Source organism: Homo sapiens, chromosome 4, assembly GCF_000001405.40.
Source record: "Homo sapiens chromosome 4, GRCh38.p14 Primary Assembly".
Taxonomy (NCBI): Eukaryota; Metazoa; Chordata; class Mammalia; order Primates; family Hominidae; genus Homo; species Homo sapiens.
The window spans coordinates 82,813,183-83,373,144 of record NC_000004.12 but is presented as its reverse complement, the minus strand read 5'-3'; the positions used below and the strand labels follow the sequence as shown (position 1 = coordinate 83,373,144).

General features: G+C 40.8%; 7 protein-coding genes, 3 long non-coding RNA genes, 2 other non-coding genes and 2 pseudogenes across 93 annotated transcripts, besides 47 other annotated features; 9 read left to right on the top strand and 5 right to left on the bottom strand.

Annotated features, from left to right (window-relative positions):
- Positions 37,992–80,684, top strand: HPSE (heparanase). Of its 4 annotated transcripts, NM_006665.6 has the most exons (13): positions 37,992–38,097; positions 38,332–38,589; positions 50,781–50,926; positions 53,676–53,801; positions 59,858–60,031; positions 62,255–62,423; positions 63,067–63,114; positions 63,650–63,743; positions 64,194–64,300; positions 66,828–66,942; positions 70,877–70,995; positions 72,039–72,185; positions 77,642–80,684. In NM_006665.6, exons 2-13 carry the CDS (start codon positions 38,363–38,365, stop codon positions 77,799–77,801), a joined length of 1,632 nt encoding a protein of 543 aa, NP_006656.2. In that variant the 5' UTR covers positions 37,992–38,097; positions 38,332–38,362; the 3' UTR covers positions 77,802–80,684. The 4 variants fall into 4 exon arrangements, with proteins under 4 accessions (NP_006656.2, NP_001159970.1, NP_001092010.1 ...); NM_001098540.3 differs by lacking the exon at positions 37,992–38,097 and having other exon boundaries at positions 38,297–38,589; NM_001166498.3 differs by lacking the exons at positions 64,194–64,300; positions 66,828–66,942.
- Positions 49,715–50,009: an enhancer, noted in NCBI's record as "tiled region #10996; HepG2 Activating DNase matched - State 8:EnhW". NCBI's record gives its function as "activates a minimal TATA promoter and a strong SV40 promoter by Sharpr-MPRA in HepG2 cells {active_cell/tissue: HepG2}" and the evidence as "EXISTENCE:reporter gene assay evidence [ECO:0000049][PMID:27701403]".
- Positions 51,553–51,746: a silencer, noted in NCBI's record as "fragment chr4:84242552-84242745 (GRCh37/hg19 assembly coordinates)". NCBI's record gives its function as "represses an EF-1alpha promoter that drives an FKBP-Casp9 reporter gene in an ReSE screen in K562 erythroleukemia cells {active_cell/tissue: K562}" and the evidence as "EXISTENCE:reporter gene assay evidence [ECO:0000049][PMID:32094911]".
- Positions 55,869–57,068: an enhancer, noted in NCBI's record as "CDK7 strongly-dependent group 2 enhancer chr4:84237230-84238429 (GRCh37/hg19 assembly coordinates)". NCBI's record gives its function as "activates an origin of replication core promoter dependent on BRD2, BRD4, P300/CBP, MED14 and CDK7 cofactors, with strong dependence on CDK7, by STARR-seq in HCT116 cells {active_cell/tissue: HCT116}" and the evidence as "EXISTENCE:reporter gene assay evidence [ECO:0000049][PMID:35650434]".
- Positions 56,306–59,051, bottom strand: LOC105377313 (uncharacterized). Its single transcript, XR_938944.2, has 3 exons — positions 59,026–59,051; positions 56,594–56,697; positions 56,306–56,397 (listed from the first exon to the last, which is right to left on the bottom strand). It is a non-coding gene; the product is annotated as an uncharacterized LOC105377313 (long non-coding RNA).
- Positions 83,630–84,130: an enhancer, noted in NCBI's record as "H3K4me1 hESC enhancer chr4:84210168-84210668 (GRCh37/hg19 assembly coordinates)". NCBI's record gives its function as "activates a minimal SCP1, AML or CMV promoter by ChIP-STARR-seq in naive H9 embryonic stem cells {active_cell/tissue: H9 hESC(naive)}" and the evidence as "EXISTENCE:reporter gene assay evidence [ECO:0000049][PMID:30033119]".
- Positions 88,011–109,321, top strand: COQ2 (coenzyme Q2, polyprenyltransferase). 2 transcript variants are annotated; one of them, NM_015697.9, is made up of 7 exons: positions 88,011–88,633; positions 94,031–94,197; positions 99,528–99,649; positions 100,973–101,058; positions 103,152–103,285; positions 105,371–105,559; positions 108,782–109,321. In NM_015697.9, exons 1-7 carry the CDS (start codon positions 88,231–88,233, stop codon positions 108,944–108,946), a joined length of 1,266 nt encoding a protein of 421 aa, NP_056512.5. In that variant the 5' UTR covers positions 88,011–88,230; the 3' UTR covers positions 108,947–109,321. The 2 variants fall into 2 exon arrangements, with proteins under 2 accessions (NP_056512.5, NP_001345850.1); NM_001358921.2 differs by having other exon boundaries at positions 88,347–88,633.
- Positions 88,215–88,509: an enhancer, noted in NCBI's record as "tiled region #13773; HepG2 Activating non-DNase unmatched - State 1:Tss, and K562 Activating DNase unmatched - State 1:Tss". NCBI's record gives its function as "activates a minimal TATA promoter and a strong SV40 promoter by Sharpr-MPRA in HepG2 and K562 cells {active_cell/tissue: HepG2 | K562}" and the evidence as "EXISTENCE:reporter gene assay evidence [ECO:0000049][PMID:27701403]".
- Positions 88,215–88,644: a biological region, named in NCBI's record as "Sharpr-MPRA regulatory region 13773".
- Positions 88,315–88,644: a silencer, noted in NCBI's record as "silent region_15541". NCBI's record gives its function as "represses an Ori minimal core promoter by ATAC-STARR-seq in GM12878 lymphoblastoid cells {active_cell/tissue: GM12878}" and the evidence as "EXISTENCE:reporter gene assay evidence [ECO:0000049][PMID:35858748]".
- Positions 88,705–88,944: an enhancer, noted in NCBI's record as "active region_21686". NCBI's record gives its function as "activates an Ori minimal core promoter by ATAC-STARR-seq in GM12878 lymphoblastoid cells {active_cell/tissue: GM12878}" and the evidence as "EXISTENCE:reporter gene assay evidence [ECO:0000049][PMID:35858748]".
- Positions 125,014–125,988, bottom strand: LOC391674 (aminomethyltransferase pseudogene; annotated as a pseudogene).
- Positions 137,556–137,605: an enhancer, noted in NCBI's record as "active region_21685". NCBI's record gives its function as "activates an Ori minimal core promoter by ATAC-STARR-seq in GM12878 lymphoblastoid cells {active_cell/tissue: GM12878}" and the evidence as "EXISTENCE:reporter gene assay evidence [ECO:0000049][PMID:35858748]".
- Positions 151,542–151,641: an enhancer, noted in NCBI's record as "active region_21684". NCBI's record gives its function as "activates an Ori minimal core promoter by ATAC-STARR-seq in GM12878 lymphoblastoid cells {active_cell/tissue: GM12878}" and the evidence as "EXISTENCE:reporter gene assay evidence [ECO:0000049][PMID:35858748]".
- Positions 153,351–153,610: an enhancer, noted in NCBI's record as "active region_21683". NCBI's record gives its function as "activates an Ori minimal core promoter by ATAC-STARR-seq in GM12878 lymphoblastoid cells {active_cell/tissue: GM12878}" and the evidence as "EXISTENCE:reporter gene assay evidence [ECO:0000049][PMID:35858748]".
- Positions 156,068–156,137: an enhancer, noted in NCBI's record as "active region_21682". NCBI's record gives its function as "activates an Ori minimal core promoter by ATAC-STARR-seq in GM12878 lymphoblastoid cells {active_cell/tissue: GM12878}" and the evidence as "EXISTENCE:reporter gene assay evidence [ECO:0000049][PMID:35858748]".
- Positions 160,498–160,547: a silencer, noted in NCBI's record as "silent region_15540". NCBI's record gives its function as "represses an Ori minimal core promoter by ATAC-STARR-seq in GM12878 lymphoblastoid cells {active_cell/tissue: GM12878}" and the evidence as "EXISTENCE:reporter gene assay evidence [ECO:0000049][PMID:35858748]".
- Positions 172,573–233,686, top strand: LOC124900167 (uncharacterized). Its single transcript, XR_007058167.1, has 5 exons — positions 172,573–172,614; positions 176,192–176,273; positions 181,768–183,029; positions 184,109–184,168; positions 233,639–233,686. It is a non-coding gene; the product is annotated as an uncharacterized LOC124900167 (long non-coding RNA).
- Positions 175,306–175,425: an enhancer, noted in NCBI's record as "active region_21681". NCBI's record gives its function as "activates an Ori minimal core promoter by ATAC-STARR-seq in GM12878 lymphoblastoid cells {active_cell/tissue: GM12878}" and the evidence as "EXISTENCE:reporter gene assay evidence [ECO:0000049][PMID:35858748]".
- Positions 178,210–178,440: a silencer, noted in NCBI's record as "fragment chr4:84115858-84116088 (GRCh37/hg19 assembly coordinates)". NCBI's record gives its function as "represses an EF-1alpha promoter that drives an FKBP-Casp9 reporter gene in an ReSE screen in phorbol 12-myristate 13-acetate-treated (for megakaryocytic differentiation) K562 erythroleukemia cells {active_cell/tissue: K562(+PMA)}" and the evidence as "EXISTENCE:reporter gene assay evidence [ECO:0000049][PMID:32094911]".
- Positions 191,465–192,040: an enhancer, noted in NCBI's record as "H3K27ac-H3K4me1 hESC enhancer chr4:84102258-84102833 (GRCh37/hg19 assembly coordinates)". NCBI's record gives its function as "activates a minimal SCP1, AML or CMV promoter by ChIP-STARR-seq in naive H9 embryonic stem cells {active_cell/tissue: H9 hESC(naive)}" and the evidence as "EXISTENCE:reporter gene assay evidence [ECO:0000049][PMID:30033119]".
- Positions 198,208–198,257: an enhancer, noted in NCBI's record as "active region_21680". NCBI's record gives its function as "activates an Ori minimal core promoter by ATAC-STARR-seq in GM12878 lymphoblastoid cells {active_cell/tissue: GM12878}" and the evidence as "EXISTENCE:reporter gene assay evidence [ECO:0000049][PMID:35858748]".
- Positions 201,394–202,593: an enhancer, noted in NCBI's record as "BRD4-independent group 4 enhancer chr4:84091705-84092904 (GRCh37/hg19 assembly coordinates)". NCBI's record gives its function as "activates an origin of replication core promoter dependent on BRD2, P300/CBP, MED14 and CDK7 cofactors, and independent of BRD4, by STARR-seq in HCT116 cells {active_cell/tissue: HCT116}" and the evidence as "EXISTENCE:reporter gene assay evidence [ECO:0000049][PMID:35650434]".
- Positions 201,881–202,120: an enhancer, noted in NCBI's record as "active region_21679". NCBI's record gives its function as "activates an Ori minimal core promoter by ATAC-STARR-seq in GM12878 lymphoblastoid cells {active_cell/tissue: GM12878}" and the evidence as "EXISTENCE:reporter gene assay evidence [ECO:0000049][PMID:35858748]".
- Positions 233,175–233,469: an enhancer, noted in NCBI's record as "tiled region #10366; HepG2 Activating DNase matched - State 5:Enh, and K562 Activating DNase unmatched - State 9:DNaseU". NCBI's record gives its function as "activates a minimal TATA promoter and a strong SV40 promoter by Sharpr-MPRA in HepG2 and K562 cells {active_cell/tissue: HepG2 | K562}" and the evidence as "EXISTENCE:reporter gene assay evidence [ECO:0000049][PMID:27701403]".
- Positions 251,485–251,679: a silencer, noted in NCBI's record as "fragment chr4:84042619-84042813 (GRCh37/hg19 assembly coordinates)". NCBI's record gives its function as "represses an EF-1alpha promoter that drives an FKBP-Casp9 reporter gene in an ReSE screen in HepG2 liver carcinoma cells {active_cell/tissue: HepG2}" and the evidence as "EXISTENCE:reporter gene assay evidence [ECO:0000049][PMID:32094911]".
- On the top strand, positions 258,416–283,097 carry PLAC8 (placenta associated 8). Of its 3 annotated transcripts, none has more exons than NM_016619.3 (5): positions 258,416–258,479; positions 265,195–265,341; positions 268,125–268,249; positions 278,354–278,467; positions 282,174–283,097. In NM_016619.3, exons 2-4 carry the CDS (start codon positions 265,224–265,226, stop codon positions 278,456–278,458), a joined length of 348 nt encoding a protein of 115 aa, NP_057703.1. In that variant the 5' UTR covers positions 258,416–258,479; positions 265,195–265,223; the 3' UTR covers positions 278,459–278,467; positions 282,174–283,097. The 3 variants fall into 3 exon arrangements, with proteins under 3 accessions (NP_057703.1, NP_001124187.1, NP_001124188.1); NM_001130716.2 differs by lacking the exon at positions 258,416–258,479 and adding an exon at positions 263,256–263,417; NM_001130715.2 differs by lacking the exon at positions 282,174–283,097 and having other exon boundaries at positions 278,354–280,284.
- Positions 262,279–262,328: an enhancer, noted in NCBI's record as "active region_21678". NCBI's record gives its function as "activates an Ori minimal core promoter by ATAC-STARR-seq in GM12878 lymphoblastoid cells {active_cell/tissue: GM12878}" and the evidence as "EXISTENCE:reporter gene assay evidence [ECO:0000049][PMID:35858748]".
- Positions 262,429–262,478: an enhancer, noted in NCBI's record as "active region_21677". NCBI's record gives its function as "activates an Ori minimal core promoter by ATAC-STARR-seq in GM12878 lymphoblastoid cells {active_cell/tissue: GM12878}" and the evidence as "EXISTENCE:reporter gene assay evidence [ECO:0000049][PMID:35858748]".
- Positions 262,889–263,168: a silencer, noted in NCBI's record as "silent region_15539". NCBI's record gives its function as "represses an Ori minimal core promoter by ATAC-STARR-seq in GM12878 lymphoblastoid cells {active_cell/tissue: GM12878}" and the evidence as "EXISTENCE:reporter gene assay evidence [ECO:0000049][PMID:35858748]".
- Positions 288,743–288,792: an enhancer, noted in NCBI's record as "active region_21676". NCBI's record gives its function as "activates an Ori minimal core promoter by ATAC-STARR-seq in GM12878 lymphoblastoid cells {active_cell/tissue: GM12878}" and the evidence as "EXISTENCE:reporter gene assay evidence [ECO:0000049][PMID:35858748]".
- On the bottom strand, positions 297,327–337,962 carry COPS4 (COP9 signalosome subunit 4). 3 transcript variants are annotated; one of them, NM_001330727.2, is made up of 11 exons: positions 337,847–337,962; positions 327,440–327,519; positions 323,828–323,979; positions 323,161–323,264; positions 316,066–316,219; positions 315,737–315,887; positions 309,899–310,069; positions 306,592–306,707; positions 304,623–304,707; positions 299,792–299,939; positions 297,327–297,848 (listed from the first exon to the last, which is right to left on the bottom strand). In NM_001330727.2, the coding sequence occupies exons 1-11, from the start codon at positions 337,918–337,920 to the stop codon at positions 297,821–297,823; spliced, it is 1,263 nt and encodes a 420-aa protein (NP_001317656.1). In that variant the 5' UTR covers positions 337,921–337,962; the 3' UTR covers positions 297,327–297,820. The 3 variants fall into 3 exon arrangements, with proteins under 3 accessions (NP_001317656.1, NP_057213.2, NP_001244935.1); NM_016129.3 differs by lacking the exon at positions 299,792–299,939; NM_001258006.2 differs by lacking the exons at positions 299,792–299,939; positions 304,623–304,707.
- Positions 337,074–337,579: an enhancer, noted in NCBI's record as "H3K27ac hESC enhancer chr4:83956719-83957224 (GRCh37/hg19 assembly coordinates)". NCBI's record gives its function as "activates a minimal SCP1, AML or CMV promoter by ChIP-STARR-seq in naive H9 embryonic stem cells {active_cell/tissue: H9 hESC(naive)}" and the evidence as "EXISTENCE:reporter gene assay evidence [ECO:0000049][PMID:30033119]".
- Positions 337,473–337,532: an enhancer, noted in NCBI's record as "active region_21675". NCBI's record gives its function as "activates an Ori minimal core promoter by ATAC-STARR-seq in GM12878 lymphoblastoid cells {active_cell/tissue: GM12878}" and the evidence as "EXISTENCE:reporter gene assay evidence [ECO:0000049][PMID:35858748]".
- Positions 337,593–337,652: an enhancer, noted in NCBI's record as "active region_21674". NCBI's record gives its function as "activates an Ori minimal core promoter by ATAC-STARR-seq in GM12878 lymphoblastoid cells {active_cell/tissue: GM12878}" and the evidence as "EXISTENCE:reporter gene assay evidence [ECO:0000049][PMID:35858748]".
- Positions 337,693–337,742: an enhancer, noted in NCBI's record as "active region_21673". NCBI's record gives its function as "activates an Ori minimal core promoter by ATAC-STARR-seq in GM12878 lymphoblastoid cells {active_cell/tissue: GM12878}" and the evidence as "EXISTENCE:reporter gene assay evidence [ECO:0000049][PMID:35858748]".
- Positions 337,843–338,192: an enhancer, noted in NCBI's record as "active region_21672". NCBI's record gives its function as "activates an Ori minimal core promoter by ATAC-STARR-seq in GM12878 lymphoblastoid cells {active_cell/tissue: GM12878}" and the evidence as "EXISTENCE:reporter gene assay evidence [ECO:0000049][PMID:35858748]".
- Positions 337,843–338,249: a biological region, named in NCBI's record as "Sharpr-MPRA regulatory region 7954".
- Positions 337,955–338,249: an enhancer, noted in NCBI's record as "tiled region #7954; HepG2 Activating DNase unmatched - State 1:Tss, and K562 Activating DNase unmatched - State 1:Tss". NCBI's record gives its function as "activates a minimal TATA promoter and a strong SV40 promoter by Sharpr-MPRA in HepG2 and K562 cells {active_cell/tissue: HepG2 | K562}" and the evidence as "EXISTENCE:reporter gene assay evidence [ECO:0000049][PMID:27701403]".
- Positions 338,323–338,442: an enhancer, noted in NCBI's record as "active region_21671". NCBI's record gives its function as "activates an Ori minimal core promoter by ATAC-STARR-seq in GM12878 lymphoblastoid cells {active_cell/tissue: GM12878}" and the evidence as "EXISTENCE:reporter gene assay evidence [ECO:0000049][PMID:35858748]".
- Positions 347,256–347,365: an enhancer, noted in NCBI's record as "active region_21670". NCBI's record gives its function as "activates an Ori minimal core promoter by ATAC-STARR-seq in GM12878 lymphoblastoid cells {active_cell/tissue: GM12878}" and the evidence as "EXISTENCE:reporter gene assay evidence [ECO:0000049][PMID:35858748]".
- Positions 359,616–360,501: an enhancer, noted in NCBI's record as "NANOG-H3K27ac-H3K4me1 hESC enhancer chr4:83933797-83934682 (GRCh37/hg19 assembly coordinates)". NCBI's record gives its function as "activates a minimal SCP1, AML or CMV promoter by ChIP-STARR-seq in naive H9 embryonic stem cells {active_cell/tissue: H9 hESC(naive)}" and the evidence as "EXISTENCE:reporter gene assay evidence [ECO:0000049][PMID:30033119]".
- Positions 359,616–360,508: a biological region, named in NCBI's record as "NANOG-H3K27ac-H3K4me1 hESC enhancer GRCh37_chr4:83933797-83934682".
- Positions 359,879–360,008: an enhancer, noted in NCBI's record as "active region_21669". NCBI's record gives its function as "activates an Ori minimal core promoter by ATAC-STARR-seq in GM12878 lymphoblastoid cells {active_cell/tissue: GM12878}" and the evidence as "EXISTENCE:reporter gene assay evidence [ECO:0000049][PMID:35858748]".
- Positions 360,179–360,508: a silencer, noted in NCBI's record as "silent region_15538". NCBI's record gives its function as "represses an Ori minimal core promoter by ATAC-STARR-seq in GM12878 lymphoblastoid cells {active_cell/tissue: GM12878}" and the evidence as "EXISTENCE:reporter gene assay evidence [ECO:0000049][PMID:35858748]".
- LIN54 (lin-54 DREAM MuvB core complex component) lies at positions 360,204–448,542 on the top strand. 10 transcript variants are annotated; one of them, NM_001115007.3, is made up of 13 exons: positions 360,204–360,353; positions 388,269–388,321; positions 394,139–394,262; positions 402,676–402,818; positions 426,671–426,887; positions 433,183–433,256; positions 433,409–433,606; positions 434,641–434,732; positions 435,847–435,918; positions 436,764–436,866; positions 437,027–437,164; positions 442,000–442,202; positions 444,842–448,542. In NM_001115007.3, the coding sequence occupies exons 2-13, from the start codon at positions 388,301–388,303 to the stop codon at positions 445,041–445,043; spliced, it is 1,587 nt and encodes a 528-aa protein (NP_001108479.1). In that variant the 5' UTR covers positions 360,204–360,353; positions 388,269–388,300; the 3' UTR covers positions 445,044–448,542.
- Positions 362,233–362,312: a silencer, noted in NCBI's record as "silent region_15537". NCBI's record gives its function as "represses an Ori minimal core promoter by ATAC-STARR-seq in GM12878 lymphoblastoid cells {active_cell/tissue: GM12878}" and the evidence as "EXISTENCE:reporter gene assay evidence [ECO:0000049][PMID:35858748]".
- Positions 362,383–362,482: an enhancer, noted in NCBI's record as "active region_21668". NCBI's record gives its function as "activates an Ori minimal core promoter by ATAC-STARR-seq in GM12878 lymphoblastoid cells {active_cell/tissue: GM12878}" and the evidence as "EXISTENCE:reporter gene assay evidence [ECO:0000049][PMID:35858748]".
- Positions 369,628–369,733, bottom strand: RNU6-615P (RNA, U6 small nuclear 615, pseudogene; annotated as a pseudogene).
- Positions 383,130–383,239: an enhancer, noted in NCBI's record as "active region_21667". NCBI's record gives its function as "activates an Ori minimal core promoter by ATAC-STARR-seq in GM12878 lymphoblastoid cells {active_cell/tissue: GM12878}" and the evidence as "EXISTENCE:reporter gene assay evidence [ECO:0000049][PMID:35858748]".
- Positions 383,290–383,339: an enhancer, noted in NCBI's record as "active region_21666". NCBI's record gives its function as "activates an Ori minimal core promoter by ATAC-STARR-seq in GM12878 lymphoblastoid cells {active_cell/tissue: GM12878}" and the evidence as "EXISTENCE:reporter gene assay evidence [ECO:0000049][PMID:35858748]".
- Positions 406,358–406,561: a silencer, noted in NCBI's record as "fragment chr4:83887737-83887940 (GRCh37/hg19 assembly coordinates)". NCBI's record gives its function as "represses an EF-1alpha promoter that drives an FKBP-Casp9 reporter gene in an ReSE screen in K562 erythroleukemia cells {active_cell/tissue: K562}" and the evidence as "EXISTENCE:reporter gene assay evidence [ECO:0000049][PMID:32094911]".
- A 4,633-nt stretch (positions 448,543–453,175) lies between the features above and the next one.
- On the bottom strand, positions 453,176–472,410 carry THAP9 (THAP domain containing 9). Of its 7 annotated transcripts, NM_001317776.2 has the most exons (6): positions 472,263–472,410; positions 468,214–468,409; positions 467,219–467,284; positions 466,518–466,821; positions 465,210–465,360; positions 453,176–456,201 (listed from the first exon to the last, which is right to left on the bottom strand). In NM_001317776.2, exons 4-6 carry the CDS (start codon positions 466,663–466,665, stop codon positions 454,221–454,223), a joined length of 2,280 nt encoding a protein of 759 aa, NP_001304705.1. In that variant the 5' UTR covers positions 466,666–466,821; positions 467,219–467,284; positions 468,214–468,409; positions 472,263–472,410; the 3' UTR covers positions 453,176–454,220. The 7 variants fall into 7 exon arrangements, with proteins under 7 accessions (NP_001304705.1, XP_047272121.1, XP_047272122.1 ...); XM_047416165.1 differs by lacking the exon at positions 467,219–467,284 and having other exon boundaries at positions 469,781–472,410; XM_047416166.1 differs by lacking the exon at positions 467,219–467,284 and having other exon boundaries at positions 471,352–472,410.
- Positions 471,926–472,445: an enhancer, noted in NCBI's record as "H3K27ac hESC enhancer chr4:83821853-83822372 (GRCh37/hg19 assembly coordinates)". NCBI's record gives its function as "activates a minimal SCP1, AML or CMV promoter by ChIP-STARR-seq in naive H9 embryonic stem cells {active_cell/tissue: H9 hESC(naive)}" and the evidence as "EXISTENCE:reporter gene assay evidence [ECO:0000049][PMID:30033119]".
- Positions 472,051–472,400: a silencer, noted in NCBI's record as "silent region_15536". NCBI's record gives its function as "represses an Ori minimal core promoter by ATAC-STARR-seq in GM12878 lymphoblastoid cells {active_cell/tissue: GM12878}" and the evidence as "EXISTENCE:reporter gene assay evidence [ECO:0000049][PMID:35858748]".
- Positions 472,229–479,693, top strand: THAP9-AS1 (THAP9 antisense RNA 1). Of its 3 annotated transcripts, NR_034075.1 has the most exons (6): positions 472,229–472,811; positions 472,922–473,068; positions 473,408–473,432; positions 475,083–475,156; positions 477,371–477,453; positions 478,298–479,693. It is a non-coding gene; the product is annotated as a THAP9 antisense RNA 1 (long non-coding RNA). The 3 variants fall into 3 exon arrangements; NR_034076.1 differs by lacking the exon at positions 473,408–473,432; NR_034077.1 differs by lacking the exons at positions 473,408–473,432; positions 475,083–475,156.
- Positions 472,446–472,965: an enhancer, noted in NCBI's record as "H3K27ac hESC enhancer chr4:83821333-83821852 (GRCh37/hg19 assembly coordinates)". NCBI's record gives its function as "activates a minimal SCP1, AML or CMV promoter by ChIP-STARR-seq in naive H9 embryonic stem cells {active_cell/tissue: H9 hESC(naive)}" and the evidence as "EXISTENCE:reporter gene assay evidence [ECO:0000049][PMID:30033119]".
- Positions 472,576–554,636, top strand: SEC31A (SEC31 homolog A, COPII component). 57 transcript variants are annotated; one of them, NM_001318120.2, is made up of 29 exons: positions 472,576–472,811; positions 472,922–473,068; positions 473,408–473,432; positions 491,208–491,287; positions 492,223–492,346; positions 494,217–494,415; positions 497,323–497,418; positions 498,394–498,534; positions 501,059–501,201; positions 502,721–502,820; positions 505,829–505,990; positions 506,185–506,337; positions 508,547–508,783; positions 509,753–509,827; positions 510,573–510,611; positions 511,437–511,514; positions 515,381–515,456; positions 516,015–516,193; positions 518,116–518,242; positions 519,430–519,575; positions 521,541–521,714; positions 524,168–524,341; positions 528,636–528,759; positions 530,664–531,005; positions 544,087–544,145; positions 545,513–545,776; positions 548,471–548,590; positions 552,037–552,108; positions 553,892–554,636. In NM_001318120.2, the coding sequence occupies exons 4-29, from the start codon at positions 491,209–491,211 to the stop codon at positions 554,069–554,071; spliced, it is 3,663 nt and encodes a 1,220-aa protein (NP_001305049.1). In that variant the 5' UTR covers positions 472,576–472,811; positions 472,922–473,068; positions 473,408–473,432; position 491,208; the 3' UTR covers positions 554,072–554,636.
- Positions 472,711–472,830: an enhancer, noted in NCBI's record as "active region_21665". NCBI's record gives its function as "activates an Ori minimal core promoter by ATAC-STARR-seq in GM12878 lymphoblastoid cells {active_cell/tissue: GM12878}" and the evidence as "EXISTENCE:reporter gene assay evidence [ECO:0000049][PMID:35858748]".
- On the top strand, positions 474,920–475,005 carry SNORD144 (small nucleolar RNA, C/D box 144). Its single transcript, NR_132760.2, has one exon. It is a non-coding gene; the product is annotated as a small nucleolar RNA, C/D box 144 (small nucleolar RNA).
- On the top strand, positions 477,217–477,292 carry SNORD143 (small nucleolar RNA, C/D box 143). Its single transcript, NR_132759.2, has one exon. It is a non-coding gene; the product is annotated as a small nucleolar RNA, C/D box 143 (small nucleolar RNA).

Sequence of the window (559,962 nt, the reverse complement as noted above, 5' to 3'; positions counted from 1 at the left end):
CTGTCCAGGAGTGCCCTGTAGGTAAATCTTAATAAACACATCTACTTGCCAAAGCTGGACTTCTCTGAATAATTCTTTGGTTTCTTGGCTCCCTCCCACTTTGTGGGAACATTTTTCTATACAATTCCAGGTTTTTCTTGTAATATTAATGCACTTAAATGTGCTGTTGTTAGTCCTGTGTAAAGGAGACAGGGTCACTGTGGACACCTGTGGTTCAGACATAGTACAGAAGTTGCTGGAAGCTGATGAGAGTAATAATGATCATACCATTCTTGGTAGAATCATCCATCCTTGTTAAGAAAATACTCCAAGACGTTTGTATTTGTACATAGTCAAGTCACAGCCACGAATGAAAAAAATAGGCTCTTTTCCAAAGACTTTGTAGGGGAGGAAAAAGCTTTTTCCTCTTCCCTCTTATGTTCTGTAGTTGAGGCCTGTGAATTAAACCAACAAAAGACAGATTAGCAGAAGAAAAAGTGGCCAGGTACAGTGGCTCACACCTGTAATCCCAGCACTTTGGGAGGCCGAGGCAGAAGGATGACTTGAGGTCAGGGGTTCGAGACCAGCCAGGCCAACGTGGTGAAACCCTGTCTCTACTAAAAATACAAAAAAATTAGCTGGGCATAGTGGTGCATGCCTGTAATCTCAGCTACTCAGGAGACTGAGGCAGGAGAATCGCTTGACCTGGGAGGCAGTGGTTGCAGTGAGCCGAGATCGCGTCATGGCACTCCAGCCTGGGTGACAGAGTGAGACTCTAGCTCAAAAAAAAAAAGAAAAGAAAAGAAAAGAAACAGAAAAAACTGTAAAAGAAAATAAAATTTCAGGATCCTCTAAATTTATTATGCCCAGGGGAAAGTTAAGCCCTGGAGACTGAGACACAGAACATGTTTACAACTTCTGTTTCTTAGATTATAGATTAACTCTTTTCCATAAATGTTCCATTAATGACTAGAAAAGACCAGAAACCAGGCCCCTCCCCTTCCAATCAGTGGTTTTTGTTATAGATTAACTTCTTCCTTCATTGTCCCATATCTAAAACAGACCAAATGATGCAGAAGACCCCGTGACTGTTACCTCTTCAGTGTGGAATGTTAAATATACCTTTCCTGAGAAAAAAGACTACCTCAACTAATCCAATCATTGTAACTATGCACTAAGCCTCATGTAGAAAGATACTGAAATTCTGTTATGCTTCTCTATGTTTTGTCTAAATAAATGATCCTAAACTTCTACACTTCAGAACACTGACTTTCATTCTTTGGAATCTGTGTTTTCTCAGTAGCTGTCCTCAAACTTTGCATTTGAACAAACTCTTTTTTGTTTGTTTGTTTTCTGATTTTTGAGACAGGGTCTTCTCCTGTCACCCAGGCTGGAGTACAGTGGCATGATCATGGCTCACTGCAGCCTGGAATTCCCTGGGCTCAGATGATCTTCCCACCTCAGCCTCCCAAGTAGCTGGGACTACAGGTGTGTACCACCATGCTTAGCTAATTTTTGTATTTTTGGTGGAGACAGGGTTTCACCATGTTGCTCAGGCTGGTCTCAAACTCCTGAGCTCAGGTGATCCTCCCGCTACAGCCTCCCAAAGTGCTGGGATTACAGGTATGAACCACTGTGCCCGGCCTGCGCAAACTCTTTAAACTAGACTCTGACCCTTTGGATGATTTTTAGGTTGACAAGATGATGTGAAGACACAGCGGGAGAATATCACGTGATCACAGAGGCAGAGACTGGAGTGATGTGTCTGAGAGTCAAGGATGTCTCCACTGACACTTTGATTTTGGAATTCTAGCCTCCAGAACTGTGAGAGAATATATTTCTATTGTTTTAAGCCATCCAGTTGGTGACACTTCATTACAGCAGCCCTAGGAAATGAATACAACAGTGTCACATTGTTAGACACTGTGATGCCTTGTCCCCCTTCCTGGTGTTCTCTTTCGTGCAGCTGAGGTGAGCTCCACAATCATAATACCCCTGCCTCTCTCTCGCCCTGCACCCACTCTTCCCCAGCAGGGGAGAAGTAAACTGTGATTGCTGAGTTTGGGATACAGGAATAAGGCTCATGTCCTAGTTCTGTCTTATCCCATGTCCTCTTTGCTCTAGTTCTGTCTTATCCCATTGTCCTCTTTGCTGCTGCCCTGAAGGTCTCCCTTCTTTCTGCTCAGTTCTGCCATGCTCTGAGTTAGAGCTCTAAATGTAATTGGGTTCCCAAGAACCAGAGCCTGAGATGTAAGTTCTTGTTTCAGTGCTTCACTAGTGGATGCTCTCAGGAGAAGCAGAGTGAGGAATGCAGGATGGCATGGAGGATAAAGCTAAGTGAGGAAGTGGTCTCAGCTGCAGCCTGTCTTCAGTCTAACCCCATGAAGGTGCTCTGGAGCACAAATGGCCACACTGAGTCAGTTTCTTTGAGGAGAGCGGGCTGGGTTTTTTTCCTTCCCTGTGAGTCAGTCATCAGACCAGGGGCAGATGGATGAGAATGTGGCAGAGCCTCCTGGGGAGGTCAGGTCCAAGGCAGCTCCTGTGTGGCTGAGGGCAGTTCTCCAGCAACAGGGCAGCTGTGGAGTCCATCAGCCCAGAGTCACAGCAGCTGGGAGGCAAGGGTGACGGGAGCACCTGATGGCAAAGGGGATCTGGGCCTGCAGGCACCTCATACCTCCACCACAGAGAGGCTGTTATATTGTCCAGTGCTTCTCCTGCCTGGGGGTCACATGAATGGAAGAATCAGAGCCAGAAGTCCCTTCTTCTTGCAGTGTCCTTCTTGCACCCTCTATTGACAAAACCTAACAAAGTGCTTGCTGCAAAGGAGAACCGCTTACAGGGTCCAGCTGGTTAACACAGAGCAAATAGTAGAGTAGCTTTTGAGCTGAGCAGTAATACACTGATAAGTGGCACACTCACTAAGATCGCGTTTATGAAACCCATCTAATTGTTCCATAGAACTGATGTTTAATAGTTTCTTTTGAATAAACCTAGAAATTGACCCTCCCAGTCTTGAAACTTAAGAAAGTTACATTTCTCTTATGTGAGCTCCTTTCTCAGGAAACCAACCATCAGGATCTCCCACATGCTATCCAGGAAGTGAAACTTACCAGATCACCACATCTGGACAATGAGACACCAGACCCCTCATCTATCATGATTGCATAAGTGACCACTTACTTCCTATGGATGAACTCTTCCTTACCCCTCCCTAATTCTTGTTTTTGTGGGTGAAGTTTCATTTCTTCTGTGCTATATAAACCCTTGATTTTAGTTGGCCAGGGAGATGGATTTGAGACTGATCTCTCATTTCTTCAGCTGAAGCACCTGATTAAAGCCTTGCTCCTTGGCAATACTCATTGTCTCAGTGATTGGCTTTCTGTGCAGCAAGCAGCAAAACCTAGACTGAACCCCTGGTATTTCCGTGACATTTAGACACTAAACCTTCTTTTGTGTTTCTTCTCTTTCTTCCTTTTGAAAATCTTTTTGTGTTTTTATAATAGCGATACAAAAATTAGCAAAAGAGCCTCTCCTGTCTTGTTCCTTTGCTCAGGCCTGCAGGATGGGCAAGCATCAGGGTCTTTGAACCGCCAGTATTGAGTGCTATAGCTACTAATGGGATGAGAAATATCATGATAAACATACAAGGAGACCCATCTGGGCACAGCCCTTAAGGCCAGCCCCTTTGGAGGCACTTCCCATGCAAAGGGAATTGTGCTGGTAAAGTAGGGATTAAAGCCAAGCAGCCCAATTTGGCCATGCATCTGTTCAAGCAGTGATGGCTGCTCAAACTTTAATGAGGAAAATGATGAAGGCCGTTGGATGTGGCTACAGAGAAGTCCCCAGTATTCAAAGATACCACAATGTTACCCAATTTACTTACCTACACCTTACCTCTGGTGGCTGGATTTGATCACAAGGATCATGCTGTTTGTGACTTTCCTGGAGTCAGCCTTTGCCAAAGGAGCCAGTGCTTCTCTTTTGAGAGACAAAAAAAGGCCAAGATCATAAGTTTTGATGATGTTAACATGGCAGTAATACATTTTCATAAAATGTAGTTATCATATTTATATTTTACATATTTTTATATTAAAATATATTTTAAGATAAGCCTGGGCAATATAGTGAGACCTCATCTCTATCAAAAATTTTTAAAAATTAGCCTGGTGTGGTGGCACACACCTGCAGTCCCAGCTACTTGAGAGGTTAAGGTGGGAGGATCATTTGAGCCCGGGAGGTTGAGGCTGCAGTGAGCCATGATTGTGCACTGCACTCCAGCCTCGGCAACAGACTTTGTCTCCAAAATATATATATTCTTTTTTCAAAAAAAATTGCCAAAGAAAATAGAATCACATTGTATTTTTCATATTTTTTCCATTGTATAACACATTGTCATTATTATACTGAGAGGAGATAGAGAGGAGACCATGCAAAGCACCATAAAAAGTTTTTTCATGTTCTGTTGTCTGTGTTGATTGACCTCCAAAGTTAATTTCAAATAATGTGCTCAGCATTTACATGTGACTTCAGAGCTGAGCAAACCCATCAGGCACAGAGCTTATTTAACTCCTGAAACTTGCAAAAATTTTTTAAAAAGTCTGAACCACTCACTATATTATACGCTTCCTGTTCCCATATATTAGGAAATAGCTTTACATTACTTGTATTGCAGGATTATTTTTTTTTTTTTGGTGTTTTAATTGTGCACTTACATGTATTAGAAAAGCTATTCATTTTTCTAGTGATCAATAGAAAAATGTTCTAAAAATCATCAATTGCCTTCAGCTTTATGGGGTGATTTTAGAAATTATTATTATGTTCTTCCATTTCTGGGAACATTACCATTTAGAGGATTAATGGTAATTAGTGAGAAGCATAATACAGTATATTTAATGAAAGATACCATTAATGTTATTCTATTTATGTCAACTTTTGTGAATGAAAGAAATGCTTTAAAATATTTGTTAATTTGATGATCGGATAAGTATAGGTAAATAGATTGGGGAACACTGTGGTGTCTTTGAATACTGGGGACATCTCTGTAGCTGCATCCAATGGCCTATTCTGAGTCCTCATTCTCTCTGACCTCTTTGAAATGGTGAATTCTGTCCATCAGTCCCACACCGTTCTTTATTCTATGGGGCCTAAAAGGCACTGAGTCTCCTCTTCTCTGTCCACTACTCCATACCTCTGTTTGCTCTTCTTTCCCTCTAACCTGGGGGTACATCAGACAGTCCTTATTCTCCTCCTCTTCACTACAATTATAGGATTAAAAGACATCTTGCTGGTCATACATTCCAAATTCTTTCCCCCAAATTACCTGTCTTTAAAGGTTTCCACAAACAAACCATGAAACTCACATATCCATCTACATGCTCACAGCTAGGGCTCTAGAAGAACAGAACCATGAATCAGAAAATCTGGATTTAAACCCCATATTTATTCACTCCTTATGTGAACCTGAGGGTGCCACTTTGCCTCTGTGAACCTCAGATTCCATATCTGTAAAATGGAGATCTCTGCACTACCTTGCTGTGAAGGTCACATGGGAAGATAGACACGAAAGCGCTTTGCAAGGAATAATTCCTTCAGCAAGACCTTACAAAAATGCAGGCATGACTGAGGCAATTTTACACTTACTATTTCATTTGATTCTAACAACAATCCTGTACGGTATATATTATTATTATTATTTTACAAAATGAGAGAAATTGGAGCTTAGAATGCTTGAGTATCTTGTCAAGGCCACAAAGCTAGTATGAGAGCTGAGATTAGAACCTTCTGTGTTTTAATTCCAAAGCTCCCCGCAAAGCATCAGTCAAGGTTCTTGGTTGCAGGTGACAGAAACTGACTCTGACAAGTCTAATAGGAGAAAAGTGGAGGTTTACAATATTGGCCAGAGGCCTGAGGACCAGACTTGGAAAACTAGCTGGAACAAAGGCAACTCCAGAGAACAAGGGAGGAAGAAGCGTATAGTCTTCTTTTCACCATGACAGTCAAGAGGGACACTGTGACACCAGACACTGCTGTCATCTCAACAGTGTCACTGCAGTGGTCACGAACAAATCCTCGGTGTCACATGGTCCAGATTCAAAGTGCCAAGTGAGCATCAGATTGGTAGAACTTGGAACATACAACCTGACCCTGGCCACAAAGGGAAGCAAGAGAGGTGTCCTTCCAATTCCTCTTCGACAATAAGAAGGAGGGCACTGTGACATGCCAGGCAGGGCCCCTTCCAGTTTCTGAACACGCCCCCCTGATCCCCACATACACCCCCACACACTCACACACACCTTTTCTTTCCTACCTCCTCAGAAGATGAAGTGTTTTCTCTCTTGTTGAAAGCTAATCTTTTTTATCTCTTTTTGAAGCAGATATCTTCCCTCTTTCTTCATCTCTCCCTGATTTTAACTTCTCTACTCTACTTGTCTTCAATCCATGAACAAAGGAGTTTAAGTCTCTCCAATAGCTACCAATGAGATTCACACAATGAAGCTGCTGGGTTCCACCATAAATTCATAATCCCCAACCTCAAATGGGCCTCAGCCCTGCCCAGAAATCACATGCGTTTCTCACATCACCTCCCTCTTCTACCCACCAGAACAACAGCTTCACATCTCCATACCCGTCAGATCCCTGAAGGATGTGAGTTTTGTTGCCCTCCAGGATGGAGGGGAAAACCTATCTTCCCTCTCTCAGAAGTGAACGGTAAATGACTTCACAGCCTCAACTAGGAGTGGAAGCAAAGTGTGGACTCTGGGGGCACAGTAGAGGAGACAAGAGCAAGGAAGGAAGTAGATTTGCCTAAGACCCTCCTAAGCTGCTTCCAGATGGGCTGAGACATGACCCAGCTGAGAATGTAAAGAAATGTTTTGCAGTTCTTTCTGGTAATGGTCTGAATCTATATCTAGGTCTTGGGGACAAAGCCCCAGAGTTACATAAGAATACGGTTTCTATAAAGGATGTATCATCACATGTCAGATGAAGAAAGGAGGGCACGTTCAGAAGGTGGTGTTGGAATAATTAGTTTAAAATTCAGATAAATAAAAACTGTTTAGGTTCTTACCTCAATAATACCAAAATAAGCTCAAGACACTTTAAAGATACATACATTACAAGAACAAAAATTAATAAGCTAAACTATAATTCAAAAAATGAGAAACTATAAGTTGAAGGAAAGCTGACAAACTTTAGGGCATACTTAACTACATTAAAAAAATTTAACTCTTATGTGTAAAAATATAACTAGAACTCGGCACAGTGGTGTGTGCCTGTAATCCCAGCTACTTGGAAGGCTGAGTGGGGAGGATTGCTTGAGCCCAGAGTTCAAGGCCAGCCTGGGAAACATAGCAAGGCTCACTGCAACCTCCGCCTCCTGAGTAGATTGTAGTGGCACATGCCTGTAATCCCAGCTACTCGGGAGGCTAAGGCGATTCTCCAGATCAGCCCGTCTCGGCCTCCCAACGTGCTGGGATTACAGGCATGAGCCACCACGCCTGGCCAGTTAGTGTATTTTTACCAAAATTGCCACATAAGTATGGTATGAAAAATGCTGAGAGCAAAATCGTTTCGTTGGCAAAGGACATTGTTGCAGGCTGAATTAGGTCTCCCCACAAATTCATTTGTCGAAATCCTAACCCCCAGTACCTCAGAAGGTGACTGTATTTTGAGATACGGTCTTTAAAGAGGTAACTGAGGTTAAAAGAAGTCATGAGAGTTGACTTCAACACCAGTCATGTTGATTAATCCAACATGACTGATGTCCCTCTAAGAAGAGATTAGGACACAGACACACACACAAAGGGAAGACTGTGTGAAAGTGCAGGGAGAAGATGGCCATTTACAAGCCAAGGGGAAGAAATCACACCTGCCCGACACCTAGATCTTGGATTTCTAACCTCCAGAATTGTGAAAATTTTCTGTTGGTTAAGCTCCTCAGTCTGTGGCACTTTGTTATGGCAGCCCTAGCAAAGTAATACAGACATAAATGATAGTTCACAGACGAGAATACAATTAATAAATAAAAGTATGTATTCAACAAGCCAGAAGGGAAACCTTCACAAACGTGGTGACATTTGAGCTTGATCCTGAAAAATAAAGAACTGTTGACATGCAATCCTCCTGTAATTATTACTCTGTGTTGGTTTGCTTGTTTTTAAAGAAAACATGGCCGGGCGCGGTGGTTCACACCTGTAATCCCAGCACTTTAGGAGGTCAAGGCGGGCGGGTCACCTGAGGTCAGGAGTCTGAGACCAGCCTGGCCAACATGGTGAAGCCCCGTCTCTACTAAAAATACAAAAATTAGCTGGGCATGGTGGCGGGTGCCTGTAATCCCAGCTACTCGGGAGGCTGAGGCAGCAGAATCATTTGAACCCGGGAGGCGGAGGTTGCATTGAGCCGAGATCATGCCATTGCACTCCAGGGTGAGACTCCGTGTCAAAAAAAAAAAAAAAGCACTTCACATTTTGCCAAAGATGAGTACATTTGAAACACCAAACTTAATTTTGTAATTTTATATGTACAAAATAAGCACAGGCAAGAAACTCATTTCAGGCTTGTTCAAACAGGAATGTGTGCCAGATACAATCTAAAAGTCATCTGCATTGCTTTGATAGGGTTTTGTGGTGAGCTAATCTTAGGGCAACAGATGACAGATAGATTGGATACTTTGAATGACCATTCACCATTGCTGTGGCATTTTTGCCGTAGTCAGCGCTGGGTCTGCAGCTGCCCCATGGGGGTGGATGTGGTGGACAGCCACACGGCTGCCATCCTAACTCCCTTCTAGTGTGCCCTCATGAGCTGCAGAGTTGGGAAAATCAAAACCCACACTTTGCTTCCCAGACTTCCTTGCAGCCAGGTTCTAGATATGAAGCAGATTAAGCAATGAGCCACATGCACCACTCTACTGCTCTGACCACCCAGATCACCTGGGGATGCTTGATTTTGCCTTACCTCAGCTTCCATGTCTGTAAAACGGGGATAATAACAGTATCTACCTCATCTTTTTTTTTTTTTTTTTTTTTTTTTTAGACAGAGTCTCATTCTGTTATCCAGGCTGGAGTGCAGTGGCATGATCTTGGCTCACTGCAACCTCCGCCTCCCAGGTTCAAGCAATTCTCCTGCCTCAGCCACCCGAGTAGCTGGGACTACAGGCACGTGCCACCACTCCCAGCTAATTTTTTAATATTTTTAGTAGAGATGGGGTTCCACCATGTTGGTCAGGCTGGTCTCGAACTTCTGACCTCAAATGGCCAGCCCACCTTGGCCTCCTAAAGTGCTGAGATTACGGGCGTGAGCCACCGCACCCAGTCTTCATCGGGTTTTTATGAGAACTGAGTGAGTTAAGCATACAAATTGATTACCATGGTACATAGTTAAAATCAATAAATGTTAGTGCTATTATAATTATTATTGTCGTTGTTTTGAGGGTGGGAGTGAGGCAGAGGCCATCTTTCCTGTTGTGCTGTCTTCCTCTGGCAAGCACTGCTCTCAATCCCCAGGGGCTTTCTATAGCAGGGTTCCAGTGGCCACCATTAGCTTCATGGGTGTCCAGCAGCAGCTGCCCTGGATCAAGGTTGTGGAGGTGGGTCCTTGAAGTCAACACACCCTCTTCTGCCTCTAATTCCCTGTTGGGCCAATTCTGCAGTGTGTTCCTGAGAATCATCTCAGAGGCCCAGCCTAGAGCCCTTTCTCCTAGCCCCTTCAATAATTTTATAAGTGCTTAATTACCTTTCAAAAAAATTCTTTTCTGCTTAAAACACACAGAGTGGCGTCTATTTCCTATAACTGAATCTTGAATGATGTACCCATGTGAACCTCTTTCTCAGTTTCTCTTTGCCCCGTTTCTAGTTGTGAAGATACACAGGAAGATTAGTTTAGGAAAAGGATTCTGCGTGCTAGATACAGGAACCGCAGAGCTGTGTCAGTGTGGACAAAGCCCAGCCTGGAACACAGGTCTCCATTCTTCTTTTTTGTTAGCTCAGACTCCAAAGAAGGCGGCCTGTCCAGATCTGCTAGCTGATCCTGTGATCACTCCCATCTTCCCATGGAGCCCAACCGCAGAGAATGGGAGGAAAGTAATTTACATTTAATTTATTGACTTAGTTCAGGCTGCTGTAACAAGTACAAAGTACCATTGACTGGGAGGCTTATAAACAGTAGCTGCTGCTCACAGCTCTGGAGGTTGGAAGTCTAAGATCTAGGTGCCGGCAGAGTCAATGTCTGGTGAATGGATGGATAGATGACACTTTCTCACTATGTCCTCACATGGTGGAAGGAGTACGAGAGCTCTCTGGATCCCTTTTCTAAGGGCACTCATCCCATTCATGAGGGCTCTGCCCCCATGACCTAATCATTTTCCAATTTCCCCACCTCCTCATATCATCCCCTTGGGCATTGGGTTTCAGCATATGATTTTTAGGGGGACACAAACATTCAGTCTATGGCACTGACATTCTCTATTTATGTGTTGGACACTCCCTCTAGAGGCCAGAGACCATTCTTAGTCATTTCATATCCCCACTATTGGCACAATCTATTACATGCTCATTAAATGCCGAACTGAGCTGTTAAGCAGAGTCTGTTATAGAATTCATGGATCTCCACGGGAAAGTAAAAGTTTCTGAGTATATGAAGGGAAAATTGCAATGTGGTTATCTCTATACAGGTTCAGTTTGGTTTTTTTGGTTGAACACTTTATTTGCTTTGAGCTGGGAAAGGAAACCCTAATCTGGTAAAACTTAATGAAACTGTTTGGTCCATAATCCTTATTGCACTATTTTTCTTCTAAATAAGTTAATTTTTTTAAAGATTCAGATTCTGTGACTAATATTTAGTAAATTGCCTTTACTTCCTAGTCAGAGTTCTTTGGATTACAAGTAAGAGAAATCCAAGTGAAGTAACCTAGGATGAAATGGAGGCTTTATTGTAAAATGCAGGGGTATTTCATAGATCCCAAGGCAGAATATACTCTCAGGTTCACAAGGGACTGGCACCAGGAACCAGAAATCTACCAGAAACCAGCTGCTTTGTCTCCCCCAGGCTACTAGGCCATTATCTACCTTTGATTTTCTAGGCCTAGCTGCTTCCCTTTCTCTCTCTGCAAATGGGCTCCTTGGCCTCTACAGATATGTCATGTGAGGGATGATGACAGCACCAAAATAGTAGCCTCAGAAACCCATTTACAAGGCCTGGCATTTGCATATCAATAGGTACTCTCCTGGGTCTGTCTCAATTTCCCAGAAAACAGCGACCGAGCTTAAATTAGATTCCCATTCTTGGTCCATCAGCTGTGACCAGGAAACAGTGGCTATCACATAGAACAAATGCACAGAATCAACCGCACAGAAATGAACTCTGTGGACTGGTGGGAGGAGCAGTTCTTGGAGGCAGGAAGCAGAGGCAAACATACCAGAGCATTTGGGTGACAATACCCCAGAGAACAAAGACTTTGTAAGTTTAATGTGAAATTAATGTAACTGTTAAACCACATATAGGAAGACCATGACCTTCACATTTACAAAGTGGTGCTCTTTGCATATGAATATGTACACTTGCCCCTCCACATCAACAAAGCAGCTGACCTAATTCAACCAACTGCAGATCAAAAATATTAAGAAAAAGGCCAGGCGCGGTGGCTCATGCCTGTAACTCCAGCACTTTGGGAGGCCGAGGCAAGTGGATCACTTGAGGTCAGGAGTTCAAGACCAGCCTGGCCAACATGGTGAAAACCCGTCTCCACTAAAAATACAAAAATTAGCTGGGAGTGGTGGCATGCACCTGTAATCCTAGCTACTGGAAAAGCTGAGGCACAAGAATCACTTGAACCCAGGAGGCAGAGGTTACAGTGGGCCGAGATCATGCCACTCCAGCCTGGGCAACAGAGCAAGACTGTTTAAAAAAAAAAAAATCAAAATAACAATATATCAGTAAAAAAAATGCAAATGCAAATATAGTATAACAACTATTTACATAGCATTCAGATTGTATTAGGTATTATCTTTTTCCTTTCTTTCTTTTTTTAAATTTTTTTATTTTTGAGACAGGGTCTCTCTCAATTACCCAGTCTGGAGTACAGTGATACAATCATGGCTCATGGCAGCCTCGAACTCCTGGGCTCAAGGGATCCTCTAACCTCAGCCTCCTGAGAAGCTAGGACTACAGGTGCAAGCCAACACACACAGCTAATTTTTAAATGTTTTTGTAGACACAGGATCTGGTTTTGTTGCCCAGGTTGGTCTTGAACTCCTTGTCTGAAGTGATCCTCCTGCCTCAGCCTCCCAAAGTGCTGGGATTACAGGCATGAGCCATGGTGCCTGGCCTGTATTAGGAATTATAAGTAATTTACAGACAATTTAAAGCATGCAGGAGGATGTAGATAGGTTATATGCAAATACTACACCATTTTATATTAGGGATTTAAGCATCAGGGATTTTGGTATCCATGGGGGTCCTGGAACCAGTCCCCCCATGGATACTGTATTAGTCAGGGTCCTCTAGAGGGACAGAACTAATAGGATATATATATACGGGAATTTATTAAGTATTAACTCACATGATCACAATATCCCACAATAGGCCATCTGCACGCTGAGGAGAAAGGAGAGCCAGTCCGAGTCCCCAAACTGAAGAACATGGAGTCCGATGTTCGAGGGCAGGAAGCATCCAGCACGGGAGAAAGATGTAGACTGGGAGGCTAGGCCAGTCTCGTTTTTTCACATTTTTCGCCTGCTTTATATTCTAGCCACGCTGGCAACTGATTAGATGGTGCCCACCCAGATTAAAGGTGGGTCTGCCTTTCCCAGCTCGCTAACACAAATCTTTGGCAACACCCTCACAGACACACCCAGGATCAATACTTTGCATCCTTCATTCCAATCAAGTTGACACTCAGTATTAACCACCACGGATACTGAGGGAACCACTGTGTTCTCATATAGCAACTTAAAATAGCCCACATTAGCTCAGTGGCTTTAGTGTTTCCCTTATGCAAGCAAGATGATGTGGCTACTCTGAAAATAGTTATCAAAGTAACTAGAAAGTTAATTAATGAGATAAATAAAAACAGAACTCTAGATGTTGCTTGGTGGCTAAATCGTGCTCAGCATGCAAATTAGGCCATTTGAAAGGGGCATCCATTTATTCAGGCCACTAGGGCACCATTTAAGAAATTATTATTCCGGTAAATGAGGGTCAATGGGACCCTAGTGACCGAAAAATTTGAGGTTATTTCCAAAAGCACTAATTTGTACCCAGGGAGTACAAAGAAGAATCTGGGAGGAATAAATAGCTGGATAAATAATGCAAAAGCAGAGAGTCTGGGCCAAGGTGGAACCCTATTTGAAAGATCAGGTACTGATGGTAAGTTTTAAAGTGTCTTTTACAGAAAGATGATAATAGCAAATTGATTGACACAGTGCTTTGACATTTGGGTGTCAGTATTTAGGGCAGGTACCGTATGAATTCACAGATAAATTCACAGCTCAAGCTAAGTTTGAGTTTGGGACTGAAACCAAAAAATGGCAATGTGAGCTTTGGGCAAGAGGAGCAGGCTCCTATTCTCACACAGTTCCTGGTATCGATGCTTTCTGCAACCTGCCCTCCTCACTGCTTATCTAAAGCAGATCCACTGTGGCACATATATTGTTAGTGCAAGGGTTTTTTTTTTCCCTATGTCCACATGGGTGATTTTTGTGCACAGAAAGTTATTTTTATTTAAAAATTAACATTCAAATTGTTCAAAATCTAATTATTTCTTTAGCTTTCAAGAAGTCACAGTTGTTTTTTTGTTTTCTGTTTTTAGATGGGGGTCTCACTCTGCTGCCCAGGCTGGAGTGCAGTGGCATGATCATAGATTACTGCAGTCTTGACTTCAGGGACCCAAGTGATTCTCCCACCTCAGCCTCCCAAGTAGCTGGGACCACAGGCGTGCACCACCACGCCCAACTAATTACTTATTTTTTTTCATTTTTTTTGTAAATATGGAGTTTTCCTATGTTGCCTAGGCTGGTCTTGGACCCCTGGGCTCAAGCAGTCCTCCCACCTTGGCTCCCAAAGTGCTAGGATTATAGGCATGAGCCACTGCATTCAGTCAGAAGTCACGGTTTTAAAAACATGTAATACTCCTTATAAATCTAGACAATTTCAACACTTACTTTAAAGAACAAAGGTTAATTTAATTGAGTAAATTTCCTTAAATATTTCCAACTATATTTATACATTTAACATATTTGATTTTCCTTTCAAGTACTGCTTAAACAAAACTTTCCCATTTTCTTAGGTAAGTTAATATCTAATAAATTAAACCAATAATATTTCAACTTAAAATCATGAGCTAAATCAATTGCTCAATTACACACTTAAGAATTACAAAGCTAAAGTATTACTCTAATCGGCCAAATTCTCTTAAATGTTTCCATATCAAACATGTACAGTTTCTTTAACCCCAAAATATTCAAGTATAGGTGAAATTTCTGGTAAACATTCCTATACTTAATCCTCTCTGAGGTTGAAAGATGCTTACTCACCAAGGAAAAGATTATGTCATTCCACATTCTTGCAGAACAACCAGAGGTTTTAGCTAGGACATTAGGCCTGGACTGCAGACCTCCAGGATGGCTTTCCTCACAAGCCTGACCTAGGTTGAAGTCCCTTTTGTAATTTCTATAGTTTTTCATGCCATACCTTAAAAGGGGCATGGTCACTTACAGGGCTGACTTACTCAGAATTAGGCAGAAGGGCATAGTGTCTAGAGCCTACAATACTTACAGATGCCCACAAATGTGTTCTAATTTTTATTTCTTTTTAAATCAGGACAAAAATTAATAAAATAATAATGCACATATAACATTGAATCCATTTGGATTATGTTTATCTGTATACCAATGCAGTGCTAAAATATAATTTCTAATTCATTTTCCCACAAAGGCAAAAGTGCCCAGAGCCCATGAGAGTCATAATGTGGCCCTGGTCACTTAGCCCACATCCCTGAGTGTGAATCCTATCATGACCTAATTATTATTATTTTTTTTTTTTTTTTTTTTTTGAGACAGAGTCTAGCTCTGTCACCCAGCCTGGAGTGTAGTGGTGCAATCTCGGCTCACTGCAAGCTCCACCTCCCAGGTTCACGCCATTCTTCTGCCTCAGCCTCCCAAGTAGCTGGGATTACAGGCACCCGCCACCATGCCCAGCTATTTTTTTGTATTTTTAGTAGAGATGGGGTTTCACCATGTTAGCTAGGATGGTCTCGACCTCCTGACCTCGCGATCCACCCGCCTCAGCCTCCCAAAGTGCTGGGATTTCGTAAAGCAACTTACAGAACTCTGACACCCCACTTAGACTGGCCCATTGTGCCAATGCACTTTGCATTTCTTTGGCTCTGTAGATATTTATGTATCTGAATTCACAGAATTCTGAATTCTTTTTAAATTTTTGCTATCTTGAAGGGTATACAACCCTTATATATGTTAAAATGTTATCCAATTAGCAAAAAATTCAACAGTCATTTCATAAAGGAACCTATTCAAATGGCAAATAAGCACATAAAGAACATTATTAGTCATCATAGAAATGAAAAAGAAAACCACGATGAGGTGGATTATACACCCACCAGAATGGCTAAAATTTTAAAAACTGGCAACATGAAGTGTTGGTCTAATGGAACCACGAGAGCTCTCATACATTGTTCATGGGAGTGTAAAATGATACAACCACTTTGGAAAAACTTTTGGCAGTTTCATACCAATCCTATGACTCAGAAGTTCCACTCCTAGTTATTTACCCTTGAGAAATGAAAACATAGCTCTACAAAAAGAGTGAGATAAGAATGTTCTTAGCAGCTTTATTCATAATACCAAAACTTGTCAACAACCTCACATGCCCATCAATAGGAAAATAGATAAACAAGCTATGATATATTCACGCAATGGAAACTACTTAGAAAAAAATGAATAAACTCAGATACATTCAATAGCCTGAACTAATTTCAAAAAACACTGTGCTGAGTAAAAAGAACTTAACACAAAGAGTGTGTAACCTGTAATTCTTCTTCCTCTTCAAGTTCTAGAGCAAGCTAAACTAATTTATGATGGACAAAGTCAGAACAGTGCTTGCCTCTGGGTATGGGGGCGGGGATTTACTGGGAAAGGGCTTAAAGGGACTTTCTGGAGTGATAGACATTTGGATTTATGAATTTGTCAAAACTCATCCAATGTTACACTCAAGATTTGTATATTTTATTGTAGGTAAATTTTACCTAAAAGCAAAAAGAACCATAAACAAATGTCGAACTCTAGTTCATAATACGAATGTTGAAGTCTTTATTTTTTTTCTTTGCTTAGAGATAGGGTCTCACTCTATCACCCAGGCTGGAGTGCAGTGGTGCAATCATAGCTCACTCTAACCTTGAACTCCTAGGCTCAAGCAATCCTCCCACCTCAACCTCCCAAAGCGCTGAGATTATGATTACGGTCAGATGGAGCAAGAACCCTCTCTTAGTAGCCTGTGAGCCTCCAAACATGGAAATAAAGGAAAATTCTGAGTTCCTTCAAATGAAATTCCAGGCACTTAGCTAGCCCTGAGAAGTAAATAAGCAACCTGACAAGCAGAAGGTAACAGTAGCCTAAAACAATAGACGAGGAAGTTAGAGTCAGATGCTTGGTTCCTCTAGAGAAACTAAAGATAACAACTTTCTTTTTTGTTTCTTCTTTTTTTTTTTTTTTTTTTTTTTTTTTTTTTGAGACAGGGTCTCACGCTGTTGCCCAGGCTGGAGTGCAGTGGCACGATCTCAGCTCACTGCAATCTCCGCTTCCCAGGTTCAAGCGATTCTCCTGCCTCAGCCTCCCAAGTAGCTGGGATTACACGTGTGCACCACCAGGCCTGACTAGTTTTTGCATTTTTAGTAGAGATGGGGTTTTGCCATGTTGCCCAGGCTGGTCTTGAACTCCTGAGCTCAGGCAATCCACCTGCCTCCGCCTCCCAAAGTGCTGGGCCTGGCCCTAAATATAACATCTTAATATATATCCCTGAGTTGTTTTTCAGAAACCTGGATCTCCACCAAATGGATCCACTGACACATCGACCTCAGATAAGCAGGAACTGAAGACTGAACTCTGAGCACCGTTCTTTGTTCTAAATTTCTTCCTGAGGGGTCTGGAGGGAGTTGCACCCATAAGCCAGAGCTAACATTCTTTTCTGCTGATCCCAAATTTTTAAATAAAGCTTCCCTTCTGGCCAGGCACGGTGGCTCACTCCTGTAATTCCAGCACTTTGGGAGGCCGAGGAGGGCGGATTGCCTGAGCTCAGGAGTTAGAGACCAGCCTGGTCAACATGGCAAAACCCCATCTCTACCAAAAAATACAAAAATTAGCCGGGTGTGGTGGCGCACACCTGTAATCTCAGCTACTCAGGAGGCTGAGGCAGGATAATTGCTTCAACCCAGGAGGTGGAGGCTGCAGTGAGCCCAGATCGTGCCACTGCACTCCAGCCTGGGCGATACAGTGAGACTCCGTCCACCACTCCCACCCCGCCCCCCGAAAAACTTCCCTTCCTTAACCAATTGCAAATCAGAAAATCTTTGAATCTACCTCTGACCTCTAAGCCCCATCCACCCTTCAAGATATCCCACCCTTTTAAGGCAAAACCAGTGTGTTACCTTCACGTATTGAGTTACAATTTTGCCTATAACTTCTGCTTTCCTGAAATTTACCCCTGCCTTGAAAAACCCTTACTTTCAAGCCATCCAGGAGGTCAGGATTTAAGCATTAGCTGCCTGATCCTCCCTGAAAATAAATGTCTTCCTTACTTTTTTAAAATTTATTTTTTTAATATAGAGATAGAGGTCTTGCTATGTTGTCCAGGGTGGTCTCAAATGCCTGGCCTCAAGCGATCCTCCCACCTCAGCCTCCCAAAGTGCTAGGATTACAGGCATGAGCTACCACACCTGGCCCACATCTTCCTTTCTACTGCTGTAAAACCTCAGTGTGGATATCTGGTTTCACTGCTCCAGGCAAGTGAACCCCACTTTGGTTCCTTTTTTTCACCCTTTTTTGAGATAGGGTCCCATTCTGTCACCCAATCTGGAGTGCAGTGGCTCACTGCAGCCTCAACCCCCTGGGCTCAAGTGATCCTCCCACCTCAGCCTCACAAGTAGCTGGGACTACAATCACATGCCATCACGACCAGCTATTTTTTTTTTTTTCGGTAGAGACAGGGTCTTGCTATGTTGCCCAAGCTTGTCTCAAACTCCTGGGCTCAAATGATCCTGCTGCCTCGGCCTCCCAAAGGGTTGTGGTTACAGGTGTGAGCCACCACACCTGCCCCAAGTTCAGTTCTGTAACAACAGGCGTGAGCCACTGCACCTGGCCTGAATGTTGCGGTCTTTGAGGGTAAAGTATACTAAGGTCTACAGCTTATAGATATTCAAATATTTCAAAAAATAAGATAGTCAACAAATAATTTAAATAGATATTTCCCCCAAAGAAGAATGACCAATAAGCATATGAAAAGATCAGCATCATTTTTCACTAGGGAAATGTACATCAAAACCACAATAAGATATCAACTTGGTAAAAGAGTTCAGAACATAATGCACCAAAATATACCACTTTTGCATATTGATTATTTTGAACTAAAAGCACTTGAGTAACAGCAGATGTAGGAATTCTCTGATCTCCCCCCGCTTTTTTTTTTCACCAAATAGCAGATGATAAAGCTTCCTGTGAGAAAGTTGTCCTCCTTGTAGCAGGAAGAAAAGAACATTCTTATCAACAGAAACTAAGAGTTACCCTGAAAAGGATCTGTACAATTCTGAACATACTAAAATAGCTTTTATCTTCCACTAATTTACTCATATTTCCTAATCTCTATACCACAATTTACTGCTCTAGCCCGAGCCCCTTTGTCTTGTTACATCTCCACTAATTTAGTATTCTTTGTGGACAAAGGCATATAAGCTTTAGGGCCCAGTGGCTTCTTTGGGTCTTCATTACCCTTGTGAAGACTCCTATGTACATGTAAACATATTGAATGAACTTATATGCTTTTCTCCTATCGATCCATCTTATGTCAGTTTAAGTATTAGGCCCAGTCACAGAACCTAAGTAGGTAGAAGAAAATTTTTCCTTCCCTACGATGGATATAATTTAAAAAGACACACGATAATAAGTGTTGGTGAGGACGTGGAGAAAATAGAACCCTCATATATTGCTGATGGGATTATAACATGGTATAGTCACTGTAGAAAACAGGTTGATATTTCTTCAAAATGTTAAACGTAGAGTTATATGACTTGGCAATTCCACTCCTAGGTATATATCCAAAAGAATTGAAAATCTTGTACATGAATGTTCATAGGAGTATTACACATAATAGCCAAAGAGCAGAAGCAGCACAAATGTCCATCAACTGATAAATTGACAAATACAAGTGGTATATCCATATAAATGGAATATTATTCAGCCACAAAAAGGAATAAAGTACTGGTTTATGCTATAACATAGCATAACCTTGAAAACATTGTGCAAAGTGAAAGAAGCCAGACACAAAATGATACATATTGTATGAAATGTCCAGAATAGGCAAATCCATAAAGACAGAAGGTAGATAGCAAGTAAGAATTACTGCTAATGGATATGGAGTTTCTCTTTGGAGTGATGAGAATGTTACGGAATTAGATAGTATTGATGGTTGCACAACCTTGTGAATATACTAAAACCCCTGAATTGTACACTTTAAAATGGTGAATTTATGCTATGAGAATTGTATCTCAATTTAAAAAAATAAGATAGATTGATGAATAGAGAGAGGGATGATTGAATGGATAGACACATAGTTAATTGTAGAATCTAGGTGGTGGTTACAAACTTTTATGTATGTTTACAATTTTTATTATAATAAGAGGATAGAAATGATAGAAAACTTAAAATGTTTCCCTGTTCTGCAGGGTTGTGTCTGAGTTCTGGGGCACTTGCACAGTGCTGAGGAGTGATGCATGTCAGGAGTGAGGCCAGGAGCAGGCAGATGACAGGAGGAAGTGATCTTCCACTCATCTGTCCACCCAGGTATCACCTGGAACATCTATTGGTCCACCTGCCCCTCGGCCATCGGCAAGCCCTTTCTGTCAATTGCAGCTTCATCACTATTTTACAATATGTAATGTGAAAATGTTCAATTGTATCTAAAATTCATTTACTTTATCACAAAAAATTTCAACATTGTCTTTTTTAAGATTTGACTCTGGGTCAACATTATCTTTCTCATGAAAGAAAGGAATTGCTGTGAGATTCTTTTAATAAATACAACTGTTAAAATTTTTTAAATTGTTTATTACCTACTTGCATGAGCAAAGTTTTTATTAGGAATTTGAAGAGATTATTGAAAATCATTAATTAAGATGGTGGACAGACATTTCAAATACACTGAATATTAAATAGTTATGTTCTAGCCAGACATGGTGGCTCACACTTGTAATCCCAATACTTTGAGAGGCCGAGACAGGAGGATTGCTTCAGCCCAGGAGTTGGAGACCAGCTTGGGCAACATAACAAGACCCTGTCTCTACAAAAAAATTTTAAACTTAGCAGGGCATGATGATGTGCACCTGTAGTCCCAGTTACTTGGGAGGCTGAGGCAGAAGGATTGATTGAGCCTGGGAGATTGAGGCTGCAGTGAGCCATGATTGCACCACTGCACTCCAGCTTGGGTGACACTGTGAGACCTTGTCTCAAAAAAAAAAATGTTATCTTCATGAATTCAAGCTTTGATTAAGAAAATGTAAGAAACAGCATTTGGAGGTTGTTTACAAATAAAATATTTAGCAAACGTGTGGCCTGTATTTTATGCTTCTTATCATAATTATATAACATACAAAATGTATTTTACACCAAGGGTGTGCGGATTCCCTCGAAAGCATCAGCTTTCCCAGAGTGCTCTACAAATGCTGTCATTTTCTATGTGTGTCAAGGTGTGCAGTAGGTTAGGAAACTGCACCGTGGTGAGGTGTTAACTCTGAGGCACCTCACAGAATCTTAATGGATTTAGGTTTAGGCTTTTGAAAATAAAAGCTTGTTCTCTGCTTTTTTTTTGCCCCGCTGTGTCACATCCTACATTTGAAACAATGAGCCAAGCTTGCTACTTGTTCAAAAAAGAAGACTAGAAAGAAAAAAGGGACATAGAGTAACATCTCTAAAACAATTCCTAAGATGTGGTCCACAGACCTCCTAAGAGTCTGGAGACCCCTGCAAGGGGTCTGTGAAGTCAAAACTCTTTTCATAATAATATTAAAATGTCATTTGTTCCTTTCACCCTCATTCTCTCCTGAGAGGACAGTGCGATTTTCCAGACACTACATGATGTATTATGATGTAACAAATTTAATGTTGATATTCATGTAAGAATCCAGCCACCTTTTGTTAAGTGAGAATCCAGCCGCCTTTTGTTAAGTGAGACACTAAAGTGATTTGCAGATAAAACAATGCTACTTTTCTCGCTGATTTTCTTGTTTTAAACATAGTTTTTTTAATAAAAATATGCTATTTATATTAATATGAAATGTGTTTATGGCCAGGTGCAGTGGCTCATGCTTGTAATCCCACCACTTTGGAAGGACAAAGCAGGAGAATCACTTGAGGCCAGGAGTTCGAGACCAGCCTTGGCAACATAGCAAGACCCCCATTTCTACAAAAGATGTTTTTTAAAAATTAGCCAGGAGGAACAGAAAACCAAACATGGCATGTTCTCACTCATAAGTGGGAGCTGAACAATGAGGATACATGGACACAGGGAGATATCACACTCCGGTACCTGTCGGGGGGTGTGGGAGCTAGGGGAGGGAGAGCATTAGGACAAATACCTAATGCATGCGGAGCTTAAAACCTAGATGACAGGTTGATAGATGCAGCAAACCACCATGGCACATGTATATCTATGCAACAAACCTGCATGTTCTACACATGTGTCCCAGAACTTTAAAGTAAAATAATAAATACATAAATAAGCCAGGTGTGATGGTACTTGACAGCAGTCCTAGCTACTTGGAAGGCTGAGGTGAGAGGATTGCTTGAGCCCAAGAGTTTGAGGTTACAGTGAGTTATGATCATGCCACTGACCTTCAGCCTGGGTAACAGAACAAGATCCTGTCTCTAAAAGAAAAAAAGTATTTGTTATAGTTACTCTTAATTATTTAACAAATATTTTTTAAATGTCTCAGTTTTAATTTTTAGTGCATCAAATATTGCAGATGTAACCCATGTGAAAAAAACTCTTTGGAATCCCCAGTAATTTGTAATAGTGTAAATGGTTCCTGGGATCAGAAATTTTGAGAACTGCTGCCAAAGTTTTACGCTGCCACACATCTAATATGTAAAAAACTCTGCAGCTATTAAAATGGAGCATGAAAACATGTTTATTACAGTGAAAAGATATCCTTTTCAATTATTAAGTGGGTATAGTGTGATCTCATATTTAATTGAAATAAATATGTGTGTTTGTGTATGTATGTGTCTATTCATAGGGAAAAAAGTATGGAAGAACACATACCAATAATGCTAATTATTTCTAGCCTGTAAGATTATGACAATATTTACTTTATTCTCTATTCCTTTGCTATGTATACTAAATTTTAAAGCTTTTAAAAATCGTGGTAAAAAACACATAAAATTCACCATCTTAACCGTTTCCAAGTGAACAATCTAGTAGTGCTAAGTATATTCACGTGACTGTGAAACAGATCTACAAAACTTTTTATCTCGTAAAACTGAAACTCTATAACCATTGAAAAACAACTCCCCTTTTTGCCCTCCCCCTCATGCCTGGAAATCACTGTTTTACTTTCTGTTTCTATGTATTTGACTACTTTAGATACCTCATATAAATGGACTTAACAATACTTGTCTTTTTGTGACTGGTTTATTTCATTTAGCATAATATCCTCAGGGTAGTAGCATGTGTCAGAATTTCCTTCCTTTTTAAGACTGAATAATATTTTGTTGTGTGTACAAGAGGACTTCAAAAAGTTCTTGGGACCATGCGTGGTGGCTCACGCCTGTAATCCCAGCACTTTGGGAGGCCAAGGCAGGCACTTGAGGTCAGGAGTTCAAGACCAGCCTGGCCAACATGGTGAAACCCCGTCTCTACTAAAAATACAAAAATTAGCTGGGTGTGGTGGCATGCACCTGTACTTCCAGCTACTTGGGAGGCTGAGGCAGGAGAGTGGCTTGAATCCGGGAGGAGGAGGTTGCAGTGAGCCGAGATTATTTGATTAAAATACAAAAATAAAAAATGTAAACTTTGACTGGGCATGGTGGCTCACGCCTGTAACCCCAGCACTCTGGGAGGCCGAGGTGGGCAGATTGCTTGAGGTCAGGAGTTCAAGACCAGCCTGGCCAACATGGTGAAACCCTGTCTCTACGAAAAATACAAAAATTAGCCAAGCATGGTGGCATGCACCTATAATCCCAGCTACTCAGGAGGCTGAGGCAGGAGAATTGCTTGAACCCAGGAGGCGGAGGTTGTCATGAGCCGAGATCATGCCACTGTACTCCAGCCTAGGCGACAAAGTGAGACCGTGTCTCAAAAAACAAACAAACAAACAAACAAACAAAATATATATATATAAACTTTATTTCTGAACATAAGCTCCAGCAAAGATACCCTTCATTTAGTTTCTCCCTAAAGAACGGAGGGTCCTGGGAATGTAACCATGTCAATGCAGTCTTTTTAAAATTATTGACTGAAGAAAAATGGGTGCCCTTGAAAGATTTTTTAAGATTAGGAAACAAAAAGAAGTTAAAAGGTGCCAAACGGGACTTTAAGATGGATACCTAATGATTTCCCATAGAAGCTCTCACAAAATTACCCTTGTTTGATGAGAAAAATGAGTAGGAGGATGGTCATGGTGGAGAAGGACTCTGTGCTGAAGCTATCCCAGGCATTTTTCTGCTAAAGCTTTGGCTAATGTTCTCGAAACACTCTTATAATATGTAGATGTTATTGTTCTTTGGGCCTCCAGAAAGTCAATAAGCAAAATGCCTTGAGCATCCGCAGAAAAATGTCGCCATGACCTTTTGCTCTGGCCCAGTTCACTGTGCGTTGACTGGACCACTTCATCTCTTGGTAGCCATTGCTTTGATTGTGCTTTGTCTTCAGCCGTGTTCCATGTCCTGTTACAATTTTTCGAAGAAATGCCTCAGGATCTTGATCCCACTTGTTTAAAATTTCCATTGAAAGCTCTGCTCTTGCCTGCAGCTGGTTTATGTACACACCGAGTGGAAAGTTTGCTCAACTTTAATTTTTCAGTCAGAATTGTGTAAGCTGAACCAATTGAGATGTCTAATGGTGTTGGTTATTTCTCCTGCTATTGATCATCAGTCCTCTTCAGTTAAGACATGAACAAGGTTAATTTTCTTTTTTTGCAAATTGATGTGGATGGTCTGCCACTGTGGACTTAATATTCAACACTGTCTCAACCCTTCTTACAACAAGTAGTCCACTTGTAAACTGTTGATTTCTTTGGGTCATTGTCCTCATAAATATTTTGTAAAGCATCAATGATTTCACCATTCTTTTATCCAAGCTTCATCATAATTTTTTTTTTTTTTTTTGAGACAGAGTCTTGCTCTGTCACCCAGGCTGGAATGCAGTGGTACAATCTCAGGTCACTGCAACCTCCACCTCCTGGGTTCAAGCAATTCTCCTGCTTCAGCCTCCCAAGTAGCTGGGACTATAGGCGTGTGCTACTGTGCTTGGCTACTCTTTCTATTTTTAGTAGAGATGGGTTTTTGCCATGTTGGCCAGGCTGGTCTCACATGCCTGACCTGAAGTGATCCACCCACCTCAGCTTTCCAAAGTGCTGGGATTACAGGTGTGAGCCACTGCACCTGAGTCATACATTTTGTGTTTGTTCTTGTTTCAATTTTTGCAGAATTCATGTTGCTCTGATAGGGCTTGATATGGTCTGACTCTGTGTCCCCACCCAAATCTTATCTTGAATTGTAATCTGAATTGTAATCCTCTTGTGTTACAGGAGAGACCTCATTGGAGGTGATTTGATCATGGGGTGGTCCCCTCATGCTGCTGTTGTGATAGTGAGTGATTTCTCATGAGATCCCAATGGTTTTACATGGGGCTTTTCCCCTCTTTGCTCTGCACTTCTTTCTCTTGTCACCATGTGAAGAAGGATGTTTGCTTCCCCTTCTGCCATGATTGTAAGTTTCTTGAGGCCTCCCTGGTCATGCAGAACTGTGAGTCAATTAAACTACTTTTCTTTATGAATTACCCAGTCTTGGGTATGTCCTTATAGCAGCATGAGAATGGACTAATACAGTAAATTGATACCAAGGTAGTGTGGTCCTGCTGTAAAGATACTCAAAAAAGTGGCAGCTACTTTGGAACTGGGTAACAGACAGAGGTTGGAACAGTTTGGAGGACTCAGAAGAAGACAGGAAAATGTGGGAAAGTTTGGAACTTCCCAGAGACTTGGAGGGCCCAGAAGACAGGAAGATGTGGGAAAGTTTGGAACTTCCTAGAGACTAGTTGAATGGCTTTGACCAAAATGCTGACAGTAATATGGACAATGAAGTCCAGGCTGAGGTGGTCTCAGATAGAGATAAGGAACTTGTTGGGAACTGGAATAAAGGTCTTCTTGCTATGCTTTAGCAAAGAGACTGGCAGCATTTTGCCCCTGCCCTAGAGATCTGTGAAACTTTGAACTTGAAAGAGATGATTTAGGGTATCTGGAGGAAGAAATTTCTAAGTAAGTGGCAAAGCATTCAAGAGGAAGCAGAGCATAAAAGTTTGGAAAATTTGCAGCTTGACAATGCAATAGAAAAGAAAAACCCATTTTCTGGGGAGAAATTTAAGCCTGCTGCAGGAATCTGCATAAGTAACAAGGAGTTGAATGTTAATCACCAGGACAATGGGGAAAATGTCTCTAGGGCATGTCAGAGACCTTCAAGGCAACTCCTCCCATCACAGGCCTGGAGGACTAGGATGGAAAAATGGTTTCATGGGCTGGGCCCAGGGCCCCCTTGCTGTGTGCAGCCTAGGGACTTGGTGTCCTGCATCCCAGCAGCTCCAGCTGTGGCTAAAAGTGCTCAAGGTACAGCTAGAGCTATGGCTTCAGAGGGTGCAAGTCCCAAGCCTTGGCAGCTTCCACATGGTGTTGAGCCTGCAGGTGCACAGAAGTCAAGAATTGAGGTTTGGGAACCTCTGCTTAGATTTTAGAGGCTGTGTGGAAATGCCTAGATGTCCAGGCAGAAGTTTGCAGCAGTGGCAGAGCCCTCATGGAGAGCCTCTTCTAGGGCAGTGCAGAAGGGAAATACGGGGTTGGAGCCCCTACACAGAGTCACCACTGGGACACTGCCTAGTGGAGCTGTAAGAAGAGTGTCACTGTCCTCCAGACCCCAGAATGGTAGATCCACCAACAGCTTGCACTATGCACCTGGAAAAGCTGCAGGCACTCAACACCGACCCATGAAAACAGCCAGGAGCAGGGCTGCACACTGCAAAGCCACAGGGGAGGAGCTGCTCAAGGCTATGGGAGCCCACTTCTTGCATCAGCATGATCTGGATTTGAGACATGGAGTCAAAAGAGATCATTTTGGAACTTTAAGATTCAATGACGTCCTTATTAAATTTCAGACTTGCATAGGGCCCGTAGCCCCTCCGTTTTGGCCAATTTCTCCCATTTGGGATGGATGTATTTATCCAGTGCCCGTACCCCTATTGTATCTAGGAAGTAACTTACTTGCTTTTGATTTTACAAGCTCAGACGTGGAAGGGACTTGCCTTGTCTCAGATCAGACTCTGGATTTTGACTTTTGGGTTAATGTTGAAATGAGTTAAGGATTTGGAGAACTGTTGGGAAGGCACAGTTGTGTTTTGAAATGTGAAAAAGATGAGATTTGGGAGATCAGAGGTGGAATGATATAGTCTGGCTCTGTGTCTCCACCTAAATCTCATCTTGAATTGTAATCCCCACATGTTGGGGGAGGTACCTCGTGGGAGGTGATTAGATCATGGGGATGGTCCCCCATGCCATTCTTATGACAGGGAGTGAGTTCCCACAAGATCTGATGGCTTTATAATGCACTTTTCCCAACTTCATTCTGCACTTCTCCCTCCTGCCACCATGTGAAGAAGGAAATGTTTGCTTCCCCTTCCACTATGATTGTAAGTTTCCTGAGGCCTCCCCAGTCATGCAGAACTCTGAATCAATTAAATCACTTTTTTTAAAATAAATTACCCAGTCTCAGGTATGTCCTTATAGCAGCATGAGAATGGACTAATACAGGGGTCTTTTCAAAGTGATGTGTTATCCTTCTTAGTGCATCATATTAGATTCTGTCCAGACTTGTTATAACAAGTTAGTAGGACTTTATTTTGGTACAAAAAATTCAAAATCTATGCATAGTTTTTTCATAATATATATTTTCCATGAATGTTTTGAAGACCTTTTATATATACCACATGTTCTTTATTCATTCATCCATCTATTGACAATTGGGTGGTTTCTAAATATACTAACTTTTTTTTTTTTTTTTGAGATGGAATCTTGCTTTGTCACCCAGGTTGGAGTACAATGGTGCAATCTCGGCTCACTGCAACCTCCACCTTCTGGGTTCAAGTGATTCTCCTGCCTCAGCCTCCCAAGTAGCTGGGATTACAGGCATCCACCACCACGCCTGGCTAATTTTTTGTATTTTTAGTAGAGACGGGGTTTCACCATGTTAGCCAAGAAAGTCTTGATCTCCTGACCTCATGATCCGCCCACCTCAGCCTCCCAAAGTGCTGGGATTACAGGTGTGAGCCACCACACCTGGCATAAATAAACTAACTTTTTAAAAAGAACATGTATTCACTTTATAAACAGAAATAAAATAAAGCTATTTCCGTTTTGGAAAAATATAAAACATACTCCCTCACAAAGCACAGGTAACAAAGGGAAAAAAAAGAGAAGTACATAGGTCTTCAACTTAGTTGATCAGCCCTTTCTGCAGGACTCCTAGGAAGTTAATCAACCATGGTGGGGTGGGGAAGAAAGACTGTCCTGAATCCCAAAATCCATGAAGAAATAAGGGTTTGGGCTAGTTTTCTGCATATAAAATCTAGCAAAGCACCTGGAAGCTGAAATTTATTCTAATTTGACCCTTTCACTTTGAATATTGTATTCTCCCTGCTGGCTACTCACCATAGTCTCTTCTCTCCCATTTAATACAAATAAACCCATCCAGACAGTCACTGACTTTCACACATGCTGCAATGTGTATGACTGAGGAGTCTGTGAAAGTTTTCCATACTGTAAGGAGGACTCTGTCTCCAAAGAGCTAAAATCATTGTAAAATTCCCAATCGTATCTCACCTTTTAGAAAAGTCTGATGGTGTATTTCTAGCATTCTTTTTTAATGGCCATACAAGTTTTTAAAAAATGTTTTATTACAGACAATTTCAAATATATACAAAAGTAATAAACAGAATGGCATAACACATCCCAATTTCATTTATATTTTGCTATGTAACAAGTTACTCCAAATCCATGATATAAATCAAGAGCCATTATGCTCATAGATTCTGAAGATCAGGATTTGAACAGTGCATGGTAGAGATGGCTTCTTTCTGCTCCATGATGTCTGGGCTTCCACTGGAAAGACTAGAAAGGCTAGTGTAACTTGAATCACTAGGACCAGAATCATCTGCAAGTTTCTTCAGTCTTATGTCTGGTTCCGGGGTGGGATAACTTGAAGGCTGGGCTTGGTTGGGGCTATGGGCTGGAACATCTACACATGGTTTGTCCATTTGACTTGAGCTTCTCTCTTCCTTAAATAATGTTTTTCTTTAAAATAACTTTTTTCTTTTTTCCCTTTTTTTCTTTTCTTTTCTTTCTTTTTTTTTTTTTTTCCAAGAGATGTGGTCTTGCTATGTTGCCCAGGCTGCTCCTGAACTCCTGGGCTCAAGAGATCCTCCTGCCTTGGCCTCTCAAAGTGTTGGGATTATAGGCATGAGCCACCACGCTCAGCATGATTTGAGCTTCTCATAATATGGCAGCTGGGTTCCCAGACAGAGCATCCTCAGAAGAAGTGTCCGGGGAATAAGCATGCCAAGAGAATCAAGGTGGGAGCTGCGTGGCCTTTCATAGACTGGCCTCAGATGTCACATTGTTTTATTTGTTTTACTTTATTGATTAAAGCCTGCCTAATAGTCATGGGGAAAGGGCATAGATCCTTGCCTTTCTATGGGATGATGGAAAAGTCAAATTACAGACGAACATGGATGGAAAACATTACTGCTACATTTAAAAAATAAAATCTGCCACAACCATCATGTACTCATCACCCAGCTTCAATAATTTTTCACTCAGAGTCAATCTTGTTTTATCCATATCTGTACCTACTCCCTTTCTCCCTAAGAAATTATGTTGAAGCCAATCCTAAACATCATATCAGTTTACCTATAAATACTTCAGCAGATATCTCTGAAAGACAAGCATACTTGAATAGCCACAATGCCAATTTTCTATCCTTAAAAAGTTAACAATAACTTGTTTAATATCATTCAATATCCAGTCCATGTTTCTTTGATTGCCTCATAAATGGTTTTTAATAAGGTTTATTTGTTTGGGTTGGTACTGAAATAGGGTTATTTCTAACATTCTTGAATAGGTTCTTTAGTATGAGTTTTTCTTCAGAAGTGAAAACACATTTCATTTCTGTTTTAAATCTTGAGTATCAGACCGAGGATAAAGATTTGTCTCTACTAGCATACCTAATGCTTTTCCACCTGGTTGCAAATGAAATAAGTTAATGAGACTCATGTTTCTTATCAATAGCACTTTCCATTTTCTATTCATTTAATAAAATAATGACAAAGTCTAATACAATATTCAAACAATTGGACAATCATGCCTATCTTAGTCTGTTTTATGCTGCTGTAACAGCATACCCGAGATTGGGTAATTTATAATGAATAGAAATTGATTTCTCACAATTCTGGAGGTTGAGTAATCCAAGATTGAGAAGCCCACATCTGGCGAGCGCATTTTTTTGCTGCATCGTCCTATGGAGGGAGGTAGAAGGAGAAGGCGAGAGAATGATTAAAGGGAGCTATATTTGTTCTTTTCTAACAAGTCCACTCCTACAATAACAGCATTAATCGATTAATAGTCTAATCATCTCTTAAAGGTCCCACCTCCTAATAGTTACAATGGCTATTAAATTTCAACATGTGCTTTTTGGAGGACACATTCAAACCATAACAATGCCTGAATCAACAATTCAATTAAAGTTGTAAAAGCAATTGTCTATCCAGTTCTTTGGTCACTCCAACATGCACCTTGGCTGAATCTGGATGCAAAGGGTAGCCATTACAAGGCCTTAGTCACCAGTGATAAAGGAGATCTTTCACAAGGAGTGTTTCCTACACAGTCCACTTCGCTTATTGACTCCTTATTTGGAGTCCACAAAACAGAAAGTATTTTTGCCCTACTTCGAAGCACATGTTTCTTGAGAGAGCCAAAATACTGACATCTGGCCAAAAGCCAAGCACATAGCAGAAGTGTAGTCTACATATAATATCAGGATGAGACACTTTCTCCCAATCTACCCACCCCAACCACTTCTTTATGTTCAACGCACTTGGTAGAGTTCTTCCTTCTGTGCTGTGATATTATGATATATATTGGTTTTCAATCATGGTTCCTGGCTCATAACTCTGATAGCCCCTCTTAGAGTCTTTTGTCATAATGTTGGGTGCGTTAGGCCTCAGGGGCAGGCCTCTGACCTTCTCCTGCCCTCCTTTCACCTGACCCAAGGAAGGACCCTAATGTTTCATAATATGGTTTGGGTCTATGTCCCCACCCAAATCTCAGGTCAGATTGTAATCCCCAGTGTTGGAGGTAGTGGCTGGTGGGAGGTGATTGGATCACCGGGGCACTTTCTTATGAGTGGGTTATCATGATCCCCTCAGTGCTGTTCTCATGAAAGTGAGTGAGTTCTCCTGAGATCTTGTTATTTAAAAGTCTATATCCCTTCACCAGTCTCTCTCTTCCTCCTACTCTGGCCATGTGAAGTGCCTCGCTCCCTCTTTGCCTTCTGCCATGATGGTAAGTTCCCTGAGTCCTCCCCAGAAGCTGATGTTGCTATGCTTCCTGTACAGCCTACAGAACCATGAGACAATTAAACCTCATTTCTTTATAAATTACTGAGTCTCAGGTATTTCTTTTTCCTTTTATTTTCTTTTTCATTCTTAGGTATTTCTTTATAGCAGAGTGAGAATGGACTAATACATTCTGCCTTTCTGATTGTGGGTGTTAAGACCCTCTCCAGAGAGACTCCTGTGGTATACCTTGGGGGAGGGAATGCTGACATCATAAAGTTTCCATAAAAACCCAAGAGGACTGCGTTCAGGGAGCTTTCAGATAGCTAAATGTGTGAGGGTTCCTGGAGGTGGCACTCAGGGAGGGCATGGAAGCTCTGACCCCTTCACGTCTCTTCACCTGTATCCTTTGTAATATCCTTTATAATAAACCAATAACACTTTAAGATTGCTAAATATTGTCTTCATGAGAAGTTGATAAAGAATTTTGGTGGTTGATCTCTTTCTAGCTGCAGTTTAGCGTATGCTGAGGCCAGATATTTTCAAGCAAAAGTAAAATACCTGAGAAAATGCCTGGCCAGAGGACAATCAGATTTTGGCTGGCTCAAGTGACAAGCAAGTGTTTATAAGCTAGATGGGAGAGGAAGGGTTGAATAAACCAATAAATATAAGTAAGTGTTTTCCTGAGTCCTGTGAGCCACTTCAGCAAATTAGTCAAATCCAAAAAGGGGGCCATGGAAGCCCCAACTTGAAGCATGTTGGTAAGAAGTTTCAGAGGCCCAGACCTGTGACTAGTGTGGAAGGGGGAGGCAGTCTTGGGGACTGAGCTCTCAACTTGTGGAATCTGACACTATCTCCGGGTAGATAGTGTCAGAACTGAATTAAAGAACACCCAGCTGGTGTCTGCTGCTTGGTGTGTGGGGGAAAAACCACACACACCTGTGGTCACAGAAGTGGTCTTATGTTGATGATTGTTGTGGTTTGAGAGTAGAGGAAAAAGCATGGTTAGAGAGAGAGTTTTCCATACACACATATGCCCTGTGTTTATACTGTATATACCATTTACAGAGCCTGAGAGCAACATAAACAATGTCCCCCTCAATTCACTTGATTATGCTTTTTTTGGAATGAGTATAATTAACATCTTGCAGGGCCTTCATATGCCAGAGACAGGTGACCAAACTCGGGCAGTCAGCTCTTTAGGGACTTTTGAATAACCCCTCAGCCTACAGGATAATAATCTATCTGGTTAGAGTGTGTGGTCACTGAGTTTATTAGTTCTTGCTCTAGGGATGCTTCCTGCTTTCTCTGTCATCCTCTAGTTCACTTGCTGATTCCCAGTACCCAGTTGCCCACAGGCACAGAGAGAAATAAATATTAATTGTGTGTGTATAAGCTTATGTGTATACATGTGTATGTAGGTATATATATATATATATATATACATAAAAGCATAATTTAAAAAATAGAGACTCTATATCTATAGAGAAATGCACATCCATGTTCTATGAACAGGCATCTGTATAGCAGAGGAAACAGAACATTTATAGTTTACCCTTTTAAAATATGAATCTGAGGCAGAGTATGATGGCTCACACCTGTAATCCTAGTACTTTGGGAAGCCAAGGTGGGTGGATTGCTTGAGTCCAGGAGTTCAAGACCAGCCTGGGCAACATGGCAAGACCATGTCTCTACAAAAAACACAAAAATTAGCCAGGTATGGTGGCATATGCCTGTGGTTGCAGCTACTCTGGAGGCTGTGGCAGGAGGATCATTTCCTCTCGAGAGGTGGAGGTTGCAGTGAGCTGAGATCATGACACTGTATTCCAGCCTGGGTGACAAAGTAAGAGCCTGTCTCAAATAAATAAATAATTTAATTTAATTTAATTAAACATTAATCTGATCCTATCACAGCACCCACCCCAGGCTTGAAGCCCTTTCAATGGCTTCTCATTGCTCTAAAAATATTGCAAGGCTCAGCAATGTTTGTTCCTACATCCTCAGCTGTCCCCTTGCTCTCTCTAATCCAGACACCCCAGCCTTCTCTCAGTCCCCTCACTATCCATGCTCTCACACACCACAGGACCTTTCCACAGGCCATTCCCCTAGCCTTGAATGATTTCCCTCTACCTAGTTGTCTACTCATCTTTCAGATCTTAAGTGTCACATCCTCAATGGCCCCTCCCCCCAAATCGAAATTCTACCTCATACACACGTAAAGCACCATGATCACCTTTGGAGCACCTACCACACTTGCAATTTCACTTTTGCGTGATATTTTTAAATTCATTATTATTATTATTATTATTATTATTATTATTATTATTATTATTTTGAAACAGAGTCTGTCTCTGTTGCCTAGGCTGGAGTGCAATGGCGCAATCTTGGGTCACTGCAAACTCTGCCTCTCGGGCTCAAGCAATACTCCTGACTTAGCCTCCTGAGTAGCTGGGACCACAGGCACATGCCACCATGCCAGCTAATTTTTTGTATTTTGGGAAGATACGGGGTTTCACTATGTTGCTAACGCTGGTCTTGAACTCTTGGAGTCAAGTGATCCACTTGCCTCAGCAGTGAGATTACAGGCGTGAGCCACCACCATCCTGTGATTTTTAAAATACCTTCTACTTCCCCAGTAAGACTTCAGAGCACAGGAACAATCCCTGCTTGCTGCTTACAGTTGCCTAGCTCAGTGCTTGGTACATAGTAGGTGCCCAATAACTACTTGAATGAATAGATGAATAAACGAATATGTGAAAGCACATTGTAGAACACCATGCATGCAATAGATGTTAACTTCCTTCCTTTCACCATTCAGCAAAAATTTTCTCTTAATTTCTCCTTGCTTTGAAATACAGTTTGATTGGCAAATAATTAAAAGCAAAACTTAACTTTAGAAAGTCATAACCCAATAACTCAAAACAACACATTTGTAACTATTTATTTGCCCGGAGATAACTACAAATGCCTAAAAGTTTGCCCACATTCAGAGATTTCTACATTAGAAAAGTCTTAATTTTCTAAACAGACAAGTGATAAGATTATCATTTTCTGAAAATATCCTGAAATCAGTCTGTTGTTTTACAAGTGTTTGTAATTGTTGACCAGGTAAACCTTGTGTGAATCCCTAAAAACCCAATGCCAGTACTGAAAATCAATCCACAGACCACATGGAAATGAGATCACATGATAATTATTTTTTGTATTTTTATGCATTTATTTTTTATTTATTAATATTTTTTGAGACAGAGTCTCACATTGTTGTCCAGGCTGGAGTGCAGTGGCATGATCATGGCTCACTGCAGTCTCTATCTCCTGGGCTCAAGCAAGCTTCCCACCTTAGCCTGTGAAGTAGCTGGTACTACAAGTGCATGCCACCACATCCAGCTAATTAAAAAACATTTTTTTTTTTTTTAGAGATGGGATCTTGCTATGTTGCCCTGGCTGGTTTCAAACTCCTGGGCCCAAGCGATTCTCCCTCCTCAGCCTCCCAAAGCACTGGGATTACAGGTGTGAGCCACTGCACCCAGCCCCATAATTAATAAAGCGTTCACATAAACTTTCTAGTTCATTTAAAGTTTTTTATTTCTAAATCATTTTCATCACATAATTTGTGAGTCCCTAAATCTGCGTGAGGTAGTGGAAAAACTCTGGGCTTGGAATCAGAAAGCTGTAAATCTACTTTACAAGGTTATTGCAAAGATTAAGTGGGGGTAATAATTTTTTAAAAAATAATCTCTCATCTGTTAAACACATACCTCACATTGTAGATGGAGCTAGCTGTGTTACATTATTGTCAATTAATTCTTTAAAAAAAGACTATGGGCCAGGCATGGTGGCTCATGCCTATAATCCCAGCACTTTGGGAAGCATAAGTGGGTGGATCTCTGAGCTCAGCAATTTGAGACCAGCCTGGGCAACATGGAGGAACCCCATCTCTACCAAAAATGCAAAAAATTAACAGGGCATGGTGGGGCACACCTGTGGTCCCAGCTACTTGGGAGGCTGAGGTGGGAGGATTGCTTGAGTGTGGAGGTGGAGGTTTCAGTGAGCCAAGATCACATCACTGTATTCCAACCTGGGTGACAGAGTGAGACCCTGTTTCAAAAAAAAAAAATCTTATGAAATATGTATTATTACCCCTACTATATAGATGAAGAAATTGAGGCTCTTGGAAATTGACGATCTGGCCCAAGATTGTACATCCCATCAAGCTGCAGGGCTAAGATGTATGAAAAAGGGCTCTAGCTAGGATGTATGTAGCTGTAACTTGCTATAAAAATTAAGGTGTCTTATTATAAAATATCTCTGAAATGATAGTTCCTATTAATATTCCTATATGTTCCTCCTTCCTATGTATCCATATCATACATCCTTATCAGACATTGTAAATCAAACCAAATTAGAAGCAGGAGCAAGATCTCAGCCAACAGATCATCATGTGTGCAAATTGCTTCTCTGCCCCCTCGTTTTTGTTTTCCCAGTTTCTTTTCTTTTTCTTTTTTTTCTTTTTTTTTTGACAGGGTCTTGCTCTGTCTCCCATTGTGCAGCGGCATGATCTTGGCTCACTGCAATCTCTGCCTCCCATGCAATTCTTATGCATCAGCCTCCTGAGTAGCTTGGATTATAGGTCTGCGCCACCACTCCTGGCTACACCATGTTGCCCAGGCTGGTCTTGAACTCTTGGGCTCTAGTGATCCACCCGCCTTGGCCTCCCAAAGTGCTGGGATTACAGGTGTGAGCCATCACACCCGGCCCCCCGTTTCCATATTAGTAACTCACATGTAGACCACAAGGATGCACTATTTAGAAAACTTGCAATGGTCCACTTTTCAAATCACCCAAACATGTTAAAGAAATTGGTATGACTGGGCATGGCACAGTGGCTCATGCCTGCAATCCTAGCATTTTGTGAGGCTGAGACGGGCAGATCACGAGGTCAGGAGATTGAGACCATCCTGACAGACATGGTGAAATCCCATCTCTACTAAAAATACAAAACAATTAGCCGGGGGTGATGGCAGGCCCCTGTAGTCCCAGCTACTCGGGAGGCTGAGGCAGGAGAATGGCGTGAATCCAGGAGGCAGAGCTTGCAGTGAGCCGAGATGGTGCCACTGCACTCCAGCCTGGGCGACAGAGCGAGACTCCGTCTCAAAAAAAAAAAAAAAGAAAGAAATTGGTATGACTGTTGACTCACAACAGGAGTCAGGGGCATGGGGTGGGGTGTAAGATTAATGTCATGACAAATGTGGAAAAGAAACTTCTGTTTTTCCAACTCCACGTCTGCTACCATATTATTACACTCTTCTGGTAGTGTGGTGTTTATGTGTGAATTTTTTTTCATATGTATACAGTAATTGTAGGATATGAACCTGATTCTAGTTGCAAAACTCACTATGAGCTTAGCTTTTAAGTTGCTTAAGAATAGGTAGATCTATGCAAATAATGATAATTATTATTATTATTTTAAGAGAGGGTCTCACTTTGTCACCCAGGCTGGAGTGCAGTGGTGTGATTAAGGGTCACTGCAACCTCCACCTCCCAGGCTCAAATAAACCTCCCACCTCAGCCTCCCCAGTAGCTGGAACCACAGGCACGGGCCACCACGCCTGGCTAATTTTTTGTATTTTTTGTAGAGATGGGGTTTCATCATGTTGCCCAGGCTGTTCTTGAATTCCTCGGCTCAAGCAATCCTCCCACCTTGGCCTCCCAAAATGCTGGCATCACAGGCATGATGGCATCACTGGCATCACATACCATGCCTGGCCTGATTTATGCAAATTAGATATGCATTTCAAAATAATCTATTTTTATTTGTTGCCTTATTGGTGGTACAATCTCAAGTGGAAAAATCTAAGGGTTTTGGTGTTATTTGCTTACTCAACCAATATTTATTAGACTCTTACTAAGCACCAACATGATCACATGCCTGAGCTATGGCTAGCATAGCGTGTGAGACAAACTTAATCTCTGTTTTGGTGGAGCATATAATCTAGTAGATGAAGCCAATGTTGAGCAACATCACAATACTAACAAATTGAGGATGCTACGAGAGTGTCTAACAAATTGAGGATGCTACGAGAGTGTCTAACAAATTGAGGATGCTATGAGAGTGTGTCATGGAGAGCTGCCTGGAGATTGAGAGAAAGCTTCCTTGAGGGAAGTTACATTTCAGCTGAAACACACTGCCATCTGCTCGAGGTTTTGTAACTGCATTCACATCCCGATTCTGACACTTCACATCCCGATTCTGACACTTCACCCAGTTACTGTCTCAGAGCTTGGGTCCGCATGTGTAAAACAAGGACAGTATGCACTTGGCAGGGTTGTGAGAAGGGAAGAGAACACAAGTAAAGCACCTGTATCAGGCATACAGTAGGCACTAAGCGTGCGATGCTTGCTATGATTATACATCAGTGTAAGCATCAAGGAAAAGCTGAAGAAAAGTCTGACCAACAGCGAAAGATAAATGCGCAGAGGAGAAATTTGGCAAAGGCTCCAAATTCAGGGGCAGTCCGTACTCTACACTTTGTATGGGGGCTTCAGGTCCTGAGTTCCAGACATTGGAGCAACTAACCCTTTAAGATTGCTAAATATTGTCTTAATGAGAAGTTGATAAAGAATTTTGGGTGGTTGATCTCTTTCCAGCTGCAGTTTAGCGTATGCTGAGGCCAGATTTTTTCAAGCAAAAGTAAAATACCTGAGAAACTGCCTGGCCAGAGGACAATCAGATTTTGGCTGGCTCAAGTGACAAGCAAGTGTTTATAAGCTAGATGGGAGAGGAAGGGATGAATACTCCATTGGAGGTTTTACTCGAGGGTCAGAGGGATACCCGGCGCCATCAGAATGGGATCTGGGAGTCGGAAACGCTGGGTTCCCACGAGAGCGCGCAGAACACGTGCGTCAGGAAGCCTGGTCCGGGATGCCCAGCGCTGCTCCCCGGGCGCTCCTCCCCGGGCGCTCCTCCCCAGGCCTCCCGGGCGCTTGGATCCCGGCCATCTCCGCACCCTTCAAGTGGGTGTGGGTGATTTCGTAAGTGAACGTGACCGCCACCGAGGGGAAAGCGAGCAAGGAAGTAGGAGAGAGCCGGGCAGGCGGGGCGGGGTTGGATTGGGAGCAGTGGGAGGGATGCAGAAGAGGAGTGGGAGGGATGGAGGGCGCAGTGGGAGGGGTGAGGAGGCGTAACGGGGCGGAGGAAAGGAGAAAAGGGCGCTGGGGCTCGGCGGGAGGAAGTGCTAGAGCTCTCGACTCTCCGCTGCGCGGCAGCTGGCGGGGGGAGCAGCCAGGTGAGCCCAAGATGCTGCTGCGCTCGAAGCCTGCGCTGCCGCCGCCGCTGATGCTGCTGCTCCTGGGGCCGCTGGGTCCCCTCTCCCCTGGCGCCCTGCCCCGACCTGCGCAAGCACAGGACGTCGTGGACCTGGACTTCTTCACCCAGGAGCCGCTGCACCTGGTGAGCCCCTCGTTCCTGTCCGTCACCATTGACGCCAACCTGGCCACGGACCCGCGGTTCCTCATCCTCCTGGGGTAAGCGCCAGCCTCCTGGTCCTGTCCCCTTTCCTGTCCTCCTGACACCTATGTCTGCCCCGCCAGCCGCTCTCCTTCTTTTGCGCGGAAACAACTTCACACCGGAACCTCCCCGCCTGTCTCTCCCCACCCCACTTCCCGCCTCTCATTCTCCCTCTCCCTCCCTTACTCTCAGACCCCAAACTGCTTTTTGGGGGGTATCATTTAAAAAATAGATTTAGGGGTTACAAGTGCAGTTCTGTTCCATGGGTATATTGCATTGTGGTGGCATCTGGGCTCTTAGTGTAACTGTCACCCGAATGTTGTACATTGTATCTAATAGGTAATTTCTCATCCCTCATCCCTCTCCCACCCTCCCACCTTTTGGAGTCTCCAGTGTCTACTATTCCACTAAGTCCATGTGTACACATTGTTTAGCGCCCACTCTAAATGAGCCTTTTTGTTTCATTCATTCTGTAAGTGTTGAATAGGCACCACCTAAGGTCAGGTATAAGTGGAAATTTGAAAAAGAAACTGCCCACTTGCCCCAGTACTTCCCTAGCCAAGAGGAGGGAAACCAGGCAGGTGCACCTGAAGGCCTGTGAGTGCTTGATTTGCTGTGCAGTGTAGGACAAGTAAGATTGTGCATAGCCTTCTGTATTTAAGACTGTGTTAGGAAGATTTCTCTTTCTTTTCTTTTCTTTTTCTTTTTTCTTTTCTTTTTTTTTTTTTAGGCAGATGAAAAGGGCGTCACAGAACAGGAATAAAAATCTAAATATTCAATAAATGAGACCTAGGAGACTACTGCAGTGACTTACAAAGTCCTAATAAAAAGATGTCTCTCCAAAATGGGGCTGCAAAATGTGGTGCTGCCTTATCAGCTCTAAGTTTTTTCCTTACCTGAGAAAGAAGGAACCTGATGCAGGTTCAGGGCTCCTGCCCCATGAATGCAGGCTGACTCCAAGATGGGGAGCTACAGGGACAATCCCAGGTCTTCTAGGCCTCTTATTTAGGCCCTGGGAGCCTCCAGAGATGGCCACATCTTGACCAGCCCAGATAGAGGGAAAGATCACCATTATCTCACCTCTGTGTCAAATACCTAGATGCTGTCCTCCCTGAGCCCACACTATAGTTGCCAGCGCTAATTTAATGGGTAGTGTACTGGTTAAGAGATGGACAGACCATCCTGGCTTGACTCTCAGCTCTGGCAAAGATGAGTGACTTGGTTTTTCCATATCTCTTGGCCACACCAACCTTGATTTCTTCAGCTGTAGAATGGAATTTCTCAAGCTTGCCTCAAGGATTATTGCCCGAGGATTTGATGATATGGTAAGAGCTTCTCAGTGTTTGACCCATAGTAAGTGTTTGACGTTTCAAACGAATTGTTTCTTTCTAGGACATGGTGAGCATTTGGTAGCCATTCACCGGTTTTCTGTTTCTTTGGATCATAGTTAACCTCTCCTTTTCCTTCTGGCACTACAATTTTCTGGTGGGGAAGAATCCTTACTTTCTGCCCTTCCCCTTAAGGATAGGAAGCTGATACTAGGCAGCAACTAGTTGGGGGATAGGAAGATTGTTCCAGAGAAATGCTGAACCATAGGGCTCCAGATCACAGGACCCCAGTCTTAGCTTGCTGGGGTGTGGGGTGGGGGGGGGCGGTTACTGAACATGGGTATGAAGTAGATGTCCATTTACTGAAATGTGAGGACCTGAGGCCTCTTCTATTGCTGTAGCCAGCATATTCCCCAACCTCTCCCCAAGAAAGGACAGATGGGGGTTCCCCCCTGGAGTAACAGGTCCAAAAGAAAAAACATACAGTGGGACTTCCAGGATCTGGGCCTGATCACCCAGCAGTCAAGCTCCCCGCAATTGACTAACACCCCCCTAACACGTAGAAATTCCAATCTGCAATTTAGTGAGGATGATACCTTTATTCTTCTTAAATACATCTCTTCATTTCCCAGAGCACCCTTTTTTCCCCTCCTCTGCACCTTTTTGTTAAAGACTGGAGTATAATGAAATACCAAGAGAGCATAACATGTGATACATAAAACTTTTTTTCTGGTTTACAAAACAGTTCATTCTTGTCCATACGTGCTTCTCTCCAAGGCTGGCTGCTGTCTGTTCCAGCCCGCTTCGCTTGGAGAGGCCATCTGCCATACCTGCTCCCCAGACGCATCGACAAGCACACCCAGAGTGTTATCTGCTAAGACCTAAAAGAGGGAGGAACCCCCTCTCCTCATCTAAGACCTAGCTTCTAAATTAGAGTGTGAGGGTCCATCTCCCCAGGAGGGGCACAGGGCCCAAACAGCCCAGCCATCTCAGAAGACAACACTAAGCTTTGTAGGGGTCCACAGTAGAGGAGAGTAAGACGCCTGTTGTTTAATTTATTACAGTTCCTCAAAAGTGAAGATGTGTGGGCGGGATGGCAAGAGCTGAGCAGACGAAAGCTGAAGGAATAAGGAAAGAGAGGAGGACACAAACAGCTGACACTTCCTCAGTTCTTGTCATTTGCCTGGCCCTGTTCTAAGCACCTTCTAGGTATTAATCCATTTAGTCTTGGCTACAACACTGTGAGTGACTAGTTTTGTCACCCCCATTTTAAAAATGAAGAAAGTGAGGCTCAGGGAGGTTAAGTAACTTGGCCACAGTTTGAAACTAGACTCTGATCACATGAGATAATAGTGCCCATAAAAAGGGAAAGCAGATTATATTTTTTAAAGGAAAGAGAGTAGGATATGGTAGAAAAAGATTGTTTGGAAAGGAATTGAGAGATTGATATAATGAAAAGAAGCATTCACATGAGAGTAACAGTATCAGGGCCCAAACCTTCATCTAAGGTACTTCAAAGAGGCCTAAGCAAACTTAGTCACTGGCGTGGTTCTAGTCTCCATGATGGCAAATACATTGTGTACAGCCCAACTCCACACAAAACTTAAATACCAATGATAGAGCAATCTAAAATTTGAAAGAAAAAATCTTTCAATTTGTCGTCTTCCCAGAGGGACTTAATCAAGAAACCAATCAAAATACTTCCTAAGCCTAACTGTGTGCAGAACTCCAAAGAGAGCCCAGCCCTAAATCAACACTGTCCAATGGAAATATAATATAATGTGGGCCTCATATGCAAGGTCATATGTAATTTTAAATTTTCTAGTAGCCATATTAAAAAGGTAAAAAGAAACAAGTGAAATTAATTTTAATAATTTTATTTAGTTCAATAGATCCAAAATGTTTTCTCAGCATGTAATCAATATAAAAATATTAATGAGGTATTTATTATTCCTTTTCTCAAACCAAGTCTATTCTATAATCTGGCGTGTATTATTTACAGCACTTCTCAGACTATATTTCTTTCTTTCTTTTTTTTTTCCGAGACAATTTTGCTCTTGTCACCCAAGCTAGAGTACAATGGCGTTACCTCGGCTCACTGCAACCTCCGCCTCCCGGGTTCAAGTTATTCTCCTGCCTCAGTCTCCCAAGTAGCTGGGACTAGAGGCATGCACCACCACGCCTGGCTAATTGTGTATTTTTAGTAGAGACAGGGTTTCACCATGTTGGCCAGGCTAATCTCAAACTCCTGAGCTCAGGTGATATGCCCACCTCGGCCTCCCAAAGTGTTGGGATTACAGGCGTGAGCCACTGCACCCGGCCTCAGATTAACTATATTTCAAGCGTTCAGTAGCCACATGTAGCTAGTGCTATGGTAGTGGACAGTACAGATCTGCATTTCAATTAAGACACGTATACAAGCATAGTTCACTAATGCACGGTAAAAAAAAGTATAGTGCTGAGTCGGTGGTAGAAATCCTAAATACTGCAGAGCAAAAGTGGTACGAACAGCAATCTCAGTGATAATGCAACCATGCTTGCTTTTCATTGCAATTTGCTTATTTTCCTTCAGCAAAGTTCATCCATTTTTGCCAATTCAATAAATATTTACTGATAAAAACTTTCAATATTAGATTCTTGCATCTTCATAGACAGAGTTGCTTTTCACATTTAGAAAATTACTTATCAATGTTAAACACACGTTTTGATAACCAGTGTTGGAAAGAGGTGCAGACTCCCCATGTGCCTATTGATGGCAGAAATATTCACAGCCAAAGGGAAACAAAGGGCTGGGGACAATCACACACCTCATGTCTCCTAACTCCTGGGAAGTGCTGTCCCTCTGATTGAGCTCTTATTATTGCCTTCCCCACTAACCCTGTCCACTGTGCCCTGGAGCCCTTTGCAGGGTTACCTGCTCTGTCCTCCTCACAGAATATCTCCTCTACCTCCTTGTCCAAGCTACAACTTGGCTATTCTCTGATGACACTGTCTTCCCTGTAGCCCTTTTGAGTAATGGCTGCATATTCTCCCATAGTCCAGTTCTTTTCCTGTTCTCCAGTCTGGCTTCTGGATGACAGCCCACTAGTTTGAACTCCATACTGCTATAGTTCAAGTCCCTTTTGACTTGTTACCTTGGGCAAATTACCTCCTTTTGTTCAGGTTCCTTGTTTGTAAAATGACGATAATAATGCCATTTGCTTCAGTGGGTTATTTTGAAATTGAGTGAAAGAAGGCGGGTAGCTTCCCTACACGCTCAGTGTAGACTAGCCTGATGTGCATTACGGGTGATGCCATGACTCAGTGTGTTTTCCTCATCTCCACATCTGGCTCTCATCCAGTGCTCCTGCTTACGGCACTCTGTCCCCCTCTTACTTACTCCCCCTTATTAACTGAAGACTGGCACTGATCTCACAGTTTCCTCTCCACTTCCTAGTCTCACCATCATCCTAGATGACTTCAAGTCACCTAGATAAACTGTCTCAGTTTCTTCACTCACATTTTTTTATAACAGATAATGTTACACTCAAGTTGTAACAGAACCAGCTTATCCAGCTCATGAAATGTATGCATTTCATCTCAACTCTGTATTCAGTGACATCCTGTGGGTATCTGGAAATCAGCCATGGTGAGAATATTTACCATGGAAATTGGCAAATACTAAAAAGCAGAGCACCTTTTTTTCTGAGAGCCAGACCATAGCTCTTCTACTCCATAGCACCCATCATAACAATTTTTAAATACCTCCACTGAACAGCTTCTTCCTCTCTCTACTTCTTCCATATCTGATTTGAGCTTCTTAATTTATCATGTGAACCACTCTTGTAATAATAACCCCAAATCCCTGTTCCATTGTTCTTCCTGCTAAAATACTAAACCTGGTTTAGTCCAACCATATTTTCTCTCTTTGGAATCTACAGGGTGGCCCAAAAACCTGGAAATGGAAAAATATTACTTATTAATTTTAATGTATATTAATAAGCCATTTTAATGCTTCATTTCCAGTCTCAGTGGCCACCCTGTATAGCTGGGCTATTGAGCTCTTGCGGGAGGAGGGAGTGGACAGTCTCCCAGCCACACAGACTGATGTTGCACCAAACATTTTTTAGCTTCCAGACTTCCCTGGCCCTTAGTGTTACCCTTAACTCTCCATTTCTCTGCCTTTCACATTCTCTACTTTTTAAAAATCTCTGACTCCACCTTCACCTTATCATTCTTAGCACATGACCATACTTCTGCTTCCCAAAGAAAATGAGCAATTACTTCCTTTTCCTTTTCCTCCTGTCATCAAATCTGCAGACATGTCATGCCTAAGTCCAGCTTTCCTCCTTTCTCTGATCTCAGTCTGCTTCTTCCATTTCTGCCCTGAATCCCGTCCCCTCCCCAACCCCCAAGGACTTCGCTCTATCAGTCACCTCTTCCCTCTCCTGTATCTTCAACTCCTCCCATTTTACTGGCTTCTTCCTCAAGCCTTTCCCCAAGCCTTTCCCCAAGCCTTTCCCATCTCAATTACCTCCTCGCACATGCCTCTGCAGAAACCACCCCGTTTCTTCCCTCCCCTCGGCAGCCTGTTCTTCCTGTTCTGCCCTCATGATGGCACCATCATTGTGTCACTAAAATCAATCTCTCCGACATCATCAATGGCCTTCCTTTGTTGGGAAACCTAATAAACACTTTATCTTATTTGGTCTTTGTTATGGGTTGAATGAGGTTACCCCGAAATCCATATTAGAAGTCCTAACCCCCAGTACCTCAGAATGTGACTTTATTTGGGAATAGGGTCATTGCAGACGTTATTAGTTAGGATGAGGTCATACTGGAATGTGATGGGCTGCTTATCTAATATGACTGATGTCCTTATAACAAGGAGAAATTTGGAGACAGACACGCACATAGGGAGAATACCATGTGATGACAGGAGTTATGGAGTTGGAGTCAAAAAGCTATGGGAACTTAGGAGAAAGACCTGGAACAAATCCTTTCCTGCGCCTAGAGAGGGAGTATGGCCCTGCCACTACCTTGAATTCAACGTTTCGGCTTTTCAAAACTGTAAGACAATACATTTCTGTTGTTCAAACCAATTAGTTTGCAGTACTCTGCGACTGCAGCCCTAACAAACTAATACAGTCTCTTGGAGGCATTTGGCAAGGTTGACAATGGAAGCACTTTCTTACCCCTTTAGGTCTGTCGCCTTTCTTGTTGGGGGGTGTTTTCTAACAATTCCTCTCCATCTCTCTCTCTCTAGTTTGTCTTAAACATTGGTGTTCTTCAGACTTCTGACCTAGGCCTTCTTTTCACTTCACATATTCCCCTGGGTGGTCTCACCCACTTCCAGAAATTACTTAAATTACTGCTCATGCAGTACTGTGCTGGAAACTGTTTAACAACTGGCTCTCTGGGAAGAGGGGAGACTGGTTGATGGTTTTTGCTGATTTCTGTGGTGTAAATACTCCCTCCATGGCCAATTCCAAACTGCCAACAGTTTAACAACTGGCTCACAAATTTTCTCCAAATTTAACATTTGGCTTTCACAGGCCAACAACGTGGTACAGCCAACTCCAGCACACCTCTGCTTTTGTGTCAGAGAGAAGTAACTTATTTTTGTACAAAAGGTAAAATAAAAACACCTGCAGGCCCCCTTTTTTTCCTTAACAAACTGCTCTAGAAATAGAATAGCTGAAGCTTCTTTTATGCATTCATCTGTTATTTCCATGTCACTGTGGTGGTGGGATTATTTTTCCTTTATTTTTCTTGTATATGGTTGAAATACTGTACCTTTGATCAGTTTTAGTTTTATGGCATGTTTTGCACCCATATTAAATCTAGTTTTTGTCAGAGGGCGTCAATATTATTTTCTCAAAACAAGAAAATATTTCATTGCAAAGGAGACAAACAAAAAGGTCCTTAATACCAAAACTTTGAAATGTGATTTCTTGTACTTGGCAGTGTCCAAGTGGTAAACCCAAACAGTATTGGGTTTTCATTTTGTTCAGGAAAGTCTTTGTCTGGCAGCGACTTACCCTTACATCAGGCGGGCCTTGCTCATTCATTCACTTAAGTATTTATTAAACACCAGCGGTGTGCCAAGTACTTATCTAGGTATCGGGTAGATTCTGATAAGTCAGTCAGGTCCCTGCTCTCAGGGAGCTTGCAGCAGAGATGGGGGCTGCAATAGAGAGTAAGCCAAGGAAATGAAAAAGGAAGTTGATTTCAGAGAGTGATGAATGCTATGAAGAAAATGAAGGCAGCGCAGTGTGATGGAGAGTGACCCAAGGTGGTACAGTTTGTACCTCTAAGGACCAGGCTGTGACCCAGGTCACTCACAGATGCCCGTCATGTGATGCCACAGCAACTTTTCCAGGTGCTCGTTTCCTCCCACTTCCCAGTCTCTTGCCCAGCCGCGACTGCTTACAAATACAGCTAGAGGAATCTAAATGAGGTTCCTCTATCATCAAACCCAATCAAAATGCCAAGGAACAGAATCAGTGCCTGGCTGAAGGCAGTGGAACAGGGCCAGCCTGGAGTGGTTCTCTCTGAGGAAGTTCCTCATCTTGGTTTTAGGGCCATACCTTGTGACCTGTGAGCTAGGGGTTGCCAGTCCCTGACATTTCTACTGAGGACTCGCCTGTCTATATTCCCGGCCTGTATGTGTCTCCTGAGTTCCAGACACACAGGGCGAAGCGCCTGATGGATGGAAGTATGTTTTTTGGTGTTCCATTGGTATCTCAAATTCTACAAAACTTAGTGCCCCTTCTCCTCCCTGTTCCTCCCCATCTTCAGTCTATCACCTGTTCCTCATCCAGCAAATGATATTACCATCTTCCAAGGAGCTTCCCAGGAGTAATCCTTGACTCCTCCTCAACATCCAATTAATAATCAAATCTAGGCCAGGTACAATAGCTCATGCCTATAATCCCAGCACTTTGGGAGGCTGAGGCAGGTGGATCATTTGAGGCCAGGAGTTCAAGACCAGCCTGGCCAACAAGGTGAAACCTGTCTCATTTAAAAAAAGTTATTTTAAAAACTCAAATCTATTATTTCTACCTCTAAGTGTGTCTTGAATTTATCCATCTCTCTCCATCTCTGAGCTGTTACCTTACCTCAGTCCATCACGTTTTGTCTACGTTAACATGACCAGAGTCTTGTTCTTAGTCTGGTGAGGTCACTCCAGCTGCTTCAGATCCTTCCATGGCTCACCGTTGCCCTCATATAAAGTTGGCACTCCTGGACATGTGGCTTACGGGGCCCTCCGTGATGTGGCCCTATTTGCTTCTCCATTCTGTTCTCTCCCAGCCTCTCTGCCCCCATCTCTAGGCACCAACCACACCCTTCTGCTCGTCAATGGTGCCAGCTTCTCTTCTATCTCTGGTCTTTGGACAGACTTTTCCCTTCACCTGGAATGCTTTCTTCAATCCTACCCCACTCTCTTTAATCTAGATAAGGTTTATTCTTTTTGAATGTCTAGCAGTGAAACCATTTCCCCTGAAAAACCTTCTCTATCCAACCCCCTACCCTCAGCCCAAGGTCTAGATTAGGAGTCCCTCTGAATGTTTCCATAGCATTTTTAAAGAATTGCCTATTTACTTGTTCGTATCTATCACTAAACTACAAATTGTATGAGAACAGCCACTATCTCTGCCTGGTTCACCATTCATCTCCAGCAACTAGCATAATGCCTGGCAGAGTCAGCCTGCAACAAATATTTGTTGAATAAATTAACAGATGGCTTTATCTCCTTAAGTAAATCTTGCTTTTTTCACCTATTAAAACAGACGCACAGGCCAGGTGTGGTGGCCCATGCCTGTAATCCCAGCACTTTGGCAGGCTGAGGTGGGCGGATCACCTGAGGTCAGGAGTTCAAGACCAGCCTGGCCAACATGGTGAAACCCCATCTCTAATAAAAATACAAAAATTAGCTGGGCATGGTGGTGGGTGCGTATAGTCCCAGCTACTAGGGAGGCTGAGGCAAGAGAATCGCTTGAACCCAGGAGGCAGAGGTGGCAGTGAGCCGAGATCATGCCACTGTACTCCAGCCTGGATGACAGAGACCCTGTCTCAAAACACACACACACACACACACACACACACACACACACACACACACACACACACACCAAGTTGTATAATTTAAAATATAACGTGCTTGTTATGGAACACTTGTAAAATACAGGAAAGTAATGAAAAAGTCTACCATCTAGCTCACCACATAATGACCATTGCTATCATCCTGGCATAATTCTCTCCTGTATATAAATATATATTCTTTTATTGTTAAAATTACACTATGAGTACTATTTATTTATTTTATTGTGGCAAAATGCGCAAAACATAAAATCTTGCCATTTTAAGGTATGCAGTTTGGTGCATTCACCACACTCACATTGTTGTGCAAATATCACCACTATCTATCTCAGAACTTCTTCGTCTTCCCAAACTGAAACTCTGTACCCATTAAACAATAGTGCATCCTCTGTTTTCCCCTCCCTACAATTTATTTTTATTTGGGTTTGTACCAAACTGAAAATAGCTGCTTCTTCCTTACTTAGTTCAGATTAGCATTTCCATTTATTTAGCCGTGGTTTTGAGGATGCCATGACAGATGCCATCCTTCCTAGAGCTCTTTGGGGCTGTCAGGTATTTCAGTCAGGGTGAATTCGGGTTGATAACATTTTAAAATCTCACTTTATTCTGAGGTTCCTAGTGTCAGAGCCCACCGTATTTTTAGGGACTCCCAAGTTACAAACAAAAATATGGTGAGGAGGAATCACTGAAGTTTTAACACAAGAGACTTACATTTTGTTCAATTTCTATCTTTTAGTTTATTTCCTAAGCATAAAGAAATACTTTGAAAATTTTACATAGCATTATACATATTTAATTAAGCATGAGCACATCTTAAAACTTTAAATTTTAGATCAGATCTTTAATTCCTAGGATATTAAGAGGTACTGGCAATTTGGCCAGGTGTGGTGGTTCACGCCTATAATCCCAACACTTTGGGAGGGTGAAGTGGGCGAATTGCTAGAGCCCAGGAGGTGGAGGCTGCAATGGCCTGAGATCACGCCATCGTACTCCAGCCTGGATGATGAGAATGAAATCCTGTCTCAAAAAAAAAAAAAAAAAAAAAAAAAGAAGAAGAAGAAGTATTGGCAATCAGTGCTCCAGGAATAATTTCCTGACTTGAAATAAACCTACATGTAGACAAACTAATTAGGCCATTCCAAGAGTTGCTAGCATTGGTTTAATATGTTTTCAGAGCATTCCAGGAAGCAGTGTGGCCAGCATTGCATGTTTGATACTTCAGAAATGTATGACAGGTGTTTCTCTTACCCAGGTCTTCTGTTTTCTTAGTTTTGCTCATGTAAATATTTATGAACATCCTCATCTTTTTGAGGGAAGGGATTATAGATCATTCTAATTCCATTTTCTAGCATTTGGTACCATTCTAAGCACATGATAGGCACCCATTTGGAGCATTTTTGGCTTGACAGAATATGCATTTAGAATTGTTCAAATTAGAGGTGTCAGTGATGGGAATTAGAATACTATATAATTCTAAGTCATTTGACTTAAATACAAAAGAATGATTTTCCTTGGTGGGGAATGGTGAAGGGAGGCAGGAGTTAAGAAGAGGAGAAGAGATCCTAAGTCATTTATAAACTTCTCTGGAAAGACAGGTGTGTGAAGACTTTTTAAAAAGTCATTCACCAAATTGTGTGTGTGTGTGTGTGTGTGTGTGTTTTAAATAGACTTTATTTTTTAGAGCAGTTTTAGGTTCACAGCAAAATTGAATGCAAGGACAGAGATTTCCCATAAACCCCCTGCCCACACACATGCATAGCCTCCCTCATTATCAACATCCCCACCAGAGAGGTGTTTGTTCTAGTTGATGAACCTACACTGACACATCATTATCACCCAAAGTCCATAGTTCACGGCAGGGTTCACTGTCGGTGTACATTCTATGGGTTTGAGCAAATGTATAATGACATGTATCCACCATTATAGTAACATACAGAGTATTTTCAGTGCCCTGCAAATCCCCTGTTCTCCACCTATTCATCCCTCCCTCTCTGCATTTCCACCCCCAGCCCCTGGTAACCGCTGATCTTTTTACTGTCCCATAGTTTCGGACGATCTATTTTTCAGACAGACACAGAGCTGTCTTTCCCTTAGTTTCTATTCTATCATTTCTTTCTCCCCATCCATCATAAAAGGCTATGAGTTTTTTTTAAGTGTTGAACACCATCCTACTTGTCAAGTTAAAACATAAGCTCCTGGCTGGGTACAGTGGCTCATGCCTGTAATCTCAGCATTTTGGGAGGCTGTGGCAGAAGCATCACTTGAAGCCAGAAGTTTGAGACCAGCCTGGGCAACATAGCAAGACCCCATCCCTCCACACACAAACACACACACACACACACACACACACACACACACACACACACACACACAAACAAGCTCTTGCCAGAATTAGAGCTACAAATTGCCCTCAGGTTCCTAGAAGATCAGTCCTTCAATTAGATTCAGATTGAGATGCTTCCTCTTTTAAACAATGATTCCCTTTCTATCATGCCCAATAAGAAAACAAATAAAAATTAAACAATACTGCCTGTAATCTCAGCTACCCAGGAGGCAGAAGCAGAACTGCTTCAACCCGGCAAGCAGAAGTTGCAGTGAAGTGAGATCGCGCCACTGCACTCCAGCCTGGAAAACAGAGCAAGATTCTGTCTCAAAAACAAAACAATGTGATTTCCTCCTCTAAGTCCTGCACAGGGAAATGTTAAGAAATAGGTCCACCAGGAAAGAAGGAAGTAAGAATGTTTGACTAGATTGTCTTGGAAAAAATAGTTATACTTTCTTGCTTGTCTTCCTAACAGTTCTCCAAAGCTTCGTACCTTGGCCAGAGGCTTGTCTCCTGCGTACCTGAGGTTTGGTGGCACCAAGACAGACTTCCTAATTTTCGATCCCAAGAAGGAATCAACCTTTGAAGAGAGAAGTTACTGGCAATCTCAAGTCAACCAGGGTGAAAATTTTTAAAGATTCACTCTATATTTTAATTAACGTCAGTCCGTCATGAGAATGCTTTGAGAAAACTGTTATTTCTCACACCTAACAATTAATGAGATTAACTTCCTCTCCCCTCATCTGACCTGTGGAGGAATCTGAACAAGAGGAGGAGGCAGTGGGCAGGTTTCCTTATCATGATGTTTGTCATGTTCAGTGTGAGGCCTCACAAAAAAAAAAAAAAAAAAAAGGCGTCCTGGATATAACTGAGAGCTCATTGTACAGTAAATATTAATAAAACAGTGATTGTAGCTGAAGGATAGAACTGCTTGGAGGGAGCAAGTGGGTAGAATCGCGTCAAACTAAAGAGCATTTCTAGCCAAAGACACAATGATAGATTGAAGGATATTTATTCTAAATATAGAATATGGGTGAACGAGATCTGTGGACTTCTGGGCTCCAACGTTAGATTCTGATTTTAGCAAGCTTGTCAGGGGATTCTGATATTGAAAGGCTGTGGCCTTCACCTGAGAAACCTGCCCTAGGGGGCCATGAAAATTTGTCCTGTCTTTCAGAAGTGCTATCAGACATCAAATGGAAGTTAAATCGTATCTTAACAATTACTAGGATGGGCGCAGTGACTCACACCTGTAATCCCAACACTTTGGGAGGCTGAGGCAGGAGGATCACTTGAGCCCAGGAGTTCGGGACCAGCCTGGGCAACATAGAGAGACGTTGTCTCTATTTTTTAATAATTTAAAGAGAAAAAAATACTGAAAATATTGTATACACCACTGAATTATAATAATGTGTATATAACGTATATATTCATTATGAGGAATATTTGATTATTTCATATATTATATCTTTTCCTTCTGTTTATTTTATCCAGTTATGAAGTATTTAGAACAATTCATCAGTAATTGGGGCTAAATTGACAGAATAGTAATCAGAGAAAATAGAAAAAGACAGATGGGTTATCTTTGAATACCAGGTTGGAGTTGTTTATGGGTTTGTTTTTTGTTTTGGGGGCGTTTTTTTAGACAGAGTCCCACTCTGTTGCCCAGGCTGGAGTGCAGTGGCACAAGCATGGCCCACTGCAGCCTTGACCTCTTGGGCTCAAGCAATCTTCCCACCTTAGCCTCCTGAGTAGCTGGGACCACAGGTGCATGTCACCACACCCAGCTAATTTTTTTATTTTTTGTAGAGACAGTCTTTCTATGTTATCCAGGCTGATCTCAAACTCCTGCACTCAAGTGATCCCCCTGCCTTGGCGTCCCAAAGTATTGGGATTATAGGCATAGCCACCACACCCAACCTAGTTTCTATTTAGACTTGGCCCTTTCCCACCAGTCATTTGTGTCCAAAAGATCTCATAAATGTAGACAGGAAACTGTCCTTTGCTCATCAGTTTTCTTCATCCTGTGTCTAGGGGGATGGTCGGTGGGGGAAACTGGGGTTATGCAAGTTCCTCTGAAACATCCTCTGTGAGCCCAGGGATGGATGAGGCACCAGCCGCCAGCGAGTCAGTGTGCAGCTTTCCAGAAAGGAAGTCATCAGCCAGTCAGCCGGCCCTGGCAGCCAGCACCCGGCAACCCTGCTGTCTTGTGATAAAGAAATGGTCTGCCTGACAGGATGGTGTGGATTTTTCTTTTTTCTTTTTTTTTTTTTTGAGACAGGGTCTGGCTCTGTCGCCCAGGCTGGAGTGCAATGGCGGGATCTTGGCTCACTGCAGCCTCTGCCTCCCAGGCTCAAGGCATCCTCCCACCTCGGTCTCCCGAGTAGCTGGGACCACAGGCACACACCACCACGCCCAGCTAAGTTTTCGTATTTTTAGTAGAGGCAGGGTTTTACTATGTTGTCCAGGCTAGTCTCAAACTCCTGAGCTCAAGCTATCCATCTGCCTTGGCCTCCCAAAGAGCTGGAATTACAAGCGTGAGCCACTGTGCCTGACCAGGGTGGATTTTTTCAAGTGCACATGTTGTGGTCCCAGAAGCTCTGATGGTACCAAATTCAAAGCGAAAAAAAGTCAACGGTTCCCACCCATCCTACCTCCCATGATGGCAAGAGGAAAACACCACACTGCAGATACAGTCCATGTAAAACAAATTGCTATGGATTTTGAAAGTGAACCTTAAGAGAACTGCACTATGTTTTCTTCATTAGAGTTCTCTGGTAATTTCCAGCTTTTTTTTTTTTTTTTTTTTTTAGACAGTGTCTCGCTTTGTCGCCCAGTGTCACCCAGGCTGGAGTGCAGTGACGTGATCTCGGCTCACTGCAACCTCCGCCTCGTGGGTTGAAGTGATTCTCCTGCCTCAGCCTCCTGAGTAGCTGTATTTTAGTAGAGACGAGGTTTCACCATTTGGCCAGGCTGGTCTCGAACTCCTGACCTCAAGTGATTCGCCCATCTCAGCCTCCCAAAGTGCTGGGATTACAGGTGTGAGCCACTGCACCCGGCCAGTAATTTCAAGCTTCTGAGGAGCCCTTTGAATTGTTAAATAACTTGTAGCTATGTCCAACATATCCATGTTCAGTGTATGTTCAATATTTCTTAGGAAACCTGCCCTTGGTTGTTTTCTTTGTGGTAATTCATGAGCCGGCAAATTTGACATGTGTTACAGAATATACCTTTTCTCTGCTCTCCTACCTCATAACCAGAACTTAATTATCCTGCTTTAGTCACATAAATAGCTAACTAAATAAATATATGCGATTTCAGTCTGCTCACTGTGAAAACAGACCTTCTAAATGATCTCTTCCACTTGCAGATATTTGCAAATATGGATCCATCCCTCCTGATGTGGAGGAGAAGTTACGGTTGGAATGGCCCTACCAGGAGCAATTGCTACTCCGAGAACACTACCAGAAAAAGTTCAAGAACAGCACCTACTCAAGTAAGAAATGAAAGGCACCCTAGAGATGTTCCAGCCCCAAAGATATTTGAATAGGTTGGACTCGGGCACCAATCTAGCAAGTCCTACGGAAGTTGTATAAAGCTGAAAATACTGAAGCATTTCCCAAATGGGAAATCCTAAACTCAAAACTTGCTTTTTGGTTTTTTTTTTGTTTGTTTTTTCTTCATCTGACATTGCTTAGTAGTCACAGAATGAAAGATAAATCAATCATTCATGATCTAACAATGACCTTCAGTGCTCTAAAAAACTACGGAGTCAAGGAAAACATGAATATATTCCTCATGTAAAATTAAAATACAGACATATAAAGGGCAAAACATGAACATCATTCATACCTTGAGGTCCGTCCCCCTCCCAGAAATAACCCCCAGTATGCCTTGGTTTAGAGCATTAGGCAGGAGGGCCCTGAGTCACTCCAGACAGTCTTGGCCACCAAGCAGCATTCTCTTTTTGTTTCCTCTGTGGCTTTTGCAAACACAGGGCTAGCTCAGCTACCCATTAGTATGTTTTCAGTCACTAAAACAGTCTTCCAGTCTTCAAATTAGGATGACATTGTCACATGGGGCTTTAAAGCAAGTGAAACAAGGAACCCCCTTTTTTTTTTTTTTTTTTGAGATGGAATCTCACTCTTGTCGCCCAGCCTGGAGTGCAATGGCGCAATCTTGGCTCACTGCAACCTCCGCCTCCCAGGTTCAAGAGATTCTCCTGCCTTAGCCTCCTATTCATTATGAGGAATATTTGATTATTCAGTTCCTGTAGGGTAAAGGTATTACCCCCGATCATATTATTGATTATTGAGTAGCTGAGATTACAGGTGCCTACCATCACGACCGGCTAATTTTTTGTATTTTTTAGTAGAGACAGGGTTTCACCATGTTGGCCAGGCTCCAGGCTCGTCTCGAACTCCTGACCTCAGGTGATCCACCCACCTCAGCCTCCCAAAGTTCTGGGATTACAGGCGTGAGCCACCACTCCTGGCCACAATCCTTTTTTAACTATGAAATATATTTTTATCTGAAGTTTGATGTTTATACCCCACTGAGGGATGATGTTCCCATATCTCAGTTAAAGAAATAACCTGCTCAGATACTTCAAGCTCTTCTTTTGACTTTTGAAAATAAATGATCTTGAAGTTACTATACTTTGTTTGGGTTAGTTAACATTATTTAAAGTATATTATTTTAATTAATTATCTTTGTAAGATTTTACTGTATACTACCTGGAGTTCAATGTATCAGATGGATTTCAAATTTATGTACATTTTTTATGTATATGGTACAGAAAAAAATGTGTTCCATAAGAAATCAAAAAATAGCGCATATGCTAATAGCTAATGTTGTCCTCTAAAAAACTTTTTTTTGCATTTTTAAGAGGGCGATCTACTCTGACACTTTAATAAGTGTAATTAATTATTGACTGGAATTTGGCATGAGGCAGGGCCATTTCAGATCCCATTAAAGGAATGACACATACCAGAGAACCACAGAAGTAAGGCCACATTTGTAATAAATCATTATAGCTCTGCTAGGAGAAGACCCAGTTGTATTAGGTAATTAATGGATTTGCTCTTAAAACACATGTCCCGGAAGATATAGGTGAGTCTTGGGGGGTCGCATTAAACATTATACCAATGTATCTTACATTTCTAAGAAAGTTTTACTACTTTACAGGATCTTTCTGTTACCAAAATGGTAGGTTTCCAACTCCAGGACTTGGCTTTCATAGTTCCTACACCAGGGGAAATGCCTTCCTTTGCTAACTATGCAACCAGGTTAGTTAGTGTAAGTCCAGCCACCCTGTTGGCAATGCTAAAAGGTACAACAAACACAGAATTTTATTTGCATTTGTAAACATTTGATTTCTGGCTCGAAATTTTCAGTTTTCATGGGCACGTCATGGAAACAGAAATCTTCTGTGTTTAGTTTGGGCACCTACTCATTGTAGTGACAAATATTTCAGAAGCTAATAGGGGATTCCACAAATTGTTCTGAACCTGTGGCTGAGACTGGTAATGGCTGAGTGACATGGGGACATACCACAAAAGAAGAGGTAGCAAAAGGCTGCTGAGATAAGGACATGTTCATTGCTTAGCTAGTGGCCTGCACCCTTAAAACACATGTCCCAGGCTGGGTGCTGTGGCTCACACCTGTAATCCCAGCACTTTGGGAGGCTGAGGCGGGTGGATTACCTGAGGTCAGGAGTTCGAGACCAACCTGGCCAACATAGTGAAACCTCATTTCTACTAAAAATACAAAAATTAGCCAGGCATGGTGGCGGGCGCCTGTAGTCCCAGCTACTCAGGAGGCAGGCAGGAGAATTACTTGAATCTGGGAGGCAGAGGTTGTGGTGAGCCGAGATTGCGCCACCGCACGCTAGCCTGGGCGACAAAGTGAGACTCTGTCTCAAAAAAACAAAAACAAAAAACAAACAAACAAAAAACAACAACAACAAAAAAACGGGTGTCCCAGAAGATACAGGTAAGTTTTCTAACACAGGTCCTCTTGTATGGTGCGTTCCACTTAAGTAGAAGATGACAAAAACATTTGTCATGAGAATATAGACTCACATTTTAAACCTGTTTGAGCAGGAAAAGGAAGCAGTGTTACAGATGTAATTCCGGGTGTGACTGCAGAAAGGATGACTCCCTTATTAAAGTAGTCATCCTGAGTGAGCTAACTCTTTGTACTTCCTCTTCTCCTCCTGTTCCCCTCATCACCCCATTCTTCCGTTGCCTACACCCAGGCCCACATTGGATGCTGACATAGACTTACATGGTACAGTCCAAGGGAAAGATCTGCCATTTTTTTCAATGTGTCATCTTGGTTATCTTCATTCCAAGGATCTCTCCACTCTTTATACAGTAAGAGATGAGAGTCTGGAAAGGATTGGGAATAAGATAATGAATTGTAAGTTTTAAATTGTTCTTCGTATTTTGAGTAAGGAGTAGGCTAGGTGGTCCTTCTGTTTTTTTTGTTTTTTTTTTTTAAAGTAGATGTGGCCAGACGTGGTGGCTCACGCCTGTAATCCCAGCACTTTGAGAGGCTGAGGCAGGTGGATCACTTGATGTCAGGAGTTCAAGACTAGCCTGGCCAACACAGTGAAACCCCATCTTTACTAAAAATACAAAAACTAGCCGGGCTTGGTGGCGTCCACCTGTAGTCCCAGCTACTGCAGAGGTGGAGGCAGGAGAATCACTTGAACCCGGGAGGTGGAGGTTGCAGTGAGCCAAGATCATGCCATTGTACTCCAGCCTGGGCGACAGAACAATACTCTGTCTCAAAAAAAAAGAGAAAAGAAAAGAAAAAAAGAATGGATTTGAACTCAGTCGTCAATAGCCTCTATTCCAGGAGATGTTACAGTTGATTATGTTATAGGGGGTGTATAATAGAATTTCGAGCTATGTAAATTCCAAGTGCATTTGGAAGAATGAAGAAATGGAGGAAGGGTAAAGTATGAGTGCAAGCATTCCAGGTTTTTTGAAAATGCTATAATCTTTGTTCAGGGCTAGTACAAAGTGCTATTTAGCTGTAAGGGTTTTTTGTGATTTACAGACAGTTTTCACATGTGTCATTTCAACCTTGGTTTTATGGCGAAGGCATGTGATGGTGCTTGTCCCAGGACTTTAGATCCATATCTGAGGTTCCTGTCGGGCAAAGATATTACCCCTGTTCATATTATAGTCTATAAGTGGGAGAGTTGTGCCTGGAGCTCAAGTCTTATGATTTCTGATCCAGGGCACTTCCTACAACATGATTTTGCAATATAAAAGCCTATAATGTGTGACTAAAGCAGGTCACTCACCCCTTGTAACAGACTCTAGTAATGGTACTGCCACCAAACGGCTGCGTGATATTGGGCAAAGACTTACCTTATTTGAATCTCAGTTTCCTCCTAGAAAAATGAGGGTGGAGGTTAAGCATAGGCTGATGATCCTAAAGCCTCCATACTGCCTTAAACTGTGGCTCTAAGATCCAGTAGAATGCTGGGTCACAGGACTCTAGAGAGCTTTTCAAACCCAAATGTCTGTCATTCCTTGATGGTAGGCAGCAGTTTATGGAAGTGGGTGACACAGCAAATATCAAAATACCTAAAGCAGCTTGCAAGAGTTGTTTCTGCCTAGTGGTCTTTATAGTTAATATTAAATAGTTAATTTTTTTTTTTTTTTTTTTTGAGACAGAGTCTTGCTCTGTTACCCAGGCTGCAGTGCAGTGGCACAATCTCGGCTCACTGCAACCTCCACCTCCCGGGTTTGAGCAATTCTGTCTCAGCCTCCCAAGTAGCTGGGACTACAGGTGCATGCCACTGCACCCAGCTAATTTTTGTATTTTTAGTAGAGACGGGGTTTCACCATATTGGGCAGGCTGGTCTCGAACTCTTGACCTCAGGTGATCCACCTGCCTCAGCCTCCCAAAGTGCTGGGATTACAGGCATGAGCCACTGCACTCAGCTTAAATAGCTAATATTTAATATTATTCTATAGTTATTCAAGTAATTCAGGCCAAAGACTTAGAAACAAAACAAAAAGCCACTTTTAAGGAGAAAGGGTGTAAGTTTGCCAGATAGATAGAGATCTTTCTTTTTTAACTACAAGAGTTCAGGAATGAATTACTCTTTAACAAACGACTATAGATATACATGAAAATTGGAAGGACTTATTATGCATATGATAATCAATTTAAAGACAACACTTAAAATTATATTGTTGCCACTCTCAAAAAGTGGTAATAGAACAGCTAATGGTTTAAAAAGCAGAGTACAGAAGTTCCCAAACTTATGGCACCTTAATATCGCAGAAAACTTTTTAAAGCATGCCTAGGCCACAAAAAATACCTGTATTTTGATTATTAAATTGTAAGGTCTACACAACCTAATAGTAATAGGTCCAATAGTAATGCTGTCCAATAGATGTTGATGTTTTTTTCCTTGCAAACTTAAAAGATCCTACAGTGCCTCTGTAAATAGCACTGCCTGGTTAGAGTTGAATTTCAGATAAATAATTTTTTTCATGTTAATTATTTTTCTTTTCTTTACTTTTTTTTTTGTTTGTTTTTTTGTTTTTTTTTTTGAGACAGGATCTCATTCTGTTGCCCAGGCTGCTGTGCAATGGCATGATCATGGCTCACTGCAGCCTTGACCTCCCTGGGCTCAGGTGATCCTCCCACCTCAGCCTCCCAAGTAGCTAGCTGGGACTACAGGTGCTTACCATCATGCCCGGCTAATTTTTGTGTTTTTTGTAGAGATGTGGTTTTGCCATGTTGCCCAGGCTGGTCTTGAACTCCTGGGCTCAAGTGATCCGCCCGCCTCGGCCTCCCAAAGTGCTAGGATGACAGGCATGAGCCACTGCACCTGGCCCCTGTGCGAAGTATTTCTTAATGGTTACATAGGACATACACTAAACATTATTTATTGTCTATATGAAGTTCAAGTTTAACTAGGTGCCCTGCACTTTTAGTTGCTAAATCCTGTAGCTGTACCCATGCATTCACTGGTGCTCCCCAGCTTGCCTTGCACAGAGTTTGGAAACCATAGTCCTATAACTCTAGGCCAATTTTTTAATGTAAAATTTGATTCATTTTAAATTAATAAATCATAACAGGAATTTTTTTAAAAATTGTTTTAAATATAATTAAAATTATCAAAATATTTTTTAACTGAACTTGTGACTAGAGATATTTAGATTATGAAGAGTGGGGTTTATGCTAACTAATGACAGTCTGGCTATGCATGTGGAGCACTGAGCTATAAATTGTGGCTTCCCCAATTCTCCTGATGTCACTTGAACAAAACCTAAGTGTCAGACCAGAGCTTCTGGTATCTTCCATGGGATTTCATTCAACAGCTGGAGCAAATGAAGTCAGATTGATTTTTTTTAATTTGTCCAATTTTGTTGTCTCAAAAACATAATTATAATCATTTATTAGAACTAGAATTTCTTCAGTTTAACAACAGAAATAGTTATTCATTATGAAAAGCGAATCTGGAGGCCTTCATTGTGGTGCCAATCTAACCATTAAATTGTGACGTTTTTCTTTTAGGAAGCTCTGTAGATGTGCTATACACTTTTGCAAACTGCTCAGGACTGGACTTGATCTTTGGCCTAAATGCGTTATTAAGAACAGCAGATTTGCAGTGGAACAGTTCTAATGCTCAGTTGCTCCTGGACTACTGCTCTTCCAAGGGGTATAACATTTCTTGGGAACTAGGCAATGGTGAGTACCCCAGGGAACAATTCATTAATAAGGAGATCCCCCACTAGCATTATTTCTTTTCTTTTCTTTTTCTTTTTTTTTTTTTTTTTTTTGAGACAGAGTCTCGCACTGCTGCCCAGGCTGGAGTGCAGTGGCGCCACCTCGGCTCACTTGAAGCTCTGCCTCCCAAATTCACGCCATTCTCCTGCCTCAGCCTCCCGAGTAGCTGGGACTACAGGCACCCGCCACCGCGCCCAGCTAATTTTTTTTTTTTTTTTTTTTTTTTTTTTTTTGCATTTTTAGTAGAGACGGGGTTTCACCGTGTTAGCCAGGATGGTCTTGATCTCCTGACCTCGTGATCTGCCCTCCTCGGCCTCCCAAAGTGCTGGGATTACAGGCGTGAGCCACCAGGCCCGGCTAGCATTATTTCTTATGACACTTTTTTTTTTTTTTTTTTGAGACGGAGTCTCGCTCTGTCGCCCAGGCTGGAGTGCAGTGGCGCCATCTCGGCTCACTGCAAGCTCCACCTCCCAGGTTCACGCCATTCTCCTGCCTCAGCCTCCCGAGTAGCTGGGACTACACGCACCCGCCACCACGCCCGGCTAATTTTTTTGTATTTTTAGTAGAGACGGGGTTTCACCGTGTTAGCCAGGATGGTCTCTATCTCCTGACCCCATGATCTGCCCGCCTCGGCGTCCCAAAGTGGTGGGATTACAGGCGTGAGCCACTGCGCCCGGCCAACACTCTTTTTATTATTAGCAAATATACTTCTGCCTGGGCACATTCTTGCAAGTGCTCAACAATGCAACTTTTGGAAGTGCATGTGGCAGAAACTCCTACTGTATTTATTCCAGAACCTATTATTGCTAATCCCAGTTTATGTTACATTTGAAGTGAGAACCAGTTGGAGCCAGCAACGTTCCCAGCTCCAAAGTTCCCTTGAGATTTTCAGAATCACTTAACCCTATTATGCTTGGCAAGCTGGACTCAGCAAAACTGGGAAGTCAGCAGTTTGTTTTATTCATCCCTTCCTTTCTCATTTTCTCAAATGTGTCAGTTAATCTCAGTAACCCCATTGCAACCTTCATTACCTGCCCAAACGGTCTAGAACTTGCCAGTATAGAATCCTACGTGGGTCAAGCTCCTGACTGTCTCCTTCTTCACTCTTTTTTTGCAAAGAACTTGTAAATTTTAACTATAAGTATTCATGATTCGCCACATTTATTCAAAACATAGAGTGCTTTTTCCACATATCAGCCAATGGAAATAAGGATTAAATGGGAAATGAAATGTAGTAATAGGATAAGCACAAGTCTTCTTCCTGCTCAAACTTTTTTTTTTTTTTTTTTTTTTCAGACAAGATCTTGCTCTGTTACCCAGGCTGGAGTGCAGTGGCGTGTTCATAGCTCAATGTAACCTCCAACTCCTGGGCTCATGCAATCTCTCACACCTCAGCCCCCTGATTAGCTAGGACTACACTATGCCTAGCCAATTTTTTTTCTTTTGTCTGGTTGTGTTGCCCAGGCTTGTCTCGATCTCCTGGCCTCAAGTAATCCTCCTGCCTCGGCCTTCTAAAGTGCTGGGATTATAGGCATGAGCCACTGTGCCCGGTCTCAAACCTTTTTTTCCAAAGTAAATGAAGTTATTAGATATGGAATATAGTCTAGTTCCCAGATATCCATATCCATTGGTTTATTACCCTCATTATTAACTTCAAATTGTTTAATAGACCCTCATATCTCAGTTATACAGTTAAAATTTTTGTTTTGTTTTTCTGGAGTATCTTATTTATAACTTTGAGTTTTACTTTACTTATTTATTTTATTTTTTGAGACAGACGCTTGCTCTGTCACTCAGGCTGGAGTGCGGTTGCGTGATCATGGCTCACTATGGCCTCGACCTTCTGGGCTCAAGTGATCCTCTCCCTCAGCCTCCCAAGCTGAGACTACAGGCATGCACCACCACATCTAGCTAATTTTTTTTTTTCCCCATGGAACAGGGCTTTACTATGTTACCCAGAGTGGTCTCAAACTCCTGGCCTCAGGGGATCCTCCTGTCTCAGCCTACCAAAATGCTGGGATTACAGGCATGAGCCATAGCGCCAGACCTGGTTTTACTTTTCTTGACTTTGAATTACAAGTTTTTGTAATTTGGAAAATGTTTTGTTGCTTTTAAATACTGCTATATGTTTGCTTTTAAATACAACATTTCTCGATATATATTTTGAGAATTGCTGTCTTTCAGAACCTAACAGTTTCCTTAAGAAGGCTGATATTTTCATCAATGGGTCGCAGTTAGGAGAAGATTTTATTCAATTGCATAAACTTCTAAGAAAGTCCACCTTCAAAAATGCAAAACTCTATGGTCCTGATGTTGGTCAGCCTCGAAGAAAGACGGCTAAGATGCTGAAGAGGTAGGAACTAGAGGATGCAGAATCACTTTACTTTTCTTCTTTTTCCTTTTGAGACAGAGTCTCACTCTGTCAGCCAGACTGGAGTGCAGTGGTACAATCATGGCTCACTGCAACTTCGACCTCCCAGGCTCAAGCAATCCTCCCATCTCAGTCCCACAAATAGCTGGGACTACAGGTGCACATCACCACACCTGGCTACTTTAAAAAAATTTTTTTGTAGAGATGGGGTCTCCCTGTGTTGCCCAGGCTGGTCTCTTGAATTCCTGTGCTCAAGCCATCCTTCCACCTCAGCCTCCCAGAGTGCCAGGATTACAGGCATGAGCCACCACACCCAGCCACCACTTTTCTTAAAAAAAAAAAAGATTCTCTCTGGTAGACAATCCTCAATAGTCCACATGTTATTAAACAATCTGCTGCCTGAATACATGATTTACCAAAAAAAGGAAATTTTGACGGGTTCAGAATATCAAGGGATCTGAGGCAAATGTCACCTATGATAAAATTTGCTATCAAAATTAGGAAGTTTGTGTTTACCTGATCCTAAAGCAGTAACCAGCCCATTTCTAGGGAATAAAACTCTCATGCGTATATTGTGCATATATATGTATTATATGACTGAGTGATAATAAAATTTTTTTTCTAGCTTCCTGAAGGCTGGTGGAGAAGTGATTGATTCAGTTACATGGCATCAGTAAGTATGTCTCCTATTCTTAATACTAGGAAAGTAAGGCTAGCTTTATTTATTACCTAGTATTCAAAAAGTTAGTTCATTTAACTGCCAATTGACTGCAGTTCAAATAAGAAACAAATAGTGTCTCAAGTAGCACTGTACTCCAATTTTAATATTAATAAAAAAAATTTAAAGTTATTTTAAATAATGTAGTGGTTTCTATAAAGATCACTTTATACAGAAGAACAGTGCCAATTAACCCATGGAACATATAAGTAGCTAAAACCAATTGCTTGCCAAAGAACCAGTAACCCAGGAGTACATGTACTTGCCACTGTGTTTTTTCAAGACAGAGTAACTGATTTCTAGTTACTTGCATAGAATGGACTCCTCCTCATAACTCCCTTCCATCTTGGTCTTTCCCTAGTAGAACTTCTACCTTTTTTTAGTAACAGGTGAGTGGGAGAGGTAAGAAGGAGAATAAGGTCAGCAATTAACCTAAAAGCAGAAAGTAAAATTTGTTATTTTTTTTCTGAATATTTTCTGTGTAATTTAGCTACTATTTGAATGGACGGACTGCTACCAAGGAAGATTTTCTAAACCCTGATGTATTGGACATTTTTATTTCATCTGTGCAAAAAGTTTTCCAGGTAATAGTCTTTTTAAACTTTTTAATGTAAAACCAGAATCCTTATTTTATAGTCTAGCTAGTTCTAAATTCTATAGGTATGTATATTTACATGTTTTTCTAATTTTAGAGAACAAGCACTATGACTTATCCACTGTTAGTTTTCCCCTTAGCATTGGGTCTTACCCCATGTACGTGATTAGAAATTTGAAATATTTCCAATAGCCTTTAGTAGAATTAACTCACATAGATGATAAGAATGGGTTGGTTCACTTCATGTTCCTTCCACAGCCTACTATTTCAATAAAAGAAAGTTTCCCAAGACCTAAATGACTATGAACATATTTTATAACTATATAGGAGGGGTGGGTCTAGGAATACAAAGTTTTGAATGCTGTTAATCTTCAACACCACAGTTGAAACCACAGGTCAGCTTTTTTGCAATTACCATGGATACTTTTCTGTTCTATAGGTGGTTGAGAGCACCAGGCCTGGCAAGAAGGTCTGGTTAGGAGAAACAAGCTCTGCATATGGAGGCGGAGCGCCCTTGCTATCCGACACCTTTGCAGCTGGCTTTATGTGAGTGAAGCAGCGCTGGCCTTAGGGGTCAGAGTGCAGCTCTTCTCCATCCTTCTATTCTGCTGAAATAGCTCCCCAGCCAAAAAGCAGATCAAAGACCATTTCAGTGGCTGAGCCCCAAAATTCATGCCAGATTTTGCAAGAAAATGATTTACTAAAGCTTGAGGGACATCTTTAACAAGTGTTCCAAATTAATCACTATAAGGATGAATTGTTTCAGAAATTTTGGCCTTTAATTATGGCCCATAAATATGTCAAGTAGTCCTTACTCTAAAGAAGTACACTGTAAAAGAATGCATATAGCCGGATATGGTAGTTCCCTGTAATCCCAATACTTTGGGAGGCCAAGGTGGGAGGATTGCTTGAGCCCAGGAGTTTGAGGCTGCAGTGAGTTATGATGGTGCCACTGCACTCTAGACTGGGCAACAGAGTGAGACTGTCTTTTTTTTTCCCCTCTGTCACCCAGACTGGAGGGCAGTGGCACGATCTCACCTCACTGCAACCTCTGCCTCCCGGATTGAAGCGATTCTCCTGCCTCAGCGTCCTGAGTAGCTGGGACTACAGGAGTATCACCGCACTGGGCTAATTTTTGTATTTTTAGTAGAGACGGGGTTTTGACATGTTGCCCAGGCTGGTCTGAAACCCGTGAGCTCAAGTGATCTGCCTACCTCAGCCTTCCAAAATGCTGGGATTACGGACATGAGCCACCACGCCCGGCCACACCCTGTCTCTTAAAAAAAAAAAAAAATGCAAGTTAGAGCATATTACAGCTTTGTCTCTCAGGAGGATACTTAGTGTATGTAGCTATAATTCATAGATTCCCAAGAAGTTTAGAGCCTAAAGTATGAGGTCCCACCAGAGGGGCTATCATTAAATTTAAAGATTTGTTAAATCATCTCATTGTCCAACACCACAAACTTGATTGCTTTAAAATACTGGTTTAGTTACATTTAGTAACTCTATTAGTGCTTTTAATCTATACTGCTATATCCTCACATTGAGATTTTTTTTCTTTTCTCTTCCATCTTCATTCTTTTTTCTCTCATCCTCATTCTTATAAGCCTAGAATACATCACAAATCCTTTATGCCCATGGAAGCAAGAGGAATAAAGAATGGAGATGTTTGTTTTGCCATTAACTAAAGATCTGGGGTGTCGGGGAGAAGGGGGATAGAGAAGGAGAAGTGGGAAGAGGTGTCCATAATAGCTTAGGTGCAATTCTGCTTATTTTACATTTTACCCCCGCTGACTGCCACTTTTTCTTCAGCCCTCACACATTGTTTGTGCAGGGACCTCATAGGACCAGGAATTGTCTATAGAGGTGGGAATTTGTCTCACCCTGAAAGGGATACCTCTAGCATGGTAATAGTCTTCTAGGATTTGTTATCATATGGAAAGATGTAAAGGGAGGGATTCTGCTGCTGCTGCTGCTGCTGCATGCAGTTGCCATTTCATTTAAATGACTTATTTATAATTGATGACACTTTTCTGGCTTCCTGTTAATTCCTCCCTCAAAGATCAATAAACCAGAACCAGGCATGGTGGCATGCACTTGTGGTCCTGTAACCACCCAACAGGTTCACCTTGCCTGCTGTCTAGATAGAGCCAATTATCAAGACAGGGGAATTGCAAAGGAGAAAGAGTAATTTATGCAGAGCCAGCTGTGCAGGAGACCAGAGTTTTATTATTACTCAAATCAGTCTCCCCGAACATTCGAGGATCAGAGCTTTTAAGGATAATTTGGCCGGTAGGGGCTTAGGAAGTGGAGAGTGCTGGTTGGTCAGGTTGGAGATGGAATCACAGGGAGTGGAAGTGAGGTTTTCTTGCTGTCTTCTGTTCCTGGATGGGATGGCAGAACTGGTTGGGCCAGATTACCGGTCTGGGTGGTCTCAAATGATCCACCCAGTTCAGGGTCTGCAAGATATCTCAAGCACTGATCTTAGGTTTTACAACAGTGATGTTATCCCCAGGAACAATTTGGGGAGGTTCAGACTCTTGGAGCCAGAGGCTGCATTATCCCTAAACCGTAATCTCTAATGTTGTAGCTAATTTGTTAGTCCTGCAAAGGTAGACTTGTCCCCAGGCAAGAAGGGGGTCTTTTCAGAAAAGGGCTATTATCATTTTTGTTTCAGAGTCAAACCATGAACTGAATTTCTTCCCAAAGTTAGTTCAGCCTACACCCAGGAATGAAGAAGGACAGCTTAAAGGTTAGAAGCAAGATGGAGTCAATGAGGTCTGATCTCTTTCACTGTCATAATTTCCTCAGTTATAATTTTTGCAAAGGCGGTTTCAGTCCCAGCTACTTGGGAGGCTGAGACAGGAGGATTAATGGAGCCCAGGAGTTTGAGGTTGCAGAGAGCTATGATCACGCCACTGCACTCCAGCCTGGGTGACAGAGTGAGACCCTGTCTCTAAATAAATAAATAAGTAAATAAATAAATACATAAATAAAATCAAGATGGTGTGCAATTAGAATTGAGCGATTTTGTTTCCAAACCTCAAGAAAGCTTGGTCTTGCTCTGTCCCAGGTGGCTGGATAAATTGGGCCTGTCAGCCCGAATGGGAATAGAAGTGGTGATGAGGCAAGTATTCTTTGGAGCAGGAAACTACCATTTAGTGGATGAAAACTTCGATCCTTTACCTGTAAGTGACCATTATTTTCCTAATTCTAGTGGAGTAGATTAAAGTCAACTCAGGACCTCTGGTGTTAACCTCCTATGAACAGTCAGTCCTCTCAGTAACTAGCCAAATCATGAGATGATGAATTAGAAGGAGCCTTAGATAGCATCCAATCTAACATTTTTTTGTGTGTTTGAAGAGAAGAAATCAAGAGCTAGGAATAACTTTTTAAAGGTAAGCCATTTGCAGTATAGTGTGGATTTTGTTTAAAAGGGGATAATTTGAAATTTTATGACTCATTATACAAGACAAAATAAGTTGGATTTTCAAATGTTTTACAAAGTAAATCAAAGTTATAATTGCCTACAGTACGCAAAGCTTCAAAACATTTTTTATGTTATGAAATTGTAATTTATTTAACCTTAAAATGAGCCAGTACCATGTGTTTGCTTAAAAATCTCATGCTAAGAATTTACTATGTTGTTAATAATCTTCAAGATATTTATGAATAAAGTCTTATTTCTAATCCTTCCTCCAACTGTATCTGGTGCTAAATCAGGAAATGTTTCTTCCCAAAAAGCCTCGTGGAAGATCTGTATGTCTAAATATATGTCAGGGATAATACAGATGTAGCCCTGAGAAGCATGACCTTGATTTTTATAGTCTAAAATGTCATTTGCAGATATATATTTTCTAAGAATAATTCCTAAAAGAATTATTTGAATGTTGTAGGAAAGCTAAGAAATTTTGCAAAGAGCGTACGTGAAAATATAAGCTAGGCTTTTGTGGTTTGTGGATAGACTTCCCAACAAAATTGCTTTTTATCTATAGTGATCCAAGCTTGTGGAACATATTAGTCATCTTTTTTTAGAAAATTCTTAGAAAAGTGATCTTGCAAAAATGGAATTTATCTTTCCCCAAGTATATTCTGTCATGTATAGAGTTAAACTAAGCATAGTAATTTCACCAGACAAACATTCAAAATCTACTCCTGACCTTTTTATCTCATCCAAATTTTCCCAGGGCCCAGACATAAACCTTTGCCTTACGAACTCTTTGTATATGCACTAAATATGCTTCTCCTTCAAGGTTCTCAGTCAGCTAGAAAAATGTGCAAGAGTAAATGGTACCCTTCTCACTTGTAGATCCAAGAGAATTAGACTTAAACTCACTCTACATGTCTGTGACTTTATTTTATTTGCATGACAGTCCTGTGAGGTGGCAAGGCAGGTATCTTGGATCCATTTTTTAGATAAGGAAGTTCAAATTGAGAAGAGGTTGCATGATTTACAGGAAGCCATACTGTAGTCCTATGTTACTCTTAAAAATCCCATTCAAATCCTGCTTCTGAGGCCTGCATACTTTCTACCCTACCAGTCATTGACCCATGCTTATGTCTCCTTTGAAAACATTGATTCCACTCTTGTCTCCAGTGAAAAAGTGGAATTTAAGCAGAGAAACAAAAGCCATTTGTCTTGTTAAGTCTACTTTCCCTCTACTTTCAAGAAGGAAAGTTGGGGTATGTGTTGAATGGTGATTTATTTATTTATTTATTATTTTAAAAATTGATACAAGGTCTTACTGTATTGTGCAGGCTGGTCTCAAACTCCTGGGCTCAAGTGATCATCCCACCTCAGCCTCCCAGTGTTGGGATTACAGCATGAACCATTGTGCCCACCACCGATCCGCAGTTTTTTAAGAAAAACTTTTACTATAGAAAATTTTAATCATATACAAAATACAGAGGAAAGTATATGAACCCACTTTAGGAGACTAGAATATGCCACCCCAAAATATGCCACTTTGGCATAAGGATTATTTCGAGCTAAAGGCAACTGGGAAGAAACACATAGAAGAAAAGTTCTCTGTCCTTCTCCATTTGCCTAAAAGCAGGACATGAATCTTAAAAGTCCCCCTCCTTCCCTTTCTACCAGGAAAAACAAGAGTTAATCACTGAAGATAACTTCAGACCCTTATCAGTGTAGAGATGGCACTAGAAGAATCTATATTACATACTCATTTATTTTCCTTCCCACAACTTGCCACCCCAGAGACTAAAAATCCTTTTCCTTTGTCATGTCTCTTGTCCAAAAATTTGCTCTATAAGCTGGAGTTCTAAGCCACCTCTTTGAGAATTACTTGTTCCCTGGTATTTTCTGTTAACATACATGTATTAATATACATGTTAACAAGCTTCTGTTTGTTTTCTCCTGTTTTCTGTCTTGTTACAGAGGTCCATCCCAACTAAGAACTAAAGAGTAGGAGGAAAATATAATTTCCTCCTGCATACTTTGATCTTGTTTAATCCGTAATCCTTCCCACTTTTCACCTCCTACCTATTAGATTACTTTGAAGCAAATTTCAGATATATTACTTTATCTATAAATATTTCAGTATGTGCTAGGTGTGGTGGCTCACACCTGTAATCCCAACACTTTGGGAAGCTGAGGCAGGAGGATCACTTGAGCCCAGGAGTTCAAGACCAGCTACGGCAACAAAAAATCAAAAACTTATCTGGGCATGGTGGCACATGCCTGTGGTCCCAGCTACATGAGAGGCTGAGGCAGGAGGATCGCTTTAGCCCAGGAGGTTGAGGCTGCAGTAAGCTGCATTCACACCACTGCACTCCAGCCTGGGTGACAGAGTAAGACCATGTCTCAAAAAAATACATATTTTAGTATGTATCCTTTTTGTAAAAACACAATACTTTTATCATACTTTAAATAATAACAATAATTCCTTAGTATCACCAAATATTTTGTCAGTGTCTCACATTTTCCTTGTCTAAAATATTGTTGATAGTTATTCAAATCAGAATCCAAACAAGGTCCATATATTACATTTGGTTGATAAGTCTCTTAAGTTTGTTCATCTTTAAGTTATTCCTCCCTCTCTTTCATCTCTTGTAATTTATTAATGTGAAAAAACAGGTAATTTGTTCTATAGTATTTCCTACATTATAGAGTTTGCTAAATTTATTCCCTATGATATCATTTAGCATGTTCCTCTGTCCCCTGTGTTTCCTGTAAACTGGTAGTTATACCTAGAAGCTTGAGTTTATTCAGGTTTTTAATTGTATTTTTTTGCAAGAATTCTTTATTATCTGCTTCTGGAAGCACAGAATGTCTGGTTGTGTCTGGTTTTGATCTTGACAGCTACTGATGACCATTGCCTAATCCATTACTTTATTGGGGTGGGGGGAATAAGGTTTTAAAATAAATTTTTTTTTAAGATTTTTTTAACTGTTATTTTGAGACAGTGTCTCATTTCGTTTCCCAGGCTGGAGTGCAGTGGCACAATCACGGCTCACTGCAGCCTTGACCTCCTGGGATCAGGTGATCTTCTCACCTCAGCCTCCTGGGTACCTGGAACTACAGGTGCACACCACCACACCTGGCTAATTTTTTGTATTTTGTGTACAGAAGGGGTTTCATCATGTTTCCCAGACTGGTCTTGAACTCCTGGGTTCAAGTGATCTACCCACTTCAGCTTCCCAAAATCCTGGGATTACACTTTGGCCACCGTGCCTGGCCTAAATGAAATTATTTGTCTCTAAACAGACAGAAGTTTTACTTTAAAAATTTGTCTTTGTGTGTACATGTGTTTGTGTATGTGTGTGTGTCTAAAAGTTTGGCTTTGAGCTTTGCTTTGAATTCTTGGATGAACGATAACCAAGAATACTTAAACTCTGATCATTCTTGACAGATATCCCCTACAGGCTATGGCCTTTTGAATTGTGTCCTCCAGTGATAAAAAGCAGCAAGCACGATACTGCTCTCAGATTCATGGTGGTCACATGTGAGGGGAAAAAAAAAAAAAAGATGAATCCTATTTAAATGCCCCCAGGATAACAGTGATACTCTTTGTAGGATAACTATTTGCTTGCCACTGGTTTCATTAAATAAGGACATAAGTAAACATCTATTTTTGTCTCTTTCTCCCCAACCACCACAACTAGGATTATTGGCTATCTCTTCTGTTCAAGAAATTGGTGGGCACCAAGGTGTTAATGGCAAGCGTGCAAGGTTCAAAGAGAAGGAAGCTTCGAGTATACCTTCATTGCACAAACACTGACAAGTAAGTATGAAACACACCCTTTACCAATCATCAAGTTTTAGTGGGTAAGCCTGTAACTTTACTCAAACACCCTGTTGCATGTGTCTATACATTGCATAAGTATAGGCAGTTGCAATTTAGTAAAGTTTTATACAACGATTTTATTTTATTTTATTTTTAGAAGAAAAATGCTACTTTTGTTGTTGTTGTTTTTTGAGACGGGGCCTCGCTCGTCACCCAGGCTGGAGTGCAGTGGTGCAATCTCAGCTCACTGCAACCTCCGCCTCCCGGGTTCAAGTGATTCTTGAAGAGGAGAACAATAATAACAACAATATTATTTTCAAAAGTTGTGACCGCAGTTTCTGGAGTTGAGAAGACATCGAGATTTTTGTAGCCTCATACTCTTGCTTTAGGTAGCAAAAAATGTTCCTAAATCTCAGGAATATTCTCTAGATAGGTTTCAATCTATCATTCCTGATAAGATGATGCTGAAATACTAATTCTAGCCAAAAAAGACCAGCTACCATTTCCGATTGTTGGTGACTGGGAACTCTGGATAGTGAGGACCCCAGTAGGAAGTAGCGAGGGGAATGGTTTGAATGGATAAATTCATAAAAAATGTCAGTAGATTTAATTTTCTTATACATTTCAGTCTTTTTATAAGGCTAGGAAAAGCCCCTGTTTTTATGGTTTATAATTTGAATTCACATGAACCCACAAAATTTGCCTTTTACCTTCCTATGTCTGAAAATGGATAGTCTGGCTGGCCTCTTAACAACCCAGCTGGCAGAGCTGTGAGGATCTCAGTGTGCTCTAGCCCAGACATTGGTAGCATGAACGGCAACATTTTTAATTGTGTTTTCAAAATAGGAGCACACTAGCGGTCTAAAACGATCATAAAAGAAGGATACTAAGAGGGCCCACTGTCATTATGGATCCTAATACTTAGGATGCATTATGGATTGTCATTATGGATACTAATACTTAGGATCACATTTGTAATTGAGTTTTTAATTGCTTAAATTAGATACATATTTCTATTAAGTTAACCTCTTTGCTTTTAGTCCAAGGTATAAAGAAGGAGATTTAACTCTGTATGCCATAAACCTCCATAATGTCACCAAGTACTTGCGGTTACCCTATCCTTTTTCTAACAAGCAAGTGGATAAATACCTTCTAAGACCTTTGGGACCTCATGGATTACTTTCCAAGTAAGTAATTTTCCTTGTTCATTCCAAACTTTCAATAAATTTATTGGTGTTTATCAGAATAGAGAGTTTGGACAGGGAGCAAAAGACAAAGTCAACTATATCAAGTTCTAATAATTCTTTTTTTTTTTTTTTTTTTTTTTTTTTTGAGACGGAGTCTCGCTCTGTCGCCCAGGCTGGAGTGCAGTGGCGGGATCTCGGCTCACTGCAAGCTCCGCCTCCCGGGTTCACGCCATTCTCCTGCCTCAGCCTCCCAAGTAGCTGGGACTACAGGCGCCCGCCACTACGCCCGGCTAATTTTTTGTATTTTTAGTAGAGACGGGGTTTCACCGTTTTAGCCCGGATGGGTCTCGATCTCCTGACCTCGTGATCTGCCCGCCTCGTCCTCCCAAAGTGTAATAATTCTTAATATTCAGGAAATTTATGTATGAATACTTACTAATATGAGTATAACTCACCCTAAGAGTCTAAAGCAAAAGGATGTGAACACAAACTAGCAGTTATCTTAGAGAATAAGTTTGCATTTCAAAATAACTTGACATATCAAGATCCACTCAACGCATTTAAATTATTTACTCTAAAAAGACATAATTCTTGGTAACACATTCACTAAAGCAAAATATACCTTTATATAATTGCTATCAAAGGTATGTGGGTTGGTATAAAATATCATACCATGTGAGATCAGTGTGATTCTTTTACAGCATTAATTTTTATTGGTTAGAGTAAGAAAAAGAATAGCTAGAGTATACTTCTTAAGTAGATTCTCATACACTTTGGTTTCAAAAACCAATTATTGACTACATCTTATAAAAGCCTGTATTCAATGGAGTGCCAAAAAATGACTATGAGTCTTGAAGAGTTAGGCATATAAATATTTTAAGGTTTCTGTTCAATGTATGTTGGAAGGAGTTCCTTTCTCATGACTATTCTCATATTGGAGCATAAAAAGAGTTTACAGGCTTGGCGCAGTGGCTCATGCCTGTAATCCCAACACTTTGGGAAGCTGAAGCAGGCAGATCACTTCAGCCCAGGAGTTTGAGACCAGCCTGGGCAATATGGCAAAACTCTCTCTACAAAATATACCAAAATTAGCCAGGCGTGGTGGTGCATGCCTGTAGTCCCAGCTACTTGGGAAGCTGAGGTGGGAGGATTGCTTGAGCCCAGGGGGGTCATGGCTGCAGTGAGCTGTGATGGTGCCTCTGTCACCCAGCCTGGGTGACAGAGTGAGACCCTGTCTCAAAAAAATAAATAAATAAAAATTAAGAGTTTACAAAATTCTCACCATCTCCTCCCATCTTTGCAAATGCCACATAAGTGATGTGTTCCAGGACTATTAGCCTCGGAACCTGAGGCAGTACAGTAAGCACGCTTTCTCCAAAGTCCTGTCCCCCACAGACAAACATTATTTACACTGGGTACTGCTCTTTTATTTTTTCCCCTCTATGCTTTATTTTACTATAACTATAATCATATAACATGTAATAGGAAAAAGGCAGGGTCAGGGGAGAGATCCAGAAGTCTTCCCAAGAGCCTTTCCAACATAGCCTCTGTAGACATTTTCTCTTTCTTCTTTTTTTTTTTTTTTTTTTTTTTTTTGAGACAGAGTCTCACTCTGTTGTCCAGGCTAGAGTGCAGTGGCATGATCTAGGCTCACTGCAACCTCCGCCTCCTGGGTTCAAGCAATTCTCCCACCTCAGCCTCCCTAGTAGCTGGGATTAGAGGCATGCATCACCACGCCTGGCTAATTTTTGTATTTTTAGTAGAGATGAGGTTTCACCATGTGGGCCAGGCTGGTCTTGAACTCCTGACCTCAAGTGATCCACCTGCCTTAGCCTCCCAAAGTGCTAGGATTACACGAGTGAGCCACCGTGCCCTGCCCCTATTACATTCTGATCACACATTTCATGTTTTATAATTGGAAAACTGGTGAAATTATAGACAATGTTTTGTTCCCCTAAATTCTCTTTGATGAGTATATATTACTTACACTCTTCTGTCTTTAAAATTTTGCAAAATAGTATCCTAGATAAGTTTTTGAGTGCACAGTCTGTACGCTTACTCATATTAATGACCTCGGAGAGTTAAACAACAGTCACCTTTAAAAATTATTACTATCATTATCATTATTTTTGAGGCGGGGGTCTCATTCTGTCTCCCAGGCTGGAGAGTAGTGGTGCGGTCACAGCTCACTGCAGCCACCGCTACCTGGGCTCAAGTGATCCTTCCTCCTCAGCCTTCTGAGTAGCTGAGACCACAGGCTTATGCTACCACACCTGGCTAATTTTTTAACTTTTTGTAGAGACGATGTCTCATTATGTTGCCCAGGCTGGTCTCAAACTCCTAAGCTCAAGTGATCTTCCTCAGCCTCCCAAAGTGCTGGGATTACAGGCATGAAAAACTGCACCCAGCCCTAAAAATTATTAGGGTCCTGCATAGTAAGACTTTAATAAATATTTAAATGAACATCTGTTTTTTTTTAAAAAAAAATAGAGACAAGGTCTCACTATATTGCCCAAGCTGGTCTTGAACTCCTGGACTCACGCAATCCTGCTGCCTTAGCCGCCCAAAGTGCTGGGATTACAGGCATGACCCACCTCATCTGGGCTGAGTGAACATATTTTTAACATAAAGGCCGTATTTTATATTTATCTCATACATTTTGCCCAGCATCCCCATTTCCGCCGAATCTGTTGCTTGCTAATTCCTTCCAGCTTCATTTCATCTGAAATTTGACAAACATCTTCTATTTCTTTGTCGTCATGTTATTGACTTCAGAATATAAAATAAAACACTATACCCAAATTAAACCCCACCCTCATTGCCCAGCCTGATGTGAAAATAATCAGCATACATTAAGCTTACCCTTGATATATGTGTAGCATCTTTTAGATAAATATACAGCTGATTAAGCAATATAGCCTGATGGTATAATATCTTGCCCATGTACCTCATCTTATCTCCAGCAGGATTAATTCACAGTGATCAGATTTACCTTTAAACTTTGTAGCAAAATATCCTCTCCAAAAGCATATCTAAAACTTTTGTGTGTACTCTTGCAAGTTTCTTAATTTCATGCAGAACAGGCTCTTACCACTGTTAGCTGGAGATATTTTCAAGACCTATTTTTGTTTGTGGTTTCCTGATGATGGTCATGGCATTTCCCCCTTCACTCCATCTAAAAATTGAGGTGATACAGGCTTTTAAACAAAACCAACTCATATAGACTGAGTACAACTGCAATGCAGGCATGCTAACCTCTGCTACAATCATGGGCGTGCTATTGATATGTCTTAAGTTACAGAACACAGGGCTGAGCGTCTCATTAGGTCAAAATGTAAACCAGTTTTTCTGCTCACTGATGCTTAATGAGGACAGGGTGTGAGAGATTTCTTTAAGGAAAACAAATATATAATAATGCTACATGGAAAAATATCTAACATTAGAGAATTAAGTAAATAAACTAATATACTCACACCATGGAATCTTGTGCAGACATTAAAATTATGTAGTGGATGGATGTTTAATGGTGTGAGAAAAAGTTAGGATGTGCTGGGGTGGGGGGAAGAATCAAGTTTTAAGAAAATACAGTATACCCATACTTAAGTAAAAAAAAAAAAAAAGGTATGTACAGTCATGTGTTGCTTAATGATGGGGATACATTCCGAGAAATGTGTCGATAGGTGATTTCATCCTTGTGTGAACATCATAGAGTGAACTTACACAAACCTAGATGGTCTAGCCTACTATGTATCTAGGCTATATGACTAGCCTGTTGCTCCTAGGCTACAAACCTGTAAAGCATGTTACTGTAGCGAATATACAAATACTTAACACAATGGCAAGCTATCATTGTGTTAAGTAGTTGTGTATCTAAACATATCTAAAACATAGAAAACTAATGTGTTGTGCTACAATGTTACAATGACTATGACATTGCTAGGCAATAGGAATTATAATTTTATCATTTTATGGAACCACACTTATATATGCGGTCCATGGTGGACCAAAACATCCTTATGTGGCATATGACTGTATACATGTACACAAAAAATAGATGAAAGAATGAATATACATCAAAATATTTAAAATGGTTATAATGACTTAGGTTACTTTTATTTATCTTAGTAATAATAATGATGATAGATAATACTTTTATAGTGTTTACTATATAAAAGACACTGTTATAAGTGTTCTACATACTTTACATGTATTACCTAAATGATATAAATATAACTCTGACAGTAACTAATCTTATACGTTCTCTTTTCTTTTTTTTTTTTTTCTTTTTTTAGACAGAATCTTGCTCTACCAGGCTGGAGTGCAGTGGTGCAATCTCGGCTCACTGCAACCTCCGCCTCCCAGGTTCAAACGATTCTCATGTCTCAGCCTCCTGAGTAGCTGGGACTACAGGCACACACCACCATGCCCGGCTAATTTTTGTATTTTTGGGTAGAGATGGAGTTTTGCCATGTTGGCCAGGCTGATCTTGAACTCCTGGCCTCAAGTGATCTGCCTGCCTCAGCCTCCCAAAGTGCTGGGATTACAGGTGTGAACCACTGTGCTCGGCCTAATCTTACAAGTTTTCAATATTTAAAGAGTGCTAACTTTGTTGACAATATAAAACATATTTGAGAAAAAGAGATATAAGCATCTTATTTAGAATTATGAAAATATCAATAGACCTACAGCCGACTAAAGCTTTTCTTCATAAGCTCTTGCCTATATTGATTCGCTCCTGTGAATATGCATTAATTTGATTTAAATAATAAGTATGTATAAGAAATAACACTTTTCCTTAATTTTTAAGAACGTTCAACAGTTTTTAATTTGAATTCCAATAGTGAAATACATAGAAAATATAAAATTTTCTGTAGTTTAGCCAAATTGTTTTTGTTTCACCACAGCATTCTACCAAAATTTCTTAATAACAGTAAGAAAATGAATGCATACCTCCTGCAGGGAGAGGGGAGTTAGGCAGTTTATGGGCATAGTTACAAGTGAGAAATTTCATTGGCTACCATTTATGCTAAATTCATAAAAACTGCATTCAATTCTATATATCTATTTTCTTTACATAAAAAAGGTTTCAATTATTGGCCATTAAATAAAATAGCCACCATTCCAGAAGTTGTGTCATGTTTATCCTTTTTATACCACCATCATATTGCCTAGTATATAGATTGTGTGTGTTCCATTTTCTGTAATGGGCCAGACAGTAAGTATTTCTGGCTTTGGAGTCCATATGGTCTCTATCATAACTACTCATCCCTGCCATTGTAGCTTAAAGATTATCTAGGTCAAATGCCTAAGTGATATAGTGTTGAAATACAAGTTATATAATATAGGCTGCCACAAAAAAAAATTTATTTGGTCTAAAAAAGATTTCATGACTTTTGTAGCAGCATGGGTGGGGCATGCACCACTTGGTTAACTCGGTGTATCTTTCTCCTTTGCAGATCTGTCCAACTCAATGGTCTAACTCTAAAGATGGTGGATGATCAAACCTTGCCACCTTTAATGGAAAAACCTCTCCGGCCAGGAAGTTCACTGGGCTTGCCAGCTTTCTCATATAGTTTTTTTGTGATAAGAAATGCCAAAGTTGCTGCTTGCATCTGAAAATAAAATATACTAGTCCTGACACTGAATTTTTCAAGTATACTAAGAGTAAAGCAACTCAAGTTATAGGAAAGGAAGCAGATACCTTGCAAAGCAACTAGTGGGTGCTTGAGAGACACTGGGACACTGTCAGTGCTAGATTTAGCACAGTATTTTGATCTCGCTAGGTAGAACACTGCTAATAATAATAGCTAATAATACCTTGTTCCAAATACTGCTTAGCATTTTGCATGTTTTACTTTTATCTAAAGTTTTGTTTTGTTTTATTATTTATTTATTTATTTATTTTGAGACAGAATCTCTCTCTGTCACCCAGGCTGGAGTGCCATGGTGCGATCTTGGCTCACTGCAACTTTAAGCAATTCTCCTGCCTCAGCTTCCTGAGTAGCTGGGATTATAGGCGTGTGCCACCACGCCCAGCTACTTTCTATATTTTTTGTAGAGATGGAGTTTCGCCATATTGGCCAAGCTGGTCTCGAACTCCTGTCCTCGAACTCCTGTCCTCAAGTGATCCACCCGCCTCAGCCTCTCAAAGTGCTGGGATTACAGGTGTGAGCCACCACACCCAGCAGTGTTTTATTTTTGAGACAGGGTATCATTCTGTTGCCCAGGCTTGAGTGCAGTGGTGCAATCATAGATCACTGCAGCCTTTTAACTCCTGGGCTCAAGTCATCCTCCTGCTTAGCCTCCCAAGTAGCTAGGACCACAGACACATGCCATCACACTTGGCTATTTTTAAAAAATTTTTTGTAGAGATGGGGTCTCGCTATGTTACCCAAACTGGTCCTGAACTCCTGGACTCAATTGATCCTCCCACCTTGGCCTTCCAGGTGCTGGGATTTCTTTGGGAGTACAGCATGGTACAGCAGGAGATCATTTGATGTTACCTCTGTGCAGTGTTGCTAGTCAGCGAAAGACTATAATACCTGTGGGGACAGCGATTAGCCACCACAACCAGTCTTTATTTAAAGTTATTAAAAATGGCTGGGCGCAGTGGCTCACACCTGTAATCCTAGCACTTTGGGAGGCCGAGGCAGATGGATCACCTGACGTGAGGAATTTGATACCAGCCTGGCCAACATGGTGAAACCCCATCTCTACTAAAAAATACAAAAATTAGCTGGGTGTGGTCCTGTAGTCCCAGCTACTTGGGAGGCTGGGGCAGGAGAATTACTTGAACCCAGGAGGCAGAGGTTGCAGTGAGCCGAGATTGTGCCACTGCACTCCAGCCTGGGTGACAGAGAGAGATTCCATCTCAAAAAAACAAGTTATTAAAAATGTATATGAATGCTCCTAATATGGTCAGGAAGCAAGGAAGCGAAGGATATATTATGAGTTTTAAGAAGGTGCTTAGCTGTATATTTATCTTTCAAAATGTATTAGAAGATTTTAGAATTCTTTCCTTCATGTGCCATCTCTACAGGCACCCATCAGAAAAAGCATACTGCCGTTACCGTGAAACTGGTTGTAAAAGAGAAACTATCTATTTGCACCTTAAAAGACAGCTAGATTTTGCTGATTTTCTTCTTTCGGTTTTCTTTGTCAGCAATAATATGTGAGAGGACAGATTGTTAGATATGATAGTATAAAAAATGGTTAATGACAATTCAGAGGCGAGGAGATTCTGTAAACTTAAAATTACTATAAATGAAATTGATTTGTCAAGAGGATAAATTTTAGAAAACACCCAATACCTTATAACTGTCTGTTAATGCTTGCTTTTTCTCTACCTTTCTTCCTTGTTTCAGTTGGGAAGCTTTTGGCTGCAAGTAACAGAAACTCCTAATTCAAATGGCTTAAGCAATAAGGAAATGTATATTCCCACATAACTAGACGTTCAAACAGGCCAGGCTCCAGCACTTCAGTACGTCACCAGGGATCTGGGTTCTTCCCAGCTCTCTGCTCTGCCATCTTTAGCGCTGGCTTCATTCTCAGACTCTGGTAGCATGATGGCTGTAGCTGTTTCATGGGCCCCTTCAAACCTCATAGCAACCAGAGGAAGAAAATGAGCCATTTTTTGAGTCTCCTTCATAGACTTGAATAACTCTTTTTCAGAGCTTCTCACAGCAAACCTCTCCTCATGTCTCCTCATGTCTTATTGTTCAGAAATGGGTAATGTGGCCATTTCACCAGTCACTGCCAACAACAACGAGGTTCCTATAATTGTCTCTGAGTAACCCTTTGGAATGGAGAGGGTGTTGGTCAGTCTACAAACTGAACACTGCAGTTCTGCGCTTTTTACCAGTGAAAAAATGTAATTATTTTCCCCTCTTAAGGATTAATATTCTTCAAATGTATGCCTGTTATGGATATAGTATCTTTAAAATTTTTTATTTTAATAGCTTTAGGGGTACACACTTTTTGCTTACAGGGGTGAATTGTGTAGTGGTGAAGACTCGGCTTTTAATGTACTTGTCACCTGAGTGATGTACATTGTACCCAATAGGTAATTTTTCATCCATTACCCTCCTTCCGCCCTCTTCCCTTCTGAGTCTCCAACATCCCTTATACCACTGTGTATGTTCTTGTGTACCTACAGCTAAGCTTCCACTTATAAGTGAGAACATGCAGTATTTGGTTTTCCATTCCTGAGTTACTTCCCTTAGGATAACAGCCCCCAGTTCCGTCCAAGTTGCTGCAAAATACATTATTCTTCTTTATGGCTGAGTAATAGTCCATGGTACATATATACCACATTTTCTTTATCCACTTATCAGTTGATGGACACTTAGGTTAATTCCATTCAATTTCATTCAATTTAAGTATATTTGTAAGGAGCTAAAGCTGAAAATTAAATTTTAGATCTTTCAATACTCTTAAATTTTATATGTAAGTGGTTTTTATATTTTCACATTTGAAATAAAGTAATTTTTATAATCTTGATATTGTATGACTATTCTTTTAGTAATGTAAAGCCTACAGACTCCTACATTTGGAAGCCTTGTTTTCCTTCACTGCTTTGTTTATACCTGGAAACAGGATATAGAACCACTAGTGTGTTGTTTCACCCCTTGTTATACTATCAGGATCAGAAGTGGGGGTTTTCCAATGCACAGTCTGAGACAAGGACTTGGGTCAGGTGGGTTATTTGGGAATAAGGAATGAAAGAACAGGGAGTGTGAGAGGGAAGTGAAGAAAAAACCAATATTAATTTTTGCTGTTGAGTTTGCTGCTGTGGGCAATGAGCGTTCAGTTCCACCAGCACTACCAAGAATTGTAGGGGATGCCTCCCAAAATTTGTCTCTTATTATTCTCTTATTTCTCATCAGCTATCATTTTATAGTCACATTATTGTCAATTACAATTTCTACAAAGAACACCAGTTTCACATAAAATTATTTTAAGGCCGGAAGCAATTATAGTTAATGATTGTATTTGTTAAGCTTGAAAGTCACTTTAACGTCTCATTTGGGAGTCAAACGATAAATATTTTCTTTTCTATTCTCTCTTTTTTTGAGAAAGGGTCTCACTCTGTCACCCAGTCTGGAGTGCAGTGGTATGGCATGCTCATGGCTCACTGCAGCCTAGGCCTCCTGGGCTCAACCCACCTCAGCCTCCCTAGTAGCTGGGACTACAAGTGCATGCCACCATGCATTTTTGTATTTTTTGTAAAGACAGTGTTTTGATATGTTGCTCAGGCTGGTCTTGAACTCCATGGCTCAAGTGATCTGCCTGCCTCAGCCTCCCATAGTATTGGGATTACAGGCATAAGCCACCACACCTGACCAATAAATATTGTTTAAACCTAAAACACCTTCTCTAGGGCCAACCACAAAAATCAGATGAAACATAGTAGAGACGAAAAATATGAATGTAGAAGTGCTTCAAACATGTAAATCTGCTAAAATGAAGGGTACATGTAAAGTGGAATGAATGTTCTGGTTGACGCACCATTTAAACAAATATTTGTGGGATGAATGAATTTATTCTCCATCCACTAGGTGCAACATTTCTGCATTAGCGTTCTCTAGAGAAGAGAAACAGTACCAATAGGATATATATAAAGATATAAAGAGTTTTTTTTTTTTTTTTTTTGGAGACAGAGTCTTGCTCTGTCACCCAGGCTGGAGTGCAGTGGCGTAATCTCGGCTCACTGCAAGCTCTGCCTCCCGGGTTCACACCATTCTCCTGCCTCAGCCTCCCCAGTAGCTGGGACTACAGGCGTCCGCCACCAAGCCCGGCTAATTTTTTTGTATTTTTAGTAGAGATGGGGTTTCACCATGTTAGCCAGGATGGTCTCAATCTCCTGACCTGGTGATCCGCCCACCTCAGCCTCCCAAAGTGCTGGGATTACAGGTGTGAGTCACTGCGCCCAGCTGATTTATTTTAAGGAATTAGTTCAAGCAATTATGGAGGCTGCTGAATCCAAAATCTGCAGGGTAGGCTAGCTGGCAGGCTGGAGACCCAGGAAAGGACCGATGTTGCAGTTGAAGTCCAAGTCCAAAGGCCATTTGCTGGGAGAATTCCTTCTTGCCTGAGGTAGGTCAGTCTTTTGTTCTATTCAGGCCTTCAGCAGATTGGATGAAGCCCACCCACATTATGGAGGGCAATCTGCTTTACTCAAAATCCGCCAATTTAAATGTTAATTTCATCCTAAAACACCCTGTATTAGTCTGCCCTCATGCAGCTAATAAAGACATACTTCAGACTGGGTAATTTATAAAGGAAAGAGCTTTAATTAACTTACAATTCCACATGGCTTGAGAGGCCTCACAATCATGGCAGAAGTTGAAGGAGGAGCAAAGGCACATCTTACATGGTGGCAGGCAAGAGAGCTTGTGCTGGGGAACTCCCCTTTATAAAACCATCAGTTCTCATGAGACGTATTCACTATCATGAGAACAACACAGGAAAGACCCACCCCCATTATTCAATTACCTCCCACTGGGTCCCTCCCACAACACATGGGAATTATGGGAGCTACAGTTCAAGATGAGATTTGGGTGGGGACACAGAAAAACAGTATCATTCCGCCCTTGGCCCCTCCCAAATCTCATGTCCTCACATTTCAAAATCAATCATACCTTCCCACAGTCCTCCAAAGTGTTAACTCATTTCAGCATTAACTCAAAAGTCCACAGTCCAAAGTCTCATCTGAGACAAGGTAAGTCCCTTCCCCCTATGAGCCTATAAAATCAAAAGCAAATTAGTTACTTCCTAGATACAATGGAGGTACAGGCATTGGATAAACACACCTGTTCCAAATGAAAGAAATTGGCCAAAACGAAGGGGCTACAGGTCCCATACAAATCTGAAATCCAGCAGGGCAGCCAAATCTTAAAGCTCCAAAATGATCTCCTTTGACTCCATGTCTTACATCCAGGTCACACTGATGCAAAAGGTGGGTTCCCATGGTCTTGGGCAGCCCCAGCCTGTGGCTTTGCAGGGTGCAGCCCCTCTCCTGACTGCTTTCATGAGCTGGCATTAACTGACTAAAGCTTTTCCAGGTGTGCAATGCAAGCTGTCAGTGTATCTACCATTCTGGGGTCTGAAGGATGGTGGCTCTCTTCTCACAGCTCCACTATGCAGTGCCCCAGTGGGGACTCTGTGTGGGGGTCCACACCACACATTTCCCTTCTGCATTGCCCTAGCAGAAGTTCTCTTATGAGGGCTCTGCCCCTGTAGCAGACCTTTGCCTGGACATCCAGGCATTTCCATACAACCTCTGAAATCTAGGCAGAGGTCCCCAAACATCACTTCTTGACTTCTGTGCGCCCTCAGGCACAACAACACATGTAAGCCACCAAGGTTTGGGGCTCGCACCCTCTGATGCAATGGGTTGAGCTGTACGTTGGCCTCTTTTTGCCACAGCTGGGATGCAGGACACCAAGTCCCAAGACTGCACAAAGCAGCAAGGCCCTGGGCCTGGCCCACAAAACCATTTTTCCTTCCTAGGCCTCCTGGCTTGTGATGGGAGGGGCTGCCATGAAGACCTCTGACATGCCCTGAGACATTTTCCCCATTGTCTTGGTGATTCACATTTGGCTCCTCATTACTTATGCAAATTTCTGCAGCCCCCTTGAATTTCTCCTCAGAAAATGGGTTTTTCCTTTCTATCGTATCATCAGGCTGCAAATTTTCTGAACTTTTATGTTGTGCTTCCCTTTTGAACACAAGTTCCAATTCCAAACCATATCTTTGTGAATACATAAAACTAAATGCTTTTAACAGTACCCAAGTTACCTCTGGAATGCTTTGTTGCTTACAAATTTCTTCTGCCAGATTCCCTAAATCATCTCTTTCAAGTTCAAAGTTTCACAAATCTCTAGGGCAGAGGCAAAATGCCACCAGTCTTTTTGCTAAAATATAGCAAGAGTCACCTTTGCTCTAGTTCCCAAGTTCCTCATCTCCATCTGAGACTACCTCAGCCTGGACTTTACTGTCCATATCACTGTCAGCATTTTGGTCAAAGCCATTCAACAAATCTCTAGGAAGTTCCAAACTTTCCCACATCTTCCTGCCTTCTGAGCCCTCCAAACTGTCTGTTATCCAGTTCCAAAGTTGCTTTCACATTTTCGGGTATCTTTACATCAGCACCCCACTATACCAGTACCAATTTACTGTATTAGTCTGTTCTGATGCTGCTAATAAAGACATACCTGAGACTGAGTAACTTATAAAGGAAAGAGATTTAAGTGACTTACAGTTCCACATGGCTGGGGAGGCATCACAATCATGAAGTTGAAGGAGGAGCAAAGGCACATCTTAACGTGGCAGCAGGCAAGAGAACTTGTGTAGGGGAACTCCCCTTTATAAAACCATCAGATCTTGTGAGACTTGTTCACTATCTTAAGAACAGCATGGGAAAGACCTGTCCCCATGATTCAATTACCTCCCACTGGGTCCCTCCCATGACAGATGGGAATTTATGGAGGCTACAATTCAAAATGAGATTTGGATGGGGACACAGCCAAACCATATCACACCTTCATAGAAACAACCAGAATAATGGTTTACTTGTCTAGTTTTTTTGAGACAGGGTCTTGCTCTGTCACCTAGGCCAGAATGCAGTGGTGTGCACTGCAACCTTGACCGCTCGGGCTCAAGTGATCCTCCTACCTCAGCCTCCTGAGCAGCTGGGACTAAAGGAGTGCACCACCAAGCCCAGCTAATTTTTTTAAAGATTTTTGTAGCGATGAGGTCTCACTTTGTTGCACAGACTGGTCTTGAACTCCTGGGCTCAAGCAATCCTGCCTCAGCTTCCCAAAATGTTGAGATGACAAGTGTAAGCTACCAACCTGAGCTTCATAAGCCTCTTAACTAATATCCCTACTTATCTCACTGCTTGCCTACAGTTTACTCTCAACCCAGTATTGAGAGTAATTATTTAAAATATAAGTCAGTATGAGACAAGAACTATGAGAGGAAAATAAAATAAAATAGAAGTCAGGTCATGTCTCTGTTCTGTTCACAATCCTCCAATGGCTCCCTCTTATTTCACTTAGAGAAAAGCCAAAGTCCTTACCACGGTATGTAAGACCCCACACAACCTGGTCCCTAGTCCTCTCTGCTCTCATCCCTGATCTCTCTCCCTTTTGCTCACTCTACTCTATCCACACTGGCCTCCTTGCTCTTATTAAGAAAACACTTCAAGCTTGCTCCCATCTTAGGGCCCTTGCACTAGACATCCCTCTAAGAGTATCTAGTGATATTCTTCCCTCAGATCTCTCATAGCTACTCCCTTATCTCCTTCAAGTCTTTGAGAAAGTGAGATCAGGGCTGTCCTACCACCCCAATTACCATATTTAAGTATACATACAGCCTGTCCCTACTTTTCCCTGTTACTCTTCTTTTCTCCATACCACTTACCACCTTCGAACATACTGCAAAATCTATTTGATTACCTTTTTCAGTCCTTGTGATGTGGGGAGGGGTTGTCTTGTTTCCAAAGCCTTGTCAGTCATTGTAATTCATTCTTCTGGCCACCATAAAAAAGATGAGAGGTTTATTATTTGTTTTTTTGAGACAGGGTCTCACTCTGTCACCCAGGCTGGAGTGCAGTGGCATGACCATGGCTCACAAAGCCTCAACCTCGGGGGCTCAAGCAATCCTCCCACTTCAGCCTCCCAAGTAGCTGAGACCACAGGCATATGCCATTATTCTCAGCTAATTTTTGAATTTTTAGTAGAGATGAGGTCTCACTATGTTGCCTAGACTGGTCCTGAGTTCCTGGGCTCAAGCAATTCTCTCACCTGGGTCTCTCAAGTGTTGGGATCACAGGTGTGAGCCACAGTGCCTGGCCAGAATAATTTTTGACCAAATGTTTTGGCACTATGGCCTAGCCAAATTGACATGTAAAATTAACCATTTCAGTTCCTGTGGGTAATAGGTTTAAAACAAAATGAGTTCCTGCCCAATCCAAAATGAGGAATTGGCGTTGTGTACATGTACCCTAAAACTTAAAGTATAATAATAATAAAATTTTAAAAAAAAAGAAAGTCACTTCAAAAAAAACAAAAAACAAAATGAGGAATCGGAGCCTTACAGGCCCTTTTAGAGAAAGCCTAGTCCCTTCCTTTTCTGAAGAGTTTGCAGCAGTTAAATGGCTTTCCCAAGGGCATACTGTGCCTTGGCATTAGTCTAGAGGAGACTCCTGAAAGTTAGGGCTCTACTCTATGTGACTGTTCTCTTGTCCTACAAATTAGCAGAGTGACATGTGGGTACCCATCTCAGTTTCCTGTGCACTTTAATTGGACCAAATATCTTAGGATTGAATCACCTCTGGGCAGGGTCAGCATCATGGGTACATGTGCAGTCACCCAGGGCCTACGCTAAGAAGGACCTTGTACTTGGTTTAATGTCCTGCTGTTGCCATCTTGAAATTCTTAATATATTTTTTTAAACAAAGAGTTTGGACCTATATTGGAAAGTCATGGATGCAATACATGACTGATATTACACCCTTTTCAGGTTTGAGTCAGATCTAAATCATCTCCAATCTAACAACTAGGAGTGTTACTAAATTGCCTGCTGGCCTTTATTCTTTGCAGGCAGGAGAAAGGCTAGGTACCCCCTGCCTCATTGCACCAAAGTGGCCAGGCATCCAACTTGCTGTACTTGAGCCATGCAAGAAGTCACAGAATCATTGTACATGTTTTACAGAAAGGAGCCTAAAGACTAAGTCAACTTCCTAGAATATTAAAATCCAGATGAGTGACTTGCCTAGGGTTACTCAGTGAGAGGTTAAATGAGTTGATACATGTAAAGTGCCTGGCACACAGCGATATACAGAGTTGCTTATGAATAAGAGTACTGACCATCTGAGGCAGGAGGATCTCTTTAGCCCAGCTGTTCAAGACCAACCTGGGCAATATAGTGAGACCTCCTCTCTATGAAAAATTAAAAATTAGCCAGCCACGGTGGCTCGTGTCTGTGGTCCCAGATATTTAGAATGCTGAGATGGGAGGATCGATTGAGCCCAAGAGGTGGAGGCTGCAGTGAGCCATGATCCCTCCACTGGTCTCCAGCCTGGATGACAGAGCAAGACTCTGCTGACCAGACTTTTCAGCTTCAGGTTCTTAGCATCACACATGCTGGTTGTCTACTGATTACAAAAACTCCTTTGAAGGGCTGTCAAATTTAAAATTTTCACTTGTGTAATGAACATCCCTTAACCCTGAATGCGATTTTAATTTACAGTCTTGTATGTGGCCACTTGGTGCCCTTTTTTTTTTTTATGGCTAAACGTGTACGCAAATTCTTCTTTTGGATTCAGTAGGTTTTTCAAAGCTTTTTTTTTTTTTTCCTGGTACAACTGTTCCATATGAATAAACACTATCCTTTTCATTTTATGGAGAAAGCTGATAATAGGGTTAAATTATAGGGGGCCATTGTTTTGAACTAAGTTCCTGCACTAGGTCCCAACAGATCAGACTAAGAATCAAGAGTCACCCATGCTAAAGTTCCAAGTCACCAAACTAAAACTAAGTTGTATCTGACATTCTGAGAAGTCAGGAAAGAGAGACAACAGCCAATTTTCCAACCAGGCCATTTCAAAATGCAATCGTCATGACAATTAAGTTTCCTGTTTTAGTCCTTAACCTGGTGTAACCTAATGTTAACCAATCCGTTATTTCTCTGTTGTTGTTTCCCTGTCCCCGCCTCGCAATGAAAGTAATTTGAAGTGACCAATCCGCTTTTTGTTCTCTGCTTCTGCTTTCTTCAGCCCTTTTTCTGTCTATAAAGCCAACTTCCTCCGCTCGACTCTTTGGAACACTTATTCTATTTTACAGAATAAGGTGTTGCCCGATTCTATTTTTTGTTTGTTTCCTCAGAGACCCCGTTCTGAGTGTTGCCCGATAATGGAACCACAAAGTCAATCAAGATCGAGTTGTAAAAAATTACAACTAAATTTATTGTAATTTTTTTGCCTTTTGCCAATAGAAATCCCTTTTTCATTAAGTATTCCTCCCTAGAGTAAGCGACCACGATGACCCCAATTTCACAAGTAAGGATGAGGAAAGGTTCTGCCCACACCGCCGCCCAGCCTGGCAGACTAGGATTGCATCCTGCGGGTGCCACTGCGCATGCCTGCCGGGGAATGACGTCAATCCGAGCTCGTCCCGGCCTCACCAGCGCCATGCTGGGCTCGCGAGCCGCGGGGTTCGCGCGGGGCCTGCGGGCTGTGGCACTGGCGTGGCTGCCGGGCTGGCGGGGCCGCTCCTTCGCCCTGGCGCGTGCGGCAGGCGCGCCCCACGGTGGTGACTTGCAGCCCCCCGCCTGTCCCGAGCCGCGCGGGCGCCAGCTCAGTTTGTCCGCGGCGGCGGTGGTGGACTCTGCGCCCCGCCCCCTGCAGCCGTACTTGCGCCTCATGCGGTTGGACAAGCCCATTGGTGAGTGCGGGCGGGCGGGCAGCCCGGGAATTTGCAAGTAGCAGCCTCCGAGTCGGCTCCGCGGAGCTGTCCGCGGCGGCCGGCCGGGGCGTGATGGAAATGAGAACCTGAAAGCTTGGGCTTGGCTGCCGGGTGCCGTGCGCCCTGGGGCGAATCACCTCGGGACACTTTGAAATGAGAGCCTGAAAGCTTGAGCTTGGCTGCCGGCTGCCGTGCGCCCTGGGGCGAGTCACCTCAGGACACGCAGTCGGGACAGTCTCCTAAAGGACCCGCCAGTTTCACGTCTGTCTGCATCCTGAGCACCTGAAGCGGGCAAGATAATTCTCATTCCACAAACACTTGTTTAAATGGTGACTCAAGCGGAAGGTTCCGTTCTCGTGGCCCTCCTTCATTTATTAGAATGTTTGATCCTCCCCGCAATCTTGTAAGGCCCACAAAGACAATCCTTAAGACAGTTAAGACGCTGAGGAAACTAAGGCTCCTCGTCAGAGCCAGACCAGAAGAACTCTGTGTTTTGATGCTGAGTCGGAGCTCTTTTACCTGCATCACCCATAAGGCAAAGATTTAATTCATTTGAACGCAGCAGGGACAGCGCTTACGGACTGCCTGTCAGCTTACAATCGCCCCCGACAGAAAGATTTTCCTGACCTTCCTATCTTAATTAACACCTACCAACCTCACTTTCTATCGCTTTATCCGCAATTTTTCTTAATAGCACTCACCACTAACTAACCTTATGCGCTTGTTGATTGATTGGCTTCTCCAGTAGTGTTAAGTGAATTAATAAGTTCCTACTACGTTGTCCGGCCATAGAGATAGAAAAAGCTATGGAAACCCTTTGCTTTCAAGGAACTCTGGTCTAGTTGAAAAAGACTATTTGGTGAGCTAGGAAAATATGGATCAAATATGAGTGATACAAAAGCAAGTGCTACAGGAAAAAGAGAAATTACTGTGGATCCCTTGCTGGAAAGTTTCGAGAAGAAATTATACTCCAAAGGACAAGTTGATTTTGCAGAGGAGGGAAGAGATCTTAGTGCGGGAAGTACTTTTGCAAAGACCCAAGGGTGGAGTGTTAGAACACTAAGAATACGAGCCTGACCTGGAACACCAAGTGGGTGTGGAAAATGGGAAACGAGACTAGACAAGAACATATCTGAAGAAGCTGGATAGCGTGGAGGAAGAAGTGAAGGATGAACTCCAGCCAATCTAGATGATGACATTTGCCATTGCAGTGTATGGAGATGTAGTCAAAGGCCTAGGTACATTTACTCCACTTTTGCCCGTACAAGACCCGAATTAGGCCTTGCTTTTGGTATTCTAGATTTATGCACGACCTATTTGGGATTAGAGCACTAAGTTATAACAATCAGCTATCAAAGCATAAAAGCCTACTGAATGATAGGTACAGCCCTGCCATCATTGGGAAGCTGTGTATGACCCCCATGAGTTTTGGGGCCACATTCACGTTGAGAGGCATGCATTTCCAAGCCCAGTTCCAATCTGAAGCCTGGCTGTAATTCTGTTCTTGGAGTCTGTGGCATGGAGTGGCAGTGTAGCCTTATAGATGAACATCTGCCATTATTCCCATTTCCCCAGTTAAACCTCTGGCTTCTATCTTAGTGGCTGGACCTTCCGCCATGTAACAGAAGGCAACAAAGGGGTTATGAGCAAAACTTTGGAGCCAAACCTCTTGGATGTGAACCTCCACCCTGCTCATCTGAGGGACCTTGGATAAATTACTTCACCTCTCTGGGCATCCGTTTTTCATCTGTAAAATGAAGATACTATTAATGATAATATGGACGTTATGAGGTCACGAAAATTCATTAATATATGTTAAGTGCTTAGAACAGTGCCTGTCATAATATGTGCTGAAGAAATAGCCATTATTATCTTAGAAGTGGGGAATGGAGAAAATTGTACTTACAGATTGTGTATGTTTGGAAGATACCAGCCTGCATGGTTTGGTTCTAAATAAGGTGATCATTACAGGATTTTTCAGAAAACTAAATAGTACTATGTTAGAATTCGCTCAACAAATGTATTTTGAACCCCTACCATATGCCAGAAACAATAATTGACAGGAGTAGAATTCCAGGTTTGATAATTCTTTATTTAAATTCTTATTTTGTGGGATAATTATGTGTTCGTTGTTTTACTTTGTTGAAGTTATATCTTGTTACCTTCATTGATCAATAGTAGGTTTTCGTTGTTTTTGAGAAGGCAATACAGCTTCTTTCAAATGGGCTAAACTACCTTATTCCAGAAAGTGTCAGCAGGTGGCACTCTTTCCACCAAATTGGAAGTGTAATTTTTTGTTTTACCACGTTTATGGGTGATTATGTTGTCTTGAAGATCATCTGTTTTTGATCTGTCCATCACCCCTCAGAACTTGCTCATTTTATTTCATCTCCCATAGAGTTTTTCCCTTTTCTACAAAAACATTTCTTTTTGCAATCTACTTGTCTCTTGTCTTTGCTACCTCTGCGTCTTTCTTCACAGAAAAGTATGGGGAATGAAAGTGTCATATGGAAGACAAAAAAAAAAAAACATTGCTAGGAATCAGTAGGGACAAAAGAACAGGTGAAACTGAAGTGTATGGAGAGATTTAGGGAGTACAGAGTGACAGCATTGGACTTAGGACACAGACTGCAGCCAGACTGTCTGGGTTGGAATACCACCTTAGCCTTTTTTTACCTGTGTGGTCTTGGGCACAATTACTCCCTCTCTGCGTCAGTTTCTGTATTTGTAAAATGGTTGTAATAAAAATAGTGCCTATCGAATAGGCTTGTTGTGAGAGTCAAAAGTGTTCTGTGAAACCACCTGGTACAGTAAGTGCCATGTATCTGTTATTACGGTTGTCATAACATCATTAATATTGTCATCTCTTAACGACTCTGTGAGGTAGCTGTTCTCTTCCCTCATTTACAGATGAAACAAAGACTTAAGCCTTAAGATACTTTACTGTCTAGTGTCACTCAACTTACAAGTGGCAGACATAGAACTGAGAAGTCTTCTTACTTTCCCCTTCACTGTAGGAACCCTTGTCATCTGTAGGGGAGCTCTACAGATTCCTATCAGTAAGTGAATACGGTACTTTTAATACAGATTTTTGGCCAAGGAAGTTTTGTTCCTGACAGAAAACACTATAAGTGGTTACACGTCTTTCTGTCTAGAATTTTTTTCTTTTTAGTGGAACCTTCTGTTCTAATTGTACCAGGAAATAATAGCTGTGAAGTGGTATTCTCTCTTCTCTAGCCTAGGAGGATAGGATCAGCTACTCCTCTGTCCCTTGTGAACTATACTCATAGCTCCAGGGTAAAGAAAGTAGTTAAACCTACTGTGTTTTACTTAAACCACTCTGTTTATCTGTTTCCTCATCTGTAAGATAGGGTTATTAACAGTACCTACTATGTAAAGATGTTACTTGGGAGGCTGAGGTGGAAGTATTGCTTGAGCCTGGAAGTCAGAAGCTGTAGTGAACTATGACCTTGTTACTGCACTCCAGCCTCGGCAAGAGAGCGAGACCCTGTCTCTAATGTAAATATATAAATAAATAAGTTTAATATAAAGATGTCATTGAAGATTAAATAAGTTTAGACATATAAAGCATTTAGAACACTGCCTGATGCTTTGTGAGCACTCCGTAAATATTAGCCATTGTTACTGTGGAGTGCACCAAGTATGAGTCTGTCCAGGACAACCTGAATTCAGGTCTGGACTGACCATTTCTCAAGGTTTTAGCTTGAGGCTTCTCCTTGACTTCTCTGTTGTGTAAATTTAGATCCCCTTTGGAAAAGACCCTCTGATTCCTCTCTCCCTCCTCCTAAAACTAGCTAACTAACTTAGATAGTTTTGTTTTATGCCTTTGCAGGACCCTGTGCTTGTCCTGTTGTTGGATTGATCTTTTATTGTTATTGCTTATTTAACTGTATTTCTTTCTTTTGATTTATGAGCTGCATGAAGGCAGAAGCCCCCTTTCTCTTAGCCACCATTGTATTCCCAGTTCTTAGCATAGTTCTGGCACAGAGTATATGCTTCATAAATATGTCTAAATGAATAAAGCTTAAACTTAGTGAAGCTTAAACATGATTACAGGGACTTTAGTCATTTGACCATTTTTCTTCAGGATCTGAACTTTCTTTAGCCCCAAATCCCTTTTCTCTTGTATCCCTCTATAGGGAAAGAAAGCTCAGAATTTATCTAATAGGCAGCATATCCAAACATCAGTTGAAAGACTTTCTTTTAGAAGTAGAATATTAAAGTTCATATTTGAAGTCTTTTATATAATCTATTTGCTTTTATCTTAATTTCCTCTAGTTTATTGGTTAAGTACTAAGAACTAACCCCATTTGTACATGTAGCTGCAAAGTACTCAGTTCAAAATAACAAAAAAACTAACACTTAAAATCCCAGCACTTTGGGAGGCCAAGGTGGGACGATTACTTGAGGCCAAGAGTTTGCAACTAGCCTGGGCAACATAATTCCCTGGGCATGGTGGCTTGCACCTGTAGTTCCAGCTACTGGGGAGGCGGAGGCAGGAGGATCACTTGAGCTCAGGAGTTTGAAGCCACAGTGAGCTACGATTATGCCATTGTACGCCAGCTTGGGTGACAGAGTGAGATGCTGTCTCAAAAAAAAAAAAAAAAAAGACTAGACCGTCTAAGTGTATTGTACTAACAATGGTAAAGGAAATTTTGCTAACTTTTTTGAGTAGGTAATGTGTGTATATGATACAATATTCAGAAGGTGCCAGGGTATAGAGTGAAAGGCAAGTCTCTTACTCCTGTCTCCTGTCCATGCAGTTCCCCTACTCAGAAGCAACCATTATTATATGTTTCTAGTGTGTTCTTCCTGACAGTCTTTGAGCATATTAACATTGACGCATGAATGTTTTATATGTAGGTACGTATATATATATATATTTATATACACATATAAACACACAATAAACAATTTTTAAGTTGTCCTTCACAAAGGTAGGGCCATTTTGTAACCTCATTAGAAATACATAAGAGTATTCAACTCCCTAGAGTGTGTTGTCAGATGTAGGGTTTTGCCAGTGATAGGTGAAAATTTTTATCTCAATTTAGTTTTCATATGTGTTTCTCAAAGTTGAGTATCTTTTCATATGTATAAGAGCCATTTGTATTTCTTTTTATGTGAATTTTTATTATGTTTTGTCTTTTTTAATTGGACTGTTGATCTCTTTCTTCTAGGCACTCTGCGTAGTAAGGGGTCCTTTGTGATTTGAGTTGCAAATTTATTTTCTCAGTTTTGTCATTTGTTTTTTTGACTTATAGTGTTCTTTATTTCTTTGGTATGTGATGTTTAAACAAATGAAAACAGTTAACTGACTTAAATTTGTACCTTTTTTGTCTTTTTATTTTTGCTTAGGAACCTGGCTTCTGTATTTACCATGTACCTGGAGCATTGGTTTGGCAGCTGAACCAGGTTGTTTTCCAGATTGGTACATGCTCTCCCTCTTTGGCACTGGAGCTATTCTGATGCGTGGAGCAGGCTGTACTATTAATGACATGTGGGACCAGGACTATGATAAAAAGGTAATTTCATCCTGAAAAGGAATAGAGAGGCTCTTCTCAATTCTGCAGAATAACATAGTGGTATCACTTTTGAATGCCATATAAAGCAACAAGATCATTCAGTGACCACAGAAATCCAGCATGGAAAATGCCAGGATCAGTTGAATAGCTGGTATTGCAAAGTGCAGAGTACAATATTTCCTTTCTCAACACAAGAGTGGCCCCAGGGGCAAGGTGTGTACTTTATTATTATAAAGTGAATTGAGAATTTGGAAGACTGAGGGTGAGGGAGTTAAAGGTTAGGAGTGAAAGTGAAAAATCCATCCTGAACCTTCAAGTGTCCAAAGATCTGTCATCCCTTCCTTTAAGATGTATTTTAGAGCCCTAACTATTCTTACGTAAATCAAGTGAATCAAGGCAGCACTTGTTAGTGTTTCCTATAATTGTTTCTTTTAAAAACATAACTTTACCCATTTTTTCTCCTTAGAAAAATAATACATGCTTGTTCTGAAAAATGTAGATAATATAGAATTGCAACCAATGAAAAGTGCAAGTTGTCCTTATCTCCTCCTCTTATCTCCTAGAGAAAACTTCGGTTAAGAACTTGATGCATTATTTTTCACTGGATTTTTTTTTTGTACCTGTTCTAATGCATGTGTATAATTATTTCCTTGTTCTTCAACAGACAGTTATTTTCTCAAGGAAAGGGGCCATCTTATTTGCCTTTTTATCTTAGCAACTATGCCATAATTAGTACAAGATCATTAAATGCTTGAGTAAATAATCAATTGAAATTTGATTTTAAAAGAAACCCACATTGAATTATAAAAAGTGAATAATCTTATATAAAGTTAATAATCGATCCTAGTTTACCTTTTATGTAGTCTGAATTTTCCTTAAGCAAGGCAGACCTATAATAATTTTTAGTTAATAGAATAGTGTTACGTGTGTGTGTGTGTGTGTGTGTGTGTGTGTGTGTGTGTGTGTGTGTGTGTTTTGAGATGGAGTTTCACTCTTGTTGCCCAGGCCTGGAGTGCAGTGGTGCGAGCTCAGCTCACCGCAACCTCCGCCTCCCAGGTTCAAGCGATTCTCCTGCCTCAGCCTCCTGAGTAGCTGGGGTTTCAGGCATGCACCACCATGCCCGGTTAATTTTGTATTTTTAGTAGAGACAGGGTTTCTCCACGTTGGTCAGGCTGGTCTCGAACTCCCGACTTCAGGTGATCCACCTGCCTCGGCCTCCCAAAGTGCTGGGATTACAGGCATGAGCCACCGCGCCTGGCCATTAATCTATTTTTTAATTCAAAAACATTTATTCAGTACTTGCTATGTGGAAGAACCAGTGGCAGGTTCTAGGATTGCATCGATGAAATACAACATTCCTGACATTCAGGGTTTAGTTATTATAAAACAGTAGAAGTCTTTTGAGAATAGTGTTCACCAGAGAACTTGCTGAAGACCACTTACCTCAACCTAAGGGAGAGGGTTAGAGATAACTTTCCAGGCCGGGGTGACCTTTGAACTCTGAAAGAATAGGATGGCAAAAAAAGAGTGGGCTAGAGGGTGAAGGTGTCTCTAGACAGAGGGAACAGCAGGTCCAGAGGCACGGCTGTGAGATGAGTATGCGTTTGATAGCAGCAACTACATGGTCTGTGTGTGGCTGGAGGATATGGGGTGTAGTAGAAGAGTGGCAGGAGCTGTATGGTAAAGCATTTCTCTGACACAACTGGGATGCCTTAATTTGCCAAGACATGCACACTGTCCTTTTTTTTTCTTTAAAAATGTTTTTGTTTTTATGGATTTAGGGGTACAGTTACAGTCAGGTTACATGGATATAGTGTGTAGTGGTGAAGTCTGGGCTTTTAGTGTACCCATATGTAGTATGACCTAATGGGCAGTATTTCATCCTGCACTCCCCTCCCACCCTCCCACCTTTTGGAGTCTCCAGTGTCTATTATTCCACTCTGTATGTCTCTGTGTACCCATTGTTTAACTCCCACTTATAAGTGAGAACATGTGGTTTTGACTTTCTGTTTCTGAGTAATTTCACTAAGAATAATAGCCTCCAGTTCCATCCATGTTGCTGCAAATGATGTGATTTTATTCTTTTTTATGGCCTTGTATTCCATGGTGTATATATACCACATTTTTTAATCTAGTCATCCATTGATGGACACTTTGGTTGATTCCACGACTTTGCTATTGTGAATAATGCTGTGATAAATGTATGAGTGCAGGTGTCTTTTTGGCAAAATGATTTCTTTTCCTGTGGGTAGATACCCACTAGTGGGATTGTTGAATTAGTAGTTCTGTTTTTAGTTCTTGAGAAATCTCCATGCTGTTTTCCATAGAGATTGTACTAATTTACAGCCCCACCAACTGTGTATAAGTGTTCCCCTTTCTCCACATCCTCACCAACATCTGTTTTTTGACTTTCTAATAGCCATTCTGACTGGCGTAGAAGATGGTATCTCATTGTGGTTTTAATTTGCATTTCTCTGATGATTAGTGATATCTGACTAAGTCCCCAAAAGGAAACACAACAGAAACAAAAATAGACAAATCAGACTTAATTGAACTAAAAAGCTTCTGCATAGCAAAAGAAATAATCAACAGAGCAAACAGACCACCTGCAGAATGGGAGAAAATATTTACAAACAATGCGTCCAACAAAGGGCTAATGTCTAGAATCTACAAGGAGCTCAAACAACAAGAAAAAAATAACCCCATTAAAAAGTAGGCAACGCACATGAACAGACATTTTTCAAAAGAAGACATACAAGCAACCAACAAACATATGAGATACACACTTTCTTGATTTGGAGGTTCACACATCCTGGTCAGTTTTATTCTGTACACTCTATATGTATATATATGAATATGTATATATATATTATATATAAAATATATATTATATATAATATATATTTTATATATTATATAAAAATATATATTATATATAATATATATTCTATATAAAAATATATATGAATGAGGCTTCTGGCATGTATCACTTCAAGATAATTCTTGAACATGTTAATAGTAGTTCTTCACTTTAAAAAATTTGTAGCTTAGTATAAGCCTTCCAGAAAATGAAAAATAGTCCCATAAATTAGTAACAGTTTATGAAGCATGGGTCTGTTTAGATAACTGAACATTTGAGATTAAATATTTGAAGGCAAACTGCAAAATTCTGAATTGCTTTATCTTATTTGGTAGACAGACTCTCCTCTAAACGTTTACATCCCACACTCTTGACTAGAGTTAAAACTAATTACATAGATTTTGACTTCTGCTTCCAGGAAGATGGAATAGATGTATTTTCCCTATTCTTTCCACTAAGTATGTCTAAAACACCTGGAGATTATACATAAAACAAACATAAGAGGACTGTGGAGAAAAGGTGGCAGACTGGCTAGGGACCTCAGGACCCAAAGAATTTCCTAGATTTTGTTTTTCTTCATATATCCCAGACTTGGAACTGAAGAAGCCAGAAATCTGGAAATGTCATTGGGCACAGATAGGAAAAAAATAAAAAATAATTAAAAAAAAAAAAGCCTACTTGGCAGGGGCCAGTGGAAACCAGGTTGGGAACGTGAGCTTGTAACCCCAGCTGGTAGCAATTAGGCAGCATCTCCCACCCCCTTCTTTTGCCAGAGCAGTGTCAAAAAAAGTCAACTGAAATAAAAGGTTTAAATAAGATTCATAGTCTCATGACATAATACTTAAATGTCCAGATTTCAGTTAAGAATCATTTGTCATACCAAAAACTAGGAAAATCTCAACTTGAGTGAAAAAAAGACAATCAGCAGATGAACAACACTGAGATAGCAGAGATGTTAGGATTTCTTAGAAAGATTTTTAAAGCAGCAATCATAAATATGCTTCAGTGAGCAATTACAAACATTCTTGAAACAAATGAAAAATACCACCTCTCAGCCAAGAAATAGAAAATATAAAGGAGAACCAAATGGAAATTTTAGAAGTGAAAGATATAATAATTGTAATAATAATTCAGTGGATGGGCCCAACAGCAGAATGGAGGGGACAGAGGAAGGAATCAGTGAACTGGAGATAGAATAATAGAAATGACACCATCTGGAAAACAGAAAATAGACTGAAAAATTGAAGACCTTTGAACTATAACAAATGATCTAATATTTGTTTCATGAGTCTTGGAAAAACAGGAGAAAGGGGTTGGGGCTGAAAAATGATTGAAGAAATATTGGCTGTAAAAGCCCCAAATTTAGCAAAAGACATAAACCTACATATTTAAGAAGGTGAGCAACCTCCAGACACGATAAACACACAGAATCCTCACCTTAATACATTATAGTCAAACTTCTGAAAACTAAAGAAAATTTTAAAATCTTGAAAGCTGTGAGAAATACGAAAAGCACAACCCATAATAGGAAAAATTGAATTTGCACATCAACAAATTTTTATCTGTTAAGGACCCCGTTAAGAAGATTAAAAGGGCTGGGCACCGTGGCTCACGCTTATAATCCTGCCACTTTGGGAAGCCAAGGCAGGTGGATCACTTGAGGTCAGGAGTTCGAAACCAGCTTGGCCAATATGGTAAAACCTTGTCTTTACTAAAAATACAAAAAATTAGCCAGGGGTGGTGGTGGATGCCTGTAATCCCAGCTACTTGGGAGGCTGAGACAGGAGAATCACTTGAACCCGGGAGGCAGAGGTTGCAGTGAGCTGAGATTGTGCCACTTCGTAAATATTTTAGGCTTTCTCTGTGGAAATTGAACATGTTATAGCTAAATAGCTGATAAGGAAGTTGCTTTGTTTTTTATTTATTTATTTATTTGACACAGGGTTGCTGTGTCACCCATGCTGGAGAGCTTGGTGCAATCATGACTCACTGCAGCTTCAACCTCCTAGGCTCAAGCAATCCTCCTACCTCAGCCTCCCCAATAGCTGGGGCTACAGGCACACATCACCATACCTGGCTAATTTTTTTTTTTTTTTTTTTTTTTTTTGTAGAGACAGCGCCTCCTTATGTTGCCTAGTCTGGTCTTGAACTCATGGCCTCAAACAGTCCTCCCACCTCAGCCTCCCAAAGTGCTGGGATTACAGGCTTGAGCCACTGCACCCAGCCAGGAAGTTCCTTTGTTTTGTTTGTTTAGAGATGGGGATGGGAGAAAAGAGAATGAGTGATGGGAATTTTTAGTTCTTTTCAAAGCTATTTTAAATGTGAAGTTTTGATTTCTGACAGTACTTAAAATGTTGATTTCTCTCTTCATTCATATTTGTGCCTACCATGGGCCAGTCTCTTCATTAAATGTTTAAATAAATGATTGAGTCATTACATGAAGCTAAGGTATCTGTTTTTATGTTTTAAGGTTACAAGAACAGCCAATCGTCCAATAGCCGCTGGAGACATTTCAACTTTTCAGTCCTTTGTTTTTCTTGGGGGACAGCTAACCCTGGCACTGGGTGTTCTTCTGTGTCTAAATTACTACAGGTATATTAAACGTTTTCCACATCATGTATAAAATCTCTCCTTTGAAATGGAGAAAATAGGAATAAAATGAAATATCTTTATCACAAAGTTGTTCATTTGCTACTTATTAAGCATCTGTAAGTTAGCAAGTGTAAGTAACTCACCACACATTTTTAAATCTGCTTCAAGAATGCTTTCAGCCAAAGGAGTTAAGAAATGAACATTTAATTTGTTTTGAACCACCTTCAGTATTTGTACTACATTCCCTAAGGGACACAAGGCAATTTCATAGGTTTTCTAAGTGCGTGCATGGATGTGTGTGTATACACCCACACATATATAATTTTATTTATGTTGACAGTATCTCTAAAGTAGACTTAAAGCAGAAGTGATTATATTCATTTTGCAAAAAGAGGAACTATGTCTTTCCCAGGGTGGTGTTACTAATCAATGACTGAAGAAAGAAGTGGGAGGACTCATTCCTGTATCTCTTAAACAAGACAAAACGAAACTTTTGTGTATCAGATTGCGGTTTACAAAGTGCTTCAATGCGAGAGAAGAAAGACAAAAAGTTACTTTATGGAGACTAGACTTAATTGCGTGCCTTGCCCTGATAGCATCAATTACATGACAATACCTTTGGAAGGTTATTTCTGGAAGGGGTAGTGTTAGATAAACTTTGAGGTCCTAAGAACGTCTTATTTTATCACATTTTCATAGGTGTTTCCTTTTTTCTAGAAAAGTAACACTGCATCATATATATAAGGAGGGATATCTTGACTCTAATTATTAGTTAGGACATCTTAGTTTATTAGATGCCTTAATGTTTGCAAACAGTTCAGAGAGGCAGTAACATTTGGTAGTTAACATTTGGTGGTTGATAGGTTGGACTCTGGAGCCAGACTGCCTTAGGTTTGAATCTAGGCTCTTCTATGACTAGCTATATGACAATTAGCAAACTACTTAATTTCTTTGTGCTTCAGTTTTCCCATCTGCAAAAAAGGAAGAGAATAAAACTTTATATTATAATACCTGCCTTTTGGAGTCATTGTGAAGATTATAATGAATTAACAAGTGTGATTCACTTAGAATAGTGCTTAATACATGATAGTACTGTATGTGTTAGCTATTATTTTGTTTGATTGTTTTATAACATTTAAAGTAGTTTTCTACTCATCCTTTATAATAGGGAAAGTCGAAGGCTAGGAAGATAACTTACATAAAATATAATTTAAGATAAAATATATTTTCCAATTAGTATTACTTATGTCATTGTCTTAAAGTATTTCGTGGTTTCTAAGAGGTAGTGGTAATAATCACTTTAATGGTTTTTCCTCTTTTCAGTATAGCTCTGGGAGCAGGATCCTTACTTCTTGTCATCACCTACCCACTAATGAAAAGAATTTCATACTGGCCTCAACTAGCCTTGGGTGAGCTTACAATAACTAAAAGTATTTCCTTTGATATTTGCAAACTACACTTTTATGGAGAGATAGGTAAATAGGTAAAGATGAAATGACAAATCAGTCATGTAATTTTCCTAACCAATAGTAGATTTTCGTACTTTAAAGGAGAGCAGTTAGCTATTTTTATTAGTTCAGAAATATTGCATATTTATTAGGGTTATCATCATCATCATTATTTTTTCCTCTCCTCTCTCCCCCACTGCTCCCCTCCCCTACACTCTCCTCTCCCCTCTTCTCTGAGACAGGGTCTTGATCTGTTGCTCAGGCTGGAGTGCAGTGGCACCATCTCAGCTTACTGCAGCCTTGACCTCCCAGGCTCAAGTGATCCTCCCACCTCAGCCTCTTGAGTAGCTAGGATTACAGGCATTGACAACCCTGCCTGGCTAATTTTTGTATTTCTTGTAGAGACAGGGTTTCGCCATGTTGCCCAGGCTGGTCTCAAACCCCTGAGCTCAAGCGATCTGCCTGCCTTGGCTTCCCAAAGTGCTGGGATTATAGATGTGTGCCATCACGCCTGGCCATTGCTTTCTGAAATGCTTTTTTAAAAATCTAGGTATGTCATGAAAAAATGTTTGATCTAGATGCCCTGAAGAATTTGGGGGATGGGGTAGGAAGCACTCTGTGGCAGGAAAACAAGGGTTAAAGTGTATGTGATAGCTTAGACAGCTCGTATTCTGTGAAGCCTCTCAGGAAGAAGTTAGACAGTCTCTTCTGGGCTACCATAGGATTCTAATCCGGCACTTACTTATTTCAGCAGCATTAATTCAACCAAGAATACGTTGAGAGCCTCCTATGGTCTCCAGTTAATAAATTGTGGCCCAGCATTTAGCATAGCACTTGGTGCGGTGTAGGTATTGAATACATACTTGTTGGTGAAAAGAAAGAAACATAGTTAGGTAAGCAGGTATCAGAATCTGCTGCAAAAATATCTATTCCCAGACTTTTCTATTCTATTCCTAGAATGATTCTAGTTCTTTGAATCATTTTTTTCAGTAAATGAAAGAACTAAAAGCAACTCAAGAAATTGATGTGAGCCTGATTTGTGGGAAAGTTGTGGTAGAATATTTATCTTTTTCTAAGATCCTCTCATTGAATGTTCTCTTTATTAAATTTGAAATTATATTCTCAATATAAGCATTTCCTATCTATAAGATAATATTAAGAAGCTGGTATATTTACTCCAAACATTTACTGAACCCCTACATTTACTTCGTGCTAGGAATTGCAGCAGGTACTGGGAAAATAAAAATGACTAAAACACCCTGACCATCTTTAAGGAGTTGGAGATGGAGATGACAGATAAACAGGTCATTGCAGTACAACGTGTCAGGCAGGAGTGCTATGGGACCACAAAGGAGAGGCACTTCATCAGTTAAGGAGGGGACATGAGTGGAAATAGGTAATACAGGAGGAGAAAAGGGGTTTCTGAGAAAAGATATCTGGGACACATTGAGTTTAAGGTACATGAGCAACTTGCAGGCAGAGAAGTCCAGCAGACTGTTCAGTATGCAGTCTGGAGCTTAGGAGAGTTATCAGGCTTGCAAGTGGAGATTTGAGAGCTGTCAACATGTAGGTGTTTGTTTACAGTCCTCAGAGATGATGCCATTGTGGAATAGATCAGTGTTCGTATGTATATTCATGTTTCAGTAGCTGATAGGGGAGGCAGAGTGGTAACAGAAAGAACATGGGTTTTTGAGTCAGAGAGATGTAAGTTCAGATCCCAGCATCTTCTGTTATTGGTAGTGCCGTGCACCATATTAGGTGGGATAAATCTTCTCTTTAAACCTCCTATTTACTTAATTAGGGGATATTATTCTTTTTATTAGCTCTGTTACTTTAGTTGTTAATTAACCTCTCTGAGCTTGTTTTGTTTTTTGTAAAATGGAGCTAATAAGTACCACCGAGAGTTGAAAGGGTTTAAGGAAGGAACCCACAGAAAGCAGCACACACAGAGTCTGATACCCAGGAGCACTGAACACACTCCGATGCCACTCCTTCCCTTTAGGATTCTAAAGTACATACAGACTTTCCCCCTTTTTGTGTTTTGCTAATTGTAGGCTTGACATTTAATTGGGGAGCGTTACTTGGATGGTCTGCTATCAAGGGTTCCTGTGATCCATCTGTTTGCCTGCCTCTTTATTTTTCTGGAGTTATGTGGACACTAATATATGATACTATTTATGCCCATCAGGTAAAGAAATTATCTTTTCTTAACTTTGGTTTAGTTGTTGCTGTTTTTAAAGAACCAAATTAAGGAGAAAGCATTTTTTTCTAAAATTTGTTGTTGTTTTTTAAGAACTTTAAGAACCAAATTAAGGAGGAAGAATTTTTTTTTTCTAAAAAGAAAGTCATTCACAGTTCCATGGCTCCAACAAAATTTTTTTTATGTTTATGTGTGTTTACCAAAATTCAACTCATTTATTTTATTTACAAGCAATAAAGTAGTATTTACTATGTGCCAGGCACTGTTTTAAGTACTTTACAGACTTAATCCCCCAACAGTCTTTGAGGAAAGTACTTACATTATCCTCATTTAACAGAAGAGGAAATATGTGAAGAAGTATTTGTCCATGTCACACAGTTAGTGGGTGGCAGAACTGCGATTCAAACCCAGTGTTCAGAGACTGCTTTTAACCACTACATTCTTCTGTCCCTCTAATCATTGAATTATGCAACTTTTTTACTTGGTGTAGTTAGTGAACATTTTCCCATATTTTTACCAATTCTTTGTCATTGTCACTTTAAGACTATGGACTATGAGATAGTCCATGCCCCAATTTAACATGCCATAAATTCGATGTACCATAATTAAAAAAAAATTCACAGTTTCTCTATTTTGGCTACTTGTTTCTGAGTTTTCACAATTATAAGTAATATTGTTCTAATCATTAATACTTCTTGAATAGGAGTTTTTCAGTTAAATTTTTAGAAGTGGTATTATTGACTTAAAGGATTATATGCATTTTTATAGCTTTTGATATTGCCTTTTTGATAAATTCCATTTTAAAAACTCATTTTTTTCTTTTACATTTATAAACTCTCCCCCAGCTTTAATGAGAAGTAACTGACAAATAAAATTATGCATATTCAAGGTATACAGTGTGATGATTTGATAGTACATGTTCTGAGAATACATTTATAAACTTTTCAAAAAAGTTTTTCTCAGTATTTTTCTGAAATATGATTATATATTCTCAGTCATTTACTTGAAGAATATGTCTGGATTTCATTCTGTTTTCTTCCACTAAACCCCCTATGCCCTGCTACATTTGTAGTATCATGAAAAGGCGGATCTGTAATCAGTCTTACTTCCAAAGTGAAACTTGACTTACAGGTTAGAAGAGATGCCTGTACTTTTTGCGGTAAGGTCTGGAATGAGTGCTTAGGATACCAGTACTCCAATTAGATTAACAACTTCAGGAAAACACCACATACTCATTGGCACTTTTGTGGTTCACATAATAACTATAGACACAGTTTGCACCCTGAAGGTGATTCTAGTATGAAAGGAAAAACAGAAACACCCACAGTCATTGTTATTTGGATTTGGGCCCCAAAAGAGAGCCTGTCAGGTTGCTGTCTGCCGGTAGGTCAGTGCAGAGAGTTCAGCATACAGCCACTGATACTACGTGACCATCATTATTTACAACAGTATATGGAGATGCTTACAAGTAAACTTGCTGGGAGAAACCAGGCAGCTACATGTGGTTATATCATCAAGACCTAGCTCTACCTAAACAGGATTTGATAGGAAAGGCAAGGGATAGGTTGGGCTAGAAGTGGGAAATGAGTGGATGTGGTTAGGTGGTAAGTGAGCATTTTTCTACATCTGTGACTTTTGCAAGATTGAAACTAAAATGTATAGGAGATTATTGAGATTTGAGAACTCTGAGGTAGAGAGGAGCTATGGGAAGAATTAGAGCTGAATTTTAATCCTAACACTAAAAATATGGTTAAGAGTCATTATAGGATTATAACAAATATAATGGTGTATAGAAATGAAGCTGGATGGTGATTTTAGCAGTGGTGTTTAGCTTTGATTGGCCTGCACATTCATTACTGATCAGCCTGTTTCTGAGTTACTGTCATCTTTCACCGCTTATGGTATATCTGCATGTTCTTTAAAAGACAATTTCTTCTGAAAGTAGTTAGTGGTAATTGGTTGCACAACCTTGTGAATATACAAAAAAACACTAAATCTGATACTTCAAAATGTGAATTTTATGGTGTGTGAACTAAATCTCAAAAAACAGTTTATTTTTCTTTCTGATATTAGGACAAAAGAGATGATGTTTTGATTGGTCTTAAGTCAACGGCTCTGCGGTTCGGAGAAAATACCAAGCCGTGGCTCAGCGGCTTCAGTGTTGCAATGCTGGGGGCACTGAGCCTAGTGGGTGTGAACAGTGGACAGACTGCTCCCTACTACGCTGCCCTGGGTGCTGTAGGAGCCCATCTGACTCACCAGGTTTGACCTTTTTCTTATTTGTCCCTCATATTTCCTTGGTATAAATTATAAAAATTATTTAAACAGTATGCCCTCTGTGTTTACCTGGCAAGGAACTTCTTAAACAACTACTTGGCTTCTACTACCTTTAACAGACCCCCCTGCCCTCCGGCCTCAACTTATAAGAAAGCTAGCTCTAGTATTTTATTTTATTTTTAAATTTTTTTTGAAACAGTGCTGTCCAGCCTGTCATCCAGGCTGGAGTGCAGTGGTGCAATCACAGCTCACTGCAACCTCTAACTCCTGGACTGAAGCAATCCTCCCACCTCAGCATCCTGGGTAGCTGGGACTACAGTCATGCACCACCATGCCTGGCTAATTTTTTTTATTTTTTGTAGAAATGGGGTCTTGAGATTTTGCCCAGGCTGGTCTGAAATTCCTGGCTTCAAGCAATCTTCCTGCCCTGGTCTCCCAAAAGTGCTGGGATTACCAGTGTGAGCTACCAACCCCAGCCAAGGTATATTATTTTTTAAAAATAATATAGGCCTAAATCCAAATTTTCCCATCTGATTTTCCTGGAATTACTTCTGATTCATGTCTGGAAAAATTTCAGTGATATCTGAAGCTTGTGGTTTGAGTTGAATTACTCTAAAAGCAAACTGACAGATAAAGCTTTTAAAAAAAAATCTGGGTTTCTAGTGATGGTTAGTAGACTAATTATTCATAAATTTGGTTTCTGCTGGCATAAAGACCAAGGACAGATAAGACATGAAATGCGGAACATGTCAAAGTTCTGCCAGTAGAGAGCAGGAAGCTGTCATTTCAGGATATTCACCCACACCACATCCCCTACCTGTCAGAAACTTATGTTGAGAATCTACATTGTTGACTTGTAAATGAATGAACTAAATCTAATTTTGATTAAATCACTTGCTAATAAATTGACTATATTTTTATATCAGTGTTATTGTTATTTTCATTAAACAGAATCAAAAAGGTATTCATGGTGGATCACCTGAGGTCAGGAGTTTGACCAGCCTGGCCAACATGGCAAAACCCCGTCTGTACCAAAAATATAAAAGTTAGCTGGGCATGGTGGTGGGCACCTGTAATCCCAGCTACTCAGGAGGCTGAGGCGGGAGAATCGCTTGAACCCAGGAGGTAGAGGTTCCAGTGAGCCAAGATCACACCACTGCACTCCAGCCTGGGCGACAGAGCAAGACTCCATCTCAAAAAAAAAACAAAAAAAAAAGAAGATATTCATGAAGCTGTATTTAGATGACTGATTTTATACAGATTATTGCCAATTACTATCAGTATAGGCAAGACTCACATAACATGGTATGAAGGAAATCAGAATCTGATGTCTGTAAAGTAAACCATATGCTGTGTCCCCTCCACTGTTTTCCTCACTGTGAAAACTAAAATGTGAATTGGTGACTTTCCAGGATGTCACCATTTTTCCCTTCAGAATTTCTCAGCATCCCTTTTTGGTCATAGCTCAGCTCCATGAGGGCTGACATTGTCATTTGATTGTCTGGTCTGGATAATGGGTATATGTTAATATTTAAACACCTGAATATTAAATAGTACAGGAAGGCAAAAATTATTAAGACAATCACAAATACTATAAGGAATATTCGGCCAGGCGCAGTGGCTCACGCCTGTAATCCCAACACTTTGGGAGGCCGAGGTGGGCAGATCACTTGAGGTCAGGAGTTCAAGATCAGCCTGGCCAACATGGATAAACCCTGTCTCTACTAATAATACAAAAATTAGCTGGGCATGGTGGTGTGCACCTGTAATTCCAGCCACTCGAGAGGCTGAGGCAGGAGAATCACTTGAAACCTGGGAGGCAGAGGTTACAGTGAGCCAAGATGGTGCCACTGCACTCCAGCCTGGGTGACAGAAGGAAACTGTGTCTCAAAAACAAAGGAAGAAAAAAGAAATACTTGGAGCCCACTTTATATTTTAAATCACATTTATGGTCCTCTGTCCAGTTTTGTTGTTGTTGTTGTTGTTGTTTGTTTTGAAACAGAGTCTTCCCTCTGTCACCCAGGCTGGAGTGAAGTGGCACGATCTTGGCTCAGTACAACCTCCACCACCTCCTGGTTTCAAGCGATTCTCGTGCCTCAGCCTCCGTAGTAGCTGGGATCACAGGCACACGCCATCATGCCCAGCTCATTTTTGTATTTTTTTAGTAGAGACGGGGCTTCGCCATGTTGGCCAGACTGATCGCAAACTCTTGGCCTTAAGTGATCCGCCCACCTCAGCCTCCCAAAGTGCTGGGATTACAGGCATGAGCCACCACGCCTGGCCTCTCTGTCCAGTTTTCGATACAGTGTTTAAAGATGGACGTAGCCTTTTAGTATTTAAAGAGAAAGGAAATCATGATAATTGTAAGTCTGCAGACCACATAATAAAGAATAGTCCCCCATGCCTAAGGAAGATAGGAACATACGTGAGACTTCCTTAGTGTATTTGCAGGGCTACCATGGGGAAAAAGGAGTACGCTTGTTCTAGATTACTAGCAACAGATTTAGGTCTCTAGCTCCCCTTCCCTAAATGTAGGTCCCTGAACAGGAGAGATTTAGAAATGTGGGAGGGCATTTTTGGTTATAATAAACTAGGAGGGGTGACTATATGGATGATGGCCAGATACAGTCAATATCTTGTGCTGCACCAGATTGCCCTGCATTAGAGTTGTCCTGCCCAAATGGGACTTGTTCTCCATTGAGAAACTTTGCTGCAGACGCTAAAACCAGAACTGGAGGGTAGGAGTTGCAGGGAGACAGACTTTAGATCAGTCAGTATAAGGAAGAACGTTCTAAATCGTTAGAACTAAAAACAGTATGGGTTGCCTCACAAGCATTCATGCAACCCTCAACCGAAAATTCTTAAGAAACAGCTTGGATGATTCCAAGTGAAAAATATGGTAAATTTTTCTTTTTCTTTTTCTTTTTTTTTGAGATAGAGTCTCACTCTCTCACCCAGGCTAGGAGGGTGCAGTAGGGTGATCATGGCTTATTGCAGCCTTGACCTCTTGGCCTCAAGCAATCCTCCCACCTCAGCCTCTTGAGTAGCTGGGACTACAGGCATGTGCCTTCGTGCCTAGCTAATTTTTCATTTTTTATATTTGTATTTTTTGTATTTGCTGTTTTCTCCTCCGTGTTAACATGTTTATTTGTTATGACCCAAAGTCCAGACTAGGTATTAATACAACTTTGTATTCCTCTCTTGCAGATTTACACTCTAGACATCCACAGACCTGAGGATTGTTGGAATAAATTTATCTCCAACCGAACACTGGGACTAATAGTTTTTTTAGGGATTGTCCTTGGGAATTTGTGGAAAGAAAAGAAGACAGACAAAACAAAGAAGGGTATAGAGAATAAAATAGAAAATTAATGAATGAAATTTATCTAGGAATTTTTAAAACATTTTTTACAAAATATAATTAGATTTGAATACAAAATCTGATACAATATGTTAAAGAATTAAGAACCTGAAGATGAAGATTTAGAGCATATTTACCTGGATTTTACTTATTTGCTAGCAAAATTCCCCCTTGTCACAGAAACCAGGGACTCTTCAGGATTTGAGATGGCCTTGAGTATTTTAGTTGATACATTCTTCTGCCCATTATAATTCTCACCTGAAGTTATGGGGATTGCACGGGTTTTGGCACTTTAGAAAAAGCCTGATGTGGGTCTTACATAAATGAATGTCTGTATAAGAAAATGGACTCTTTTTTTTAGGGAAAAATAAAAGCAACTATGGGAAGTTGGGCCTTACTGTTCTTTATTGTGACCTTTAGTCACTGCCAAAAACTGTAATTTAGGAAACCAATTCTGTTTTTTTATGTTTTAGGAGAATTTAAATAACCAAATAGAAGTATTTAGCTATTATAGCCACATGTACCACTGTTTACCAACCCTGACTTTTATTTGGGAGATTTGGTCTCTGTGTGCAGTCACAGTGACCAGAACAGACAAGTGGGCAGTCACCAGAGACTACCTTGATTTTCTGTCTATATCTTTTTTATCTTATCCCATTATAGTTTATAGGATAGTGATATTTAAATGTTTACTGTTTTTTCCTTTACCTGCCCTCACCTTCACAATGTTCTCAACACAGTAACCAGAGTAATTCTCTTAAAACCTGAGTAAGGTCATGTCATTCCTCTCCCCAGAACCCTCCAGGATCTCCCTAGGTCACTCAGTACAAAACGAAAGTCCTACCACCTGCCAGGCCCTCCATGACTTGGCTTCATGTCTGACTTCTCACACTCACACCTGTAGCCCCACTGGCCTCACTCTTCCTTAAACAGGCTGGGCAGACTCCTACCCCAGGGCCTTTGCATTTACTGTTCACTTTGTCTGGAAAGTTCTCCCCAGATCATGTCTTACTCCTTCACTGCAGAACCTTTCTTAAATGTCACCTTCTCTAAGAGGCTTTTCTTAGCCATCTTCAAAAATCTCACCTGCAAATACCACCCATACTTCTGTCCCCTTGCTTTTTTTTTTCTCTTCAGCTCTTAATATTAGCAACCTGAACTATATCTTACTTGATTTAAATTGCTCTCATAGACAGTAGGCTATAGGGCAGACAGTCATTTGTATATGTGGGTGTGGGCAGCAGTAAATATAAAATTGCATGATGAGGGCGACGATGATGGTGATGATGAAGATGATGATGCAGCTAACAGCACTTACATATGCCAGGCACTGATAAGCATAGGAAAAATTATTTAACTGTTTACTCAGCAAATACTGAGCCACTGAAAATGACTTGGGTCAGTTGTTGCAGCTGTAACTTTGCTATAGCAGCAGTGAGTTGAAGGGGAGAAGAATTAGGAACATAGTACCCTACTTTTGAGGAAATATGATTGGCTTTGATTTTAACAGAATAGACAGAGTTTAAATCTATGTTGATTTCTGTTTTCTTACAGATACGACCCTATATTTTAAAATGCTTAAAACATCTTAACCCATTGCACTGGTTCCAATTAAAGAAGGGTGAGTACAATGTACTTCAATTTTACAACATTCTCCTTAGTTTATGAAAGTTAAAAATGGAACAGATTTTAAAATCACTAAAAATCCTGCAGCTTTTTTGTGATACAGGGGACAAGAGAACATAACATTAATTCATACATACTCAAAAAGCTTATTCTCAAAAAGCTGCTTAAACATAATTGAATTATTTTAGTTCTTTTTCATTTTTCCTCCCTTCTCCCAGTAGAAAACGCTGAAAAAATAATATAAATGGGTAAGGAACAGATTTTTGGAAAAGAAAAAACGATGAAGTAGATTATTAGTCTCTAGAATCACAGACTTAAGACAACTCGAGTTGGAAAGACACACAGCAGTCATCCATCTAGATCAGGAGTGTCAGTCCCTAGGAGAGTTGAAATGAGCATTGCCAGGAGTTTGTGATAGTTGAAATGACCAGCATTGCCGTGGGAATTTATTCAGTGAGGAGGGCCCTTGCCCTACTCTTCTGCTTCAAAGTCACTGTGAGTTTTTCAATAGAAATCATGTGAAAGAACTTTTTAAACTGTGGACAATTATCTACCACAATTTCATGATGGGGGTGGAGATAGGATGGGAGCTACAGGGTCTAAAAAGTAAATGAATACAACTATTCCAGCTCTAACTGACCTGTCCTCTGAATTCCCAGAGCACTTGGTGGGTGCCAGTGGAGCAGGAGCTGTGAATGCCAGTCACAGCCACAGCTTGCCAGGGTTGGAATCTGCTTTAACACCTATCAGTTGGGTGATCTTGGGCAAGTTCCCTGACCTCTCTGTGGCTCACTCGGGGATAATCATAATACCTTTCTCATGCATTTCAAAATTTTCTGTCTTCCCCTGCGAATGGAGATTTCATGGTAAGTGGGACCTTGTTTGTCTTATTCATTGAAATATCCCCAATATACCATATCACAAGGGCTGCCTCTCCCTCTTCCCGGATTTCTTTGCTAAATTGTTTAATGCCTCTACCTGATTTTTATAATCTGGCCTCACCCTAATGTTTCCTCCAACTGAAAGTACACCCTCCACCCTCTGGGTGCCAGTGGAGCAGGAACTAAGAACGCTATCATGACGACAGCTTGCCAGGGTTGGAATCTGCTGTAACACCTGCCTACCAGTTGGTTGCTCTTGGGAAAGTTCCCTGACCTCTCGGTGGCTCAAATACTCAAATAGGTATAATCCTAATACCTTTCTCATGGATTTAAAAATTCTCTGTCTTCCCTTGCGAGAATGGAGATTTCATGATCAGTGGGACCTTGTTTGTCTTATTCATTGAAATGTCCCCAGTATACCACACTGTAAGCACTCAGTAAACATTTGTAATTTTTGTACATCGGGTGAACTAACATTAGAGTTACTTGTCAGACCTGGTGTTAGGTGCAACCATTAGAAATTATTAATGCTGGCCAGTCACGGTGGCTCACACCTGTAATCCTAGCACTTTGGGAGGCCGAGGCGGGCGGATCACGAGGTCAGGAGATCGAGACCATCCTGGCTAACACTGCGAAACCCCGTCTCTACTAAAAATACAAAAAAATAGCCAGGCATGGTGGCGGGCGCCTGTAGTCCCAGCTACTTGGGAGTCTGAGGCAGGAGAATGGCGTGAACCTGGGAGGTGGAGCTTGCAGTGAGCTGAGATCGCGCCACTGAACTCCAGCCTGGGTGACAGACCAAGACGCTGTCTCAAAAAAAAAAAAAGAAAAAGAAATTATTAATGCTGTTCAACAACATAAAAAGTTGACTATGTGAGGTAACGTTACAAAAACATTTTCATGTACATATCATCAAAACTATATAAGAATATAAGTAATGCTGCTGTCTGCCCACCAGGTGGCCTTGCTCTGTAGGAGCAGTCACAACTCTTAACAACACTGGAGCGTAACACTGCCTTTTCGATAAAGCTGTTTTATTCTATCTCTGGCTTGCCCTTTGCCCTTCTTTCCTGGGCAAAGCCAAGAACCCTCGTGGACTAAGCTCCACTTTGGGGCTCATTTGCCCTGTATCAATGGTAACACCTATTTCTTAGGGTTAATGTATAATTTAGAGACTATGCAACACATTTAATATAGGTGCTGGCATACAGTAACTAATTTTTAACTTTAGAAATTAATCAGGCCAGGAATGGTGGCTCATGCCTGTAATCCCAGCACTTTGGGAGGCCAAGGCAGGTGGATCACTTGAGGTCAGGAGTTCGAGACCAGCCTGGCCAACATGGTGAAACCCCATCTCTACTAAAAATACAAAAAAAATTAGCCAGGCTTGGTAGCACACACCTATAATCAATCCCAGCTACTCAGGAGGGTGAGGGAGGCATGAGAATTGCTTGAACCTGGGAGGCAGAGGTTATACTATACTTCTTTTGTAAAATCTACTTTTTTCACTTAATATTTTCCCATGTCATTAATGCTTCTTTCAATATATTGATGTTTTTTGGCTGCATGGGTTTTTATCATATGTATGTACTGCAATTTAATTAATCCTATCATGGATTTTAATATTTACATTTTTTCCTTCTCACAAGCAGTACGGCCATGAATAGATTTGTATCATTGGGCATATCTGTGAATATTTCTGTAGGAAAAATCCTAGAAGCAGAATGTCTTTGTATGTGCATGTACATTTCCAGGGATTGGAGGGTAGGTATGGAGGGTGGAGTATGGTGGTAGGCACATTTTAAAGGATTTGGATTCATTTTCTCAAATTACCCTACAGAAAGCTACACATTGCTAATAGCAGTGCATGAGAGCCTCTTTCTCAGACCTTGGCCAATATGAAAGGATACTATTTTTAAAACTTTGACACATAGGCAAGAACAATATGTGGTTTCACTCACAACTCTGTGATTACTAAAGTAGTTGATCTTTTTCAAAGTGTTTATAGAGCATTTTTATTTCTTCTGTGTGAGTTGCCTTCATGTCTTTGCCCATTTGGTTATTGTTGTTGTTGATGTACGCTGCCTCATTCATTGATTATATCCCCAAGATCTGATATCTGACAGACTTGTGCTCTCATTTTACAAGATTATCGTGTTATTAATTGTGATGGGATTTTGGATTTCATGCTTTATACTGAACTATCTCTTCCATGGAGAAGGTAACATTTAACATTTTTATAGTTGTTCCAATTAATATGTATTATTCAGACAGTCCAAACATTTGTTGAACATCTGTGTGCAGGCACAGGCTAGTTGCTGCAAACACAGAGATTAATTAGAGTTTCTATCTTCAAAAAGCTCAGAATCAGTAGCTGGGATTACAGGCACGTGCCACCATGCCTGGCTAATTTTTGTATTTTTAGTAGAGACGGGGTTTCACCATGTTGGCCAGTCTGGTCTCCACCTCCTGACCTCAAGTGATCTGCCCACCTTGGCCTCCCAAAGTGCTGGGATTACAGGCATGAGCCACTGCACCTGGCCTCTCTCTCTTTCTTTCTTTCTTTTTGTAGAGACAGGGTCTTGCTTTGTTGCCCAGGCTGGTCTTGAACTCCTAGGCTCAAGCAGTCCTCCTGTCTCAGCCTCCCAAGTTGCTGGGATTAGAGACGTGAGTCAACCTCACTCAGCATAAATACTTTTTTTTTTTTTTTTTTTTTCAAATAAAATCGTACATAAAACCCCAACAAATACGTACAGATGGAAATCAGAGACAGTCCCCTTAAACTGAACCTTCCTTTCTTTTAGGATTGTCACAGAGCCCAAGTTGAAAACTATCTCTTAGAGATAAGAATGAACATTGGAGTCCCTACAGTTACTAACTGAATGACTTAGAGTGAACTATTTAAACCTCTCCAGCCTATCTCTTTATATCTAAAATGGGAATTAAAATAATATCTACCTCATGCTGGTGTTTTAAGAATTGCATGAGAAAATGATCTCATCTAAACTCCTGACTTTAAATGTCATCTGTATACTGATTATTCCCAAATGTGTACCTCCAGCCTAAACTTCCCTTTTGAACTTGCACTTGGCAGAATTGAATATTGAACTGCCTACTTGATATTTCAACATGAATGCCAAATAGGCACCTCCAGTTCAATATGTTCAAAACTGAACTCCTGATCTCAGCCTCAAACCTCCTCCTCCCACCCTTCTTGCCATCTCATTAATGGCATCTCCTTTTCCTTTTGCTCTGACCAAAACCTTGGAATCAACCATGACTCCTTTTTCCCACATTCCATATTCAAGACATTAGAAAAGCATATTGGTTCTACCTTCAAAATACATGCAGAATCTAATCTTTTCCTACCACCTCCACAGCTGCCACCCTGGCCCAAGTCCCTATCTTCTCCCCGCTGGATTAACACATTAGCCTCCTCACTGGTCTCCCTCCTTCTCCCTTGCCCCCTTTCATGTGTCCTCACCATAGCAGCCAGGCCGATCCTGCTACAACCAAAGCCAGCGTATGTCATTCCTCTAACTCAGAACCTCCCCATACCTCCCCATTTCTCCCAGTGTAAAGCCAAAGTCCTTAGCATGGCTGAAGGACCCTCAGTGAGCGGGCTCCTGCTGCCTTCTGGCTCTTCTTCCACTCCCTCCCTCGCCAGTGCTGCTGCAGGCCTTCTGCCGCTGCAGCCTTCTGGCCTCGTTGGGGTTCCTGGAATGCTTTCCTAGATGTTGCCATGGATACTTCCTCACCTCCTTCAGTATTTGCCCAAAAGTCACCGATTCAGTGAAACCATTGTCTTCATTTTCTAAGACTTAACACACACCATTACACAAACTTCTTTTTCTCTCTCACTGCTTTTTCTCCATATTAAAACATATGATATACAGTCATATGTCACTTACAGATGGAGATACTTTCTGAGAAATGCATCATTAGCCAATTTCATCCCTGTGCAGACATTATAGAGTTCATGTACACAAACCTAGATTGTCTAGCCTACTACACACCTAGGCTATGTGGTATATAGTCTATTGCCCCTAGGCTACAAACCTGCGTAGCATACTGTACTTCATGCTGTAGGTAATTGTAACACAATGGTAAGTATTTGTGAATCTAAACATATTTAAACACAGAAAAGGGCTAGGTGTGGTGGCTCACACCTGTAATCCCACCACTTTGGGAGGCCAGGGCAGGAGGATCACTTGAACCCAGAAGTTCAAGACCAGCCCAGGCAACATGACTAAACCCCATCTCTACAAAAAATACAAAAATTAGCCGGGTGTGGTGGCACATAGCTGTAGTCCCAGCTACTTGGGAGGCTGAAGTGGGAGGATTACTTGAACACAAGAGGTAGAGGCTGCAGTGATCGCGCCACTGCACTCCAGTTTGGGCAACAGAGTGAGAACTTGTCTAAAAAAAAAAAAAAAGAAAGAAACACAGAAAAGGTACAGTGAAAATACAATATAATCTTATGGAACCATTGTCCTATATGTGGTCCATCATTGACTATAACATTGCTGTGTAGCACATGACTGTAATTTGTTTTACTTATTTTCTTTGTTGTGTGTCCTCACTAACAAGAACCTAACTTCATGAGGGCACAGATATTTTCTGTTTGAATCATCATACTTTATTTCCAGTGTCTGGAATACTGCCTAGCACATAGTAAATTCTTAAAAAATATTTGTAGAATGAATCACGTATATAAAGCTTTTAACAGCACAGTATGTGATTCATTGCCTTCAGGCATTTTTAGCACTCTTTTTCTTCTCCAAAGGATTTATCTTTCCAGAAACCATCTATGAGGAACTGTTCACTTAAGAGGAAGCTGAGGCCGGGCACGGTGGCTCACGCCTGTAATCTCAGCACTTTGGGAGGCTGAGGCGGGCGGATCACGAGGTCAGGAGATCGAGACCATCCTGGCTAACATGATGAAACCCCGTCTCTAGTAAAAATACAAAAATTAGCCGGGCGTGGTGGCAGTCTCCTGTAGTCCCAGCTACTCGGGAGGCTGAGGCAGGAGAATGGCATGAACCCGGGAGGCAGAGCTTGCAGTGAGCCGAGATGGCGCCACTGAACTCCAGCCGGGGTGACAGAGTGAGACTCCATCTCAAAAAAAAAAAAAAAAAGAGGAAGCTGATTTTTCAGATTCTATTTCAGGAGAACAATTTTAACATTCAGTTTCTAAGCCTGAGTTTTTTAAATGGTGTTAGTTTAGAGGGGTGGGGGAAAGGTGGGGACAAAAAGTGGAGAATTTGTAAAAATTATAGATGAATTTTAAAAGGGATATCCCACTGGCTACAGTGGCTCAGACCTGTGTCAAAAAAATAAAAAATAAGGCCAGGCACAGTGGCTCAGGCCTGTAATCCCAGCACTTTGGGAGGCCGAGGCTGGTGGATCACCTGAGGTCAGGAGGTCAAGACCAGCCTGGCCAACATGGTGAAACCCCGTGTCCTAAAAATACAAAACAGCCTGGCATTATGGCAGGTGCCTATAATCCCAGCTACTTGGGAGGCTGAGGCAGGAGAATCGCTTGAACCCAGGAGACAGAGGTTGCAGTGAGCCAAGATCACGCCACTGCATTTCAGCCTAGGGGACAGAGCAAGACTCTGTCTCAAAAAAAAAAATATTTAAAATATATATATATATATCTAGGGATATCCTACCCATTAACGAAGTATAAATTCATGTAAAGAAATGGAAAGTAATGCATGCAAATGTTAACTAGATTTATATTTGTTTATCTCGTTTAAAACTCTTCAACAATCTTGAAAATTCAAGTTAGTAATTTTTTTCTTAGGCAGCATTGGCATAGTAACAAACTGAAATAATCATGGCTTTTACTTGCTTTATACTTAAGCAGTAGAAATGTCAACACAGCATCTGGGAAAGAATTATTGGGATCAGAGGTCATGTCCCATTGCAGGAATGCCTCATAAACATAAATTGCTTTCAGTTTACATCATTTCCTTGAAGAGAGGAAAGTGTTAAAGACATTTTAACACTTTAGAATCTGCAGGAAGTTTATGGCTCTGATCAATATTTTTTAAATACTGCTAAAAATACACACTAAATATTTTATTTTATTTTATTTTATTTTTGAGACAGAGTCTCACTGTCACCCAGGCTGGAGTGCAGTGGCATGATCTCAGCTCACTGCAACCTCTGCCTCCAGGGTTCAAGCGATTCTCGTGTCTCAGCCTCCCAAGTATCTGGGATTACAGGCGCATGCAACCATGCCTGGCTAATTTTTTATTTTTAGTAGAGGCAGGGTTTCACCATGTTGGCCAGGCTGGTCTCGAACTTCTGACCTCAGGAAACCTGCCTTCCTCGGCCTCCCAAAGTGCTGGGATTACAGGCATGAACCACCGTGCCTGGCCAAAATACACACTGAGTATTTTAAACAAATCCACTTAAAAACATGTTACAAATCAAAAAGTTTTTAGCACAGATCAATTAATTACTAATTGAAAATTGTTAAGATCTCTGAAACATGGAAGAATGTAAGGAAAGGGATACAATTTTATAATTTTTTCTCATTCATGTATTCATGTTTCTGATTTTCTTCATTCTGTTTTTAGCTGGTCTTTATGTGTGCATAGATAGGCTCTGCTTTAAAATAAAATGTGAATGGAAGTTACACACATGAACGTTTTTCAAGAAGTTGGAACAGCAAGTGCATAAGCCTTGACATGGGGATGAATGAAGCAGATTCGGGTAACAAGAAGGCCAGATTTCTAGTCTTGTTTCCATAGTCCACAGCCATCCCATATTATAGCAAGTGGTAGTGAAGATGTAGAGTAACTGGAACTCTTATACATTGCTGGTAGAAATGCAAAATGGTTTTGTCACTTTGGAAAACAGTTTGGCAATTTCTTTTTTTTTTTTTTTTTTTTTAAGTCAGAGTCTTGCTCTGTCACCCAGGCTTGAATGCAGTGGCGTGATCTCAGCTCACTGCAACCTCCACCTCCCAACCTCCCAGGTTCAAGCGATTCTTCTGCCTCAGCCTCCCAAGTAGCTGGGACCACCCACCCCAAACTCCTCAAGTGATTTGCCCACCTCGGCCTCCCAAAGTGCTGAGATTACAGCCATGAGCCACCGCACCCGGCCTGGTTTGGCAATTTCTTATCATTGACTATGCACTGAGTATAAGACCCAGCAAAATCACTCCTAGGTATTTACCCATGAGGAAAGAAAACTTACGTTCACATAAAAACCTGTCCATGAATGTTAATAATAGCTTGATTCATTATAATCCCAAATTGGAAAAAAAAAAAGCTTTAATGTCCTTCAGCTGGTGAAAGAATAAACAAACTACGGTACATATATAATGAAATACTATACGACAATAAAGAGGAACAGACAACTGATATATGTAGCAAAATGCATGAATCTCAAATGCATTATGCTAGGTGAAGGAAGGCAAACCCAAAAAACTATATACTACATGATTCCATTTGTGTGATAATCTGAAAAAAGCAAAACTGTAAGTACAGAAAACAGACCAGTGGCTGCCAGGGACTGGAGGTCAGAGGAGTATCTGACTACAAAAGGGAAGGAGGAGATTTCGGAGGATGATGGAACTGTTCTATATCTTGATTGCAATGGTTTGACATAGTTATAGGCATTTGCCAAAACTCTTAGGATTGTACCCACACACAAAAGGTGAATTTTACTGTATGCTAACTATACCACAATTTTTAAAAAGTGAACAAAAGTCATTTTTACCAAGTTAGGGTGAGAATAATCAGAATTATATTGTTGCCATCCTAATTAAGTTAGGGGCTAAATTTTCATTGCTGTAGATATGCCTGCATATGGAGTTGTGTTCTGGAAAAACCAACTCTTTTCTGAAACCTACAGCCCTTCACTTAATCAATATTTATCAAGTACCTATTATATGCCATACACTATTCTAGGTTCTGAGGATACCTCAGTGAACAAGACATATCCCTACCCTCCTAGAACTTGCATTTTAATAAGTGAGTAACTCTGTAGGTAAATAAGTGCATAGGCTACTTTAAATAATATAATGTAGTGGTAAGTTGTTATAAAGAAAACTAAAGCCTGGTGAAAGAGAGTTATGGGGAAAGGAGGCTATTTTTGATAGAGTACTAAGGAAGGATTTCCAAGTGACAGTTGAACAGAGGTTTAATTGATGTGATGGAGCTATGTGAATACCTGACGGAAGAGAGTTCCAGGAAGAAGGAAAAGCAAGTGTATCAGCCTTGAAACAGGGATGAACCAGGCAGATACAAGGAACAACAGGAAAGCTAGATTTCTGCTCTTGCTTCCATAGCCCATTACCATGCCACGTTAAATGGAGATAATTTTAATTTATACTTATCATAATAGTAAAATTCCAGGGAAAATTCGTTTATCCCTCCCAAAATGAGAACTTGAAGGTACCATAATGCATAACTACTGTCAAAAAAAAAAAAAAAAGTGGGAAACTGCAAATTTGCCAGTGTTCTCAGTTGTAAACCGGTCAGTTTAGGCACACATTTTCTCTGGAGGACATTAGAAAACTCACAGAAATGCTGGGAAAGCTGAAGAACCAGTGTGCTTGTTATTAATTTATTGCCTCTCAGCTCTAAATCCGTCCTTCATTATCTACTCTGCAATAGTGGAGTTGAATCCTGTAGACTTTTCTCCTTTGCAGTGAGTGGGATGTCAGACTTTTTCAGTAGAGGGCGCTGGAGGGACCCTGCAGGAGGAAAGGGCTTCTTCCTGGTCGGGCGTGTTTCCATTTGCTTCTTGCTTCTGCTCCTGGCTGTAAGCAACATATGGCAGGGACATCCAGTAATGCTCCTCCCCAACTATTGCAGGCTAAATTGTGTCCCCCCAAATTCATGTTGACATCCTAACCTGCAATACCTCAGAATGTGACTGTATTTGGAGATAGGGTCTTTAAAGAGGTTATTAAGGTTAAATGAGATTACTAGTGTGGGCCCTAATTTGATATGCCTGGTGTCCTTACAAGAAGAGGAGTTGAGGACACAGACTCCCACAAAAGGAAACATGTGAAGGCACTGGTGGAAGACAAGCCAAGGAAAGATGCCCCTAGAAGTAACCAGCCCTGCCAACACCTTGATCTTGGACTTCTAGCTGCAGATTGTGAGGAAATACATTTCTGTTGTTGAAGCCCCCCAGTCTGTGGTATTTTGTTGTGGGAGACCTAGCAAACTAACATACCAGTGTGCACAGAGAGGGCACAGTCCCTTGGCAAGCCACCAGCTCCAGTTCTGTGACCACCTGGCTGCATGCAGCCCTCCTAACACCAGGCTTCATGACAAGCAGTCAGTAAAGGGGTTCTTGATGCCCTCAATCCCTGCACAGGTCCATCCACTAGCCTCAGCCCTCTCCTACACCTCGGAGTGGTTTGCCAACCTTCTCACGTGCATCCCAGAGACATGTTTCCCACTTGGTAGTCCTAACTGTGGTTTTCTGGCCAGCCTCCGTCCCCCTGCTCCCTAGAAGAATATTACCTGCCTGTCCAGTGACTTAGACTGGCTCTGGCCTGGATCAACCCAGCAAACTTGTCCACCCTCCAGTGGACTGCAGCCACACCTTCTCCAGCAGAGCTTGAATTCCAGCTTGACCAGAGGAATCCCTTCCAAGTTTGCTTCTTCCTCAAGTATTTTTCTCAGCTCTAGAGTACTCTTTAGCATTCTGCTTACCCCTTTTAGTTATTCCCCTCCTCTAGTTAATACTATTTATTAAACTTTCCCTGTTCAAATTACACTCCGATTCTGGACTAGTACAGAATCCAACTGCCACAAAATGGTGCTGGGAGTAGTCCTAGGAGATAGACCTGCGGAGGTGGGATTTGAGGGCTGACCCTGTCCTTGGAGTTCAGCACAGTGCTGAACTCCTTAGCAATGGGAAATGGGAAGCTAGTGACCTGTGGCATGCAGGGACATCACACATCAAGCTAGCACTTGTGGCTAATTGTAATGAAGTTGTAACCAAAGCAAGTGTCTTAGGAGCCCAAATGGCAGTTGCAACTAACTGTTACGGCAGTACATGATGCCTGTAAGGAATGTACTGTGGGACAGATTTTTCTGAGCATACTTGAGTAGTAACAGAAAAATGACAAACCCAAATCCTTTAACTCTGAGCTCAAGTCATTGTTAGAGGACGACAGAGCTTTGAGGATAGCCCTAAAAGAATCTTTTATTGCTCACAGCCAGAGGGCTGATATTGCTAAAAAATTAAACATAAAATTTAAGGGTGTGGGTTGCTGACTTACAACAATAGTTGAATGTATAGTTTTGAGCTTCCCTCTCCTGTGGAAGTAGCTTGCTCTTGGTAGAAGACTAGCCTTCCTCTGCTTAAATATCTGTGTTAAGCTCATCTGGGGACAGATGCCTTAAAAGGAGTTACTCATTCTCTAAATCTACCACAACCACCCCTTGTTGCCACTAGACTCATGATTATTGCCAAAGCTCAGCAAGTTCCAGTAGGACAGGGATCCACCATGACCCAGCAAGAAATAGTTTATACGCCAAAAGAATTGCCACACTTTTCTAATGTGTATCTTCAGAGACCTGGGGAACATGTGTGGAAGTACATCCTAAAGATGTTCGAATGAGAATAGTGGGATAGAACACTAGAGCAGGCTAACTTCATTCCTATGAGCGCACTTTAACTAGACAGCTTTCCTGTCACAATATGGAAGAGAGACTCCAAAGGCTTAGGGCGATAGGCAAATGGGACTGGATTTACCATGTGCAAACTGCATGCCCAGCCCCCAGCATGTTCCAGGAAAAGAGTCAGGAGACAACTCCCTGCACTAAGGCACCAGCAGACTGGAAAAGCTCTGTGGGTGTCTCCTTTGCAGGCTACGTGTGGCTGTAAAGAATGCGACCATTGAGAGAGGCTTCCAGATTTCAATGGGGATGATGGAATCCCAGAGAGGCAGAGTCAAAGTGACTGCATTTAACCACCAAAGACAAGAAGCGTGGACATATTTACAATACAGGGCAGCAGGAACATAGTGCTAACCAGTTGCCTTAGCTCACAAAGATCTGTGGTGGTAATTGATCATAGTGTTCCTAGGAACAAAATGGATGGGTAGTCAAAAATGTAGCTTGCATCATCATAGTAAAAAGTCACAGCCTTTTACCCAGTTTTCAGACTTAATAAATTTACAGATGCAGAGGGTCTTGATTGAAGAATGTCTCTGGTGGCCCACCCTAACCAGAGCCATGCAGGCAGAAGAACTGTGGGACATGTAGTTCAGTCTAGCCAAGTTGACAATTATAAAGCCACCACTCCTAAGGAAGGCGCAGAGCAGCGATTTGACCGTAGGTGGTCAGGAGTCGCAGCCTCCACTCTTGACTGTTACTCTATTTTGCCTCCTTGGGGTACAAGGTGAAAAAACCCTCAACCCTGGTCTGGAGGGCCTGGAACTCCAGCTGACACCCACCACAGTGTGAGTGATGAGGAAAACACAAGGCAACTGGATCCAGTGGCAAATCTGCCATTTTAAGGGGGATGATTATCTTGTCTTTTCTTCTCTGAGGAAAGAGGCTTCTAGGAAGCTGTACCTGGTGGCTGTTTGTTCATGATGCTACTGTACTGATAAACTCAGACCTTCCTAGGTGGGCACGTAAGGCCTGCTTATCCCCCAGCTAGGGTGAGCAAACCTCCTGGTTTGCCAGGGCATGGGAGTATCTGCACTCAACTATGAAAATACTGGGCAAACCAGCACCCCCAGAATCTGGCAATCCAGCCACCACTCAGCTGCTGCATTGTTTGGGAGGGAGGACAACAAAACAGTACGATGATTTGCTCAGATTTTCTCCCTACTATTTTGAATCTATTAAACAGATTACAGAGACTTTTGGCTCTACTTCAGGATAGAATCAGGTGTGTTAATGTAAGTGTAATATTTTGTAAAGCATACATACTTTTGCTGGGTGCGGTGGCTCACGCCTGTAATCCCAGCACTTTGGGAGGCCGAGGCAGGCGGATCACCTGAGGTCGGGAGTTCGAGACCAGCCTGACCAACATGGAGAAACCCTGTCTCTACTAAAAATACAAAATTAGCCGGGCGTGGTGGTGCATGCCTATAATCTCAGCTATTTGAGAGGCGGAAGCACGAGAATCGCTTGAACCCGGGAGGCGGAGGTTGCGGTGAGCCGAGATCGTGCCATTGCACTCCAGCCTGGGTAACAAGAGTGAAACTCTGTCTCAAAAAAAAAAAAAAAAAAGCATACATACTTTCGAGTCTACATATTCTTTGGCCGTTAGTGTGGATTCCAGTAAGATGGTGGAACATTTACCATAAGCTCAATAGATGGAGAGTTCATTGAGGCAGCTTCGCGGCCCAGAACTACATAAGGTCTGTCATACATTTTCTTTGTAAATAAACCTGAGTTAAAAATAACTTTCTGGCTGGGTGTGGTGGCTCATGCCTATAGTCCCAGCACTTTGGGAAGCAGAGGCAGGAGGATCACTTGAGCCCAGGAATTCAAGACCAACCTGGACAACATGATGAGCCCCCATCTCTATAAAAAATACAAAAATTAGCCAGGTGTGGTGGTGCATGCCTGTAGTCCCAGCTACTTTCAGGGCTGAGGCGGGAGGATCATTTGAGCCTGGGAGGTGGAGGCTGCAGTGAGCCATGATCGTGCTGCTGCACTCCAGCCTGGGTGACAGTGAGACCCTGTCTCAAAATAATAATAATAATAATTTCCTCAGAACTTTTAGAATATTTATTTTTAAGAAGGAAGTGTGTTTAATTTTTTTTTCAGGATTTAGTGGAGGCCATTATTGGATACCAGGGGCAAAGGTCAGCCCAGGGTAAGGTGAGTCCAGGAGAAAGCCCAGCCTGTCCTACAACAGCCCTGCGGCATAGAACCGGTGGTGAGCCTGCCATGGTTTGCTTCTGGGCAGCAGGCTGGACCACCTGGGGAGCATGGAAGACTGTGTCTGTGTTCCCTCAACCATCCCCAAGTTTACAGCAGCCCCACTGTGAGTCAGGAGTCATTCCTGACTCACGGTAGGGACAGTTTGCATTTATGGAAAGCAAACTGGAAGGAGTGGCCTGAGCCCATATTGCCCATGGTAATGACTCCTTGCAATGCGAATAACCAAGGTGAGGCAGGTTGGGCAGGTTTTATCCTCCCCACAAAGGCGAGCCTTTGTGCCACAGCCAGCACCTGGCAGAGTGGGAGAGATAGCAGAACCAGAGCTGCTCATTTCCCTCCATCAGGCTAGAGTGGGTCAGTGGGATCATGGACCGAAAGAAGACATTGAATGGCTGGTCTGTCGCTCAGAAACAGGGTCCTGGAGCTGGAGTGGCCATGGGTTGGGTGGAGAGAGTAGGTGGTATGGCCCCCTTAACCAGACAACTAAAACCAACCTGCCCCTTAGCTGCCCACCCCCAGTGAGTTCTGCCTCAGCTTCCTGCCTAAGCCCTTGTAGAATGCCCTCTAGGGCAAGACTTCTGGAGGGGATGGTCCTGCCCTGAGCCATCCTCACATGAGGGTAGAGCAGTTCATGGGCGCAAAGGGCATCTTGCTGACTGCGCCCATCTGCTGCTTCTGCCGCACCTCTACCAGCAGCATTATCCCTGGCTGACTACTGGCAGGGCATGTAACTCATTGCCACAGTCTTCTTCAGGTAGGGCAAGGGACAGCCACTGGTCACAGTACCAATCATGGGCCCTCCATGCTCAGGTGGGACTGTGTGCCTGCATCAGGGCCCCCTCACACATCAACCCCACACGCCTCCACTGCACTTTCCCTTCAGCTGGGGAACAATGACCTTGGCTCCAGGGAAGTCGAGAGCAGCTCAGTGGCACTTCCCCAATGTCCAACTGAGGCTGCCCTCCACAGGGGTAGTGTGTTCATCAGTGTCACTCCTGTACAGCCGGAGGCCTGCCTCCAGGCGCAAGCTGCCAGCACTGCCAGCTTTGCCTCTGGGTTTTCCAGAAGAGCTGATGCGGGGTGAACTGCCCCCGCTGCTGGCACCAAGATGTCCACACCATTCTCTCCTGTGCAGCCACAGTGTGTAAGGTGGCGGCCAGACACGTCAAACACCTCCATCACAGCACTAGTCATGAAGGCAGTTTCCTCAGGTCAGCTGCCGTGCTGGCCTGTAGCACCTGGGCCACAGGGGGCCCTTTCAGGGCTAGCAGGGCAGTATCCACTACCTCCAGGCCCACATCTCTGCCCTGCCTCTAAAGTTCTCTGACCTTGTCCTGCATGAAGGCCAAGTCTTTTTCCCAGCAGCCAGTGTTGGACATCACATGTAGGTGCCCCTCAGAAGTGCTGGTCACAATCAAGTCATCTAAGGTGCCTCCAGCCTCATTGGTAAACAGCAACAGTGTCCTCTGGTTTGGCCTCAGCTCTGCAGTGTCTCCAACCACTAGACTCTGCATCAGCTTCACCGGGTCACCACCACGTATCTCGGTCTGTGCACAACTAAGCAGATGACACAAGGCAGGAGGGAATGCCTGCAGGAGAAAACCCCGATTGGCCACCGTGCTCACAGCCCACTGCATTGTCGCCTCTGACGGGTGCAGATGGTGCACAGAGGCCACCACTCTGCCACACATGCTGGGAGATGTAGTTCTTAGAATATTTAAACACCAGCAAAAACTACAGTTATTAAAGAGAACAGGTAAGTATGTAGATAAACTTAATGCACAGGAGGTGGGGAACTCTCTTTTAGACTTTCTTTCAAAAGCTGCCCACTGAGCACTTTTTTCTTTTAAAAAATTATTGCTCTTTTTTTTTTTAAATTATACTTTAAGTTCTAGGGTACATGTGTACAATGTGCAGGTTTGTTACATAGGTACACATGTGCCATGTTGGTTTGCTGCACCCATTAACTCATCATTTACATTAGGTATTTCTCCTAATGCTATCCCTCCCCCAACCCGCCACCCCACAACAGGCCCTGGTGTGTGATGTTCCCCTTCTTGTGTCCATGTGTTCTCATTGTTCAATTCCCACCTATGAGTGAGAACGTGTGGTGTTTGGTTTTCTGTCCTTGTGATAGTTTGCTCAGAATGATGGTTTCCAGCTTTATCCATGTCCCTGCAAAGGACATGAACTCATCCTTTTTTATGGCTGCTTAGTATTCCATGGTGTATATGTGTCACATTTTCTTAATCCAGTCTATCATTGTTGGACATTTGGGTTGGTTCCAAGTCTTTGCTATTGTGAATAGTGCCTCAGTAAACATACATGTGCATGTGTCTTTATAGTAGCATGATTTATAATCCTTTGGGTATATACCCAGTAATGGGATCACTGGGTCAAATGGTATTTCTAGTTCTAGATCCTTGAGGAATCGCCACACTGTCTTCCACAATGGTTGAACTAGTTTACACTCCCACCAACAGTGTAAAAGTGTTCCTATTTCTCCACATCCTCTACAGCATCTGTTGCTTCCTGACTTTTTAATGATTGCCATTCTAACTGGTGTGAGATGGTATCTCATTGTGGTTTTGATTTGCATTTCTCTGATGACCAGTGATGATGAGCATTTTTTCATGTGTCTGTTGGCTGCATAAATGTCTTCTTTTGAGAAGTGTCTGTTCATATCCTTTGCCCACTTTTTGATGGGATTTTTTTTTTTGTAAGTTTGTGTAAGTTCTTTGTAGATTCTGGATATTAGCCCTCTGTCAGATGGGTAAATTGCAAAAATTTTCTCCCATTCTGTAGGTTGCCTGTTCACTCGGATGGTAGTTTCTTTTGCTGTGCAGAAGGTCTTTAGTTTAATTAGATCCCATTTGTCTATTTTGGCTTTTGTTGCCATTGCTTTTGGTGTTTTAGTCATGAAGTCCTTGCCCATGACTATGTCCTGAATGGTATTGCCTAGGTTTTCTTCTAGGGTTTTTATGGTTTTAGGTCTAACATTTAAGTTTTTAATCCATCTTGAATAAATTTTTGTATAAAGTGTGAGGAAGGGATCCAGTTTCAGCTTTCTACATATGGCTAGTCAGTTTTCCCAGCACCATTTATTAAATAGGGAACCCTTTCCCCATTTCTTGTTTTTGTCAGGTTTGTCAAAGTTCAGATGGTTGTAGATGTGTGGTGTTATTTCTGAGGCCTCTGTTGTGTTCCATTGGTCTATATCTCTGTTTTGCTACTAGTACCATGCTGTTTTGGCTACCATAGCCTTGTAGTGTAGTTTGAAGTCAGGTAGTGTGATGCCTCCAGCTTTGTTCTTTTTGCTTAGGATTGTCTTGGCAATGCAGGCTCTTTTTTGGTTCCATATCAACTTTAAAGTAGTTTTTTCCAATTCTGTGAAGAAAGTCATTGGTAGCTTGATGAAGATAGCCTTGAATCCATAAATTACCTTGGGCAGTGTGGCCATTTTCACGATATTGATTCTTCCTATCCATGAGCATGGAATGTTTTTCCATTTGTTTGTGTCCTCCTTTATTTCGTTGAGCTGTGGCTTGTAGTTCTCCTTGAAGAGGTCCTTCACATCCCTTGTAAGTTGGATTCCTGGGAATTTTATTCTCTTTGTAGCAATTGTGAATGGGAATTCACTCATGATTTTGCCATTTGTCTGTTATTGGTGTATAGGAATGCTTGTGATATTTGCACATTGATTTTATATCCTGAGACTTTGCTGAAGTTGCTTATCAGCTTAAGGAGATTTTGGGCTGAGAGGATGGGGTTTTCTAATTATACAGTCATGTCGTCTGCAAACAGAGACAATTTGACTTCCTCTTTTCCTATTTGAATACCCTTTATTTCTTTCTCTTGCCTGATTGCCCTGGACAGAACTTCCAACACTATGTTGAATAGGAGTGGTGAGAGAGGGCATCCTTGTCTTGTGCCAGTTTTCAAAGGGAATGCTCCCAGTTTTTGCCCGTTCAGTATGATATTGGCTGTGGGTTTGTCATAAATAGCTCTTATTATTTTGAGATATGTCCCATCAATACCTAGTTTATTGAGAGTTTTTAGTATGAAGGGATGTTGAATTTTGTGGAAGGCTTTTCTGCATCTGTTGGGAAAATCGTGTGGTTTTTGTTGTTTGTTTTGTTTATGTGATGGATTACATTTATTGATTTGCATATGTTGAACCAGCCTTGCATCCCAGGGATGAAGCCAACTTGATCGTGGTGGATAAGCTTTATGATGTGCTGCTGGATTTGGTTTGCCAGTATTTTATTGAGGATTTTCGCATCGATGTTCATCAGGGATATGGGTCTAAAATTCTCTTTTTTTGTTGTGTCTCTGCCAGGCTTTGGTATCAGGATGATGCTGGCCTCATAAAATGAGTTAGGGAGGATTCCCTCTTTTTCTATTGATTGGAATAGTTTCAGAAGGAATGGTACCACCTCCTCTTTGTACCTCTGGTAGAATTCAGCTGTGAATCCATCTGGTCCTGGACTTTTTTTGGTTGATAGGCTATTAATTATTGCCTCACTTTCAGAGCCTGTTATTTGTCTATTCAGAGACTGAACTTCTTCCTAGTTTAGTCTTGGGAGGGTGTATGTGTCCAGGAATTTATCCATTTCTTCTAGATTTTCTAGTTTATTTGCGTAGAGGTGTTTATAGTATTCTCCAATGGTAGTTTGTATTTCTGTGGGATTGGTGGTGATATCCCCTTTATCATTTTTATTGCATCTATTTGATTCTTCTCTCTTTTCTTCTTTATTAGTCTTACTAGCGGTCTATCAATTTTGTTGATCTTTTCTAAAAACCAGCTTCTGGATTCATTGATTTTTTGAAGGGTTTTTGTGTCTCTGTCTCCTTCAGTTCTGCTCTGATCTTAGTTATTTCTTGCCTTCTGCTAGCTTTTGAATTTGTTTGCTCTTGCTTCTCTAGTTCTTTTAATTGTGATGTTAGGGTGTTGATTTTAGATCTTTCCTGCTCTCTCTTGTGGGCATTTAGTGCTATAAATTTCCCTCTACACACTGCTTTAAATGTGTCCCAGAGATTCTGGTACATTGTGCCTTTGTTCTCGTTGGTTTCAAAGAATATCTTTATTTCTGCCTTCATTTTGTTATTTACCCAGTAGTCATTCAGGAGCAAGTTGTTCTGTTTCCATGTAGTTGTGTGGTTTCGAGTGAGTTTCTTAATCCAGAGTTCAAATTTGATTGCACTGTGGTCTGACAGTTTGTTGTGATTTCTGTTCTTTTATATTTGCTGAGGAGTGCTTTACTTCCAACTATGTGGTCAATTTTTGAATAAGTGCAATGTGGTGCTGAGAAGAATGTATATTCTGTTGATTTGGGGTGGAGAGTTCTGTGGATGTCTATTAGGTCAGCTTGGTGCAGAGCTGAGTTCAAGTCCTGGATATCGTTGTTAACCTTCTGTCTCGTTGATCTGTCTAATATTGACAGTGGGGTGTTAAAGTCTCCCATTATTATTGTGTGGGAGTCTAAGTCTCTTTGTAGGTCTTTAAGGACTTGCTTTATGAATGTGGGTGCTCCTGTATTGCATGCATAGATATTTAGGATAGTTAGCTCTTCTTGTTGAATTGATCCCTTTACCATTATGTAATGGCCTTCTTCGTCTCATTTGATCTTTGTTGGTTTAAAGTCTGTTTTATCAGAGACTAGGATTGCAAACCCTGCTTTTTTTTGCTTTCCATTTGCTTGGTAGATCTTCCTCCATCCCTTTATTTTGAGCCTGTGTGTGTCTCTGCACGTCAGATGGGTCTCCTGAATACAGCACACTGATGGGTCTTGACTATCCAATTTGCCAGTCTGTGTCTTTTAACTGGGGCATTTAGCCCATTTACATTTAAGGTTAATAATGTTATGTGTGAATTTGATCCTGTCATTATGATGTTAGCTGGTTATGATGTTAGCTGCGCATTAGTTGATGGAATTTCTTCCTAGCATCAATGGTCTTTACAATTTGGCATGTTTTTGCAGTGGCTGGTACCGGTTGTTCCTTTCCATGTTTAGTGCTTCCTTCAGGAGCTCTTGTAAGGCAGGCCTGGTGGTTACAAAATATCTCAGCATTTGCTTCTCTGTAAAGGATTTTATTTCTCCTTCACTTATGAAGCTTAGTTTGGCTGGATATGAAATCCTGGGTTGAAAATTCTTTTCTTTAAGAATGTTGAATATTGGCCCCCACTCTCTTCTGGCTTGTAGAGTTTCTGCCGAGAGATCCGCTGTTAATGTGATGGGCTTCCCTTTGTGGGTAACCCGACCTTTCTCTCTGACTGCCCTTAACAGTTTTTCCTTCATTTCAACTTTGGTGAATCTGACAATTTTGTGTCTTGGGGTTGCTCTTCTCAAGGAGTATGTTTGTGGTGTTGTCTGTATTTCCTGAATTTGAATGTTGGCCTGCCTTGCTAGGTTGGGGAAGTTCTCCTGGATAATATCCTGAAGAGTGTTTTCCAACTTGGTTCCATTCTCCCTGTCACTTTCAGGTACACCAATCAAACGTAGATTTGGTCTTTTCACATAGTCCCATATTTCTTGGAGGCTTTGTTCATTTCTTTTTACTCTTTTTTCTCTAAACTTCTCCTCTCACTTTATTTCATTAATTTGAACTTCAATCACTGATACTCTTTCTTCCACTTGATTGAATTGACTACTGAAGATTGTTCATGTGTCACGTAGTTCTCATGCCATGGTTTTCAGCTCCATCAGGTCATTTAAGTTCTTCTCTACACTGTTTATTCTAGTTAGCCATTTGTCTAATCTTTTTTCAAGGTTTTTAGCTTCCTTGCAATGAGTTCAAACATCCTCCCTTAGCTCGGAGAAGTTTGTTATTACTGACCTTCTGAAGCCTACTTCTGTCAACTCGTCAAAGTGATTCACTGTCCCGCTTTGTTCCGTTGTTGGCGAGGAGCTGCAATCCTTTGGAGGAGAAGAGATGCTCTGGTTTTTAGAATTTTCAGCTTTTCTGCTCTGGTTTCTCCCCATCTTTGTGGTTTTATCTACCTTTGGTCTTTGGAGTTGGTGACCTACAGATAGGGTTTTGGTGTGGATGTCCTTTTTGTTGATGTTGATGCCATTCCTTTCTGTTTGTTAGTTTTCCTTCTAACAGTCAGGTCCCTCAGCTGCAGGTCTGTTGGAGTTTGCTGGAGGTCCACTCCAGACCCTGTTCCCCTGGGTATCACCAGCAGAGGCTCAGTTGGAAATGCAGAAATCACCCGTCTTCTGCATCAATCACACTGTGAGCTGCAGGCCAGAGCTGTTCCTATTTGGCCAGCTTGGAATGGGAAAAACTCTTTTTTTTTTTTTTTTTTTACCCCATTTATTCCTTTATGTAGGAAGACTGATAGTTAAATGTCTAAAAGACAGACAACAGATAAAAGGCAAGAGAAAAGTAATTTTTTTTTATCCTGGCATCACAGGCTTAATCATGTCAAGTTTCAAAACAACCCCAGCAGTCATCTGACCCTGTTCCTGCAGTTACCTAGTGGAAGGGTAGTGTCAAGAGTGATAAAAGTGTAAGAATATTTACCTGTGGTTTCCTTCTTAAAATAAAGTGGAAGCCAGGCACAGTGGCTCACACCTGTAATGCCAGAGCTTTGGGAGGCCAAGGCAGGATGATCCGTTGCAGTCAGGGTTTCAAGACCAACCTGGACAACATAGCAAGACCTCATTTCTACAAAAATTTAAAAATTCGCTGGGTGAGGTGATGCATGCCTGTAGTCCTAGCTACTTGGGAGGCTGAAGCAGGAAGATTGCTTGAGCTCAGTTGTTTGAGGTTACAGTGAGCTATGATTGCTTAACTATACTCCAACCAGGACAACAGAGTAAGACTCTGTCTTTAAAAAAAAATTAATTAATTAATTAATTAATTAAAACAATAAAATAAAGTGAAGAAGATTCAAAGTTCCACTATCTACAGGTCTGTCAGGAGAAACAGATAATAGAGAAATGATAACAGCCGGTACCCACAGAGTGCTACTTACTACATGCCAGGTGCTGTCCTAAGCACTTTACATCTGCGAACTCATTATTCAGTTGAGGGAACTGAAAGAATCTTCGCTTTCAACCGTCAGTTATATTGCCTTTTCACAGGCAAGGCAATTGCAGTTATGTTGCAATTTTCAATTGCATCTGCAATCAGATGCAAAGGAATTGCTAAAGACTCAGTAGTTGAGGGCTATATTTTGAGCCAGGACCAAAGCAAAGAACTACTTTCATTTATAATAAGGGCCCAGATGCAGGAAGTAGACATCTCAGACAGTGTGGTGTGAGAGCAGTGTGGGATGGCAAAAAGAGGATCCAGGCCATCCTGGAAATAGTCCTTTGGCCACAGAAGTTAATTGTTACCATCAGTGCCTTAGAAAGTAAGAAGTAGTGACTGACATCAGGACTCCAAAACTGGGTAAAGTTCAGAATAGATGCAGTCATTCTTCTTTTGTCATCTTCACGAAATCCTGAATTATGAAATTCCTCTGGGAATATTTATATGTTGATACCTGCACAAAATAGACCCTACGTGATAATAATCATCTCTATTTTGGTGCATAGTTTTCTGTATTTCCTGTGTGCATGTGTGTGTATGTGCACACACGTGTTTGCGTGTGTGCATGTGTATGTGAGTGTATGTGTGTGGTGTGAATGTTTTCAATATGCATCAAGGGCCTGGACAATGTGATATATGCGTGTTTGTTACTTTTAATCTAGAAATAGGAATTTAGCATTTGAAGTGCCCTAATCAGGAATATACTCTCCAGGATAGGTTTGAAATGTTTTTCTCAGGTCTCCACATTCCAGAGGACCTGTTACAAGTGGTTTGACTATTGCTATCTCAATGTACTAGTTGTTAATATACTTTTAAAATGATAGAAATAGTTTTCAGTTGGCAAAATGTGCGATGTTTAAAATATGTGGATTAGCCAGGCACAGTGGCATGTGTGTGTGATCCTTCTCAGGTGTCTGAGGTGGGAGGATTCCTTAAGCACAGGAGGTTTTTGTCTGTTTTTGATTTGTTTTTGTTTTGTAGAGAAGGTGTCTTGCTATGTTGTACAGGCTGGTCTCAAACTCCTGGCCTCAAGAGATCCTCGTGCCTTGGCCTCCCAAAACACTGGGATTATAGGAATGAACCACCATGGCCAGCCAAGCCCAGAAGTTTGAATCCTGCCTGGGCAACATAGCAAGACCCCATCTCTAAGAAAATAAAATAAACTTAAATTTAAAAAATAAAATGTGTGAGGCCGGGTGCGGTGGCTCACGCTTGTAATCCCAGCACTTTGGGAGGCTGAGGCAGGCAGATCACGGGGTCAGGAGATCGAGACCATCCTGGCTAACACGATGAAACCCCATCTCTACTAAAAATACAAAAAATTAGCCAGCATGGTGGCAGGCGCCTGTAGTCCCAGCTACTCGGGAGGCTGAGACAGGAGAATGGCGTGAACCCAGGAGGCAGAGGTTGCAACGAGCTGAGACCACGCCACTGCACTCCAGCCTGGGCGATAGAGCGAGACTCCGTTTCAAAATAAATAAATAAATAAAAATAAAATAAAATATTTGGATTAATTAGCAATACTGTAGAAGAATCTGTGTCCTTATATGTATAGAAGTGCATAAAATTTATGAGCCCAGCAGCCTATCTATATCTTTCAGAGTGGTCTTTGTGGCTCAGGCTCTGATTTGGACCTGAAGATTCTGCTACCTATTCTGAATAGTAAGTGAGCTTAACTTGGCTCTAGAATATTATTGCATCTGCCTTGATTAATTCTTTCCTGCAAGATACTTGGCAGTGTGCCAATGGTGGAGACAACCAGTTTTCTACCAAATAGTCCATTCTCCTCTTCTTCTTAGGTGCTTGGCTACACCACCCAATCCAGCTCACCTAACAGATAGCTGTATTCATGTGGCTAAGTTTCACCTGATGGCATGTGAGTAGAAGAATGTATACCTAGATTTCTGGGCCTACACCTTAAGAACATGAATATGCCTATTCTGAGTTCTTGTTCCCTTCTTGCCATTTGGTTGGCTAGAACTTTGCTATGCAGACAACAAAAGGCCCAGAGAGTAGTGCAGAATCACGTTGGAAGGAACCTGAGCCCCTGAGTGGCTCATGAAGCAGACCACCTGCCACCTTGGAACATTCACCTTGGACTGTTGCTTTAAACCACTGTATTATTATTACAGCAGCTTTTCCTTATCTCATCCGATACAGTGCCTAAGGGACTGAGCTGAGCTTGTAAGAAGAGCACGCCTGCTTGCTAATGATTACAGCGGTAGCAGAATTCCATCTAGGGCTGGATACCAAGGTAACATGCAAACATTTAGTGAGTCTGGGGGGAACAGCAACACAAAGCCCTACCCTACCTCTTACTTTTAGAGGCCTTCAACATCTCCCAGTAAGAATCTAACAGGTGTTTAAAAATGCAGATTTTGTTCACAGCTAATATTATACACTACAGTGAAAATGGAAAGCCTTTCTTCTAAGATCAGAACAACGCAGAGATGTCCATTCTTGCCACCTCTATTCAACATAGTATTGGAAATCCTAGCTACAGCAATTAGGCAAGAGAAAGAAATAAAAGACATTCCCCAAATAGGAAAGGGAGAAGTTAAATTACACCTGTTTGCCAATAACGTGTCCTTATATATAGAAAACCCCAGAGACTCCACCAAAAAACTGTTAAGATAAACAAATACAGTAAAGTTGTAGGATCCAAAATCAACACACAAAAATCAGTACACTGAAAACTATTTAAAAAATAATTAGAAAAATAGAAGACACAAATAAATGGAAAGATAGCTCATGCTCATGGACTGGAAGGATTAAAGTTGTTAAAACGTCCATATTACCCAAAGTGATCTATACAATGGAATACTATTCATCTACGTCTGGGTGCCTTAGACTGCAGAATTATCTGCCCAAACCACTTGGAGCCTATTTACAGGGCTAGTACATTCTCTTTCCTGATTAAGTCCTCCTAAGGGCAGACTGCACAGCTGGAGTACACAACCCTAATGGCTAAGGATGCCCAGGGGACACACATTTTATGAAGTGGGTGTGGTTAGAGCTTAGCTATGCAGCATCAGGTGTCCACACATGTGTCCACAAAGCCCTTTGTAGTGTAGGATGGGGCATAGGTAGAAATAAAAGAGGAAATGCCCTCAGACCAGGGATGGGCAGCCAGGGAGCCAGCTGTCTCCATAATCTGGAGACCCCAAGAAGTCTGAGAATTCTAAATAGGAACCTGCCCTTCCAGGTTATTATAAAAGTGTATTTGTCAAGATGTGAGGGTAGAACATATTTTATTTAACAGTTCGTTACAAATATTTAGACCTGGCCGGGCACGGTAGCTCACACCTGTAATCCCAGCACTTTGGGAGGCACCTTTGCCCTAAGGGCCTTCAGCAGAGGCATTTCCACCAATGAACAAGTCATCAGTGTTACCCTGCGTCCTACTTACCATCTTTCCCTCCAACTCCAGGCAAGCCTGTCTGCAATCTCCCAAATCTTATACATGTTGAACTATTGTGGCTGATGATGCCAGGGTAGGTAATCATGAGAGCAGCTAAAGGGAGACCATGGTGTTGCTAACTTAGCAGAAGCCTGGAGCTCAGAGCGAGTGCAGGGTAGCCAGAGTGGCACTGGGTGGGGAAGTGGGTGGAAATGCGGGATTGCTTTCTTGATTTCTTTTTAATTAGTTCATCCTGGTTATATAGAAACTACCAATTTTTGTATATTGGTTTTTGTATCCTTCAACTTTACTGGATTTACTTATCATTTGTAAGACTTTTTTGGTAGTCTTTAGGTTTTTCTAAGTATAAGATCATGTCATCTGTAAAGAGAGACACTTTCACTTCTTTTCCAACTTGGATTATGTCCTTATTTCTTCCTCTTTCCTAATCGATCAGGCTAGGACTTCCAGCACTATGTTGAATAAGAATAGTAAAGGTGAGCATCATTGTCTTATTCCAGTTCTTAGAGGAAAGGCTTTTAGCTTTTCCCCAGGTGGTATGATGTTAGCTGTGGGTTTGTCATATATGGCTTTTGTTATTTTGAGGTATGTTTCTTTTACGCCTAACTTGTTGAGACGTTTTATCATGAAGGATGTTAAATTTTATCAAATGCTTTTTCTGTGTTTATTGAGATGATCATATGGTTTTTGTCCTTCCTTTGGTTAATGTATCACATTTATTGATTTGCATATGTGGAACCATTTTTTGCATTCCTGGGATAAATCCCACTTGATCATGGTGTATTATATTTTTGATGGTTGTTAGATTTAGTTTGCTAGTATTTTGATGAGGATTTTTACATCTATGTTCCTGAGAGATATTTTTCTCTCATAGTTTTCTTTTTTTGTGTGTCCTTGTCTGGTTTTAGCATCAGGTAATGCTGGCCTTACAGAATGAGTTAGAAAGATTTCCCTCCTCTTTAATTTTTTGGAATGATTTGAGAAGAATTAGTGTTAGTTCTTTATAAGCTTGATAGAATTCAGCAATAAAGTGATCCAGTTCTGGGCCTTTCTTTGTGGGGAGAGTTTTTATTATGATGTAATCTCATTATTGGTCTGTTGAGGTTTTCTGTTTCTTCCTGGTTTAATCTTAGAAGGTAGTATGTTTCCTGGTATTTAATCAATTCCCTCTAGGTTTCCTAGTTTTTGAGCATATAGTTGTTCATAATTCTCGCTGATGACCTTTTGCATTTCTGGTGTCTGTTGTCATGTCTCCTTTTTCATTTCTGATTATGTTTATTTGGATCTTATCTCTTCTTGGTTATTCTAGCTAGCAGTTTATCAATTTTGTTTTTCTTTGCAAAGAACCAACTTTTTGTTTCATTGATCTTTTGTCTCTTTCATTATTTATCATTGCGGTTTGGTGGTTTTCTGTAGTGGTAACATTTGATTCCTTTCTCTTTCTCATTTGTGTATCTGCTATGCCAGTGAGTTTTACAGTCTTATGTGTTTTCTTGATGGTAGACATCATCCTTTCTGTCATGTGTGTCCATGTGAAGAGACCACCAAACAGGCTTTGTGTGAACAACAAGGCTGTTTATTTCACCTGGGTACAGGCGGGCTGAGTCCGAAAAGAGAGTCAGCAAAGGGAGATGGGGTGGGGCTGTTTTACAGGATTTGGGTGGGTAGTGGAAAATTACAGTCAAAGGGGGTTTTTCTCTTATGGGCAGGGGCGGGGGTCACAAGGTGCTCAGTGGGGGAGGTTCTGAGCCAGGAGGAGGAATTTCACAAGGTTAATAGTTCAGTTAAGGTGGGGCAGGAACAAATCGCAATGGTGGAATGTCATCAGTTAAGGCAGGAACAGGCCATTTTCACTTTTGTGGATCTTCAGTTGCTTCCGGCCATCTGGATGTATATGTGCAGGTCACAGGGCATATGATGGCTTAGCTTGGGCTCAGAGGCCTGACACTTTCACTTCTAGATGAAGGACTCTCAAACATTTCTTGTAGGACTGGTCTAGTGGTGATGAATTCCCTCAGTTTAAAGTATTTCTTTTAAACAAATGAACACTTTTCTCTAGATAGTGAATCTAAATCTCCTCCAGCTTGTTCCATTGCAGATTGACTTATATAATTTGGTCTGAAGATAATTCATCTTAGAGAAGATGATGCACTCAAAACAGAGAAGATGTTAAGAGGCTTTTGAAACTATAAAGCAGTCCCACTGCTGTTGTCCGAGTTTATCAACTCTTTTGCAAATTATGTATGAGTCAACACTACTGCTTACCTGGCTTCTACTTTATGAGTAACAGCTAAATAAATGAGTCTAACTTGGAGAAAATCAATGTTCATTTTCTTTTGCAGTTGTCATCTGCAGCAGGACCTCACTTGAGTACTGCCTCTGAGCCTAGGTTCTGAAAGCTAGTTTAAAATTCCCTCTTTAAGTTTGTCTGCTGAATGTTCTGTGACAAATTCCCTTTCACGCACGTCCATGTGAAGAGACCACCAAACAGGCTTTGTGTGAGCAACAAGGCTGTTTATTTCACCTGGGTGCAGGTGGGCTGAGTCCGAAAAGAGAGTCAGGGAAGGGAGATAGGGGTGGGGCCGTTTTATAAGATTTGGGTAGGTAAAGGAAAAAGGGGGGTTTTTCTCTGGTGGGCAGGGGTGGGGGGTCACAAGGTGCTCAGAGGGGGAGCTTTTGAGCCAGGATGAGCCAGGAGAAGGAATTTCACAAGGTAATGTCATCAGTTAAGGCAGGAACAGGCCATTTTCACTTCTTTTGTGGCGGAATATCACCAGTTAAGGCAGGAACCGGCCATCTGGATGTATACATGCAGGTCACTAGGGATATGATGGCTTAGCTTAGGCTCAGAGTCCTGACATTCCCTACTTCATCTCTCATGCTGAATATAGTCCCTGCAGGATACTTTAATTTTTTGGAATGATTTTTAAAGATTGGTGTTACTTTGGTAATAATAATTGTTTTTATTTTGGTAAATATTTAACTTTAATCAGGTCTTCATTAGACTTAAACTAGTTGACTTCAATAGTCATGGAATGCCTTTAATATTCAAGAAAATAAAAAATAGGCTGGGCATGGTGGCTTATGCCTGGAATCCCAGCATTTTGGGAGGCCAAGGCAGGAGGACTGTTTGAGCTCAGAAATTTGAGACCAGCCTGGGCAACATGGCAAAATCCTATCTTTACTAAAAATACGAAAATTAGCCAGGAATGGGGGCATGTGCCTGTAGTCCCAGCTACTCAAGAGGCTGAGTGAGTATTGCTTGTGCCCAGGAGGTCGAGGGTACAGTGAGCCGAGATCATGCCACTGCACTCCAGCCTGGGTGACAGAGTGAGTGAGACCCTGTCTCAAAAAAAACAAAAAAACAAACAAACCAAAAACCAAAAACTAAAACAAAACAAAACAAAAACAAAAACAAAAAAACTCAAGAAAATAAAAACGAATATAAAATTCTAGAAGAATACTACAGCTCATATGTTAAATGTAAGTCAATAATAAAGTTTTTATGAAATGTTATCCCTTTTAAAAGAGTTCTTCTTATGAATATAGGTTTCTTAGTGTATATTTCAAGAATAAACAGTAAGACAGTTTGTTTCTGCCATCCCAAGCTACCTGAGATTAAAAACTATATTTTCTAAAATTGAGTTGCTGGCAAGGAATTTGTCTTATCATACTTATTCAGAATTTGTTTTTCTAGGCCAGTAATGCCTGTAATCTCAGCACTTTGAGAGACCAAAGTGGGAGGATCACTTGAGCCCAGGAATTCAAGCCCACCCTGGGCAACACAGCAAGACCCTGCCACTCCATTATTTTTTAAAATAAAAAATAAATAAATAAAAATTTGTTTTTCTATAGCCTAAAGAAAAATAATTGCCTCTGTTAACATTACATTTCCAAGAAAAATTGTCTGCAAATAGTTTAATTTTAGATGATTACCCCTCTCCAAGGTAGGGCTGGAAGGAGGATAAATTTGGCAGAGACATAGGTTGCACATACTGATCTCAGTTTCTGTTAGGTGCATATAAATAAAAAAAAGTTTCTTCATTTTATTAAAGCCCTATTTTTGTATCATTTTTAGTAATGTATATACCAACATAAATGCTTGATCTCAGTCTCTCCTGATAATTACAAATCAACATATCCAATGCTTAAAGTTACTGTTAAATTAATGTAGAATTGTCAGGTCTTCATTAGAAGTAGTAAGTAGAACACAGAGATTGGTCAAATTTTTCAGTACTTATACTTTTGAAAAAAAGAAAAGAGTATTCTATTCCTGCCAATTAGTATAGTCTTTACCCTGATAAACAATGTCAATATACATTATGATTTTAATTATAAACCCCCTGGAGACAGCAAGTATGTTTATATTTTATTAGTCATTGTACTTAAGAAGCCCCAAAGCTCTCTATTCCTAGTTCAGATTTTCTTTTGTTTGTGTGTGTTTTTGTTTTTTTTTGGATGAAGGTTAAGAGGAAGCTTTCTTTCTTACTTAAAGGTTTGTATGCTGGGCAGATAGTTAATGGTACAGAAATCCAAGCTTTATTTGGGGGAACAAGAGAGCAGACAGGACATAGAGGTCTTATTGGCAGAAGTGGCAAAGTAGGGGACAATCTTTCATAGGATCATAAAATTATAGCCCCCAAACACAATCTAGTGAAATCACCTTGTTTCTAAGAAGGTTTTCACAAAGAGCTAATACTAAAGAATTGGGGTTACAGAATACATGGTATTATCCATGCCAAATACAAACACATGGACATCTTTATTGGAGGAGAAATTTGTTCTGCTCAAGAGCATCTTAAAGATTTCTATTTCCCAGTCATTATTCTTTCCCACAATCCCCTCCCAATAATTAGTCCAGAGGTAGGTCTGGGTTCCCATGGTGGCAGGATATTCAAATATCTCAAGATGGCTCACCATGTCATGAATGACATCTTAATTAATCAGTCTTCAAACAGGGGACACAGTGAGAATAAGGACTCCATGTTTCCTGATCTCAAAACACACTTGAGAGTTAAGAGCATGGGAATGACACTTCTGTGAATTACCACTTGGTGCCTGTTCATTTTTCTCTTCTGAGCAAAGTCCTCTCTTGTGAAATTCTAATACTTTGCATAGAATATTCAGAATTTCCAGACCTCATCGTTGAAGATTTCTTTTGCCTTCACAGTCATAAATATGTTGTAAGATTTGTGTTCCCAAGATCAAAGACAGGTCTCACAAGGGGTCCCCTGCTCTACTACCAGGACACCAACATTTGTTCTTGGTGCATCTTACATCAGCAATCTTTGAAATTCATTAGGTGAGGTCCTATATCCTTTGTTGTATCAGTCATCATCCCCAGCACAGGTTAAACCTCAGATTTCTCCACTCTAAGTGTCCTTGCCCTCAGGGAGGGTGACAGGATGTGGGGTTTCTTTCCAATGTTTTAGGACACACTCATAGCAAAACATGTCCACATCCTGTTGCAATCAGTGTGGTCAAATAGTGTGGAACAAATCAGCCCTTCCTGATATCTTCTGCATCTGAGGCAACCGTGTCCCTTATATGATGTCTGTAGTCAAAGGTTAGACTAGACTAGACAAAGGTTGGTTAGAAAACCAACTCTCAACCACAGACCTTGGTAGTTTCACAACTGTTTTTAAATAATCTCTTACTTCCTCCTTCCTCTCCCTTATCAATGGGGAAATGGTGGGAGTCTCTGGAGCAGAAGCCATAAGCTAATGAAATGTCATGGGACTGGACACACTAATGTTAAGGTCTATGGGCTTTACATCCACAGTTCCAAAAATCTGTCATCTCAGAGCATTAGCATCCAGCTATTTTTTTTTTAGTTTTTGTAGAGATGGGGTTTCACCATATTGGCCAGACTGGTCTTGAACTCCTGGCCTCAAGTGATCCACCTGTGTCGGCCTCCCAAAGTGCCCTGAACCAATACGCCTGGCCAAGTGTGTCTCTCTTTAAATAACTCTCCCCCTTTTTTTCTGTTCCACATCATCCTGTTTGGAAGATAGAGATTTCATTTTGCAGCACTTCTCCCAAACACTTGTCATCTTCCCTTTGGGAGTCTCTGTCCAGGGAATCTTATTATTTAGGAAAAATTTTTAGATGTGTCTTACCAAAGTCTCGGATATATATCTAATGATGTCCAACTCTCCCTATCATGAACTCTAGAATAACCTGACCACTTTTGCCCATGGGTTTCTGTCACTTCTACTTTTCAGACTGGTTCCTTCCGGTGGCCAGCATTTGGTACTTCCTCTACTTTCTGTGAAGACTCTCATTTAGTTAAAAAAAAGAAAAAAAAAATTACTGATGCCGTGGAGCATAGTATTTGTAGATACAAAGGACCTCAGAGGTCAGCCCCTCTCACTTGTTATATGAGGCATCTAAAGTTCTAAGGACTGAGATGTTTGCCCAAGGTCATGTAGTTAATAAATATCATCTATATCAGGCCACTTCGTATGATTGGGCAGGATGTTTATTACCAAAAAGCAACCACCTGACGGGTGAGTAGGGACCAAAATCCAGTCTGTGCTCCTCTTGCCTTGCCAAGCTGTGAGTCCTGCTTAGGACTCTATGCCACACCCCACCACCAGAGAAAAAGGCCTCTCTGTGATTTTTATAAAGGCACTATTTGGCTAATAGTGACGCTAATCTATATGTAAACTTTTCTTCTAATTATCTCAAACCTAAGTGTTAGAAAAAAGTTAATTAGGAAGAAACTTTGCATTTTTATTTTAAAGGAATTAGTATCCTATAACTTTTATGTTCCTAACAATTCTTACATCTTTTTCAAATGCTATTTGTTAATTCTTAAGCAATCTTGGCATTCACAGATTGGGTTGTTTGTTTGTTTGTGGAAACAAGGTCTCACTATGTTGCCTAGGCTGGTCTCAGACTCCTGGGCTCAAGCAGTTCTCCCGCCTCAGCCCCCCAAAGTGCTGGAACAACAGGGATGAGCCACCATGCCTGGCCAGATTTGATCATTTTTGCTTCACCTACTCAAATTATGGGGATGGGGTACAGATTCATTTTTGCTTCACCTACTCAAATTATGGGGATGGGATACAGGTTCAGACTAGGGTCTCAGGATCCAGGACTCTGCTTGAGAATAAGAAGGGCTGGCCCAGGGTTATAGGGTGGAACCAAAGAGAGACTTATGCCCCCACCCACATAAGGGCAGCTTTCTGTCTGATACAAAGGACCTAGTCCAAGGAGACAAGAACTTAATCACAAGGGAAAAGTCTGGAGTAGAGGACAGGACAGAGAGTAGTTCAGAGGCAGACGCTGGAAAGATTTCCTGAGACAAAGGTTCCTGGGGAGTGTTCTTTTGTAGGGGCCTCCTGTGTGCTTTGGATAAAACTGGAAAGTCCAAAAGGCCTAGTCAGCCTGCAGAGCTCCGAGGCAATGCAACAATGCCACTGGAGGTCAAGAGGAGGCGATGACATCAGAGACCAATGACCTGGTTTCAGTGGGACAAAACACTGCAACAAGAGCCCAGCAAGTGCCCACTGGGCCAAACAAAAGCCCACTGTGAACCAGCCACAACACCACCAATGCCACGTGAGTGCATAAACTTTCCCTCTCCCCAAGGCCATCTTGGCTAAGGGAAGAGGAGAGAAGAAAATGCCTAAAACGCTGAGCATTTCCCCAAAAGAGATTAGGTTAACCCCAAAGTAGACTCTGGCTACCTTTACTTGGAAAGTTTATGTTTGGTGATCTACCTTCACTTCATCACTCTATCTCGCCATCAGAGGAAACGGGGCCTTCTGGACAAGAAGAGAATAGTTACAGAAAACAAGAAGGCTACGTGTTCAAGCTTTGAATTCAACTTAACCCCATTACACCTGGTCCCTCGGATCCCAGAGGACATGCTTTGCACATTATTCAGAAGTTACAGAGTTCAAATATAAACGTAGATGACTCTTTTGATGCCCTTGAGGTTGGCTTTTATGCATCAAAAAAGGTTATTCAGAGGTTACTTAGCTTTAAAAATTAATATTTAATTTACTAAAGTTACAACTTAAAAACTTCGCTTACCGCCAGGCATGGTGGCTCATGCCTGTAATTCCAGTACTTTGGGAGGCCAAGGCGGGCGGATCACAAGGTCAGGAGTTCGAGACCAGCTTGGCCAACATGGTGAAACCCCATCTCTACTAAAAATACAAAAATTAGCTGGGCATGGTGGTGCACGCCTGTAATCCCAGCTACTCAGGAAGCTGAGGCAGGAGAATTGGTTGAACCTCGGAGGCGGAGGTTGCAGTGAGCCAAGATTACCCCACTGCACCCCAGCCTGGGTGACAGAGCGAGCGAGACTCCATCTCAAAAAAAAAAAACTTCATTGACCTTAAGATTTAAGTTCAACTTAGAATTCTTGTTGTTCTTTCAGAAATATAGCAAATTTTAAAAGCACTTGAAGGGCCTAAATATGGTTTGGTTCCATTAACAAATGCTATTAGATAAACTCCTTAAAACCTCTTAAAGTGCATTTATAAATTTAACATTATTTATTTTCTTAATATCAATAATTATTCAATTTAATGTCAAAACTTTCCTGGGAACCTAAATAATGCATACAAATCTAGTAGATCAAACACATAAATATGGTGATTTTTAAGTTCTTAAAAGATCTTAGTAACAATCTGACTTAGAATGTAAGTCACTCCCTTTGGTGTTTAGGAAACACAAGACTGATCTCTAGTTTCAACAGACCAAATTCTCTTAAACATTGCAACTACTTACAGTAAGTAATGTACACATTAATACAAAAATATGAATACTGTAGATAATATCCTCTTAAACATTTCTACTCCTAAATCTAAATCTTCGCAAGGTTGGAATATGATTACCCACCATATTAGTTTGCAAGAACTGCTATGACTAAATACCACAAACTGGGTGGCTTAAGCAACAGAAATTTATTTTCTCATAGTTCTGGAGGCTGGAAAGTCCAAGGAGTCAGTAGGTTTGGTTTCTTCTGAGGCCTCTCTTCTTGGCCTGCAGAGACCAGCCTTCTCACTGTGTCCCCAGGTGGTCTTTCTTCTGTGTATATACATCCTTAGTGTCTATTTTTCTGTCCAAATTTCCTCTTTTTAAAAATTTTTCATTTTTTTTAATTTTTATTTTTTTGAGTTGGGGCCTTGCTCTGCTGCCCAGGCTGGAATGCAGTGGTGCAATCATGGCTCACTGCAGCCTCAACCTCCGGGCCTCAAGCAATTCTTCCCGCTCAGGTTCCTCAGGTGTACACTACCATGCCCGGCTAATTTGTGTATTTTTTATAGAGATGGGGGTCTCGATATGTTGCCCAGGCAGGTCTCAAACTCCTGCCCTCAAGCAATCCTCCTACCTCAGCCTCCCAAAGTGTTGGGATTACAGACATGAGTCACCAGCCCCACCCCAAATTTCTTCTTATTATAAGGACACCAGTCAGATTGGATTAGGACCCACATTAATGGCCTAATTTTAATTCAGTCACCTCTTTAAAGGCCCTATCTCCAGGCCAGGCATGATGGCTCACACCTGAAATTTCAGCACTTTGGGAGGCTGAGGTGGGCAGATCACCTGAGGTTAGAAGTTCAAGACCAGCCTGGCCAACATAGTAAAACCCCATATCTACTACTAAAAATACAAAAATAGCCAGGCATGGTGGCATGCACCTGTAGTCCCAGCTACTTGGGAGGCTGAGGTGGGAGGACCACTTGAACCCAGGAGGCGGAGGTTGCAGTGAGCCAAGATTGTGCTACTGCACTCCAGCCTGGTCAACAGAGCAAGACTCTGTCTCAAAATAAATAAAAAATAAATAAAGGACCTATCTCCTAATAAGTCCCATTCTGAGATACTCGGAGTTTGAGCTCCAACATATAAATTTGGAGGGGGAGACACAATTCAGCCCATAACATTCACCAGGGAGACCATTGTGTCAACCCAACAATTTGAGAGATGCCTTTCCAGGACAATTCCTTGCCAGGAGGATGACTGAATGTTGCTGGTGACCTTGATGGAACATACAGAGCCCTCCTTAGAGTGATTCTCAAGGGGTGGTCCTGTAGCCCTTAGAGTCCACATAGTCTACATCTCTATTTCTTACTTTTGCCTCATTACAGAGGACCACATCCCCATCCAGTCTGCTTGGTCAGCGTCCATATTTCTGCAAGTCTTTAATATAGTGTCTGTTATCTAGCTCTGAAGACCATGAGTTAGATGGAATTTTGCAGTTTTTCTATATCCTTCTTTCCTGGTAGAATCACAAAACTCTTTTAGATATTGAATTTATTTCTTTCAAACCTTTTATTCTAATAAAGGCTGAAAGAAAATACAATAGACCCATATATCCTTTGCTCAGGTTCAATGGTTGTTTGTTAACATTTTACCATATTTGCTTTCTCTTTCTCTCTCTCTGTCTCTCTCTTTCTCTCTTTCTGTCTCTCTCTCTCTCTCTCTCTCTCTCTGTGTGTGTGTGTGTGTGTGTGTGTGTGTGTGTGTGTGTGTGTGTGTGTATGTCTATGTGTCTGTCTGTCTATATTTGGCTGAGCCTTTTGAAAGTACATTGTAGAAGTCATGACACTTGCCAAGCGTGGTGGCTCACACCTTTAATCCCAGCACTTTGGGAGGCCGAGGCAGGCAGATCACGAGGTCAAGAAATCGAGACCATCCTGGCCAACCCACACGGTGAAACCCCGTCTCTCCTAAAAATACAAAAATTAGCTGGGCGTAGTGGCACATGCCTGTAGTCCCAGCCACTTGGGAGGCTGAGGCAGGAGAATCGCTTGAACCTGAGAGGTGGAGGTTGCAGTGAGCCAAGATCACGCCACTGCACTCCAGCCCGGGCGACGGAGCGAGACTCATCTCAAAAAAAAAAAAAAGACACTTCACCTATAAATATTAATACATTAATCTTCTCCTAGAAATATAGACAGTCTCATACATAAACAATACCCTTTTTATATCTAAAAATTAATAGTAATTTGATAATATCCTCTAATTTACAGTTTATATTCAAATTTCACAAATCCCATAAATGTCTTTTATAGGTGTGTTTTTCCAGAGCAGTATCCCATCATATATTTGCATTTGGTTATTATATCTCTTTAGTTCCCCTGCTTTTTTCCCCATAAGATTGGAATGCTCCATTAGGTGTTAAGGACACTGTTTGAGCACTTGGTTAAGATGGTGAGTGCCAGGTCTCTCTATGGTAACAGTTCTTTTCTTTTTGCAATTAGTGAACAATCTGTGGAGTGATTCTTTGTCACCATCGGGAAACAGAAAGACAGACGATATATAGATAGATCCTGGAAAAGTTCTTTAGTTTTCTTTACAAAAATAGCCAAAGAATTTATTGAGACTTCGTAAGTGTTAACATCTTCATTTTATTATACATAATTCAAGGTGCTGTTTCTCAAATGTGGGTAAATATATCCCCAGAGATATGCTGTAGAAGGCTGAGTTAGGCAAAGTGCACAGGACAGATCAGAACTTACAGGAATTATTTTATGTGGTGATATTAACACAATGTAAAAACGCTTTCATGCTGAGACAATTGCAGATATATTAATGGAGTAAAATGTAAATCCACACATATTTTTTAAATGAAGCATGCAAATTCAAAGAAAATTTGAGCTTAGGGAGTTTAAAATAGGCTGCTTTGGACTATTTCCCTAACCTCCCAGAAGTCCTTTTCTACTTTTCTGTCCTGAAGAGGATGGTCATAGGAAAGTGTGAGAAGTGCTGGCTTTAGAGAACATATCTGTATTTTGTCCCTGAGGAACTGGTGGGAACCTCTCTTCTAGAGTATCTAAAGGAATCACCCCTGCTCCCATGTAAGCGACTCCAATTCTGCTGAAACTCCTGTTTGCCACTTTTCAGGGGCACATTTGTCAAGCTATTCTGGGCTCGTGTCAAATGCACTCAGATGGCTTTCTTGGTTCCTAGTCCTTATTATTATTTGCAGATCGTTCTTGGTCTTTTTTAATGCAGTATGTTCAATGTTTGACTTAAGTATCATTTATTAGTTGATTTTTTTTACAACGTTTTCTCCCTTCAACACTCAACTAGGCAATGCAGGCAGTCTGTTGTCTCTGTTACCCAGGAATCACACCTTGCTGTAATGTATGCTTTTCCTTTATCAACCTTTCCTGTCCTTGCAACCCAACAGATCGCCGATCCAGGAACACACATTACAGCAAGCTGCCATCGTTGGGGTCATCTGCCCCTTTGGGAAGGGAGCTTAATTGGGCTCCAAGATGAAAATGTATTTCCCTTACTTACAATACTTTAACCAGTGCTGAATTACCCAACACTCAGACAAAGTACGCATTTGACCAGTGTTAAACTAAGGCACAATAAAATTTTAAAGAGTTTATTTGAGTAGTGATTTGTGAATCAGGAAACACCAAATCAAAGCTGGTTTGGGCTCTGCCAAGGGGATGCAAGAGGAAGTCTTTTACAGGGTGCACATGAAGGTAAAGTGTCTTAGTTTTGTGTTGCTTCACAGAATACCACAGACTGAGTAATTAATGTATAGAGTAAAGAAATTTATTTCTCACAGTTCTGGAGACTAGGAAATCCAATATCAAGGTGCCAGCATCTGGCGAGGGCCTTCTTGCTGCATCACCCCATGGCAGAGGGTGGAAGGGCAAGCAAGCCAACTTGCAACCTCAAGCATTAATCCATTCGTGAAGCCCTCCTAGTCTAATCACCTCCCAAAGGTCCCACCTCTTGACATTGTTGCTTTGGGGGTTAAGTTTCCTACAAATGTTCTTGGGGAAACACATTCAAACCACAGCATAAAGCGAAGGAAAGAAATATTTGATTGGTTACAGTTATACAGTTGTCTTATTTGGTCTTTCCTACTGGAAATTTCCTAGTTAGTTACCTATAAATTAGATGGCGGCTTCTGATTGGCTGAACTTAAGTTTCATTTTACTTTAATGTAGACATTTACAAAAGAAATAACCCCAAGCTAAGTTTCTCTTACGTTTTCAAATCAAACATGGTCAGCGTTGCCTCCGTGGCTTAACTGACTTTGTTTGCTCAGGAATTCTTCAAGCCTGGTCTCCATTTTAATTTTCAACACCAGTAATAAAGCAGAAGGATCCAAAAATTATTTTTTGTGAGATAATTAAACATTCTCTCAAAGCATAAAATTTGTCAGCCTAGGCAAAGTAAGAGCTCTGTCTGACCACCTCATACTTATTTTATGATTTGCTGTAGTTTTAATTTTTAATTACATACCTGGGGAAGAAGGGAGAAATCATCTCTTCAGTGCTCAAGGTTTCTGCTGGTCTTAGTGGGTCTGTGGGCCATGCGTGTCCTGACACCACTGCCAGGCATCCTCCCCTAGCTGGCAACAGCTCAGGTCCATCCTGGCATGATCACTCTCTGGCATGCACTAAAACCATTAGAAAAGCCACAAGTTTGGGAACATACCTACATTTCCCTTAATTGTAATCCTTTGCTGGGAATAGACTTGTGGTCTATTACCTTGGGGATTACCATGCTTAGGTACTTCTAACAATGAGAACTAAACTCAGAGTTCACGGCCGCCTTTGTTCCTGACCATGGAAAAGGGAGTATGGCAGTGGCTGAGAATTAAGCTCTAGAACAGTGTTCCAAACTGGATCCAGAACCTTGGTTGGGGGAGTAATATATCTTTGTTTTCACTAACCTTAAAATAAAATTTAGCATTTTGCTTAATTATGAGTGTAGGCAAGAAACTCCAGTAGTTTTAACAAAACTCATGACTTTCCACTAGTAGAAATCACAGATATTTTTAGAGCCAATTCAATTGTTAGACATGCCTTGAAATATCATTTCACTCACTACTACTTCAAAATTATTGAAGTTTTTAGACCCCTGATAGGTACACAGTCTTCTTATAATCAGTGCTATTGAGCAATTATCAGCCTATTTCTCCCGTGTTCTGTATTGCTCATTCAGAGATATACATTGTTTCTCCGTAATTCCATGTCTACAAAGTTCTCTGTCCATTTATTTAAGAAGAGAAAGCTAAGTACATCTAGAGACACTTAAAACTCTTTCAACAACTATTTCTGTCATAATGGCATCAAAGCTGAACCATAAATTCACAGTCATATCCTTTTTAATATAAGTTGTATTGGTTCGAGACTAGCCTGGCCAACATGGTGAAACCCCATGTCTACTAAAAATACAAAAATTAGCCAGGCATGGTGGCACGTGCCTATAATCCCAGGTATTCAGGAGGCTGAGATAGGAGAATTTCTTGAACCCGGGAGGCGGAGGTTGCAGTGAGCCGAGATCGTACCACGGCACACCAGTCTGGGTGACAGAGCAAGACTTTTGTTACAAAAAAGAGAAAATTGGAGTCGAACTTTAAAAGTCTTAGATAATTCTGGTGTTCCTTGAGAGAAGCCTTGAAAAATCAGATATGAAAGCTGTCATTTCATTTGCAACAAAATATCTTTGTGAAACAAGATCTTTAACACTTGTAATTATCAAAACAAAAAATAAAATAGACAATGTCTACGAAGACATGCATATTGCATTGTTGTTTTAAAATGTAGGTTTTCATATTATTTAGGTATTGCAAGGCCAACAGATCAGGAGATGACTGCCATTGACAAGACAGTTGGTTATATTCACAGATCCCAAGAGAAGGGGATGCACCATGCCATGGGGCTGAGGGATGTGACATGTAGAACACTGGGGTCAGTCAGGAGGCAGAGACGGGAATATATGGGCAAGAGCCTTTTTTGGTCTCCTCGAGAAGGAACAGAGTGGGCAGCAGGGTAAGTAGGCCTCACATTGGCTGGCTTGAATAATTTCAGCGGGCTCTGGGGTGGAGGGAGTGTCTCTAGTTGTCAGGGGCCAGGTAGCAGGCCCTGGGGTGATTAGGCCAGGCAGACAGTGGCCTAGAGTGTAAGAAAACAATAAAGGACATGATTGAAGCCGGGCACAGTGGTGCACACCTGTAATGCCAGCACTTTGGGAGGCCGGGGCAGGCAGATCAGTTGAGCTCCAGGAGTTCAAGACCAGCCTGGGCACCATGGCAATACCCCGTCTCTACTAAAAATACAGAAATTAGCCAGGCGTGCAGTGAACTTAAATCACTCCACTGCACTCCAGCCTGGGCAACAGAGTGAGACCCTGTCTCAAAAAAAGAAGGTGATTTGGGTATGAGCTCTGGACTAGCTGGTTTGCATATGAAATGCACGCTCCCAGGTGGGTGAAGCATTTATTATCTCTAGGTATTGACTAGCCCTGGGAATGGCAGTCTCTCTAGGGTCACAAGGCCCCAGATGTCAAATATCAAATACAGAAACTAGAAAATGTGGTTATTACACTTGACAAAGTTTGTCGCACTTTCTAATCTTCTTATTCAAGCCAAGGAACAATAGCCTTCATGCCAATATGTCTTAAAATATAAAAATCTAACTTTAATTTGCCTATATTTCAGACATGCCTTCTCACTGAGACCACATATATATCCCAAATTTATTTTATTTTAATAGGTTGACATATTATTTATTGCTGCATAGCAAATTACTTCACAAGTGATTAAAAACAGCAAACATTTGTTATCTGTGGGTTTGGAAGGCAGGTGCAGCTTAGCCAGGTGGTTTTGGGTCCAGTTGTGTCACGTGGCCGTAACAAGGTGTCAGCCAGGGCCTCTGTTCTCTAAGACCGCACAAAGTGGGGGCTGCTTCCAAGCTCCCTCACGTGGTTGTTGGAAGGCCTCAGGTCTTAGACACATGGACCTCTCCACCTTACAGCTACCTTAGGACGTGGCAGCTGGCTTCTTCAAGTGGGAACAACTCAAGAGAGAGCAAGAGAAAGCATTCAAGAAGCCACAATCTCTCTGGAACCTAATCTCAGAAGTGGCATACCATCATTTCTCCCATACTCTGTTCATCAGAAGTGAGTCACTAGGTCCAGCCCCAACTCAAAGGGAGGAGATTACATGAAGGAATAAATACCATGAGTAGGGACCACCTTTGAGGCTGCCTACCGCAGTTGAAAACTATACTTCGGTATTTCAAGGCCAGGTGTCATGGCTCATGCCTGTAATCCCAGCACTTTGGGAGGCCGAGGCGGGTGGGTCACTTGAGGCCAGGAGTTTGAGACCTGCCTACCCAACATGGAGAAACCCCTTCTCTACCAAAAATACAAAAATGAGCCAGGCGTGGTGGCACATGCACGTAGTCCCAGCTACTCAGGAGGCTGAAGCAGAAAAACTGCTTGAACCTGGGAGGTGGAGGTTGCAGTGAGCCGAGATCGTACTGCTGCATGCCAGCCTGGGTGACAGAGAATTGCTTTTCTTTGTACTGTGTATTTTATTTTTTGCATTTGAAAATAGTATTCTGAGAAGAGGTCCAAAGGCTTCACTAGCTGTATATATAACACAGACAAAGAGTCCCTGCTTCAGTGCCAGACAGATTTGGGTCCAAACCCTGCCTCACCCACCAGCCATGTGGACCTTGAGCAATAACTTCACCTTTGCAGGCATCGGTTGCTCCAACAATAAAATGGACATAATAACAGCATATATCATAGACTTGTTGTAAGGGTTAAATGAAGTCATGCAAAACATTAACATTCTGCCCAGAATATATTAACAAATGGTAGTTATCATCAGTTTAGAAAAGAGCGTGCCTAAATTTCATATGTGTGCATAGTGTTCTACTTCACATGATTATAGAAGCCTGGGATCATGTTTATTAGTGGTCGGGTTCTACTCTTTCTTCCGTTGTATATTTTAAATACCTTAACAAATGTGATGAAGCCTAACGTGTTGGTACCAGATCCCTTACCAAAAGCACCACATAGGCCAGGTGTAGTGGCTCACACCTGTAATCCCAGCACTTTGGGAGGCCAAGGCGGGCAGGTAACTTGAGGTCAGGAGTTGGAGACCAGCCTGGCCAACATGATGAAACCCCGTCTCTACTAAAAATACAAAAATTAGCTGGGCGTGGTGGTGTGTGCCTGTAATCCCAGCTACTCAGGAGACTGAGGCAGGAAAATTGCTTGGACCCAGGAGGCGGAGGTTGCAGTGACCCAAGATCACGCCACTGCACTCCAGCCTGGGTGGCAGAGCAACACTCTGTCTCAAACAAAAACAAACAAACAAAAAACAAAACAAAACAAAAAACACACGACAAAAAAATACCAAGTATTATTATATCCAGATGTATTATATTAACACAAATGACATAAGCATAAGAACGAAATACTGGGCCAAAACGTCCATAGCGGGGAAATGCATAATCCAGCAACCTTCTTACCCATAAAATCTCAGGCCTGATGGTTTGCATTTTCAATGCATTGGCCACTTGTTACACAGTATGCAGGTGACTGCTGTGGAAGATGAGTTGGACTGGAAAAAGATTAAAACCTCTTTCTTCCAGCCACCTGCTTCTGACCAGGTGTTCCTTCCTGCCAATGCAGTACAAAAAGGAAGAGGCAGAGAAGGACCGCAGTTACTCTGTCATCATGTGATCTGTGTTTGTGAATCACGTTTGACAGAGGGCTTGTGCTATCCAGGAATCCAGTAACCATTCAGAGTCAGCGTGGACACCTGAGAGTCAGGAATGGCTTGCTGCCTCCATCTGTTAGTTTCCCTGAGTCTGGAGACCAGGAAGGCAGGATCTGGAATGGGCAAGTGCAGTGTTTTCTCATATTCTGACTTGGAGTCAGGACCCAGGTAGAAACTGCTGGTTCCACTTTGGTAGAGAGCCTCTCCCCGAGCTGGCCTCCTTTGCCCTGGCATGTCCAGCACACAAAGGAGGACATTATTAATATAAACGAGCGGACAGCATCTGTTGCCAGAGAGTCTTAATTAGTCCCCAGCTGGGACTGTGCCACGGGCACATTGCATGTTAGTTGTGATTTCCCAGAAACAATGAGGGAAGACCGAAAACACGAAAACACGTTGTTCCTCCACAGCCCCGCCCTCTCCTGCAACCTCACTCTCAATTCTGGGTTGTAGTTTTTCAAAACAGTACTAGAGAGTTTGATCTGAAATATCTTGATTAGTACTGGAATGAAAATGAATTAAAATTAAGCAAAATGTACATGGGATCTCTTGGTACTATTTCTTACCAACTGCATGTGAATCTACAATTACCTCAGAATAAAAAGTTAAATTTTAAAAATTCAAGCTGCTCAGAATTTACTGTGACAGGAAGAAAGAAAGAAACTGAAAAGGAGGAGGAGGAGGAGGGAAAGAAGAAAGCCCTATTCTGAAAATCAACTTTCTATTTTTTTCTTAAATGGATTTCCTCAATCAAGTTATACCTATCCAAATGATATTCTGTGCCTAGTGGAAGGTTGTGGAACAGAAAATGACACCTGCTCTTTTCCTCTCCTTTCCCCTGACCAATCTGACAAGATCCTTAATAGCAACTGTAAAGAGTATCTCCAGTATTATAAACGAGAGCTGGTCAAGGCCGCCCGCAGTGGCTCAGGCCTGTCATCCCAGAACTTTGGGAGGCTGAGACTGGAGGATCAATTGTGCCCAGGAGTTTGAGACCAACCTTGGTAACATAGGAAGACCCTATCTCTACAAAAAAAAAATGTTTTTTTAATTATCCGGGCGTGGTGGTGTGCACCCATAGTCCCATCTACTTGGGAGACTGAGGCAGGAGGATCACTTGAGCCTGGGAGGTCGAGGCTACAGTGAGCTATGATCACACTACTGCACTCTAGCCTGGGTCCTGGGTGACAGAGTGAGGCCCTGTCTCAAAAAAATAAAAATAAAGAGAGCTGGTCAGAGTTGCTGACTCCCCTCCAGAGAGAAGGACAGAGAAGATACACTTTTCATGATAAATCCTTTTAGACTTCTAAATTTTATAGTGTGTATATATACTACCTAGTCCCAAAATATTATTCCTCAAATCTTACATAAGGTCTAGCTCAAACAAGTCCTTCTTGATTAAGCCTTTCCCGTTTTACCACTTAGAATTCACCACTAATAGAGGGGTAGTGCTCAAGCCTGGCTGCCAGTAGAAAAACCTGAGAGATTTTTAAAAAATGCCCAAACTCGGTGCCCTCCCCAGACCAGTGGACTGAGAATCGTGGAGGGGAGGAGGTCAATCTGGGTATTTTTCAAAGCTCCTCAAGTAATGTTAATATGTACTCGGGGTTGAGAACTTTTGCCCTGACCCTTTATGGAGCCCATATTTAAGCACTCACCCTATGAGTAAACTGAGTAATTGATTAAAAAGTAAAAAACACTTTCACACCTTTTATCTCATTTGGTCTCTATAATAACAACACGTAAACTGGGCTTCATTTTCCCACTGCACAGAGGAGGAAGTGGAGAGCTGAGCTGCTAGAAGTTACCAAGGTCCCTTTGAGAGCTTCAGTTCTGCACTTCTTGTATTTGATCATCTCCCCTGAGATTAACAGATTTTGCTCTCCCCACCCAGAGCCCAGTATCGCACCTTTCATTCAAGCAGTTCAACCTCAATAACCAAAACAGTGAAAAATGAGTAGCTCAGCAGAACACCAGGAAGTCACTCCCAGTGACAGAACCCCACAGGGTGGTTCAGCTTCCTCATAGGTTTCTCACATTACGGGTAACAGTTCATCTTCCTGTTTCTTTCACTTCTTGTTTACCCCTATCAAAACCACCTCAGTCGCATATTTGAAATGCATTTTCCCAAGCCCCAGATTAATCAGAATCCCCGCGGGTGTTGTTCAAGTATATCTTGTGTGTATGTGTGTATCTGTGGGAAAATATACATAAAATTCACCATCTTAGCCCATTTTGTGTGTGGTTTAAGCAACAAATATTTATTTTCTCACAGTTCTGGAGGTTGGAAGTCTGCAATCAGAGCATCAGCATGGTCAGGTGAGGGTCCTCTTCCCAGCTGGCGGGGGTCCACCATCTCAAGGTGTCCTCACTTGGCCTGTTTGGCCTTTGCAGAAGACAGGCAGATCTGGAGAATGAGAGATTACTACAGACTTAATCAGGTGGCGGCCTCAATTGTAACTGCTATTCCTGATGTGGATTCATTCTGGAGCAAATCAGCCCATCCCCTGGTGCCTAGCAGGCAGCTACTGGTAGGCGAAGGCTTTCTTCTCCATCCCTGCATCTTGTGGCTCACTAACATGCACGTGAGCCTGGTATGCCAGGAACACGTGCTGCGCCAGCGGCTGGGCTTCCAGCGAGGTACAGAGAGGGGACACACGCCTTTCAGGGGGAGAAAGGGGCAGGGAGGGCCTCTAGGGACACCACGTCAGGACCCTCCCACTGCACCCAGGCCTTGGAGTGGGCCACCCTGCCCAGGACCCATCTTAACCATTTTTAAGTGCACCATTCAGTGGCAGTAAGTACATTCACATGTTGTGCTATCATCACCATGGTCTATCTCCAGAACTTTTTAATCTTCCCATACAGAAACACCTATTAAAGAACTTCCTATTCCCCTCTCCCCCAGCCCCTGTTAACCACCATTCACTTTCTGTTTCTAGGAGTTTGACTACTTTATTAGATTGCTGCAAAAGTAATTGTGGTTTCCATATTTAAAAAAAAATGGCAAAAGCTGCAATTAATTTGTTTTTTTGGTTTTTTTTTTTTTTTTTGAGACGGAGTTTCACTCTTGTTGCCCAGGCTGGAGTGCAATGGCACAATCTCAGCTCACTGTAACCTCTGCCTCCTGAGTTCAAGCGATTCTCCCGCCTCAGCCTCCTGAGTAGCTAGGATTACAGGCATGCGCCACCACACCCAGCTAATTTTGTATTGTTAGTAGAGACGGGGTTTCTCCATGTTGGTCAGGCTGGTCTCGAACTCCTGACCTCAGGTGATCCGCCTGCCTCCACCTCCCAAAGTGCTGGGATTACAGGCATGAGCCACTGTACCCAGCCTGCCTATTTTTTAATCGAATTATTTATTTTTATGTGGTTGAGTTGTAGGAGTTCTTTATATATTCTGGATATTAACTCCTTATCAGATCTATGGTTTACAGATATTTGCTCCCATTCTGCAGGTTGCCTTTCCACTCTGTTGATTGTTTCCTTTCCTGCACAGAAGTTTTTGCAGTCCCACTTGCTATTTTTGCTTTTGTCACCTGTGCTTTTGTGTCATACACTAGACATCATTGCCAAATCCAATGTCATGAAGATTTCCTCCTATATTTTCTCCTAAGAGTTTTATAGCTTCAGGTCTTACATTTAGGTCTTTAATACATTTTCAGTTAATTTTTGTACAGTCAAGAGTCCAATTTCATTCTTTTGCAGGTGGATATCCGGTTTTCCCAATTCCATTTGTTGAGAAACTATCCTTTCCCCATTGTGTTGTCTTGACACTCTTGTCAAAGATCATTTGATGATATACATGAGAGTTTATTTCTGGGCTCCTTATTCTGTACCATTGGTCTATATGTCTGTCTTTATGTCAGTGACATTCTGTTTTAATTACCCTACCTCTGTAATGCTTTAAAATCAGGAAGTGTGAGGCTTCCAGCCTTGTTTTCCTTTCTCAAGATGTTTTGGCTATTTTTGAGATTCTATATGGATTTTAGTATTTTTTTTCTATTTCTATAAACAATGACATTGGAATCTTTGATAAGCATTGCATTGGATCTGTATATTGCTTTGTGTAGTATGGATATTTTAATGCTTCCAATCCCTGAACATGAGATGTCTTTCTGTTTGTGTCTTATTTAATTTCATTTAGCAATGTTTTACAGTTTACTATATGCCTTTCACTTTCTTGGATAAGTATTTTATTTATTTGATGCTGTTGTAAATGGGATTGTTTTATTAACTTTTTTCAGATTACTCATTGTCAGTCTTTAAAAATGCAACTGATTTTTGTGCGCTGAATTTGTATCCTCCAACTTTGCTAAATGTATTAGTTCTAACAGTTTTTTATTTTTCTGGAATATTTCAGATTTTCTACAAATAAGATTATATTATTTGCAAACATATATAATTTTTTTCTTCCTTTCTAATTTGAGTGCCTTTTATTTCTTTTTCTTACCTAATTGTTTGGGCTAGTACTACCCATAGTATGTTGAGTAGAAATGTAGAAAATGGACATTCTTGTCTTGTTTCTGATCTTGAAAGAAAGCCTTCAGTTTTTCACCGCTGGGTATGATTATTAGCTATAGCCTTTATTATGTCAAGATAATTTCCTTCCATTTCTGAGCTGAGTCTGTACCTGCTCCTGTACCTGTTCTCAGAAAAAGCCAGCTATGGGTGAAGAGACGGTGTGGAGAGAGGCCCACCAAAAACCTGGCAGGCTTCAGAGTTTTCTAGTGCTGAGTGGTCAAGTGTCCCTCTGGTCTGCTTAACACTTCCTCTACCTAACCCTTCCTCAGAAATCACTGTCTTCCCTCATTCAAGAGGAGGAGAAAGAGAGTGAACAGTGTACCAAGTGCTGACATGCATTATCTCATTGAAGCCTCACTAGGTATTACTATCTGCATTTTGTAGATGAGAGAAGTGAGGCTCGTGAAGTTTAAGCAACTTGCACAACCAGCGTCAAATAAGTGGACAATTAGAAGTGGTGGAGATTGGACCCTAAAATGAGTCTTTCCAGACATAATACCCAGGTTCTTCCCACTGTAGCTCCTTCTCTCATTCATTCAACGAATGCCTACTACGTGCCTTTCCCTGTGCTAGGAGCTCAGAGAACTACAAGGAAAAGCAAGATGTGGCACCTGCATTCAAGGAAACCACTGCTAAGAGAGGATATAAATGCCAAATCTGTAATTATAACAGATAGAAAAAAGTGCTACAGGGTGTAAACACTATGGGAGCACAGACAAGCAGGGATTCTGGGGTATGAGTTGAGATCCGCTCACCCAAAGCAATGTCCAGTCCTGCAAGCGCCTTTTACAGTAAGTGCCCTATATAGGTGTACCATTTTTAATATTTTATACTGTATTTTTATTATACTTTTCCTACATTTAAATACACAAATACCATTGTGTTACAGTTGCCTAGAGTATTCAGTATAGTAACATGCTGTACAGGTTTGTACCTAGGAGAACTAGGCTATACCATATAGCCTAGGTGTGTAGTAGGCTATACCATCTAGGTTTGTGTAAGTGCACTCTATGATGTTCACACAAGGACAAAATTGCTTACCAATGCATTTTCAAGAGTGTATCCCTGTTGTTAAATGATGCATGACTATATTATCATCATTATTATCCTCTGATCAAACTCTCCAGTGCCTTCCACTCTGACTCAGATAAAAGCTGAAGTCTTTACAGTGGCCTATGAAACCCAACATCAGGGGTGTCCAATCTTTTGGCTTCCCTGGGCCACATTGGAAGAATAATTGTCTTGGGCTACACATAAAATATACTAACTCTAATGATAGCTGATGAGCTAAAAGAAAAAAAAATCTCATGATGGTTTAAGAAAGTTTACGTATTTGTGTTGGCTGCATTTAAAGCCATCCTGGACTGCATGAGGCCTGTGGGTACCTGCGGGTTGGACAAGCTTGCCCTACGTGTTCTGACCCCGGTTATCTCCTGTTTCTCTCACTCATGTTTTCTCTACTCAAGCCATCCTGACCTCTTTGCTCTTCCTTGAAAGTGCCAGGCATGCTCCCACCTCAGGACCTTTGCACATGCAGTACCTTTGCCTGGAGGGCTCTTCCCCAGGTCTCTGCCTGGCTCGCTGCATAATTCCTCCACATTTCTGCTCACATGTCACTTTCCCTGACTACCCTATCAAAAATTGCAAACAACCCCACTGCAATACTTCCCTATTGTATTTTTCTCCATATTTTCTATTACCATCTAATATGCCACATAATCGATTTAGTTTTCCTATTTATCTGTTTCCCTCACTTAAGCTCTACCAGGGCAGAATTTTTGCCTGTTTCATTTGCTTCTGTAACCCCAGTATCTACAACAGTGCCTGACACAGAGTAGGTGCTCAATAACTGTTTATTCATTATATCAGTTAATTACTTAATGGCAAGTCTGCACTGACACTCCAACATCTCTGGTTTTATTAAATGTCTCTCATAACTGTGGTGATTATTTCTGTATTGGCAGACATGCAATTAATCCATTATGTACAATATGCAAACACTCTGTTGGAGACAGATACACAGTGACATATGAGACATGGCAGTCCCTTGTCTCCAAGAAGCTGTGGTTTGACCAGAAACGGAATATCTGAAATTGAGACAGTTCTCAAAAGTCTGGAAACCATGGTTCCCGGTGTCCCAGACTGGAATCTGCAGAAAGAGCAGCAGAGAGAAAGTCTTTGCCATGTCTTAAAAACTAAGTGTCTGGTCCAGTGGTCCACTGAGCATGTTGTTCATTCTGGGCCTGAGAACATCTAGTGAGGATAGCTAATGTTCATATAGTTCAGTGAAATTAATACTAATTAACAACCAGGTACACCATGAAACTATCTGAAGAAACCTGCTCCCTGGTTTTAATAGAGAAGTGGATTCTTGCCTGTGTTACTGTTAACTTTTACAATTGTGTCTTGTTAATGCTTTCCTGTCCATTTTTCCCATGATTGTGTCAATTTAGGGGAAGAGAGCAGAGTAGACATCATTTTCTCAAGATTTGCATCAAGTCAAACGGCACTTTTTTTCCCCTCCCAAACAGGACCATATTTGTCCTTTCCTTTGCTGAAAGTAGCACTAACATAGTAAGTGATAGGTCAGGTGTTACTTCCTTGCCCAGGTGTTGATTCTAATTTTGGCACCAAATCGTGTATATTTAAGCAGAAACCTCACAGAGGGTGTGTTTCACACTGTGCGCATATCAAAACAGGTTTCAGCTGGTGTGGGTGCCCACAATTCAACTAACTCCACCTGTGCAGTAACCAAACCCTCCTACAGAACAAAACCAACTTGAATGTTTGGCTGCAGTCAACAGTGATTAAGAACACAGTCCTGAAGCTTTGTATTCAGAAGGAAAATTCTTGTCTGTCACGCCCTCCACCACCCCCACCCACACCCACACCTCAGCCTAGGTGGGGTTGTTGAGTTTCATTCTTCCAAAGCACCCCTTTGCAATACTTAGCATGTCTGTAGTTGTGTGTTCGTTTGTGATTATCTGCCTTCCCTCACTATAGTGTCAGCTCAGTAAGGGACTGACTGTATTTTCACACTTGCTGCAGCATTCAAATGCCTTGCTCGGTAAGTGTGCAATACACATGCGCATTGATGAGTGGCTGACAACTTTCCAGCTGTGCCAAATGTATGGGGACGTAAAGAGGACCTCCAAATGTAACCAGAACACCCACATTTAATCCGAACTCTGCCCCCTTCTAGCTTTGTGACTCTGGAAGTCCTTCAGCCTCTCTGAGCTTCTATGTCTTCATCTGCAAAATAAAAATGATAATGATATTCTCCTCCGAGGCATTTCTAAGGAGTAAATGAGACTGACTTCTAAGTGCTCGGTAGACATCCAGTGGTCATAAGACAGATTCATTTAAATGGTAAACACGTTAAGCACTAATGTTATAAAATAACTGCTTAGTGGAAAATAAGATGAGATTTTAAAATTGAGGATATGGTCATCTATATCTTTGCCATTTAAAATAAGTTTGAGGGAAAAAAGGATACCCGTAAGCGCGTAGGAAATTGTGGAAGTGGCTGCAAATAAACGCGTATTTATTGTCTGCTTTATAGTTTCTAGACTGCAAGTGCCTTGTGCTACTTTATTTTCGAGTGCTGAATCCAGCCTAGGCACAGTCAATACATATTAACTAAATGGATGACCACCTGACCTATATCAGCTCTACATTTCCTCCAGCTGTTAATCTGCCCACTCCTTCAAGCACAAGGCATTTGACTAATACCTGGGAATGAAATTGCTTTACCTGGATTCAGTCTTATGATGTTTATGAATCCAGCACTGAATACTGCTTTCTCTTTGTTTAAGGTTGTATGAAGCTACTGATTCTGTGAATTAGCCAAAACATTGCCCTAATTTCTATGGGTACCTAGTGACTCTGGTCACATCCTCACTTCCCAGGGATGTGTTAAGGTCACCCACCCAGGCAGAGCTTTTAGGGACCAGTCCAAAAAAAAGAAAAGTAGGACTGGGCACGGTGGCTCACACCTGTAATCCCAGCACTTTGGGAGGCCGAGGCCAGCGGGTCACCTGAGGTTTGGCGTTCAAGACCACCCTGACCAACATGGAGAAACCCCGTCTCTATTGAAAATACAAAATTATCCGGGCGTGGTGGTGCATGCCTGTAATCCCAGCTACTCGGGAGGCTGAGGCAGGAGAATCACTTGAACCTGGGAGGCGGAGGTTGCGGTGAGCCAAGATCATGCCACTGCATTCCAGCCTGGGCAACAAGAGCAAAACTCCATCTCTAAATAAATAAATAAATAAATAAATGTAACCATCAGGATGGTTGTCGGCCTGGGGGAGGAGGAAAGGGGGAATTGTGGTTTTGTGGGTAGAGCATTTCAGTTTTGCAAGATGAAAAGTTTCTGGAGATTGGTGGCACAACAGTGTAAATATACTTAACATTACTGAGCTATGCACTAAAAATCATTAAGGTAAATTTTTTGTGTTTTCTACCATAATTTTAAAAATGTAGCTATCAGAGTCTTTACAATACACTGAGGAAGCCACCATGAAATAAAGATGCTGTATTTTATTTTATGGCTGTGTATGGAAAGCTTGGGGTGTCCTTCCCTCCAGAATTCTTGCAAACATAAGAACAGGTCTGCAGGACCAAATAGGAATAAAATATCTTCCAAATATTTCACATCGCAAAGATGAAAACTGACCTTAGAAAATGACTGTCTACGCTATGAAATAGTGTATGGAAGTTATTAAATATTTGTACGAAGTACATGAACCCCAATTAACTCTGCTTTTTCACCAGAGACAAATCAAAGTAATTGAACTGAAATTTATTGCAATGCTTGGGTTTTGAACAAAGGCCTAGCAATGATAAAGCTTCTCTAGCAATGACTACAGACCTGTCGGGGTGAATACACACCTGGTTTCGGCTCACAGAGTTCTCCAGCTCCATTCAAGTTACTCTGCCAAAGTAATAAGCCTTTTGTCTTCTTGCTTCACAAGGCAAGGTTACCTAGGGTTCAATGCCTAATGGTAGTAGAATGGGTTTTCAATAGTTACATATACCTTCTTTAGAAATCAGACTAGCCTCATCCAACAGCTTTGTCTCTTGTCATATTTCAGCCATTGTTTTAGGCAGCAACGTTCTAAATACAGTTAATCCAGAGCTTTTCAAATTCCTCATTTGCTTTTGTTTCTTAAAGCATTCAATATTGCTGATCATGCCTCCTTTTTGAAAAGCTCTCTACAGCTTTGTCTCTAGCTGTGGTTTTCTGTTTTTCTTTCTCCTCTGACTCCATACTTCTTGCTGCCTTTGCTCCCTTGCTTCTTTCTCTTCTATTCATTCAGTGAATATTGATGGAGTGAGGCACTCTCAGCAGGGAGCAAAATAGATGTGAAGCCTGCTCCCGGGGGTGCAACTGAGAAATAAGAGATAGGTGTGGATCAAATCATCACAGTAACAAGAGTCAACTTGCAATGACTGCCCATGCTGGGGACACTGGGCCATGAGTGGTCAAGGAAGACTGGGACTGAGATCTGAAGCACGAGTGGGTGTGTATTGATGAGGTGAAAAAGCAAGGTCATAACCCCAGTGTTCACTCCCTAGGCAGGCTCCATCCTTTACCAAAAGCCTTAATTTGCATTGTGCTTACTGATTTGCAAATCACTTCCACCCATATCTTGTCATGCTAATATTCTGAATGAGGAAAGACGGGCATTATTAGCCCTTCACAGAATTGAAGACACAAGGTTAGAGCCCTTAAATGGCATACCCAGAGCCACGTGGTCAGTAAGTAACACCACTGGACTGACCATAAGTCCTGGGAGTATCACCTCTCTTTCTTGGTGACTCATTCACTCACCATCACGACCTCAACTCTCACCTCAACAGAAAACTCTTAGATTCCCCCTCTCTGTTCAGATGTACATTTCGTATTAGCTGCTAAATATTTCCACCTGGATATTCCAATAATGTCACCTAAACAAAATATCTAAAACTATTAGTCCTCTACAAAAGCCAGTTTTGCTTTTGAAATTTCCTACATTTGTTCTAATGGTATTGTTCTGCCAGCCAGTTGGGGCCAAAGCCTGGAATCCATTCTCTTCTCCTTCTCATTTCACCATGGCTCCTGGGTGAGTCACCAAATCCTCTGAGGATCCCTTCACAAAGATGTGTCCATCTGTCCAATTTCATCTCCATTTCTATTTCTACTCCCTGGATCAGTGTGTCATTCACAACTGTTGGGCAGCAACCATCTGCTCCTACTCTGTCTACGATACCATAGGCAGCTCCTACTCGGTCTATGATACCATCTTCCCCTCAAGGAGTATACAGCCAAAAGGGAAGATCAGACACATCCACAAACACCCAGAGATCATAATCCAAAGCTGAAAATGCTGTGTCATTACATAAATACTTACTATGTGCCTGACATGTGTCACAAATTCTTCTGGAATTCCTGCTGAAATTCTTGCTGCAAGCTAATTCTTCCTTTGCTCTGGAGCACTAGATGTATAAGAATAAGAAGAAGACTGGAATAGTAAGAAGACATGCTTTCTGTGCTTCAAGGGGAAAGAAAGGACTAGAACATAAGCTCCACAAAGGCAGAGAGTTTTGTCTGTTTTGGTTCACCACTGTATCCTCAGCTTTTAGAACAGTGCTGGACACTTAGTAGGCTCTTAGTAAATACTTGCTGAATGAAAGACAGAATGAGCAAATTTGTAACTGCACTTCTGGCTTCACTTGGCCGTGTCTTGGAGGTCCCCTCCCTAGAATGCAAACATGGATTAAGGCTGACTGGTTATTCATTTGCAAGATAGATACCATGTACTCATAATTTTCCCTCCCCTCTCATACTGAGCCACTGTTCTTGACCCCAACGCAGGACCCCTAATTCTTTTTCTCTTGGAAGGAGTTATACCCTAGGGGGCTTTTTGAGTCCTCATGAGAATAGATTCTTGTAGGCCCACCCCATCAGTTCTCCTGAGTAAATGTGGACTGAAAACAGCTGCCTACAATCCTAAAATAGGATTCCCCAACCACACCCCAAAACTTCCGATCACCTGGACTCTCATCACCTGAGATAAACCTTATTAACATTTTGATGGCATTTCCTTGATGCATCTCACTATATATTCATATATCTATCTATAATTTTACATAAAAGGAATCATACTATATGTAAGAGTTAAAGAAAGAGGAAAGAAACAAGAAAAGTGGCTCAACAGTCAAAGACAGGTTTACTTTGGAGAATAAACCTGAGAGAGGCTTCTAGCCAATTTCAGTCAGGAGCATTCTCTTTTAAAGACTAAGGGTATTTAAGGGTTTAGGAAGAGGGTAGCTTATCGCAGGCGCAGGCTTGGAATGTTTCTTTGTGAGGGAAAGTTTATTGCAGGGTTGGAATGTCTCTGGAATGTCTCAGGTTAGAATGTTTATTGCAGGGTGGGGAGGCTATCTTGGGTTGGCATGTTTGTGGTCAGAGGGCGGTTTATCTTAGGGTTGGAATGTTTTTGGTTATGGTGACATTAGCCATTAGGCTGATGTTTTGGGGCTGGATTTAGGTGGTTTTTTTTAAATCAAGGGGAACTTAAAATGGTGGCATTTGTCCAAGATAGCAATGCTACTGCTCTGTCAATCCAGTCCCTATAGTTATAAAAAGAACTAGGGGCGGCATTTTCTTTTTGGCTACTTCCTGCTGAGGGGCGGCAGGCGGAGAGTTCTTTGGTCTTGGATTGATTATAGGAGTAAGACTGTCTGTAGATGTTTTTGGGTAATTGTCTGTGAGTTGGCCATGATCCTGTCAGTTAAAAATCTTTGAAAAGGTTTAATTAAGCACAGTAAGAACATTAGTCCTAGACGATCATTAGGAGAGGCCCCAGGAATGGGATGACCCATGTTAGGATTTTGTTCCTAAACCAAAAATCTATTTGGTTGTTTTGGTATTCCCTTAGCTTTTTAGCCCTTTCCTTAAGTTTTTCAGCAGCGTCTCTTACTAGGCCTGATTGGTTGAGATAGAAGCAATGTTCCTCACTCAATGAGAGACAGAGGCCCCTTTTTCAGCCGTTATAAGATCTAATCCCCATCTATTTTGGAGGACTACTCCAGCCAAGGAGTGTAGTTGGTCTTGGACTCTTATAAGGCTTCAGGCTATATCTTCTAATGAACCCTGTAGTTCTGTCAAAAGAGCTTTAAAGTATGTTAAGAAGGTGACCAATCTGCCTGCTCCCAATCCAAGCCCAGAGGTTATACCTAAGGCAGCCATCGAAGAAATGACTTGGATGGCCCTCCTTTTTCTAACATATTGGACAGATGGAATGGGTAAAGATTGATTAGGAGTAACTAGTCCAATGGAGGGAGAAAGATAAGCTAGGGTACAGGTTCCAATCCAGTTGGTGGGGAGACAAAGATATGTGTGGGTGCCACACAAAAAGAACAAGCCTTTGTCGTAAATACAAGAGGAAATGTGGAAAGAAAATAAGTGAATTAAAGATAGGGTGTTTCTTTCCCGTGGTTCATTACTCCAGGTGGACAAGGAGGAGGTCAGGGAGACACCCGCTGTAGTAGGGATATAGGAAGAGTTATTTCTTACACATTTAGTGTGATCGGATGTTGCACCATTGATATTGAGCCACAGAAAAAGGTGAGCATCAGGGACAGCACAAGTTAGGCCAGAGGCATTGGTTGAGGGAGAGGCTGTAAAACGAGCCGGTTGCAGAAATGCTCCGTTTGCTTCAGATGATACTTGGTAGTCAACCCTGTTAGTCTGAATGGTCAGAGGGGTGTTTAACAAGGAAAGTGCAGTTGCATTGATTAGAAGTTAAGGAACCTACAGGGAAATTTCACTCAGAGGCTGAAAAACAAAGTGAGCCTTCTTGTAAAAGAGCGGTGGGGCCAGGGGTGGTGGCTCATGCCTGTAATCCCAGCACTTTGGGAGGACGAGGCAAGTGGATCACGAGGTCAGTAGTTCAAGACCAGCCTGGCCAGCATGGTGAAACCTCATCTCTCTCTACTAAAAATACAAAAAATTAGCCGGGCATGGTGGCACGCACCTGTAGTCCCAGCTACTTGAGAGGCTGAGGCAGGAGAATTGCTTGAACCCAGCAGGTGGAGGTTGCAGTGAGCCAAGATCGTGCCACTACACTCCAGCCTGAGTGACAGAGTGAGACTCCGTCTCAAAAAAAAAAAAAAAAAGAGGGTATGTTTAGTTTTGGGCCCTTCAATGGGGGCCTTGGGCTTAAGGCATTGTAGGGAGTTATAATAGGTTTGAAATAATTTGTTGGCCTGATTGGCCTTGGAAGTGAGATAATCACTGACCAGGGAGACAGCTCTATCGAAAAAGGAAGCTCCTTTTTGGAGTTTATAAATTAGAGTTATGTTTCCTGTTAAAAGGTCATGAAGGGGTGTAGGAAGGGCTGTGTAAGCTGAGGAAGACAGCGATAAGCACATCCAGCACTCTGGAGCAAAGGAAGAGTTAGGTTGCTGCAGGAGGAATTGTGTAAGGTTTATAGAGCATTCTAGTTTGAGAGCAGTGAGGAGTGGTTGTATTGGTGAGGTTGATGTGATTAGGGAATTTATATTGAAAGAAAGAAGCAAAAAGAGAGAAAAGTTATTTGGGTAGGAGTAAAGTCCTGGAAAGTTCTTTGAAGCCATAGGTCCCATAGAACAGTAAGGAGCTGATCAGGATGTATAATGGGAGCTTTGTAAGGGTACCAATGAAGGTCTGTAACAAGGTTGATTAGGAAGAGATGAAAGTTTGGGAAAGAGACATAAGCGGCTTATGTGGATTTCTCCTCCTTTTCCTCTGGGATTTGGGTGAGGCAAAGAGAAGTGGGTCCTGTGGAGACACAAGAGAAGGCTGAAGGGGTTTTAGATTTGGTTGTTTGGGTATGTGGATGAAGGCAAGTCTGTTTTCTTGAGAGAAGTATAATGAAACCACTGGGGAGTCTCTGGAGTTTTGCTGCCATGGGTGTAGTAAGGATGATCTGGTAAGGTCCCTTCCATTTAGGTGTGAGGGGGCAGTTGGGGGTAGGACTGGGATCTTTTACCAGAACCCAGTCTCCTGGCTGTAGGAAGGGATTAGAGGAGTCAGCGACAGGTTGTGGCAGGTATTTGTCAGCATATTCCAAAATGAAATGGCGATAGTATGTAGAAGAGGGGAAACGAGAGGGATTGGTAGAGGTGGGGCTTGACCCTGAGGTGGAGCAAAAGGGGTTAGTTGTCTCCCATATACGAGTTTAAAAGGGCTGAGCATTAAAGGTTTATGTGGTAGTGCCCAAATTTTTAGAAGGGCTAAAGGCAAAAGTGTAACCCAGTCTTTATGTGTTTGGAGTGAGTACCTGGTGAGGGTGCTTTTTAGAATGCCATCCATTTTTTCAACCTTTCCTGAAGATTGAGGTCGATAGGGGATGTGTAGCTTCCGGGTGATTTTTAGGGCTTGTGCAAGTGTTTGAGTAATCTGAGAAATGAATTCAGGACCATTATCAGATTGAAAAGAAAGAGGCACCCTGAGCCTGGGGATGATTCCTGTTATTAATTTGGAGGTGACAGTAGAAGCTCATTTGTGGGTTGGGGGAAAAGCCTCAACCCATCCTGAAAAGGTATCAACCAGAACTAAAAGAAATTGAACCCTTTTTACTGGGGGCATATGGGTAAAATCAATTTGCCAATCCTGTCCTGGAAGATTTCCCCTGGTTTGATGTGTTGGGAAAGAAGGTGATCTAGTGTTGGAGTGAGGTGAATCTTTTTGGCAAATAGAGCATTGATGGGAAATGGCTTTTAACTGTTCCTTTATATCTGGGGTTATGTGTATATGGGAACTTAAGAAATGTTGTAGAGAGGGAATGGCTAGTGTGGAAGAGGTTGTGAATGTTCCATAGAAGAGTTGTTTTTTCAGGGTCAGGTAGGACTAATTTGTTTTGTATGAACCAATATGGGGTTTGAATTGTGCCCCCGCCATGATTAGTTGTTGTGTTTGGTGTTCTGGACAAAAGGAGGGGATATGTTGTATGAGGGGAAATAGGTACTGGGGAATTGGGTCATTGGTTGAGGTGTGTTTTGCCCAGTAGTCAGCCTCATGGTTCCCTAAAGAAATGTGGCTTTTGTCTGATTCATGTCCTTTGCAAAGGATAACCGCAACGTTTTCTAGAAGTAGAGTTGCCTTTAATAGATGATGAATGAGTTTTCCATTAATGATAGGGGTTCCCTTACCTGTGAGATAGCCCTGCTCACTCCAAATTTGGACATTGGAGTGGATGATATTGTAGGCATATTTAGAATCAGTGTATATTTTAACTTGTGTGTTTTTTGCTAGGGTTAGTGCTCTTATTAGCACTAATTCTGCTTGTTGGGGGATGTGTCCAAAGGCAAGGGGGCAGCCTCTGTGACTCTTCTAGGTGGGAGAAAGTGGGTACCATCATGATATCCTTCAATGATGGCGTATCCCTGTTGGAGGGGATAGATTTTTGATGCACTGCCATTCAAAAACCACTCTGGGGCTCCTTTCTTGTGAGTGGAAGTAAGGTGGTGAAACATGGTGAGGGAACTTTCAATTAAATCAGAGCATGAGTGTTACTCAGGGTCCAAAATTGGTGTTGAAGGTAAAAGAGGGGCGGGATTATGAGGAGAGCATCTATGAAGAGAGATAGAGGGTTGAAGGAGGGTTGAATGTAGGACTTGCGTGTGAGAGGATGAGATGGAGGTGAGTGCCTTATGGCTGAGTGTATCTTGTAGATTGTGAGAAGAAAATATCTGAAAGGGTTCGTAGAATGTGAGTTTTTGTGCCTCAGAGATAATTAAAGAGGCTGTGGACAAAATTTTCAAGCAAAGGGGCCAGTTTTTATAAATGGGGTCTAGTTGTTTTGAAAAATATGCCACTTGGCTTGGGAGTCTCCCATGGATTGGGCTGATAGTCCAAGGGCCTGATAATGTGAACTGTGTAAATATAGATGAAAAGGTCTTAGGGGATTTGGAAGGCCTACAGCAGGGGCCTGTAATAAGGCATGTTTTAGGCAAGAGAAAGCATGATAAAGGTCTGGGGTGGGAGTGAGTGGTTGGTCAAGATTTCCTTTTTACATATAATAAATGTACATAGCATTTATTATATGACAGACACTGTGGAAAAAACCACAGTGAGTAATGCATATAGGTATTGGCCCCATGTGGGGTATCATGACAAACCTGCCATTGGCATATCTGGTCTTCATACCTACCATTCTAAGATGTTTTGTGGGTTTGCTTGCGTGAGGGAATCTGGCCATGCCCAGAAAAGACACACCATAGCTGATGGGGGCCGGAAGGGTCTTGATTACCTTGCAGATGCTAAATAAACCCACTAATCCAAGGAAGGAAAGTAAGTCCCTTTTTGTTTTAGGAAATGGGATTTGTTGAACACCTTGCTTTCATGCCGGCAGCATTTCTTGGGTATTTGGAGTTATGATCAGTCCTAAGTATGAAACTTTTGGAGATGTTAATTGGGCCTTCCTTTTGTATACCCAGTACCTGCATTCAGCCAAAAAATTTAAAAGCTTGATGATATGTTGAATACAACTAGAGAGGGGCTGCAAGAGACAGACCTTGTCTCAAAAACAAAACAAAACAAAAAACCTAAATCATTCTTCCTAAAGGTCACATTATATTCCATACAATGTGGATGTATCACAGTTTGTTCATTCATTTCCTTTGATGGACATTCACTGTTTCTAGCTCTTTGCCGCTATGGACAATGCTATAACAAATATGTTTGCATGTATGTTTGTGCCAGTGAGATAGATTTCTGAGAGTGGAGTTGTTGAGTCGACAGGTGTATGCATTTTATTTTTCAGAGAACTTTTGTTTACTTAACAAGAATGTACATAGCATTTATTATATGACAGACAGTGTTTTCAGCATTTCTCAAATATTAACTCATTTATTAATCCACATTGCCTTCCAAAACAAGCCATAACACTTTATGTTTCCACCAATAGGTATGATGACATTTTTCTCATATCCCACTAGCAGGTAACAGTATGATTCCTTTTAACTTTTGCCAATCAGATGGATACCAAGTACAGGTTGAGGTCCCTTACCCAAAATGCTTGGAGCCAAAAGTGTTTCAGATTTTGTTTTGGAATATTTGCATTACCCTCTGGGCATCATGTGGGCCTTCTAGACATTTTCAACAATATCTTTATGCCACAAGAGAGAGAATAAGCAGAAAAAACTACAGTGAGTAATGCATATAGGTATTGGCCCCATGTGGGGTATCATGACAAACCTGCCATTGGCATATCTGGTCTTCATACCTACCATTCTAAGACCTTTTGTGGGTTTGCTTGCGTGAGGGAATCTGGCCATGCACAGAAAAGATACATCATAGCTGATGGGGGCCGGGAGGGTCTTGATTACCTTGCAGATGCTAAATAAACCGTGCAGTTGACATCTGCGTTTTGACTGAGATCTGTCACATGAGGTCAGTGTGGAATTTCCCATTTAGAGTGTCATGTCCACACTCAAAGTTTCTGATTTTGGAGCATTTCAGATTTTCAGATTAGAAATGCTTAACCTGTAATATCTTACTGTTACTGTAGCCTGTATTTCCCTAACTCTAGTGAATTTAAGTGTCTTTTCATATGTTTGTGGGTCTTTGGATTTATTTTTCTCTATCCCCTTGCAATTCATATTGGTTGCACATTTTCTGTTGGGTTTTTGGTCATTTTTCTTGTCAATTTGTAAGAGCTCTTCATCTGTTTTTTAAAAATCAACCCCTTTTCTATCATATGCTTTATTATTATTTTCAAATCTACTGTTATTGACTTTGTTTATGATTGGTTTTGTCTTAAATTTAAAAAATTTTTTATATAATCAAACATGGCTACCTTTACTTTATCGCTTGTAGGTTTCTATTGATCATGTAGTTACCTAGATTTCTTGCCTAGAGTTTTAAAATTTATATCTAAGCCTTTTATTCATCTGCAGTGTATTTTCATATGTAGTATAAGACAGAGTCTTTTTAAATTTTCTTCCAGAAAGTAGTCAGTTGTTAATTAAATGGCCCATTTCTTTCCTCCTGAATTAAATTACCACATTTGTCTACGTGAACATCTCCTCAGAATCTAACTCTATATCCATACTTGTAGAGGTTTGATTATTGTGGCTTTAGTTTCCGATTATCTGGTAGGGCAAATCTCCCTTATTGTTTTTCTTTCTCATAGTTTTCTTAACTAAGAGTTTTTCCCCTATATTTTCTGTTACTTACTTGTTAGAACTATTCCTAAAGAATGTATAGTTTATGTCAACATTATATATGCATAAATATGTTCCCATTCTTATTTTTAGTTGGTTCCTATTAAGGTAGAAAAAAAGCTATTGTGGGCTGGGAGCAGTGGCTCACACCTATAATCCTAGCACTTTGGGGGGCCAAGGCGGGAGGGTCACTTGCAATCAGGAGTTAGAGACCAGCCTGGCCAACATGGTGAAACCCTGTCTCTACTAAAAATACAAAAATTAGCTGGGCATGGTGGCACGCACGTGTAATCCCAGCTACTCGAGTAGCCACTGGTACCCATGCCACTGTACTCCAGCCTGGGGACAGAGCGAGACTCTGTCTCAAAAAAATAAAAAAGAAGGCAAAACAATTACAAGACATATTAAGAGAGTGTGATAAGATATAGGATGCTACATAGATACACAAAAAACAATAGCTTTTTTCTTTTTCTTTTTTTTTTTTTTGTCACCTAGGCTGGAGTACAGTGGCGCAATCTCGGCTCACTGCAACCTCTGCCTCCCGGGTTCAAGTGATTCTCATGCTTCAGCCTCCTGAGTAGCTGGGACTACAGGTGTGTGCCATCACGCTCAGCTAATTTTTTATATTTTTGGTAGAGACGAGTTTCACTATATTGACCAGGTTTGTCTCAAACTTCTGGCCTCAAGAGATCCTCCTGCCTTGGCCTCCCAAAGTTCTGGGATTACAGGCATGAGCCATCACGCCCAGCCTGTTTTGCCTTCTTAATTATCTTGAGTTTTCTAAATATGCAACCATATCAAAAGACATGTTTTTATTTTTTCTTTTCTGATATTTATACTTACTAGTTAACTTTTTTTCTTCTTGCATTTGCTAAAATATCTAAAATAATATTAAATAATAATGATGGTGCAGGTATCTATCTGTTTCTTGACTAAAATGCTTTCAGTAGTGTCTCTATATAAGATAATATTTGCTATTGGTTTCTGGTAGTTTTTGTCAGTTTAAATTTTTTCATGCCTACTTAGAATTTTTATTAGGAATGGCTGCTGAATTTTATCAATTATCATTTGAACAGCTGCTGATGTTTTTCTTCTGTAGTTTATCAGTGTAATGGATTAGGTTACTGGGATTTGGATATTGAACCACTCTTGCAGTTGTGGAATAAACCTTGCTGTTCATTGTATTTTACTCTTGATATAATGAAGACCTATATAAGCTAATATTTTATTTATAATTTGTATTTCTAAATCATAAGTGAAATTAGTCTATAATTATAATTGTAATTAACAAATATTACTCTATCCTTTTTTCTTTCTTATGTTTTGATATTAAAATTGTATTGGCTTCAAAATGTGAATTTAAAAGATTTTTATATGGCTTGGAGTAGCTAAACCTGCATTCCTAATCAGCATCTAGGTGGTATTAATACTACAGTCCTCGGACACACTTTGAGTAGCAAGGGTTTAAATAATTTAACATTGGGCCGGGTGCAGTGGCTCATGCCTTTAGTCCCAGCTACTTGGAAGGCTGAGACAGGAAGAACAGTTGAGGTCAGAGTTTGAGACTGTAGCGTGCAGTGATCATGCCTGTGAATAGCCACCGCACTCCAGCCTAGGCAACATAGCCAGACCCTGTCTCTTAAAAAAAAATCACTTAACATTGGAATTATCAGACCTTTAGAGGTAAATTATCAGAACTTTAGAGCTTAGCTGAAACTCAGCTACATATGTACAACTATTATATATCAATTTTAAAACCAAAAAATGTACAACTATTATATATCAGTTAAAAAAGGAAAAACAAACTCAACTCTAAGGCCATCTGGCCCTAAGGTCTTTTCAATAGTAAACGTCCAAGCACTTTACCATTACTTCTGTAATAATTGGTCCATTCATGTAATAATTTGTCCATTCACATTTTTCCTCTCTTCTTGGATGAATTTAAATAGTCTGTATTTTGCAAAAAAAAATCATACGTTTCCTATAGCTTTTCATATTCACTGTCATAGCATTGGCTGTGGTGACTCTCTTGAATCTTTTAATCGACTTCAGCTTCCTAATCTCTTTTTTTCTTTTTTCCCTCTTCAAACTTGTAAGCTGTTTATTTTATTAGTCTATCCAATAAACATTTGGAGTTATTTTCAGTAGATTTCACATATTTTCCCTCCTACTGTTCTTTATTCTTTCTTTTTTCTAAATCATTAATTCTAAATTTGACTTTTGTCAATGTCAATTTCCTGATTTCTGTTTCTAAATTTTTTTTTTTTTTTTTTTTGAGACAGAGTCTCACTCTGTCACCCAGGTTGGAGTGCAGTGGCACGATCTTGGCTCACTACAAGCTCCACCTACTGGGTTCACGCCATTCTCCTGCCTTAGCCTCCTGAGTAGCTGGGACTACAGGCACCCGCCACCATGCCCAGCTAATTTTTTTTTTTTTTGTATTTTTTTTAGTAGATACGGGGTTTCACCGTGTTAGCCAGGATGGTCTCGATCTCCTGACCTTATGATCTGTCCGACTCGGACTCCCAAAGTGCTGGGATTACAGGCATGAGCCACTGCGCCCAGCCTCTTTCTAAATTTTTGAGAGGAATAGTTAGTTCCTTTATTTTTTGGCTTTATTTTTCAGTTGCAAGGCATTTGAGAACTCCAAATATTCTCTGAGTACCATTCTCAGGGTCCTGTCTGGTGCAATAGAAAGTAATTTCCTTTTCATTGGTTTCTAGATACTTTGCGAGTCCTCTTTTACTTCCTTTTTGATCCAAGACTTATCTAAGAGTTTGCTCTTTAATTTCTAAATACATAAAGTTTTTTAGGTCATTTTTATCATGTATGTGAAATTTTTCAGTTTTTGATTTGAGAATATGACCTATAAATTATGTTGTTGTTGTTGTTAAAGCTTTCGTTGTGACCAAGCATATCAAAATTGGCTGCACTTAGGATTTTTCAGCTACATAAGCCAAGAAACTTCCTTATTGCTTAATACTCTGTGACTTGCATTAGAAAGAGTCCTGATTGATACAACTGTTGGCTGGTGTGTCAGGCCAGAAGTGCGGGAACCGTCTTCTTCCCTCTTCCTTACTGTGCACAGCAGGTGTGGCAAGTCGGCACATTCTACTTCCTCAATTTCTTTTCACCCTGGTTCCTTTTTTCACTCCTCTAATTCGAAGGGAGGGGCAGGAGAGAGGGTAGGAGAATGAATATTTGTTGAGTACCTGTTAAATTCTTATAGACTGTGCTATGACTTGTGAACTTTTTAACCCTGACAACAACCCCATGAGAAATCTAAAGCCCAGAAACAGTGAATAGCTAGTTCAAGGTCACACAGTGAGTGGTGATACCAACTCCAGAGGCCGCATTTAACGCCACAGTGCCATACTGTCTAGACAAATGTTTGCTGAATGGCTGATACCTATAAAGGCAATGCCTACTGAACTTGCTCCAGTCAACGCCCTACATGGCATTGGCCTACTCAGTCTTTTCCGAAGACAGCAATGACCCTAAAGCAGTCTAATCATTGTCAGGAGTCACACACACACATCTGTCCTCTCCCGTTTTTCTCAGGGAGTCTGTCGTCAACCACTAAATCTACCTATTCTCTGCCCAAAGCTTGCTGAGCCTGTTTGCAGAGAAAGGAGTCACACTAGCCAGGTTAGGGCCATGCCAATGGCCTGGAGATTTTCCCAGCATTAATTCACAGACACACACACACACACACACACACACACACACACACACACACACACACACACAATCTAGTCTACCAATCTGACTCCTTAAAAATCTAGCTGTCTACTGAGTCTTTCCTGAATGGCCCTGTAAAAATATTTCTACCCCCATTCCTGGGCTCCTTACAATGTCCACTAGAATGTTTATTGTTTGTTCCTCAAATCTGCTGAGCTCACGCTGGGATGGTGGCCCTAGACCCAGAGGCTTCTCCCCACACAGCCAGCACCTGTTCTTCCTTTGGGTCTCGCTCAGCTTCAGGGGCCTTTTCTGCCCATCCCACCTGACATAGGCCCCACTTCCTTCCACCAACTTATTCAGAATCTCAGCCTGTTGATGGCTTCCTTTGAAGCCTTTAGAACAACATGCAACTATTTGTTTCACTTGTGTGCTTACTGCAGGTTTGTTTGTATTCAAATATATCTGTCTTGTGTCTTTCTCCTTTAGTGGAATGGAATCAAATGGGCATCTTGAGAGCAGGAAACCTCCTTGTTGCCATTGTATCCCTAGAGCCTCACATAGGCTTCAGGTGTGTATATAGTAGGTGTTCAATATATATTTGTTGAATTAATGAAAAAAAGAATCTGAGACTTTGAACCTGAAGAGCTGATTTTATCCCTGTCACTGATGATCTGGTGGGTCCCTTTTAAGCTGCGTGATTGGAACAAATGGGTGAAATCCCCAAACTCTGGATCCGTCTCCATTTAATAGACTTTGGTTTGTCTCTGAATGATTTTTATATTCTTTTCCTATTTTGTGTGGCTGGCTTAGACCACAGTTCTAAAGGCATTTTATTTTATTTTATTTTATTTTATTTGTTTATTTATTTATTTATTTTTGAGACAGAGTCACTCTGTTGCCCACACTGGAGTGCGATAGCACAATCTCACCTCACTGCAGCATTGACCTCCTAAGCTCAAGTAATCCTCCTGCCTCAGCCTCCTGAGTAGCTGGGACCACAGGCACGCACCACTACACCTGGCTAATTTAAACAATTTTTTTTGTAGATACAGGGTCTCACCACGTTGGTCTTGAACTGTTGGCCTCAAGCAATGCTCTCGCCTTAGCTTTCCAAAGTGCTAGGATTACAGGCTTGAGCTACCAAGCTCAGCCTTTGAAGGCTTTTTTTTTTTTTTTTTTTTTTTTTTTTTGAGACGGAGTCTCGCTCAGTCGGCCAGGCTGGAGTGCAGTGGCACGATCTTGGCTTACTGCAAGCTCCGCCTACCGGGTTCACGCCATTCTCCTGCCTCAGCCTCCGGAATAACTGAGACTACAGGCGCTGGCCACCGCGCAGGGCTAATTTTTTGTATTTTTAGTAGAGGCAGCGTTTCATTGTGTTAGCCAGGATGGTCTCAATCTCCTGACCTCGTGATCTGCTTGCCTCAGCCTCCCGAAGTGCTGGGATTACAGGCGTGAGCCACCGCATCCAGCCTCTGAAGGCATTTTAAATGTCATCCCATGGAATCCTAAGTTTCTCTTATGCCTTTGGTTTGGCCTAAATGATATGACTCCGATGAGTGGGGGAACACCAGAGCTCTTGTCTCACGTTGAATTAGATAAAACAACCAGACACCCGTGGAGTGGTTTTAAGGAGCAGAGAGTTTAACAGGCAAGAAAGGAAGAAAAGAAAGGAAGAAGGTGGAAGGAAGAAGCTCCCACGTACAGAGACAGAGGGGGGGGGGGGCTCCAAAGCCGAAAGAGGAGACCCCAAGTGGGGTGGAAACCAGCCAGGTGTATGTAGAGGCTGGAGGAGGTGGTGTCTGATTTGCATAGGGCTCAGGGGATTGGTTTCACCAGGCATGTCATTCATGTAGCCCAGAAGAAACTGGCCCTTCCACCCTAGCCTTTTAACATGCAAATGCAGGGAACCCTGATGTTCTACACACATGGGGATATATGGGGGCCGCCATGTTGCCAGGCACATGTTCGGGCAAGAGCAAGGAGAAGAGGGCGGGAATGGCCATGTTTGGGTGGACCCAGATTCTAATGGCCTCCATTTGCATATCAAAGGTTGCTGGCCTGGCTTTCCAGCTAGACAAGAAATGTTTCTGACTTTAAAAACAAAAACTTCCCAAGGACCCCTTTTCATCTCTATCTGCCTAAAATAATTTCTTAATAACTCCTACCACATTAACTCTAAAGTTGTGACAATGGCAAAGCCCCATCCCTCTCCTTCAAAGGGCTGGTGTTCAGCTGGGGAAGGAGACAGATGAGCTATCCCACCCTGGAGGAGAGGGGTAACCAGGAGATGGTGATGTAGCAGAACCGGCCACAGACAAGAACCCCTCAGACACCAAGTTGTGGAACGAAAGGGCTTTATTCAGCTGGGAGCATCCGAGGACTCACGTCTCCAAAAACCGAGCTCCCCGAGTGAGCAATTCCTGTCCTTTCTAAGGGCTTACAACTCTAAGGGGGTCTGCCTGAGAGGGTCGTGATCGATTGAGCAAGCAGGGGATACGTGACGGGGCTGCATGCACCAGTAATCAGAACGGAACAGAACAGGACAGGGATTTTCACAATGCTTTTCCATACAATGTCTGGAATCTATAGATAACACAACAGGTTAGGTCAGGGGTCAATCTTTAACTACCAGGCCCAGGGCACGGCGCCAGGCTGTCTGCCTGTGGATTTCATTTCTGCCTTTTAGTTTTTACTTCTTCCTTCTTTGGAGGCAGAAATTGGGCATAAGACAATATTAGGGGTGGTGTCCTCCCTTAGTGGAAGTGCCTGAAAAGCAGAGTCATGTCCTGAGGAAGGGCAGGGATGGCAGCAGAGGAGGAAAACAACTCCATGGCATATCTTCCATGCATCCAGGCTCTCTTCCATAGCACTTCATTTCATCCTAACCACAGTCTTAGGCAGTTGATGTTCTTACCATCATTTTGTAGTTGACAGTAGTGGAAAAGCATGGGCTTTTGTGTCAGATAGGCCTAGGTTCAAATTTCATCCTCCCAAGTTATACACTATAGGCCTCTTGGGCAATGAGAGAAGAATATGGCGGGGAGGGGGAAATGTGCTTTTTTTTTTTTTTGAGACAGAGTCTCACTCTGTCACCCAGGCTGAAGTGCAATGATGCGATCACAGCTCATTGCAGCCTTGACTTTCTGGGCTCAAGCAATCCTCCTGCTTCAGCCTCCCGAAATGGAACCACAGGTGCGTTCCACTGTACGTGGCTAATTTTTTATAGAAATGAGGTCTTATTCTGTTGCCCAGGATGGTCTCGAACTTCTGGGCTAAAGTGATCCTCCTGCTTCTGCCTCCCAAAATGCTGGGATTACAGACGTGAGCCACCACACCTGGTGACAAGTGCTTTTTCTTATCCTCTCTCATCACTCAATACAATCAACACAGCACTTTTGACACCTGATGTGTGGGAGGTCTTTTCCTGGACACCAAGCAGTCAGTCAATCCTGACACCAGATTCAGGAGCTGACACCAGCTGGGTGTCCTCTTATTCAATTCAATTCTAACACTACATACCTGAAGATAGTGTCAGATCCCATGGGTTAAGGGCTCAGTCCCACAAGACTATCTCCAATTCAGATGCCAATCAAAAGCCCCACATTGTAGCCTGTGCTTCTGGCTAACTGGCTGTAAGTCAGGGTTCCCATAACTCCCTCTTGGGTTCAATTACTTTGCTAGAGTGGCTCACAAAACTCAGGATAACACTTACTTACATGTACTGGTTTATTATAAAGGATGTTCATGGCCAGGCATGGTGGCTTACGCCTGTAATCCCAGCACTTTGGGAGGCCCAGGCGGGTGGACGAGGTCAGGAGTTCAAGATCAGCCTGGCAAAGATGGTGAAACCTCATCTCTACTAAAAATACAAAATTTAGCCAAGCATGGTGGTGGGCACCTGTAATCTCGGCTACTCGGGGGGCCGAGCCAGCAAATTGCTTGAACCCAGGAAGCAGAAGTTGCAGTGAGCCGGGATCATGCCCCTGCACTCCAGGCTGGGTGACAGAGTGAGACCCCATCTCAAAAAAATAAAAATAAAATAAAGGATGTTCACAAAGCATATCAATGGAGAGATAGGCAGGGCAAGGTATGTGGGAAGAGGTAGGAGCCTCTCTACCCTCTGGGGCACGCCACCCTCCAGGAATCTCCACGTGTTCAGCTAACTGGAAGCTCTCTGAACCCAGTCCTTTGGGGTTTCATGGAAGCTTCATTACATAGGCAGGATTAGGGCGGATCACCTGAAGTCGGGAGTTCGAGACCAGCCTGACCAACATGGAGAAACCCCATCTCTACTAAAAGTACAAAATTAGCCAGGCGTGGTGGCACATGCCTGTAATCTCAGCTACCCGGGAGGCTGAGTCAGGAGAATTGCTTGAACCCGGGAGGCAGAGTTTGCAGTGAGCCGAGATCGCGCCACTGCACTCCGGCCTAGGCAACAAGAGTGAAACTCCGTCTCATTAAAAAAAAAAAAAGAGGGCCAAAAACTCCACCCTCAGATAACCTCCACACATCCATTTTTTAAAAGGGGAGAAGCATGAAACTCAATTACACATGCGAACATTTCTCCCCTCATAAATATTCATGACTTTCTGACAGCTTATAAATATGTATATTTAGCCACTCTGCTCAGTATAAATTCTTGTTCGCTTAGCCTCTTCCTTGAAGTGTCTGTTTCTGGCTTCTGAGTGGAGGCCACACTTCCCAGACTCAGAATGGCCACCCTGCAGGCTGCAACCCTTTATGAGAAATAAAGTTCTCCCTTCCAAACTTAGGAACCCCATTATTCTCCAGTTGACATTGGTTAAATCATGGCCATTGGTGATTAGCTTAACCTTCAGCCCCTGTTCTCTCCCTGGAGGCTGGGGGATGGGGCTGAAAGGTCCCAACCCTCTATTTGTACCTTGGTCTTTCCTGTGACCAGCTCCCATCGTGAAGCTACTTAAGGGCTTCCAGCTACAACTCAACTCATTAACACACAAAAAAGACACTTATCGCTTTGAAGATTCCTAAGACTTCAGGAGTTGTAGGTCAGGAAACAGGGATGAAGACCAAATATATATTTACAGTATTACAGGCAAGTTACTTAACATCTCTGGGCTCAATTGACTGATATTTATAATGAGACTAATACCAACTATAGTTGCTATGAGTACCAAAAAATATATAGATAGATATAAATTCATCGAAATGAAATAATACCAGCCTGGGCAACATAGAGAGACCCCGTCTCTACCAAAAATTTAAAAATTAGTAATCCCTGGTGGCTTGTGCCTGTGGTCCCAACTACTTGGGAGGCTGAAGAAGGAGGATCACCTGAGCCTGGGAGGTCAAGGCTGGAGTGAGCTGAGAGTATGCCACTGGACTCCAGCCTAGATGACGAGTGAGACCCTATCTCAAAAAAAAAAAAAAAAAAAAAAGTGATTTTGTGCTTGGCACAATAAATCACAGCACCTTTTTTTTTTCCGCAAGACAGAGTCTTGCTCTGTCGCCCAGGCTGGAGTGCAGTGGCGCAATCTCAGTTCACTGCAACCTCCCTGCCTCCCAGGTTCAAGCTCTTCTGCTTCAGCCTCCCAAGTAGCTGGGATTACAGGCACGTACCACCATGCCCAGCCAATTTTTGTATTTTTTAGTAGAGACGGGGTTTCACCATGTTGGCCAGGCTGGTCTCGAACTCTTGACCTCGTGAACCAACCGCCTCGGCCTACCAATCACAGCACTTTTTAATTAAGAGATTTACCCAATTTCTACCTTGTTCAGTGGCCTAGAACTTGATGGCGTCTTGCTTTGTAAGATCCTAAGGGTATTTCCCATATCAGCTGTGTGGTTTATCTCATCTCCCAGGATGTGAGTTCTTCCAGGACAGGGATAATGTCTCCTACCTTTTGGATTTAGTGGCCTATATACAGAGTGACTTTACTTACCTGCTAGTCCTCAGAAATAAGATAGCATTTGTTATGTGATATTGAATTTTCTACTCACTGGTATGTGTAAATGTTCATAGATTAGGCACATGTCTCTCTGACATAAGTAAGCATCATTTTCCACTTATCTTCCATCTCCAGGACCAACTCTCTCCATACGTGTCTGACCATAAAACAGGGTTTTTGTGATGTGAGACATTCAAGTTTTACGTTCAAATGTCATGAAAGAAAATGCAACTTGTTACAGTCACATGGATAGGAATGAAGGACAATTTAACCTCAGCTAAACTGAAGAATCTTGAAAACATTTGAGGTTTTTATATACAGTATTGTGTATATGTGGGCCTGTTTAATGATCCATTAAGCAACTCATTTCCTCTCTTATTCCTCCACCCAGCTCCTGAGAACTGCCAAGTTTCCCTATTATCACTTTCTGTTAAATCCATCCTCTTGCCTCCCATCCCTTTTCAGGCCCTCAGTATCCTTCACTTGCTCTGAAATGCTCCTGCAGTGGCTCTTGGATGTCAGTCTTACCTTCTGGAATCCAGGCTCCACACTGGTACCAGATGAGTAACTCCGAAATGCCATTGACCTTGTCCCTGCTCTGCCACCCAGTCCTTCAATACCACCTCTTGTCTACACCATGCAGTTCTCTACTTGGAACATAAGGCCCAATAACCTGGTGTTGGGCTCTGAACACTTTGACATGCTGAGTAATTTAAACTGAAGGAGACTGGAAGGTCTCAGAAGGCGGGGCTCTCTGACCTCTCCCATCCTTCGGTTTTCCACCAGTCTTTCTCCTCTGAGGTGATTCACAGAAACCAGAATTCCTCTTCCCCAAGGTGGGTCATAGAAACTAGAATCCCTTTCCCCCAAAGCAAGCCATAAAACCTAGAAAGGCCACTCCCTTTTCCTTCTCCCTTCTTCCTTGGAGACCCTCATTTCAGAGGGGTCCTGCCCCATCCCCAGGAGGAAAAAATGCTACACAGGCCAAGAAAAATCTGAACAGACAGGCCTTTCTGGATTTCCCTCCCCTGCCCCAACCTCTGTTATTACCATTAGATCACACTCTTTTTGTCTAATCATATTCCTACATGGCTAGCCATTCTTCAGTGAACCTATGCATTAAACTAGTTTTCCCTGGGTCATTGGGTCTTTATTTCTGAAGACCCCTATATCATGTAAAACTTTGATTAAATAAACGTGTTATGGTTTTCTCTTGTTAACCTGTCTTCTGTTATAGGAGTGTTGACCATGATCCTTATAACAGGTGAGGAAAGATGTCACCTTTCTGCCCCCTATAGTTTCTGGCACCCAAAGTAGGGGTGGCTGAGACACCTAATTTGCTCTGGAACCTGCAGAATAGATCCTGGGACAACTGACAAACAGCCGGCAAAGAAAAGGTAAGAATTTTTTTACCAAGGTCAGCTCTCCCGAAGCTCTGCCTCTAGTGTTCAGTTAAGAACTGAAGGTAAAAATTTCTCTATACCTTCCATTCCAAATTAGGTAAGCAGGAGAAAATCATTTGTTTGGATTGTGACTCTTGTGTAAAATTTGGTTTTGGGGTACCATTTGTTATTGATCCTTTCCCTCCCAGGGACAGCTATTTCCTTCCTGTTTGTCTCATTTTGTGTCCTGAGTGTTTGGCTTTGTGACCAGTGAGAGTACTCTGTCGGGTCTCTGCCATCAGGGGGGCAAAGTATCAGCTTGCATCAGGAAGCCAGTCGAATAGGCTGGGAGCCTCTTCTGTTTGTCAGAGTGCGTCAGCTCTCAGATGAATCGTCTTACTAAGAGGTCCCAGTTCATAAGAGGCTTTTGTTGTCTCAACCTTTGTTGTTTGGTCCTGTGGCAACAAAGGTCTTTCTTTTGACCGTCCTTGAGAGTGGCTCTGCATCTTGGGAGGGCTGCCTCTCTTGAGTAAGTCTCTTTCATCCTTGGTTAAGTTATAAAACACTTACTGGTTTTGATTCTATAATAAGTCACTTGGTAGATACCTCTGGTTTAAATGGGGAAAAAAAAAAAGCCAGGAATAGTTGTTATTTGCTCCAGCTAAAATCTAATGATAAGGGACTTGAAAGGTTTTTTTGTTTGTTTTTTGTTTGTTTGTTTGTTTGTTTGTTTTGGAGCTCTGTGGTCAGAAGTCAGGTTAATTGGAAACTGATATTCAGGATACAATCTTTTAAAGTTATTTCTGTTCTCTCTATTGGATCTTGCTTACCCTAGGAGAACATCTCAGTTGACTGATACCCTCTTCTTGAACCCCTGCAAACCATATGCTCGGTCTTTCTGCCCACTTCCTTTCTTGTTGGCATAATTTTTGCTAAGGATAATGTGGAACTTCATTGGGAAAATTAAGATCTCTCCATACTGACTTCTGAAGACTACTTCTTCTATTTACTTCTGTCCCTCCTTCCTTTTGCCACCCTCAATCTTCTGAACTTTCAATTCAGTTCTTTTAATCCCTGATATGTTCCCCTTCAAGCTCCTGTCTCCTCCATTTGTTGATCGGTGGATGGAAAATTACTAAAAGGAAACATCAGAGGTAAGAAGAATTCAGGTTTCTATGGCCAAACTTTAGTCAGGCTTCTGAACCTTCTCCAAGGCCCATCTCTGTACTTCCTTGTAAAATCCTATAGTAAATTCCTGTAAGTCTATGTTGCCTTGACATCCATTTTGAATCCTCCTCTGGTCTCACCTAACCGACACACCCAAACCTCACTCTCCTCCTGGTCTGGGCTCTCATAAAGAGTGGCTTTTTTGATAGGCCTGTCAGGGCAGGGGTAGAGTTTATAGCCACTCTCAAGAAAAAAATCTCAAGACCAAACTAGTGAAAAATGCAAAAATTCAGTTTTAGCAGAAATAGATGTCTTGTCCATTCACATGGGTCTTTGGAGACGGTTACCTGCTAGATGTCCCTTCAGTCACCAGCCTAAAATTTAGTCCACAGCTTCCATAAGATTGATCTCTGATAATAGACTTTCTCTATTCACTCTATTTGAGAAAGCCTATTATCAGAGGAACTTTGAGATATAAATTTCCTACCCTGTCTTCTCTAGAACTTGATGGTTATCTTGTGGAAATTCAAACTTCAAAGAAATAATGATCATCAGAAACCGGGTTTTACCAGAAACTGGTAAAATAAAAAGTCTTAAAATCTTTCTCCACAATACTTCAGAAAAAGCTTTAACCATCTGAGCAGGTAGCCTCAACTTGTCCCATTCGCCAGATCTAGTTAGTGAGTCTTAAATTATCAGACCTGGCACATGGCTAAATGTTTTAGAATGAAAGCTGTAAAATCTGCTTCTGTCTGATTATTAAATAATTAGATTATTTAATAATCTAAACATACATTTTTGCCTGGGTTTACTGATTATACATGTTTGTGTTGTCTCTGTTAGATGCTTAAGACCATAAAAGTATAAATCCAACCTAAGAGCAGAATGCACACTAAAAATAAATTGCCTGACGCATGTCAGTCATGGAGAAAAAAAAAGAGAGGAAAGAACCACATTGAAATTTTTAGTTTCTTGGCTTCTATAGTATTTTTGGTACTTGCCTGATTTACCAATAACAACAAAAAATACTTAAGATATTGGCCAGCTTTGTTTAATGTCTCATAAAATTTTCATGAACAGTTCAAGCATAATTGTTTAGAATAAGTAAATTAAATGAATATAAGTTGTATAAAAGTTTAAGTGAGGTTTTATTAATAATTGTTTATAAAATATCTACTTTAAAATGGCCTCAAAAATCTTTTTGATAACTTGTAACCTTAAAATAAAATTAAGTAATAAATGCCCATTAGATGTTTGAGTCATTTCCAAGTAAGTTAAAATATTGAAACAATGATTACTAAGCATGAATTTAAGTTTATATACTTTGTCATCTTGTTTTTTTGTTTGATTGTTTGTTTTTTCTTGAGACAGAGTCTCGCTCTGTCGCCCAGGCTGGAGTACAGTGGCGCGATCTCAGCTCACTGCAACCTCCACCTCCCGGGTTCAAGCGATTCTCCTGCCTCAGCCTCCTGAGTAGCTGGGATTACAGGTACGTGCCACCACACCTGGCGAATTTTTGTATTTTTGGTAGAGATGGGGTTTCACCATGTTGGCCAGGCTGGTCTCGAACTCGTGACCTCAAGTGATCCACCCGCCTTGGCCTCCCAAAGTGCAGGGATTACAGGCATGAGTCACCGCACCCAGCTGTCATCTTGTTTTTATATGGCCTAGAGAAATGAAATATATTTAGTTTGTTAATAAATATGAAAAATTGAGGAAACATGTTTCCTAAAAGTATAAAATGGTGAATGCTAATATAAGACAGTTCACAATGTTTGCTAATTTTCACTAGAAATTAAATTTAATAAGAATTTAAAATTATAATTAATGTATATAATTAACCTATTCAAAATTATAAGGGAAACAATACTGTATGCAACAAAAGTAAGTTGTGTCTGATAAAAAAAGGTATGAAGGGCTCTCCCTCTTCCCCCTCCCCGTCCCCCTCCCCCTCCCCCTCCCTCTCCTTCTCCCCTCTCCACGGTCTCCCTCTGATGCCGAGCCGAAGCTGGACTGTACTGCTGCGATCTCGGCTCACTGCAGCCTCCCTGCCTGATTCTCCTGCCTCAGCCTGCGAGTGCCTGCGCGCGCCGCCACGCCTGACTGGTTTTCGTATTTTTTTGGTGGAGACGGGGTTTTGCTGTGTTGGCCGGGCTGGTCTCCAGCTCCTAACCGCGAGTGATCCGCCAGCCTCGGCCTCCCGAGGTGCCGGGATTGCAGACGGAGTCTCGTTCACTCAGTGCTCAATGGTGCCAAGGCTGGAGTGCAGTGGCGTGATCTCGGCTCGCTACAACCTCCACCTCCCAGCCGCCTGCCTTGGCCCCGCAAAGAGCCGAGATTGCAGCCTCTGCCCGGCCGCCACCCCGTCTGGGAAGTGAGGAGCGTCTCTGCCTGGCCGCCCATCGTCTGGGATATGAGGAGCCCCTCTGCCTGGCTGCCCAGTCTGGAAAGTGAGGAGCGTCTCTGCCCGGCCGCCATCCCATCTAGGAAGCGAGGAGCGCCTCTTCCCCGCCGCCATCCCATCTAGGAAGTGAGGAGCGTCTCTGCCCGGCCGCCCATCGTCTGAGAGGTGGGGAGCACCTCTGCCCCGCCGCCCTGTCTGGGATGTGAGGAGCGCCTCTGCCCGGCCGCCCCGTCTGAGAAGTGAGGAAACCCTCTGCCTGGCAACCGCCCTGTCTGAGAAGTGAGGAGCCCCTCCGTCCAGCAGCCACCCCGTCTGGGAAGTGAGGAGCGTCTCCGCCCGGCAGCCACCCCGTCCGGGAGCGGGGTGGGGGGGGGTCAGCCCCCCGCCCGGCCAGCCGCCCCGTCCGGGAGGTGAGGGGCTCCTCTGCCCGGCCGCCCCTACTGGGAAGTGAGGAGCCCCTCTGCCCGGCCAGCCGCCCAGTCCCGGAGGGGGGAGTGGGGGTCAGCCCCCTGCCCGGCCAGCCGCCCCGTCCGGGAGGTGAGGGGCGCCTCTGCCCGGCCGCCCCTACTGGGAAGTGAGGAGCCCCTCTGCCCGGCCAGCCGCCCCGTCCGGGAGGGAGGTGGGGGGGTCAGCCCCCCGCCCGGCCGGCCGCCCCGTCCGGGAGGTGAGGGGCGCCTCTGCCCGGCCGCCCCTACTGGGAAGTGAGGACCCCTCTGCCCGGCCAGCCGCCCCGTCCGGGAGGGAGGTGGGGGGATCAGCCCCCCGCCTGGCCAGCCGCCCCGTCCGGGAGGTGAGGGGCGCCTCTGCCCGGCCGCCCCTACTGGGAAGTGAGGAGCCCCTCTGCCCGGCCAGCCGCCCCGTCCAGGAGGGAGGTGGGGGGGTCAGCCCGGCCTGGCCAGCCGCCCCATCTGGGAGGGAGGTGGGGGGGTCAGCCCCCCGCCCGGCCAGCCGCCCCGTCCGGGAGGGGGGAGGGGGAGTCAGCCCCCTGCCCGGCCAGCCGCCCCGTCCGGGAGGGAGGTGGGGGGATCAGCCCCCCGCCTGACCAGCCGCCCCGTCCGGGAGGTGAGGGGCGCCTCTGCCCGGCCGCCCCTACTGGGAAGTGAGGAGCCCCTCTGCCCGGCCAGCCGCCCCGTCCGGGAGGGAGGCGGGGGGGGGGGTCGGCCAGCCGCCCCGTCCAGGAGGGAGGTGGAGGGGTCAGCCCCCCGCCCGGCCAGCCGCCCTATCCAGGAGGTGAGGGGCGCCTCTGCCCGGCCGCCCCTACTGGGAAGTGAGGAGCCCCTCTGCCTGGCCAGCCGCCCCGTCCGGGAGGGTGGTGGGGGGGTCAGCCCCCCGCCCGGCCAGCCGCCCCATCCGGGAGGTGAGGGGCGCTTCTGCCCGGCCGCCCCTACTGGGAAGTGAGGAGCCCCTCTGCCCAGCCACGACCCCGTCTGGGAGGTGTGCCCAGCGGCTCATTGGGGATGGGCCATGATGACAATGGTGGTTTTGTGGAATAGAAAGGCGGGAAGGGTGGGGAAAAAATTGAGAAATCGGATGGTTGCCGGGTCTGTGTGGATAGAAGTAGACATGGGAGACTTTTCATTTTGTTCTGTACTAAGAAAAATTCTCCTGCCTTGGGATCCTGTTGATCTGTGACCTTATCCCCAACCCTGTGCTCTCTGAAACATGTGCTGTGTCCACTCAGGGTTAAATGGATTAAGGGCGGTGCAAGATGTGCTTTGTTAAACAGATGCTTGAAGGCAGCATGCTCGTTAAGAGTCATCACCACTCCCTAATCTTAAGTACCCAGGGACACAAACACTGCGGAAGGCCGCAGGGTCCTCTGCCTAGGAAAACCAGAGACCTTTGTTCACTTGTTTATCTGCTGACCTTCCCTCCACTATTGTCCTATGACCCTGCCAAATCCCCTTCTGCGAGAAACACCCAAGAATGATCAATAAAAAAAAAAAAAAAAAAAAAAAAAAGGTATGAAGGATGAATTTTTGTTTGAAAAGAGAAGTTGATGAATATTTTTTAAAAGTTACAAAAAGTTTGTGGAAACTATCTTGTATGATCAAAGCTGACTTAGATTGGATGAATTTATTTAAAAGGTTTTATTGAAAATTAGCTTTAGTAGTAATAGCACATAGATACAAAAGTAGAAGTTGGCCTTTTCTGTCAAAATGATGAAGTTTTATTGGGGTATTGGTCTGAGAAGATAAATTGGTCTGAGGTTTTTTCCTTTTAAGTAATTGACCTAGAAAATAGACTTTGTGTTTTATCAAGATAATTTTTTATGCCTCATGTTATTTTCTGTTGGATCTTTGATTACTTAAGAAAAGTGAGACTTCTCAATATTAAAAGAGCTAAGTTTGTTCAGAACCATGTAACTTTCTGTATTTGCCTTTAAATTTTTCTGCTGTCACTTTGATGAAATAGATAGCCAAGATCATTTTTAATTGTTAAGTCTTTTGACATTTTTTACAAACTTCCCAAAATCAAATCTTAAATTAAGTTGTTTCAATCTCAAATTAATTTTGAGATTTTTCTGTTGGACCCCTGGAAAGTTGCAAGAGATGTTTCTATTGCCTTGTAAAAGACTGATATAAAACTAATTAAGCGTATTTGATATGTTAAATTACATGAGAAGCATTGATTGTCAATGAGTAAGTGATGTTAAACCTTCAAGTTATATTTATGGGTATGTTATTGATATGAGTGCTCCAAAAATTAATATGAGATTGCTAGAAATCTAACATGTCATCAGTCATAATTTGGGTTATTATGTTAAAGTATTGTATACCACAGAAAGAATCAAATTTCCTTGTCACATGCTGGTTATAATGAACTCTCATCAAATTTTTAACCATGGCCATTCTGCCCTTGTTATCCACAGTATTGTTTTGATTCTTGTCCAAAAGCACCTGGATCACTGCAGTCCCCCACCACAAGTTGCTTTTTCTTCAAGCAGATTCATGGGAAAAACTCTGACAAGTACTCTTGAATACAGATTTATGTTAATTATTTAAACAAAGTAATATACTATGGCACAAGTAAAATTTTACTATGTAACTAACACAGCCAAGGAAGAATTGAGTGCTAGGTGTTAATTATTTCCCTAGATGAATCTTTTAAAAACCCACAGGTCTGCAACATGAATTGTCTTTTAAATTAAATTTGGCAGTAGTGATTCTTTTTTTTTTTTTTTTAAATTTTTATTTTTTTTATTGATCATTCTTGGGTGTTTCTCGCAGAGGGGGATTTGGCAGGGTCATAGGACAATAGTGGAGGGAAGGTCAGCAGATAAACAAGTGAACAAAGGTCTCTGGTTTTCCTAGGCAGAGGACCCTGCGGCCTTCCGCAGTGTTTGTGTCCCTGGGTACTTGAGATTAGGGAGTGGTGATGATTCTTAATGAGCATGCTGCCTTCAAGCATCTGTTTAACAAAGCACATCTTGCACCGCCCTTAATCCATTTAACCCTGAGTGGACACAGCACATGTTTCAGAGAGCACAGGGTTGGGGGTAAGGTCACCGATCAACAGGATCCCAAGGCAGAAGAATTTATCTTAGTACAGAACAAAATGAAAAGTCTCCCATGTCTACTTCTTTCTACACAGACACGGCAACCATCCGATTTCTCAATCTTTTCCCCACCTTTTCCCCCTTTCTATTCCACAAAACCGCCATTGTCATCCCGGCCCGTTCTCAATGAGCTGTTGGGTACACCTCGCAGATGAGGTGGTGGCTGGGCAGAGGGGCTCCTCACTTCCTAGTAGGGGTGGCCGGGCAGAGGCGCCCCTCACCTCCCGGACGGGGCAGCTGGCCGGGCGGGGGGCTGACCCCCCCACCTCCCTCCTGGACAGGGCGGCTGGCCGGGCGGGGGGCTGACCCCCCCACCTCCCTCCCGGACGTGGGGCTGACCCCCCCACCTCCCTCCCGGACGGGGCGGCTGGCCGGGCGGGGGGCTGACCCCCCCACTTCCCTCCCGGACGGGGCGGCTGGCCAGGCAGAGGGGCTCCTCACTTCCCAGTAGGGGCGGCTGGGCAGAGGCGCCCCTCACCTCCCGGACGGGGCGGCTGGCCGGGCGGGGGGCTGACCCCCCCACCTCCCTCCCGGATGGGGCGGCTGGCCGGGCGGGGGGCTGACCCCCCCACCTCCCTCCCGGATGGGGCGGCTGGCAGGGCGCCTGAGCCCCCCACCTCCCTCCCGGACGGGGCGGCTGCCGGGCGGAGACGCTCCTCACTTCCCAGACGGGGTGGCTGCCGGGCAGAGGAGCTCCTCATTTCTCAGACGGGGCGGCTGCCGGGCGGAGGGGCTCCTCACTTCTCAGATGGGGCGGATGCTGGGCGGAGGGACTCCTCACTTCTCAGACGGGGCAGCTGGGCAGAGACGCTCCTCACCTCCCAGACAGGGTCGCGGCCGGGCAGAGGCGCTCCTCACATCCCAGACGGGGCGGCGGGGCAGAGGCGCTCCCCACATCTCAGACGATGGGCGGCCGGGCAGAGACGCTCCTCACTTCCCAGATGGGATGGCTGCCGGGAAGAGGCGCTCCTCACTTCCTAGATGGGATGGCGGCCGGGCAGAGACGCTCCTCACTTTCTAGACTGGGCAGCCAGGCAGAGGGGCTCCTCACGTCCCAGACGATGGGCGGCCAGGCAGAGACGCTCCTCACTTCCCAGACGGGGTGGTGGCCGGGCAGAGGCTGCAATCTCGGCACTTTGGGAGGCCAAGGCAGGCGGCTGGGAGATGGAGGTTGTAGCGAGCTGAGATCACACCACTGCACTCCAGCCTGGGCACCATTGAGCACTGAGTGAACCAGACTCCGTCTGCAATCCCGGCACCTCGGGAGGCCAAGGCTGGCGGATCACTCGCGGTTAGGAGCTGGAGACCAGCCCGGCCAACACAGCGAAACCCCGTCTCCACCAAAAAAGTACGAAAACCAGTCAGGCGTGGTGGCGCGCGCCTGCAATCGCAGGCACTCGGCCGGCTGAGGCAGGAGAATCAGGCAGGGAGGTTGCAGTGAGCCGAGATGGCAGCAGTACAGTCCAGCTTCGGCTCGGCATCAGAGGGAGACCATGGAAAGAGAGGGAGAGGGAGACCGAGAGGGAGAGGGGAGAGGGGAGAGGGGAGAGGCAGAGGCAGAGCAGGAATTCAGATTTTTTTTTTTTTGGCAGTAGTGATTCTTAAGAGCCTGTGAGTATCGTGACTTTTTAAAAAGTGCTGTTACAAGATCCATTTTTTTCCCTAAGAGACAATTTTTTTAATCATTAAAGAAGAAATCATTGTATCACCAGTAAGAGTGGTGTATTTAAACAGAATATTACAAATTCCCTCTAGAAAGTTTATTTTGTAAACTTATTTTGTAATTCGTTTCAAGATTTGCTACTGGCATCAGTTTTGCTGGGAGGAGGCATAATTTCTGTTTCAGTCATTTTGAAGTTTATTACCATTTTGTTGTCAGAAGTTAATTCTATATATGTTTTTATATAACAAACACAATTTTGAAATCATTACCATCTGACCACTTGTTTTCTTAGCTGATTTGTAGCCTTCTTATTACTGGCAATATTACTGTAAGGCTAGCCGAGAGAAAGGATGAGTAGACCTAAGTCAAGCAAGTTTATTAACCTGCTGGGCTGCTCCTTAACAGTCAAAGGAGGCAGCCCTGAACTCACAGAATGAGGAGTTTATATGGGGTCGGAGGGGCTTAAGGGAGTTTCTGGGTATAACCGCATCCTGGGGTTGTTTGTCGGTTATCTTTACCGCTAAGAGTATCTATTAGCTTGTAACAGGCACAAAGGTAGTTCATCAGCTTGTAATAGACTTATAACACGTCATTCCCTGACTTTTAAGGTGGCAGTTAGATGAAAAACAGGAATTTACAAGAATGTGTAACTAAGGTTTGTTCACATTTCCCACGACTTCCCCGGTGCTGCCCAAATGGCTGTAATTAGGGTTTGCTCCACTTAGCATGTCTGGTAACTTTGCTGTGGCACCCAGATAAGTGTTTAGGAAGGCAGCTGCAGAGTATTCAGGGTAAGGGGAAGTTGGGGGGATTCCTGGGGTAGCTTGTCCCTAACAATTACCAAAGTAGCTTTCAGTATTTTCACTCTAGAGGGAAGGATTAGCCTTTCTCATTTGCATGATTTAAGAAAAGGGGAAAAGGGAAGCTTCTTTTTTTCCTCCCTCTTCCTAGTCTTTAAGGCAAACACATCACTTAAAGATAGTTGATTAGGGGAAGTGGACAGGGTTCGGAGGTAATATTTCTGATGTCTAGATGTCTAAAATAGAGACCCCTAAATTGTGTACATGAGACACACAGTTCTGTCTTCAAACATTTGTTCATTCACTTATTTAAAAAAAAATTGCTCATTGAGCATCTACTGTGCTCCAGGTGCTGTGGTAGGATTAAAAGATGACTGGCCAGTACCTGTGTAGCTCAGACTCGGGTAGTGGGAAGAGACCTGAAAACAACTGACCTTAAAATATAACCAGGACCAGCCAGGCGCGGTGGCTCACGCCTGTAATCCCAGCGCTTTGGGAGGCCGAGGCAGGCAGATCATGAGATCAGGAGATTGAGAACATCCTGGCTAACACGATGAAACCCCATTCCTATTAAAAATACAAAAAATTAGCCAGGTGTGGTGGCGGGTGCCTGTAGTCCTAGCTACTCGGGAGGCTGAGGCAGGAGAATGGCGTGAACCTGGGAGGCAGAGCTTGCAGTGAGCCGAGATCGTGCCACTGCACTCCAGCCTGGGCGACAGAGCGAGACTCCATCTCAAAAAAAAAAATATCTATATCTATATCTATATCTATATATCTATATATAGATATAGATAGATAGATAGATAGATAAAACTAGGACCAGGCAAATGTCTTTAGAAGCCTTAAACACACTGAACACTGTGTGATGTGCTACCCATCTATAACTTTCCATATGTAAATAAGTAAATAAGTGTAAAGAAGTCCAATATAATTGTGATTACTTTCCTTAAAGATGACATTTACTTGAGGAGGGAGGAGCTACATATTTTTCCACATTTTTATTTTATTTTATTGCCCTAGCTTTTTGAGTGTCCTAAGGCTGTGCTTCCGTTACCTGGGAAATCCAACCCTAAGAACAACCTAACCCCTAAGAACAACGCTAAGAGCACTTGAAGGTATTCATAAAACTCAGAGGAATCCCTGAGGACTGGGCAGACACTTGAGAAGTGGCCATCAGTTGTATTGAGCAGTTAGCATGTAACACTGTGTGGAAACACACAGGTTTTCCTTGGGGGAGTGAAGACAGAGACAAATGTGGGGCAATGAAGTCAGAGACAAAGACACTTAATGGCTGTCTCTTCCCAAATATACACCATGTTTGGGAAGAATGCATCTGGAGGCTTTTGGGAAAAAGAAATATTTCATAATCAAGTGTTTGCCTAGGATGCTGCCCTTTTCCTAAAGGAAATTTATCAACATCTGTTTCACAGCCACAAGATAATTGCATGTTTATTGAAGTTTTGAGATCCATTTATACTGGCTAGAGCACTCACTGAACAGTTTTGTAGTCTTCTTATAAAATATTAGATTGGGACTTGTTAGAGTTATAGATTATAAACACCACCCAAATTCAACATTCTGTAAATTTTTACCACCAGTTTTATGGCTGAGGCTATCTTAGCTCTCTTGACTTCCATCCCTAGTACAAGTTGTTGGCATTTTGAAAGGAACCCTTTCCCCTATCTACAGCAAAACAAAATTTAAAATAATTTAACAAAGTTGACTTTTCACTGAAAAAGTTAAAAAAAGAAACAAAAGGCAGGGCGCGGTGGCTCACGCCTGTAATCCCAGCACTTTGGGAGGCCAAGGCGGGCAGATCACGAGGTCAGGAGATCGAGACCATCCTGGCTAACACGGTGAAACCCCGTTTCTACTGAAAATACAAAAAATTAGCCGGGCGTGGTGGCGGGCGCCTGTAGTCCCAGCCACTCGGGAGGCTGAGGCAGGAGAATGGCATGAACCTGGAAGGCAGAGTTTGCAGTAAGCCAAGATTGTGCCACTGCACTCCAGCCTGGGGGACAGAGTGAGACTCCATCTCAAAAAAAAAAAAAAAAAAAAAGAAAAGAAAAAAAATTGACCAAGTCCCTTTTTAAAAAATTATTTATTTATTTATTTATTTAGAGATGAGATCTTGCCATCTTGCCCAGGCTGGTCTTGAACATCCTTGGCTCAAGCAATCCTCCCACCCCGGCCTCCCAAATTGCTGGGATTACAGGTGTGAGCCACTGTGCCTGGCCAACCAAGTCCCTTTGAGTCATTTTGTACCAAAGTGAATGCAGCTGTTAGCTGGATTCTCACCAGCTAAGTGATCTTCAGCCCACATTATTTGAAGAACAGGCAATTCCAATTCACATTTGAGTCACAGCGAGATTTAAAATACAGTGCTGCACTTTACAGGTGTTCTGGCTCTTTTAGCCAAGATGTTAAATGTGAGACATCTAAAGGACTATTCTCTGAACATGGCCAGATACCAGACATGCTAAGCATGGTTAGAGCTGAGCCCTCTGCAATTCTGGGGGCTGGTGGGTACCCTCTTCTCCTTTTGGGATTCCTCTCTGTTTAGCTCCTATTGGAGACAAATAGTTCCAAGAAAGATGTGAAGAAACAGAATAAAGGCAAAACGTGAGTCTGGGGAAGTAAGTCATTGCCTAGGTAAGAAACCTACTTTTAGTCGAGGGCTTTTAGGATATCTGCATATAAATTGGGACTTTTAAGGTAACTCAAAGATTCATTCATTAAACCAATAGTATTTCAGCCCTTGGGATGAACTCAAACTCTTGACTTTCTTAGACAGACTCTACCCTGTCACACAAACTCAAGAGTCATGGTGGGGGCATCTCAACTAATTAGGTAATTCTGAGCTACAGCATAATTGGATACCAGTTTTAAAAGAGATGAATGCTTGCTCTCCATGTAAAACAAACAGAAAGGAAAGCAGCCTTCTCCACATTGCAGGAGAAATGGTTTTATTGCCTCAATTGGGAATATCCTCATTAAAAACTGGTCCTACACACTAATTACTGTTTTAATGGATTAAATGGAAAGACATACATTGAAAATGTCACAAGTAGTTAAGCTTTGTATGGTGGAATTGCTAGAGGTTTTTTGTTTTGATATTTTGGTAATTCTCAGATTTTCTTCATTGAGCATATTATTCATTCATTCATTCATTCATTCATTCATTTTTAGAACCAAGCAACACCTCATTCTATGCCATAGAATGAGTGTTCCCCTTGGCTTAATTTTTTTAAATTATACGTGTTTGGGGAGAAAATTTAAGTGGTACATGAAGTTTGAAGTTGAGAGGAAATGTATTTTATTATTGTATAAAAGACTCAAGTTGGACTAATTCAATACTCAAAAATCATCATTTCCTTTAATGTGGTGATTCTCAACCCTGGCTGCACTTTGTAATTACCTGGGAAGCCTTAAAAATACCAATTCCAGATCACTCACTCAATCTCTACAACCAGATCAAATGGTTCAGAAGCAGAATAGGGCCAATTAGTATTTTTAGAAGATCAACTTATTATAATATCTAAGGTTCCATATTGCAATTCTTTTATCTTTACAGCATTGACTAGGAAGTTACATTACAGACAGTCCCTAACTTACAATAATTCCACTTACAATTTTCCAACTTCATGATGAATTTATCTGAACTAAATGCATTTTCAACTTAATAATTTTGTTTACTTATAATAAGTTTATCTGGACATCACCCCATATAAGTTGAGGGACTTTCTGTACTTAAAATTTGACTCTGTAGGTGTATTGTTACATTCTTTTATTACCATGGGAGAAGGTGGTAATACCTACTACAAAAGTTTTCCAGGCTCTATGGTACAGAACTTGGGGACTTTTATCAGCCATGTGGTCACTTGCTGAAGCAGCCCCAGAGGTGGTTTCTGAGGGAAACAAACTTTCCTGTAGGTAGATGACTTAAGCTCACTTCCATGCTACACTAGGGTGGTCTTCTATTCAGCTGTGTGTCCCCACTCCATTCCTTAATTTTTATAACAATGCAATACGTTATATACCTTTCCATCTGCATACCTCTTCTCATGGATAAGCAGCTTGAGCTGGGAATCTGAACTCAAGGTCTTGCCAGACTTTTAACTCAGTCTCACCACTGCCCAGTTCTTACTAAACCTCATAAATAGCTGGCAAAAATGCTATTTATGAAGAATTATCAAGGAACATGCCCCCTTGTACTCCTCTAAACAATCTTTAGGCCAAGTTCTGTGGCTCACACCTGTAATCCCAGCACTTTGGGAGGCCGAGGCAGGCGGATCATTTGAGGCCAGCTGTTGGAGAGCAGCCTGGCCAACATAGTGAAATCCATTCTCTACTAAAAATACAAAAATTAGCCAGGCATGGTGGCACACGCCTGTAATTCCAGCCACTCGGGAGGCTGAGGCACGAGAATTGCTTGAACCCAGGAGGTGGAGTTTGCAGTGAGCTGAGATGGCACCACTGCACTCCAGCCTGGATCACAGAGCAAGACTCTGTATCAAAAAAGTCTTTAAAAATCTGATTTTTAATCTTGAATTATCTCAGATTATCAGACAGATAAGTACTTGGATGGGATCATTTTAGCTTCTCATACGTTACTTTCAGTGCTCATACTGTAATCCCTCCATACTCTTTAAGCCTACATTAGGAAATGTCTGTTCTAGTTATTATAGAACTACTGTTAAAGGCTTAGATCACTCTTTTTCATGCATCACCTCCATTTTGACGAGAAATTTCTCTAGGTTTTAATTTGTTTGTCTTTTATGGACATGGCCAATCTCCTAAATATTTGTGTTCCCTCTTTGCTTTGCCTGATCAGAAGCTCAGGGTCTAATGTGCAGTGATGTCTAGCATTGTATAGGAACCTTAAAGCACGCACTAAAGCTGCTCTAGGCTTTATTTTTCCTGTGCCTGATTTCTTCATTTTGCATTTGGTATCTTATTGCATATGTGAGTTTGTAAATGGCTCAAATCTCCTTAAGATCAAGGGTATAAATCAGAGTTTCTCAGCCTTGCCACCATTGGGCCGAATAACTTCTTGTTGAAAGTTAGGGAAGGCAGGGCCTGTCCTGTGCATTGTAGGATGCTTAGCGGCTTCCCTGGCCTCTACCCACTAGATGCCAGTAGCAATTCTCTGCCATCTCCCTGAATTGTAGAAACTAAAACTGTTACTAGACATTGCCATATGTCTCAGGCAGGTGGTGGTTGGGTGGGGCAGGGCGGATGGGAGGTGCAAATCACCCATGGTTGAAAACCACTGGTATAAATAAATACAATTGTATTGAGCACCTACTATTTTCTAGGCTATGTGTAGGCCATTATCTTTGGGGGACACAAAGATGACTGAGGTCCAGTTACCTGTCCTCAAAAAAAACCTACAAATAAGTCAAAAGAAAAGGTGTACATGCTCAGAATACACGTATATAAATCTCATGTCTGCTATTAGTATAGATTCCTGTATATTTTTAATAACCGTGGGAAGGAGGAAGTGAAAATAGTATCATTGTCATTTAGAGAAAAAGCACAGAGGGAGCCAAGTATCAGTGCTGTAATGATATCCTAGTGTCCTGAGCGCCAGACCAGAGGGTTCTCCACCACATCTGGAAAGGGGTTTGCAAGTTCAGAGGAGGGAAAGGCAAATCCAACATGGAAGGTTAGAAATGGCTTCCTGGTGGATGGGCACTAGGGATGGGATGTTAACAGGTAAAGAGGAAGACAGGAGACGGTAACTGACAGCAGGAATAGATATAGAGGGGCTGCTTGCTGAGTAGTGATGGGATAACTTATGGAAGTAGAAATCAAAAGGACTGAAGAAATAGGGTAGGTCACATTGTGAAGAGCTTCAGAGGGCACGCATAGAGGGTCTGGGTGTGAAAGGGCAGTCTTCCTCTAGAACCATGTATGCCTGACACCAGTTTAATAAATTATAGGACAAAAGTAGAGAAGAAGCTTAATAAATTAGGTTACTGGAGAGGTTAATGATGGAAGACAATGGAGGCATCGATAGACCCAGTTTACCCTCTGCTTTTTATCTCTTCCCCTCACAAATGTTTTAGTGAGCCAAGTCCCTTTGACTTGCTTGATGAAAGGAGGATAACTAAACTTTGCCAGTGTCAGAAACTTTCCAAGTCTTGTGCTATGAAAAACACAAATACTCCTGAGAGGACTCCTAATTTAAGCATTATCAAGCATGAGCACCATTTTTAACATGAAGAAAAATGTTTTGGAGTACACTTTGTTTATATAAATTGTGTAGCTTAAATTAGGAAATGCCATATCTTCAACTACACATAATCATTTTTTAATTTCCTTATAACTGAGAGTTTTCATTCTTTTGGCTAAAATTTCAGAAATGACACCATTGGTAGATGAGGCAGAATCTTATCCTGATGCAGAGACTTATGAATTCTGGGAGACCCAGAGGTTCTGTGGGAGTAGGGGAGGGAATTGGCCCTAAATACACACTCAGTTGCAGGACTAAAGGGCTTACTGTGGGGTTTCTGGCTTCTGGAGAAGCTCAAGAACAAGGGAGGTCCTTGAAAGGAACAGATCTGAAGGGATCTGGGAGGCTGCAGGAGATGTAGGAGTCCAGAAGCCAACTACTGGTATGAAACTAACCTTTCTCCACTTTCAATGTATAAAGAGGAAGGGATCCTTTCCCTGGCTATGGCCTAACACAGGTGACAAAAAGTAGGGCCTTTTCCACTGACTTTATTTTACTTTCTTGTTCCAGAAATTAGGTTAATCTCTAATGAGGGGCTGGTGGGTTGATGCGACCCATGGAATTATTTGGTAGGTGGCTGAATGCCAGAAGGAGGCATACAGAGGGCAAAGGAGGGGCTGGAAATAGGGGGAATTAAGAGCCCTGGAACGCCAAGGAGAGACTTACTCAGCTGTTTTACCTGATCCCATCTGGATAGCTCAGATTGGCTCAGAAAAACAGAGCCCAGCGCAAGACCCCAGGGAGTCAATAAATAGTAACTGCTGAGAATAAAACTTCCAGTTAGGAGCAAGCCCCCCAAAATCTGGCCATAAGCTGGCCCCAAAACTAGCCATATACAAAATCTCTGCAGCACTGTAACATGTTCATAATGGCCCTAACACCCAAGCTGGAAGGTTGTATGTTTACGGGATGAGGGCAAGGAACACCCGGCCCGCCCAGGGTGGAAAACTGCTTAAAGACATTCTTAAGCCACAAACAATAGCGTGAGCAATCTGTGTCTTAAGGACATGCTCCTGCTGCAGTTAACTAGCCCAACCTATTCCTTTGATTTGGCCCATCCCTTCGTTTCCCATAGGGGATACTTTTAGTTAATTTAACATCTATAGAAACAATGCTAATGACTGGCTTGCTGTTAATAAATATGTGGGTAAATCTCTGTTCAGGGCTCTCAGCTCTGAAGGCTGTGAGACCCCTGATTTCCCACTTCACACCTCTATATTTCTGTGTGTGTGTCTTTAATTCCTCTAGCACCATTGGGTTAGGGTCTCCCCAACTGAGCTGGTCTCGGCACCTTCCAAAAGACAGGGGACTTGGTAGAATGGAAGAGCACAGACGTTGACTATAGCTCACCTGACCTTGAGCCTGACATAGCTGCTTAAGTTTTCCAAGTATTGAACTTCAAAATAGAAGAGCCAAGCATGGTGGCTCACTCCTGTAATCCCAGCACTTTGAGAGGCCAAGGCAGGCGGATCACCTGAGTTTGGGAGTTCAAGACCAGTCTGGCCAACATGGTGAAACCCTGTCTCTACTAAAAATACAAAAAATTAGCTGGGCGCTGTGGTGGGTTCCTGTAATCCCAGCTACTTGGGAAGCTGAGGCAGGAGAATTGCTTGAACCTGGGAGATAGAGGTTGCAGTGAGCTGAAATCGCCCCAGTGCACTCCAGCCTGGGCAACAGAGCGAGACTTCATCTCAAAAAAGAAGAAGAAAAAGTGGTCACAAGGCTAGAATGTCATAACACACATAAGGCTGCTTAACATGAAATCTGGCAGGAGAAACCTCTCAAGAAATTTCAGTTTTTCTTCCTTTATCCATGAATAAACAATTGTGTGTTCCCAGGGGAAATGCTTTTTTAAGACTTTAGGTACAGGCGCAGTGGCTGACGCCTGTAATCACAGCACTTTGAGTGGCCAAGGCAGGTGGATCACCTGAGGTCAGGAGTTCAAGACCAGCCTGGCCCTGGCCAATATGGTGAAACCCCGTCTCTATTAAAAATACAAAAAAAAAAAAAAAATTAGCTGGGCATGGTGGCAGACACCTGTAATCCCAGCTACTCAGGAGGCAGAAGCAGAAGAATCGCTTGAACCCGGGAGACCAAGGTTGCAGTGAGCTGAGATTGTGCCACTGCACTCCAGCCTGGGCGACAGAGTAAGACTTAGTCTCAAAAAAATATAAAATAAAATAAAATAAAAAAGAAGAAGAAAAAATGGTCTCAAGGCAATCTGATCAATCTGATAGCATACATAAGGCTGCTTAACATGGAATCTGGCAGGAAAAACATCTCAAGAGATTTCAATTTTTCTTCCTTTATCCATGAATAAACAATTGTGTGTTCCCAGAGAAAATGCTCTTTTAAGACTTTAGGTAGAGACTGAATAGATCACTGCTACTGTTAGTGTCCTTTGGCCTCCATCTGGGGGTTGGGAGGAGGGCTTCTTGCACAACCTACAGAAGTTCCATTGTTTTTGCTTCCTCTCTACCATATCCCGTTCCCATAGACATGTGGCGAACAGTTATTCACTGTTATAGCATCAGTCACAAAGACATTCCCCATACCCACCCAATGGAGTTTCCAGATAAAAATACAGAATGCCAGTTAAATTTGAATTTCAGATAAATGATGAATAATTTTTTAGTGTGCCTTAAATATTGCATGTGACATATTTATTCAAATTTAACTGAATAGTCTGTGGTTTGTTTTTTTTTTTCCTACATGTGGCAACTCTATTTAATCATCCAAGTACAATTTCTGTTTTTTCTTGACTTAAAACCAAGGTTCCTGCTTCCCAGTTTCTTTAGCAACCACTGAGTAAAAAGAAAGATGGTGGCAATACCAAGACAGTGGCAAGGATGTGGCACAACTGGAACTCTCATACATTACTGATGGGAGTGTAAATTGCTACTGTTAGGGTACGTAGACAGGCAGATACGAGCAGTACAGGATAGGGCCTTAAAGAATGTCAGGCAACTGTCCAGTGATTGTCAGGTGGCTGGCAACAGGAAGCGGAAATTTTCCTAACAAACAGGAGACTTCTTGACTTGTGGGCAACAACTTCCTGATAAGAACTCAAAATGGTGGAGCACCTTTCTCTGGAGACATGTCCAGGCATGCCCAGTAAGGGGCAAAATGGTGGAGTTTGCCCTTTCTCTGGGGGCATGTCCAGGCATGTGTAGTAAGGGGCAAAATGACAGAGTTTGACACATATATGACCTTCCTCTGGGGCTCTAGACTGGTAAGGGAAATTGCCCTAAGAGAGCATGTGCATAACTTCAACCACCAAAGGGCGCATGCAGCCCCTCCCAGATACTGGCAAGACACTGCACATGCAGTGAGTAGCCAACAGCTCACCCAGAGCCAGGGACAAGAAGAAGAGATGTGGGGGCGGAAAGACAGGAAATAGTAAATCTATAAGACTCCTGAGCCAGTGATCAGGTGAGGAACTCAATCTTTTGAGTTGCCTACTTGGTTTCTTCCAAGTGTACTCTTGTTTCAGTAAACTCTCATTTCTGACTTAAATCTACTTCTGTCTCTTGGCCAAGTTCTTTCTCCCAAGAAGATAAAAATTGAGGACTGCATAGCACACCTGGACTTCTTGCAGGTAACAGTACCACTGCTCCGGAATATTAACCCCAAAATATCACTCCTGGGTTGAAACATAACAGAAATACATATATATATATATACCCACCTAAAGATAGTGCAGGAAAACTCATAGCAGCACTATGCTATTCATAACAGTCCAAACTGGAAATGATGCAAAAATAGCATGGATAAATAAGTAGTGGTATATTTATATAATAAAATATTATACAGCAATAAGAATGAATGAGTTATTGTGCACTCAATGTGGCTGACTCTCACAACCATAATTTTGAGCAAAAGAAGTCAGACACAAAAGAAAACATAATCTATAATTAATCTAGTACTTAATATATCTGTACATAAGGTTCAAACACAGGCAAAACCAGCCTCCTGTGTTAGAAGACACAGTAGAAGTAAAGTCTGGGTGGAGAGTTTTGAAGACGGTGAAGGGGTTATGATGGAGGTAGGGGAGAGACAACTTCTAGGGTGCTGGCAATGTTCTAGTTCTTTTTTCTCTTTTTTTTTATACTTTAAGTTCTAGTGTACATGTGCACAACATGCAGGTTTGTTACATACGTATACATGTGCCATGTTGGTGTGTTGCACCCATTAACTCGTCATTTAACATTAGGTATATCTCCTAACGCTATCATTCCCCCCTCCCCCCACCCCACAACAGGCCCCAGTGTGTGGTGTTCCCCATCCTGTGTCCAAGTGTTCTCATTGTTCAATTCCCACCTATAAGTGAGAACATGCAGTGTTTGGTTTTCCGCCCTTGCAATAGTTTGCTGAGAATGATGGTTTCCAGCTTCATCCATGTCCCTACAAAGGACATGAACTCATCCTTTTTTATGGATGCATAGAATTCCATGGTGTATATGTGCCACATTTTCTTAATCCAGTCTATCATTGATGGACATTTGGGTTGGTTCCAAGTCTTTGCTATTGTGAATAGTGCCGCAATAAACATACATGTGCATGTGTCTTTATAGCAGCATGATTTATAATCCTTTTGGTATATATCCAGTAATGGAATGGCTGGGTCAAATGGTATTTCTAGTTCTAGATCCTTGAGGAATAGCCACACTGTCTTCCACAATGGTTGAACTAGTTTACAGTCCCACCGACAGTGTAAAAGTGTTCCTATTTCTCCACATCCTCTCCAGCACCTGTTGTTTCCTGACTTTTTAATGATCGCCATTCTAACTGGTGTGAGATGGTATCTCATCGTGGTTTTGATTTGCATTTCTCTGATGGCCAGTGATGGTGAGCATTTTTTCATGTGTCTGTTGGCTGCATAAATGTCTTCTTTTGAGAAGTGTCTGTTTATATCCTTCACTCACTTTTTGATGGGGTTGTTTGATTTTTTCTTGTAAATTTGTTTAAGTTCTTTGTAGATTCTGGATATTAGCCCTTTGTCAGATGGGTAGATTGTAAAAATTTTCTCCAATTCTGTAGGTTGCCTGTTCACCCTGATGGTAGTTTCTTTTGCTGTGCAGAAGGTCTTTAGTTTAATTAGATCCCATTTGTCAATTTTGACTCTTGTTGCCATTGCTTTTGGTGTCTTAGACATGAAGTCCTTGCCCATGACTATGTCCTGAATGGTATTGCCTAGGTTTTCTTCTAGAGTTTTTATGCCTTTAGGTCTGACTTTAAGTCTTTAATCCATCTTGAATTAATTTTTGTATAAGGTGCAAAGAAGGGATCCAGTTTCAGCTTTCTACATATGGCTAGCCAGTTTTCCCAGCACCATTTATTAAATAGGGAATCCTTTCCCCTTTTCCTCTTTTTGTCAGGTTTGTCAAAGATCAGATGGTTGTAAATGTGTGGTATTATTTCTGAGGGCTCTGTTCTGTTCCATTGGTCTATATCTCTGTTTTGGTACCAGTACCGTGCTGTTTTGGTTACTGTAGCCTTGTAGTATAGTTTGAAGTCAGGTACTGTGATGCCTCCAGCTTTGTTCTTTTTGCTTAGGATCATCTTGGCAATGAGGGCTCTTTTTTGGTTCCATATCAACTTTAAAGTAGTTTTTTCCAATTCTGTGAAGAAAGTCATTGGTAGCTTGATGGGGATGGCATTGAATCTATAAATTACCTTGGGCAGTGTGGCCATTTTCACAATATTGATTCTTCCTATCCATGAGCATGGAACGTTCTTCCATTAGTTTGTGTCCTCTTTTATTTCGTTGAGCAGTAGTTTGTAATTCTCCTTAAAGAGGTCCTTCACATCCCTTGTAAGTTGGATTCCTAGGTATTTTATTCTCTTTGAAGCAATTGTGAATGGGAGTTCACTCATGATTTGGCTCTCTGTCCGTTATTGGTGTATAGGAATGCTTGTGATTTTTGCACATAGATTTTGTATCCTGAGACTTTGCTGAAGTTGCTTATCAGCTTAAGGAGATTTTTGGCTGAGATGATGGGGTTTTCTAGATATACAATCATGTCATCTGCAAACAGGGACAATTTGACTTCCTCTTTTCCTAATTGAATACCCTTTATTTCTTTCTCCTGCCTGATTGCCCTGGCCAGAACTTCCAACATTATGTTGAATAGGAGTGGTGAGAGAGGGCATCCCTGTCTTGTGCCAGTTTTCAAAGGGAATGCTTCCAGTTTTGCCCATTCAGTATGATATTGGCTGTGGGTTTGTCATAGATAGCTCTTATTATTTTGAGATATGTCCCATCAATACCTAATTTATTGAGAGTATTTATCATGAAGGGCTGTTGAATTTTGTCAAAGGCCTTTTCTGCATCTATTGAGATAATCAAGTGGTTTTTGTCTTTGGTTCCATTTATATGATGGATTACATTTATTGATTTGCGTATGTTGAACCAGCCTTGCATCCCAGGGATGAAGCCCACTTGAACATGGTGGATAAGTTTTTTGATGTGCTGCTGGATTCGGTTTGCCAGTATTTTATTGAGGATTTTCGCATCAATGTTCATCAGGGATATTGGTCTAAAATCCTCTTTTTTTGTTGTGTCCCTGCCAGGCTTTGGTATCAGGATGATGCTGGCCTCATAAAATGAGTTAGGGAGGATTCCCTCTTTTTCTATTGATTGGAATGGTTTCAGAAGGAATGGTACCACCTCCTCTTTGTACCTCTGGTAGAATTCGGCTGTGAATCCATCTGGTCCTGGACTTCTTTTGGTTGGTAGACTATTAATTATTGCCTCAATTTCAGAGCCTGTTTTTGGTCTACTCAGGGATTCAACTTCTTCCTGGTTTAGTCTTGGGAGGGTGTATGTGTCCAGGAATTTATCCATTTCTTCTAGATCTTCTAGTTTATTTGTGTAGAGGTGTTTATATAAGTATTCTCCAATGGTAGTTTGTATTTCTGTGGGATTGGTGGTGATATCCCCTTTATCATTTTTTATTGCATCTATTTGATTCTTCTCTCTTTTATTCTTCATTAGTCTTGCTAGGGGTCTATCAATTTTGTTGATCTTTTCAAAAAACCAGCTCCTGGATTCATTGCTTTTTTTGAAGGGTTTTTTATGTCTCTATCTCCTTCAGTTCTGCTCTGATCTTAGTTATTTCCTGCCCTCTGGTAGCTTTTGAATGTGTTTGCTCTTGCTTCTCTAGTTCTTTTAATTGTGATGTTAGGGTGTCAATTTTAGATCTTTCCTGCTTTCTCTTATGGGCATTCAGTACTATAAATTTCCCTCCACACACTGCTTTAAATGTGTCCCAGAGATTCTGGTACGTTGTGTCTTTTTTCTCATTGGTTTCAAAGAACATCTTTTTTTCTGCCTTAATTTTGTTATGTAGTCATTCAGGAGCAGGTTGTTCAGTTTCCATGTAGTTGAGCAGTTTTGAGTGAGTTTCTTAATCCTGAGTTCTAATTTGATTACACTGTGGTCTGAGAGACAGTTTGTTATAATTTCTGTTCTTTTACATTTGCTGAAGAGTGCTTTACTTCCAACTATGTGGTCAATTTTGGAATAAGTGTGATGTGGTGCTGAGAAGAATGTATATTCTGTTGATTTGGGGTGAGGAGTTCTGTAGATGTCTATTAGGTCTGCTTGGTGCAGAGCTGAGTTCAATTCCTGGATATCCTTGTTAACTTTCTGTCTCGTTGATCTGTCTAATGTTGACAGTGGGGTGTTAAAGTCTCCCATTATTATTGTGTGGAAGTCTAAGTCTCTTCATAGGTCTCTAAGGGCTCACTTTATGAATCTGGGTGCTCCTGTATTGGGTGCATAGATTTTTAGGATAGTTAGCTCTTCTTGTTGAATTGATCCCTTTACCATTATGTAATGGCCTTCTTTATCTCTTCGGATCTTTGTTGGTTTAAAGTCTGTTTCATCAGAGACTAGGATTGCAACCACTGCTTTTTGTTTGTTTTCCATTTGCTTGGTAGATCTTCCTCCATCCCTTTATTTTGAGACTATGTGTGTCTCTGCACGTCAGATGGGTCTCCTGAATACAGCACACTGATGCGTCTTGACTCTTTATCCAATTTGCCAGTCTGTGTCTTTTAATTGGGGCATTTAGCCCATTTACATTTAAGGTTAATATTGTCATGTGTGAATTTGATCATGTCATTATGATGTTAGCTGGTTATTTTGCCCATTAGCTGATGCTGTTTCTTCCTAGCATCAATGGTCTTTACAATTTGGCGTGTTTTTGCAATGGCTAGTACCGGTTGTTCCTTTCCATGTTTAGTGCTTCCTTCAGGAGCTCTTGTAAGGCAGGCCTGGTGGTGACAAAATCTCTCAGCGTTTGCTTTTCTGTAAAGGATTTTATTTCTCCTTCACTTACGAAGCCTAGTTTGGCTGGATATGAAATTCTGGGTTGATAATTCTTTTCTTTAAGAATGTTGAATATTGGCCTCCACTGTCTTCTGGCTTGTAGAGTTTTTGCCAAGAGATCCACTGTTAGTCTGATGGGTTTCCCTTTGTGGGTAACCCAACCTTTCTCTCTGGCTGCCCTTAACATTTTTTCCTTCATTTCAACTTCAGTGAAGCTGACAATTATGTGTCTTGGAGTTGCTCTTCTCGAGGAGTATCTTTGTGGCATTCTCTGTATTTCCTGAATTTGAATGTTGGCCTGCCTTGCTAGGTTGGGGAAGTTCTCCTGGATAATATCCTGAAGAGTGTTTTCCAACTTGGTCCCATTCTCCCTGTCACTTTCAAGTACACCAATCAGATGTAGATTTGGTCTTTTCACATAGTCCCATATTTCTTGGAGGCTTTGTTCATTTCTTTTTACTCTTTTCTCTCTAAACTTCTCTTCTTGCTTCATTTCATTCATTTGATCTTCAATCACTGATACCCTTTCTTCAAGTTGATCAAAACGGCTACTTAACCTTGTGCATGCGTCACGTAGTTCTCGTGCCATGGTTTTCACCTCCATCTGGTCATTTAAGGTTTTCTCTATGCTATTTTTTCTAGTTAGCCATTCATCCAATGTTTTCTCAAGGTTTTTAGCTTCTTTGCAATGGATTCGAACATCTTCCTTTAGCTCAGAGAAGTTTGTTATTACCGATCTTCTGAAGCCTTCTTCTCTCAAATTTTCAAAGTCATTCTCCATCCAGCTTTGTTCCATTGCTGGCAAGGAGCTGCGTTCTTTAGGAGGAGAAGAGGTGCTCTGATTTGTAGAATTTTCAGCTTTTCTGCTCTGTTTTCTCCCCATCTTTGTGGTTTTATCTACCTTTGGTCTTTGATGATGGTGATGTACAGATGGGGTTTTGATGTGGATGTCCTTTCTGTTTGTTAGTTTTCCTTCTAACAGTCAGGACCCTCAGCTGCAGGTCTTTTGGAGTTTGCTGGAGGTCCACTCCAGACCCTGTTTGCCTGGGTATCACCAGCAGATGCTGCAGAACCGCAAATATTGCAGAATGGCAAATGTTGCTGCCTGATTGTTCGTCTGGAAGCTTCATCTCAGAGGGGCACCTGGCCATATGAGGTGTCAGTTGGCCCCTACTGGGAGGTGCCTCCCAGTTAGGTTACTTGGGGGTCAGGGACCCACTTGAGGAGGCAATCTTTCCGTTCTCAGATCTCAAACTCCGTTCTGGGAGAACCACTACTCTCTTCAAAGCTGTCAGACAGGGACCCTTAAGTCTGCAGAAGTTTCTGCTGACTTTTGTTTGGCTATGCCCTGCCCCCAGCGGTGGAGTCTACAGAGGCAGGCAGGCCTCCTTGAGCTGCGGTGGGCTCCACCCAGTTTGAGCTTCCCAGCCGCTTTGTTTACCTACTCAAGTCTCAGCAGTGGTGGGTGCCCCTCCCCCAGCCTCGCTGCCGACTTGCAGTTCAATCTCAGACTGCTGTGCTAGTAGTGAGCAAGGCTCCATGGGCATGGGACCCTCTGAGCCAGGCATAGGATATAATCTCCTGGTGTGCTGTTTGCTAAGACCGTTGGAAAAGCACAGTATTAGGGAGGGAGTGACCCAATTTTCCAGCTGCCGTCTGTCACAGCTTCCCTTGGCTAGAAAAGGGAATTCCTCAACCCCTTGCACTTCCCGGGTGAGGTGATGCCTCACCCTGCTTTGGCTCATGGTCTGTGGGCTGCACCCAATGTCCTGCACCCACTGTCTGACAAGCCCCAGTGAGATGAACCAGGTACCTCAGTTGGAAATGCAGAACTCACCTGTCTTCTCCGTCGCTCACGCTGAGAGCTGTAGACTGGAGCTGTTCCGATTCGGCCATCTTGGACTTCACCAGTGTTCTAGTTCTTGAATCATGTTGTGGTTACAAGAATTGTTCACTTTGTGAAAATTAATCGGTCATTTGATTTCTGCACTTTACTGTATGTATATTACACTTCAATTAAAGGTTTATTTAAATAGAAAAAAAAAGGCCAGGCGTGGTGGCTCACACCTATAATCCCAGCACTTTGGAAGGCCAAGGCAGGTGGATCACGGGGTCAGGAGATCAAGACCATCCTGGCTAACATGGTGAAACCCCGTCTCTACTAAAAATACAAAAAAAATTAGCTGGGCATGGTGGCAGGTGCCTGTGGTCTCAGCTACTCAGGAGGCTGAGGCAGCAGAAAGGCGTGAACCCAGGAGGCCAAGCTTGCAGTGAGCCGAGATCGTGCCACTGCACTCCAGCCTGGGTGACAGAGCAAGACTCCATCTCAAATAAATAAATAAATTAATTAATAGAAAAAAGTAGTAGAATTGGATAGGTCAAACTGTCCACATAGGAACAATAAGCAGAGGGAAGAGAAAAAAGATAGGTTGTGGGGGTGCAGAACCCAACAGGAATTGCACACACAAGAGGAAGTTCCAAACAAGATGTGAGTAAATCTGTAGGGACACCAGGTTCACATAATGAGTTCTAAGTTCTAGGACTTGCATTTTTAATACTTTGAACTAAGAAGCAAGGTATTGTGTTTATCCTTCACAGTGATTGCTTTTCAGACTTACTGTAGAGAGAATTTACGTATGGTGGGAAACTGGATTAGACAACTTTTAGAATCTTCCTCCCTTCGTGCTCATGATCCATGATGCTGTTGATGTTCTCTAAACCTGGTTGATATTTTGAGCTGGATGATTTTTTGTTGTGGGGGCTGTTGTGTGTCTGTGGGATGTTTAACAACACCCCAGCCTCTACCCACTAGATACTAGTAGCAACCTTCCCCCAGTTGTGAAAACCAAAAATATGTTCAATCTCAATGTCCCTGGAGGTTAAAATGGTCTCTGGTTGAGAACCAGTGATCTAAACCTAAATTATATAATTCTAGGTCAAGTTTTTGAGGATTCATTTCAAGATATCAAAAACAAATAAGTAACTCAATAAATACATAAAGAGAAAGCAAAGTTAGTCACATACTGTCTAGCTTCCCTTCCCAAAATTTTGGCAAGGACACTCTAAGAAAATGTTTACCTTTTATTCCTGAGCAAGGCTTGCCCATTTTAGCTGGCCAAGATTTAGAATTCATGTCTGGGAGTTCAGTGGAAAGAAGAATGAAGGCTTCGGGTTCCACTGAGTTGAATTCAAATTCCAGCCTTGCCACTCTGTCACTTGAGATATGTAGCTTACTTTCTGCTTCTTTTCCTTCTTTCCACAGCCTTGTAGAACAGGTACACATATCCTACAATATCTAGGAGAACATAAAGGGAGTGGGATACTAGGGATACTATTGGTTTTCCCTCCAGGGCCAAGTACTACATTTATGTAACTAATATTCATGAGATACCATATGCCAAGCACCATTTTAAGGGCTTTTAAAATATTAATTCATTTAATCCCCCTGACAGCCTAAAAATCTGGATACTGTTAGCATCTCATTTTCATAGACAAGGAAACTGAGGCACAGAGAGTTGAAGTCACTTTTCCAGGGTGATGCAGCTAGTCAATGGGAAAGCTGGAGTCTAAGGCCAGAATCCATGCTCTTACCCACTAGACTGTGCAGTTAGGTCCACTTTCTGATCTTTTGGTTTTGTAACATTTTCTGTGACGCATTATTCATGTATTTTCCCTGCAGAGACTGGGAAGAGAATGAAGGGCCAACACTTTGAGACAAGCCTCATTTACTCATCTATAAAATAAAGAGGTTGGAGTAGCAATCATGATTTTTACTTGGCCTTGTCACTTAACCTCTTTGCCTTAGTTTTCTTGTCTGCAGTAAAAAGAGTTTAATCAGTTTTAACTTCCTAGATATTCTGGTCTGCTGTGACTATTAAATAGAGATTAATGTTAAATAGAGATGAAGCATACAAAAATGCTTTGTAAAGCAAACCGGTCTACACAAGTGTAAGCCATTGTCATTATACTGGCAACATATCATGCTGACATTTTTTTCCCACTGACTTTCACTAGTACTTGGATTCTCTTGTACTTGCAGTGATTTGCAGTTTTCAAAATATCTTCATGGACATAATCTTATTTGAGCCTCCCAAATATGAGCAATGACTAAAATCCAAGCCTAGCCCATTGGCCAGCCTACACCACCACACTATCATTATCCTTCTGGGTTCGGTGCTCTCAACACTTTTCCCTATCATGAAATCAGGCCCTGCTATTAGCCACATTTCATTTGAAAGAGAGACAATGGTGTATGTGTCAAGAGGAAGGACAATGCTTAACTGACATAGTCTTATCACATTAATATGACAACCCAATGAGACAAGTTGTATTACACTCACTTTAAATATGTCAAAACTGAGCCTCAGGCCGGGTACAGTGGCTCAGGCCTATAATCCCAGCACTTCGGGAGACTGAGGTGGGCAGAACCTGAGGTCAACCGTTCAAGACCAGCCTGACCAACATGGAGAAAACCCGTCTCTATTAAAAATACAAAATGAGCCAGGCGTGGTGGCGCATGCCTGTAATCCCAGCTACTCAGGAGACTGAGACAGGAGAATCGCTTGAACCTGGGAGGCGGAGGTTGCAGTGAGCCGAGATCATGCCACTGCACTCCAGCCTGGGCAACAAGAGCGAAACTCTGTCTCAAAACAAACAAACAAACAAACAAACAAAACAAAACTGAGCCTCAGAGAAGTTAATTTACTTGTCCAAGGACACACAGAGAGTGGAAAGTAGATTTGAACCCAGGTTTGCTTGTCTCCATACATCCAAACCGTGACCTAGACCCTAGCTACTCAAAGCAAGGGTCAGGGACCATCAGCATTGGCACCAACTGTGAACTTATTAGAAAGGTAAATCTCAGGACCCACTCGAGACCTACTGAGATGGGATCTACATTTTAGAAGGATACTTAGATGAGTCCTGTGCACATTATAACTTAACACCACTGATCTATATTGATGTTCAGCATAGATCTATGTATGACATACAGAAGTGCAAAATCTGTTGAGAAACACATATCTATATCTATATATCTACACACACATATATCCTAGTGTGTTTTCAAAACATACCTCTAAACATTTTATTTTAAGTAATGGAATGTAGAGATTTAAAAGCAGATGACATGAGTCCCTGTGTTAAATTAGGAATTGAATTAACTGATACATAGTATACACTTGGCTAGAAGGGATTTTTGTATATAGCAATTGCAACATATGCCCATTCCAGGATTTATATCAGAACTTCTCAAAACTTACTCACTGGTATTTTTTTTCTACATCAAACACAACATATTTTATCCTTGTTCCAAATTATTCTACACAACAAGCATATGTGTCCAGAGCTATGCAAACAGTTATAAACCACTGAAAGAATATTTAAAACACAGTATTTGCCCCCAGAGGAATTTTTAGCTTTGGAAGTTGGCTATGGTTTGAATGTCCCCTCCAAAACTCCTGTTGAAACTTAATCCTTAATTGAGAGGTAGGACCTTTAAGAGGTGATTGGATCACGAGGGCTCTCCCTCATGAATGGATTAGTGGGTTATCTTGGGAGTAGGACTGGTGGCTTTATACAAAGAGGAAGAGAGACCTGAGAGAGCGTGCTCATTCCCCCACCATATGATGCCTTGGGCCATTTTGCCCTGGGACTCTGCAGAGAGTCCCCACCAGCAAGAAGGCTCTCGCCAGATGCAGCTCTTCCACCTTGGGCTTCTCAGCCTCCATAACTGTAAGAAATAAATTTCTTTTCTTTTTTTTTTTTGAGACACAGTCTCTATGTCCCCCAGGCTGGAATGCAGTGCCACAATCTCGGCTCACTGCAAGCCCCACCTCCTGGGTTCATGCCATGCTCCTGCCTCAGCCTCCCGAGTAGCTAGGACTACAGGCACCAGCCACCATGCCCGGATAATTTTTTTTTTTTGTATTTTTAGTAGAGACAGGGTTTCACCGTGTTAGCCAGGATGGTCTCAATCTCCTGACCTCACGATCCACCCACCTCAGCCTCCAAAGTGCTGGGATTACAGGCGTGAGCCACCATGCCCGGCCTCTCTTCTTTATAAATTACCCAGTTTCAGATATTCTGTTATAAGCAACAGAAAATTGACTGAGACAGATCTCTTGAACTTTAGCATAGTTTTCCATTTTGATATGTTGGATAAACTAATTTTGATTGGCTATGCTGATGTTTCTCCCCAAAGCATTATTTTTATTAAAGAAGCAATTTTCTGTTAAAAATATATCCTTACTGCGACATTTTTCTTTCTTTAATGATACACACCCATCCACACAGCAGCAGCAGCGGCAGCTCTGTGTAGATTTTGATACATATATAGGTATTGGTTTACAAATTGATATGATTTGGATGTTTGTCTCCTCCAAATCTCATATTGAAATATAATCCCTAATGTTGGAGGTGTGCCCAGTGGAAGGTATTGGATCATAGGAGCAGATCCCTCATGAATGGCTTAACACCATCTCCTTGGTGATGAGTGAGTTCTGTCTCAGTTCACATGAGATCTTGTCATTTAATAGAGTCTGGGACCTCCCTCTGCTCTCTTCTTTCCTCCCTTGCCAGGTGATATGCTCCTGCCTTGCCATCTGTCATGATTGAAAGCTTCCTGAAGCCCTCACTAGGAGCAGATGCCAGCACCATGCTTCTCATACAGCCTGCAGAACCACGAGCCAAAATAAATCTCTTTTCTTTATAAATTACCCAGCCTCAGGTATTTCTTTATTTTTTCTTTTTTTCTTTTCTTTCTTTTTTTTTTTTTTTTTTTTTTTTTTTTTTTGAGACGGAGTCTCACTCTGTTGCCCAGGCTCTGTAGTGCAGTGGCGCAAATCTCGGCTCACTACAACCTCCACCTCCCAAACTTAAGCAATTCTCCTGCCTTGGCCTCCCGAGTAGCTGGGATTACAGGCATGTGCCACCACGCCCAGCTAATTTTTATATTTTTATTTTTAGTAGAGACGGGGTTGGGCACCATATTGCCCAGGCTGGTCTTGAACTCCTGACCTCAGGTGATCCTCCCTCCTCGGCCTCCCAAAGTACTGGGATTACAGGCATGAGCCACCACACCCAGCCTCCTCCCAAATACTTTAAATCATCTCTAGATTACTTATAATACCTAATACTATGTAAATAGTTGTTATACAATATTGGGTTTTTTAATTTGTATTATTTTTTACTGTTGTACTGGGTTTTTTTTCCCCAAATATTTTCTATTTGCAGCTGAATGAATTCACAGATGTGCCCATGGATATGGAGGTTCAACTGTATATATGTAACATTCAGAATTGGATAACACATTACCTCTACAATTTATTTTTATTTATAAATATTTCTCAGACAATAGATGGAGTTCATATCATGTGCCAACCCTGATCAAATGGTAGTAGCATTCCATATACTGTCTTGTGAAGGATTCTAAGATATATACAGCAGGAATGTTCTGGAATCAATTAGCAACATCTACTGTGTGTAGGGGAAGGAGATTTTGAGGTGTGCCTGCCACACATTGCCTTTCCTGCACTGCAATCCTGCCTCCTGCTCCAAAAAGTTGTTTTTACTGTTCCTCATGCATCGCACACATTCTTTCCCTAGGCATTTCTTCAAAATATTTCCACTGCCTGGAATTCTCTACTTCCTACCTCTAGACAAGAATTCCATGCCCTCCAATCATCCTTCCCCCAATTTCTCCTGAACCCTGTGATAATTCTATTTCTACTAGCTTTTTGCGGGGAGAGGAGGGGCAGGGAGGGTGAAATCCGAAAAAATAAAACTTGCTCTGACCACGTGCTTGGACTTCTCCAGCTCCTAGCCCTAAATAAGATGTTTTTCTTACACCTCCGAAGAGGTCAGGGAGATTCTTGGCACATATTTGTTTTTACTGAAATTGAATAGGCTGGGCGCGGTGGCTCACGTTTGTAATCCCAACATTTTGGGAGGCCGAGGTGGGTGGATCACTTGAGATCTGGAGTTCAAGACTAGCCTGGCCAACATGGTGAAATCCCATGTCTACTAAAAATACAAAAATTAGCCAGGCAGGGTGGCAGGTGCCTGTAATCCCAGCTACTCAGGAGGCTGAGGCAGGAGAATTGCTTGAACCTGGGAGACAGAGGTTGCAGTGAGCTGAGATAACACCACTGCACTGGCGTGCACTGAGATTGCACTCCAGCCTGGGCAACAGAGTGAGACTCCATCTCAAAAAAAAAGAAGGAAAGAAAGTACCACTCACTTCCTCTGCAAGCTACAAATGCCCTTCCAGGGCTGTGCAAGTATCTCTATGGTTTTAGGTCTTTTGTTTTACCATTGGAGATTCTCACCTAATCGGTTCCCTTCTTAATTACTTTCGCCTCATATAAATTTATATTAAACTCCCTCTGGCTTTGTAATTATGCACAATACCAAAATGAAGCCAAGTTACTACAAGAAAAGATTTTGAGTGAATGACCCTTTTCTTTTCTTGCTCTGTTCCGATTTGGTCCTCAGAGGACTCAGTGTCTGGGAGGAAAGTTTGGAAAATAACATTTAGATTTAAAAGCAGTCAAAATAAGCAATAAGGCTGTTATGGAACTCTTCACCACTCTCACCTTTGTACAATCCTTCTAACACTTAAGAAGCACTTGGGGGTGCTCATTAAACATACAGATTCCTCAGTCTCCTTCCAGGCATATTAAATCCAAATTTCTAGAGATGTGACATTTTTAACAAGCCGCTCAGGTAATTCTTCCACTAAAGTTTGAAAAATAAAAGAAAAATTTGTTCATGCAAGTTTTTAATTTCATTAAATAAGTTACACCATAAATGTTAGCTAACAATATGACAGTGGTTCTCAAAAACAGAAAGTCTCCGTAGACAGAAACCAGTGGAAAATATCTATTATGTAGAAGATTTGAATTAATAATACTCCATTGTAACCAGCACTACAAAACACTCTTACTATACAAAAATTAAAAAATGATCTTGCCTCATCACAAATTTAAATTCAATTGCTGGACAATATTATCCATTCTCATGACTTACAACCATCACCTCTCTGATGGTTCATTCTTTAACCCGTATTCTATTGCATGTCTGCTTTGTGCTAGGCACTGTGGTAGGATTCCCCAGCCAGCTCTTCACTACACCTGTCAGTTAGTAGTCTTTGCACTACCATATAGTCACAGGTTTTCCTCTGTTATTAGCAAAGACATCATTACCCTGCCAATTAATCAGAGAAAAGAAAGACCTTCAGATTCCATTTAAATATTTATCTACACCTTGTAGTTTTAAACATGATTCCTGGTGTGATTTGACCATAATTATATAGACTTCTCAATCTGTAGTCACCCGACAGGTTCTTCTTGCCCACCAGACAGATAAAACCAATTCACGGAGACAGAAGTATTGCAGTAGAGAAAGAGTTTAATAATCACAGGGCTAGCCAAACAGAAGGAAAGGAGTAGTTACTCAAATAAGCCTTCCCAAAGGCTCAGAGGCTGGGGTTTTTCAAGGATAGTTTGTTGGGTGGGAGGCTAGAAAATGGGGACTGCTGATTGGTTGGGCTCAGGATGAAATAACAGGGGGTCAGAGCTGTCTTCAGGTGCTGAGTCCATTCTTGGGTGGAGGTCACAAGACCAGATGAAACAATGTATTGGTATGGGTCCATGTGGCACTGGCTGATCAATCAGAATGCAGGATCTGAAAAATATCTCAAATACCAATCTTAGGTTTTACAATAATCATATTACTTATAGGAGCAATTGGGGAGGTTACAAATCTTGTGACCTCTGGCTGTATGACGACCCCTGAGCCCCAAACAAGAGGGGGTTAGTTTTGGTAAGGGGCTGTAATCGTCTTTGTTTAAATGATAAACTAAATTCCTCCCATAGTCAGCTTGGCCTATGCCCAGGAGTGAGCAAGGACAGCTTGGAGGTTAGAAGCAAGATGGAGCCTGCTGTGTTAGATTTCTCTCTCCGTCGTAATTTTTGCAAAGGTGGTTTCAAATTTGGGTTATTTTCCCTTTGTGTCATAAAGCAAGATCTTGATAATAAATATCAGAGGTACTGGTCTCCGGCAGTTCAAAGTTCCTTGGCTTTTATTGTCCTATAGAGCTTCCACTCTTCTTTGTGGGGCAGGGAGAGGGATTAGGCTGTTGGTGGGAATCAACTGATGGCAGCCACAGATCTCAGAGCAGACAAAAGTAATCAGGAAGAGGAGTAGGGTAAGGCAAAGACATAAGACACCCGTTTAGGAAGGATGAAGAAAAAGCAAAATGATATGTAAAATACTGGTCTTCAGAGCTGGCTATGTCAGCATCACTTAAAAATTTCACATAAACCTTGTGCAGTGGTGAGCACCTATAGTCCCATGTACTGGGGAGGCTGAGATGGGAGGATCTCTTGAGCCCAGGAGTTCAAATCCAGCCTGAACAACATAGCAAGAGCCCCATCTCTTAAATAAGAAAAAAAAGCCTTTACACACCCAGGATCCACCTCGGACTACTGAATCAGAAACATGTATCTGTATTTTTAACCAAGCACTCTGGTTGAACCTAGTGCATAGCCTGGTTTGGGAAGCACCATGATAGTATCTTTGATTGGGGCCTTCCATGGCAACATGGTGGAGAAATATTGAAGGCAGCAAAGCAGAGGGAAAATGGGGCATTATTGCCACTGGTCAGGGAGGATAAGAAGTGATCAGGAGCAGGACTACTAGCCAAACAACGGCACAGGGCTATGGTTATATTTGAAATAACAAAGTAGAAAATGTTAACATTAGTCATGGTGAAACCAAGTGCATTTTTTCTTGAGGTTACTGACTGGGTAGGAGCTCTGAGGCTTGGTGCCTGGATGAAAAGTATAAGCACCAATCTAAGGAACTTCCTGTTGATTTTGCAAAGCTGAGTTTCTCTGTGAGGCCTTGAAGTCTCTTCAAGGTGTGGTGGCTCACACCTGTAATCCCAGCACTTTGGGAGGCAGAGGTGGGTGGATCCCCTGAGGTCAGTAGTTGAAGACCAGCCTGGCCAACATGGTGAAACCCTGTCTCTACTAAAAATACAAAAAAATCAGCTGGGCGTGGTGGTGGGCACCTGTAATCCCAGCTACTTGGGAGGCTGAGGCAGGAGAATTGTTCAACCCGGGAGGCAGAGGTTGCAGTGAGCCAAGACTGTGCCATTGCACTCCAGCCTGGGCAACAAGAATGAAACTCTGTCTCAAACAAAAACAAAAACAAACACACACACACACACACAGAGACAGAGCACGGCCATTGGTAAATGGCAAACTGGCCCCTGGATGTGCTTCAGTGACATGAAGATATGTAAGTGCATGTAGTTAGCATTTTCTCCTTGACTACAGTGAGGCAGGTTACTGACATAATAAAAATTGTTTTTTTCTTCTCATTGAGTTCCATGCTATATTCTTTAACTCAAAAGCCAAAAGCTGGTAACCCATGAGTGGGTGAATTCAGCCCTTAGATGCATTTTGTTGGTCCTATACATAATGAGCCCTCTTGTATTTATTGCTTTAGTTAAATTAGTTGATTTTATTTTTTTTTTGAGACAGGGTCTCACTCTGTCACCCAGGCTGGAGTGCAGTGGTCCAATCATATCTCACTGCATCCTCAACTTCCAGGGCTCAAGATCACCCTGCCTCAGTCCCCCAAGTAGCTGGGACCACAGGTGTGTGCCACCACACCTGGCTAATTTTTTTGTTATGTGTAGAGACAGGGTCTCACTATGTTGCCCAGGCTGCTCTCAAACTCGGGCTTAAACAATCCTCCTGCCTTAGTCTCCCAAAGTGCTGGGATTACAGTCATGAGCCACTGCACCCCGCCTCTTGCTTTAATTTTAAAATAGTAGAAAACATGTAAAACTCAGATTTCCCATAAAAATTTAGTTTTCCAATCTAGATTTTAAGCTTCTGTTGAAAATTTGGAAAATATGGAAAGAGAGGTCCTCATTCTCACATGGCAGAGGTCAGCTGCCGTTGAGTGTTAGCAAACCCACAGAAAGGAATATTCACTCTGCAGTTGACATATTCATGTCCACCATTCGCTATTGTCTATTTTGTGTTTTTTCCAACTATTTCACTCACTTATTTTTCCTGCCTCGCTTTGAGTTTGCAGTCCTTGTCTGGCTCAATCACCTCTTTTTAAACGTTTCACCTCTTCAGTATTGCCATGCTTTTGAAATGTTTCTCCCATTTGTCTTCCAGGTATCTCTTTCGTTGTCTATAGTGCTGATTCAGTTTTCCTGCTTTCGATGACATTCTTGTGACTTTTGTGATTGCTCAATTTCAGGAAGTATTGCATTTTTTTTAACTTTACTGACTTTTACTTCTTTTATACTTCCAAACATACTTTTGTGGAGAAAATCTTTTTTATTTCAGAGTCTAATACCATGAGCTGAAAACTCAGTGCAGCTTAACCTTTAAGTAATAGGCCCCTGTTTTTGTGATTGAGGGAAGTTCCAAGTTCATTGGAAAGCACCTGCTGCTTAAAACAATTTAAAAAAAAATAGCTTTCTTGAGTACAGCAAATCAAAACTCCATCCCAGGGCTTTTCAAAATAGACTGGTACGCAGAGCATATTTAAGAACAATTTCTTGTTTGTTGCTATTTCCTTAGGCCTTTTTTCTTACAGAAGATCCTTTCAAGTAAAATTGCAGCAAGCTTTTTAAGCTTTTGATGCCAATATCTCTTAACTTCTCTTGCTCCCATCTCATAAAAATAATAGGACTCTAGCCCGGGTGCAGTGGTGCCTGCCTGTAATCTCAGCGCTTTGGGAAGCTGAAGCGGGAGGATCGCTTAAGCCCAGGAGTTCGAGGCTTCACTGAGCTATGATCACACCACTGCACTCCAACCTGAGTGACAGAGCGAGATCCCGTCTCTAAACATAGTAATAATAATAATAATGGGATGCTAATCTTTTCCTGAATTACCATCTAGAGTTTGCTTCCTATTGTTGTTCTCACTTTCAGCCCTAACGATTTCTCCACTTGGCATTTTCTGACCCTAAACACCCTTTCATAGTTTTCAGGGAGTTTCCCAGACATCTTGACGCCACAAACGTCATATGCAAGCATGACCTAAATGTAATTAAGGGCAGAAAAGAAAAATAACTTGGGCATGTTCAAATTGGCAAGGCAGGAGCTTCTGCAATTAAGTTGGATCTAGTATCATGACTTGTAAATTGTCCTCAACCTGCACGCTAGAACCTTGTTAGGTCAAAAGCCAGTATTCATTCATCCAACAGGAATTTTTTTTTTTTTTTTTTTTTTTTTTTTTTTTTTTTTGCTCTTGTTGCCCAGGCTGGAGTGCAATGGCGTGATCTTGGCTCACTGCAACCTCCGCCTCCTTGGTTCAAGCGATTCTCCTGCCTCAGCCTCCTGAGTTGCTGGGATTACAGGTGCCTTCAACCACTCTCGGCTAATTTTTTGTATTTTTAGTAAAGATGGAGTTTCACCATGTTGGCCGGGCTGGTCTTGAACTCCCAACCTCAGGTGATCCACTCGCCTCAGCCTCCCAAAGTGCTGGGATTACAGGCATGAGCCACTGCGCCCAGCTGGGATTTTCTTTTAGTAAGCTTTTACTTTAAATAAGTACTTTAAATAATTTCAGACTTAAAGAAAATTTGCAGAAATAGCACAAAGCATTCCTGAACACCCTTCATTTAGATTCCCCAAAAAATAACATTTTGCCACATCTGCTTAATTTTCTCTCTCTCCTCTATATATGTCTATCTATTTTGTTTTTTCTGAGTCATTTTAGAATAAATTACAAACTGGATGCCCTTTTCTCTTAAATACTTCAGTGCATACTGCCTATGAACAAGGACATCCTCCTATATAACTACAACACAAATATCAAAATCAGGAATTTAACATTTTACAATACTATTAGCTATTCAATGGACCTTATTTAAACTGTATCAATTATCTCAGTAACATTATTTGTAAGAACAGAAACTCAGTTTGGGGTCACACATTGCATTCAGTTGTCAAGCCTCTTTAGTCTCCTACAAAGTGGAAGTTTCTCAGTCTTTTCCCTGTCTTTCATGACCTTGACATTTTTTTAAGATTGCAGGTCAGTTATTTTGTAGAATATTACTCAATTTGGTTTGCCAAACATTTTTGGGTAATTAGATTATGCAATTGTGGCAGAAACCCCACAAAAGTGACACCATGTTTGCAGTGCATGATATTAGGAGGGACAGGACATCAATTTACCCATGATGGGTGAATTAATATGGATTAACTTTGATGACTTGGTTAAGATAGTGTCTTCCAGGATTCTCCACTGTAAAGTTGCTATTTTCTCTATCATAACAAATAAGGATCTTGTAGTGAGTTGTAAATATTCTCACACCTTCACCCACTACTTGTAACGTCCATTAAAGATTCCTGCATAAACCAATTATTACCGTAACAGTTGTCAATGGTAGGGATTAGCCTCTCATAGGAGAAGACAACCACAGTATTACTAAATAAAAGTACATCAAGTAGGATGATGATAAGTGCTAGAGAGAAATAAAGCAGGGAATAGGAATAAAGTGTTGAAGGGTTCTAATTTTAAATAGGGTTATTAGAGAAGACCTCAGTGAGAAAATAACGATCTAAAAGGATAAGCAAAAGCTGGATGTGGTGGTGCACGCCTATGGTTCCAGATACTCTGGGGGCTGAGGTGGAAGCCCAGGAGTTAAAGGCCTTATTTTATGTGTTCTATTTTATTGAAAAATTTTAAAAATAAAATAAAAGGACATGTGGCTGACCCATCTGACGAAAGTCCAGGCAGAGCAAAGAGCTAGAGCCAAGGTCTCGAAGTAGAGCTCATCTGGAGTGTTCTAGAAATGGCAAGCGGCCAGAGGTGGGGCAGGAGTGGGGAGGTTGGGGGGGGCGGTAATAGAAGAACATGATATCAGAGAATTTATTATAAGAACTTTTTAGCTTTTATTCCAAGTAAGCTGGAAAGCCATTGAAATGTTTTAAACAAAGAAGTAACACGATGGACCTTTTTCCTACCCCACAGAGCAAGTTAAGCCTTGGCTCCCTCACTGATAAAGTGGGAGTAATGACAGCTACTCCTTCGTGTTGCAGTAGAGACTTACGGGAGATAACATATGGAAAGTGTTTAGCACAGGGCCTGGCAAGTAATAAGTGCTCAATAAATAACTTCTATTATTTTTGTTCTTATCTCAGGAAGTGACTCACCTGTTTTCCCAGGTTGGGGATGTGTGCAGGGCCCTGGTTTCATTTCTCCTGTGTGCTTGCTTAGCTGCCAGACTTCCTACTTTTCTCATTAACAAAATTCCTTGCTCAAGGCAACATAACACACAGCGGTTGTTAACTTTGTGGCCGGACCACGAACCTCCTGAAACTGAATGCAGTCTCATGTATATGTAGTTACATACATGGGGTGTGAGGCTGAGATTCTCAAAGTGCTCCATGACCCCAAAATGCTATAGAAGAAGCGGGGCTTAACTAGATTCTGGAGAAGAGGTTCTGGGAACAGCCCAGCAAATAGCTAACTTTCTGACCCTTCCGAAGTCATTTGACATTTGGTAACATCAGTTTCCATATCCGTCATGAGGAAGTTCTGTGAGATTACATTTAAGGTTACTTCTAGGTTAAGGATTCCGTGACTGGATGTTCTTGGCATTGATTAAATAAATGCATTGATAGAGAGTGTGTTTCTCTTCTTCCTCCTTCAAACAGCCCTCTACAATGGCTAGTAATTTCCAGGACTAAGGTGTGTAATTCAGGCTCTCTGCTTTGTTTCCCTTTTACATCTATGCAAACTTTTATGGGGCTGTTATCATGCAGCCCCTTTGATCTGCCTCTCCCTGCATAGACAGCCAAGAGAGCATCTCTTTGGCCCAGCACACGGCCACTGCAGGGGAGAAGAGGAAAGAAAGGAAATAGCTATTGATTGCACTCCTACTACATCCTAGAATATCGTGCTGACGTGTTTGCTCATTTACTACTCACGAACTCTTTGTGCTATAGGTATTATCTCTACTTTATAGATATGGAAACCAGGAATCAGAAACATTTAAGGTCACCAAACATATAAATGCTGGAATTTGGACTCAAGTTTATTCTGTCTGTCTCCAAAGGTCTGTTTTTTCCCATTTCTTTATCTTGCCTTCCAGAGTAGTTGTGTCTTCGGCCATGTACCACAATTCATTCACTCATTCATTCCATGAGTGATCTTGCAAATAGAGCTCATTACAAGACTTCTTTTTTAACAGCCTCCAAATGAAAAGGAGCACCAGTCTCCTTTACCCAGCCAGAATGGTGAATGCGGTGTTCTTATTTCAGGCACCCATTTCCTGAGAAGCTAATGCAGTCATGATGTTTATGTCCCTTCTTAACTTCAGCTTGGTATTAGCCTGTAGTTCATGTCCTCCTCTTTGAAAGAAGAATGGTTTTTCTCTATATTCTCTCTACATATGTATATATTATGAAACAGACTTAGAATTAGAGCATGTTTTCTGCAGATTTCCCTAGGTTTCACGCAAATAATAGTGAGATTTTTTTCCCCCTAAAAACTACCTTAGGTAAAAAACAGACAGACATACTAGAACAGAAAAGTGATTAGATCCATATTGAATGAGACTATTTAGTTCTTCCTTGAGGCATATCATGTGTATTTGACAAATGCTGCTTAAGTGAAGGTTTAAAAAATAAAAATTAAATAATGAGTTAAAGACTGAAAAAAATGAGTATGAGTTATAGGATTTTGGATTATTGTTGAGGGAATTATTAAGGCTACATGGTCTTCTATCTGAATATCCATTCCTCCATCTCATGAGGGTCACAACATTAGAAGATTTTTAACATTACTATTTATGTGTCCACCCTTTGTTCCACATTCTTGCTCTGTCAGATGAGAAATAGAAACACTTCAGCAATTAAAAAAAAACTTTTATGAAAAATAATCACTTACCATTTCACCACTTAGGCGTGCCGAACCCCTTACAAACTTGATCTGCTGTAGATCCCTCTCTTTCCCTCTTCCCTCTCTACCCACATTGCAAATTAGGAGTATCATTAAATTAACTTTTAAAAAAAATAACTGCTACCAAATGCTGGAGTTCAAAGTTTTTTCAGTAAGTCAAGAATACGCAGTCATAGCACCTGGTTGGCAGACTAGACCTCCCAGGATTACCCAGCACCTCTTGTGCAGAGCAGAAGTCCTTCCTGGGGCATCTGCCAGAGGGTCTTCAGGGACCCAACTGGACCCTTCCGGGGAGAGGGTCTTCAAAACTTTGCAAAATAGCCCATTCCATGGCTTTTTCTAGCACTATTCAGTCTCTTATTTTCACATCTCCTCATAATTTGTATATCCCTCCTTCACTCTGTACTTCCTTCCCTGTAGAACAAACGTGAGACATGTCAGTGAAAATGGCTAGAGGGATACAAGGTGGGGCCTGGTCTGGCACTACTCACAAACAGAAAAATTGGTGCATTAAACTTTAAAGGGAACCATTCCAGAAATGATAAGAGAGGATGGGGCTGCAGCTATAATCTGCACATCATTTGAAATGCTCTAATATTATGAATAGAGCACTGACTTGAGAAGGGAAAGACCAGGGTCTACCACCAATTTGTTGGGTGATTTTAGCAAGTCATTTAATTTCTCTGGCTTACCAGAAAAATGAGGGTAATGTCACAAACTTCTCATGATCAACAAGTGACATAAAATGTATATTTTAAAGTGGTTCAGAAAGCTACGCATTAGCAAAGAATGTATGACTATATATATAGGTTACATGTTGAGTTTTTAACAGGGATCTATATGCACTGATTGCCTGTGGTGTACATGTTTCCCTTATTGCATCCTTTGTCAACTAAAGTGAGATACCAAAAAAAAAAAAGCAATACATGCTTTATAAAAGGTGCTTAGTAAATTGGTGGGAATTCTTTGCTGACCTCTGAGTATAACAACAAATTCTCAAAGACATTTTTTTTTTTTTGGTGAGACAGAGTTTCACTCTGTTGCCCAGGCTGGAGTGCAGTGGCGCGATCTCGGCGCACTGGAACCTCTGCCTCCAGAGTTCAAGTGATTCTCCTGCCTCAGCCTCCCGAGTAACTGGGATTACAGGGGCCCACCATCATGCCCAGATAATTTTCACTTGAGCCCAGGATTCAGAGGTTGCAATGAGCCAAGATCATGCTACTGTACTCCAGCCTGGGCAACAGAGCAAGACCCTGTCTCAAAAAAAGATGAGGTTTCACCATGTTGGCCAGGCTGGTCTCAAATTACTGATCTCAAGTGATCCGCCTGCCTCGGACTCCCCAAGTGCTGGGATTACAGGCATAAGACACCGCACACGGCCCTCAAGGCATCTTTTATCCTTGGTACCCTTTCACAGACACAGGAGATATCCGTTAGTAAATGGAAGGCTAATGGTTTTCAATTGCCCTTCTAAACCAATCAATTGGTAATCAGCTTCCTGGAGCCTGGATTGAGAGAATGACCTCCTGATTGGGTAGGAAAGAATTCTGTGATTTGTTAGGATGTCTGCCACAGGTGGCTGTGTGAAGTGACAGTAAATGTGCCACATATCAACCATGACCATCTTAAATACACCATGACTTAAGGGCAACTAGATGTATATGTACAACAGGACACTTATTTCCCTAAGCCTGGATATCAGGTCCACTGTTACCAATAGTAACCAACTGAGATTTATACAAAATGTGACTGTGTATCATATCTAGTTATATGTTCCTATGTTCCTGTCAACACCACGGTATCTAGAATAATAATTCATTCTCCAAAGTGATGGGAAGCTATTTTAGTCTCTACAAATTAAGTGTGCAGTTCACCCAGTTATCCATCTTTGGCCATAGATGCCATAAGGCTCTCTGCATCTGTCAGCCATCTTTGGCACATCTATCTGCCACAGATGCCATAAGGCTCTATGCATCTCTTGGGATCAGAGTGGCAAACCACCTGTTCCTAATAAAGCATCTCTAAGACAGTTGCTGAAGTGATGGCCAGAGGCGCAACTCAGATTACCAATTATGATAGCATAAATTCTGTCATACCAGCTAAGTCTTTCTGGTGACTTTAACAAGGTTTTCAGAGCCTTAAGTGTGGTTGGAATTTGTAATAATAGTGATTCCTCCAGCTTTTCTGACTCAAATCTGTGGTAGGATCCAGGCTTCTGAATTTTAATAAGGACTACAAGTATTTCTGAAGCAGGTGGTCCTCCTACTATGAGACAAGTACGTTTCCCTGTAGGTGGTAATTGAATGAGCTCTAGTCCAATAATATAGATATGGACCATACTTAGCGGCTGCAGGTAGAGCTCCTGAATTAATGAGACAAGGAATCGACATTCTGAACTAAAGTACTATGTGTTTCCTGCCCTCTTCTTTCCACTTTATTTTTTCTTTTCTATTTCTGCCCTAGTTCCTGCATTCTGGCAACTGGTACTCTCTACAGGGACACAGCCTCTATTCAGTCTTGGGAGCAGAGCATTTCTCATTATTACAAGTAACTTAGAATTTCCAGCAATTCTAGTTCCCTGTTCATCTCTCTAATTTTCTCCATCCTCTCCAGAATGTTAAGGTTTTCATAGGTCATTTCCACTACAGCAGCTGGTTTTTGCTCTGGAATTTTTAGGTCTTCTCTTAGGGAAGATGTTTCAACATCTTCCAGTGAAGAACACCCTTCAAATGACTTCCAAGTAATGTCACTGTAATCCTAAATTCTGATGCAATTCCCCCTCAAATCTTGTCTTTGGTTGGGTACAGTGGCTCACACCTATAATCCCAGCACAAGTCAGGAGGATTGCTTGAATCCAAGAGTTTGAAACCAGCCTGGGCAACATAGTGAGACTCTGTGTATGAGTCCGCTCTCATGCTATTATGAAGAAATACTCAAGACTGGGTAATTTATAAAGAAAAGAGATTTAATTGACTCACAGTTCCACATGGCTGGGGAGGCCTCAGGAAACTTACAGCCCTGGTGGAAGGCACGTCTTCACTGGGTGGCAGTAGAGAGAATGAGAGCCAAGCAAAGGGGGAAGCCCCTTATAAAACCATCAGATCTTGTGAGAATTCACTCACTATCATGAAAACAGTATGGGGAAAACCGCCCCCATAATTCAATTATCTCCACCTGGTCCCACCCTTGACGCGTGGGGCTTATTACAATTCAAGGTGAGATTTGGGTGGGGACACAGAGCCAAACCATATTACCCTGTTTCAACAACAAAAAAATTTTTTTTAATTAGCAAGTGTAGTAGCGCACGCCTGTGGTCCTAGCTACTCAGGAGGCTGAGGTGGGAAGGTCACTGGAGCCCAGGATGTCAAGGCTGCGGTGAGCTCTGATAGAACCACTGCATTCCAGCCTGGGTGACAAAGTGAGACCCTGTCTCAAACAAACAAAAATCTTATATTTTTTTTATGTCTTTCTTCTCTGGCTCTTGTGTAACATCTGCTTCAGTGGTGGCAGAAATAGTCCATGCTGCACAGATTCCCATGCAGCGCAGGTGCTGCCTGACTCACTCCTGGTATTCAACTCCTCTACTCTTTGATTTTCCACACAGGATCAGGACTAAGTGTGTATGTGTGTGTTTGTTTTTTTAAATTCAACCTGTTTACTAAACTAGTTTAGTTCCTCCTGTATCATATGCAAAGCTAAGCCACTGGCTAAATCACATTTTTCTTCATTTTCTTTCCTTTTTCCATAGTTCATGTATTGACCGCCACATCAAAACCTATTATTATAAAGCTGAAAAACTGAACTGAAACTATTTCTCCATTATTTTCTGTGATTTTTTTGTGTGTTAAAGCCTAAGCAATAATTTTGGAATTTAAAGAGATAAATAGCATTTGAATTAGGTAATTTATGACTATAGTTGGTTTTAAAAGCCTAATGAGACCAGAATGGATGAAAGAAAGAAAAATTTCCTACACATCTATAGGGAAATATCCAAGTATCAACAGGGGACATAAAATTATGTGTTGTATTTTGTTCCCCTAAATATTCAAAAAATTAAGAAATTATTTTTATTATTATTATTATTTTTTCTGAGACGGAGTCTCCCAGGCTGGAATGCAGTAGTGTGATCTCAGCTCACTTATAGCCTCCGCCTCCCAGGTTCAAGCAATTCTCCGCCTCAGCCTCCTGAGTAGCTGGGATTACAGGTGCCCACCACCACGCCCAGCTAATTTTTGTATTTTTAGTAGAGATGGGGTTTCACCATGTTGGTCAGTCTGGTCTCAAACTCCTGACCTCAAGTGATCCGCCTGCCTCAGCCTCCCAAAGTGCTGGGATTACAGATGTGAGCCACCCCACCCAGCAGCGCAGCAGATTTTATAGGCAGGCTTGAGGAGGCAGTGTCTGATTTACTAGGGCCCACAGATTTGTTTGACCAGCTGTGATGTTTACATGGTGTATGGGAAGGCTGGTCACCCCACCCTAATCTTATTATGCAAATGGGCCTTCCACTTGGCCAGTACCATCTTGCCTGCTCCTTACTGTACCCATGGCTGGCAAAAATAAAAGATGGAGCCACCATTTTGAACGTGACTAGTCCCAGGTAGTATATTACTTTTGGCACAACTGCTGGCATTTGCCTGTGCAAGCTTCCAGCTTGCTTGTCTATGTCTGTAGCTTGATTTTATAGGCTGCCTCGATAAGGAAAACCTTATCGAGGACTCCCATACCCTCACTATCTGCCTAAGTAATTTCTTCTTAACTCCTGTATCACTGGCAATATTAAATTTCTTTAGCAGGCTGGGTGCGGTGCCTCACACCAGTAATCCCAGCGCTTTGGGAGTCCAAGGTGAGCAGATCACTTGAGGTCAGGAGTTCAAGACCATCCTGGCCAATATGGTGAAACCCCATCTCTACTAAAAATAGAAAAATTAGCCAGGTGTGGTGGTGGGCACCCGTAATCCCAGCTACTCGGGAGGCTGAGGCAGGAGAATTGCTTGAACCCAGGAGGCAGAGGCTACAGTGAGCTGAAATCACGCCACTACATTCCAGCCTGGGAGACAGAGCAAGGCTCTGTCTCAAAACAAAAAAACAAAAAAACAAAAAAAAAAAACAAAAAACAAAAAAAATTCTTTAACGGAGTTGTGGTGTTAGAGAAAACTCTCAAACCATTTTTACTATTCTCTCATTCAACCCGACAATCATCAACCCAGAAGACTTCTGTGACCAAATGTCAGAGGGTGGGTTTCTTCCCACCACCAAGCAAACAATCAGTTATGCAGTGGACACAAGCTGGGTGTCCTCTGTGAAATTAGTGAAAGGCTACGAAATTAGGATTGAGGGAGGGGCCTGAATTCTGTTAAAATGTAGGCATAGGAGGCCGGGCGCAGTGGCTCACACCTGTAATCCCAGCACTTTGGCAGGCCAAGGTGGGCGGATCACAAAGTCAGGAGATTGAGACCATCCTGGCGAACATGGTGAAACCAAGTCTCTACTAAAAATATAAAAAAAGTAGCCAGGCGTGGTGGCAGGTGCCTGTAGTCCCAGCATATATATATGTTGCTTGAGGTAACACTTTTTCCTTATTTTAAAACAGAAACCAATTTCACCTCCAACGTAGTGTGTTGGCTAGTTCACTGCTGGTTCCCCAAGGCATATAGTAGACACTTAATAAACATTTGTCAATGAACAAATGAATAAATGAGTTCTTCTAGTCCTTAGTGGGGCTCAGAATTTGAAGCTGGTAGAACACAAGGAATACATTTGCCCACAGGATTTAGAAAAGGCCAAGAATGGCAATTCTTATAATAGTGATCTTGATGGGAGTACTAACTAAGCTTGGTTTACATGAACGTGTAGCCTCATTCATGATATGCTAAGGTGTTATTTGTGAACAGTCATGGGATAAAATTGTTCTTGAATGTTGAACTAGTGTTCCTGTCATTTCTATATGTAACAGGAAGAAAATACTTCCATGTCCCAACTCCTGGGGGATTGCCTTGACAAGGAGTTGGTGACTTTACAGCTTTGCCTCTTAATTTAGAGAATAGTATGAGGGTGAGGTCACACTATATCACTACGGGTTGATTTTTTCTAAAACTCTTTTCTTGTCTTCCTCTACACTTCCTTGTTGATCTCATTCATTACCATGAATTCAAGCACCATTTTTGTGCCAATGAACCCTAAATCTGTATTTTCACTCCCAATCTCTCCTTTGACTGAAAAACTCTTTTTTCTTTTTTTGAGACAGGGTCTTGCTCTGTTGCCCAGGCTGGAGTACAGTAGCATGACCTTGGCTCATTGCAACCTCTGAATCCTGGGCTCAAGTGATCCTCCCACCTCAGCCTCCCAAGTATCTGGGACCAGAGACATGCAACACCATGCCTGGCTAACTTTTGTATTTTTTGTAAAGATGGAGTGTTACCATGTTGCTCAGGCTAGTCTTCAACTCCTGGGCTCAAGTGAATCTCCCGCCTCAACCTCCCAAAGTGTGATTATAGGCATGAGCCACTGCACCCGGCCAACTGATGAACTCTTGGCATCTGTTTTCTCTACATTTTCTCCTGGAGGTTTTAGGCACCTCACACTTAACAAGTTGAAAAACAGCTTTAGATTTTCTCAACACCTATTCTTCCACCCAGATCTGATCTTCCCCATTTTGTTTTCTGGCTCCACCCTCCACCTGGCTGCTGAAGCTAGAAAACAAGAAGTAATCCTGAATTTCTTCCTATCCCCTAATCTAACTCATTTGCATAAAGCTTTTCTTGATTGCGCGTCTCAGAGTTTGGACTCATGTACTCTTGAAGGCTGGAGACATTTTAAGAAAATGGCTACCTGTTGGCTGGGCACAGCGGCTCACACCTGTAATCCCAGCACTTTTGGAAGGCCGAGGCGGGCAGATCACGAGGTCAGGAGATCGAGACCATCCTGGCTAACACGGTGAAACCCCGTCTCTAATAAAAATACAAAAAATTAGCGGGGTGTGGTGGCGGGCGCCTGTAGTCCCAGCTACTCAGGAGGCTGAGGCAGGAGAATAGCGTGAACCCGGGAGGCGGAGCTTGCAGTGAGCTGAGATGGTGCCACTGTACTCCAGCCTGGTGACAGAGTGAGACTCATCTCAAAAAAAAGAAAAGAAAATGCCTATCTGTTTACTGCTAGAAATTTATATCTTTTTCTCTGAGTGAAAATTGGGAATTCCTGTAGAAGATTCTTCTTTTCTGGGAAAAAAGAATTTTGTTTTCAGTTTTTCAAAAAAGCTGTCTTGTTTTGAACTAATCACCTGATGTTTTAAAAGCATATCTTCAATCTGAATGAAAGTTTAGAGTTCACGGGAGCAGATAACTAACTTGGTTTTATTTTATTTTATTTTATTTTATTTATTTATTTTTTGAGATGGAGTCTCGCTCTGTCCCCCAGGCTGGAGTGCAGCGGCACGGTCTCAACTCACTGCAAGCTCCACATCCCGGGTTCATGCCATTCTCCTGCCTCAGCCTCCTGAGTAGCTGGGACTACAGGCGCCCGCCACCACGCCCGGCTAATTTTTTGTGTTTTTTAGTACAGATAGGGTTTCACCGTGTTAGCCAGGATGGTCTCGATCTCCTGACCTCGTGATCCGCCTGCCTCGGCCTCCCAAAGTGCTGGGATTACAGGCGTGAGCCACAGCGCCCGGCCTTATTTTATTTTTTGAGATGGAGTCTCACGCTGTTGCCCAGGCTGGAGGGCAGTGGTGCAATCTCGGCTCACTGCAACATCCTCTCCCAGGTTCAAGTGATTCTTCTGTCTCAGTCTTCCGAGTAGCTGGGATTACAGGCACGCGTCACCATACCCGGTTCATTTTTGTATCTTTTTTTTTTTTTTTTTTAATTGAGCCTTGCTCTGTCGCCAGGCTGGAGTGCGGTGGTGCAATCTCGGCTCACTGCAACCTCCGCCTGCCAGGTTCAAGTGATTCTCCTGCCTCATCCTCCCCAGTAGCTGGGACTATAAGTGCCCGCCCCCACACCCAGCTAATTTTTTGTATTTTTAGTAGACAGGGTTTCACCATGTTGGCCCAGATGGTCTCCATCTCTTGACCTCGTGATCCACCTGCCTAGGCCCCCCAACAGGCGTGAGCCACTGTGCCCAGTCTCATTTTTGTATTTTTAGTAGAGATGGGGTTTTGCCATGCTGTCCAGGCTGGTTTCCAATTCCTGACCTCAAGTGATCTGCTCCCGTTGGCCTCCCAAAGTGCTGGGATTACAGGCGTGAGCCACCGTGCCTGGCCTCTAACTTGGTTTTAGATGACAATTATTAACAGTTGTGTCTCAGCCTGAACAAACAAAACCATAAGCTCTCTCCTCCAGCAGCCATTCCTGAGTCTACAGGCCAGACTGAAAAGACCTGATAAACACTGTCTCCTGAAAGACAGCAGATTGGGGGTAAAACAGAGGATAAAGGAGCATAAAAGAATAATCATTTAGGGGAAAGGGTATTGGTTTCTGTTCTTCAAATTTAAAACTGGAGATCCATCAGCCTCAGCATCTCAGATTAACACATCTGCTCTGTTCCGTTTCAATCAATAAAAACAAAAAGATGAACAATGAGACATTTTTGGTCATACAAATGTAAGATCAGTCTCTGTCCCCCACTTCCTATCTTTGGGAACTTTCTGGACTTTATGAAGTTGTCCAAAGGCAATTACATCAGATTAGAATATTAAATATACTGTTTAATAATCTAGAAGTCTGTCCCCTGCTGGTGGTGTGGGAGCTTGGTGAGCAGGGGAAGGAGTACAGCAGGGAGATGTTTTTCATGAGATGCCATGAGGAGGAGGAAAAGACTAAAACTGCCTTTGCAAAGATTATGACAGCGAGAGAAGTCTAGCATGGCTGACTGCATCTTGCTTCTAGTCTCACTAGGTGACTGTCCTCACTCATTCCCTGGCATACACCAAGCTAACCACAGGAGGAATTTAGTTTATAGTTTAACTTTGAAGCAAGGATAACAGTCTCTCCCTAAAACTAGCCCCCTCCTTTCTCAGGGACTAAGACCACCTTTGTAAGACTAATGAAAAGCCACAAGATTAGAATTATGGGAGGGACTTGAATTTTGCTAAAACGTAGGCATGGTTAAAGAATAACCAGCCCTTGTTTTTCTATAATCCCTTACTGCTCGGAAGTCATGAAGCCAGAGTTCACAAGACTTGTGGCTGCCCAAATTGCTCCTACGGATAACATCACTGGCTGACCCCACCTGGACCCATGACTCATGACTCAGCTAGTACTGTGGCCTCCACCCAAAGGCAGACTTAACACATGAGGACTGTTTTCCACATCCCTATGATTCCATCCTCAACCAGTCAGCAGCACCCATTCCCTAGCTCCCTACCTGACAAATTATACATTAAAACCCTTGCCTCTAAGCTCTTGGGGAGGCTGATTTGAGTAATAAACTCTCATTGGTTGCTTGGCTAGCCATGTGTTAATTAGACTCTTTCTCTACTGCAATAGTGGTGTCTCAGTGCATTGGTTTTATCTGTGCAGTAGGCAAGAAGAACCTGATGGGTGATTACAAAAGGAGGAGGAATTCTGGAGGTCCTGAACCTGGGAGAGGACAGAAGAGGGAAGAAATGCTTTAAGGGAAGTATGGGGTTCCTGGGTGCTGGCTTTTATTTTTCTCCACTAAACAGTGCTGTAGGGAGGCTTATTTCTGAAAACAAGGACATGCCATTGAACGACTTATTTGTAAATGTCCTTGCTCATTCTTAAGCTCATACTATGTGCCGTGTGGCTTTGAAGGCAGGCACCTCACTGCTTGGTGTTTCTGCTGAAATCACATGGTCACCCACTGTCTATGAACACGGCCCCTAAACCCTGTCATTCTGCTGCCAGGCCCTCTCTGTGGGCTGTGGCTTTGTAAGGGAAGAGGCAGTCACGATTCTCCTCCAGATGCAAATATTCAGCCCTCACTCTGACATGTTTCACAGTTTAATTTCTTTCTCTACTATCACTGGGTCAAAATTCTTGAAACAAACAAAAGGATATAACCTGACAAATTATTTTGCAGACAAAGTCCACCATGCTGCCAGGCTTTGCTGCTTCCTGAAAATACTGTTTTTTGCTTGCTTTTCTTCCAAATGATAAGCAGATCTCAGATTACATATGTGGCTTTGCTATTATTGTCTTCTTTTCCCTCTTGACAAATGAGAAGTTCAATGCTCATTGAAGCTCTTTGTAAAGCTGTGCTATAAGAACTGGCATTATGGAGTACAGGTCTTTTCCCTGTTCACAGTGTTTGTGACCAAACTCAGGTGAGCTTTTAGGCCCAAGAGATTACTGATGCTTAGTGGATTACACTTTGCATTTAACAAACCCTGTTCCTACACCAGTATATCATCTCTTTTAACAAAATCTAGGAAATAGTAGGAAGGCCGTATTTCCACTTTTTTTTTTTAAGAGACAAGGTCTTGCTCTGTCACCCAGGCTGGGGTGCATAGTTTACTGCAGCCTCAAACTCCTGGGCTCAAGCAATTCTTCTGCCTCAGCCTCCCAAGTAGCTGGGACTACAGGTGCATGTCACCATGCCTGGCTAATTAAATAAAAAGTATTTTTTTGTGCAGAGGGAATCTTGCCACGTTGCCCAGGCTGGTCTGAAACTCCTGGCCTCAAGTGATCCTCCTACCTTGGCCTCCAAAAGTGTTAAGATTACAGGTGTGAGCCATTGCACCAGCCCTTATCTCCACTTTAGTGGTGAGGAATCTGCAGCTGAGAAAGGCCAAGCAATATGCTTGACTTCACACACTGGCAAGGGGATTGGTGAGGCGTGAATTCCTCTCCAGGCTCTTCTGCCTTTGCCAGCCCCTGCCTATGGGGCCACCCTCGGCTCTGACCATGGCCCCTGCTCTCCACACTCTCACACTGCTCCTGAGCAATCTCATCCTCTTACAGTTTTAACTGTCAGCTGGATGCTGATGATTTCGAAATGTATATCTCCATCCCAGACCATTCTGAGCTCCTGTGTTCAAATTTCAGCTAAATGTCTCTACTTGGGTGTCTCATGGGCGTCTCAAACTCAACATGTCCCCAAGCAAACTCTGAGTTATGTGTTGCACTCAAGCTTTCTCCTCCTCCTATATCATTTCCTCTCCTCCTTCCCTTCCTCTCTCTCACTCTCTCACTTCATTTTTATTTCTGAGAATTTGGGGTTTTTCTGCCTGATTACTCTTCTTAGTTTCAATTTCAGGACTTTAATAGATGAGAACATATGGAATTTTTGTTTAAGAATGGTAGAAAGTGGATGGGTGCGGTGGCTCACACCTGTAATCCCAGCACTTCGGGAGGCCAAAGTGGGCGGATCACAAGGTCAGGAGATCGAGACCATCCTGGCTAACACAGTGAAACCCCATCTCTAATAAAAACAGAAAAAATTAGCCGGGCGTGGTTGTGGGTGCCTGTAGTCCCAACTACTCGGGAGGCTGAGGCAACAGAATGGCGTGAACCTGGGAGGCGGAGCTTGCAGTGAGCCGAGATCATGCCACTGCACTCCAGCCTGGGCAACAGAGCAAGACTCCATCTCAAAAAAATAAATAAATAAAAGAATGGCAGGAAGTAAAAACATCCATTTGAGGAAAAACGAAGCAATCAGAACTTTAAAGACTAGATATTACAACTCTGAAACACTTAACAAAAAGTAAATTCACCATGAAAGTACTAATTTGTCATTTGAATACAAAATGTTTATCACTATAAACTAAGGGGAAATGACTAAATTTATATGTATGTGTGTCCTCTGTAGATATGTCCTGTTCTCTGACACCTGTGGGAAGTAATTGTCCACTGTTTAGCAGAAATTCTGATTTGCCTCATTTTTTCATTTCTCTCTTACCAAAAATAACTCTTTTTGTTCCTGTTGTTTTCTCCTGACATTTACTTTTTAGGGTCTAGCTTTATCCAGATCTGAAAATCCAGACAATCCATTTACTTCTGTCTGTATCAGGAAACAGAGGCCTGGGTCTAGAGACAGGGTCTTGGTGAGGGAAGGACTCAAAACCATGGGATACAGCATGACCGGGCAGCACCACAGCTGTGGAAGGTGAGAAAGTTTGGCAGCATATGAGTCAAGGCATATGGATCTACATAGAGAGGAAAAGTATCCTGTCCTTGGGTAGGAGAGCTGGGTTGGGCATTAGTTGGTAGTTTTGTGTTTACTGATCTCATCTTGTTAAAACCATTTCATGATGGTTGTAGATTCTGGGGACCCAGAGTGTGAAGGGCCTGGAGAAGTGGTGATATGGTTTGGCTGTGTCCCCACCCAAATCTCATCTTGAGTTTAACTCTCACAGTTCCCACGTGTCATGCGAGGAACCCAGTGGGAGGTGATTGAATTTTGGGGACAGGTCTTTCCTGCACTGTTCTTGTGATAGTGAATGAGTCCCCCAAGATCTGATGGTTTTAAAAATGGGAGTTTCTCTGCACAAGTCCTCCCTTTGCCTGCTGCCATCCACATAAGATATGACTTGCCTTCCACCATAATTGTGAAGCTTCCTGAGCAACGTGGAACTGTGAGTTCTCCATTAAACTTCTTTCTTTGTAAATTGCCCAGTCTCGGGTATGTCTTTATCAGCAGCTTGAAAATGAACTAATACAGTAAATTGGTACCAGTAGAGTCAGGTGTTGCTGAAAAGATACCTGAAAATGTGGAAGCAACTTTGGAATGGGGTAACAGGCAGAGGTTGGAACAGTTTGGAGGGCTCAGAAGAAGACAAGAAAATGTGGGAAATTTTGGAACTTCCTAGAGATTTGTTGAATGGCTTTGACAAAAATGCCAATAGTGATATGAACAATAAAGTCCAGGCTGAGATGGTCTCAGATGGAGATGAGGAACTTGTTGGGAACTGGAGCAAAGGTGACTCTTCTTATGTTTTAGCAAAGAGACTGGTGGCATTTTGCCCCTGCCCTAGAGATTTGTGGAATTTTGAACTTGAGAGAGATGATTTAGGGTATCTAGCGGAAGAAATTTCTAAGCAGCAAAGCATTCAAGAGGTGACTTGGGTGCTGTTAAAGGCATTTAGTTTTATAAGGGAAACAGAGCATAAAAGTTTGGAAAATTTGCAGCCTGACAATGCAATAGAAAAGAAAAACCCTTTTTCTGAGGAGAAATTCAAGCCAGCTGCAGAAATTTGCATAAGTAATGAGGCGTCGGATGTTAATACCCAAGACAACAGGGAAAATGTCTCCAGGTCATGTCAGAGGTTTTCACGGCAGCCCCTCCCATCACAGGCCCAGAGGCCTAGGAGGAAAAAGCAGTTTCATGGGCTGGGCCCAGGGTCCCCATGCTGTGTGCAGCCTAGGGACTTGGTGCCCTGAGGCCCAGCTGCTCCAGCCATGGCTAAAAGGGGCCAACACAGAGCTCAGGCCGTGGCTTCAGAGGGTGCAAGCCTCAAGCTTTGGCAGCTTCCACGTGGTGTTGAGTCTGTGAGTACACAGATGTCAAGAATTGAGGTTTGGGAACCTCCACCTAGATTTCAGAAGATGTATGGAAATGCCTGGATGTCCAAGCAGAGGTCTGCTGCAAGGGCAGGGCTCTTGTGGAGAACCCTTCTGCTAGTGTGGAAGGGAAATGTGGGATTGGAGCTCCCACACAGAGTCCCTACTTGGACACTGCCTAGTGAAGCTGTGAGAAGAGGGCCACCATCCTCCGGAGCCCAGAATGGTAGATCCACTGACAGCTTACACTGTCCACTTGGAAAAGCTGCAAACACTCAACACCAGCCCGTGAAAGCATCTGGGAGGGAGGCGAAAGCATCTAGGAGGGAGGCTGTAACAGGGGCTGAACTGCCCAAGACCATGGGAACCCCCGTCTTGCATCAGTGTGACCTGGATATGAGACATGAAGTCAAAGGAGATCATTTTGGAGCTTTAAGGTTTGCCTGCCCTGCTGGATTTCGGACTTGTATGGCCCCGGTAGCCCCTTTGTTTTGGCCAATTTCTCCCATTTGCAATGGCTGTATTTACCCAATGCCTGTACTCCCATCGTATCTAGGAAGTAACTAATTTGCTTTTTATTTTACAATCTTTCCAGCTCATAGGCAGAAGGGATTTGCTTTGTTTCAGATGAGATGTTGGACTGTGGGCTTTTGAGTTAATGGTGAAATGAGTTAAGACTTTGGGGGGACTGTTAGGAAGGCACGATTGGTTTTGAAATGTGAGGACATGAGATTTTGGAGGGCCAGGAGCAACATGATATGGTTTGGCTCCGTCCCCAGCCAAATCTCACGTTGAATTATAACTCCCACAATCCCCACATGTCATGGGAGGAACCCAGTGGGAGGTGATTGAATTATGGGGATGGGTCTTTCCTGCACAGTCCTCATGATAGTGAATGAGTCTCACAAGATCTGATGGTTTTAAAAACAGGAGTTTCCCTGCACAAGTTCTCTTCTGTTGTCTGCCTCCATGTGAGACATGCCTTTCACCTTCTGCCATGATTGTGAGGCTTCCCCAGCCACATGGAACTGTAAGTCCAATAAACCTCTTTCTTTTGTAAATTGCCCAGTCTTAGGTATGTCTTTATCAGCAGCATGAAAACAGACTAATACAAGTGGGCAGAACTGAATAACAAACAGAGAAAGAGGAGTGGGGGGTCCTCCACCATACAGGGATTGTATCAACTTCTGAATCAAGGTGAAGGTAAACTGCAACAGGTCATAGTCCTTAGACCCCAGGACTAAGAAGAAAATAAAAAAACTATGCTTACAACACTCTAGTTCTAGGTACCAGGGTTTTTAGTGCTGGGAAATGCCAGTGAAAACATATGAAAACTTTCAAAACTAAGCCCAATCAGTGGCTCAGGGGCAAGAGGGTTGATATAAGAACATTTTGTCATCTGTTTTCCAAGAGTTAGAACAAGCGACTAGGGGGAAAAACCTTGGCTGTGTCATATTAAGAATATCATGGCCAGGCACAGTAGCTCACACTTGTAATTTTGGGAGGCTGAGGCAGGTGGATCACCTGAGGTCAGGAGTTCAAGACCAGCCTGGCCAACATGGTGAAACCTCATCTGTACTAAAAATACAAAAAATTAGCCAGGCCTGGAGGCGGGTGCCTATAATCCTAGCTACTCAGGAGGCTGAGGCAGGAGAATTGCTTGAACCTGGGAGGAGGAGGTTGCAGTGAGCTGAGATCATGCCATTTCACTCCAACCTGGGTGACAGAGAGAGACTCTGTCTCAAAAAAAAAAAAAATCTGCTGCAGTGCGCCACTTTTCCCTTTTCGGACACCTCTCTCACGAGAGAGAGGGGGCTGCTCTCCTCTATCCTTTCTTCTGCCTATTAAACTTTCCACTCCTTAGCACATTCCGTGTGTGTGTCTGTGTTGTTAATCTTCTACGGGCGAGATGACGAATCCCAGGTATTTACCCCAGACAACGGTGCTGCTTCACTATGACAGGAAATGTCCTCTCCATAGGGCATAGACCAAGTAAACGACTTTGTAACTTTCCTTCAATCTCTTCATTTACATAGAGCGTACACCAAGCAACCAATGGAATCCTCTAGATGGTATTTAAACTCCCAAAAATTCTGTAATGGGGCCCTTGAGCCTCTATGCTCAGGACCGCTCCCACACTATGGAGTGTACTTTCATTTTCAATAAATTTCTTCATTCTTTCCTTGCCTTGTGTGTGCATTTTGTCCAATTCTTTGTTTAGGATCCAAGAACCTGGACACCCTCCACTGGTAACACCAGTACCGATGACACCCTGGAGCGCCCTGCCCTGATCCCATCCTCTCTTTCAGAGGCAATCTGAATTTTGCACTACAATTTCCTTGATTTTCCTTACAGTTTCACCACATATGCAGGTATTGCTGACCAACATACTTTTGATTTAAAAGTATATGTTATCATATAACATGTATTCATTATATGGAATTTCTATAAACATCATCAAATACCATATGTTTTCCTCTGACTTGCTTTTTTCCACTCATTGTTACATTTTTGAGCTCACCCATATTGATCCGGAAAGCTAAAGTTCATTCACTTTCACTACAATATAATATTATTTGTCTGATATTAATATAGCCACAGCAACTTACTTTCAGTTCATTCCCTGGTAGACCATTATCCATCTTTTGACCTACTAAGGTTCTATGTAGTATGCTGGGGCAAATCTTGATAAGAACATACAGCTAGATGTATTTGTTCACTTTTAAAATCTGATATGGCAATTTTTGTGTTTTAACTGAGGTATTTAATGTGCTTGCTGTTACGTTTGGGGAGAAAAATCTGCCATCTTATTTTGTGCTTTCTATTTATTTCTTTTTCTATTTCTCTGTCTTTCCCCTCTTCTTTCTTGACTTCTTTAGACTTGATTGAGTCCCCACTTCTAGTTCACCCCACAGATAGGAAATTTTCAAAACACAGAATTTTAAATGTAATCAAACCATAAAATGAAATGGAAAAATAGAAATATGTTCAGACACAGAAGGACTCAGAAAATGTACTTCTCACTCCCACCCCATCTTAGGAGGTCACATTCATATGTCACCCAGCCAAATGAGAGAATAAGCCAATGAAAGAGGATGTCTAGAAATCTATATAACCCCAGGAAACAATAAAGAAAAGTTTCAGATGGACAGAAGCACAGCAAGTCTAGAGAAGAATCCATCCAAATTGGAGCAAGAGGGTAGAGGTTTCAGGGAGAAGCTACGCAGGGAAAACAATTCCAAAGATTTGCAACTAGCATTGAGGAAATGATTAAGATAGGTAAGGTAAGGAAACAAAGAAAAAGGATCTGAAACTTCAGAAGAAAAAAAATGTCCTGACCTCATCAGTTAACTTTATTGTTATTTATTATTAATCTTATTTTATGAGCTGTGAAGCAACTTGCCCAAGGTTAATGCTTCCTCACAGGGCTATTGTTGAAGATTGAGTTAGTTAACAGAGTAATTAGAAGAGTGTCCCACAATTAATAAAGGCTACATAAGTATTTATCAAATAGATGATGGGAAATGAAGCTTGGGTCTGCCCTTAGCAATAGTCACATAGTCACAATAATGTTACTATTGCTTTTTAAACTAAATTCAGCCATGAGGCAAAGTACAAATGACTTAATTATGGTTACAGAATGAGATGTAAAGTTTTATCAACTTTGAAAATATATAAAAGCTTTGAATATATAATATAAAATATCAAAAACACAGATGACAGAAGTTGGGCAGTAGAAATGAGGGTAAGAGAAGGAAGGGAAGGTAAGGACACTGCTCACCTCCTAAAATGGGAAGCCAAGGGATACTGTCTAAAGTAGAAGAAGCCAAGGATAAAGGTCCAGTCAGGTATTTAAAGTTATAAGGGAATTGGGTGGAGTGCAGTGACTCACGTCTGCAATCCCAGCACTTTGGGAGGCCGAGGTGGGCAGATCACTTGAGGTCAGGAGTCTGAGACCAGCCTGGCTAACATGGTGAAACCCCGTCTCTACTAAAAATACAAAAACTAGCCAGGTGTGGTGGCGCACGCCTGTAGTCCCAGCTACTCAGGAGGCTGAGGCAGGAGAATTGCTTGAACTCAGGAGGTAGAGGTTGCAGTGAGCCGAGATTGCGCCACTGCACTCCAGCCTGGGTGACAAAGCGAGATTCCATCTCAAAAATAAATAAATAATAAAATAAAATGAAGCTATAAGGGAATTAAAGTAGGAATTAAAAATAGTGCTGTAGTTTTATTGGGGGGGAGAAGGGTGACTCTGTAAATGAGCTTAATCTTCCTCTATCATGCAGAAAGTCATAGTTAACATCTAAAATTATTAACCAAGACATAAGAGTATAATATGTTATTCAGAGACATGAAGATAAATCCCAGAAAAACTAAAAAAAGAAACAGAAACAATTAAAAGAATTAAAAGTAGTTCCCTCTATGTAGCAGGATTGAGACCATGGAAAAGTAGGGGAGGAGACTGCTGCTTTTCATTATAAATCCTTCTTTATTATTTGAAAATATTTAATCATTTATATGTACTACTTTAAAGAAAAATGAAAACTTTTTTTTTCTGAGATATGGTCTTGCTCTGTCTTCCAGACTGGAGTGCAGTAGCATGATTTTAGCTCACTGCAACCTCTGCCTCCTGGGCTCAGGTGATCCTCCTACCTTAGCCTCCTGAGTAGCTAGGATCACAGGCGTGCACCACTATGCCTGGCTAATTTATTATTATTATTATTTGTAGATATGAGGTGTCCCTATGTTGCCCAGGCTGGTCTTAAACTCCTGAACTCAAGCAATCCTCCCACCTAGGCCTCCCAAAATGTTGGGATTACAGGCGTTAGCCACAACACCTGGCCTAAATCTTGCAATTTTTAAGTTTTTAAGTAGTTACTATAATTTACCATCATTCGTATCCTAAATTGTTTTCAACTTTTTTTTTTTTTTTTTTTTTTTTTTTTTGAGATGGAGTCTCACTCTGTCGCCCAGACTAGAGTACAGTGGCGCAATCTCGGCTCACTGCAAGCTCCGCCTCCCGGGTTCACGCGGTTCTCCTGCCTCAGCCTTCTGAGTAGCTGGGACTACAGACGCCTGCCACCACACCCGGCTAATTTTTTTGTATTTTTAGTAGAGACGGGGTTTCACCGTGTTAGCCAGGATGGTCTCGATCTCCTGACCTTGTGATCCGCCCGCCCGCAGCCACCCAAAGTGCTGGGATTACAGGTGTGAGCCACCGCGCCCGGCCTTGTTTTCAACTTTAAATAAAGATTAAATTTCTCCATGATATTGTAGAGAAAAGGCTAGAATGTTGAACAAATATTTTTAAGTTTTAAGGTGTATCAAATTACTAGCTTCCGTAGGGAGCCTTTAAGCCTTGGTCTCTCGTTGTTTTAATTATACTGTTCTTTTTTTTTTTTTTTTTTTTTTTTTTTTTTTTTTTTTTTGAGACGGAGTCTCGCTCTGTCACCCAGGCTGGAGTGCAGTGGCGGGATCTCGGCTCACTGCAAGCTCCGCCTCCCGGGTTCACGCCATTCTCCTGCCTCAGCCTCCCAAGTAGCTGGGACTACAGGCGCCCGCCACCACGCCCGACCAATTTTTTGTATTTTTAGTAGAGACGGGGTTTCACCGTTTTAGCCGGGATGGTCTCGATCTCCTGACCTCGTGATCCGCCCGCCTCGGCCTCCCAAAGTGCTGGGATTACAGGCGTGAGTATACTGTTCTTTTTTTTCCCTTGGTCAAGAATTGGCAGGTTTGCACAATAATTAAAGTTTTCAAAAGCCTCTGGAAACTTCCATCATAGTTACATTTTCTCATATACACCTTGGTTTCCTTTCCTGGTTGGGGTGGGAAGGAAGGTAAGAAGAATCAGGAGGCTTCCTTGATATTGAAGAGGAGGTTCAAGATCTCTGGAGGGTCCAGGGTCCAATAACAGAACCGAGTCCAACAGTATCAGTGGTATGATGTCAGTCAAGTTATTAACACATAGCTAAGATCCCAGGTTCCTACTAAGCCAATGGACAAGGACCAAGGGACACTCTGGGGCAACTGCACCTGCATCACACTTTTCCCAAGTGCCAGACAAGCCCGTGCTGTCACAGGCTGAATCTTTGCAGTTTCTGCTCCAGCCTATAGATAGGAATCCTGTCATTTTAAGTGACTGATTACCCAGGGCCTTAACACTACTCCCTATTTCAGAAAAGCCAGTCAGCAATTAAAAAGAACAAACACAGGTAGTCCCAACCCTGTTCCAGTTCCTGGTTCCAGTCATTTATAAGGGCTATTTATATCTCTGCCCTTAGACTTTTGTTTCTTTCTATCTTGTTTTGCTTAGGTGGGAGCGGGGAGGGAGTACCTAAGTGGGTTTCTATTTCATAGCCTCTCCCTAACAAGAGTTCCCAGATTTCATGAAGAAAGCACAGCCTATCTACAACTCCACAGCTATTGAGTACGGAGACAGTGTCCCCCATCACCAAAATGAAGTCTTCCATCTGGCTGCAGAAGGTGGTCAGGAATTTAATCTGTAGTTAGGGGCTCCACAATAAAGATATATCTACAATTTTAATTTAAATTGTAGATAAATTGTTTATCTACAATTTAATCTACAATTGTAGATATATCTACAATTTAATCTACAATTGTAGATATATCTACAATTTTATAACAAATGTCATAACTTCTTCCATAACACATACTCCTAATCATAAAACCATATTCTCAGTTGTAACCTTCTGGGAAGATACTTCCATCAGACATAAAGTGACTCAGGTTGCTGGCATGAGCTTGAATTGCACCAGAATCTAACCACAGAAATAGGTTTCCACAGACGTTACTATTGCAATACATATCTTCTCCTTTACCAAGTGAGTTGTAAATGATATGGTCTTAGACTGGGCATAACGGCTCATGCCTGTAATCCCGGCACTTTGTGAGGCCAAGATGGAAGGACTGCTTGAGCCTGGGAGGTCAAGGTTGCAGTGAGCCATGATGGCGCCACTGCACTCCAGCCTGGGCAACAGAGTGAGACCTTGTCTCAAAAAATGAAAGGAAAAGGGAAAGGGAAAGAGAAAGGGAACGGGAAAGGGGAAGGGAAGGGGAAGGGGCAGGGAAGGGGAAGGGGAAGGGGAAGGGAAGAGAAAGGGAAAGGGGAAGGAAGGAGGAAGCAAGGAGAGAGAAAGTACAAAAGAGCATATAAATATAGCAGCCACTTGCCATATTGGCATCAACCCTAGAGTAAGAAAAGGCAGATTTTGTGACAGTGTAAAAGTGCTTTATGTAAATATAGACCACAGATTAGTGATGACAGAAAAAGAATATATCATAATTTCTTTACATTTAGATTTCTTTGGATTTAGATTTGGAATTTAGATTTAGAATGGATAATAGTATGGAGTGAATTTTTTCCCTTTTCAATTTTCTTTTTTTCTTTTTTCTTTTTTTTTTTGAGACAGAGTCTCGCTCTGTCACTCAGGCTGGAGTGCAGTGGTGCGATCTTGGCTCACTGCAAGCTCCGCCTCCCAGCTTCATGCCATTCTCCTGCCTCAGCCTCCCGAGTAGCTGGGACTACAGGCGCCCGCCACCACGCCTAGCTAACTTGTTGTATTTTTAGTAGAGACGGGTTTCACCATGTTAGCCAGGATGGTCTTGATCTCCTGACCTCATGATCCACCCGCCTCAGCCTCCCAGAGTGCTAGGATTAGGCGTGAGCCACCGCGCCCGGCCTTCCCTTTTCAATTTTCATGTCATTTTTTTGTTTGGTTTGAGACGGAGTCTCGCAGTGTCGCCCAGGATGGAGCGCAATGGCATGATATCATCTCACTGCAGCCTCCACCTCCCGGGTTCAAGAAATTCTCCTGCCTCAGCCTCCTGAGTAGTTGGGATTACAGGCACACACCATCATGACTGGCTAATTTTTGTATTTTTAGTAGAGACAGGATTTCACCATGTTGGCCAGGCTGGTCTCGATCTCCTGACCTCGTGATCTGCCTACCTCGGCCTCCCAAAGTGCTGGGATTACAGTCGTGAGCCACCATGCCCAGCCTGGAAAACAGTATTTTGACTGGATATTGTGAGGCTAAAGATGAAAGGAACTGTACACAAACTCTGTAATCTAATTAGTAAATTTGCTTCTCATAGAGGTATGCATTAGCAATTCTGAAATCATTTTAAGATTGGACAGAAAATGATGATGATGATGAAGATAGATGGATAGATAGGATAGAGATGTATGTATGCAGCATGTATGTATACATATTCACGTATATATGTAAATATACATACTTATCCTAGCTGTACTGAAGTGGCCTAAAAGCACTGATAACCCAACAGCAATGAGCCCAGCTAGCAACTAAATCTTGGTTTCTAAATACCATTCTCCAGCACAAAGAACCAAGGCTCCTTGAGGAAGAGGTTAATTCCAGGGCTGGGGAAGGGAAAATACAAGATGAACCTGGAGTATCTTGTGATGCCAGAGAGCAAGAAAGTGCTCATAATGGATGAGAGCATGTGAAAAGGACACAGGAGCCAAGCCAAAGGACCTCTCAATAGCCAAAGTGGGAACACTTTGAGCAATAAAATAAATAATGATAGTATTAGATTATAATCCAGAGAATAAAATAAGTAAATAAATAATCTAATGGGTAAATAAATGGGAAAAAAGGAAGAACTTTTCCTTGCAGAATAATTTTAATTAATGAATGAACAAAAAATGAGGAAATAGAAAATTACTTTTGCAAGCAAAATCTACCAAGGAAACTAAAATTAGTAAGTGAAAGTGACAGGAGAAACAGGATATTTGCATAGTTTCAAGTAGCTCATCCAAGATGTTTATTGATTACAAAGGGGAAAATAGTAACTTTATAGTGGAGACAGACAAACCCCACCTTAGCCAAGTGATCAAGGTTAACATCACCAGTAATAAAACACATTGACATCATATATGATCTGATATGATTACTGAGAAAATGGCAGAGAAACCCAAATTGAGATATATTCTACAAAATAGCAGACCAGTATTCTTCAAATATGTCAGTCATGAAAGATAAGGAAAAACTGAGGAACTTCTCCAGATGGAGGAGACTAAGGAGAGATGACAACAAATGTAATGTGGAATCCTGGATTAGATACTCAAACCAATAGAGAACATTCATGGAAAAACTCTTGAGATTCAAATAATGTCATTAGTCATTAGTATATTACTGTACCAATGTTAATTTCCCATTTTTAATCATTGTATTATGGTTATAGGAGATGTTAATTTTAGGGGAAGCTAGGTGAAGGACATATGGGAGCTTTAGCCTATTCTTGCAACTTTTCTGTCCAAAATTGTTTCAAACTTAAAAAATTATCTCATGTTTCTAACATATATCTAACATATATATCCTTCAATCAATAGCCAGTTACCACAAAGATCTTGTGGGTAGAATGCTAAAAAACGATCTTCCCTCAATGAGGTGTTTTTTGTTTTTTTTCTTTTGAAACAGGATCTTGCTCTGTTACCCAGGCTGGAGTGCAGTGCGGCAATCTCACTGCAACCTCAGCTTCCGGGTTCAAGCCATTCTCCTGCCTCAGCCTTCCAAGTAGCTAGGATTACATGAGTGTGCCACCACTCCAGGCTAATTTTTGTATTTTTAGTAGAAACGGGGTTTCCATGCTGGCCAGGCTGGTGTCAAACTCCTGACCTCAAGAGATCCGCCCACCTCGGCCTCCCAAAGTGCCGGAATTACAGGTGTGAGCCACCGCGCCCAGCTCCTCAATGACGTTTTTATTGCTTACTCACAAGTTCAAATCAGATAAGAAACAATGTTTGCTGATCTCTTAAAGAGCAACTTTCCATTGCTAGGACAGTATAATTTTTTTTTTTTTTTTTTTTTTTTTGAGACGGAGTCTCACTCTGTCGCCCAGGCTGGAGTGCAGTGGTGTGATCTCGGCACACTGCAAGCTTCGCCTTCCAGGTCCACATCATTCTCCTGCCTCAGCCTCCCAAGTAGCGCTGGGAACTACAGGCTCCCGCCACCACACCTGGCTAATTTTTTTTTTTTTTTTTTTGTATTTTTAGTAGAGACAGGGTTTCACCGTGTTAGCCAGGATGGTCTTGATCTCCTGACCTCGTGATCCGCCCGCCTTGGCCTCCCAAAGTGCTGGGATTACAGGCGTGAGCCAGCGCGCCCAACCAGGACGGTGTAATTTTAAGTATATTATTGCTCAAGAGTTTTTCAGCTGTAAAGTGATGGGAATGAAATTCAACTTGAACTTTTTTTTTTTTTTTTTGAGATGGAGTCTTGCTCTGTCACCCAGGCTGGAGTGCAGTGGCGCGATCTCGGCTCACTGCAACCTCCGTCTCCCGGGTTCAAGCGATTCTCCTGCCTCAGCCTCCCGAGTAGCTGGGACTACAGGCAAGCGCCACCAAGCCCAGCTAATTTTTGTATTTTCAGTAGAGACGGGGTTTCACCACGTTGGCCAGGATGATGCCGATCTCTTGACCTCGTGATCCGCCTGCCTCCGCCTTCCAAAGTGCTGGGAATACAGATGTGAGCCACTGCGCCCGGCCTTATTTAACCAAAGTAAAAAAGGGCCACCGCAGGGGAGGTAGAAGTTGGTAATTTTTGGCTCGTGTAGCTGTGAGGATTTGCGGGGCAGGTCATAGAATCTAAGGGAGAGCTACCAGAAGCCAGGGCCTTGAACTCCCTTCCCCTCCCCTCCTCCCCCCACACCCCTCCCCTCCCCTCTGCCCCCTCCCCTCCCCTGCCCTCCTCTCCTCTCCTCTGCCTGCACATTGGAATCATTCTCCCCTGCTATAGTAAGACTTCCTCCACGTAGCCGGGGAAGATGGCCACCAGCAAGGCAATGCACTCAATCCAAGTAAACAATTCCAACAGAAAAGAGAGAGCAGTTTCCTTCCAGCCACTTCTTTTTTTCGTTTGTTTGTTTTTTTTGTTGTTGTTGAGTCAGAGTTTTGCTCTGTGGCCCAGGCTGAAGTGCAGTGGCGTGATCTCGGCTCACTGTAAGCTCTGCCTCCTGGGCTCATGCCATTCTCCTGCATCAGCCTCCCGAGTAGCTGGGATTACAGGCATCCGCCTCCACACCCGGCTAAGTTTTGTATTTTATAGCATTTTTCAGAAAGAATTTTAATTGGCCCTGCTAAGGTCACACGCTCAATCTTTTGGTCCAATCAGTTTCCAAGGATATAGAGCTCTATGATGGGCTAAGCCTGGGTAATACTGCTGCTGGCATTGAAATGCACCTCCCAGATTTTCCTCAAGAAAAGACTGGCTGCCCAGCTGCAAGCAGTGTGGTTAGCTGGTGCCCAATTCTTCTTCCTCTTTTCACAAATGTTACTCAATAATCTTTCACAAGCGTAACCAACCTGGGACCCATACCCTGCCTGGGGCTGCACCACACCACCAGAACCATATATAATGTGGGTGAACAGGCTTTTCAAAGAAATGAATGATTTGTGTTTAATAATTATTTATAAACAATTGTAAGACAGGTTGTTTTGACCAATGGGATATTAACAATCATTGTAATGATAACTGAAACCAGAATAAATTTTTGGTATTTAGATTTTTATTTTATTTTTATTTTTTAGCGATGGGGTCTTGCTGTGTCACCCAGACTCAAGTGCAGCGGCATGATCATAAAAAGAGCTTAATTTACATACCTACTTTTGTTGCAGAGAACTATGACAGAGTGATCAAATAAAAGGCTTTCAGAAATAAAAATACCTATATTAGGATAATATTCTGTGGGAAAATCAGAAGTGAAATGGAAGTTGGCAAGGAACAGGAATAATGTAAAATTTCTGACTATTAAAGAGCTTGTTTGAGCATTTTTTAAACAGGTGTGTATAGGTTGTAAATTGCCATGGAGCAATCTGGAGCTGAAGAGCTGGCACAGGGGACCAGCCACCACCAAAACAGGTGTGTGGACTCTTCTAGGATTCTCAGAAATACTTTCAGAATGAATGAGAGCTTAATCAATGGCTGGACATCTTGCATTTGGGATCTCAAATTATCATTATTGGTATTGAGGAGAACAGAGACCCCTATGAACACTTAAGAATAAGCAGACATGGAGGTTCCATTATGTACATAATATATGTATTACTACTTTTCAGTTGAAAATAAGTGCCATATTAATTAATTAAAAATACATTTCCTTAATCCATTCAAGAATCCCTTGAAGCCACCTCCTGCCTAAAGGTCTGATAAATACATGTGCTATGGTTTGAATGTTTGTGTCCTTGTAAAATTCACATTGAAAATTAATCCCTATTGTGATGGTATTAAGTGGTAGGGCTTTGGGGGAAGTGATTGAGTCATAAGGGCTGCCTGGCTCTCCCACCTTTTCTGCCATGTGAGGACACAGCTTTCATCCCTTTTGCCCCCTTCACCATGTGAGGACACAGCAAGAATATGCAAGCCCTCACCAGATACTTTTAATAAGTATCCCAAGTGATTTTGTTATATAGTCAAGATTAAAAACCACTGAAGATCCCTTCTAACCCAGAGGTTACTTAATTCTAACTGTAGCTGGTGCCTTCCTTATGGCAATCAAAGGTATTTGAAAAAATCATTCCAGTTTAGTATATAACAAAAGTGACAAGTCAGGAAAATATGAACTTTGTGGTAAGCAGCATTGTTATAACTGTATACTCTTAAGATAAAGATAAAATTGGATCTGTTTCTCATATTGTACATGAGAATAAATTCAAATTAGATGAGAGATTTAAATGTAAATAAACAATATAAGATCTAGAAGAAAATAGGAGTAAATACCTTTATAACCTAAAAGTGAGGTAAATTTTCCTAAAACTCACATTTCAAAAGAAATAAGAGAAAAGATTAACCATTTTTACTATCTAAAACCTTAATTTTAAAAATGTATAGCAAAAAAAAATGAGCAAAGTATCAATTTGAAATCACTTTGTATTTTATTCTTAAAATGTGTATTTGTTTCTTTGCTCTAACCCCCGAAAAAGCCCAGTGACAATGAGCACCTCTAGTATCTAAATTATGGTCTCTAACTAACATTTCCCACTAAAAGAAGCCAAGACTCCTTGGGAAAATTGTCAATGTCAGGTCTGAGTCAGAAAATATATAAATTGATCTGGGAACATCTTGTTGTACAAGAAAGCAAGCAATATGGTTTAAAAGAACAATTTTAGCATCAATAAGAATAACTGCAATGGGCTGGTTGCAGTGGCTCACCATTATCCCAGCACTTTGGGAGGCCGAGGCGGGCAGATCACTTAAGGTCAGGAGTTCAAGACCAGCCCAGCCAACATGGTAAAACCCCATCTTGACAAAAATACCAAAATTAGCCAGGCATGGTGGCACATGCCTGTAATCCCAGCTACTCCAGAGGCTGAGGCATGAGAATTGCTTGAACCCAGGAGGCAGAGGTTGCAGTGAGCCAGGATCGCACCATTGCACTCCAGCCTGGGCGACAAGGAGAGACTTCATCTTAAAAAATAAAACAATATAACTGCAACGGATCAAAATGCACCAAATATGTTTAAATTCATGAGTTCATAATGAAGCTAAAAAAAACTTTCCGTCATTGGATACTTTTGAAAAATGCTAGGAAACAACTCATTATTTTGAAAACTGGTGAATAAAGGGAATAAATAAAATATATATTTGCCTTTTTATAGGAATTATACCTCAAGGTAACCAAATGGTTGATGAGGAGAATTTTGTTTTTTTTTAGAATCATTTCAGCTAATAAATGAAAAAGGAATATGTGTTAGTTCTTGTCCGTTGAGAAGCAGATGTCCAGACTGGATGAAATGCAAAAGGATTTTACTTGAGGAAATGATTGTGTAAAAGGAAATAGAGAAGGAGCAAGAGAAGGCTGGGAAGGCTGTCAGACTGTGGTGCAAAAGGGTGAAGATGAAGAGAAGGCTGGTTAAAGCATCCTAAACTGCTCTGCAGTATAAGGAGGTTTGCCAAAGCCATCGAGCCAAAGTTAACTTACAAAGGCATCCCATGTCTCCCAGAAACAGGTCTACCGTAATATCCCCATTGCACTCAGTTATTGCTGGAAGGAATGGCCTCAGTACAAATGCAGCGCTGTATTTCAAAGCATAGCAGCTGGGGCCTGACTTCACTTACACTCCATGCAGTAGGAGGTCTCCTAGGCATATTCTCACGGCCATCTCAGCACGATATAATTAGAATATGACTATTTTGCAACCTCTACTGAAGGAATGGATCCAGCAATGATCATCAACCAACATTAGAAAAAGAAAATCAACTAAACATATGTGTCTTCTTAGGACAGTATATGGTAATACCTATGAAGTATTCTTGCCAAAAAAATTTTACCTGAATCTGATCAAGCTTCTAGGGCTAATTACCACTATACAGGAAATACAAGGGAACAGAGGAAGGGGTTAAATGACATAACGGGGGTAAAATCTGCCAATCTAGACCATAGGAAACACTGGAGACAAACAACCAGGTTTATTCCATATATAAATTGTGTGCGTTGAGGCCGATGGTTGTAAGAAGTAGGGAAAGGGAGAGGACACCTATAGATTTTAAAAGACTTAAGACATATGTCAGCAAATGGCAATGTATACACCTTATTTAGATCTTGATTCAAACAAAAACAAATGTTTAATATTATGAGACAATCAGGAAAATCTGAACACTGAATAGTTGATAATATAAAAAACTCGGGGGGCTAGGTCTGATATATTTGGTTTGTAGTTTTATAAATGGAGGTTTTGTTAGATATACATACTAAAATACTTAGTGATATTTATCTTCTAAAGATGTATACTAAAATATTAACTGATGAAATAATATGATGTCCAGAAACTGCATCAAAATAATCCAGGGAGAAAGAACTAATAATCTGGTGTGGCAATAGACCGAATAATATTAACCATAGTTGAAAATTGTTGAAGTTGGATGATGGGTCCATACAGTTCTCTCAACTTAATTCTAGGTTAAATACAATGATTGTAACAATATGCGAGAGCCAAGAAGAGGTGTATGAAACCTTCTCTACATCATGGTCTATGAACCACAGGAGTTCAGTAGGGCAGCCATCCTGTTGTCCACCTTTTTCCCAAGCAGGAGCACCCAGTTCCAAGGGAGCTCTCCTGGCTGAAGCAAAGAATGCACACCAGCCTGGGCAACATGGAGAAAGCTGTCTCTGTAAAAAAAAAAATACAAAAATTAGTTGGGCATGGTGGTGCATTCCTGTAGTCCCAGCTACTTGAGAGGTTAAGGTAGGAGAATCACTTGAGCCCAGGAGGTTGTGGCTGCAGTGAGTCGTGGTGCACCGCTGCAGTCCAGCCTAAGTGATAGAGCGAGACCCTGTCTCCAAAAGAAAAAAAAAGAAAGAATGCACAAAATGATCTATACCTACATGCAAGGATATAAGTGAATCTTCGCAATATGTGTTAGATCTTCCTTGCAAATTATATGAAGTGTCTACTAAGTGGAAGAGAAATAAAATGAATAAGAAAATAAGGTCAGGCGCAGTGGCACACACCAGTAATCCCAGCACTTTGGGAAGCTGAGGCGTGTGGACCACTTGAGGTCTGGAGTTCAAGACCAGCCTGGCCAACATGTTGAAACCCCATCTCTACCAAAAAATACCAGAAAAAAATTAGCCAGGCATGGTGGCACATGCCTGTAGTCCAGCTACTCAGAAGGCTGAGGAAGGAGAATCACTTGAACCCAGGAGGCAGAGGTTGCAGTGAGCCAAGATCACACCACTGCACTCCAGTCCAGGCAACAGAGTGAGAATCTGTCTCAGAAAAAAAAAAAAAAAAAAGAAGAAGAAGAAGGAAAGGGAAGGAAAGGGAAAGGGAAGGGAAGGAAAATGATCCCCCTGCTTGAGCCTCCCAAAGTGCTGGGATTACATCCTCTTAAAGTGCTGGCTTAACCCCAGCACTTTGGCAGGCCAAAGCAGGGAACTGCTTGAGCCCAGGAGTTCAAGACTAGCCCAGGCAACATAGGGAGACTCCAATCTCTAAAATAAATTTAAAAATTAGCCAGGCGTGGTGGTGTGGTCCCAGCTACTCGGGAGGCTGAAGTGGGAGGATCACTTGAGCCTGGGAGGTTGAAGCTGCAGAGAGCTATGATGGCACCACTGCACTCCAGCCTAGGTGACAGAGTGAAGTTAAGTAGTGCCCCTGCCTAAAAAAAAAAAGCCAGAATTATGTGATGAAGGGTAACGAGGACCTACTTCAAGTAGGACTGAAGGAAAGGTGTGGAGACCTGAACAAGAGTTCAGATAAGATAGATAAGAGTTCTAGATAAGAACATTCTAGACAGAGGAAACCAGAAGTGCAAGGTCCTAAGGAAGAGTGAGCTTTGTTTCGGGAACAGAAGGAAGGCCAGTGCAAATGGAGAATGGCCATGATGGAATTTGGATTTTATTCCAAGTGCAAGGGGAAGCAATTGGAGTGGTTTTGTTGGAGTTACAAATTTGATTTACACATTTGAAAGATGATCCTGGCTGCTATATTGGAGGGCAGGAATGCAGGCAGGGAAACAAACAAGGAAGCTTTTGCAACACTCCAGATGAGAGTTATAGAGGATGACGGTGGAGATGGAGAAAAGCAGATGGATTAGTTACACATGTCAGAGGTAAAACCAACAGCTCTTGCCAGTTGAATGGATGGGAAGTGAGGGATGACTTTTAGACTTTTGGCTTAATCATTGAGTAGATTGTGGTGCCAATTACTGAGGTGGAGAAGGTTAGAAGGTGTGTGTGACAGAGGATGAGAACTGAAGGTTTCAATGGGGACATGCTAACCTTGAGGTCCTAATTTGAATATTTACATATTCAAAGATATGTAAAGTTGGCAGTTTTTCTAGAATGGTCCCTATTTCAAGTCTATCCCATTATCTGCATAAGTCAAGATTTTGGGTCAGCAAAGTAGTTACCTGTCTCTTCTGCTGAGTCCTGCCTCTTCATCTTGGCTCATTCTATTCCACCTCTGCATCATCACCAGTTCAAAATCTATCCTTCAAAGTTAGCTTCATATAGAAAAAAATAATTTACTTTCCCAACCCACAGGGAATCTTACCAGTAGTTAATTCCTATTATATTGTATTCTGTCCTCATTTTCTTTCTGCTGGTATGGCTTCACAAATTTTCTTTGATCTTTTTTTTTTTTTTTTGAGACAGCGTCTTGCTGTGTCACCCAGGCTTGAACACAGTGGCACAAACACAGCTCACTGCAGCCTTGAGCTCCTGAGCTCAAGTGATCCTCCTGCCTCAGCCTCCCACGTAGCTGGGACCACAAGTGTGCACCACCATGCTCAGCTACTATATTTTTTGTAGAAACAGGTCTCACCATCTTGCCCAGGCTGGTCTCAGACTCCTGGGCTCAAGTGATCCACCCACCTCGGCCTCCCAAAATGCTGGGATTACAGGCATGAGCCACTGCATGTGGCTCTGTTCACGTTTTCTAGTTGTCTGCAATATATCACCTTGTGTTGCCCTCCAATTGCTCCCAGCATACCTTAAAAAGATGGACTGAACATATAAGATCCATTATTCCCCATTCTGGGTAACATAATGGTAAAGATGGACATGGCCTTGATGTAATTTGACCTCTTTCCTTCATGCATTCATTCAGGACCAGGACCAGGGTGAGGCAAACAAGGTCCCTACGGGCACAGAATTTAAGAAGGCACTCACTCTTGATGAAACTGGAGGACCAAAATGTAAGTATTTTTTTTGTTCTTCTATATACTATGTGGCCAATATTGCCTTTCTAAAAGATAGTACCAATTTATAATGCCACCAAAAATCAACCAGTCTACTATCAGTTTGTAAAACTTTGTCAAGGCTGGGTGGTGTTTTTTTTTTTTTTTTTTTTTGAGACAGAGTCTTGCTCTATCACCCAGGCTGGAGTGCAGTGGTGCAATCTCGACTCACTGCAACCTCCACCTTCCGGGTTCAAGCAAGTCTCCTGCCTCAGCTCCCCGAGTAGCTGGGACTACAGGTGCCCACGACCATGCCTGGCTAATTTTTTTGTATTTTTAGTAGAGACGGGGTTTCACTATATTGGCCAGGCTGGTCTCGAACTCCTGACTTTGTGATCTGCCCACCTCGGCTTCCCAAAGTGCTGGGATTACAGGCGTGAGCCACTGCGCCCGGCCTGGATGTTATTTTTTTATTTTTTATTTTATTTATTTATGTATTTATTTTGAGACAGAGTCTCGCTCTGTTGCCCATGCTGGAGTGCAATGGCGCAATCTCGGTTCACTGCAACCTCTGTCTAACAGGTTCAAGCAATTCTCCTGCCTCAGCCTCCCAAGTAGCCGGGATTACGGGCATGTGCCACCAAGCCCGGCTAATTTTGTATTTTTAGTAGAGACGAGGTTTCTCCATGTTGGTCAGGCTGGTCTCGAACTCCCGACCTCAGGTCATCCGCCCGCCTCGGCCTCCCAAAGTGCTCGGATTACAGGCATGAGCCACCCCGCCCAGACATATTTTTTATTTTTTTGAGACGGAGGTTTGCTCTTGTTGCCCAGGCTGGAGTGCAATGGCGTGATCTCGGCTCACCACAACCTCTGCCTCCCGGGTTCAAGCAATTCTCCTGCCTCAGCCTACTGAGTAGCTGGGATTATAGGCATGCGCCACCACGCCCAGCTAATTTTGTATTTTTAGTAGAGACGAGGTTTCTCCATGTTGGTCAGGCTGGTCTCAAACTCCCGACCTCAGGTGATCTGCCTGCCTCGGCCTCCTAAAGTGCTGGAATTACAGGCATGAGTGACCGTGCCCGGCCAAGCTTACCGATTTTTAAGATGTACTTTCCCCCTTTAATACAATAAATAACTAGTACATATTTGTTGACATCTTTTTGATTTTTCAATTTTTTAATTTTTTATTTTATTTATTTATTTGAAAAAAGGAGATGAGATCTCACTATGTTGCACAGGCTGGTCTCAAACTCCTGGGCTCAAGTGATCCTCCCGCCTTGGCCTCCCAAAGTGCTGGGATTACAGGTGTGAGTTACCACACCTGGCCATGTTGCCATCTTTTTATTGTGGAGTTTATACATAGTATTTGGAAGAAAATAGGCTATCTGGAATTCCACATGTCTCTTTTTCTTTCTCCTTCTTCAGATTTCTTTGTTTCTTTGTTTCCCCTAATATTGATTATGTGTTAGGCACTGTTTTAAATGTTTTGCATGTATTAATTTTTTGAATTTTCCCTACAATCCTGTGGGGTAGGTGCAATTATTACGCTCATTTGACAAGGAACCTGAGGCATAGAAATGTTAAGTGGCTAGCAGATGGCAGCTAGGAATTGGGACTGAAAAGGGACTCTAAGCACTTAGAGTCTGCCATAATGCCACACATTCTCACTGTACAACCTCACACAATAGCCTTGTTCTAGTGGGAAAGATTTCCCATCCGCAAAAACTTCAGAGTGAATGACAGGAAAGCTGGCCACTCTCATTTCTTAATTTTTTTTTTTTTTTAGAGACACGGTCTTGCTGTCACTCCGGCTGGAGTGTGGTGACACAACACAGCTCACTGTAACCTCAAATTCTTGGGCTCAGGCAATCCTCCTGCCTCAGCCTTCCAAGTAGCGGGGACTACAAGCCTACGGGCACTTACCACCATGTCTGGCTAATTTTTTAATTTTTTGTTTTTGTTTTTGTTTTTTTTTAGAGACAAGGTCTCACTGTGTTGGCCAGGCTTGTCTTGAACTCTGACCTTAAGCAGTCCTCCGCCTGGGCCTCCCACTGTGCCGGCCCACCCTCATTTCTGAAAGGTTTTGTTAAACAAAGTTTATGAGAGGCCATTGTTATGGACTAGCCTCCTGCTCTAGGCCCCAGAAAATCAGACCAAACCAGAATGAAGTCGCTTGTGCTAAGTGACATATAATCAAACTGAACTTTGAAATGGACCAGTTTTCCAAAAAACAGGAGATTTCAGTCAACCTCAGTCAGTGTAGTAAGGAAGTCCTCTCTGTTTTAGTCCTATAAGGAAAGTAACTTTGAAACAACCAATCTATCTTTTTTTCTCTGTTTCCGCTTTCTTCATACTCACCAGGACACTCATTCTATTTTATAGAATGATGTGTTGCTTGATTCTAGAATTGCAAATAAAAGGCAATTACATCTTCTAAACTAAATTTGTTGTAATTTTGTCTTTTGATAGTTTAAACTATGGGATCAGAAATTCAAAGACTATGAATAAAAATTTCAAAAGAAAGAAATAGTAATACCACCAATAAGAAGAATAATTAAAAAGGTACAAAGAAATTGGATGCAACATTGTAAAAAGAGCCATAGTTTGGAGCTGAGCTGACATGAGCTAAAATCCTAGGTGAGTAACTTGTTAGCTATGTGGCCTCTGAAAGTCAGCTCAAGAATCTGAGCTTGTTTCCTCACCTCTAAAATTGAAAAAATAAGGCCTAACTATCAAAGTCATTAACAAGTCATTGATAATGCTTGGCCTATTTTAATGTTCAGTATCTGTAAGTTGATACCATTAAAGGATGCTTGAGATGCCAACTACTATATAATCTGAAACAATAATGATCTTTTTTTTCCCCACAAAGATAACAAAAAACAAACACAAAAAAACAACAGTAAGCTCTGCCAGACATGTAAAACCAATCAAACTATATAATGAATTAAATCCTTTCCCCATTAAAAAGACGTATCAGTGTACCTAACACAATATAGGAAAAGAAACACACCTTATTTGGCAAGAGATATATTCATTCTCCAGATAAGAGAAACACACATTGAAACCACTTCTGCTGGATTACTCTGGCCAATAAGAGCGTCTGAAACTGTTCTATGTACTATGCCCTGCGATAGAAACACAGTTACCTCTCCCCTTTCACGTAGTTTTCATTTGTGGTGAGATTCTCTCCCAGGCCACAAGACATTTCCTGCTCGGAACCTTGTTTACTAATTGTAAGTACTTTACAAGTAAGAACTTGTTTTAAAAACTTAGCATTCAAAAAAAAAAAGCTTTCTTTAAAAGTTATTTGATTTTCTTGTTTTTTTCTTAGCATGTTATATTTTGAGTTTCAGCTAAAAGACTAAGGTTTTCTTATCTAATTGCTTTAAATTTATACATTTAGTCAAATTCAACAATTTCTTGCTAAGCATTTTGCCAAATGCCAGGCTTTTCAAAGTAGTGTAAGATCCCAGCCTTGAATCCTCATCAATTGCTGCTTTCTGCAGCAAACACATATTATACATTGTATTTAGTAACATGATCATTAATTTCACTCTTTATTTCAATATGTATGCATGTTGACTTATGCCGGTCTAATTTCTTTCTGCTTTACAAATATTCTATTTTATCCATTCAAAGTATTTAGAAACAAGATATGGAATTTTGTAGATTTAGCTAATGAATTATAAGAATTCTTGAATTCTCACTATGAAAGTAAGAAAAACAGACTAGAATTCTTCAAAATTAAATTCTGGTGCTTCATTTATATGTATAAAGAGAGATGGAGAGATTATGAAATGGAAATGTTTCAATCAAAGCAAAAAAATGAAATTTAACATCAATAAACAGTAGAAGAGAAAAATCTCAATAATATGTCTAGTATCTGGATTAATCAATATTAATAATATGTATTAATATTACTATAATTAATATCATGTATTATATTAATATTAATGTATTTTATTAAGATAGTGGGCTGTCCTCAGGAGTGAAGTGCTCATAGAAAGGAGAGACAAATACAAGATTGATTCTTAACTAATAGATAAAATTAAGGTGTTTAAAATATGAGCCAAATACTGCAAGATTTCCTGACATTGAGACCATTCCACAGAACTTCCTAAAGAAAGGTATTCTAGTCTCATTCTCCAAAGCTTGCCCACCAAGATTCCCATTTCACTACCTCCTGCCCCCATTTTTCCTGCATTTTCCAAGGTGGCCCCTGCCAACTTTTTTTTAATCACTCTCTCTGCTCCTGTGGGGTTAAAGATGGCATGGAACAAAACAGCTGTGTGGTCACACCACAACGGGCAGAACTGCTGGCCACAGATAGGAAACCTCAGGCATCTCCTTAGCCCTTACCAAATCCAGCCCAACACGTTTACACACCCTGGCACTCAATAAAATATTTGCTGAATTAAATTGGATCTGTAGTTATTAGTAACAGAAGAAAAATAAGGCCACTGGTCGTGGGTTACAAAATGTGCTCTGCAAGGCCACTGGCATTAGAATCTTGTGAAGTGCCCAGGATACTGCACAGGCCCGCACCTGAAGGGAGAGGAGCTAGTTTGGAATGTGCTCCCGGGAATGCGAGAGGGTCTAGCATGGGCTTCATCGCATGGAGGAAGGTGTACCGTTTTTCGAATTCTCACCGAAGCAGCTACGTGCTCACCAAGCCGTGTCTGTGAGAAGGGCCACGTTTTTCTAGTTCATAGGACAAAAGCCTATGGCATAAGGGCAGCAGCCCTGCGGGTGCACGTTACAGACTTTTAGACCCTAGCTCATTCTATCTAAACCACAATCTCTGAACAGTGTGTAGAATTCTACATTGTACAGATTCCTCAACCCTAGCTCATTCTATCTAAGTCACAATCTCTGAGCAGTGTCTAGAAATCTACACGTTAAAGAGCAGTCCAAGTGGTTTTACTAATAGTAAGCTTTGAGGACCACTGAACTAAGGAGACAAGCTGGTACCTAAGGTCCTAGGAACTCTAGATTTTCAAGGACGTTTTCTCTCCACTTATTGCTGACCTTTTACCTTGAATGGCTAAGGCTAAAGACTTCATGGCTGAAGCAAAGAGAATTGTGGTTGTTTGAACAAGCAACAATTTTACATTTGTTTCTGTTTTACATTTGTTGCAACTTAAAAGATACCTTGAATTTTTAAATGATCACAGAGGCGCGTACAAATGAGTGTGTTTGCTTTCTCATCTGTTTTATAACTTTCAAGAAGGTATTTCTTTGAATAAGATATCTCACGGGAGAAGTTATTAGACCCTTTTTAGAATCAGCTAGAAGTGACAGATGGAAGTCCTGGATAGCAGTTCCCTTTAGGACTACTCTTCTACGCAGGGATAAGCCGAGTAGACTTCTCCACCAATATAGGTAATCTGTGCTAGAAAGGAACTTACAATAGCATCAGAAACCTCCTGGGGCCCCCCATTCTGCTCCAGTTCCTAGTGCTAATATTCACAGAAGCACCTGGGTCCCTGCAATCTCCCACATTCAAAAGAGGAAGTCAAAAGTACAAAAGTAGTGAAGGAAACAGAAACATACAATGTTGACTGTTGGGCTAAAGACTGTTGAGGCTACTACATGGAGGAAGTAATGTTCACACAAACTAACTGGCAGTTAGCATATGGATATTTGAGATACAGCTGATACATATATATATATATATATACATATATATATATACATATATATATATATAAATTTTTTTTTTTTTGAGACGGAGTCTCGCTCTGTCATCCAGGCTGGAATGCAATGGCACGATCTTGGCTCACCACAACCTCCACCTCCTGGGTTCAAGCGATTCTCCTGCCTCAGCCTCCCGAATAGCTGGGATTACAGGCATACACTACCACACCCAGCTAATTTTGTATTTTTAGTAGAGACAGGGTTTCTCCATGTTGTTCAGGTTGGTCTCGAACTCCCGACCTCAGCCTCCCAAAGTGCTGGGATTACAGGCGTAAGCCACCACACCCAGCCGATACAGCTGCTTACTATAGAATATAGAGATGGCCACTGAGTGGATTTCAAAGGCACTCAGAAAATGTTCAGGACTCAAACTGCTATGAAGTCTAACATTAGCCAATTTGAATACAAAAACACATATGCCATACACTAAGTAAATACAGTCAGGTAAAGGAAAAACAATTACATAATTGCAGGGTGGTTTTTATTCTGAAATCTTCAGATTGCTGTTATTATATTAAAAAACAGAATATAGGCTTCTTGAAAAAATAAGGGTGTTAAATGAACATGTTTTTCCTCTGAAAGAGTTGTAGGATCATCTTTATTTATTGAATACCAGTTTCATGCCAAGCATTGGCTAAGGGCCAAGAGGGAAAAAAATACAAACAGCTATAGTATCATTTGTATGACTTGCCCCCTCCTTTTTTTTTATTTTTTTATTTTTTTTTTGGAGATAAGAGTCTCGCTCTGTCACCGAGGATCCACCTGCCTTGGCCTCCCAAAGTGCTAGGATTACAGGCGTTAGCCACCGTGCCTGGCCTGGTATGACCCCTTAAAATTTTTTTTCTAGTCACTGGATTTGCTTTTTGTTTCTGAAAAGGATATTTCTTGTTTTGCTTATAAAAGAAATAAATGCTAATTATAAAAAAAATTATCGGCCATGGGTGGTGGCTTACACCTGTAATTCCAGTGTTTTGGGAGGCCAAGGCAGGAAGATCACTTGAGGCCAGGAGCTCAAGGTCAGCCTGGGCAACATAGTGAGACCCCCATCTCTACAGAAAACGAAAACAAATTAGCCAGGCATGGTGGTGTGCACCTGTAATCTCGGCTACTCAGGAGGCTGAGGTGGGGGGATCACTTGAGCTCAGGAGTTCCAGGCTGCAGTGAATTATGATCGTGCCATTCATTGCACTCCTGCCTGGACAACAAAGAGACCTTATCACAAAACAACAACAACAAAAAGTCTATCAGCCAATCACCTAGGGATAGCCACTTGACATTACGGATAATTAGCCTTTCATATTTTTTCTGGTATTTGATAACCAAGATGAAATGCAGAAGAAATTTGAATACATATTCTCTAGCATTTCCTGTAATGCTTCTTCCTCCAGGATTTCAAATGTGGGAAGCCATCACCCAAAAATATGGTTTCGACCATGTTAGTACTGGAGTTGGGATTTAGGGAAGATCTGGTCCCCACCTGTGGAGGTCTGCAGAGTCAGGTGAAACATTAGCCTTGTTTGCGTTTCCAGGGCTGGGCTCTCGCCACTGTTTGCTATGCACCATCTGGAGCCTGCATCACGCATGGCCTCAGCCAGCCCGGAAGCGGAGAGCGTGGTGGCGGGGGCGCTAGTGAGCTCCTCCTGTGTACCAGGTCCCGAGCTAAGGTTTTGAGACACCTCAGTGAACTTGGCCCACAAAATCCCCTGCCTTTGTGGAGCTTACCCTCAGTGTTGGGGATTTGGGACTTACTTTTCCCAAAGCCAAGCTAATTATTGTAAAAGGGGTGAGTGACGAAAACGGAATCATTGCAAGGTCCTTACCTCTTATTTCATGAGATTGGCGGCATGAGTGTGTCTAGAGAGCTGTGGTTGCTTACTCTTACACGTGGGCGTGTACCCCAAGACTAGAATCCAGGGTCCATCTAATAAGCATTCAAATCAGCGGGCGGGGGAGGGGGTGGGTGATAGTTTCTTGTCTTACTTTCCAATCCCAGCGTTGCTCAGCCCATACCATCTGATAAAAACTTTTTACAATTTAGAAATGCCCGGTGAGCCTGGGCGCCCGGAGCGACAGAGCGGCGGGTGCCCGGGAGGAAGCGGCGCCAGCCCTGCCCAGCTTTGCGGCTCCTGGCGCCTGCCGCTGGGGCTGGGCTCCGAGACCGCGCGCCCGCTGCCCGGTTCACGCCGAGTCCCCAGCGGCGCGCCGCCCCGGCGAATGGTCCCCCGAGGGCAGCCATCCGCAGACGCAGTTCCCTGATTGCCCCAGCAAAAATGGGCGGTCTCCTTGGGATAGATTCTGCGCGGGCTGCTCTTAAGAATTTACCGGCAGGCAGGTCTGGTCCCAGCAGAGGAGACCCAGGGGTCCCAGAGCTGGGCTGGCGGGAGGCGTAATCCGGCGGGGTGAGGGTTGATCGAAGAGCCCCGCGCGCAGCTGCCGCTCACAGCCCCTTCCCGAGTGCAGAGCGGGCAGAGAAGGTAAGAAGCCCACCCACCCACTCCCCGCCTCCTGAAGCCCGTGCTTCAGACCTGTCCCTGCAACTGGGGAAGAGCCAGGCGGGCTCTCCGCCTCCTCGATCCTCCTCCCTGGAAGAGGCCCGAAGGCAGCGGCCGCCAGACACACGTTCGCCTAGTCCGTCACCCGACGGCTCTGCCCCTCAACAGGGGCTCCTCCACCGCCACGTACACATCCGCGGCTCATGCACGCCCTGAATGATCGGCTCAGCCGGACCCCCTGGTTTTTTGTTCACTTACTGGAACCTTCTTTTGCAGAAAATCTTGTTTGCTGTGGGATCCACAGATGGGTCCGCCTCCTTCTTTTAGTGTAAAAAAGCAGTGAACGGCTATTATGGTACATTTTTAAAAAAATCAAACAGAAGCCAAAACCACTTTAATGTCTATAGAAGGACACGTCTAATACATTTAAAATAAGCTTCAGCTGTTCTGAATACAGTTCATGGTATTTTTATTTAAAGACAAATTCTTTAGAATGAGCCTGTAAGGTGGGTAGGTCAGAAACCCCATTTTACAGTTTAACAAGTGGACATTTAAACGGCTAGTTAAATGATGAGTCTAAGATCACGGTTTCAGAAACTAAGACTTGGGCAAAGCTGCTCTCACTCCGAATCTAATTCATGTTCCATGACCCTACACTGCCTCTCATGATGTAGAGAAATGAGGAGTAACCTTACCAAATGTACTTCTTAATAAACTGCCCCTACCACACAGCAGGGTCCGTCAGGCCAGCGCTGACACAGGTTTGCAGGCTCCCAGTAAATATGAAGTGAAGGACAAGTCAGGAAGTGGGAAGACTGGAAAGGATTGCTCATCGGAAATCAGTCCAAAACAAAAAAGAATAAATTAGGAACAAGAAGGGGGGATATACACAAAAGTTTAGGATGATGCCATTTTAGAGAATGCTATTTTCTATAATTCACTACTGTCGGCCATGATCACAGGTTGCTCGTTTGTTTCGCAGCCTGTGTGAATACCAGGTACCTGTCTAAAAACAGTACACGAGCAACACTCTTCAGCTCCCTTACCCCACGAGAAGCAACTGTTCACCTTCCCAGTTCCGTGAATTCTGTGGTTTTTGTTTTGGGGGGTTTTGTTGAGGTGGAGTCTCACTCTGTCGCCCAGGCTGGGGTGCAGAAGTATGACCTCGGCTTAATGCAACCTCCACCTTCCCGGTTCAAGCGATTCTCCTGCCTCGGCCTCCCGAGTAGCTGGAGTTACAGGCACGCGCCACCAAGCCTGGCTAATTTTTTGCATTTTTAGTAGAGGCGGGGTTTCGCCATACTGGCCAGGCTGGTCTCGAATTCCTGACCTCAAATGATCCGTCGGCCTCGGCCTCCCAAAGTGCCGGGATTACAGACCTGAGTCACCGCGCCCGGCCCAGTTCGGTGAATTCCTTCCCCTCACCCCCAGGGTCTCTATCTTGTGAAGGGTGGAGATAGAAATTCTGTTCTTCAAACAGAGCAACTTCCTCTACACTGCCTCAGCATCCTGCCCCTAAAGTGGGCCTTTAAAGAGCAACCTCGAGATTTCTTTTATATATATATATATATTTTATTATACTTTAAGTTCTAGGGTACATGTGCACAACGTGCAGGTTTGTTACATATGTATACATGTGCCATGTTGGTGTGCTGCACCCATTAACTCGTCATTTACATTAGGTATATCTCCTAATGCTATCCCTCTCCCCTCCCCCCACCCCACAACAGAGATTTCTAACACCACTCTGCCTTTTCAGTCCACTGCTTTTAAGGCCCTGCACTGAAAATGCAAGCTCAGGCGCCGGTGGTCGTTGTGACCCAACCTGGAGTCGGTCCCGGTCCGGCCCCCCAGAACTCCAACTGGCAGACAGGCATGTGTGACTGTTTCAGCGACTGCGGAGTCTGTAAGTGTGTGGGGAAAGAACCCCCTTATTTGATACCGAGGTGAATTACCAATGACTCAATCCTTCCCCCATTCCTCCCTTATTGTGTAGAAAAAGTTTCTAACTTATTACAAGCACTCTGCATGTCAGGCAATGGTATGTTTAGCAAAAAAAAAAAAAAAAAAAAAAAAAAAAAAAAAAAAAGCCTCCGTATGGATAACTTAATTTTCTCCAGCCCTTCAAAGAACAGTCTTACTCCTAAAATAAGTTCTGGGTTAAGATAATAGCAAAAGAGCTGATTGATTCTAACAACGAGCAGGTCTGGCCTGACTAAATAGAACTTACATTAATTTAAAAATTCCAAGTTGAACTTGATTTTTTTAGAAAGACTGTTCTTGCAACATATAAATTAACCTCATTAATTTATAGTTACATTGTGTCCAGTACCCAAGGGTTAGATTCATGGTTTCCATATGCGTTCAGAGAAAACTATTTTAATGTATATATTTAGGTTTTTTACACACCTGAGAATAAAGAATTCTGGAGGCAATTAGCTTGTCACTGGGGAAAAAAAATCTCTGACTGCTTTGTTTTTTTTTTTGTTTTTTTTTTTTGTTTGTTTTTGAGACGAAGTCTCACTCTTGTCCCCCTGGCTGGAGTGCAATGGCACGATCTCCACTCACTGCAACCTCCGCCTCCCAGGTTCAAGAGATTCTCCTGCCTCAGCCTCCTGAGTAGCTGGGATTACAGGCACCCGTCACCACACCTGGCTAATTTTTGTATTTTTAGTAGAGACAAGGTTTCACCATGTTGGCCAGGCTGGTCTCAAACTCCTGACCTCAGGTGATCCGCCTGCCTGAGCCTCCCAAAGTACTGGGATTACAAGCGTGAGCCACCGCACCCAGGCTGTTTTCTTTTTATAAGATCTCCTTAAAAGATCTCTTACTTAGAGATGTCTCTAAATGAACTTGGAGGAAAGAAGTTTGGGGTGTGATGGGCGTTGCAGCGAGGAGCAAGGTGCTTAGTTCTCAATAATGACCAAGAAATAAACAAACCCACCTGCAGAAAACTTGCTCTGAAGTCTATTTGCTTGTCTTGGTCCACATAGTACTCTAAGGCAAGAAAATAAAATACATTATCCTTTAAAGTTGAAAATGACTTTGAATGAGAGTTGAATTGAACCTTGTTTTTGTTTTTTGTTTTTTTTGAGACACAGTCTCACTTTGTCACCCAGGCTAGAATGTAGTGGTGCAATCTCAGCTCACTGCAATTGTCTGTCTCCCTGGTTCAAGTGATTCTCCTACCTTGGCCTCCGAGTAGCTGGGGTTACAGGCACGCACAACCACACCCAGCCAATTTTTGTATTTTTAGTAGAGATGGGGTTTCATCGTGTTGGGCAGGCCGGTCTCAAACTCCTGACATCAAGTGATCTGCCCACCTCGGCCTTCCAAAGTGCTAGGATTACAGGCATAAGCCACCATACCTGGCCTGAAATTGAACTTTGAATGTGATAAGAATTACAATCAGGCTGGGCGTGGTGGCTCACACCTGTAATCCCAGCACTTTGGGAGGCCAAGGCGGGCAGATCACAAGGTCAGGAGTTCAAGACCAGCCTGGCCAAGATGGTGAAACCCCATCTCTACTAAAAAATACAAAAATTAACCGGGCATGGTGGTGGGTGCCTGTAGTCCCAGCTACTTGGGAGGCTGAGGCAGAAGAATTGCTTGAACCTGAGAGGTAGAGGTTGCAGTGAGCTAAGATCGCACCATTGCACTCGAGGCTGCATCTCAAAAATAAATAAATAAATAAGTAAATAAAATAAAATAAAAATAAAAAAAGAATTACACACTCAGTAGCATAGCAAGGGAAAATTACCTAGGGAATGAAACAATTGTGTTGGTTTTTTCACTCTCATTGTCTGGGGTGACGACTTAAGCTTCTCAGGGCACCAGTTCAACATCTGCAAATCAAAGTGAGAATTAGACTGCATTGGTGAAACTCTCTAAAGATGAACATTTTAACCCTCTCACCCCTAGTATTATTATTACCCAATTAAATGAATACACAAGTTCCAATCAAAGCTTAATTGCTTAATAGCAAATTTTCTTAAATGTAGATCTGATCAAATTATTCTCCCCTCTTAAAATGTTTCAGTGGTTCCTCATAACTCTCATGGCACACTCTTAACACTTACAGTTTTTCATCATCTGGTCCCCAACCTGCCTCAACCCCCAGTTAAATCCTCATCCCATCCCAGGGCTCCAGCCATATTGAATGAACACTAGCCTTTGCCAGGATATGCCAGATTACCTCGAAGAGGCTCTTTTCCTTTTTGTCCACCTTTAAAACATCTAATCATCCTTCAATATTTCCTGAGCATTTCCTACTCAGGGCCTTGTAGGCCCCATTTTTCTGGGTGACCTGTTGGTATTTCAAACACGTTTCTGTTGGAGAACTTTCCCTATGATCTGCCTTCACTACTAGACTTGAGCCAGGGGCACTGTCAGTACTGAGGATAATGTCTGGAAAATGAATAAGTTTTACTGCATCAATGAACAAATGAATGAAGGCAGAACTATGACAAGAATGATATACTTTGCAAAGGCGTGGTCATTCCTGAAATGATTTGCGGGTGGAGCGAGAAATTGATGCAAAGCTGAATAGAAACATTGAAGATGGACTTAGCAGCAGGCTTTGCGGCCAAGGCCCCATGACTCGGACTGCCATTTGTGAAAGCAAGCTAAACTTTCAGCTGTGGCAGGGGCAGAGTGGAGTAATATGTACCCCTGGTTTCATGTGTCTAGGTCTCTGTGGCACATTTTGTTTCCCGTGCCTTGGGTGTCAAGTTGCAGCTGATATGAATGAATGCTGTCTGTGTGGAACAAGCGTCGCAATGAGGACTCTCTACAGGACCCGATATGGCATCCCTGTGAGTCTCTTACCATACCATCTCACTCAAATATGCACCCCATTCAAAATAATTATTATAAACATGGAGATCATTTGATGTATACATCTTCTGAAATTGATTGATAAGAGTTCCCTAGCATGTGCAATCTTGCATTCAGTTGTAGCAACAGATCTTCTGGTTATGTGGCCTCCTTCTAGGTTTCTGCTGAAAACCTGAGAAAATTGATAACTCATATTTGCAATGGATGTCATACCATGGAAGAGGCTTATTTAGGATCTACTGTGGCGTGGATGCATTACATGTATTATCTCACTTAATCCTCACATCATCTCTGTAAAGTGGGTAGGTCCACAACATTTTGCCAAAGAGAACTTTAAAGTTTTAAGAGGTGGAGTAATTCCCTCAAAGATAATAGTAGAGAAAGAGTCGATACTCAATTCTAACTGTCCATTCATACACTTTCCATTACACCAACTCCACTTTGTGTAGGTGAGAGATTATATTACTTAGAGTCCTCCTAAGTGCATTAGAAACAGAACCAATAAGATTGGGAGTGGATGTGTGTATACACACATATATATATATACAGGCAAACCTCAGATATACAGGTTTAGTTCTAGACCACCACAATAAAGCAAATATTGCAATAAAGCAAGTCACATGAATTTTTTGGTTTCCCAGTGCACATAAAAGGTATGCTTATACTACACTATAGTCTGTTAAGTATGCAATAACATTATGTCTCAAAAAACAACATATGTACCTTAATTTTAAAATACTTTATGGCTAAAAAATACTAATAATAATCTATCTGAATCTTCAGCAATTCATAATGTTTTTGCCTGTGGAGGGTCTTGCCTCAGTGTTGGTGGCTGCTGATTGATCAGGGTGCTGGATACTGAAGGTTGGGGTGACTGTGGCAATTTCTTCAAGTAAGGCAACAATGGTCTGGGCGTGGTGGCTCACACCTATAATCCCAGCACTTCGGGAGGCCCAGGAGGGCTGATCACTTGAGGTCAGGAGTTAAAGACCAGCCTGGCCAACATGGTGAAACCCCTGTCTACTAAAAATATAGAAATTAGCCAGGCGTGGTGGCAGGTGCCTGTAATCCCAGCTACTTGGGAGGCTGAGGCAGGAGAATTGCTTGAACCCAGGAGGGAGGCTGCAGTGAGCCCAGATTGCGCCTCAGCACTCCAGCCTGGACAACAGAGCAAGACTCCATCTCAAACAAAACAAAACAAAAACAAAAAACAAATAAGGCAACAATGAAGTCTGCCTCATTGATTGACCATTCCTTTCATGAAAGGAAAGATTTCTATGCTATTTGGTAGCATTTTACCTACAATAGAACTTCTTTCAAAATTGGATTCAGTCCTCTCAAACCCTGTTACGGCTTTATCAACTAAGCTTATGGAATATTCTCAATCCTTTGTTGTTATTTCAACCATGGTCACAGCATCTTCACCAGGAGTTGATTCCATCTCAAGAAACCACTTTCTTTCTTTCTTTCTTTCTTTGTTGAGATGGAGTCTCACTCTGTTGCCAGGCTGGAGTGCAGTGGTGAGATCTCGGCTCACTGCAACCTCCGCCTCCCAGGTTCAAGCGATTCTCCTGCCTCATCCTCCCGAGTAGCTGAGATTACAGGTACCCGCCACCGTGCCCAGCTAATTTTTGTATTTTTAGTAGAGACAGGGTTTCACCATGTTGGCCAGGATGGTCTTGATCTCTTGACCTTGTGATCCGCCCGCCTCGGCCTCCCACAGTGCTGGGATTACAGGCAGAAGCCACCGCGCCCAGCCTCAAGAAATAGCTTTCTTTTTTTTTTTTTTAAAGGGAGTCTTGCTCTGTCACCCAGGCTGGAGTGCAGTGGCGCCATCTCGGCTCACTGCAAGCTCCGCCTCCCAGATTCACGCCATTCTCCTGCCTCGGCCTCCTGAGTAGCTGGGATTACAGGTGCCCGCCACTACGCCCGGCTAATTTTTTGTATTTTTAGTAGAGACGGGGTTTCACCGTGTTAGCCAGTATTGTCTCAATCTCCTGACCTCATGATCCGCCCGCCTCGGCCTCCCAAGGTGTTGGGATTACAGGCGTGAGCCACCGCGCCCGGCCAAGAAACAGCTTTCTTTGCTCATCCATAAGAAGTAGCTCCTCAAGTTTTATCATGAGATTGCAGCAATTCAGTGACATCTTTAGGATCCATTTCTAATTCTAGTTCTCTTGCTATTTCTACCACATCTGTAGTTACTTTCTCTACTGAAGTCTTGAACACCTCAAAGTCATCCATGAGGGATAGAATCAACTTCTTCCAATCTCCTTTACTGTTGATATTTTGATCTCCCCCCAGGAATCATGAATGTTTTTCTGTTTTGTTTTTTGAGACAGGGTCTCACTCTGTCACCCAGGCTGGAGTGCAGTGGCGCCGTCTCGGCTCACTGCAGCCTTCCCCTCCCAGGTTCAAGCAATTCTCCCACCTCAGCCTCCTGAGTACCTGGGGCTATAGATGTGCAGCATCACACCCAGTTAATTTTTTATTTTTATTTTTTGGTAGAGATGGGTTTTTACCATGTTGGCCAGGCTGGTCTCGAAACTCCTGACCTCAAGTGATCCGCCTGCCTTGGCCTCCCTAAGTGCTGAGATTACAGCTGTGAGCCACCACACCTGGCCAGGAATCATGAATGTTCTTAATGAAACCTAAAATTATTAATCATTTCCACAAGATTTTCAATTTATTTTCCCTAGATCCATCAGAGGTATCACTGTCTATGGCAGCTACAGCCTTCAAAAGTGTTTTTTTTTTTAAATAATAAGACTTGAAAATCAAAATTACTCCTTGATTGGCTGCAGAATAGGTGTTCTTTTAGAAGGCATGAAAATAACATTAATCTCTTTGTATGTCTTCATCAGAGTTCTTGGATGTCTAGGTACATTGTTAGTGAACAGTAATATTTTGAAAATAATCTTTCTTTGTGAGTATAGGTTTCAGTTGTGGGCTTAATATTTGGTAAACAATGCTGTCAACACGTGCTGTCATCAGGTTTTGTGGTTCCATTTATAGAGCACAGGCAGATTTAGCATAATTATTTTTTTTTCTCATGGGGTAGGGGAAAGAAAAGTGATTAGAATAATTCTTAAGGGCTCTAGGATTTTGCAAATAGTAAATGAGCATTGGCTTCAACTTAAAGTCACCAGTTGCATTATCTCCTAACAAGAGAGTCAGCCTGTCTTTGGCACCTTTGAATACAGGCACGGACTTCTCCTTTCTAACTTTGAATTTCCTTGATGGCATCTTCTTCCAATAAGGCTGTTTCATTTTCATTGAAAATCTGTTTTTTAGCGTAGCCACCTTAATCAATTATCTTAGCTAGGCCTTCTGGATAACTTGCCACACCTTCTCCATCAGCACTTGCTGCTTCGCCTTGTGCTTTTATGTTACGGAGAAGACATCTTTCCTTAAACCTCATGAAGCAACCTCTTTTAGCTTCAGACTTTTCTTTTGCAGCTTTCTTTTTTGTTGTTGTTTTTGTTTTTGTTTTGAGATGCAGTCTCGCTCTGTCGTCAGGCTGGAGTGCAGTGGGGCACGATCTTGGCTCACTGCAAACTCTGCCTCCCGGGTTCAAGCGATTCTCCTGCCTCAGCCTCGCCAGTAGCTGGGATTACAGGCCCGTGCCGCCACACCCAGCTAATTTTTTTGTATTTTTAGTAGAGACGGGATTTCACCATGTTGGTCAGGATGGTCTCAATCTCCTGACCTCGTGATCTGCCCAACTCGGCCTCCCAAAGTGCTGGGATTATAGGCATGAGCCACCACGCCCAGCTTCTTCTGCAGCTTTGTCTCTCTTATCCTTCATAGAACCCGAAGAGCACTGGGGCCTTGCTGTGGATTAGGCTTTGACTTATGGGAATGTTGTGGCTGGTTTGGTCTCCTATCCAGACCACTCAAACTTTCTCCAGATTAGCAATAAGGTTGTTTTGCTTTCCTATCATTTTTATGTTCACCGGAGTAGCATGTTTAATTTCCTTCAAGAACTTTTCCACTGCATTCACAACTTGGCTAACCATTTGGCACAAGAGGACTAGCTTTCAGCCTCTCTCTGGTTTCAATATGTTTTTCTCACTAAGCTTAATTATTTCTAGCTTTTGATTTAAGTAGGAGATATGTGACTCTTCCTTTCATTTGAACATTTAGAGGCCATTGTAGGGTTATTGGTTGACCTAATTTCAGTATTGTTGTGTCTCAGGGAATAGAGAGGCCCAAGGAGAGGAAGAGAGATAGGAGAACAGAACAGCTGGTCAGTGGAGCAGTCAGAATACACACATTTATCAATTAAATTTGCTGTCGGTATTAGTCCGTTCTCGCATTGCTATAAAGAAGTACCTGAGGCTGGGTAACTTATAAAGAAAAGGTTCTCGCATTGCTATAAAGAAGTACCTGAGACTGGGTAATTTATAAAGAAAAGAGGTTTAATTGGCTCATGGTTCCACAGGCTGTACAGGAAGCATAGTGGCATCTGCTTCTAGGGAGACCTGTGGAAGCTTACAATTATGGCAGAAAGCAAAGGGGGAGCCAGCACTTCACATGACTGGAGCAGGAGGAAGGGAGACAGAGGTGCTACACATTTTTTTTTTTTTTTTTGAGATGGAGTCTCGCTCTGTCACCCAGGCTGGAGTGCAGTGGCACGATCTTGGCTCACTGCAAGCTCCACCTCCTGGGTTCACGCCATTCTCCTGCCTCAGCCTCCCAAGTAGCTGGGACTACAGGAGCCCGCCACCACGCCTGGCTATTTTTTTGTATTTTTAGTAGAGACGGGGTTCCACCGTCTAGGCAGGATGTTAGGCAAGATGGTCTCGATCTCCTGACCTTGTGATCTGCCCGCCTCGCGCGCCCGGCAGTTTTTTGTTTTTTTTTTTTGAGACAGAGTCTCGCTCTGTCACCAGGCTGGAGTGCAGTGGTATGATCTCGTCTCACTGCAACCTCTGCCTCCCAGGTTCAAGCAATTTTCCTGCCTCAGCCTCCTGAGTAGCTGGGAGTACGGGTGTGCGTCACCACACCCATCTAATTTTTTTTTTTTTTTGTATTTTTAGTAGAGATGGGGTTTCACCATGTTGGCCAGGATGGTCTAGATTTCTTGACCCTGTGATCCGCCTGCCTTGGCCTTCCAAAGTGCTGGGATTACAGGTGTGAGCCACCATGCCCAGCCTCTGCTACACACTTTTAAACAACCAGATCTCACGAGAACTCACGCACTATTGGAACACAGTACTAAAGGGAAAATCTGCTGCTATGATCCAGTCACCTCCCACCAGGCCCCACCTCCAACATTGGGGATTACATTTGATGTGAGATTTGGGTGGGGACAACATCCAAACTATATCACCATCTTATATGGATGGGTGCAGTTCATGGTGCCCCAAAATAAATAGTAACATCAAACTCTTAATGATCACAGGTGGCCATAACAGATATAATAAGAATGAAAAAAATTGAAATATTGCAAGAATTTCCAAACTGTGACACAGAGACATGAAGTGAGCACACGCTATTGGAAAAAATGGCACCCTTAGACTTGCTTGATGCAGGGTTGCCACAAACCTTCAATTTGTAAATGCAGTGAGCCAAGATTGCATCATTGTACTCCAGCCTGGACAAGAATGAAACTCCATCTCAAAAAAAAAAAAAGTTATAGCTGATTATAAAATCATCTTTTAAAGAGGACCAAAGTGAGAAAACAATTGTCTGTGGATGACAAAAACATTTTAGGGCAGCCACAGTTAAAGGCACAATTGACAAGGAAATTTACTTCTGTGGCACACAGTCATTTAACATAATAATTATAATTATTATTGTTAACATATACTAAGTCATATTAGAATTATAGCAGTTTTATATAATTTTGGAACATACACCAATAACACATTTACACAAATATAGACCAAAGAAAGTCATTTGATATTTGACAATGCTTCCTGTATGATTTTTGTACCAAATAAGCCATTTTGAGACTTTAGAGGACCTAATATCTAAATATTAGGTTAGAAAGAGACATAATTTATAATTTGATTTTGGAAAGCTTGTCAAATATCAAAGGTTTAAAACACCAGATATCACAAAATAGAATCCCAAGTCACCATAAGTCATTCATTTGGCAAAAATAACTCAAAAAAATTAAAAAAAAAAAAACCTTTATTCTGATAGAGGAGACTTAGCTTTCCAAACAAGACTCAATGAAGATAGCATGAAGCCAGCTGAATCTGTCTCTTCTTTCTGTCCTCCTTTTTTTCCCTGCCATTTACCCAAAGGAGAAAACAAAACTCTTTCATTATCTTTTAACATTACATAAAAATCATCTTTGAAAGAGAAAACCAAATTTCATGTTTGCATTAGTGCATCTTTGGTGCTAAAGCTAGTTTTTACATAAAATTGTATATATCTATCCAGTTTTAATTAGTTTGACCATAAGGTAAGATTTTCATAAACTTTTTAGAACGCTTTATAATTTTCCATCAAACAGAAGATCCATTTTCTAAGAAAACCCTGTTATTTGGACACATGGGCCCAGATTCTGGCCCCACAGCAGTGTGATTTTAATGTTTTAACCTATGGAAAAATGCTAAATAATTTTTTTTAGCTCTTGGCCAACTTGTTTATACCCACAGAATTTTTTACAAGATCAACCCTTTACAAACCCTTTTCACTTTGCTTAAACCTTCAGTTTCGTCCCGTTAGTCTTTTAGGTTAAGACAATCTTTAAAACCCTCAGGCCCGGCGCGGTGGCTCACGCCTGTAATCCCAGCACTTTGGGAGGCCGAGGTGAGCAGATCACAAGGTCAGGAGATTGGGACAATCCTGGCCAACATGGTGAAACCCCATCTCTACTAAAAATACAAAAATTAGCTGAGCATGATGGCGCGCACCTGCAGTCCTGGCTACTCGGGAGGCTATGATAGGAGAATCACTTGAACCCGGGAGGCGGAGGTTGCGGTGAGCCGAGATCACGCCACTGCACTCTAGCCTGGTGGCAGAGCGAGACTCCATCTCAAAAAAAAAAAAAAAAACCCTCAAAACTAGACAAAATTACATTCCGTTTAACAAAAGCCATATTCCTATGCCTTCTTATAATCTTTTACCAAAAACACATTCCCTACACACCTTTATGTAAAACTGTTTCTCCAGTGGTCTCAATTACATGTTACCATATTAACTCTTAGCAACTTTTATTTTTAGTGAAAACTCTGATAAGTAAGATATTTTAATTATGTATTAGGGGTGGAGCCTAGGACATTAGACAGAAATGAAGATAAGGTCAGACTCTTTTTAGCATAGCTAGCGGGCATGGCTCTCCATATGTCCCCAGGCCTTATATATTATCTAAGCCTCCAAAGTAGGTAAATCAAACAATTTTCAAAAGTCAAAGAAACAGCTTGACCTTAAAGCATTTAGCAAATCTGACCTTAATTTAGGGCAAATGTCTACATTTTCAAGACAACTTATTTTACCAATAATCTTTAAAACTGTCCTTATTTCCAAAAGATTACTAAAGCCATGTGAACAAAAAGGCGTTAAAGTTTCTATTTTTCTGACAAAATATTTTATTTAAGTGCTTTTTTCCTAAGCCAATTAATCAGAGCTCTTTTATATATAAACATCACACACACACACACATACACACCCACACACACACACACCCCACATGTAAATAGAGACAGACAGAAGATTGGGCACTTGTAAGATTTTTCATTTGCCAATTTCTTAATTGGATGACCGGCTTCAGGGTGGAGCTCTTGGAGGAATAGAGCTGGGACAGCATGCGTTTCTAGGACCAAATAAGTAGCAAATAAACAGCTGAAGGCAAGACAGATCTCCAAAGTTAAAGGTACCGTTTTATACTGGTTTCTCCATCCCCAAAAGGAGGGAAATACTACGGGAGAAGACGGTGCAGTGCTTTTACTGACTGTGCATTTCATTGCAAAGCAACCCAAAGCCAATCAGCCCATTTTGTAATCAGCCCATCTTCATGAGAGTCTCATCTCCTAGTGAGGGGTGAGGATGTTGGATGGTGGAAACCAAAAGAAAGTATCCCCATATGGTCACAAGATTTAGCTCTGAAGGACACAAAACAAGACATAGAAATTTCTTACAGTATTGGCTATCATATATCAAGTAGGAAAAATAAGTTATAGGATAGTATGACCTCATTTTTAAAAAACAAACGAACTCCTGAAATGCCAAACTCTATATGTCTATGTCCATAGCTGTATCTTCGTCTAATCTATATTTATATGAGTCATAGGCATAGAACAAAATCTAAGGAAAGAGCCTACACAGCAAATTATTAATAGGTTATCTCTGGTAGTGACATTGGGTAGAAAGGGATTAGATTGTTATTTTTCACTTAATATTGTTCTGTGTTTCAATTTGTCATTAAAATTATCTATAGCATGCATTTAAAATTGTTTTAATTTTTATTTAAATTTTGTTCACAAGTGTTGTCAATAAGCATTTTTTTTTTGTAATTCACAAAATGATAAATATTTTTAAGTGAAAATAGAAAATAGTTTCAGCTAGGTGCAGCTGAGCATGCCTGCAGTCCTAGCCTGAAACTCTTTTTCAGGAGGCTGAGGTGGTGAAACTGCCTTTGCAAAATTATGACTGAGACAGTGAAAGAGATCTAACTTAACTGACTCCATCTTACTTCTAACCGCCAAGCTGTCCTTGTTCATTCCTGGGTGTAGGCTGAACCAACTTTGGGAGAAACGTAGTTTATAGTTTAAACAAACATGGTAATAGCCCTTTCCCAAAGCAGACCTCCCTTTTGCCTGGGGAATAGATTGCCTTTGGAGGACTAACATTAGCCACAAGATTAAAATTATAGTTTAGAAGTCATGGAGCTGGAGGCTACAAGATTCTGACCCTCCCTGAACTGTTACTAAGATCAGTGCTTAACATCGTTTGCAGACCCTGCGCTTGATGGAGATGAGGGTTCATCTAGTGCCCTGCCCGTGACTGTGTTCAGTTTCAAGTCCATTAAATGCCAGGAATGTAAATGCCACTGTTTTCTAATGCAGCTTTAATTTTTTTATTTATCAAAACCCTGAAACGAAGTGTTTTTAAAATCATCTAATTTTACAAAGTAGTCCCCAAAAGTTTCTTCCTTACTTCTTCCCTAGAGCTGATGTCTTGGGAATTTTCCTCCATATCTCCAAATCACACACTTGTATTGCTACTTCTTGACTTTTAGTTAGAGGCATTATCTGTTAACCTCCCACTAGGGAAGATGTGAATTTAGTTCTATTTTCTCCTCCTCCCGCACTACACACATGTGCCCTCTCCCCCTACCCCTTTCTTTCCCATATAGTTATATGGTTAATTCCATATTCAGTGTTTACATTTTGATACTTATATTTGTTTTATTCAACTTCAGAGCTGAGTCATATAGTAAATATGATTGCTTTTTCTGCTTAATTTTGTTTTTCCTGGTATTGGTAATTATTGAGTTTTTGTTAGTATTTTTCCTCTATTTACTTATGAGTCCTTTAACCCCAAATTGTTTGCCAGTTTTCTGAATTTCTTCCCAACAACTTCAACACATAGATGTTTTATCATTTTCATCTTCATGATGAAATCACTTCCAGTCCTACTACCTTTTAAACTAGTTGCCCATTATTCCTAGTGCTTAGCTCTCATCCTGGGATCTGCCTTCACCATGACCCTGGAGATTCCATTAGCTTCTCTCCTGTATTAGACTCCTTCTTCTTATCTTCCTCTTTCTTGGTTTACACCCGCATTTTGGTGGAACACATCCCCTACTAGCTTCCTATGACAGAGAGGAGGTCCAGGAGAAAAGAGTTTTGAAATTCTACTTCCCAAGGATATTTAACTCTCATACTTGATAGTTTGGTTGGACATCTCCTTACATTTTCAGAAACGTAAAGTATAGAAAAATATTTTCCGTCATAAAATGAGACAACATTTATGTGAAAAAGTGAGGTAATATTTTCCTAAATGTATCCATCCAAACTCTGAATCTGAAAGATCAGTGCCTTCTGCTTCTCTTCAAGATGTGGCAAGTCTTAATTCCAAATAGGTGAATTTTATATTTTTATTTCTTTTTGGTTTTCAAACAGGGATCTATTTGTGATGACTATATGGCAACTCTTTGCTGTCCTCATTGTACTCTTTGCCAAATCAAGAGAGATATCAACAGAAGGAGAGCCATGCGTACTTTCTAAAAACTGATGGTGAGTCAATGCAAACATGCCTCTCAGAACATGTGGGTTTTTAGAAATATCACTAAAGACTTTGTCAATTATTTGTTGTTTTGAATAATTCAGCAATAACTATTTCTTAAGTCTCCTGAAGTGCTATCATAATATCAAGATTGGCTTTAATTTTCTTCTTATGAAGAAGATAGCTCTATACTTTGAAACCATATTTTAGTAAATAAAGGAATGGTGAATTTTCTAAACTTCTCAGAATTCTGGTGATCTATTAAGGAAGCACTTACCACTTGTAAAATACCAGAGTATGGTGAGATACAAAAGAATTAGAAAACATGTTCCCTGCTAAGACAAACAAGTTGACAAAAGGAATTCGTAAATAATTATAAAATAGAAGAGTAAAGAAAATAACATTCTGTATGATATTTGGATTGATTGTGGCATAAAGCATCTATCATAGCAAGGTGAGGTTAAATAGAAAACTCCTGTTGGAGAAGCTGAACTTTGAAAGAGGTGAACATAGAATTTAGAATGTTTGGAAATGTTATATAGAATTAACCATCTGAAATTCAATCAAGTCATTTTCAACTAATTTTTCTCAGGACTATCTATTGAGGATGTAGTTAAGTAGAAATCAACATGACTTACTCCATCCCCTGTAGAATATATATTAAGTATGGGAAGAACACAATTTTTCTACTCTTTGTAATATCCAGTTTCCTTCCTGAAGTGATAAGGACTCTGTATGGGTTAATAAAAATAACTCTTGGGAGATACGTAAAAAAATGTTCATTTACTTAGCAAGTAATGTATTAAGGATCTAGGATCAAGTATATATTATCTTAGCAACTAATGTATCAATGTATCAATATCTAAGACTAGGTAAGATACTGTTAGGTATTGTAGTAGGGTTGGGGAGCAAGATAAATAAGCTAGTCCCTCTGTCATTATAGAATTTATACGAAAAAGGGGGATTAGACAAACCCCTAACTAAAATGCAGAATTCAATTAATGCCTATAGACAAAGCGGTATTTTATGTTCAGAGGAGGAAAAGATCACATCTTGTAAGATGTATAGGTGAAAGTTTCTTGAAAGCAGTGATTTTTAATTCTAAAGGGGAAGTGCGTATTAGTTCTCAACAAGAAACAGATGGCACTCAAACTGTGATAGTTCAAAGATTTAATGAAGACTAATTATAAAGGTGTGGGTGGGGCATTGTAGGGAGATGACAAGGGATGGCATAATAACCTGCCTGGCAACAGCCCCAGGGAGGAGAAGAGGGAGCAGTGACCTGAATCCTTAAGGAGAGAGCTGTGTGAAGAGGCCTGCCCTGAAAGAAACAGTATCCTCTCAAGAGAGGGTTGTGAGCAGCCCGAGGCAACCCATAGAACTGAAAAAGTACCCTGACCTCACTTTCGGATGTCCTTCTGGTTTTCCCATTGGCTGAACCCACCAGAAAGGCAGAGGGCAGCAAAGTGTCACGGTAGTCCGCAGGTCGCTTCCCAGGGCACACAGCAGGATGGTCAAGGGAGTAAGTAAATCAGATAGGGGCAAACAGAGGATCACTGACTCAAGATGTGGTTTTAATTAATAGAAATGGAGGCTGAGTGCAGTGGCTCACACCTGTGATCCCAGCACTTTGGGAGGCCAAGGCAAGAGGACTGCTTGAACCCAGGAGTTCAAGACCAGCCTGGGGAACATGTTGAAACCCTGTCTCTTGAAAAAATACAAAAATTAGCTAGGTGTGGTGGTGCACGCCTGTAGTCCCAGATACTTGGGAGGCTGAGGTGGGAGGATCACTTGAGCCTGGGAGGTAGAAGCTGCAGTGAGCTATGATCACACCACTGCACTCCAGCCCTGTCTCAAAAAAAAAAAAAAAAAAAAAAAGGAAAAGAAAAAGAAAAGAAATGAAATGTTGCTTCTAATCAGCAATATTAATGAAACTAGAGAGGCAAAAACAGAGAAAATATCTTTATGAGCTTAGGTCCAACTTGGCTAGAACATATGGCATAAGTAGAAAAATAACGAAAAATAAAAGATTTTAAAGGCCTTAGCATGCGATGTCTGAATACTAAGCTAATGACTTGGTAGGAATTGGGAAATTATTGCAGGCTTGAAGTAAATGAATAGAACTACTCTTTAGAAATATGAATCTAAGGCTGGGCATGGTGGCTCATGCCTATAATCCCAACACTTTGGGAGACCGAGGTGGGAGGATCACTTGAGCTCAGGAGTTCAGCACCAGCGACCAGCCTGGGCAACATAGCAAGACCTCATCTCTACTAAAAAGTAAAAATAAAAATAAATAAAATTTTAAAATAATAAATATTAATCTAATAATAGTATATAGTACAGATTGTACAGGATGAGGCCAGAAGCAAAGATGGGGAGTTAGATCATTCCAACACTGTTTACTTAAATAAATACATGAAACAATTTGGATCAAATATCTACCCACACATTCATAGTAATGAGTCCTGATAGCTCAAGTGTTTTCTTTAACCTCAGGGAAAATATCTCACTGAATCTTTAGGTGGGTTTGAAGTAAAATACCTTGGCGGTCCTGACTCCTCCTCATCAACTTGGACCCTACATCACTCACTGGCAATAAAACTTTAGACAAACAGATATCGAAATGGGGAGCTAAACAAGAGAGAAAGAGCAAGGAATAACAACATGATTTACGTTAAAATAGATTGAGATGAAGGACATAGGAATCCACTGGAAAAGCTCCCCATAGTCCAAACTGGGGCACTTTGAGGAACAAAATAAGGTCGTGTTAGATTATAACCCAAAGTATAAAATATCTATGAGTTTGTGCTGACATAAATGACTGAATAAAATTTGAAAATTGAAAAAAAGTATGTATGTTGAAAGCAGGGAAAACTGGGAATTTTGAGAGCAAAGAAGTGGCAGGAGAATTTCTGTATGGGAGAAGAGACACATCTCCCATATGGAACTCCAAATATTTAGGTAGATACTCCTTCCTCAAGGAGAGCGGCATGATTCCCCACCCTGAAGTGGGGGTTTGCATAGTGACTTCCTTCCAAAAAGTACAGCATGAAAAGTACAGCATGCAAGTGCACTCTCTATACTGTATGGAGTAACTCCACAATGGAGAAACCTGACACAATGACCTGAGCCAGGTAATCAACGTCACCATCATTGGTAATAAGTCATATTGATAGTTTGCACCCCTGATTTGATGTGATGAGAATGGCACTTTACCTTTGTGGTCTTCTCCCCAAAACCTCTTAACTCCAGTCTAACCATGAGAAAAACATCAGACAAACCTAAACTGAGGCACATTCCACAAAATACCTGACTACTCCTCCTGAAAACTGTCAGGGTCATCAAAAACAAGGAAAGGCTGAGAAACAGTCACAGTTTAGAGGAGCCTAAGAGAAGATGACAATTAAATGTAATGTGGTATGCTGGATGAGATGCTGGAACAGAAAATTAAAGTAGGTAAAAACTGAGTAATCTGAAGGTAGTATGGGCTTTGATTAGTAGTAATGCATCAGTATGGGTTCATTAGTTTTGACAAACCTCCCATGGTAATGTAAGATGTTAACCAACAGGAAAATTGGGTGCCAGATACATGAGAGCTCGCTGTACTATCTTTGCAACTTTTCCGTCAATCAAAAATGATTCTGCAATTAAAAGTTTATTAAAAATTATAAAAGTACCTTAAGAAAATTCAAAACTCTTGTGTGTCCTTTATAGGTGAAAAGCTCTTACCGAAGCAACAAAATTCAGCAGACACCTCTTCAGCTTGAGTTCTTCACCATCTTTTGCAACTGAAATATGATGGATATGCTTAAGTACAACTGATGGCATGAAAAAAATCAAATTTTTGATTTATTATAAATGAATGTTGTCCCTGAACTTAGCTAAATGGTGCAACTTAGTTTCTCCTTGCTTTCATATTATCGAATTCGAATTTCCTGGCTTATAAACTTTTTAAATTACATTTGAAATATAAACCAAATGAAATATTTTACTGATAAGATTCTTCATGCTTCTTTGCTCTCCTTAAAATGTCTTTTTCACTAGTTAGTTCCAAGGGTCAGTCTCATAATTTTGTTCTTATACTTTGATTTCCTTTTTCTTTTTTTTTTTTTTTAATAGAGTTGGGGGATCTTTCTTTCTTTTTTTTTTTTTTTTTTTGAGATAGAGTCTCGCTCTGTTGCCCAGGCTGGAGTGCAGTGGCGTGATCTCAGCTCACTGCAACCTCCACCTCCTGGATACAAGCGATTCTGCTGCCTCAGTCTCCCGAGTAGCTGGGATTACAGGTTCCCGCCACCATGCCCAGCTAATTTTTGTATTTTTAGTAGAGACGGGGTTTCACCATCTTGGTCAGGCTGGTCTCGAACTCCTGACCTCGTGATCCACCTGCCTCGGCATCACAAAATGCTGGGATTACAGGCATGAGCCACCGCGTCCAGCCTAGAGTTGGGGGTCTTTCTATGTTGCCCAGGCTGGTCTTGAACTCCGGGCCTCTAGCAAGCCTCTCATCTCAGCCTCCCAAGGTGCTGGAATTACAGGTGTGAGCCACTGCACCATACTTTGGTTTCTTAGCAGGAGATTTTGGTTCACAGTAACCCAGCTCTCTTTCATCTAAGAACTTTAGATGAGAAAAAAAAAAAATAGACTACAGATAACTATTCCCAGGCAGTTATGGTACATTTAGCCAACACTTTTGCCTCTTCTCATGTTATCTGTTAGTATTAATGCTGACAAAGCAAGATTTTTTGCGAAACAACACACCAAGCCTTGCTTTTACACTGCATTCCTCAGGAGGTTGTTTATTGTGTTGTTGATTTTCTTTCCCTTTTGAATATGAGATATCAGAGTAAGAAAACTCTGATCAGAGTTTTCTGAAAACTCTTATCAGAGTAAGAAAAATTTGATCAATGATCAAATTCAGTGACTCAATTTTGGTTAAATTTTATCCATCAATAGATGGATAAAAGTGTAAAATGATTTTTTTCACATTTCTTGTCCCATTTGATCCGTCAGCATCATTTTGCCCTGATGAAAATCTCACTTCCTAATTTCCCCTAGTTCTCCTCCTACACTTCTGATTCCATTTCATTTGTTGGGGTGGGGGAAGTAAGAGGCAAAACTATTTATCTTATACACTTATTGTGAAATCTCAGTGAGACAAAATGTCAAAGCACCTGGAACTTAGTAGGCACTCAACAAATTCAAGCACTCTGCCCTTTCCTCCACTTACCCTATAGCTGTGGGTGCTTTGCAGGGTTCTAGCTTGAGTCCACTCCTTTCACATCTCACGTTCCTAGATAGCATCATCTACTCCCATGGTTCTAACTGCCTCTTAGGACCCCAAAGTCTGTACTTCCAGTTTCTCCCTTACTATTGATCTTCAGAATGTCTCTCTTGCTAGCTGTGAAAATGAGTCCATCTGGATGTCCCCTAGACCTTGTCTACCCAACAAGTCCAATGATATCACTTAGTTGTTCAAGGTGAAAAATCCAGGTACCAATGACCCCTGAATTGCCTCATCGCACCTTTCTCCTTTTCCCCGATATCCAATCAGACACCCACTCTGTCACCGATACTCCACTTGAAAGCCCCAAGGGGTGATCTATTTTGTTTGCTGCTGTATTCCCAGTGCCTAGAACAATGCCTGACACCAGTAGGTATCTACTCAATCATTTTGTTTGCTGCTGTATTCCCAGTGCCTAGAACAATGCCTGACACCAGTAGGTATCTACTCAATCACTTATTGAATGAATTAATCTGTCCTCTCCTCTTTGCTGACATAAATGTAGTCCAAACCTTATTACCTCTTTGGCAAATCATGTTCATACCCTCTAAACTAACCTTCCTGCCTCTAGAAACTCCAGCTTCCCTTGCCTTCTCTCCAGTCCATCCTATACACTGTGTACCATGAGTTAAATTGTGAATTTTTTGTTCTTTTCTTTTTCTTTTTCTTTCTTTCTGTTTTTTTTTTTTTTTTTTTTTTTTTTTTTTTTTTTTTTGAGACATAGTTTCGCTCTTGTTGCCCAGGCTGGAGTGCAATGGCGTGATCTCTGCTCACTGCAACCTCCACCTCCCGGGTTCAAGCAATTCTCCTGCCTCAGCCTCCTGAGTAGCTGGGAATACAGGCATGTGCCACCACCCCAGTTAATTTTGTATTTTTGGTACAGACACGGTTTCTCCATGTTGGTCAGGCTGGTCTTGAACTCCTGACCTCAGGTGATCCACCTGCCTCGGCCTCCCAAAGTGCTGGGATTACAGGCATGAGCCACTGCGCCCAGCCAAATTGTGAATTTTCTAAAACAAACAGACCCCAGTATTTTCCTTGGTTCTTCACAGTGTAGCCTCATTTTACCTCTTTAGCCCACTCTCCTGCCAATTCTTCACTCATAAAATTCCCAATCTTCCCTGCCTTCAACATACATACTTTTTTAAAATTTCAAATTCCAATTGTTCATTGCTGGTATATAGGAAAGCAATTGACTTTTGTACATTAACCTTATATCCTGTGACCTTGCCATAACTGCTTATTAGTTTCAGGAGACTTTTTGTATGTGTTTCTATATAGACAATCATGTTGACTGTGAACAAAGACAGTTTTATTCCTCCTTCCCAATCTGTATAAAGCTACATTTCCTTATCTGGTCTTATTAGCTAGGATTCTGGTATGATATTAAATAGGAACATGAGAGTAAACATCTTTGCCTTGTTCCTGACCTAGGGGAAAATCATATAGTCTCTCATCATTAAGTATGATGTAGGTTTTTTGTAGATATTCTGTATATGATTGATGAAGATCCCCTCTATTTCAAGTATACTGAGCATTTTTTTTTTTTTTGAAATGGAGTCTTGCTCTGTCGCCCGGGCTGGAGGGCAGTGGCGCGGTCTCAGCTCACTGCAAGCTCTGCCTCCCAGGTTCACGTCATTCTCCTGCCTCAGCCTCCTGAGTAGCTGGGACTACAGGCGCCTGCCACCACGCCCGGCTAATTTTTTTGTATTTTTAGTAGAGACGGGGTTTCACTGTGTTAGCCAGGATGGTCTTGATCTCCTGACCTCGTGATCCACTCACCTTGGCCTCCCAAAGGGCTGGGATTACAGGCGTGAGCCACCGCACCCAGCCTTTTTTTTTTTTTTTTTTAATTAGAGACGGGGTCTTGTTTTGTTGCCCAGGCTGGTCTCAAACTCCCGAGCTCAAGTGATCCTCCTGCCTTGGCCTCCAAAAGTGCTGGGATTACATGCATACCTGGCCTACTGAGCATTTTTATCTTGAATGAGTGTTGGATTTTGTCAAATGCTTTTTCTGTACCTATTAATACAATCATGATTTTTTCCTCTTTAGTATGTTGATATGATGGGTTACATTAATTGATTTTCAAATGTTGAATCAGTCTTGCATACCTGGAATAAATCCCACTTGGTCATAATATATCATTCTTTTTACACATTATTGCATTTGATTTGCTAATATTTTGTTAAGGATTTTTGCATCTATGTTTATGAGAGACTGTAGTTTTCCCTTTCTTGTCATGTCTTTATCTGATTTTAGTATTAGAGTAATGCTGGTCTCCTAGAGTCAGTTAGGGTGTGTTCCCTTAGCTTCTATTTTTTTGGAAGCTATTGTAGAGAATTGGTATGATTTCTTTCTTAGAAAAAAAATTTTAAGGAAATATTTCTGGGTCAAAGATTTATTTCTTAAATGTTTGATCAATCATCAGTGAACCCATCTAAGCCTGGTGCTTTCTATTATAGAAGGTTATTAGTTATTGATTTAGTTTAACAGGTATAGGCCTATTCAAATTTTCTATTTCTCCTTGTGTGAGTTATGGAACACTATTCCTTTCAAAGAACTGGCCCATTGCATGGGTTTGGGCCATAATCCCAAAAGACACAATCTTGAATGTTATAATCCCAAATGATGAAATCCTGAAAGATCAAAATCCCTGAAGTCCAAAATCCCCAAAATTCCAATCCCAAATGATTAAAATCCTGAAAATATAATTCTTGACAAAATAATTTTAAAAATTCTTTAAAATTCTTTATTTATATTTTTTAAAGGAGATTTGAGAAACATAAAAACACAACAGAGCACTTCATAGACCATTTTAGACAATAAAACAGGAAATAATAACATACTTTTTTTATTTTTATTTTTTATTGAGACAGGGTCTCACTTTGTCACCCAGGCTGGAGTGCAGTGGTACAATCTCAGCTCACTCCAACCTCCGCCTCCTGGGCTCAAGTGTTAATTTTTGTATTTTTACTACAGACAGGGTTTCACTATGTTGGCCAGGCAGGTCTCCAACTCCTAACCTCAAGTGATCCGCCCACTTCAGCCTCTCAAAGTCAGGGATTACAGGTGTGAGCCACTGTGCCCGGCCTCCTCAGTCCATTTTTAATACTGAAGGTATAAATTGTATAAAGATGTTTAGAAAGTTCTAATTCATTTTATGCATTTTTGCAAATTTGACTCCATGAAAGTGCATTATCACGAAGCTGAATTTGTGTAAGCATTGTGCATGTATGTAAAAACATTGCAACTTCCTCAATAAAATATCTTCTTTTTGTACATCCATATTTGTGAAAGATAAAATATTTTGAGATCTTGGCTTTTTGGGCAACTGCATGTGTGGTGGTAACTCACTGCGGATTTTTATTGATTTTGTCAAAAGACTTATATTGTCCATCTTGGTATTTCAGATGACCACAGTTATAAAGTTGAGTGCACACAATTACCAATCATATATGTTAATACATTTTACTTTTTGGCCTATTTCTTTATGAATACAGTTCATCTACTCATAACTCTTATACTTATGAGACTGTTGTTAGGATACCTGAATGTTTATGCTTGCAAAGATACGTGTATTATTGGCCGGGTGTGGTGTGGCTCATACCTGTAATTATAGCACTTTGGGAGGTCGAGGTGGGAGGATCACTTGAACCCAGGAGTTAGGGACTAACCTGGGCAATATAAAATAAATATATTGTAGAGTTGAGGCCTACGGGGCTTAGCAGGTGTTCTCGCCATGTACGGAGATGAGAGATTGTAATAAATAAAGACACAGGACAAAGAGATAAAGAGAAAACAGCTGGGCCCAGGGGACCACTACCATTAAGACACGGAGACAGGTAGTGGTCCCGAATGGCTGGGCACGCTGATATTTATTGCATACAAGACCAGGGGGCAGGGTAAGGAGGGTGAATCTTCTAAGTGATTGACAAGTTGAAGCAAGTCATGTGATCATAGGACAGGGGGCCCTTCCCTTTTAGGTAGCTGAAGCAGAGAGAAGGTGGCATACATCAGCGTTTTCTTCTATGCACTTATAAGAAAGGTCAAAGACTTTAAGCCTTTCACTATTTCTTCTACCGTTATCTACTACGAACTTCAAAGAGGAACCAGGAGTGCTGGAGGAGCATGAAAGTGGACAAGGAGCGTGACCACTGAAGCACAGCACCACAGGGAGGGGTTTAGGCCTCCGGATAACTGTGGGCAGGCCTGGATAACATCCAGCCTCCCACAAGAAGCTGGTGGAGCAGAGTGTTCCCTGACTCCACCAAGGAAAGGAGACTCCCTTTTGCGGTCTGCTACGTCGTGGGTGTCTTCCCAGACACTGGCATTACCGCTTGACCAAGGAGCCCTCAAGCGGCCCTTATGCGGGCGTGACAGAAGGCTCAGCTCTTGCCTTCTAGGTAACTTGTCACAATGTGCTTTCAGCACCTGACCCTATACCCGCTGGTTATTCCTAGGTTATATTAGTAATGCAACAAAGAGTAATATTAAAAGCTAATGATTAATAATGTTTATAATAATGATTGATAATTGTCCACGATCATCTCTATATCTAATTTGTATTATGACTATTCTTATTCTATTTTCTTTATTATACTGAAACAGTTTGTGCCTTTAGTCTCTTGCCTCGGCACCTAGGTAATCCTTCGCCCACAATATATAATAATTAAAAAAATTAAATTTAGCTGTTCATGGTAGCACCTGTAGTCCCAGCTACTCAGGAGTCTGAGGCAGGAGAATCGCTTGAACCTGGAGGCGGAGGCTGCAGTGAGCCGAGATCGTGCCATTGCACTCCAGCCTGGGTGACAGAGCAAGACTCCGTCTCCAAAAAAAAAAAAAAAAAAATGAGGAGACAGAGAAAAATGGAGGAATAGAAGACTGCAGCTATCATCCCCCTCCACAAGGACACCAATTTAACAACTTCATGAGGTGTTAAAAATCAGGTGAGCACTCATAGTACCTGCTCTTAACTTTATAATGCTGAAAGAGACACCGAAGAAATAGCAAAAACAGTCCTGAATCACTGACGCCCCTCTGCCCCTGCAGCTGTGTTGTGGTACTGAGGATATCTCTGCGTGCACGGGAGGGAGAACACAGCAACTGTGATGCACTGAACTCAGTGCTGTCCTGTTACGGCAGGAAGGAAAACCACACCCAACTCAGCTGACGCCTGCCCATGGAGGGAGCATTTAATAACAGCCCTACCCAGAGGGGAATCACTGATCCCAGTGGTCTAAACTTGAGTTCCTGCAAACCTCACCACCGAGGGCTACAGTCTGGGTCTCCAAGTAAACTTGAAAGGCAGCCCAGGCCATGAAGACTGCAGATCTCAGGCGAGTTCTAGTGCTGAACTAGGCCCAGAGGCAGTTAACTGGGAGGGCAGGTGACATACTGAGACACCAGCTAAGGCAGCCAAGGGCGTGCTGGCGTCACCCCTTCCCTAACTCCAGGCTGCACAGCCCGTGGCTCCAAAGGAGACCCTTTCCTTCTGCTTGTGGAGAGGAGAAAGAAGAGTGGGGAGGACTTCATCTTGCATCTTGGATACCAGTTCAGCTGCGGCAGAATAGGGGACTGGGAAGAGTCGTGAGGCCCCCATTCCAGGCCCTAGTTCCCAGATGACATTTCTAGACACACCATGGGTCAGAAGGAAACCCACTACCTTGAAGAAAAGGACTCAGTCCTGGCAGCATTCATCACCTGCTAACTGAAGGTTGGCAGGACCCTGAATAACCAGCAGTTACATTTAGGTACTATGTCAAGGCCCTTGGTTGAGCCTCTGAGACTTGCTGGCTTCAGGTGAGACTCAGCACATTACTAGCTGTGGTGGCAACAAGGCAAAACTCCTTCTGTTTGAGAAAAGCAGAAGGAAAAGTAAAGAGGGCTTTGTCTTGCACCTTAGGTACCAGCACAGCCACAGTGGGGTAAAGCACCAAGTGGGCTCTTGAGGTCTCCGATTCCAGGACTTGACTGTTGGACACCATTTCTGCACCTGCCCCAGGCCAGAGGGGAACCCATTGCCCTGAAGGGCGAGTCCCAAGGCAGGAAGCATTCAACACAAGCTTGACTTAAGATACCTCGATGCTTAAGGGAATATTGGAGGTAGCCTGGCAGTACTCCTCGTGGCCTGGGTTGACAGTGGCTATGGGGTGAGGCTCCTCTGCATTTGGGAAGGGAAAGGAAGAGTGGGAAGGACTGCATCTGGTGGTCTGAATACCAGCTCAGCCACAGTACAATAGAACACCAGCTAGACTTCCAAGTTTTTTTACTCTAGTCCCTGATTCCCAAAAGGCACCTCTGGACTCACCTGGGGCCTGGGGGACCTCACGGCTCTGAAGGGAAGGACACAGGCCTGGCCGGCTTTGCCACCAGCTAATTGTAGAGCCCCAGGGCCTTCAGCAAACATAGGCAGTAGCCAGGAAGTGGTTACAGCCAGCCTTGGCAAGCCCCACTGCTGTGCTGGCTTCAGGTCTGACCCAATGCAGTCATAGTGGTGGTGGCCACAGGGATGCTTGTGTCACTCCACCGCCGGCTTTATGTGGCTCAGAACAAGGAGAGTGAGACTCTTTTTGCTTGGAAGAAAGTAACAGAATGGAACAGGAGTCTCTCTGCCTGATAATGCAGAGAATTCTTCTGGATCTTTTCCAAGACCATCAAGGTAGTACCTCCATGAGTCTGCAAGAAAACAGTGTTACTGGGATTGGGGTGCTCTCTAAATCAGATACAGCTTACATCACAATATCCAAGTACTTTCAAATATCTGGAAAGCCTTTCTAAGAGGGATGGGTACAAATAAGCCTAGACAGTGAAGACTACAATAAATACTTCACTCTTCAATGCCCAGACACTGAAGAACATTTACTAACATCAACACCATCCAGGAAAACATGACCTCCCAAATGAACTAAATGAGCCACCAGGGACCAATCCTGGAGAAACAGAGATGTGTGACCTTTCAGGCAGAGAATTCAAAATAGCTGTGTTGAGGAAACTCAAGAAATTCAAGATAACACAGAGAAGGAATTCAAAATTATATCAGATACATTTAACAAAAAGATTAAAATAAAAAGAATCAAACTGAGATTCCAGAGCTAAAAATGCAATTGGCATACTGAACAATGCATTAGAGGCTTTCAGTAGCAGAATTGATCAAGCAGAAGAAAGAATTAGTGAGCCTGAAGACAGGCTATTTGAAAATACACAGTCAGGGCCAGTCATGGTGGCTCATGCCTGTAATCACAGCATTTCAGGAGGTCGAGGCAGAAGGATCACTTGAGCCCAGGAGTTTGAGTCTAGCCTAGACAATGTAGTGAGACCCCCCCCCTCCTTAAAAAAATAAAAAAGGCCAGGCGCAGTGGCTCATGCCTATAATCCCAGCACTTTGGGGAGGCCAAGGCAGGTGGATCACCTGAGGTTGGGAGTTCGAGACCAGCTTGACCAAGATGGAGAAACCCTATCTCTACTAAAAATACAAAATTAGCCGGGTATGGTGGCACATGTCTGTAATCCCAGCTACTTGGGAGGCTGAGGCAGGAGAATAGCTTGAACCTGGGAGGCGGAGGTTGCAGTGAGCCAAGATCATACCACTGCACTCCACCCTGGGCAACAGAGCCAGGCTCCATCTCAAAACAAAACAAAACAAAAAAAAGAGCTAAAGAGAGAGTTAGGCCCCAATACAATAATAGCTGGAGACTTCGACACCCCACTTTCAGCACTGGATGGATCTTCCAGGCAGAAAAATCAATAAAGAAACATCAGACTTAATCTGCACAATAGACCAAATGGATCCAGTAGATAATTACGGAACATTTCATCCAATGGCTGTGGAATACACATGCTTTTCCTCAGCATATGGATCATTCTCAAGGATGGATCATTTTAATAAGAAATTTAAAAATTTCTTGGAACAAATGCTAATGGGAGCACAACATACCAAAATCTATGGGATACAGCAAAAGCAGTACTAAGAGGGAAGCTTATCGTTATAGTGCCTACATCAAAAAAGAGGGAAACTTATAGTGCCTACATTAAATAAACAATCTAATGATGCATCTTAAAGAATTAGGAAAACAAGAGCAAACCAAATCCAAAATTAGTAGAAGAAATAATAAAGATCAGAACAGAAATAAATGAAATTAAAATGAAGTAAACAATACAAAAATCAATGAAACAAAAAGTTGGTTTTTTGAAAAGTTAAGCAAAATTGACAAGCTTTTAGCCAGACTAAGAAAAAAAGAGAGATCTAAATTTACCTTCAGTATTGAAAATAATGCGAAGATGAAATACATAGCATATCGAGTTGGCATTATGTGTAAAGGGGCAGAAGCCATACATGATTAAATAATTTGGCATAAGAGATTTCTTGTATTTTTGGCCTGTGTTTTCACTTCTATGATCTTCAAAACACTCACAGTACTTGTATTTGGGGAGTGGTTGTGGTCTACAAATTTCGTAAGTACCTGCTGTCCATCTGAAAGTCTGGTTATTTCTCAGCCATTGCAATTAGGTGATTTTCTACGTTTGCAGCACGAATAACAATTAACTTTTAAACTGTTTCACTGTTAAGTAGCCTCATACACTTAACACAGCCTTTTTGCAAGGGAACAATTTCACAGATCTCTTCCATTGTGTGGTAAGCAATACAGTAAGAAGAAATGATGTTCAGCTTCCCCAATACCAAATCTGTATTAGTCAGGGTTCTCTAGAGAGACAGAACCAATAGGATATGAGAGGAAATTTATTAGGGAACTTGGCTCATGCAATTATGGTGGCTGAAAAGACCCACGGTGAGGCCATCCGAAAGCTGGAGACCTTGGGATACCGGTAGCATGGTTCAGTCCAACTCCAAAGGCCTCAGAACCAGGAAAGCTGATGGTGCAACTATCCATCTGAGGCCAAAAGCCTCAGGATCCAGGGGGCCACTGGTGTAAGTTCCGGAGTCCGAAGGCTGGCAAACCTGGAGTTCTGGGTCCAAGACAGGAGAAGAAAAGTCTGTCCCAGATCTCAGAGAGAGACCAATTTGCCTTCTATATTTGTTCTGTTTGGGACCCTGGTCAAGTAGTTGGTGCCTCCCAACAATGAGGGCAGATCATCCCCCACTTAGTCCACTCAGACTCACATTCTAATCTCTGAAAACACTCTCACAGCCACATCCAAAATAATGCTTTACCAGGTTTCTAGGTATTCCTTAATCCATTCAAGTTGACACCTAAAATTATGTCCACTGTCCACCCCTTGTCAATTTGGCACTCATTTGCATCCCCTTAAATCACACTTAATTTCCAAATAAAGACAAAAAGGCTATGGTTCTGCTTGACATGACACAACTAACATGATGCAACCATCCTGTGTACAACCAAAAAATACACTAATCCCCTTCCCCAGAATTTGGCTTTCAGGGTTTCAACATTGAGGATTTTAATCTTTTGGGATTGTAATTTTCAGGATTTTAGACATGAGGGATTTAGACTTTAGAAATTTTGAACTTTAAGGATTTTGATCTTTTGGGACATCAACATTTGGGGTTTGGCATTCAGGATTGTGTCTTTCAGGATTATGATTATGAGGCAGAATTGCTTGAACCCGGGAGGCAGAGGTTGCAGTGAGCCAAGATCACACCACTGCACTCCAGCCTGGGTGACAAGAGCAAAACTCTGTCTCAAAAAGAAAAAAATTCCATTGTTGTCTGAGAACATACAGTGTATAATTTCTATTCTTTTACATTTTGAGGTGTGTTTTATGGCCCAGGTTGGTCTACCTCAGTGAACGCTCCAAGTGAGCTGACAAGAGTGAGTACTCTGTTGTTGCAGGACGAAGCAGTCTATGGATGTCAATTATATTCAGTTGATTGGTGGTGCTGTTGAGTACAACAATGTCCTTACTGATTTTCTACTTACTGGATCTGTCCTTTGCTGATAGGCATTGAAGTTGAGATCTCCAACTATAATAGTGGATTCATCTATTTCTCCTTGCAGTTTTATCAGTTTCTGCCTCATGTATTTTTTGATACTCTTGCTGACACTCTGATTTTATTTTATTTTATTTTATTTATTTATTTTGAGACGGAGTTTCACTCTGCTGCCCAGGCTGGAGTGAAGTGGTGTGATCTCAGCTCACTGCAACCTCCACCCCCAGGATTCAAGTAATTCTCCTGCCTCAGCCTCCCAAGTAGCTGGGATTACAGGCATCCGCCACCATGCCTGGCTAATTTTTGTATTTTTAGTAGAGATAGGGTTTCGCCATATTGGCTAGGCTGGTCTCAAATTCCTGACCTCAGGTGATCCACCTGCCTCAGCCTCCCAAAGTGCTAGGATTACAGGCGTGAGCCACCACGCCTGGCTGACACTCTGGTTTTAAATAAGCATTTTATCATTCTATTTCTCTCCTCTCTTAGCATAACAATTATATTTCTTTAAAAAGTTTTTTAATAGTGATTTAGAGTTTGCAATATACATTTACAACTAATCTAAGTCAAGTTTCAAATAACACTATACTGTGTCATGGTTGTGCGGATACTTCATAACAGGGTATTCCCAATTCCTTCCTCCCATCACTTACACTCCAGTCATTCACTTCAGTTATCCCTAGGCTATAGCTATCCACACATTGTTGCTATAATTCCTTTAAATAAAGTTATCTATTAAATCAATTAAATTTTTTAAAAAGATTTTACCTTCCTGTTTTTTTGCTCTGATACTCTTCCTTTCTTTATGTAGATCTGAGTTTCTAATCCATATCATTTTCCTTCTCTCTGGAAACCTTACTTTAACATTTCTTGCAAAGTATGTCTCCTGGCAAAAAAAGAATCCTTTTTTTTTTTTTTGAGACAGGGTCTCACACTATCACCCAGACTGGAGTGCAATGGTGCAATCTCAGCTCACTGCAACCTCCACCTCCCTGGCTCAAACAATCCTCCCATTTCAGCCTCCCAAGTAGCTGAGACCACAGGCACACACCACCATGCCTGGCTACTTTTATATTTTTTGTAGAGACGGGGTTTCGCCATGTTGCCCAAACTGGTCTTGAACTCCTGGGCTCAAGCAATACACCTGCCTTGGCCTCCCCAAATGTTGGGATTATAGGTCTGAGCCACTATGCCCAGCCTTAAATTTCCTTAGTTTTAGTCTTCATTTCTCCTTCACTATTTCTTTTTTTCAATTTGATTTTCTCTTTGCTTTTCTCCTTCACATTTGAAGGATAATTTTGCTGGATAAAATCCTATGTTTGTGAAGTTTTTCTTTTAACATCATAAATATTTCCATTCTGGCTCTTGCTTGCATGATTTCTGACAAGAAATCCAATGTTATTCATGTTTCTCTATATGTGTTTTTTTCTTCTGGCTTCTTTCAAGATTTTATGTTTTTGGTTTTCTACAGTTTAGATATACATCTAGGTGTCAATTTTTTGGTAGTTATTCTGCTTGGCCTTTTCTTAGCTTCCTGGATCTGTGGTTTAGTGTCTATTATTCATTTCAGAAAATTCTTAAACATTATTTCAAATTTTTTTTTTTTTTTTTTTTTTTTTGAGAAGGAGTCTCCCTCTGTTGCCCAGGCTGGAGTTCAGTGGCGTGCTCTCGGCTCACTGCAAGCTCTGCCTCCCGGGTTCATGCCATTCTCTTGCCTCAGCCTCCCGAGTAGCTGGGACTACAGGCGCCTGCCACCACTCCTGGCTAATTTTTTGTATTTTTAGTAGAGACGGGGTTTCACCATGTTAGCCAGATCTCCTGACCTCGTGATCCGCCCACCTCGGCCTCCCAAAGTGCTGGGATTACAGGTGTGAGCCACCGTGCCCGGCCTATTTCAAATATTTCTTCTCTTCCTCTTTCTTTTCCTTCTGGTATCCCCATTACACATGTGACACGACAGAGTCTCGCTCTGTCGCCCAGGCTGGAGTGCAGTGGCGTGATACCAGCTCACTGCAAGCTCTGCCTCCCGGGTTCACGCCATTCTCCTGCCTCAGCCTACCAAGTAGCTGGGACTATAGGCACCCACCACCACTGGCTAATTTTTTGTATTTTTTAGTTGAGACGGTGTTTCACCGTGTTAACCAGGCTGGTCTCAATCTCCTGACCTTGTGATGTGCCCGCCTCGGCCTCCCAAAGTGCTGGGATTACAGGCGTGAGCCACCGCGCCTGACCACATGTGACACCTTTTATATTGTTCTCCAGTTCTTGGATATTCTGTCCCAATTTTTTTTTTTTCATTCCTTTTTCTCTTTGCATTTCAGTTTAGGAAGTTTCTATTGACATATTATCAGGCTGTTTCTTTCCTTGGCCAAGTAGACTAATGATAAGCCCATCAAAGGCATTCATTTCTGTGAGAGTGTTTTTTTCTTTATTTCTAGCATTTCAAATCTTTAGAGTTCCCATCTCTCTGCTTATATTACCGATCTGTTCTTGAACTTGTCTATTTTTTTCCATTAGAGTCCTCAGCATGTTAATCATAGTTGTTTTAATTTCCTGGTCTGATCATTCCAGCACTCCTGCCATATCTTAGTCTGGTTCAGTTGCTGGTATAGCTCTTCAGATTGTGTTTTTTCTAACCTTTTAGCATGCTTTATAATTTTTTGGTTGAAAGCCACACATGATGCATCAAGTAATAGGTAATGAGGCTTTTTTTTTTTTTTTTTTGAGACAGTCTTGCTCTGTGTCCATGACTGGAATGCAGTGGCACAATCTCGGCTCACTGCAACCTCTGCCTCCCAGGTTCAAGTGATTCTCCTGCCTCAGCCTCCCAAATAGCTGGATTACAGGCGTGCACCACCACACCTGGCTAATTTTTCTGTTTTTAGTAGAGACGGGGTTTTGCCATGTTGCCCAGGCTGGTTTTGAACTCCTGGTGTCAGTGATCCGCCCACCTCAGCCTCTCAAAGTGCTGGGATTACAGGCATGAGCCACCGCACCCAGCCAGTAACTAGGCTTTTAATATGAGGCTTTATATTAATTTGGATAGGAGCTGGGCTGTATTTGAGGTTTACTGTAGCTGTCATTGTTACCATTTTACTTTTTTATATATATTTATTTTTACCATTTAAGAAAATATCTAAATAATTACCATTTTAGTGTTCCTAGCAGTCACTGACCAGCAGCCTCTTCTCCCAGTAAGCTGATCCCAATTGTGATTCTCTGTATTTGCCTGTCTCTCCAGGGTTTTGAGTGGTGGTTTGTCCTATGACTTTAATTCTTCCATGGATCTAAGAAAAGCCATTGATATTCCAATCTGTACAGTTTTTTGTTTGTTTTTGCTGTGAGGAGGGATGTGATGACTTCCAAGCTCTTTACATGTTGGAGCTGATACTAAAAGTCACCTACATACTTTTTCAAGTCCTTTCCCCATGTTTTTCTATAAAGCTCAGCTAAAATAACCCTCTGTGGAGGCCTTCCCTGACTTCTCTCTCCTAACTGAAGAGCTACTCTCTGTGTGCTCTAGTAGCTGGAGCAAATACAAGTATTAAACTTACTGTCTCTTGGCTCTTTGACTCTTTGGATGCCTGGAGAACAGGCATTATGACTCATCTTTGTATTTCTAGCATAGGGCATAAATCAATGTCTGCTGAACCGAAGGAAAAGGGAACAAAATACTCTTCGCTAACTAAAAACAAAGTACTACTTTTATTTGGCTCATTTCTCCATTTATTAGAATAACCACATTTGGAGAGGCATGAAGCACTTAAGTTTTACATGACTACAAAGTTATCACAAATCTCAAACTTTTTAGCCACAGATATTTCACCTCTGTTTAAAGAAAAAGCTTTCAAAACATCTGAGTTAGCTTAATACACAGAGACCCTGAAATATATGGGAACTACATATTTTAAATGCTTGTACTTCCTGCTCTAATAATGTCTTCTTTAAACGGAATCCAGCATAAAAGGGATTGAAATGTATAAGGTCATGATGCAAATGCTTTGGAGATAGTGAAACTGATCTGCACAACATGGAAAAAGATGTCATGTGCACAGAAGTTCTGCAAGGATTCACTGAGCCATCTGGGCTTCCATGGCTTGTGCTGTCCATTCTGGTGCTGTTTGACTAATTTTCTCCAAAAGGTTATTCACTTGGAAACAAAGTGATTGGATCTGCTTATCCCACGTTGGCAGGGCTTCTCGTGCTAAGGGGAAAAAAAATGTACAAAATTAAAATTATTCCTTTGTATTCACAGCAACTGTGAGTTAAAAGATATATACTTTTTACATGCCTATTCTTGGAAGAGGCATGTTCCTTTTAAATACCTAAAAAACAGAAAAAAGCTATTCAAAAAAAATAAAAACAATAAATACTTTTCTTTTTTGAGATGGAGTCTTGCTCTGTCACTCAGGCTAGACTGCAGTGGCAGGATCTCGGCTCACTGCAACCTCCACCTCCTGAGTTCAAGCGATTCTCCTGACTCAGCCTCCCAAGCAGCTGAGATTACAGGCACCTGCCACCGTGACTAATTTCTGTATTTCTAGTAGAGATGGGGTTTCACCACCTTGGCCAGGCTGGTCTTGAACTCCTGACCTCATGATCCACCCGCCTTGGCCTGCCAAAGTGCTGGGATTACAGGCATGAGCCACCGCGTCCAGCCAATACTTCTATTAGCTTTTAAAAGTCTAAAACTCAGGCCAGGCATGGTGGCTCACGCCTGTAACCCCAGCATTTTGGGAGGCCGAGGCAGGCAGATCACCTGAGGTCAGGAGTTTGAGACCAGCCCGGCCAACATGGCAAAACCGTGTCTCTACTAAAAATACAAAGATTAAAGAATTAAAAAAAAAAAAAGAAAAGTAAAAATACAAAAATTAGCCGGGCGTGGTGGCGGGCGCCTGTAATACCAGCTACTCGGGAGGCTGAGACAGGAGAATCACTTGAACCCAGGAGGTAGAGGTTGCAGTGAGCCAAGATCGTACCACTGCACTCCAGCCTGGGCGACAAGAGTGAAACTCCATCTCCAAAAAAAAAAAAAAAAACCTCTAAAAAATCTTGGCTAATAAAACTAAGCTATTTAAACAGCAGTTAAGAAAAGTGTTTTTTCTTTTTTTAAATTTCTAGCATTTCAAAAGTACCCAAATTACTGGCACAAGGTATAAAACAAATACATACAGATGCATGTTATTACTACTACTAGTGAAAACGAAATAAAACCGACTAACCCAACAACCTCAACCACAACAAAAAAAGACTGAGGCTGTCTTTTCATCACCAAGGCTTGCAGATTCCTAAGACACTGCCACCTACTGGGGAAAGCAAGTCTGTTTACACATTCAAATCTGTACTTGACTGAAGGATAAATATCATACCATTTAAATCCCTCAAAAAAAGTCATCTTGAATCCACCAGGGTTTTCTCTTACCAACACTATATAGTTAGAAATAAAAAATTGAGAGGAATGTCCCATTCAAAACAGTACCAAAATTTACAAAAAAGGGCACATATTTAGTGAAAAAGCAACCTATAAAATCTTTTTTTTTTTTTGAGACGGAGTCTCACTCTGTCATCTGGGCTGGAGTGCAGTGGCGCGATATCAGCTCACTGCAACCTCCACCTCCCAGGTTCAAGGGATTCTCCTGCTTCAGCCTCCCAAGTAGCTGGGACTACAGGCATGCACCACTACGCCCAGCTAATTTTTGTATTTTTAGTAGAGACGGGGTTTCACCATGTTGGTTGGCCAGGATGGTCTCAATCTCTTGACCTCGTGATCCGCCCGCCTCAGCCTCCCAAAGTGCTGGGATTACAGGCGTGAGCCACTACGCCCAGCCGCAACCTATAAAATCTTAATAAAGGGCAAAAGATAACTTGAGTAGACACAAATCACATTCCCAGGTGGAAATATACAATAACATAAAAATATCAATCCTTCTCCTTTAATAAATAAATTTAAAGAAATCCCAAAGACAATCCCCCTTTTTTTTTCTATTTTGCTTTCTAACCAGGCCAAAATTATTAAAGTTAACATAAAAAAATTGGTGTTTGAGAATGGCCAAGATAATTCTGAAAATGAAAACCAGTGGTGGAATTGAGGTATATACATCCAATGAAATGCTATTCGGCTATAAAAATGAATGAAGCACTGATTACCTGCCATGACATGGATGAACCCTAAAGATACTATGCTGAGTGGAATCAGCCAAAAGGTCACATGTCACATATTGTATGATTCCATTTATATGAACTATCCAGACTAGGTAAATCCAGAGACAGAAGATGGATTGGTGGTTGCCAGAAGCTGGGGGAAGGAAGGAATGGAGAGTAACTGCTTAAAGGGCAAGGGCTTCCTTTGGAAAGATGAAAATGTCGTGAAACTAGACAGAGATAGAGGTTGTACAACATTGTAAATATACTACAGGCCATTGAATTGTTTACTTTAAAATGGCTACTGTTCTGTTAGGTGAATTTCCTTCTTTTTTTCTTTTATCCTGTAGAAATGGGGTCTCGTTATGTTGCCTAGGCTAGACTTGAACTCTTGAGCTCAAGCAATTCTTCCACCTCAACCTCCCAAAGCATTGGGGTCACAATCATAAGCCACTGTGCCCAGCCCATGTGAATTTCAATTTAACAAAAAAAAAGGAGTGGGAAGCAGGAGTTGCTTTACCAATACTAAAATTTATTATAAATTTGTTTATTACCATATTATTGCAGATCAGTGGAACCAGAGTACAGAAATAGATGCAAACATATATGTGGAACCTAATCAGATATGTCAAAGATCACAATTTAATCAGAAAGGATGTTTTATTTAATAAATGATACTTGGATAATTGGCTATTCACCTAGAAAAAAACAACTAGACCATAACCTAAAATTATCCACAAAAATGAACTGTAGATGGATTAAATTCCTAAATGTAAAATAATATTAGAAAAATTTAGGAAAACACTAGTTTTATTCCAAGGTAGAAGAGTCTTTCCTAATCAATACAGGAAATTCAAAAGCCATAAAATAAAACATTGACCTATTTGAGTGCAAAAAAATTTAAAAATGTGTTTATGTTATGTATTGTCTTCCAGAAGAAAACCTGACAGAATTCGGCCGGGTGCAGTGCAGTGGCTCATGCCTGTAATCCCAGCACTTTGGGAGGCTGAGGCAGGCTGATCACCTGAGGTTGGGAGTTCAAGACCAGGCTGACCAATATAGAGAAACCCTGTCTCTACTAAAAATACAAAATTAGCCGGGCATGGTGGTGCATGAGCGTGGTGGTGCGTGCCTGTAGTCCCAGCTACTTGGGAGGCTGAGGCAGGAGAATCGCTTGGACCCAGGAGGTGGAGGTTGTGGTCAACCGAGATTGAGCCATCGCACTCCAGCCTGGGCAACAAGAGCGAAAGAAACTCCATCTCAAAAAGAAAAAGAAAAAGAAAACCTGACAGAATGGAAAAAAATATTTGTGACACATATTACAGATAAAGTTAAAATTATCAGCCAGGCAGCCAGGAGCGGTAGCTCACGTCTGTAATCCCAGCACTTTGGGAGGCCGAGGCGGGCGGATCACGAGGTCATGAGATCAAGACCATCCTGGCCAACATGGTGAAACCCCGTCTCTATTAAAATACAAAAAATTAGCTGGGTATGGTGGCGTGTGCCTGTAGTCCCAGCTATTCAGGAGGCTGAGGCAGGGGAATCCCTTGAACCCAAGAGGTGGAGGTTGCAGTGAGCCGAGATTGCGCCACTGCACTCCAGTCTGGCAACAGAGCAAGACTCCCATCTCAAAAAAAAAAAAGCCAGGCACAATAGCTCATACCTATAATCCTAGCAGTTTGGAAGGCTGAGGCAGGAGGATCACTTGAGGCCAGGAGCTCAAGACCAGCCTAGGCAACACCACAAGACCCCATCTCAAGAAGAAAAACAACTAGCCAGGTGCGGTGTGTACACCTGTAGTCCTTCCTAGCTACTAGGGAGGCTGAAGCAGGAGGACAGCTTGAGCTCAGGAGTTTGAGGCAACAGTGAGCTATGATCATACCACTGCACCTCAGCCTGGGCAACACAGCGAGTTGTCTCTTAAGAAAAAAAAATCATTATAACAAAAGCTACAGCAAATTGATACTGGAAGGCCAGAAGGAGAGTTGTGAGGGAAGGGAGGAAATAGACAAGCAACATTAATGCACAGAAGGGGAAATGCTATATTACTCATCATATGCTGTGTTTGTTTATTCAACACTTATTTCTCATTTACAATGTGCCAGACACTGGAACAGATGTTGGATGTACCATGGAAAATAAGACAGACTTAATACCTATCACCAGGAAGCTTAACTTGGAAACAGAAACAGACATTTAGACAAATAGTTACACAACTGAAAATAACTAAAATAAATTCTAGGAAGAAATTCAGGCTGACATGAGAATATATAATTTAAAGCCATATCTAATCTGGAAAGTCAGGAAAATCATTACTGATTAAGGATATTCAAATTGAGACATGGGACAAAGAGAAGATGGCTGGAAAGGGGTAAATATTTCAGAATGTTTGATAGGGGGAAGAATTTGCAATGCTGAAAAAAATAAAAAGAAGACTTATGCAAGAGAAAGCTAGAAAGGACCAGGACCAGCTTTTGGGAGACTTTGTAGAACTTTGTTCTACAAGCAATGGGGAAGACATTCATTACAGTGTAAACAAAAGAATAACATGATTTAACTATTTGTTTATTTCTTTTTTATGCTTGCATTTTTTAAAAGAAAATAATCACTCCAGCTGTACTAGGGAACTGAACTAGAAAGGAGCAATTGTAGATATGAGAAGGAAAGAAAGAGGTTATTTCTCAACACCTGAAGAGGTTATAATAGTAGGGTTCAGAATAGGTTGGTGATAGTAAGAAATGAAGAAAAGGACCCAATACAGTGGCTCACACCTATAGTCCCAGCACTTCAGGGATTTTGGAGGTTGAGGTGGGAGGATGGTTTGAGCCCAAGGATAAGGAGTATTGGAGAAAGCTAACAATACAGTTTTGGGATGGCTGGCTGGTTAGTCGTGGGGGACACACAAGAAGGGAAGATAATAAATTCAGTTTTTGATATGTTCATGCTAAGATGCCCATGAAGCAATCAGGTAGAAACACCTTAGTAGTAAACTAGAACCATGGGGCTGGGACTTAGAATCACTCTAGAAAGGTAAATGTAGGCATTGTCTATGCAGAGACAGTAACTGAATCAAAGGAAATAGATGAGATTACCCATGGAAACTCAGTAGCATAAGTGGGGAAAGGTCTAGGATTAAGCCCTAAGTAACTAGTATTTAAACTTAAAGGTACTACAGATTCTACAAAGATGACTATGAAGGATAGCTGGAGATATAAGAGGAAAAGTAGAATCGGATGGAAGAGATGACAAAAGTCAAGCTGTGGTGGTGGGGTGAAGGTTCAAAAAGTAGTGAGAGATCAACACTATTTGATATGTTGAAAAGTCAAGATGAGATTTGGAAGATAAAAGGATTTTCATTAAAATGGAGGAGTCCTGAGGATGTGTAAATATTGATGGAAAGAAGCCAGTAGGAAAAAAAGGATAAAATCAGACAAAAATAACTGCTAACCTCAGGTTCCTAAACCAGTGTTTTTTGGTGGGAGGGGAAAGGGAAAGGATCAGAGAAAAGGTCCAAAGCCCAAGTGGAACAACCAGACAGGGTGACGAAAACCATCTGCAGTAAAACACGAAGGAAGAAAAAGATTCACATCTATATCTAAAATTAAAGTGTTTCTACATCTGATAAAGAAGTTAAAATTTCAAATTGAATGAGAGAAAAAAATAACTAAAAAAGGAAATTAAAATATTTCATACTGATGGCTTTTTTCCCCTTTGAAATAGGAAACAAGGTTTTCTACTGAGAATAAATGGGGAGAAAAGTCAGAGATTTAAGAAAAACCAAACCTGAAATAGTCATTGCAAAGGAGGAAAAAGAGTGGACTACAGAAATGTACCATGAATCCTATGTAGTGCTGAGGACCTGTGACCTCGAATTTAGAGAGGTATCAGCCTGTCTGATGCCCGACTCTTCTCCAGCACAAAAAAGATTATGCTAACTGGAAGAAAACAGAAGAGTCAATGGACCAGAAACTCCAATAAGGTCAAGGAAGAATTGAACTGAGAGTAACGGAGACAGACCACAGACCACTAGAGAAACAAGAAAAAGGTTATGGCCAGAGTGAGATATTTCAAATAAAAATTTTGCAAGTGGAAAAGTTCTGGGTACAGCAAGGTCCAGGGTGTAAATGAGGTGGGAATAAGGAGCTGGGAAGGTATTAGACAATGAAAAAGTCAAGGGATCCACTTACCTGTCTGCCTCCATTAGTTTAATGAGTTGCTGAATAGGAAATGCAACTGTCATTTCCATATGCCTGATACATGGTATGTGGTCAATAAATATTTGATGCATAAATGAATGAACTGATACAACAATTTGAGTTTCAAATTTTTCCTTAACATAGAAAATCCTGCAGTAAGTAGATTCATGAATATAATTTTTTTTTTTTTTTTTGAGACAGAGTCTCGCTTTGTCACCCAGGTTGGAGTGCAGTGCTGCAATTTCGGCTCACTGCAACTTCTGCCTCCTAGGTTTAAGTGATTCTCCTGCCTCAGCCTCCTGAGTAGCTGGGACTACAGGTGCCTGTCACCACACCTGGCTAATTTTTATATTTTTAGTAGAGGCAGGGTTTCACCGTGTTGGCCAGGCTGATCTCAAACTCCTGACCTCAAGTGATCCACCTTTCTTGGCCTCCCAAAGTGCTGGGATTACAGGCATGAGCCGCCATGCCCAGCCTCATGAATATAACTTCTTAAAAATTATTTTAAATTATTTCTTTGGGAAATAAGCTCATTCCAGTAGTAAGATTCTGAGTCAAAGGAAACTGTCCAACATGTTTTAATCACAAATATAACAGTTCACTGCTATTTCATTATGACAGAAATACACAAAACCTCTTACTTTCAAAATGAACTATTCCATCAATCTGGTCAATAAATCCATTCATACGTCCTTCGGTTATCATTTGAGATGCTATCTTTTCCGCCTATTGGGGGAAAAAAAAACTCTCAGAAACTTTATCATATCTTTTAGTTATTCACATATGAAAAGAGAACAGAAAGCTTCTGGTTTAACTACCATCACTAAACTTTACATATACATTAATCTGCCACTAGAAGAGTAAATCTTGTAAATCTGGCTATTTCCCAATTCTTGCTGTACATAAGCCATTATTTTAAGTTAACTGGGATCTGTTTTTCTTGTGAGATTTTGGACAAGAATATAACTATCATTTTCTCCTCTGCTCAAAAGCAAACTATCAATTTTTCTTCTTACTAGGATCCATACCTCAAAAAAACCCAAACAAACTAGTTTTTCTTATTTTATTTCAATTTCCACAGTATTTGCTACCCCAGAAACTCTTTAAAAATTGAAAGGTAGATGGTGAAATTCAAAAAGAAATTGAAAGGGTTTAAAAGACAATTAAAAGAAAGCAAAAGGTCTACTACCTAACTCCTGAAGACATACTTAATGTTTACTGTGCATAAGCAAACTGGATTGTGACCTGGTCATTTATTAATTTTGACCATCTTCACAATCAATCCTATCAGTCCTGAACAGATTGTGACTAGCATTTATTGTTAAAAATATATTCACCTCCAATAGTCTCAGCAAGAGATCATACCTTAAAGCCTCAAGAAGAAAGTCTCTTTTAATGGTAACTTAAACCTTGACTCCCAAATTGTTCTTCCTTTACTGTGTATTGAATGTGTACAAGTAAAGGAATTGTTAGAAAATTCTAATTAAAATTTCATTGCCATGCCAGGCACAATGACTCATGCCTGTAGTCCCAGCACTTTGGGAGGCCGAAGCAGGAGGATCACTTGGGACCAGGAGTTCAAGACTAGCCTGGGCAACATAGCAAGACCCTGTTTCTTTAAAAAAAAAAAAAAAAAAAAGGGCTGGGCGTGGTGACTCACACTTGTAATCCCAGCACTTTGGGAGTCTGAGGCAGGTGGATCATAAGGTCAGGAATTTGAGACCAGCCTGGCCAACACAGTTCCTCTACTAAAAATACAAAAATTAGCTGGGCGTGGTGCTGTAATCTCAGCTACTCAGTAGGCTGAGGTAGGAGAATCGCCTGAACCTGGGAGGTAGAGGTTGCAGTGAACCGAGATTGCAGCACTGCACTCCAGCCTGGGCAACAGAGCTACAGTCCGTCTCGGGGGAAAACAAACAAACAAAAAAATTAGCCAGGCGTGGTGATGTGTACTTGTAGTACCAGCTACTTGGGAGTCTGAGACAGGAAGATTGCTTGAACCCACGAGTCTGAAGCAGCAGTAAGCTATGATCACGCTACTGCACTCCAGCCTGGGTGACAGAACAAGACCCTGTCTCTAAAAACAAAAAAAAATAAAATAAATAAACAGACAAAAAATTTCACTGCCAGAGAAAAAGGGATGCGACCCATAACTGCACGACTTTTAAGGTTTATAAATTAGCTAAAAGTAAGGTTGCTTAATTTTATTTAAAGTTAAGAGAATATTTTGTAAATGATACCTGCAATACTCTCTGAATGTCATTGGTACTTTGTTGGATTTAAACAGACACCAAACAAAGACATTCTCAGAAAATGGGTGTCATAACCTGAAACTCCTGAAAGACTTCTATTCTAGGTCACTTTATCACAAAACACAATTTAAAACACCAAAAAACACTAAGACAATTCCACTAATAAACACTAGGCCTATTTTAACTTCTAAAGAATGTATTTACTTGTGGCTTTTTAGGTGTAATTCTGTTGTTGTTTCCAACATTTATTTTGTTGGAAGATAATAAATGTTGTTTCCAACATTTATTTTATTTTCTCATTATTTTAATAGTTTCATCTCTTAACTTTTTTTTAAATGTATTGGAATCAAGAAGATACCTTAGCTGCAGGGATCTCTAAAAGAGCTCCAAGTTCTTCGAAGGTAATATTATTATATAATTTGCTTGCAGACAACAAATTGTGTTCAATAACAGCTCTGTCCAAGATGCTGGAACCTTAAACATAAATAAGACAGTTACAAGTTTGAAACTAGTTTTATACTCTAAAAAGATGCATCATTTTTTCTGAAAATGTCTAGGCACGTAATAACTCATCCTCTTTAACTCCTCTGATCAAAATTTTAAAAGTAGCCAATATATGATGTAGTTTCATTAATGTACAATTAAATAAAAATAACATTTAGCAAATGAGTGATTGGCAAGTAATTATTAAGCATATAGATCTAACCCCTTTGGGTTTAGAATCTTGCTTCTTCAGGCTATCAAATTAACTTTTTTTTTTGAGACAGAGTTTCATTCTGTTGCCCAGACTGGAATGCAGTGGCACAATCTCTGCTCACTGCAACCTCCGCCTCCCAGGTTCAAGTGATTCTCATGCCTAAGTATCCTGAGCAGCTGGGACTACAGGTGTGCACCACTACACCGAGCTAATTTTTTGTATTTTTAGTAGGGACAGGGTTTCGTCATGTTGGCCAGGCAGTTCTCACCTACCCTCAAGTGATGCGCCCACCTGGGCCTCCCAATGTGCTGCGATTACAGGCATGAGCCGCGGCACCAGCCCATTAACTTTTCTTTCTACAAGCATAAACTTTTACTAGCAAGCAGCAGCACAACAATCATGCAACCTGTTCTGCAAGCTTGATAAAGTGATCTCTATTCTTTTGGGAACTCCAGGAGCATCAAACCAAGGCAAATGTGAGAAATATCCAGATCCAGATCCAGGATCCGGCTAACCCTCCTGAAAGATCAGGCATAGAATCCTCTTTTAAGTGAGGTCATACAGTATCTCATAATGTTCTGGACCCAGGGTCCTACTTTGAATGTATTAGACCACTGGGCTCACCCAATGCTTACATATTTCTGCTGAACATTTAACTACTATAATGAGTGCAGGGGACAAAATATACTTGGAGACTTCAAGGGAAGTATTCTGAGAACCTCTTTTTCTTACAATGCCTCACTTCTCCTTTTCCAGAATTCCACCCACGATCTGCTAGTTTTTCACTTAACTCCTATCTCCCAGTCTACCTTGCTGCTTCCTCCTTCTTTTCCTTCTCTGAAATATTAGAGGGTTTAATTTTGCACCTTCATCTCTTTTTATCCTACATTGTCTCAATACCATCAAAATGCTGATAATGATCACATATCTCTAATCTAAATCTCCCTTTTGAATTCAGACTTACACAGCCAACTACCTAAATTAAATATCCAATCCAGTAATTTTATAAATATCTCAAATTTAATATGTTCAAAAAAGCAGGCAGGTGCAGTGGCTTACCCCTATCATCCCAGCACTTTGGGAAGCCAAGATGGGAGGAACTGCTTGAGCCCAGGAGTTCAAGACCAGCCTGGGCAAAATGGAGAGATCCTGTCTCTACAAAAAAATTTAAAAATTAGCAGGGTGTGGTGGCACATGCCTAAGCTTCTGGGGAGGTGGAGGTAGAAGGATCCCCAAGAGGTGGAGGCTGCAGTGAGCTATGGCATCATGCCAGCGCCAGCCTGGGCAAAAGAGTGAGACCTTGTCTCAAAAAGTAAAAAAAAAAAAAAAAAAAAAAAAAAAAAAAGGGACTGCTTAACCAGGCACAGTGGCTCATGTCTGTAATCCCAGTGCTCTGGAAGGCTGAGGTGGGAAGATTCTTTGAGGCCAGGAGTTCAAGACTAGCCTGGGCAACACAGTGAGACCCCAACTCTACAAAAAATTAAAATATTAACCAGGCATGGTGGTGTGCACCTGCAGTCCCAGTTACTTTGTTCCAGGCTGCAGTGGGCCATGATTGCACCAGTGCACTCTAACCTGGACAACAGAGCACGACTGTAACTAACAAAAAAAAAAGAAAAAAGAAAAACTTCTCTCCTCAGTCTGTTCCTCTCCCAATCTATCCCATGTCAAAAAGTAGTACAGCAGGCAGAGGGGAGGCAAGAATAAGGAGTTATTGTTTAATAGGTACAGAGTTTCAGTTTGGGAAAATGTAAAAGTTCTGGAGATGGATGTTGGTGATGGCTGCACAACAATGTGAAAGTAATGCCACAGAACTGCACACCCAAAAATGGTTAAAATGGTAATTTTTATGTTTTATATATTTATCACAATTTTTTTTTAACAAGGTCTTACACTGTCACTGAAACCGCAGTGCAGTGGGGCAATCACGGCTCACTGTAGCCTTGACCCCCTGGGCTCAAGCAATCCTCCTACCTCAGCCTCCCGAGTAGCTAGAACCACAGGTATGTACCACCATGCTTAGCTGTTTTTCTTTATATTTTGTAGAGATGAGGCCTCACTATGTTGCACAGGTTGGTCTGAAACTCCCAGGCTGAAGAGATCCTCCCGCCTTAGCCTCCCAAAGTGCTGGGATTACAGGCATGAGCCACCATGCCCAGCCATAATATATATTTTTTAAGTAGTACAGCAGTATACCCAGTTAAAAGGATTGTATTGCCAGGCACTGTGGCTCACGCCTGTAATCTCATCACTTTGAGAGGCTGAGGGGGGCGAATCACCTGAGGTCAGGAGTCCGAGATCAGCCTGAGCAACATCCGTCTCTACTAAAATTACAAAATTAGCCGGGCGTGGTGGCGCATGCATGTAATCCCAGCTACTTGGGAGGCTGAAGTAGGAGAATCACTTGAACCCGGGAGGCAGAGGTTGTGGTGAACCGAGATCGCACCATTGCACTCCAGCCTGGGCGACAAGAGTAAAACTCTGTCTCAAAAAATAAAATAAAAAATAGGCCAGGTGTGGTGGCTCATGCCTGTAATCCTAGCACTTTGGGAGGCCGAGGCAGGCGGATCACGAGGTCAGGAGATCGAAACCATCCTGGCTAACACGGTGAAACCCCATCTCTACTAAAAGTACAAAAAATTAGCCAGGCGTGGTGGCGGGCGCCTGTAGTCCCAGCTACTCGGGAGGCTGAGGCAGGAGAATGGTATGAAGCCAGGAGGTAGAGTTTGCAGTGAGCCGAGATCACGCCATTGTGCCACTGCACTCCAGCCTGGGTGACAGAGCAAGACTCTGTCTCAAAAAAAATTTTATAAATTAAAAAAAAAATTTTAAATAAAAACAATTCCTCTTTTTTTATGAGGAAGTGTTATGTAGAATTATTATTAAAAGATACTTCTAATTTAACATGATTTTCACTAGTCTGTACCTAAACATTGACTACCATATACACATAAGACAGGATCATTACCATCAGCTGTAGTTGCTTTTTGGTGAGGCATCAGCATGGCAGCAAATTCTTGAAGTTGATTTCCTCTGATGATCCTATCTAGATACATTTTCTCTAGGATCCCATAGGCAGCAAGTTGCTGGCACCTTTCATCCTTAAAAAGAGTAGCTAGCATCCGAGAACGCTGCTGCCCTAAGAGAAATAAATGAGCATCAAATTTCACAATGTTATTTTCACAATGTTTCTTCAGGAAAAAAAAACCTATCTTATGACCTCATTTTTGTCTACTAAATATACAGCCAGTATTCATTATTCATGGTAATTATGGTCTGCAGTCACTGCCGACGCTGAATTATCAAACACTAAACTGCTGCTCCTATGGGAATACAAAGCTAGGTTCCTGTGAGCATCTGGTCACAACATTTTTGTCAATGAATTAATCTGTAACCTTGTTTTATGTGTGTTTCTGTTTAGAGACATCCTATTTAATACATATTGTTGATTCATTAACATTGAACTCACAGCCAACACTATAAATCATACTTAAATGAAGCTATCTAACACACATATTTTCTCCATAGGGCACTTAAGAACACCCCCCAGACAGCGCTTCAGCACTATGGCTGGGTGCCATTTTAAACAGCAAAATCACTGGTAACAGAACGGAAGTGTGAAAAACATGATCTTAAACAGACCATGAAAAGGACATTTGTGTACAGTATAAAAGTAAAAAAACAAGCAGGGAATCTACATGTTCAACCTCGGGTGGAAACATGTGTCAGGACATTCAAATGTTTTTCCACCCTGCACATATCTGCAAATGACAGTGGAAGTGCTGCAAGTATTGACTTTGAGGATATGAATACATTTTACCAAGGAGGATAATTCAGAAACATGGAATCCACAGATAAAGAAGAGCAACCATACAGTCATACATGAAGAATTTCGGGCCAAAATGTTACAAGCGGTTGGAAGAACAGGTGATTTCTATTTTCCTTTTCTTATTTGTACTTCTACAATAAACATTAATTATTTCGTTAATAAAAATTTATAAAAGATGAAAAAATATTTATCTGATAGGAGACTTAATATTCACAGTTTCAATTTATATTTTTAAGGAACTTTAGTGACAACCGATAACATTAAAAAAATCAAACTCATGAAAATGATCCTATCAACAACGGTTTTCTTTCTAAATGTATTTCTAGCTCTTTATACCAAAAGGGCCTAAACACAATGACACCCAGAAGCAATGAGCATATCTACTGTCCATATCTTGGTAGTCCATTAAAAAGAACTAGGGATCCTTGAAAAATAGCTGATTTCAAGTCTGAGGCAGGCAAAACACAAGATAAATCCAAGTTCCTTTTTCTGCTAATTCGCAGGGAAGTATTCAAAGATTAATGGGGCCATGTCAAAAAGACGTAACTGGCCAGGCACAGTGGCTCACGCCTATAATCCTAGCTCTTTGAGAGACCAAGATGGAGGGACTGCTTGAAGCCAGACTACTCTGGCCAACATAGCAAGACCTCATCTCCATCTAAAAAAAAAAAAAAGACATAATCTAGTCATGATTGGAACAATTTAAACATCAAAAAGAGTAACAATTGTAACTGATTGTCATACCCTGAATAAATAAAAAGCTGTGTCAAATATACAAGAATGTTCATAGCAGTTCTATTCCTAGCAGCCAATAAGAAATTAAGATAAATGAATTGTGGTATATTCATACAATGGAATACTAAATAACAAGGAAAATGAAGAAAGTACAAATACACATAGCCATAATGATAAATTTCATAAATTTGAGCAAAAGAAGACAAGAATGAATACACTATATGATTTCATTTATAAAAAAATAAGAAGGCTAATATATACTAGTCATTATTCTTGTAGGGTTAGGAGTTGGGGCTAGTGACTGGAAGAAAGCACAAAGAAGGAGGGGTGTTGGCAATATTTTGTTTCTTGTTCTGGATGCTGGTTACATGGAGGTGTTCAGTTTGTGAAAATTCATCAAGCTGTATACTTTTCATGTGTACTTTTCCTGTGTACATATCATACCAACAGAAAATATGCAGAAAAAAAAGTAAAGTAAAAAGTTCAAAATAAAAGTACAAAAAAGGAAAAAAAAAGTTCATGCAGAAGAATAGAATGAGCAAATCACCATTTTGTAACATAGAATGTAATGAATGACCCAAGCAAGGATTATTATTATTATTATTATTTTTTTTTTGAGACAGAGTTTCACTCCTGTTACCCAGGCTGGAGTGCAATGGCGCGATCTCAGCTCGCTGCAATCTCTGCCTCCCGGGTTCAAATGATTCTCCTGCCTCAGCCTCCCAAGTAGCTAGGATTACAGGCACATGCCACGACGCCCGGCTAATTTTGTATTTTCAGTAGAAACGAGGTTTCTCCATGTTAGTCAGGCTGGTCTCAAACTCCCGACCTCAGTGCTCCGCCCACCTCGGCCTCCCAAAAGTGCTGGGATTACAGGCGTGAGCCACCGTGCCTGGCCTCAAGCAAGGATTCTTAATGGCTGCTAACTTATTATGTTAAAGAAAGTAGAAAACAGAATTTTTCGTGTCATGGAATGCAAAAAACTTATTGATATGGTTTCAGATTCCACATTGCAACTAATCTGTAAGAAACTATACCATCTGTCGGCCGGGCACGGTGGCTCATGCCTTTAATCCCAGCACTTTGGGAGGCCGAGGTGGGTAGATCACGAGGTCAGGAGATCGACACCATCCTGGCTAACGCGGTGAAACCCCGTCTCTACTAAAAAATACAAAAAATTAGCCTGGCGTCAGGAGAATGGCTGAACCTGGGAGGCGGAGCTTGCAGTGAGCCGAGATCGTGCCACTGCACTCCAGCCTGGGCGACAGAGGAAGATTCCGTCTCAAAAAAAAAAAAAAAATTAGCTGCGCGTGGTGGCGGGCACCTGTAGTCCCAGCTACTCCGGAGGCTGAGGCAGGAGAATGGCGTGAACCCAGGAGGCGGAGCTTGCAGTGAGCCGAGATAGTGCCACTGCACTCCAGCCTGGGCGAAAGAGCGAGACTCCATCTCAAAAAAAAAAAAAAAGAACTATACCATCTGTCAAGTATACTATCAAAGAATATCCACAATTACCTGAAAATGCGATTAAAATGTGCTTGTCTTTTCCAGCTACACATCTGTGTGAGGCTGAATTTTCTTCATATACTTTAACTAAAACAACCTATTAAAACGGAGGGAATGCGGAAGTACCTATAAGAATGGAGCTGTTTCGGCCGGGTGCGGTGGCTCACACCTGTAATCCCAGCACTTTGGAAGGCGGAGGAGGGCGGATCACAAGGTCAGGAGATCGAGACCATCCTGGCTAACATGGTGAAACCCCGTCTCTACTAAAAAATACAAAAAATTAGCCAGGTGTGGTGGCAGGCGCCTGCAGTCCCAGCTACTCACTCGGGAGGCTGAGGCGGGAGAATGGCATGAACCTGGGAGGCTGAGCTTGCAGTGAGCCGAGATCGCGCCACTGCACTCCAGCCTGGGCAACAGAGTGAGACTCCGTTTCAAAAACAAACAAACAAAAAAAAAAACAAAAAGAAGAATTGAGCTGTTTCCTATTAAGCTAGATATTGAAAAAAAATTTTAAACATAAAACAATTCCATTCCCAGTAACATTTTTTGCTTTGGAAAAATATAATTGTTTTTCATAAAAGTATGTCATTTATGTTTATATGTAATGGGTCTATTATTGCTACTTTAAAATAAATTAATAAATTGTCTTAAATTACTCATTTAATTTCTAATAATCAGTAGATAGAATCTACATAAACAGGAGCTTTCCGGTTCTCAATACTTTTTCAGAGTGTAAAGGGGTCCTGACACCAAGAAATTTGAGAACCTAAAGTACTGAAAGAAAACATGGGGGGATTTACAACTACATATAATTTCAGAGTAGGGAAGACTTGTCTAAGCAAGTCAACAAAACCTTGAAGCCATTAAAGAAAGATTAATAAATGTAATTAAGTAAACACTAAAAGGTTCTGCATGGCAAAAATGTCATAAACAAAACCAAAAAGATGACAAGTTAGGAAAAATTTTAATTTTCCTTCATATCTAAAGAGCTTCCACAAGCCACCAAGAAAGGACAAACAACTCAAAAAATGGCCAGTCAACATAAATGTATAATTCACTCAATAAAGAAATACAGATTTTCAACAATTTTTTTAAACATACGAAAAATGCTCAAGAGCATTCATCAATACAAATTAAAACTAAAGTGAGATACTGTTTTTCATCTACCAGATCAGAAAAGATAAAAGAATGTGATAATACCTGTGTAAGAAATCAGGTGCTCATGAATGTTTTTGTTTGGAGTGTAATAGTATAGGGCAATGTGGAACGTCTATCAAAAATTCAAAAGTATGTACCTTTGGATCCAGAAAGTTAACCTATACATATACTCATACATGTGCATAATCACTATAGTGTTGTGACTGACTAAATGAATTATGATAAAGCCAGACAATAGAAAACCAAAAAGAATGAGTTATATGTACTGACATGTAAAGATCACTATGATGTATACAGTTACAATAAAAAGGTAAGTTGCAAAAGTGTGTATATGCTACCATTTGTATTGAAAGATAGGTAAGAAACCAGTAAAAGTTCTTTAGAAAAAGAAGCAGTACCATGTTCATGTACTGCGTTTTCAGTAACAAAAAATAAAATAAATAAGATAACTAGTCTATAAAGAATAAAATGGAATGGACGTGGTGGCTCACACCTGTAATCTCAGCACTTTGGGAGGCCAAGGCAGATGGATCACTTGAGCCCAGGAGCTCAAGACCAGACTGGGCAATATGGAGAAACCCCATCTCTAGAAAAATACAAAAAAATTAGCCAGGCATGGTGGTGTGCACCTGTAGTCCCAGCTACTTGGGAGGTTGAAGTGGGAGGATCACTTGAGCCCAGGAGATTGAGGCTGTAGTAAGCAGTGACTGCGCCACTGCACTCCAGCCTGGGTGATAGAGCAATTTAAGAAAAGCTATGGTTTAGAATTAGCATTTCCTCTTAATACCCATTCTACTTCATAAGTGATTTACATGCTAAAATTCAGTAAAAAGAACAAACAATATTTGTTACACGTATTGAAGAAAAGGATAAATGCCAGGTCTAAAACTAAGGCTTGAAGGTTAAAAAAAAAAACCCAAAAGCAGTGCATTAATTATCATTTCATCAATCTATAGATTTTAATTTTTGTTTCACTCTGCGTAATTCTCAAGTTGATATCCACTTCTTTAGTGAAATTTTAGAACTTTATATTATCTCTTTTAACTATTCTTTTTTTTTTTTTTTTTTTTGAGACAGAGTCTCTCTGTCGCCCTGGCTGGAGTGCAGTGGCCTGATCTCGGCTCACTACAAGCTCCACCTCCTGGATTCACGCCATTCTCCTGCCTCAGCCTCCCCCACAGCTGGGACTACAGGCGCCTGCCACCACGCCCGGCTAATTTTTTGTATTTTTAGTAGAGATGGGGTTTCACCTTGTTAGCCAGGATGGTCTCGATCTCCTGACCTCGTGATCCACCCGCCTCGGCCTCCCAAAGTGCTGGGATTACAAGTGTGAGCCACCGCGCCCAGCCCTCTTTTAACTATTCTTACCACATATGCATAATAGGCTGATATGAGCATATTAAATTATTTAACAAATCATTTTATTTCTGTTTTTAAACACTTAAACTACATTTACCATAACTGTATTATGAAGACATCCTTTTGAAGAATAGTTCCTTGCTAAATTTTCCAACAGTAACCAACCTAAAGTTATTAAGCAAAGATAACTGTTCATTTAAGTATAAATTATTACGTGTTTACCTGCTGATGCTAAGATCGTACAGTGCAAAGCATGTTTTAAGGCCTCTAGTCTTTCACTTTCGTGGACTATTGTCTTGTAAGAGAGCTCATTGTACCTTTGTGCAGCTTCAATGAATTTTCTTCTATAATCAAGAACACGTGCATAGCATACCTAACAGAGGGAAAATATTTCAATTAGGGGACAAATTAAAAAGCAAGAGTTAAACAAAACAAAACAAAACAGAGAAACAATTTCTAATATTTAAGAGCATCTATCAGATGTCCTGGAACATCTTAGTATGTTACAATTCTCCAATACAAAAGTAATTCCAAATCAACTCATCTGTTACCTTATAATGTATCTGTAATTGTTCATTGGTTGATTCATTCTGAAGCAACGATGCTCGATTTATGTAAGCCTCTGCCTGGACTGGATCATCATCCTCCAGATATAGCCTAGCAATCTTCAAGTAAGTCTCCAGTTTATAATCTACATTGTACTGTCTAGGATGTAACAGAAAAACACATAATGACTCAACATTTTGTCAAGAAAATTTTAGGAATAATAGAAGATATGTTGTTTTTTCCTGATATATATTCTGGTACCGTAAGGGAATCAAACTTTTTTTTTGAGATGGAGTCTTGCTCTGTCGCCCAGGCTGGAGTGCAGTGGTGCAATATTGGCTCACTGCAAACTCCCCCTCCCGGGTTCACGCCATTCTCCTGCCTCAGCCTCCCAAGTAGCTGGGACTACAGGCGGCAGCCACCACGCCCAGCTAATTTTTTGTATTTTTTAGTAGAGACGGGGTTTCATCGTGTTAGCCAGGATGGTTTCGATCTCCTGACCTCATGATCCACCCGCCTCGGCCTCCCAAAGTGCTGGGATTACAGGCGTGAGCCACTGCCCCCGGCCGGGAATCAAACTTTTTACTGCATTACACAAAAACTAAAAAGTTTTATTGAATTTTTATTATCATTAATCACATTATATCTTAGCTGCTTTTAATCCTCAGATAATCTCACAAGCTAAAGATCTTAAAAGAACAACTGCCCAGTTTAGGGGTATATCATATATGACTAGTGGGACAACCTTCCTAGAAAATAACTGGGAAATATGCTCTCCAACCATCCTTTGAATCCTTTAAAATGCATATACCCTTAACCCACTATACATTTACCTTTAGAAAATAAATCCTAAGGCCGGGCGTGGTGGCTCATGCCTGTATTTCCAGCAATTTGGGATGCCTAGGCAGGTGGATCACCTGAGGTCAGGAGTTCAAGACCACCCTGACCAACATGGTAAAACCCTGTCTCTACTAAAAATACAAAAAATTAGCCGGGCATGGTTGGCACCACACTTGTAATCCCAGCTACTCGGGAGGCTGAGACAGGAGAATTGCTTGAACCCAGGAGGCACAGGTTGCAGTGAGCCAAGATCGTGACATTGCACTCCGGCCTGGGTGACAGAGTGAGACTTCGTCTCAAAAAAAAAAAAAAGAAAAAGAAAAAAAAGAAAAGAAAAGAAATCCTAAAAAGAGAGCCAGGTATGTGCACACATATTCATCTAAAAGGATATTCATTTGTAAAATTATTTATTTATAAATATCTATGCTAGGAAAAAAATTGGAAATCACCCATTATGATATTATTGGTGATCAAGTTGTGGTGCATAAAAATGGTAGAATACAAGACTGGGCGCGGTGGCTCACACCTGTAATCCCAGCACTTTGGGAGCCCGAGGCGGGCAGATCACGAGGTCAGGAGTTCAAGGCCAGCCTGACCAATATGGTGAAACCCTGTCTCTACTAAAATAAAAAAATTAGCCAGGCATAGAGGCACATGCCTGCAGTCCCAGCTACTAGGGAGGCTGAGGCAGGAGAATAGCTTGAACCCGGGAGGTGGAGGTTGCAGTAAGCCGAGATCATGCCACTGCACTCCAGCCTGGGCAACAGAGTGAGACTCCATCTCAAAAAAAAAAAAAAGGTAGAATACTGTATAGTTATAATCTAGTCACCACGTATTTTTCCTAAATGAAAAAACTGGATAAAACAGTATGTAAAACACTATTAAAATATATTTCTATACACATATATCAAAATACTAATAGCAATTATCTGTGGGTAGTCAGATTATAGGTGGCTTTCATTTTCTTCTTCATCTCAGTGGTCACATTTTATGCCAGGAGTGCATAACTAAAGACCTCACATAACTCAAAACTCACATGAAACAAGATTAATCCTAACAGAAAAATTAATCCTATTTACCTGCAAAAGTGGTGCCACCATGTGGCAAGAACACAGAGTTTATAATTCACTTGGCCCCAGCTTTGAAAATAATTCTATACTTTATTGATTTGGGGGCAAAGGAGAATGGGAGGAGAAATTTATGCAAATTTATTCCTTGCATATATTAATATTCTGTACTTTTTTCCATTCACAATTCAAATTTACATTGCTTGCTATGCATAGCACTATACTGTTGAATTTTCCAATTTTTTGCCAAGTGTAACTATTATATCGATTACTTTCATAATCAGAATGAATCATTTTTTGAAAGAAAAAGTTCCCATTTATCCAAAGTCTACATTTAGTCACTTTAACTCGTTTAGAAAACCAATGACATTTTTATCTCTTTGGTTTCCTCACAGATGAGGATAACACTATAGTACTATAAAATGATAATTATGACCACTGCAAAAAACAGTATCTAATTTTATATTTGTTTCAGCTACCACTGAAAATAAATCAATTGCCCTGTGCTAGGGAAAAAATGCTAGGTAAAGAATAAGACCAAAGCAATCAAGAAAGCCCAGCTTTTTCAAACTACCAAATTATCAAGGGACCTTGAAATGCAAAATTCAACATCTACATATGAAGGCTTTTTTACAAACTGGCCGCTTTTTCAAGGAGCATCATTGCCAAGTAATTTCATAAATAATGCACAAAAAAGGCAAGATGTCTGAAGCAGTGTCTGCCTCACTATTGCAAATATTAATGAAGAACAAAAAAAGAATCCCCCGTTCACCTGGCAAACGAGTAGAAAAGCAGATGAAGTTATTTTTTGTTTTGTTTTGTTTTGTTTTGTTTTTGAGATGGAGTCTCGCTCTGTCACCCTGGCTGGAGTGCAGTGGTGTGATCTTGGCTCACTGCAAGCTCCGCCTCCCAGGTTCACACCATTCTCCTGCCTCAGCCTCCCAAGTAGCTGGGACTACAGGCGCCTGCCACCACACCTGGCTAATTTTTTATATTTTTAGTAGAGACGTGGTTTCACCATGTTAGCCAGGATGGTCTTGATCTCCTGACCTTGTGATCCGCCTGCCTCAGCCTCCCAAAGTGCTGGGATTACAGGTGTGAGCCACCGCGCCTGGCCAAAGATATTTTTAAGTCCTTCACAGTTGGTACCGTTTTATACTTGCCAACTGGAAGAGGAAGTGTTTTCAATACAATAAGCAATAGTCTCATACCTTTCATCCTTCTCGTGCAATATACTTAGGAGAAATGTTTCATAAAGAACTATAAATTTTAAAAAACATATACATCAAGAGGTAAGATTGGTTGAGTAAGAGTTATAAACCATCTTTTTTTTTTTTTGAGACAGAGTCTTACTCTGTCACCCAGGCTGGAGTGCAGTGGTGCAATCTCGGCTCACTGCAACCTCCACATCCCGGGTTCAAATGATTCTTGTGCTTCAGCCTCCCCAGTAGCTGGGATTACAGGCACATGAGACCACACCGGCTAATTTTTGTATTTTTAGTAGAAACAAGGTTTCACCATGTTGGCCAGGCTGATCTCAAGCTCCCGACCTCAGGTGATCTGCCCACCTCAGCCTCCCAATGTGCTGGGATTACAGGCGTGAGCTACCACGCCCTGCCATCTTAATTTTTTAAAATTGTTTTTCTACCTCATTTTCTCTAGTATCTCAAACCCAACAATCCTTGAACCCACTGTGCCCTCCAAACCACTTATCCCTTACATGTCACTGCCTTTCTCCATAAAGGCCTCACTTCCCTCTTTACCTAGCCTAACTCCTATGGTCACTCATTGTAATAACTTATCATCATTGAACCGCATAGGTACTCATCTCCCTTGTCCCTCTCTTGCTGTCATACTTGTTAGGCAAAAATTGCAACTGTGGTTAAACCTAATTGTTTGCTCACTCCTTTCCCGTACTCATGTAGCTGAAATGTGATGGGAAAAAGCACCAAATCAAATTTTTTTTAGAGATGGGGTCTTAGTGTGTTGCCCAGTCTGGGCTCAAATTTCTGGGCTCACAAGATCCTCCCACCTCCGCTGGGACTGAGGCTTGTAGCCAGGACTACAAGCATGAAGCCACTGTGCCCAGTATGACTGATCTAATTTTAATCATTATGATCTTCAACAAGTCCTTAATGCTGCCAAGTTTACATGCTGAGTCCATTCATTGTCCCACTCTCCTAAGGGGATTACTTCTCACATTATTGTCTCTCCTCAACCTCACACTGCAACCCCATCCACCGTTCCAGCTGATGTCTCTGATTTCAACTTCCTTAAGAATATTGAAGCAAGGCTGGGCATGGTGGCTCACACCTGTAATCCCAGCACTTTGGGAGGCCAAGGCAGGTGGATTGCTTGAGCCCTGGAGTTTGAGACCAGCCTGGGCAACATGGTGAAACCCCGTTTCTACTAAAAATACAAAAATTAGCCAGGCGTAGTGGTGTGCACCTGTAGTCCCAACTACTTGGGATGCTAGGAGACGGACACTGAAGTGAGCTGAGATCACACCACTGCACTACAGCTTGGTTGACAGAGCCAGACCCTCTCTCAAAACCAAAAAGCCAACAAAAAAAGAATACTGGAGCAATGCAATGAAAGAGTACTTACACAAATTCCACCACTATATCACTAATATGTCTACAGACATTTTTCTTGTCACAACTAGGAACAGCAGTACTATTGGCATCCAGCAATCAGAGGAGTGGTGCTGCTAAAACCTCCTGCAATACACAGGACAGCCCCCACAACAAAGTATCTAGCCGAAAACGCCAGTAGTGCTGAGGCTGAGAATCTCTGACACAGATGAACTACCCATATTCCTATCTAAAGCCTATCCCTCTGCTAGATTCCTTCCTCTCTTGTCTACTCCTGCAAGAATCCTCTCCCCAATTCCCCTATATCAAATTTTTGCTTTCTACTGGATCATAAAAGAAAAACTAATCCCTTAGCCTAACGTCTGCTGTCATCGTCTACCCTGTTTTTCTTCCTACCTTTTTTGAAAACTCCCCCACAGGGTAGCCCATACTCACTATCTCCACATCTTCTCTTCCCATTCTCTCTTAAACCATGCAATCAGGCTTTCACTATCATTTCACAAAACTCAGCTGGTTAAGGTTATCAGTGGCCTCTACACTACTAATGCCAACAGTTAACCTGTACTCCTTATCTTACTTGACCTATCAATGCCATAGCTCACCACCTGGCCCTTGATACATTTTCCTCATTTGGCTTCTAGGACACCACCCTCCACATTATTCTGATTTCCTTCTTACCTCAATGGATAATCCTTCTCATTTGCTACATCTTCCCCTGGTCCCAACCTCTTAACGTTGAAGTGCTCCAGGCCTCACTATACTCAGTCCTTTTGCCTATCTACATTCTCTCCTTTGGGCATCTCATCCAATCTAATGGCTTTAAATTTCATCTATATGTCAATAACTCCCAAATATGTATATCTAGTCCAGATATCTCTTCTAATCTCCAGACTAATACATTCAACTCCTCACTACATATTTCTACTTGGATATCATATGTCCAAAATGAAACTCTTGATATTCCCTACAAACCTATTCTTCCCCACTCCAACTTTCCAATTGCTCAGGCCAAAAATCAGGGCTTATCTTGACTCTTTTTTGCACACTCTACATACAAGCCATCAGGAAATCCTTACTCTACCTTAAAAAACATATCTAGAATTCAATACTTCTCACAACATCCACCTTATCTGTGGTACTGTATAAGCCTTTTTTAAAAAAGACAGGGTCTTGCTTTGTGCCCTAGGTGGGAGTACAGCAGTGCAATCATGGCCCACTGCAGCCTCAAATTACTGGGTTCACACAATCCTCTCGCCTCAGCTTCCCAACTACCTGGGAGTATAGATGCATATCCATACTATATCACCAGGCCCAGCTAATTTAAAACAAAAAAAAATTTTTTTGTAGGGATGGGGGGTGTTCTCAATATGTTGTCCAAGTTGGTCTCAAACTCCTGGGCTCAAGCGATCCTCCCGCCTCAGCCTCCCAAGTAGCTAGGACTACAGGCATGTGCCATCATGCCCAGCATTTTTTTTTTTTTTTTTTGGTGGAGATGGGGTCTAGCTATGCTGCCCAAGTGGTTCTCGAACTCCTGGGCTCAAGCAATCTTCTCCCACCTCAGCCTCCCAAAGTGCTTGGACCATAGGTGTGAGCCACTGTACCTGGTCTCATAAGCCTCTTAACCAATATCCCTACTTCTATCACTGCTTGCCTACAGTTTATTCTCAACCCAGTAGTGAGAGTAATTATTTAAAACAGAAGTCAGATCATTTCACTGTTTGTTCACAATTCTCCAATGGCTCCCCCTCATTTCACTTAGTGAAAAGCCAAATTCCTTACAATGGCTTATAAAACTCCACATAACCTGGTCCCCAGTACTCTCTACTCTCATCCCTGATCTCTTGCCCCTTTGCTCACTCTACTCTATCCACACTGGCCTCCTTGCTCTTATTAAGAAAACACTTCAAGCTTGCTCCCATCTTAGGGCCTTTGCACTAGCCATCTCCTCTAAGAGTATCTAGTGATGATATTCGGCCAGGTGCAGTGGCTCACAGACCTGTAATCCCAGCACTTAGAGAGGCTGAAGTAGGTGGATCACTTGAGGTCAGGAGTTTGAGACCAACCTGGCTAACATGGTGAAACCTAGTAAACATGGTGAAAATCTAGTAAAAATACAAAAATAGCCAGGTGTGGTGGTGCATGCCTGTAGTCCCAGCTACTTGGGAGGCTGAGGCAGGAGAATTGCTTGAACCCAGGAGGCAGAGGTTGCAGTGAGCCGAGATCATGCCACTGCACTCCAGCCTGGGCAACAGAGCAAAACTCCGTCACAAAAAACAACAACAACAACAACAACAACAAGAGTATCTGGTGATATTCTTTCCTCAGATCACTCTTAGCTACTCCCTTATCTCCTTCAAGTCTTTGATAAAGTGACATCAGGGCCACCCTACTACCCCAATCACCCTATTTAAATATACATACAACCTGTCCCCGCTTTGCCCCATTACTTTTCTCCACAGCACTTATCACCTTCTAACATACTACACAATTTTGTATTTATTTGTTTATCTGTTTCCTGTACTAGAATGTAAGAAAAAATATAAGTGAGCAATTATATACATCCTATATATAGTCATCCAATATCCACTATTTACTATACTTTTGTCCTGTTTCCAAAGGAATTCCCACCAACACTTGGGCTGCATTTCTCCAATCTTCTTCTTTCTCATATATAGATGCAAGATGCTGTCTTATGGAAGCAACCTGGAATAATAGGTATACATGTCAAATTATTTCAACTGACATTAGTAACTAATTAAAATAAATAGGAAAGTTATTCTAAAGTGGCAATTCAACATACTAAGCTGCCACGTAAACAGTAAACGTTTATCAAGACCACCCAAGTTTTCCTACGAATTTTGCATTTACAGAATATCAAACTAGTGAACGGAAGCAACACATTTCTGCAATGTGGATTATGGTACAATACTGTAGTTTAAACATTAAATTTAGCTTGTATGTTCCTGCATACACGATGCTGGAGTTTTCCTGTGTTTTCAGCTGAAATACCAATTTTACTGATTTTAAAAAATTGTCTAGAGAGCAATATTTGATTCACAAAATCAAATTTTACTTTATAAGCAAATGTCAGTTGGAGTTGTAACAACCTAATATTTACTTGATTTTGCATCATAAAATGTCGTTTGGCACACTGTTTTGTCAAAAATGAAATTGGATGATTATCTCCTTTAAGAATTTACTAATATCAGATTCTCAAAATAACTGCTGCTATCTCAAGTTAAAAAACCACTTCTCTAGATTTTTACCTGCTCCTCAAATGAAATGACTCTAGGCTGGATCTTTTCCAAGGTGAAGTGATAGATTTCTTTGGCTGTGCTATCAGGCAAGTTAGGAAGATGTGTGCAAAAATCAGTCAGCAACTGCCGCGAGATCACGAGACTGACATTCTCATTTACCACTTGTTTAAAAAAAAAAAAAAGATAAGAAAACATGAGCTGATAAATTGTCATTAAACAATCAACCTTTACTTAAAATTAATACTAACAACAATCTATATTAGTACAGCCTTCAATGCATTATTCAAGGATTTCCATACCCCTATCATTTTATATTACATCATCAGTTTTCCTTATGCTGAAATACTTGATTACACAATGACCACACAAAAACAGTAAAAATAGGCCAGTGCGATGGCTCACGCCTGTAATCTCAGCACTTTGGGAGGCCGAGGCAGGCAGATCACGACGTCAGGAGTTCGAGACCAGCCTGACCAACGTGGTGAAACGCTGTCTCTACTAAAAATACAAAAAAAAAATTAGTCAGGCATGGTGGTGGGCACCTGTAGTCCCAGCTACTCAGGAGGCTAAGGCAAGAGAATCGCTTGAACCTGGGAGGCTGGGGTTGCAGTGAGCCGAGATCACAGCACCGTACTCCAGCCTGGGCAACAGAGCTAGACTCTGTCTCAAAATTAATTAATTCATTAATTAATTAAAAAATCTTAAAAAACAGTAAAAATAACACAACTTTTCTAAGAAACAGAAATAATTGAAAAAAGTTTTAAAAGTTGATAATTTTATCTCATTTTTCTACAAAGTGAAGGCACAAAAACACCTATATTTTTATTTATGTGCTTATATCCTACCTTGTTCCAAAAAGGAGTTAAAAAAGAAAACAGTAAAATAATTTTCATGAAATTTAAATAAAGCAAGTGCTGCCAGTACAGTTATTGCCACTTATACTTTCCCAATAAAAACAATAAATAAGAACTTCAGTGAGCACTAGATGTATTGACATTATTTATAAACATTTACGAGGTATTATTTTATGTGATTAAGCTCTGGAGCCACACTGCTTCTACCACTACTGATTATATGACTTCAGACAAGAAACTTAACTTCTCTATGCTTCTCTGTGCTTCTGTTTCCTCATGTGTAACATCTATTTCATAAGGTTGTTATGAAGCTTAAATGCAATAATATACACAAAGCACTTTAAACAATACCTGGTACATAGCACTCAACAAATGTTACTATTATAACTATCATTTTAAATGCATCATTCTTGTAAACTATTGCTTAGATAAATTATTCAAGTCTTTTTTATTATTATTATTTTTTTTTTTTGAGACTGAGTCTCGCTCTGTCGCCCAGGCTGGAGTGCAGTGGCACCATCTTGGCTCACTGCAAGCTCCACCTCCCGGGTTCATGCCATTCTCCTGCCTCAGCCTCCTGAGTAGCTGGGACTACAGGCACCCGCCACCACGCCCAGCTGATTTTTTTGTATTTTTAGTAGAGATAGGGTTTCACCGTGTTAGCCAAAATGGTCTTGATCTCCTGACCTCGTGATCCGCCCATCTCGGTCTCCCAAAGTGCTGGGACTACAGGCGTAAGCCATGGCCCCGGCCAATTATTCAAGTCTTAAAGCAGCAGTTAATATGAAAATAAGTGATTCAAAAACTGTTCAGTTGATGTAAATGATTTTAACAGTAGACTGCTTTTCCTGGTGGTTTACTGGATTCAAAGCTTATACAAAGATCAAAAAATATATATATATATGTTTTTTAATTGTTTTTTTGAGACAATCTTACTGCTGCCCAGGCTGGAGCGCAGTGATGCAACCTCAGCTCACTTCAGTCTCGACCACCGGGGCTCAAGCAGTCTTCCCACCTCAGCGTCCCAATAGCTGGGACTACAGGCATGCATCACCACGCCAGGCTAATTTTCGTATTTTTTTGTAGAGACGAGATTTCTCCACATTGCCCAGGCTGGTTTTGAACTCCTGAGCTCAAGTGATCCCTTGGCTGGGTGCCATGACTCATACCTGTAATCGCAAAGTGTTGGGATTACAGGCATGAGCCACCGTGCCCAGCCAAGATCAAAGTTATAAAAAGCATTATTCTTCTGCTACTACAGTGCAAAGTTCTTAATAAACCACTCCTAACAGTTTTTTGGAAACCATTGCTAGTTTATCTCACACCGGAGGCCATGATTTTTTAAGGCAGTAACCTTTTAAGTTTTAAGGCAGTAACTTTTTAAGGCAGTATTTTTTTAAGGCAGTTGTAATTAATTAATCACATATTAATTGGAATTCATTATTGGGTAATACAGGATGTGACTGAGAAAACAGTTTCATTACAAGTGTCATTAGGCATTTAAGTTACCATACAAGCTGGTATTACTCAGGGAAATATAAGCAAGTAAGAGCAGTGTATCAGAAAACCTAGTTTCTGATCTGGGCTCTGCCAGCTAAATGTCCTTGAAAAAAAGTTACTCAATCCTGAGACTTGTCTTACAATATATTATACAGGGATACCTGTACCTATACGTTCTAGTCACAGGTTATTAAAAGGAGCCTATGTGACAGGTAATGTGTGTGAGAACACACTGTAAAGCACTATCAGATATCATTAATGATGTGAACTCACTATAAAATTCCATGTGAACTCACTATAAAATTCCTTAGGATAATGGCCTACAGACATATGCATGTTGCTGCACAGGACATGATTGTATTCTTTTTAATGTGTGCGTAGTATTTTATGGTGTATATGTGGCACATATTTCTATCCAATTTATTGATTCACACATAAGTTAAGTCCATGCCTTCCTTATTGTGAATAGCAATATGGCGAATATACAAGTGCATGTGGGGTTTCTTTTTGTGGAATTTTTAATTTTCTTTTGGATATATACTCAGTAATGGAATTGCTGGTTGAATGGTACTTCTGCTTTAAATTCTTTGAATAATCTCCAAACTGCTTTTCACAGTGGCTGAACTAATTTACATTCTCACCAACAGTGTATAAGCATTTCATTTTCTCTGAAGTCTAACCAGAATTTGTTATTTTTTTACTTTTTAATAGTAGCCATTCTGACTAATATTAGATGGCATCCCACATTGATTTGCATTTCTCTGATGATTAGTGATGTTGAACATTAAGAAAACAACCCCATTAAAACATTGACAAGGGACATAAGCAGACACTTCTCAAAGTACAGTACTGTACTACCCTGTAGTACAGTAATGTACTATAGAGTACATTTTAGGTACATTAGATGTACTACAGAGTACATTTTAAAGAGGAAAAGGAGGCACAGAGAGGTTAAATAATTGACCCAAGATCACACAGCTCATAAAATAGCATACCAGGATTTGAATCCAAACTATTCTCTTTACTATTATGCTATATTGTCCCTTATCAGCTATTATAACAATAAACATACAAAACTTTAATTAGGATTGTAATTCTGAAGATAATTCACTGAAAATTAATCAAGTTGTAAACAGTTTAAATTCTAAAATCAATCAATCTCAATGCATATTTAATATTGATAATTTGATACAAAACAAGGCTTGAGAGAACTTTAAAGTCCTAGCTCAGTAATACAAGGCAAGCATGAAATTTCCATTTCACTTACTTGCTTCCACAAAAGCTTTCAAAGCTTCTAGTTGTTCTGCTCCAGATAACTGAATGGCTTTTTCCAGGATCTGACGATACCTACAACAATACCAAATGAAAATAATGTTCTGAGGGTACTATATTTTCTAATGCAAACTTTGATGTGTATTTATTCATTTCTACATACCTTGGTTTCTTTCATAGTACTATAGTTTGTGGTTTTCTTTATAGTATACCACAGATTTTTTTTTAAGTTTCTAGTCTATCACAAGAGATATTAAATCTATAATTATATAAGGTACCACTTCATCTAGTTTTCAGTATAGTATACCAGAATTTTTTAAGTTTTCAAGCTCATCACAAGAAAGAATGAATCTATAATTCTGTTACTGAATCTAAGGTGTCACTTTTTCTTGAAGGTTTTATTTTTGAATTTAAACTACAAAGTCAATTTCCTTTCAAATGCCTTAAAAGATAAGCTATATTTCCTTCAACTGTGCAATACATAGACACACAAAAACATTATTTGAGGTGACCTGAATCTTTTCCTCTTACAGACGTAATGTATGTAGGGTCACCAGCAATAGGATAATGTTGACCAGGCAACGAAACCAAACATTAAAGACTGAATGTCTTAGTCTGTACAAAATAAACTTCGCCAAGCCAAATGCACTGATAGAATACCATTTATGCTGTCAGACAGTACCTATTTATTCTTTATTTGCATTCAGATCTAATAACTATTCTACCTAATATCTGTGACCACACAAGCTCCACGAGGACAGGAATTCTTGTGTTTTGTTCTCTGCTATGTAGACAATTATCTCAATTCTTGGCACATCATAAGCACTCAAATATTCAACGGTATTAGTAATGTTTTATTTCTTAACGAGTGGTTAGTATATGAGTGTTATACTATTCTTTTGTTGTTGTTGTTGTTGTTGTTTTTGAAGACGGAGTCTCGCTCTGTCACCCAGGCTGGAGTGCAGTGGCGCAATCTTGGCTCACTGCAACCTCCACCTCCCAGGTTCAAGCGATTCTCCTGCCTCAGCCTCCTGAGTAGCTGGGATTACAGGCATGCGCCACCACGCCTGGCTAATTTTTGTATTTTTAGTAAAGATGGGGTTTCACCATGTGGTCAGGCTGGTCTCAAACTCCCGACCTCATGATCCGCCCACCTCAGCCTCCCAAAGTGCTGGGATTACAGGCGTTAGCCACCGTGCCCGGCCTATACTAATCTTTATCTCTTTTGTCTTAATCATTTTTTTTTTTTTTTTTTTGAGATGGAGTCTTGCTCTGTCACCCAGGCTGGAGTGCACTGGCGCAATCTCGGCTCACTGCAACCTCCGCCTCCCAGGTTCAAGCAATTCTCCTGCCTCAGCCTCCAGAGTAGCGAGGACTACAGGCATGCACCACCAAGTGCGGCTAATTTTTGTATTTTTGGTAGAGATGGGGTTTCCGCATGTTGGCCAGGCTGGTCTTGAACTCCTGACCTCAGGTGATCCGCCCACCTCGGGCTCCCACAGTGCTGGGATTACAGGCGTGAGCCACCGCGCCCAGCCAATTGTAATATTTTTTAAAAGCACTAAATACATTTTACAAACCTCATAGCATTGCAATTATTCGGAAAGTCATCCAGAATAGAGTTACGAAATAAATATACAAAAATAGAACCTGAACTCATTCAGATTTATGACTTTTATTTTGTAGGGCACACCCTCAAGCTACCACTCAGCATTACTGACTCTCAACTCATACAAAATTCTCACAACCTTGGTTATCTGATTTCTCAAAACCACAATGAATCAAAGTGACTTTAAGAAAGCAGATATACGGATAGAAAAGATAGCAAATTCCAAAAGAAGAAATAAATTATTCTAAGAAAGCAAGGAAATATTAAGTTTTTAGAAAATTATATTTTCAATATTGCTAAGTTTGAGGGTCCTTAAAAGATAAATTACTTTATGGCCCTGGGCATGCTTTCAGATAAGTTATACATTCAATGGTTTGTTATTTTTTATTTTTTTCATATTTAATTAAATCAAGGGTTATTGCTAAGATCTCTTACTTTTATATCCTCTTAGATTATTTTATACTAACAACATTATATTCAAAGGTAATAGTGTCTCACTTATATAAATTTGCTAATTAACCTAAGTTGTTTTGTGGTTGTTATGGTTTTTTTTTTTTTTTTTTTTTTTTTTTTGAGACAGGGTCTCACTCTGTCGCCCAGGCTAGAGTGCAGTGACATGATCATAGCTCACTGTAACCTCCAATTCCTGGGCTCAAACAATCCTCCTGCTTCTGCCTCCTGAGTAGCTAGGACTACAGGCATGTGCCACGACCCCTGGTTAACTGTTCTTTTCTTTTTGTAGAGATGGGGTCTCACTACATTGCCCAAACTGGTCTCCAACTTCTGGACTCAAGCAATCCTCCCAACTCAGCCTCCCCAAGTGCTGGGATTACAGGCTTGAGCCACTGTGCCTGGCCTAACCTAAGTTTTAACACATAGTTTCATAATCAATCAACTAATCTGTATTGGGAATAGGAAGAAAAAATGAAAATAAACCAACCTAAAAAGTGATCAAAGTTTTATACTCATCAAATTATATAACTTATAGAGGCCTTAGAAATTGTGTACATAAACTCCCAATTTTATAAATGAATAAATTGAGGGCCAGTCGCAGTGGCTCATGCCTGTAATCCTACCACTTTGGGAGGCCAAAGAAAGTAGATCACTTGAGTCCAGGAGTTCAAGACCAGCCTGGGCAATGTGGTGAAACCTCATCTCTACAAAAAAAAAAAAAAAATACAAAAATTGGTTGGGCGTGGTGGCTCATGCCTGTAATCCCAGCACTTTGGGAGGCCAAGGCAGTCAGATGGCTTGATCTCAGGAGTTCGAGACCAGTCTGAGCAACATAGTAAAACCTCATCTCTACCAAAAATATAAAAAAATTAGCCAGGCATTGTGGCACACACCTGTGGTGCCAGCTACTTGGGAGGCTGAGGGGGGAGGATTGCCTGAGCCCAGGAGGTGGAGGTTGCAGTGAGCTGAGATCTTGCCACTGCAACTCCAACCTGGGCAACAGAGTGATATCTCATCTCAAAAATAAAAATTTTAAAAATAAAAAAAAATTACAAAAATTAGCCAGCTGTGGTGGCGTGTGCCTGGACAGAGCAAGACCTTGTCTCAAAAAAAAAAAAAAATTAATTAATTAAAAAAAGTGAGGTACAGCACTGTGGCTACATTACATGCTCCCTTGCTTCTCTAATATGTAAATTCTAGTATCTAACAACAGAGATTACTTTTTCAGAATAACATAAAATGACTAACAAACCTGTTTTAAACCAGGAACTTAAACAGAAATTTAATACTGCCATATAAAATCACCCCAAGGTGTTAATTGAGTCCTTAGGCATTTTAAGATGCTATATGAGATTCTGTGTATGATACTAAAAAGTTTTTAAATGACCTTTGTATTTGAAGATCATATGGCTGAGAAGACAAAGGGGAAGATTAAAAATAAAAAGTTAATATGTCAAGTGTTAAATTACAATATGGTCAGGTGCGGTGGCTCACGCCTGTAATCCCAGCACTTTGGGAGGCTGAGGTGGGCCAATCACTTGAGGTCAAGAGTTCGAGACCAGCCTGGCCAACATGGTGAAACCTCATCTCTACTAAAAATACAAAAATTAGCCAGGTGTGGTGGCACGTGCCTGTAATCTCAGCTACTCGGGAGGCTGAGGCACGAGAATCACTTGAACCTGGGAGGCAGAGGTTGCAGTGAGCTGAGATCCCGCTGCTGCACTTCAGCCTGGGTGACAGAGCGAAATTCTATCTCAAAAAAAAAAAAAAGTATTAAATTACAATAATACAAAAACAAAAGTTATGATAAAACTGAACAATATAAGCAATATGATAAATGAAGAGGTAATATATTAACTCAAAAGAGAGTAAGGCCAGGTGAAGTGGCTCACACCTGCAATCCCAGCACTTTGGGAGGCCAAGGAAGACGATCGCTTGAGGCCAGGAGTTCAAGACCAGCCTGGCCAACACGGAGAAACCCCATCTCTACTAAAAATACAAAAATTAGCCGAGTGTGATGGTGCACAACTGTAAGTCCCAGCTACACGGGAGGCTGAGGCAGGAAAATCACTTGAACCCAGGAGGTGGAGGCTGCAGTGAGCCACTGTACTCCAGCCTGTGACAGAGTGAGAGTAAAACAAAAATGGACTAGATTTGTCAAATAAGGCTTCGTAGATAATAATAGCTTTTTATATGAGTACTCAGTATACAAAGAGAAATGTGACTGATATGGAGAATGTGACAAGTGCCAAATATTTTCTTCCTTAAAAAAATTTGGCCGGGCGCAGTGGCTCACGCCTGTAATCTCAGCACTTTGGGAGGCTGAGGTGGGCGGATCACCTGAGGTCAGGAGTTCAAGACCAGCCTGCCCAACATGGTGAAACTCTGTCTCTACTAAAAACACAAAAATTAGCCGGGCGTGGTGGCGTGTGCCTGTAGTCCCAGCTACTCAGGAGGCTGAGCCAGAAGAATCGCTTGAACCCGGGAGGTGGAGATTGCAGTAAGCCAAGATCATGCCACTGCACTCCAGCCTGGGCGACAGAGTGAGATTCCATCTCAAAAAAAAAAAACAAAAAACAAAAAAAAAAAACTTATGGAGGAAAATAAGTTTTATTACTAAGGCATCATACATCTCTCCTATCCATTTATCATCAGTGAATTGAGCATCTTTAATGTATATGAACCAAATTCAGTATGTTGATTCTTAATTTCTTGGCACTTGAAAGGAATCTGGAGATAAATAAAGCATGAAAATGTACCACAGTCATCATTTAAGATCACAATGGGTGGTAAAGGTAGGTATTAACAGATCTTCCACTTACAGTAATGGTGAACTAAACGACTGGACCAACCCTCCCTCAAAAAAAAAAAAAAAAAAGCCAACATAAAAAGCTGAAAGAAATGAAAAAAAAAATGTAATTGCATAAAATCCTAACAAGAAAGGTAAAATGAGGAAAATAAGATAAACCATATATTCTGTCTAAAGGCATTTGCTGACTGTGGAAAGATGGCTGAGAGGTAGAGTGGCACTTCTTGTAGGGAGGAGAAGGTGGGCTCACTGCGAATCTGCTGGAAGCACTGAGAAGCAAGCTGCCATTTCTGGCAGACTAATAGAGCTGCACAAATGGGAATGGAAGTTCCATATTCTGCCAAAGGAGGAGACACACACTTTGGAAGTAAGGTTACAAATTCTATCCCAAGACCACCCAGGTAAACCAAAAAAATTCTGAAGCCTTGATTATACACTGTTAGCACCCTCAGGTAATGAAATTTCTCTCTAGAATCAACAAAAGCAACAGACAATCGCAACAACCAAAACGTCAAATACTGACTGGAGTTATCAGAAAGAGCATGATACAATTATGCTTACAATGTTCATGGGGATAAAGACAAGCTTTAAAGTTTCAGCAACAGACCAGGAGCCATAAAAAGTATCATTGGAAAAAAGAACCACCAGAAATTACAGAGCTAAAAAATACAACCCAACTTAGAAACTCAATGGAGTACTTAACGGCAGATTAAACACAGTTGAAGAAGTGATAAACTAGAAGGTAGGCCTGAAGAACTAATCCAGAATAAAGCATTGAAATGGAAAAGACAGAGTAAGAGGCCTAGAGGTTATAGTCAGTGGGCCTGACAGGGATTTCACCGGAGCCTAGAGGAGAAACAGAATGGGGCAGAGGCAACATTTAAAGAGATACAGGCCAAGCACAGTAGCCCACACCTGTAATCCCAACACTTTTGTAGGCCGAGGCAGGAGAATCCCTTGAGCCCAGGAGTTCGAGACCTGCCTGGGCAACATAGGGAGACCCCATCTGTACCAAAAAAAATGTTTTTAAATTAGCCAGGCATGGTGTCACGTGCCTATAGTCCCAGCTACTCAGGAGGCTAAGGCGAGAAGATTGCTTGAGCCAAGCATGTTAAGGCTGTAGTAAGCCATGATCTCTCTACTGCACTCAAGCCAGGGCAACAGAGCAAGACCCTGTCTCTAAAATAAAATAAAGAGATATAACTGAAGACATCTCAAGACTGATGAAATGATTTAATCCATTGATTCAGGAAACCCAGTGAAGCTTAACCAGGATAATGTGACAGAGTGCTTACAAAAAACGGCCACAATATAATTTCACTCCCAGTACCCATGTCCCTTTACAATACAACTTTGTAGCTCTTCATATCAAAAGGTAGAGTTTATTTCCCTACCCCTTGAATCTGGGGTTAACCAATAAAACGTGGTAGAAATGAAGTGCTAGTTCTGAGCCCAGACCTCGAGAGGCCTTGTATGTGTTTGTCTTTTGGAACCCTGCTGCTGTCACATGAACAGGCTCAGACTAACATACTGGCTAATGAGATATGTAGCCCAGTCAACTATATTGCCCCAGCCAACAAGCCAGCCAATCCACAGAAGCAGAGCTGCCTACCTGGCCTGGCTGGCAGCTAACTATAGACCCACATGGGAGCCCATGTGGAACCAAGACCACGTGGAGCAGAAAAGAACCATACAGCTGGGCCCAATCCAAACTACCAACCTACAGAATTATAAGCTAAATAAGTGACTGTTGTTTTAAGCCCTAAGTTTTGGGGTTTATTTCACAGCAAAGGGTAACTGACATAGAAAAGTAAAAACAAATCCACAGACATATCATAATGAAGCTACACAAAATTAAAGACAAAATCTTAAAAACAGGTAAGTGCTGGCCAGGCGCGGTGGCTCACGCCTGTAATCCCAGCACTTTGGGAGGCCAAGGCAGGTGGATCACAAGGTCAAAAGATCGAGACCATCCTGGCCAACATGGTGAAACCCTGTCTCTACTAAAAATACAAAAAAAAGTAGTCGGGTGTGGTGGCATGCACCTGTAGTCCCAGCTACTTGGGAGGCTGAGGCAGAAGAATCGGTTGAACCCGGGAGGCAGAGGTTGCAGTGAGCCGAGATCGCGCCACTGCACTCCAGCCTAGGCAACAAGAGTGAAACTCCATCTCAAAACAAAACAAAACAAACAAACAAACAAAAAAAACAGGTAAGTGCTAATATAATTTTTAGGAGAGAGAAATCATTGGATGGGGTTGATCTTTAAACATTCTAAGTATTTCAATTTAATAACAGTAGGAAGACAGGCATTCTAGGCAAAAATAATCACTATCTGAAGTGTAGTCAATTTTTTTTTGTGAAAATAAGGCCAAAAAGGTAGATGTGTTTGTTTAGAGTTAAGGGCTCATAGGCAAGCAGATATGGACTGTCTTCTAGCTTCACCACTAGCTGTGTGACCTCAGAGCAAGGTATTTCAACTCTGTACTTTGGTTTTCTCTTATTATAATGTAAATAATATCACTACTATCACCTACTCCTACTTGTTAAGGATTTTTAAATGTAAGTAATGTTGTGCTTCGCACAGTAAACTCTAGATGTTATTGACTTTCACTCTAGAGATGAAAACCACTAAAACTGTTGTGTTTGGGACAACAAAGAGAGAATCAGAATCTGAGTTAGAAGGGGCCTTTGAGGCTATCCTCAATAAAGTCTATCCTCCGTTGTGGCTCTCCTATTCTAAAGCTTTATGTGAGATAATAAATACAATGCATAATATGCACAAAAGCAGCCTATAAAATGGAGGAAATGCTTTTCCTCTGGCTAATTTCTTATATAAACTTTAGACAGCTGTGTTAATTCACAGTTATGGGAAAGCATTTCTAACTGAGTTTTTAACAAGAAAACGAGCATAGTCTGGTAGGTTTAAAATGAGCTTTTTAGAGTAGATGAACCTGGATTCAAATACAAGCACTGCCCCTTTCTAGCTATTCATTAATTCAACCACGTTTATTGAACAACTACTGTTACAGATATCCCAATTGCTAGGAACACACAGTATTGATGTTTTAGAAACAATGTATTCCATTATTCTTTAATATGGAATCCTTTGTTACTCAGCTCCTAAAAAAAACACCCAAAAACCTTCATTAAAAGTACATACAAGAAAAAATACATTAAAAAAAAACACACTGATATATTTCAAGGGTATTTCTCTTAAAGCATATAGCTGGTAGAACTGATGTTGTTGTAAGGATAAATATCCTGCTACATTCTTGCCCACATAGGAAATGCAGGCAAGGCCAAGACTTTTCTCAGAAAGCAGCTCTGAAGGAGTTATGGCTAAGACTGCACTGGCTATCAGTTATCAAGCACATTATTTCATTTAATCTTCACAATAACACCATGTGGTAGACTGCTACAGTAACGGCTTCCAATGAATCGTGTCTCCCTCTGTCCAGGCTCCTTTGCAATGTAACTTTGCCACTAAAGAGGTAGTAGTAAGCTCCATTTCCCCTCCCCTTGAATCTGGGCTGGTCTTCTGATTTACTTTGACCAGTACTAGAGAACTGACGTGAGACTTCCTAGGCTATCCTTAAGAGGTCTTGCGACTTCCCCTCTCATAGGCACCTAAGAAAGCCCAAGCTAAACTACTGAATGAGAGACTGTGCAGAGAGAGAGAGAGATCCAGGCAAGAGCAAGATATGCATGTGAGTCCCGCCCCAGGTGTGTTGCCAGCTGACTATATCTGCATGAGTGAGCCCAGACAAGACCAGCAAAGCAGTCCAGTCAACCCATAGAATCCTGAGAAATCATAGTTGTTTTACACTGGTTAAGTTTTTGGTTTGTTACAAAGCAACAGATAACTGAAGCACGCTTTAAGTACTATTGTTTATCTCCAATTCAGACCTGAAGAAGTAAATACTTAAGTTTCAGAATTCTGCAAATACTTGCAAAGCTCTATTTCTTTTGATAACTAATGCACTTATTCTTCTTTAACAAAATAAAAAGTAAAGGAAGCATGGGGAAAAATATAAGCTGATTTTACTTTCATCCATATAAAAATTACAAGCAGAAAGGATTGAGCCATGAAGACATATTTAACTTATTTCCAACCCATACAATAAGTGAATATATATTTACTGACAGCTTAATAGTAACAACAACAATCTTACCGCACTTTCTATATGTCAGGTACTGTTCTACGTGATATAAGTGTGGTAAGTATATATGCACACACATACTCATCTTGTCCTCAGATAATGTCAGACAAGAATAAGTCCTATTATTATCTTCATTTTCCTGAGTGGGAAAATGCAGCACAAAGTAGTTAAGCCCAAAATATACGGCTGAATTTCCCACTGATAAAAGTAGATTACGTTTGCCACCAGAGAAAAGGCAGCCTAGCCTACTTAAAACAGTCAGAATTTCAATGACCAGGTTAGAACAGGTGTATCCCATTAATATACATCAAAGTGATTTCAGCTGTCAGGATGTAAACATTAAGATCAACTTGAGAGGCATACTTTATTTACTTATTTATTTACGGAGACGGGTGGCGGCGGGGGGGGGGGTCTCACTATGTTGCCCAGGCTGGTCTAGAACTCCTGCCCTCAAGTGATCCTCCCTCTCAGATCTCTCAGGCCTCAAGTGATCTCAGCCTCTCAAAGTGCTGGGATTACAGGCGTGAGCCACTGCACCCGGCCTAGAGAGGCATACTTTAAACAGAAAGCATGTTCATTACAAAAGAGAAATGCTGTGACATCTACAAAGAGAAAATGAACAATATACGTCTACCTACCTATGCTTAATACTGTTGACAACTGCTTGCAGAACAGGCACGTCACACATTTTAACTTGGAGTGAACCTAAGCATTCTATATAAATTTCGACAAAATTCAGATTCCTGCAAACATCACTACTGTAGACATCCTGACCCACGATATGAGCACATTCCGCCTATGTGCCATCAGAGTTGGTGGCAGAGAAAATACCCGAAACACAAGGACCCACAGAAGACAGTCTGAATGGTCTGGACGACATGACAGCGGCCATACCGCCTCAACCTCAGCCAGCCCCAAGAAGCCATCTCCCCGAAAAACGCAGCATCAAGGCCCCAGAATATACATTTCTCTGAATCAAAAAAAAAGAGGAGGAAGGTCCAAAGAGAGGCCAGATTCGGTGTGAGGCCGGCCAGCGATGGGAAGAGGTACCAGGGAAGGCTACTAAGGCCAGGGTAGCAGTCGTCTCTCAGACCGCTGTTCCAAAATCCTAAGGGACCAGAAAGATTCTATCAAGAACTGAACAAGCTGACAATCATTTCAAGTCTATAGCCTCGAAGGCCCCTGCACAAGGTCCCCTCCAGCTTTCTGCTTCTCCCAACATTTGCCTCCCCAGCCGACCTCAGGCCCGCCCCCTTGGACGTCAGGCCGGCTCCTAGCTTCACGCCCAAGAGCCGTGGCCAACCTAAGGAGATTAAGGCTGTGGCTTTCTTTCCCCACCTCTGTACTCCCGCGTTCCTGGGAAATACTCACTTGCCAGCCAGATCTTTATGAGAGCCGCTCGAATTCATGAGCTGGGCCAAATCCTGTCGCACGGCTGCCGCCATCTTTCTCCCAGCTCAGCGGTGGATGCGGGGGCCTCTGGCAGCCAAAAAGAAAACGAGTGTGGTCCTCCAGAGTGCAGCCAGAGGGAACCTGAGATGCTACAGAGTAGCGTCTGTGTGGGCCAGAGCGTCGGGTGTGGGAGCCTGGGCTAGCTCCGCCCCCAGGGTTGAGTGATGCGGAGCTCCACTCCTCAGGTCTGAGGCCTGCCCAGGTCTCTCCTACAGGCTCTGGCTCTCACGCTTGGACTTTGGATTGGCTGATGAACTCCAGTAGTGAGTCTCTGGTGTAACTCCAATGAGTAGCCGGTACATAAAACGACTGCGTTTTCGCAAAGTTCCGTTTCTCACGTCTGTGGTTTACCGTCCTTCGATCTTTCAGGCAGCGCTTAAACTGCCTGTGGTAAAGAATGAGTTTTGTTTCCGATTCACCACAGAAGATACTTTTTAGAAATACAATTAAAATGTCCCTATTCCTCCTCCCACTCCGTGCACTTTATAATGGTTGGTCAGACATTCCAGTTTGTCCAGTACAAAGCGATTTTCCCTCTGTCGTCCTGGAGTAATGATTAATATCCCCCCTTTCGGCCGGGCGCGGTGGCTCACGCCTGTAATCCCAGCACTTTGGGCAGCCGAGGCGGGCGGATCACGAGGTCAAGAGATCGAGGCCATCCTGGCTAACACGGTGAAACCCCGTTCTCTACTAAAAATACAAAAAAATTAGCCGGGCGTAGGTGGTGCACCCCTGTAGTCCCAGCAACTCGGGAGGCTGAGGCAGGAGAATGGCGTGAACCCGGGAGGCGGAGTTTGCAGTGAGCCGAGATCGCGCCACTGCACTCCAGCCTGGGAGACACAGCGAGACTCGGTCTCAAAAAATAATAATAATAATAATAACATCCTCCCTTTCATTCTAGAAACCGTTCCATTTCAATGGAAGATTATATGGTCGCCTGCGTTTGTATAACATTCAATACTCATGTATTCTTATAGAATTTCTGCAAATACAAGCAAATATTAATAAAATAAAATTTTACCTCTCACAAGCAACACCACATAATTGTTCTGCCTTGGTTTTTTTTTTTTGCACTTTTCCTGGTACTGTGGTTTGAAATAATTGTCTTCTCCAAAACTCATGTTGAGGGCTGGCGCCGTGGCTCACGTCTGTAATCCCAGCACTTTGGGAGGCCGAGGTGGACGGATCACCTGAGGTCGGGAGTTCGAGACCAGCCTGACCAACATGGAGAAACCCCGTCTCAACTAAAAATACAAAAATTAGCTGGGTGTGGTGGCACGTGCCTGTAATCTCAGCTACTCGGGAGGCTGAGGCACGAGAATCACTTGAAGCTGGAAGGCGAAGGTTACGGTGAGCCAAGATTGCACCACTGCACTCCAGCCTGGGCAACAAGAGGGAAATTCCGTCTCAAAAAAAAAAAAAAAAACAAACAACTCATGTTGAAACTTCATCTTTAATGTGGCAGTATTTAGAGGTGGGCCTTAAATAGGTGATTGGATCATGAGGGCAAAACCCTTGATCTATTCATGGATTAATGGGTTGTCATGGGAGAGAACATGTGGCTTTATTAGAAGAGGAAGAGACCTGAGCTAGCATGTTAGGAAGGTCACTCCCTTGCCATGTGATACCCTGTGCTGCTTCTGAACTCTAGCAAGTCCCCACCAGCAAGAAGGGTCTCATTAGATGTGGCCCCTTGACCTTAGACTTCTTGGCCTTCATAACTCTAAGATATAAATTCCTTTTCTTTATAAATTACCCAGTTTCAGGTATTCTGGTATAAGCAACAGAAAACAGACTAAGACAGCTGGACATCTTACCAGCTGTCCAGTCTTTCAAAATCACTCTTTTTGGAGCTAGAGGATATTACACAGTGAGAGTATGCCTTAGTTTATTTAATCCTTATAGGACATGTTATTTTTAATCAATGCGATGAATAACCTTTGCATACATTATATATGTACAGGTAGAACACATTACCAGAAATGAGGCAAAGGATAGACATACAATTTTGGTAGATATTGCCAAATTGCATTTTATAGGAATGGTATCATTTTGCCTTCCTACCAGAAATATATAGGGGTGCAGCTTCCTACAGCCTTGACTACAAAGGATGTCAAACTTTTGGATTTTTGCCATCTTGATGTGTGATAAATGGCATATTCCCTCTATTGGGAAAGAGAAAGAGAAGAATACCTGAAGAAGGAATCCCTTTTAAGAATGTGTATTAGTCTGTTCTCAGCCAGGCGTGGTGGCTCATGCCTGTAATACCACCACTTTAGGAGGCCAAGGCAGGTGGATCACCTGAGGTCAGGAGTTCGAGACCAGCCTGCTCAACATGGTGAAACTCTTTCTCTACTAAAAACACAAAAAATTAACCAGGCGTGGTGGCGGGTGCCTGTAGTCCCAGCTACTTAGGAGGCTGAGGCAGGAAAATCGATTGAACACAGGAGGCGGAGGCTGCAGTGAGCTGAGATCGTGCCACTGCACTCCAGCCTGGGTGGCAGAGTGAAATCTCAAAAATAAAATAAATAAAAAAAGAATGTATATTAGTCTGTTCTCACACTGCTATAAAGAACTACCTGAAACTGGGCAATTTGTAAAGAAAAGAGATTTAGGCCGGGCATGGTGGCTCACGCCTGTAATCCCAGCACTCTGGGAGGCCGAGGCGGGTGGATCACGAGGTCAGGAGATCGAGACCGTCCTGGCTAACACGATGAAACCCCGTCTCTACTAAAAATACAAAAAAATTAGCCAGGCGTGGTGGCGGGCGCCTGTAGTCCCAGCTACTCGGGAGGCTGAGGCAGGAGAATGGCGTGAACCCGGGAGGCGGAGCTTGCAGTGAGCCGACATCGTGCCACCGCACTCCAGCCTGGGCGACAGAGCGAGACTCCGTCTCAAAAAAAAAAAGAAAAGAGATTTAAATGACTCATAGTTCCACAGCCTTACAGGAGGCATGACTGGGGAAGCCTGAGAAAACTTACAATCATGGTGGAAGGGCAAAGGGGAAGAAAGTATGTCATCACATGAAGGCAGGAGAGAGAGAGAACACAAAGCGGGAGGTGCTACAGACTTTCAAACAACCACATCTCATGAGATCTCATTCACTATCACCAGAACACAAGAGGGAAATCTGCCGCCATGATCCAATCACCTCCTACCAGGTCCCTTCCCCAACACTGGGGATTACAATTCAACATGAGATTTGAGTTGGGGTACAGAGCCAAACCATATCAGAAAGTTAGGAGATTGCCCACATCAATTCGGATCATGTTCCATTGGCAAGAACTTAATCATATGACCACCAATGAGACTAGAAATTTAATTTCCAGTTGGGCAGCCTTGTGCCCAGAAATAGGAAAGAATGAGTTTAGAGGGACAATCAGCAGTCTCTACTACAATATGTCCCTCTGACCACCTGAATATCCACATGTCCTTTGATGGTAATTTTAGGTATCAACTTGATTGGATTAAGGAATACCAAGAAAACTAACTGTTACAGCATTATATTAGTGTGTGTCTGTGAGGGTGTTTCCAGAGGAGATTGGCATGTGAGTCTGAGTGGACTAAGTGAAGAAGATCTGCCCTTAGTGTGGGCAGGCACCATCCAGTTAGCTGGGCCCAGACAAAACAAAAACAGAGAAAAGGTGAATTGGTCTCTCTCTCCTGAAGCTGAGAAACACACTTCTTCTCCTGGCCTTGGACATCAGGCTCTCCGACCTTTGGACTCCAGGACTCACACCAGCAGCGCCCTGGGTTCTCAAGCTTTCGGACTTGGATTAAGCCATGCTGCCAGAATCCCAGGGTCTCTGACTTGCAGACTGCTTGATGTGGGACTTCTCAGCCCCCACAATCACATATCACAAGATCCAATTCCCCTAATAATTCCCCTCTCATATCATTATTTATATATATATATATATCTCCTATTGGTTCTGTCTCTCTGGAGAACCCTGAATAATATAGCTTCTTCTCACAGTAGAGCCTCCTTCCTCCCTCCCTAGGGAAGAAAGCTCAATTTCCCATTCATTTTCTACATCAGCTAAAAATTCAGGATATCTGGTGATGCAGAAACCTATCACATTGGGATGTGGTGTTTCATGTTCCAGAGATGTATACACTGTAAAACAACTGATGTGTCCTATGCCCATACATCCAATAAAAACCAACAGTGGAGCAGAAACAGGCCAATCACAGTTAAAACTCAGACAAAGGAAGAATGGGAAACACAGCAGTTACTGGCCCGTAACAATGGCAGAATCCTGGGAAGGAAGTATGGATACTCACTGCCCTGATAATGGAATAAGTTCCTTGGTCAGTCCTTGGTTCTGCTGAGAGGATTTCTATTGTTTGTTGTATTGTGTGGGTGCAAGCTTTACCTTCTGAATACAAGTTAACTGGATGTTGAGTATATTTCCTTTTTGAGAATGCCTTAGTGCTTGAACACTTGAGGGCTTTTGTAGGCCAGGCTTTTTGGGTGTTTGCTTTTTTTTTTTTTAAATAATTCCATTGAATATTCAATAAGTTCTACGTGCTTCCAGACAGTTTCAGATGCCAGTAAACACACCCAAAGTTATTTCTCGAAGCAGTTATCAAACTTGCCTTAAATCCTAGCTTCTTTGCTCAACCTATTTTTAATGCCCTCTTTGTAATGGTGGCAGCTGTGAAATAATCTGAAACAGTAGGCTTAAATGAGAAGAGAACTCTATCCATTTGATTTGGCTTTAGCTTATTTTTATTTTCTGTTGTTTTTGTTTGTTTGGTTGGTTGGTTGTGTTTGCCAAGAAGTCTTAAAGGGCTATGAAAAATCTGTAAGCCAAGTCTTTTCTTCTGCTATTTCAAGATACATAAACAGTTGGCTTTTTCAACTTAGTGAAGGCTCAGAATTTCTGGACATTTCATTCCCTTCTTAACTTGACTTCACACTTGACTTGCAACACCTTACCCAAGGCAACAAAAAGCCACATACACAAGCTGGCCCTTTTCAGATACTTCCATTAGCCACAAGCTGGGGAAGATTTCCTGCTTTCCTAATTGTTGGAGGCAGCAATTTTACTAAATATTTTGACCTACAAAGGACTTCTCTTTCCAGACTGCTCATTCCCCTTGCCCTGACTCTAACAGAATATTACATATTTTTAGATTTTACTTACAACAGTGAAGAAAAGCAAACCTGGATGGCCCTGGAGGCTTATTCTCTCCTTTTCAGTTATTTAGCAAGAGGTTAGCAAGACACATCTTAATGAACTCAAGGGAACTGCACAAATCCTAGCTCTTCTTTTACCATGCAAAATCTTCAATTCTAGCCCAAACTAAATAGAAACCGTCATGTTAGCAAAATCCTAGTAATCCTTGCATGTTAAAGTTTGAGAAGATCTAGCAGATGTCAACACCATTGGTATTTGTCTTAGTCTGTTTTCTGCTGCTTATAACAGAATACCTGAAACTGGGTAACTTATAAAGAAAAGGAATTTATGTCTTACAGTTATGGAGGCTGAGAAGTCCAAGGTAAAGGAGCCATATCTGATCAGGGCCTCCTTGCTGATGTACAGGGCATCACAGGGTGAGGGGGCTAAGCATACTTGCTCTGGTCTCTCTTTCTCTTCTTATAAAGCCACCATTTCAACTCTCATGGGAACCCTTTAATCCATAAATCCATTAATTCATTAATGGATTAATCCATTCATGAAGGCAGACCCTTTACGATCCAGTCACCTCTTAAAGGTCCACCTCTCAATAATGTCACATTAGGGAATCACTTTCAACATGAGTTTTGAAGGGGATAAACATTCAAACAATAGCATTGTATAAATTACCCCCGCTAACAAGGCCGTTTCCTTGGCCAGGAATCTCCTGTTGTTGCAGTCTACTAGATGGTCTCTACCTTCTCACAGCTTCCCTACAAAGATAAAAAAGTTATCCAGAAGCCTCTTTCCTGACACATATTCTACTATACATCCACTGTGCCCAGCCCAAATATGCCTCACTACAGAAGGGAAAAGAGCATAAGTGATTGTCCATACAGTACTGTGCTGTTTTCTGCACGTGAATCCTTCCTCTATGCTTACTCCATGTGTTGCTAGTGCTGTGTGACAGTTGGTTTTACAGTCATCTGGTGTGTTTCCTGCCTAGATCTAGAATCGGTCATTTCTCCAAGAAGCCTTTTTCCTTTTAGTGGGGATGATAATTATAAATAACAGTCCAAGTGCTAAGAATGCTCGTTGCTACTATATCAGTCATTTGGAGACCTTTTTTGTAGGACAGAACTAGGAAATATGTATGTATTTTAAGGGTGAAGTGATTAATGAGGGCATACTGATAATTCCAATTTAGGTTGTTTTACTTAAACCTCTTCTATATTACATCTGTATCTCCTTATTTCCACACCCAGAATCCTGATTCACAGCACATAAGGAATATTACATAATTACTCATTTTATTCATCCACATTACACACACAACAGCCTCAGAATAATAATACTTATACTACCACCCCCAATACGATTACTGATAACAGTTAAATATTTTCCCACATTTCGTATTATAATAGCCATATTGTAAGCACATATAGCCATTACAAACTGTATTGTCTTCCTTTTTCTTATTTTTTGAGATAGGATCTCACTCTGTTGTCCCAACTGGAGTGCAGTGCCATGATCTCAGGTCACTGTAGCCTTGACCACCTGGGCTCAAGTGATCCTTCCACCTCAGCCTCCTGAGTAGCTGGGACTACAGGCATGCCTCACCCATCACCATGCCTGGCTAATTTTTCAACTTTTTGTAGAGACAGGGTTTCACCATGTTGCCCAGGCTGGTCTCGAACTCCTGAGCTCAAGCAATCCACCTGCCTTTCCTCCCAAAATGCTGGGATTACAGGTGTGAGCCATGGCACCTGGCCTTATTTTCTTCCTTTTAATCTTCATGTATTCTTTTTTTTTTTTTTTTTTTTTTGAGACGGAGTCTCACTCTGTCACCAGGCTGGAGTGCAGCGGCATGATCTCGGCTCACTGCAACCTCCACCTCCCAGGTTCAAGCAATTCTCCTGCCTCAGCCTCCTGAGTAGCCGGGACTACAGGCACGTGCCACCACACCCAGCTAGTTTTTGTATTTTTAGTAGAGACAGGGTTTCACCATGTTGGCTAGGATGGTCTCGATCTTGACCTCGTGATCTGCCCGCCTCGGCCTCCCAAAATGCTAGGATTACAGGCGTGAGCCACCGCGCCCAGCTAATCTTCATGTATTCTTAGGTCAGTAAGCACTACATATTGAATGTGCACCATCAGCTCTTTTATTGATATATCTCTAGTCTTTGGTTTTCTGTTAAAGAAGCTAGTTCTTTAATAGATTGTTCAGGCAGGACTCAGAATCCATATTCTTGCATGTTCTTGAGTATTGGTAACATCTTGTGCCTTTTATGTTTGTTATCAGTTTTGTTGGATATAATAAACTTTGATTCACTTTTCTTAAGAATCTTAAGTGTGGTTCTTCATTTTTTTTTTGGCATAAAGCATCAAAATATCTGATGAGAGTCTAATTTTCTATCTCTCAGTATTTTAAGAGACAGGGTCTTACTCTGTCACCCAGGCATTACCCCATTAATGTATTAATCCATTCATGAGGACAGACCCCTCATGATCTCAGTTACCTTTTAAAGGCCCACCTCTCAATAATGCCACATTGGGGGTTAGGTTTCAATATGAGTTTTGGAAAGGATAAACATTCAAATAATAGCATTATATGAGTGCAGTGGCATGATCATAGTCACTGCAGCCTTGAACTTCTGGGCTCAAGCAGTCCTCCCACCTCAGCCTTCCAAGTAGCTGGGACTACAGGCACACTGGCCACTATATCCAGCTAATTCTTTAAATTTTTTGTAAGAATAGGGTCTTGTTTTGTGCCCAGTCTGGGCTTGAACTCTTGGGCTCAAGCAATTCTCCCACCTTAGCCCCGCAAAGCGCTGGGATTATAGTCATGAGCTACTGCACTCTATTTTCTTTCTCTTATAAGTCACTTACTCTTTTTGCTTAGATGCCCCAAGCTTTTTTTCTCATGCCTGTAATCCCAGCATTTTGGGAGGCGGAGGCAGGCAGATTGTTTGATTTCAGGAGGTCGACACCAGCCTGGGCAATATGGCAAGACTCTGTCTCTACAAAAAAACACAAAAATTAGCCAGGCATGGTGGCATGCACCTGTAGTCCCAGCTACTCGGGAGACTGAGGTGGGAGGATAGCTTGAGCCCAGGAGGTTGAGGCTGCAGTGAGCTGTGATCATACCACTGCAGTCCAGCCTGGGCAACAGAGTGAGATTCTGTCTCTAAAAATGAAAAACAAAGATGTTGGAACTATCCAACAGGGAATTTAAGATAATTATGATACTGTGTTAAAGTTTCAATTAAAAATATAGGCCAGGGGCTGTGGCTCACACCAGTAATCCCAGCACTTTGGGAGGCCAAGGCAGGTGAATTGCTTGGGCTCAGGAGTTTGAGACCAACCTGGGAAACATGGCAAAACCCCATCTCTACAAAAAATACACACAAAAAATTTAGTCAGTGTAGTGGCATGTGCCTGTAGTCCCAGCTAGCAGCTGGGACTGGAAAGCTGAGGTGAGAGGACCCTCTTAGCCCAGAAAGTTTGAGGATGCAGTGAGCCATGATTGTGCCACTGTACTCCAGCCTGGGCAACAGAGTGAGACCATGTCTCAAAAAAAAAAAAAAGAAAGAAAATGTATACAGCATGAATGAACAGATGAGGAATTAAAACAGAGGGAAGAGGTCGGGCGCAGTGGCTCACGCTTGTAATCCCAGCACTTTGGGAGGCCGAGGTGGGCGGATCACAAGGTCAGGAGATCGAGACCACGGTGAAACCCCGTTTCTACTAAAAATAGAAAAAATTAACCAAGCGTGGTGGTGGGTGTCTGTAGTCCCAGCTGCTGGGAGGCTGAGGCAGGAGAATGGCATGAACCCGGGAGGCAGAGCTTGCAGTGAGCCGAGATCGCACCACTGCACTGGAGCCTGGGCAACAGAGCGAGACGCTGTCTCAAAAAAAAAAAAAAAAAAAAAAAAAAAAAAAAAAAAAAAGAGGGCAGAAATGAAAAGAAAATGTAAAAAGGAAATGCTAAAAATAAAAAGACTTGTTAACAGGGACAAAGAATGTCTTCAATGTGCTCATGAGTAGACTCAGCACAGCCAAAGAAAGAATCAGGGAACTTAAAAATAGGTCAATAGAAAGAGCCCAAACTAAAAGAACTAAAGTAAAAAAAAAAAAGAAAAGTGAGAGCAGATAGAGAAGGGATAGTGCTGTGGTTTAGATATCTGACCCCTTCAAACTTCATGTTGAAATTTGATCTCCATTGTTGAAGGCAGGGCCTAATGGGAACAGATCCTTCATGACTGGTGTGGTGGTGTCCTCATGGTAATGAGTGAGTTCTTGCTCTAGTAGTTCCCATTAGAGCTGGTTGTTAAAAAGAACCTGGCACCTCCCCCCTTCAGTCTCTTGTGTCTCCTCTTGCCATGTGATCTCTGCACATGCTAGCTTCCCTCCCCTTTCTTCCATCAGCAGAAGCAGCCTGAAGCCCTCACCAGGAGCAGATGCTGGTGCCATGCTTCTTATACAATCTGCAGAACTGTGAGCCAAATAAGCATTTTTTCTTTATAAATTACCCAGCCTTGGGTATTTCTTTTATTTTTTGAGATGGAGTCTTGCTCTGTCACCCAGGCTGGAGTGCAGTGGCACAATCTCAGCTCACTGCAAGCTCCGCCTCCCGGGTTCACACCATTCTCCTGCCTCAGCCTCCCAAGTAGCTGGGACTACAGGCACCTACCACCATGCCCAGCTAATTTTTTGTATTTTTAGTAGAGACAGGGTTTCACTGTGTTAGTCAGGATGGTCTTGATCTCCTGACCTCGTGATCCACCCACCTTGGCCTCCCAAAGTGCTGGGATTACAGGTGTGAGCCACCGTGCCTGGCTGGGTATTTCTTTATAGCGATACTAAGACAGACTAAGAAAGAATCTCCAAGAGCTGTGGAACAAAATGATTCAACATACGTATAATTGGAATCCAAGAAGGAAAAGAGAGAAAAAATGATGCAGAAAAAAAGATTTGAAGAGATAGTAGCAAATAATTATCCAAAAATTATGAAAGATATCAAACCACACATCCAGGAATCTCATAGAACCTCCAGAAGGATGAAACATATACACCCACATAGGCACATAATATTTAAATTGCTGAAAACCGAAGATAAAGAGAAAATCTTTTTTTTTTCTAAGAGATGGAGTCTCACTCTTCCTCCCAGATGAGGATACAGTGGCACCTTCTTAGCTCACTGCAGCCTCGAACACCTGGGTCCAAGCAATCTTCCTGCCTCAGCCTCCTGAGTAGCCAGGACTAACTACAGATGTGCACCACCACACCCAGTTAATTTTTTTTTTTTTTTTTGAGATGGAGTCTTGCCCTTTTCACCCAGGCTGCAGTGCAATGGCATGATCTCGTCTCACAGCAGCCTCTGCCTCCCAGGTCCAAGGGATTCTCCTGCCTCAGCCTCCTGAGTAGCTGAGATTACAGGTGCCCACCACCATGCCCATCTAATTTTTGTATTTTTAGTAGAGATGGGGTTTCACCATGTTGGCTAGGCTGGTCTCGGACTCCTGACCTCAAGTGATCCGCCCACCTCAGCCTCCCAAATTGCTGGGATTACAGGCATGAGTCACTGTGTCCAGCCAAAAAGAAAATCCTAAAGGCAGCCAGAAAAAAGAAAAAAAAAGGCACATTACTTACAGAGGAATTACAACAGACTTCTGGTCACAAATTATACACCTCAGAAGGTAATGGAGTGACATGCTAGCAGTGGAAGGGAAGGCTTCTGGACCTTACATTCTGATGGTTCTCCCTTGAGATGTCCCCTCCATTTGGGGATTATTCACTTAAACATTATTGCCCTCATAAACAGAAACTAATGGCCACACCTCTCTCATAACATTCTGACACACATGTAGACATTAACTTTTCCTTTAATTTACCTAAGCAGCAGTAAATAACAGTGTATTAGTCCATTTTCATACTGCTATAAAGAACTGCCTGAAACTGGGTTATTTATTTATTTTTAAATTTTACTTTAAGTTCTGGGATACATGTGCTGAACGTGCAGGTTGGTTACATAGGTATACATGTGCCATGGTGGTTTGCTGCACCTATCAACCCATCGTCTATGTTTTAAGCTCTACATGCATTAGGTATTTCTCCTAATGCTATCCTTCCCCTTGCCCCCCACATCACACAGTGATGTCCCCCTCCCTGTGTCCATGTGTTTTCATTGTTCAGCTCCCACTATGAGTGAGAACATGCAGTGTTTGCTTTTCTGTTTGTGAGTTAGTCTGCTGAGGATGATGGTTTCCAGCTTCATCCATTTCCTGCAAAGGACATGAACTCATTCTTTTTTATGGCTGCATAGTATTCCATGGTGTAAATGTGCCACATTTTATTTGTCCACTCTAACACTGATGGGCATTTGGGTTGGTTCCAACTCTTTGCTATTGTAAATAGTGCGGTAATAAACATATGTGTGCATGTGTCTTTATAGTAGAATGATTTATAATCCTATGGGTATATGCCCAGTAATGAGATTGCTGGGTCAAATGGTATTTCTGGTTCTAGATCCTTGAGGAATCACCACACTGTCTTCCACAATGTTTGAACTAATTTACACTCCCACCAACAGTGTAAAAGCATTCCTCTTGCTCTGCATCCTCACCACCATCTGTCGTTTCCAGACTTTTTAATGATCACCATTCTAACTGGCATGAGATGGTATCTCATTGTGGCTTTCATTTGTATTTCTCTAATGACTGAGACTGGGTTATTTATAAAGGAAAGAGGTTTCATTTATTCAGTTCAGCATGACTAGGGAGGCCTCAGGAAAATTACAATCATGGCAAAAGGCAAAGGGGAAGCAAAGCACCTACTTCACAAGGCGGCAGCAAGGAGAAATGCTGAGCAAAGGGGGAAGAGCCTCTTATGAAACCATCAGATCTCATAAGAACTCACTCACTGTCATGAGAACAGCATGGGGGAACTGCCCCCATGATTCAATTACCTCCACCTGGTCTCTCCCTTGACACGTGGGGATTATGGGGGTTACAATTCAAGATGAGATTTGGGTGGGGACACAAAGCCTAACCATATCAAACAGGATCATTCAGCAATGGTTAAGATTTTCCTCAGGGTTGGGGAAAGCAAAAGGAAATTACACATATATGATGTGGCTGACCCAGTGCTTCTAATGGTCTTTCCTCACCTCCCAGATGAATCATGACAGTCTATGCCAGAGACTGCAAACATTTTCTATAAAGGGCCAAATAAAAAATGTAGACTTTAGGCCACATGTGGTCTCTGTGACTGCTGCTTCTTTTTCTTCTACAATCCTTATAAAGTATAAAAATCAAAACCAAAAATGTTCTTAGCTTATGGGCTGGACAAAAATCTAAAATTTTTATTTAGACCACATATGGTCTCTTTAGTGCTGCAACAGCTGCAGCAGTTGCTGCGATTGCTTTTTCCTCTATAATCCTTTAAAAATGTAAAACACATACATTCTTAGCTTGCAGTCTGGACAAAAATAGGCAATGAGCTGGATTTGGCCTGTGGGCCTTCCTTTGCTGACCCCTGCTCTAGGCCACTTTTTCTGGCTAGTGAATGGTTTGAGAACAAGTATATGGTCCAGGTTTGACCAGCACATCATGATGGAAAGCCTTCTGGGGAACAGGTTTAACTTGCTTATGGGAAGAAGCACATGGGATGAATACTCTTCCTCTGAGGCTGATATCTGTGTATTGTGTGTAGTATTTTTTCTTTCTTTTTTTGAGACAGAGTTTGCTTTGTTGCCCAGGCTGGAGTGCAATGGTACAACCTCGGCTCACTGCAACCTCTGCCTCTCAGGTTCAAGCAATTCTCCTGCCTCAGTCTCCTGAGTAGCTGGGATTACAGGTGACCGCCACCATGCCCTGTTGATTTTTTGCATTTTAGTAGAGATGGGGTTTCACCATGTTGCCCAGGCTGGTCTCAGACTCTTGAGCTTAGGCAATCTGCCCATCTCGGCCTCCCAAAGTGCTAGGCATTAGCCACCTCACCCGGCTGTGTGTAGTATTTCTATGTATGATCCTAGATGATAACCATGAGAAAGCAAGCCTAAGAATAAAGGGAAAGTCTTGAGGATGGTAGCATGCAAAGGAAGTCAATGTCTTTAATGACATCTTTTCTCTGTGGAATTATCTTAGAAAAGCCATTTCTATGCTATTCATTTTATGAGATATAAAGTATAAGCTACTGAAAGCAGCCTAGTTACTACAGATAGTAAGCTACCATTATGTAGCAGAGAGTTTTGTGGGTAGCTTTGTGAGTTCCAGGCCCCAGAATTTTTACACTGGAGGAGCAAAGAGCAGCAGTTTGATTGGATAAGAAAGTTAATGCTATACAGGCATAGCAATTTACATAAGACCACAGTTACTTTTCTATGTCAAAGAAAAGGGTGTTTTCATGGAGAGTTTAAGATGTTGGGCCGGGCGCAGTGGCTCACGCCTGTAATCCCAGCACTTTGGGAGGCCGAGGCGGGCAGATCACGAGGTCAAGAGATCGAGACCATCCTGGCTAACACGGTGAAACCCCGTCTCTACTAAAAATACTAAAATTAGCCAGCTGTGGTGGCACATGCCTGTAGTTCCAGCTACTCGGGAGGCTGGGGCAGGAGAATTGCTTGAACCCAGCAGGTGGAGGTTGCTGAGATCACGCCCATTGCCCTCCAGCCTGGGTGACAGAGTGAGACTCCGTCTCAAAAAAAAAAAAAAAAGATGCTAACGTACTCTAATCCTCTCCTATTGTGCAACACATCCAAGGGGTCTTTATAGTTATCTCTTGTAGTTTGGATCATTGCTCCCAAATCTTTATTTCCTCTCTGTGCTAGAATGATATATCTACACATTTCACATGTACCTTTGCCGTACCTTTCACTAGAGTAGAAAGAATATATTTTTCCTCCTCATTGATGTTGGGCTTTGGACATAGGACTTGTTTTGGCCAATGTAATGTGGACCGAAGTTACAGTGCACCAGTTGGTTGGGGATACGGTAGCCTTAAAAAGGACATCATGGGCCAGGCTCGGTGGCTCACGCCTGTAATCCCAGCACTTTGGGTGGCTGAGGCAGCAAGTGGATTGCTTGAGGACAGGAGTTCAAGACCAGCCTGGCCAATAGGGTGAAACCCTGTCTCCACAAAAAGTAAAAAATTAGCCAGGCATGGTGGTGAACACCTGTAGTCTCAGGTACTTGGCAGGCTGAGGCAAGATAATTGCTTGAATCCAGGAGGCAGAGATTGCAGTGAGCTGAGATTGTACCACTGCACTCCAGCCTGAGCAACAGAGCGAGACTCTGTCTCAAAAAAAAAAAAAAAAAAAAAGGACATCATATTTCTATTCAGTGCTATGTTCTTGGGAGCCACTAGAAGAAAGCATACCCCAGGTTGCTAATGCCCTATCAGCTTGGGCCCCAGAATTAAGATATGTGGAACCCAACCATAAGTCTGGGTTCTAACCTGGCCTAGCTGAGCCCAGCCTAGATCTGTGAACCTAGCCAATTCATGAGAAAAATAAATGCTTGTGTTTATAAGCCATGAAGAATTTTAAGGTGTTTTGTAATAAAACCTCTACCTAGTTTCCAGTTTCCTTAGGGGTAGATATCTTCTTCTCCTGCTGGGTAAAAAGATGGACACATTATCAACTCAGCTGATTAGCAAACTAAAAAAAAAAAAAAAATAGGTACATTCCTTCAAACACATTAAATGCTTTGTGTCCAGATCCAGATGACCAAGGCCTAGAGAGAGTAACCATTTTCCTCTCTAAGTCTGAGCTCCCGTATCATATCTCAAAATGTGTTTCTCTCTTCTCAGGATGACTGACATTAACCATATCTACTTCCTTCAAGGGGACCCACTCCTAATCACAGAAGTGGTTATACCCCTAGCAGCCCAAGTACATCAGAACATTACAGAGAATCCTCTACTTCTATCCTTCTAATTAGAAAAACAAGCAAACAGAAACCTCTATTATATAGACAAAGAAATCTTATTGTGAGAGGAAAAGCAAATGAATCCTGCCTGCCATCAACAGATTATTTTAGTGGTTGATTTTATTTTTTGGGTGGCTTGACATTACTAATAACACTATATTATACAAAGTGAAAAACTCGGGGTATGTTCAAAGTGATACCAGTCTGCATTCCCTTATTCAAAACCCCTGGGGGCAAATGTGCTTTGGAATTGAAAATATTTTGGATTTTAGAGAAGAATATGCAGAAACCATTTTAAAGTTCTCATTTTTTTTTAAATCTTAAAACCAGTTTTAATGGGGTATAATTTACATACGCTAAAATGCATCCATTTTAAGTATACCCAATGAATTTAGGCCATTGTATACCCTTGTACAACCACAATCAGGGTCAAGAACATTCCCAACACCCCAGAAAGTTCCTTCCAATACTTTTGGTCACAATCAAATCCCACAATTAAACACACTGAGATTTTTTTTTTTTTTTTTTGAGACGGAGTCTCGCTCTGTGGCCCAGGCTGGAGTGCAGTGGCGGGATCTCGGCTCACTGCAGGCTCCGCCCCCTGGGATTCACGACATTCTCCTGCTTCAGCCTCCTGAGTAGCTGGGACTACAGGCGCCCGCCACCTTGCCCGGCTAATTTTTTGTATTTTTAGTATAGATGGGGTTTCACCGTGTTAGCCAGGATGGTCTCAATCTCCTGACCTCGTGATCCACCCGCCTCAGCCTCCCAAAGTGCTGGGATTACAGGCGTGAGCCACCACACCCGGCAACACACTGAGATTTCTACACTGACATATGTGAGTATTGACACTAAATGGAATTAAGAATATTAATGCCTTATATCATATTGGGCCAGGTTTTCCCAATAAATAAGCTTGCCATAAGCTTTCAGAAACCTTTTAGTTTTCAAAACATCTTGGATTTTGAAATCATTGGTAAGAAATTATGGGCCTGTTGTAAAAAGAGTTATATCATAATGAAAAAGAAAGGTGATAATTACTCTTACTTATACATGTTAAGTGCTTGTATTAGAGACATCTGGGATTTATGAAAAATGAACTCATGAACAAAGGACCTTCTGAATAATCTTTTGAAAACTAACCTATTTTAAGAAAATTTTATTAGTGTATACTGTGTACCTAACAGTATACCTGGCACATAATAGATACCCAGTAATACATTTTTATTTTTTTCTGTTGATTCTACCCAACTCATATCTCCATACTCCTGTCTTTTTTTTTTTTTTTTTTTTGAGACCGAGTTTTGCCCTTGTCGCCCAGGCTGGAGTGCAATGGCACCATTTCTGCTCACTGCAACCTCCACCTCCCGAGTTCAAGTGATTCTCCTGCCTCAGCCTCCCGAGTAGCTGGGATTACAGGCACGCGCCACCACACCTGGCTAATGTTTGTATTTTTAGTAGAGACGGGGTTTTACCATGTTGGCTAGGCTCGTCTCGAACTCCTGACCTCAGGTGATCCACCCGCCTTGGCCTCCTGAAGTGCTGGGATTACAGGTGTGAGCCACTGTGCTCGGCCTCCTGTCTTTTTTAATATTAATATTTTCCTCAGAAACTTCCTGTGTTTATTTTAAAAAGCTCTAATTTTTTTTCTTGTTTATTGTCTGGCACATCTTCTAGAATTGTCCAGTACTGTAGTAATTAGCACATGTGGCTATTTATTTTTTATAAAGACAGGGTCTCATTCTGTCATCCAGGCTGGAGTGCAATGGTGTGATCATGCCTCGCTGTAACCTTGAACTCCTGGGCTCAAGTGATCCTCTCACCTCAGCCTCCCAAGTAGCTAGGACTTTAGGCATGTGCCACCATGCCTGGCTAATTTTTTTATATCACTTTTTTTGTAGAGAGTGCTTCTCACTATGTTGCCCAGGCTGGTCTTGAACTCCTGGGCTCAAGTGATCCTCCAGCCTCAGCCTCCTAAAGTGCTGGGATTATGGACGTAAACCACCGCTTCAGCCACATGTGGCTATTTAAATTTAAATTAATGGCAATTAAAACGAAAAAGTCAGTTCCTTTAGCCATGCTAGCCACATTTCAGTTGCTTGATAGCCACATGTAGCTAGTGGCTACAGTATCAGATAGTGCAGAATAGTTCCACCATTGCAGAATGTTCCGTTGGACAGAATTGTGCTGTCTTGTTCACCACTTAATTTTTAGTTCCTTGCACAGACGTTGGGATCCAGTAGATAATCAACAAATATTTGCTGAATAAATGTTTTTAGTTCTTCTGGAAACACCATCATGCACATGCAAAGCACAGAGTTTCTTCTGAAATAGATGTTTGAATAGCAGAGATTTTTGGTGGTTTTTTGTTTTTGTTTTTGACAGGGTCTCGCTGTTGCCCAGGCTGGAGTTCTGTGGTGCAATTATAGTTCACTGCAAACTTAAACTGCTGGGCTCAAGCAATCTTCTATCTTAGCCCCCAGGTAGCTGGGACTACAGGTATGTTTCACGATGGCCAACTAATTTTTAAATTTTTATTTTGTAAAGACGAGGTCTTGCTATGTTGACCAGGCTTTTTTTTTATTATTATTATTTTATTATTTTTATTTTTTTGAGACAGGGTCTTACTCTGTTGCCGAGGCTGGAGTGCAGTGGTGGGATCTCGGCTCATTGCAACCTCTGCCTCTTGGGTTCAAGCGATTCTCCTGCCTCAGCCTCCCTAGTAGCTAGGATTACAGGCATGCACCACCACGCCCGGCTAATTTTTTGTATTTTTAGTAGAGACGGGGTTTCACCATGTTGGGCAGGCTGGTCTCGAATTCCTGACCTCACATGATCCGCTTGCCTCGGCCTCCCAAAGTGCTGGGATTACAGGCATGAGCCACTGCATCTGACCTAAAATGATTTATTTGAAAAAGTAAGGCCGGTCGCAGTGGCTCACGCCTGTAATCCCAGCACTTTGGGAGGCTGAGGCGGACGGATCATGAGGTCAGAATATTAGAGACCATCCTGGCTAACACGGTGAAACCCCGTCTCTACTAAAAATACAAAAAATTAGCCGGATGTGGTGGCATGTGCTTGTAGTCCCAGCTACTTGGGAGGCTGAGGCAGGAGAATCGCTTGAACCCGGGAGGCGGAGGTTGCAGTAAGCCAAGATTGAGCCACTGCACTCCCAGCTTGGGCGACAGAGCGAGACTCTGTTTCAAAAAAAAAAAAAAAAAAAAAGTAAAAGATTAGATTAGATTCAGACTCTATTTAGTTTTGATTATTAATAGCTTTCAGACATTGGGTGCTTACTATATGCCAGGCACTGTTCTCAGTGTTTTACACATATTACCTCATTAATTTTCACAACAACCTTATGATGTATGCACTAGTCTCAATTTACAGATAAGGACGCTGAGACATAAAGAGGAAAGTAACTTGTCCAAGTTCACAGAGCTATTATGTGGAGGGCCAGGATTTAAGCCCAGGCTGTCTGGCTCCAGGTGCCAAGCAATTTACTGTAACACTTTGAACTCTTTATGATTATCTTTAATAAGGGCATTTATTTATTTATTTATTTATTTATTTATTTATTTATTTATTTTTGAGACAGAGTCTTGCTCTGTCGCCCAGGCTGGAGTGCAGTAGCGTGATCTCGGCTCACTGCAAGCTCCGCCTCCCGGGTTCATGCCATTCTCCTGCCTCAGCCTCCCGAGTAGCTGGGACTACAGGCGCCCGCCACCACACCCGGCTAATTTTGTATTTTTAGTAGACACGGGGTTTCACCGTGTTAGCCAGGATGTTCTCGATCTCCTGATCTCGTGATCCACCCGCCTCGGCCTCCCAAAGTGCTGGGATTACAGGCGTGAGCCACCGCGCCCGGCCAATAAGGACTTTTAAAATGAACTCTTTATGAGGCCGGACGCGGTGGCTCACACCTGAAATCCCAGCACTTTGGGAGGCTGAGGAGGGTGGCTCATGTGAGGTCAGGAGTTCGTGACCAACCTGGCCGACATGGTGAAACTCCATCTCTACTAAAAATATGAAAAAAAAAATTAGCTGGGTGTGATGGCCCCCGAGCCTGTAATCCCAGCTACCTGGCACTCTGCCTGAGGCAGGAGAATCACTTGAACCCGGGAGGCGAAAGTTGCAGTGGGCCGAGATCGAGGAACTGCCTTCCAGCCTGGCCAGAGCAAGACTCAAAAAACAAAACCAAACAAAAATAGGAAAAATAACTCTTTATGATTGTTTTTATTTTCATTTATTTTTATTTTTATTTTTAGACAGAATCTTGCTCTGTCCCAGGCTGGAGTGCAATGGTGTGATCTTAGCTCACTGCAACCTCTGCCTCCCGGATTCAAGCTATTCTCCTGCTTCAGCCTCCCGAGTAGCTGGGATTATAGGCGCCGGCCACCACACCTGGCTAATTTTTATATTTTTAGTGGAGATGGGGTTTCACCATGTTGGCCAGGCTGGTCTTGAACTCCTGACCTCGTGACCCACCTGCCTCGGCCTCTGAAAGTGTTGGGATTACAGGTGTGAGCCACCGCGCCTGGCCCCTATGATTATTATTTTTTTTTATTGTTTATTGTTTTGAGACGGGAGTCTCGCTCTGTCGCCCAGGCTAGAGTGCAGTGGCGCGATCTCGGCTCACTGCAACCTCCGCCTCCTGGGTTCAAGCAATTCTCCTGCCTCAGCCTCCTGAGTAGCTGGGATTACAGGTGCCCGCCACCACGCCCAGCTAATTTTTGTATTTTTAGTAGAGACGGGGTTTCACTATGTTGGTCAGGCTGGTCTCGAACCCCTGACCTTGTGATCCACCTGCTTCGGCCTCCCAAAGGGCTGGGATTACAGGCATGAGCCACTGTGCCTGGCCTGATTATTTTTAATAAGGACCATTTAGTCTCCTTCTTCCTTTATATTATACCTCTTCTTTCATTTTTTCTTATTTAACTTAGCTAGGACACACTCAAAAACGGTAAACAGCTACTATATCCCTGCCTCCTTATTGAGTTTCTGATTTTAAGGTGAAAGCCTCTGCCATTTCACTGAAATGTATGGTGTTGTTCTCTGATGATTATCTTGATCCAATTAAGGAAACATTCTTTTATTTCTAGTTTACTAAGAATTTAAAAAATTCAGGGTGGTTATTGAATGTTATACAATGTATCTCTAGAGACTATCATTTGGTTTTTCTCCTTCAATCTAATAAATTACACTAGTAGATTTCTTAATGTTAAATCACTGTTTCGGTTAAACCATATACTTTGTCATGATGTAAATTCTTTTTACTACCACATTGCTGGAATTTGATAACATCTTTTTTTTTTTTTTTTAAAGAGTCTCACTCTGTTGCCCAGGCTGGAGTGCGGTAGTATGACCTCGGCTCATTGCAAACTCTGCCTCCCGGGTTCAAGTGATTCTCCTGCCTCAGCCTCCTGGGTAGCTGGGACTACAGGCGCATGCCACCACGCCCGGCTAATTTTTGTATTTTTAGTAGAGACAGTGTTTCACCATGTTGGCCAGGCTAGTCTCAAACTCCTGACCTCAGGTGATCCACCTCCCTCAGCCCCGCAAAGTGCCAGGATTACAGGTGTGAGCCACTGCGCCCGGTCTGATAACTTCTTAATTCTTTTTATTTAAAAAAATTTTTTTTGTAGAGATGAAATCTCACTATGTTGCCCAGGCTGGTCTCAAACTCCTGGTCTCAACCCATCCTCCTGCCTCAGTCTTCCAAAGTCCTGCGATTACAGGTGTGAGCCACAGCACCAATAACAACTAAATACTCAATTTTGCCTTCATAACAAAATCATAGCAAGAAAGGAAGTTTCCCTTCTCTTTTTTGGGTACTGTTTGTCTTGGGTTTTAGTATAAGAGTTATGCTGCCTTGTGGAATAAACTGGGAAAGGGTCTCCTTTTTTTGAGATATTTTGGTCTCTCTAAAATCTAGCCAGTTTTGGGTACCCCATCTCATTCTTTTCTTCCTTCCAGTGGTGCCCCAACAGCACCATCAATCATTTTACCATGAGGATTTCTCACACTAGCTCTCAAGGTTCCTCATAAAGTGGGCTCACAATGCTGATCTCCAACAAAGCCTTTGTGTCATTCAACTTTATCACATTACTTACACATGTCACAGACCTTCCCATTTTCAAGGCTTTGCTAATTTCATGACATTTGCCTTGTTAAATCCTGACTATTAGTGTTTGGGCTGGTACTGGGTGTTGATTATGGCACAAGGGAACTAACATTTCAGGCAGAGACTGTGTACCTGCTTAACACCCTTCATTTTATTTAACCATCAGAATCCTGGGAAGTTTTGTTATTTTTATTTGCTGGATAGGAAAATAAACGTTATACAATATACACTAATAAACGGAGGTGCCATTAAATACCAGTACTGCTTGATTCCAAAGTGACTGCTGCCTCCCCTACACTGTTTCACCTCCTCCATTATGTTCCCGAGGTAGTCTCTCATGCTGACCTGTATGTCCTCCGTACTCCATTAGCAAATTATACACTGTATCGCACCATCTTACATTTACACTCTTGTATTTTCTATTTTCGTATATGTAGTGCTTGTCGCACTCACAGCAGTTGATAATAATCTCTCAGAATAATTTTTTTTTCCCCTCAGAATGATCTGTCAGCGTCTGTTCATCCGACTCCGTATTTGGATATCATATAAATCGCGGGAAAAAATAAAAGGTGATTAAATACAAATAATTTTGACTGTGTTAGTCTTAGCTGCGTGTTGCAAGAAATGCAAAACGTCTTTCAAAATAAGTTTAACTCTCAATGAATCTCCCTGTGGCTTTTTAGCGACACTGCAAAACTAGTGCCTAAAAACACAGTGACTTGGCATTTGTGACTACTGATCACCTCCTCACTCAAGCACATCAAACAGCGGGATATCCTGGAAGTCGCACCTACAACCCGGACTTCCTAACAAGGAAAGCTAGACGAAGGGACGGTCTCTCCCAACCGCAGCGCGATGCGGGTCCTCCCCCCATCAGCTTCAGTCCGATGGAACATTCCGTGCGATCGCTTTGACCGGGCGCCACTCGGCGTCACGTGGAACTGGAGCGCCCTGGCGGAGCCCGGCGGAATGACGCGGGCTTGGGTTGCCAAGGGGAGGGACGAGGCGCCGCGGAAGAGGCGGAGCGAAGGAAGCCGGCCGTGGGGCGGGGTGCGGAGCGCAGGGGCGGGCAGAGAGGGGCGCGCGGGCGGGGAGGGCCCAGCGTATTATGGGATGCGGCGGTGGAATGGGGCTGGGCGCGTGATTTTGAACAAACCCTGGTCTGTGTCTCGGAGGCGCCGCCGCCGCCGCTGCTGCTGGGAGCCCAGGGAGCGCCGCGCGACCAGGAGGCGGCGGCGCCGCCGGCTTTGGTGAGTGTCAGCCCCCGGGATGGGGGCTCCTGGGCGGGCTGGCGGGAAGGGGGAACCGGCCCCCGCTGCGAGTGCCTGCGCGGGCGGAGAGCGCTGGACCGCTCCCTCCGGGAGCCCGGGCCGGTGGGCCTTGGCGGGGAGCGGGAACCCGCCAGCGGGGTCCGCCGCGCCCCTTCCCTGAAGCTGGGTTGCGGGGGGCGAAGGATCCTTGGGGCTCGGTCTCTTCCCGTCGGCTCCCGAGAGGGTGGCTGTCACCCGGCAGGGCCAGCGCTCGGCCAGCCGCCTGCCCGGCGGTCTGGAGTAAGGGCTCCTGCGGCTGTTGACACGCACACTGCGCGACCCAACAAGCCACCCGTGGCGGCCCCAGGTTTCTGGGAACCGGTTTTGCTGCTGTGTCATTTTGTGCCAGTCCCTCCTCTCCCTACTGCCCGCCGCCGCGTTCTTCCTATGCCCCTTTGTACAGGCTCTTGTTCGTGCGTGTCCGTTTTCCTCGCGAAGCCCACCAGCCAAATGTCATAATGTTCCCGAGGTGCACGGGGGAAGGGAGCGGGCCGGGACTTAGCTTGGCCAGCAACGGTAAACAACCAAGCAGAGTGCGGATGGACGGGGCCGTCAGTGGGGAAATGAAGTTTAAAGATGAAGTAATTGAGAACACTTTATACTCTCAGCATCTGGTAGTCTGCATATAAAAACAGCAATTGGGGTGGGTGGTGGACAGCCCTTGTTGAAGGCTGAATCTACCGACTTTTATATGGAGTTGCCATTGAAACAAGGTAGGGAAATGAAATGACTTTTTCAACTTCAACTTCAACCTTACTCTTCCTACACTAACTTAGACAGTAGAGTGGCCCTGTTCGCAGCCTTGAAATTCAGTTTGCCCAGAGCTTATGTTGTGGTTGAATGATACAGAATTCAGCTTTTGGATGGTTAACTCTTTCTAAAATTGACAAAGGCAGCCAGTTTCCTTTTTTTTTTTTTTTAATGCTGATCTCTTCAGAAGCCTTGCAGCTTATGTTTTGTTATTTTTTAAATGATTAAGAATTACCTCTGTTCTCTTTTGGTTACTTATTCAACTGACTGATGACAAGAGCTGGTAACTCTTACCTACCTAGTAGGTAGCTCTAGGATCTTGTTCTGAAGCAAGCTGTTTATTTTTACTGTACAGAACAAATATATCAGCAGCAGATGGTTTTTTTTTAATTTGATGACTTAGATCCTAAAAAAACATTTGGCAAATAATTTTAGCTAAGAGTTATATTTTCAATATTTTAGAAATCGATCATTCATGAATGTTTCTACAATTAGTTCAATCATTTCAAATCTAGTTGCGCTTTGACGTCTTAAACCGATGACAGATTGGAAGTCGCAGTGTTCATGGACAGAAATGACCAGATAAATTAAGTTGGAGAGGAAGATAGCTCAGAACTTTATTTTTTTAAATTAGATATTTTGACCACTTCATCTGCATGAGGATTGCTGCCTGTAATTGACAAAGGTGTCAAAGGTCGAACATGCATATGGAAATAGCTCATCCTGTCAAAGTAGTTCTGCGGGTGGGGTAAAATGTCAAAGTTGGTGAATGACATTAAAGGTCTTTCACAGTGTTTTTAGTGCCTGAGATAGCCACAGTGAATGAAACGCATTCCACCATCTCTCTCAAGTTGCTGCTCTGAAAATGAAAGAGTTTGGGTTCTTTATTGTCCTTATGCCACCCTCCGCATGGCTTTTGGTCTTGCAAACAAAAATATGCCGGACTTGGGACCCCGCAGGTGGCGCGACTTCCTTTGGCGTCCCTGCGGGGGCCCGTGCTCCGCCCGGGGGTGAAAGGTCTCGGCGTAGCCCGTGTGCACTTGCACGGCCCTTGTGCGTTTGAAGGTTGGCGGGGCGGCGGGAGGCTTCCCCGGATATGTGGGTGTGCGCCTCCCGGGTGGGGCGGGCGGGGAGGGGAGGAGGAGGAAGGGGGAGGTTACTGGTGGTGGCGGCGGCGGCGGCGGCCCGGGCTCCGGCTGTCGGGGAAGCTGCTGAGCTGTGATGGTGATGACGAGGTGAAAATGGCGGATCTTTCGAAATACAATCCCGGCCCCTGACATACCAGAGGCGGCGGCGACGGCGACGTCGCCACCCCGGCTCCCTTCTCGGTCCCCGGGTACCCTGGAGCGCTCCAGTTTGGACAAACTGGGAAAGGAAGCTGCTGGCCAGAGCTATCGTGCACGGGCAAAACAAGCCCCGCCGGGGCTCGGGATTGCCCAGGACCTTCTGGAGCCCCTACCTCGGAGCCCGAGGGAGGAGAAAGCGGCAGCCGCTGGAGGTAGAGGAGGATGGGGTACCCGAGGGCTTCTCTGTCCGGAGATCTCTTTATTTGGGGGGATGGGGGTGGGTGGGGAAAGAATTGCGCGGTGGATCAAGGAATGACTTGTCCGGAGTGCGAAGAATCAGTAGCCTCGTCATGACATCAACATTATTCTTTGAGTGTTAAGAGGGCTCCAGTTTGCTCTTATACCTAAGGCTGCTGCTGAGGCCTAGAGGAACCGCTAGCACTTATCATGATTTCCTGATATAATGTTTAAAACAGCCACTCTGGCGGGTGTTGCTTTGATGGTGTTCAGCAGTTCTTGGGGTTGTACGTTTCTTTAGGGAGGCAGAGCATTGGCATTTTATCTGCATTTAAGATCTGTGTCTTAGATCCTAGTCTGTAACTTGTTGGGTTGTGGATGTTCACATTTTATAGAATAGGGACCAGTTTTGTAAGAATTAGAAAAAAAATTTTTAATGCTCTGTTATCCTTAGAGTAACTAACCTCTTTGCCCCTGCCATTTGGCATATAACAATTGAGATACTCTCAGTTATATTTTATACTCATGCTTTTCAGGGAAGTTCTTCTCTATACTCACCCTCCTGCCCCCGCCAACCTAGTTCATGAATTCAGAGAGTAAAGTTATGAAAAATTTTGCTGTAGATTTTATAATGCAAATGAAATACAGCTCTAGGAGCTCTCTTTTGGTCCTGAGTTTTACCTTCATTGTTAAGAAGGAGAGTTGCGATGGGGTGATGCAAGCATTTGTTGTGAGTACATTAAGTTGGGAAAAATAAATTGAGACCTCTGTTATTTCTAAATCACTAAATGCTGGAGTGATTAGCCTAGCCCTTTGTTTAGAGAGCTGGATTGATTGACTATAACAGCCACTGTTTTATTAGGTTATCTGAAGACCCATGTTAAGTTTTAGGTTATGCTGAAAGATCCGTAAGGAGTCTGTCTCCTTGCACACAACACTAGTGTTACAGAAAAGTTACATGTGAATCAAATTTTTAGGCTGGGCAAAAAAATTTTTATACATTAATTTGGACCCTATGCTTTTCCCCCAGCTTTTTTGGGTCAATGACATTGAGTGTATAATGAACAGAAGGATTAGTATTGAGGAATGCCCATGGGTAATGTTTATGATTAGCCCTAAATTTCCGTATTCAAATTGTCTACAGAGAGTATATGTGATATTATTTCCTTATTCAAATTGTCTACAAAGAGTATATGTAACACACTGTGCCATAGTGTGTCATATATCACAAATTTTGTAGTTTACTTAGAGGGGAAATATTTTGTGTGAATAGGTGTGTATAGTTTGTAGGTCTGGCTTTCACTTACTAGAAGAATAAGAGACCCAAAAAAATTTTTAGGAGAAATACCTTAGAGGTACTCAGAAGGTTTAATGATGACGATAATGATTATTTTTTAAAAATAATTTGTCTGATGCTGTATTATTCAGTAGGTATTTGGTTTTGTCTTTTTAAAATTACAGTTTTTATGTTGCAGTTATTTGACCCATGCCTTATAGCTGCTGACTCAGTAGTAAGACTAAGAATTTTAAAAATAATTAAAATAGGGAGATTAAAAAGCTTTTTCATTGGCTTTCTTTTAATCACAGAGGGCTATTGTCTCTTTGTGATTCTTTGTGATTGTCTTTAAAGACCAGTTTTCAGATTGTCCTGGTTAGAACAATTGTGTATTAATAATTAAAAGTGTGTTAGAAATGAAGCAAGAATTATACCACCAGAGATAGTCCAGTGTTCATTTTTTGGGGGAAGAGTATTATAGATTTTCACTACTTTTTCTTTATTTTTTTCCAAGGCAGAGTTTCACTCTGTCGCCCAGGCTAGAGTGCAGTGGCGCAGGCTAGAGTGCAGTGGCGCGATCTTGGCTCCCTGCAAGCTCCGCGTCCTGGGTTCACGCCATTCTCCTGCCTCAGCCCCCTGAGTAGCTGGGACTACAGGCGCCCGCCACCACGCCGGGCTAATTTTATTTGTATTTTTAGTAGAGACGGGGTTTCACCATGTTAGCCAGGAAGGTCTCCATCTCCTGACCTCGTGATCCACCCACCTCGGCCTCCCAAAGTGCTGGGATTACAGGCGTGAGCCACTGCGCCCGGCCGATTTTCACTACTTTTTCAAACATTATTATTGGGTGTCTATTAGGTGTCATATAGTATGCTAGGGATAGTGGATAAAATAACCTCAATATCATTACTTCAGGGAACTTTCAATTTAAGAATCACTGGAGGTGAAGTTGGAAGGATCAATTCAGTGGGGTCTTGCTGCAGAAGGCCTTAAGAGTTACAGAAAATGTAACTTAGTGTAGGATAATGACAATCTCAGAGATATACTTCAGAAGATAAATCTTGTACATGTAGCTTTTATGTAGAATGCATTGTAGGTAAGGGGAGATGGAGGTAAAAACACCATAGTAGGCTTCAGGAGTTGGAGATTTAGACACAATTGGTTACAGGAGGATAGAGTCATGGTGAAGGTGTAATCTGCATGATATATGACAGATTAATATTTCTATGGAAAGAGAGATGTCAAAGATAATACAATTGTAAGCCCTGGTGTTTGATAGAATTTTTTTTTTTTTAAATGAGATGGGTTCTCACTCTGTCACCCAGGTTAGGGTGCAGTGGATCTCAGCTCACTGCAACCTCCGCCTCCCAGGCTCAAGTGATAATCCCACCTTAGCCTGGTGAGTAGCTGGGACCACAGGCTTGGGCCCCCACGCTCGGTTAATTTTTTGTATTTTTGGTAGAGACAGGGTTTCACCATGTTGGCCAGGCTGGTCTCAAACTCCTGAGCTCAGGCGATCTACCTGCCTCACCCTCCCAAAGTGTTGAGGTTACAGGCGTTAGCCACCACGCCTGGCCATTTAGTAGACTATCGGATGCCGTAAAACCACAGAGAAATCAGGAGGAGAAGCTAATTTAGATAAACAGGAAAATAACTTTGAGTTACAGCATACCTCATAACTATCTTCACAGTAACCCTATAAGTAAATGAAGCTCAGAGATGTTATTATTGACTTGGATTACATGATAAGCAACTAGGAGAGCCATGATTTGGAAACAGGTCTTTTCTGATTTGAATCTCCATGTTTTTTCCATCATGTTAATCATAAGCATGAATAATATAAAGTTCCCTTTTTTATTTTTGTATATTTGTTCAGTTTTATAGGCTGGTTTATTCTCATTCTCGGGTACAATGCCTATCCCTTGGTACATAACCCTATTCATTGAGTATGTGAATAAATGAATAGCATTTATTTGTTATTTCACTCAGTTATATAATTTCTTTTTATTTATTTATTTATTTTTATGTATTTATTTGTTTTTTGAGACGGAGTTTCACTCTGTTGCCCAGGCTGGAGTGTAGTGGTGTGATCTCCGCTCACTGCAGCCTCCACCTCCCGGGTTCAAGCGATTCTCTTGCCTCGGCCTCTCGAGTAGCTGGGACTACAGGTGCCCGCCACCATGCCTGGCTACTTTTTGTATTTTTAGTAGAGACGGGGTTTGACCATGTTGGCCAGGCTGGTCTCAAACTCCTGACCTCAGGTTATCCACCAACCTCAGCCTCCCAAAGTACTAGGATTACCGATGTGAGCCATCACGCCTGGCCCATTTCTTTTTATTATGTTGTTAATTCACACCCTTTGAAATACATTGTGAAATTCATGTAATTATCATGTAGCAAAGACTTTATGGAAAGTAAGTTACAAAGTTAAGGAAGCTCACCTAAATAGAATGGGAGTAGTGCAGCAGATCTTCATAATACATTTAAATATAAGTGGTAGAAGCTCAAATTTAAATACTATATACTTGAACATAGACTTTAAAGGTATGTGACTAATTTGGAATTCACCTTTTTTTTTCAGCTTTTATTTTAGATTCAAGGCATACATGTGCAGGTTTGTTACCTGGGTATTATTGCATGATGCTGAGGTTTGGAGTATGAATGGTCCTGTCACCCAGGCACCGAGCATAGTATCCAATAGTTTTTCTTTTTTTTTTTCTTTTTTTTTTTTTTTGAGACGGAGTCTCGCTCTGTCACTCAGGCTGAAGTGCAGTGGTGCAATCTTGGCTCACTGCAACTTCTGCCTGCCAGGTCCAAGCGATTCTCCTGCCTCAGCCTCCCGAGTAGCTGGGACTACAGGCGCATGCCAGCATGTCTGGCTAATTTTTTGTATTTTTAGTTCAGATGGGGTTTCACCGTGTTAGCCAGGATGATACTGCTCTCCTGACCTCATGGTCCGCCCACCTCAGCCTCCCAAAGTCCTGGGATTACAGGCGTGAGCCACTGCACCCAGCCAATAGTTTTTCAACCATTGATCCCCTCCCTACGTCCCCAGTAGTCCCCAGTTTCCATTGTTGCCATCTTTATGTTCATAAGTACCTAGTGTTTAGCTCCCACTTATAAGTGAGAATATGCGGTATTTAGTTTTCTGTTTCTGTGTTAATTTGCTTAGGATAATGGCCTCCAGCTGCATCCATGTTGCTTCAAAGGACACGGTTTCTTTCTTTTTTTATGGCTACGTAGTATTTCATAGTGTATATGTACCACATTTTCCTTATCCAATCACCACTGATGGGCACCCAGCTTGTTTCCATGTCTTTGCTCTTGTGAGTAGTGCTGCGATGACCATGTGGGTGCATGTGTCTTTCTGGCATAAACATTTGTTTTCTTTTAGATATGTACCCAGTAATGTGATTGCTGGGTCAAATGGTCAAATTCTTTTAGAAATCACTAAGATGCTTTCTACAGCTGAACTAATTTACATTTTCACCAACAGTGTATACGTGTTCCCACGGCCTCGCCAGCATCTATTTTTTGACTTTTTTTTTTTTTTTTTCTGAGATGGAGTCTTGCTCTGTCGCTGAGGCTGGAGTGCAGTGGCATGATCTTGGCTCACTGCAACCTCTGCCTCCCGTGTTCAAGTGATTCTCGTAGCTCAGCCTCCTAACTGGGACTACAGGTGCACTCCACCATGCCCAGATAATTTTTGTAGAGATGGGCTTTCCCCATGTTGGCCAGGCTGTTCCGGAACTCCTGGCCTCAAGTGATCCGCCTGCCTTAGTTCTCCAAAGTGTTGGGATTACAGGCGTGAGCCACCGTGCCCGGCCCCTGTTTTTTGATTTTTTAATAATAGCAATTTACAGTTCCCTTTTAAAGGAAAAAAAAATTGTGAATCTCCAGTATTGTCCTAACTTATTTTATTAAGATATTTACTTTTTAAGATAGATATAAATATAAAACCAAGTATAAATCAAAAGTAAATTTATAGGCCAGGTGCGGTGGCTCATGCCTGTAATCCTAGCACTTCAGGAGGCCGAGGTGGGTGGATCACCTGAGGTCAGGAGTTGGAGACCAGCCTGCCCAACATGGCAAAACCTCGTCTCTACTAAAAAATACAAACATGAACCGGGCATGGTGGTGGGTGCCTGTAATGCCAGCTACTTGGGAGGCTGAGGCAGGAGAATTGTTTGAACCTGGGAGGCAGAGGTTGCAGAGAGCTGAGATCGCGCCACTGCACTCCAGCCTGGGCGACAGAGCCAGACTCTGTCTCAAAAACAAACAAAAAGTAAATTTATAAATCTAATGTAAACAAAACTGTAAAACCAATGTAAAAAAAATTAAACTTAGGGTGATGGATGATGTTGTTTTGCTTAAACAATCTTTGGGTCAGGCACAGTGGCTCACACCTGTAATCCCAGCACCTTGGGAGGCCAAGGTGGCAGGATAGCTTGAGTCCACGAGTGCAAGACCAGCCTGGGCAACGTAGCAAGACCTTGTCTCTACAACAAATACAAAGAAAATTGGCCAGAGTGTGATGGCTTGTGCTCGTTCTGTAGTCCCCGCTACTCGGGAGGCTGAGGTGGGAGGATCACTTGAGCCCAGGTGTCCGAGGCTGCAGTGAGCCATGATCTTGGCATTGCACTCTAGCCTGACGACAGAGCAAGACACTATCTCAAAACAAAACAAAAATGTATTTCTTTCCATAGTGAATATACTAGGGTCTGTCCTAGCGCAGATGTGCAGTTTTCTTTTTCTTTCTTTCTTTCTTTTTTTTTTTTTTTTTTGCAACGGAGTCTCACTCTGTCACCCAGGCTGGAGTACAGTGGCGCGATCTTGGCTCACTGCAACCTCCGCCTCCCAGGTTCAAGCGATTTTCCTGCCTCAGCCTCCCAGGTAGCTGGGACTACAGGTGCCCACCACCACTCCCAGCTAATTTTTTTGGTATTTTTAGTAGAGACGGGGTGTCACTGTATTGGCCAGGCTGGTCTCAAACTCCTGACCTCGCAATCTGTCCACCTCAGCCTCTGAAAATGCTGGGATTACAGGCATAAGCCACCGCACCCGGCCTGTTTTCTACATACTCTATATCCTATGATGACTCAATTTCTACACCACTCTTCTGTGTTTGAATGCTGCAAGTCTTTCTTTCTTAAATCTCAGGTTAAGTGGTTTGGCTTTTATTTGGCATAAATATGTCATTTATTTTATAAGTCCATTTTGTGCCTTTTTCTTTAGCTCATCTGAATTCTTGTACATTGATTTTGGATGTGATGTGGTTATTCAGATGATCCAGAATGTACTTTATAAAAATACTATTGAAATGAAAATACAAACCTTTCTTTTTTAAAAAAAAATTAGGTCAGGTGCAGTAGCTCATGCCTGTAATTCCAGCACTCTGTGAGGCCGAGGTGGGTGGATGGCTTGAGCTCAGGTGTTTGAGACTAGCCTGGGCAACATGGCGAGACCCCGTCTCTAGAAAAACTAGACAAATTAGCTAGTCATGGTGGTGCACACCTGTAGTCCCAGCTACTTCAGAGGCTGAGGTGGGAGGATCACTTGAGCCCCCAGGTGGAGGTTGCTGTGAGCCAAGATTGCGCCACTGCATTCCAGCCTGGGCAACAGAGTGAGACTCTGTCTCAGAAAAAATTTATTGTTTTAATTTGTTTTTTTCATGGAACACTTCACAAATTTGCATGTCGTCCTTGTGCAGGGGCCATACCAGTCTTCTCTGGGAAATACAAACCTTTCAAAACTTCATCAGAACTCATGGCTTATAGTCTACTGCTCCCAGTTTAGTTTGAGAAATATAGTTCTATAACTGGTTTTTTAGTTGTTGATGTTTTATTTTAGAAATAAAAGCTAAAATCTGGCCGGGCGAGGTGGCTTACACCTGTAATCCCAGCACTTTGGGAGACCGAGCTGGGCGGATCAATTGAGGTCAGGAGTTCAAGGCCAGCCTGGCCAACATGGTGAAACCCTGTGTCTACTAAAAATACAAAAAATAAGCCAAGCGTGGTGGCACACGTCTGTAATCCCAGCTACTCAGGAGGCTGAGGCGGGAGAATCACTTGAACTTGGGAGGCGGAGGTTGCAGTGAGTGGAGATCACGCCACTGCACTCCAACCTGGGTGACAGAGCAAGACTCCATCTCACACTCACAAAAAAAAGCTTAAATCTAAGTGGTATAGTTAACCAGTTAATGCTGGTAGTAAGCTCTAGGTACAAAAAATACAGTTGACCCTTGAACAATGTGGGGATTAGGGACACCAACCCCAAGCAGTCATATCCACATATGCATATAATGTTTGAATCCCCAAAAACTTAACTACTAATAGCCTATTGTTGACCAGAAGCCTTACGGATAACATACATAGTTGATTAACACATATTTTGTATATTTATTACATATCATATTCTTACAATAAAGTATGCTAGAGAAAAAATGTTATTACAAAAACCGTAAGGAGGAGAAAATATAGTTACTGTTCATGAACTGAAGTGGATCATCATAAAGGTCCTCATCCTTGTCTTCATGTTGAGGAGGCTGAGGAAGAGCAGCGGTAGGTCTTGCTGTCTGGAGTGGCAGAGGCAGAAGAGGTGGAGGAGGTAGATGAGGAGACAGGAGAGGTGGGCACACTTGATGTAACTTTATGGAAATACATTGTAATTTCTGTCTAACTTTTTTTCCCCTGCCTCCCTCCCTCCTTCCCTCCTCCCTCCTTCCTCCTTCCCTCCCCTCCTCCCTCCCTCCCTCCTTTCTATCCCTCCTTCCTTCCCTCCTTCCTTCCTTCCTCCCTCACCCTTGCTTTTTTTTTAGAGGTGAGGTCTCGCTATGTTGCTGGTCTTGAACTCCACCTGGGCTTAGGCGATCCTCATGCCTCAGTCTCCCAAGTAGCTGGGATTAAAGGCATGCACCACTATGCTTGATTTCTCTAAAAATATTTCTCTGTGGTAGCAAGCTTTTTTTCACTGTTTGCTTTAGCTTCATTGTGTGTATCGTAGAAGGGTCCATGTCATAAAAAATTTCAAAAGCAGTCTTGAATAATGCCGATTGTCTACTGTCAGTTCGTTTTCTGTGCTTCTTCTACATCTTCTTTCTCATTGTCTGGCACTAGTTCGGAAGCACTCATCTCCATCAAGTTGTCCCCTGTTAATTCCTCTGCTATGGTATCTGTTAGCTCTTGAATTTCTCCAAGATCCCTCCCTTCCTTCCTTCCTTCCTTCCTTCCTTCCTTCCTTCCTTCCTTCCTTCCCTCCCTCCCTCCCTCCCTCCCTCCCTCCCTCCCTCCTTCCTTCCTTCCTTCCTTCCTTCCTTCCTATCCTTTTTTTTTTTTTGAGACAGAGTCTTGCTCTGTCGCCCAGGCTGGAGTGCAGTGGTGCGATCTTCGCTCACTGCAAGCTCTGCCTCCCGGGTTCATGCCATTCTCCTGCCTCAGCCTCCCTGGTAGCTGGGACAACAGGCGCCCGCCACCACGCCCAGCTAATTTTTTTTTGTATTTTTAGTAGAGACGGGGTTTCACCATGTTTGCCAGGATGCTCTTGATCTCCTGACCTCGTGATCTGCCTGCCTCGGCCTCCCAAGGTGCTGGGATTACAGGCGTGAGCCACTGCGCCCGGCTTCTTTTTCTTTTCTTTTTGACAGGATTTCACTCCTGCTCAGGCTGGAGTGCGGTGGTGTGATCATAGCTCACCGCATCCTTGACCTCCTGGGCTCAAGTGATCCTTCCACCTGAGCCTCCTGAGTAGCTGGGACTACAGGTGCACACCACCACACCTGGCTAACTTTTAAATTTTTTGTAGAGATGGGATCTCACTAGGTTGCCCAGGTTACTCAAACTGCGGGGCTCAAGTGATCCCCTCACCTTGGCCTCCCAAAGTGTTGGGATTACAGTCATGAGCCAGTGTGCCTTACCCAAGATGCATATCTTGAAACCCTTCACCTCCCACCATTTTTGTCATATCCACAATTTATTTCATGATTTTCTTCATTGGTTATGTCATAAATCCTATGAAATCATGCACAATGTCTAGACACAGTTTTCTCTGTAAGAATTTATTGCTTTTGGGCTGGGCTTGGTGGCTCATGCCTATAATCCCAGCACTTTGGGAGGCCAAGGTGGGCAGATCACCTGAGGTTAGGAGTTTGAGACCAGCCTGGCCAACATGGCAGAACCCCATCTCTCCTAAAAATACAAAAATTAGCTGGGCGTGGTGGCGCGTGCCTTTGATCCCAGCTATTTGGGAGGCTGAGGCAGGAGAATTGCTTGAACCTGGGAGGCAGAGGTTGCAGTGAGCTGAGATCAAGATTGCGCCACTGCACTTCACCCTGGGACTCTATCTCCAAAAAAAAAAAAAGAATTTATTGCTTTGGGCTTGATGGCTTTCATGGCTTTGTCTATAACAATGATGGCATCTTCAGTGGTGTAATCCTTTCTGATTTTCATGATGTTCTCTCAGCGGGGTTCTCTTCTATAGACTTGATGTTCATTCCATAGAGTACCATGTATAATGAGCCTTAAAGGGCTTTTAAAGGCCAAATTAAAGATGCTGTATTTGGGGGCAAGCAGACCATGTTGATGCCTTCAGTGTTGAAAACATGGGGTTCTGAGTGGCTGGGAGCATTGTCCAATATCAAAGGAATTTTAAAAGGCAGTTCCTTACTGTCAAGGTACTTCATGTCTTCAAGGACAAAACACTGATGGACCCAATCCAGAAAAAGAGTTCTCATTGTCCAGGCCTTCTTGTTATACATTTGGAAGAGTGGCAGCTGGTGTTTATCCTTTCCCTTCAAGGCTCAGGGTTTAGCAGCTTTATAGATAAGGGCAGTTCTGATCATAAACCCAACTACATTTGCACAAAACAATAGAGTTGGCCTATCCCTTCATGCCTTAAAAATTCTGGTGCTCCCTTTTGTGCCTCACTAATAAATGTCTTTTATGGCATTCTTTTCCAGAATAAGGCACTTTCATCTGCATTGAAAGCCTGTTTGGGCTGGGCATGGTGGCTCATACCTGTAATCCCAGCACTTTGGAGAGCTGAGGCAGGAGGATCACTTGAGCCCAGGAGTTCGAGACCAGCCTGGGCAACGTAATGAGACCCTATCTCTATAAAAATTTAAAAAATTTAGCCAGGTGTGATGGCATGCGCCTGTGGTCCCAGCTATTCAGGAGGCTAAGGTGTGAGGATCACTTGAGCCCAGGAGGTCGAGGCTGCAGTGAGCTCTGATTATGCTACTGCACTCCAGTCTGGGTGACAGAGTGAGACCCTGTCTCAAGAAACAACAAAACAAAAAACCTGTTTGGGCAGATATCCATTCTCCTCAATGATTTTCTTAATGGCACCTGGGAATTCTTGGTCACTGGAAGCTGCTTCTCCTGTTTTCTTGCCTTTTTTTTTTTTTTTTTTGAGACAGAGTCTCGCCCTGTCACCTAGGCTGGAGTGCAGTGGTGCGATCTCAGCTCACTGTAGCCTCTGCCTCCCGGTTTCAAGCTATTGTCCCACCTCTGCCTCCCAAGTAGCTGGGACCACAGGCGTGTACCACCGTGCACAGCTAATTTTTGTATTTTTTGGTAGAGACAGGGTTTCACCATATTGGCCAGGCTGGTCTTAAACTCCTGACCTCAAGTGATCTGCCTGCCTCAGCCTCCCAAAGTGCTGGGATTATAGGCATGAGCCACATCCCAGCACTTTGGCCACACCTGGCCAAAGGCTGCATTTTCAATATTAGACAAAAAAATAATTTGCTAAAAGTGCAAGGTTTTCGTATCTGCTGGTGTAACTGCAGTGATGGCTTAACAAATTTCTTTTTTTATAATGGTCTTTACGCTGGATTCATTTATCTTGAAATGTTGGGCAACTGCAGCTGTAGACCTCAATGTACAGTACTTATCAAGCTGTTAAACTTTTACTTGTAATGTCATACTTTTCTCTGCTTCTTGGGAGCACTTCTAGCATCACTAGTGGCACTTCATATGGGTCTCCTAGTGTTATTCAAGTTTTACAGTATTGCATTAAACATAATGAAAAATATGGGAGATCACCTTTTACTGCAATACACAATTTACTGGAAGGAGGAACTGCTCATGTGGAAACAGACAATTAGTGGCAACACTTGAGCTCACAGCAGTAGCAACAGGAGGTGGCTACAATATTATTACAATAGTATAGTATGTACTACAGTTACTTTTTTGTGGTTTTGATTTAATAGTGCATCTTTGTTTACATTTCTCTCCACTGCAAATGATATAATTTGTTTGTGTGGATAAGTTTTTATACATTGTAACTTTTTATAATTTATATATTTTATGGTAGTAAATTATAAAACACAATGTTTACATATGTTTCATACATTCATGACATATCAAACTTTTTCTTAAATTTTTTTGATATTTCTAGGTGGTGACATGGTTCATCAGTGAGTTTTTTCAAATTGCCACAAATTTCCAAAAAATATTTAATATATTTATGGAAAAAAAATGCGTGTAAGTGGACCCTGTTCAAAGATCAACTAAACACTCAGATTCTTTCTTTCTTTCTCTTTCTTTTTCTTTCTCTGTTTCTTTCTCTTCTTTCTCTCTTCTCTTTCTCTCTTTTCTTTCTCTCTTTTCTTTCCCTCCCTCTCTTCCTTCCTTTCTTTCTTTTCTTTCTCTGACGGAGTCTCGCACCGTCGCCCGAGTTGGAGCTGCTATCTCGGCTTACTGCAACCTCCACCTCCTGGGTTCAAGCAATTCTTCTGCCTCAGCCTCCTGAGTAGCCAGGACTACAGGCATGTAGCACCATGCCCGGCTAATTTTTGTAGTTTTAGTAGAGACGGGGTTTCACTATGTTGACCAGGCCGTTCTTGAACTCCTGACCTCGTGATCTGTCCGCCTCAGCCTCCCAAAGTGCTGGGATTACAGGCATGAGCCACTGCACCTGTCCCAGATTATTTATTTTTAAATATCTCAAAAATTACTTGCTCATCTGTAATGTGGTGGTATGTCAGTACTTTATGTACAAGAATGAAAACAGCTGTTCACCTAGATTTTTCTCCTTCTGTAACTAGAAAAGAACAGTGTTTCTGCAATAGTAGTGTATAAAATGTAAAAGCAGATATGTCATTTAGTATATATATATATACGTGTATATATATATATACGTGTGTGTATATATATATATTATTATATATATATTATTATTTTTTTTTTTTGAGATGGAGTTTCACTCTTCTTGCCCAGGCTGGAGTGCAGTGGTGCAATCTTGGTTCACTGCAACCTCTGCCTCCTGAGTTCAAGTGATTCTCCTGCCTCAGCCTCTCAAGTAGCTGGGATTATAGGAGCGCACCACCATGCCCGGCTAATTTTTTTGTATTTTTGCAGAGACAGGGTTTCACCATGTTGGCCAGGCTGGTCTCAAACTCCTGACCTCAGGTGATCCGCCCTCCTTGGCCTCCCAAAGTGCTGGGATTACATTATTTTTTATTTTGTATTGAATTCACTTCTTTTTTATTGTCACCATCCTAAATCATATCTAGCATTTATCTGTATCTTGAACTAATTACTACAATAGCCTTCCAACTGGTCTCCCTGCCTCCAAAATCCTCAGATGAGGTTAATCCTCCCAAAATATAACTGTGATCATGTTAGTCATCTATTTATTTCTAGGCTCTTTGAGGGCAAGGTCTTTGATTAATTTCCCATAATCCCCTCCTCAAAGTTAGGAAGCAAGAAGTATTTTATTAATTAAATGACTGATAAAAAGTATAAGCTAGTTAGAAACTAATAGAACCTTGTAGATTTAAAGATGGAATGTAATTGCAGAGGATATTGGTTAAAAGCTAAATTTGAGTATTAAAAACTTATTTGAAAGGAGTTTCTCAGTTTGTTAGTGTACCTTATGACAATATGGGTTTATTTTATTTAAAGTGTTGTGAAGTCCCAGAGCATTATATAAACCTATCCTACTCAAATTGACAAAAGTTATTTTCAAAGTCCAATGTAAATAATTCTACAGTTTAGGTGACACTCCTTCTCTATGATTACTTTATTCATTGTTCAGATTTATACACAGTAAATATTATTTGCCAGCTCTGTTATAGGCACAGGGGATGGGGGTTCAGTAGTGATGAAGACAAATATGTTCCTGTCTTTGTGTGGCTTTGCATTCTAAAGAAGTTGAGGAGGGACAATAAAAGTATAAACAAATAAACAAGATACTTCTGATTGTGATAGATGCTGTGATGGAAATGCCAGGGTAATGGGATAGAGTACCTGGGCCAGTGGAGATGAGGATGGCGGTCCTATTTTAGATACTTTTTTTTTTCCCTAATACATTAAGACAAATGTACAAATCAGACTTTTCTAAATGGGTGACTGTTTAACTCTCACCGGACTTAAACCATTTAACCATTCAACTGTGTTGGGAGAAAGCTCATTTTATTGGCTTCTAGAACATACTTTGCCTTTAGAACTTTTATTTTATGAACTAAAAATATTGGAAGAGGCTGGGTGTGGTGGCTCAAGCCTGTAATTCCAGCACTTTGGGAGGCTGAGATGGGTGGATCATGAGGTCAAGAGTTCGAGACCAGCCTGGCCAACATGGTGAAACCCCATCTCTACTAAAAATACAAAAATTAGCCAGGCATGGTAGCACATGCTCGTAGTCCCAGATACTTGGGAGGCTGAGACAGGAGAATCTCTTGAACCCGGGAGGCAGAGGTTGCAGTGAGCTGAGATCATGCCACTGCATTCCAGCCTGGGCGACAGAGTGAGACTCTGTCTCAAAAAATAAATAAATAAATATTGGAAGCATAGGGGAATGCATTGTATGTTCTGGATTCTTTCTCTACCATACCTTCACAGGTAACGCCTTCTACAGATGAGGTGAACTAAAGCTTCTCAGCTCTTTTAGCCTATGAAGAGCCTCTCTTTTCTTGGAGTGGCCTTCAACATAGTGACGATGAGGTTGCATGTGCTAGTACATGGCTTCCATTCCTAAGAGATAAAATAGCATGATGGATCATGTAACTGTGTGGACAAACCCTTTCCTGCCATGCCCAGTCCTTCTGAAACTTTCTCTTTTTTTTTGAGATGGAGTTTTGCTCATGATTTCGGCTCACCGCAACCTCCGCCTCCCGGGTTCAAGCAATTCTCCTGCCTCAGCCTCCCGAGTAGCTGGGATTACAGGCATGAGCCACCACGCCCAGCTAATTTTGTATTTTTAGTAGAGACGGGGTTTCTCCATGTTGCTCAGGCTGGTCTTGAACTCCTGACCTCAGGTGATCCACCCACCTTGGCCTCCCAAAGTGCTGGGATTACAGGTGTGAGCCACCGTGCCTGGTCCTGAAACTTTCTTTTAGCATAGGCCACCATGCCCTGCATGTGACCCTGATTGAAACAAACAGGGAGGCCAGGAGTAGAGGCTGACGCCTGTAATCCCAGCACTTTGGGAGACCGAGGCGGGTGGGTGGATCACGAGGTCAGGACATGTAGACCAGCCTGGCTAACATGGTAAAACCCTGCCTTTACTAAAAATACAAAAAATTAGCCGGGTGTGGTGGCACGCACCTGTAGTCCCAGCTACTTGGGAGGCAGAGGCAGGAGAATTGCTTGAACCCTGGAGGCAGAGGTTGCAGTGAACTGAGATTGTGCCACTACACTCCAGCCTGGGTGACAGAGCGAGACTCCATCCCAAAAAAAAAAAAAAAAAAAAAAAAGAGATAAGGATGTGTAATCATAAGACAGTCATCTATATTCTGTTCTGTAGTTTATGAGCTATCCTGGCTCTGGAATAGTCTCTGTCTATTACATAGACTCTGGCCAAACCAATCAGACCTTTTTTAAAAAAAAATTAAATTTAAATTAAAAATAAATTAAAATTAAATTAAATTAATTTTTTTCCCCCCAGAGACAGGATCTTACCCAGTCACCCAGGCCAGAGTGCAGTGGCACTATCATACCTCACTGCAGCTTCAAACTTCTGAGATTACACTTTCCTCCTGTCTCAGCCTCCCGAGTAGCTGGGACTTTAGACATGCCCCACCACGCCTGGCTAATTTTTAAAAATTATTTTTTTGTAGAGAAGAAGGTCTTACCATGTTGTGCCCAGGCTGGTCTCCAACTCCTGGACTTAAGCAGTCCTCTTGCCTTGGCCTCCCAGAGTGTTGGGATTACAGGTGTGAGCCACTGAACCTGGCCCAGACCTTTTCTTGTTAGAAGTTTGGACTTTGCTCCTAGTTCAAAGGGAGAGTCCCACTCCTATAATTCTCAGTCTCTTTTAACAGGACAGGTAAAAACGTATGTTCTTCTGACAACAGAACTTCAAAATATATGAAGCAAAAATGTGCAGAAGGGGAGACGTAAACAAATCCACCACCATATTTGGGGATTTTAACACCCTAAAAATTTATTAAGGATATCAAAGATCTGAATAACTCTATCAACCAGCTTTTGCTAACTGACATAAATAGAATACTACCCTCAGCAACTATTAAAAAAAATGTTCTTGGCTGGGCAAGGTGGCTCATGCCTGTAATCCCAGCACTTCGGGAGGCCAAGGAGGGCGGATTGCCTAAGGTCAGGAGTTCGAGACCAGTCTGGCCAACATGGTGAAACCCTGTCTCTACTAAAAATACAAAAAAATTAACTGGGCGTGGTGCCATGCACCTGTAATCCCAGCTACTTGGGAGGCTGAGGCAGGGGAATTGCTTGAACCGGGGAGGTGGAGGTTGCAGTGAGCCCAGATTGCGCCACTGCACTCCAGCATGGGTGACAGGGCAAGACTCTGTCTCAAAAAAAAAAAAATTCTTTTAAAATGCACAAGGAGGATTCACCAAGAGAGACCGTATACTGAGTCAAAAAATAAGTCTCTAATTTCAAATGATGAGAATGTTAAAGAGTATTATGTTCTCTGACAATACTATAATTAAATTAGTAATCAATAATAATAGCATAGCTAGAAAATCTCCAAGTGCTTGGGAATTAAATGGCACACTTCTTTATTATCCATGTGTCAGGTAAAATCACAAGCAATATTAGAAAACATTTGAAGTGAATGATAATAAAAACGTATTGAAATTAATGGAATACATCTAAAGAGCTTTGGGGAAAAGTTTTCATATTAAAGGCTTACTGTAAAAAAGAAGAAAGTTTTAAAATCAATCAATCATTTAAACCAGGAGTTGACAGACTTTTTGTGTAAAGCTCCAGGTAGCAAATATTGGAGGCTTTGTAAGTCATGTAAGTCTGTCATATTCCCCCTTGCCCCAACCATTTAAAAATGTAAATATCAGGCCAGGCGTAGTGGCTCATGCCTGTAATCCCAGCACTTTGGGATGCTGAGGCAGGTGGATCAGTTGAGATCAGAAGTTCAAGACCAGCCTGACCAACATGGTGCAACCCCATCTCTGCTAAAAATACAAAAGTAGCCGGCATGGTGGCATGCGCCTCTAATCCCAGCTACTTGGGAGGCTGAGGCAGGAGAGTTGCTTGAACCTGGGAAGCAGAGGTTGAAGTGAGCCAAGATCACACCACTGCACTCCAGCCTGGGTGACAGAGTGAGGCACTGTCTCAAAAACAAACAAAGAAACAAACAAAAAACCATTTTTAGGTAGGAAGCAATATATAAAGACCATGGGCATCATTTAGTATTTTGGTGAACCCTGATCTGTGTTTCCATCTTAAGATTCTAGCCGGGCGCGGTGGCTCACCGCTGTGATCCCAGCACTTTGGGAGGCCGAGGCAGGCGGATCACCTGAGGTCTGGAGTTTGAGACCAGCTTGACCAACATGGAGAAACCCTGTCTCTACTAAAAATACAAAAAATTAGCCAGGGGTGGTGGCGCATGCCTATAATCCCAGCTACTTGGGAGGCTGAGGCAGGAGAACCGCTTGAACCCAGGTGGCGGAGGTTGCAGTGAGCCAAGATTGCACCATTGCACTTCAGCCTGGGCAACAAGAGTGAAACTCCATCTCAAAAAAAAAAAAAAAGATTCTAGAAAAAGAAGAACAAATCAAACAGAAGCAAAGAGGTAAAGATAATAGTTAATTTAAATAAAAAATGGGCCAGGCACAGTGGTGCATGCTGAGAGGCCAAGCTGGGCAGATCACTTGAGCTCAGGAGTTTGAGACCAGCCTAGGCAACGTGGTAAAACCTCATTTCTTTTTTTTTTTTTTTTTCTGAGACAGAGTCTCGCTTTGTCACCCAGGCTGGAGTGCAGTGGCGTGATCTCAGCTCACTGCAAGCTCCGCCTCCTGGGTTCACGCCATTCTCCTGCCTCAGCCTCCCGAGTAGCTGGGACTACAGGCACCTGCTACCATGCCCGGCTAATTTTTTGTATTTTTAGTAGAGACGGGGTTTCACCGTGTTAACCAGGATGGTCTCAATCTCCTGACCTCGTGATCCACCCACCTTGGCCTCCCAAAGTGCTGGGATTACAGGCGTGAGCCACCACGCCTGGCCGGGGACACCTCATTTTTACAAAACAAAAGCCAGGCATCGTGGTGCATGCCTCTAGTCCCAGCTACTTGCGGGGCTGAGGCAGGAGGATTGCTTGAGCCTGGGAATTCGACGCTTCAGTGAGTCGTGTTCACGCCACTGTGTCGTGGTTTGCTTGCTACAGCCTCCAAGTCAAGGGAGTGTGAGCTAGGACTACAAGCAGGCCCTACCACACCCAGCTAATTTTTATCTTTATTTTGTTGAGATGGGGTCTTGATATGTTGTCCCGACTGGTCTCAAACCCATGGCCACAAGTGAGCCATCTTGACCTCTCAAAAGTTCTGAGATTACAGGTGTGAGCCACCATGCCCGGTCCAAAAATGGTTCTTTGTAAAGGTCAATAAAATGGATAATCTCTAGCTAATCAAGAATAAAAGGAGAGAAGACAGTTTACCACTACGAGGAATGAAGAGAGGACATTTCTACAGATCCTGCAGATATTAAAAGAATATTACATGTAACTTTGTGCTACTACATTTGGCAGCTTAGAGGAAATAGGCAAATTCCTTCAAAGACACAAACTATCAAATATCCCAGGTTACTCGGGAAGAAAGATAATCTGAATCGCCCTACATCTGCTAAAGGAAATGAATTTATAGTTAAAAACCTTCCCACAAGGAAGCTTTATATCTAGATGGCTTTACTGGTGAATTTTAGCAAATATTTAAGGAGGAAATAGAGACGATTCTGTGCAAACTTTTCCTGAAAAATAAGAACACACTCCAATTCATTTTATTAGGCTAGCATTATCTCCAGGCAGACACTATAAAATGAAAAGAAAACTACAGATCAATATCCCTCATTAACATAACAAAAATGTTTAACAAAATATTAGCAAAATATAATTTAGCAATATATACAAATTATAAGACATGATCAAGTGGGGTTCATATCAGGAATGCAAAATTAATTTAATCAAAAATTAATATAATTCACAGATTAAAAAAAGAAAAGCCATACGATTTTCTCACTAGTTGCAGAAAAAGCATATGATAGAATTAAACATCCTTTTATGATTTTTTAAAAAACCTCATCAAATTGGGAAAGACGTAAACTTTCTCAACCTGGTAAAGAAAATCTATGGAAACCTATAACTAACAGATAAGATTAGGAACAGGGCAAATATGTCTGCTGTCACCACTTTTAGTCAACATTTTCCTGGAGGTCCTAGCAAGTGTAGTAAGGGAAAAGAAATATAAAACATGTAGATTGGAAAGGAGGAAATACAGATGTTACAGACAACATGGACTGTATTTATAGAAAATCTTAAGTCATCTATACTGAAAAGCTATCAGAATTAATAAGTGAGTTTAGCTAGGTTGTAGGATACATGGACAATATACAAAAATCAGTTTTATTTGTACATACTCATAAACAATTGGAAAATGGAAAATGCCATTTATAACAGCATCAAAAAACATGAAATACTTAAGGATAAATTTAACAAAATATGTATAAGACCTATATACTTAAAGTGCACAACATTGCTAACATAAATAAGATATAGTTATTTGGGAGACAATTTTCCATGGGTCTTTTTTTTTTTTTTTTTTTTTCTTAAGAGACAGGCTGTCACTGTGTTGCCCAGGCTGGAGTACAGTGGTGCACTGCAGCCTTGAACTTCTGGCCTCAAGCGATCCTCCCATCTCATCCTCCTGAATAGCTGGGACTACAGGTGCACGCCATTGCACCTGACTTCTTCATGGGTCCTTGCATTTCTGTACCTCTTACCAGTGAGGCAGTGACAGCCCTTTTGTTTTAAATGATCTTTTCAAGGATATGTGTATAGCAAACAGCCTGGGATGATATAGCATCTCCCTCTGTAGCAAAGGGCAGATTTGCTTATTGTCCAGTATAATAAAGATAATATCTCCCTCTGGGCAAAGAGCAGGTTTGCTTTGGCCCGTTATAAAAGATTTGGGTTCCCTGGCTGGGCGCGGTGGCTCACGCCTGTAATCCTAGCACTTTGGGAGGCGGAGGCGGGCGGATCACGAGGTCAGGAGATCGAGACCATCCTGGCTAACATGGTGAAACCCTGTCTCTACTAAAAATACAAAAAATTAGCCGGGCGTGGTGGCGGGCGCCCGTAGTCCCAGCTACTCAGGAGGCTGAGGCAGGAGAATGGCATGAACCTGGGAGGCGGAGCTTGCAATGAGCCGAGATCGCGCCACTGCACTCCAACCTGGGCGACCGAGTGAGACTCTGTCTCAGAAAAAAAAAAAAAGATTTGTGTTACCTAAGCTCAGGGTTCCTAAGTTATGATACAAACCTACTGCATATGTGGCATCTACCTGGACCCCCCTGTGTCTTCCCTGCGGGACTTGGGGGATATGGGGGAACTGATACACACATAATGCTCATGTTCCTTGCTGTACTGTGAGTCAAAAGTCCTTTTGTCTCTGACACATGACTACTGTGTCTTCTGCCGGTATCCATGGAAGATTACTAGGCTACTTTGTTAGCTTTCAAAGAGAGTTGAAAGTCTCAGACCCTCACAGTTCTTGATAGTTTTGGCCATGAGGATGGGGTGCTGACAGGCATGGCATTCTGAAGGAGGAAGGATGAGGGCCTCTTGGGCTAGGTTAGGAGATATGAAAATTCTCTCTGGCATCTGTTAGTGAATGGTCTCACCCAGGTGGTGGGCAAGGGCAGTGGGGATGGGGAGAATGAAAGTCCTCCACTGTTCTACCTGTTAATGAATAATTTAGAGGCTTAGTTGAGAGGTAGGATTGAAACATACCACCTGAATGGTGCTTTGGTTGTTGTACACTCAACTTCATGGCCCCTGCTCTGCTGAAAGGCAATGTGGCTATAGCTGCTGAGTTAAGGAGCCCTCAAAGCAGAACATATGGTGTCCACAATAAGGATATAGAGCTTTAGGTGGATTCAAAACCTTAGAAGTTTGGTTGAGCTGCAGGGGTTAATGCTTGAAAATGAAAGTAAATGCAAGCTTTGCTTACTGCTCTAAAGCCACAGTCTCCCTCTGTGGCCTGACCTCTCCCTCCTCCTACTCTTTAATTTCAGGTGCTTTAAAGAGAAAGATTAATAGGGGTTGGGCTGATGTCTGTGTGTCCTTATGGGGACCAAAGGCCATACCCCTATGTCTAAATATGCTGGAAGAACTTCAGGGAGAGGAAGGAGTCAAACTTTTATGGTTCTGTTGGATATAGGAACTAAATCATCATTCGTTGGGGGTAGTATCCAGATTCAACTCTTGGGGTTTGGGGAAGAAAGCTAGTGTGACATTGTGAGTGGAGCCCTTTGTTGTATATTGTTGTTGTGATTGTCATTGCTGATGTATATTTGATGTTGATACTTTTACATTCTTGTGCTGTGAATTCCCATAAGTGCCAGAGGGGATTCTTTGATCAGGAAGAGCGACATAAAGAAGTGCTAGTACTTTGGTGTCCCAAAACCCTAGTGAGTCCTTTAAGATGTTATAAGTGACTGATAACTTCACAGTATACATAATGAATTCATCCAATTCAATAAGACTGTAAACCTGGTATTTTTTTTTTTTCTTGAGAGAGAGTCTGGCTCTGTTGCCCAGGCTGGAGTGCAGTGACGTGATCTTGGCTCACTGCAAGCTCCGCCTCCCGGGTTCACGCCATTTTCCTGCCTCAGCCTCCTGAGTAGCTGGGACTACAGGCACCCACCACCGCGCCTGGCTAATTTTTTGTATTTTTAATAGAGATGGGGTTTCACCATGTTAGACAGGATGGTCTCGATCTCCTGACCTTGTGGTCTGCCTGCTTCGGCCTCCCAAAGTGCTGGGATTACAGGCATAAGACACCGCGCCCGGCCAAACCCAGTATTTTTAAAAGAAAAAAAAATTTAACAGGAACTTGTCAAAGGAAGATATACAGACAGACAATATGCACATGAAAAGAGGCTAGAGTCATTAATCATCTGGGAATTGCAAATTAAAAACACAATGAGATATCACTTCACATAGGCTAGAATGGCTGGAGTTGAAAAGACCAACAGAAGACTGACAATACCAATTGTTGGTGAGGCTGTGCAGCAGCTGGAACTCTCATACATTGCTGGAGGGTGTATAAAATGGTACAGCTAAGTTGGGAAATAGTTTAGCAGTTTCATGCAAAATTAAAAATAAACTTACCATGTGATTCACCTAGAAGGAATTGCCAGATCTTCTAGATATTTACTCAAAAGAAATGAAAAACGTATTTTCTGAAAAAACTTGAACCTAAGTATTTATAGCAGTTTATAGCAGAATTATTCATCATAGTTCCAAACTGGAAACAGTCCAAATGTCCATTAACAGATGAATGCATATACAAATTGTGGTCAATTTGTACAATGGAATATTACTCAGCAGTAAAAAGGAATAGAACTACTAATAAGTAAAACGATAAAGATAAATCTCAAAAGCATGCTGAGAGAAAAAACTCATACCATATGATTGCTTTATGTCATAAGTACATAATATATTATTCAATTTAAATGAAGTTCTGGAATGAGCAAAAAGACAAATAATCTTTAGTGATAGAACAGACCCACTTCTCAAAAGAAACATTTATGTGGCCAAAAAAACATGAAAAAAAGCTCAACATCATTGATCATCAGAGAAATGTAAATGAAAATCACAATGAGATACCATCTCATGCCAGTCAGAGTGGCGATTATTAAAAAGTCAGGAAACAATAGATGCTGGCAAGGCTGTGGAGAAATAGGAATGCTTTTACATTGTTCATGACAATGTGAATTAGTTCAACCACGGTGGAAGACAGTATGGTGATTCCTCAAGGATATAGAACCAGAAATACCATTTGGCCCATCAGTCCCATTACTGGGTATGTACCCAAAGGAATATAAATCATTCTACTATAAAGACACATGCACACATATGTTTATTGCAGCACTATTTACAATAGCAAAGACATGGAACCAACCCAAATGCCCATCAGTGATAGACTGGATAAATAAAATTTGGCACTTATACACCATGGAATACTATGCAGCCATAAAAAGGAATGAGATCATGTCCTCTGCAGAGACATGGATGAAACTGGAAGCCATCATTCTCAGCAAACTAACACAGGAACAGAAAACCAAACACTGCATGTTCTCACTTATAAGTGGGAGTTGAAGAATTGAGAACACATGGACACAGAGAGGGGAACAACACACATTATGTTCTGGTGGGGGGTTGGGGTCAAGGGGAGGGAACTTAGAGGTGGGGTCAACAGGTGTAGCAAACCACCATGGCACACGTATACCTGTGTAACAAACCTGCATGTTCTGCACATGTATCCCGTTTGTTTTTTGTTTTTTGTTTTTTTCTTAGAAAAGTAGACTTATTTTTTCCCTGTTTTAAAACACCAATGGCAACATTTAAGGGAGTATAATTTTGGGATTAAGGTTATTAACTGTGGCATCTTTTTAAAAAAATTTTTGAGACAAAGTCTCACTCTGTTGCCCAGGCTGGAGTGCAGTGGCACGATCTTGGCTCACTGCAACCTCCGCCTCCCGGCTTCAAGCGATTATTGTGCTTCAGCCTTCTGAGTAGCTGGAATTACAAGCACCCACCACCACGCCTAGCTAATTTTTGTATTTTTAGTAGAGATGGGGTTTTGCCATGTTGGCCAGGCTGGTCTCGAACACCTGACCTCAGGTGATCTGCCCACCTCGGCCTCCCAAAGTGCTGGGATTACAGGTAAGAGCCAGTGTGCCCAGCCAAGATAATTAACTGTGGCATATTAAAAACCTGAGCTGGAGTCCTGGCTCTACCATTTACTAGCTATGTGACCTTAGGCAAATTAACCTTTCTAAATGGCCTCATCTATAAAACAGGGATAATGATGATTCCCATTTCTGAGTTGTTGTGAGGATAAATTAAATTACGTCATCAGTGTTGTAAGCACTCAATAATGATGGTTTATTTTGGTGGTAGTAGTATTTGCCAATGCTAATAGTTGTAATTTGCTACTTGTGTGTTAATTTTGGATGGGTGTTGTATCTTTTTTTTTTTTTTTTTTTTTTTTGAGATGGGGTCTCGCTCTGTCGCCCGGCTCAAGTGCAGTGGCACGATCTCGGCTCATTGCAACCTCTGCCTCCCAGGTTCAAGTGATTCTTCTGCCTCAGCCTCCTGAGTAGCTGGGACTATAGGTGCATGCCACCATGCCCAGCTAATTTTTGTATTTTTAGTTGAGACGGGGTTTCACCATGTTGGCCAGGATCGTCTCCATCTCTTGACCTTGTGATCTGCCTACCTCGTGATCTGCCAGAATGCCCAGCCGGGGTGGTGTATTTTTATATTTAAAAAAAGGGGGCCGGGCATGGTGGCTCACACCTATAATCCCAGCACTTTGGGAGGCCAGCGTGGGCAGATCACCTGAGGTTGGGAGTTTGAGACCAGCCTGACCAACATGGAGAAACCTTGTCTCTACTAAAAATACAAAAAATTAGCTGGGCGTGGTGGCACATGCCTGTAATCCCAGCTACTTGGGAGGCTGAGGCAGGAGAATCGCTTGAACCTGGGAGGTGGAGGTTGCGGTGAGCCGAGATTGCGCCACTGCACTCCAGCCTGGGTAACAAGAGCGAGACTCTGTCTCAAAAACGAAAAGGAAGAGAAGAAAGTTGCTGATTTGGTTCCTATGGATCTTTGATGTTCTCTGGGCAAATAACTCACTGCTATTTAGTCTGTCATAAACATGATGTGCTGTCTTTTATACATGAAGATAATAAAATTGATTCCTTTATTGGAAGTTCTACAGACCTTTGGCTAAAAGTACCACAGCTCAAAGTTTTTCGTAATCTGCTTTATGATTATTACTTTTTTTCTTCATGGGGATTGGCTGTACATCTCTTAAATGGTTCTTTTTGACACTTTAAATGGCGGAGGATGGCCAGGCACGGTGGCTCACGCCTGTAATCCCAGTACTTTGGGAGGCCGAGGCAGGTGGATCACCCGAGGTTAGGAGTTCGAGACCAGCCTGGCCAACATGGCAAAACCCTGTCTCTACTAAAAGTACAAAAATTAGCCCGGCTTGGTGGCAGGCGCCTGTAATTCCAGCTACTCAGGAGGCTGAGGCAGGAGAATTGCTTGAACCCAGGAAGCGGAGGTTGCAGTGAGCTGAGATTGTGCCACTGCACTTCAGCCTTGGCAACAGAGTGAGACTCCGTCTCAATAATTAATTAATTAAGTAAGTAAGTAAATGGCCAAGGAGGGTTTGAGAATCTTCTTTCCAAATAAAAATTTCCCTGGTATGAAGCTAGTTGGTCAAAGTTGTACCACAAATGCTATTTGATCTGCAATTGCTGAGATGTATTACTCTAGAAACTCCTTTAACTTTAATTTGGGTATTTAATGGATTTTTAAAATGGGATAGTACACTCATATTAGGACGTAGCTCATTGGAGATTTGAATGTATTTTACAATATGTTAATATTTAAATCTTTATTTCCTTGTGTGAATCAGCAGTTTTCAAGTCTGTCAATGAGAGGAAAAAAATCTGGGTAGAAATAAGATCAGATACATCAAAGATTACAAATTTTATTAGAGGGCGTTGGAAAGGAGTTTCATGTGATTATGTGACTTAGTGTTGCCTGAGTGCAAGATACTTGTGGATTGAGACGAGAGTAAGAATGTTTGCTTCTAGTTTTGTGTTCCCATATGACTTATATTATAGATTCTTGCAGGTTGAGGATGTGTTAACATGATTTAACCCAGATAAGCTTCAGGAATATTCTTCATTCAATTATATATCAATTTAAAAATTGTCATTTTGCCATTTGCATTTTTTTTGAATTTTTTTCTTACATCTTTTGAAACCTAGTAACTTGTTCATTTTTCAACTTTTATTACAGTGCCTGATCAACTTTCTAGCGGGAGAACGATCATGGAGGTGGTGCCAGCTGAGGTGAATAGTTTGCTTCCAGAGGAAATAATGGACACTGGTATAACTTTAGTGGATGATGATAGTATTGAGGCTGTTATTGTTTCATCCCCAATTCCCATGGAGACAGAACTGGAAGAAATTGTCAACATAAATTCTACTGGTGACTCTACAGCCACGCCCATTTCCACGGAACCAATCACAGTGTACAGTAACCACACTAACCAAGTTGCAGTGAATACCACAATTACTAAAGCAGATTCTAATACCACAGTGAAACCAGCTTTTCCAAGTGGCCTTCAAAAACTTGGTGCTCAGACTCCTGTGACTATATCAGCCAATCAGATTATTTTAAACAAAGTATCACAGACATCTGATCTTAAACTTGGCAATCAGACCCTTAAACCAGATGGACAGAAGTTAATTTTAACAACTTTGGGCAAGTCTGGTTCACCAATTGTTTTAGCACTACCCCATAGCCAACTACCCCAGGCTCAGAAAGTTACAACTCAGGCCCAGTCAGGAGATGCTAAGTTACCACCGCAGCAAATTAAAGTAGTTACCATTGGAGGGAGGCCAGAGGTGAAACCTGTCATTGGTGTCTCAGCATTGACCCCAGGAAGTCAACTGATTAATACTACAACTCAGCCCTCTGTGTTACAGACCCAACAGTTAAAAACAGTACAGGTAAAAGAAAAAAGGGGGCTTACTAATTAAAATGCATGTTTAAAAAAATTTAACTGATTCATAGTTGTGTTTATAGGGTTACTAAATACATAGTTGTTACTGAATTCTTTTGAATGTTGTTTTATGTAATTGTGTGTGTGTGTTTTTAAGTTTGATATGTCTAATGCTTATGAAAATTTTTACCAGATAACTTAGAAAGCAAACTTAATTTTGGTTAAATTCCAAATTAGTATATTTATAGCCTTTTACTAATTTTAAAATGCATTTTATTCTTAGTGGTAGTTTGATTACAAGGATGTTTTGCTGGTATAAATATGCCAGACTTGCTGCTGGGCTATCAAAAAAATCATGTAGACAACATTTTTTTTTTTCAGTTCACAGATGGCCAAAGGCTAGGAGAACTTTGTTGCTCTGAGAAACCCTCAGAGCCAGTAATAGTGCGTGTCAGCCAGCGTGTGCCTTTTATTTGGAGTTTACTGTTCATTGCCATTATTCATGTTTGTACTATGGAAAAGACAGTGACATGTGATGGAAGATAACATACAGGCTTTAGAGTTGTACCAACTGGGCTTGAGTTGCCTCTATCTTATCCTACCAGTTATGGAAAACTTTCGTAGGTTACTTATCTTCTCTGAGTTTTTGACTTTATCTTAAGAATACTTTTTGATCAAGATGAAATGTGTAGTATAATTCTCAAAATATTGAGGATGTTTCATAATGGTACCTATTATTAGTATGAATAGGACCCTAAGAAAGAAGGTTACTGGAATATATATTAAGTGATTTCCAGTTTATCATGCCCAAATAGGCTTTCTTAGGCCACCACTACTCTTGGAAATGCAGTGATCGGCGGGGCGTGGTGGCTTAAGCCTGTAATCCCACCCAGCACTTTGGCAGGCTGAGGTGGGCGGATCACCTGAGGTCAGGAGTTTGAGACTAGCCTGCCCAACATGGTGAAACCTCATCTCTACTAAAAATACAAAAAATTAGCCAGGCATGGTGGCGAGTGCCTATAATCCCAGCTACTCAGGAGGCTGAGACAGGAGAATCGGTTGAACCCGGGAGGCAGAGGTTGCAGTGAGCCGAGATCGCGCCATTGCACTCCAGCCTGGGTGACAAGAGCGAAACTCCATCTCAAAAAAAAAAAAAAAAACAAGAAATGCAGTGATATACTTATGACCAGGAAACAAAAATGTATCCTCTGTTTGAAAGAGTTGTCTTTGAATGCATAGAAATAATAGGAAATGCATAAGAAGGAAGTAGGAAGGTTTTGGGAGACTACACTCAGCTGATATTAGAGTAATGTTTTGGTTACTGTTTTGACAGTAGAATTAGAAACCACTTTTCATGGGCTTTGCATTTAAGAACTTTGTAGAATTTCTTAAATCTTATAATTTGCCTCTGTCCCCTTTGCCATTATTAAACATTTAGTGCTCTTTCTTGTTCATTATTACTTCTCACTTATCTATGACTTCCTTTTACTTCTTATTTTTGCCAAGAATCTCTTGGATGAGATATCTTATCACCATCAAGCATCTTGTCCTCAGTTTTGAAGCTTGTTTTTATTGGTTTACCAAAGTTTATTTGGCTTTGGCAATATGGATCATAATTATGTTCAAAAGAAACTGATGCCAGGTGTGGTGGCTCACGAACCTGTAAGCCCAACACTTTGGGAGGCCAAGGTGGGCAGATTCTGTGAGGCCAGGAGTTCGAGACCAGCCTGGGCAACATAGTGAAACCCTGTTTCTACCAAAAATACAAAAAATTAGCCCAGCATGGTGGCGCACACTTGCGGTCCCAGGTACTCAGGAGGCTGAGGTGAGAGGGTCGCTTGAGCCGGGGAGGTCTAGGCTGCTGTGAGCTGTGGTCGCATCACTGCACCTCAGCCTGGGCTACAGGAAAACCCTGTCTCAAAAAAATAAAAATAAACTAAAAAAGGAAAAGATATCATAAATTAGAATGTCATTTTTTTCATTTATGAGAGCAAGGTATATGTGACATTTCAATGACCAGTGTTGCTTGTATCTATTATTTCTCTACTTTAACTCCCTAAGTAATGACAATAAAAAAAAGACTGGGGTCTAATTCTTATAACTTGTTTTATTGTTACTTTTCTGTTTTGTTTTGTTTTGTTTTTGAGACAGGTCTCTCTGTCACCCAGTCTGGAGTGCAGTGGGTGCTCCACTGCAGCCTTGACCCCCCAAGCTCAAATGCTCCTCCCACGTCAGCCTCCCAAGTAGCTGGGACTACAGATGCAAACCACCACACCTGGCCAATTTTTGTATTTTTTTTGTAGAGATGGGGCTTTGCCATGTAGCCCAGGCTGGTCTCAAACTCCTGGACACAAGCAATCCACCTGCCTTGGCCTCTCAAAAGTGCTGGGATTACAAGCATAAGCCACTGCACCTGGGCTATTGTTAGTTTTCTAAAGCCTGTTTCTATCTAATAAAAAAGAATTCTATTAAAAAAAACAATAAAAAGGAATTAGATTTAGAATTTTTTTTACTTGTACAATCCATTATTTTTAGGCGACTTAAGTCTTTCCATCTCAGAAGTAACCTCAAAGCTCTGAAGCACAAAAGACAAATTAAAAACTATGCATCTATATTTTTTCCTTTTTTGACACCAGAATATTTGGTTTAGTATTACAAAGAGTATATGATTTTCTGGTTTTTTTCCCCCTAGGTAGTTGTCAGTGTTAAGTTTAGTCAGAGTATTGAGACTGTTAGGGTATAGATAGCAGGCAACGGTGGAAGATGGAGGCCATCTTGAAAAATGAAGAAAAGAGGTGACCTTTGAAGCCAGAGGCAGTAACAGAGGTATAATTATATGTAATAACAGATATATAAACACTTTCCCATGTTTCCTGTGCATAGTATATAAGAGTAGTACATAACTAGCAGTCTGGAACAATATAACTCCTTACTAGCTCCTGAATCTATCCAACACAGTGCCAAAAATTACTTGTATATATTATTTGATGACATATTTTACTACCTTATTTGTAAGTTTTTTTTCATGTTTATCTTAAGCTGCTGATTCTATAAACTTGTTAAAGTAATCTTTGATGCTTTGTTTTACTTAATAATTTTGTTCCAGGATACTTTAGAATTCATAGTGCAAAAAAATCATAGTTCCTTAATGGAACCAAAAGTTATTATTTTCAGCACCACTAAAGAAACATAACCACAAGGGCAAGATGAGATTGTTTATTTGAATAATTAATGTGCTTCTGGTTGTACTGTTTATATTTTTTTCTTACTGATAAGTATTCATATACTCATGATTGTGAAAAATCAGTTTAAAATGGGGAAATACTTTAAGCCCATAATTGTTATAGCTAAGGTTATTTATTGCTAATATGGCTTTCTAAGAATATTAATACTTCTACCTCTAGAGATTGTTAATATTATAGATACAATAGATACAATTTTGACTGACTTTAGGGTTTTAAGTCTGTAAACATACTTGAGAAATTTGTATTTCTCTAAATTTCATTAGCTTTCTAGAGTATAATTATAGATTTATTTGAGTATGTTATAGTTTTGCAAGTCGGCCGTTTTTAAATACAATAATGGGTATGTTTTTTTTTAAGTGATTTGTATTTTATATACAGTTGGTTTTTGTCAGTAATGTGCTCTGAGTATAAAAAAGTAATATATTGTAGGTGTAAGATGTGTTATTTAGTTTAATTTATAATTTGAGCACAAAGAGCTAATATTTGTCTAGTTCTGTGATCTATCATAACTTCCGGTGTATTTCTGTTATTCATGTTGGTCATATTTTTTCATTTGAGTCACTATTTCCTATAATAAATAGTTCTTTTACAGTCTCAATTTTCATTGCCAAAAGATATAATTAATATTTAATGTTCTTCACACTCTAAAATTCTTTGATTTTTATCCCAGGTAAATTTCTTCTTTTAACTTTTAGAAGAAGCTGTGTCTTTGTATATGGTGATAATCGCAATATAAAAAATTGGTAACTCTACACTCCTTGACTTGTGGAGAATTATAATTCAGGTCAACAGTGTGCCAATATGTAACTTCAAATTGGAGATGAATTAAATATAGTTTCTCTCTTCAAGGAATTTAAAATATAATAAACAGTTGCTGTAGCCCAGGAGTTTGAGGCTGCAGTGAACTATGAGTGCACCACTGCACTCCAGTCTGGGTGACGAGATGAGACCCAGTATTTTTTTTTTTTTTTTTTTTTTTTTTTGAGACAGAGTCTCACTCACTCTGTCACCCAGGCTGGAGTGCAGTGGTGCAATCTCGACTCCCTGCAACCTCTGCTCCCGGGTTCAAGCAATTCTCCTGCCTCAGCCTCCCGAGTAGCTAAGATTATAGGTGTGCGCCACCACACCCTGCTTATTTTTGTATTTTTGTAGAGACAGGGTTTCACCATGTTGGCCAGGCTGGTCTTGAACTCCTGACCTCAAGTGTCTGCCTGCTTCAGCCTCCCAGAGTGCTGGGATTACAGGCGTGAGCCACTGCGCCTGGCCAGGACCCCATCTTTAAAAGAAGAAAAGTGTAGTACATAATAGTTTAGTAAATAATATTTCAGAGCTGTTGCCCTTATAATAGTTTCTGTTCTACCAAATTTTTCTCTTTTGTACCCTAGGGCTTTAACTTATTTAGTTCTCCCTTAATCTACTCCTGATATTTAGATCTAAAGTTGAAAATCTAGTCATAAGCCTACCTTTAATGTGTATTTATTTATATTTTGCATCCAAGGGCCAATGTAATTGTGTATATAGGTGGCTTTGTCATTCGCACTATACTTTCTTTACTTACTCTTTTTATTATTGAGTAATTTGTTATTTTGAACAAGAATATTACTGTGCCACAGTTTTATTTTTTCATTAAGCATTATTATTAATTTTGTTTTCATCATATGCATATATCCAAGACATGAAAATAAGGAATTGTAATAAAATGCAAAGGTATTATTATATATGGGATTAAGGATATAATAATATTAATATTTTGATGAATGTCTGCATTTTAAATGTTCTTAACATTAACACACAGATATATTCTGTTAAGTGAGCTGGTTTTACATGTGCTACTTTGTGTGAATCTTTGGTATAATTTTGATTTAATAGGCATTTTATAGAAACAGATGGTCTTCATAGTTATTTATATGTTTCAGATTGCTAAGAAGCCTCGAACGCCAACCTCTGGTCCAGTAATCACGAAGCTGATCTTTGCAAAACCAATTAATAGTAAAGCAGTTACAGGACAGACAACTCAAGTTTCACCACCAGTTATTGCAGGTTATATTTCTTTATAGTTTATTAAGCTAAATATTTATCTTCCTTTTAGATTTAAAAAGGCTGTTCTGCCAACTTAAAATGTTTTAGTGTAACAAATATAGCTTATTATTATAAACCAGACTAGTTAATAAGAAGTGTTTGCTTCAAGCAAAATGCCTCATCTGAAAATCAGTTCATTACTTTAGTCTCCTTAGTTTTTGGTAGAAATTTACCATGATACTAGCAAAGTCTCAAACTCCAGTAATAGTAGCTAATATTTATACAGTGTTCACTGTGTGCTAGGCACCATTCTTAGCCCTTTACATATAGTGACTATATCATTCCCCAGCAATCCTATGAGGTAGGTACTAATAACATTCCCGTTTTGCCAGTGTGGAAGTGGAGGCATTCAGCTAGTAAATGGCTGAGCTGGAATTTGAACCCAGGCAATTTGTTTCTGGAGCACATGTGCTAACTTTAATAAATTTAAATTAATATTCACAAGAGTATAGTATTTCATGGTTTCTGTTTGAATTTTTGGTTTCAGTATTTTAATATACTCTATATGGAGTTCTCTGTAAACAGAAAATTGTCACAATAATAGTAATTACTTAAGTGGTAACAGAATTTTAGCTGAATTACTTTTACTAGAATACTCCTTAGTGTGGCCCAGTTCTCTTTTATACTTTAAAATTTGTCATCACCAATCACTATATCACCTCAGAAATCTTGACTTCAAGTGTTCGTTCTCTTTATTCTTTTAGTTTACTTGCCTTTCTACTCCCAATCCAGCAATTGACTTTGAATTTCTGGTCCATTGATTCTTCCACTTTCTCAGTAATCATTCCTTTCCTGTCCTCAAATTCTTCCTTCCTCAAGATGAAGTCCATGACCCATCCTATTGCTCTCTTGTAAACGCCATTGATTGTCTTTTTCCAGTCTCTTTCTCTAATGGCTTGGCTAAGTCCAACCCTCCTATTCCTTGTTTGGCTAGCAGCTCAAGTTTTTTAGAGAAAAGCACACAGCCAAGTGATTGGTCTTTAATCCAGAGCCATACTAAATGACTCTTTCACTAGTTATAGGATCATTTCTAATTTCTACTGTGCTAAAGGCTTATATGAAAGCACCTCTGGATGGTAAACTTTTGACTAGAGACTTTCAAATCCTAATTACCCATCCCTAGACTGTGTATTCTTGATGAGGGTACTCAAATATTAACTGATCATTCCTAGCATGTATATTAAAACCATCTGTCTTTAATAAATTTACAACATAGCGGTAGGCAACTTGGAAATCAGTGGCAGTGACTTGTCATTTTCCTGAGGCTTTGATTTGTATGTAGGCTTGATTTGTATTTGTATGTAGAGAGGCTTCTCATTTTAGCTAATGAGAAGAGATGGAAAAATTTAATGTGAAAGCAGTGTTAGGTGAGTGACTATTCTCTTTCTCTTGGTGCTCAGTAGAGATTTGTGACAGTATAGGAAGCTGATGTCTTGAGAGATGTCATGGGAGGCAGGGGGGCCCCAAAGAAAATACTGGAAAGGGTTTGGGTTTGGAGCTGATTTAGGAAGTGGGCTGCAGTTGGCTATAAGTAAACAAGGCTTGGAAGTATTTATGAAAAAGAAAACACCAGTCCCCTTGGAGATTTTTGTATAGGTAGAGGGGCTTAACCAGGAGTGTTTTAATGGGATGTTCTTTACTGTTTTGAGTCTCTGAAGAGACTCTGAGAGAGTCCCTGAAAAGTTTTAGTTAATGGGAAGGAGAAGGTATGGGTTGTATGGTAAACAATTGTGGTGTTCGCGGAAGTGTCTGAATGAATTTTTGGTTATTGTCAAGAGTTCACCGTGACTATCATAGACTTTTATAAATGTCATTGCTTGGTCTTTGGGTTGTTTATGTGTTGCAGACCGATTGTAACTTTATTTTTTAATTGTGCATGGACTTAATAGCCCTACCAGAATACATAGAGATATACTTCTGTTAAATTTTACTAGCATTGTTGGCATTAAGTTCAGTTTGGAGGGATAATTTCTACTTTTAACTAGTTCTTTATAACCTTTAAAAATTCACATATGCTAAATTTTAAACCACCAAAGTGCCTTTCTGTTGAATTGTATCACAAGGAGATTCCATCATCTTTATGTATACATTGCAGCTAAGACTGCAGTCTTTTTCCATGCAGCTAGTCTTTTTTTTAAGACGGAGTCTCGCCCTGTCACCGAGGCTGGAGTGCAGTGGTGCTATCTTGGCTCACTGCAACCTCCGCCTCCTGGGTTCAAGCGATTCTCCTGCCTCAGCCTCCCGAGTAGCTGGGATTACAGGCGCCCACCACCACAACCAGCTAATTTTTGTATTTTTAGTAGAGACGGGGTTTCACCATGTTGGCCAGGCTGGTCTCGAACTCCTGACCTTGTGATCCACCTGTCTTGGCCTCCCAAAGTGCTGGGACTACAGGCATGAGCCACTGCGCCCTGCTAGCTAATGCTCTTTCAAAGTACCTTGAGATTTTTTTTTTTTTTTTGATGATTTTTGGGCTTCTCATTGAAGATGACTATCTTTTTCTATGTTTCAGTCAAGATGATTTTATATTTGTGTATAAGCGATTTTTCTAAAATGCAAATCTGAACTTGTCATACCCTTGCTTAAAATTTTCTTGGCCTTGTTCATTTCTTCACCTGGACCCATCAGGATTAAGTTCAAATGCCAGTGCTTTCTTAGCATTAAAGGCATTTAGGATCTAATGCATGCCTTTTGATTTTCACCTTCAAAATAGTAGCTCCAAACCTACTGATTTAACTTATTGTAAGAGATCACCATATGGATCTAAACTAAGTTGTAGGACTAAGGGTCTTGGCAAGGTTCCTTTTACATGGAATGCCTTTCTTTGCCGTTCCTTGCGGCTGACTCATCCATTTTATCTCTTAGATTACCCATCTTGGAAGTTTTTGACTTCTAGGTTTAATCAGATACTCTTTCTCTGATCATTTCCTATTTATTTCCATAAAACTTGGTTATACTTACCAAGTACTTATCTTAAACTTCTGTTAAATTTCACACTGGCTTTGAGTTATCCATTAGTCATACTGTATTATAAATCTTGGTTTTCTTGTCTGTCTCCCCATACCCCTTATGATTTTTCATGATGGTAGTTTTTTTTGTTTTTTTGTTCATCTAGCTCTCTTTTTTTTTTTAGATGGAGTTTTCGCTCTTTTTGCCCAGGCTGGAGTGCAATGGCGCGATCTCGGCTCACTGCAACATCCGCCTCCTGGGTTCAAGTGATTCTCCTGTCTCAGCCTCCTGAATAGCTGGGATTACAGGTGCCTGCCACTATGCCCGGCTAATTTTTTGTATTTTTAGTGGAGACGGGGTTTCACCATGTTGGCCAGGCTGGTCTCGAACTCCTAACCTCAGCTAATCCGCCCACCTCAGCCTCCCAAAGTGCTAGGATTACAGGCATGAGCCACCGCGCCTGGCCTCATCATGTAGTTCTTTTAAAAAACTTATTTTTAAAAAATTGTGGTAAGATATACATAACACAAAATTTACCATCTTAACTTTTTTTTTTTTTGAGATGCAGTTTCACTCTGTCACCCAGGCTGGAGTGCAGTGGCGTGATCTCAACTCACTAAGTGATTCTCCTGCCTCAGCTTCCCAAGGAGCTGAGACTACAGGCACACTCCACCACATCCGGCTAATTTTTGTATTTTTAGTAGAGAAGGGGTTTCACCATTTTGGCCAGGCTGGTCTTGAACTTATGACCTCAAGTGATCCACCTGCCTCAGCCTTCCAAAGTGCTGGGATTACAGATGTGAGCCACTGCACCCAGCCTCATGTTAACTGTTTTAAGTGTATAGTTCATTGGCATTAAGTACATTCACATTGTTATACAACCATCACCACCATCCCGTCTCTAAAACTTTTTCTTTTTGCAAAACTGAAATCTTGTGCCCATTAAACAAAAACTCCTTATTCTTCCTTCCCCAATCCAGCTTCCGGCAGCCACCATCCCACTTTTGTATCTACGTTTTTGCTTTTTTTTTTTTTTGAGACAGTCTGTCACTCTGTCACTCAGGCTGGAGTGCAGTGGTGTGATCTTGGCTCACTGCAACCTGTGCCTCCCGGGTTCAAGTGATCCTCCTGCCTCAACCTCCCAAGTAGCTGGGATTTAAGATGGAGTCTCAGTCTGTCGCCCAGGTTGGAATGCAGTGGTGCGATCGTGGCTCACTGCAACCTCTGCCTTCTGGGTTCAAGTGATTCTCTTGCTTCAGCCTCCCAAGTAGCTGGGATTACAGGTGTGTGCCATCACGCCCGGCTAATTTTTGTATTTTTAGTAGAGATGGTGTTTCACCACGTTGGCCAGGCTGGTCTCGGACTCCTGACCTCAGGTGATCTGCCCACCTCGGCCTCCCAAAGTGCTGGGATTACAGGTGTGAGCCACCACGCCCAGCCATTGCCCTTTTTTTTTGATTGGCTTATTTCACTTAGCATAATGTCCTTAAGGTGCATTTGTGTTGTAGTATATATCAGAATTTTCTTTTTAAGGCAGAATTATGTTCCAATGTATTTATGTATGTACTGTATTGATGGTTCTTTTATCTTGTTTCTCTCACTCTTTCTCTTTCTCCTCTGTCCCCACCTTCCCAGAACCTAGCACAATTTTTGGCACCTTTTTTTTTTGGTTTGTTTGTTTTTTTGAGAGGGAGTTTTGCTCTGTCACCCAGGCTGGAGTGCAGTGGTGCGATCTCGGCTCACTGCAAGCTCCGCCTCCTGGGTTCACGCCATTCTCTTGCCTCAGCCTCCCAAGTAGCTGGGACTACAGGTGCCTGCCACCACACCCAGCTAATTTTTTGTATTTTTAGTAGAGATGGGGTTTCACCGTGTTAGCCAGGATGGTCCCAATCTCCTGACCTCGTGATCCACCCTCCTTGTCCTCCCAAAGTGCTGGGATTACAGGCATGAGCCACTGTGCCCTGCTCCTATTTTTGGCACTTTGATGTAGTTCTGTGAATGCATATTGTTGCATGAATATGTATATCATGGAGGCACTATAGTGATACAGTAGGAGCTATTGGGAAACTTGGGTTTTCAGTCATGGGTCTTCTGTTGATTTTCTCTATGATCTTCGGTAAATACATTATTTTGTTCATCTTAGTTTAGTAAAATGTAGATACCAGCCACCTGACAAGACTTGAAATGGTTACATGAGATAATAGAGGTTCTCATTATCACACCTCTCAAGGTAGAAGGTTGCTTCATGGGAGCAAGCTTCATCACAATGTAAAATTAATCTCTTAAAGAATTTGGCCTTACTCAAATATTCTAGCTTCCTGCCCCAGCCTATTCAATATGTGGCTTTATGGAGTGTGTCTCTTTTGATTCTTGGAGAATACCTGACAACAGAAATTAATTTCAAGGTCAAATTATGTAACTTGCATGCTTGCTTGAATCAGTGGAACTAAGGATAAATAGGGATTTGGAGGTTAGATTAGATAATCAGAAATGCTACCAGGATGAAAACCAAGCAGACCCTCAAAAAGAATAACTTGAATTTCAAAGGATATCAAGGTTCTTGGGAAAATTGATGAAATCTAGAAATATTTTGGTAGAAATGACCTGCTTTATGAGTATGTTGTGCCCATTTATCATTATCGACATAATTTATCATTTTGCTGTCGTCCAAATTTTCAGAAGCAATCTCTCTCCCCAAAACTCAACAGCTGATTTTTTTCTTTGTTCATCTTAAGAGTTAGTATAGTTGCAATTATAAACTGAATTTTTAAAAAACGTAGGCCACAGAAAGATAGTAAAAGTTTTATTACTTTTAGTTTTGTAATTTATAATGAAACTTTTGTTCCTGTTTTAAGTGAATTAACATCAAGTTGCCTTTTTCTGATACCAGTTATCCTCAGGAATTGCGGATTTTCTGTATGAATTTTTTTTTTTTTTTTTTTTTTTAGAGGGATTCTTGCTCTTGTTGCCCAGGCTGGAGTGCAATGGCGCAATCTCAGCTCACTGCAACCTCTGCCTCCCGAGTAGCTGGGATTATAGACGCACGCTACCACGCCTGGCTAATTTTTGTAGTTTTAGTAGAGACGGGGTTTCACCATGTTGGCCAGGCTGGTCTCGAATTCCTGACCTCGTGATCCACCTGCCTCGGCCTCCCAAAGTGCTGGGATTACAGGCGTGAGCCACTGTGTCCAGCTCTATATGAATATTATTTGAAAGATATGTAATTCCTAACACATGAAATTATAGCAGTGGCTATAAATAATGAACATTTTATGAAACTGTGTCTTTACTGGTAATTTCTTTTCTTAACAGAATGGTTATTGGGGCTTCATACTTATCTCACAGGTATTAGCTTTGGAAACCAGAATAGACAAACATGTTACTTTAGGCAGGCTGAATACTTTAGGGCGGCTCTCTAAACCTATTTGATGTAGATTCGTTTGGTTTATTTAGAATTGACTTTATGTAATTATGATGTATTCAGGTTTTTAAAAAACCTGGCAGAATGTCATTAAAATTAATCTATGTACTACAAAGAAATTTTGAAAATTGTATTGAAAATACTTTAAAAATTCATAGATGGGGATAAAACTTGATTCACTTTTTAAAAAAGAAACTGTGCCAGCCTGGGCAACATGACAAAACTCCATTGTCTAAAAAAAATAAAAAAAAAATAGCTAAGCATGGTGGCACGTGCCTGTGGTCCCAGCTACTCAGGAGGCTGAGATGGGAGGATCATTTGAGCCCAGAAGTTCAAGGCTGCAGTGAGCTATGATCACGCCACTGCATTCTAGCCTGGGTGACTGAGGGAGACCCCTGTCTCAAAACAAAACAAAACAAAAGGCATACTTTGGCATTGTTGTCAGGAAAAATGGCCCAGAAGCTGCTAAGCATTAGTTCTTTATTTTTGTCTAAAGTGAAAGTCCCTTCTTTCTCTCTTTCCCTTTCTCCTCACTGTCATGCTCTCTCCTTCATCTCTAGCTGGATCTATGAGTTTAATCATAGTATCTAAAGGTTAGAGCAGATTCTAGAGATAATTTAGTTATCAATCTTCTCTACTTCTTAGATGCTTGACTTTCCTCTTTAGCCGGTATATTTGATTATCCAGCATCTGCCTGGGACACCTTTAGTGACTAGAAACTCACTTGTGTTGAAATAGTCATTTCAGTTGGAAATTTTTGTTAGAAGTTCTTTCTTAGTGCTGAGCTGAAATATTTTCTGTTTCTCTGCATTTGATGTGATACAGATTGGTTCTAATCCTTTAACCTGACAGCCTGGATCAGTTAGGATAATCTTGGTTTTTCTGCCAAAATAATCTCCAAACCTCAGAAGGGTAAAAAACCTGTTTTTTTTTTTTAAATTCAATTTAAAAAAAATTTAAAAATTGATTATCTATATGACCATTGTGGGTTCAAAAAGGTATCTTCTCTTCATAGCAACTCAGGGACACAGGCTAACCAAGGAGCCGCCATCTCAGATGGCAGAGGAAAATAAACTTTGGAAGGTCTTGCATAGGCAGTAATAAATGCTGTGGCCCAAGAATGACACACGTCACTTCTACTCATAACTCGTCTGCCAGGAGTAGTGACATGACTCTAACTTAACTACAAGATGGGGTGGGAGTGGTAGGAAGTGCAAGTGTAGTTCTACCATGTGTCCAGAATGGAAGAAAGCTAGAATACTTGGTGAATGGGAATAATGGCTATCACACAGTCTTCAAGAATTTGAAGATCTGTTATGTCTTTGTAGTCTTTTCTTACCTAGGATAAAAATTCCTGATATTTCAACTCAATGTAATATGGTTTTCAGTTCCCCAAGCATCCAGACACTAGAGTTTTTCATGGTTGTTCCTGAAGGGTCTTGTCCAGAAGGGAACACAATATGGAATCTGGCCGGGGTGGGTAGAAAAAACATTTTTTTATCCCCTTTGGCAGTCTAAAATCAGGTAGTATTAAACCTTTCAGTGTTTAAGTTAGTCCAATAACTATCTGTTTTATAAGTGTGGATTTCAATTGTACCTTCATGGTTTAAGTTCATATGGGAAGACAGCTATAGATAGTAGAATACAGAGATTGAAGTTTTAAGACTTGGGTTCATGTTCTGACTTTCAGGAGCTGTGTTACACAGGGCACATTACTTAGTTGCCCTGAGCTTTCTCTCTGATGGATATAACAACAGTATTGATGAACACATGAACTAAACTGTTTTTGTAGAGTTTAATGTAAGCTGATATTAAGTATTACTAAGAAGTAGTGTTTTGTTTAGTTCTGCCTAGGTTTACCATAGTTCATTAGTGCCTCATTAAGTGTTGACATGAAATAACAAACATACATTCTGCAGTCCTTGTGAGTGTAGAGCATCATCACATAAATTTTTATACTATTATTGAAAAAAGTCAAACTGATGTGCTGCCTCTCATTTGCAGGTAGGGTTCTTTCACAGTCTACTCCCGGAACTCCATCAAAGACCATAACAATATCTGAAAGTGGTGTTATTGGATCAACTTTAAATTCTACAACACAGACACCAAATAAAATAGCCATCTCACCTTTGAAATCGCCAAATAAGGTAAAAAAATAAATTAGCCACAAATACCAAATATTGTGGTTGATGCCTTTATTTTCTTACTAGTCACTTCAGATACTTCAATTTTAGTACATTCCCAAGCAAGTAATAGACATTCAATGAATACTGGATTAATTTAGTAATCAAGGATGTCTGACAGATTAAAAAGCTTACTTTAAACACATAGTAACATAGTAATCATTTTGCATGTGAATATGATTTCCATAGCCCATATGAATGTGGGTACAACAAAATCTTGAATAAATTCAATAATGTAGGTGTTTAGTTCTTCTTTAGTTAATATTTTAGCAAAATTATTGTATTTGTGGAAGGTACATATAGACTTATGATATAAAATATTAAATGTAACTTTAAAAAATGGAGATCTGAACTTTTGCTTGGTAACAGGACCCAGAGTAGTAGAAATTGCCATCAGATGCTGGTAGCCATATTATCAGTGTTGTTTAAGCTTGAATACATTTTATTGGAAGCATTCAAATGCTTTCTTATTTTATTGTGAGGCAAAGTAAGTCATCTAACTCACTTTCCTAAAACATACAGTTGTTATTATACCAGCATAACATTTTGAAAAAGATATGTTTTAAAGGACATATTATTCAGATAGAAAGCCAAGCATTATTATTTTGTTAGGTTTCACGCTTGTGACTCTGGAAACAATACTGCCCTTTGCACCTGCTTTCTTTGATTTGTTACTGTTCATAAATAGAACAAACGTTAAACATTTGCCTTACATTTTTTAAAGTCCAGGTGTTGGTTTCTTTAATGAGCCTTGACTATAATGTACAAATATGTTATCTCATACAGTTTATTAAGGTCAAATTCTACCTGCATAACTTTTTCCCTAAATTGAATGAATTTGGCAGAAATTTGAGGGTAACTGTGCCATGCATAGTGATAGGCACTGAGGATAAAACATGAATAAGATAAGGTATTTCATTTCAAGGAATTCAATAAGGTAGTTAGACTGAAACATTAAAAATTGTCCTACAGAATTACAATGGTCATAGATGGATTAATGACTGCTGTGTGTTTGGCAGGGAAGGTTTATACAAAGGAGCTTATTCTTGAAAGGTCTTAACCTTAAACGTGGGTTGGACTTAGCTCCAGATGAGCAGAAGGGGATTTCTGGATTGAGGTGATACTTTACATAAAGGTGTAAAAGTGTGGTCTTTCAGGAAGCCTCACTGATTTTTGCAGTGTGAGAGCCGAGGGTGCTAAGGTTAGATGGACGGTTTCTTTATCTTCAGGGGAGTTTGGACTTCTGTGGCTTCTCATTGCTTCTAGGACAGTGATTCTCGCCCTTATCTGCTTATTGGGATCACCTGGAGAGTTTTAATAAATACCGACGCCTAGTTCTCATCCCCAGAGATTCTGTTTTCATCTCTCCAGACTTGACCTGGTATCAGGATTTTACAAAGCTCTTTAAGTGATTCTAGTGGGTAGCCTAGATTGGGAACCACTGCTATAAATAATATGAAATTTGCATTTTTAAAAATACGAATCTTGTGGCATTATGAGAGATAGTTTGGGGGAAGGTGAGCCTGTATTGTGGGAGAGACCAGTTAGGTTAGTGATTCTCAACCTTGGCTGCAGTTAGTACTGGGGACCTCTTGAGAAAACTAATGGCAGGCCCCTACCTGACCCCATTTAAATCAGAATCTCTAGGCTGCGGCCTGTGTGTTAAATTTAATCTTTTAAAAGTGTAGGCCAGGGTAGAGAATCACTAAGAGATTATTGCAGTACTTCATGTTTGAACTACACTAGTAGCTCAGGGGCTAAAGAGGAAGAGAGATGTGTTGAAAGAGGTTCAGTATCTTAGGGGGAGAATCTAGGATGACTCCTGTATTTCTGACTTAGATAACGGGGTAGATGGTAGCCCTATGGACTAATTTGACTGGTATATGGTTTATACCTGATGACATACGAATAGGAACTGGCTTTATTTTTTTCCCATCCTTGACTTTAGCCCTGCCATATTGGATCTTCCTTTCTTGACTCTTGGCAAGATTTTACACTTAACTATAAGAACAAGCTTGTTTTAGTCTGAGACCAGCCTGACCAACATGGAGAAACCCTGTCTCTACAAAAAAAATACAAAATTAGCTGGGCTTGGTGGCACATGCCTGTAATCCCAGCTACTCGGGAGGCTGAGGCAGGAGAATTGCTTGAACCCAGGAGGTAGAGGTCGCGGTGAGCTGAGATCCTGCCATTGCATTCCAGCCTGGGCAACAAAAGCGAAACTCTTGTCTCCAGAAAAAAAAAAAACAAAAAACAAAAACAAGCTTGTTTTGGTTATTAAAATTCACAGGTGTGAAATGTACAGTCAAAAGCTTACATCCGGTTGAAAGCTTATCTATCGTTCAGGTGAGATCTAACCATGGCTCAGGGATTCGCGGTGGAGAAGAGGAGCATGATCTGTTTCGTCACTCTTCAACCTCCTCTCCCTTTCTGATTTTGTCTTCTGATCAGAAGGAAGATTAAAGGAGAAAGGACAAGGTTTTGTTTGACTGAGACTATTGTAATCCAGCTTCTGGTGCCCTCTGTGTGACAGGTGTCCAAATGTGGACTTAATGGAGATATTCACTCAGGATGGTTTTTTTGGAGCCCTTCCTGTGGGTTATTGCCACATTGCCAAGTTCCCTGTCAGGGATATGGTGTACTCTCCAGCTGCCTTTTGCAGCCTCCCTTTAGCTCTTCATTCCTGTAGTCTACGTCTGGCACTCCTGAGTACCTTTACTCCAGAAGGTACATGGCTTTGGCAGGGTCCCATCAAGATGTCTTAGCCCTTCTGCAGCATCTACATGGCCAGTGGGAAACTTCTAGAACCCAGTGGTAAAAGTGCAGCTTGCCTAACTGCTGTCCTCTAAATCTTTGCCCTACCATTGTGACAGCTGCAGCCATCTTCTTTCTTGCAGAATTTTCCAGGCTGGGACCAGTTTCTGTGTTCACATATTCTCTGAATAAACTCTTGAGGATATCTGTCAGGTTATCCCAGGAACTCTCGCTGCATTTAGTTCTGGTGGTTAAACCAAGATACAGCTAAGTTTCTTTTTTCCTTTTTTTTCTTTTTTCTTTTTTTTTTTTGAGATGGAGTCTTGCTCTGTCACCAGGCTGGAGTGCAGTGGCGCCATCTCGGCTCACTGCAACCTCCACCTCCTGGGTTCAAACAATTCTCCTGCCTCAGCGTCCCGAGTAGCTGGGATTACAGGCATGTGCCACCACCCAGCTAATTTTTCTATTTTTAGTAGAGATGGGTTTTCACCATGTCGTCCAGGAGGGTCTCGATCTCCTGACCTCATGATCTGCCTGCCTCGGCCTCCCAAAGTGCTGGGATTACAGACGTAACGGCTAAGCTTATTTATCTTAATAAGTTGATAGCCAAAAAAGATTCAGATGTCGGGGCTGGGTGTGGTGGCTCATGCCTGTAATCCCAGCACTTTGGTAGGTTGAGGTGGGCAGATCACCTGAGACAGGAGTTCGAGACCAGCCTGGCTAACATGGTGAAACCCTGTCTCTACTAAAAATACAAAAACTAGCTGGGCATGGTGGCACATCCTAGCCACTTGGAAGACTGAGGCAGGAGAATTGCTTGAACCGGGGAGGCGGAGGTTGCAATGAGCTGAGATTGTGCCACTGCACTCCAGCCTGGTTGACAGAATGAGACTGTCTCAAAAAGTAAACGAAACCAAAAAAACCTAAAGATTCAGATGTCAGTTTCTCCTTGCAGTTGTCACCTACTCTGTCTCAGAGGTGTTTTTTTTTGTTGGTTTTTTTTCCCCCCTCACTGAGATGTAAAGCCCTGGCATTCTCCATGTTTGCAAATTCTCTTCTATTTCTGTCTTTTTTTTTTTTTTAATAGGAGGTAGATGATAGGGATACCATCGTTTAGTAAGTCTGGCATGGATGTCCTTTTTAGAGTGTGCAGGAGTTTGTCATTTTTTGTTTAGCTTTGGGGCCTCACTTCAGCCAGATTCTGAGATAGCAGAAAATATCCCATCCTATCTCATACTAGAATATAGCAGTACTATAGGCTTGGGCAGAGAGATGTTTAGTTTTTGGACATTTTTGTCATTGAAGTACCCACAGATTATCTAGACGAGGATGTCCATTGTGAAACTGAATGTAGGCAGTCACTGAAACTATGGATATAGATGAAATCACCCAAGGAGCATCAGATTGTATGTAGAGCGAAAAGAAAAGCAGGACTGAACCATAAAATACTAAGTGTTAGTAGAAGAAAAGGAGCCAGTGGGAGAGAGTAAATGATAAGGGGGTTATTAGTAGAAACTAAACAAAATGTGAAGGGAAGATAATTTCAAAAAGGATACTAGGCCACAATTTCAAATGTCATAGAAAAGTCAATTACGAAAATGACTAAAAAGTGAGGATTTGCTGAAGATCTCCTTGTTTCTATTGATAGAGGCCAAAAGGAAAGCTGAAGCACTCACCCTTCCCTACCCACCAGCACTCAACAGTCTCACTGCTATCTGCCTTGAGTCTGCTGAGACTCCTCTCATTATTTATCTTTGTTGATACTGGGTAGCCTCAACCACCCCGACTGAGATCATCTTTCATCTCCCGCATCTAATCTCCTTAAAGCTCTTGCTATCTTCTGACCCCTTTTCCACCCATGCCTCTCTTGAAGTCCTTCCACTGTGCCTTTTCTGGAGTTCATAATCAAAATAATAATTCCCTAAATTCACAACCTTTTCATTGAATGTTCCTTTTATCTCCTTGCTGTAATGGATACCTGGGTCTCCCTGAGGACCCTGCTTCACCTGCAGACCTATTAAGTGATAGCTCTTTTTCTCCTTCAGCTCTTATGCCTCCAGGCCTGGAAGCCTAGGTGTTTCCCATGATTATTCTCATTACAATTTCAGACTGTTTTCACTCCCTCCTCCAGCTTTGAATCTAATGTTACTAGGTTTGTTGTTGGGAAATCAAGCATGGCTAGTGTTTTCTCAATTTACTTTATATTGTAATTGTCTCTTATTACAGGACAGATTTATTCTATTATATTTATTTTCTAAAGTAATCCTCGGTTTTCTTCAATATTTATTAGATATGCAACTAAGCATTAAACTAATAAAAATGTGATTCTGCTTGTTTTACTTTATTCTTGATTAGATTTTAGCAATGCTGTTATCTTTTACTTTAATGTGACTTTTGTAATCTTATTCTTAGACTCTTAGTATTATTTTTTACATGGCCCTTTTCAATTTCTCTCAGAAATACAAGAAATACAGCTTTCTTCAAAATTTTTCTTTAAAAAAAATTTATTTTTTCTTGAAGATGGAGTATTTTTTCTTGAAGACGGACTCTCACCTCTGTTGCCCATGCTGGAGTGCAGTGGCGCGATCTTGGCTCACTGCAACCTCTGCCTCCCGGGTTCAAGTGATTCTCCTGCCTCAGCTTCCCCAGTAGCTATGCCACCATGCCCGGCTAATTTATATATTTTTAGTAGACATGTAGTTTCGCCATGTTGGCTAGGCTGACCTCAAGTGATCTACCCAACTCAGCCTCCCAAAGTGCTGGGATGACAGGCATGAGCCACTGCACCGGCCTTTTAAATTTTTTTCTTTTTTTTCTTTTTTTTTGAGCAATAAAGCTTTTTAATCACCTGGGTTAAATTTTTTTTCATTCACTTAACAGCAAGCTCATCCTTAACAAAGTAGCTTAATAGCCAAAAATCTATCCATCTAATTTACAATAATAGAAAAAGAATTTTATGACAGTCTTAATACCTGCAGAAGAATCCTGATATCCAACCTCCATTTTGGTTGAAATACTTGAACCCACAAAAATAGAAGGACACTTTCATAATTTGAAAAGGGAGAAAAATATATCAAACTTTATGTAATGGTACAGTGTTGAACAAGGATTCCCACTTTCAATACTTGTTTAATTCTACTGCAGGTCTGAATTAATGCAATAAGGCAAGAAAAAAGAGTAAGTGGCTGGGGGGCATGGTGGCTTACACCTGTAATCCCAACACTTTGGGTGGCCGAGGCGGGAAGATCATTTGAGGTTAGGAGTTTGAGACCAGTCTGGCCAACATGGTGAAACCCCATCTCTACTAAAAATACAAAAATTACCCAGGTGTGGTGGCACACGCCTGTAGTCCCAGCTACTTGGGAGGCTGAGGCAGGAGAATTTCTTGAATCTGGGAGGTGGAGGTTGCAGTGAGCCAAGATTGTACCGCTGCACTTCAGCCTGGGCAACAGAGTGAGACTCCGTCTCAAAAAAAAAAAAGGAGGGAGGGAGGAATAAGTGTATAGAGGTTCAAAAGAAAGTTAAAAAATGTCATAATTCACATATTACATTATTATATACATAAAAAATTAAGGCATTTACTATGGAACTATTAGAATTAATGTATAAATTATAAATTTAGCAAAGTGATTATATAACATGGTCAATATAAAAATATTTTAAACCCTTTATATTTAATGTAATTGTTGATATGATTGGATTTAAATCTTGCACCTTACTAGTTTTCTCTTTGTCTCATCTTTATGTTCTTTCTTTAACTGTTTTCCTGCCCTTTTTTGGTTAATTGAAGTTTTTCATGATTCTATTTTATCTCCACGTTTGGCTTGTTATAAGTACAAAGATTTTTTTTTTTTTAGTGGTTGCTCTACAATCAAATATACATTTTGACTTATCACAGTCTACTTTCCAATTTATATTACTTAATGTAGGGTAAGAAACTTACAATAGAGTGTTTCCGATTTCTCCCTCCTGTTCTGTATGCTATTGTTGTTAAACATTTTATGTTTACATGTTATAAATTCCATAACCCATTTTACTGTTTTAGCTTTAGACAAAATTACCTTGTGAAGCAATTGAAAATAAGAAAAACAAGTCCTTTATTTGCTTTCATTTTAACCATATCCTATATACTTCCTTGCTTTGGGTAGGTCCAAATCTCAGGCTGGTGTCGAATTCATCTCTAAAGAACTTTTTAAAATGTTTCTTTTAATGAAAGACTACTGACAATAGATTCTCTCAGCTTTTGCTTGTTTGAAAAATTTGTATCTTGCCATTATTTTTAAAAGATATTTTCATTGGGTAAAGAATTGAGAGTTTTTCTGCGAGTACTTTAAAGATGTCATTTATTGCCTTCTGGATTGCATTGTTTCTGGCAAGAAGTATACTGTAATTTTTAATACTTTTTTCTATGTATATAATGTCTTTTTTTTTCCTGTTTTCAAGATTTTCTCTTTATATTTGGATTTCTGCGTTTGGACTATTGTGTGTCTAAATGTGCGTTGTGTGTTTTGTTGTTGCTCATTTCTTTTTTAAATATATATTCTGATTTGAAATCTTCTTGGATCTATGATTTGATGTCTTTTACTTTCAGAAAACTTGGGTCACTTTTCTTCAAATAGTTCTTAAACTTAACTTTGATCTTCTCATTTTAAGAGTTCAGTTTTAAAGATTTTAGTATATTTAATAGAGTTCCACAGCTCTTGGATGCTCAATTGTTTTTCTCCCTAGTTTTTTTTTTCTTTGTGTTTCAATTAATATAATTTTGATTGACATATCTTTAAATTTATTGATTATTTTCTCAGTTGTTTGGAGTCTACAAATATGCTTATTAAAGACTTCTTCATTTGTGATTTTTTTTTTAATTTCTAGCATTTTCATTTGGCCCTTTTTTTATTTATGCTATCTACTCATCTGTCAAGCTACCATTTGACTCTTAGAGTTCCCATCTCTCTGCTGAAATTCCTTTTATATTCATTATCTGTTGTCCGTCTTTTCTACTAGCTTGATTAATTAATCATAAAGTTCTTATATGATGGTTGTAACATCTGGATCATCTCTGAGTCTGGCTCTCATTTTATTACTAGAATGTCCGTCTGGATTTTAAGTTTAAAAATAAATTTTTTTAAGTTTATACCACTGCAGTAGAGAAACCATATTCTATTAAAAGTAGGTAACTTAGTGCAAAGAGTGAATCCAGGTCAGTGATTCATACCAAAACTGATTAGAAAAAGTTGAACTTTTAGAGCTGAAATTCAAGGGAATATAAAGGTCTGCTTTGGTTCTGTGGGATTGGGTCAAATAAATGAGGGTTAAGCCAGATGTAATGGCACACACTTGTAGTTCCAGCTACTTGGAAGGCTGGGGTGGGAAGATTGCTTGAGTCCAGGAGTTCAAGGCCAGCCTGGGCAACATAGCAAGACTCTATATCCAAAAAAAGAAATTAGGGTTAGGTTCCTAGAGAGCTCTTTCTTTCCCATTCGTAAAAGTCTTATGGTGGGTAAATACTCCTAAAATGTAAGGCCTGGTCATACTTTGTGTAATGTTGGATGAATAAATGTGTTTTTTCTTTTTTTTTTTTTTTGAGACAGAGTCTCACTCTGTTGCCCAGACTGGAGTGCAGTGGTGCCATCTTGGCTCACTGCAACCTCCGCCTCCAGGGTTCAAGCGATCCTCCTGCCTCAGCCTCCCAAGTAGCAGGGACTACAGGAATGTGCCACTACAGCCTGGCTAATTTTTTTGTATTTTTAGTAGAGACGGGGTATCACCATGTTGACCAGACTGGTCTCAAACTCCTGACCTCAGGTGATCCGCCCGCTTCAGCCTGTCAGTGCTGGGATTACAGGCGTGAGCCACCACGCCTGGCCTTCTTAATGTTTTCATGGTGAACAGAAATGCATCTTTAGAAAATCCTTCTTTTTACTTTTGAGAGTCTATGCAAATTATCCTGGACATCCTTACATATGCTTCATATTAGTTTTGCTCTCCTACCCAGTGGAGAACTCTTTTTTTTCAGCCTTTATTTTTGCAACAAATCTTTCCTGTTTGTCTGGCCTATGGTAGGTAATGAACCGTCACATAGCCATTTTGAATGAAGAATGTACTTGACTGCCATGTGAAGAATTTCAGGGCATAAGCTGTGTACAGAAGGTTAAGTAAAAATTTTTTACTTCTCTGATTTCTGTGACCAATATATCTTCTTGAACTCCTCCTACTTCTAGGTCTCGTAGCTTGAGTAGAATTCTTTGAAGCTTCTGTAATTCTAGATTCAACATTGGGCTGTAGTTGCATTATCATATATGTCTATCCATACTTCCATCTATTAATCATCTTTTGTTAAAATGTACTTCAAAGTAAGTTGCACATATTTAATACACTTCTCTCCAAATAGCCCATCAAGTATATCAACTAGACTTTACTATGTGTTCAAAGGAATTTTTTTTTTTAGGTTCAAAAGAAAAATTTTTTAAAAATTTATTTGAAACAGGATCTCACTCTGTCACCCAGGCTGGAGTGCAGTGGCGTGATCGTGGCTCACTGCAACCTTGACTTCCTGGTCTGAAGTGATCCTTCTGCCTCAGCCTCCTGAGTAGCTGGGAATACACGCACATGCCTCACACCCAGCTAATATTTGTATTTTTTGTAGAGATGGGTTTTTACCATGTTGCCCACGCTGGTCTTAAACTCCTGGGTTCAAGCGACCTACCTGCCTCAGCCTCCCAAAAGTGCTGGGATTACATGTATGAGCTACCACGCCTGGCTGGTAAAATTTACTTATACACTGAAATACACTAATCTTAAAGGTACCACGGGATGAATTCAGATAAAATGCATACATCTGTGTAAACCAAAACTTTATTAAGGCATAGACTGGGCACCAGGAGTTTGAGACCAGCCTGGGAACATGATGAGACCCCACCCCTGTACAAAAATAAAAACTTAGCCAGGTGTGGTGGTGTGGGCCTGTAGTCCTAGCTACTCGGGAGGCTGAAGCAGGAGGATGGTTTGAGCCCAGGAGGTTGAGGCTGCATTGAGCCACAATTGTACCACTTCACTCCAACCTGGGTGATGGAGTGAAACCTTGTCTCAAAAAAAAAAAGGACAATTGAGATGCAATGGCTCATACCTGTAGTCCCAACGCTTTGGGAGGCTGAGGTGGCAGGATTGTGAGAGGCCGAGACCATCTTAAGCAACATAGTGAGATCCCAACTCTACACACCGCTGGTGTGTGCCTGTAGTGTCCTAGCTACTCGTGAGTTTGAGGCAGGAGGATGGCTTGATCCCAGCAGTTTGAGGTTACAGTGAGCTCTGATCATGCCACTGTACTCTAGTCTGGATGACAGAGCAAGACTGTCTCAAAAAAAAGAAAGTGATTTCACCCAGGTAGTGAATAATTAAAAAACATTTTTCCTAACCATTTATGAATGTATCAGGATAAAAAAGGCACCTATCATTTGATATGTTTTGGTAAAAAAGCTTTTTTGATAAATTTCCTAGAAATTGAGAAAATGAATGACTGCAGATTATTATAGTTCAGATAGGTTTCAATCTTTATCTTCTGCCAAGTTGAAGGAAGACTTAAGTGAGTTCTCACATAATTAAGAATAATTTTTTCAACTTCTTAAAAATAATTTGTGATGGTAGAACATAATGTAATTTTTGGTATAAGACTCAGAAGGAATTAAAAATATTAATATATTATTACAATAAAAATCCTGTTCATACATACTTATCTGTGAGAACAATGTTTTTCAATGTTTATAATTGTGAAAAATAGGAATATAATTGTTGCTGAGTTCTTACTCTAGCTACATGTAATATCTGTGGACACAAGAAGTAATTTTTGTGTCATCATCTATCTAGTAAGAGATGCATTTCAATAAAATTTTTAATGTTGTAGTATATTTGTACAAATTGTTATTTCCATTGCTTTGGTTAATTGCATACAGTAATTGTATTGTTAACTCCATCAGATGAAATAATTTTGAGCAATGTTTTGTTTTTTGGTTTTGGGGTTTTTTTTGTTTTTGTTTTTGTTTTTTTCCAAGATTGGGTCTTGCTTTGTCACCTAGGCTGGAGTGCAGTGGTGTGATCATAGCTAATTATAGCCTCAGACTCCTGGATTGAAGCAATCCTCTTGCCTCAGCCTCCTGAATAGCTAGGGCAACAGGTATGCACCACCATGCCCAGCTAATTAAAAAAATTTTTTTTGGAATCTCGGTCATGTGATGTTGCCCAGGCTGGTCTCAAACTCTTGGCCTCTAGTATCCCTCCTCAACCTCCTGAGTTGCTGGGATTACAGACATGAGCCACCACCATCAGCTCTACAGCAATGTTTTAATGTTTTTAAATTTTCAATTTACGTCCTTTTTTTTGTTTCAGGGAAGTATGATAAAGGAATTTCAAGCATAAGAATGTTACATTAAGATAAAATTTTTAGATGAAATAGAATTCAAAGACAAGTTCACAGAAAAGGAAAAATACAAATTTCTGACTATTAGAGAATGGTTTATTTTATTTTTAAAAACATATTAAATAGGCTGGGCACAGTGGCTTATGCCTGTAATTCCAGCACTTTGGGAGGCTGAGGCAGAAGGATCACCTGAGATCGGGAGTTTGCGACCAGCCTGCCCAACACGGTGAAACCCCGTCTCTACTAAAAATACAAAATTAGCCAGGTGTAGTGGCACACGCTTGTTATCCCAGCTACTTGGGAGGCTGAGGCAGGAGAATCACTTGAACCCAGGAGGCGGAGTTTGCAGTGAGCCGAGATTGCGCCGCTGCCTTCCAGCACGGGCAGTGGAGCCAGAGCAAGACTCCATCTCAAAAATAATAATAATAATAAATAAATCAAAAATAAATTTAAAAAAATTAAAACCTAGTAAATAATAGTGGGCATCAAATCACTTATGTTGATTTGATTCTGTTGACTGCACTTTAAAAAGTAACGTAGCAGTTTTATTTTTAAATGCAAATATTTACAATAGGCCAGAAGTGACAATAGGCTGGAAATTACAGTTGGATAAGTGATATTTCCAGTCTCCCTGATGGTTATTGCCATTCCAGTGAGCTGGAAGGGGAAAAGACATGGAAAAGGAACAAACAGGAAGCTTTTATGAACCAGACCTGGAAGTATGCATATTGCATCCATTCATTTCACTAGCTAAAACTCAGTTGCATGGCCCTCCTTACTGTAAGGGAGACTAAGAAATATAATCTGGCTGTAACCCTAGGAAGCAGAAGAGAATATGGATTTTGGTTAGCAGCAAGCAGTCTGTAGAATAATCATCTGTATATATACATAATAATGCTACGTAAACACAGGTAAATTGTCATTAGTTGTACAGTGAACTGGGAGTCTGAACAATGATGAAGGCTTCTTGTTACAAAGAGACACTCTTCCATTTCGTAATTATCAGTGGCTATCAAGTATTTATTGAGGTCTCTGTGTGCCCTGTGCTTACGTTGAACAGCTTGCAATGGTTCAGCAGACAAAATAGAATGCAAGTAAAACAATGAGTGATGAGATAGGTGCTAAGTTGTGTAGTATAGACTAGGTGATATAAAAGTGCAGAGGAAAGAGGAAGAAAGAAGTCCTGGTATTCCTTCTTTAACCATACAACAAGTATTTACTGAGTGCTTACTATGTGGTAGGGGCATTTTCTGTGCTCTTTTTGGGGAATCAGTAGAGAGCAAAAATAGATACACAGACCCTAAAGTTTATAGGGGTGGGGGAAGGGAGTATGACAAATGAATCAAATAATTACACAAACATATAAACTTACAAAACCAAGAAAAGAAAGATAAATTATGTCATGAGATCCTACCTAAGGGGATTCAACTACAGTTGGGATGGTTAGAGAGGGCATCCTAAGCTAAGGTTTTCTATGGGTATGGTTTAGAATGGATGTCAGCCACAAGAGTGAAGGACTGGAGCTGAAACAGGTAAGTACACATGGGACAGGAAGATCACTACTCTGATTGGAAATATGAATCGGAAATATTGGAAATGCTTTGGAGGGAATGGAGAGAAAATAAACATAGGGTCAGATTAGGGCTAATCTTCAAAACGAAGAAAATTTAGGCTTAATTTTGTCATTAAATGGAGACTCTTGGGATGTTTCTGAGACAAGAGATTTAATAAAAACATGAAAGTAAAGTTTGCAAAATATTAGTTAGGCAATGTCTGTGTGGTGGATTCAAGCTTTATGAATCAATGTCTGTCAGAAATTGTGTGGTGGGCAGGTAGAGACTGGAATCATAAAGCTTACTTTCAGTGTGTTTTGCAAATATCCCGGCAGGAAGTGATGTGACCAGTGACAGTATTGCCAAGTTGAAAATGAGAACAGACTTGGGGAAATGGTTTCAGAAGTTGATTGCTTTTGCTTTTATCTGTGAAGCTCTTACATAATTGAATTGTGGTGGTAATGAATACAATTTGAAAAGGATGGGATCCATTTTCCCAATATATTGACCAATTATTGTAAGATTAGTAAGTGTTGTGGAATTGAGGTGACTACAAGTCATAGGTTCTATTGATTGTGTTACCCAAATTTTTATCTTATATATAGATCTTTATACCAGTACCCATTAGCCAGGATAAAGAAGTAGAAATGGCTGGGCATGGTGGCTCACACCTGTAATCTCAGCACTTTTTGGGAGACTGAGGTGGGAGAATCACTTGAGCTCAAGAGTTCGAGACCAGCCTGGGCAACATAGTGAGACCCTGTCTCTATGTTTTTTTAAGAAAAAGAAGAAAGACTCCTCCCACCCCTCCACCCCAAAGAAAAAAGAGGCAGAAAGAATAAATGAATGAGAAATTCTTTTTACTGTGTTATATAGATTGGTTTTGTTTTATGCATTTATATATTATGTTGATTGAATACCTGTGGGGTCCTGTTGCCTTTTTAAAAATTGTTATTTAAATGAAACGGTCTTATTCTGTCACCCAGGCAGGAGTGCAGTGGTGCGATCACAGCTCACTGCAGCCTTAACTTCCCAGGCTCAGGTGATTCTCCCACCTCAGCCTCCCAGGTAGTTTTACTGTGTTGCCCCAGGCTGGTCTTGAACTCCTGGGCTCAAATGATTTGTCTGCCTTGGACTTCCAGAGTGCTGGGATTACAGACATGAACCACCATGGCCAGCCCTTATTGCCATATTTTAAAAAACAGTCTTTTTTTTTTTTTAGTTGAGACGGGATTTCACCATGTTGGCCATGTTGGCCAGGCGAGACTAAGTCTCAAAAAATAAAAAATAAAAAACACTCTTACTATAGAAATTTAAAATATAGGTCGGGCATGGTGGCTCACGCCTGTAATCCCAGCACTTTGGGAGGCCAAGGCAGGTGGATCTCCTGAGATCAGGAGTTCAAGACCAGCCTGGCCAACATGGCAAAAACCCATTTCTACTAAAAATACTAAAAAATTTAGCCGCGCGTGGTAGCAGGTGCTACTTGGGAGGCAAGGCAGGAGAATCACTTGAACCCAGGAGGTGGAGGTTGCAGTGAGCTGAGATTGTGCCACTGCACTTCAGCCTGGGTGACAGAGCAAGACTCCATCTCAAAAAAATTTCAAATATATTAAAAGGTTGAAATAGCAATTAACCCCCATGTACCTTTCATCCAACTTTGGAATTATCAACTTGCCTATTTTTTGTCACCCTGCTTCTCATTTTTTAGGTTAATCATGTCATTTCATCTGTAGATGTGTCTTTATGTATAGAAAAGATAGGGACACTTTTGGGAAAAAAACTTACGCACAGTCTTTTAATTTTTTTTTTTTGTAATGAGATAGGGGTCTTGCTGTGTTGCCTAGGCTGGTCTTGAACTCCTGAGTTCAAGCGATCCTCCCACCTTGGCCTCCCAAAGTGCAGAGATTACAGGCATGAGCCACCATGCCTAGCTCCTTTAATGTTATTAAATACCTAGTTAGTGTTCACATTTCCCCAGTCATCATATTTTTTTCACTACGTTTGAATTGAGATCCAGTTCTATATGTCTGTCTTTATAAGTTTGGAAATGATTGATATTTCTCTTAGTTTTATGATCTCCTTTTTCTTGTTGCCTTTTACCATGTGTTTTGCAGATATTTTCTCTCAATCTATGGCTTGTCTGTTCATTATGTTATGTTATGTTATGTTATGTTATGTTATGTTATGTTATGTTATGTTATTTTTTTGAGATGGAGTCTCGCTCTGTTGCCCAGGCTGGAGTGCAGTGGCGCAATCTCGACTCATTGCAACCTCCACCTCCCAGGTTCAAGTGATTCTCTTGCGTCAGCTTCCTGAGCTGCTGGGATTACAAGTGGATGCCACCAAGCCCAGTTAATTTTTGTATTTTTAGTAGAGACGAGGTTTCAACATGTTGGCCAGGCTGGTCCTGACCTCAAGTGATCCGCCTCCTTCGGCCTCTCTAAGTGCTAGGATTACAGGCGTGAGCCACCGTACCCGGCCTGTTCATTCTTTTAACAGTGTATTTTTAAAAAATCATGTTCTTGAATCATATTAACAGTGGTTTTTGCAGAGCAGTTTTTAACTTTAATGAAGTTTAACTTACCAGTTTTTTCTTTCATGGATTGTCCTTTTGGTAGTGTATCTAAAAAGATAGAGCTAAACTCAAGGTTACCAAATGTTATCTTCTAGGAGTTGTATAGTTTTGCACTTTATGTTTAGGTCTGTGAGCCCTATGTGAAAGGTGTAAGGTCTGTGTCTAGATTCCTTTTTTTGCATGTGGACCTTCTGTTATACCAGCACCATTTGTTGAAAAAGACTATCCATTCTTCATTAAATTGCTTCTGGTGCTTTGTTAGAGGTCAGTTGATTGTGTTGGGTGTGGTCTGTTTTTATGTTCTCCTGTTAATTAGTCATTTTCAGTCTTTGCCAATTTAACTGATTAAAAAATGTCATATACCAGCCTGGCCAACATGGTGAAACCCCGTCTCTGTTAAAAATACAAAAATTAGCCGGGCATGGTGGTACGCACCTGTACTTCCTACTACTTGGCAGGCTGAAGTGGGAGAGTCACCTGAACTGGGGAGGCAGAGGTTGCAGTGAGCCAAGATCACACCACTGAACTCCAGCCTGGAAGACCCAGTGAGACTCCGTCTTAAAAATAAATAAATAAATAAATAAATAAATAAATAATCTCATATAAATTTGTATTTTTAAAAATTATTCATATCTGTCTTCTGGACTTATTTTCTGTGAACTCCATGCCTATTGCATTGTCTTTTTTCCCTTGTGGTCTTAAAAATGTCTGTGGTACATTAAGGAACTTATTTCTTTATTATTAATGTGGTTACAAATATTTTTCTCTGTGGTTTGTTCTATATAATGTTTTTCCTTGCAGAAATTTCACATTAAATAAGTCAAAATTTAGTCTCTTCATGTGTGAATTTTTAGTTTTTGAGTCACACTTGGATAAGTCTTCCTTACTCCAATATTTATCTATTTTGAAAATCATTTAATTTTATGTTATTTTTTTACATGTAACATTCCTTTAGTACAAATTAAGTACAGGAACAGATAGTTTTTTTTAACTTTATGAAATGGTTAAATTGGTATTTGATTCTATATCATTTTGATCCTGATTTTTTTTGTTTTTGAGACGGGGTCTTGCTCTGTCACCCAGGCTGGAGTGCAGTGGTGCGATCGTGGCTCACTGCAGCCTTCACCTCCCAGGCTGAGACAATCCTCCCACCTCAGGGCTAGGACTGTAGGCACATGCCACCATGCCTGCATAATTTTTTCAGTTTTTGTAGAGATGGGGTTTTGCCATGTTGCCCATGCTGGTCTTGAACTGCCTGGCTCAAGTGATCTGCTCACCTCGGCCTCTCACATTGCTGGGATTACAGATGTGAGCCATTGCATGCCAGGGCGATACTGACTGATTTTCATAACTTAGCTTGCAAAGTGGATATCTATTTTTCTTTATTTTTATTTTTTTAAAGACAGAGTCTTGCTATGTTGCCCAGGCTGGTCTTAAACACCTGGCCTTAAATGATCCTCCCATCTCAGCCTCCCAAGTAGCTGTGATTACAGGTGTGAGTCACTGTACCCAGCTATTTTTTCAATTTTTTAAAATTGTGGCAAAATATACGTAATATAGGATGTACCATCTTTTTAAATTATACAGTTCAGTGATATTAAGTACATTCATATTGTTCTGTAAGTATCACAACCATCCATCTCCAGAACTGTTTTCTTCTTGTGAAACTGAATTTCTATATCCTTTAAACAGTCACTCCCCGTTCCAGTCTTGCATGCTGGCACAAGCCTGTAATCCCCAGCACTTTGGGAAGCTGAGGTGGGAGGGTTGCTTGAGCCCACGAGTTCAAGATCAGCCTGGGCAACATGGTGAGACCCCCATCTCTATAAAAATTAAAAAATTAGCTGGGCGTAGTGATGCATGCCTGTAGGCCCACCTACAGGAGGCTGAGATGGGAGGATCCCTTGAGCCCAGAAAGTTGAGGCAGCAATCGCTGCCTCGCGAGTGCCTAAGCTATTGCACCACTGCTGTCCAGGCTGGGCCACAAAGCGACATCTTGTCTCTAAAGAAATTAAAAATAACCCTTCATCTTTTCTCTCCTTAGTCCCTGGAAGTCACTATTCTACTAATGTCTCCATAATTTTGACTATAATACTTCATATAAGTGTAAACATACAATATTTGTCTTTTTGTGATGGGCATATTTTACTTAGCATAAGGTCCTGAAGGTCCATTGGTGTTATAGCATATACATCAGAATACCCTTCCTTTTTAGGGCTGAATAATATTCCATTGGATATATATGCACTGTATTTTGATTAGGCATTCATCTGTCTGTGGACACTTGAGTTGTTTCCACCTTTTGGCTATTGTGAATAGTGCTGCTATGAACGTGAGTTTACAAATATCTCTTCAAGACCCTACTTTTAATTCTTTTGAATACAGTATGTACCCAAAAGTAGAATTGCTGGATCATATGGTAATTCTGTTCTTACTTTTTTGAGGACCTGTCATACTGTTTCCACAGTGTACTATTTTATATTCTCATCAACAGTGCATAAAGATTCCAGTTTCTCTACATCCTTACCAACAGTTGTTTTTGACAGTAGCCATCCTTATGGATGTGAGGTAGTATCTTATTGTAGTTTTGACTTGTATTTCCCTAATAATTAGTAATGCTGAGCACCATTTTATGTGCTTATTGGCCATTTCTATATCTTATTTGGAGAAAATTCTATCCAAGTTCTTTGCTCATTTTAAAATTGGATTGCTTATTTTTGTTATTACGTTTAGGAGTTCTCTGTATATTCTAAATGTTAATCACTTATCAATATACGATTTGCTAATGTTCTCTCCCATTCTATGGGTTGCCTTTTTACTCTGTTGATAGTGTTTTCTGATGCACAAAATTTAAAAATTTTTATGATATCCATTTCTCTATTTTTCTTTGATTGTCTGCACCTTTGGTGTTGTATCCAAGAAATCATTGCCAGACCCAGTGTTGTGAAGCTTTGCCCTGTTTTCTTCTAAGAGTTTTTTTTAGTTTTAGCTTTTACATTTTGGTCATGGATCTCTTTTGAGTTCATTTGTGTGTAATTTGTTAGGTAGGTGAGGGTCCAACTTCACTGTTTTGCACACGGATATTCAGTTTTCCCAGCACCATTTGTTGAAAAGTATGTATTTTCCCTGTTGAACTATCTCAGCACCCTTGTTGAAAATCGTTTGATCATAAATGGGATTTTTTTTTCCTTAGGGCTCTCTATTCTGTTCTATTAGTCTATATATTTTAATACCAGCTGTGGTTTTACTTTTTAGGTTAAATCTTAAATCCATTTGTAATTTGTTAAAAGGAATGAGGTATAGGGATCAGCTTTTTTCTTCAGATCATGTAGCTAATCCACATTATTATCATTCTCCATTGATTTGAGATGCCCACTTTTATAAACTTTTTTATATATGGATTTTTAAAAATGTATTCCTTTGATCTTTAGCACTCTGTTCCTAGGCTAATCCCATACTATTTTATTTTCCCTGTCTTGATAAATATGTTTTAATCCTTAGTAGGGCTGGTTTCTGGTCCTGATACCTTATAGTTTGTCTAATTTTGCTTCATATCATCATTGGACTCCTTCTGTGGCTGCTACCATGGATACTAATACACCACATATAAATTACTCATCCATGTCGCTATAACTCATAGCTATGAATAAAACATAAGTTGGATTAATATCCATGGAAAAATAGCAAATGAATGGCTTATACCTCTTTTGTAATATTTCACCAGTCAATACATCAGTGCTGAATGTTCTCGTGCATCTTAAGATTCACTGTCATTGGTCATGTAATACATTTAATATTTATCTTTTCTTACTTTATCATTTGTCTCTTTTAGCTTGAAAGTATTTTAAAGCTTGCAAATTTGTTTCCTGCTAGGTTTATTTATTTTAATAACCTACAATTTGGGGATCAGGGTAACGTAATCATAGCTTTTCCATGATGATAAGCTCTATAACCATTGTCACAAATTTTTAAAAACTATATTAATACGTATTTATACAAATTCAGTGTTTTTGGATATTGGTTAAGCTATATCTCTGTATTTTCTTATCTACATATCTACAAATACGTATCAAAATCACCAAGTAAAAGAGAATATTCATTTGTGAGGACAAAAGAAGAATGTTTTATTCCTCTTTTTCTTTTAGGTAAGTCTGCAATTTTAAGTAAGGACTTTTGGCATTTAGTAATAGGAAACTAATGATCCAAGAAATTATCTTAAATATATAATTATATTAATCTGTAAAAAGAAATGGCTTAGAAAATAGTACAAAAAGAAATGTCTTGCAAGTCTGTCCGCGTTTTTGAGGGCAGTCACTTATATATGTTAAACATAGCTATTTTGAATCTAAATTAAGATATTTGCTTTTTAGCCCAACTCTTAAAGATGTTATTCAGGAAATAGAGATAACTCCAAATGAAGATTTTTACTGAATGCACGTGAACTGTTTTATGTAATGGGTGTATTTTCAGAGAGATGTTCACATGTTGTTCTTTGCAGGCCACTGTAATTGAAGAAAGGGGCCAATTTGTGAATTCTCTCAAGCAATGAAATGTGTAAAATCCTTCTGTCTTTTTCAGTTTTTAAGTAGTAACTTATATGTTACTTAGTTTTTTAGATGCTAAGAAATGTGGTTTAATAAGTGGTTGCTAAGGGTTAGGGCTGGGGAGAGAGTGTTACTATAAAGCATAGTGCAAGGGAGATTGGGGTGATGGAAGAATTTTATATATCTTCATGGTGGTGTTGATTACATGAATCTCTACAAGTGATAACATTACATGGACTAACACGTCAAAAAAGTGTGCATGAAAACTGGTGAAATCGGAATATGATCTGTAGTTTAGTTAATAGTTTTGTGCTGGCTGGGCACTGTGGCTCACACCTGTAATCCCAGCACTTTGGGAGCATACTTTACAACTTGTAAAATAGTTAAAGACCAGCCTGGCCAACATGGCGAAACCTCATCTCTACTAAAAATATAAAAATTAGCCAGTTGTGGTGGCACACTCCTGTAATCCCAGCTACTTGGGAGGCTGAGGTAGGAGAATCGCTTGAACCTGGGAGGCAGAGGTTGCAGCAAGCCAAGATCATGCCACTGCACTCCAGCCTGGGTGACAGAGTGAGACTCCATCTGGAAAAAAAAAAAAAAAAAGCAAAAATAAATGGACTGCATTAAACAAAAAATATCCTGCACAGCAAAGGAAATGATAAAATGAAAAGGCAGCCTATGGATTGAGGAAAAGACATTTGCAAACCATATATCTGATAAGAGGTTAAAATCTACAATTTATAAAAAACTCAGGCTGGGTGCAGTGGCTAATGCCTGTAATCCCAGCACTTTGGGAAGCTGAGGGAGGCCGATCACTTGGGGTCAGGAGTTCAAGACCAGCCTGGCCAACATGGTGAAACCCCGTCTCTATTCAAAATACAAAAATTAGCTGGGCATGGTGGCGTGTGCCTGTATTCCCAGCTACTTGGGAGGCTGAGGCAGGAGAATCACATGAACTCAGGAGACAGAGGTTGCAATGAGTGGAGATGGCACCACTGCACTCTAGCTTGGGCAACCGAGTGAAACTCCATCTCAACAACAACAACAACAACAACAACAAAAGAACTCATACAGCTTAATAGTAGAAAAACAACCCAATTAAAAAATACGCAAAGTACCTGAATAGACATTTCTGCAAAGGTACAAAAATGGCCAACAGACATATGAAAATGTATTCAACATCATTAATCATCAGGGAAATGGAAAATGAGAGCCACTATGAGATGCCACTTCACACCCATTAGGATGGCTATTATCAAAAGTTAACATAATAAATGTTGGTGAGGATGTGCAGAAAACGGAACCCTTGTATATTGATTGTGGGAATGTAGATTGGTGCAGCCATTATGGAAAACAGTGTGGAGGTTTCTAAAGAAATTGAAAATAGAACTACCACATGACCCAGCAATCCCTCTTCTGGGAATATGTTCAGAAGAAATGAGATCACCACCTCCTGAGGATATCTGCACTTCCATGTTTATTATAGCACTATTCACAATAACCAGGATATGAAAACAACCTGTTGACAGATGAATGAGTAAAGAAACTGTAGTATATATATAAAATAAAATATTATTCAACCTTGAAAAATAAGATCCTGCCATTTGCCACAACATGGATGAATCTGGTGGGCATTATGCCAAGAGAAACAGAAAGAAAAATATTGTGTGATCTCACATATGTGGAATCTGGAAAAAAATGGTCAAATATACAGAGATAGAAGATAAAACTGGTTACTGGGTGGGGGTAGCAGAGGAACTAGGTGAGAGGATGTAAAATAATATGTAGGATGAACAAGTGTAGAAATCTAATATACAGTGTGAGGACTATAAGTAACAAAATTGTACAGTATTTGGGATTCCTGCTAAATGAGTAGATTTTAACTGCCCTTGCCACAAAAACAAACAAAATGGACAACTATGCAAGATGATGGATATATTGATTTGCTTCATTATACTAACATTTATGTATATTGGCTATATGTATCCCATACATCATGTGATATACCTTAAATATACACAATCAAATGTACTTTTAGAAGAGCAATAGAAAAATGTATACTAAACAAACTTAATTCAACCAACCCCTGTACTATGCCATGCCATAACTACCTCATAGTGTGGTTGTTAGATCAGATAATCTTCTATAGAATTTTTAGTACTGTCCTCCATGCATATTAAGTACCCAATAAATGTAACTATTATGTTTCAAGCACCTTGTTTCCTAATGTACTTAGTGTTTTTCCCCCATTTTGAGCGGATATAGTAAGGACTATCTATGTCTTTTGCACCATTGTATGTACTTGTCTCGTAGGTTGCTTGATTTTTCAGTAGCTTCCATATTTATACATTTAATCATTTTTCTTATGCTTTCTGTTTTCATTTAATTCACTGGTATGGCTGCTGTTATCTCTTATTTTGAATCTGGTTTTTGCTTATGATAATATGTGAATTATTTTATGCGGAAGTAATGTCTTTTATAATGTTTCTGAACTAAATGGCATTATTTTTGTTTTCTCCTGGACTTTTATGATAAAAGTATTTAGAATTCTTGTTTCATAAATTATTATCCATATAGTGAATACATATTTCCTCCATCATACATCAGTTGTCTTTTAGCATGAGAGCTTTTTATAGAGTAGGTGAGGATGTAATTATTTATAAAATAATACTATATATCTGGTTAGAGACTCTTTGATCCTTTGCATTGTATGACAGTGTGTTGTACATTGGTTAAACAGCAGTTAGGGACTTCTCAAAAGACTATTGTGTTCTGCTCTGCCTAAGATGTTTCATTTAGCTTTTGGGGAATTCCCATTGCCTTTTGTCAGACCAAAGAAAAGGATTAATATCAGTCTTTAATTTTAAAAATAATTAAATCATTTTAATCAATTAAAATGATTGTGGCTCCCACCTGTAATCCCTACCCTTTGGGAAGCTGAGGTAGGAGGATTGCTTGAGCCCAGGAGTTCAAGACCAGCCTGGGCAGCAAAGTGAGACCCTGTGTCTAACACACACACACACACACACACACACACACACACACACACACACAAATTAACTGGGCGTGGTACCTGTGGTCCTACGTGCTCAGGAGGCTGAGGCAGGAGGATGGCTTGAGCCCAGGAGGTCAAGGCTGCAGTGAGCCGTTATTGCACTACTGCACTCCAGCCTGGGTGACAGAATGAGACCCTGTCTTCAAAAAAAAAAAAAATATATATATATATATATATATATATATAAATTTTTTTTTGACTCAGGGAATACAAAACTAGTTTCCCTAGACAAACAAAATTGGTAATTTTGGACTGAATTTGGCCTCCTGCCCATATGCTAGTGGGTACTTTTATACCTAGGGAGTATTATGCCTTTCAGAATTTACTAAACTTAGTAAGGGTATCAGGTAGGCTTTTCTTTTGGGAAAAAGCAGCACTTTGGGGGGCTGAGGCAGGTGGATCACCTGAGGTCAGGAGTTCAAGACCAGTCTGACCAATATGGTGAAACCCTATATCTACTAAAAATACAAAACATACAGAACATGGGAATATAAAATTTGTTGTAGTTATTTTGGTGGGTAGCAATAATGCCAACCATCTATATCATCTTTTCTCTATATTGAATATGGGGCTTAATTCTGGGAATTTTAAAATAATTCTTTTCTTATAAATTTTACCTGATATTAACAAAGTTGTGTAAGTACTTGCAAATTAAGTAATAATTTCTTCATAGCAAGTCATCTGAAATGGACTACCAAGGAAGTTAACTACTAGAGATGGAAGGTAGAACTCATTAATTTTGGTTTTATTTCTGTATTTATTACCATTCTTTTCATTTCTCTTTGAACAGGTTGTTCCTTTCAGCAGCTTTTGATGCAATACAGGAGCATACTTTACAACTTGAGCAATGGTTATAAATTAAAAATAGTAGGAAAGTTACATCCCAGATTAATGACAGCCATGTTGTATTGTTTAATAGGCAGTGAAATCAACTGTGCAGACCATCACTGTTGGAGGAGTGAGCACATCACAGTTTAAGACAATTATTCCTCTGGCAACTGCTCCCAATGTCCAGCAGATTCAAGTGCCTGGAAGCAAGTTTCATTATGTCCGACTTGTTACTGCCACATCAGCCAGTAGCTCAACCCAGCCAGTTAGTCAGAATCCCAGTACAAACACTCAGCCTCTTCAGCAAGGTTAGTAACCATTTTTTAAAAACAGTAATTCATGCTTTTAACATGATTAAAGAACATTTGTCCATTTCTTGCTGAAATCCTGATGAAGAGTGGCATTTCAACTGAGTTTGAGCCAGTAACTGGTGCAGAAGGCAGTGAAATAGAATGATAGTTGCGCATAACTGTAGTATTCTTTCTGCTAGATGTTGGTACACAGTGTGGTATTATACCAGATAATAGTAATTATTTGTTAATTCGTGGTTAGCCATTTTATTGCTGGTTTTAAAACCTGCCATTTATGCCAGTGGGATACATTTAGATGGAACCGTATTATGTATTTTATTTGCTAAACTATAAAGCCCCTTGATAGGGTTTGGGTCAGTTGAAATGACAAATAGGCAAGGTGTAAGTAAGAAAGAACTTAATGTCACTTTCAGCTTTTACTTATTTTGAATCTATAATTGCTACTAAAAAGGTGATTAAAAGGCCAGGCACGGTGGCTCACACCTGTAATCCCAGCACTTTGGGAGGCTGAGGCAGGTGGATCACCTGAGGTCAGGAGTTCAAGACCAGCCTTAACAATATGGTGAAACCCTGTCTCAACTAAAAATACAAAAATTAGCCGGGTGTGGTGGTGTGTGCCTGTAGTCCCAGCTACTTGGGAGGCTGAGACTGGAGAATTGCTCGAACCTGGGAGATGGAGGTTGCAGTGAGCTGAGATCATGCCACTGCACACCAGCCTGGGCGACAGAGCGAGATTCCATCTCAAAAAAAAAAAGTGATTAAAATGTTTTATTTTGCTTAGTTGTATTTTCCCTAAAGGATATTCCTGTTTGTTGTCCTTCTATTTTCTATGTTTGTGTTTAACCCTTCTTACCACCTGATATACATCCATAGACACATAAATGACCTTTTTCATATTTAGCTACTTTTCTAAAAATTGAGGGATATGAAAGGATCGGGATAGTTTATAGTTTAGGGCTTACGTGTTTCCTTGTTTTATATTCTGACAATGTCAAGAAGCAGTTGATGGCAATTAAGTGATATATTGTTTATCGAAAGTAAATAGAAGAATTAAAGACTAGTTGGTTACTCTTTGATTTTTATTAAGAGATCAGAGGGTAGATCAGGCGCTGTGGCTCACTCCTGTAATCCCAGCACTTTGGGAGGCCAAGGATCATCTGAGGTCAGGAGTTCGTGACCAGTCTGGCCAACATGGCGAAACCCCGTCTCTACTAAAAATACAAAAATTAGCTGGGTGTGATGGCGCGTGCCTGTGATCCCAGCTACCTAGGAGGCTGAGGCAGGAGAATCGCTTGAACCTGGGCAGCGGAGGTTGCCGTGAACCAAGATTGCGCCACTGCACTCCAGCCTGGGCGACAGAGCGAGACTCCATCTCAAAAAAAACAAAACACAACAAAAAAGAGATCAGAGGGTAGTCTGAAGGTCGTGAATTAGCTTGATTGATTGTTCACAGTTACAGTTGGAACTCCTTGTTCTACCTTTTTCCTCTTCTTACTGCTATACTTGAGTAGTCTAAAATTAAAAATTAAAAAAAAAATCAGAGATTTGGAGCTACCTGTTGCTGATAGGTGGTTCACCTGAGGGAACCTATAGAAGAATAAAACCTATTTATTTCTCTTTCAAATTACTGAAGGGAGAAAACAGTAAGCAGTATTTAGTATATATCTTATTAAATTAGTCATAGCAAGCAGTTATATTTTCTAATTCTTTTTAGAAAAGATTTTGGAATAAAATCATTATCATAATCTTAATGAGGGGAAAAATGAAAAAACCATATTGTTGACTAAGGGAGTCAAATTTTATATTCTCTCAATACTTAAACTTAGCAGGGTACTGAGAGAAGTGCTATAAGTCCAATCTACTTAGGTAGTGTGATGATGATGATAGAAAGCAGTCATTATATATAATTGGTTGTATTTTATGTGTGTGTTTGTATGCGTATAATAGTATGCTGAGAATCCATATAATGGATTAAACCTAATTAATGTTAACATTAATTTATTCATTAGCAAGAGTATGCCTTTAGTATAAGGAAGATCCAGGGAGAGTGGAGGAATGGGATGGACATTTCAAAATAGAGTATTGGCTGGGCATGGTGGTGCACACCTGTAATCCCAGCACTTTGGGAGGCTGAGGTGGGCGGATCACTTGAGGTTGGGAGTTTGAGACCAGCCCTGCCAACATGGTGAAACCCTGTCTCTACCGAAAAAATACAATAATTAGTTGGGCGTGGTGGTGCACACCTGTAATCCCAGCTACTTGGGAGGCTGAGGCAGGAGAATCACTTGAACCCGGGAGGCAGAGGTTGCAGTGAGCTGAGATCACACCACTGCACTCCAGCCTGGGCAACAGAGTGAGACTCTGTCTCAAAAAAAAAAAAAAAAAAAAAAAAATCAGTATTGACTGGTGCCTTCTTTTCCAGCTTTATGTCTGTCTTTCTGCCTGTCTCTACTTCTCTTTTTCTCCTTGCCACCTGGCAGTCCTTCACCACTCTTCTGCTTCCCTTCTGCTTCCTTTTTTGCTTTTCACCTTGAACACTGTCTCTCTGTTCTCCACTATATCTCTCTGCCTTCTTCACCTCACTCTATACCCTCTTCCCACCCAGCCACATACATATACGCCCATGTTATTTCCCTTATATCCATCTATATTTTTCTCTTTTTGTCTCTGTCTCCTGTCCCATAAAAGATCTGGATATATATAATATATATTATTTCACAGGAATAACAAGTTAAATACAATTTTTATTAGAGTTACACTAAATAGTTGCTCTAGTTCATCAAATATTAATGTCTCTTTATGAGGAATTTACTTAAATGCCAAAGGGGCTTATCTTGTACATTTTCCCCCGAAAGTTGCACAAGAACTAATGTTCAAAGGCTCCACCATGTTAATCGTTGGTACAGTGGTAGGCAGAATAGTAGAAGGACTCAGGAAAGTGCTTGGTTAGCCTTTTCAGAATACAACCTGTCATCTCGGTGAGGGAGGAAACCAATTTAAGAAGTTAAAAAGCCTCAAACACTTGCAGGTATGGTTTCTGAAGTTTGGAAGGAGGCTATTCTAAAGGATTGTTCAGAGTTCCTGCCAAAGACTAAAAACTACACAATTATGCCAGCTTCTATGAAAACTGAAGTAGTAGTTAGTAATGTGCGCTAAGGTAAGGAGGACAAGAAATGCAGATGGTTGACCTAGTTACATAACATCCCCTTCCCTAGGTATTTTATAGTATTCTGTTTTATGACCACTTGGTTTTATATTTTCTTCATTCCCCAGGCTTCAGTGAAAACTCAGTATGCAAGTGTCAAACCTATGTAAATTTGAGTTTCTAAGTTTTCTTTACCGGGCCAGGGAGGGAGGGAGGGTGTGTGTGTGTGTGTGTGTGTGTGTGTGTGTGCGCGCGCACACGCACACATTTGTGCATGTGTATGAGGAGAAGGCAGGGATAGTCCCCATTTAATGTGATGAAAGGCAGGTCACTCTCCTTCCCAGTTATTTCTCAGGACCACCAGGAAGTTTTTGGATTCCACTGGTCATTGCTCTCACTTCAGAATCACTGCACTGTGCTCATGGAACAGCGACTGTCATCTCTCCCAGGAGCAGGTGGTGGAGGGAGTCCACTCTCCTGTGTCCCAAGCAGGAATTCAGGCTCTCCTTTTAATTCCTTCTAGCATTGCTGAGACCAATCTACAATGGTTATTATAACCTTGCTAATGGTTCAGTATAATTGAGGAAAATTCAAACAGAACAGGAACAACTTCAAACTGGGTATCAGATGTCACACTGCTCTGGTATTTCATACAGGAAAAGAGTCTTACACTCTTTTTGTATAACAACCTTACTGAGATGTAATTCATGTATACCATAAAGTTCACCCTTTCAAAGCATACCATTCACTGGTTTTTAGTATATTCACAAAATTATGCAACCATCACCACTAATCATATATTCTCTCTAGACGTCTCCTGCTCTCCCTCCTTCACCCTAGTTTGTCACCTTGCTGCAGTGGGCTGCTGCCTTTTAAATCAGAGTGCCTACTCTAAGATTCTCTTCTAGGACTCTCAGCTTTTTTGTCTTTAGCCATCATCCTTCCAGTCCCCACCAAAAGCAAAAACAAAAAAAAACTGCTGATATCATAGTAGCCTTTCTATCTAAGGAAATTTATTCTTTTTCGTTTTGTTCAGAATTCTCTCAACCTCTCTTTCAGACCAGGCTCCAGGCCTTACTTTTACATCAGTGAAACCTGAAGAGATGTCATTTCTATCTTCTTAAATCTGCTTTTAACAGTGGAAATGGCAGTAGGCAGTTTTTAAAATTGCACTTCTTGTTGGTCCAAATGTATATGTCTAGTGCCAATGTCTTTCCTGAATTTCATCCCAGTATTTCTCCATGTCAAGTTTCATCCTCCCTTTAAAATAGCTCATCCTTGAGTTTTTAGTTCTAATAACTGTCATTTTCCTGGTCACTTGAAAGCTCTGCAGTGACTTACATTTTCTTCGCTTATACCTACAGTTCCTACCATTCAGTGGTTGGTAAGTCATGGTCCTTTCACCTACACCAGGTCTCTTGCATCTGCTCTCTCTTTTTTATTCCCACTGCTGTCACTCCAGATCACTCCAGATCAGACCCTCATTTTTTTGCACTCTTCTGACTTGTCTCTTGCAACTCCATTCTGTTTTATGCACTGCTGCCAAATACAATTAATTTTTCTTTTATTTCAATATAATTTCTGTATTTAAAAATCCCTAGAAACTTCTCATTGCGTACTGAATTAAAAATACAGATTAAATACAGAGTCCTACCCTAACATTCAAGGTCCTCCATAAATGTCTGCAATCTGCCTTTTTGCCTGTATTTGTCTGCGTTAATCCCAGGTATTAGCCAGACTGGTTTGTTCACCAACATTTGTAAATATGCTTTGCAGCTTCCCAAGATTAAGCTTCCACTTCTCATGCTTCCGTCTTTGTGTGAAATGCCCTTCTCCAGTCTATGTGCCCTCCATGCGGCCAGCCTATTGATTGGGGCCCATCTCAATACTGTGTCCTCCGTGTGCTTTTTCTATATTTCCATCCTCTGCCAACGATATATATATATATATATATATATATCCTCTTAACTCCCACAGCTCTTCATGTATCTTCTTTAATAATATTTATCTTATTTGGACACGTGCCTAATCTGCTGAACTAGAATATAATCTCCCTGACAGCAGAGGTCTAGTGCTTTAGTTTTCCTGAAACAATGGCTACAATGCCATTTATATAGTAGCAGCAGTTGTAACAACGATGATGGCAGCTAACATTTAGTGAGCATTTACTATTTGTAGGGCAGTGTTCTGATCAATTTTCAAGAATTAACATATACTTAACCCTTATATGCCATAAGGTAGATATTCCCCATATTGCAGATGAGGATACAGGCAAAGAGAGCTTAAGTGGTTAGAAAATGGCAGAACTGGGATTTAAATGCCCTGGGTCTTATGACTTTAGAGTCCATGTTCTTATCCTTTTTGCTGTGCTGCCTTTTAGTATGTATTCTGTAAATATTGAATTACACTGGCTGGGCACAGTGGCTTACGCCTATAATCCCAGCACTTTGGGTGGCCAAGGCGGGTGGATCACCTGAGGTCGGGAGTTCGAGACATTGGGTTCAGCCTGGCCAACATGGCAGAACCCAGTGTCTACTAAAAATACAAAAATTAGCTGGGCATGGTGGCACACACCTGTAACTTCGGGTACTTGGGAGGCTGAGGCACAAGAATCGCTTGAACCTGGGAGGCGGAGGTTGCAGTGAGCTGAGATTGCACCACTACACTCCAGCCTGGGTGACAGACAGAGTGAGTCTCCGTCTCAAAAAAAAACAAAAACCCAAGAATGATATATTCTCTGGTTTGAATAGAAAGAGCAATGAGAAATAGTAGTATAGAGTGCTGTTGTTACTCAAGCTTATGAATGACAGTTCTTTTATTTATACATTTCATTTGACTGGATTTAGTACTGAATGTATAAATCATCTGAATACAGATTGAAGTATTTTCATTTGAATGTCTTGAACCTACAAATATTCCCTCACAAAGTGGATAGACTGTAGCCACCTTAGATATAAGTTCTCTGGTAGATGGGGTAAGCAATTTTGAAAGGTAACTATCCTGATTAAAGATTGCTCAAATTAGGAATCAAATGGAATTCTTTAAGCTCTTTTATGAGAATAACTTGGGAGAGCTAAGTATTCTTAAGTGTTTTAAATACTATTTTCTGTAAATAACTTGTTCATCCTTCTTTTGTTTTTTAAAAAGCAAAGCCAGTGGTTGTTAATACAACCCCAGTGCGGATGTCAGTTCCAATTGTCTCAGCTCAGGCTGTCAAACAAGTAAGTATCACATAACTTCTTTCTCAGTCTTTCCCAAATAGACGATTTACTTTTTAAATAGAAAGTTAAGATTTAGGTGCAAGAGATTTATACTGAATTGAACAGCTGTAAAATTTATTTTGTGGTCATTGATATATGTCCCTTCTTTTTAGGTTGTTCCAAAACCAATCAATCCAACTTCACAAATAGTAACTACTAGCCAGCCACAGCAACGGCTTATCATGCCTGCCACACCACTGCCACAGATCCAGCCCAACCTCACTAACCTGCCACCAGGCACTGTCCTGGCACCAGCTCCGGGAACAGGGAATGTGGGTTATGCAGTGCTTCCAGCTCAGTATGTTACTCAGGTATGTGGAAAAAATGAAGTCATTGTATTGCAAAAGTGATAATGGGGTCCAAGATGTCTAGTGCTATCACAGAAGCTACTCAAACACATCTAACTCAGTATTGAAGTGGCACTTTCCAAAATCTTAAAATGTTAACCCAAACCTTTAAGTTTATTTCTATGTACTTTTAGCATTTAGAAATATATAACACAGGTCAGATATACAAGTCAGACAATTTGGAGCTGAGAGCAGCTTGGCAGGAGCGCAAGCCTGTGGCGATATGATAGAAAATAGACTGAAGTTAAAATCAGCAGAGTCCAAATGAATTTAGAAAAGACTGTGGCTGTTATAAAGCTCTTCCTCACACATAAATTTGATGCCACTGACTTGGAAAATAAGCCCAAGTTTATTTATTGGAAAATAAACTGTGAGATGCATTTCCAGGTGACATATCTTCAGCGATCTATCTACTCTTACTGGTCATCTTTAGAATGAAAGACGGGGAAACAAACCCACACGTGTACTTTTTAATGAAATACACTTTGGAACATGTTATGTGGCTATTGATAAAAAGAATAATGTTCAGTATTTTTGTCATAAGCATTTCTAATGTTTAGAAGTTGGTGTAAAATAGAAACTCAACTATTGTGCATGTAACTTCTCATTCTCTGTAATTTGTAGTGTGATAAATGATCAGTATAGTACCTATTTTATTTGTAAGTAGGCACATTGCATTTTTCTAGCCCAAACAAGTTATTACAGTACTTTGAGAGCATTCATCTAGCATTTCCTATCATTCCGACATACTTAACTCTTCTGTGAAATACTTTCTTTATATTTGTACTATGTAGTACTGTAAAATGTTCACATTATTTTCACCTATAGTATTGGTTTGAGTCTTTAAAAGAGCTCTGTGAAGTATGTGTTTGTGTGATATTCTCCATTGTGTTTTTCTTATCTTAATGGATGAATTTGTATTTCTTACTGATCATCATACCTGACAGTATTGTCCATTTTTGGAAATATGATCTAAAATTAATTTTCTTTACATGTAGCTACAGCAGTCTTCATATGTATCAATAGCAAGCAACTCTACCTTTACTGGAACATCTGGTATCCAGACCCAGGCACGGCTTCCATTCAATGGGTGAGTATTTTGAAAATAGGTACATAAGTTGTTAGATCAGCTTAAATGCAACAGTAAATATATATATTCCAAACTACATCCTCTTTTATTTTTTTCCCCTTAAAGCCATGTGAGCATGCCTCTAAAATACTTGTTGAAATATTTCAAACAGAAAAATTACAGAAATAGTCAATTCCCAAATACTCTATTCAGATTCACCAATTTCACTACACTAGTTTTATTATTCTCTTTCATTCTGAGTATGTTTCCAAAATGATGATGCTAACTATTTTTTATCTTTATTTTTCAAGACAAGGTCTTGCTCTGTTGCCCAGGCTGGAGTGCAGTGCTGTGATCTCAGCTCACTGCAACCTCCCAGGCTCAAGCAATCCTCCTGCCTCAGCCTCCTGAGTAGCTGGAACTCTATGCACATGCCACCATGCTCTCCTAATTTTTAAATTTTTTTGTAGAGATGCGGTCTCACTATATTGCCCAGGCTAATCTCCACCTCCTGGGCTCAAGTGATCCTCCTGGCTCAGTCTCCCAGAGTGCTGGGATTCCAGGCTTAAGCCACTGCACCTGCCCAACTATTTTTAAAATTATGTGAGGTCCTCATTTTTTGTTGATGTTTATTTGTTTATCTATTAATTACTGGCTTTTGCAATATCAGCTTAGAAGCCGTGCTTAATTACCCGGAATCAGTCCACATCCCACTTCCATTTCCTCCTCCACACACTCCTTTTCCTCACTGCTTTTTATAATTGAATCCCAAGAGTTTTGAGGCAATCTCAACTTTTGTTTTCTTAGAAGGGACAGTGTTTGTGGAGTGTTCTTTAGCAGCTATTGATAACTTCTTTTAAAAAAATTATTCCATACTTGTCTCTACCTCTTTCATGTTACAACTTGCCTTTGAACCTAGTGTAAATAGAACAACGTAGCAAACTTTTTATTTTAGATGGACACATTTAACATTGGTTAAAGCTTTATTTCTGGAGGGATTTATAGATTGGAGACTTCTCTAATTTTAAATTAGTTTTAGGTCTAATTTTTTAAATTTTAAATTAGTTGTAGCAACTAAATTAATTTTAGTTACTATTAATTGATTAAATGTATATCTTTTTTTCTATCTGTACAGCATAATCCCATCAGAGTCGGCCAGTCGGCCCCGAAAGCCCTGTAATTGTACAAAATCACTGTGTTTGAAATTGTAAGTGTTTTTGCAACTGTTTGCTTATTTAATGTAATTAGAAATGCACTTAAAAGTAAATGGAGTTAACTAAAAATTTTTAGCAGACCAAAGCTCATAAGTCTAAGTAATTTAAATAAACATACAAATGAATGTTTGAACATATATGGCAGTGTAAAAATATTATTTCATTCATCTAGAAAGAAATATTTAGAGTCCTTACCATACATGAATCACTGGAGTAGGGGTTAGGGACATAGCAGCATGAGACAGACATAGCTTCTGCCCTTAATAATAATGTTTGATCTTATTTATGACTTTTGTATTTGGTCTCCTAAGTGATGATACTCTAGGTAGTTTTAAAAGTCACTGAATGGTTAATTTGCTTATTAGCATTAAAAAGACTTGACATGAAATAGTTAAATGAAAAGCATTGGTCTTATTGGGGCATAGAATCCAAAGTACTATTACTATAACTCAGATGAGCCAGTTCAACTATTAGAATATAGCTAGTGTTTTTCCTTTTTCAGAATTTTGAAATGCCTTACTTTGGGGGCACATAAAATTTATATGTGTGACATATAATTTATATAATTTATATGTGTGACAGCTCTTGTGTGACAGCTGTTATTGGTTGGACTAAGTTTTTAGGCCACATTTCTAGTACTTGGTGATTTAAACTTTGAGCCTTAGTATGTGGTTGACAATATGTGTTGTTAACTCTTTAACTGGGTAGCTGAGTAGATTTCTGAGATGCTTTACCACATATGTAGTATGTGTACAATATATATACAATGTATGCATAATCAGATAATTAGTTTTCCTTAATAATGACTTTTTACCTTATACTGACTTTTACCTTTCAGGTATTGTGATTGCTTTGCAAATGGTGAATTTTGCAACAACTGCAATTGTACTAATTGTTACAACAATTTGGAACATGAAAATGAAAGGCAAAAAGCAATAAAGGTGATTATTTTTTATTTCATTTAACTGACAGAAATATCCAGTTTCATCAGTTTTATAAAACTCAATTGTCTTGCAAAGAAACGTTATCAATTCCTTTTGCAGTGTTTAAATTTCATCTACTGTGATTTAACTCTAACTGATATTTGATCTGTTTTGCTAGGCATGCCTTGACAGAAATCCAGAAGCCTTTAAGCCTAAGATAGGGAAAGGAAAGGAGGGAGAATCTGATCGACGTCATAGCAAAGGGTGTAATTGCAAACGATCAGGATGTCTTAAAAACTACTGTGAATGCTATGAGGTGAGATGCTGGGTGCGGAAAATAATATCTTTTAAAAACAGTTTTAGAAAGGACCTACTACAAAAATTTACTTGAAAATTGGGAAATCACCTTGCTATTGCAATTTGAAAATATGCACAGTTGGTGCAAAGGCCCTTGTTTTAGGAAGGCCTTCGAGCCTCTGTAGCAGGGCTTCGGAGGAATACCTTGGGTTTATTATTACAGCTTGGGGTCTTACTGGGTGATTTACCATAACTTCTTGGTCATTATGCTCAGAAAGTATGCAGATCAGAACACCAATATATTGATTTTCAATAAAAATAATATCAAAGTGGATTGGAAACTCTCCAGCAGTGATTCTCACCTGAGGTGCAGTTCTACTTACTGTTCTTCACAGGCTTCTTAGAAATATATGGCCGGGTGCGGTGGCTCACACCTGTAATCCCAGCACTTTGGGAGGCAGAGGCGGGCAGATCACTTGAGGTCAGGAGTTCGAGACCTGCCTGGTCAACATGGTGAAACCCCGTCTGTACTAAAATACAAAAATTAGCCGGGCATGGTGGCAGGTGCCTGTAATCCCAGCTACTCGGGAGGCTGAGGCACGAGAATCGCTTGAACCCAGGAGGTGGAGATTGCAGTGAGCCGAGATCATGGCACTGCACTCCAGCTTGGGCAACAGAGCAAGACTCTGTCTCAAATATATAAATATATATTATAAATATATAAATATATATATATATATGGATACAAAATAGCCTGCATCCCAAGGTACAGTCTGGAAATTAAAGGATTATCTTGACCAAAATGCTGGTTATGCCCACTCAAAGAGCACACTGCTCTGCGGAAAACCAAAGTATGTTAAGTTTGCTTTGTGAGCATAAAAATAGGAAAGGGGGATCTGGCATTCTGCTGGATGAGGTTACTGGTCACGGTAGGCAATTGTCTCCATTTTCACTGTTTTGTTGTTCCACTGAGCTGGTTATTTTTACTTATGGGTCAGGCGTCTTCTCTGGAAGATGTAGTTGAAACTCTGCTCTGACAAATGCCATATAAATCTTCCCCTTCTTGCTTTAGACACAGTACTATATAGTTTTATTTTAGAAGCTTATGTGTAACAATCTAGTGATTGAGATTAACCCTAGATTACCATAATTGGTTTCTTGGTATGCCTGAAACTCTTTACTGACAGTCTTTTGGGTGGTTGAGTTATTCCTCTTCTTGGCTCTTCTCATACTCTCATATATTTTCATTCTTTCTTATTCTCAGAGAATTAATTAATTAATTAGTTTATTTATTTATTGGCAGAAAGCCTAGCTTTGCACTTGCTGAAGGTTTGCCCTGCCACAGGAGCATGTCCTCCAGTTCAGTGCCCTCTCCCATACAGCATGTGTCATATGAAAGATTTTGTGTATTGCATTCTCTGTGTAATGAATTCTTTCCTAATCTACTTATTTACAAAGTCAAATACTCCTCTCAGGAAGTAAAGTAGAATAGGGAATAGGAGAGTAACATCTTGTGAGTTCTGCAGATGATATGAATGAAAATTGCATAAAGAGACAAGTTTTTTGTTGTTGTTGTTGTTGTTATTTTGTTTTTGAGACGGAGTCTCGCCCTGTCGCCCAGGCTGGAGTGCAGTGGTGCGATCTTGGCTCACTGTAATATCCGTCTCCTGGGTTCAAGCGATTCTCCTGCCTCAGCTTCCCAAGTAGGTGGGATTACAGGCACCTGCCACCATGCCCAGGTAATTTTTGTATTTTTTGTTTTTAGTAGAGACAGGGTTTCACCACGTTGGCCCGGTTGCTCTCAAACTCAAGTGATCCGCCCACCCATCAGCCTCCCAAAATGTTGGGATTACAGGCATGAGCCACCGTCGCAAGTTGATTTTTTAAACTGTCTTAACATCTCAAAATCCAACAAGCCAGTTTTCATCCAGTGTTGGAATCTTTTTTAGTCTTTCTTCTTTTGAATACCTGATGAAATAGCCGGCTTGCGTTTAGAAGCCATATCATACAAAAATTGTCACGAATATGTAAAAATTAACACTTCTTTTCAGAACATGGAAATTTATGTAAAGTTGGATCAGAAGGGTAAAGCGACCCTTTCATGTATATGGCATTGAAAAATCAATACATGCTGGGCATATGAAATTCAGACATATAGGAACTAACCATTTAATTGAACTGGTTAACAACCTGTGAATTAATAGAAGTAGAAAAGGTACTGGACTGGTTTAAAAGTGTTAGAAGAGACAGCCCTACCCTACCTATTCTAATGAAATTTTGTCGGGACAGATACACTGTCTAGTAACAAATTTATCATTCCAAAAGTTATGTACCAAAAAATGGAGAAACTTAGAATATACTAAACTATGAATAGCAGTGGCTAGTTGGCTGTAAATTAGCTGTGGGCTTATCTGACATTTTGTGTTGAACTGTTCTTTTGACACCTTGTTCTTCAGCTGAATTGGCTTTTTAATCCTGTTGGTTTGCATCTGGACAACACATTCATGTGTCCTTTCAATGCCTATAGGCTTGTTGATTGGATGAATGGCTACCCACCTTATTTCATGGCTGTGTCTTTTCTTGTGACCATTTTCCTCCCCTCCACATCTTTTTTTTTTTTGGTATAGGGGAAGTTAAATTCGCCAAGCTAAATGTCATTGTAATTTCTCCATCTGAGCTCCGGTTAGACACTATTAATGTCTTTCCTATGGTTCTTAAAATATAAAGATAATTTTTAAAAAACAAATATATATATATATATAAAATCTAAATTACCATTATTGGTATGTTTTCCCCACTCTGAGGTCAGGAATTTTCTCTCGTCATCACTAGATGCTTATTAAGTATTGCTTTAGTTAGATTCCCATTCAGGCTCACAGTAACCCAGTTAACACAAACTTACATCCATTTTTTCCTTTGGTAAGTGGAATTTATTGGTGTCTTATAAGAAAGGAGCAGAGTAAATGTGTTTATAATGCAGCCCGTTTATCTTGCTAGGTGCTATAGAGAGAAAGGACAGTTTTATTTATTTATATAGACATGGGTTCATTGAAGAAAACACAGCTAACAAAAACATACTCAAATTCGTTAGAAATCAGGGAAATATACATTAAAGAACAGTGAAATCTCACTTTATCATCCCCACCATCAGATTATATATATATATATTTTTTTGAGATGGTGTTTCATTCTTATTGCCTAGGCTGGAGTGCAATCGCGTGATCGCGGCTCACTGCAACCTCCGCCTCCCGGGTTCAAGCGATTCTCCTGCCTCAGCCTCTCGAGTAGCTGAGATTACAGGCATGTGCCACCATGCCTGGCTAATTTTTTTTTTTTTTTTTTAAAGAGAGATGGGGTTTCTCCATGTTGGTCAGGCTGGTCTTGAACTCCGGACCTCAGGTGATCCTCCCACCTCGGCCTCCCAAAGTGCTGGGATTTCAGGCGTGAGCCACCGCGCCTGGCATAAAATGTTAAAAGGAATTATAATATTCATTGTTGGAGGGAATGTGGGAAAGCCTTCCTTTACACATTGCTGATGAGATGTGAGGTATTACAGCCTTTTGAAAAAGCAATCTGGCTACATCTCTTAAAATTCAAATACACAGGCCAGGCGCGGTGGCTCACATCTGTAATCCCAGCACTTTGGGAGGCCGAGGCGGGTGAATCACGAGGTCAGGAGGTCGGGACCATCCTGGCTAACACGGTGAAACCCCGTCTCTACTAAAAATACAAAAAAAATTAGCCGGGCGTGGTGGCGGGTGCCTGTAGTCCCAGCTACTCGGGAGGCTGAGGCAAGAGAATGGCGTGAACCTGGGAGGCGGAGCTTGCAGTGAGCTGAGATCGCGCCACTGCACTCCAGCCTGGGAGACAGAGCGAGACTCCATCTCAAAAAAAAAAAAAAAAAAAATTAAAATACACAGACCTGTTAACCAGTGAGCCCAATTCTAGAAATCTAACTCAGAGAAATAAAAAGGCATAATGTATAACAAAAAAGTCTTTTTATGCATCATTTGTGGTACCCAAGAACTGGAAACAAAAATAAACACCCATCAATAGGGAAATGAATGCCCAATAAAATTGACACATCATACCAGGGATTTACACCTAGCTGTTAAATAGAATGAATTCAAGCTATGCCAGATGACTTTGGAGGGATTCCATGAGTTGTAAGAAAAGCAAGATGCAGAAAAGCAGATAATATGATTTTGAAAAACTAAAAAATGAAAGTTCTATATTTGTATATACATAAGGTCTAGGATTTTATATATACTTACATTTGACATATTTTTACATGAAAATATATATTTATATGAAATGTAAAATACACACTAGTTTCATATGGGTTATTGAAGGGTTTGGGGAATCTGAAGTCCCTCCCGAACTCCCTCTTCAGATTAAAAATAGCATAATAGAATAATAAAAATGGCATCTGTGAAATCCCTTTAATGTGAAATTGTATACATATGCATAAATGGGAGGTCATCTATATGTTAATGATGATTTGATTGAGGTGGCTGGATTCTGGATGACCTTTATTTTTGATATTTTAGGATATCATTCATGTTTATGAAAAACATGTGTAACTCATATCTGAAGAAAATCTATATTCATAGTGGGGGAAAACTGACATGGAAGGACACAGCCACAAACGTTGTACAGCCACTGTCAGACTTAAGAATACCTAACCTAGCTAGCCACATGTGTAGTTACTGTTTGTCAGCCAGAGATACTTCCATCTAATCTTATTATCAGTTGACCAGGTAATGCTATTAGCTGTTGATTTGATTGTGGCATCTACTTATAGTAATGTATTTTGGTTTTGATTTGGAAACTTTTCTTATGTAAATCTTTTAGGCAAAAATAATGTGTTCCTCAATATGCAAATGTATTGGCTGTAAGAATTTTGAAGAAAGCCCGGAAAGGAAGACATTGATGCATTTGGCAGATGCAGCTGAAGTAAGGGTACAGCAACAAACAGCAGCCAAGACGAAGTTATCCTCTCAAATTTCAGACTTGCTTACTAGGCCAACACCAGCTTTAAATAGTGGAGGCGGAAAGTAAGTCAGTATTTTAATCTTTTTATAGTACTTCCCAAATACTTTTGGTAAAGTTTCTTTTCAGGGGGCAAAGTTGAGTTTATATTTTTGGTTGTTGCAAACCTGATTTTTGTGTTTTCTTTCCATCTTTAGTTACTTGTAAAGGAATTTAAAGGTAACAGAAACCACTGTCAGATTATTGTGCAGTTCGAAAATGCACAGTAATGATTTAGTCCACTGTGCTTAATTTCTGTCTACTAAGATGAGGTAATTATGTAATTTGAGGAACCCCAAAGAAAAGCAGATGTTCATATGTCTCGCTGAACGTGTAATTATGTTTTTGCATTTTCCTACCTTCTCTTGCCTTTTCCATTTCTTGGAGCACTTTTCCCATCCTATTGGACCACCCATCACACTGTAATAGTGCAGCTCCGTATTGTTATCTCTTTCATCTGCTGAGCTCTGGAGTAGAAAAGCCTGACCTCTAAAGTCAGGTAGACTTGAGTTTATACTATCTGTGCTACTTAGTAGTTTGTGAATCTCTTTGAGCCTCAGTTTTCTTATCCTTAAAATAGCCTATACCAGGTGGCTGTGAGGAATAAGGCATGTCTATAATATCTCCAGTGTTTGTCAAGACCTGATAAAACATAGTTTGTGATTTGGACTGGACTGGACTGGTATTAGAAAGTTTGTTAGAGGTTAATCTGAGGAATTATTAAATGGAATGAGCCTTGCAAATGGCATATTATTTAAAATGCCTAAGTAGGCCAGGCACAGTGGCTCACGCCTATAATCCCAGCACTTTGGGAGGCCAAGGTGGGCAGATCACCTGAGGTCAGGAGTTTGAGACTAGCCTGGCCAACATGGTGAAACCCCATCTCTACTAAAAATACAAAAAATTAGCTGGGCATGGTGGTGTGCGCCTGTAATCCCAGCTACTTGGGAGGCTGACGCAGGAGAATCGCTTGAGCCTGGGAGGCAGAGGTTGCAGTGAGCCAAGATCACGCAATTGCACTCCAGCTTGGGCAACAAGAGCAAACTCCGTCTCAAAAATAAAATGCCTAAACTGAAAATGAGATCCAGTGCTTATAAAAATAAGGCTTTTTTGTACAAAATATTTAAGATATTAGTTTTGGTTTTTTGTTTTGTTTTCTTTTTGAGATAGAGTCTCACTCTGTTGCCCAGGCTGGTGTGCAGTGTCATGATCTCAGCTCACTGCAATCTCCGCCTCCTGGGTTTAAGCAATTCTCCTGCCTCAGCCTCCTAAGTAGCTGGGATTACAGGCATACACCACGACGCCCAGCTAAATTTATGTATTTTTGGTAGAGATGAGGTCTCACTATGTTGGCCAGCCTGGTCTTGAACGCCTGACCTCAGGTGATCTGCCCATCTCAGTCTCCCAAAGTGCTGGGATTACAGGCATGAGCTACCATGCCTGGCCTTAAGATATTAGTTCTAAAGAACTCTTGACTGGAATATAAACAGCAAATGGTTTTTGACTGAATAAAGTGGAAGTGGTCAGGCACCTTAATAAGACTTATAACCTGGGATTCTTTCTGGTCTTTAGAGTATTGAATCTAATCTCCACATGGAGATTAAAGATACTGCTACAGTAAAATATTTATAATTAATTTTTAAAATTGGGAAGATGTTAACAATATGAAAACAAAATTATAAAATTATAATTATAATCAAAATTACATATTAAAAACTTGTATAAAAAAAGTTATGCTAGCATGTTAACAAGCTTGTTTCAAGTGACCAAAACCTTAAATTAATATTTTCTAGTTTAAAGTGCTTGTTTGTATGTTAAAGATTCCTATACAGCTGCATGGCAGCCTGAATTCTCAATTACCCTCTCTTGCCATAGTGAGCTTTAATTTCAGACTTCATTATTTAGTATACTTCTGTTAGTGACCGCTTACTCACAGGTTGTTGAGTTAGTGGTTTAGATTATGTTGCTTGACTTAATCTGTCACAGGCTTTAAGACTTGAGTTGGCTGCAAATATAGCAAGCCTCACGATGGGTTGCTCCAATTTAATACTCAATAGCTCAGGTCTTTATGAATGCAACTCTGTGTACAGAACATTTGGTTTCGCCATTTTGTTTTGTTGTGCTAGAACGATGCAGAATTTTGGAATGTTTTCTACAAACAGTATCAGTGACTATGGTAAAGTGCTTTATTTTTCATTTTGCCGAAGAGATAGTGCTGTCAATTCCCAGTATTATTCATTCATTCAGCAACTATTCATGTAGCGTCTCTATGTCATGCACTATTCTAGGCACTGGAGCAACAGCAGTAAATAAGAATTGAACTTACAGAGCGTACATTCATGATTTAGGAGGATTTTAGTTAAAGAAATTCTAGTCTTCGTGTAGACTATTATCTTTTAGTTAACCACATAACCTTGCCTAGGTAATAAGTAACGTGTTTTATGTTAAATTTCCTGAACAATATTCTTACAATATGTGAATAAAACCAAATTTAACTTTTTAAAGCCCTTTTTAGGATGTGCTTGTGCTCACTGTGTAAATTGTGATGCTCATCCTGCTGGTGAATTGTGAAAGTGTCAGTAGAGATTTCCAGATGAAAGAATGTTATCCACTTTTGTTGTTATTTAACACCACCATCATCTTTCTCTTTCAAAAATCATTTCAGATTGCCATTTACATTTGTAACTAAGGAAGTAGCTGAAGCCACATGTAATTGCCTCCTTGCCCAGGCAGAGCAGGCAGACAAGAAGGGAAAATCAAAGGCAGCAGCGGAACGGATGATACTTGAGGAATTCGGACGATGTTTGATGAGTGTCATCAACTCTGCAGGAAAGGCAAAAAGTGACCCTTGTGCCATGAATTGCTAACTCTTGCACAAAAGACTGATAAATGGAACTGTACAGAAAATTTAAGGTGCAGGGACACTTGATTTTCTGGAAGAAAAACAATTACTGTATTTTAATTCAGTCCTTGTTTTAAAAGACCTGAAATTATAATACTGAAGGAGAAGAAATTTTAAATGAGGAAATTAGTACATTTTAAATCTTAGTTAAATCTGCTTATGCCCCTTCTAAATTGAATTTTTCTTTATTATATAGATTTTTTAATTTGCTTGGGTTTCTTAAGAATTAGATGTTCTCTTTCTGATACCTTTGACAAAAAATGTTTATAAATTCATATAATTTATAATGTATGGTGTTGTATGACTTTGTTAATAGAAAAGCCAAAGCAGCAGTGGTTAGCACCCATTCTTTGGGACTTGATCTAGAATATCTGCAGACAGAATGTTACATAAACAAATTCTTATGAAACACATTCAAATGACATTTTGTATTTAGAAAAGGACTATCTTTTAAAGAAAAAGCAGCCTTTTAGGGCCGATTCTGGAATAATATCCTGTTGTCACTTTGGGAATGTCAGAAGGGGAAACAATCCCCAGGCACACTAAAAATTTTTTAAAGTTATTTAAAAAAACATATAAAATATTAAAGGACAGTAAATCTCAGAGGATGGGCAATGTGTTTCTATAATAAGGAAAGGCTAACAGATGCTCTGGGCTGTCTCCATTTTCTTTCAAAGAGGTGGTATGTATTTGAAGTAATAAATTGTCAAAGTGATTACTGGGTACTATTAAAATGATAGGTGGATATAAATGGAAGTAAACATTATGTAGTGATAATATAGAACCTCACATAGTAATCAAGTATAAAATTTGGCATGGGTGGAGAAACAAAGAATAGGGAAGCTGCAAAAGATGAATTTAGAGAAGTTTTCATCTATACAATCAATTATTTTTACAGACTTTTTTTTTTTTTTTTTTGAGACGGAGTCTCGCTGTGTAGCCCAGGCTGGAGTGCAATGGTGAGATCTCAGCTCACTGCAACGCCTCTGCCTCCCAGGTTCAAGCGATTCTCCTGCCTCAGCCTCCCGTGTAGCTGGGACTACAGGTGCATGCCACCATGCCCGGCTCATTTTTTGTATTTTTAGTAGAGACGGGGTTTCACCGTGTTAGCCAGGATGGTCTCGATCTCCTGACCTCGTGATTCGCCCGCCTCGGCCTCCCAAAGTGCTGGGATTACAGGCATAAGCCGCCGTGCCAGGCCCTTTTTATAGACTTTTGAACTAAGAGGTTTCAAACCAAATCGCAACTCTTACTTGATTTACAGAAATGGGCCTCCTAACAAAATTTTCAAAATTGTGGTGGGATTTCTTTTTATAAGGGAAGTTTAATATGGCATTATTTTCAGCCAGTGATTTGGAAGGTCTGTTTTCCTATAATTACTAAAATAACCTAAATCATTTTCAGTATTCAAAAACTCTATGAATTTAAGAGCCTGTTGTGACAGGACTCTTGATTTTATGACAAGAAAAAACCATGTTGGAATTCAGGCATTTTGTTAGGTACCTTAATCATCAGTAATTAGTATATGATTATTTCATTTCCTACAAGGACTCTATAGTTGTATGTATTAAGTGTGTATATATGTTCATATGAACATGCAAGATATAGGCAATAGAAATTAAGTAATCCAAAAGAGGATTCCGTTATTCACTAAAGTATCTTCCTTTTAAATTTGGATTTATAAAATCATAGTGCAGTAACTTTAAATGTAGATAGTTCAAACATTCTTAGCACCTCAATCTAGTATGTTTAATTAAAATTTGTATAAATGTAAATTAGTGTAAGAGGGTAAAATAATAATCAAGTTATTTTTCAAAAGATTGCAATAAGTTTTTGGTCTAAACTTAAACTTTGTTCATTTTGTACATACTCTGTGTTAATTCTAATTGCACCTTTGTGATGTGTATTTATATACAGTGTGCAGAAAATGTTCGTGAAATTTTGATTACAATTGTAGATTATGTATGATGGCATTGCTTACGAATGTTTTGCTTGTAAAAAAATTTCAAGGTGCAATCAAATGCTACTAGTTTTTCTGATTTTCAAAAATCTATCTATCTAAAATATTAAGCCTTTTCCTTCCTGTGTAGTACTTACTAAATAACTTTTTGTATTCAGGCATTTGCATCAAATTGCTGAACAAGATGAATAGCCACATTAATTCAATGATTTTAAAAGACTATTTGGGGAGGGTTGGGTATATAATTTTTTAGCTCTATTTACATCCCAAAGTAGAAAGATTAAATTTATATTTACTAGAGCTATTCAAAGAATACACTTTTCTATATTGTAAAAACAGGACAGCAAAGTAAATCATACAGAAAATAAACATTTATACTATTCTGTAAAAAAGGTTTTGCATTTTTTCTTTAGTATAATAACACCACTTTATTAACCATTTAATATGCAAAAAACCTTTTAAATTATCTGAAGTAAATTTGACATTACTTCTGAAAACACACAACTAAAAAATTCTATCATTTTGCTCAGTTATTACTAACATAAATTGCTTTGAAATGAGAATATGTCTTCTCTTTTTTTCCCCACTGTTTCTTTTAAGAGCAGAAACTCAGCCGGGCATGGTGGCTCACGCCTGTAATTCCAGCACTTTGGGAGGTCAAGGCGGGTGAATCACTTGAGTCCAGGAGTTCTAGACCAGCCCAGGCTACATGGTGAAACCCTGTCTCTACTAAAAATATAAAAAAATTCACTGCGTGTGGTGGCGCACACCTGCAGTCCTCGCTACTTTGAAGGCCTGAGCCTGCAGAGGTTGAGGCTGTAGTGAGTCAAAATTACACCACTGCACTCCAGCCTGGCAATCAGAGTGAGACCTTGTCTCAAAAACAAAAATACCTAGAAAATCAATCTACTCTGTCTTTTAATGTGAAATGTTCTTATGATAGCTATCTTTCTTAGTTTCCTTTTTTTCTGAAGCACTAAACACAACCTGTAGGTCTTATCTCTGGGGTCTGGGAAACAGAACCTTAATGTTACAGGTACAAAAGCAAACAGAGTGATTAGTTCCCCATTTTCTGGTAGTGAACAACTGACATTTTTTCAATCTTATGTAAAATGTGAATAAAAATAATTTTAGAAAAGTTATCTATTTTTATTGTTCTGTAACACAAATAGTTAAGAAAATGAATACTTGTTATGTAAATGAAGCTTCACAGCAGGACCTCCGGCCATAACTTTGATCATGTTGTATCTCTTAAGCATTTTATATAGGAATTCTGGTGTGGCTACCCAAAGCAGAAGGGAAGGCAATCAACTAAAAATCCCTTTCTATTGGAGTTATTTTCATCATGTAAATTACTTCAGGCTTTTCTTGTTAGGGCTTCTTGAATGCACATTTTGTCATTATCTGTATACCAAAGGTGAGCTTTTTTTTTTAATCCATGTGATTTTATGAGTTGAAAGCTATAAGGTTTTTTTTAATTAAAAATTTCCTTCTAAATGGCAAATTTTGTGACAGCATTTAAGACACTCAGTTTCTATTCAAAAGCAATAAGAAAACAAGTATGTTTAGGGTTATGTTTATTATAAGGTCACTGGGACTTTATAAAACTGTCATCTATCATACTGGCATATGAAATCTGGTCATAGTATTATAAAAAGAATACATCATGACCAAGTAGGGTTTATCCTGGGAATAAAAGTTGATCCAATGTTTTAAAAAAAACATAGTTCACTGTATCAGCATACAAATAAGAAAAGCTAAATGATCATCTCAAAAGTTGCAGAAAATGACTGTGGATATAGGTAAAACTGCTAAATTATATTTTCTTGTTTGTTTCTTGAGATGGAGTCTCACTCTGTTGCCCAGGCTAGAGTGCAGTGGTGCGATCTCAGCTCACTGCACCCTCTGCCTCCTGGTTCAAGCAATTCTCATGTCTCAGTCTCCCGAGTAGCTGGGGTTACAGGCATGCGCCACCAAGCCTGGCTAATTTTGTATTTTTAGTAGTGATGGGGTTTCACCACATTGGTCAAGCTAGTCTCCAACTCCTGACCTCAGGTGATCCACCCGCCTTGGCCTCCCAAAGTGCTGGGATTACAGGCGTGAGCCACCGCGCCCGGCCACTATATGCTTATTTAAGAGGGTAAATATTATGGTTATGTGAATTTTATCTCAGAAATTTTTTTACCCAAAAGGTGCAGAAAAACATATCTGGTAAAATTCAGCCACATATGATTCAATAAACAAAAAAATAAAGTCTTCAGAGAACTAAGACTAAACCTGATAAAGACCATTTACAAAAAAAGCCTACAGCTAACATACACATAGTGAAGAATGCTTTCCTTTAAGACTGGGAGCAAGGCATTCTTATTCAACAATGTAGCTCACTGTGCAATAAGGCAGGTGGGAAAAAGGCCCACAGATTGGAAATAAATAAATAAGACTACTTGATGATATGAATGCCTACATAGAAAAATCAAAGAATCTCAAAACTACTAGAATAACTGAATTTAGCAAAATTAGTATGCAAAAGTTGACTGTACTTCTATGTAGTAGCAATGAATGTTTAGAAACTGAGATTTTTAAATCACCACTTACAGATTTCAGAAAACATGAAATCTAACAAAGATATGTAAGATCTGTGCTGAAAAGTAAAAAACTGATAAAATCAAAGAACCTAAAAAAAAGAAGATAGCCCATGTTTCATGGATTAGAAGATTCTATATTATTAAGATGTCAATTGTCTCCACATTGATCTATAGATTCAACACAACTTCAGTCAAAATCCCAGCAGGAATTTTTATAGAAATCAACAAGCTGATGATAAAACTTATATGGAAAGGGGCAACCAGAACAGCCAAAACATTTTTGAAAAAAGAACAAAGTTGGAGAACTCCCACCTAATTTCAAGACAGATAAAACTAGAGTAATTAAGACTGGTAGTGGATAGATCCTATTTATCAGTGGAAGACAATAGAGACCCCATATATATAGTTGGTTTTTTATCATTGTATGAAAGTAGTTCAATGGGGATAGTTTTTTAAACAAATGGGGCTGGCATATCCATATGTAAAAATATGAACTTCATGGCTGGGTGTGGTGGCTCATTCCTGTAATCCCAGCACTTTGGAAGGCTGAGGCGGGTGGATCACTTAAGGTCAGGAGTTCAGACCATCCTGGCCAACAAGGCAAAACCCTAACTACTAAAAACACAAAAATTAGTCGTGCGTGGTAGCACACACTTGTAGTCAGCTACTCAGGAGGCAAAGGAATCACTGGAACCCGGGAGGTGGAGTTGCAGTGAGCCAAGATTGTGTCACTGCACTCTCCAGCCTGAGCAAAAGAGCGAGACTCAGTCTCAAAAAAAAAAAAAAAAAAAAAAAAAAAAAAAAAAAAAAAGGACCTCAACTCATATACCAAAGTTAACTGAGAATGAATCACAGCTTACATCCCAGAAAGAAAAAAATAGAAAAACTGGACTTATCAAAATTAATTAACATCTGCTTTTCAAAAGACAGTTAATAAAAAAAGCCACAGACTGAGAAAAACATAATTGCAAAACACATCTGATAATGCACTTATATCCAGAATATGTAACTAATGCTCAGTAAGAAAAGAGCCAATCTTCCAAAATATGAACAAAAGACTTGAACAGACATTTCACCTAAGAAGATACACGATGGCAAATAAGCATATGAAAAGGTGCTCCACATCATTGGTTATTAGGAAAATGCAAGTGTAAACTACAATGAAATAGCACTAGACACCTCTTAGAATGGCTACTTGAAAAAAGACCAAAATCCTGACAATACCAAGTGCTAAGAAAGAAGTACAGCAACGGGAACATTGATATATTGCTGGCCAGAATGCAAAACAATAGTCACTTTGGAAGTTTTGGCAGTTTGTTATAAGGTTAAACATACCCATCTTGTGGTTATAGCACATTTTTTTGTTTTCATTAATCAGTCAATGGACATTTAGGCTTTTTCTCCACTTTTTGGCTATTATCAATGAAGTTCATGTACACATTTTTGTGTGGACATTTTCATTTCTCTTGGGTATATGCCTAGGAGTACAATTTGCTAGGTCATAGGTAACTCTAAGCTTTTGAGGAACTGCCAGGCTATTTTCCAAAGCTGCTGCACTAGCTGGACTATTTTACATTCTCACCAACAAAAGTGTATGAGGGTTCTAATTTCTCCACATTCTTGCCAATACTATGTCTTTCCTTTTTTTTCTTTCAGAGATGGGGGGGTCTCACTGTTTATTATCCAGGCTTGTTTTGAACTCCTGGGTTGAAGCAATCCTCCTGCCTCGGCTTCCCAAAATGCTGGGAGTTGAGGCATGAACTACTGTGCCTGGCCATGTCTTATTTATTTTTTTTTGAGACGGAATTTTGCTCCTGTTGCCCAGGCTGGAATGCAGTGGCAAGATCTCAGCTCACTGCAACCTCCGCCTCCCGGGTTCAAGCGATTCTCCTGCCTCAGCCTCCTGAGTAGCTGGATTACAGGCACGTGCAACCACACCCAGCTAATTTTTTGTATTTTTAGTAGAGACGGGGTTTCCTCATGTTGCCAGGCTGATCTCAAACTCCTGACCTCAGGTGATCCACCCGCCTCGGCCTCGCAAAGTGCAGGGATTACAGGCATGAGCCACCGTGCCCGGCCTCCATGTCTTCTTTATAATAGCTGTCCTAACAGGTGTGATGTGATGTTTCATTGTCATTGATTGGCATTTTCTGGAGAGCTGACGTGAACATATATTTATGTATTTTATGGCCTTCTGTATAACTCATTTGGAGAAAAGTCTATTCATATTCTTTACCCATTTAAAAATTTTGGTTATTTGTCGTTTTATTATTGAGTTATAGGAATTCTTTGTAGATTCTACATATAATAACTTAATTAGATAAATGATTTGCAAACATTTTTTTCCATTCAATGGGTTGTCTTTCACTTTCTTGATGGTATCCCTTCAAAGCACAAGTTAATTTTGATGAAGTCCAATTATTTTCCTTTGCTGTGCTTTAAGTGTCTTAAGAAACCACCACCTGGCCAGGCACAGTGGCTCACACCTGTAATCCCAGCACTTTGGAGGCCGAGGCGGGTGCATCATGAGGTCAGGAGTTCCAGACTGGCCTGGCCAACACAGTGAAATCCTGTCTCTACTAAAAATACAAAAATTAGCCAGGCATGGTGGTGCGTGCCTGTAGTCCCAGCTACTCGAGAGGCTGAGGCAGGAGAATCGCTTGAACCCAGGAGGTGCAGGTTGTGGTGACCCAAGATCACACCACTGCACTCTAGCCTGGGCAACAGAGCGAGACTCTGTCTCAAAAAAAAAAAGAAAGAAAGAAAAAAAGAAAAACCACCACCTAATCCAAACCTCAAAGATTAACTCTATATTTTCTAAAAGTTGTATAGCCTTACCTCTTCTATTTAGGTGTTTGCTTCATTTTGAGTGAATTTTTTTGCATGTGGATATCCATCTCTCCTAGCACTAGTTGTTGGAAAGCAGGATAAATTTTTAAAGGGAATGCTTTTCTCTGAAGAAAAAAATGGCCAAGATGCAAAGTAAAAATTATAACCAAACTGCCCTAAATCAAATATGAATGAATAATTTATTTCACTGTAAAGTGTATTGTATCTGGTATAAGACTCCAAGCCCTTTCACAAGTGCAGGAGCAATTAACTGGGCTAAATGTAGTGATGAGACTATTCTTATCTAAGAGAAATCTGTGACCTTCCAATTTTTGAATATTCACTGTCTCAATCGACCATCTCTTTCCAATTTACCTAGCACTTGAAAGAATAATGCACAACACTAAAATACAGACATTTGTATTTTAGTCAAATGTAACACCAAAGGGCATTAGATACTACACATATGAATCTTGCTTTACATAAAGATCAGGTACAGAGCTTGGATTTATATAAGCAATAAGTTAAAGTTGGTGATTTTCAAACAGGCTTCCTTTAAATAAGATTTATCCTGGTGTATTTAAATTCAATTCTATTTACAAACAACAAAAAGCACAATATTCAGACTTCTCAGCAATAAGTTTTGTATAAAATGAAGTATAAACTGGTTACACTTCAAAACTTAAGCCTCTGTTTGAGGTAGAATAAACAAACATCAAAATATACTTTGTAAGGGGAATTTTAATCAATATACTTTTACGTTATCATTAATCTTTTACAATTCTAAGTTTTCATATTAGGATTAACTGTACTTTGGGAACACTTATTCAGTGACAAAAAAGAGTAGATGTTTTACAACACAGGTGAATAATGTGCTTGTTTCTTCTATCCGTTAAACTATCCTCATTTGTGAAAGTAGAGTTACCTATGTTTTTCTGTCCCTCTTTTCAAATGTGGATGTGAGTGGAGAAAATTGTCCTTAGTATGCTTCCATCTTCAGATTAGGTTTCTCCCTGTTTTCCGATGAGCATTGAGCTCTTTCAAGTCAAACTAAGTGTCCAGCCTATTATTCAAAAGTAATATTTCAAAGTTCAGAGATAATGGATGGTGAAAAACACATTAGGTATGTTCTTTCCAGATTGCACTCCCCAGCGTGGCTGCAGCACAAGGAAGAATCTCATGGCTCATGTACTTTACCTTCTGCCTGACAAAGTTTAAGCACTTCTATTTTAGGGTATCCTGGGACAAGGGGATTTTTGCAGTATTTGATATTTGCTTGAGCCTAATTTTCAAACTATAATTTTCATATTTAAGTAAAAGTTATCTTCAAAGTTTTATAGGTATTGTCAATATTCTTAAGAATCATAAACCAAAGATCTTTCAGAAATGTAGTCTAGTCATAAATGGAGTCAATATTTTGATAACTCATAGTTGTTGTTTTTCTTGTTTTTGAAGCAGATTGAACAAGTTAAAACTGTGTCCAGTAACACTGCTTAGTCTTACAGTAGTAAATTCAAAGACAGTACCTGTTGGCTAGTTTGCTCCTACTGACCTACTGCTTTCTATATTTTGGAAAACTCATAAATGCTGCAAGCCATACCAAAAGTATAAGGAGATTTTGTGATATGCAGAATTTGAAATTTTAATAAGTCAGAATTGCAAACTTGTCCACTGTGCAGAATGCGCAATTTATAAAATATGGTAAATTGAACTTCAAAAAATGTTGATCAAGTATTCTTAATTAAAATGTTAATATATTTTAGGTCTCTCATTTGAATGGATATCCATCGTTACTTAGCAAATGCCTGAATTTACTACTGGTATTAGCAAAACTTGAACATTTATAATCCTGTACAGATGACCAGTGTTTCCTTGATAAAGTTTTCATATCAGTTCTCTCTGAATGATGTTTTAAAGGATTCTGTGCAACATTTTTAGCTCTGATATTTAAGAAACAGATTATTATATCCTTTAGCAACTTGACAAAGTGATTGATGGCACACACTTCTCCATCAAAGAGATGCTTATTCACATCTACAAAAAGATTAATATGCCCAGAAAGCTCACATAATATTTTCTGTTGAAGATACAATTCCCTTTGTTTAGAAACTAGTTCAAAAATTGCCATTCTTGAATGGGTTCTTACAACTCGCTCACAAATATTTATGACCCGACACAGACTTTCTGAAGGAAAATGCAAACCATTCTTCTTTTTAACAAATAATAGTGACCCAATTTTAGAGGCTTTGAGATCCGATGCATACAGTGCAGTGATGCAGTCCTCACAAGTTAAAAGAGCTGATAACTTGTTTGCAACATAACCAGCATAACAGATGAGATTTCGCCTATGATCTGACAGGTCTAGTAATGCCTCACTTAGTGAACAATGAGACCAGTCTTGACAAATACCCTCTTCGTGAAAGACAGTCTTTGTAACGCTGACACCATACTGACGTTGAACTGTCCAAAGCGCCAAGTCTTTCCTTCGAGCAATTGAAATGTCAAAGATGCTTACTTTGCTTAGAAAAACTTCATCTTGAAATTTGTATCTGGTCTCCAAATTATAGTAAGCTTTCTGGAATGCCATGCAGGTAGGGCTAGAACTTGTTACTAATACCTGCCTAAGCATCTTTAGAAATAATTCCAGATGATCATGACTGAATTTGTAAGTCAGAAGATAAGGAAAAGGCATGACCTTTGGGAAAACATAATTTTGGTAGAGCCATTTTAAGCTCTCAGCATTGAGCAAAAATCCCAGGAATCCTAGTTTTTGCTTACCTTTAATTATTTGATTATTGCTAGTGTCAGATAATGTAACAAAAATAGTCTTGGCTTCAATTAACACGTGGTTTATTTTACTGTAAGTTTCAGGCAACAGAGGCCCTTTAAGTCCCTTTCCATAACAGTTCCTACTATTAAAGATGTCAAACAGATTGTTAATTAAACGTAAAAAATGGATGGTACCAATACAGTTTTGAAAAGGTGGCAGGTCTAAGGATAACAAATATTCTAATGCACTGGCTACACTCTCACTAAAGAGTTGGGTGGCACTATTCACTTTCAGTACATGATTTTTCAAATTTGCAAGTGTACTTGGTATTCTTTCCATATTTGATAATTCCTGTTCCTCCAGTGCTACTAACTCCACGAGGTGCTGCCAATGTGCTATACCATTAATAAACTGAATGCTTTGAAAATTCTGAAATGCATTTCTTATTAATCTTAGCAAGTGGCAAGAGTCAAAGAAGTATGCAATCTGTTGACTAGAAGATGAAGGATGCTGAAATGTACATTTCATGTCGTCTCCATCAATATGTATCCCCAATGCTTTTGCCATCTGAACACTATGTGCTGTGGCATCAGATGTAACAGCCAGAACTGTGATTCCTATGTCACTCAGTTTACCAATAGTCAGACGAAGCAGCTGAGCCTGCAAATATCCAGATGCTCTGTTTACAAAAAAATAACCAAGAGGTGTTCTCCAATGGCCAAAAATACCCACTGCCATTAACAAAACAGTTTCTGAAGCAAGTGGCGTTTCATCAGCATCAAGTTTTCCAAGACCAAAGTCCATAAACCCCTGCAAACTGTGACTGCTAGGATCCCACTGAAGCTGTTGCTTGAGAGGCATACTTTTTATTAACAATGAACAGTATTGATAGAGCTGATCTCCATTCTCTACTCTTCGTTGAAGAAAAGAAAAAATGTTGCTGTTGAAACCTGGACTGGGTTGGCATTTGGATAACCACCTAGAATACATAAAAAGTGAAAGAACACTCAAAGAGAAATAAAAAGACAAATGGGAAAATGCCTTAAGCACTATTAAAGTAGTCTCCCATCCCTGTAGAAATAAAGCCAAGTATATAAGCAGCCAAATTCTATAGATATTTTCAATGGTAAATTCATCGTTACAATAAAATAGTAAGATAAACTTAGAAACACAAAGTAGTATTTTAAGATGCAAACATCCAACATTTTTAATTTCTCATTTATTCTTTAAAAAGTAAACCAACTAACCAGTTTGTTCTAACTGATCTTTTTATATTGTAAATCATAAACAAGTCTTACCTGTAAATTCACTGAAATGAGAAAACTGCTGAATGTGAAGGAATCTTTGAGAACATCTAGTACATCTACCTCATTTTACAGATTAGGAAACTGGGACAGAGGGAGAGGTTAAGCGACTTGGCCCATAATGTACTGTTAGTTATGAACGAATGTGAAACCTGGCTTTCCTGATGCCCAGGAGTTTAGTGCATTTCTCACTCTTTACAGCCTCAAAATTACACCCTTAAAGGCATATAACAAGTGTGCATCTGCACCCCTATACAACCTACCTGTGCTACTATCTTAGGAGTTCTTTCATAGTATCCCTGCTCTTCTCAGACTGCTAATTATTTTCTTCCTATAATGGTGTCTATCTTTGGAATTCTTCTTCCTTCTAGTTAACTCTTTCTAACTTGTTATAGATCAGGAAAGAAAACAGCCACATTTAATAACTGTCTAAAACTAAAGGGATTCTGAGGGAGAGACTAGGATGTTCACCTGTAACATATACTTTTGTAACTCAAATGTCTGTTAAGTTAAATTTCTGATTTTTTGGCTATATTCTAAGGCAACCAAGGCTTCTTCCTGGACAGCTGACCTCTACTTAATTGAGAGTTTAATGTTCTTCCCTAAGTATTTTGGGATAGGGCTTTCCAAATATTTTAGGTGCTACCTAGAAGTTTCATAAACAAAATTCACCCTTAGTACATACTACGAACTTACACATATATGACACACACACACAGAGTTGACTTCTGAACTAAATGGCATGGGTACACTTATACATGACTTTTTTTTCAACCAAATGCATGGAGAGAAAATACAGTATTTATAGGATGCAAAACTTGCATATACAGACAGCCAACTTTTCATACATACAGGTTCTGCAGGACTGTCTACAGGACTTGTATATACATGGATTTTGGTATACTGGCACAAGTTGGGGGTGTCCTAGAACCAATCCCCCACATATACCAAGGGATGACTGTAATAGTTTAAATAAATATAAATATATTTATATATACTTAAATGGCAATTATGACCCACTAATTTCATGATGCATTAATAGGTTTAAAAAACACACTTATGGGCCAGGCATGGTGGCTCATGCCTATAATCCCAGCACTTTGGGAGGCTGAGGTGGGCAAATCACCTGAGGTCAGGAGTTTGAGACCAGCCTGGCCAACATGGTGAAACCTCATCTCTACTAAAAATACAAAAATTAGCTGGGCATGGTGGCGCGCACCTGTAATCCCAGCCACTCAGGAGGCTGAGGCAGGAGAAGTGCTTGAACGTGGGAGGCAGAGGTTGCAGTGAGCCGAGATTGTGCCACTGCACTCCAGCCTGGGCGATGAGGCAAAACTGTCTCAAAACAAAACAAAACAAAACAAAACAAAACAAAACAATAACATACTTACAGGATGGCAAAAGACATACCTTGACTATAAGTAGGTTATAATCTATTTAGAAGACAAAAGTATCTGTTGTTTGTATATTAAAATAGGGCAAACCGGAAATAAGGCCACACACCTATGACAATCTGATCTTCGACAAAGCTGACAAAACCAAGCAAAAGGGAAGACTCCCTATTCAATAAATGGTGCTGGGGTAACTGGCTAGCCATATGCAGAAGACTGAAGCTGGACCCTTACACCACATACAAAAATTAACTCACGATGGATTAAAGACTTACATGTAAAACTCAAAACTATAAAAACCCTGGAAGGCAACCGAGGCAATACCATCCTGGACATAGGAACGGTAAAAGATTTCATGACAAAGACACCAAAGCAATCATAACAGAAGCAAAAATTGACAGGTGGGATCTAATTAAGGTAAAGAGCTTCTGCACAGCAAAAGAAAATGTCAACAGTAAACAGACATCCTACAGAATGGGAGAAAATATTTGCAAACTGTGCATCTGACAAAAGCCTAATATCCAGCATCTGTAAGAAACTTAAACAAATTTACAAGAGAAAATTGTTAAAAAGTGGGCAAAGGACATGAACAGACACTTTTCAAAAGACATACATGCCACCAACAAGCATATGAAAAAAAGCTCAACATCACCAATCGTTAAGAGAAATGCAAATCAAAACCGCAATGAGATACTATCCCACACCAGTCAGAATGACTATTATTAAAAAGTCAACAAATAATAGATGCTGGCAAAATTGCGGAGAAATGGGAAAACTTACTTATACACTGTTGGTGGGAGTGTAAATTAATTCAATTGTTGTGGAAAGTGATTCCTCAAAGGGCTAAAAGCGAACTATGATTTTATCCAGCAATCCCATTACTGGTTATATACCCAGAGGAATATAAATTATTCTACCATAAAGACACATGCATGCAAATTTTAACTGCAGCACTATTCACAATAGTCAAGACATGGAACACCCTAAATCTCCATCAATGACACACTGAATAAAGAAAATGCAGTACATACACACCATGGAATACTATGTAGCCATAAAAAAGAATGAGATCATGTCTTTTGCAGCAACATGGATAGAGCTGAAGGCTATTATCCTCAGCAAACTAACAGGAACAGAAAACCAAATACTGCATGTTCTCAATTATAAGTGGGAGCTAAATGATGAAAACCTGGCTGGGCACGGTGGCTGATGCCTGTAATCCCAGCACTTTGGGAGGCCGAGGGAGGCAGATGACCTGAGGTCAGGAGTTTGAGGCCAGCCTGGCCAATACGGTGAAACCCCATCTCTACTAAAAATACACAAATTAGCCAGGCTCAGTGGTGTGTGCCTATAATCCCAGCTACTCGGGAGGCTGAGGCAGGAGAATCACTTGAACCTGGGAGGTGAAGGTTGCAGTGAGCCAAGATTACACCACTACATTCTACACTCCAGTATGGGCAACAGAGCGAAACTCTGTCTCAAAAAATAAAAAAAAAAAGATGAGAACTTATACACAAGGAAGAAAACAACAGACACTGGGGTCTACTCGAGGGTGGAGGTTGGGATGAAATAATCTGTACAACAAACCCCCACGACAGGAGTTTACCTATGTAACAAACCTTCACATGTACCCCTGAACCTAAAATTACAAGATTTTTAAAAAAAGGAAAAAACAGTAAGACAATGACTCAACAGTATAGCAGTGCTACAGCACACTAGAATGTTGAAAGCTCTTTCCAAGTGTGTCATCCAATTTTAATTGTTTAAAAATTTTTTTTTACATTAGGATTCTCAAATGAGCACCAAGGATGCTAACTGTGTTGCATATGTGGTACATATATAACAAAGCACTTAATGTCCCTATGTAATTTTATTTTAAATGGGGTTAAAAAAACAACCAACTTATGTTCTGCTGAGTTTGATTTTTAAATGGAAATCTCAATGGTATCTGAATATCTACAGCTACTAGAACAATGTCATGAACATGAAGCAGAATGGTACGTGGATTTGTTGATTTATTTTTTAAAGTTTTTATAAGAAAGAGTAGGCATATCCAAACCAAGTTCATGAGTTAGAATGGTAAGGAAGGAGACAATTTCTCCTTTAAATCTCTTTTCGTCTCTGAAAATAAAAAAATTTTCTTATGATCATAAAAAAAGACACATTCTTTTTAAAAAAACAATACAAAAAGTATAAAGAAGTAAAAGTTACTGTTAATGTCTTTATGTATACATACCTAGATATAATTTTCAAAATTGTATACTGAATCTATTTTTCACTTAATGGTAATTAATGTTTCACATATTTTTACACGCCCTTAAGTATCAACCTACAGCAACATTTTAAATGTGTACACAGTATATATCACAGTATAGTTAAATGAAAACCAACTCAAATCGAAGGACATCTTGATAATTTCAAATTTTTAGATAACAGTACCACAATGTGTATATGCACGCATGTGCACCCTTACACATATACATATTTATGTCATTTTGTAATTCCTAGGAATAACATGCCAAGGTAAACTTACTTATATTTTATAAGAAATTAAAGACAAATTTAGGATTTCAGCTGCACATAATTGTGCAATTCATATTTACACAATTTACAATTCATATTCCCAAACTGTCCTTGCGAAAGTTCAAAGCAATTTTCATTTATACTCTCATCAACACGATATTTTAAATTAACAAACCAATATACAATAACTTAGTTATGGAATGATTATAGGGAGTCACTTGGGTGGCCTAAAATTCTGCCTGGGAAAAATATAGTCCTAGAGATCTACAGTGCTAAATGTTTTTCTGTTAAGACTTTTAGCTACTCCCACTGTTGTTACTTTTGATTCTCTCACAGCAGGTAACCTATAGAGGGAGTTGGTTTACTAAACTGCAGTGAATATAAACCAAAAATTAGAAACAGAGGAAATATAAATAAAGAGCAACTGTGCCAGCATTTTCTATCTATGACCAAGATCACACTAAATATATCACTATTATAACAAGGAAAGTTAAGGATATTAAGACTTAATTTCAAAGGATTTGTGAAAATAAATTACTTTAAAGACCCCAAACACTGAAAATTGTAAAAAACACAGCTTTGGGAAAGTTTTGGACATAAAGAATCCAGGGAGAACTGAAAAAGGATCCAACATCAGTAAAGAGAAAATTAGAGAAATATCTGATGTAGCTAAGACTAGAGAAAGATATAGACAATTAGAAATTCATGAGGCACCCTATCTAACCAAACCAAGGGTTTTAAAAAAATTTAAGTCTAGTTTGGTCTGTCATCGTCTAATTGTTAACCATCTAATTGTTTCTCCATCATTATGGAGGGAAAGACAACAGTTTTGACCACAAATCTGGTACTGCATTTTTCTAGTTACTTACTTTTCCTGGTAGGTGACTGGTCACATTTTCTCCTTTCTTCCCAAATCTAATGCCTTCCTCCTCAACTCTCAGTTAATAACTTTGAGAAAACAGAAGCAATGCAATAAAAACTCATTTTCCTGCTGAGTGTGGTGGTGCATGTCTGTAGTTCTAGCTACTCAGGGAGGCTGACTGGACGACTGCTTGAGCCCAGAAGTTCAAGGCCAATCTGGGCAACACAGTGAGACCCCATCTTTTTTTCTGAGACGGAATCTCGCTCTGTCACCCAGGCTGGAGTGCAGTGGTGCAATCTCGGCTCACTGCAAGCTCCGCCTCCTGGGTTTACACCATTCTCCTGCCTCAGCCTCCCGAGTAGCTGGGACTACAGGTGCCTGCCACCATGCCCGGCTAATTTTTTTTTATTTTTTTAGTAGAGATGGGGTTTCACCGTGTTAGCCAGGGTGGTCTCAATCTCCTGACCTCGTGGTCCGTCCTCCACAGCCTCCCCAAGTGCTGGGATTACAGGCATGAGTCACTGTGCCCAGCCGAGACCCCATCTTTTTAAAAGACAAAACTCATTTTCCTACTACCAAATCTGTTAACCTATTTTATCTGTACTTCTGGCCTTTCTTCCTGTTTCAATGGATGAACTGTCCCAATACCTTAAGGTCATACTTCCTTCCACAGTAGTGTTGGATGTCATCCTCCTGCAATTATCATTTCTCTTATACATCGCCAATTTTCTTTTCTCTCTTGGATCATTGCCATAAACATGCGAACACGCTGGGACATCTGCCATCTCAACAAACACCCTCCCCTCAATGCATGTTCCTTTCTACCTACAGACCCTTCTCTGCTCTACTTCATAGCAAAACTCCATGGAAGAGCCCACAATCATTTTCTCTGCTTCTTCACCTTTAGTCTCTCTTAATCCCACTCCAGCCAGGTTTACCTCTCCACCACTCTACTATAACTGCTTTTGTCATGGTCATCAATGACCTTCATCTTGCAAAATCCAATGGTCAATTCTCTGTCCTCATCTTACCTGATCTCCCAGCAGCATTTGACATAGTGGACTACTCCCTCCTTGAAATACTTTCTACACTTGGCTTCCAGGCCATCACAATCTCCTGGTTTTCCTCCTGCCTCACTGGCCGCTCCTGATCAATAAATATTTATTGAATAAATATTAAATATAATGATTATAAAGATCTAATACTTAAGATAACTGTGTTAAAAACATCACTTTTTATATGGGAAAATAAATGGAAACGTATATACCATTAATATAAGAATCTTATATTAATATAATATAATCTTACATTAATATAAGAAAATAAACGGAGGCTCTATATACCATTAATATAACAGAACACTAAAACAAAATTTTATTGGTAGGTAAATAGGTTTTTTTTTTTATTTAACTTGGAGGATATACACAAAACTGCTAACTGTAGTTATTTTGTGGGATTAGGGGAAGCGAAGTACTATGTTTTTCACTTTCTGGTATTTATGTACTTATATACTGTTTGAATGTTTTATAACAAACATATATTACTATCATACTAAACAATATACCTTACTTATAGGCAAAGTACCTAAAGAAATGAGCAACTGTTTAAGTACTGGAATTATAAATCTAAATATATAATGTTACAGCAAAGGTCACAAAATGCAAAATGACATGAAGAGAGAAAAGATAAATGTGCGCTGGAATTACCAGGAAGATTTAATCTAGGAGTTGACGCAGAACTATGGGAAATGAAGAAAACCATGAAAAAGAAAAGATAAGAAGTTACCTGAAATCTCTTATATAAACCATAGTGAAATACCATTAAGTAATGCTTTAAAACCAGTGAAGAGATTAAAAAGGTATATGCTTCTCAACACAAAGAAAAGATAAATGTTTGGATTTATAAATGATGGATATTTTAATTACCCTGATTTGATCATTACAAATTATATATATGCATCAAAATATCACATGTACCCCCAGAATATGTACAACCATCAGAAAACAAAAAACCAAAAAGGTATAGGAGGAGAAATTATCAACACAGTACCTATAAAACTCTCTTGCTTAGCAAAAAGTGAATATTTATAAATAAGTATAATATCTAGCTTGAATGGTAAAATCACATTATGAAAGAGTAAGCCTTATATACAAATGTTCATCAAAATATATGAAAAAACAATTATAACCCCAAAATGTAAACAATAGAAATGTCCAATAGCTGGAGAATGTCAGAGTTAAGTAGGGTAGGACTACCTGATATCATGCAGCTATTAAAACTTGTCTATAAAGAGTTCAAAATAACGTTACAGATAAAAGGCATACATAATAAAGTAATAAAAGGCTGGTTGGAAATTTATTTACAAAAGATCATAACTATGTAAACACTAATAAATCTAAGTGCACACACACACACACACAGGAAGGAAATACTCTAAATGTTAACAGTAATTATTTATATATAATGTATGGGAATAATAAATTTTTCCTCTTTAAATTTTTTTAGAAGAGCAGCCCTCTGAAGGTCAATTAGAAGAGCAGCCCACTCTGAAGGTCAATTATTTTTAAATCTTTTATTGGTAGTATTATTGTAATAGTGTGTATAGAGGAAAATCTATAATTTTTTATAAAGGAATCTGGGCTGGGCACAGTGGCTCATGTCTGTAATCCCAGCACTTTGGGAGGCCGAGGTGGGTGGATCACGAGATCAGGAGTTCGAGATTAGCCTGGCCAACACGGTGAAATCCCACCTCTACTAAAAATATAAAAATTAGCCGGGTATGGTGGTGGACACCTGTAATCCCAGCTACTTGGGAGGCTGAGGCAGGAGAATGGGTCGAACCTGGGAGGCGGAGGTTGCAGTGAGCCAAGATCTCGCACCACTGCACTGTAGCCTGAGCGACAGAGCAAGACCCCATCTCAAAAAAAAAAAGGAATCTGTAAAACTAGGCTGGGCATGGTGGCTCATGCCTGTAATCCCAGCACTTTGGGAGGCCAAGGCGGGTAGATCACTTGAGGCCAGGGGTTCGAGATCAGCCTGGCCAACAAAGCAAAATCCCGTCTCTACTAAAAATACAAAATAGTAGCTGGGTGTGGTGGCACATGCCTGTAATCCCAGCTACTCAGTAGGAGGCTGAGGCATGAGAATTGCTTGAACCTGGAAGGCAAGGTTGCAGTGAGCCGAGATTGTGCCGCTGTGCTGCATGCAGCCTGGGTGACAAAGCAAGACTCAGTCTCCAAAACAAAAAAAGGAATCTGTAAAACTAGTGGTAAAAACAGTAAAAATTAAGAATTCAGTATTAAATTTATAAGACATTACTAGAAAATCATTGTTATTTGCTGCACACTAAGAGAATTATATCTATCCATTTTAATCACAAATCCTAAAAAATTATTTATCAAAATCTGTTTCCTGGACAACCTAATTGGCATCAACTGCAGTGCTTATGAAAAACGCAGATTTTTTTGTGCTTTGCCTAAGACCAATGGCGATCAATCCAGAACTGTTCTAGATTTTCCAGGATCGTCAGATATTAAACTACTGAAGTATACTAGAAATTCCAATATTTCAGGATTCAAATTTTATCCACCCAGAGTGTCTGGGAGATGCAAAAAACTTGTCATACTATGTGTCTTCATTTTGTTGGTGAAAATATTGCTGTTGTGATAATTGGCAAATACTACCTAGAAGTTTTTGAAGAACAAAAATGGGCTAATAATGGGAGTCCATTTTTTCATTAGTCCATTTTTTCTTTTTTTAAATGGGAGTATGAGTACTAATAGCCTTAATAAGTAAAATGCAACAAAAGAATAATATGGTTTAACATCTAAAGAGTAATTAACATGCAATCAACAAGATGTCCTGACAAGAAAGTCACTTTTAAAAAATAAAAAAATAATTCACTTACGTTCTGAGGATGGAAGAATGAGGCAGCTTAAGAATCTTTCTTACATAATCATAGACTTTGCTACTGCACAAGTAGAGTGTACATGCAAATTGTTTCATTTCTGCGGAGTACTCATCTGTTTCTCTCCAATTATATAACTCCCACTTAAAATCTGTTAAAATAAATTTTTTTATTCTTTGTGATGAATAGTAAAATTTTCAGGTACAGATTATAGCATTTGGATATAAAATGCACTGGGCATCAGAATTCAAATACAAATATAGTTGCATTTTGATTAAGTCTATTCAGAGGTTAATATCCACTTAGGACCCCTTGACCAATTTATTCGGTTCATCTGGAATCATTTCACTAGAGGGAAGAAAAAATTTTCAACTTGAATTATGTTTTACTGTTCAGTGGCAGCCTGAGAGGAGAGATTTTTAGAGGAACTGAAAAGAAAATAAAATGAGGACATTTATTTTATTTTGTTCCCTGCTTACTATTTATCTGAGGGTGAAAATTAGATATGAAAAACATTTCTGGGGATAGGGTACTATTCAGACTGAACAGACCATCTTGCCTAATATCAAGAGAAAAAAAAAAAATTCTGTTCCTGGTGGGGATTCCTATTTATGACCTCTAGTCCCCTCTTGGAAAAACATAAAATATTCATCTCCTTTGGAGATAGCTACTCTTTTCTAAAAAGAGGACACATTTCTCTTTTCCTAGAATGTAAATCCAAATCTCTGCTGCTTTCATCAAAGAACAAGTTGGCAATTTTTATTTTGCCCTTCTTCAAAGATCTTAGTTCACTCTAAAGAGGACTAGGTAGCCTTTCCATGGGTTTATAGTCTACTCTATAGAATATTTTAGAAAAAAATGTGGAGATACACAATTTCCAAGCTCAAAGAAATTCTGCAAACTAGTACAACTCTACTGCAAAAAGACTTTGGTAAAATTATGTAGCAGTTAAAACTGTTTATAATGAATTTGCAGTAGCAAATGGGTAAGAGCTACTACAAAAAGTGATAAGTGCAGAACAGAAAATGGTATAAACCATATGGTTTCATCTCTGGGTAGTGGGATTAACATTATTTTAATTACTTAAATATTTCTTTGCTTTTCCTATAATAAATGTTACTTTTATAACTGGAAAACCATAAGATACAAAAGAATTTTGGTGATTAATTTTCATTCTTCTTAAGCTACTGAGACTTTCACTTCCCAACTGAAAGCATGTTTTCATAGGCAAGAACAAAATAAATACTTAATGGTACCTCAGAAAAATAGCTATTTTTGTAAATACTACAGGTTACTAGGGGGAAGTACCTGAAAATTGAGCTCGTAGCAGACACTCTGTTTCTTCAGAAAGTAGTTTCTCTTCTACAAGTGCATCAATTAATCGTAAACCCTTTCTCTTCTTGATCATCCTGTAGTTCTTTACGGAGATAAGTCTTTTTTTGGACACTTGTAACATTTGTTGCACCTCAGCCAGTTTCTCTGCACCTATCGTCAAAGGTGTCTTTAAACTATAGTTATGGTCCTCAGTAGCAACTTCTTGAGAATTGTCTGGAAGAGGTTGTTTTAGGATTTTTTGTCTTGCTTTACCTTTAAGATGTACACCTTGAGGAATCTATGACAGATATATAAAATTAAAGTTATTTTAGAAATAATCACATAGAAGAGTATCTGTAAAAATACCCTAAATACAAAGCACTAATCTGGTTGCTGTGGAGAGTTAGTTAGGAAAGAAAAGGTCATAATCTCTGAATGTTTTAATGTATAGTTTATAGGGTAATATAAACAGGCTTTTTTTTTTTGCACTACACAGAAATATTAATATGATGTTGAAAGTTTCTGAAATAAAGTAACTAGAGAAAGGTGGTAGTAAACTGGGATGGCTTCATGGAAGTGAGTTTTAAGCAGTTCTTAGAAGGTACAATAACATGGTTAATGAAGGTGACAGAGAAGTTATTTGTGCAAAAAAGAAGGCATAGTGGACAGTGCATGGCTTTGGAATTAAGACTGACCTGGGTTTGAATCTTAGCTCCCTCAATTAGCTGTCACATAAGCTCTACAATCCCTTGTGTCCTCATCTGTAAAATGTGGATAATAATACAGGATTCTTTTGAAGATACAATATAAGAATTTATGTAAATCTCCTAGTACAATGCCTGGACCATTGTAGCTCTCAACACATGGCAGCCATTATTGATTTTACACAAAAGTATGAAAGCAAGCAAATTTATCACATATATAGTAAGTATATATGGTTTGAAAAGATAATTCAGGACAGTTAAAAATGTACAAATCAGTTAATAGGAAGCTCTTGGGACTTGGTGAGTTTGAATTTGACACCAACTAAATACTTCCGAATAGGGGAATGAGATAAACCAATACTGGAAGAAGGAGACTGACGATTAAGAGGAAAGTAAGGCTAGTGTCAGAATAGAACAGTTAGGTGACTATCACAGACTGTGCAGAAAGTGAAAGCCCATGTGTCAGAGTTGTGGTTAAGGGGTAAAAGGATAAAATAAAAACAGTCATAGGAAACAGAAGAATATCATACCAATACTGGTGACTCACTCATAGAAAGTTTCATTATTTCCCACATACTTCCTGTATCAATGTTAATAATTAGGTATATTTTTGATCAAGATAAATAACATTATTAGGAGGAACCAAAAAACATAGATAATTTCAAAGTACTATGAAAGCTGTCTCATACTTAACAAAAGCCTGTATTCTAAGGCTATTTATATCTACCAGTTGATTTTTGCAATTGGTTAGTAACCTTTATATATATCTAGACAAATGATTTGCATTTATATAGTTTTTTAAAAGCTCCAGAACAAATGCTAATATATATAATTTTTTTTTTAAATTTTCAAAGCATTTAAAATCTATTACTGGATTTAAGACTTGGGTTTTTTTGTCTGCAAATTCTAGCTATAATGGGGGCTATCTTGATTTTTAAAGGCTCTGTAAATTTTCATTTTGTTGACTTACACCTACATTTAAATACCTTGTATAGAGAAACAGAAGGCACAGCTCCTTTTTTCAGCTTTCTTCTTATGCCATATGACTCAAAGTCACTTTCTTGAAAATGTTTGGAACACAGTATAGCACCTGGTCCTGGAATCCAAATCTTTTTGCTTCTGGGGTCCACACGATTAACAGCCCTGATCCATTTTGAGCGCTGTATGGTATCAGTTGGAAATCTATGACAATCACATTAAAGTTCCATTAACATGAAAACATTATAGTACTATTACAGTAGTATTTATTATATAAACCCATCTATTATTTTACTGCTTTATAGAAACATAAAGCCAAGTGAATTAAAAGTTTAATTTACTTAGTTCATTTTTCAAAGTTCTTTGATTTTTTTTAATCCAAAGGTTCAATATCTGATTTTTCTTTGTCAATCATAGAGGGGCAATTCCCATATTAAAAATCCTACTATATTTTGTCTTCACTTCCTACACTTAATAGAATTTGCTCAAATTTAAATGGTTAAAGAATATATGCATCTTTTCCTTTCCTGTAGTGATTTTAAACTATTTGGTACTCTTCCTTTTAAGAAGTGAAGCCTGGCTGGGTGCAGTGGCTCATGCCTGTAATCCCAGCACTTTGGGAGGCTGAGGCGGGAGGATCAGCAGTCAGGAGTTCAAGACCAGCCTGGACAACATGGTGAAACCCCGTCTCTACTAAACATATAAAAAATTAGCCGGACGTGGTGGCGGGTGCCTGTAATCCCAGCTACTGGGGAGGCTGAGGCAGGAGAATCTCTTGAATCCGGAGGTGGAGGCTGCAGTGAGCCGAGATCGCACCATTACACTCCAGCCTGGGCAACAAGAGTGAAACTCCGTAACAAAAAAAAAAAAAAAAAAAAAAAGGGGGAGCCTAATTCCCCTCCCCTTGAGTGAGTATGGGCTAGAGTTAGTGATTTGCTAAGGAATGGAAAAAGAACATGTGACAGTAAGTGACCACAGACTACGTCATAAAGGAACAAGCTTTCCTCCTTGCTCTCTGTAGAGAATGGTTTGCTCTGTGGTAAGGTATCTGGCATGTTATAAAGCAGTCCTGTGGAGAAAACTAGTTGGTGAGGAACTGAGGCCTCCAGTCAAAGGCCATGTTGAGTTAGTCTTTTTGAAAGCAGGTGACTTCAGCCTTCAGATGAGTGCAATCTTATGAGATACTGTAACATCGAGCTACACTCCTGAATTCCTGACCCTCAGAAATGTGTGAGATAAAAATGTTTATACTGAATTTTGAGGTAACTTGTTATGCAGCAGTAGAAAACAAGACAAGTATATTTACTATATTGTTTTTTCATGTTTAAAGGCACTACTTTTTCCTAGCCTTGATTATAAAAATTACCTTGCATTTATTTATTTTTCAATCCAAGCCAAATTATGTTTAGAAACTTGTCGGCCAGGCGTGGTGGCTCACGCCTGTAATCCCAACACTTTGGGAGGCCGAGGCGGGCGGATCACTTGAGGTCAGGAGTTCAAGACCAGCCTGGACAACATGGTGAAACCCTGTCTCTAATAAAAATACAAAAATTAGCCGGGCCTGGTGGCTCCCACCTGTAATCCCAGCTACTAGGGAGGCTGAGGCAGGAGAATCGCTTGAACCTGGGAGGCAAAGTTGCAGTGAGCCAAGATAGTGCCACTGCACTCCAGCCTGGGCGACAGCAAGATTTCATCTCAAAAAAGAAAAGAAAAAGAAACTTGTGAAATTAACACAATAAAAAGCACAAAACTACTCTTTCTGCCCCTTCTTCTTTGACGTTATCTTAGAGACAGACTTATAGGTAACTATGCTTTTTGTGTATTTTAATTTAGACTTTAAAACACATAGTTACTAGAACTGAGATTGGTATAAATTTTATTTCTCAGCTAAATGCTACAAAAATATAGCAGCATGGTAAAACATAATTCTGATATGCTCTCTAAATCACCTTGAGAAAGAACTCTGAATTGGAAAACCTGTATTTAAGCTTCAGTGACCTTCTACCAGCTATATGGTATTAGACACATCTCTCAATCTTAGAACTTCCTCACAGGGCTGTAGTAAGAGTGTATGAGGCTACAAATGTATTCAAAATCACTTTGTAAACTGTAAAGTACTATCCAAAGTTCGATCTTTCCTAAGAACAACTAATTCCATTTCTGGGATTATAATTTTATTGTTCTAAGAAGATGATGATACTTGATCAAGGGCAAATGAACAGGGAATTCTTTTTCCAATAAAGTTGGGGCAAATCTATCTTTTTTCACTGAGTTCTTTTCTAACTCATGGAACATATTTTGCAAGGGAGCTTTTCCACAGATTGGGTATAGTCTCTAAACGTGCAAGGAACCCTCAAAAGTTGGCTGGTCCAACAACTTCTATTACTAGCGTGGTCCTCTGATGCAAAGCTTCCCAACAGGTATGCCTAGTGAGTACAGCTGTTGATATTCTTAGTCCATGGGGTGGGCTGGGACACCTGAGTAGTTACTTGAAGGCAGCCCCAAACAGTGCTGTAGGTTTGCCCCAAAGTATTGAACAATTATTTCCTATGCGTAAAATGCTATGAAAAAGGCTGGGGCTGGGCAGGGTGGCTCATGCCTGTAATCCCAGCCAAGAAGTTGGAGACCAACCTGGGCAACACACTGAGACCTCATCTCTACCAAAAAAAAAAAAAAGCCGGGATGGTGGTCTGTGCCTGTAGTCCCATGAGGCTGAGGTGGGAGGATCACTTGAGCCTGGGAGATAGAGGCTGCGCTGAGCTGTGATAGTGCCACTGCTCTCCAGCCTGGGCGACAAAGTGAGACCCCGTCTCCAAAAAAAAAAAAAAAAAAAAGAAGGAAAATGTTGGGAAATATTGTAATCTAACTAGCATAACTAGTTTTGAGTTCTGGAAAAAATTAATTTGGTAATAATACCATTTTTAAAGCATTTACCTTGTGCGTTACATATGCTATAAAGTCTTACGTTTTAGTTTTACAAAATTCTACAAGGCAGGTTTTTATTCCTCTTACAGAAGAAGAAACCAAGACCCAGAGCCAAGTACAGACATCAGTAAATACTCAATTAAAATTGGAATTCATGTCTCCCTAGTTTAAAACTACCTCTATCACAAGAAAAATCCCAAATCAATTATGGTCTCACATACACAATGAGTTGGTTCACACTGCTAACAATTTAGGTGGAGGAATCAGCCCTATTTAAAAAATAGAAAACAAAAAAAAAAAAAAATCAATGAATTTTATACATAGCCTACCATACATACTCTAAACTCCTTAACCTGGCATTTACATTTTTAAAATGGTTTCTCAGGTACTTTTCCACTCCTCTATATTTGCACTTTCTATCCTTTACATTTTCCCATGCCATTCCTAACTACCCTCTTCCTACCCCCCCTTTCCAACCATAAAGTTCTTTTTGATCTTTCCATAAATCTGCTCCTTTTGTCTGTGAGGATCTATTTTACCCACTTTTCTACTTGCTAGTGTACCCTGAATACTGAATGACCTATACCAGTCTGAACCATGGATATGAGTTCAGATAAGACTGATCTGAAATTCTTCCCCACTGTCGAGCCAAATGAAACTTCCCTGCCATGATCAAATCCAGCCAGAATCGGACCGGCCTTGCACAGCTCGGCTAACAGCACTTAAGAACTTGCAATGTCAGGCAGTACAGGAGAAAACTGATCTGTACTCGTGCTCAGGAAGACGCCACACACACACTTCAACCGTTGTCCTAAACTGCCTTCCCTTTCGGCCTCCTCACTTCAAATAATAAGACCATCCAATTAATGGAGGACTCCTTTCGCGTAACTCTCCTTAAAGCGGTAGGCGGTGCGAGAACCGGCTATTCAGAGGTAAACACTGGGCGGGAAGAGAGAGAATCTCAATTCTCACAGTGCCCCAATTCCGCTCCCACGCCCCGACGCTGCGCACGTCACGTCGCGTCACACACGCGGCGCGACCCACAGTGCGGCCCGGCCCCGCCCCACGCCACGCCACGGCCCGCCGGGCCCCGCAGGGAGTTCGAAGGCTTCGAGGCTGCTCCCATACGCACTGGTGGAAGGAGAGGCCGCGCTCCCGGCTGAGCACGGTGTCACGGGTGCTGCAGCCCACTGCGGAGCAACTTCGGGTCATCTTCTTGTTACGTGGGGCCCCACCTTCGGGGTTCCCGCGACAGCATGAATCACGACCACTTTAGCTCCGCCCGTTGACTCTGCGGCTACGACCTTTATTTGTCACGAAAGGCGGGCTTTAGAGGCGCGGGACTTCCACACTTCCTCTCCGAAGGCCCTGCGCCGGTGCCGTAGCCAATGACAGGCCACGTTGTGTCCCAGCAGCCAATCGGAAGGGCCTGAGCCTGAAGACGTGCATTTGACCGCTCCTCCCTCCGCGTTGGAGGCGGAATAGTGGGTTTTGCTGCAACCGGTTTATTTTCCTTCTGTTTTCACCCATTCTGGCACAATCTGGCGCCATCGTCCTTCTTGTGAGGCCAAGCCTGAAAATGCGAAGCAGAGAGGCAGGACCAAAATTGAGGCGAATCCAGGAACCTGCCAATGGGTCTCCGGGTGCGGTCTCTGAAACTGGAGGATATCGGGAGGAAAGGGTATGGAAGAGGGATAAAACACGGTGCCTTAGGTGTGTTGAAGACAGAGTCGGGCCAAAAATATATGATTTACTGAGATGCGTGTCGTGTTCTTGCGCTTTATCTTGTAGCTCTCCGATGCGGAGATAATGGGGAAGCTCTTGGCATGGTTGGCTGTAGGTATGTGATACCGGAGGAGCAGGAGTCAAATAGGATACGCCGACTTTTAATTCAAGGAACCCTTTTCTGAAACACTTTGCCACAATGAAGGAAATAAGGTAAGGTTCTTGGGGCTCCTCAGTAGTAATAGGGGCAGGGGACAAGGGGCAATTAAGTGGTTTTGGTTGGGAATGAGGCATTATGAATAGCTTTCAGGAGATAGAGCTTAGAACAATGTCTTAGTTATAAGCTCTTATGTTTGAGGAAGAGATTTCAATTTGCTTAGAGAAGGAAACGGGCCAGTGGGTTTTTGTCTCTGAGAAGGAGATCCTTAGCATACAGAAAACAGAGAAGGGTTTGCAACTTTTCCGTTTCTTTGTATAGCACACAAAAATAATTCCAAATATCCAGGCCTAACAAGATTGCTTCTTTTTCCCCTTTGTGTTTACTTTGTCCAGATTACAGCCGAAGATACATATTAAGGTATTACTTATTCACACCAGTTTTCCATTATAATATGCTTGTATCTTCTCTGAATGGAATTAATAGCTTTTGGTTATGGTTCCTTAAAAGTCACATGGCCTAAGGATAGATGGTCAAGGAACTTTGGAAAAATTGGTCCCTGGGGGATGTGCAGGGCAAATACTTTTTGGCTGTAAGGTGTGTGCAGAGAGTAAGAACTGGATTTAAATACTGTAAGTTGGTTGGGCTGTTAGAGCCTTTTCCTGCTCAACCAATTAAGACCCGAGTGAGGCTGAATAAAAATAACATTGTTTTTAGCTATCTTTAAGGAAAAAATTAGTTGCCTTATATTTTTGTAACAGTTTTACTCAGATATAATTCTCATACCACACAACTAATTGGTTTAAAGTGTACAATTCAGTGGGTTTTAGTATATGCACAGAATTGTGGAACAGTCACAATCAATATTAGAACATTTTCATCACTCCAGAAAGAAACCTCATTCTTACTAGCAGCACCTCCAAATATTCCCCCACCCCGCTCAGCAAACACTAATTTAGTTTCCGTGTGCCTCTGCCTGCTCTGTACACTTCATGTAAGTGGAATTATGAACTAATATATGGTCTTTGTGACTGGCTTCTTTCACTTGGAATGTTTTCAGAGTTCATCCATCTTATAGCACGTATCAGTACTTTATTTTTTATTGCTGAATCGTACTCCATTTTATGGATGTAGCAGATTTTGTTTATCCGTTCAACAGTTGGTGGACATTTGGGTTTTCCAATTTTTTTTTTTACTATTATGAACATTTGTGTACAAGTTTTTGTGTGGACAAATGTTTTCATTTTCCTGATTACACACCTAAGAGTGGAATTGGTGAGTCATAAGATAACTGTGTTTAGCTTCTTGAGGAAGTGCCAGATTATTTTCCCTAGTGGCTGCACCATTTTACATTCCCACCAGCAGTGGATGAGGCTGCCAGTTTCTCCACATTTTTGTGCATGTGAAGTGGCTGTCTCATCGTGGTGTTTGCCTTTTCTTAAGGACTCAAAAGTTTGCAGATACAGGCATTCACTTGCCATTTTCTTAAGGTAGAGTTGAAAGTACTGCTGCCAGTTCATCATCTGAAATGAGGGCTGTTTTCTTTCCTGTTTAATTGGATTGCAACTATTTGCCTTTCCTAAAGATGAAATAGTGTGCTTCCTACATTATTCTGACAACATTCCTTTAATTGTTAATTTCAGATGAATTTCTGAAAACTGCTTTTATCAGAACAGATTTACTTAAATGAAGGCAATAGCCGCAAGGGGTCACTGCTCTAGATATTTACTTCTGCATAGGAAATAAGTAATCCTTTATAGATGGAATTTTTTTTTCTTAGTTGTATTTTTGTATCTTTACATTTGTTTATAACTTATCTATACTTTTTTTGTTGTTGTGATTATTTTACTGTTGACATGGAAGTTCTCAATCTGATCATTTGGTTATATCATTGCTTCTTCTAGTAACTTCATATCCAGTGATTAAACCTTTTCACTGCTGTTCACATAATGAACCGTTGTGATTATTGAATACTTAAATGAGGATATGTAAGCTGTATTAAAGATAGTGTTATTTGCAAAGGCATTGACTATTGCACAAAAAATTTTAAAAGAAAATATCTCTTTTCAGGAATTGTACTCTCAGAGATGTTGAGAAAAGATACATGGGTCTTGGAAGATAATTACTCAAAATATGCAGGGAAGGTAGTATATCTTTCTATTTTAAATGTATTAAGTATTCCTGGAACTATAGCAGTGAGTTGGAAATGGAGGATTGTCCAAGTAAAAAACATTTATTAAGGCTTTAATGAAATCTACCTATTTTATGGTATATAATCTCATTAATTGTCCACTTGGAAAGAATAATAACAGATATTTATTTATTGGCCAGTTACTATGGGCCACAAATTATGCTGAGCTTTTTTTAATTTCATTTCATTTTATTTTATTTTTTGAGATGGGGTCTCACTCTGTCACCCAGGCTGGAGTGCAGTGGCGCAATCTCAGCTTATTGCAACCTCTGTCTTCCAGGCCCAAGCAATCTTCCCACCTCAGCTTCCTAAGTAGCTGGGACCACATGCATGTACCACTACACCTGGCTAATTTTTTTTTGTATATTTGGTAGAGACAGGGTTTTACCATGTTGCCCAGGCTGCTAAGCTTTTTATATACAGTATATAGAAAGAGTTGGTTTTCTTAAACAATATTTATTTCTCATAATAACTCTATGAAAGCAGGTATAGACTTCTTGCTTTCTAGGGTTGGTATCTTGCTTGTTGAGGACCTACCCTTTTGTGTTGCCGAATTTTTCATTGTTTGAGTTCTGTCTTTTGTTTCAGAAAGCCATGGAGTTTTGAAATTATTGTTATATCATTATTTGTTACATAATTATTTCTACTTCTAGAATCTCATGCTAACTTGGAAGTGTCTTCTCAGCATCAAGCCTGATATGGAGGGGCAGCTACACCCTAATACGCTCCAAAACTAGTTATGCTTTGTTTTATACGTAATGCTTCTGTTATTAGACAAGTGGTTTCCAAATATCAGAAGCAGTGCTAGGACTTAAAGGAAAAGGGGGAGTGTTTTTTCTTCTAATAGAACTTTTGAGCAGTGATGAAAGGAAAACAAGAAGACTCAAAAGATTATAAATCTCAGGCACGAATTAGTGTTCTGCCAATTAGGAACATTCTGATTGCTTGACAAGGTCTATATTTTGCTGATGAGGAGTAGAAGCCTGTGGGAGGTGGGGGTGGAAGCAGCAGAAGGAAAAGAGTAGCAAGTATTTAGTAAAATGTATTCATCATAGTGGATAAAAATCAAGCTTTGGGGAAAAAGGTCAAACTCCTTCAATGATGCTGTACATCTGTACCTTTACTCCATCCTATAGCAAATATTTGTATAACTGCACAGAAGAAATTGGACAATATTCCTTGAAAAATTCTTAGAAAGTTCAACTTTCCAAGTTAGTATCACCCCAAGGAAAATTATATGAGTAGGAATACCTAATTTCTAGCCATACTCTAGTTCCAATTAGCTTCTCTAAGTAGCTGGAACTGCAGGCGTGTGCCACCACACCTGGCTAATTTTTTGTATTTTTGGTAGAGAAGGGGTTTTGCCGTGTTGCCCAGGCTGCTAAGATTTTTATATATAGTGTATAGAAAGAGTTGGTTTTCTTGGCCAGGCATGGTGGCTCGCACCTGTAATCCCAGCACTTTGAAAGGCTAAGGCAGGTGAATCACCTGAGCTCAGGAGTTCAAGACCAGCCTGGCCAACATGGCGAAACTCCGTCTCTACTAAAAATACAAAAATTAGCCGGGCATGGTGGCACGCACCTGTAACCCCAGCTACTTGGGAGGCCAAGGCAGGAGAACCACTTGAACCCAGGAGGTGGAGGTTGCAGTGGGCCAAGATTGGCCACTGCACTCCAGCCTGGGTGACAGAGCAAGACTCTGTCTCAAAAAAGAAAGAGTTGGTTCTGTTAAACAATATTTATTTCTCATAATAACCCTATGAAAGCAGATACAGACTTCTGGCTTTTTAGGATTGGTATTTCACTTGTTGAACACCTACCCTTGTGTCAGATGTATAGCAGGTTAACAAAGTCAATACAGTGATACACTTGACATAATCTTTGTTCTGAGTTTTTTTCCCAATTATAGTAAAATTGGAGGTCTTAACTGTTCTACATTAGATAAATATATGCATTTGTTTTAAAGAGCTAAGCAATGAGAATCTTACAACTAGAGCTGAAGTTCAAGAAATAAATGTCCAATGATTAAATTTTTTCCACTGCTGTTCACATCATGATTTGTTGTGATTAATGTATGTGGATGAGGACATAATAGAAAAAGAAAATGATGAGACTTGTATATATTGTGTTTCTGCACAATGAGTTCCTTTGAATGTTTTTCGTTTTAGGAATAAAATTGAAGGGTGTTTTTCTTAGAGAACATCATTTGTCATATTTATTTGATCAAGAAGTTGAAGATTTATATAATAAGGTATGGGACTTACACATTTATTTTGATAAAAGAACACAGAAAAGGTCAGGTATGAGCAGAAAATTGACATTTATTTCAGCCTAATGTGGATACTGTACTCTGAATTAAAAATTTCTTTTCCTTACTCTTCCAGCTTTTAAAGATAAGTATTATTTCAAAATAGTATTTTTTTAATTAATAGATTCAATTCAGGAAAGGCATTGGAGGGGGTGGAGCTTTTAACTTTGACAGTCTCACTCTGTTGCCCAGGCTGGAGTGCAGCGGCGCAATCTCTGCTCACTGCAATCTCTGCCTCCTGGGTTCAAATAGTTATTGTGGCCCAGCTTCCCAAGTGGCTGGGATTAGAGGCGCATGCCACCACACCCAGCTAATTTTTTTTATTAAGTAGAGACCATGTTTTGCCATGTTGGCCAGACTGGTCTCAAACTTCCAGCCACCAACCTCAGCCTCCCAAAGTGCTGGGATTATAGTCATAAGCCACCACACCTGGCTGTTGGTTATCTTTTCTTAGAAATAATGATATAATCTTTTCAGCACCTGATATTCTTAAAGATCCAGGGTTTACAAATGACTGTTAGATATGCCAAGGATGACTAGCCTATAACTTAAGGATCTGTTCAGGAACAGTAGAAAAGAAGGTGATAGGAAACTGGGAATCTTAAATCTAATACTAGTTCTGTCATGAATTAGGCTTGTTATTGTAGTTGTTTCTCAAATTTAAGAAAATATGAGGGGTCTTGAAAAAGTGCATGGAAAATGCATATCATGAAAAAACTATGCATGGATTTCAAAATTTTTGGACCAAAATAAACTCCTACTAACTTGTTATAACATGTCTGAACAGGATCTAGTTTGAAGCACTAAGAAGAATAAGACATCAGTTTGAAAAGAGGCTCTATCAGAACAACACGAATTCTGCTAAAATTGAAGCAAGAACAAACATCAAATATATGTTGACACTTGGGTGGAAGAATGGTGAACTAATTGATGCTTTATGAAAAGTTGATAGGGACAGTGCTCCAAAGAAATCAGTTTACAAATGGATAACTCGTTTTAAGAAGGCATAAGGTAATGTTGAAGAAGAAGCCCACAGTGGCAGATCATCCACATCAGTTTGTGAGAAAAAAGTTAGTTCATGGCGTAATTGAAGAAAACCAACAATTAACAGCAGAAACAACAGCCAACACCATAGACATCTCAGTTGGTTCACCTTACACAATTTTGACTGGAAAAGTTCAGCAAACTTTATACCTGATAGGTACCAAAACCATTGCACCCAGATCAGCTACAGACAAGAATAGAGCTTTCAATGGAAATTTTAAATAAGTGGGATCAGGATCTTGAAGCCTTTCATTGAAAAATTGTAACAGGAGATGAAACATGGCTTTACCAGCGCAATCCTGAAGACAAAACACAAAGCAGTGGTTACCAAGATAAGTAGTTCAGTTAAAGCACAAGAGGACTGGTTGAGAGCAAAGGTCATGGCAACAGCTTTTGAATGCTCAAGGCATTTTGCTTGTTGACTTTCTGTAGGGCCAAAGAATGGTAACGTGCTTATCATGGGAGTGTTTTGAGAAACTTAGCCAAAGCTTCAGCAGAAAAATCCCCGAGAAAGACCAGAGAGTTCTTCACCACAACAATGTTCCTGCTCATCCCTCTCATCAAACAAGGCCATTTTGCAAGAGTTTTGATGGGAAATCACTAGGCATCCACCCTACAGTCCTGGTTTGGCACCTTCTGACTTTTTGTTTCCTAATCTTAAAAAAATTTTTCAGGGCAGTACATTTTTCTCAAGTTAATGTATAAAGAAACTGCATTGATGTAGATAAATTCCCAGAACTCTCAGTTCTTTAGGGATGGACTAAATAGCTGGTATCATCACTTACAAAAGTGTCTTGAATGCTATAGAGCTAATGTTCAAAAATATAGTTTATATTTTTTATCTTTTAACCATTTTTCCACAAACTTTTTGAAGTCTCCTTGAATATGTACCATTTATAAAGGGGAAAAATTCTGTGACTACTCATGTTGACTTAATGCTGACTTAATTTTCTGTTTTGTAAATATATACAAACAAGTTGATACAAATTTTGTTTATAGCCCTTAAACAAATTTGTGAAATAAATGCATTCAGAAACAAACTAAAACAATGAAATGGATGCTACTGTTTTACTGAGGTGTAAGCATAGTACTGGCTGCTATGGAAAAAGTTACATAAACATTCATGTATCTTGTGATGATTGTTTTGTCTACAACTTCACTCTTTGCAGACATCAAGACTGTTGAAATGAGGGGAAGGGATCTGAATTCCCAAAAGAATGTCAAATGGGCATGGAGGCTCATGCCTATAATCCTTGCACTTTGGGTGGCTAAAGCAGAAGGATCCCTGGAGGCCAGGAGTTCCAGACCAGTATGGGCAACAAAATGAGTCCCTGTGTCTACAGAAAATAAAATAATTAACCAGGCATGGTGTTGTGTGCCTGTAGTCCTAGCTACTTGGGAGGCTGAGGTGGGAGGATCACTTGCGCCCTGGATGTTGAAGCTGCAGCGCGCTGTGATCATTGCCACCACACTCCAGCCTGGGCAACACAGCAAAAACCTGTCTCTAAAAAAACCTAGAATATCTTTGTGCTATGCAAATCCTAATTTGAAAAATTTGTCATTAAATTCTCTCCAAACATTCTTCTAGTGAGCAATTCAGTTTTTATTTGATTCAGGATTAGGCTTGGATAGTAGTTAACTAAATTGGATTTAGTTTTGTGAACTAAAGAGTTTTTCTTTTTTTAGATACAGGCAGTCTTTGCACAGTTCCAATATGCATAAATACCAGTGACCACAGTTAAATAAAACCAGTCCAACAATGTGGTTAATAATTCCATTACCACAGTACTGAGAAAACTTGCATAAATTTTGCTGCTAGCTCTTTAGTCCACAAATCATTGTGCCCCCCCCCCCAAAAAAAAGATGTGCATCATGATCAGTCGCCAGTTACATTACTTTGCTTTCAAAGTTTGTTGATTTGTTACTGATCATCTGTTTAGTTCATGCACAGATAGCAGAGCACAAAGTGCATAGTACTGTTGCCTCCTTGACCCCAGAGATTAAACTTGTGACCATTTATAAAAATGGATAATTAAAAGAGGTAATTGGTCAACAAAGGACAGAGCAGCAAAGAAAAGTGATAATGCTGGAAGTGAAATTGGATGTGATTAGATTTGAAAGTGGTGACAGCAAAGCAAAGATAGGTTGAGACCCAGACCTGCATGAAGCTGTAATACAAGCCTATTGAAAAAGTCTGATAAATGTAAAAAGGTAAAGTTGCTTCAACGTCTTTCAGTTTTAATTGCACTAGGAACAGAAAGCTGCTTGCGGTTGAAATGGAGCATTTACTTGTTTGAATTGAAGACTAATCAAAAACAAATCCCAATCAGTTTGACTAGCATTCAGGCCAAAGTGATAACCTTAGTTACTGCGTTGAAAGAAAATGGTAATTAGAAGACTGAAAGAGAATATATTACTACCAGTAAAAGTTGGGTTCATTATTTCAGAAGTTGGCGTGAATTGATGTTAAGCTGTCTTATGAAGCTGCAAGCTTCAGATGGAATGTTACAGAAGATGTAGCTGACTGTGGGAATGTTAACACTGCTGCTGTTCAAGGGGCAGGATCCTTCTGCTTTAGCTACCCAAAGTGCAAGAGTTGGCTTTGAATGCTAGATGTAATGAGAAAAGAACTTGTCTAGAAGTTAGGAGATCTGGGTTGAATCCAATTTCTGGTAATTTAGCAAGTGATTTTCCTTTGGCTTCACCTTGCTGTAAAATAATTCCTCCCTAAACTAAAAGTACACTTAGGCAACGCATCTAATTAGATTTGAGGTTGTGGAGAAACAGTGGCAGAAGGTGAGTGCTACCGGGTCTCAATACCATGGGATAGTAACAAGTATGAAACGGTACTAATTGGAATTAATATAACACCCCATCTATACCTCTTTGTCCACAATAGCCTTTGGGAATGCCCAGATTGTTTCACTTTGTATAAGTTCTCAAAACGCCAGAATGTGCAATCAAGTGGGTAATTTTAAGAACTCAGTCACAAATTACAATAAAGCCCTTGCAGCCCGATTTTCCACCTGGTTTGGCGCGGGCAGTGTCGCCAGGGGCTGCCGACGCCTCACAGGACTAGTGCTACGTGGCGTTCCTGCGGGCCACGGCGGTTATTCGGCCAGACGGGGACACCCTCTGCACTAGTCCTTTACCCACTAGTCCTGGCTACCCCATCCACATTCTGCGCGCCGCCCCTCAGAAAAGGGTTTCTACGATCGCCGGGGCGCGATGACCGCAGAGCGCCACCAACCAGCGGAGCCGTACCCCGCCTCCCAGGCTACCGCCGGTCCCGGAAGTGCCGTGGCGGGCTGTGCGTCGGGTGGGCGGGGAAAGATGTCGCTCCCGGAAGTGTTGGGCGCAGGGCGTGGCTGCGGCTGCGGCTGCCACGTTGGAACGGAACGTGGAGGTGGCCCTGGCCGGGGAGGAGGGGCGGCGGCGAATGCTGGGAGAGTCCGACGAGCGCTGCACTAACGCAGGATCCGGCTGCCGAAGGTCCTCGCCAGGTGCGTCCGCCCGTTGCTTTTTGTCCTCTTCGCCGGTCCTTAAGCTTTGAGGTAGAGCCCAGGCCAAAACTGGGACCGCAGCCTGGGTCTCCGCTGCCCCGCACCAGCCTGAGGCCCGGTCTCTGGTGACGGCGCGCCCCTAGTCTTGGTTTCGGGCCCGGCGGAACAACGCCTGGCATCTGGACTCCAGTGATCGCGCCCGTCCGCATTCGCCGACGTCTCCACTGCTGAGCAAAAGCCACCCGAGGCTGGCGACAGTGTCTTGCCGGGGAGTAGTAGCCGGGCTGGTAACTGGAGTTTGAGATTAGGAGACTTTCAGACCCTTGTGCACAAAGAGGTGCGGTCCCCGAGGGTGAGGAGAGGAAAAAAAATCTCAGGATTACTTTGGCTTTGGTTAGGATTTTTTTTTGTACTTGAACTATTGCCAGATTTAAAGGTTCATAGGTTTGAACTGACGTCTACTGTCATTTAACTAGGATTATTTTAAGGACGGTGGTAGCCAGGCGCAGCCTGTACTTTGAGGGCAGTCTCATTAAGTGTTACATGTTTTTGCTAATAAGTTGTTAAATTACGGGGCTGTTGTAAAATAAACCAAAATATTGCCTGGACTTGTGGGCATTATAAATTTTTTCTTGCGCTTAAGGAATTAATTTTACGTAGGGCTATTTGAAGTTGCAGTGATCTGATAGTCTGTGACAAATCCTTTCTCCTAACTTATTTTTTCTAACTATAGAAAACTGAAATTTGGTTGTCTTTGTGGGCAGTTATAACTGTATTTAATCGATAAGGGTGTGTTCTTGTTACAGCGTCCTGCGTTTTCTGTACCTCCGTTTATTCAAGAGTTGGCAAAAGCTTACTCTCCTTTTTTTTTTTTTTTTTTTTTTTTGAGACGGAGTCTCGCTCTGTCACCCAGGCTGGAGTGCAGTGGCGCGATCTCAGCTCACTGCAACCTCCGTCTCAGCCTCCTGAGTAGCTGGGATTACAGGCGCCCACCACCACACCTGTCTAATTTTTGTATTTTTAGTAGAGACGGGGTTTCACGCTGTTGGTCAGGCTGGTCTGGCACTCCTGACCTCAAGTGATCCGCCCGAGTTGGCCTCCCGAAGTGCTGGGGTTACAGGCATAAGCCACCACGCCCAGCCTACTCTCCTTTTTTAGTGGTTCTTCTGTGCTCCTTGTTTCTCACTATCCCTTAATTAACAGCTCAGGGAGAGGTTTGTAGACTCTTAAGAACTTTTGGATAACTCGTAGTGTTTTTGTAGTTTTGTAGTGATTTTATCTTAAATACGTCCGCGGTTATTTGTGAAATTTGAAATTTGAGGTGGATTTATAATGATATTGCTTAATTTTATATAAGCAAATTCTTTATTGAAACCAATAACATGGGAATAGAAATAAATTTGTAAACTGTGAAGAGCAATGATTCAAAATTTTGGGGGGATTTCACTGTCTTACGGGAATCTAATGAAAGCATTGGAAGAATGCACATATACACACATGTAGGATTTTCTTTTTTTTTCTTTTACTTTTTTTTTTTTTTTGAGACAGGGTCCCTCTTTGTTGCCCAGATTGGAGTGCAGTGGTGCAGTCATAGCTCACTATAACCTTGAACTTTTGGGCTCAAGAGATCCTCCCGCCTCAGCCTCAGAAGTAGCTAGGAATATGCACGTGGCGCACGCCCAACTAATCTTATTTTTTATAGAGATGGGGGTCTCACTGCGTTCCCCAGGCTGGACTCAAGCTCCTGCTTTCAAGTGACATGTAGGATTTTCTATATACATAATATTATGAAGTTTACAAGTTAAAAACTCCTGTAAGGGGATATTACTAGATTGATTTACATTGATTACATTGTTGTTAGGAATGTCATTAGGTTAATTTCAGCTCAAAAAGTTTTATTATACTGAAGATTAGTATGACACCAATTAGTTCAGTAACCAGTGCACAGTTGCTTTCTCCTTTGATTTGGTTTGGGTTGAGTGAAATGAACCTAGAACATTGAAAATACTAAATAAATCCTCTAAACAATTGTTTCTATCCATATTGAGATATTTTGCCTGCAGAAAATGGATTTTTACTGAAAGCAGTGCCAACTAGGGATTGTATACCTGGTTTGGGAATCCAAGTTCCAATTCTATTACCTCTTTAACTTTTTACTTGCTTTCTGAGTTATGGATCAGCTCTGTATATAGCATTGCAAGGTTGGTATTTTTCAAAGAACAGTGCTGGTGGGTTTTAGTATTGCTTCACAAAATTTACACTTTGAAAATGAGCAGAAATAAAAAAGTTTCCACCTAATTGAATGCAATTATTGAGAGAAAGTTGCATGAAAAATAAAGAGTTCTAGTCTAGAATATAAATTTTCCTCAAGAAATTTTTTTTTTTTTTTATTTTTTTCTGAGGCAGAGCCTCGCTCTGTCACCCAGGCTGGAGTACATTGGCGCGATCTCGGCTCACTGCAAACTCCGTCACCTGGGTTCAAGCGATTCTCCTCCCTCAGTCTCCCGAGTAGCGGGGACTACTGGCCGCGCCATCACGCGCAGCTAATTTTTGTATTTTTAGTAGAGACAGGGTTTCACCAGGTTGGCCAGGATGATCTGGATGTCTTGACCTCGTGATCCGCCCGCCTCGGCCTTCCAAAGTGCTGGGATTACAGGTGTGAGCCACTGCGCCTGGCCGTGTCTGTGTGTATATATATATATGTTTTTTGTGTGTTTTTTTTTTTTTTTTTTTTTTTGAGACGGAGTCTCGCTCTGTCTCCCAGGCTTACTGCAACCTCTGCCTCCCGGGTTCAAGCGATTCTTCTGCCTCGGCCTCCTGAGTAGCTGGGATTACAGGTACACACCACCACGCCCGGCTAGTTTTTGTATTTTTTAGTGGAGACGGGGTTTCGCCATGTTGGCCAGGCTGGTCCCGAACTTCCGGCCTCAAGTGATCTGCCCACCTCGGCCTCCCAAAGTGCTGGGATTACAGGCATGAGCCACTGCGCCTGGCTAATAGATGTTTTTTTTGTTGTTGTTTGTTTGTTTGTTTGTTTGTTTTGAGACAGAGTCTTGCTCTGTCACCCAGGCTGGAGTGCAGTCGCATGATCTCAGCTTACTGCAAGCTCTGCCTCCCGGGTTCACGCCATTCTCCTGCCTCAGCCTCCCGAGTAGCTGGGACTACAGGCGCCCGCCACTGCGCCCGGCTAATTTTTTGTATTTTTAGTAGAGACGGGGTTTCACCGTGGTCTCGATCTCCTGACCTCGTGATCCGCCCGCCTCGACCTCCCAAAGTGCTGGGATTACAGGCGTGAGCCACCGCGCCCGGCCTAATAGATGTATTTTTGAAGTTTCGTGGTGGTAGACGTTTTAAGTAGTGATGTTTGTAATAACTGTCATTTATGAGCATTTGTTTATATATGCCAGGCACTGTTCTAACCACTCTGAGTAATACCACTTATTTCTCACAACAACCCTGTAGTATAGATACTGTTCTCCTTATTTTAATGAGAGAGGAGCCAGGACATACATGGATAAAGCGACATGATTAAAGTCAGAGGTGGACATAGTGAAGCTGGAATTTAAACTGAGGGTGTCTGCCCTAGACCCCATGCTCTTAATTGCCGTGCTATAGATACTGTCTTGGAGATGGCATGTATGAACAAGCCCACACAATTTTCTTTTCCTTTCTTTTTTCTTTTCTTTTCTTTTCTTTTCTCAATGTTTTCTTAGAACATTGAGTACTAAGGCTAAGAAATAAACTTTAGTAAATGCTTTGAATTCACATTTAACTATTTTATGTTCTTATAAATGTGTCTCTTTCTTTTTCAGTCAATGTTACACATTAACCAAGCATTAATGAATTAGGTAGTCCTTGTACTTAGGTCTTAGAAATACTATAATTGTATTCCATTTTTTTAATAATACAGCTATTTTGATTTCACTTTTAGAAATTATTCTGAAGGCATCTTATAACCTTTTCCCCCTTAACCATACTTTCTCCTTTTTTAAAAAGTAAATGATCCTTTAAAGAGTTAAGAATTTAAAAGTAAATGTTTTATCTGAAACTGGTCACTCTAGCTCATTAGTCTACTTGTTTTCCCCTAAATATAAACATTTAAAATAAATCAAAACTTTCTGTATATCTCCTTCTGTGCTAAGCAATTTTGAGTCTAAAAAGGGGTAAAAGTTTTGAAAAAAGACGTTATTTGTCTAGTTGGTGAGATAAGATAGCACATAAGGCAACTGGTTAAAAAAAGGTAATTGGAAAATATGTAAACAATATGTGCTAGTAGAATGTTACAAAATGTTTATTAAAATATAATGACGTTATTATAAAATGCTTAAATCATAGTATTGACAAGTACAAACTTGTCGGGGAGTATTTAGATCAATGTGGATTGAATCATCAGGGCAGTTTTCATGGAGGAGCTGGAACTTGAATTTATTATTAAAGATCAGGTGAGACAGTTGGCAAAGAGGAAGAAGAGGAGATTCATGTAAGAAAATAAATGCCTTTTTTATATCTTAGAAAGTTGGAATTTTTCCCCCCAAATAACCCTGAAGTTTTCTTGTTTAATCTCATGATAGTGGTAATCTTTAAAAATAGCAAACCTATCAAAAGCACTAACCCATGTGCTGAGCACTTTTTTTGGCTCCCTATTATAAAACGTATGATCTCATTGGAACCTCACAGCATCCCATGAGGTTGTCACTCTTTTCCCTATTTTACGAATGTAGAAACTGGGGCTCAGGGAGGTTAAATAATGTGTCCAAAGTATCATAGCTAATAAGTAACAGAGCCAGTAGTTAAATTGAGGATTAACTCCAGAGACCATGCTTTTAACCATGTGATACATCCTGCCTCCTAATCTCACTTTGCTCTAACCTAACACAATTTCTAAAATGCATTTCTTCAGTTTCATCATGCATGCTGGTTGCTTTGTTATTGTTTCTTCTAAATGTTAATATTTCCTCTATGATATAAAAATTGAATACCTGAACTTGTTGGAAGTAGAAAGAACTCTGGAGCTAAACTTGCAAGTTCCAATCTTGGCTCTGCCCCTTGCCCCCTTGCTAGCATGTACAGATTGTCTAACTTTCTGTGTCTTAATTTTTTCCTCTATAAAATCTCCTTCAAATATAAACAATTTGCAGGTACAAGACTCGGAGCATATGTTTAAGGCAATCTTAAGGAAAATGTTAGAGGATAAACTCTGGAGCTGAGTAAGGAAACTGGCAAAAATACTCTTGGAGAGCATTGAGTATGCATTTTAACTGCAGGACTGAGACTGGAACAAAAGTGAGAATGAGGAAGAAAGAATAAAATGTAAATGTTAAATGTCCAATAATGTAAGGGATTGATTATACAACTAATAAAAAGAGAAGAGGAAAGAAATTGGAGGTAGAATAAGTTTGTGAATTGCCACATCTGTAATGGCTATGAGTCAAAGGACATCATTTAAAGCTGACAGATCAGTTAGTAGAAGTATAAGGAGTTCAAAGGTAAACACTGAGAAAGATAATACTATTGACTATAACCATGTTGTGTGGATGGGCAGTAAGATTATACAAGCTAATTTCATAAGTGCTCATAGTAGGGAGTTAATAGTTTCTGTGTAAAGAAATAGAGGATTAATGGTATTAAGTAAAATATTTAAAATTACAGTTAAAAAGATAGAATCAGAAACACATATTATAATGAAAATATACATCATCCTAATTATCAGAAAAATGGTAATTGCACAAAAAAGAAAACAGACAATGAAAGACTTTTTAAAAATTATTACCCAAAGATATTAAACCAAAGTAAAATATGGTAAAACTAAGACCAACCATGTCTGTCATGTCAATACATTTTAAATGTCCTTAGCTAACCTACTGTGAAAAGATTTTCAAATTGGATCACCAGTAAAATCTGTTGGTTTTTTGTTTGTTATTTTGTTTGTAATGATGACAAAGTAGTTCTGAAGGGCAAAAGTATACATGTAAAGGCAAACAAGAGGTGGAATTCAGACCAAAAGTCATTATTTGAGACAAAGAAGGATATTCATAAAGCTAAAGTGTATATTTGACAGTGAATTTGAACATTATGGATATGCACCAAATAACTATTAAATAACAAAGTAATTTTCATAAAGCAAAAGTTTCAGGAGATACCATGAGAAATTGACATAAATATATTAGCAGTAAGAGACTTAATTCACTGTTTCGGTCCAAGGCAGATCAAGTGGACAAAAAAGTAAGGATATAGGAGATCTAAACAAATCAATAAAGAGGACTTAGTTAATATATATTGAGCTCTAGGCCCTGAAAACAGAGAGCACCCCTTCTTTCTAGGTCCCAAGAACAATTCACAAAAATTCACTATATAGGCTCTATTGAAAGGAAAGGAGGAATTATAGGCATAGGGGATTTTAGGACAAGGGAACTACTCTGTGTGATACTATAATGACAGATACATGTTGTTATACATTTGTCAAAACCCATAGAATATACAACACCTAGAGTGAGCCCTCATATAAATTGTGGAGTTTCAGTGATAATGATGTGTTCATGTTAGTTTATGGATCGAAACAAATAGACCTTTATGATGTGCGATGTTGGTGGTGAGAAAGGTTATGTGGTTGGGAAATGTGTAGCAATTTTTTGTACTTTGTGGCTCAACTTTTCTAGGAACGTAAAACTCTAAAAGATAAAGCATATAGCTTTTTTTATTTTTAATCAAAATCCTATGAAAGGTGAAAAGAAATTTTTTTTTTGAAAAAAGCAAAGTCAAAAGATAGTCTATCAACTTAATAGAAAAATTGTCGAATGATGGCCGGGCGCAGTGGCTCACCCCTGTAATCCCAGCACTTTGGGAGGCTGAGGAAGGTGGATCACCTGAGGTCAGGAGTTCGAGGCCAGCCTGGCCAACATGGTGAAACCCCGTCTCTACTAAAAATACAAAAAAATTAGCCTGATGTGGTGGTGTGTGCCTGTAATCCCAGTTACTTGGGAGGCTGAGACACCAGAATCGCTTGAACCCGGAGGCAGACGTTGCAGTGAGCCGAGATCGCCCCACTGTGCTCCAGCCTGGGTGACAGAACGAAACTCCATCTCCAAAAAAAAAAAAAAAAGAATAGAAAAGAAAAATGGTCAAATAATACATGACTAGACAGAAGAGATGACAGAAAAGGAAATATGTTTACCCATAGTCATACAAAAAAAAGATGTTATACATCATTTATAGTATTACTATACAGAGCTAACATTTTTATTTTTCTCTTTTTTTTTTTTGAGTCATGGTCTCACTCTGTCGCCCAGGCTGGATTGCAGTGGCGCAATCACGGCTCACTGCAGCCTCAACTTCCCGGGCTCAAACAATCCTTCCTCCTCAACCTCCCGAGTAGCTGGGACTACAGGCGTGCACCACCATGCCCAGCTAATTTTTGTATTTTTTCTAGAGATGGGATTTCACCATGTTGTCCAAGCTGATCTTGAACTCCTGGGCTCAAGCAATCCACTTGCTTCGGCTCCTAAAGTGCTGGGCTTACAGGCCTGAGCCACTGCACCTGGCCTTTCATTTTTTAGTGTTGGTATGATCTAAAAGTGTGACAGTATGCTCTGATAAGGCTGTAGGGCAATAAGTAATCGTATATTACTGTTGGTGGTATGAAAAGGCACAATTGCCATAGAGGACAACTTGGTAATATTCATCAAAATTAAAATTGCATTAACCTTTTAACTTAGCAATTTTACTTCTGGAAATTTATAGCTGTCCCTTTTTAATGAAATAACGTGCAGATGACCATTTATTTCAGCACTTTTTTGTAAAAATAGCTAAAAACAGCTTAGGTGTTTGTTGGTATTAGACTAGGTAATTATGGTACATCTTATAGTGCAGTACTATGCCATTTCAATATATTTATGTAAAAATAACAAAGATCTTTAAAAAGTACATAATACTATACCGTTGTAATTTTTCCATCAAAGTAACTTTTTTTTTGAGACCGAGTCTCGCTCTGTTGCCCAGGCTGGAGTGCAGTGGCATGATCTCGGCTCAATGTAACCTTCACCACCTGGGTTCAAGTGATTCTTCTGCTTCAGCCTCCCAAATAGCTGGGATTACAGGCATGCACCACCACACCTGGCTAATTTTCTTGTATTTTTAATAGAGACGGGGTTTTGCCATGTTGGCGAGGCTGGTCTCGAACTCCTGGCCTCAAGTGATCCAACTGCCTCGTCCTCCCAAAGTGCTGCGATTGCAAGCATGAGCCACCATGCCTGACTCCATCAAAGTAACTTTAATGACAGAAAATACGTAAACAAGTGGTATATGGGATTATACCTTGAAGTGACCAGTTTTCTAATAATTTCTACTTTATCTTTAAAATCTGTGGGCTTACTATATTCTCTCTAATATGTTGTAACTTTGAATTAATTTTTTAAACTGCTCTTATCATTGAGTAATCCTACTCCAGGAAGTTGCACCTTATTTATTTTTTGGCTGCTCTTACCCGTAATGTTTTGTCATCCATCCTAGTTGGATAAACACATGTGTAGCAAAGTTAATTCTTCAGGTACTACCTTATTATTTTTGTGGGCTATTTTTCTAGACTGATTCAACTGAAGAACTATAATCTGTAAACAGAATAGCCCAGTATTTGTCTCAAAATGGTTTATCAAGTTTGTCTTTTTTTTTTTTTTTTTTTTTTTTTTTTTTTGAGATAGAGTCTTGCTCTCTCGCCCAGGTTGGCATGCAGTGGTGCAATCTCAACTCACTGCAAGCTCTGTCTTCCGGGTCATGCCATTCTCCTGCCTCAGCCTCCTGAGTAGCTGGGACTACAGGTGCCCGCCACCACGCCCGGCTAATTTTTTGTATTTTTAGTAGAGATGGGGTCTCACCATGTTAGCCAGGATGGTCTCAATCTCCTGACCTCGTGATCCGCCCGCCTTGGCCTCCCAAAGTGCTGGGATTACAGGCATGAGCCACCCGGCCTCAAGTTTGTCTTCTTTCTAATGAATATATCCAACAAATGACACCTAAACCGATTTGATTTATTTGCAGTTGGGCATTACTAATGTTGTAGTGGTTTGTTCAGTATGTTTCTATTTAAAATATCTGTGTTCTGTGTTAGACATTCAAGTCATTCAAGGCTGTTTCTGTATAAAATATTCCCTTTAGCAGGATGAAGTTAAAGGAAGTAGATCGTACAGCCATGCAGGCATGGAGCCCTGCCCAGAATCACCCCATTTACCTAGCAACAGGTAAGTTCAAAGGAGAGAAGATAGTATGAGTTACCTAATTTCTTCTCTTCTGCACCTAGCTTATTCAGTTTAAGCTTTATCTTCTCTAGAAAGCCTCTCTCTCCCTGGCAAGTTACTGACATTCTATCAGCCAAGTTTAGTGTTCTTCCTCTGTGTTCCCATAGCATTTTGATCATGATGTGTTACATCTAAAATATTTTCCTTCACAGGAATTGTATTTTATCTTTATTCCTCCAGTATTAAGCACAATAGATGGCATGTAAAAAAAACAGTTAATATCAGTTTGAATGAATGAAGAGCAATTTTGATGTTAGCATTTTTATATAAAAAGAAATAGTTATATCATATATGTCTATAAGCAGATATAGTAAATCACGGGACTTTTTTTTTTTTGAGATGGAGTCTTGCTCTTTCGCCCAGCCTGGAATGCAGTGGCGTGATCTCTGCTCACTGCAAGCTCCACCTCCCTGGTTCCTTCCATTCTCCTGCCTCAGCCTCCCAAGTAGCTGGGACTACAGGCGTCCACCACCATGCCTGGCTAATTTTTTGTATTTTTAGTAGAGATGGGATTTCACCATGTTAGCCAGGATGGTCTTGATCTCCTGACCTCATGATCCACCCATCTCGGCCTCCCAAAGTGCTGGGATTACAGGCATGAGCCACCGTGCCCAGCCCCCATCACGGGACCATTTTTACAGAGATTTTTAAATATATACAGGCTTAAAAAATTATTTACACTACCCACTCTTATAAACATCCTCTCCTAGCCCTGTGCCAGAATCTCATTGCTATAGTAATTTAAGCATCTGCTCAATGGCATATGTGCAGCATTCATGAGCAAGAGAATGGAAAACATGCTTTTAACTTCTGTTTTGTATGGTTTCTCTGATCTTTTATTTTTGTGTGTATAGTTACCATAAATATATTTTCTATAGGAACATCTGCTCAGCAATTGGATGCAACATTTAGTACGAATGCTTCCCTTGAGATATTTGAATTAGACCTCTCTGATCCATCCTTGGATATGAAATCTTGTGCCACATTCTCCTCTTCTCACAGGTATGAGGTTCAGCTTTAAATTCATGTGATTATTTAATTATATATTGTTCTTGATTCCTAATTTGTCTATAATTATGCCATTATTAGAAACTACAAGGAATACCATCAAGAACATGAAATATTTTGTGAAAAAGCATGTGAGTGAATTTTTATGGAAGTAAAAGTAGTGTTTATGTGTTCTATTGACTTTTTTTTTTCTTTTTTTTTTTTGAGACAGAATCTTACTTCATAGCTCAGGCTGGAGTGCAGTGGCACGATCTCGGCTCACTGCAACCTCCACCTTCCAGGCTCAAGCAATTCTTGTGCCTCAGCCTCCCGAGTAGCTGGGATTACAGGTGCACACCACCTTGCCCAGCTAATTTTGTGTCTTTAGTAGCGACAGGGTTTTGCCATGTTGGCCAGGCTGGTTTTGAACTCTTGACCTCAAGCAATCCACCCACCTTAGCCTCCCAAAGTGCTGAGATTATAGGCATGAGGAATCACGCTTGGCCAGTATGTTCTGTTGGCTTTTTTATTGCTGTTACATGTAAGGTAGGAAGGAGAGGCTGTAGTTTCTAGCATTTTTTTCTGTTTTTTTGGTGTGTGTGTGGTTTTTTTTGTTTTTGTTTTTTTTTTGAGATGGAGTTTCACTCTTGTTGCCCAGGCTGGAGTGCAATGGCGCAATCTCGGCTCACCACAACCTCTGCCTCCTAGGTTCTAGCAATTCTCCTGCCTCAGCCTCCCGAGTAGCTGGGATTACAGGCATGTGCCACCATGCCTGGCTAATTTTGTATAGAGTTCTTTTTTCTATCTCCTTTATTGTGCCTGTTTACAAAAAGGTAGATGTGACTAGAAAAGGAGTAGTCATCGTAAGTATTAATAGTGATTATCTCTGAATGGTAGCTTATTTTTATTTTCTTCTGTTACGATATTTAGAAATATATCTCACAGTTTTGTTGACACGATTTCTAATACACTAGGTAACTAGGTATTTGGATCATACTTTCAAGTACTTATGCCCTATTGTAATGCAGAGAAAGGAGGTCTTCATTTCAGTAATAAAATAAGCTTTATTGCCTCAATATATTAGCAGGGTTTAAAGAGATTGCTCTTTAGCTGACAGAATATAGCTCAAATCATGCAGTTTCATGGGACCGCTCATATTCTTCAGAGCTGTCACAGTGGGATGGGAACCCCAGATACCTTTTGTCTAGTAGTTTTTCTGCTTACTACCATCTGTATCATCGTATACCTTTCTGCCTTCATATTTCATCTCCATTCTGGACCATATATTTTATTCTCTAATAGTAGGGGTACTTGTTATAATCTTGATGTCATTTTTCTACCATTAGAATACATTCTTTTTCTTAGAAAATTTCACATGACTCCTTTAACACCTTTACTATTTAACAGACCACTTGTTAGTGACCCCCCCTTTTTTTTTTTTTCAGACAAAGGTCAAAGCATGAGACCCTTCTATAGTCAAATAAAGAGTGTTTTTACCTTTCGAGGGAAGTGATTGATTAGCTCTATTTTACAATGAACCAGAGGCAATTTAAGAAGATTAAGTAACTTAGGGTCTCACAGTTTCTAAATGGTAAAATCATTCTTAAGCTCATATTTTTTGACACACAACTCAAGTATATTTTGTTACACTACCTTACAAGAGTTTTTACTCTTTAAGGATTACAAAATCACATATGCAAATATGAGTATAAATAAAAAATGAAATACTATTACACCAAAGTCATACATAGTTACCAGGAGTGGTGGGAAAGTAATATATTTGGATTGTTTATGAAAACATTAAAAATTAAGTGTATAATTTCAATTTTTTGTCTACATTTATTTGACTTTAAGAATGAATGATTTTATTCATTTTCTCCTGTAGGTACCACAAGTTGATTTGGGGGCCTTATAAAATGGATTCCAAAGGAGATGTCTCTGGAGTTCTGATTGCAGGTGGTGAAAATGGAAATATTATTCTCTATGATCCTTCTAAAATTATAGCTGGAGACAAGGAAGTTGTGATTGCCCAGAATGACAAGCATACTGGCCCAGTGAGAGCCTTGGATGTGAACATTTTCCAGGTTAAGACTTTAACATTTCATAATTCTTAGACTATGTGCTGCTCATTTGAAATCAGTATATGAATCTACTATGCCTCAGTTTTGGAATTGAAAGTTAAAAAACTGTGGCTATACAGGTTGACGAGTGTTTGTTTAAAGAATGGTGGGTTCAGAGTTGAGATCAGGGTTAAAAATACTACCTCCATGAAAAGGATCCGGCTGATAGGTTTTTGTTTTTGTTTTTGTTTTTGTTTTTTTGAGACGGAGTCTCGCTCTGTCACCAGGCTGGAGTGCAGTGGCATGATCTTGGCTCACTGCAACCTCTGCCTCCTGGGTTCAAGTGATTCTCCTGCCTCAGCCTCCCGAGTAGCTGGGATTACAGGCGCCTGCCACCACGCCCAGCTAATTTTTGTACTTTTAGTAGAGATGGGGTTTCACCATGTTGGCCAGAATGGTCTCGATCTCTTGACCTTGTGATCCGCCCGCCTCGGCCTCCCAAAGTGCTGGGATTACAGACGTGAGCCACTGTGCCCAGCTGGCTAATAGGTTTAAGTCTGAAGATGTCACGCCATTTGATTAGACATTTTATAAACATTAAGATCCCTATAGGTTGGAAACCTTGCCTTTTAAAAGTTCATGCTAGGTCAGCATTAGGCTGGTGCTGTGATGTCCAGGTTAATTCACTGTTTTATTAATTGAGAAATTTTATGTTTATGACAGAGATTAATACTCTATGAAATAATTAGAAATTAAATGTAATGGCTGGGCATGTGGCTCACACCTGTGTAATCCCAGCACTTTGAGAGGCCGAGGCAGACAGATCATGAGGTCAGGAGTTCGAGACCAGCCTGGCCAACGTGGTGAAACCCCGTCTCTACTAAAAATACAAAAATTAGCCGGGCATGGTGGCAGGCACCTGTAATCCCAGCTATTCGGGAGTCTGAGGCAGGAGAATCGCTTGAACCCGGGAGGCGGAGATCGCAGTGAGTTGAGATCGTGCCATTGCACTCCAGCCTGGGCAACGAGCAAAACTCAAAAAAAGAAAAAAGAAATGTAATGCAGATTTAACAAATAGTCAATTAAGATTCTTTGTACTGTTGCCTTCATAAACATTTCTGGTTGTTAATTATATAAATGCACAGCTTAATAACGATCTTAGCCTGAACAGGATGGTGAAACCCTGTCATTACAAAAAATGCAAACAATTAGCAGAACATGGTGGCACACGCCTGTAGTCTCAGCTACACGGGAGGCTGAGGTAGGTTGATGGCTTTAGCCTGGGAGGTCTACGCTGCAGTGAGCTATGATCACACCACTGCACTGCAACCTGGGTGACACATAGAGACCCTGTCTGGAAAAAAAAAAAAGACCTTGAGTTAATAGGATACTAGATTATAACAACCAAAAATGAGTATTAAGAAAATTTTAAATAGTTCCTTTTCTTATATTATAAATAGATACTTAGGGTATAGCAATACAGAAACCCAACTTGTTTATTTCTTTTTTGTTGTTGTTTTTTGTTTTTTGAAACAGCGTCTTGCTCCCTCTGCCAGGCTGGACTGCAGTGGCTCATGACTCACTGCAGTCTTGACCTCCTGGGCTCAAGCAAGTCTTCTGTCTCAGCCACCTGAGTAGCTGGGACTACAGGCATGAGCCACAACACCTGGCTAATTTTTGTAGAGACAGGGTTTTTTCGTGTTGGTCAAGCTGGTCCCAAACTCCTGGGCTCAAGTGGTCTGTCTGCCTCAGCCTCCCAAAGTGCTGTGACTACAGGCATGAGCCACTGTGCCCAGCCTTCGTTTCTATAGTTTGTGGTATCTGCTCTTTAGCTAACTCCTTTGTTAATTGTATTGAACAGCTGATGATTTTTAATAAAGTATTTTGTGTTATAGGTAGCTACTACCATAGAATGTCTCCCTTTTTTTAGTTATATGCCAACTGATAGAGAATAATTTGTAAGAGTAAATAGTAGTGGATGAAGGTCAGTATATGAAGCCCATTATCTTCCTGTACTTTATATTACAATTTCAGGTTCTTTTTGACCCTTAAGGTATGTACCAGAGAAAACCTAGAAATATTGCCACCTGGAATAAGATTGAGTGTATATGAACTAGAAATATGTGAAGAGTTATGACAAGAGATTTTACTAGTGCTGTATTGATTCAGCTCTGGAAGCTGGCTTTGAGGTATCCTGAGAAAGATGCCACAGTTTTAGGATTCAGCTTTTTCTGAAAGCAATAATTGATGACCTTTTTAATCTTATAATTAAATCTCCTTCCAGAGATGCAAAGATACAAACAGTAATCCTCACATGGTTGCATGACTGATTAAGAATTTATCCAGCCAGGTTTGGTGGCTCACGCCTGTAATCCCAGCACTTTGGGAGGCCGAGGCAGGTGGATCACCTGAGGTCAGGAGTTTGAGACCAGCCTGACCAACATGGAGAAACCCCGTCTCTACTAAAAATACAGAATTAGCCGGGAGTGGTGGTGCATGCCTGTAATCCTAGCTACTCGGGAGGCTGAGGCAGGAGAATCACTTGGACCCGGGAGGCGGAAGTTGTGGTGAGCTGAGATTGCACCATTGCACTCCAGCCTGGGCAACAAGAGCAAAACTCCATCTCAAAAAAAAAAAAAAAAAAAAGAATTTATCCATATAATTTTTAAAATAATATCTTGCATTAAAATTAATTTGTTCTCAGTAGACATCTTTTGTCTTTGTTAAGTAGAATTTTATGTTTTTCTAGAAAACTTTAAATTTTGAAAGAATTATGCATAATTTAGAAATTCATGCATATGTTTTTCACTTTTCAAATTAAATAGAAAAATTGTGTATGCTACATCTAATATCTTTCTAGCTCTGAACTGAGTTATTCTGAATTTTCTTAATTATTCATAAGTGCTATTTAGTTATGGTTTCTTCTTGCAGACTAATCTGGTAGCTTCTGGTGCTAATGAATCTGAAATCTACATATGGGATCTAAATAATTTTGCAACCCCAATGACACCAGGAGCCAAAACACAGGTATTTTTATATTGATTTTGATCATTGTAATCAAAAAAGCCAAAAGTAGTTCTCCTAAACCTACTTATTTCACTTTTAAGGCTTCTCACACAAAACATATATGTTTAAAATCATTGTTTAGATATTACTGATTTTTCTTCAGTAATTAATAAATATGTTTCTTCAAAGTATCAGTGAGTCCATCAAGAGTAAATATTTATTTAGTACCTACCACCTGGTAGACACTGGTCATTGTACTAGGCATACAGTAGTAAACAAAATGAACAAAAATCCTTAATAATTGTCTTAGATATAGTATAATTATTTTTGTTCTTTGTGTGATAGTTGCTCTGTGTTTTGGCAACAACCAACCTTCTTAAAACACACTTAGACAAGACCATGGAAGACAAGGTTTAAAATAAATACCTCAAGCCCTTTGCTTGTGTATTTCTATTAAGTTTGGTAACAACAGTCTTCTCCTGTTCTTCCCTGAGTTTCTTTATGTTGTATAGGCTATCCAACTTGAGTAGCCATTGTAACTGGCTCTAACATTTTGGCAATCTGAGAGGTAGCATAATGACAGCATATGCACTACCATTTATAAAGGTATTTTGCTAATGGTCTAGGCTGTAATTTTGCCCTGCCTAGTTTTCTGTCATAGTCACCAACATCTACTTTGTGGTCCATAATCTACCTTGCAGCAGTTGCAAAGTAAAGAAACAGTACTTGGTTTATAGCAGAAATTCAATAAAATTCTTGTTGAATGAGATATTATGAAACAAGATAATACACTTGAAGTGGTATGTACCTGCATTTTAAGTCATATAATTTTATGTGTTGAGAATGTAGAGATGTAGGACTATAAAGCAAATTTGTGGCATAAATGGATCAGATTTTTAAGTAATACACTTTTCAAAATGAAGGATCCAATTTTACAGTTAAATTTGATTATAATAGAGAAACAAGCAGTTTTTATTAACTGTTTCTTCCTTGTAGCCGCCAGAAGATATCAGCTGCATTGCATGGAACAGACAAGTTCAGCATATTTTAGCATCAGCCAGTCCCAGTGGCCGGGCCACTGTATGGGATCTTAGAAAAAATGAGCCAATCATCAAAGTCAGTGACCATAGTAACAGAGTAAGTATGTGATTGACTTGTGATGAACATGTTGTATTTCTGCTGTAGGTATTCCTATATTGTTTGTCAGAGTTGACAACAAATCAAATTTCTGTGAAGTCAAATCCTGTTTTTTTATTAATCAGTCATGTTAGAAGGAATGTTTTGTTTTTTTTCCTCTAAGGGAAAATCATAAAATTCCCAATAAATATGTTGGATATTATTAATGATGAAGAGAGATTGGTTAATCAAGGAACTTATTCCATGATATACTGGTGGTTTTGCTTTGCTAGCTGTTTTAAAACATTGCAGCAACTTTTTTTTTTTTTTTCTTGAGACGGAGTCTCGCTTTGTCGCCCAGGCTGGAGTACAGTGGCGTGATCTCGGCTCACTGCAACCTCTGCCTCCTGGGTTCAAGCACTTCTCCTGCCCCAGCCTTCCGAGTAGCTGAGATTACAGGCATGCACCATCAAGCCCGGCTAATTTTTGTATTTTTGGTAGAGATGGGGTTTCACCATGTTGGTCTGGCTGGTCTCAAACTCCTGACCTCGTGATCTGCCTGCCTCGGCCTCCCAAAGTGCTGGGATTACAGGCATGAGCTTCTGTGCCCGGCCATTGCAGCAACTTTTTAATTCATCTTTAACTTTTCTTAGAATGTAAAAATTTTTCCTGCTGGAAGCTTCATCACTGTGAACTTGTAATATTTGACTTCTTGGCCTCATCTCTTCCTCTGATTAGGTACTGCTAAAATGAGCTAATATATTTTCGGCACTTACCCATAGAGCACATTAAATTCTGAACCTTTTAGGTATCTTTATTTTTTTATGTCATTAGATGCCATAAAATAATTTAGATATAATTTGGAGCTTTTTTTGTTTGTTTGTTTATGAGTACATTGGATAGTTTGACATTTTCTAAAATAAGTTTGCCAAAAGTCAGGCATACATATGTAGTTTAAAAACAACAATAACAACAAAAAACTATTTGGGAGAACACTTCTTCAGAGTATTGTTTTCAAGTGAATCAGGAGTTTTAAAACAGAAGTTTCAATGGAATAAACCATACCAGAAGCATTTTAGTCATTTTGTGGAATATTTAATAGAATTTGAACTTGCAGATAGTTCCTAATAATGTTAATTTATTCCATATGAAAATTTAAATGGTAGTTTTTGCTTCAGATATTTTGCCTTGATTTTTCTGATAAAATAGAGGAAAAGTATGGGGTTTTTTTGTGTCTTGTGTGTGTGTTAATTTTTTTAAGGGTTTTTTTTTTTTTGAGAGGGACTCTCACTCTGTCACCCAGTCTGGAGTGTAGGGGCGCAATCATGGCACTGCAACCTCCGCCTCCTGGGTTCAGGCAATTCTCCTGCCTCAGCCTCCTAAGTAGCTGGGATTACAGGCGTCCGCCACCATACCTGGCGAATTTTTGTATTTTTAGTAGAGATGGGTTTTACCATGTTGGCCAGACTGGTCTCAAACTCCTGACCTCATGATCCACCCGCCTTGGCCTCCCAAAGTGCTGGGATTACAGGAGTGAGCCACCACGCCCAGCCTGTATGTGTTAATCTTTTATCTGTTTTTTGTTTTTCGTTTTTCTGAAAGTATTTTAAATGTGCATAAAATGTTTTCTCTACTGGCCGGGCGCAGTAGCTCAATCCTAACACTTTGGGAGGCCGAGGTGGGCGAATTGCCTGAGCTCAGTAGTTCAAGACCATCCTGGGCAACATGGTGAAACCCCTTCTCTACTAAAATACAAAAAATTAGCCAGGCATGGTGGTGTGTGCCTGTACTCCCAGCTATTGGGAAGCTGAAGCGGGAGAATCGCTTGAACCTGGGAGGCGGAGGTGGCAGTGAGCTGAGATCGTGCCACACTGCACTCCAGCCTGGGTGACAGAGCGAGACTCCATCTCAAAAAAATAAATAAATACAATGAAATGTTTTCTCTAAACTTATATAGTTTTGATAGTAAAACTCATTTTTGGTATACAGTTATTCTGACTCAGAATGGTTTTGTGTGTATCAAATAGCTGCATGAATTGAGAAAATATTCAAATATCTTACTTTTAAGACTACTGTTTAAGACTGTTCAATAAAATTTAGTAGTTTTACATTTGTTTTTGTTTTGTTGTTTAAAATAAACTAAGGCCAGGCGCGGTGGCTCATGCCTGTAATACCAGCACTTTAGGAGGCCGAGGTGGGTGGATCATTTGAGGTCAGGAGTTCAAGACCAGCCTGGCCAACATGGTAAAACCTCATATCTACTAAAAATACAAAAGTTTGCTGGCATGGTGGCTTGCGCCTGTAATCCCAGCTACTCAGGAGGCTGAGGCAGGAGGATCACTTGAACCTGGGGGAGGTGGAGGTTGCAGTGAGCTGAGATGGCGCTACTGCACTCCAGCCTGGCTGACAATAAATAGATCATAAATAAAATAAGCCACAGCTGATGTTTTTCACTATTTGTTTCAATAAAGGTATATTTCTCGTTGTAGTTTGGCTTTTCATAAAGTAATTTGATTCATAAAATGTGAACCTTAACTATCTTCAGATGCATTGTTCTGGGTTGGCATGGCATCCTGATGTTGCTACTCAGATGGTCCTTGCCTCCGAGGATGACCGGTTACCAGTGATCCAGATGTGGGATCTTCGATTTGCTTCCTCTCCACTTCGTGTCCTGGAAAACCATGCCAGGTATCGTGCTGCTGTTACAAAGAACTTGATTTGTTTATTTTCTGAACATGTCGGTGATGTTTTCGTGACCAGAAATACACCATAGGACACAGGAACTTTTTTTTTTAGATGGAGTTTTGCTCTGTCACTTAGGCTGGAGTGCAGTGGCAAGATCTTGGCTCACTGCAACCTCTGCCTCCCAGGTTCAAACGATTCTCCTGCCTCAGCCTCCTGAGTAGCTGGGATTACAGGCGCAAGCCACCATGCCAGGAAATTTTTATAGTTTTATAAAAATTTTATAGCTGGGATTACATGCATGCGCCACCACGCCCAGCTAATTTTCATAGTTTTAGTAGAGATGGGGTTTTACCATGTTGGCCAGGCTGGTCTCAAACTTCTGACCTCAAGTGATCTGCCCACCTTTGCCTCCCAAAGTGCTGGGAATACAGGCATGGGCCACCGTAGGAACTTAATGTTTATGTCAGTTATCAGTTAGTCTATGGTAAAATTGGTTTTGTTATCCATTGTTTTGCTTAAAGTCACAGTTCCTAAATTAAGTAACGACTTACTGCAGTTAGATTTCATGCCCATCCATAGGTAAAACATTTTACTGTACCTACGTTACTTGTGTGTGTGTGTGTGTGTGTGTGTGTATGCATGTATAATCCCAATATAATTTTTATACAAATAGGATAATTTGTGCATATAGTTAGATAACTTTTTTCGTTAATCATGAATACCATATAATGGTAAGAAGTTGATTTCCACAAAATGATACGTATATATTTTGAGATGGGGTCTTGCTGATTTGCCCAGGATAGAGCCACCATAGCTCACTGCAGCCATGAGCCTCTGGGCTCAAGTAATCCTCCTGCCTCAGCTTCATGAGTATGCCTGGAACTACAGGCACACGCCACCATAACTGGCTGATTTTCAAATTTTTTGGTAGAGACAGAGTGTCGTTATATTGCCCAGGTTGGTCTTGAACTCGTGGCCTCAAATAATCCTCCTGCCTTGGCCTCCCAAAGTGTATAGAATAATTTTTATCTACATATTTTCTCATGGAAGGGTGGTCTGTAATTTATTGTGAAATAGTCTGTTGGGCATTTGTTTTCACTTTTTTGCTGTCATACACTGCACTACATTGAACATCCATGTATTTGTAATGATCAGATAGCATATACGTTACTAAGTTGCTTCTGAAAATATTGCATTTATTTTATTTTTATTTCTTTTTTTGTTTTTCTTTTTTTATTTTATGTTGAGATAGAGTCTCACTCACTCTGTTGCCCAGGCTGAAGTGCAGTGGCTCAATCTCAGCTCACTGCAGCCTCCACCTCCCAGGTTCAAGTGATTCTCCTACCTCAGCCTCCTGAGTAGTTGGCATTACAGGTGTGAGCCAATGCGCCCGGCGCTGAAACTCTTGCATTTAATTGTATTTCTGTTAACAATGTGTGAATCTACAAAACCTAGGCAGAAATAGTTGAGATTTGGTTTTCTCAAGATTAAAAATTTCCTTGTTCCTTTATGTTTTTTATAGGGGGATTTTGGCAATTGCTTGGAGCATGGCAGATCCTGAATTGTTACTGAGCTGTGGAAAAGATGCTAAGATTCTCTGCTCCAATCCAAACACAGGAGAGGTATGGGCAGGAAATGTGTCTCAACCTTGTAGCCCTTATAGTATGTTACTTCTGGCTACATAAGAAATTTTCTGTGTGGATTCTTTAGTGGATTACTATGTGAAGAGTATGTGGACGTGTGTGTGCAGTGTTTATTTGGCAGCAATTTTATCAGGAACATAATCTAAACTCAGCTTTTTAACCAGAAAAATCAGTAATTCAAATAGTATATTTTAAACTAGTAACCATCCCCTCCTCATTTCCAATAATGTGTTTATTACCTAGACTCAGAAATACTTTGATTTATTTCACATGTGGTTTATGGGAATCAGTATCTTCGATGTAGGATTGTTCAAGGTTTGCATCTTTTGCCTGCTTTACCGTTCCTGAGGATCCTCTTTCACTTCTGGAAATCAGTAGATACAGTTTTCCAATCTCTCTTCTGAATGATAAAGCAAGAATATAAATTATAGCTTTTATATTTTTACCTTTTTTATGTGAAGGTAGATGATTGCTAGTGCTTATGTAGTTTGATGGAATGCTAATAAAAATAAAGAGTGTCTTCGATAAGTTTTCATCTATATTGTTAAAATTAAAACAAGCCCTTTAGTTATTTGGTTTCTGGTTTAAGAGTTGTGGATGTAACAATATAGAATCATTAACATTAGGGGAGACAAGAGAAAAAAAATTAATAAATTTTACCGCATATCATTTGTAGGACAGATAACAAAAATCTTAATTTTACACTGTGCCTTGCCAAGTAAATTCAAAATTCATGGAACTTACTATTCTGTTATCATTTTCTCTGTAATATAATTTAATTAGATGAATTTTTGCCTGTGATTAGTTGTGTGTGCTTGGACTTTGAAGGAAGAGACTTTTAGTACATGCTACAACTAAAAAATTGGATTTTGTTGGCCGGGTGCAGTGGCTCAGGCCTGTAATCCCAGCACTTTGGGAGGCTGAGGCGGGCAGAGCACGAGGTCAGGAGATCGAGACCATCCTGGCTAACACGATGAAACCCTGTCTCTACTGAAAAAAAAAAAAAATACAAAAAAATTAGCTGGACGTGGTGGCGGGCGCCTGTAGTCCCAGCTACTAGGGAGGCTGAGGCAGGAGAATGGGATGAACCTGGGAGGCGGAGCTTGCAGTGAGCCCAGATCGCACCACTGCACTCCAGCCTGGGTGACAGAGTGAGATTCCATCTCAAAAAATAAATAAATAAATAAAAATTGGAATTTGTTCAAATGCAAATAAAGGATAGATAAATCATCTAAGTTTTATCAAACCACACATCTTATCAAACAAAATAAATACCAAAGACGTGAGCAGGCTAAATACCTTTTCAATTAATTCTATTTTTTAATAAAATGAAACATTTTAAATGTCACGTGGGCCACTTGTGGTGGCTCAGACCTGTAATCTCAGCACTTTGGGAGGCAAGGCAGGCTGGTGAAACCCCATCTCCACAACAAATACAAAAATTAGCTGGGTGTGGTGGCGTGTTCTGTAGTCCTAGCCACTCGGGAGGCTGACATAGGAGGATCGCTTGAGCCCAGGAGGTCAAGACTCCAATGAGCTGTGATTGCGCCACTGCACTCCAGCCTAGTCATCAGTGTGAGACCCTGTCTCAAAAATAAAAAAAAGAAAAAGGAAAAAGAAGGTCACATGAAGCCAGAGTTAAGTTCATTTGACTTATCATAAAGTCCTAAGATGTTGCTTCTGTGAGTAGCAGTTAACCACCATACTAACTTTGAGTTCACAACAAGGATTACATTGTGAAGGTTTCATATAAGCCATTTTCTATTTATTTATTTATTTTTTTTAGTACTATTAATTATTTTTTTGTCAGGGTCTTGCTGTGTCTCCCAAGCTGGAATGCAGTGGCACCATGACGGGTCACTGAAACCTTGACCTCTTGGGCTCCATCAGTCCTCCCACCTCAGCCTCCCAGCTAACAGGGACTACAGGCGTGCAGCACCGTGCCTGGCCAATATTTTGTATTTTTTTGTAGAGATGGGGTTTTGCCATGTTCCCCATGCTGGTCTTGAACTCCTGGGCTCAAGCATTCTGCCCACCTCAGCCTACCAAAGTGCTAGGATTATAGGCGTGAACCACCATGCCCAGCCTCATGTAGGTCATTTTCTATAGTTCTTTCTCTGTCATTTTCTTTCTAAAGGAAGCTGTTAATGCCGAATTCTGTTAGGATTCTGCAGTGATAGGAAGGTTGTGTATAGTACATGTTTTCTCTCGTGATTAAAAGTCAGATTTCTTAGTGAATTCTTCCTTCTCAAGATTGATTTTAAAATTTGATCCTCAAGTAACCTAAATATGGTTGTTGTTTGGGTCTTACCAGACAAAAACAATTGGACAGGACATCACTAATCTTTTAGAGTTTAAAAAGTTGGCCCTAGGCCGGGTGCGGTGGCTCACGCCTGTAATCCCAGCACTTTGGGAGGCCAAGGCGGGCGGATCACTTGAGGTCAGCAGTTCAAGGCAAGCCTGGCCAACGTGGTGAAACGCCATCTCTATTAAAAATGCAAAAATTAGCCGGGCATGATGATGGGCGCCTGTAATCCCAGCTGCTTGGGAGGCTGAGGCAGAATAGTTGCTTGAGCCCAGGAGGTGGAGGTTGCAGTGAGCTGAGGCTGCTGCCATTGCACTCCAGCCTGGGCGACAGAGCGAGACCCTGTCTCAAAAAAGAAAAAAAAAAGTTGACTCTAATAGAGTGTGCTGGTCTTTCAAATGCATCCATTATTTTGAACACAGAAAAGCCTCAGTTTTTAAAATGCGTTTATTCAAATCTGATTGAAATTTTAAGCTGCATTCCTGTTAATCAGAATAGGTCATCGTAATGGATCATTCTTGCACTTTAAAAAATCTTAGTATTCTTTTTCCTGGCTAAAGATACTTTCTACAAAAAAATATTCAATTTAACTATACTTGTTGACCACATTAATTCAGGTGTTTTGGTTACAAAGTGGCCATACCATTTTCTGAGTTTTGTTGTTTGTTTTTTGTTGGCCTAGGTGTTATATGAACTTCCCACCAACACACAGTGGTGCTTCGATATTCAGTGGTGTCCCCGAAATCCTGCTGTCTTATCAGCTGCTTCGTTTGATGGGCGTATCAGTGTTTATTCTATCATGGGAGGTAGCACAGATGGTTTAAGACAGAAACAAGTTGACAAGGTAATAGGAAGTGTTAAAGTTTTCTATTATAATGCCTGAAAAAAGTATGTGTTGTGTAATATTTTGAAATGACTTCACTGATTAACAATGCTGGTTAATTGGACAATTGTGATCAAAAATTTTTTTGGATATGACTGGAAAAAAATGAAACTTTGTGTATGGTCGGATGCTTATGTTATTATTATCTTTTTTAGCTTTCATCATCTTTTGGGAATCTTGATCCCTTTGGCACAGGACAGCCCCTTCCTCCGTTACAAATTCCACAGCAGACTGCTCAGCATAGTATAGTGCTGCCTCTGAAGAAGCCGCCCAAGTGGATTCGAAGGCCTGTTGGTGCTTCTTTTTCAGTAGGTGGATTTTGTTTTTATGGTCCATAGGCACAAAGGACTTTTTATACCAAAGTGTTATTATAGAGTCACTCTGATGGAAGCAATCAGGGTTTAAGTTGGGATTTGAGATGTACTTGTGGGTATTTCATCATTCAAAATGGTTTCTCTGAAAAATTGGAACCTACTCTTTTTTTTCCCTTTTTTAAAAATCATGGTAAAATATACATAAAATTGATCATTTTGTTCATTTTTAAATATACAGTTCAATGGCATTAAGTACATTTACATTGTTGTTGTGTAGCCAACACTTTATATTCCTCCCCTCCTCCATTTTTTTGTTTGTTTGTTTGTTTTTTTGAGACAGTCTCACTCTGTTGTACAGGCTGGAGTGCAGTGGCACAACCTTGGCTCACTGCAACCTCCGCCTCCTTGGTTCAAGCGATTCTCCTGCCTCAGCCTCCTGGGTAGCTGGGATTACAAGCACGTGCCACCACACCTGGCTGGTTTTTGTATTTTTAGTAGAGATGGGGTTTTACCATGTTGACTGGCCTGGTCTTGAACTCCTGACCTCAGGTGATCCACCCGCTTCGGCCTCCCAAAGTGCTGGGATTACAGGCATGAGTCACTGCACCCGGCCCTCCTCCCTTTTAAATTTGTCTTCCTTCTCTCTCTCTCTGTCTCTCTTTCCCTCCCTCTGTCTCTCTTTCCCTCCCTCCCTCCCTTCTTTTTCTTTTCTTTTCTTCTTTTTTTCTTTTCTTTTTGCAGGGAGTGTCCTCCCTCTTCTTCATCCTTTTAGCTTTCTTTTTTAATTGCCAGCTTTTTTTAATGGTAAAAAATGCATAATATAAAATTTTAATTGTAAAAAATGCATAATATAAAATTTACTATCTTAACCATTTTAAAATATACACTACAACCATTTTTAAATATATACTACAGTAGTGTTAACTATATACACGTTGTTGTGCAACAGATCTCTAGAACTTTCTCATCTTGCAAAACTGAAACTCTGTGCCCTTGAACAACAGCTCCCCATTTCCTGTTTCCCTTGAATCCCTGGTAACCACATTCTACTTTGTTGCTAGGAGTTTTCTACTTTAAATTACTCATATAAATGGAATCATGCAGTACTTGTCTTTTTGTGGCTGGCTTATTTTACTTAGCTTAATGTCCTCAAGGTTTATCTGTGTTGTAGTGTGACAGAATTTACTTCTTTTTAGAGGCCAAATAATATTGCATTGTATATATATATATATATATATATATATATATATATATATATATATATACCACATTTTTTTTTATCCATTCATTTGATGGTCATTTTGGTTGCTTCCACCTTTTGGCTATTGTGAATAAATGCTGTGGTGAACATGGGTTTGTAATTATCATTTTGGGATCCTGCTTTCAGTTTTTTGGGACATATACCCAGAAGTGGGATTGCTGGATCATAGGATGGTTCTATTTTTAAGTTTTTGAAGAACCTCCATACCATTTTATAGCCGTTTTACCATTTTACATTCTCACTAGTGGTGCACAAGGGTTCTAGTTTCTCCACATCCTCTCTAGCACTTTTTGTTTGTTTCTTCCTTTTACATTGCTGATACCTTGCCTAATTCTTTCATGCCAAACTTCTAATAGCTTGATTTCATATTTGTTGCTTGTCTTTTCCCCCTCTAATCTCTACTACATATTCCAAGATTAATCTTCCTAAAATGGACCTTTGAATATGTTTTATGTCACTCGTAAGTCTGTTCTTTGGATCTGCTTAATCTTCTCATCGTCCTATCTGGTCTTCTCTATCTGGGTGGATCACTTGAGGTTAGGAGTTCAAGACCAGCCTGGCCAACATGGTGAAACCCTGTCTACTAAACATACAAAAGTTAGCCAGGCATGGTGGCCGGCACCTGTAATCCCAGCTACTCAGGAGGCTGAGGCAGGAGAATCACGTGAACCCAGGAGGCAGAGGTTGTAGTGAGCCAAGATCCCACCTTTGCACTCCAGCCTGGGTGACTAAGAGCGAAACTCTGTCTCAAAAAAAAAAAAACCAAAAAACCAAAAAAGTACATTTCATCTAGAACAGAAATTGAAGTGGTGTCAGACTGTGGCGCATGAGAGGTTGTATCAACTAATTTCATCCAGATTATCTGTTTAGGCCACTTTATAAGCACTTTTTTTGGCCATATCCTTGGGTTAACACTGAGTTTGTTCATTCTCTCTTTTATAGTTTGGAGGCAAACTGGTTACGTTTGAGAATGTCAGAATGCCTTCTCATCAGGGAGCTGAGCAGCAGCAGCAGCAGCACCATGTGTTCATTAGTCAGGTTGTAACAGAAAAGGAGTTCCTCAGCCGATCAGACCAACTTCAGCAGGCTGTGCAGTCACAAGGATTTATCAATTATTGCCAAAAAAAAATTGATGCTTCTCAGACTGAATTTGAGAAAAATGTGTGGTCCTTTTTGAAGGTAAAGTTGCTGTTTAAAGCTATATTATTTCATTATCTGCAAATTTAACTGTTCCTTTATATTCTAAATCTGTCCTCCTATTAAAGAAACAATTGAAAAAGTGTGATTTCAGCAATTCATCATGAAATTAAGAAGCCTTATAAAGAGCATACAACCTAACTTATGTCCAGAGTTTTTCCTTCTCTGCTTTGAAAAGTGTAATATGAAATACATTTTTAATAAGTAAAAAAAAATAATAATAGGTCTGTTTAGAGGAGAGCGACATAGTCAGCACACCTATTTTGAAGATGAGTACATAGAGTTTACTATAATGAAAACAGAATATTTAACATCTATAGTAGATCTAGTTAAGGAAAATGAAAAAAGAGGAAGAGGAATAGAGGAGAGAGGTTGGAGGCATTTTTCCTTTTACTTTAAGAGGAGTTAGATTAGAATAACAAATAGAATTTCCTGGTTGGTCATTTTGCCTCCACTGGAATGTCTGTTTCTTTATACGGTACTGGTTTTTCAAAGGTAAAGCAGTCTTGAATACAGTTAGGTTAAAGTATAAAATTAAAGAATTTATATTTTGTAATAATTTTGGGAAAGAATTTTAGGACATAGAATATTCCACATAGTTTGAGTTTTGTATCAGTTTAACCTTTGGACATAAGTTTGTATTTACAGAAATTACTGTTCAAAAGTAAGCTTTATTCAACCAGGATAATTAATTACTAGTATATTTACTATTAATAAATAACTTATTTAAAAAAATAATTCTGGGCACATGTTCTCAGGACCTCCTGAGGCTGGGTCTCCAAATAAAAAACAAAAAAACCCACTATTCTTTGGATTCCTTCAAACAGTGAATCTTTAGAATGTAGACTTCAGATATTTTTAATAATTCTCTTTGGAATTTGATTCATTCTTATAAAAATTCGGCCTTTAAATGTAGGTCTTTGTTTTAAGAATATGTCTTTTTTTTTAAAGGTAAACTTTGAGGATGATTCTCGTGGAAAATACCTTGAACTTCTAGGATACAGAAAAGAAGATCTAGGAAAGAAGGTAAACTTTTGGGAAAGTTAGATGGCATGCTCTTTATGAATCATACTTTTAAAAAATAAAGTTCTACACAGATTATCTCAAATCACCCAATAAACATTTAATAATAATTTGTGTTTGGTTGCCAGCGTTTTTTCCCTTTTTCTTTTTCTTATTCTCCATCATTACCCACAGTGGTTGCCAGAGTTTTGAATACATATTGATAAATGACTATGTAACTTGTATTAGCCTTTCATCATTCTTTGGAAATGGCTAGAGTTTTCTATAGCATTGCAGGTTGTTGCATGTGTGGTAGAGGTATACTGTGCACTTTAAGTGCATATTGAAGATTAGTGCTCTTTTGATGTCAGGCAGAACTAACTAAGATCACATCACAACCCCACTGCTTAGTGGCTATGTCTTTGCTCACTCCTTTAGAGTTTTATATTTAACTTTATTAGTAGTCTAAACTTCTTGAGGCTGTAACTTTTTTAGGCTTGTAAGAGATTGATATGAAAGTTTTACTTGCATGCCTGATGGCAAAAAATGAGGAAATAGAATGATTGTCGGATTATTTCTAATTACTTCCATGTGAAAGAAGCTAGCACCATGGAGAACCAGTTCTGCATAGCTTTTTTAATTTTTTTAAACATACTATTCCTATAAGAACTTTTGTGGATTTTCGCCAGTGAGAAGCAAGAGGTGAACATTTGCTGGATGCTCTGAAATAGAATTCCATGTAGTAGGTGAGCTGTTATTTTTATTTCAGATTGCTTTGGCCTTGAACAAAGTGGATGGAGCCAATGTGGTAAGAAGGCCTTTAAAAATAGCTACCTTCTAAAACTTTGGCTAGGTCATAACGAAGAAGGAAATATCATTTAAGAAATTTGTGTTTTATGCTTTATGGTATAAAAATAAATGCTTATTCTAGATATTTTAATAAATTAATAATTCTCATTTTAAAATAACATGAGCTTAGCTGGTAGAGCATTCCTTTCTCTTGACATACATATTTGAATTTTGTAAAGCAGGAAAAACAGAATTAATGACTACTCAAATACTTAAGATAAAATTTTTTTTTTTTTTTTTGGCCAGGAAAAAAAAAATGGTAGGAAAGAATGGGAAAGTGGGCCGGGTGTGTTGGCTCATGCCTGTAATCCCAGCACTTTGGGAGGCCGAGGCAGGTGGATCACCTGAGGTCAGGAGTTCAAGACCAGCCTGACCAACATGGTGAAACCCTGTCTCTACTAAAAATACAAAAATTAGCTGGGCGTGGTGGCACATGCCTGTAATCCCAGCTACTTGGGCGGCTAAGGCAGGAGAATTGCTTGAACTGGGAGGCGGAGGTTGCAGTGAGCCGGGATCGTGCCACTGAACTCCAGCCTGGGCGACAGAGTGAGACTCGGTCTCAAAAAAAAAAAAAAAAAAAAAAAAAAGAATGGGAAAGTGTTAGCAGTAATAGTTCTTTGCTTTTCCTCTAATGGTATTTCTCAAATAAATTTACTCACTGTTGCTTCTTATGATTAAACTAGCTCTGAATGTTGTTGGTTGGGTCTTTTGTCTTCCTGGTTCACTAATAGCCTTTTAATACTACATTCTTCACCTTCCCCTGTAATTGTTTTGTGTACCAAAGGCTCTTAAAGACTCTGACCAAGTAGCACAGAGTGATGGGGAGGAGAGCCCTGCTGCTGAAGAGCAGCTCTTGGGAGAGGTACTTATTTTTTTTTCATATTATATTGGACAAATTTGTGATATTTGTGTATCTCACATTAAAATAAGGAAAATTTTCTTGACTACTTATGGCAAAATAAAGTTGAAGTAAATTGTTTTCTTTGAGATGTTTAGGATAGGAATCTATCTACCTATACTGACAGAAGTATCATCTCCAGACTCTAGTTCTCCAACCTTGTTTCTGGATTATATGGTTTAAAACTAACAGTTGATGTGAGATTAACATAATTTGGTCAGATGACTCTCAGGATGTCAAACTGAAAAGAGATTTTATTCAAACATCCTCACTGCATTGCATTGCATGTAAAGTTAATGTTTTTCTTGGCCTATAATTTTGGGCCAACTATCAGTGGCTAATAGGCCTCTGAATTAGTACTGAACATGGAGTTGAAGTAAAGGATATTTCACTAAACTTATTGTCATGATTTTCAATAAATGTGTCCTTAGTTGATAATTTTTGTAAATAATTGAGAAGAGTCCTTGAACACAGAGTTACATCATTAATTTTTCCTTTTAATTTTCTGGGTGTTTTTTTTTTTTTAACCACTAATGAACAAATCTGTAATTTACTTTTCTTGCTTTCTAATTTTATTTCATCTTGGAAAATTAATCAACAAGTTCTTCTCATCTCATCTTTGGCTTTTTCATTGTTCTTTGTGATATCTTGACTATGGAATGTTATGTATAATTTTTTACTAAGTTATAAAAATAAGTAAATTTAGTCTATTACAAGATGATTGCAAAAATCATTCTCCTTAGAAGTGGATCTCCTAGAGTTTAATTAACAAGGGAATAAAGGATATGGATAAAATCTTTACTAAAACTTTGAACTAGGCCAGGCATGATGTTTGCTTATGCCTGTAATCCCAGCACTTTGGGAGGCCAAGGTGGGAGGATCACTTGAGGCTATGAGTTCAAGACTAGCCTGGACAACATAGTGAGACCCTATCTCTAAAAAAAAAAATAAAAAATTAGCCAGGCGTGGTGGCACATGCCTGTAGTCCTAGCTATTTGGGAGGCTGAGGTAGGATCACTTAAGCCCAAGAGTTCGTGGTTGGAGTGAGCTATGATCACACCATTGCATTCCAGCCTGGGTGACAGAGCAAGACCCTGTCTGATTTAAAAAAGAAAAGAACTAATTTTGAGAATATTTAGACAGAATTGTAAGATACATAGAGAAATGTACTTTCATTTATGTACAACTAGACTATGTATTATCAAATAGAAGATCATTTGGGAATGCACTCATGAATAATAGGTAAGAAATATATGCATTTAATGAAATAGTAGTCATCAATGTGTACTTTTGGTTCTTTGAAAAAATGTGTTTAAGGAGGTAAAATCTTCCCCTTTGTCTCAATGAGCTATTTGTTTCATAGTAGCTTACACATTGAAGGCACTCAATACCTAATAAATTGTGCATTTTTTGACCTTATATCTCGTTCAGAAGTCCATAAATAAGGATAAATTGTTTCTAGAAAGCAAATTTGAGAAATAATGAGTTAAAAAAAAGAAAAGTGGCCAGGCGCAGTGGCTCATGCCTGTAATCCCAGCACTTTGGGAGGCCGAGGCGGGCAGATCACGAGGTCAGGAGATTAAGACCATCCTGGCTAACACGGTGAAACACCACCTCTACTGAAAATACAAAAATTTAGCCAGGCGTTGTGGTGGGGCGCCTGTAGTCCCAGCTACTTGGGAGGCTGAGGCAGGAGAATGGCATGAACCCAGGAGGTGGAGCTTGCAGTGAGCTGAGAATGCGCCACTGCACTCCAGCCTGGGCGACAGAGCGAGACCCTGTCTCAAAAAAAAAAAAAAAAAATATTTTTATGCAAGTTTGTTAATGAATGTAATTAGATCAGTGTCTCTGATTTATTCCTTAATGTGAATAACTTAAATTCTTAATTTCTTTTAGTTTTTAAATTCCAAATGCTTCTCTTTAGTTGGGGAAAGGGAATTAGGGTTATAGATATTCTCCTGTAATAGTCAACATTAATAATTAAGTGTATTTGCAGATGGTGCAGTGCTGTACTCTGCATTAAAATTACCCAGTTCTAAAATGCCACTGAACTTGAATACTAGATATTTACATTCAGATGTGTAGATAACATAGCACAGAAGACAGATATTTCATCTCATGTAAGAAAGCTTTGTTTTTCTTTAAAAATTTATCTCTAATCTCTGATATATTTTTGTCTTATTTTGAATTTTTATGCATGGGAGAGAAAGCATTTAAAATTATTTGCCAGCAAAATGCCCCCATTATATTTCTTCTAAAGAAAGCATTGAGTTTATTTTTAATCAGTCTTGCAGGTAGTCTCAGAAATTTATAACAGAACTGTGTATATTTTTACCAGACTAACCCACTGTTCCAGGTATGACTAATTTGAGTAAACACAAAATGTATACTTGAATTTAAGTGTATTAATAAATAATGTACTTATATTACTTTTATGTTATGGGTACCATGTGATTTTTTTTTCATTTTTTTTTATGATTCAGTTAAAAACAAAAACACTTTATAATCAAATCCAGTGGACAGGAATTCTTAGATGTGTAAAAGTAGGTTTGTTTTAAAATTTAAAAATAGTATAATTTAAAAATATATTTTCCGGCCTGGCGTGGTGGCTCACGCCTGTAATCCCAGCACTTTGGGAGGCCAAGGAGGGCGGATCATGAGGTCAGGAGATCGAGACCATCCTGGCTAACACAGTGAAACCCCGTCTCTACTAAAAATACAAAAATTAGCCAGGCATGGTGGTGGGCACCTGTAGTCCCAGCTACTCGGGAGGCTGAGGCAGGAAAATGGCGTGAACCCAGGAGGCAGAGTTTGCAGTGAGCCGAGAGTGCGCCACTGCACTCCAGCCTGGGTGACAGAGTGAGACTCTGTCTCAAAAAATAAAATTAAATAAATAAATAAATAAATAATATATTTTCCATATTTTGAGCCACTCATAGTTACCTAAGAAAACAAAGATTCTTCAGCCTCATTACTGAGATACCAGTAATGAATATGTACATGTTAGTTTATTTAATAGTGTTCTTTTTTTTTTTTTTTTTTTTTTTTTTTTGAGACAGAGTCTCGCTCTGTCGCCAGGCTGGAGTGCAGTGGCGCAATCTCAACTCACTGCAACCTCCGCCTCCTGGGTTCAAGTGATTCTCCTGCCTCAGCCTCCCGAGTAGGTGGGGCTACAGGTGCACACCACTGCCGCCAGCTAATTTTTGTATTTTTAGTAGAGACGGGGTTTCACCATGTTGGCCAGGATGGTCTCGATCTCCCGACCTCGTGATCTGCCCGCCTCGGCCTCCCAAAGTGCTGTGATTACAGGCATGAGTCACAGCACCCGGCCAATTTTTTGTATTTTAGTAGAGACGGGGTTTCACCATGTTGGCCAGAATGGTCTTGATCTCCTGACCTTGTGATCCGCCCACCTCAGCCTCCCAAAGTGCTGGGATTACAGGCACGCACCACCATGCCCGGCTAGTTTTGTATTTTTAGTAGATATGGGGTTTCACCATGTTGGGCATGGCTGGTCCCGAGCTTCTGACCTCGAGTGATCTGCCTGCCTTGGCCTCCTAAAGTGCTGAGATTACAGACGTGAGCCACTGTGCCCAGCCTGTTTAACCAGTATTCTTCATGACCTTGGATTTTATTTATGATTATATAATGGGAGGTAATATTTAGGGAAGGCATAGATCTTAGTTGTAAATTTGGATCTGAGAACTTTTCTGGAATAACTTGGTATGTCATCTACTCTGTAGATGAAGAATCATGTGTAAATTTTTTTTGTCAGTAAATCATTCCACAGTTTTATTCTGGCTAAATTGTTGCTTTTTTCATCTCTTTAGCACATTAAAGAGGAAAAAGAAGAATCTGAATTTCTACCCTCATCTGGAGGAACATTTAATATCTCTGTCAGTGGGGGTAAGTACTTGTTGGTTTTGATTTCTAATTTTTTTTAACCATTGGAAAACAAATAGTTCCTGCATTTAAGTTAAAATGCTTCAAGTCAGGTGCTGTGGTGCATGCTTATAGTCCCAGCTACTTGGGAAGTTGAGGCAGGAGGATCACTTGGGCCCAGGAGTTTGAGGCTATCCTGGACAACATAGTGAAACGCTGTCTCAAAAAAAAAAGTTTTATCACAGGTGGTAGAGTGTGAGAAAGAACTCACTTTTCCTTTAGTACAGTATATGTGATCAGTGCCTTGGGAAGGCTGGTGTGTTCAGACACCTAGGTGATCTTTGATAATCCAGTTAAAGCATCTGGAAAATGTATTATTTTGTATTTATCTCAGCATATTTCTGTAGACCTCTTCCATAAATACCAATAGCTTGTGTTAGAAATTAATCCACTAGTAATCAGAAATTAGTGTTGTGGTCTCCATTCATGTATATATATAAAAATTGATAGATGTAGTACTTTGTTGTTGGTTTTGGTAACAAAAACTCTATTTAACTTGGATGTATTATTTTCTTGTTGCAGACATTGATGGTTTAATTACTCAGGCTTTGCTGACGGGCAATTTTGAGAGTGCTGTTGACCTTTGTTTACATGATAACCGCATGGCCGATGCCATTATATTGGCCATAGCAGGTGGACAAGAACTCTTGGCTCGAACCCAGAAAAAATACTTCGCAAAATCCCAAAGCAAAATTACCAGGGTATGTTATTTTAAAAATAAGCAATAACGTATTTATCTTTCTAATTATAAAAACAATACACTGTTATTATAGATAACTGAAATGCAGAAACCAGTAAAGAATTTTAAAAGCTCATTCATAATTCCTTGACCTGGAAATAGTTGTTGGCATTTTGGCATGATTATTCTAGTTTTGTTGTTTTTGTATATATTAATAATTTTAAAGACGGGGTCTTGCTCTGTCACCCCAGCTAGAGTCCGGTGGCGTGATCTTGACTCACTGCAACCTCCACCTTCTGGGTTCAAGCGATTCTCCTACCTCAGCCTCCCAAGTAGCTGGGATTACAGGCGTCCGCCACCATGCTTAGATAATTTTTGTATTTTTAGTAGAGATGGGGTTTCACCATGTTGGTCAGGCTGGTCTCGAACTCCTGACCTCAGGTCATCCGCCCACCTCGGTCTCCCAAAGTGCCAGGATTACAGGCATAAGCCACCGTGCCTGGCCTTATTAAATTTTTTAATTGCGGCTGGGCGCAGTGGCTCACGCCTGTGATCTCAGCACTTTGGGAGGCAGAGGTGGGGGGGTCACGAGGTCAGGAGTTCAAGACCAGCCTGGCAACATGGTGAAACCCCATCTCTACTAAAAATACAAAAAATTAACCGGATGTGGTGGTGGGCACCTGTAATCCCAGCTACTAGGGAGGCTGAAGCAGGAGAATCGCTTGAACCTTGGAGGCAGAGGATGCGGTGAGCCGAGATCACGCCATTGCACTCCAGCCCGGGCAACAGTGCAAGACTCTGTCTCAAAAAAAAACCCAAAATTTTAATTGCTCTATAATATTTCATGGTAAGAAGATGTAATGTTTCCCTTATTTTGTTATGTTTAGGTAGTTTCCAGTATTTTCCAAATAGAAATAAACACGCTTGTTTATATAGTGATAAACACCTTTGTTGTGCCTAAAGACTTGTACAAATTTCTGATTATTTAAATTGAACTGTAGTCATAGAAGAGGAATTTAACTTTTATTTTAAGTTCAGAGGTACATGTGCAGGTTTGTTATATCTAACAAACTTAAGAGTAAACTCGTGTCATAGGGGTTTGTTGTACAGATTATTTCATCACTCAGGTATTAAGCCTTGGACCCATTAATCATTTTTTCTGATTCTCTCTCTCCTCCCACCCTCCAATAGGCCCCAGTGTGTGTTGTTCCCCTCCATGTGTTCACATGTTCTCATCATTTAGCTCCTATTTGTAAGTGAGAACATGCGGTATTTGGTTTTCTGTTCCTGTGTTATTTTGCTAAGGATAATGGCTTCCAGCTCCATCCATGTCCCTGCAAAGGACACGATCTCATTCTTTTTTGTGGTTACTTGGTGTTATTTCTACATCATAAAAAAAGTAATTTTTATTGAAATTAGTTTTCATAAAAGTTGTACCAGTATTGAGTCCCATTAGCCTCATCTCATCTCAGTCTCTCCTCGGTTATCTTTTAGCCACAGTGGCTGCCTTGTAGTTCCTCCCTCACTCATTGCATGTTCCTTTCTCACTGGAACTTTGCATCTGTCGTTCCCTTGGCCTGGAAGGCTTTTTCCTTCTTGATGAAGTTAATTCCTGCTTGTCCTTCAGATCACGTGTCAAAAGTCTACATGCTTGGGCAGTTTTTCCTGATCCATCTGACCAGGTCACACCTTTCTATTAAAGGTTCTGATAGCACCTTATATTTTTCCTTCTCAGCACTTTATGAAATATGTTGTCAGTTGTTTTTGTTGTTGCTGTTGTTTCTTGAGGAACAATAATACCATTATTATGTCATTTGATTCAAAATTATACTTCATTTTGCTGCTGCATTTGGCATGAAATACTTGACACAATTAATTAGTCAGAATTAATTTTTATTGCTATGTTAAAGACTTTTAATTCTTCCTTTGTTTTCGTTTCTCAAGCTCATCACTGCAGTGGTGATGAAGAACTGGAAAGAGATTGTTGAGTCTTGTGATCTTAAAAATTGGAGAGAGGCTTTAGCTGCAGTATTGACTTATGCAAAGCCGGATGAATTTTCAGCCCTTTGTGGTAAGAGATGTGCTTTATATTTAACTGCATTTACATACGTGGCAGGGTATATTGTAAATAAACTTAAATGACAAATTTTATTAGAAACTTTTTAAAATCTACAAATCACAAAAAAGAAAAATTCTCATTTCAGTGCCTTTCTCAGATTTATTAAATACGTCTTCATACCTACTCTTTTTTTTTTTTTTTTAAATCTACTAGTGATTTTGGTTTCAGACAGACAAGAGTTGGAATCTTGCCTCTGCTACTTAGTAGCTGTATGATCTAGGAAGAACTACTTTCTAAGCCTCAGTTTATTCATCTGTGAAATAGACCATAAGTAACTCTCACTTAATAAATATTAGCTATGATAAAATTAATAATAACATTAGAATAGAAATTACCATTATAGGCCATGACTAAACTGGTGGCCAAGGAATAAATATTTGCAAGAAAAGCTTAAGGCTACTAGTATAAAAACAAATAGCCATTTGCTGCCTTGAAATAATTATAAGAATATAAAAATTACAAAATACTAACTGCTTTTTTTTTTTTTTTTGGAGACGGAGTTTTGCTCTTATTGCCCAGGCTGGAGTGCGATGGCACAATCTTGGCTCACTGCAACCTCCACCCCCTGCGTTCAAGTGATTCTCCTGCCTCAACCTCCCAAGTAGCTGGGATTATAGGCATGCACCACCATGCCTGGCTAGTTTTGCATTTTTCGTAGAGACAGGGTTTCACCATGTTGGCCAGGCTGGTCTTGAACTCCTGACCTCTGCTGATCTGCCCGTCTCAGCCTCCCAAACTGCTGGGATTACAGACGTGAGCCACCATGCCCAGCCATAACTGCATTTTTATAAGTAATTTATACTAGACTTAGCTAACATTGATAAATCTATTCCAAATGTGCCTTTAGGGTTTTTTTGTTCAAATGTTGTTCCCATTTATTGTTTTTCTAATTTAATTAATAAAAATTAGTTGTACAGTTAGATAATAGTTTTGTAAAATCATTTATTGTATACAATTTTTCATTCCCATTCATTTAACAAATGCATATTTACTGAGCATTTAGAGTGATTTTGTTTCTCTATGCTATTCATTGGTTATGAAGCTTAATCCATGCCTCTGAAAATATTATTTAGCTGCTCACAGCCTCATATACAGATTGCCTTGGGTATAATCTTATTTTATTTTCCTCTTACTTACAGATCTTTTGGGAACCAGGCTTGAAAATGAAGGAGATAGCCTCCTGCAGACTCAAGCATGTCTCTGCTATATTTGTGCAGGGAATGTAGAGAAATTAGTTGCATGTTGGACTAAAGCTCAAGATGGAAGCCACCCTTTGTCACTTCAGGTAGTATCTTTGAAACAAAAGGCACTTAATTTTTAGTGTTGTCTTTCACCCTACTTATCATCAAGTTATAATCTATAAGTTCATTTTTTCTATACATTCAAGAACTTCTTTTGCTGGATAATTATATGCATTTATTGCTATCTTTGAAGAAGCAAAGTTTGAGATGATAGGATAGGAAAATGGGGTTGCAGCTGTTGTAAAATCATGGTTGTGATTTGTGAGTTTATTGGGGGAAATAGGTGGCAGGAGGATTGAAAACAGCTCTAGGGTTTACCTCTTTTTCTGTGTGCTCCTCTGTCTGCTTCCAGTGGCTCTGCCTGCCATGAGCAAAGAAAGAAGCAATGTGGGTAAAGGAATAGGAGGCATCCCCAATGCCAGTAGAGAATCTTTATGGTTAAAGGAAAATGAAAGTGAGAGGTAAATGGAATCCCATGTAGCAGAGGTCCCCAACCCCCAGGCCATAAACCAGTACCCTTCTGTGGCCTCTTAGGAACCTGGACTCACAGCAAGAGGTGAGCAGTGGGTGAACGAGCATTATTGCCTGAGCTCTGCTTCCTTTCACATCAGTGGTGGCATTAGATTCTCGTGGGAGCACGAACCCTTATGTGGGCTGTGCATGCAACGGATCTAGGTTGTATCCTCCTTATCAGAATCTAATACCTTATGGAACAGGCCAGGTGGAACAGTTTTATCCTGAAACCATCCCCCCTGCTGGCCTGTGGAAAAATTGTCTTCCACGAAACCAGTCCCTGGTGCCAAATAGGTTGGGGACCACTGCCATGTGACACCAATACACAAGCAAGAGAGGAAGTAGAAAATGTGGGGACTATTCTCAGGTACTAACTATATATTAGATATTTTTTTCTAAGCATTTAAATCAAAGAGGCTTATGATAATTTTACCATATAATATTTCTCTTTCTGGAAAGAGATTTTCTCAACAGAGTCAGTGCTTTAAAGATCACTCTATTGAAACAAAAAAAATGGGTAGGAAATCAAGGTTTTCCTTTTAAGAGCTTCTCAGAGAAAAACACTTGTTTTACCCTTTTGGATTTATGCACTTAGGAAAGGCAGAAAGGTAGGCTATCCTTCTGCTTTCTACCAGAAGCATAGCTCCCCATTGTGGAAAGATTTGGTATTGAATGGCACATGAGAGCTTTGAGTTAAAATAGTAAACTCCTTTGGAAATCACATGCCTCTGTCTATGGGTCACCTCATAGTAGTACTATTTTTATAGGATAGATGGTGTGATGTTGTATTAGTCCATTTTCATACTGCAATGAAGAAATACCCAAGACTGGGTAGTTTATAAAGAAAAAGAGGTTTAATGAACTCACAGTTCCACATGACTGGGGAGGCCTCACAGTCATGGCTCAAGGTGAAGGAGGAGCAAAGGCACGTCTTACATGGTGGCAGGCAAGAGAGCATGTGCAGGGGAACTGCCCTTTATAAAACCATCAGATCACTGTCAAGAGAACAGCACTGGAAAAACCTGACCCATGATTCAATTACCTCCCACTGGGTTTCTCCCATGACACATGGGGATTATGGGAGCTAGAATTCAAGATGAGATTTGGGTGGGGACACAACCAAACCATATCAGATATTTTCACTCATAGTTCCTCCCATACAGGCTAGAACACAGTTTCTACCTTTAGACATCTGCCTATCATTTTCACTTTGAGTATTTGCCTGTTTTAGCTCACTAGACAAGTATCTGGTAGCTTAAGGATATTTAGGAAAAGGTGGTAACCTTCCTATCCTACCCTATCCATAAGTAAGAGGCCTTCTTCCTCCTTACTACTTTTTCACTTACCTAAATAGTGGCTGTACTTTTCTAGGAGGGATGATAACAGGTACTATATTTTTAGTGGGTTTTAGAAATCTTAGTAACTCTTGATCTTTTCCTGCTTCCTCTCATACATGGTCTTGATATTTCTGTTTGTTACTCATTTTTTTCATTTAGGATCTGATTGAGAAAGTTGTCATCCTGCGAAAAGCTGTGCAACTCACTCAAGCCATGGACACTAGTACTGTAGGAGTTCTCTTGGCTGCGAAGATGAGTCAGTATGCCAATTTGTTGGCAGCTCAGGGCAGTATTGCTGCAGCCTTGGCTTTTCTTCCTGACAACACCAACCAGGTAATTAGAATTGACCATTTTTGTAATGTTTGAGTAAGGTGAGTCCAGTAGATAACACTTAGCATTAGATGTAAACATATTAGTAGGTAGAATGTTTTGGAGCAGTTGAATTTCTGTAACCTGACTGCAGGTAAATGTTATTGACAATTCTTCAGGGATCATTTTAGGTGTATCTAAGCTGTGTTAGAGAGATAGGATAATCTTGCAGTGCGATAGATTCCTTTGTACCGACATAGTATTTTAGGAAAATGAACAGGGAAAAGACCAACTTTTTATTTCTAAAGCCAAATGCTGATTCTTCATACAAAGTTCTTTGTAGGAATATTTTATGTCAAAAAGCTATAAATGTTAATGTTTAATCAAACAAATGGAGTTGTTAACATTTTTAAAATCCCATATGTTCCATCCCAGATAGTATTGAAGTTCATTCTGTATGCCATTTTAGTTTGATACTGTCTGTGGGCAAGTATATTTTTATGTATTCAGAGCAGAGGGAACTAATTAGATTGTCCTTACTTATTGCACAATAAAACTTGGGCAAAACTATACTTGTTTCAATTCAATTCAACAAGTGGGTATAGAATGGTGAATAAGATTGCCAAGATCCTTCCTCTAGGAAGCCTCCAAACTCAATTTGGCTATGGACAAGTAAACATGAGATTCCAGAAGTGTGATATAAGTACTGTGATAAGGGTATTGGTGCTGTGGAACCCAACAAAGGGAAACCCAAACCCAGTTATGGAGCATGGGTAAAAGTACGGGTGAGGTTTGAGGAAACTTTTCCACAACAATATATCTGCATTTTGTGTCTGATGGAGCTTGATTTTGAGCCTTGCAGATACAGTCTTGTCTCTGTACTTTTTTATTAATCACTTTATTCTGTATTTTATGTATTTTTTTAGTCAATTGTTTCTAGTATTTTGTCTGTTTTAGAGAATTATTGATAAATTTCATTGAGTAAAAGTACATAATATTCTCCAGGACTATGGAGGTAGGACTCTCTAGTTGGTTTTGTATACACTTAGCTGTAAGATCCATCTCATTTGTTTCTGAATTGTTGATGGGAATGTTAGATAGAATAGCTGATACATAATCTTTTCCTTTATGGTGACTTTGGCATACTAGTTTTGTTAAGACTTTTTACCTAATAAGTAAAAAGTTATAAGTAAATAGTTATATTGAGGTATATTATAAGAACCTTTATCTTAAGACTAATTTGCTTTAAGACCCGTAGCTCATCTAGCTTAATTCATTTTCAGTACCATTTATAAGCACATCCATTTTCTATACATTATTCTTCATGCTTTTTTTTTTTTGGACTTTAAAGAACATTCTTTAGGCCAAAAAGCATAATTTTGATGTTGTTTCCTATTTATCTCAGTAGACCCTGCCTTTTTTGGTGGGGGGAATACGTCCTGAGACTTTGTGATAGCATTGTAATATATAATTCTCCCCCCCAAAAGGCAAATAAAATATGCCTAAAACATTTAAATGATCCCTTTAAACCTTTAACAAATATATAGGAATGTATAATTTTTAAAGATACTAAAATCTTGCTGAAACATTTTAACACATTGCCTTTTTGTTATTTGTTAATACTTAGAGCATATATAGGGTCACCTCATACTTTTGTAAGTCTCTATGCATGTAGATCTGTATGAGCTACAGATCTGAATTTCACATCTTAATCTTTATTTCAAAAATCTCTTTTAACATTTTCATCTCTTTCTTAAATCACCATTTTCTTCAATAACCACCTTTAGTAGTTGATTCTCTTTGGTGGCCTCTTTTAGTTATAGTTTTTTTTTTTTTTTTTTGAGACGGATTCTTGCTCTGTCGCCCAGGCTGGAGTGCAGTGGTATGTTCTCAGCTCACTGCAAGTGCCGCCTCCCTGGTTCACGCCATTCTTCTGCCTCAGCCTCCCGAGTAACTGGGACTACAGGTGCCCGCCACCACACCCAGCTAATTTTTTGTATTTTGAGTAGAGATGGGGTTTCACCGTGTTAGCCAGGATGGTCTCGATCTCCTGACCTCATGATCTGCCTGCCTCGGCCTCCCAAAGTGCTGGGATTGCAGGCGTGAACCTCTGCGCCTGGCCTTAGTTATAGTTTTTAAAGTAGTTTTGTAATTTATGAGCATTAGGTAACCACAAGAAAACATCAAAAGAGTAGTAATAAGTGATATTGGTCTTGCATAGTAACCATGAGGTAGGTATAACTCAGATCTCTGCCTCAGTTAAATTACAAGTTGCACTGTATGTCATGGACCTTTGGTGCCAGTCTTGAGTAGTAGAAAGCACAATGTCAAATCTGTGTGTCAGGGTCTATTGTATAATACCCAGCATTATGAACAAAAAGGGATATCTTGATGAATAATCTGATTAAGAAAATTAACATGCTGTCATATACCTGGGTGAACTCTCAACAGTCTGCTGTTTTTCCAATCCTTTTTAGCCAAATATCATGCAGCTTCGTGACAGACTTTGTAGAGCACAAGGAGAGCCTGTAGCAGGACATGAATCACCTAAAATTCCGTACGAGAAACAGCAGCTCCCCAAGGGCAGGCCTGGACCAGTTGCTGGCCACCACCAGATGCCAAGAGTTCAAACTCAACAATATTATCCCCATGTGAGTGATATGGTCCAGATGAAGTAGGAACACTTTTGTATTTCTCTTCAAATTGGTGGTTTTCATTTGTTCAGCAGGAGACCTTCTCTGATATGGTAAAACTAGACAATATATTGTTATAATAGATCTATTTTCTAGAATCTTGAAGTTGTATTTGTGATCTACTTTTTGAAATCATCTCTCTCATTTAGTCAAACAGATTATATTTTAAATATGAATTGGTTTTAAGTTCTCTAGGGAGATTTGTTCTATTTCTCTGTCACTCAAAGTTCACTTAAACATGTACATCTACTATTAAAATTTCTATTTGATTCATCTAACAAGCTGTAAAGTAGCAGGAAAAATCTTGGTGATTTGGTTGTTTTATAAAATATTTTTAGAAGATAGTATTTTTTGAGTATTCTTAATCATTAGTATAGGTTTAGGCTTAGTGTATTCTGTATTTGCACAATATGAAGTGTATCCAGAATACAGACTTTTTTTTTTTTTTGGACAATTTAGATATTAGAGAAAAATGAATGACCAAAGGTTTGTGAAATTTTAGATTATGTGGAATGTGAAAAGAACTAATAATTTTATTTAAATTACCAAATGTTTGGTGTCATAAAATGTGGCTTCTTACTATTTTTTACTGTTTCACATGGAAACTTCCATATTTCCAGACCAGCAGATAACCTTCATGTACTTAAATGAAGAATATTTTTTCCATAGGTAATAAATGGTCTTGATTGATAGCAAAGTTAACAGGTACTCTGCCTATTTTAAAATAGAACAAATTGCTGATAGGATTGATGGAGTCTTTTTACATTTTGTTATAGCAAAAGTAAATATAAAATCTTGAAAAACAAAAAAAATTAATGCCCTTTTGTCTGTTATGTTTTTGTTTGGTACTACTAAATCAGGATAGATTACATTTGAATGTAACTGTTAACTCTCTAGAATACTCTCTATTTTGACTTTTTTCATTCATTTGACAAATATTTTTTTAAGACCCTGCCATGAGTGCCTGGCATTGCTCTGGCTGCTGTGGGGGTATAGTTATGAACAAAACAGAGTAAATTCCCCCCTTCATGGAGATTGCACTAGACTTAGTCTGTGACATAGGTAGGGCAGAACAGATGATGGCTGGGAAAACTGAGAAGCAGAGATGTCAAGCAACCCACCAGAACTGAAGACACAGAGCTTGAATTTCTCAGCGTTGCATGGCTGGTTACCGGCCAAGTTGGGATTAGAACTCCCAAGCGTCTTGTTAAACCAAGCTACCTGTCAGGTACTGAAGCAAGGCAAGCTCTACATTAGGAAAAGAGAATATTTGCTCTTTATGTCCTTAGCTTTTTCTTTCTTGAAAAAGATAAAAACATTGAAAGATTTGTTATACTTTGATTTACCAATCTTACACTTGTAGGAAAAGACAAAGTGAATCGTAAATAAAGCAGTGATTTTCTTGATTAAAGCTTAAGATGTACTGAATGAATGAGGACAGTGGCTTGTGGTTTTAATGCAGTGTTAACAGGCAGAGGCAAGGGGGTGAGAGAGGCCAGATCAGGAGGACTTGCACTTCCACTTTGACCAGCGCAGCTTTGCCTTTACAGTTGACCCTTGAACCATGTGGGTTAGGGGTACCGACCCTGCGTACAGTTGAAAATCTATGACTTCACTCCCCAGAACTTAACCCCTAAAATTAGCGTGCTGTTGACTGGCAGCCTTGCTGATAACATGAACAGTCCATTAACACACAATTTATATGTTGTATTTATTATATACCGTATTCTTAACAATGAAGTAAGCAGGCCAGGCGCGGTGGCTCACGCCTGTAATCCCTGTACGTTAGGAGGCCAAGGCAGGTGAATCCCCTGAGGTCAGGAGTTCGAGACCAGCCTGGCCAACATGATGAAACCCTGTCTCTACTAAAAATACAAAAAATTAGCTGGCATGGTGGCGCATGCCTGTAATCCCAGCTACTCAGGAAGCTGAGGCAGGAGAATCGCTTGAACCCGGGAGGCGGAGGTTGCAGTGAGCTGAGATCACGCCATTGCACTCCAGCCTGAACAACAAGAGCAAAAAACTCTGTCTCAAAACAAACAAACAAAAAAATAATGAAGTAAGCTAGAAAAAAGAAAATGTAATTAAGGAAATCATAAGGAAGAGAAAATATATTTACTATTCATCATTAATATTCATCATTAAGTGGAAGTAGTCTTCCTTCTTGTCATCACATTGAATATGCTGAAGAGGAGGGGTTGGTCTTGATGTCTCAGGGATGGCAGAGGGAGAAAAGGTGGAGGAGGTGGAAGGGGAGGCAGGAGAGTCAGGCACACTCAGTGTAACTTCTATTGAAAAAAATTCACATCTAAGTGGACCCATGCAGTTGAAACCCATGTTATTCAAGAGTCAATTGTATTATTATTATTATTATTATTATTATTATTATTATTATGTTTTGGAGTTTCTGCAAAGATTTACTTGACAAAAAGGATTTTGATGGCTTAAAAAAACAAACAGGCCGGGCGTGGTGGCTCACGCCTGTAATCCCAGCACTTTGGGAGGCTGAGGCGGGCGGATCACGAGGTCAGGAGATCGAGACCAGCCTGGCTAACACAGTGAAACCCCGTCTCTACTAAAAATACTAAAAATTAGCTGGGCATGGTGGCAGGCGCCTGTAGTCCCAGCTACTCAGGAGGCTGAGGCAGGAGAATGGCATGAACCTGGGAGGCGGAGTTTGCAGTGAGCTGAGATCGCACCACTGCACTTCAGCCTAGCGACAGAGTGAGACTCCACTCCGTCTCGGAAAAACAAACAAACAAACAAACAAAAAAACAATGGCCTCTAGGGCAAGCAACATGGTGTAGTATAGAAAACACTGGCCTGGAAATCAGGTGACTTGGAATCACCATTGAGTTGTACGGTCCCTTCACTTCTCTGGGCCTTGGTTTTGTCAGCAATAAAGGGTGGGGATTAGACTGGAAGATCTTTAATATTCAGCTTTAATACTCTGATTGTATGAGTTTTAAGCTTCATATTGGACTGATATGACTTTTGTGGCTGTAATGAAATCCAGAAAAGAGAGCTTATACCACTGTGTTTGTAGATTAGTAGTAGCTTGAATACTATTAATGCTTCCAAAAAAAAAATCACTTTTTTACTCAATTACTTTTTTTTTTCCTGGAATGTCTTTTTTCCTTCTCTACTTACAAAGCCTCACTTTACCCACTTATAATTGACACTTGAATGGCATTGTTCTTGTGCTTTGATTTAGGTTTTCATATTGATTTTTCTCCTGCCTTCCTCTCCCTGTTTCATTGTGATTGTGTGGTTTTTGTTGTTGTTGTTTTGTTTTGTTTTTTTGGGAATTCCAGCTACCTTGAAAGCAGTTGCCTGACTAATGTATGTTATCTTGCCAATCTTACCTTTGGCTTTGCATCTGGCTATTAATACCTTTTGGGGTTTTTTTCTTCTTTTAACGTTTTCATTTTTTATTTTCTGTGATTGGTATTTCTTTGTTCAATTCAGGTTAGAATTGCCCCTACTGTCACTACCTGGAGTAACAAAACTCCTACTGCCCTTCCCAGCCATCCACCTGCAGCCTCTCCCTCTGACACACAGGTATATCCTTCATTATTCCTCTTTGAGCAGAATTCTGCTCACCTAAATATACAGTTATATGTTCTCTACTTACCTTCCTCAAGCTCTTTCACCCCCACTCCCCATCCATCTGCCTGCTCATTGCATTTTAATGCTTTTAGGATGCAAGAAGCAGTTTTTAGCACAATTAATTTATTTCCTTATCCTTCCCCTCCTTCTTTTGCAGTTTTAAATTGACTTGAACTACAAAAACACCAACCAAGGTTTTGACAATGGTTTAAATCTGATTTTACTGAAGACTTTTTTTCTTTTTTCTTTCTTTTTCCTTTTTTAGCATTGCAGAAATTGAAGAGAAACAAAAGATCCCTTTATGGCATTTATACTTATATTTACAGAGTGGAGTAGTGGATGGAAATTAGTAGAGATGGAAAATCCTGGTGACATTTCATAAATATTTTTAAAGGCTGTTAGCATCTTTTGCCATTCATTGCAATTATTACTTTGGATCTGTCTGATCTTTAATCATTCAAAATGTGCTGCTCAGAAAATGTGGTATTATGAGGAAGATAGAATATGCAAAATGCAATGTTTCTTATGCAATAAAGTTTTTTTTTAAATAAACATAGAATTCCATTTCAGAGATTGTAATTCCATCTGGTGAAGTTCCTGGTTCTACTTGTATCCGCCTTCTTACCATGTTCTTGTTTCTTAGGGAGAAAATCCTCCACCTCCGGGTTTCATAATGCATGGAAATGTTAATCCAAATGCTGCTGGTCAGCTTCCCACATCTCCAGGTCATATGCACACCCAGGTACCACCTTATCCACAGCCACAGCGTAAGTAGTGTGACCCCAAAGTCCTTTCAGAGCAGTATTTATGATCTAATTTAGTAACTTTACTTTGAAGCCCCAAAGTCATTGTCAAATCAATAAGTAAGAACCATTGTGCATAGGATTCCTGAGTCCCTGCTACAAAGAGACATGTTTTTTTAGGAGGTGGCCTGAATCACTATGCTAGGAAGTAGCTCCTTTGTCACACTGTTCAGAGTAGTTGACTCCTGTTCCTCAGCCATTACTAAGACTTGTTAAAGATAATCAAGTGTCCCATGATTTTGGTATAAAGAAACAGAATTTTAGAAATTATTTTTTACATATTCTTTTTCTTCAGGCAAGATGACACAAATTATTTTTGGAAAAATGGTTTCAAGGGGCATTTGTTATTACTGTTTTTCCATTTTATTTATTTATTTAATAGACTTTGTATTTTAGAGCAGTCTTAGGTTCAGAACAAAATTGAGCAGAAAGTACAGAGTGCCCCCACTATTGACATCCTACGCCACAGTGGTGTATTTGTTACAATCGATGAACCTACATCAATGTCTCATTATCACCCAAAGTCCACAGTTTACACTCTCAGTGTTGTACATTCTGTGGATTTTAACAAATGTGTAATGACATGTATCTATTAGTGGCATTTTTAAAAGAAAATAATTATACCTGGAAAGTGAAATATTGCCACTATTTGAAAATTTAAATGCAAAAAAAAAAAATAAAAATCTCAAAGGGGAAAATTTAATGAATGTGTTCTGTGCTAAAATGAATGTTATTGTTCAACATAAATATGAATTTGATACAACCTTTCACTCAAATGTTTAATGTGAAAGCTGTCTTCAGAGTAGATAGGAAACAGATCCACTTTTACTAGATTCACTCTATCGAGGTTCATACCTACTCTTGGTCACAAAGAATGTGAATGTGATGGTATTTATATTTAGATCTCCCTAAGCCACGCATGGTGGTTCATGCCTGCAATCCCAGCACTTTGGGAGGCTGAAGTTAGGAGGATTGCTTGAGGTGAAGAGTTTGACCCCAGCCTGGGGAACAAAGGAAGACGCCATCTCTACAAAAGAAAAATGTAAAAATTAGGTGGGTGTGGTGGCACCTATAGCCTGTAGTCCCAGCTACTCAGGAGGCTGAGGCAGGAGAATCGCTTGAGCACAGGAGTTTGAGAATACAGTGAGCTACGATCACACCATTGCACTCCAGTTTGGGTGACACAGCAAGACCCTGTCTCAAAGAAAAAAAAAAAAAAACCCACAACTCCCTAATCTGGGTTTAGGTCTTTGCATTAAAACATGAGTTGGCTGCCTTGCCTGATTGTTTACTAACCATCTTCATACTGTATGTAAAATTTTGTTAGGGATCATAGAGTTAGCCGTTAATCTGGAACTGTGCTCAAACTCAGAATTTCAGTAGCTGGTAATTTAACTGGATGTTGGAGAAGATATTTGATACATAACAATAGTGTTCACCCTACAGTTCTTATTGGGAGGGAGGTCTGGAGCTGCCACCAAACTCCATGTAACTTTTTCTGTGAAGTGGGGTGCTTTGAATGTGTAATTCCTCCCTGGTTCCATCTGGTGGTCACTGTTGTCTCTTCACAGGATCAGGAAAAGTCTCAGAAAAGGGTCAGTCTTGCAGTTCTTGGGTCTGATGATTCAAATATTTTCATAACCAGAGGCAGTTTGGGGATGGCATTTTTCAAATACTGAAGCTATTGAATTCAAGTGTATTTGGGGCATTTGAGCCTCAAAAATATAATGGTGTAAATTTTTAATTTGGGATTGTAACTTATTTTGATTAAAATCATTTCTATAGACTGAGATAACTTTTTAGTTTTCTGCTACTATCTGAATAAACTTGTAACTAATTGAAATTTCTGTTTCTTCTCCTTGGTGTAGCTTATCAACCAGCCCAGCCGTATCCCTTCGGAACAGGGGGGTCAGCAATGTATCGACCTCAGCAGCCTGTTGCTCCTCCTACTTCAAACGCTTACCCTAACACCCCTTACATATCTTCTGCTTCTTCCTATACTGGGCAGTCTCAGCTGTACGCAGCACAGCACCAGGCCTCTTCACCTACCTCCAGCCCTGCTACTTCTTTCCCTCCTCCCCCTTCCTCTGGAGCATCCTTCCAGCATGGCGGACCAGGAGCTCCACCATCATCTTCAGCTTATGCACTGCCTCCTGGAACAACAGGTACACTGCCTGCTGCCAGTGAGCTGCCTGCGTCCCAAAGAACAGGTCTGCGCTTGAAAGGGATTTGGTTTGGCCCCCTCCTTTATTTGTTTATGAACAGATGGGTGGATGGAGGGGTATTATTTCTAACTGTTTGTAAACTGGGTAATGTGAGGTGTTGACTGAGGTTTGGGTTTGTTTTTTGTGTTTTTTGTTTGTTTGGTTTTTTTTTTTGTGATGGAGTCTCTCTCTGTCACCCAGGCTGTAGTACAGTGGTGCACTCTCGGCTTACTGCAACCTCTGCCTTCCGGGTTCAAGCGATTCTCCTGCCTCAGCCTCCCGAGTAGCTGGGATAACAGACATGCACCACCACACCTGGCTAATTTTTGTATTTTTAATAGAGATAGAGTTTCATCATGTTGGCCAGGCTGGTCTCGAACTCCTGACCTCAAGTGATCCACCCGCTTCGGCCTCCCAAAGTGCTGGGATTACAGGTGTGAGCCACTGAACCTGGCCTTGATTGAGTTTTTGTTGTTGTTGTTTTTGGGGTTTTTTTGTTTTTTTTAAGACCCAGTCTCATTCTGTTGCCTAGGCTGGAGTGCAGTGGCGTGATCTCGGCTCACTGCAACCTCCACCTCCTGGGTTCAAGTGATTCTCCTGCCTCAGCCTCCTGAGTAGCTGGGACTACAGGCACGAGCCGCCAAGCCCAGCTAATTTTTGTATTTTTAGTGTGTGTGTATATATATATATATATATATATATAAAATTTTTTTTTTCTTTTTTGAGATGGAGTCTCATTCTGTCACCCAGGCTGGAGTGCAATGGCATGATCTCAGCTCACTGCAACCTCCGTCTCCCGGGTTCAAGCGATTCTCCTGTCTCAGCCTCCCAAGTAGTTGGGATTACAGGTGTGCACCACCAAGCCCAGCTAATTTTTGTATTTTTGGTAGAGACGGCTTTCACCATGTTGGCCAGGCTGGTTTCAAACTCCTGACCTCAAGCGACCCTCCTGCCTCAGCCTCCCAAAGTGCTGGGATTACAGGCGTGAGCCACTGCATCTGGCCATAAATAAATTTTAAAAATAGAAAAAGTATGTTTTTGTACAGCTATACAATATTTATGTTTTAAGCTAAGTGTTATTACAAAAGAGTCAAAATTAAAATATTTAAAAGTTTATAAAGTAAAAAAGTTACAGCAAGCTAAGGTTAATAAAATAATTTTAAATAAATTTAGTGTAGCCTAAATGTAGTGTTTATAAAATCAACAGTAGTGTATAGTAATGTCCTAGGCCTTTACCTTCACTCACAACTCACCCAGAGCATCTTCCAGTCCTCTAAGGTTCATTTGTGGTGAGTGCCCTATACAGGTATACCATGTTTTAAATCTTTTGTACCATATTTTACTGTACCTTTTCTATGTTTAGAACACAAATACCATGGTGTTACAGTTGCCTACAGTATTGTGTTCAGTACAGTAACATGATGTACAGGTTTGTACCCTAGGAGTAATAGGCTATATTATACAGCCTAGGTGTGTGGTGGGCTATACCATCTGGGTTTGTGTAAGTGCACTCTGTGATGTTCACACGACGATGAAATCATTTAATGATGTATTTCTCAGAACGCATACCCATTATTAAGTGACACATGACTGTATAATATTAAAGTCCAGAGTACCAAAACTTACACACATACACACTGTATGCATAATCCTTAACTACACAAATAAGATTCCAGTAATACACTACAGATACATCAATAGTTTGATATTTTAGAGAGGAATGCTAATTCATTTGTAGAGTTCCAAAAATTACCTTTTAAAACTTGGGTGACTGAAGATAGTATCCTTTCTCGGTAGTTGGGTAAGAATCAGAATTCTTGAGTGAAAGAGGTGGCGTGGGTTGGAGTAAATCCCCACTTAAAAAGTGGTGCAGGGAAGTAGGGAAGGGAATTAACATTTATTGAGCTCATATTGGACATGTTCTGGCACTTGTTATATGTTTTCTTATTTAAGTCTTACAACCTTGAGAAGTAGTAATAATTATTTCTTTAAAAATTACAGATGAAAAAACTGAGTTTCTTAGGAGTTATGTTTCAGGATTGCACAGTGATAGTCTCCAAGTTGAGATATAAACCAGGTCCCTATCTTCAAAGCCCATGTTCATTCTTCTATACCAGGTAGTTTAGTCCTGGTGTAAATGATAGAAAACTATCATCATTGCAATTTCAAAAATCATCCAGCAACACTGTTTGAGGCATTTGTTACTTTATAATCTAAATTAAATGTTTGCATAGATATTCTTTTTCTCCTTAAGCAGAAGTGCCTGTGGCCTTGAGATTAGTCTTTGTTTATATACAAAGTAACAGAATGTTTTAACCTGGCTGAGAAACAGAGTGACTAACAGGAAGAGGAAGCCAGACAACACTTTTCAGTGTTCAGCATGCAGTATGCTTGTCTGCTTTGTTACCTCTTGCACGTTAGTAGTGTGCTATATTTTAATCTACTGACAACTGTATCTTATAGTAGTCTGCTGTATTTTAATCTACTGACAACTTTATCTTATTTTCTTTTTGGATTTCCTAAAAGTTTTTGCTTAGGTTATTTAAATAATTATAAATGAGGCTGGGCACGGTAGCTCACACTTGTAATCCTGCCACTTTGGGAGGCCGAGGCAGGTGGATCACCTGAGGTCAGGAGTTGAGACCAGCCTGGCCGATGTGGCGAAACCCTGTCTCTACTAAAAATACAAAAATTAGGCTGGGCGCGGTGGCTCATGCCTGTAATCCCAGCACTTTGGGAGGCCAAGGCGGGCGGATCACCTGAGGTCAGGAGTTCAAGACCAGCCTGGCCAACATGGCGAAACCCCGTCTCTACGAAAAACACAAAAATTAGCCAGGCGTGGTGGTGCATGCCTGTAATCCCAGCTACTCGGGAAGCTGAGGCAAGAGAACCGCTTGAACCCAGGAGGCGGAGATTGAAGTGAGCCGAGATCGCACCACTGCACTCCAGCCTGGGCAACAAGAGCGTAACTCCATCTCAAAAAAGAAAAAAAAATACAAAAATTAGCTGGACGTGGTGGCGGGCGCCTACAATCCCAGCTACTCAGGAGGCTGAGGCAGGAGAATCGCTTGAACTCCGGAGCAGAGGTTGCAGTGAGCTGAGATCGTGCCACTGCACCCCAGCCTGGGCGAAAGACCAAAACTCCATCTCAAAAAATAATAATTATAAACAAAAATTTTGTCGTTCCGATATGTCTTAGATAACAATTTTGTTTAGGATTTAGAAAGTCCAGCTGTTCAATAGTTAATTTCTGACAGATAGGAGAGACTTTCAAGCCTTCTATTAGTGAACAACAAAATTATGTGCTCAGGGCTCAGAGAAACTAATGTTGCAATCTGTAAAACATTCATTCGGTAAATTCTCAATGGATACCTGTTTGGTCTACAATCAGAATTATCCCAGACAGAGATAATGGAGGCAGAAAAGACCATACATTTCTAGTGAAGAGCAAATTGAACATATAGTTTGTATTTAGGCCAAATTTTGGAGAGCCTTAAGTACCAGGGCAAGGAGTTTTACTTCATATAATACAATAAGAAAGAAGTTTCTCATGAAGGATTTTGAACTGCTGAGTGGTGCAGTCAAAGTGGTACGCGAGGGAGATTAATCTGGATGTGGCCTTGCAAGATAAATTGTTTGCAGCACAGCAGAATCAGAGGTAAGAAAACAGGCTCTTTCCTAGTTCTAGGTAGGAGATGGTAACAGCCTGAGTTGGGATAGTGCATTGCCGTTTCTGTGATGGCAGCACAGGATAGCAGGGAGTTTTCCCTGTTTTACTATCTAGGATAACTGCCTGTCACTTTTGTTTCTGTTTCTAGGAGGGAGAGCACTTTCAAATATGAAGACTAATTTAATTTATGTATATAATCTTGTACTTCACAAAGAAGAGTCTTGAAGGGGAATAATACTGTATATTCTCATGAAACAGTGTTCTGAAATTTAAAAAAATTTTCATGAACATTCCTTAGGCAAATTGTAGCACCTGGTTTTAACTATTCAAGTAAAGGAAAGCATGATATCCTTCCTTACTTTTCTTTGGATAATTCTATCTTGTATCATTAGAAAATGACTTCAAGGATTCATGTCTTTCTAAATTTTCATTTTTAATTTTGTGATACTCATTTTAAACCTGTGACATGCTAGGCTTATAGGGAAAGGAAAGATGTATGGTTGACAAAGATGCTCTATTCTCTATTTCAAATTAATGTTCTAGCCACAATTCTCTATGCTTTTGGCACTAACATTTTCCCTGAGTCCACTGAAAAGTATCTTAGCCAGTGCATAGATTCTACCATTATGCTCCTATAAGAGTACCTAAGAAGGTTTCCAGTGAGAAGTGGGATTGGGTAAGGATGCTGTGCAACTCCACCCATGCATGTGAGACCAGCAGTTCCCTCTTCCTTCCCCCAGTGATTCTCTGGAAGATAAATCTCTACGCTAAGGTGGATAGGACTCCATAGTATTCAGTGACATGCTATATTTATTTTTTAAATGAATGTTTCTTGGGGCGGGCACAGCAGAGTGCATGAGCCCTGGAGTTCGAGACCAGCCTAGGCAACATGGCAAGAGCCCATGTCTATAAAAAATACAAAAAACTAGCCAGGTGTGGAAGCACATGCCTATATTCCCAGCTACTTGGGAGGCTGAGATGGGAGAATTGCTTGAACCCGGGAGACAGAGGTTGTGAGCTGTGATCGCACCTAGGCGGCAGTGAGACCCTGTCTCAAAACAACAAAAAAAACTTCCTTGCTTTTTATTAATTTTTCACTGTAGGAAGTTTTTAAAAGACTCAAAGTCATATAAAAAATAAAATAAAAATTACCTATAATTCTACTGCCCAAATATAACTACTATTAATTTAGGTTTATTTATTCCCTTCATACAGACATACACATACATACATGCATACATAAAAACTTGCATTAAAGTTTTTATTGTGGTGAAATTATATATATATATATATATATATATATATATATATATATATGATAAAATTTATTTTAACCATGTTTGAAGGTACAGCTCTGTGGCATTAAGTACATTTATATTGTTTTGCAACCAGCAGAACTTTTAAAAAATTTTTGGGGTACATAGTGGGTGTATATGTTTTTGAGGTACATGAGATATTTTGATACAGGTATACAATGCATAATGATCACATCAGGGTAAATGGTATTGGAGTATCCATCACCTCAAGCGTTTGTCATTCTTTGTGTTGTAAACAGTCCATATACTAAAAGTAACTAAAGGAGTACTTTTAGTTACTTTTAAATGTACAATAATTATTGTTGACTGTAGTCACCCTGTTGTGATGTCAACTAGATCTTATTCAGTTCTATCTAACTATATTTTTGTACCCATTAGCCATCCCTGCAGAATTTTTTCATCATCTCATACTGAAACACTGTACCCATTAAATAATAGCTTCTGTTCCCCACAGCTTCTGGTAACTACTGTTCTACTTTCTGTCTCTATGTATTTGACTATTCTAGGTACCTTATATAAGTAGAATCATGCAACATTTGTCCTTTTGTGTTTGGCTTTTTTGACTGGCATAATGTCTTCCAGGTTCATCTATGTTGTAGCATGTATCAGAATTTTTTTTAAGGCTGAGTAATACTCCATTGTATGTATATACCACATTTGTTATTTGTTATTCATCTGCCGATAGACACTTTGTCTATTGTGAATAATGCTGCTGTGAACAGGGATGTGCAAATATCTGTTTGAGTCCTTGCTGTTAATTCTTTTTCTTTTTTTTTTTTTTTTTTTTGAGATGGAGTCTCACTCTGTTGCCCAGGCTGGAGTGCAGTGGGGCGATCTCGGCTCACTGCAACCTCCGCCTCCTGGGTTCAAGCAATTCTCCTGCCTCACCCTCCCAAGTAGCTGGGACTACAGGCATGTGCCACCACGCTCAGCTAATTTTTGTATTTTTAGTAGAGATGGGGTTTCGCCATATTGGCCAGGCTGGTCTCGAACTCCTGACCTTGTGATCCACCCACCTTGGCCTCCCAAAGTGCTGGGATTACAGGCATGAGCCACCGCGCCCGGCCAATTTTTTAGTGTATATACCTAGAGGTGGAATTGCTGGATCAAACAGTAATTCCACATTTAGTTTTTTGAGGAACCACCACACTGTTTTTCACAGCAGCTGCACCATTTTACGTTCCCGCCAGGAATGCACGAGTGTTTCAGTTTCTCCACATCCATGCCAATACTTGTGTTTTCTGTTTTTCAATAGCCATCCTAATGGGTTTGAAGTAGTAATTCATTGTGTGCATGCATTTTTAAAGAATTAGGATCATAACACAAACACACACATACACATAATTTTACATCTTACTTTTTCCTTTTTTTTTGTTCCACTCCGTCACTCAGGCTGGAGTGCAGTGGCTCAATCTCGACTCACTGCAACCTCTGTCTCCTAGGTTCAAGCAATTCTCATGCCTCAGCATCCCAAGTAGCTGGAACTACATGTGTGTGCCACCACGTCCAGCTAATTTTTGCGTTTTAGTGGAGACGGGGTTTCACCATGTTGGTCAGGCTAGTCTCGAACTCCTGACCTCAGGTGATCCATCCACCTCAGCCTCCCAAATACTGGGATTACAGGCGTAAGCCACCACGCCTGACCTTACTTTTTTCTTAATATTACACCATGAACCATTTTTCCATGCCCTTAAAGTCATGTCATGTTTTAAAAAGAGTAAAAGATTCATCCCCACTTTATAGTTTTTTGAAAGAGTTAAAAAAGGATAGGGGAGGATTATTTCCTCTTCAGTTTTCTGAAACATTTCTGTTCAAGGTTAAAATGTACTGTGTTGATATTTTTTTTAAGCGTTGACCAAGAGTATCATTTTTCACATCCGTAATGAATCTCCATAGTACTGTCTTCTGTAGATATTCATGTTCTTCATGTAGCTTGTTTTATGTCCTGTCGCTATTAAAGGATGTCTCTATAAAGTAGAGATCAGTTGAACTGTTTGTAAAAAGTCATGTTTAGGCCAGGAGTTGTGGCTCATACCTGTAATCCCAGCACTTTGGGAGGTCAAAGTGGGTGCATCGCTTGAAGTTAGGAGTTCGAGACCAGCCTGGCCAACATGATGAAACCCCCATCTCTACTAAATATACAAAACTTAGCCAGGCATGGTGGCGAGCACCTGTAATTCCAGCTACTCAGGAGGCTAAGGCAGGAGAATTGCTTGAACCCAGGAGGCAGAGGTTGCAGTGAGCCGGGATTGTGCCATTGCACTCCAGCCTGGGTGACAGAGCGAGACTCCCTCTCAAAAATAAATAAATAAATAAAATCCTTGAGTAGGAGAAGTTTTTTTTAAAAAAGTCACTAAATCTAAATCTATAAAAGCAAAAAGGATTGAAAGGGGTTAGAATTATAATTGAGACAAAATTGTACATTAAATTAATAAAAGGACTGTTGGGGTTCTGCTAAAACACATGGCTTGATATATTGCATGGTTTGAGGTTAGGAGGAGTTAGGCATATGTTTTGGGAGAGGGGTACTTAATTATAAAATATTGCCTTCTATTCAGCAGACCTTCCCCACCCTCCTTTAACTTATTCAGGCTAGCCAACGGACCTTCCTCCTGAGAGGCTTGTTGGTTCTGATTCTATTCAGTTTTACCCCTAATTTAGAATTTGATTTTATTATGATTTGGTGTCATTTTACCAAGGGGACATAAGAAAATAGTTCCATAGACTTTTTTGTGCTGCTAATAGTTGGTGAAGTCTGGATACCCTCCCAGGCTTTAACACCCACAGCTTAAAAGCCGTCCTCATCTTCTGCACTTTCTTCTCATGAGGAAGGGGAAGAGGACATGTTGTTTTGACCTGACTAAAGGGTCAAGCCCACTGTGTTTCCAGTACTTTCAGGTTTGTATTATATTACCTCTCTCAGCCAGAAGCTGAAGCCTGGTGCTAGAGAGTGCATTAGTAGTTGGGAATCAGGTCAGTCCTCTATTGGAATGCACACACAGTGACTCACCGGGCATTTATAAACTATAGTGTTATGAAGTCATATCTCACATGGAGAGCTAGGTTGTAAAGTCATCATGTAAGATAAAAATAGAAAATCACTTACAGTCAATTATCCTTGATCCTTTTTACAGGTAAACCCCAGATGAAAAAGTTGGCTTGCATTTATATCTTGTATGAAAAACATCTGTCAGTAAACATTAGAATTGCACTCTACACAATGAGATTTCAAACTGTGGGATTACCTCTCCCCCCTCACAGTTTCCCTGGGACATGTGCTTCTTGAGTAGAGTCCAAACTAAATTGAACTCACTGTATTTTTTCTATTCTTTTACTGCCTATTTAATTGCAGAATGAAATAACAATTTTAATTTCTCCTTTCCTCCCTCCCTCATCAATTAATGATAGCTGAATCCACATGAGTTATATGTCTGACATACTGACATTCCATACCCTTGATTTGAGGCTAGGCCTGTCCTGACCCTAAGTATTTGACAATTGGGATTGCTATGTTTTCAGCCTGTTTTTCTCTTGTCCACTGCTATAAACTTTGGTTTCCTATAAGAAGTAGTGATTTCTGGGTGACTTGTGCTCAGTCTGCAAATCTGTATTTTTTTTTTTTTTTTTATAATTTAACTTTTGGGTTACATGCAGTTTTGTTACATGGGTATACATGTGCCATGGTGGTTTGCTGCACCCATCAACCCGTCACCTACATTAGGTATTTATCCTAATGTTATCCCTCCCCTAGCCCCCCACAGGCCCCAGTGTGTGATGTTCCCCTCCCTGTGTCCATGTGTTCTCATTCTTCAATTCCCATTTATGAGTGAGAACATGTGGTGTTTGGTTTTCTGATCTTGTGATAGTTTGCTGAGAATGACGGTTTCCAGCTTCATCCATGTCCCTGCAAAGTACATGAACTCATCCTTTTTTATGGCTGCATAGTATTCCATGGTGTATATGTGCCACATTTTCTTAATCCAGTCTATCATTGATGGACATTTGGGTTGGTTCCAAGTCTTTGCTATTGTGAATAGTGCCAAAGTAAACACACGTGTGCATGTGTCTTTATCGTAGAATGATTTATAATCTTTTGGATATATGCCCAGTAATGGGATGGCTGGGTCAAATGGTATTCCTAGTTCTAGATCCTTGAGGAATCGCCACACTGTCTTCCACAATGGTTGAACTAATTTACACTCCCACCAACAGTGTAAAAGCGTTCCTATTTTTCCACACCCTCTCCAGCATCTGTTGTTTCCTGACTTTTTAATGATCGCCATTGTAACTGGCGTGAGATAGTATCTCACTGTGGTTTTGATTTGCATTTCTCCAATGACCAGTGATGATGAGCATTTTTTCATATGTCTGCTGGCTGTATAAATGTCTTCTTTTGAGAAGTGTCTGTTCATATCATTTGCCCATTTTTTGATGGGGTTGTTTGCTTTTTTCTTGTAAATATGTTTAAGTTCTTTGTAGATTCTGGATATTAGTCCTTTGTCAGATGGATAGATTGCAAAAATTTTCTCCCATTCTGTAGGTTGCCTTTTCACTCTGATGATAGTTTCTTTTGCTGTGCAGAAGCTCTTTAATTAGATCCCATTTGTCAATTTTGGCTTTTGTTGCCATTGCTTTTGCTGTTTTAGACATGAAGTCTTTGCCTATGTCTATGTCCTGAGTGGTATTGCCCAGGTTTTCTTCTAGGATTTTTATGGTCCTAGGTCTTACATTTAAGTCTTTGATCCACCTTGAGTTGATCTTTATATAGGGTGTAAGGAAGGGGTCCAGTTTCAGTTTTCTGCATATGGCTAGCCAGTTTTCCCCAACACCATTTATTAAATAGGGAATCTTTTCCCCATTGCTTGTGTGTGTCAGGTTTGTCAAATATCAGATGCTGGTAGATGTGTGGTGGTATTTCTGAGGCCTCCGTTCTGTTCCATTGGTCTGTATATCTGTTTTGGTACCAGTACCTTGCTGTTTTGGTTACTGTAGCCTTGTAGTAATGTTTGAAATCAAGTAGCATGATGCCTCCAGCTTTGTTCTTCTTGCCCAGGATTGTCTTGGCTATGTGGGCTCTTTTTTGGTTCCATATGAAGTTTGAAGTAGTTTTTTCCAATTCTATAAGAAAGTCAGTGGTAGCTTGATGGGGATAGCATTGAATCTATAAATTACTTTGGGCAGTAAGGCCATTTTCACGATACTGATTCTTCCTATCCATGAGCATGGAATGTTTTTCCATTTGTGTCCTCTCTTAATTTCTTGAGCAGTGGTTTGTAGTTTCTCCTTGAAGAGGTTCTTCACATCCCTTGTAAGTTGTATTCCTAGGTATTTTATTCTCTTAGTAGCAATTGTGAATGGGAGTTCACTCATAAATCTGTATATTCTTACAGAAAAGACCATATGAGGTGGTTACATTATTTGCTGGGCCTATTCTCATTTATATGCACAGTATGACCCCAGAAATTACAGTTTCTGCAGGGTACAGACCACTGGGGCCTCCTAAATCCAGCAGTGAAAAATGATACCACTGTGCTAAGATAGGCACGTTTATCCTTATCAAATGCAGGTTGAAGTCTGTAGGACATGTAGAAATCACCCCATTTCTCCAGTTCCCTGCTACTTCAAGAGGGTGTTGGACCAGCAGCATTCGTATCATCTGGGAGATGGCTGCAAAGACAGTATCTAAGGTTCTATCACTATACCTAATGAATAAGAATCTGCGGTTTAACAAGATCCATAGCTGATTTGGATTCACAGCTTTGAACAATACCAAAATAGACACATTAGGTGAATATGCTAGGAAGTGCTGTCCCCTCAGTGATATTTCTGAGCTTCATTAGTTAAATAGTAGAAAAACAATCCATGCAAACAATTAGGGAAACATTGTTATTTTAAATATGAAGGGATAAAATTTTCTCTTAAAAAAGAACAGTAAGAAAAAAGTGATGTTTAAGAGTTAATTGGATCTAACAACTTAAATAAATTCCCTCTGTCAAAAAACCAGTTACTTTCTTAATTAGAAGACATTTCACATGACTTGATTAAAAAGTGAGTTTTGTTCTCTTATTAAATTAATTTACACTTTCTGGGGATTAATGAAGGGAGAAGAAACAATTATAAAATGAGTAAAGTTTAGAATGTCTTCAGTAAACACTGTTAAGTAATTTTTACATTTTGTCTACAGAAAACCAGTCTATCCAAGACCAGGCACCTATGTTGGAAGGTGAATTGGTTGTAAAATATACCTTTGGAAATCTTTGAATAATTGAATACAATTAATGAATGGACATTAACAATAATGCATGTGAACTTCAAAGATGATGATATCCCAAATCTGATCAGGATCATTTTTTTTATTTGGCTTCTTAATTGAATCAGATTTTACAACTGATTGAATTTACGTGATTACACAAGTAGCTTGGTTATAAAGGCTGTCTGTTTTATATAGACATAAAGAAAACAACTATGCCAAGACTGTCTTGAGCTACGGGTAAGACTAGAAAGTGATTGCAGAGATTTGAATGATTAATCTATGTAGAACCAGAAGTTTAAGAATTTGTTAATCAGAAAGCAGCATATGAGTTAATATTTTGTGGTTAACTCTTGACTGTTTTGAGCCATATCTGATTTTCTGTCTCCTAGTAAACTTTTAAGAAATGAATTCTGTTTTTATTTTTTTATTTTTATTTTTTACTTTTTTGAGACGGAGTCTCGTTCTGTCACCCAGGCTGAAGTACAGTGACACAATCTTGGTTCACTGCAACCTCCACCTCCCAGGTTCAAGCAATTCTCCTGCCTCAGCTCCTGGGTAGCTGAGACTACAGGCATGCACCACCACAAGCAGCTAATTTTTGTATTTTTAGTAGAGATGGGGTTTCCCCATGTTGGCCAGGCTGGTCTCGAACTCCTGACCTCAAGTGATCCACCCGCCTCAGCCCAAAGTGCTGGAATTACAGGCATGAGCCACTGCGCCTCGCCTGAATTCTGTTTTAAAATCAAGACAAGTAAGCGCTGGTGGTTAGTTGAAGATCTGTATTTTTTAAAGTTTCTGTGACTTTGGTTTGACAGTTTTCTTGTGACTTAATATGTATATCAGTTAAACAAGTACAAGTTAAAATATTGAAAGAACGTTTATTGGAAAGGGAATAATTTTTTTGTCTTTACATATATACATACACAAAAGTTTCTTTAGCAAGTATCTGCTTCCTTATAGAGAATATCAAAACTCACACTTAGTGAAATGTGAAAGAATTAATTGTGATTTAGAAATTATTCTTATTTCCAGCATGTTGTATTCCTTTCCTCTTTAAAGATACTGGCATTAAAATACTTAATAAGTTCTGCTACTGTTGTTCATTTTTCACTTTGAAATAACAGGGCTTTTTGATTTGTTAGTGTGCATGTGTTTTTTTTTAGAGGAAATTTACTACAGTTGGTAATATTTTAATTTTATATTTGCTATCAGCCTGCAAATTTTTTTTTACGGCATTAAAAATCTTAGCACAGATATTTGAATACCCTTTTTTACTTTGCTTATAATTCCCGAGGCAAAGATGATAAAAATTACTAGTGTTACATAGTTGGAGTCTGCTTTTTTCTTAAGAATATTTCTACCATGTTTAGAATAGATGATTTGCTCATGTTGAATTGCCCTCTTGGCAAATAGGAGATTGCTAATTTTATTCTCTTTTTTTTTATATGTTGAATATATCAGAAGCCTGGTGTGTTTTTTTTTTGTTTGTTTTTGTTTTTTTAGCAGACTTTGTATTTTCATTATTAGGAGAGAATAGTAAACTGATCTTTGAAAGTCATACACCAGTATAAATAAAAACTTCACCACCCTAAATTTAGCACACTCTTTTACTTTAAATGGAAACAGTGTCAAGATATCTTACCTACCAAGTGAAGACCTTGTTCCTATTAAGAGATGTGAGTGTGAGAATCCAGGGCTACATAGTGATCCCCACACTCGGCTGGTAAAACCTTTGTGACAGTTATTTCAGGGTTAAGGCAGAATTTTGAAGTATTAGGTGATCGATTCAGTTTTATTTTTTTTCCTTTCAGGATTCTAAAGGAAAACATTCTCTGTTATCTGTTATAGGTCCTCAGAATGGTTGGAATGACCCTCCAGCTTTGAACAGAGTACCCAAAAAGAAGAAGGTACTAGAAAAAGATGTCCATCCAATGGCCTACAGATGTTATGTTAACCACGTAGCCACTTGGAACACACTATACTTCACTGATCCTTTTAAAGGCGAAGCTTACTGAGTGATGTATTTAAAGTGTATTTCAACATGCACCTTCTAATCCATGGAAGGAAGGAAAGGAAGTAGAAAACAGTATCATCAAAACCTTGTTCTGATGATGGTGATATAAATTAAAGCCCCTTTAGAAGGCAAGATATAAATTCCCAACAGGCCTCTTTCAAAAAGTAGGAAATTTCAGGCTTCAGGGTTGCTTTCTTTTTTTTTTTTTTTTTTTTTTTTGAGTTACTTTGGTCTTTGGGTTCTACTAGTAATCATGAATTTGGCAATTAAATTTTGGACTTTTTCTGTCACGTATAGTATGAATGAAATAGCCTTGTGGCTGAGCACTATACAGATCTCAGTAACTGTTAAGAGCTGTTAGAGCACAAATTAAGATGCTGCTTTTTGCCCAAGCCATTTTTACTTTTAAAAAAATTCCTAATGACCTCTTTCCCCAACTATACTAATGAGAGGCCATAATATAAAATTAGGAGGCATTAAATAAGGAAAGAAACCCAATATTTAGGTTAGTATTAATCAGAAACTGAATTTAGTACTTTTAGTGTGATAGAATTGCCAAATAATGTCTACTTAGGTATTACATTCTGATCATATTAAACACATGTGCACATACACGCCCATGCATACTTGGCACCTCTGATTCCAGTATTGCTACATACAGTTCTCCAGACCTGATACCCTCTTTCAAAAATGCTATGGTGCTTGTAATCCCAGCACTTTGGGAGACTGAGGCGGGCAGATCACAAGGTCAGGAGTTCTAGACCAGCCTGGCCAGTATGGTCAAACCCCATCTCTACTAAAAATACAAAAATTAGCTGGGCGTGGTGGCACGCGCCTGTAATCCCAGCTACTTGGGAGGCTGAGGCACGAGAATTGCTTGAACCTGGGAGGCGGAGGTTGCAGTGAGCTGAGATTGCGCTATTGCACTTCAGCCTGGGCGACAGAGCGGGACTCTATCTCAAAAAAAAAAAAAAGCCATGGTTTTAGCTCCGCTTTATTGGGGATAAGTATGGGAGGGTAAAGGGAGACAAAGAAGTCCAGGTTTGAGCTCCCTATCCCTCTTAGCCAAATCAGCTCTGTTTTTATGTTTTACTTTGTTTACTTTATTCTGCATAAAATTTCATTTGAAAAAAGTATTCTACTACTATTAAAAAATTTGTTTAGCCGTGGTATAACCTAACTCCCTTATTTTAAGCTGAAGAAATGTTGCTATCGTTTTTATTCTTACTCCTGGTGTCTTTTATTTCCATCTTTTAACAGATGCCTGAAAACTTCATGCCTCCTGTTCCCATCACATCACCAATCATGAACCCGTTGGGTGACCCCCAGTCACAAATGCTGCAGCAACAGCCTTCAGCTCCAGTACCACTGTCAAGCCAGTCTTCATTCCCACAGCCACATCTTCCAGGTGGCCAGCCCTTCCATGGCGTACAGCAACCTCTTGGTCAAACAGGCATGCCACCATCTTTTTCAAAGCCCAATATTGAAGGTGCCCCAGGGGCTCCTATTGGAAATACCTTCCAGGTAACAGTAAATTTGTAGAAGTGGAATGGGAAGATGGCTGTGTTTCAGTATATTTTCTTTAATGTGCTAACTTTTATGATTGCATGATTATTATTAAACATCTAGACAACCTAAACAAAAAATAGTAACTTTTTTTTAAGATCGATCATGTATGTATATTATTTTTCAATTACATGGCCACATACAAACTTCTCTAGAAGAAGGTTATACATTTGAGAGCGTTTGTTTACTATAACTTGGCTTAGTCAGTAGCTACAATTTAAAATCAGATAAATCATCTCTGCGTGAGGTTGCTAAGCAAAAGCTGTTTCCAAAGATTTTTCTCCTTAAAATAGAAAAGAAAAATATAGTGAGTTATATATTTTTATGTGTATGTATAAAAGCTAATAATACAGCCTTATCATCAGATAGAGATAAACATTTTTTACTTGCTTTTCACACACAAACAGCCAGTTGGCAAAGTCCTGCATATTGAAAAATCTAACACATTTCTACATAATACACTTAGACATACAGAGTTAAGTATTTTGATCTATTCATGAGAAATAAAGAGCTTAGATCAAAGTTCAATATAAGAAGATGAAACAAGCTCCTGCCCAAGTAAAAAAACTAGTTCTACTGTCTGTTTCTGTCTTTGATTCATTGAAGTCAAATTTGTAAAGACTGTATCTCTTGTCACAAGATTATACTTTACTGTTAAGAGATAATATGCCTGAAGCCGGGTGCAGTGGCTCACGCCTCTTATCCCAATGCTTTGGGAAGCCGAGGCGGGTGGATCACCTGAGGTCAGGAGTTGGAGACCAGCCTGGCCAGCATGGTGAAACCCTGTCTCTACTAAAAATACAAAAATTAGCTGGGCGTGGTGGCGGCGCCTGTAGTCCCAGCTACTCGGGAGGCTGAGGCAGGAGAATTGCTTGAACTCAGCAGGCAGAGGTTGCAGTGAGCTGAGATTGCGCCACTGCACTCCAGCCTGGACGACAGAGCGAGACTCCGTCTCAACAACAACAACAAAAAGAGATAATATGCCTAAGGAATTTTTAAACATTAAGAGTTGCATTATAAAAACATTTTGACAAAGATGAGAAGAAATGGTTCTTTCTGAAAAAATAAAAATTAATTATAGAGTTGTATTTAAAAAAAAATAAAAAAGATTATAAGCCTGTGTTATTTTGGGAAGCTAATCAGCCACTTATCTTTGTTTAGACTTGGGTTCTCATGCTGTACTCACCTAGACCTGAACCTTAGTTACCATCAAAAGAGAAAGATACATAGTGTTCAGCCAGGCTGTATACCCAGCTGCCTGCCTACTTGGATGTCTTGGAGGTACTTCAACCTCAGCATGTCCAAAACCTAATTCATACTCTTCCTCCCAAACTTAGTCATCTTTCCTTGTTTCCTGTTATCAGTGAGTGGCACCATAATCTTTTCTGTGGAATCCAGGCAAAAACCTGGGGATCATCTTTATGCACTTTTCCCTTTAACCTCTCTTTTAAATCTCCCCAAGTCTCGTCGATATTACTCCAAAATATTTTTTGAATCCTTTCTTCTCCACATTTCTACTGTAGTCCAAGCTACCTTCATCTCTAATCTTCATCAGTGCAGGAACCTCCTAATTGGTCTGCCGATATCTACTTTGATCCATCTCTAATTTGGCCTTTTTTCCTCTTTGCCTAAAACATTACAGCTTCCCATTGTTCTCAGTATAAGGACCAAAATAGTCAACATTGTCTGGGAGGCCTCAGTTCATACTCCTTGTTCTCTCTGCTCCAGCTATACTGGCCTTTTAGCTCCCTTTTACCGTGATCCTTCCTTTCTACATGTTATTCCTTTCGTCTGGAATGCTCTTTTTTCCTCACTTAACTGTTCAACTCCATTTTGTCCTTCCAGTAAAATTTCCTGAGAGAGCCTTCCCTTCCCTTCAGTCAAATCTCAGTTATAGCATCTTTTGTTTCCACTACGTGTTAACGTACTGCAGTTGCTATTTTATGTACATTGGTGATGTTTTTAAACTGTGCCTCTTCCATTAACCTGTAAACTCCCTGAGAACTGAGATCATTTCTGTATTGGCTCACCAGTAGTACGTAGCCAGTTCCTGGTAAATAGTTGCCTAATATTTTTTGAATGAGTGAAAGAATGAACTAATAAAACTTAACTTAAACATTTCTTCTTTGTTCTTTCATCTGTATACTCAGCAGCATCGGGATGTCTTCTCTCTTAATCTTTGGCTTAATCTTGCAGTTTTGATCACAGCCCAGTTAACAACCTCTAAGAGTAAAACAAAGAATAGAAGAATGCCAGCATACACGTAAATGAGCCAATAGGCAGAGCAAGCAGCCATTCTAACCAGCCGAGTGTGTTTTCCAGTGCCTTGTTTTTATTCTCTGCTGGCACATACTTATTTCCCATCAGTTATAAACAATATTGACCAACATATGTTACCTAAATTAATCAACTACTTTGTATCCAGTCCTGCATATGAAAATCCAAACTGTAGGAAGAGCGCCTACACTTTGTACTAGATATCTGGTTTTTATTTTTACTTATCGTAAGTGATTTCACACATTAAATTTTAATTTGATTTTGAATAGGTCTATGTACAAGGTTGTCGGTTTCTGTTTATCACATAGATTCAAGATTGTGTATATAAGGTAGCTTCTGGTCATTTCTGATCAGTTTTTGGTGTGTTTCTTCCAGCATGTGCAGTCTTTGCCAACAAAAAAAATTACCAAGAAACCTATTCCAGATGAGCACCTCATTCTAAAGACCACATTTGAGGATCTTATTCAGCGCTGCCTTTCTTCAGCAACAGACCCTGTATGTATTTATTTTTTTAAATCATATTTTGCTTAATTAGAAGAATCCTTGGCCAGGTGTGGTGGCTTATGCGTGTAATCCCAGCACTTTGGGAGGCCGAGGTAGGTGGATCATTTGAAGCCAGGAGTTCAAGACCATCCTGGCCAACATAGCAAAACCCCGTCTCTACTACAAATACAAAAAATTAGCTGTGTGTGGTGGAATACACCTGTAGTCCCAGCTACTCGAGAGGCTAAGGCAGGAGAATTGCTTGAACCCAGAAGGCAGAGGTTGCAATGAGCCGAGATCGCGCCATTGCACTCCAGCCTGGGTGACAGAGACTCCGTCTCAAAATAAATAAAATATAATAAAATAAAAGAATTCTTTATGGAGTTCTTCTATAATTATTGTTTGAAGTCCTACAAGGTATATTTCTAAAAATTTGTACAAAAGTAATAAAGCTAGCACTTACATAGTTTGCATTACATATAGAAATATATTTAATTGCTTTTTATATATAAATGTACTTAATCTTCACAATAACCTATGGCAGATAGATTTGTCATTTTTATTTTACAGACAAGAAAAGTAAGGCAGAGAGCAGTTAAGTAACACTTAAGGTCAGAGCCAGCATTCAAACCCAGACTGTCTGGCTCCAGAATTCATGCTCTCAACCACCAAGCTATACTGCCTCTCATCAACAAAACTGTATTTGGCACATAAATGGAGCATAATGGTGCTATGCAAGAAACTCAGATTTGGGATTTCTTTCTGAGCTTATATTGAAATTGTTAAAAGTAGATAGATCATCTTCTAAAGCTTTGCAGAGATGTTAAAGATAGTTAAATGTTTTAGATATCGGAGGCATATTTACATTTAAAGCAACTGATTTTACTTAGTTTACTTAAGATACCCCTGTATTGCAACAACAAACATTCCACAAAGCCAGTCTTAAGTGAAATTTCATTTTCTGCTAGCACACATTGAATATTTTTAATCATCGGCTACTTGTCTGCATGAAAAAACATCTTCTAGATCTTATTGTTCATCAGACATTGAGTATTAATATGTGCAGCCTTCTGCTGGTCAGTGGCTTTGTGGAAAGCCATTCTCTGTACTGAAAGTATCAGGAAAGCAGTTAACATAAACCTTAGTGCCTGACATTCTGGGAGTGATGGGAAGACCAAGGTGGAAACAAGAGAGCAGACGAAGCTGATAACCAGATACATGCTAGCCCTTATGCACACTTCTAAATAGACAGGCTGTAGTCATTCAAAAATGGAAGCATCTGAATAAGAATGACAACACACCAATTCTTCAGGCGTGAGTCAGTATAGAGAGGTTGGGAAGACACGTAATACATGGCCCAACTCAATACATTTTTTGTTAATTTACCCTTCTCTCGGTCATCATACTATATTCCTCTTGGATACCGAGGAGCTCTGGGTAGTAGAGAACCATAAAAGACAAAGTGTTCCTATAATTTCTGTAATTAGTTGGGGAAGAAGTTCTAATATCCTGCCTGTCCGGCTGCCCTTGCCCCCTTGGGGTAGGGCTCCTGTTTGTAGCTAGATAAGGTTAACTTTGTTTTTCTTTTTTTTTGAGACGGAGTTTCACTCTTGTTGCCCAGGCTGGAGTGCAATGGTGCAATCTCGGCTCACTGCAACCTCCGCCTCCCAGGTTCAAGAGATTCTCCTGCCTCAGCCTCCCTAGTAGCTGGAATTACAGGCATGTGCCACCACGCCCGGCTAATTTTGTATTTTTAGAAGAGACAGGGTTTCTCCATGTTGGTCAGGCTGGTCTCGAACTCCCAACATCAGGTGATCCGCCCACCTCGGCCTCTCAAAGTGCTGGGATTACAGGCATGAGCCACCGCACCTGGCCAGGTTAACTTTGAGCAAGGATTGTAAGGTTTCCTTTCCGCAAAAGTTCATTTTAATCAGTAGTTGGAATAGTTTTTATAGCATGGATGTATCTTATTTTCACTTTATGTCTAAACAGCACAAAGTAATTTTGCCACACAACTTGGTATGTAGCATCCTTGATGGCCTGTCTCTTCTCTCTCTTCTCCAAGCACACTGGCATTCCTTCCTTGAACACACCAAGAGCATTTCAGCGTCAGGACTTTATACTTGCTGCTCCTTCTGCCTGGAACTCTTCCTCCACATATCTGCATTGTTTGTTTCCTCCCAAGTTCAAGGCCTCTGCTCACATGTCCCATTAGCCATCAGGCCTTTCTTTATTACCCCCAACTCCCAACATGTTTAGCCCCCTTCCTCTATTAACTTTTCTTCATAGCAGTTATCACCATCTGACATGCAATATATTGTTCATTTAGTATCTTTTCTCACCCAGTGGGATATGAGCTACATGACATACAAGACTTTGTCCCTGGTACAGCACATAGTAAGCAGCCAATAAATATTGAACTAACATAAGGCTGTGGTATAATGTAGAACATTAAGTTAATCATGTAATTTTAAAACTGTTAGTTTTAGTTTTAGAATAGTTTCTTTGATTATACTTTACAGTGCTATGGTAGAGAGAAAAAAAAGCTTTTTAATTTAATAATTTATTTTACTACTTCCCTCAGTAATCTTAAGCTGCCAAAAGATAGTTTTCTTTCTTTCTTGGTGCTTTAAAGGCTTAGAAAAAGGCAGGATTAAACAAATGTAACTAAGTGTTTAAGTAGTATTTTTGAAAGGTTAAAACAAGATTCCACAGTTCACCTATATGTTTGCCTTCTACCACCCATAATCGACAATAACTACTTAGACCTTCTTTTTTGTGATACACTGACCCATTGCTGCCTCCTGATGCTTGTGAATATAGTGCAAGCAAACATGCATATATACCTTATCAAGTGAGTTTGCAGTTCATATGAAATCCAATCAGTACTCTTTCATGCACTGGAAGTAAGTCTCATCCTCTCCTCATCCCAGTCCCCTCCACCCTCCACCCTTGATAGATGATTGATCTCTGTTCTAATAATCTGTTCAAGTTTCTTTTTTTTTTTTTTTTTTTTTTGAGACGGAGTCTTGCACTGTCGCCTGGGCCTGGAGTGCAGTGGCGTGATCTCGGCTCACTGCAACCTCCACCTCCTGGGTTCAAGCAATTCTCCTGCCTCAGCCTTCCGACTAGCTGGGATTACAGGCGCCTGCCACTACGCCCAGCAAATTTTTTGTATTTTTAGTAGAGACAGGGTTTCACCATGTTGACCAGGCTGGTCTCAAACTCCTGACCTCATGATTTGCCTGCCTTGGTCTCCCAAAGTGCTGGGATTACAGGCGTGAGCCACCACGCCCGGCCATAATCTGTTCAAGTTTCTTAGTTGTAGTTGCCTCCATTTCTTTATAAAATGAAGCCATTCAACATTTTAAGTATAAGGTTTAGTGCAATGAGATAGGGCAAGTTCTTAGGTTAAAAGTTAATGTTCAAATATAACATCTATTTTTTCTTTCCTGCAGCAAACCAAGAGGAAGCTAGATGATGCCAGCAAACGTTTGGAGTTTCTGTATGATAAACTTAGGGAACAGACAGTAAGTTTTGGAGGAAAAGGATTTATGATAATCATTTATTCCTAGTTGCTAGTAAAACAGTTGTCTTATCAGCACTCCCATTTAGTATGCATGGGGGCAAAATTGTCATGACATTTAGAGAATGGGCATGGCTGTGTTGAATCATAAATTCCACTCACTGGGGTTAAGGGGATACGGGTGTGTGTGTGTGTGTTTGTGTGGGTGTGTTGAGAGAGACATTTTAACCCTCTCATAACAAGAGTATAAATACAAACTGGCCTGTGTTGGCCATAAGGTAGCTGACCTTCTGCTGTTCCTTTTATATGGCCCAGTTACAAGAAATCAAAGAGTATGCAGATACTCTGTTTTCCAGGGACTAAATCTATAATCTTTATCATAGTCTAAGACTCTTGACCCTTTTCTTTTAGGATAGCCATTATACAAAAGCAAAGCCAAATGTAGCCACAAGATGAATAGGGTAATGTGCTGTAACTATGAAGATAGCCAGGAGTAAGAAGTCAGTTCACTACGTTTGTTCTCTTGTCCCCACCTCACCATTCTTTTCTAAAATTGTCTTGTTTTATTAATGAAAGCACTAGGAAAGGAGAAGAAAAAAAGAAGTGGGACTTTCTTTTTATTTTTTCCATTTCAGCATTCCTCTAACCCATTCCCCACACTCAGTTCCATCAGATGAAAATAACCATTTCTCTCATGAGAACCAAACTAAAGAAAGTTGATATAACAGTGGAAGTAGTGTGGTCCTTGGACTGATCCAAAATAAAGTCTTCTCGGTGGGCACAGTGGGATATGCCTGTAATCCCAGCTACTGAGGAGGCTGATGCGGGAGGATCACTGGAGCCCAGGAGTTTGAGACCAGCCTGGGCAACATAGCAAGACCGCATTTCCAAAAAAAAAAAAAAAAAACAGAAGATACAATTAGCGTATACATCTAGATGAGTATATATTAAAACATTTTTTAAAAATGAGATCAAAATAGGCCAGGCATGGTGGCTCACGCCTGTAATCCCAGCACTTTGGGAGGCTGAGGCGGGCAGATCACCTGAGGTCAGGAGTTTGAGACCAGCCTGGCCAACATGGCAAAACCCCGTCTCTACTAAAAATACAAAAATTAGCTGGGCATGGTGGCACACGGCTGTAGTCCTAGCTACTCAGGAGGCTGAGGCAGGAGAATCGCTTGAACCCGGGAGGCGGAGGTTGCAGTGAGTCGAGATCGCACCACTGTACTCCAGCCTGGGTGACAGAGTGAGACTCCATCTCAAAAAAAAAAAATCCAAATAAAGTCTTCTGTAAAGTATGGACACCTATGCCAAGTAATGACATAGTAAAAAACTACAGGTTTTATAGTTTTAAGAGATGACAGGATTATAAAAAGCAGGTAAGAATTAGTAAATTTGGGCCCTTCCTTTGAGATATTATGATTAAGAATCTTTAATCTCCTTTTTGTGCATAGGAGAATTTTTTAAAGGTCTGAAGCTCTCTTAAGTGGAGAGAGAAATTAGCATTTCAGTTTGGAGAGGAAATCGGGCTGCTTTTCTGTAAGAAAATACCTGGCTTATACATGTATAATTCATAAATAACTTATTTATGTAAATCATTTTGTTGTGGTTGTACTTGATAACTGTTGCTTGGTTCAAGAAACTTTCTAGAAATGCTAAATGGTTTATATATTTTTATAATGTTTGTTTCAAATTCCACTTAAATATCTGGGTTTAATGTTTATGGAGGATCTCATGGGAAGTTATCCCTTAATTTAATTCTTTCTCTTGGTTCACTTTTGTTTCAGCTTTCACCAACAATCACCAGTGGTTTACACAACATTGCAAGGAGCATTGAAACTCGAAACTACTCAGAAGGATTGACCATGCATACCCACATAGTTAGCACCAGCAACTTCAGTGAGACCTCTGCTTTCATGCCAGTTCTCAAAGTTGTTCTCACCCAGGCCAATAAGCTGGGTGTCTAAAAGGACAGCTTCTCTTCCACTCAATATTGCCATTTTTCCAAAGAAACATGTTAAAAAAAAAAATTATAAGACATGGACTAGTCCTCATTAGCATGTTTGCATAGCAACCAGTCAAGAGCATTTACACTATTTCTGCTGATATACTCACCTTAGAACTGCTCAGAACCCTGGTGCTTTATTTTTGTTTTAATCTTTTGTTGCCAGTGATGATTTTCCTATTCTGCAAATAGTGTATTTCCTGGATTACACATAGTATGGTTTCCTGAAGTATTCTGATAAATGTGTTTTTTAAAACCTCAATATACTTTTTAGAAAAGGAGCATCTGGTTATGCATAAAGCAGAGCTAAAACTAAATTTCTTTCATGTCCTCCCTACTTCCTCAGTGTCAATCAGATTAAAGTGTGTAATCCTATTTTATGTGTGTATAGTCTTTTTTGAAACAGCTGCTTAAAATTTAGTTTATTTTTTGTGTCTTAGGATTCCTGAGTAAATAACTACATCTACAAACTGCTACATGGGTTTTAGCAGATATTAATAAAAATGGGATCACTGGCTTTAACTATATAGGAAAAGACTGGACATTTTTGTTCTGTAGAATGCATTGAGCTTTTTTCTATTTGTAAATGTTTCAATATTCTGTTTGAGTTTTAAGACTAAATTGTGTCCATTTTATAGCTAGAAATTTTTTCACCTATTTTGTTTAAATTACCTATAGCTGTGCCAGGCATGGTGGCTCACGCTTGTAATCCCAGCACTTTGAGAGGCCGAAGCAGGCAGAGGTCGGGAGTTCGAGACCAGACTGGCCAACATGGAGAAACCCTGTCTCTACTAAAAGTACAGAATTAGCCGGGCGTGGTGGCGCATGCCTATAATCCCAGCTACTTGGGTGGCTGAGGCAGGAGAATTGCTTGAACCCGGGAGGCGGAGGTTGCGGTGAGCCGAGATCACGCCATTGCTGTCCAGTCTGGGCAATAAGAGCAAAACTCTTTCTCAAAAAAAAAAAAAAAAATTACCTGTAGCTTTGAGGTTTAAGTTCAGAAAGAAAGCTTTAATTTCAGTCAGCCTGTAAATCAAAGCCACACATTTTGCACCCAGTTTTTCTGTCAAGTGACTTTATTATCATCTGTCTTAAGAACAGTGTGGTAAGGCCGGGCGCGGTGGCTCACGCCTGTAATCCCAGCACTTTCAGAGGCCAAGGCAGGCGGATGACCTGAGGTCAGGAGTTCAAGACCAGCCTGACCAACATGGAGGAACCCCATCTCTACTAAAAATACAAAATTAGCCAGCCAGACGTGGTGGCACATGCCTGTAATCCCAGCTACTCGGGCGGCTGAGGCAGGAGAATCGCTTGAACCTGGGAGGCGGAGGTTGCAGTGAACCGAGATCGCACCATTGCACTCCAGCCTGGGCAACAGCCTCCATCTCAAAATAAATAAATAAATAAAAGAACAGTGTGGTAAACAAAAAATTAATGGTCCCTGTAGAATCTGGAGAAGAGTTAGATAATAATTTTCATAGTTTATGCAATATTCCTTAAGAGGGTTAAAAAACTAGAAAATAAACACTGTGGAGTAAGTTAAGTCAATTTTCTTCAGCCTGAGTGAAATAGTTTGCAAGAACCTCTTGATTCTATTTGCCAAGATTCCCTACTCAACAAATACATGCTGCATTTTAAAAAATTACCCTGGCTGGGTGCAGTGGCTCACACCTGTAATCCCTGCACTTTGGGAGAAGAGGCAGGAGGATCACTTGAGCCCAGGAGTTCAAGACTAGCCTGGGCTGTAGTGAGACCGTGTCTCTACTAAAAATAAAAAAAATTAGCCCGATGTGGTGACACATGCCTGTGGTCCCAGCTACTTGGGAGGCTGAGGCGGGAGGATCCCTTGAGCCCCAGAGGTCAAGGCTGCAGTGAGCTGTAATTGTGCCACTTCACTCCAGCCTGGGTGACAGACACCCTGTCCCAAAAAAGAAAGAAAAAAAAAAAAAAGAGTACCTTGATAGCATGTACATATGTTGGAGTCTCAGGAATGGACTATCTAGACTTATAAATGGATATATTGTCACCTAGCTCATTGGTTTCCTATGCACTTGATAGTGTGAGTCACACGCCTGTAATCCCAGCACTTTGGGAGGCCAAGGCAGGTGGATCTCGAGGTCAGGAGTTCAAGACCAGCCTGGCCAAGATGGTGAAACCGCGTCTCTACTAAAAATACAAAAACATTAGCCGGAGTGGTGGCAGGCGCTTGTAATCCCAGCTACTCGGGAGGCTGAGGCAGAGAATTGCTTGAACCCAGGAGGCGGAGATTGCAGTGAGCCAAGATCGTGCCACTGCACTCCAGCCTGGGCAACAGAGCGAGACTCCGTCTCAAAAATAAATAAATAAATAAAAATAAAAAGATAGTGTGAGTCAGTTCCACTACTCGTTGAAGTGACAAAGTGACCCTCTGGATTTGACCCTGAACAGTAGTATCAGCCCAAGACCATCTGCAGAGTGGACTGGCTTCAAGTTTTTTTTTTTAATTAATCACCCTTATAGTTAGAATTTGTTTTGCAGTTGCATGTTTATCTTGACATGACAATGGCATATTTGGTGTCATTCTACCAAAAAAAAACTATTTTCCAAAAGATGAGAAACGAGTAGGTGGCAGTGGAGCCCTGGCCAACCCAAAGATTTATTTAAGAATATGAGTGTATAGGCCGGGCGCGGTGGCTCACGCCTGTAATCCCAGCACTTTGGGAAGCTGAGGCGGGCAGATCACGAGGTCAGGAGATCGAGACCATCTGACTAACATGGTGAAACCCCGCCTCTACTAAAAATACAAAAAATTAGCCGGGCGTGGTGGCAGGTGTCTGTAGTCCCAGCTACTCTGGAGGCTGAGGCAGGAGAATGGCGTGAACCTAGGAGGCGGAGCTTGCAGTGAGCAGAGATCGCGCCTCTGCACTGCAGTCTGGGCGACAGTGCAAGACTCCATCTCAAAGAAAAAAAAATGAGTATGAGTGTATAAAACTACCTGCCACTGGTAGCAGGGCACCTGCTCTCTCCTTTTTCATTACATTGTGATTTTTTTTTCCACTTGCAGCCATTTCTCTATGTGGCTTATAATCTTGGAAGAGTTTCATATAAATGAATGGAGGTGAGATGAGCCAAACTCAAATTGTTTTTGTCTCTGAAATATGAAGATAATAGGCAATTAGAGAAAGTTTTTCTTCAGAAAAGACAACTTTTAAGAAGTTTTCTTTTTTAAAAAATGGAAAAAAAAGTCAACTTGATTTTGTAAATAATTCTATTTTTAATGTTTTCAACGTGGATGGCATTAGAGTATATGCCTGCACAATTCAGGAACCTCTGTTTAAGGCTGTTCTTATATAAAGATTTCACGGATCATACAAGTCTTTGTTGTGACATTTTGGAAAGTTAGAGCTGTATTTTCTACCCTTGTCATTACTTCATATATAGTGGCCAGTAATGCTTTCTGAATGCCAGGTCTGTTCAATTTACTTTTTATGATGTGTGCTTTTTTTTTAAAACCTACTTAATTTTAAAACAAGGGAAGGAATGTGAGGAAAGCTGGTGGGTGAGGCCGGGTGTTGGCCAGGAACTGTATCAGAGTCTCTGGAGGTGGTGCTTTTTATATTACTTCTGGTCCTCTTCTCCCTTCTTTATACCACCCTTTGGGTTTGATGGGATGGATGTACCCTTAGGCTGCACTTGAGAATCATTATGTGTAATCAGAGATAGAGTCAGTGGAGGTAGTTGTTCATTGGAGCAGTGTGGGGCAGGAAAAAGTTGGGAACAGAACTGCTCTATACCCAACTGTTGAGAGTCCAGTGAACCTATATATTCTTTGGATTCAGAAAATTGTCATGTATCCTGGAGGACAGGAAGATGCCATAGGATCCCTGGCGACCAGATGTACTTTGATGGCTCATGCCTGTAATTGCAACATTTTGTGAGGCTGAGGCAGGAGGATTGCTTGAGCCCAGGAGTTCAAGACCAGCTTGTGCAACATAATGAGACCCCATCGCTACAAAATAAATTTTTTTAAATTAGCCAGTCATGGTGGCACATGCCTATAGTTCCAGCTACTCAAGAGGCTGAGGTGGGAGGATCACTTGAGCTCAGGAGGTTGAGGCTGCAATGAGCTGTGATCATGCCACTGCACTCCAGCCTGGATGACAGAGAGAAATCCTCTCTCAAAAGAAGTGGGGGAGGGAGGGATGACACGTTTTTGATAACCACTTAACACCTGACCATATTTGGATTCACCTAAGAGTGAATGTGAAGCCATTTGTTGACTCTTCTGCCACAGTGGAGACTTCATTTGGAATTGTCATGAAGTTTCAGCCAATAGTGTATGCATATGTATATATATACACACACACAAACATACAGATTCCCCCCCACCCCTTTGTTTTGTTCCACTGCTATGGTAGCAGCATCCTCAAGTATAACCTCTGATTAATCTGCAGGGGTGTTTATCACATGCTGAAGATGTCAGCATCTTCAAATTATTCTGTAAATAAGCATAAGAGGGACTGTGCACAGACACTTTTAACCATTTGATCTTATGGATAAATGTCCCAAATCTTTAAATAAATGTCCCAAATCTTTAAATAAATGTAGATTACAGAGAAAAAGCAAATTAGCTTTCACTTTTTCTGGTACATTGTTTAATCAGTTTTAACAGGCCTTTCCTGGTAGGTACTGCTGCTGATTGAAAGGATCTGCCATTTACTTGAGCTGGGCACTCAATTATGTATTTAAATCTCTCTCAATCTTCACATCAGCCCAGGGCACTACGTAATTCCAGTTGCTAAGCACAGCTGGAATCTGGATTCCAACCCAGGTCTCAGCCTAGTAAGCCTGTCTTTTTCCCACAAAAAGAGATTTTTTTTCCCCCCAAGGTAAAGATAACTGCTACTGTATAACAAAAACCTGAGTTTTGGTTTTGATTTTGCTCCCTTGCCCCACTTACCCATTAGTCTGCAGAGACCTGGCTTCTTCCACAAAAGAGGAATATACACATTATAGTGGGTAACATTTATTGAGCATGGTGTGTTGGCATCTTTTCAGGCAGGTGCTCTTCACATGGTGGGTAAGGTAACTCTTGTCAGCACAGAGCCTACATCTCCACTACTTGTGATATACAAAGGAAAGAGAGACCCTCTCACAATATCTATATATTGTTAGTAAAGACAACTCTGGCTTCATTTGGGTCTCATGCCCACTACCTGATCAAGGTCTGTGCCAGGGAGGTGGAGTACCAGAACTGGCTGGTCCGGATAGTATGCCCACCCTAGTGTGAGCCCAGTTAATTTTTTTTTTTTTTTTTTTTTTTTGTAGAGATGGAGTCTCGCTCTGTCACCCAGGCTGGAGTGCAGTGGCATGATCTTGGCTCACTGCAACCTCCACTTTCCGGGTTCAAGCAATTCTTCTGCCTCAGCCTCCCGAGTAGCTGGGACTACAGGCCCACACCGCCATGCCCGGCTAGTTTCTTTTCTATTTTAGTAGAGATGGGGTTTCACCCTGTTGCCCAGACTGGTCTCAAACTCCTGAGCTCAGGCAATCCACCCGCCTCGGCCTCCCAAAGTGCTAGGATTACAGGCATGAGCCACCACACTCAGCCGAGCCCAGTGATTTCAAACCCTACCAAGACCACATAGAGTGATTCCCCAAAGCAAAGGGTGCAGTGTAGAGAAAAAGAGGGAGAAAATGGCCAGAACAACGGCATACTTCTTGTAGATCACACCAGGGAAGAGTTACAGAACCAGCGTTCTAGACTGGAGGGAAGCCTTGGGTGGTAGTAGTAAAAAGCTATTAGGGAGCTCACTTTATCCCGACTGCTGGAAGTAGTGTCTTCATGACACCTGGGAGTCAAGGAACTGGGTT

Bases quoted from the DNA above. Each gene is read 5' to 3' on its own strand.
- PLAC8 (NM_016619.3), top strand. From the start codon at position 265,224: ATGCAAGCTCAGGCGCCGGTGGTCGTTGTGACCCAACCTGGAGTCGGT. The intron at 265,342-268,124 runs GTAAGTGTGTGG...TCATGTGTCTAG, and splicing joins TTTCAGCGACTGCGGAGTCT to GTCTCTGTGGCACATTTTGT. The intron at 268,250-278,353 runs GTGAGTCTCTTA...GTTTTCAAACAG, and splicing joins GGACCCGATATGGCATCCCT to GGATCTATTTGTGATGACTA.
- LIN54 (NM_001437261.1), top strand. From the start codon at position 388,301: ATGGAGGTGGTGCCAGCTGAGGTGAATAGTTTGCTTCCAGAGGAAATA. The intron at 433,257-433,408 runs GTAAGTATCACA...CCTTCTTTTTAG, and splicing joins CAGCTCAGGCTGTCAAACAA to GTTGTTCCAAAACCAATCAA. The intron at 433,607-434,640 runs GTATGTGGAAAA...CTTTACATGTAG, and splicing joins CAGCTCAGTATGTTACTCAG to CTACAGCAGTCTTCATATGT.
- COPS4 (NM_001330727.2), bottom strand. From the start codon at position 337,920: ATGGCGGCAGCCGTGCGACAGGATTTGGCCCAGCTCATGAATTCGAGC. The intron at 299,940-304,622 runs GTAAGAGGTTTT...TCCTTCCCCCAG, and splicing joins TGGAATAGTTCATTTTGAAA to CTTCTGGCAACCACCAATCC. The intron at 297,849-299,791 runs GTAATCAGTGCT...TTTTCCCCTTAG, and splicing joins GTTCATCCATGTCATGGCAG to CACGAGAAGCCCTGCCAACG.
- SEC31A (NM_001400155.1), top strand. From the start codon at position 491,209: ATGAAGTTAAAGGAAGTAGATCGTACAGCCATGCAGGCATGGAGCCCT. The intron at 492,347-494,216 runs GTATGAGGTTCA...TTTCTCCTGTAG, and splicing joins ACATTCTCCTCTTCTCACAG to GTACCACAAGTTGATTTGGG. The intron at 528,760-530,663 runs GTAAGTAGTGTG...TCCTTGGTGTAG, and splicing joins ACCTTATCCACAGCCACAGC to CTTATCAACCAGCCCAGCCG.
- COQ2 (NM_015697.9), top strand. From the start codon at position 88,231: ATGACCCCAATTTCACAAGTAAGGATGAGGAAAGGTTCTGCCCACACC. The intron at 101,059-103,151 runs GTGAGCTTACAA...TGCTAATTGTAG, and splicing joins CTGGCCTCAACTAGCCTTGG to GCTTGACATTTAATTGGGGA. The intron at 103,286-105,370 runs GTAAAGAAATTA...TTCTGATATTAG, and splicing joins ATACTATTTATGCCCATCAG to GACAAAAGAGATGATGTTTT.
- THAP9 (XM_047416165.1), bottom strand. From the start codon at position 469,899: ATGAAATCTTGCTGTCGCCCAGGCTGGAGTGCAGTGGCACTATCTTGG. The intron at 466,822-468,213 runs GTATTTAAATGT...TATCTGTCATAG, and splicing joins CTTCTGTTTCTCTATACAAG to ATTCCTCAAGGTGTACATCT. The intron at 456,202-465,209 runs GTAAGTGAATTA...TATGTATTCTAG, and splicing joins CATTCTTCCATCCTCAGAAC to GTGGTTATCCAAATGCCAAC.
- HPSE (NM_006665.6), top strand. From the start codon at position 38,363: ATGCTGCTGCGCTCGAAGCCTGCGCTGCCGCCGCCGCTGATGCTGCTG. The intron at 64,301-66,827 runs GTGAGTGAAGCA...GCTCTGTCCCAG, and splicing joins ACCTTTGCAGCTGGCTTTAT to GTGGCTGGATAAATTGGGCC. The intron at 66,943-70,876 runs GTAAGTGACCAT...CACCACAACTAG, and splicing joins AAAACTTCGATCCTTTACCT to GATTATTGGCTATCTCTTCT.